Source organism: Phyllopteryx taeniolatus, chromosome 18 (assembly GCF_024500385.1).
Source record: "Phyllopteryx taeniolatus isolate TA_2022b chromosome 18, UOR_Ptae_1.2, whole genome shotgun sequence".
Taxonomy (NCBI): Eukaryota; Metazoa; Chordata; class Actinopteri; order Syngnathiformes; family Syngnathidae; genus Phyllopteryx; species Phyllopteryx taeniolatus.
This window is the reverse complement of record NC_084519.1, coordinates 16,170,369-16,732,957: the sequence shown is the minus strand read 5'-3', so window position 1 is coordinate 16,732,957 and position 562,589 is coordinate 16,170,369. Positions and strand designations below refer to the sequence as shown.

General features: G+C 43.1%; 44 protein-coding genes, 4 long non-coding RNA genes and 1 other non-coding gene across 116 annotated transcripts in view; 25 read left to right on the top strand and 24 right to left on the bottom strand.

The window, feature by feature from the left end:
* The window catches only part of man1a1 (mannosidase, alpha, class 1A, member 1), a 70,672-nt gene extending 52,655 nt beyond the window's left edge, over positions 1–18,017 (bottom strand). Inside the window, exon 1 of the mRNA XM_061753900.1 lies at positions 17,300–18,017. Coding sequence (XP_061609884.1) covers positions 17,300–17,824 — 525 coding nt within the window. The 5' untranslated portion in view covers positions 17,825–18,017. The remainder of the gene's footprint in view (positions 1–17,299) is intronic.
* A 16,871-nt stretch (positions 18,018–34,888) lies between these two features.
* LOC133468255 (uncharacterized) lies at positions 34,889–40,458 on the bottom strand. The gene is made up of 3 exons (XR_009785434.1): positions 40,326–40,458; positions 40,173–40,233; positions 34,889–39,556 (listed from the first exon to the last, which is right to left on the bottom strand). It is a non-coding gene; the product is annotated as an uncharacterized LOC133468255 (long non-coding RNA).
* A 9,792-nt stretch (positions 40,459–50,250) lies between these two features.
* Positions 50,251–95,199, bottom strand: tbc1d32 (TBC1 domain family, member 32). Of its 8 annotated transcripts, XM_061753859.1 has the most exons (38): positions 95,080–95,199; positions 94,283–94,430; positions 93,160–93,324; positions 92,940–93,096; positions 92,343–92,414; positions 91,815–91,940; positions 91,192–91,270; positions 90,743–90,846; positions 90,543–90,604; positions 90,320–90,452; positions 90,164–90,223; positions 89,261–89,348; positions 88,948–89,085; positions 87,505–87,594; positions 86,928–87,070; positions 86,082–86,209; positions 85,683–85,890; positions 85,470–85,549; positions 84,490–84,628; positions 83,542–83,629; positions 83,051–83,169; positions 82,714–82,833; positions 82,137–82,225; positions 78,911–79,033; positions 76,555–76,663; positions 75,679–75,772; positions 75,484–75,609; positions 73,626–73,712; positions 69,014–69,083; positions 67,706–67,824; positions 66,061–66,215; positions 64,965–65,105; positions 63,901–64,089; positions 61,896–62,081; positions 56,340–56,447; positions 53,800–55,360; positions 52,635–52,718; positions 50,251–50,477 (listed from the first exon to the last, which is right to left on the bottom strand). In XM_061753859.1, exons 1-34 carry the CDS (start codon positions 95,087–95,089, stop codon positions 61,962–61,964), a joined length of 3,879 nt encoding a protein of 1,292 aa, XP_061609843.1. In that variant the 5' UTR covers positions 95,090–95,199; the 3' UTR covers positions 50,251–50,477; positions 52,635–52,718; positions 53,800–55,360; positions 56,340–56,447; positions 61,896–61,961. The 8 variants fall into 8 exon arrangements, with proteins under 8 accessions (XP_061609843.1, XP_061609838.1, XP_061609839.1 ...); XM_061753854.1 differs by having other exon boundaries at positions 75,484–75,772; XM_061753855.1 differs by having other exon boundaries at positions 53,800–53,955; positions 75,484–75,772.
* Positions 95,200–95,336: 137 nt separating this feature from the next.
* On the top strand, positions 95,337–98,683 carry hsdl1 (hydroxysteroid dehydrogenase like 1). Its single transcript, XM_061753917.1, is given in 6 exon segments — positions 95,337–95,537; positions 95,539–95,569; positions 95,777–96,222; positions 96,328–96,411; positions 97,462–97,599; positions 97,682–98,683. Coding segments are annotated over 6 exon segments (954 nt in total). The 5' UTR covers positions 95,337–95,348; the 3' UTR covers positions 97,748–98,683.
* Positions 98,684–98,733: 50 nt separating this feature from the next.
* Positions 98,734–100,691, bottom strand: LOC133468254 (uncharacterized). Its single transcript, XR_009785433.1, has 3 exons — positions 100,388–100,691; positions 99,556–99,819; positions 98,734–98,801 (listed from the first exon to the last, which is right to left on the bottom strand). It is a non-coding gene; the product is annotated as an uncharacterized LOC133468254 (long non-coding RNA).
* On the top strand, positions 99,653–103,806 carry LOC133468241 (gap junction Cx32.7 protein-like). Of its 3 annotated transcripts, none has more exons than XM_061753914.1 (5): positions 99,653–99,809; positions 100,699–100,839; positions 101,463–101,648; positions 101,779–101,936; positions 102,873–103,806. In XM_061753914.1, exons 2-5 carry the CDS (start codon positions 100,728–100,730, stop codon positions 103,383–103,385), a joined length of 969 nt encoding a protein of 322 aa, XP_061609898.1. In that variant the 5' UTR covers positions 99,653–99,809; positions 100,699–100,727; the 3' UTR covers positions 103,386–103,806. The 3 variants fall into 3 exon arrangements, with proteins under 3 accessions (XP_061609898.1, XP_061609897.1, XP_061609899.1); XM_061753913.1 differs by having other exon boundaries at positions 99,662–99,809; positions 100,699–100,856; positions 102,873–103,804; XM_061753915.1 differs by having other exon boundaries at positions 99,663–99,809; positions 100,699–100,856; positions 101,835–101,936; positions 102,873–103,803.
* An 865-nt stretch (positions 103,807–104,671) lies between these two features.
* Positions 104,672–107,100, top strand: gja13.1 (gap junction protein alpha 13.1). Of its 2 annotated transcripts, none has more exons than XM_061753919.1 (2): positions 104,672–104,854; positions 105,632–107,100. In XM_061753919.1, the coding sequence occupies exon 2, from the start codon at positions 105,659–105,661 to the stop codon at positions 106,526–106,528; it is 870 nt and encodes a 289-aa protein (XP_061609903.1). In that variant the 5' UTR covers positions 104,672–104,854; positions 105,632–105,658; the 3' UTR covers positions 106,529–107,100. The 2 variants fall into 2 exon arrangements, with proteins under 2 accessions (XP_061609903.1, XP_061609904.1); XM_061753920.1 differs by having other exon boundaries at positions 104,799–104,902.
* A 706-nt stretch (positions 107,101–107,806) lies between these two features.
* LOC133468245 (gap junction Cx32.2 protein-like) lies at positions 107,807–110,549 on the top strand. Its single transcript, XM_061753921.1, has 3 exons — positions 107,807–107,966; positions 108,712–108,860; positions 109,770–110,549. Exons 2-3 carry the CDS (start codon positions 108,732–108,734, stop codon positions 110,379–110,381), a joined length of 741 nt encoding a protein of 246 aa, XP_061609905.1. The 5' UTR covers positions 107,807–107,966; positions 108,712–108,731; the 3' UTR covers positions 110,382–110,549.
* A 1,890-nt stretch (positions 110,550–112,439) lies between these two features.
* On the bottom strand, positions 112,440–118,976 carry LOC133468237 (cholesterol 24-hydroxylase-like). Its single transcript, XM_061753906.1, has 15 exons — positions 118,743–118,976; positions 118,560–118,637; positions 118,395–118,476; positions 117,982–118,055; positions 117,801–117,887; positions 116,857–116,995; positions 116,670–116,783; positions 115,458–115,620; positions 114,829–114,894; positions 114,262–114,334; positions 114,089–114,173; positions 113,764–113,874; positions 113,598–113,686; positions 113,086–113,152; positions 112,440–112,982 (listed from the first exon to the last, which is right to left on the bottom strand). The coding sequence occupies exons 1-15, from the start codon at positions 118,889–118,891 to the stop codon at positions 112,830–112,832; spliced, it is 1,530 nt and encodes a 509-aa protein (XP_061609890.1). The 5' UTR covers positions 118,892–118,976; the 3' UTR covers positions 112,440–112,829.
* An 869-nt stretch (positions 118,977–119,845) lies between these two features.
* ccdc25 (coiled-coil domain containing 25) lies at positions 119,846–123,244 on the bottom strand. Of its 2 annotated transcripts, none has more exons than XM_061753926.1 (9): positions 123,018–123,244; positions 122,890–122,937; positions 122,778–122,817; positions 122,545–122,596; positions 122,361–122,436; positions 121,771–121,874; positions 121,427–121,672; positions 121,022–121,067; positions 119,846–120,937 (listed from the first exon to the last, which is right to left on the bottom strand). In XM_061753926.1, exons 1-9 carry the CDS (start codon positions 123,040–123,042, stop codon positions 120,867–120,869), a joined length of 708 nt encoding a protein of 235 aa, XP_061609910.1. In that variant the 5' UTR covers positions 123,043–123,244; the 3' UTR covers positions 119,846–120,866. The 2 variants fall into 2 exon arrangements, with proteins under 2 accessions (XP_061609910.1, XP_061609912.1); XM_061753928.1 differs by having other exon boundaries at positions 121,470–121,672; positions 123,018–123,241.
* A 427-nt stretch (positions 123,245–123,671) lies between these two features.
* Positions 123,672–128,947, top strand: esco2 (establishment of sister chromatid cohesion N-acetyltransferase 2). 2 transcript variants are annotated; one of them, XM_061753902.1, is made up of 15 exons: positions 123,672–123,828; positions 124,556–124,618; positions 124,694–124,857; positions 124,940–125,210; positions 125,558–125,792; positions 125,862–125,965; positions 126,165–126,270; positions 126,348–126,429; positions 126,709–126,751; positions 126,972–127,074; positions 127,147–127,278; positions 127,377–127,466; positions 127,729–127,872; positions 128,150–128,334; positions 128,544–128,947. In XM_061753902.1, the coding sequence occupies exons 2-15, from the start codon at positions 124,572–124,574 to the stop codon at positions 128,674–128,676; spliced, it is 1,839 nt and encodes a 612-aa protein (XP_061609886.1). In that variant the 5' UTR covers positions 123,672–123,828; positions 124,556–124,571; the 3' UTR covers positions 128,677–128,947. The 2 variants fall into 2 exon arrangements, with proteins under 2 accessions (XP_061609886.1, XP_061609887.1); XM_061753903.1 differs by having other exon boundaries at positions 123,697–123,828; positions 124,491–124,618.
* A 12-nt stretch (positions 128,948–128,959) lies between these two features.
* pbk (PDZ binding kinase) lies at positions 128,960–133,368 on the bottom strand. Its single transcript, XM_061753916.1, has 7 exons — positions 133,104–133,368; positions 132,047–132,187; positions 131,836–131,975; positions 131,264–131,433; positions 130,831–130,960; positions 130,574–130,762; positions 128,960–129,744 (listed from the first exon to the last, which is right to left on the bottom strand). Exons 2-7 carry the CDS (start codon positions 132,184–132,186, stop codon positions 129,542–129,544), a joined length of 972 nt encoding a protein of 323 aa, XP_061609900.1. The 5' UTR covers position 132,187; positions 133,104–133,368; the 3' UTR covers positions 128,960–129,541.
* Positions 133,369–135,099: 1,731 nt separating this feature from the next.
* On the bottom strand, positions 135,100–159,886 carry scara5 (scavenger receptor class A, member 5 (putative)). The gene is made up of 12 exons (XM_061753907.1): positions 159,589–159,886; positions 157,125–157,243; positions 153,589–153,717; positions 147,231–147,430; positions 146,577–146,755; positions 146,371–146,497; positions 146,107–146,275; positions 145,626–145,706; positions 140,904–141,011; positions 140,091–140,147; positions 138,461–138,649; positions 135,100–137,636 (listed from the first exon to the last, which is right to left on the bottom strand). The coding sequence occupies exons 1-12, from the start codon at positions 159,591–159,593 to the stop codon at positions 137,503–137,505; spliced, it is 1,497 nt and encodes a 498-aa protein (XP_061609891.1). The 5' UTR covers positions 159,594–159,886; the 3' UTR covers positions 135,100–137,502.
* Positions 159,887–160,210: 324 nt separating this feature from the next.
* On the top strand, positions 160,211–163,873 carry LOC133468251 (sterile alpha motif domain-containing protein 12-like). The gene is made up of 4 exons (XM_061753931.1): positions 160,211–160,360; positions 162,297–162,450; positions 162,953–163,093; positions 163,583–163,873. The coding sequence occupies exons 2-4, from the start codon at positions 162,330–162,332 to the stop codon at positions 163,597–163,599; spliced, it is 279 nt and encodes a 92-aa protein (XP_061609915.1). The 5' UTR covers positions 160,211–160,360; positions 162,297–162,329; the 3' UTR covers positions 163,600–163,873.
* Positions 163,874–167,735: 3,862 nt separating this feature from the next.
* Positions 167,736–232,300, top strand: LOC133468229 (exostosin-1). 3 transcript variants are annotated; one of them, XM_061753884.1, is made up of 14 exons: positions 167,736–167,875; positions 169,063–169,555; positions 170,653–171,434; positions 211,136–211,204; positions 213,152–213,245; positions 214,063–214,170; positions 217,031–217,150; positions 220,249–220,381; positions 222,459–222,577; positions 222,736–222,831; positions 225,726–225,815; positions 230,222–230,382; positions 230,499–230,670; positions 231,606–232,300. In XM_061753884.1, exons 2-14 carry the CDS (start codon positions 169,262–169,264, stop codon positions 231,789–231,791), a joined length of 2,424 nt encoding a protein of 807 aa, XP_061609868.1. In that variant the 5' UTR covers positions 167,736–167,875; positions 169,063–169,261; the 3' UTR covers positions 231,792–232,300. The 3 variants fall into 3 exon arrangements, with proteins under 3 accessions (XP_061609868.1, XP_061609869.1, XP_061609870.1); XM_061753885.1 differs by lacking the exon at positions 211,136–211,204 and having other exon boundaries at positions 230,204–230,382; XM_061753886.1 differs by lacking the exon at positions 211,136–211,204 and having other exon boundaries at positions 231,606–232,297.
* LOC133468252 (moronecidin-like) lies at positions 200,089–202,253 on the bottom strand. 2 transcript variants are annotated; one of them, XM_061753933.1, is made up of 4 exons: positions 202,099–202,253; positions 201,470–201,633; positions 201,209–201,248; positions 200,089–200,344 (listed from the first exon to the last, which is right to left on the bottom strand). In XM_061753933.1, the coding sequence occupies exons 2-4, from the start codon at positions 201,606–201,608 to the stop codon at positions 200,272–200,274; spliced, it is 252 nt and encodes an 83-aa protein (XP_061609917.1). In that variant the 5' UTR covers positions 201,609–201,633; positions 202,099–202,253; the 3' UTR covers positions 200,089–200,271. The 2 variants fall into 2 exon arrangements, with proteins under 2 accessions (XP_061609917.1, XP_061609916.1); XM_061753932.1 differs by having other exon boundaries at positions 201,470–201,636; positions 202,099–202,250.
* Positions 203,487–204,266, bottom strand: LOC133468253 (pleurocidin-like peptide WF3). The gene is made up of 4 exons (XM_061753934.1): positions 204,110–204,266; positions 203,935–204,035; positions 203,818–203,836; positions 203,487–203,731 (listed from the first exon to the last, which is right to left on the bottom strand). Exons 2-4 carry the CDS (start codon positions 204,032–204,034, stop codon positions 203,641–203,643), a joined length of 210 nt encoding a protein of 69 aa, XP_061609918.1. The 5' UTR covers position 204,035; positions 204,110–204,266; the 3' UTR covers positions 203,487–203,640.
* An 8,341-nt stretch (positions 232,301–240,641) lies between the features above and the next one.
* gnpat (glyceronephosphate O-acyltransferase) lies at positions 240,642–249,223 on the bottom strand. Its single transcript, XM_061753896.1, has 17 exons — positions 249,050–249,223; positions 247,968–248,159; positions 247,688–247,864; positions 247,212–247,341; positions 247,008–247,135; positions 246,848–246,923; positions 246,628–246,779; positions 245,955–246,085; positions 245,319–245,545; positions 244,659–244,751; positions 244,353–244,508; positions 243,571–243,650; positions 243,350–243,490; positions 242,251–242,350; positions 242,084–242,168; positions 241,183–241,244; positions 240,642–241,076 (listed from the first exon to the last, which is right to left on the bottom strand). Exons 1-17 carry the CDS (start codon positions 249,071–249,073, stop codon positions 241,033–241,035), a joined length of 1,998 nt encoding a protein of 665 aa, XP_061609880.1. The 5' UTR covers positions 249,074–249,223; the 3' UTR covers positions 240,642–241,032.
* Positions 249,224–249,249: 26 nt separating this feature from the next.
* On the top strand, positions 249,250–253,157 carry c18h1orf131 (chromosome 18 C1orf131 homolog). Its single transcript, XM_061753922.1, has 8 exons — positions 249,250–249,462; positions 250,033–250,164; positions 250,237–250,340; positions 250,428–250,487; positions 251,109–251,204; positions 251,285–251,371; positions 251,455–251,480; positions 252,239–253,157. The coding sequence occupies exons 1-8, from the start codon at positions 249,384–249,386 to the stop codon at positions 252,381–252,383; spliced, it is 729 nt and encodes a 242-aa protein (XP_061609906.1). The 5' UTR covers positions 249,250–249,383; the 3' UTR covers positions 252,384–253,157.
* On the bottom strand, positions 253,098–269,814 carry LOC133468230 (E3 ubiquitin-protein ligase TRIM9). 7 transcript variants are annotated; one of them, XM_061753891.1, is made up of 12 exons: positions 268,608–269,814; positions 263,800–263,895; positions 262,752–262,874; positions 261,418–261,528; positions 260,807–260,960; positions 259,948–260,031; positions 258,849–259,012; positions 258,215–258,362; positions 257,643–257,767; positions 257,070–257,248; positions 256,820–256,982; positions 253,098–256,275 (listed from the first exon to the last, which is right to left on the bottom strand). In XM_061753891.1, exons 1-12 carry the CDS (start codon positions 269,508–269,510, stop codon positions 256,228–256,230), a joined length of 2,298 nt encoding a protein of 765 aa, XP_061609875.1. In that variant the 5' UTR covers positions 269,511–269,814; the 3' UTR covers positions 253,098–256,227. The 7 variants fall into 7 exon arrangements, with proteins under 7 accessions (XP_061609875.1, XP_061609871.1, XP_061609877.1 ...); XM_061753887.1 differs by having other exon boundaries at positions 256,820–256,977; XM_061753893.1 differs by having other exon boundaries at positions 258,224–258,362.
* Positions 269,815–270,327: 513 nt separating this feature from the next.
* Positions 270,328–275,377, bottom strand: exoc8 (exocyst complex component 8). The gene is made up of 6 exons (XM_061753895.1): positions 274,809–275,377; positions 273,529–274,095; positions 272,953–273,241; positions 272,355–272,608; positions 271,980–272,228; positions 270,328–271,112 (listed from the first exon to the last, which is right to left on the bottom strand). The coding sequence occupies exons 1-6, from the start codon at positions 275,100–275,102 to the stop codon at positions 270,705–270,707; spliced, it is 2,061 nt and encodes a 686-aa protein (XP_061609879.1). The 5' UTR covers positions 275,103–275,377; the 3' UTR covers positions 270,328–270,704.
* Positions 275,378–275,544: 167 nt separating this feature from the next.
* On the top strand, positions 275,545–279,706 carry sprtn (SprT-like N-terminal domain). Of its 2 annotated transcripts, none has more exons than XM_061753904.1 (5): positions 275,545–276,214; positions 276,523–276,622; positions 276,815–276,970; positions 277,055–277,313; positions 277,661–279,706. In XM_061753904.1, exons 1-5 carry the CDS (start codon positions 275,952–275,954, stop codon positions 278,569–278,571), a joined length of 1,689 nt encoding a protein of 562 aa, XP_061609888.1. In that variant the 5' UTR covers positions 275,545–275,951; the 3' UTR covers positions 278,572–279,706. The 2 variants fall into 2 exon arrangements, with proteins under 2 accessions (XP_061609888.1, XP_061609889.1); XM_061753905.1 differs by having other exon boundaries at positions 275,546–276,214; positions 276,842–276,970.
* A 1,346-nt stretch (positions 279,707–281,052) lies between these two features.
* fam89a (family with sequence similarity 89 member A) lies at positions 281,053–286,765 on the top strand. Its single transcript, XM_061753929.1, has 2 exons — positions 281,053–281,549; positions 283,385–286,765. Exons 1-2 carry the CDS (start codon positions 281,301–281,303, stop codon positions 283,667–283,669), a joined length of 534 nt encoding a protein of 177 aa, XP_061609913.1. The 5' UTR covers positions 281,053–281,300; the 3' UTR covers positions 283,670–286,765.
* Positions 283,684–291,492, bottom strand: arv1 (ARV1 homolog, fatty acid homeostasis modulator). 3 transcript variants are annotated; one of them, XM_061753924.1, is made up of 5 exons: positions 291,346–291,492; positions 290,493–290,612; positions 290,272–290,425; positions 289,724–289,999; positions 283,684–283,823 (listed from the first exon to the last, which is right to left on the bottom strand). In XM_061753924.1, the coding sequence occupies exons 1-5, from the start codon at positions 291,439–291,441 to the stop codon at positions 283,783–283,785; spliced, it is 687 nt and encodes a 228-aa protein (XP_061609908.1). In that variant the 5' UTR covers positions 291,442–291,492; the 3' UTR covers positions 283,684–283,782. The 3 variants fall into 3 exon arrangements, with proteins under 3 accessions (XP_061609908.1, XP_061609907.1, XP_061609909.1); XM_061753923.1 differs by lacking the exon at positions 283,684–283,823 and adding an exon at positions 289,405–289,682 and having other exon boundaries at positions 289,778–289,999; XM_061753925.1 differs by lacking the exon at positions 283,684–283,823 and adding an exon at positions 289,405–289,682 and having other exon boundaries at positions 289,778–289,999; positions 290,322–290,425.
* A 5,221-nt stretch (positions 291,493–296,713) lies between these two features.
* LOC133468250 (fatty acid-binding protein, brain) lies at positions 296,714–300,390 on the top strand. The gene is made up of 4 exons (XM_061753930.1): positions 296,714–296,871; positions 298,111–298,283; positions 298,993–299,094; positions 300,163–300,390. Exons 1-4 carry the CDS (start codon positions 296,799–296,801, stop codon positions 300,211–300,213), a joined length of 399 nt encoding a protein of 132 aa, XP_061609914.1. The 5' UTR covers positions 296,714–296,798; the 3' UTR covers positions 300,214–300,390.
* A 553-nt stretch (positions 300,391–300,943) lies between these two features.
* Positions 300,944–306,692, top strand: smpdl3a (sphingomyelin phosphodiesterase acid like 3A). Its single transcript, XM_061753908.1, has 8 exons — positions 300,944–301,133; positions 301,973–302,186; positions 302,834–302,978; positions 303,175–303,271; positions 303,553–303,716; positions 303,878–304,058; positions 304,477–304,601; positions 304,735–306,692. The coding sequence occupies exons 1-8, from the start codon at positions 301,037–301,039 to the stop codon at positions 305,107–305,109; spliced, it is 1,398 nt and encodes a 465-aa protein (XP_061609892.1). The 5' UTR covers positions 300,944–301,036; the 3' UTR covers positions 305,110–306,692.
* Positions 306,693–309,909: 3,217 nt separating this feature from the next.
* clvs2 (clavesin 2) lies at positions 309,910–321,777 on the top strand. Of its 3 annotated transcripts, none has more exons than XM_061753912.1 (6): positions 309,910–310,771; positions 311,504–311,947; positions 312,879–313,053; positions 316,731–316,841; positions 317,020–317,270; positions 317,757–321,777. In XM_061753912.1, exons 2-6 carry the CDS (start codon positions 311,559–311,561, stop codon positions 317,848–317,850), a joined length of 1,020 nt encoding a protein of 339 aa, XP_061609896.1. In that variant the 5' UTR covers positions 309,910–310,771; positions 311,504–311,558; the 3' UTR covers positions 317,851–321,777. The 3 variants fall into 3 exon arrangements, with proteins under 3 accessions (XP_061609896.1, XP_061609894.1, XP_061609895.1); XM_061753910.1 differs by having other exon boundaries at positions 309,910–310,917; positions 311,495–311,947; XM_061753911.1 differs by having other exon boundaries at positions 309,912–310,771; positions 311,495–311,947.
* Positions 321,778–321,989: 212 nt separating this feature from the next.
* Positions 321,990–339,562, bottom strand: LOC133468226 (triadin-like). 10 transcript variants are annotated; one of them, XM_061753871.1, is made up of 30 exons: positions 339,423–339,562; positions 336,095–336,310; positions 335,202–335,246; positions 334,467–334,592; positions 334,297–334,323; positions 333,852–333,917; positions 333,613–333,639; positions 331,801–333,156; positions 331,590–331,721; positions 331,432–331,494; positions 331,092–331,133; positions 330,871–330,939; positions 330,765–330,800; positions 330,590–330,649; positions 330,336–330,389; positions 330,207–330,254; positions 329,784–330,125; positions 329,497–329,577; positions 329,382–329,420; positions 329,225–329,272; positions 328,609–328,653; positions 328,481–328,531; positions 328,351–328,401; positions 327,920–328,048; positions 327,799–327,834; positions 327,187–327,237; positions 327,065–327,094; positions 326,611–326,643; positions 325,391–325,429; positions 324,721–324,820 (listed from the first exon to the last, which is right to left on the bottom strand). In XM_061753871.1, exons 1-28 carry the CDS (start codon positions 339,550–339,552, stop codon positions 326,612–326,614), a joined length of 3,432 nt encoding a protein of 1,143 aa, XP_061609855.1. In that variant the 5' UTR covers positions 339,553–339,562; the 3' UTR covers positions 324,721–324,820; positions 325,391–325,429; position 326,611. The 10 variants fall into 10 exon arrangements, with proteins under 10 accessions (XP_061609847.1, XP_061609848.1, XP_061609854.1 ...); XM_061753863.1 differs by lacking the exon at positions 326,611–326,643 and having other exon boundaries at positions 321,990–324,820; XM_061753864.1 differs by lacking the exon at positions 326,611–326,643 and having other exon boundaries at positions 321,990–324,820; positions 335,202–335,243.
* Positions 339,563–341,529: 1,967 nt separating this feature from the next.
* On the top strand, positions 341,530–343,287 carry LOC133468705 (tigger transposable element-derived protein 1-like). Its single transcript, XM_061754911.1, has one exon. The coding sequence runs from the start codon at positions 341,530–341,532 to the stop codon at positions 343,285–343,287; it is 1,758 nt and encodes a 585-aa protein (XP_061610895.1).
* Positions 343,288–343,297: 10 nt separating this feature from the next.
* On the top strand, positions 343,298–355,983 carry znf512 (zinc finger protein 512). Of its 3 annotated transcripts, none has more exons than XM_061753898.1 (14): positions 343,298–343,748; positions 344,967–345,028; positions 345,312–346,832; positions 347,950–348,017; positions 348,142–348,485; positions 348,599–348,685; positions 348,915–349,039; positions 351,330–351,416; positions 351,501–351,599; positions 351,894–352,316; positions 352,665–352,766; positions 353,915–353,977; positions 354,102–354,200; positions 354,655–355,983. In XM_061753898.1, the coding sequence occupies exons 4-14, from the start codon at positions 347,992–347,994 to the stop codon at positions 355,051–355,053; spliced, it is 1,854 nt and encodes a 617-aa protein (XP_061609882.1). In that variant the 5' UTR covers positions 343,298–343,748; positions 344,967–345,028; positions 345,312–346,832; positions 347,950–347,991; the 3' UTR covers positions 355,054–355,983. The 3 variants fall into 3 exon arrangements, with proteins under 3 accessions (XP_061609882.1, XP_061609883.1, XP_061609881.1); XM_061753899.1 differs by having other exon boundaries at positions 348,557–348,685; positions 351,894–352,256; XM_061753897.1 differs by having other exon boundaries at positions 348,557–348,685.
* Positions 354,936–371,305, top strand: gtf3c2 (general transcription factor IIIC, polypeptide 2, beta). Of its 5 annotated transcripts, XM_061753879.1 has the most exons (21): positions 357,243–357,299; positions 357,421–357,534; positions 358,516–358,616; positions 359,088–359,763; positions 359,965–360,098; positions 360,168–360,316; positions 361,004–361,068; positions 361,153–361,230; positions 361,318–361,416; positions 362,040–362,267; positions 362,701–362,812; positions 363,252–363,369; positions 366,005–366,036; positions 366,114–366,243; positions 366,782–366,926; positions 367,005–367,166; positions 368,024–368,102; positions 368,204–368,332; positions 368,929–369,141; positions 369,942–370,043; positions 370,702–371,305. In XM_061753879.1, exons 3-21 carry the CDS (start codon positions 358,571–358,573, stop codon positions 370,906–370,908), a joined length of 2,904 nt encoding a protein of 967 aa, XP_061609863.1. In that variant the 5' UTR covers positions 357,243–357,299; positions 357,421–357,534; positions 358,516–358,570; the 3' UTR covers positions 370,909–371,305. The 5 variants fall into 5 exon arrangements, with proteins under 5 accessions (XP_061609865.1, XP_061609863.1, XP_061609864.1 ...); XM_061753881.1 differs by lacking the exons at positions 357,243–357,299; positions 357,421–357,534 and adding an exon at positions 354,936–355,075; XM_061753880.1 differs by having other exon boundaries at positions 357,258–357,534; positions 358,521–358,616.
* A 619-nt stretch (positions 371,306–371,924) lies between these two features.
* Positions 371,925–379,263, bottom strand: slc30a2 (solute carrier family 30 member 2). Its single transcript, XM_061753821.1, has 8 exons — positions 378,989–379,263; positions 376,742–376,965; positions 376,495–376,641; positions 376,164–376,317; positions 375,245–375,464; positions 374,255–374,360; positions 373,869–374,003; positions 371,925–373,521 (listed from the first exon to the last, which is right to left on the bottom strand). Exons 1-8 carry the CDS (start codon positions 379,069–379,071, stop codon positions 373,376–373,378), a joined length of 1,215 nt encoding a protein of 404 aa, XP_061609805.1. The 5' UTR covers positions 379,072–379,263; the 3' UTR covers positions 371,925–373,375.
* A 1,338-nt stretch (positions 379,264–380,601) lies between these two features.
* si:ch211-243j20.2 (uridine-cytidine kinase-like 1) lies at positions 380,602–393,354 on the top strand. 9 transcript variants are annotated; one of them, XM_061753817.1, is made up of 15 exons: positions 380,602–380,732; positions 382,426–382,637; positions 383,371–383,477; positions 383,601–383,771; positions 386,251–386,322; positions 387,330–387,519; positions 387,609–387,670; positions 389,516–389,535; positions 390,795–390,893; positions 391,012–391,060; positions 391,141–391,203; positions 391,509–391,631; positions 391,717–391,824; positions 392,004–392,160; positions 392,330–393,354. In XM_061753817.1, exons 1-15 carry the CDS (start codon positions 380,632–380,634, stop codon positions 392,404–392,406), a joined length of 1,611 nt encoding a protein of 536 aa, XP_061609801.1. In that variant the 5' UTR covers positions 380,602–380,631; the 3' UTR covers positions 392,407–393,354. The 9 variants fall into 9 exon arrangements, with proteins under 9 accessions (XP_061609801.1, XP_061609799.1, XP_061609802.1 ...); XM_061753815.1 differs by having other exon boundaries at positions 390,967–391,060; XM_061753818.1 differs by lacking the exon at positions 389,516–389,535 and adding an exon at positions 388,941–388,957.
* A 458-nt stretch (positions 393,355–393,812) lies between these two features.
* Positions 393,813–398,907, top strand: mpv17 (mitochondrial inner membrane protein MPV17). Its single transcript, XM_061753823.1, has 8 exons — positions 393,813–393,867; positions 394,611–394,688; positions 395,714–395,829; positions 395,965–396,057; positions 396,140–396,235; positions 397,785–397,817; positions 397,907–397,959; positions 398,379–398,907. Exons 2-8 carry the CDS (start codon positions 394,616–394,618, stop codon positions 398,446–398,448), a joined length of 534 nt encoding a protein of 177 aa, XP_061609807.1. The 5' UTR covers positions 393,813–393,867; positions 394,611–394,615; the 3' UTR covers positions 398,449–398,907.
* Positions 398,908–398,978: 71 nt separating this feature from the next.
* uts1 (urotensin 1) lies at positions 398,979–400,936 on the top strand. Its single transcript, XM_061753824.1, has 2 exons — positions 398,979–399,097; positions 400,060–400,936. Exon 2 carries the CDS (start codon positions 400,062–400,064, stop codon positions 400,461–400,463), a length of 402 nt encoding a protein of 133 aa, XP_061609808.1. The 5' UTR covers positions 398,979–399,097; positions 400,060–400,061; the 3' UTR covers positions 400,464–400,936.
* Positions 400,937–401,312: 376 nt separating this feature from the next.
* trim54 (tripartite motif containing 54) lies at positions 401,313–409,155 on the bottom strand. Of its 7 annotated transcripts, XM_061754197.1 has the most exons (9): positions 409,000–409,155; positions 407,263–407,445; positions 406,350–406,519; positions 404,776–404,944; positions 403,887–403,982; positions 402,825–403,058; positions 402,569–402,591; positions 402,259–402,383; positions 401,313–401,647 (listed from the first exon to the last, which is right to left on the bottom strand). In XM_061754197.1, exons 1-9 carry the CDS (start codon positions 409,153–409,155, stop codon positions 401,610–401,612), a joined length of 1,194 nt encoding a protein of 397 aa, XP_061610181.1. In that variant the 3' UTR covers positions 401,313–401,609. The 7 variants fall into 7 exon arrangements, 6 of the variants coding, with proteins under 6 accessions (XP_061610181.1, XP_061610180.1, XP_061610183.1 ...); XM_061754196.1 differs by having other exon boundaries at positions 401,313–402,383; XM_061754199.1 differs by lacking the exon at positions 409,000–409,155 and adding an exon at positions 408,656–408,788 and having other exon boundaries at positions 401,313–402,383.
* A 14-nt stretch (positions 409,156–409,169) lies between these two features.
* dnajc5ga (DnaJ (Hsp40) homolog, subfamily C, member 5 gamma a) lies at positions 409,170–417,161 on the bottom strand. Of its 2 annotated transcripts, XM_061754203.1 has the most exons (7): positions 416,912–417,161; positions 413,435–413,585; positions 413,012–413,225; positions 412,415–412,571; positions 411,776–411,978; positions 411,491–411,531; positions 409,170–411,101 (listed from the first exon to the last, which is right to left on the bottom strand). In XM_061754203.1, the coding sequence occupies exons 2-5, from the start codon at positions 413,569–413,571 to the stop codon at positions 411,779–411,781; spliced, it is 708 nt and encodes a 235-aa protein (XP_061610187.1). In that variant the 5' UTR covers positions 413,572–413,585; positions 416,912–417,161; the 3' UTR covers positions 409,170–411,101; positions 411,491–411,531; positions 411,776–411,778. The 2 variants fall into 2 exon arrangements, with proteins under 2 accessions (XP_061610187.1, XP_061610188.1); XM_061754204.1 differs by lacking the exon at positions 411,776–411,978 and having other exon boundaries at positions 416,912–417,160.
* Positions 417,162–418,044: 883 nt separating this feature from the next.
* On the bottom strand, positions 418,045–437,542 carry cad (carbamoyl-phosphate synthetase 2, aspartate transcarbamylase, and dihydroorotase). Of its 4 annotated transcripts, none has more exons than XM_061754383.1 (45): positions 437,023–437,438; positions 436,207–436,346; positions 436,005–436,134; positions 435,697–435,839; positions 435,004–435,145; positions 434,752–434,923; positions 433,535–433,720; positions 433,341–433,450; positions 432,638–432,780; positions 432,335–432,466; positions 431,581–431,814; positions 431,106–431,327; positions 430,773–430,961; positions 430,477–430,601; positions 430,269–430,402; positions 429,910–430,022; positions 429,451–429,615; positions 429,291–429,376; positions 428,610–428,856; positions 428,440–428,538; positions 427,766–427,990; positions 427,366–427,548; positions 426,790–427,008; positions 426,344–426,511; positions 426,093–426,275; positions 425,743–425,847; positions 425,363–425,608; positions 425,116–425,197; positions 424,796–424,962; positions 424,318–424,482; positions 423,774–423,905; positions 423,415–423,616; positions 422,914–423,104; positions 422,369–422,509; positions 421,749–421,826; positions 421,522–421,663; positions 421,173–421,366; positions 420,996–421,070; positions 420,009–420,221; positions 419,645–419,770; positions 419,418–419,573; positions 418,990–419,091; positions 418,740–418,834; positions 418,496–418,618; positions 418,045–418,394 (listed from the first exon to the last, which is right to left on the bottom strand). In XM_061754383.1, the coding sequence occupies exons 1-44, from the start codon at positions 437,129–437,131 to the stop codon at positions 418,519–418,521; spliced, it is 6,711 nt and encodes a 2,236-aa protein (XP_061610367.1). In that variant the 5' UTR covers positions 437,132–437,438; the 3' UTR covers positions 418,045–418,394; positions 418,496–418,518. The 4 variants fall into 4 exon arrangements, with proteins under 4 accessions (XP_061610367.1, XP_061610366.1, XP_061610369.1 ...); XM_061754382.1 differs by having other exon boundaries at positions 418,492–418,618; positions 437,023–437,435; XM_061754385.1 differs by lacking the exon at positions 437,023–437,438 and having other exon boundaries at positions 418,492–418,618; positions 436,227–436,346.
* A 3,648-nt stretch (positions 437,543–441,190) lies between these two features.
* Positions 441,191–441,262, top strand: trnaa-ugc (transfer RNA alanine (anticodon UGC)). Its single transcript has one exon. It is a non-coding gene; the product is annotated as a tRNA-Ala (tRNA).
* A 393-nt stretch (positions 441,263–441,655) lies between these two features.
* ift172 (intraflagellar transport 172) lies at positions 441,656–461,563 on the top strand. 2 transcript variants are annotated; one of them, XM_061753791.1, is made up of 49 exons: positions 441,656–441,767; positions 441,893–442,131; positions 442,609–442,752; positions 442,875–442,987; positions 443,063–443,102; positions 443,235–443,300; positions 443,511–443,590; positions 443,669–443,756; positions 444,256–444,470; positions 445,152–445,275; positions 445,363–445,458; positions 445,788–445,949; positions 446,050–446,103; positions 446,196–446,299; positions 446,900–446,985; positions 447,214–447,326; positions 447,632–447,799; positions 447,893–448,029; positions 448,283–448,390; positions 448,642–448,726; positions 448,824–448,916; positions 448,992–449,069; positions 449,148–449,396; positions 450,029–450,107; positions 450,201–450,321; positions 450,805–450,949; positions 451,931–452,020; positions 452,104–452,201; positions 452,612–452,747; positions 453,042–453,158; positions 453,245–453,387; positions 453,462–453,555; positions 453,620–453,684; positions 454,720–454,900; positions 455,122–455,231; positions 456,137–456,266; positions 456,812–456,910; positions 456,988–457,097; positions 457,171–457,234; positions 457,732–457,818; positions 457,881–457,997; positions 458,102–458,206; positions 458,322–458,441; positions 458,664–458,759; positions 458,838–458,897; positions 459,607–459,705; positions 459,791–459,944; positions 460,038–460,129; positions 460,296–461,563. In XM_061753791.1, the coding sequence occupies exons 2-49, from the start codon at positions 442,093–442,095 to the stop codon at positions 460,383–460,385; spliced, it is 5,244 nt and encodes a 1,747-aa protein (XP_061609775.1). In that variant the 5' UTR covers positions 441,656–441,767; positions 441,893–442,092; the 3' UTR covers positions 460,386–461,563. The 2 variants fall into 2 exon arrangements, with proteins under 2 accessions (XP_061609775.1, XP_061609774.1); XM_061753790.1 differs by having other exon boundaries at positions 441,661–441,767; positions 441,871–442,131.
* A 55-nt stretch (positions 461,564–461,618) lies between these two features.
* Positions 461,619–464,528, bottom strand: LOC133468208 (uncharacterized). The gene is made up of 2 exons (XR_009785430.1): positions 464,084–464,528; positions 461,619–462,138 (listed from the first exon to the last, which is right to left on the bottom strand). It is a non-coding gene; the product is annotated as an uncharacterized LOC133468208 (long non-coding RNA).
* A 658-nt stretch (positions 464,529–465,186) lies between these two features.
* Positions 465,187–470,552, top strand: msraa (methionine sulfoxide reductase Aa). Of its 3 annotated transcripts, XM_061753804.1 has the most exons (7): positions 465,189–465,689; positions 465,774–465,892; positions 467,838–467,906; positions 468,098–468,217; positions 468,290–468,394; positions 468,971–469,077; positions 470,189–470,552. In XM_061753804.1, exons 2-7 carry the CDS (start codon positions 465,811–465,813, stop codon positions 470,357–470,359), a joined length of 654 nt encoding a protein of 217 aa, XP_061609788.1. In that variant the 5' UTR covers positions 465,189–465,689; positions 465,774–465,810; the 3' UTR covers positions 470,360–470,552. The 3 variants fall into 3 exon arrangements, with proteins under 3 accessions (XP_061609789.1, XP_061609788.1, XP_061609787.1); XM_061753803.1 differs by having other exon boundaries at positions 465,190–465,892; XM_061753805.1 differs by lacking the exon at positions 468,290–468,394 and having other exon boundaries at positions 465,187–465,892.
* A 401-nt stretch (positions 470,553–470,953) lies between these two features.
* LOC133468206 (12-(S)-hydroxy-5,8,10,14-eicosatetraenoic acid receptor-like) lies at positions 470,954–475,263 on the bottom strand. The gene is made up of 5 exons (XM_061753802.1): positions 475,198–475,263; positions 474,890–475,079; positions 473,317–473,569; positions 473,096–473,239; positions 470,954–472,600 (listed from the first exon to the last, which is right to left on the bottom strand). The coding sequence occupies exons 2-5, from the start codon at positions 475,042–475,044 to the stop codon at positions 472,133–472,135; spliced, it is 1,020 nt and encodes a 339-aa protein (XP_061609786.1). The 5' UTR covers positions 475,045–475,079; positions 475,198–475,263; the 3' UTR covers positions 470,954–472,132.
* Positions 475,264–479,507: 4,244 nt separating this feature from the next.
* LOC133468205 (12-(S)-hydroxy-5,8,10,14-eicosatetraenoic acid receptor-like) lies at positions 479,508–487,436 on the bottom strand. Of its 3 annotated transcripts, none has more exons than XM_061753800.1 (3): positions 487,317–487,436; positions 483,172–483,750; positions 479,508–480,613 (listed from the first exon to the last, which is right to left on the bottom strand). In XM_061753800.1, exons 2-3 carry the CDS (start codon positions 483,730–483,732, stop codon positions 480,152–480,154), a joined length of 1,023 nt encoding a protein of 340 aa, XP_061609784.1. In that variant the 5' UTR covers positions 483,733–483,750; positions 487,317–487,436; the 3' UTR covers positions 479,508–480,151. The 3 variants fall into 3 exon arrangements, with proteins under 3 accessions (XP_061609784.1, XP_061609782.1, XP_061609783.1); XM_061753798.1 differs by lacking the exon at positions 487,317–487,436 and adding an exon at positions 484,484–485,059; XM_061753799.1 differs by lacking the exon at positions 487,317–487,436 and adding an exon at positions 484,148–484,467.
* A 3,179-nt stretch (positions 487,437–490,615) lies between these two features.
* igf2r (insulin-like growth factor 2 receptor) lies at positions 490,616–519,763 on the top strand. Its single transcript, XM_061753789.1, has 51 exons — positions 490,616–490,967; positions 492,232–492,371; positions 495,403–495,521; positions 497,204–497,302; positions 497,417–497,549; positions 497,777–497,888; positions 498,143–498,251; positions 498,328–498,487; positions 499,172–499,364; positions 499,789–499,892; positions 499,977–500,141; positions 500,346–500,492; positions 500,627–500,782; positions 500,949–501,086; positions 501,171–501,321; positions 502,440–502,608; positions 502,686–502,801; positions 503,259–503,418; positions 503,480–503,656; positions 503,757–503,852; positions 504,116–504,217; positions 504,871–505,033; positions 505,247–505,423; positions 505,495–505,641; positions 505,810–505,988; positions 506,107–506,194; positions 506,733–506,942; positions 507,027–507,157; positions 507,611–507,714; positions 508,286–508,419; positions 508,656–508,852; positions 509,048–509,174; positions 509,250–509,381; positions 509,771–509,930; positions 510,001–510,109; positions 510,586–510,667; positions 510,751–510,887; positions 511,128–511,274; positions 511,344–511,502; positions 511,667–511,874; positions 511,994–512,146; positions 512,644–512,878; positions 512,959–513,095; positions 513,846–513,963; positions 515,011–515,157; positions 515,244–515,428; positions 516,141–516,327; positions 516,998–517,159; positions 517,257–517,326; positions 517,440–517,718; positions 518,046–519,763. The coding sequence occupies exons 1-51, from the start codon at positions 490,705–490,707 to the stop codon at positions 518,202–518,204; spliced, it is 7,632 nt and encodes a 2,543-aa protein (XP_061609773.1). The 5' UTR covers positions 490,616–490,704; the 3' UTR covers positions 518,205–519,763.
* LOC133468209 (uncharacterized) lies at positions 490,817–492,249 on the bottom strand. The gene is made up of 3 exons (XR_009785431.1): positions 492,139–492,249; positions 491,883–491,992; positions 490,817–490,979 (listed from the first exon to the last, which is right to left on the bottom strand). It is a non-coding gene; the product is annotated as an uncharacterized LOC133468209 (long non-coding RNA).
* Positions 519,764–520,845: 1,082 nt separating the features above from the next.
* Positions 520,846–526,792, top strand: slc22a2 (solute carrier family 22 member 2). The gene is made up of 11 exons (XM_061753794.1): positions 520,846–521,266; positions 522,122–522,225; positions 522,304–522,458; positions 523,136–523,304; positions 523,668–523,782; positions 523,870–523,973; positions 524,402–524,616; positions 524,687–524,789; positions 525,757–525,869; positions 525,952–526,051; positions 526,469–526,792. The coding sequence occupies exons 1-11, from the start codon at positions 520,868–520,870 to the stop codon at positions 526,569–526,571; spliced, it is 1,680 nt and encodes a 559-aa protein (XP_061609778.1). The 5' UTR covers positions 520,846–520,867; the 3' UTR covers positions 526,572–526,792.
* A 2-nt stretch (positions 526,793–526,794) lies between these two features.
* Positions 526,795–535,994, bottom strand: plg (plasminogen). Of its 2 annotated transcripts, none has more exons than XM_061753793.1 (19): positions 535,794–535,994; positions 534,801–534,939; positions 534,045–534,151; positions 532,998–533,112; positions 532,637–532,776; positions 531,898–532,018; positions 531,692–531,810; positions 531,297–531,459; positions 530,878–531,002; positions 530,639–530,798; positions 530,106–530,293; positions 529,882–530,030; positions 529,452–529,545; positions 529,247–529,358; positions 528,829–528,903; positions 528,617–528,757; positions 528,015–528,121; positions 527,151–527,296; positions 526,795–527,063 (listed from the first exon to the last, which is right to left on the bottom strand). In XM_061753793.1, exons 1-19 carry the CDS (start codon positions 535,843–535,845, stop codon positions 526,902–526,904), a joined length of 2,415 nt encoding a protein of 804 aa, XP_061609777.1. In that variant the 5' UTR covers positions 535,846–535,994; the 3' UTR covers positions 526,795–526,901. The 2 variants fall into 2 exon arrangements, with proteins under 2 accessions (XP_061609777.1, XP_061609776.1); XM_061753792.1 differs by having other exon boundaries at positions 529,247–529,361; positions 535,794–535,992.
* On the top strand, positions 526,967–548,076 carry naga (N-acetylgalactosaminidase, alpha). 3 transcript variants are annotated; one of them, XM_061753797.1, is made up of 9 exons: positions 526,967–527,095; positions 539,602–539,758; positions 539,840–539,980; positions 540,654–540,865; positions 541,006–541,100; positions 541,173–541,334; positions 541,534–541,731; positions 541,813–541,953; positions 543,101–548,076. In XM_061753797.1, exons 2-9 carry the CDS (start codon positions 539,604–539,606, stop codon positions 543,305–543,307), a joined length of 1,311 nt encoding a protein of 436 aa, XP_061609781.1. In that variant the 5' UTR covers positions 526,967–527,095; positions 539,602–539,603; the 3' UTR covers positions 543,308–548,076. The 3 variants fall into 3 exon arrangements, with proteins under 3 accessions (XP_061609781.1, XP_061609780.1, XP_061609779.1); XM_061753796.1 differs by lacking the exon at positions 526,967–527,095 and adding an exon at positions 538,511–538,668 and having other exon boundaries at positions 543,101–548,075; XM_061753795.1 differs by lacking the exon at positions 526,967–527,095 and adding an exon at positions 538,535–538,743 and having other exon boundaries at positions 543,101–548,073.
* Positions 548,077–562,589: the final 14,513 nt, after the last annotated feature.

The window sequence follows — 562,589 nt, the reverse complement described above, 5'->3', positions numbered from 1 at the left end:
CGTTGGCATTTCTCGAGGTGATGAGTCGAGATTCAACCACCTGATCTTTATCTTCTACCCAAAAGGTGTACTGATCTCGAATCCAAAGCGATACAACGCTACCATATCCAGGGATCCGTTAATCCTTCCAGTGGTTTCCAAACATGAATTTCACAGACAAGCTGGACGAGACCATCTTCCATGCCTAACCCACTGACAAACATACTTGAAGAATCTATGTTGGGGAAAGTAAACATTTGGATTCGAGTTGACACATATGAACTTCCATGACAGTGAATGTGCTATAATGTTGTTGTTGTTTTTTGCACTGGTAGTGTAGTGATACATGCTGCCTTTCATGCAGGCAGCAGGGGTTCACAAGCCCAGATTAAAAAATAATAATAATAATAATGGCTGTGTTGCATCAGGAAAGGCATTTGGTGCAAAAACATCATGCGAATCTTCTGGGATCTTTTTTATTTCTCCTGATACCAGACATTTGTTGTTTTTTTTTTAGCTGTAACGTTTTTTCCCCCCTATTTTCACCTTGCATCCACTTCTAGAGATTGTTTTTCTTTTTTTTTTTTACAGATAGGAAGTGAAAATAAGCGCTTCCTCTTTTGTCAAACAATGTATGAAAACAAAAATGTCTGTGTGTTTGTTTGTGTTGTAACAAGTAAACCTCATGATTTTGTCTCCATTGCGCGTGTATTGATTTGTGTTACAGTATCAGACCACACTCTCCAGTACTGACGTGAACTTTGTCCTGCATGTGGGAAGCAGACCAATTGGGTTTGACCCGGCCACTTGACAAAAGGCAAACTAATGAAGACACAGTGAAAGATGCATTGATTTTTTTCTCCCTCACTGCTCCTTTATGCTAACCATCCATGGCTCAGCCTCATCGCTCACTCGGATAACAACAGATACACGGAAAAATCTGTATATTTAATCATTCTGCAAAAATTCTAATATATGCTGATTGGTTTCTGTCTATGCTAATTGCTGTTACTCTGTGTTTGACGTTGCATATTAAATGTTAGCAACAAGCCAGCAGACCTTTGTTAGACAAAAAGATATGGTTCGGTTGGTCTTCTCTTTAATTTTATGCGTCACAGTAAATGAACTGGGAGTGACAAAGAGCTTGAAGCGACCACGTTTTGCCTCTTATTTGGAGAATTGGGCGAGTTTTCTTTCCTCAAAGTGATGTTATACAGTACATCAGTCTTCCATTTCTTGACAGCGTGGGAGTGAGAACAGATGCTAAGAAATATTTTAAAAAGTGCGTTCGAATAGGTTTACCTGTGTTGGAATCGGTTACATTTTGTTTAAAGCATATGGGAGGGGTAAAACTATTTAAGTACCCCACTCCGCCTTATCTTCGCTCTCTGCTCACCATGCATACCACTACCCGCACTCTCCATTCAAGCAGTTTTATTAACCTCTTCGTTCTCAAAGTCTGCGCAACCTTTGATCGATCTTTTTTTAATTTTCTGCCCCAAACGACTGGAACGCTCTGCAAATGCATCACAATACAATCGTTTAAAAAATAATGAGGGCTACTGTACATGATTGCTGCACCTGTTTTTAACCTTTTATTCACCACTTGCTATGATTTAATGTATTCTGTAACTATCACATTGCTGAGTTTTTTATTCTGCTTTGTTTTACTTTGCTGTCTGCTGCCCGGTCAACACAAACATGAAAATCTTTGGCACAGATCACTCGAAAATACCTTTACATATATGCATGAGGTTGGAAAATGTTTAACACTCCCTCACACCTCCCAAAATCATGAGTGTTGACGCTTTGACACGGAGAACAAATTCCTGAAAAGTTGAAAATTGTTTGACAACGGCATCCTTAACCGTGCAGACGAGTAAAGCTGAGGGAGCGAGTCCCTGGAGAACGACCGTCCAAAACCCTGAACGGTTTGCGCAAAGCGACAGCGGCTCGGATGTCAGCTCCGGTTGACCCACCATTAACTCCACAATTGTTTGCTGATCCGATCACTTAAACACAAGATCAATACGCTTACATGATCAGTCAAGGCTATGGGCTTTGTCCTACTGGCAAAACACTCAAACTATGTCACAATGGCACACAACCAAACTCATTTTGAGGGTTTCTTTTTTTTTTTAGACCTTCAATTTCACGCATCTCCACCTTGCTTTATTCACTGTCTAATATTTTATGGGGGCTGACAGCTAAAAGTGTGATAATATAGTCATTATGCCACAACTCCGGGTGGACGGAATTAGATTCGCTCCACTCCAGACTAATTAAGACGCACATTCAAAAAGTAATATTTTATCAACTTTCGACTGAACGTATTAGTTGCAAAATACCCGATGTAGTCGTCATTATTTCCCTATTTGCATAACCATTGCATCCAACTAATTTGGGAGTTCCTACTCAAATAGAATTTAAAGGGCATATTATGGTAATTCCCACATTTTTAAAGTCAGTTTAGGCATCTCAATGAGATTGTCGCATGATTAATCATATGCACCTTGTGCTGTTCGGGCCCTTGTCTACAGTATGTAAATTCGCATGTGAGTATGTATGTCTAATACTTCTGAATATACAGTATGTGTTGTGTATAGTTACAATGCTGCTGACAATTCTTAACGCTTTTGTGCACATTCACATCTGCATGTTGTTTATATATTATTCAGTTACAATGAATTTACTTTTCACAGTGAATATAGGCAGTTTTTTGGGCTACATACAATGCTGTTGCCTTTCACTTTGACTTTTGCTATGATTAATCTCTATATAGCACTGCATTTACAGTGTATATACTGTACTATGTCAACACACCTGTTCCAATGCCAGGTTTTTGTGCTATAAAAAATGACTAAGATTGATCATTTCAAAACTTGATCATTTCTATCCATCCATTTTCTTCCACTTATCCAGGGTTGGGTTGCGTGGGCAGCAACTTTAGACCACAAAATGATGTCATTTGAACAGGAGTGTATTGACTTTTCCATATGCACATTACACACGCTCCTGCTCCCAAGATGCCCAGTATCGTTGCCCAATGTTGTAAATATTTAGATACATGGAAACTTCTATTCGTCTATGTTTCCAACACACAACGTGCATATGAATGCACCCGATTGATGTTAATGGTGATGAGTGACCAGCAGTATAAAACTCTGAATAATTCCCAGCATCAATTATACACTCATGAATCCTGAACCTCCTGATTGTGTGTGTGTGTTTGACTGACTGTTTGAATAATTTAGCTGGTGTACTTTTTCTACGGTAAGTGTGCGCGCCATGACAACACACCAAGGAAAGAAGGAAATAAAACAAACAAAAACCAAAAAAAAGGAGGAGGTAGAAGGCGAACCAGGCAGCTGACACATCGGTTCAAGTCTGGCTTTGGCACGGAGGCAGGCGGCACAGGGGCGAAGTCGCCCCTTGAATGCCGCGAGCGCTTTTATGTGGGTTTTGTGTGTCAGTGCCCTTTAACTAGCCTGCCAACGGCGGAATCTGACGCTAAATGGCACAGAAACGCCACGCGGGAGCCACATTATCAGCGAAGCCTCTCTCACTTGATTTTGGATGTGCATTAAAAGGTTTCATAAACAAGCCTAAAATGCTAACTTATGACATTTGGCATTCATATTACACTGTTTCCACTCCAACACAGGCTGCAAGCTAATCTTATCTTCTTGTTATCCGACAGCAAAATGATCATTGTCGACACATTTGAGGATCTAGTAGCAATAGTCCAGAAAGCATTGTCGTGCTAACGTTCCCATACTAGAAAACCTCACTGTATATATTGTATTATTGTCGCAATAACCTGCAAAAATTGCCTGAGGCTCCAAGGATTTAGGAGTAATCTTGTGACCGTAGTCAGGTAGATGAATTTTTGTTCTAACTCTGCCATGCTATGGAAACACACCATTCACCTTTTACTACATAATATTTGAGAATTAATGATTTAATATTTCATTTCAGACCACAAAAATACTAAGGAAATCCAGCTTTTCTTGCTGCCTTGTTCCAACAGTGCAGAAACGCAGCCAAGCTAATTAAATGATTGTGTTCTCCTTACCTGACAGAAAATGTCAACGAAGAGCTACATGTAAATATTGTGTCATGACAAAAGTCCAGAAGACACATTGTTGAGCAAATTTTGCCATCCGTGGAACCTCACTCCATACATTTTTTTTCTCCATTCAATAATTTATATTCACTTTAGACCACAAAAAATACAACGGAAAAGCAGTTTTCTCTACCGTCTTGTCAGGCAAGCTAGCCTGAGGCTCCGAGCTAATTAAACATTCTTATGTTCTTATCCAACAGAAAAATCCATCTCGTCCTGACATGTGAGGCTCTGAAAGCAGTCGAGTGACTGAAGTTCCGCAGATGTATTGTCGTGCTAACTTTGCCATCCCGGGGAACCTCACTTCATTCACACTTTTCATTCGATATATTTTGTATTCAATTTCTACCACTAAAAACACTATGGAACTCAGCGCTAATTTAATCATGATTCTAATGTTCTTTTTACCAAACAGAAAATGTTATTCTTTTAAAGAAATTTGAGGATGGAAAAGCAGTCTAGTGACAGTAGTGAGAAATTGTTCTCACTGCTGCCTTCTTAAATCAGTTCAGAAAGGCAGCTCAGACTGAGGCCCCAAGATCATTTTAATGATGATTTTTGTTTATTAAAGAAATATGAACACCGCAGAGAAGCTACTGGCTTTGCCAAAGTCCCACCTCCAAGATTCTTAGCAGTCCACATTGTTCCAGAAGTTTCTTTCTCCACCACGGATACATTTTCAACTTGCTGACCTCGCACAAAGTCTGACTGTGCTGCAACTTTTCAACGCTCTCCATCACGGTGTGTTCACGCCCAGAGGTTAACCCACGACGTCTGCTGATCGCGCTATTACCTCCGACTCTAATAAATCACTGCTAATTACTAAAAAACAAGACAGGAGCTTTTTTCCTTTTGTGACTCAGCCCCGTGCCAGCCCAGTGCTTAGCTAATAAAATATGCAAGGATAACTTGCAATGCTAGAAGCAGAAGAGTAAAAAAAGAAAAGAAAAAAAGAGCATTCACACGCACTGGCAGATTGAAAAATAAATTGCCTACGTGATTGACAGCTGCTGACTCTCGCTATTAGACCGAATTGAATTTGGAGAGGGAAAAAAAATAAAAAAAATCAGCCGGCCATGACCCCCGGTGTGCGCAGAACAACAGGGATATTGAATATCCTTGAGCATTTCCCTGCTTTGCCATTAGTAGGCATAAAATGTCAGTCTTGCCCCTTCGCAGAGCGACGCTGAAGGGTTCACATCAAAATCAGCTCGAGTGCTCAAAGTTTGTTTGTGCCAGAATGCAAAAGGCCGGCGACCGCCGCAACTTCCGCACGTTCACGTTGTTGGACTTTGGATTTTGGAAGATGGCCGACACGGCCTTAGACTAACACGTTATACAGGTTATTGCGATAAAATCTTCAGACGGGAACCATGTTCTCTTCATTTAGCGTAATGGAAATGACACTAGTGACTGGAAATGGCCAACATCCAAGAACAGGGGCGCTTTCAAATCCAAATGGATAGCTCCGTGGACGTTTCACAGCAAAGGTCCTCATTTTATCACGTCCTGCCATGAGGGAAATGTGTGCCGGATTTGGTGTCGCTCGGAGGCGCCGGTTGCTAACATTATTTTTAAATGCTTGAAACGTCTCACATCAACATTGCAAAAGGGCTGTCACTATCAAATATTTTTACAATCTATGGCTCAGTCCATCAATTAATCGAATAAAAAAGCATTTTAGAATTAAAAAATGTTTGTTCCTGTTTACGTTTTATTAACCAATATTGTTGTTTATTTGGTATTGTTTATTACGGTTGAACAAAACCAAATAAACAATTATCGATATCACTTTCTACCATCCCTTCAAGAAATTGTAAATTTGAAAAGTGTATTACACATTTTTATTGTATACTCGCCGTAGTACATTTGCTTTTCCAGTGAACAGAACAGTTGCATGCTGGTATTTGACGACTTCAAATTACATAAAGCCTGAGTCTTAATGTCGTAATAAATCATTGTATTTAGAGTTTGTTCTGGTTCCATGTGCAGCGTGTGTAAATATATTCCCTTTTCCCTGGTACACGTAATCAAATCAATATTCTCTTGAATGCTAATGAGCTAGCCACGTTTCTTAGCCGCCAGGGAGACAAGACGAATGGCACCTCCTCGCCCCGCTAATCCGAACGGCCGTGACAAACGCACGAGGCTCGGTCATTAACGGTGACCTCGGCTCATGGATTTTACATGCTCGCGTTCACACCAAGGCCCCCGCGCACAACTTGTGCCGAGGGCTGAGGGGTTGTGCTGGTCGGCGTACATCACTGTCGCAAGAAAGAGGGATGCTTCGTATTCTACAGTCCTGCTAAATAAAAAGAATTACATGTCAAGATCCATTTTTTTTATATAGTTCTCTCCAAGGATGTAAATTCAAGCTGCGGCTAGAAGTAAATCACTGAGCACACGGGCTTCTTGTGACTACTTCCATGTGATTGAAAGCCACAAAGTAAGAAATCATGGTGTAATTATTGACTCTGACCTGAATTTTAAAAGTCGCCGAAAAGCTGTGACTAAGTCTAAAAAGAAGTCGAAGTGAAATCTTGTGGAGTAAATCATGCTTATCATCCCAAGCCAGGGATAATCTCCACCTTATAATTTATTTTATCAATTATCCCCATATGGCCAAACATCAATGAACTTTATAACACAATTTTTACCAAAAGAATAAACATGCGCAGCCAGAACTTCCATTCAAAACCTTCTGTTTGCGCTTTAGACCACACTGCCGGTCGACATCATCAACATGGAAATAAAGGAAAAACTGGATGCATTCAAACGACATTACGATTTGGATCATAACATGGAGGAGCTAATCAACGTGCATTTAAACCAATTGTACAAAGAGTGGCTCAGCAACGCGAAACGACGACAAATGGAAAAACTGAAGAAAAAAAGAAAAACTGGGAAAAAAGGAAAAACCCAATGGATTTTCAAGTTGTCAAAACGCACTCACAGGGACACTCATCAAGAGGACCACATTCCCCAATCACACCCAAAACTTACACCCTGCGAAGAATACATTCTGGCAACAGAGCTGGCATGCCATAAACTCCAGGACAGAGGACAGAAGCCGACCACCGTAAAGCCGTAGCATGCGTTCTTAAAGCAACTCCAGAGCAAAGCAACATGGACAGACAACATTCGTAATGGACGCACACACATACCATCAGCAGATGGAAACCATGCTACAAGACAACAACACATACGAAATACTGAAAAGGAACCCCAGAGAGGAAAAGAAAATGCAGTCAAATCACTACTGGATTCCAACAAAATAACACGAACAACTACAACCATACAGTATCTGCAGCCAACGTCCCTCCCCCCTCCGGATATACGGAACCCCAAACATACTGGAGAAAAACACAGCGCTTCGCCCACTAGCCGATAACTTGCTAACGGCTAATATGAGTTTGTTTCTGCTCTGACGTTACTTTATGAAGCGGAGAAGAGCAGAGAAGTAGCAATTATTTTTTTTGTCAGTATAATCTTTATGTACAGCACTTTGTTTCAGCTGCGGGTGTCTTTTAAAAATCAAAGTTATTTAGCGCGAGCCACAGATGGTATTTAAAGCTTTTGGTTGAAGTAGCGACTTTTTCTTGTCTTCTCATTTATGTTTGGTAGTAAAAAGAAGTGGCAAAGAGGGAAACAGATTTAACGTGCCGGCTTGCAGAAACGTGCGGAGGACTATTGACGTCTCATTATTGACATTGCAATTAGCCAGTATTTTAAGGCATGAAAGTCTCTTAGTTTATTGTCATCTGAATACGCAAACGCCGTCTGCGATCTCAGCGAGAGTCTTCTCGTGTGGCTAATTTGACAATAAATTTGAGCGCATAGTTTATTTAGTGAGTGGATGAGGGCTGGCTGGCACATTTCAAATCAGGGCTCGGCTTTTGCACGGGAAAGGAAAGACACGCTGACATGACGCCCTAATGTGCCATTTAAATTTTATAGCGCACTTTGAGCACTTAAAACATGAAATCTTAAATGTTCTGAACGGAATCACCTGCCACCCTCGTGTATCAAAACACCTCTAATTGAAGCCAAGGCAGCAAAGAGGTAAGAAACTATGACGTTTAGGGTACATTTATGAAGGGTTTCAAAAGTGCAAAAACTTTAAATGAGGAGTATTTTTCTTTTTTTTTAGTCATCGGTGAGGCTGATGACTTTTCCGCTTTTCTTTTGGGAATTTTGGGGGCACAGCGGCTTGGCAGAGGAAGGATATGCAAAACGTTTACAAAGAGTAGGTGCAATAGGAGGCGATTTCACTCTTCAAGAAATTCAGCGTAACACTAATCTATTAATACAACGCTGCATGTCTTAACATGAACATTTGCAACAAGATACAAGCGTTAGTGTGTCTACAATTGGTCAAATAAATAGCTAACTAGCACGGCTAACATCAGTTTGCTTCCACTCCGACATTATAAAGCAGAGAAGAGCAGAAAAGTACCGTGGCTACTTATTTTCTGCTAAGTCTTTAAACTAGTACTCCATTTTGATTGTATTCTATTTTAATTCAATTGTTCATTTTCTTTTTCATTTTAGAGCTGTAATTGCAAGACCATGATACAGTGAAACCGCAATATTTTCGCTCACCATTATCATACAGTCAGAATTTGATACTGGCCAATGCCTACTTTGTAACGAAGGGACCGAGACCTTCTGCAAATAGCGAAAAAAAAGGTTTCTAAGTGCCTATAGATGCACAACATGGAGATTCTCAATCCACTTCATAGTTCTAATAGGCACCAAGATGCAAAGCACTAGTTGAAGCTCATCAAACCAATTTAACATAGATGCTTGGCACCAAGATGACAGAACATGGTGCAAAAGCAATACTTTTATATTAGACACCATGCTGGCCTGAGCACTAAAACAACCAATGAGTGTTTTTTCAGCGAATAATGCAGAACAGGTTCCAAAAAGACATCTTGCAAATGGATGAATCCGAGAGTATCCGGCAGAACACTGTAATTTAGTAAAGATTTGCATTTGAGTGTTTTTTTTAAACATCCACTTTGAGACCAGTTTTCAAAAGTCCACTCCAGAATGGTATTGTTGTATAAACAAGGCACCCAAAGCAACAGTTTTTATCCATTTGTATGAACAAATGTCTGCAAAACTGATTTGGCTATGCCAGTGTTTACAATTGAACTTTACACACTTCTATAGTTTTGCCATTCACGCTTGAAGCCTCGCTCTGGCCGACCAATAGCGCAAACATTAAATGCATAGAATTCATCTTGCTCCAGCCTTTTTTGTTGTTGTTGTTGTTAATCAATGCTCAGTGACCAAGCCAGGAGGAGCAGAAGTGTTGCGCTTGAGATGGTATGTAGTGCGGGGTTGCCAGGAACTCGCTTTGGGCTACCGGCTCAACAAGACCTGGGTTACAAAAATGCCCAAAAACGTACGGCCATCAGTCACGCAGGGAAGTTTATATTTCCTCATGCAGCATTCTCAGAGCCAGCGGCAGCGCACAGAATATCTGCAATGGGACAGTTTCCCACATCGAGACCTACTTAGACCACCCACCCAAACGTAAGCAACCACTGGGCCTTCCACGACTCACACTGACTACTGTCACAATGTTGATGTGACAGAATGCGACATTTCTCCCAGGCTAGCCGTATATTTACTTTTTTTTAAGAGCAATATTCATTACTCATATTATGACAGAGATAAATACATACATTCTCTGTCTTTTGCGCACTCTTTCCTCCTGGCTCGCGCTTATTGCTACATGAGTGTGCAGTAACAGCCCGTGTGCAAAAATGATCGCCACAAAATCCTCACAGCAAAAAATGTGCAACATCAAATTTTATATGCACGATTTGAAAATAATACAATAAGTGAACCGCGATACGGCAAGGGATGAATACAAACAACATGCAAGAACAAAGTGGAAACAGAGCCCAAAGAATTGTTGCCGAAAAGAGGAAATCGTAATTCCGTGGTGCGGTTTGGTGTGGTCGAGAAAACACGCTGCCAACAAGTCATTCTTAATTACTCAAACACATCGAATTTGTTCTCCCATTTAAAACACGAAGTTACACCACTGAACAGAGACAGCGTGAAGTCTCAACAAGGCACTAAATCAAAACCATAAAGGGATGAAAACAAAATAAACATATGAGACGGTTTTTTAACTGTACTGTACTTTGGTTACATGTAAGTGATCATGTCTCAAGCCTGAGGTGACTAGCTTGTTTCTCTCTCTCTCTCTCTCTCAACCTGTTAAACACGTGAAACTAAATGTAAAAAAGTTATTTTAAGAGATTTCACTTCATGTCAGAACAAGCTGACAAACGTGTTCCTCAAGGTTACCCTCTGAAACAGTCCATTTATCAGCACTTTTACTGATTAAATGACAGGCATACTTGAACGTTACTCAAATCACTTTACTCGAACTATTTATTTTAATTCTTTGCACTTTATTGCATTCTTTAAAAAACTATCCATCCATCCATTTTCTGAGCCGATTCTCCTCACTAAGGTCGCGGGCGTGCCGGAGCCTATCCCAACTATCATCGGGCAGGAGGCGGGGTACGTCCTGAACTGGTTGCCAGCAGATCGCAGGCCACATACAAACAAACAACCATTCGCACTCACAGTCACACCTACGGGCAATTTAGAGACTTCAATCAACCCACCATGCATGTTTTTGGGATGTGGGAGGAAAGCGGAGTGCCCGGAGAAAACCCTACGCAGGCACGGGGAGAACATGCAAACTCCACACAGGTGGGGCCAGGGATTGAACCCCGGTCCTCACAACTGTGAGGCAAGACGCTCTAACCAGTCGGCCACCGTTCCGCCTCTTTAAAAACAAATACCACATATTTTGGCATTTTTCCACTGGATATCTTTGGGTTTTTTATTATATTTATTCTTGTTTTTATTTTATATAGTTTTGGATGAACAGCTTACCTTACCTACATACATACAGTATATCGGGATGCAAAACTTTGTCTATTTCACACAGCACTACTGTAATGCTAATCATAACTGTCAGGTTCAAGACACCTAAAACACTTGTAAAAAATCAAGACAGACACAGAGGTAGTTCAGTTTTCAGACTTGCAAGGAGAAAACGGCCAAGAGTGTACTTAGTTACAGTCTCCAAACCTTTTTCTGAGTTCACTCTGCCGGATTCTCTCTTTTTATTACTTTTTATTACAGTTCCCTTGTTACATATGAGTTACAACGTGAAAAAGGTGGCGGCATACATGCTTGTTGCAACTCATGTGCTCAGCACATAACACTCTTTGTTGTGGTTGAGACAGTAGAAGAATTATATACTTCTTATCAAGACACAGGAAGACTCCAGCTCAAATTTGTCCTTGCACCTGCAAGCACATGACTCATCCTGTGGTAGAAAGCTTGCACGCAGTGATAAAACATTTCTCTCACTAGAAGTAAGCAGAAAAGCACAACACATGATAACTTATTTACATTTTTCCATCAATAACCCTAAATTCCCTAGCCTAAAACCAACCCTTACCCTGTCTTAACTTTTACTTACCTGTCTTTTATCCAAAAAAATGTGTCTTTGACAAACAAGAAGACGCACTGCACCAAAATGTACTGAAACAAAAAGTAAGATGTGTTCAAATCTTTTTCGCAATGCGTGTTCCTGATGCTGACAAACATGATGAGCCAAAAATGCTATAAAGTATTGGGGACACAAGCAGTATATTTTGACCACAAAAATGCTATGTTTTGCCTACAGGTCAAAGCTAGGAGTCGTGTGCTAGGGCAGACTTCTCAGATGACTCGAAAACACAGCTTATTTGCACAAACGTCATGTGGAGCAGATTCGTATGTAACATGCTACACACATGCAATACCACTGAGGGGGCTCCAATGTTTTTTTAAAGCCACTCAAGGGCCCTATACAGCTGCGAGTCACAGCTATTATAGCCATTAGACGATTAAACGGAGCCTTTTCAGCCATCGGCAGTAACTCTCGCTGACACAAACATTCCCTCACACACACACACAATTGTGGAGAAGGAAGGAGGTCCAGGAGCCGGAGGTAATTAGTTCAACGGTCGATACAGGAATAGGACTTTGAGGTGGCCAGGTTAGGTTGATAAAGAAATTCCATTTCAGACTCTAAAAGGTTGTTAGCAAAGTGGCCAAATGATTTCTGGTGCGTGCAGATGATAACTCTTACCTTAATCATTCCTACCTCTCCTAGCCTGTACCCGAAACCTAGCGCAGAACCCCTAACCTCATTAAAAACATTCAAAATTCTAATATACTTACCATATTATTTCATAGGCTATTATTAAACAAAATATATTGCTCTGAACTTCTTATCAAAGTGGATCATGACTTAGCATCAATAGGAAAATGCGGCTCCCAGGGTGACAGTTGAGAACCGCTCCCCAACTGTTACCACTAAAATCTAAACTGAGACACAGTACTTCCTTTTCACTGCAGCATCATATCAAAGATTTTCTAACCAAAACAAAAGAACTCGTCCCTCCGGTTAAGAGCCAAGCTCGCAGTCCAGTCTTAATATGGACCACGAGCTGAACTGTAACCGGACCTGAGCGTATGTTTATTTTCCTTTCCAGCCACCCGGAAACCTAATCTTCTCCCGGCAGTTAGAAACAGATGAAAAGCCTTATTTACAGTGCCAAATAACACCATCTCTTCGGCCACATCCGCCTTTATTACGCCTGTTTATCAGCTGCGAGTTTTCCCGGCGAGGCCCCTGTCGTTGTGGCCTCCGGACGTTTAGTGAGTGAGTGAGTGAGAGAGAGAGAGAGAGAGAGAGAGAGAGAGAGAGAGATCGCCGCTGACTTGGCGGCTTCTCCCCGAGTCTTTGATTTGGAGGCGGCAAATACATTTGCCTGATTGCATGACTGTGGTGCTCGCTCACGAAAGATGTTTATCCTTCCCAGGCAGGTCGACAGACGTCAACCGCCAACACCGCGGAAAAAGATTCGGGACTTTTGAGATGTCTCCCAAACCGTTGAAGTGTAGATCTACTCGGCTTGTTTGTGGAACCTGAGGCCGCCACGGAGAACGGTTGTAGTGACGCTTGTTTGTTGGCAGTGTCGCCCACGTCAACGCTGACAGATGACCGCAATAACCGGGAGCCCTTAGCCTTGTTTAGCGACACAACATATTAGCTTATTCGAAGTGCAGAATGCCCTTGAGGTGTCAAATTACATCAGAAGTCGCAAGTACAAGACATCAAAAGTCACTCATCTTTAAGGTTTGGATCATACGAGGCCTCAGCATAGCAACTCGATATTATTGCAATATTTTGTCAACAGTACAACTAATACGCAACTAGGAGTGTGCTATACCATACCAGTGACAATAATACCAGGGATATGAATTTGAAATATCGCTAAATTTACACTGTGGAGACGTGATGACATTATACCAATTCAGTCTGCTGACTCATTTTCCAAAAGAAGGAATGACCTTGACAAGAAAAAAAAAAAAAAAGAGCCAACTACAATGGTATTACAGAAGACCGTGGGATAATAATGTGTTATTGTCCCATGCGTCATTGTGTACAAATTAGCGAGCTGCCATTTTAAATCTGGCAGGAGCAAACAAAGTCAATTAAAAAAACAGCTGCTTGCAAGACCTGCGTGTTCACTGGTTTGACAGATCAGTTGGTCGCGCGTCTAAATTGTATTTATTGTGCTTTATGACCTCTCGACGTGTTGTTCCTGTTCCTGAGCCGCAGGTTTCTGGCTTTTTGTAAAGGTGTAAAATCAATAGAGCTGACCCGAGCTTATTGACGCCGCCATTGCGCTGCCGACGCTTTGTCGTGCGACGCCTCGCCAACAATGCCGAATCCCGCTAGATCGCTGTGATCTATTCCAACGGCGGGCGCTCTTATGAACCGGGTCAATCCAGAATGTCAGGAGCAATATCAATACTAATCCACTTATCGGCCGTGGCTCCCTGGAAGAAAATACCTTACAATGACTCAAGACTCCAACAATAACTGAATTTCCTCAATCTGATAAGACACATAGATCACTTTTCAGGAAGTGGAGAATTTAAGAATTCTCATGATTGTTCCACTCCATTTGTCATGCAGACATTTCTCAACAAATGCTAACACAATCAAGAACAAAAATGTACAGTTTTCCTAGCGAGAACATCAAACGTGAGCTCATGGACAGAAATGTAATGACATCAAGGCATCGCGAGAAGTTCACAGCTCTCGCTTACGTTATATTTGCACAGTTTATCAACGCTAATATCACAATAGTCTTACGAATACGGTTTACCTGATGCTGTGGTATTGCTACTCCATATCAATCGTGATATCAAAAAGTGTCCTTCAGTGGAAAGCTTTTACAAAAAAAGCATGATTATAAATTTTGGGTGGGGGGTCATAAGAATGGGTGTCCCTATATGATATTTGATATCGGATAACAGGCCAATATCGGCACAAAAAAAACTGCATTTTTGAAACGCTATTTGGCGCTATGTCACAATACTTTTGTCCATATGGCATACTATACAGCATCCAAAGAGCAGCGCACTAGTTGTCAGCTCATGAAAAATGGGTTGCCTGACCCAAAGCTATGTTGTTGTTGTTTTTACTTCATTAATATTTGATCAGTATAAAAAAAATATCCCGCAAGCCAGACCATTTGTGTTGCTCTTCACAAGAACAGCAGCCGCCTCAGTAGCTGCGACGCAGCTGCTGCTGTTGTTGTTTTAAAAGTCATACCGTCGCCAGATGGATGATCGCGACACAACGCCGACGTTTAAAAAAATGTGGTCTCGTTTGCATATGAAAAGCCTGAAAGAGGTAGACTGGCGGCAATAATGGGCCGATAAGTTGATAATATCAACAAAAATGTGTCAACACCAGTCCGTGTCCTGGCTGCTCAGGTGAAAATGACTCAATCAGACAAAAATCCCCACACTTGAAAAGTTTTATTACACAGCTAAAATGATTTTGGTTTTCTTTTTTATTAAAGGAAGAGACATGCTCAGATGGTTAAGGTCCTTGTAAAGTGAAATCAAATGTCTTCTGAAGTTGGCACACCACAGAGAAGAGTGCCGTTAACAATCCTGCCAAATTTGAATCACCCAAAAAAATACCTCAAATCCGTTGAAACCGCGCCCCACTCAACTGTTAACTTTCAATTAAATATCACTGCTACGACCTGGAAAATGGATGCTACTTCGTCTATCATCCTTCTGATGCCTCCACATGTTTAAGCCGCATAAATATAGCCGTGAAAATATACAGTAGCTGCTCAAAGCCTTCGGTGGCTGGACTATATCACACTGGGTCATTGCGGGGCTTTCCGCAACGCGACAACAAGGCGCTCTAACGCGACCACGTAAGCCAGAAGCCCCGGTCCATATGCTGGATTTTGAGCCAGCTTTTGTTTTCCCCGCCTCACTTTTCACCCACGCCAATGGACTATATGGAGAGAAGATGCATTTTCGCGGTGACCAACAGCACGTGACCGACGAATTGGCCCGCGCGGCCCCTCTGCGTAGCGTGACGCGCATACGGCAAAAATTGTTGGTGCGCGTCGAACGCCGCGGCGATCATCTCTCGTGATTGGTCCGTTTTAGTCGCAGGCCGTGATGACGTACTCAACGTGCCCCTCGGTTCTACATACCGTCCCGTCCCCCACCCCACCCCCCCAAAAAAAATATAAAATAGGAAAACTGAAATGGTGAAAAACTGTTTAACATTACATGTCCACAATTGAGTACTGTACTACATAGTTCTCAGTCTTTGCATATTATTTAAGCAATTATCTTCAAACATGTATAATGTATTTAGAAATAACTCTCTGAACTCACTTTTCTGGGTCGTGAACAGATTTTTCTCCAAGTTAGTGTGAGAATGCGCTTTAAAACAGTTAATTAAAGTTTTATGAACTTGTGGCGACATAAGAAAGTGTGCCACGAGTCCATGTCCTGCATTTAGTCTTTGTGTAAAAAGATTGGCCTCCCAGGCTCAATTTGTATTTGAATAAACGCATTTTCTCCCAGATCGCTGTTCCGCAAGTGGTTTAAAAAAAACAAACACACAACTTGCTATTCATTGACTGTTGTAAGGAATTCCTTGCTATTCCCTGCCAAAGATGTAATTGGGGGGAAAAAAATCTTACCACAATGTTTAATTTTTCAAATCAGTCGATGCTTGAGGTTTTTTTTCCCCAATCCATCAATTTCTTGGCACCCGGTTCCCCTCGAGACCTTGATGTTATGCTGTTTAAAGATCAGCTGACTTACCCTTTACTATTTGAATGTGAACTATGTCGACTTTTACGGCATTCTATCAACCACGAAAGAACTCGACCGAGCCTGCGCATGAGTGCATAATGCGGTGACTTAGTAGCACGCCGATAATATTTAGTGAGAGTCATATATCATCGGCCCCACAATCCTCAATAAACATCTTGAGATGTGCTCATTGATCAAAATGATCTTGATGAGCTCAATATCGCCAATAATCATCATGGTGTCAACCAAGCTGGGGACGGCCACCAAAGACTCATGAGCTAGCATTTTAAAAAGTCAAGCTTGTAAAGTTCTTCTTATTACTAAAGATATCTCAATAATTTTTGTGTCATTATATGTTGTGTTTTCTACCCAGGTCCTTTAGTTTCTTTGGAATTGGAGCAACTTGACATTTTTCTTCACATGCCCACAAACTGTACTCTCTCTCTCTGCAAGTTTGTCACAGTGTGACGAGAATGTGGCATTGATCTTAGTTTCAGACCCCCCGTTGAAAAATAGGGCACATAAATGCGTCGAGTCGAACAGGCTGCATGCGAGGTATGAACGGGACGATTTGGCGCCCCGGTGGATCCTGTTTTCCAAGTTTCGTTGAAATTGGAGCCACTTGACATTCTTGCCGTTGTTTCGGCCACAAGCGATCGCTCCGTCATTGCGTGTGAAACGGGGCTAAAGGGCAAGTTTGACACTCTCGCCAGCGGCGGATGCGACGCTGCACAACAGGCGGTCCGCTAATAAATGTCTGGCCCTGCTCGTAAAATGCTTCTTGGCGATATCGTGTGGGCGCCGAATCAACCGGTGTACGTAAATGAGCAGATTTATAGGTGCGGGCGTGCCCGGTAATAAACCGGAGTCGAGGGAAATGAATGTGCACTCCCATTCGCGACGTTTTCGCATCGGCTTCGGTGTGAAGTTCCCGTCGCGTTGGACGCTTACCTCCTTGATTTTCGCCCGCCGCTGCCTTGTTACGGGGTCCAGGGGTTCGTGCCCGGTGGCCCCCGGGGGTCTGTGGTACTCGACGGCAGGCAAATCGTTGACAGCCTTCCCACCTTGACCCAAACTCTCCTTAGCAACTTTCTCCTTCTCGTTCAAAATGTCCTGCTTGATCTCGTCGGGACGCTTCTGTAAAGTATCCTTGGCCTCGAGCAAGGCTTTTTCGTGGTCCTTCTTGATTTTGGCCAGGACCTTCTCGTCGTTTCCAGCCGAGCCGGACTCGGCTCCGCCGCCGCCGCCCCCGTCCGGACCGGTGCGGGTGTTCGTCTCCACGGCGGAGGAATGGAAGAAAACTCCGCTGAGCAGCTTGGACGAGTCGGGCAGGAAGAAAATGGCACCGAAACACAGCGTAATGAAAGCGCTGAACACCAAAAGCAGGATGAATTTCTCCGTCAACCTGAAGGAGGTCGGGCTGGCAGACTTCCGACTCGGGGTGGCTGCGAAAGGCAAGAGAGTTGAAACAGGCATGTCGCTCCGCTTCCTTCGGTCAAACGACCACAAACAATGGCTTTTATCCCCCCCACGTTGAAATGACCTCTCGGCCGAGCTTTGTAATCCGCTCAGACGTCCAACTTCGGAGCGCAGGAGCGAGACGACGCGAGAGAAAGCGCCGACTTCAAGTTGTCCATATCGGGGGAGAAGGGAACAGTAACGCTCCGAGCGCAAGCCGAGCGGATCTCACACAGGAAAAGGCGGGGCCACGTTGACCGACAGCCGCCGCCAGCGAATCGCCTTCCGATCTGTGACGGGCGGGAAGACGGAGGAGGGCGTGGCTTTACAGGCTGGTTACAAGATAGCGCCCGCAGTTGTCATGGTCGCGGATGCTTGAAGTTGAATGCTAACGTTACATCGATACGGCTTACGCACACGCCCATTTGTTGCAGTATCATATCACGTTGAAAGACAAAACAAATACAGTACACGTACATAGGATGCCGCTGACCTTTTGAGCCTCTAGGGCGTCGGTGTCAAACTCAAGGCCTGCGGGCCAGATATGTGCGCCGCCACATCATTTTCTGTAGCCTACAACAACAAAAAAATCATGTGCGTCTACATTGTTGCTTGCTAAAATCTATTCCAAAATAATGTTGAGATTTTATATTTATTATTGAGGCCAAACCACTTTTTTAAAATAATTTGAACAAGTAGTTGAACTTTTTGGTTTTGTAAATTGTGTAATATATATGTAATAATACGGTGAGAGGATTATACATTTACTGTATATGGTTTCACAGTCGATTGGCTGGCGACCAGTCCAGGGTGTACCCCGCCCCCTGCCCGAAGGTAGCTGGGATAAGCGGCTCAGAAAATGGACGGATGGATGGATGGGTTTCACAGTCATAGCGCCGCTCTAACCCTTGAAACATACGAGCAGATTGGCATTTCCATTCATTTCAATTCGGAACAGGCAATAACTTACCTTTTGAGTTTTGAACATGGCCAAAAAAATGAATTAAACTGGTAGATATTTAAATTCACATTATCTTGCGAGTCTGGTGTTGAATTAACACAAATGAAGTTCACCTGTAAAGGTTACGGTGCGTTTTCGCTACAATCTGGAAGTAAGAACACATTTTCACGATGGGATTTCAAGTCCCGTGAGGACCTCGCCACGACCCTGGCCGCTACTTCCTGGCGTGACATTCTTGGGCGGCTTAGCCCCGCTACATATGTCACGCGTATCTAGCTCAGTCTTCGCCCCTGTGGTTGGCTGACTTGTGGCCTGCGGTCTGGCGCCAATCAACAGGCTTGTGATGCGGTTGGGGAAAAAAAAAAAAAAAAAAGTCCCACTTCAACTATCTGTCTTTTATTTACAAGTCGGCATGCTCTGCGGTTGACCTAATTGCTTCGTTAAAAGCCTAAAGCATAAAGAAGAGCCGGCTACCGTCATGTGCTTTATATGCTCTTGATTATTCATAAGCGTAACAAATGGACAAAAGCTCACCCTCAACTGGAATAGGAGTGTAACTACTTCAGTTGCTTGCTCAAAGTAATATAATTACATTTGATTAGACATTTTGATTATTTTTCTTAATTTTGAATGACTCTTGGATGTCCACTCTAAAAAAAAAAATGGATTAAAACAAAACCTGCTTATGGGCGCGCTACTGGTGATGCGTTCAAGAGCAGCTCGGAAATACGTGGGGCGACTGATAACAAAACAATGAAAGGTGAAGGTATTGGGTTTTTCTTGGAATCGTGGTTGTGCTATAAAATAAAAAAGTGAACGAAAAGCGCAGCTAGGCAGAGGAGCACATCAGCACTAATCACCAAGCGCACTTTACTTCACTTCACCCGATCGTTTCGACGCGTGCAGATGAAAAAAAGTCATCTCGTCTCAGGCTGACAGACCCGCGCCACCGCCATATTGGAACTCTCATTCGCAGGGCGTCAACTTGTCGAAATGATGGCATGCCGCTCTTATGACTGTTTCCTCCTTGGGCGGGTGGAGCTGAAATTAAACGTCGCCTGGCATCGTAATAGCGACGCGAGAATCTTTCATGGCAACACTTTGGCTCCGTTTTCAAGGTAAGAGTTCGTCCTTGAGGAGCAATCGCTCTCAGTGGCGGCCCTAGCTTGAATGGTGCCCGCCATAAGGCAATGACTCAATAAGTAGCACGCTGTACGTTTCCTCCCATCGACTCAGTGCGCCACATTTCTCATTTGTTTCCATTAAACTGTTGTGACAGCATGTCGCCACCGGCAACAAATCTGCAATATGATGGAGGGGGGGGGGGGGGGGGGGGGGGGGGGGGGGGGGGGGGGGGGGGGTTAGGAAAAAAAAGGATTTGCGGAACGAATGTGGACGACTTGGGTGTGGATCAAGAGAACTTACAAGAAATCTGTCAAGTTGATTTGCTGCATTGTACCCTCCAACCAATAGAGGGCACCATATTTCCAATGTTTGTGGACTTTGTCCTTTTTTAAAAAGAACAACCCAATCATAAAACAAAAAGCTAGCATTTTTTTGTGATGATGTCACACTAGAGTGACACTTTTTTTAAATTAAAAATTTAAAATAAAGCTCTTAACTAAATTTCCTCATTCTGTACTGTATATAAAATCACTTTTCCCATATGAAATGAATTGAAATGCCATTAATTTGTTTCGGGCGCCCCAAAAAAGACCCCGTTGTGTTTTTTCAACGTGTTTAATTGGCGGCACAACGATTAAGTGATTGGGAAATCGGTCTTACAGTTCTGAGGTTGAGATGGAGATGTGATTCCCGGTGTGTAGAATTAGTTACTCGTCGCCAGATAATCTTGCGATTGTCCCTGTACAACTATTTACGACATACACTTGATTCATCCTCCTTGCCGACGGGTTCAATGAATTTAGATTAGGAAATCAGTTTTATTTTACGTATATCTGTCTGCGCAACCCCAAACACACTTTTGTCATTGTTTAAGTCCAGGTCAGCTGGCGCCATTCACTTTTCTGCCGACAGGAAGTACCCCGGCCCCTTGTTTACAAACATTATGAAATGATCCATAGTGGCAGTGTGAACGATGAGCCGTTCACTGTTTACTGTAATAATGACAACACGATTGAGGCATCAGGCGAATTTGAGTTGGAAAATAGGCCAGGCAGTCGTCACCCAGCTGTTTGACGATTTCAGTCTCGCACGCCGCACTCCAAATATAACCTCGCCCCGATCCCATTTAACTGCCGCTCGGGCTCGTCGAGTCGTCGTCCTCCCTGGAGAAAAGACGGGCTCGTTTGATTGGTGAGAGGAAAAAGCAAATAAGCGAGCGAAGACAGAAGCGAGGGTTAAAAAGGGGCCGACGGAAACGCGGTGACGAGCGGGCAGCGTGCGCTCGCCCAACGAGGTCACTAATTGGCTCCACATTCCGCCGCCGAACGTGTCAGCAGGCACTTGGAAATTCTTTAATAAGAGCCAAGAAAAGACGGTCGTTTCCAGAGAGGCTGTCAAAAGCAGGAGTGGCCAGAGCCTTTCTTATTACACTCGCTAATGTTGTGCTAGTTCCTTAAAGCAGGCTTGTGCAAAGAGCTTTGGAGCGGCAAATGCTCAAAAGTACATTTTTTTTCTTGCGAAAACTATATAAACATAACGTGTGCACAAAACGCTCATTTGTAGCCACGCACCACAAATTTGTAGCTCCTTACTGGACAGTTGGGCAAGCAAATGGAGAGCGGCTTCTTTGGAAACGGGAAGATAGCGCTAGAGGCCGAGTTTAAGGCAATGGACAGGGGGAAACAGTAGTATAGATCGCATGTTCGTTTTCTTCTGAGGAGGTGGTCCATCTCACTTCCTGCATCCACGACGTAGCATTACTTCTCTGCCCTCAAATCACTTTCTGATTTTTTTTCATACAGACTAAAGTGAGACACTCAACATTACAGTAATAATACTACAAAAAAAGACGTAAGACTCTTGATTTGGACTGATTTCTCACAAAGTGGAAAATGCATTAATTAACCCTTGTGTAGATCTTTTGCACCTTTTGCTGACTTTGATGTTTTGATCAACGCCAAAGCATTTAAAAACGTCCGCATGCTTGGGCCCAATTGGGCCGAAATCCTCTGAAGCCCACCCAAAAACTTAAAATCACAACAGTGATCAGGACATGAGATCAAGAATTCCCAAACACTGTGCAGTTTTCTTAACCCAAAAAATAATATGAGACCACACTTGTGTCTTCAATTCTTGTTCATTTTAATGCCTGCTACAACTAAAGCTATAATTACCTGAAGAATATAGCGTGACTAAATATATCTTATTCCATAATACTTTGTCCTATCTGACATGCTTAACTGTATTCCAAGTTATTTTTATCTTAGTATCAAGATAACCATGCAAAATGGCTGTAAAGTTAACACTCTTATGAGCTATTTTTGTTGCCATCATTATATTTGTCCGAACAAAATGTACCTTTAGTTGTACCAGATCCTAAAAATGAACAAGCAAAAAAAAAAAAAAACATGTTTTGTTGTTGTTTTTTGTTTCTTCTGCTTCATTGTATTATATATTATTATTACGATTATATATTGCTAGCTAGCTACTTTAGCTAGCTAGAAAGTTAGGAATGTACGCTAGTTAACAATATGAGCCTGCGCTTATGAGACATAGCGAGTATCAAAACGAACCTTGTGCCGCGCTTCTAAACTAAACTAAACTAAACTAAACTAAGTTAGCAAGAGCTAACATTTTGGCTAACACTGGTGTTGTTTGTTCCAACATTCAAACACGGTTTACATGAAATCAAAACTTTCAAGTTAAACTTCCAGGATACACTAAATGAATCATCGCCAGCAGAGAGGAATAAGTTCGACATATAGGAAATGAAAAATGGAAGAAAAAAAAAACAGATCACTTGCTCTTTCCCCTTATCGCAGGTAATCTTTATTCATGCGCACGCCCCCTCCATCTTCTTCACCTGTGATTGCAAGTAACATCAAGAGTTTGTGTGATGGCAATCGCGCCCCAAGTCATGGTGAATGATCAGCAGACGAGACGAAAAAACACTTTTCATCGTGACTTTTTAATATTCCGCCTTCGCGGGGGTAATACAGTCGTCTTTGGAGATCAGTTCAAGAAGCTGGTTGATTTTGATAGATCAGGCACAGGTTGGATGACAGCTGCACGAGCATTTTTGTTGTCATATTTCATTTAATATTTAATATTTTATTGAATTTTCGAAGCAATAGTTTTCATTGGTTTTTGCAGCATACAGTCAAGTCTGACTTTAGAGTTGCGCAACATCAGAGTAGTACCAGATTGTGCCACAACATGCACGATGGCGCTAAGGTCTCCTGGAAGGGATGCGGTGCAATTAAGAGCAAGAAGAAGAGGCAGAGAAGGCCCCCAACTAATACAGTAGTCCCCAATAGCAATATGAATATTTGTTGTTACCACTGAGCTGAGAGAAAATATAACTGGGAGTGTTGTCGTATGCTCCATTTGTATGTTTTGTAGGTTTATAACATCCATTTTCCGCCGGTCCCACTTACCCTCTTGGGGTCGCAGGTGAGCTGGAACCTATCCCAGCCGACTTTGATGAGAGGTGGGGAAATTTCCGTTAGCCCGACAATGGTGTTTCCCGTTTTATGTTAGCGTTAAGCTAGCGGGCTTTCAATTGGTTGGAATTGCTTGAACATTTTGGTGTTTCAATATACGTTTCATTCTTTTTTTGTTTGTTTGTTTTATGTGTCAGTTTTAGTTTTAGTAGTGAAATTCAGTGACAAATAAAGCCCATATTGGTCGCTTAAAACCAATCTACTCGGCCTGGTTTTCAGCCAGTTTTGTTCTAGGGATTGTTTACATGTCAAGGCAGTTAAGTACCACATAAGAGTTTGAATTTTAGCCATTAATATTCAATTAATCACACTTTAATGGACGTTCAAATGAAGTGCTCCGAAGTGTTGATCTTTTTGTTTGTTTTTGTGTGTCAGTAGCAATTGCTTATCAGTTATGAATGGGAACTGAGTGTGTTTCGTGCGGGTGCGCGTGTGTTTCGTGCGTGTGTGTGTGTCAGCTAATGGCTTTGTAATTAGAAGTGATGGCAGGCTGAGATGATGGATTGCCGTGAACGCAGCATTGTGGTGCAGGTGCTAAGCTGAAGATGCGTGTGTGCGTGTTCTCGCTATACGGGAAACAAGCTTTACATACGTAGATACATTTATAAGCAATCTGACGGGAAAAAGAAGGCTTTTTAATGAAGACCTCGGATGAGTATCTGGATGGACGTTTGGTTGCATGGACATCTGGAGGGATTGTTGCACAGTTGGTTGGATGGATAGATTGTGTGTGATTGTGTATGCCAATGTATGTACAGTTCAATATGGAGGGATTGCTGGATGTTTGGGTTTATTCGTGGATAGTTGGACATATGTTTCCTTGGATGGATAGCTTGGTGGATGATGTTTCGATGGAGGGGTGGGCAGAAAAGAATGTTTTCGATTTTTTAAACGTCTTTAACATGTAATAAATCATCAGTTACAAACTGATACAAATATGTTGTATGTAAAACTGCAGTTGAACGGGTTGGTGCACTGATCATTAGTTAGAATCGCTGGGAGTACTTGTTCATTTCAGGGTCTCCTCATCGTCTTTTCATCTTTATTCTCATCAAGTCCAACATGTCAGTCGTCTTTCCCTAATGGGGCGCCTGGAGAGGTGGACGTGGCCTGTGTGCACTGATTTCTTATCAAAGGATGACGAACACTACCACTGTGCCTGAACACATCATCTACACAAGTCGATTACATTCAATTGACTAGTGCACTCATGATGATGATGATGATGATTATTATTATTATTATTGCTGCGTGTTTTGAGCACTGCCAAAGAGTGAATTGAAGCGCCTGCTGAGAATATACAGCGTTGAAAATTTCGAATTATCTACGCGTTCTTCTGACACAAAAACAATCATCAAATAAAAATGGCGATGTCACAGACGTGCGGGCCATCGCATGAAATAAGTGCCAACTTGCCTCGGGATGAAATGCAGCCGAGTTGATTCCAGCTTTCCCGACGTCCTGGCGGGGCTCGTTTGCTCCTCACCGTCATCGTTGTTGGAACGTCAGACAACTTTCCCGTGGACAATTTTTATTAAAAAGTGCATATTATAGTAAATTGACTTTGTTCTGTTTGCATACAAAAAGTTCTCTAAATGGGGTTGGTAAGTAAAGTAAAGTAAGCCAGAGGCAACCCGGGGGGTATTGAAGAGCAGAGTTGCGGAGAGAAATGGATTAAGAGATGAGAAGGGGGCAGGACGATGGCGAGGGGAGGTCAGGTGCAGCATCATGGCACCAAAAAAGGAGAAGGGGAAGTTGACGACAAAGGCGAAGATGCACTTTTAATTTTTAGTTGCTTTAAAAGCATCTTTGATTGTACTAAGGAGACAGTTTTACACCACATGTGTCATTCCACTCTTGCCCACAGTCCAGCCATACGGTAGATTGTTGTCACATGTAGGACACTTGCCAACAATTCCCATCACATCATTTTAAATTACATACCGTATACCAATATGACCACAGATCCATTCACCATTTTGGACTTTTGCGTTTTGCATCTACAGCTCCTTCAGTAACCTTGCAGACAGACAAGAGATTGTTTTCACATGGAGGAAAAAGCCAGGACTTGCCAGAAATTCCTCCCGTTTCCTTCAGTGTATTTGTATGCACATTTACATTTTGTACAGATTTACATGTTACAGAGAGTTTCCGGAGAACATTCCTCCTTCAGTAACCTCCCAGAAAAACCTGAGACATTTTTCATGTCGGACACAGCTAGTACTTGCCAGAAATCTCTGCAACTCCTTTGCTCTTGCTATTTTTTTAGCCTTGATAGTTGAAGGCCACTTCCCCATCTTCTTTCCGGCCTCAACTTATCTGTGCCAGCTCAATGTCGACTTTAAATGTAATCTTTTGTGCATGCTTCCACGCTTAAAAGCTCCTCCAGTCACCTCTACAATTCGGCTGTTAAAAAGCGCTGGAAGGGGGACGCGTCACGCATCTGCCGCGGCTGACTGAAAAGTGCTCAAGCGGTGCATTTAGTTGCCATTCAGCTGATATCAAGCTCATTCACAGAGCACACGCCTTCCTGCCTTGGCGGCTTTTTTTTTTTTTTTAACCGAGCCCAGCTGCCAGCACTCCAGGTAGCGCCGTTCATTTTTCCATCAAACAAAAAAAGATTTTTAATTATTTGACAAAGAATTGTGCTTCGCATCATCCATCATTCAGTACTTGTTAGAATGACCTCTCCAGCTCGTTTTGTGTGCATTTACATGTTTAGGAACTCCTTCTGTAAGCGCTCAGACATAAGGTAGATTGTTGTTAAGGGTAGGACATTTTTCGTGGGGAATTATGTTCCAGACCCACCCGCAAAAGTTTGTGATATAGCTAGAGCATCTTAAAAACTTTAGATATAGTTTTACCCCTCCCGTGTTTCTAACGCATTTAAGCAGATTAGAATACACTTAAACTTATCAAAACAGCCTTTTTAAAGTTTAAACGTAGTCATCATATTTGTACTTTTTAAGTATTCCTTAGTATTCCCGCATGCTTGCTTCATGCTGTTTGTCACTCCAAGTTTAACAAAATAAAACAAATGATGATTTATCATTGTATATCGAAGCACCAAATTGTTCAACCAAACTAAGTATTTTTGTGGGACGAAGGTCCGCTAGCTTAATGCGAACATGTAATGTCAAACACCATAGACGGGCTAACGGAAAGTAGCATAGATGTTACAGTAATTACAAAGCTTCAAAGAACTGCTACTTTAACAGACGGAGCAGCACCAAACAAAGGCAAATCCTTGCGCGGGCGATGGATTTCTTCCGTCTGTTTCTTTATTTATGCATGGCTACAGGGTGTTTATATCACGGCTGCGTCTCGTTAGCGGATGTACTGCATTAACATATGTTCTAGGTGATGAATCAATAACACTTGGATCTTTTGCATTAAAAAAAATAATAAATCAAAACACTAGCGCAATAATGGAGTTGGCAAAGGCCGGAACAACGTGCTGCGACGTGGGACGAGTAGTCGGGGAAATGTGAAATGTGGAATTGGCGAGTCGGAAGGAGGCAGTTAATTTCCTGTGCGGACAAATGAACAAGCACAAGAACAAATCGTCCAATTTATGGACGGCAATTTTGTCCTCTGAGTTTGATTGTTGCTGTGTAACTAGACATCAGGATGTTGTCAATTGTCACATCATTTGAAAGAACATCCACATTCCTGCTTAAGTGCTTGGTGTTCTGATAGATTCCGACCTGACTTTCAACAGTCATATCAAATCAATTACTAAAACTGCCTTCTACCATCTGAAGAACATGCACCAGAATGAAGGCTTGCATGTGTCAAGCAGACCAGGAGAAGCTCATCCATGCTTTTATCTCAAGTAGACTTGACTATTGTAATGGTCTTCTGACTGGACTCCCTAAAGAACATATTCCAATATGAACCCAGATTCCTACAACTTTCTGAGTTAACAGCTCATTCAGTAAACTCCTAGACATAAGGGAGATTGTTGTCACATGTAGGACACAGACATAACCTGCCAGAAATGTTAGTGTATTTTTCTGTATTTACAGGCTAAATATTATTTGGCAACTTTGCAGACAAACCACAAATGTGTAGGACACAGCCAGTACTTGCCAGAAATCTGAAATTTTGATCAGCTCCAATCAGATGTATTCTTGCTTATATTATAATTGAAATAAAAAAAGAAAAAAAAAAAGAAAATATTTCAAGTATTACTTTTGTTGGCGAAGATGAGACCCTTACCTCCAATAAAAGCAGATAGCGGGGGTCTGCAGAGGTGAGGAATTACAAAGCTGTGCCGATGCAGATTGCATTCCCCGTCACCGTATCCCGACTTTCATCATTTCCCCAGGCAGGACAGCTGATACATTTCTAATCCTCGCCAGCTGTTTTTCATCCGTTATCTCTGGTTTTGACTGAAGGACGAAAATGTGTCTGTCGTCTGCGGCGTGGCCTCGTCTGCGACGCATTTTTCAGCAAGTCAAATAAAAGCAGAAAAAACACGGATCTTCGGAATCAATTAACACTATTTCGTTTCAACGCCTTTAATGATGATTTATTATTTAAAGAACATAGCGTACATGTTTTTGTAATCAGCAAAATTGAGTCAGTAAAGAATAAACTTTGCATACATCATAGATCATTTAGCACCTAACATAAGTTTTCATAAAGTGCAAAAATGATTTGGCGTGGAATTAAATTTGCTTACAGGTTTTCTGAAATGAACCAACAAACCTAATGTGCGCATTTTCGTAAGCAGCAAAAATGCTTTAGCAGTTATTGAATGTTTTTGAAAACGTCAAAGACCACTTAGCATATTCAATGAATCTTACCTGCTTTTTAAAAAATAAATCTGAAAAATTATGATTTAGTCTTCATGAACCGCACGTTTTGTAATAATCAAAGACAATTTAGTCATGAATCTAACATACGGGTTTTTTGTACACATCAAAGACAATTTCGTGAACGTACGTACATTTTCGTACAGGATTAAGACAATTTAACATCTGCGAAGTAACGTTTCACGTTTTCATAAACATCAAAGACTACTTAGCATTTAACAAACGTAGCGTACTTGCTTTTTGTAAACGTCAAAGAGCATTTAGCGCCTTCCATGAACCTAACGTACATGTTTTTACAAACATCAAAAACGATTTGCTCTTCAAAGAATAATTTAGAGTAAATTACTAATTCAGTTTTTTTTTTTTTTTTGGGGGGAAACTTCAAAGGTAGGTTCGCGTTTGCAAAGTTTCGGTCTTCAACAAACCTTGCGTACGTATTCCTGTGGGAATCAAAGGCGATTAGATTTGCCTCCGCTCCGTGCTGGCAAACGGCCTTTATTTTGTCTCTAAACTTGCCTGTTGAGATATTATCCACTGTGATCGCTCCATCACGTCTCGGCTGAAACAAAGTCATTTTTCTCAATAAAACGCAGCTGTAATTGCTGTGTTGTGTATTGCGACTGATGACCAGACTCATAATGTCTTCCTAATGTCGCCCCCGCGTGACACTTCTAATGTGATAAACACGAGCGCAGCAACATAATAATAATAATTAAAAAAAAATGTCCTCCGCTGGTAGAGATGCTGCACAGTAATCATTGGAAAACAGGTAGAGAATTCCGCAGCGGGATTAAAAGTGAATAACTTGAGGGGGCGCACGTGAACAAATGCCAGGGACGGCCTTGGGCTCAAAACGTTGGATTTGGTCGCTCTGAAGAAATAAACGTCGGCGCGACCCGGAGGGAGCAAATCAACGCCGTGGCCAAGAAGGGAATAAAAGATGCGGGAAGGAACAATTGACATGTCGCTTCTCCTTAACTTTAAAAGCTTTTTTAAAAATGACATATTAGAGTCAAATGTTTAACACAGACATGATTGTTTTCGTAAAATGTTCATAGACTTTGAAAATGAAGTGAAAAAAATGTTTCGCTGCAAAGGAGGAAAATGAACAAAAGGTTTTTGCAATTTTGAGTCTGCAATGAACCTAATATACGTGTTTTTGTAAATTTCTAAGATGATTACATTTTTAGTTGCTTCGTTCTTCAAATAAGAGGCACTGTGTGCTTGCTTCAAGCTGTTTCTTCATCCCTATCAGTTGAGGTTTACTATAAAACTGACACACAAACGGCTGCACACGCGCACTAAATACACCCAAGTCGCACTAGATTCAAGTGTGTCACTGTGCATTTGCGTACCGAGTGTAATTGCAGCCATTTTGTATTTATTTTGAAATGTGTGCCTTTATTGTGAAAATGTAAAAAAAAAAACGTGTCATCTGTCAGGTCGTTTACGGCCAAAAACGTCCGCCTCAGCAGTTTCGCTGTGAAGCGGCGTGCGCGGAATATTAAAAGCAAAACACACGCAGCTTTCTTATTTTTATTTATTTTATCTTATAACACTCGACAGTCGACATGCACTCACGGGAGATGCACTTGGCTTTCAGCCCAGAGCGTGTGTGTGTGTGTGTGTGTGTGTGTGTGTGTGTGTGTATTCATTCACTCTGAGAGATTGCTGAGTGCAGCTAAGTGTGTGTGCGTGAGTGAGTTTGCCAACGTGTGTGTGCACAAGTGTATGTGTTATCGAGTACGGGAGTGAATAAATACATGTGCGTGTGTGTGAGAATAAGAGAGTGAGTGAATTAGTGAGTGAATGAGAGCAAGCGAGTGAGCGAGGGTTTAAAAATGTCGCAGCTGAACAGCCCCTTGGATTTATTGTCATTCTCACAAACGCACACACGCGCACGCACCGTCCGGGCAATAAAGTTTTGCACTTCACGCTAATTAAGTCATGAATGGTTCATGTGAATGATGTCAGTGTGCAGAATTTCCTTTTAGCGCCCTTCGAGCTGCTGAACGTCCGGCGGCCATCAGCCGCACCGCGTTTGCCTAAAAGACGCGTTTTGGCAAACAAAGACAATTTAGCGTCTTCATATAACATAACGTCGGAGCTCTATTACTCTTGAACGAGCCTAACGTATGTGTTTTCGTAAACGCAAAAAAAAAAGTGCAGGAAAGATCATTCGGTCTTCGACAACAACGTACGAGTTTTCCTAAACACAGACGATTCAAATGTCAGATGCAACCCAAGAAAAACTTGTTTTGTAAAGATCATAGACGATTTAGTTTTCGTAAAAGCAGCCTAATTTATGCTTTTTGGATATATGAAATAGATTTGAGCAAAATCACAAGTGTCGGCTTTGGAAGTGGTATGAAAAAAATCCAAGCTTTTACTGCTATTTTTCCGAGTGTAACTAAAATTGTAATCATGGAAATTTCCTATTGACGTCGTAAGAGGAACGATTTGTGAATTTCCTGGGGATCGAGTTGAAACTCTTCAATAATCGTAGCCATTAAGCTAGTAGACACGACGTTGATCGGACAGGTGCCGAGCGTTTCGGCAGACGTTCCGCGGCGCTTTAATCGTGCTGATGTAAATTGGAAAGTCACTTTCACTTAGAAGCTCTGCTGATGGAGACGGAAAAAATGGCGGCCAAAAAAAAAGAAGGCCGTCCTTTGATGCTCCTTGGGCGTCGCCGATTTCCCATCGATCCTTTCTCCTGTCTTCTCCCCCCGTCTCTCTGTCTAATCTGCTGTTTTCTGGCACCTAATGTAATAATAATAAAGCAAACATTCAAGTCAATTCAGCGCCTTCCATGACGCTCACATGCTTGTTGGTAAATATATGATGACGAGTTTTCAATGAACCTACCGTACGCGTTCGTAAACCTCGATGACGATTTATCTCCTTCAATCAACGGCATATCGTATATTTCTTCAGAAACGTTTAACAAAGTCAACGTCAACACAGTATTTTGTGTAAACAGCCGAGAGTCTTGAAAGAACATAAGAGACATTTTTCGAACTAACCAATACACCCGACATATGCGCGTCACCGTAAACATCAAGGCCGATTTTTGAGTCTTGTTGGCAAACGCGTGTCGTTTCGCTTGCGACACACTCGACAAGGAGCTCGACGTTGGTCCATGAAGACGTCTTCTGATGTGAAGAGCGCCCTTAAGGAGGACCCACAATGCATCTTGCTCTCGCTTGTTTGTTTCTTTGATGGGGCTTTGGAGGCTAACAAACACACAGACGCATTGGAGGGGGGGGGGGGGGGGGGGGGGGGGGGGTGACAGCTGAGAGGAAGGAAAAACCTCATTACTGCTGGTGTCTTTTTTTTTTCATTTATGTTCTTTGTGCGTGCGTGCGATGATACACTGCATGGAGTACATACGTCTATCAAAACAAGAGACCCCCACCAAGGCTTTAAAGCACAATGGGGAAAAAAATCAATTTGCGGAATGCCAAAGATCCGACATAAACACAGCAAATGATGAGCTAATACGGCAGCGATTCATTTCCAAGAAAACCTACTTTGCTTACTGCATGATTTACTTCTGTCCTTGGGGTCATTGCGCCGTTGCATCACTCATCCTCCGTTTATAATTTCAATTGGCGGACGGTCTTTGCTTCTTCTGCCAAATGTCTTGATAAACTTGGCAATTAATTTTCCCGTTGATGATAATGTGTCCAGGCCCTGAGTAGAGAAGCAGCCCCACACCATTGCATTGTCTGTTCTTTCCAACATTTCAACTTTGGTTTTATGTGTCTACCCTACATAATAGTGTTTTACTTCAACACTTTAGGATTGTTCTTCACCTCATTGAGCATTCTGTGCTGTGGACTTGCAGTCATCTCCAAGCAAGCGTGAAAACAGCGCTGAACTTTCGTCATTTATAGAAATCTGTCTTATCATGGACTGATGACTATCAAAGGTTTTAGAGATACTCTAGTAAGAATGTATTTTTGTTTGCTGTTTTGGTTTCATCTATTTAAATAACTTAAATATATTTTTACCATTTTTCTTTTTAAATTGAGAATGTATTTTTAAAGCTGCAATTTTTCAGGATAAGGTTTTCATTTTTTAAATAATCATTGAATCAATCGTATTTTCCTGCCATTCTAATTTTATATTTATGTATTATGTAGTAGCAATTCTGTTTTATTCAAATTTTATATATTCAATTTTTTTTCCAATTTCAAATTTGCTGAATTTAATTAGTTTTAATAAAAATGCTTTACATTTTAAATGTAAAAATAAAGGTCATTTTGGAAACTGCAATTTTTCATGATTTTTTTTTATTTGTTGAAATCTTATTAATGTACATAAAATGGTAATCACCCATCATTAAAAAAGTTGATTCAAACTGCAATTTTGCATGAAAGGAAGTTGCAGACAAACAGCAATAAAACACTTGGCCTCGCCGCATCGATCTGCAACTGCTACATTTTATGGTTGTGCACTAACGCGCGTTTTATGAATCTGTCAATAAGCAAAAATATCCGGACATAAATAGCCGGATGTGCTTGAATCTGTTTTCCCGATACTAATGGCATCAGCACTTTGCCCGACAACAGACGTCTTTGTTTGTCTTCCTTTCTACAGTCAACCCAAATCTGAATCTGTTCTACTCGTTCTTTCCATTTTCAATGGGCAATTTAAGATTCAAAACTGAAAAAGTGACTGATTGTTGTTTTTAATCTCACGCAAAAAAAAAAAAACAAAGAAAAAAAGTTTGTTTGCAAAAATATGAAATTGAAAAAAACGGCATAACAGGACTGAGTAAGATTTGAATCTTTCATCGGTTGTGTTTACGTGACCCAGAAGTTGGATAACGAGCATTAGCTTGTTAGCCACCACAATCAGTTCGGACCACTTTACTGATGCTTGTTAAGTAATGCCGCCCTATTAAATATTAAAATCAAACTCAGTCCTTTAACCCATTTTTCAGTTGTGTAATTTTTTTTGGTGAAAAAAAAAAAAAGAAACCGGAACATTTCTTTCAATATTCAGGTTGCAAACAAATAAAATGAGTACATTTTTCACTTTTCAATTGAAAATCGAAATAATTCTTGTTTCTCAGTGCTAACAATGCTCATCAATGCGCGCATGCCTCGCCGCCAGGCTGTTAGCGGTTAGCGCTAGCGGCGCTTGTGACACACACACACACTCACACACATGCTAATTGGCCATAAACCTAAAATCTTTCATTTATGGCTTTACAAGTTTTAGACACTCTCCACCTTGAATATATTTAACACTTAACCAAAAACCAATCCATCAGTGCAGGAAACAATGTTAGCGGATATGTACTTTTTCATCAGTAGGTTTGCGCTGAGGGTCCGATGATTCAAGCATCCCGCTGGAAAAGATGGTTCGGCAGCGTCGCCACGACAACCAGCCTGTCCGAGCCGCCACGGAGTCGTCTGGGACCCGGCCCCGCGAGAGAGCCGGTACGACGACGACGACGCGACTCTGGTTTTCCTAACGATGTCGGAAGGCGAGGACGAGGAGGCGGATGACAAACCAAATCCGAAAACAAACAATCGGGCCTCACCGGCGGCAGCGGCGAGCGGCCGCCTCGCAAATGTCAGGCTGAGCAGACATCGACGGTTGGCGACCTGTCGCCCGGCCTGAAACGCGCCTCATGTTTTATTCACCAGGACAGCAACAGCAGCGCGAGTGTGTGAGCAGACCACATAATCACCAGGGGACCCACAAAAGACTCAAAACAAACACAATGCTTGACTGCTGCACGACCCACACAACACACAAACCTTTTTGGCTGATGAATTCTCCAAAGCGTCAAACTTTGACGCCACGCTTCACCCACATTAGAGGGCGTACGTAAAACATCTTGAGCCCATTTCGACAAATTCCCAAATATCCATAAAAGTCACCCAAAATGACGGTGGCACGGACAGGTCATAACACAACACACTAACGCACAACGGAAACGCAAACCCCACAACACAACACATTAAAACCAGAACGTCATTAACACACAGTGAGCACCGAGACAGGGCCGGCCCTCGCCAATATGGCGCCCGAGGCGACATTTTATATGCCCGCCCATCCCCACTTTACAAAAGAAAATGAATAGATATTTTTTTTTTTTTTACTATTGTCTTCAGTTTTTCACTGAATTTAACATATTAAAATATATTTCCTAATTTCCAGAAGCAGAATTTTTCTACAAACCTTTTTTTTTTTTTTTTTTTTAATCCTCAGCAGGTTCCACGCGGTTGCGAAACTTGTTGAGTCCCAAAAAGGTGACTCATCGTTGTGGAGAAGCAAAATCAACACAGCGTTTGCCCTCATAATAAAACATCGTGACACCTTCCTTTTGGGTCCCGCTGTGCTGCGGGAAAAAAAACAACAACAACACAATAACAATGACATTGGTGGTGTCTAGCCAAGAAAAAAAAATAATTTAATTTAGCTTTATACTTTTTATCCCGCACCATGAGATACAGTGTTTATCTTTATTACACAATAAAGTAGTCCTACCCCTATTAGTGAAATAATAAGGCCCCGCATTCTCGTACTTGTCAAAAATAATATCTTTATATTTCTTTGACAATGAATGAATTAGAAAGAATATGGAGCGTTTTATAGTTGCGAGCATGTTTTGCTTTGGCCGAGACGGAAATACTTCTTGACAGTTTAGCTTGTGTTGTTAATGTGAGACTTGCAGCTAATCTTGTAGCCTATTAACACACTCAAGAAATGATTTTTTTTTCCATATTTTGTGCCTTCTATTTGTGCCTGAACATGACTTAAAGCATTATCCTAACACTTTAAAGATGTACGTTTGACACCGCAACGGATTCATTCTATTTACATGTTTTCTTCTGGAGAAAAAAAAGTGAAGAAATGTCCCCACTTGTAATTAATTAATTAGTATTCCCCACCTGTTGCTCTTCCGCCCTAAAAAAGCGAATCCATCAGCGTAGGTGTCATACTGATAGAAAAGTAGTTCCTCTAATAGTTGGCGTGGAAGACGAGCGTTGAGCTTTCCAGAGGTCAATTATGGCCGCCCGGCAATTTCATTCGCACTCTAATGAAGTGCCGCCGCGGGCCGTAAAAAAAAAGCCGCCGGCCGCCCCGCGCATCCGTCATCTTTATGGCCGCCGGCGTCCTCTCGTTCTCGGCCCCCGACTGGATTTTTGGGGAGAGAGCGATGGCGGCGGAAACGAGGGAGGCGGAGCAATGTTAACTTAATGTGACACAGCTCTATTCTTAGTTTGAAAGGTGCGTTAAGATTGGATAGGAGGGAGCGGTTAAGGCGGGAGATTGCAGCTAGACCTCGGGACAACACAACACTCGTGGAAACATGCTGGGCTGGCCAACGCTAAGCCGAGGTTTCAGGTAGGCTTCGGTTTGAGGAACATACCGCACGTCAATAGCACACCTCACGATAGCCGTGACCGCAGTCGCGGTTTTGATGTTCGTGTGAATGTGTCGAGATAAGAAAGATCGAGAGAAGAAAAGAGGAAGGAAAGCTGGGTGCATCGCGGGCGATCCCCCGGCGGACTTGGCGAATAGCAGCGGAATTGATGGCCGAATCGGACTACAAAGCCAATTCGCTCAGAACGCTGGCAACACGACACGCCGTTTTGTATGACCATCGGGCTAATCTTGTCAAATCAAGCTATCGGGGGAGGCGGGACCGGAAAACGTGTCGACCGTGTTTTGACCGCGCCGATGTTGTGGTTCGAACTTGTGCTGCAGCGTTTTTTTGGGGACCAGCCGGAAGGTCTGGGATGGTTTTTACGGTAGCGCTAGCGTTACATTTGGGTTAGAAGTTCAACTTGGGTATTATTCAAAGCGTCCGTGACGGGAATGCGGGTGTGTAGCATGCGTGGCATCCCTCCAACAAGAAGACGGAGTTAAAAAAAAAAAAAAAAAAAAAAAGTGAGAACAAAGAATGGTGCAGTGTTGCATCATTCATATTCACCTCCTCCCTCGGCGAGCTCCCACTGTTAGCGACGTGCTCCCCTCCGGCTTCATTTCATCTCACGCCGCACTCCCGTCGGCCTAAATTTAACACCCAACGTCTCGTCCGACATGTTAACGCTCACAAACAGAACAGGAAACAGAAACTTACCAGCTCCTCGTTCTTATTCACTCACTCATCTTGACTTATTTCATGAATGCGTCTGCTGATCACTGCTCGTTAGCACCTTCATGCTACATTTAAGACCCGAACGTTTGTTACTGCGCGTGTAAGTGCTTGTGGTGAGCTTATTCGGCTTCACGGAAATGCCGATGACTATAAAATAGAACTAAAACTCGTCGGGGGGCATTGCAGGCAAAGTGAATGTGAAGTGCCAGGAAATATACCCTCCCCGTCCCACTACAGACCACTTCCAAGTGTTCTTCCGTATTGTCAGCTTTAGTGTCGTGTATCCCGTAGTACGACAGCCGACTAGATTTTGTTGGCAAATGTTTTTGAGTCCTTAAAAATCTCGCCAGGCAGCTTGCAAAGCCTTTGTTTTGTATTGTTTCAAAATTCCGTTACCTTCAATTGTTGGATTTGTATTTACGTACAGCAGTTCATCTCAAAAGTGCTCTCCCAAAAATCGAATTGAGTTCAATTGAATTGAGTTTTTAGCTTTCCCAGGTAAAGGTAATGTTAAGGTTAACCGAATTCAATTCTATTCCCGTGATATATTTTTCACATTATACGATCGTCCGCACAATGTTGCTCCCGTGGTGATTATTTCTATTGTCGTGCTGTGCGCCAGGCATCCAGTCAACAGGAGGCAACGTGGCTGAGGCTGCCACAGGCGAAGTGTAATCACACGCTGAAGAAGCGTGTCTGCGAGGCAACATCTCCAGCGGACGTGTGCTACAGCCTCCGGTGGGCTCGCGGAACACAAACATCCAGCTGCAAGACAAGAGCTCATTACTAAAATAAACTGCAGTCTCTCGTCTCATAGCACGAAGACGAGGCTTTCTTCTGCTCGTTGCGTCGTCGTCTTGTTTACGCCCCGGCGGAGATAAAAGTCAGACGGGGGGGGGGGGCCGCGCTCCCAGCGCAAACCTCATTTAGCGACGCTCAAAAAGACGACAAGGACGCAACGTCGGGCTTTGATCGGATGCCAGATGGAGAGCTGCGAGTGGAAAAGATTCTTGTTCATGGCGGTCAGCGGCAGACGAAGATAACGGCGCTCCAGTACGTACAAGAGACGTGAGGCTTGAGGGACTTACCCCACTGACAGTTAATAGCGCCACGATCACATTGCAATCGCAGATCCCGTCAATACTTTACGAAAGCCCAATGTAACCGCATGCAACCGTGCCACGTACGACTCAATATTTACTACCGGATAACATGACAAAACCAAAACATTTAGACAAAATCCACCATAGTCAGCAAAGATGCTTTTTTTTCATTAAATGTAGGAATGTGTGCAGCTCGCTATTGACGTGCTTTGATAGTCGAATTTTTTGCTTCGAATGATTAACTGCAGGGTTGTGGTTAAGGTAGGGTTACGTTTCTATGTCAAACGGGAAAAGCCGTCTCGAAACAGAGGAGGAGCTTTGTTTGAGGCATAACCGATTGTCTGCGTGTAATGATGTCCTACAACATACATCATCATAAAGTTGGGAATTGGGAACTCAAGCAATTGTTGAACTTTAACTACAGATGATAGCCCGAGTTTACTACGTTAAGAACTTGAATTGTTATGAAAGAAATACGTGTCGGTAAATGACGACCAATCCCTACAGAGTTAAAAAGATCCAGTAGAAAATTTCCATCAATACGTTTCAAGTCTTTCGCCAGCGTTTATATGCTTCGCTGATGTTGTTGATTGGTTCAACATCACACAGCATCCATGAGGAAAGCTTGCCAATCATCAATACTTCATGGGATTCATGCTGGGCCTCGGAGACACACACGCACACGCACGCACGCACACACGTCACAGACGACACACACACACACAGCCGCGTGGTGCGAGCTGTCCGACCGAATGTTGTCGTCGGCTTATCTGCACGTTATCCGCATGTTATTTCACTATGAGCTCATTTTTATCGCAACATCTCATTTTTTTGATCTGCGATCTGGAAATCTCCAAGATGATATCGAACTGATTTCAGATGTTATCAGGAGGTTTTCTGGATTATGTTTTACAGATCATGTTGCTTTTTGTTTTTGTCTTTTTTTAGATGTTTTCTAGATATCATCCACATGTTTGTGGGTGATACTGATGACGGCTGTTATCTAAATGTTTTCTGGATGTTACCCAGTTGTTTTTTTTTAGATTGAATTTCTGGATGGTATCTGGATATGTTTTAAAAAACACATTTTTTTTTTTAGATTCTTTAGATGTTATTCAGACGTTTCTTTTTTTTTTTTTTTTTTTAGATGTTATTGGAATGTTGACGTTATCTGCAAGCTCTGTGGCTGTTTATTTAGATTGTTTTGGATACTATTAGGACATTTTATTGATATAAGCGGCATGCTAACTAGATCTTTTTAGATATTCAAATTTTTTTAGATATGATTTGATTGGTGATCTGGACGTGATTAATAAGTTTTTTTTGACATTATCTGGAGCCTATTTGGATGTTGTTTCCATGGTATGTGCAAATGTCCATTTGGATGTTTTCTGGATATTAATTACAGGATATGTAAATGAGATCTGACTGTTTTTCTTAAGATGTTTCTACTTGTTATCCAGATGTGATCACGACCTTACCAGGATGTTGTTTGGAAAATATCTGCAAGTTTTTTTTTTTTTAATGAGATCTAGATAATTTTTTTCTATGCTACCTTGATTTTTTTTCTGGATATGAATTAGATGTAAATGACATACTATCAGGCTTTTTTTTTCTTCATATTTTAGACATTATCCTTGAAGTTATCAGCTTGTTATCTGAGGGTTTTGTGGATGTTACGTGGGTGTTGTAGATCAAGAACCGAGGATGCACGCGAGGCCGACGCGGGTGAAAAATGCGGAACATTACGCGGAGAAGTCAGTGAGCCGAGCGCAGCGTGCAGCGAGAGCCCGAGGACGTAATTATATTGTCATCATAAAGTCATGTGATATTTAATTACAACAAGCCTCCAGTGAAAATCGATGGAGTCACGGAGGCTGGAAGGGAGCACAAATTGGTGGCAGAAGTCCACCGCCCCCCCGCAGGACACGACCGCGTCCGCCTTTGAGTGCTCGGTCGCCGCGGAGACGCCATCCGCCGACTTCGGCGCCGAGATCATTAAACGGCAATTATGACCCGATTGGACCTCGGTGACATCATCAAGAGGAGCCTGAGCGTCTGGGCTGTGGCCTGCCAGTCACCATGGAGACAATGACGGGAACCACGGCGACTGTAACAACACACATGCTATTAGATTCAAAGTTAATATTGGACATTTTCCCGACAGAGCAGATCAAAGGCATTTATATGTTCAGAATCATCAATTGTATATTTATAGTCATCAATTGTAAGTTTGTGGCCAACAATTTTACGTTTATACTCATCGGTTTTATGTTTACATTCATCAGTTGCAAGGTTATGGTCATAATTGTATGTTTGTGGTTAACAATTGTGTTTTGAGTCATCAGTTGAATGTTTTCAGTCAACAAGATTATGTTTCTGGTCAACAGTTGTATGTTTATAGTCATTAATGATATGTTTATGGTTAAAAAACTTTATGGTCGACAATTACATGTTGATGGTAATAAAAAAAAAAAAAATACACCAACCAACCAAAGTCAACGACCTCCAAAGCATTTAATCAGACAAGCTGATCCATCCATCAGCGGCTGACTTGGCTGGGATCAAGCTTCCCAAGCCGCTGCTAATTGGAATGTGCGCTAGGCTATTAGCGTGTTTGCCCTCCCGTCTGATCAAGGTCAAACAGTCCCTCTTTCCAGAACAGGACGCGCAGAAAGGCTTGTGTGTTTGTGTGCGTGCGTGTCCCTGCACTCATTAAGGCTTACCTTTGGGCTTTCACGCAAGACGTTAAATGTCTCGCCGTCCTGATCCGGACTTGGAATTGACCTTCCAAACAAAGACGCATGCTAACACAATCCACACGATAAAGCACCCACATGCTAACACACGCATGCTAACCCACCCACACTAATACATACCAATGCTATAACACTTGAAAGCTAACGTCCACACACGCCAATGCTAACACACACGTGTTCCAGTGCGCTTGTTGAAAGGAAATCGAGTGAGTGGAGGTTTGTGGAGCCTGGCGCACACCCACCACCACACAGCATCAGTCACAGTGAACCCCCCCGCCCCCTTGTCCCCTCCTTACTACCACCACTGCACAGCCCCCTAACGAGCTTGGACCAAGTGGACTTTGTTCGTCGGCCAGCAGCTCACTTGCTTCAAAACGAAACAAGCGTTTGATTTTGCCTTCTTTTGGAAAACTGACCCATTTCTTGTTCTTCTTGACAACGACATGTGCACTTAGTTTTTTGTTTTTGCTTATATCCGTGTTTAACTACCAAAACAGCAGCAGTCTTACAGAAGAGCCTGTGTTTTCAAAACAAGGCAAACTAGATATTTTTTCGATGCATGTTTTCCTTTCTTCTATTCCAAGACAGTCGCTCAAAAGTTCTTTAATGGGCCTGGGCTTTTCGACTTTCAAGGTACTCAAAGCCCTTCAACGATGTCTCCTCATTCATCAACCGATGACGGCATCGTGAACAACTCGGGGTTCGCTATGTTGCTCAAGGTTGTCGACGACGTATTTCGATCCAGAACCTCCTACAGGTGCTTTGATGTTAGCATTTGGCTCGTCCAGCGAGCAACGAGCCTAGCAAATGTTTGTATGCTAGATTGCTACGTTGGCAGGCAGGGAAGTAGTTAATGGGTTACCGTAGGTCACCGTTTGTTAATTTAGTTGGTTGCGTCCGTTTGATAGCTAATGTTAAAGCTACGAGTCGTCGGTTCTTAGTTCAAAACGACCTCGGTGCGTTTTGGGTGAAGCCATTGGAATTGTGTTCCCCTACCGTGACACAGAACCTCTTCAAAGCTTCTTTTATATTCACGTTTGGCCTGGCTGATGTCACATGAGCCGCTCAAGATGATTGACAGACGTGGAGGGAGCCGCCACGCTTTGTCAGCGGCGGTAGAGCAAGGGTAGCGCGAGCGTGCGAGCGAGCCATTAACATCCACAAATGAGTTGGCTGATAGGCTGCAAATGGTTTGAGAGCCACTTCCCAACATGCTCGGCAAATCGCTCGCATTTGACGGACGCCGGCGCGTTAATCTGCGCCTTTGTCGTGCCTCGTCCTGCTAATGCGGGTTCTGACTCCTTAGCGCTCTTGTCAGCGACCGCCGCGCTCACTGGCAGATGGCAAATACATGAGTGACATGGTAGACAGGCGGGCAAGGCCAGAAAGGCCTTTTTCCTCTCACCTAAACACTATCCAGAGCACAGAAAATAGGAATTCGAATAAGATTGCCTCAACTTCTGAGTTTTTTTGTTTTTTTGTTACGAGCCATCAATTTGTCGATTTTGTTTTTTTTTTGCTTTGTGTTACGAGCCAAAATTTGACTTTCAAGTTAGATTCAGATACGCCGCTGCTCGAGTGAAGTGGGGGGGGGGGGGGGGGGGGGGGGGGCTGTTTATTGAACGGGACAAATGGACAAACATAAAAATACAAAATGAAAACCCTCACAAGGAGCATGGAGCGGACGCTAGCACTGAACTAACCACCAATCGGCGCTGGAGTCTGAAAACGGTGGTGTCCTTTGGGGGTGGGGGGGAGTAACAGAATTTCAATTCATTTCATTCGTTTTATTCAAGGCGTGGACACAAATGTCAAAATAGAGCACGAGACGCTGGTCTGCTTGATGGCTACTACCGAGGGGCTCTTGAGCAAGGCACCGTCCCTACTCACCAAGTCAAGTGGTGCGGCACTGTTGGCACACCTCTTTCAATCTCGAATGCTGGCATGTGTTTGGGTTGGCTCTCTTGTGTGCTGTGCAGCAAAACATACAGCAGTTTAAATTGAATTTCCCTTGAGGCATTATAATGAGTATCATACAAAAAAATTAATACAATGAATCAAATTAAAATCCAACAATGCCCGAGGGTTAAAACTTTATATTAACAATGAAATGTTTATCGTGTTGACGTTGCGTGACAACATCATCAACTGCGCAATAACACCGACAAGAACAACAAAGAACGAGGACGACGTCTTAGCCGTCACATATGAAGCCGAGCCTCATAAATATTTGAATGGTTATGACCGTCGGCTGCGGATATTGACTTGCCAAAATGAGTCGTGTCCTTCACCTGCCGATAAACTACACACACAATCACGCGCCTGCAAGATAGCCGCGTGTAATTTAGCAGCTGCTTGCTAATGGAAGCTCATCTTTCAATATAAATGTTAATAATCTGTGATTAGTCTCAGGCTCAGCAGCACATGGGAGCTTTTAGCGCACATCGGCGGCAGCACTACCATCATCTTTTTATTCTTCTTCCACCGCAAGAACACGTCAAACTTCATCTTTTTTTCTTCTTGGCCGCTTTTGTTCCTCGTCGTTGAGTAACAGACTTAAAAGGCATGAATCACGCAGCCAATAAGAGAATGGGGGAGGCATGACTGACATGAGTCTTAACCTAAAACGGCCGCTTCAAAGCAAAATGGGAGACTTGATTGTGGGTCTACTCGTGACTGATAAGTCTGCCAAATTTCCTGTTGCTAGGTGATACTGACTGCAGGGGCTGAATTTTCCAAACTCAACTTATGAGCATTATACATTTTATAATGAGTCATCAAACTCTGCCGCAATGCTTCACCCCACCCCCCCACACACACACACACACACACACGAATCGGAAATCCATCATAATTTTGCACTGTCCATCTGTCTCAAAATCTCAAGAGAAAGTTCAGCTTGGAAGGACCCCTGGAAAATGGCCGAAATGACCAAACCAAAATGGCAGATTCCTTACTTTGACACTTTTTTTGCGAGTCTCCTCACAACAAACGTAAAAAAGAAATTCATGTTGCCACGTGAAACTGGCTTTGGGGGCTGAATGTTCGAAATCAATTGCATATTTGAGCTGCAAAAATATATCCGGTTAAAGCTGGAATAAATCCCACCGGATTGTCGCAGGGCTTTCCCGCGCCGAGACAACGGGGCGCTTTAGAGCGCCAGCCCGAAGTCCCGGTCTGTACGCTGGCTGTCAAGTCAGGCTCCCCCCCCCCCCCCCCCCCCCCCCCCCTTTCCCCCTGCTTTTTTCCTCCGTATGCTTCGGCCTTTCTCACTGTGAACGCACACTCATGGCCAACAACGAGGCGCTCTAAAGCAGCCACACCGCCTCGAAGCCCCGCTCAAGTTTTTATTTCACACCAGTAAATGTTCTTTTTTTTTGTTAGTATCCGAATTCCCTCAAAATGACGATTTATTGGACCTAAGAATTGACGACGACACAAAATAAATTTACGTTCAAAGCGACATCACACAATCCACACACTCATACACAAACTACGGATTTAAGTCCTGTGCTGTGTTTCAATCACTGCGATGTAATTCAACGCTTGATGGCGCCACACAGTTTTGTGTTTGTGTGGGTGTGTGTGCCCACTCCTCACTTGACAGCCCCCTCTCATGCATAAATTCACACCTCTGCTGGTTATTATTTACTATGTCTCAAGTGGGAAGCAGCGCGACGTTTGATTTGGCGTGCATTTGCAGGATGCGGCGTACGTGAGCGTGGCAGGTCATGTGTCAATCTGCACCCGTGAATGTGAATGTTATCAAACCAATGCAAGCTGACTGATTTGTTTTTTGGGGTTCCGTTTAATAAAAATACATCAAAGAGTCGATTAAAAAAAAAAACAAATCTTTGCATCGATTGCATTCCTCGAACGTCTCTGGTAAAGGGATGTTGGAGAGTCGGGTTGATCCAACTAGCTAGCTAAGGATCAAGAAATTGGATTTCGAAACAAGTGAGCTTCAAGTCTTTACAATTTGTCATTTGGCAGCTTTTTAATTAAAAGACGGCCATTATTACACGCAGACGCGCACTGGGCAGATTTCCTGGTCACTGTTCGCTGACTGAGACCATTTGCTAAATCCTAATTGAATTCAGGTCCGAGGAGACCGTGTTGCTGCTAATCACCTTGCACGCTCAAGCGGGTAGCGCACCAGCTGAAAATCATACTTTAATATCAGCTACTGATTTATTTAAATATTTGTTGCGAATATACTGTATAAAACATTGACTACATGACAGTGTGTGTATTTCTTACTGGGAGCTGACAAAAACAACGCTCCAACAATTTTTTCCGAAGCTTTCGGGACCGTCGAGCGGCTCTCCCGGCGCGTTCCTCCGCACCGTGACGGAAAACCAAACAGATGTTTTCTTAGCTGAGCGTTTAAAAATTCAACGCATACTCCTTAATTCTGCGCGCGGCGTGCCAGGGTGTAATGAGCACGTGAACAAAGTCACTTAGCATCAGAGGACGATGCGGCCCTGGTGTTCAAACTTTTTTTTTGGTTTTGTTTGGGTAGTGCCACCCAGGGCGAGAACGTTTTAGTGTGTGGACAAAGCGTGGATGAGCTTGACAAATATTACATGAAGGCGAGCGCACGCACGCACGCACGACACGTGATGCATAATGGACAAGCTTGCGGTATGTCGACTGCGTGACGACGTCCGCCGCCAGCCGCCGCGGTGATGATGAAACTGAGTTTTGCGGTCATCGCTTTGGAAGTTTTTGCATTACTGTTGTCCAACCAAATAACCAACCTACAAACTAACTATTGGCACTGAAAACTTACAATGTTGTGTATTCAAACACTGGACGAGGTTAGCGGTGTGCAGCTAACAACCAAGCGTTGGTTAACTAACTAACTAACTAACCCAAAGAACTTGCCTGTTGAAGACCAATTTTACAATCATACACTGTATATTCAAACAAATGTTGTCGATGTAATATTTGTGTTGATTAATGTCGCATTGTAATGTACGTTTTATCGTATTGCTCAATTTCTTTTAAATATGTTTGTACGGTGACCTATAAATAAAGTGAATTCATATTAATCATAAAGAAGTTTGGTCGTGCAGCTAACTAGCTAACCAACCAACCATTGCCTCGAAGTACTTTAGTACGAACTTAAGATGGATTTCAAGGACATCGCATAAATCAGGGGTGTCAAACTCAAATTCACGGTGGGACAAAATTTTTAATTGGGACGTCGCGGGCCAAACTCAATATTTGATGAAAAATCACTGCGACGTGCATGTTTCCCTTTTGTGCGTTAAAGTTTATCATTGACAAGAAACTTCAATTTTGCTTAAACATTGAATCTGGAATAAACAAACTTTGCGAGAAAAGACATCAGTGGCATTTGTTTGTTGTTTTGTATTGAAATAGATAACATGAATTTTTGCTGTGGATATTCTGAAGGCGGCGTGGAAAAAAAAAACAGTGGGTACGAATGCTGTCATTGTCCGAACGAATGAATAATTAGGAGAATGAATGAATAATTATCAAACTGACGGGAATAATTAGCAGGTTTTCTTCCGGCTTTCATGTGCCAGGTGGCCTTCGGCGCGCGACTAGCATTAAGTCCCGCGAGAGCTCGGGCTGTGAACAGAACGCAAAAGCGTCGGTGTTTGTCGCCGCAGCTGAAGAGGTGAGAAAAGCTGCGCGTGCGGAGGCGGGGAGGCGGGGCGCGGCCCCTGGCGACCGACAAACGCTCGGCAACGACCAGAGTCGAGCGTGGCGGAGAATATTTGAAAGGAATCCGCAGCGGCACGATACTACAGCCAAGAAGTCCGTCCTGAAGATGCGAACGTTTTATCATCGCCGCAAGATATCCAAAATGAGCAACTGGAAATAGAAAGTCCTTTATTTAGGAAGCATATGTCAACATTGCTTTCAAATATCCGTGTTGCAATCAATGGTACAAGCCCCTGTTCGTCGGAAAAATGATACATAGGTTACATATTCTCGATCAATCCCCCCAACACTCATATCGTTGATAGATATAAATGTGAAATAAATAGACGGCTTATTATTGATGTTTTATTATGAGGGTTGATTTTCAGTGTCATGAAGTCTAGTATTACACCATCAATATTTTTGTATCAATGTTCTGATACCGAGTCATATCACATGTAACGATGATATCAATACAGATACTTTTAAGAACGGTTGACAAATGCTCATTATTGATAGTACAAGGAGTGATTGTGGGATTATAAACAGTAGGATCAAAATATCTTCAAGCTTGTGTCACAGGTAAAAGACTGTTCATTAATGGTCGGTATCTTTTCAGACACCGATTTTCTAAAACTGATTTTCAGAAACGTGATCAAACAGAAGAAGTCAAACGGAGGGTTGAATTGCTGGTACCAAAAATAAAGAAAGAAATAGTTCATACATGCTAACTAAATGGACATTCCAATAAAGATGGTGATCTCAAAGTATTGTCAGTATCGATATCTGTATCGGCGATACCAGCCAACTTGTGATTTCTTTTTGGGTGTCATCCTGAAGGGTAATGCACGTTGAAAAATAAATACAGATTTTTTTTGTTTTTGTTTCAAACTGAATTTGTCAGGCTTCAACCTTGCTTTGATCCATTTGTGCTTTCTTCCCACGTTTTCTCCCATTTTTTTGCTCTTTAGCGTTCCGCTGACTGCTGGACAAGCTTTGTCGTCTATCGCGGCGCCGCTGTGTCTAATCTTTTTTGGTTTTGTTTTGTTTTGTCTTATCGCGACTAATTAGCAGCAGCCGCTGGGTCGTCCGCGGAGAACAGAAACATGGCGCCTTTGAGCGCAACTCTCTTTCATTTTCATCCGCCAGGAACTCTGACATGAGAGCAAGTCACTTGAAATTGTTGAAACCAACGGCGGACGCGTCACGAGACTGCCGAACAAACGAAACAACAACGTTGGAAAACCTTTATTTACATCAGACGCATTTTATTCAACAGGAGACCGAGGGCAGCTGCAGCGAAAAGGACACTGTGGAGGATCATTGTCGATCATTATATACCATAACAAATAAGATTTCGTTTTAGGTATCATTTGTACGGATAATTTACCAAAAAAAGCCGTTTTCAAGAATCCTTTCCCGACTGCGATGGAACGGGAAAAAAAAAAAAATGAGTCAGAAATGCTTGCGGTCAGTCAACAGAATTCTTTTCCAGTTCGTTGGGCAGCTGAGCGAAAGTATGTGCTCGGAATCGTAATGTATCGGGAATCCGATGATCATCGAACATTTTTCTTCATCTTCCTCCCGTCTCATCTTTGTTTCCCGCGTTGGCCTCCTCCGAGCCAGCGCAATATTTTTTGGGTGGAAGCGGGAGATGAGTGAGAAATCCTGATGACTTGAACCCTCCATCCGACTTTGCAGCCGCCCTGCGTCTCCATAATTGATGATTTTCCCGCCCCGTTCCTGATTTGTCATGCTCTTTTTTTTCCTGTGGCGCTGTGAATTTTGCAGCAGTTTTGGACACTTTTCATTCCAGCAGGTGTCCAAGTCAAATAGATGTTTGGTGTCAGCCCGAACAAGGATGCCAGCCAAGAAGTCATTTAAACATTCTACAATAAAAAGCGGGACAAATAGAACTCTTCAACTCACTATTACTATTCTTCGATGGAATTATTTGCCTTTTTGTGGTCTCGACACGCCTGAAAATTCCCAAAAGTTTGCACAGTTTGACATAACGTATAGTGGAACCTCGGTTTTCGTGATTTATCTCTTCCAGAAAGTCTGACAAAAAAAAACAAAAAAACAATGAATCTGTTCTAGAGACACAACAACAAAAAAATACACTTGATAGATAATAAAGACAGCTTCACATTCAAAACTAATTTGGTACAAATATAAATGATTAATGAAGTGGACATGAATTGAACATTCAAAATCACTTTGACTTTTAATGAAGACTCTTGATGGCGTATAGCGAGGGAGAGAGGGGAGCAATTTTCTGAGTTCTTTCTTGAATTTCATCGCGTTTCTCGCGTTCTTTTTCACACGGCTGGCACTCGGAACTTTCTATCATATTGTGTAAAAAGGGTTCAGCAGACGACGGCAAGGCATATTCCACAATGCAAGCTTTGACCAAAAAAAGTCAGGCAATAACAAGCCTCCCGGTCTGCTCAGCAACACTCGGACAAGTTGGGGCAACATCGGCGTACATCCAACAAAACTATTTAAATAAGCCCAGAAATTGAATGGGAAAACGTTTGAACCCGCTATTTTCAAATTCCAAGGCTCATTCTTCTACAAACTCCAGCTAGGAAATGTTTCCAAATGAGCTCCAATTGGAAGCAGGTGTACTAGAGAAACGGGCACCAGTAACTGCCAAGCTTTTTTTTCCCGATGCCATCGGCGGTGGGCGCAGCATGGCGTCAAAAGCCGAATTTACATTTACAGTAAAAGGAGGCTGCTTTCAGCTTTAATGCGCTTTGTGATTTCACAAGCGTCTGTAACGAGGCCTACTTGAGCAGCACACGCCGAAATCAATAGTTTCTCATCAATCTATTCCGAAGGCAAAGGAAATCACCGTCTTTTTTTAAGCGCTTAAACAAGCCAGAGTAAATCAGCACAAAAGACAGAAACGACGACGCAAGCGTCAAACGCTTCTTTTAGCGTGCCATCGATAATTGCGCCAGTGAACTGCCGAGTGGCTCACACGACTCCATTGATCGCTTTGAAAGTGGGTGAACAGCTCAAAAGGATGGGCCTTCAACAATCTCCCATCTTGAGGCATTTTGGTGCCAAGGAACTATGTAGAAGGGAGTTGAGGAGCTTCATTTAGACCAAAGTAGTGCTTTGCCGTCATCCTGTGGCACGGAACTAGGTTGAGGTGAGTTGAGGAGCTTCATTTAGACCAAAGTAGTGCTTTGCCGCCATTTTGGTGCCAAGGAACTATGTTGTAGTGAGTTGAGGAGTTTCATTCAGACCAATGGAGCGCCTTGCTGCCATCCATAGGCAATTCTAAACCATTTTAGGGGGGGTTTCAAATTTGTATAGCAGGGCTCCATCCCGAACATGACATTACACCGCATTGATAATTGGAATACGCCCGCGATTGATTGGCTGCCGACCGGTCCGACAGGTGCCAGCTCATCTCCAATGAGGACGCACCTAATTGAAAAATGGGTGGAACAATTTACACAACTTTGTTGCGCTGTCGTGTTACTGTATTTACTTGACTGATTTTTTTGAATTGGTGCGCGTGCACTGTACACGTGCACACACAAACGAAGCACAGAGTAATTAGCTGAGTGATGGAGAACCTTCAGGGTGGTGCGGTCATAGCCAATCAATCGATCGATCAATCACTGTCCATCATCTAATTGAGACACACGCACGTACACACACGCACGACAAAGCATTAGCATGATGTAAAATGTACTTTTTATTTTTGTGAAGTGACCCGCCCCCCCCCCCCCCCCACCCCCACCACCCGTTTATTGCAGGAAATATGTTCTAGACTCATCGGCGATCGATGAAAATCCGCAATAGAGAAAAAACACACTTTAAACACCTAAAGTATTATTATTAAAGTACCTGTCGTCACGCGTGCGCTCACACAGTTCTCCAAATTAGAAGCAAAGCCACCGTAGAACTGACACATAAAAGAGAATTCAACATTGTATATATAGACTGAAGAATGTTAAAGCCAAGGCTTGCTAGCTTAATGCTAACATATAATGCAAAACACCACAGAAGAGCTAATGGAAATTAGCATAGTCCCTGTCCACTGAAAATAGCGGCGGTTCCCCGTAATTTCTACATGGGTGACGAAGAAAATGATGATGAAGAATTGAATTTGAAGAGGCTGGACTTTGCTTATTTTATTTTTTTAACCCAAATGGACACGTAACCTGCCAGCCTGCTGTCAATCATCCGTCCAAAATAAACGTTTGCCACTCGGACGTGCGTCAGACTCGACTTCAGAATTGCGCCCAGACGACGTCCGTCCGTCCACATCTTTGATGTGTTTGTTCTCCTTTCTTCATCTTTCCCTGTCATCCTCCTCAAAGCGATGGACCCCCCCCCCCCTCCCCCCCTCCATCACCGGGGGCGACGCATCCGGCCTGGGGGGACTCCGACATTTCCCCTGCACTGAAGATCAAGACGCGTCTTTCTTCTGAGATGATGGAACTCTCTTCAGAGGGGGACGACCCGTTTTCGACAGCTTTCACGGGACGCCGCCCGGGGCCCTGACGGGTATCGGGATGACGACGATGACGACGACAGGGGTGTTAAATACGTGACGCAATAACGTGGTCGTGTCTGTCAATTGAGATGAATACACAACGTTATTTCAAGATTTCAGCTCCGTCTTTTGATGAAAAATGCGCTGTGATCAAAAGTTCTATATTATGAAATGTTTTCGATATTACGACTTCATCCTACCTATTTATTGATCCGAGATGATAATGACTTTTTTCAATTAAAAAAAAACAAAAAACTTTTCCCCCCCATGACGTTCCGATTTCTTACGATATTGCCTTTGTAATTGTACAACTTTCCTCCTAATTAATTGTTTTTCTTTTCAGTAAGGCGAGCTAAGACATGAAATAAGTGAGGTTTTTTTTGTAACATACATTATCCTCATATTTTTATGATTTTTTTTGTAAAGTTTTGCAACTTTATCTCATTGTTATTATTATTTTTATTTTCTATTATTATTTTGAATTAGGTTTTTCCTTGCAATTTGACTTTGTTTTACCCCCAGCGTGGCGCTAATACTCCTGAATGTATTATTTATTTTTTCATATCAATTGTAATTCGTACTTTATTACTTAATTCATAATTAGCTGGACTTTTTAATACTTTATTCACATTTTGTTTAATTATTTCGACATGCTCTTCGACATGCTTTTCAACCTGAAAAGACCGATTGGCGCTAAACAGATCGCATTACTGTTGTTCGCTGTGTTACCTTTTTCACTTAGCACGCATACTGTATGATCGGACAATAGTTTTACGACAATATTAAGAGAAAAGTGTATTTATGTATTGAGCTATTTCATTTATTATTATTTTTTAATGCAAATCGGTATGTACGGCTTTTTGTCACGATGCCGAACCTATCGATATTGTTGATCGAAATCGGGATTTGACATTTACTAGCGGTTGCAAACATTCGCACGGTCTCTGGGGATGTTTTACGACCAGCGTTATTGGCCTCAATTTCTTTCATCATCATTTTTAATAATAATACAAAAAAATAATAATTAAAAACAATGTATTCTGCTTGTAACACAATATCTTAAATAATCAAGTACAAAGCTTCTATTTTTTGCTTCCACAAATCAAAAGTAGTGAAAGTCACTGTGACTTTTTCATTTTGTCCATGAATAATTCAAGGAGCTGGGGCACTAATAATAATAAAAAAATTCTAATAATAAAAGATGTAAAAGATAAAAAAAAAAAAAAAAAAAAGTAAAATAGGTCCAAGCTGCAGAAGATTGCGAAAAGTGCTTTTTCAATATTTGATGTTCACCCCAGCGGACCTCCATTTGACAAGAAAAACAAATGCATTCAATATAAAATATACATCAGGTGCATGGAAAATATTAGCGTCTCCGACACAACATTGTGGAGCGGCCAAGTGTCAAGAATCCGCCAGAATTGTTGTCAAAGTCCGCGCATAGAGAGAGAAGATTTTGAATATTTTATACATCACATTTGATGCTGCTCACGCGATTCGTTCGGTGCTGCTGTTTTGGTTAGCGACAGCGTTCGCAGGGGCTCAGGAGTGCCCGAGTGTCAACGAGAGCGGTTTGTACGAGTAAATTATCTGTTCAGCAGCGGCAACAAATATCTGAACACAAAGGGAACACATTAGTACAGTAATCCGCCGCTATATCGTGGTTCACACTTCGCCATCCTGGAATATCGCAGATTTTATGATTTATTATGACAGTTGTCACTCGAGCCAAGTTTATTTGTAGAGCCCTTAATCACAAAAGTCACAACGGGCAACATCCAAACGTGTGTATTATACTGCCCTCAGGTGGCCAAGGCGCGCACGCCAGAAGGAGCAGCATAATGACCATTGGATTGAAGTAAGAAATGTGCCAAAAACATTTCCTTTTTTTACGTTCTATTTAAATATGTCATTGTATGTTTTTCTAAAGTACAATATTATAGAGTGCTATTTTTTGCCGTCATTCAAATACACATGCCAAATTCAGTCATTTTTTGGGGGGGGGGGGGGGGGGGGGGGGGGATTTCCATTCATTCCGTTGGGGAGAGACGATTTGAGACACAAACATAAAACGGTGTCCATTTTGTGTGACAGCCGATCAGTGACATTCACACGTGACCTTTACAGGGAAACTGCGAGGCGATTCACTCGGGACCGTTCCTGGCGGGCAACATAAATCCCACTCGTTTGTCGGACGCGTGTGCGTGCGTGCAAGTGTGCGTGTGTGTACGTACGCGTACGTGCGCGCTCTCCAGAGTGCTGACATTCCACGGCGAGCTGACATTCTCTCATTTTTCCTCCCGCCGCTTTCGTCCCATCTGCACACAAAAAAAAACAAAACTGAAAATGAAAAACAACGAGTGGATGTAAGGAACAGAGAGACGTTAAATTTCAGAGATTAAAAAATTCGAGCCTTTTTCTGTGATCAAATAGTGTTTTTTCATGTCAAAGTACTGCAGTGACGCGGCGAATTTGCCTGCTAAAGCGAAAAGAATCGAAAACTCTTGCGGCGACACATTCTTTTGTGGCCTAATAAAGCCACAAAGGTAAAACGGAACATTTTCATGTCAAGTGTAGCCTTTTGTGAGCAAAGATAGTTTGCATTGACAGGGGGAACGAACGTTTTACAGCAAAGCTCCACCATTTGAGTGGCACACGATATGTGATCTTGACCTCGTGCTTGCAAGCCAAAATATTAATATTTACCTTTCTAGTCTTCCCTTTTTCTGATCAAACATTGTGTTTTAATGGCAAACTATATCATTTGATATAGGAGATGAGAGAATGTAGATTTTTTTGGGTCGAATGAAGCATTTCCAAGACTAAACTTAATATTACCGTTCCTTGTGTTGCCTTTTTGTAGTCAAATATGTTTTAATGACAACATATCACAAGTATAGCCTTTTAAAGGCACAATCTAAAGCTTTTTTGGCCTAATAGAGCATTTTCACAGTCTTTTTAAAAGGTAAACTATAACATTTAATGTAATGATTTTAATAGTCACACACTGTTTTAATGGGGGGGGGGAAAAAAGTATTTGCACAGGAAACTAGCCTGTTAATAATAATAATAATGGAAAAAAAAGCTGTCAAATTTTCATGCTTTATGTGGCCTTGCAGCCTTTTTGCAAATAAACAGTTTAGGGTAAAACAACAACAAGCGAAACAGAATCCATCGACACAAGATAGAAGCAGAAATCGCAGAAGCACTTCAAAACAAACTTCGATGCTTTCTGGAACACTTAATCTAAAGAAACCATAAACACAAACTGACAGGAAAAACAACAATAACAAAGAAAAAACAAACTTTGACAACTCCTGGAGCCGACGAGACGAAAGCCCACAGAAAGCAAGCGAGTTGACGAGAGAAACGGCGACAAGCGAGAAAATACTCGGGCACCTTCCTTCTCCTTCTTCTTCCATCTATCGGCGGGCGGGGGCACCTTGCTTCCACCGGAGCAGAAAATGAATCGCGGCCACGGCTGACAGCAGACAGGTGAAGCCGGCCGATGGCGGGCAGGTGCGGCTATGGGACCCACCAATTAGGCGGGCCAGACTGCGGGCAGACAGAAAACCAATTGTGAATTGTGGCAACATGTGACCTTTACATGGGAAACTTAACGATTCTATTTAGGCAAAAGTCAAAAATTTTCCCAGCAAAAAGTCTTTTAAGGCAAACTACGTATGTATCGTAATTTCTCGTATATAATGCCCATTTTTTACCCCCAAAAATTGTCAAAAGTCAATAGTGCGCATTATACATAGGTATAGGAGAAAATGAAAGCCTTTCATATTTTATCAATTTATGCCGCCATCTAGAGGTTATGAAAAAGCTGTACACTTTCATTCCACTATGCCACCGCCCCCTACAGGTTATGAAAAAGTTGTACACTTTCATTCTTGTATGCCACCTCGAGGTTATGAAAAAGGTCATTTCAATATGACAGGGTACATATGACTGCATATATGTACAATTGTGCTCATAAGTGTACATACCCAGGGAGAATTTGCGAAATATTGTTTTTTTTAATACGACTGATGACTGAACAACAACCATCATTAATTTCTTTATAGTTATGTTTTGTTTCATGATCATGCTTTTCTGAAATGCTTGACAGTTTAATTTGAATCCCATTAAAATAAAATTAAATGTGTTTCACCTGGTCCTTCATGTTTTCTTCAAAGAATTGTACACATCTTACAAATCCTGCTTGGGTAAGCAAACATATGAGCACAACTTTGTGTTTTCCCATTTACTAAATAAAAGTAGGTCTGTGAATTTCAAAATAAGAGCAAGTAAAAAAAAAAAGAAAGTATTGTGTGTTCAAATTAGATATTTAACTTCAGAATAATTATTTGAAAAAACTAACAAAATACAGATAATACTTCATGTTTCGATCATATGGGTAGAAGCAAAATCATGCATTGTAAAAATGCATTATACATAGGTAGAAGGATTTTCCACAATTTTGAGGTCAACTTTGGTGGTGTGCGTTATACACGAGAAATTACAGTACATTTCAAACATTCAGCCATACATTTTCCGGATAGTTTTGTGGTCAATCATAGAAATTTGGTGAACAAAATTTATGAGGCAAATCACATTTTCATTGCCAAATGTAGATTTTGAGTAAACATATTGTTTCGATGGCAATATTGCAGTTTTGCTGTAATAATATTTCGCACTTTTGAGGCAAAAGATAACTTTTTGTGCACAAACAATGCCCTTTTTTGCAGGCAAATCTCATGTTTGGACGTGTGGACCGAGCTCCTCGTCGCCTCGCTTCAAGTTGTTCCGGATTTGAAGTGGAGTTGCAGTTCAGATAACGCCGCTCGGTTTGCCGATGACCTTTTCGTCGAGCGGAACGAGCGACACGCCAGATATGGCCGCCACCCACTACGACATCTTATCAGCCTCAAGCGCTCTCACGTGCCGCGACATCTGCCCGCCTCGAGAGCGTCTGTCGACAGAGATTTAAAAAAAAAAAAAAAAAAAAAAAGACGATATGGATCGCAGTGGCTCATCCCGGAACGAGGTCACGCGGTCAGTCCACGAAGGTTCATTAACATCGTGGCGGAGGAAAACACAATATAATAATTTTTACAGCGACACAGTCAGACGCTTGCAAGTTTCAATTTCATTTTTCACATTAGAAATCATACATATACAATGAATGCTTTGCCTGGTCAAACTTTTGCCATCATATAACATTTTTAAGAACTTTTCACACCAAGTGCCATCATTATGACCAACATTAAGAAGCCACAGTAACATAGTAGGCCTGTATACAACTGAACTAAAAAGCGAAAAATAGAAAATGGAGAGTACTGGATCAAAAAATAAATACGCATCCAACAAGTTTCATTGTGATATGACTATGTGTTTTAAATGATGTAAATTCTACTTTTATTTAGTTTTACTAGTCATACTTGTACTACACGCTGAGAACCACTGGGAATATTTTAAAATAACTGTTGTTCTTAGGAATGTTACAACAACAACAACAACCCTTTTTTTTGTAAAGTTAACCATTTACTTAGATTTTTCGTTGACCCAAAAATACAGAGGGGGGGGTGTACAAAATAATGCATGTAGGGTTTATTTTCGTAATTGTGTTTACTACCATAAACATCCAATTGCTGACCATAATCATGACAATTTTTTTACCTTTTCCTTGATTTTTCTGTTTGTGTGTTTATTTGGTAAAGTTCATCGAAAATGTCAACATTGTATCAACAAAAAGTTAGCGCTACACTGTGAAATCACAAACACAAACATTTTTTGAAAGTAGAAAATACATTTTAGTTCATGATGTCAGTGTTTTGCATACTAACACATAAAGGACGATGTTTGGCCTTGGTGGAGAGCTTAGATAAATAAATTTAAAAAAACTACACAAATCGGCAGTGTGTGTGTTTGTGTGTGTCTTGCTCCTTTACCGTTTCATTTCCGCCCTTCACTGGACTGAAACGAGAGCTGCAGGACACCAGGAAGCGACCTGCCTTCATCCGTGGACTTGAATAAGAAAACATTTTCGGGGGCTTTTCCTGAGATAAAAAAAAAAAAAGGAAAAATATAAGAATTTTGGTGGCTGCTAGTATAAAAGGAATTGAATTTCTGCAAACAAGAACACGGGGAGTATCAAACTAACCAGCCATATGCTGCTTCATCCGGAAATAATTCGTGGTTAAAGTTTGCTTTGTTTCTGTTGAGTTAGTTGCAACAGGGAGTGCAAAAATAACAATAGACAATTAGCCAGATACTATTTGTTTTATTTTCAGTGAAAGTTGTCCTGTTTTTCGTAAGCCTGAATATACAATTACTGACCACGGATTCAATTTTTGACAGTTACTGGAACAGGGAGTACAAAAATATCCTTGGCTAATGAGCCACATGCTGTTTCACCAGATATTTTCATTGAACATTCTACACTATTTTTAACATCATAAACACAATAGTTGACCATGAATGCTTCATCAAGACACGATTACGAGTACAAATGCATGAACGTGCCGAAAGAATGCGGAATTTTCACTTTACAAGACTCCTGGAAGGCTGTCTGATGTTAATTCCAGAAAAATAGATCAGGGGAAGCAGGTGGATAACTTGTGTCATAGCGAACGAATCCCACCCTAGCGTCAATGCAAATTTCTCAGCATCTTTATTAACGACGTCCTGACCTTTTCCCGCACGGTTTTCATCAGCGAACTAGGACGTCATCTCATTTCCATGCGCAGCAGAACAATAAGCTCCACGGTGGGAAATATTGACCGTGGCAAATGGAAATGCTAATGGAGGAGTCCCCGAAGCCCAGAGGTATTCTGCCTGCATGTCGAATGGAGATGAGGCCGGGGGGAAAGAAAAGAGGAGCCCCAGCGGGAAAAGAACATTAGATTTTCCAAAACAGATAAGCGCAGAAGCAACAAAAGTTTAACATTTTTTTGATTTTGATTTTTTTAAATAGTCAACAACACCTGACATGGATGATTTGTTTTTCTCATTTATTCCTTGAGCGGAAGAGGAGAAATGTACAGAGTAGACACTGGGCTACAATAGTTGTTAAAATATAAACTATACAATTCTTGGCCATAAACCATAAACGGACATATGATGGCCATAAAAATGCAATCGCTAACTATGAACATACAATTGTGGAACATAAACCTAATTGTTTTACCATAAACATACAACTGTTGACCATAAACATGCAATTCTCGACCATCAACATACATTTTTTATTTACCATAAACATAAAATTGATGACCATAATCTTACAATTATTTAATTCATCAAGTCAATATTGAGTTTGAGTTAGGTTATTCATAGTCATCAATTGTATGTTAATGATCATCAATTACCCTAAATGTATAATTGTTTACAGTCATACAATTCCGGAGCATAAATAATTATTTTTTTTATCATAAACATATGATTGTTGACCATGAACATCCAATAGCTGTCCATGAACTTAAAACTAACTGTAACCCTACACACACACACACACATATACAGTATATATAATTTTAAACCGAGGCTTACAAATGATAACCATACAGGTAAAATTGATGACAGTAAACATTTGAAACTGACCGTTAATTGGAACAGAAGAGTACAAAAATAATGTTGAGCACTGAGCCACTTGCTTCTTCACATTATTATCTGCCCACACGTAGGAAGCAGTCTGTTCTGTTTGGTAAATATCCGTTACAAGCGTGCGCGTGATACAAAAATGCTTCAAGAGAAGCGTTTCTCCGACCTCACACGGACACCTCGCGGCCTCCACGTCACGCTAATTAGTAGCAATTTCTCGACCGCGGTTGCCTTGAAAAGGGTCGGCATTAACAACAGCACAGCACAACGTATTAGAAAAAATAAAAAAAGGCATGCCGTTAAGCGCAATTATCACTAAACCGTAAACTTTACCGGGGTCGAGCCGACCCGCCCGGCGCCGCTAACGAGCTTTTGGACACTAATTGAAATAAACAGGCCATTAGGTCAGGATTAAAAAGTCTCTGCATGTGAGCAGGTGTCAAAATAAATAAACAGCAGTATATTAAACAAAAATGAACGAAAATTTAAAGTATGTGATCAAATGCCATTAGATAACCACATTTATAGTGACCATAAACATACAATTGATGACTGTCGCCATTTACACTAAATTATCCATAAACATACAATTGCTGATTATTTAACATCCAATTGTTGCTCATTAACACACACTTGATGACCCTGAATGTACAATATATAATTGTCAACCATAAGCATGCATTGGTTGACTATAAATATACAACTGTTGACCATCAACATACAACTGATGACAATAAACATACAACCGTCACAGCGTGGCAACAGCGTAAAACTCAAGTCTATGCACTCGGAATGCTAATGCTAAAAAGCAACAGGGTCTGCCTATTTGGTTGGCTAATGTGGGTGGAAAAACGCCGTTCGCAGACTTGGAATGCCAATATGCTCTCTGTGGACTTCGAAATGCTAAAAACAATGCTGCCTGTGCACTAGAGATGCTAATGCTAAAAATGCCATCTGTGGACTTCAGATGCTAACGCTAAAAAAAAATATTTCTTCAGATGTTAATGCTAAAAATGCAATCTGTGGATTGAGATGCTAATGCTAAAAACGCCACCTGTGGAAATGAAATGCTAATGCTAAAATATATATATATTTCAAAATTTGAGTACTAAAGTAATGTATTTTTATTTGTACTGTATTTATCATTTATTTACAGCAGTGAAAGACGTATTTAAAAAAAAAAAAAAAAAAAAAAAATGTATGACTAGCACGCTGAATAGTCCTACTAGTGAGGCGCGTACTATACATAGATCTGTAGCTGTAGCTGGGTATCAAGCTATGGAACAAATGCTCAAACGTCTTGCACAAGTATCGACTCTCACAACACGGATCAATCGAGTGAGCTTGTGACTCTCAGTTTTTAAGTGCACCCAGCGACACTGTCAGCCAAGTCAGTGACATACACAAGACTGTCTCCCCTCATAAAAGAGCTCCTCGTCTCACAAAGGTCATCCGTGCCCCTGGAGTGCATCAGCTGGTGCACCGTCAGGCCTGTCGTCAAGTGTCGGGATGGGATTTTAAAGAAAAAAAAAAAAAAAAAGGGTCGGATGTCGTCTCGCTCGCCATCCTCAGGCCGCTCGAAACGTCACCAGGCGACCCGGAGGAAACCTCGAGAAGCGTTTGAAGGTTGACGCCGGCCGTGATGCTGAGAGACCCCCCCGAGAAGGTGGGTCACGCCCCCAGGACGGGATGACATTTGCCGTACGCAGCAAACGACAACATGCCGACTGGAGCGCAGCATACGTACGACGGCGTTCGAACCGTGCTGCTGCACTTGAGCTGCCTTGTGACCACAAACCTTAGCCTTTGACATACAATTGTTGGCCATAAACATACAATTGTTGACCACAAACAAACAAACAACTGTGGGCCAATACAATTGATGATGATGAATATAAAATTGCTGACAGTAAACACAATTATTGACCATAAAAATGTGCATAGTTAGATTAAGAAATGTATTATTAATGATTTATTTATTTTTGACCTTTTCTCTTGAAATAACTTCGTTAAATTTCAACAAATTTTAAGACTTTATTCTTGTGTTAGTTTTTCATCCAGATCCTTTTTTTTATATATATATATATATATAAATATGAGTTGTCATGTGAGTCTGAGGTCTTATTATGAGTGTGGTGATTAACTGCAATGATTAAATGGCATTATTTGACATGACATTTCATTCGCTTGTTTGTGATGTTTTTTCAATGTGAGCTGATGATGACAGCCTTCTTCTTTTGTTTTCTACTTGGCATTGTCCTGACTCCTTTTATGCAGGACTTTTTGTCACTGCTGGCAGTTTTTGTCATTTCCATGCAAAAAAAATGATCGTGCTTTGTTTTTCTTGGGGAGCCTCCCAGCTTGCATACATTAGCGTTAATATAAAGCACAGCGTCTTGTTCACAGTGGCTGGGAGAAAAAAAACAAAGACTAAAAAGTATGTTTTATTCTTTTTTTCGCCCGCTTGTCAAGTCATTAGCGGCCACCTTCCAGTCAGCTTGACAATGCGCTTGCAAAATTGTTGTTTTTGTACGCACGCCTGACATTTGCATGCTGATTTTCCTTGTTGTTGTTTATAAACACAGTCTCGCAGCATTTTATTCGTCAGTTGATGTTCAAGTAGCAAATCATTCACATTTCAGTCCCAATGACAGTCAGGTGGACGTCAATAAAGCAACAAAATCAATATGAATCAAGAAAACTCTCATTACTTCCAATGGACTTGGAAGTGACAAGCATTAGCGCTAGCACCACGTTGTCGTCTCACTTTTTTGAACCACTTTTGACGGAAATGTAATACAGTGGGCGGCCACTCGCATCCCGCACGTTGCCCCAAAACAATTGCCACAGCTTTAATATTCCTCCCGCTCGCTTGCGAGCGAACCTCACACACCCCTTGGCAGTAAAACGCTCGGCGGGAAATCCCACTGTTCGGTCCTGCCGCGCGGGCCCCTCGTTTGGGATTCCGGCCTGGCTGTTCTTGGCATGCCAGACATCATCTGGTTGAAGGGGACGGCGTGGTTACTGATGAGGCTTTACTGCCGTGATGCAAGCGTCCTCATGCATCTTTCATCATGAGCCTCCGCCATGTCGTACGTGGGCTGGCATTAATGCGACACGAGTGCAAAGAAGTCATTAAAAAAGTACAACACTCTACATTCGGGGCTCTTGGTAATGATTCGCTTTCCTCAAAGGTTCAAGATTGCTTGCAAACTTGAAAGCTTGGTATTAATATCTGGTCCAGTTGTCATTGGGGTGGCACCCTCAAAGGTCTCCAAGGTCATGATCGACCAGGCTACAAAGCGTGGCTGTCAGGCGGAAACCTCAAATACTTTTTCACAAAGCGACACTGTTGGTTTTGTCCCCACGTCGTCTGCTATTTTTACGCACTATTAACCAATTCAAAGTGTTGAAAATAGCTTGGGAACAAATCTATAAACACTCAACTGTCTGAGAAGTGTTGTAAAACTCCACCTCTTCCCTCACTCGTTATGTCGCCTCAAGATTGAAAGTCTGGATTATTATTTTTTTTTAGACAATAACGAGTGGAAATTGTATGTTTACATACATTTGAGTAGTGCGTAGTGGTATATGATGGCAATTTAAAGTATAATAACAAATAATTGACTTAAATGATGTGTTTTGTAAATCGAGTGAGATGGCTTTTTTTTTTTTTTCCTTGGAATGTAGTTATTTTGGAGATGCAAGGATTCTGCCCAACAGCGACGATGCCCGGTGCCATAGCAGCTCAAACGCTCATGCAGGCTAAACATGATTCAAGGCCCTGGTGCGAGTATTCGTGCCGTAGTAGCTCAGCGTCTGTAGGTAGTTGACCGACTTGGCTCAGGGACTTCCTTCCCTCGAGCAAGGCGCGGAAGCCCCAACTTCATGGGGCGCTACCGTACCTCCACAAAGAGGGCGGACGGTTCTCTCGTATGCTGCCGACTCGGTGAGCGTTCCCCTCTCCGTGTTTACTGGTCTGGGTTGTGGATGTTTTTCATGTCGCTGAGCACGAGGTTCCGGTAGCGTCTTTCCAGGAGCTCCATGAAGTCCAGGTAGTCGCAAAACCTGAATCCCTGGATGGGTTCCTCCTATGTAGACAAAATAAACACGAATATGTTGTCCCTGTTCCAATTTTATGTGACAGTACAAAAACTTGCCATTTGAAAAGGGGTGTGTAGACTTTTTATATGCACTGCAATATGCAGTGTTCCCAATGCAGTGAAAGTGAAACCATAATAAGTTTGAGCTATTGTACTTTAAAAAAATGACATAGTTAAAAAGAATTTAAATGTTTTTTGTCACAACGAATCTATTGAATGGCTATTGTGCTGCTCCTCCTGGTGTGCCGTCTTGGCCACCTGGGGGCAGTATAAGATAGACAGACAGACAGATACTGTTCATTAAGATGTCTCCACTGCCCCCAGCTCATCTGTACGGCACTAGTATTCGTTCTACGCAGAAGATAAAGAAAATAAGACTATCAGTACTGTTATATTGTCTGTCTACATGTGTTGATATACTATTTGCATTCACAGTTGCTATTTAACATTAGCATTAAGCTATCACACTGAAAGGCTAAACGAAGTGGTTGTTTAAAATACACGAGGTGTAATTCTCTTTCTTTTATGTCGAGTTTGAGTCGATCTCAAGGCACCTCTGTACTTCCGACAGCTGCACGTCCCGTCGCAGTGTGTGCGGTTCCCACGGCAATGCGCGAGGAGTCCCCGCACCATCGCATGACTTTCCACAGTAGAGCACGCACGTCCCACAGCTAGCGAGCAAACGTCCCGCAGTAGTGCGCACGCTTGCCAAAGAGGATCACGTACATCCCATAGACGTGCGTGTACGTCCCACAGCCGTTAGCGAGCAGTGGAGCGGTCCTCACAGACTTAGAACAACTCCAGCATGTCGTCAGCCTTTTAAATTTTTAATTTGGATGAAATATAGATATTCCTCCTTGTGAGACAGGCCTCGCATGTGTGTGTGCGCGCGTGTGTGTATGTGTGTAAAAATCCGCCCTTCACATTATTCCCACAGACACAAATGACGAGGCTGGGCAGAGACAAAATCGAAATATGTAAAACTTAATGGTTCAACTCAGGATAAGGACTGCGTGAAACTCTCAGACACACACACAAATTCGCACACGCACGTTCACTTATTCTCTCTCTGGCAGCCATATCTGATGCTGGCGCTCATTAAGCGAGCGTCCTGTGATAAAGACTTGCTAACTGCTCTTTTATTCACAGGAAGTGGGCGGCGCCTGACGGCGACGTTAACATAAGACGAAGACGGCGCGAAATGTCCAAAGCGCTTCTTAATGAGATGCATTCGCCAAGATGGCAGACACAAATCAAAATCATAAGCAAGTCTCAAGTCTTAAGCGTCAAGTTTCAAGCGAGTCCCAAGTTAATGTGGCAAAAATCAAGCGAGTCAAGTGGACTCAAGTCACAACATTGAGCCTCAAATCATCTTTCTCTAATGAAATGAATGGAAATGCCAATATTCCATTACAGCTTCATATAATAACCCACCACAACTAACAAAATTAAATAGAATGCATTTCAATTCAATGGACATTGTGCTGCTCCTTCTGGTGTGCGCAACTTGGCCACCTGGGGGCAGTATAATACAGAAACATGGAGATGATTGGTCCTCAGTAAGCTGCAGTCCTATTAGCCATTTTTCGACAGGATAAAGACTGTATGCCTGTGAGTATTACATTATCTACATGCAGTTCCAACAGCCGTTGTTTAGCGTTACAACACAGCCACACGATGCTATTCGTTAGCACATATATGGCATTAAGTTTCTTGAACCTCTCGAAAAAAAAACAAAAAAACAAACAAAAAACCTAACCCTCGCCAAATAAAAACCCAAATCAGTTTCTTGGTCCCGGCGGCTCACCTTGAGGAACACCTGCATCTGGCGGGCTTGTGTTTGCTGCAGCAGTTGTGGCTGCAGATGCTTGAGGACGGCCAGGCAGGCGTACACCTGGTAGTCGGCTCCCATCAGTGCGCAAAGGCACACGTAGTGGCAGATCTCAGGCCAGTCCAGAAAGTTCCAGAAGCACTGAGTCAGCCAGTGCACGCACATCTGTGGCAGAGATTTTAAGATCATGGCACCATTTCACCTACAGTGAAGTGCCGCTATATCGTGGTTCATCGTTCGAGAGAAAGTTTGGATATTTTCACTAAGGGGCATACTCACATTTGTTTCCAGCTATTTAGCCCTTAATGGCTGTGTGCTGAATCATTTTGAGGCCGTAGTAAATGTACACAAGCTGCACATTAACATCTTGACATTGTAGCAAAGTGTACACAAGTAAAAACATCTCACACACACACACACACACGCACGTCTGGAGTGCAATTTAGGATTGTGCTGACTCGGGAGTTGATTTGGAAGGAAGGAAAGACAGAAAGAAGAAAGGAAGTGTGGCGGCCGGCGGCTGTGCTGAATATTGAGAAGGGATTATGGGACGTGGAGACGAATGGACGCATGCTGCCGTTTATTTGTATTCACAAAGCAACTCGTCCACTCAATCAAGACAAGGCAGAGGGAGACAAGCAAAAGCCACATTTCCACCTAATTCCTAATTAGGTAATTGTAGGTCCTGGAGCTAAAATTTGCCCATTCACGTACTGTATGCTCAGTTGTTTGGAAACTCTATATCGGGCTCGAAACCCTGGTTTTAAGGTTCATGGGGGTTTGGCTCTCACCTAACGCCAAACTTGTACGTGTCCTAACTGTTACAAAGCTCTTTCACACACACACAGGCCTCCCTCAGGTGCGTGGGAGTGTTTAAAAAAAAAAAAACGTAGTAAGAGTTGAAGGCGCAGAGGCACCGAGGGGGGGGGGTGGCTTGGAGAGCGGACACGACGAGCTGAATGTTAAGTTGCCCGCTTTGGGGTCTGAGATGCAAATTGTCACGTGAGGAGACCGCGGAGGACGGACACGAAGCGCGTGACCTGCGATGGAGTGAACCCGGACATCCGGAAGGCGGCGTGCACCAGTTGAAGTTCGTCCTTCAGCAGCATCTCCACGTAGTGGGCCGAGCTCCAGTACAGCGGAGACATTCCCGACTCGGCCACTCGCGCCGGAAGGTCCACCTGCAGCCACCGTGTCGAAAGGTATATTCATAATTATCACAAGTGAACTAAGTATTAGATTTTTTTTTGAGAATCTTTATTGTCATCACACAGTGTACACATCAAAACACTCCAAAGAAATATAGACAAAAACACGGAAATAAAACAAATATGGAGAAATTTATCTGCATGCAATTCAGCATTACAATGATCGATTTTTAAGATTTTTTTTTAACTTACTGAACTACTTTCACTAGTTATTGTCTAAAAAAAAAAAAAAAACATTTCAATCTTGTGGCGACAAAGTGCCGCACGGCTCCCGCAGAATGAGGAAGAGACTGAGTCTTACAACACTTCGCAAACATTTGAGCGTTCGAGAGTTCATAGATTTGTTATTAATAATAATAATAATGCGTAAAAATAGCAGAAGATCTGAGGACAGACCAATAGTATCAATTTGTGAAAAATATACAATTGACCATATTTGGACAAACAAGGTTTCCACCCGACAACGAAGATATGCATTTATTAATATAGAAGTACGTATTATATCATTGCTGTTCTTGAAGTGTTGACTTGTTGTTGTTTTTTTTAAATCATGGTGAGTAACACTGTGTGTGTTAAAGTGTGCTAATTTGGCCCACTATGCTGTTTTGCATTATTTGTTAGCATTAAGCTAGCAAACGTTCATTGAGACAAAATTATATTGTTTGGTTGAACACTGAAGTAAGCTATGTGTAATTGTCTTTTGTTTCATGTGTCAGTTTTACAGTAAACTTCAACTGGGAGTGACAAACAGCTCGAAGCAAGCACGCTTTGCCTCTTATTTCGAAAATTGCAAGTGCAAAAAAATATTTTCATTTCCTCAAAGTAATAGCGAGAGAGCTAAGGAATACTTTAAAAAGTATGTTTCAATCAGTTTAAATCTTTTAAAATTGTGTCGTAAACTATGAAAAAGAAGTAAATGTGTACTGACAGAGGCATATATGCTGGCCGGCCAAAGGAGGGCAGAAGTGAGCAGAGAGGACAGATTGCGCAGCACCCTCAGAGATCGCTGCCAGTCTCCCGACATCATCAGGAACACCGTCGAGGTCAACCAATCGTAGCCAGGATATTCGTCCTGACTGATGACTGACGTGCTGACTCAAGGATTATCTATTTATTCATTACTATTGCAACCGATTATTGTCAGATAAATGCAGGCGGTGTATAAAACTACGCAGTTGACCGCATCGTAATTGAACTCTTCTAATATCAACAGGCACAATTTCGTCTGCTTATCTGTGAAATAATGCAATGCGGTTCATATCAAAGCCTAACCCTTGCTCGATAAGCGAACTTGAAACCCTAACTTGGGCTTGACACCATTTACCCAGTCTTTACTCTAATTTAAAACACTAACCCTACCTTAAAACCCTGCTTTCATTCTCTAACCCTTGTTTGAAACCCTATTCGAAACGACCCTGACCTCAATTCAAAGTATCAATCTAAGTTTGAAACACTACTTTGTAACTCTAACCAAAACCCAATTCGAATTTGAAACCTAAACCCGAATTTGAAACCTGAACCCTGGTTTGAAACACTAGCGCGAAACCCAAATTTGAACCCCGCCGTCAGATTGAGACATCCATCAGGAAGTTGATTTGAGTTGGAGCGTGTGTGAAAGTCAATCTTGGGATCTTGGGGCTGTTTTTGCGTTCTAATCATTTTTGACTGAGAAATAATACAATAAAGAGGACAAAAGCGGTGATTTGTTTGGCTAGGCTGCCGGCGGCTGAGTGGCAAACAAAAAACAGCTAAACAGCACTTTGACTGTGACTGACTGCCTCATCAATCTGCAATGCGCTGTCAAGTTGGCACAGAATTATAAATGATGCGCGGCCCCGTTGAAAGAAACATTTTCCATCTCTAACGCAACCACATGAAGGGAATCAAATCTAAAAGCCGGCATTATAGGACGTCCTCTTTCCTTTGGCTTCTTACCACAAACTAAGGATGTGGGACACCATATATATATATATATATATATATATATTTATATATTTATTCACTCTTGAGTACTCACTGATACCACTATATTTGATACATCAAATTTCAATTAACACATGGTATGATGTGACAGATAATGACCGATATCTGGTATCAGTACTCGCCCATCCCTACTATGAACCCAACTTTCAAAGCCTAACCCAGTCTCGTAACCTTCAGTTGAAACCAAAACCATGACTACTAAATCATAACCCGGGCTTGAAAACTGATTTTAAACTCCATCCCTGACATGAAAACCTACTTTGAAACCCTAAGCCAGTCTTCAGACCCTAATTTGAAACCCTCAGCCTGTCTTGAAACCCGAACTCGAAACCCTTAGACTGCCTAAAAAAAACGAAAACTCATCTTGAAAGCCTAATTTGAACCCTCAATCTGTCTTGAAATCCTTAATTTTTGTTTCCCATTATGCCTGTAGAGGTCTGCGCTGAACTGAGTAACATAGTTAGTTTATGATCAATATAGCAATGATAAAGCAATAAAACTGTTTTTGACTGGAGAAGGAAGCCAACGTTGATGCTTTTTGTTGAAACCATAAAAATGTTTGACTTAAACTGACAATTGTTCAAGGATACGGAGTGGCGAGGACACTGGAATCCTCCGCCGGGCCAGGAAATTCTTGACGTGCTTCATGAGGAGCGTCAGGTGGCTTGCCGAATCTTCTTGTTGAACGAGTTTGAGGGAGATGCCGTATCTGGAGGAGAAGAATATATATATTCACTCCAAAACATTCTATAAAATACAGCATATATAATAACATTTTCCCCTATCCTGGGTGGGTTTGTAATCTCGTATCCCACTCGATAAATCGAGTTCCACTGTAATATTTCCCTCTCATTACTAAAACATCATTAACAGCAAATGACACTGACATTTAAGTTACCCCCCCCCTCTGCCATCATGGCAAAACAGCAGGAATGAAAAACACACAGAAAATGAGTGGTCTAAAAGTCAACCACGCTGGTGTGTGTGTGCGTGTGTGTGTGTGTGTGTGTGAGACATGGCGCTTCCTGCAGAGCGCTAAACATAACATTTTGGCATTTTTGCTCAAGCGCTCCCTTTAGGGCGTGTGGAGGACATACTTCTTCAAAGCAGTTCCACCTGTGGACTTTTCTTCTTGTATTTTGTTGCCTGATGCTGTTTTATAAAACCTTTATCGATTCCTAAATATTAGCGAAGCTCATCGGACGGTATCTGAGGGAGTGACCTCATATGGTGCACTTTTCCTTGAGGATTTTGTGCATTCAAGTGTGGGAAAAAAATATGTAAATTACAAATACAAAATATACAGAAAAATGATCAAACACAAATATTATGAATAAATAAGTAAAAACCATATTTGTAGTTATTTATAGTATATTGTATTGTATGTTTATATTGTATATTATAGATATTTATTTAAAAAAAATATATATATATACACAATACAAATTTCAACGATACAATACTATACTTTGTAGATTATTTCTTATTATATATACAATAAATGTCAATACAATAACATTACAACAGCACATAAAATCTAAATTATTGTAAATAAAAATAATTCTACTCCATTATATAAGTTATTATTATCTATTGTCGGTATGTGTCAAATGTAAATACAATAAACATTTTATATATATACACAGGGTGTTTGAAAAGTAACTCCCTATTTTAAAATATAATCAAAGTCTAAAATACTTCTGGAAAAATATATAACATGTTGAGATACATTCAAAATAAAATTACTACAATAATCATGATTTTATTATTATTTTAAAATTTATATATATATATATATATATATATATATATATATATATATATATACATTTTAAAATAAGTTTTATCAAATAAGGTGTTTGTGGGTAAAACAAACAAATAAATAAATGGTGACAAACCTGAGACAGACGTCCATGCCAAGAATTTCCACAGGCGACAATGCCACACAGTCCAGGCTCGTCTCCAGTGCTGTTCAACAATTTAAGGAAAAACACACAAGCAATAATCACCGAACAGTGGAAATAATGTGTCACAGTGTGTCCCTTTGGTGGGCGTCCAATAACGGATAACTTAGCGATGCTAACTGGCGTCGGCCATAAAAAGACATCGAGTACACCGTGAGCTCCTTCTGGCGTTGCAGATGTAATTGTGCGCAGGCAACATGATAAAGGAGCAGGGATGACATTTCATGCTGAAAAATGTTGCTGCCTGTGGGGAAAATATCACTTTTTTTGTTTTTTAAATTGTGATTGTTGTCGTTGCTTCAGAGCAGGGGGCGGGGGATTCCAACATAATCGTTCACTCAGTATACTGAGTATACTGCTACTATTCCTACTTATATTGCTATTACCAAGTCTACTACAACTACTACCACCACCACTACTACTACTACTACTACAACCCCAATTCCAATGAAGTTGGGACGTTATGTTAAACAGAAATAAAAACAGAATATACAATGATTTGCAAATCATGTTCAACCTACCAACCTTTAATTGAATACAGTACAAAGACAAGATATTTAATGTTCAAACTGATAAACGTTATTGTTTTTAGCAAATAATCATTAACTTAGAATTTTATGGCTGGGAAAATAGTCTTTAAACAGTTTAAGGACAATGTTCCTCAACGTACAATTGCAAAATATTTACGGATTTCATCATCTATGGTCCATAATATCATCAAAAGGTTCAGAGAATCTGAAGAAATCACTGCATGGAAGCGGCGAGGCCGAAAACCAACATTGAATGCCAGTGACCTTCGATCCCTCAGGCGGCTCTGCGTCAAAAACCGACATCGATGTGTAAAGGATATCACCACATGGCTCAGGAACACTTCAGAAAACCAATGTCAGTAAATCCAGATCGGCACTACATCGGTAAGTGCAACTTAAAACTCTACTATGCAAAGCAAAAGCCATTTATCAGCAACACCCACAAACGCCGCCGGCTTCTCTGGGCCCGAGCTCATCTAAGATGGACTGACGCAAAGTGGAAAAGTGTTTTGTGGTCCGACGAGTCAAAATTTCAAATTGTTTTTAGAAATTGTGGACGTCGAGTCCTCCGGGCCAAAGAGGAAAAGAACCATCCGGACTGTTATGGACGCAAAGTTGAAAAGGCAGCATCTGTGATGCTATGGGCTGTGTTAGTGCCAATGGCATGGGTAATTTACACATCTGTGAAGGCACCATTAATGCTGAAAGGTACATACAGGTTTTGGAGAAACATGCTGCCATCCAAGCAACGTCTTTTTCATGGACACCGCTGCTTATTTCATGCCAAACCACATTCTGCACGTGGTACAACAGCGTGGCTTCGTAGTAAAAGAGCGTGGGTACTAGACTGGCCTGCCTGTCCAGACCCGTCTCCCGTTGAAAATGTGTGGCGCATTATGAAGCGTAAAATACGACAACAGAGACTGTTGAACAGCTGAAGCTGTACATCAAGCAAGAATGGGAAAGAAAGCTTCAACAATTAGTGTCCTCAGTTCCCAAACGTTAATTGAATGTTGTTAAAAGAAAAGGTGATGTAACACAGCGGTAAACATGACACTGTCCCAGCTTTTTGGGAACGTGTTGCAGCTATAAAATTCCAAGTTAATGATTATTTGCTAAAAACAATAAAGTTTATCGGTTTGAACATTAAATATCTTCTCTTTGTAGTGTATTCAATTAAATATTGGTTGAGCATGATTTGCAAATCATTGTCTTCTGTTTTTATGTTTAACACAACGTCCCAAGTTCATTGGAATTGGGGTTGTACTACTGCTCGAGTGCTGCTATTATTCCTACTACTACTGCTACCACTACTTTTCATGCAACCACAAACTTTGCACAAATTGACATGTGCATGCTACTACTACTACAGTGCCAGGAGTTAAATAGTACAATTTCATGTCAGATGTTAACTCGTACAATTGTATGATGTCACTAGTTGCAGGAGTAGTAGTGGCGATTGAGGTGGGGCAACCGAGTACTGAAACGCAGTGGATTTCCCGATCCGTGGCGCTAAGAAGCCACATCAGAGCCGCTCTCGTTTGCGGCCTGTTTTCAGAGACTCTTCCGCCTCCAAGCGCACGGCTGACGTGACAGAGGTTAATGCTTGCCAAACGAGTCTGCTCTCAGCACACAATGAGAGTGCTCAAGGAGGGCTGGGGCGCCAGCCAGGCTTACAGCCAAGACACACACACACACACACACACACACCCCATTCACTTACTGATCTCCTAAGCTGTTATTTGCAGGGATTGATTATAAGAATTTAAGCCTGTAAGTGTATGTACAGCGGTGCCTGGAGATACGTGTGACGCAACTTACTTTTTTGCTTTGACTTCCGAGTGAAAAACTTGAGATTTTAGTAAATCATAATAATAAGTCAATATTCTACAAAAAAGGAGGCCATGCTCAGTTACGGTTTCCAGTTAAAAAAAAAAAAAAAAACATAAAACAAAGAGAAATGCCATAGGCACGAGCTAATGATTAGCATCTATGTGGCAGCGTTAGAAGTGAAGGACATTTGAACACAAATGGTGCAGCAACATATGTCGACAGACCCTACACAGTCATATATTAGTTATCCTCTGCGAAGAACGACCAATGTTAATGCTGAGAAGTTGTGACAGAGAATGTCTGTCATATACTGCCCCCAGGTGGCCAAGGTGCACAGACCAGAATGCACAGCACAATGTGCATTGAACTGAAGGAGAAAAACTGATCCATTTTCATTCGATTTCATGATGTAATTACTGTATGTTTTTATGAAGTATAATATTGAGTGCTATTTTTCTCATTTGAAAAACACATTCCAAAATTATTTGGTTTTTGGTGTGAAGCTGGAACGGAATAATGGCATTTCCATTCATTAACACAGAACATTGAAACCCTGCTAGATCGCAGTTCATCGTTCCCGCCCCAGCTCTATCGTGGATTTTTGAAGCAACAGTTTATTATGGGTTTTTACAGTACAGTATACAGTAATGTCTACATTTAGAGTTGCGCTACTCCAGTGTAGTACCACATTGTGCCACAACATGCCCGGCAGCACTGAGGTCAACTTGAAGAACTGCAGCGAAATTAACAGCAAGAAGAAGAGAAGAAGAAATGTCAACTCTTCTAACCTTCAAACCTTTCCTCAACCTTAGTGGAAAACGTCATCGGGGCAAGGAAGGATGAAAAGCTGCTTCCGGTTGAACATCCCAAAAGAGAAAGCATTGTTTAAAATTAATTCAGCTCCACTTTTCCTAACCTACGTCTGACTTAAGTCTCTCGCGTGAAACTACTATTTGAGTGGGAAGAGTAAAACCATAAATTACAAAAAAATAAAAAATATTTACGTGGTGTCGCTACACAGTATATGGAAATATCTCACTGAAGACTGTTGTTAACGTTAGTGCACTGAAAGTGCACTGAAAAAGGAGGAGGAGTCGTTTGTTTATGTGATGGGCAGTGGATGACTTCATCAATTAGCGAAGGTGTCCACGCTCGTTTATCATTTCCTGTGACGCCAGCCTCGCGGGGCTCACGATTAAAATGGACTGCGGCGCCATTGTTTTCAACATAAAATGCCATTTCAAATGATATTAATGATGTATTTATCAATACATCTTTTTATTTAAGTTTAATATGATTTGCTTGTTCAAGCCAAGTACAACACAATGAGTTTAGATTCACGCGGACAGTTTAACATTCAATATTAGTTTACATTTTGGAATTGGAATTCCCATTGGAATTGTCGCTCCAGCTGGCATTCGGCAGTGCAGGTGTACCTAATGAAGTGTCCATGAGAGCACGAAAACACGTTTGAGCTGCTAGGAAAAGTTGTAATCAGGTACTTGATATGGTGACATTCATAATATGCAAAAATTGACTTGAATAAATCTGCAATTAGCACATAGGTGCCGATGGGAAACGTAAGCGCGCAGGTTCGAGGTGGGAGATTCCTTAATAAGCGCTGCATCTGCTGCATCATCATCATCAGTGGAGTGGGTGGTTTAACCACTGGCTGGTAAACAGTAACCTGCTGACAGCCCTCATTGGTTTTGTACAGTAGAACATAATGTAAAATTGTTAAGTCGCCCTCTCAACTCTTTTGTTTACTTCCCTTTTAATTTCACTTTTTTGGGGTCAATTTTTGTTCTTACGTTCGCATTGTAAAATGTCACAGTTATGCAATTTTGCTTCCAGAATGCAAACGCGTCTCGCAGCGGCTCAGCGTTTCACGCATAAACGAGTTTCCGTTGATGTCATTTTCTTTCTACTTCTGGTCCAGCGGAAGCTTCCGGCTCAACGCTCCACCTCTCAGCTATGAAATCTCATGTTATCTCAAAGCCACGTATTTTTGTCATCACAAAACCGCATCAGCAGCAGGCAGTGAAAGCGCACAGGTGTCTGGAGAACAAAAAGAGTGCCTCGCCGCGCTGCCCTTTAGCCACCTTTCTCACGTATGACTTGTCAAGAAGAAGAAGAAGTGGCTGGCTGGCCGGCCGGCGTGTTGCCGCGCCGCACTCACTGACCTTTGTTGTACCCAGGCGGAGAGAAGCAGCACGCCGTGGAATGTTTGGACAGATGGAAAACAACCTTCTCCAGGAGGTCAGCCAACACTGCGCACCAAAACAAAACGCACACATACATACACACACCAATGAGACAACAACATAAAAGGATACAAAACAGCTGGGATGTAATTTCACGTCATCACTGTACAAGATTTGTCCACTTGAAAATAAACACATGAAGGAGCATCTTTGTCTTTTAAAATATGCAAGAAAAGGGATTGGTTACTTGTTTGGAAGGGTTGGTTTAAAAGTGGTGTCGTCATGGTGAACTGTGCCAGCAAGGTGCATTAAATAAGGCCAAAAGAAAAACTTCAGTATCTACTTTTTTGTTTTTGTTATCAATAGTTTATTCAATTGCTTTTGTAATAAGTTTGTTAGATTCTAAAGAGACTTTATGGACATCCTGCATTATATTTATTCTTTAAACACATACACATAATACTTTTCAGATGGACGATTCCAACCTACTTTCTCTACTAAAAATCATTTGGATTGTTTGTTACATTTTTTTTCATTATAGTAGTGTATGTGAGAGGAAACAAAATTCATGTGTGTGTGTGTGTGTGAGAGAGGTAATCCTGAATTATGTCGCTCATACATGTTATTACTTCCTGCATAAAAAGAAGTGCTAATGACGGCGCGGTGGTGTGTGGCAACAAACGCATGCGAGTGCGGGAATAAATTGGAAAGGAAAGGTCTTAATTGATTCGTCATTATTGGCAAGTGCTACAATTTCCCCCCCAATGAAGTGTTGTTAAAAGACAGCGCGCCAGCCTGCGCTTAACGATGGCCCGAATAAAAGCAGAGGTGGGAAAGCGGATTATAAATCGCCATCGCGGCACATCCCGCCTTAAATGGCAACGGTAAAAACGAAGGATGAGTACCTGTGGGGGCAGCAATCTGCGCACACTCGACGCATCGGTGACAACAGGACGACGCCCGCCCTCGCCGCAATTTGCTTTTGTCCCTCTGAGTCATGCCCATGATTGTCGGGAGCGAGCGTGACATTTCAAAAGGACCCACTGTGACTTCTTAAAAGCTTCCCGTATATGTGTGTGTGTGTGTGTGTGTGTGTGTGTGTGGAATCACTTTTCTATCGATTCTCAACAGCACCACATTGTTCCCTCATAAGAGAGTATTGATTTCGAATTGTAGCCTCTAACCTCAGATGCTGCATGAGTACATGTGCATGATCATCTTCACCATTATTTCGATGAATCTCATTCAGTGTCTGGGGAAAAACGTACTATTGATTTTGAATCAAATCCGTCGATTGATGTTGGAACTATCAGCGGTCAAAGTGGAGCTGCTACATCATCGTCTACGATCATCTTCAAACAATGGGGACTCATTGTTCAGTGTCAGAGGCACTTGATTTTGAATGGACTCCGACTCCTCGATGATTTAGAGTCAGCCATGCCAAATAAGGGTCGCATTTGCATGATCTGTGATCGCAATTCTCAATCCATCATCTGCAAACGATTGAGATTCATCGTTCAAGGTCAGAGCAAAGAAACCTAAGTACATCATACACGTTTGACGATACAGTAGTTGCTGCAAATATGCAAAGACTGAGAACTATATAGCACTCAAATTTGTCTTCCTTTTGGATCGTCAGCTGTTGTGGCTCCTTTAGAGCGCCTCGTTATCAGCCGTGAGTGCTTGCACCTCATGAAGAGAAAGGCGGGAGAGCGCCTTAAGGGGACTCGTTCCCAGGCTTTGGGAGTGGAGAGAGTGGTTTGATTGTTCAGAGAGAGAGAGCTAGAACCCTGTTGCTTTGAAATATTTTCCTGCCACAAAGTCGTCATCATCTTACCTGTGGCGCTCAAGCCGTGGTGCCCGGCTGTCACAACTTTGCGGTAAAGCCGGCGGCACGTTTCCATCCAGCTGTCTTCCGTCTTTGCAGTTTGAGGTGAGGTGAAGAAGTCAATCAGCTCAGGTTCTGTCCGACGAGGGGAGGTGACACTCCCTAGTTCATGTACCAGCACAAACAACACGGAGAGAATCTCACCCAGCGGGTTCTGTTGGGGTCTTGGTGGGTCCGAAGTGTAGCAGGTGGGGGGAGGGAAGGATGAAAACATGGGCCACGGATAAGGATCATCTCCCTGCGCGGGATACATGGAGACCAGATCAATAACTACCAACACTTGAGGTTGTAAAACAGCTGATTAGTTGGAGAGTGTATATACAACTAAATATTAGATCAGAGATTTCCAGGTTACATTTCCTCAGTCTTGGTCTTGACTTGGTCTCAACCCCTCAATGCCTTGTCTTGGATCTTTTTCACGCTCCTTCGGTCTTGGTCTTGACTGTGTCTTATTTCCTTGGTCTTGTTCTTCAGATGGTCTTACGTTTTCTTGGTCTTGATTTTAACTCAAGTCTCACATTTCCCCTGCCTTGGCCCTTGGTTTTGAAGTGTACATTAAGTGATTTACAGATAAGGCCATCAATAAGCGAGTGATTGTTAAGCATTCAAATTGTTTATCAAAGCAGAGTTGCTGCACATTTGCATCTCGTTCTTGCCCTTCATTCTGCCTTTTTTTTTTATTCAGTGAAACATTTATTGTGTTTGTCGAAATGAGTTTTTTTCCCCGCTCAAAACTTCACACCCAAAAGGCATAAACAGGAGAGCCGTGAAATTTGAAGCAAACGGAGCTCTGCGCGCCCTCCTTCCTGTTGGAAATGTGTCATATCCTCTCTGTGACCTCTGCTTAAAATGAAACCCTGTTTTCTGTTCACCGAAACGACACCTGAATAATTGATAACCAATCCCCAATCCTGTGAGACTGCCGGCTTCAAACACCCGCCGAAGCGATGTCTGTAATAAAAAGGGCATCAATAGCCGATACGATTGAGTAGATTTTGTGTTTCGGGTGTTGATGCTGACCTGCTGCAAGGCTCGTGGGGGGAGTCTTCTCTCAGACGGGCCTCCGACGACGGCAACACGAACCAGCACGTGGTTCCTCTCCACCGACACGTTGTCTATGATGAAGCTCCTGAGAAGGAGACACATCGACCACAACACTTCATTCTACAAGAAAAATCAACCATTTCATAATGTTTGGCAACAATAGGCATTTTCTCAGTCTTGGTCTTGACCTTGTGTCAAATTTCATCGGTCTCGCATTTCCTTTATCTTGCTCATGACTCAGTCGCACATTTGCTTTGTCTTGGTCTTGACTTGGTCTCAACTCCTTAATGCCTTGTCCTGACTCGGTCTCATATTTCCTCATTCTTGGTCACAATTTGGTCTCTCATTTGCTCTGCCTTGGTATGGACTTGAGTGGCACTAAACTCCTCAATGTCTTGATCTTGAGTCAGTCTCACATTTCCTCAGTCTTGGTCTTGATTTGGTCTTATATTTCCTCGGTCTAGTTCTTGAATCGGTCTCAACTGCTAAAAGCTTTTTGTTTTGACCCGGTCGCATGTTTCTACTCGGTTAATCGGACTTGATGAATACTTTTATTAAATTCTCCGGCCCTTAAAAGGCCATTCAACGTTTTTTAACAGCGGGAAAAGGTGCCTGTGAAAAGTCCAATTACAGGCTTTCTACATAGAACGAAAACCATAAATGAGAGCCGCTGCAGTACATTATCGCGCCGTGAGGGAAGCTCGGCCTTAATGTCTCATCGGATCTGTGAATTTTCCAATATGACTGCCTTTTAACGCTGAATGCTAACTGCTTTAGTTCCAGTCTCTGAAGCAATTTGGACTTGAAAATTGGCAATAAGTAGGAGACGACGCGTTCTTTGCAAAGGTCTGCTCACACTGGCAACGAGTGACTATTCAGAGTAGCTCAAAGTACGACACGCATTCAAATGAAATGTGCCTCACAAGACGTATTTGTGGCGGCCACAATCGGGTTCGCTGCGAGCGGAAGCAAGCGGACATGAGAAAAAGATGATGGCGATGATGACGGAGGGAGGAAAAAGGCGGATGAATGAACAAGCAGTCATGTCGTCCGACGCGCTGACATGAGTTGGCGTTTCGAGGCCATTTACATTGACACGCGCCAGATAAGCCAGCCGTCATTAGCATGACAAATGGACTTGGAACATTTCCACTTCCTGTCCACTTTATTCATCTTATCCGTGACAAGGCGGGCAAACAATTTCTCCCGCCTGGCCCTGGTTACATTAAAAAAAAAAAAAAAAAAAAGGTTCCTCGGCGGCGCTAAAACCCTCGTGATTATGCAAACATAGATGTAGGTTGAAAGATCACAGACTATGTATGTCTTTTGGTTTAATATCACAATTGGGGGTCTGACATGTCACAATTGTCTTTGACGTTAGGGATAAGCAAGAAATCTATTGGTTCTGAATGGCTTTCGACCACAGTTGCTATACGTATCCGAGGTTCAAAGATCACAAGGGTACTTCGGTATGGGTTATCAGCGCTTTTTGTGTTGCGAATCTAAACCAATTGTCTTGTCTTTTAGTATTTAGAATTGATTACATCAGAGCAATAAACCTATTGTGTTTTAATGAAATTTGATCCAAAGATGTTTCTGAGTTTACGAGTAAAAGTTTGATTTTTGCACTCTACAGGTCGCAGCGCTCAACTGTTCAATTGACTTTGAGGATTTAGAGAGTCTATACAGTTAAAGCAAAAAAATAAAAAATAAAATTGATTTTTTTTTGCAGGTATCCACCAAAGAACACACTCCTTGGTTGCATGTCTACTAACACCTGTCGTGACTCAGTCAGTACCTTGTGTAACATGTCGACCTTTTGTACCGCATTAGGACAGGCCCCTCGAGGTGAATGGAAAAAAACCCTCGAGCACACAAAAAGTCAGACTCGGCAGCCTCCAAATGTTTCACAAAGCCCCCAGCGGGTGACCAGCGAGCCCGCTGAGCTGTTGGCATTTGCGCTCAGAACGCTGCGGCGGTTTGCCGCGACCCTCCGCGACTTTAACCTTTTGCACGGACACACAAGTGGACTCCGCTCAACTGATGTGGCCACACAAGTTCGACGACGCCGTAAATACTACAGGAGTCTGTGAAGTATTCAAAATGTACTCTAAAATGGGTCAATTAAACCTGCCACGTCACAGAAGAGTTAAACACACTGCTATCATTCTGAGCGTAACTGTAAAATATGAGTTGACATGATCAGAAACAATCGTCATTAATAATGTGACATAGAAGTCAACTCAACTACAAAACACAGTGATGATTGTTTAATGTACATATATATCATTTCTGTGACTGGTTGAGCTAAACATGCACAGTAGGTGCCCACCCGTCGGCGGTGTCCTGGTTGGCCACGTTGTCCCTCTGGCTTTGCAGCAGCATGGAGCAGATGCTGTATTGGCTCTCCAGCAGCAGGAAGCTGTCCAGACTGGAGCACAGCACGCTGAGCAATCTACAACAACACGCTATGATAGAATTGCAGTCCATTTCCAGGCAATATAACAATGCTTGCATGCATATATTCTTTATCTTTTCTGCGAAAAATGACTAATATTACTGCAGGTTATATTCTATTTAATTATGTTATTACTAAAGGTTTTATTAAGTAAATATTATAGTGCTATTTTCCTTATTATAAAAGACATTACAAATATATATATATTTTTTAGGACACAAACAGATAAATGCCATTTCCATTCATTTTAATGAGGAAAGATGATTTGAGATACAAGCGTGGACAGGGAACAAATCAAAGTTGTTTCTCAAGGCACCACTGTACTATGACATGATAAAATGTCCTATAAGGACATAAAATAAAGTGCTGGCACAGAGAGATAGAACAGTAAAGCAGTAGCACGAACTCACTCAAACTGCGATTAAGTGTCAGACTGGGTACCATTCACGCCGACATTCCCTGTCGATTTCCGGCGAGTCATGAATGTCTGCAAGAACCGGATTAGTGAAGCCAATTTTCTCCGCCAGCTTCAATCGCAAGCTTTGTATTAAAAAAAAAAGAAAAAAAAGAAAAAGGAAAAAAGGAAAAAAGTGGGGATTCCCCGCGAGAAGCCTTCATGGTTCATTTTCAAATGCTGGTAATGATGCCCGGCTTACGCATTCTGCTGAGACTCTGCACACGCTGTGGAATAATGACTATGCCTGAGCTTTGTACTTTACAAAACCCAACACCAAAAAATACACAGGGTCCTATCCAAATTCTAAGGAGCAAAAGTCCTTCACCTGACCCGCTAGTATTGCATGGTGCAGCGTGTTACATTCAACATCAGGTACAAAACCTGATGTGAGCTTGTACAAGAGTTGTACAGAGAATCGGTAGACCTCCACCAAGGCCAAACAATTCTAAACAAGTCCATTCATCCAAAGTTTGTCTTCATTAGGGTTGTTTTCATTATTCAGGCAGCGCAATGTTTTTTTTTTTTTTTAAACATCGGACTTGACAGTCAGTGTAGGGACCTGAGTTTCGGGCTTGCGTGGCCGCTTTAGAGCGCCTCGTTGTTGTGGCGTGGAAAAGCCATATGACGACCCAGGATATATTCCAGCCACTGGACATTGTAATAGCTCACAAAAGTGAGCATTATCTTTGTAAAGGGAGATTTTTAACTCGTTCACTGGCAGCCTTCCCAGTTAACATAGATATTTGACTTCTAAAGCCGTCAATGGCAGTGAATGTGTTAATAATACACAGTCTGACATTGGATCTGAATAGCTTATGCACATAATGAAGTGTCCTGTGAGTGTAGAGGAAGTTGTTGCTATTTGCCAAAGTGAAGGACAGACATGTGACTGACAAGCACTCTCAGTGGCTCGGACAGCGGCCAAGTGAGAGGCTGCCAGCTTGTCAGGCCCGCCGACCTCGCTCCCCCGTTTGAAAGCAGTGCTCCGAGAATCCAAGCTGTTAGCGCTTTGTCTGATAAGCTTCTCCTCACGTGTTCCCCCGACTCATAAGTCTGCTGGGCATCTTGCAGTGGCTCAGCGTGGAGGTTTTTTTTTTGTTTTGTTTTTACAACATGGTATCACACTCAGCCAGCAAGTAAACATTTTAAATCCAAGGCTGAGTTTTATTACTTCACTACCAATCTTGATATAGTAAACAAGGAGTAGGGAATGTACTTCGATGGTGCTTGAAAGTAAGCGTAAAATATGATAATTGTGTGAAACAGTCCAAGAGAGATGATGTCATGAAACTCATTGGTGTGGGTCATGTGTCGATGTAAGTCTGACTATCCGGAATTGACATTGCAAACTCCAAGTGTTTCCACAGCCTCAAAGTGTTCTGTCCGGTGTCTTAAAAACAGACTGCGCCCCTCTGGACCATACAGTATTGAAGACAAATGTTCTTGTACTCCTGCTTTTAAATCACATTGCTCATATTCCAGAAGAATATGTGCAGCAGAAACGCGTAGTTATTATAAAAAAAAAAAAAAAAAAAGAAAAACAAAAACCTAACAAAATTTACGTTCTGCACTAGCGCACGCGCACAGACTTGCCATGCATTAATCCATCACCAGCGGGGAGGGCGTAGTGATCGATGCAGGCCCGGGCGAGTGCCCGTTGCCATGGCAGCAACCGGAGAAGACATTTGGGCTCTTTATCTTCGTCGAGAGGCTTACTTTTATGGGATGTTGCAACACAACAGCAGCATATTAAAAAGACAGCAGCCGATCCGGAGACAGGCAAAACTGTACCTCAGAAGTCAAACGAAATAAAGCATCATGAATGCGCGACGCTACGCAAGGAGACGGCAAATTTGGTGAGACTTTGAGGAAAGCTATAAACTTAACCATTCACACTGCATTGCAGGTAAATAGGCGCATTAGAGGCATAACGGTAGACTGATACTCCAGTCCATTTGAGACAGAATTTAGCAATTGCCATGCAGCTTGATGGCTCATTTAATGATGAACATTTACATTTCAAACTTTTTAAAGACTGCGTTTACATATGATACACGTTTTGACAAAAGGGATCCTTTTTCCAAGAGGAAATGCCTATTTCCTCATGATCTGTAAAGAAAAAAAATGTCTTTCTGTGGAAGTTGAAACTGGGGGGAAAAGAACTTCCAGGAGAATAAAGCAAATCCCAGAAGGGAAAAAACAACAAAAAACAAAACTCCTTTTGAATAATGTCATTGTCATTTGCTTTTTCAATAAGGAGAAAATTTGACTTTTTTTTTTTAAGGCCATATCTCCCAGCCCTCAGTTAAAGTTACGTATGAATTTGTTTTACAACACAGCAGGTAAATTAGGAAGGTTAAAACAGTCTATACAGTTAATAAAGGCTTTATGATGGTAACAGATCCACATGGGGACTGACAACTAGTATCAATTTGTGGGAAAAAAAACGAAACTGACCAAATTTGGTGCTGAATAGTCAAAAAATGAAGAGCCATTGTTAGTATTATGTATTACTGCCAGAGGAAGTGTGTGTTGTGCTTCTGAATGCAGCACACTATCTAATTAACATTGAGCTTGTTTGTGCGTAACTGAAGCGCTGCTGTTGCCGCTGTCGTTGATGCGGCGGCGGTGCGTGACTCTCACCTCAGGCCGAATGTGTGCGACTGCTCGTAGTGGAAGAGGGCGCGGATCTTGGCGGCGGAATTCACAGCAATCAGCCTGTCAATCAAGTCCTGCGGAGCACACCGGGAAGCCATGAACATCACACAGTTACCATGTTTAAGGTGGAAATGGTGCATTACAGCGTGTGTGTGCGTGTGTGTGTGTGTGTGTAAATCAGGGAGTATTCCAGTTGTCGTGAAAAGTGAAAACATGCCCTCAAATGGATGAAAGACGAACTGCAGGCATGTGTACTGAGTGAATGTAAGGCCTGGTACACACATCAAGACTTTTCAAATCTTAAAAGATTATTTATCTGTGACAGACCCCACAAATACAGATTTAAAAAAAAAAATCGGGCTTTAAACAGTTTTGGTGTTTGGTGTGTGGCGTGCTCTGATAATATCAACACAACACATCAGACGTATGGATAATCTTATAGGATAATTTTAAGATTGTTTGGCGTGCTTGGTCGGGAAGGGGCGGAATAGCGGGACGACCACTGGTTTTGTGTGTGTGTGTGTGTGTGTGTGTGTGTGTGTGTGTGCGCTAGCCCACTCACAGGCACTGAGCTTGGCACTTCCCTCGGTGTGTATTCACTCTTGTTGGCCAAATGTTGTCCAGCCAGCAGCTGCCATGTGGACTGCGAGGATGAGAGCAAGTTGACCAGGGACAGGAAGGACTGCAAAGACACACAAAAGTGACCCAGTCTCACGCACACGCACACGCAAACACACACACACACACACACACACAGAGCTAAGAACACCGAACTGGGTTAAATGTACAAGGCTCAGACATGAGACCACAGCACGGTTATGCATGTCATCCTTCTCACGAATAGTTAGTAAGATATGACAACAAAGATGTTGGGAGTCACTGAGTAATTTGGTTAGTACCTTGAGGCAGCTCCTGTCTATGGGATCCATGGGCGTGGGTTTGGGTCGAACCGCCCTGGCATCCTCGCTGCGGCATTCCAGCGCTGACCACAGCTCCAGAACCAGGGCCCGCACAAAGCCTGACACACAACAAAACTCAAGTTCTTGCATTTTCAGCTTGAGGCATACGGTGCCTGGGCAGCACAGTGGACAAGCGGTCAGCAAGTCTGCCTCACAGTTAGGAGGTTTGGGGTTCAAATATGGGCTCTGGCCCATGTCACTATATTTTTGAGTGGAACAGCCCAGCACCAGAATCAAAATGGCACTCACCTGTCTTTTCACCTTATTTACAGGGTGTGGTAGTTTTATATTACTGCCACCTATAGGACTGGAGTGGGACAACAACATGGCTTTTTTTTTTAGCGGTTTTCTTTTTTTTTTTTTTTTTTTTTTTAATTAATCAAACGATATGAAACAAAGCTTTGCCTCGCAGCTGCAGTGTGTCGTCGTACCCGAACGCTGCAAAGCCGTCGCGCCTGCCGTCGTGGCCGCTAACTGGGTTACCATGACGCCATAGCCAAACTTTTCAAAGCGGCTCACCTAAAACAACCAAAAAGGGAGAATTAGGCAAATGACACATATTTGAAAACATATTTGATAGAAAATGTGTCAGTGGAGCGTTTAGAAATCCAATTACACACCAGATTTCGAGTGCGAGTCCTTCGTTAGTTAAAAAATAATCACGCTCCTTAATTAGAGTGCAAACCAACAAGGCTACCAATTACAAGCGTGAGTAAACAATGGCGCTAAATTAAGTGCAAGCGGCGGGTGGGGGTGAGCGACGTGCGAAAGGTGTGCTCCGAATTAGCATTAGCCGGCGGCACACTGTTTGAATACTAAAGAGAACACCAGCGCACGAAAAGACTAAATATTAAACTTGGATTCCCACAAGTGCGAAGCCAGAAAACGTATCTGGCAAGCTTATATTTTAACTTCTTTCAACTGCTTGTATAACAGTATGACACATGATACAACTCGAATGCAAAAAGTCAGCAAAATTTGCAAAACTAAATGAGCATAGAACTGTAAGTATAAACCTTCCAACTACTGCTACATTGAAGACCCGGGGAAAAAAAAAAAAAACTATGGTGTTTTTTTTTTGCTCACTAGTGACGTCCACTTATCTATTAATTCTTCCAAGGAGGATCAATTTTCTTGGTCAGCTTTTGTGTTTAGAGGAGAATTTGACTATTTAGTTTCCTTATTAAAAAAAAAAGAAAGAAAGAAAAAAATAGGGTACAGTATGTTTTATCTCTAGTGACGTCCATTTAACCATTTCATATCTATAACCTCTGACAGGGAGGTGTGTCAACATTTTTGGACACGTCAACTTTTTTAATATGCCCAAGTACTTTTTCCTATGATGTCATAGGGGTGGGGTGGGGAAACAGCGAGTTTACCTGCATTTTTTTGCTAAAGCGAGAGAACATGTGTGAGACGCACTCCTGCATGGCTCCGGTCTGCTGAAGCATCAGCACGCCCTTGGGGGTCGATGCAAAGTTCAGCAGGCTGTCCAGCAATGTTTCCTCCCACATTTGCCTGAGATGTAAAATAAAAAAAAATAATAATAATAATCAAAAATTCAGCAGAGTCCGGGTCCAGTTAATAAAAGCAATAAAACGGCACACCTGCCAAGCAACAGCACGGTTCACTTGTTATACTGTCAGGGGGTGTGAACGCGGGTATATAAAGTGATTTCATCGCCACCCAGCAGGCATCAGTCATCAAGAAATTGCCTTTAAATGTCAACGTAAGCTCGCCGGTCACAATATTAGGTCTAGCAAATCCAATTAAGGAGCTGTATTAAAATAAAATAAAAACTCTGCCAATAAAAAGGTAATAAAGCTCACTTTAAGACCAACACTGAAAGTGAAGTTTTAAATAGATTAAATATATATTTTTTAAATCATGAAAGCGTATTATTGATATATTATGTATTAATAGCAATGTGACAAGATTTTCCAAAAATGACAGCCTGTCAAAAGGCTAAGTCTGGTTGACCAATTTTGCTTAATTGGTCCAAAAATGATATTTATTTACTACAAATAACGTATATCTGTTGATTTATCTACACCAGCGACAGCAGAACAATGAAATGCACTTCAGCTAGATAGCAGCCGGTCCAATTTAACCTGTTGCTATTCATACAACAAAAAATTACTTTTATGTTCAACCAAACAGGCCCGGATTTCACACTGAGTGAGTCATTTTGTGAGTAAATTGAGATGAGAACATTATTTCTAGGTTTTATACTTTTCGGGCATTTGTTTGGTGGTGTGCCGTGAGATTTTTCTATTGTGGAATATTTGCCCTGATTCAATCAATGTTGAGGAAACACTGGCATACAGTGTAAAGGCGGCATATGTTTGTGCTTTATTACACGTCTTGCAATTCCTGTGTGGACGTTGCAGGGTTGTTTCCAGGCACCGGGGTCGGAATCGTTTCAGACAAGGAACTGGTCTAGGAATAAATTCAAAACAAAAAACACATCACGTCACGTCGTGAATAATGTGACAACTGCAGACTATAGTTACTGTTAAGCAGGAAGTCAGTGTTGTGATGATTTTGGGACATAAGGGAGACGGTATCGGACCTTTCTCCAGGCGGCAGCGACGGCCTTGTGCAGGCCGTACGCTCGCAGCACCTGCAGGCCCTCGCAGGTGTTGTACATCTGCCTGCAAACAAAGATGAAGGCCCCGCACAGAGCACGAGACGAGTCCCCTTCGCCTTCGCCCGGCGCCGAGAGCTCCCGATCCAACAGCTTCAGCGTGTAGCGGAGCAGCACGTGAGCGGCCGTGCTCCTGCAAGCGGAAAAAGAAAATCATCTCAGAGTCATTTTGCTGTTTTATTAATGACCTTCTGCTGCATCACACAATGTCTTACTCATAGAAAATTCATCACGCGGGCAAGGTGGATGAAAGTCGTATTAGTGAGCTTTGAAATACTAACAATGAAAAATGTATTGACGGCTGTACTCTTCGTACTGACTCACCTCTCGCCGTGGCCTACGAGCAGGTTCTTCTCATACAGAAAGAGAGCTAAGCCTCCGTGTGTGTTGACAATTCGAGCCAGGACGTCCGCGACCAGAGGCAGTGTGGCTGCAGGACACTTTAATTTGCTCTGCAAACAATGACCACATCACAATAACTGGAGAATGCAATTCTTGTAGAGGCTGACGCTGAACTCAAATGCTGTAGAATTAAGTGAAATGTGGGGAAAAGGCAGCATTTGAGAATTGGAAAATTTCTAAAATACTGAATTACAGTAGACGGCACAGTGGACGATTGGTTAGAGCGTCTGCCTCACAGTTCTGAGGACCGGAGTTCAATCCCCGGCCCCGCCTGTGTGGAGTGTGCATGTTCTCCCCGTGCCCGCGTGGGTTTTTCTCCGGTTTCCTCCCACATCCCAAAAACATGCGTGGTCGGTTAATTGACAACTCTAAATTGCCCGTAGGTGTGAATGGTTGTTTGTACGTGCCCTGCGATTGGCTGGCAACCAGTTCAGGGTGAAACCAGCCTCCTGCCCGATGATAGCTGCGATAGGCTCCAGCACGCCCGCGACCCGCGTGAGGAGAAGCGGCTCAGAAAATGGATTGACGGATGGATTACAGTACTAATAGAAGGAGAATTGTGCGATCGATGAGAATTTAAAATCTTGGAACTGTATTTTTGAAGTTGGAATAGTTTGAATCTGTTGAGAAATGTGGAAGGACAACGAAAAAAGTATCTGAATAATAAAAATAAAGAATGTTGGTCATGATAATGAAGTCGACAGACAAGCGATCACTAAACCTGAACAAAAAGAGAAAAATCCTGCGTGTGTGGTGTCTGTCAGTCACCTGGCCTCCACCGAGCGCCTGGACGACGGGCGCCATCAGAGTCTGGATGACGGGCGTCTGGCGGAGACACTGGTCGGCGCACTCGGTCCTCTCACACATGGCGCGCAGCGTCGCCATCACCAGGCCGCTGGGGCACAGCGTGTCTGACAAGGAGCGGCCACTTTTGAATGACTCGAGAAATGTGGCGGTTTAAGGTTTAGTCACGTGCGGCTGACTAGATTTCTCATCCGCACCGTGACCGCCGTGGCAAACGTTTTGACAATTTAAATATCTCGCCGGGCATCCACGGCAATCACGGCAAGTCACGTTTGCCCATTCCGTCAGCCTGGCTTGTCTCGCGGCCATCCCGTTTTGTCAACATAGTGTGAAAACGTAGCCTGAGAATAAGACAACTGAGAAGGACTGATAATATGGGAGTGGCTGAGGACAAGGTTACCAGATAAAAGACAGCACTGATGAATGTTGGGAAAGATCTCGGTGTTCCATCACTCGCTGATTGCTCACTACCCTCTGACTTTGTCATTTCTATCTAAAGGTGTGTGTATGCACGTGTCTGTGTGTGTGTGCGGCGCCCCACCTGTGTGTGGGCTATCATGGCAAAAAGGCTGCGGGTGTTGGCACATGATGTTTGTGAGAATCACGACAAGGTCCGTCAAACTGACTGGATCTGTAAGGAGGATATTTGACTTGGTCAAAAACAATTTACTCGTATGATTTCAATAACTTGTACTTTGTCTTGAGGGGGTGAGGTGAAGTCACAACCGTGAGTCCATTTAGTGCGCCCGTTTTTTTACAGCTTTGACTAGCGAGGTGGATTGGCATGATGATGCATCTTTCCAAAAGGCTTACGCTACAGTATCGACACAACGGGATCAAATATCAAACATGATGAAAGCTGCGAGTTGAAAAAAGGGGCTGCGAGGGCCCCTTCATCACTGCTTGCACCTCCGGTTTGGATTTCTTTCATATTTCATGCGCAAGGTGTCTGATTCTGTATTGTTTATCGCGCGATAATTGTAATGCATAATTGGGAATATTATCAATTGGGTCAGAGGTGCAAATCCTGTGTCATATGAGTGGCCTCCCTCTCTGGAATCTATAAAAAAATAATAATAAATCAGCAATCTCAGGCCGACGCCTCGATACAATCTTAACAACCTCAATATAGCAGTGAGCGCAGACAATGAGTCGTCTTTATGAGGTCTCACAATCAAGTTATGTTTATTACTGATGATACAAACTAGACACTTGTCCTCTTACGTCAATTTAGGCGTAGAACATTCCATTGTCAGATTATACAAACTGCAAATACTCCAGATTGTATTGCGCCCACGTGGCCGTGCGCCCGATGAAGCGGTTGAGGAAGTTACGAGCAAAACGTAACATATTACTGTATGTATTTGTAGCTCGTTACTGACATTTCAAAGTGAGACTTTACACATGATAATCATCTCAATATTACTTTCCTTTGAACTGTTCTACTTCATTAAATCAATGTATTTTTTAATAGCTTTACAGATCCAAAATTAATCTGTTACAAAAAAAAAAACAGATTTTCCCCAGTTAACTGTGTATTCCAAACCAATCGCCTTTCCTTTCAACATTTCCGCTTTCTCACCACAATAACAATTTTTTTTTTGCAACCTTAAAGATAAAAATAAGTCAGTTGCTGAAAAATATGTACTTCCCAATCAACTTAATTCTCCTTAATGTATACCCCGTCTCTGCATAAACTAAAAGTAGCACTATACACACGGGCTACTTTCATTTCAACTTTTCTACTTTATCAATTGAACAAACTATTTGTATTTATTTTTATAGCTTTACAGATCAAAATAAGCCAGTTGCATCTTTTTTTTAAATTTGTCTCACTAAACTTAATTGTGCCTATTCAACATCTTTTGATTCACAGAAACAGGAGTAATAGGTGCCGACTGAATGGAACCAGGGATGATTTGTTATGGTTTTTTTTGTTTTTTTTAATTGTTATGTTCAGAGAACCGCAACGTGAGGGTTTGACCTTTGCGTGCAGCCACTTGGATGGGAAAGAGCTTCCTGCCGTTGGCGTAGAGGACGACTTTGCCCAAGACGCACAGCGAATGGACGACCAGTGCGTACTGCAGCTCCTTACCGCTATAGACGCTGCTCGCGTCCGACCCTGAAACACAAAGAGGGCATGTTACGAGGAAGCAGGGTTGGATGATATGGCCACGGAATAAAATCTCTTCTCAATTCTAAATCCGCAAGAAAAATGCCGATCCAAATGTGACAACACTTGACTCGTTCAGCACTCATACATTCATTGAACAGATCAATAACTTCTTTCCACTCACCTGAGTTGTGCTGCTCCTCCGAGCGGAGACGAGCGCAACGCTGGCAGCGTTCCTGGTAAAGGACGCACTGCTGCAGAGCGGCCTCCATCTGAGTAGACGTTATTCCGAGAAATGACAACAACGTCACAATGGATAACTCATCAGAAACGTTTTTTTTTGGGGGGGGGGGTCAGAATTTTTTTACAGTGCACCGACTACATTGTGGGATTATGTTGACAGTTAATTTAGAGGCCATAAAGGGAATAATCCTCTTTAAAAAGGCTGACAGCGCGGGGGAGGATTAACAAATCACTTCTTCAATGGCAACCCGTCTCAGTGGAACCTCCAAAGTATAACACGATCCGTTCCGTGACGCCCGCTGACTTCCAAGTTGTTCAAATTGCACAAGCATACCACTGGAAATTATGTAAAATAACGTGGTGTGTTCCCGAGTCAAACTGTCGCCATTAAAGACCCTTTATTACATGTGCAGGCGATGTTTTAAGTCACATTTTAACATTAGCAACTGCCACACTGTAAGTCTAATACACTGGTGTCAAACTCAAGGCCCGGGGGCCAGATCTGCCTGCCACATCATTGCATGTGGCCCGTGAAAGCAAATGTGCGTTGACTTCTTGTTTCTTGATAGCATACCAAAACTGCAATTTTTCTTCAATGTTATTAATGTTGAGCTTTTGTACTTTATTTTTTAACCAATCCCCCTTTTACTATGAATTAAATAATAGTTGAAGAAATATTTTTTTACTGGCCTCTGATTTCACAAGTAGTCATCTATTAATTCGATGTGTATATGGTATGTAATAATATGAGACGATCATATATTCATATGGATGCACAGGGGAGCAATTTTTGTTTCTTAAAATTTACCCAAATAAAACAATCTAAAATGTAACACTCACTCACCAGACTCTTGTATTTGCTCTCGAGGAGCCTGAGAACCACCGTCCTGCTGTACGAGCCGTGCTGAGAAACAACACAAACAACATAGAAATGGGAATAAATGGATGCACGCGCACACACCACCCACACACACACACACACACACACACATACACTCACCATCCATTTCGTGAACCACGTGGCTTGAACATCCAACAGGGCCAGCAGGTGAGTGGGCTCCAAGAATTTCTCCGGTGAGTCGCGATGGAGAGAAAGGAGGGAGAAGGTGCTCTCGATGATTTCTTCCATGTACCTGGGGGAAAAAATAAATTTTTTTTTAAAAAAGTGAGGAATTTTCATAGGATCTCCACAACAGGAAACAAAACGAGTGGGCTTGACTCACTTCTCTGGGTGGCGGATCCAGAAGGCGGTCGCCTCTTTTTGAAAGTCGTTCATCAGACGCATCTGAGTGCACAGAAAGATGATGATGATGATGATGATGATGATTAAACAATGACTCAGGCTAAATTAGCAATGGAAATGTTTTATGTTTTGCAATGTAAAGGAAATTTGATGACGACTCATTGCTTGGCATGCGCATACCCGTTTGAGGAGAGAACTGATCTCGGGCCTGTTGATGTCGAAGCCAGCGGCACCGCTGGGAAAGCTCAACTTGAGGGACAGAAAACTGGACTCCACACTTTTAGCTGAACGGGAGACAAACATTTTCATAATGTTTGGAAAACGTCGGCGCCGGGATACTTCCGGGCGGCAGAAAAGGCACTGTTTACCGATGACCTCAACTGAAACAATGTCAAAAAACAATGAGACTTCACACATTCAAACTCCGGCAGTAGAGAAGAAGGCTAAAACTCATCATGTTTGCTCAATGGCTCTGCCTTGGTCAAATGAAATGTAAAGGTTCGTTTAACAGCGGTCTCATCGGCAAAAGCGTCGGCTTTTTCCGAGCAGAAGTACGTGCGATGTCGTGGTGAAATGTCCGAGGAAAAAAAAAAAAAAAAAAAACATGTGAACTGAAGCGACTGGCGTACCGAGGCTGGTGTAGATCTCCTGGGTGACGCTCATTGGCGACGAGGAGAAGCTCTTAGCGAAGAACTGAAGAACGTGGTCCTGAAGCAACGAGATGCCGTGCAAGCAGATTAAAAATTTGTTTGTGCTTGAAGGAAATAAAGATGGGCGATGTGGCCTTAAAATGTTTGGTTTTTTTTAATCACCAAAATGCAATTTTAGATTTGAATCTACTTTTTCCTCTCCACTTCATAAATATCCCACATACTACGATCTCAAAACACTTTAAAATCATTTCAAACTCATCTTACAACATTACCCGTGATAACAAATGGCTTTCAAACTTGATTTTGAAAAATGCACCGGAAGTGCGTGTGTATATGCGCGCAGAAGATCCCTGTAACTTCCACTAACAACCCAGGCTAAACTGATTGCCGACACACAAAAACCAAGATGTTTGTTTTTTTTCCCCAGCAAAAATCTGGGGATAGATTGCACATTAAAAAAAGCTAATTGTTGAATTCATCAATATGCAGGCGATTATTGTCGTGTGAATGCTTGCCTCTTTCAGCATCCATGAAGACGAGAGTAAATCATTGACGTATTATATCACAATTATTGATAAGCGAGCGGCGCGGCGGCGTACACTCAGCTCGGGGTCGGGCTCGGTCAGAGCGACGCACAAATTGTGGCGTAGGCGGGGCCAGCCCTCGCAGCTCAGCACGTCAGACGGCGGCGCGCGACGGAGCACCTCCACGGCTTCCCTGCGCACCTACACACACACGAAATGACACAAAAGACATCAATAGAAATCAAATCTGTAACAAACACCACCAGCAGGGCACTTCAATACAAGACCCTTTTATTTATTAAATATGAACTGGCCATACAGTCTCAATATTCTCAATCAATACTTATACTTAGTCAAGATATTTTACTCTCTTCCATTGCCATTTTGGCTAATGGAGGGCTGAGGGGGGTGGCTATCACAGAGGTGGGCAAACGCGCGCAAGAGCCACCTTTGATTTATTTATTTTTTTAAGGACAGACGGGCCAGAGAGACTGACTTTCCAGAGGGAATGTTAATATTTTCAGAAAACAAAGTGAGCCATATCATCTTTGCGAAAACAGGATTTTTGTATTGTGTCGTGTCCGCTGAGCGCATCTCCTTCACCTCTTTGGGGTGACTTGAGTCCAGTTTCTCAGCCAAAGTCTGCAGCTGCTCCTGTCGAATGAAGCCGTAACTCTGGAGAAGTGGATAGAGTGATACATGTTGTCTATTCATTCAGAGACTCGAACAAAAACAACAATAATAATCAATTGTGTTGCGAAGGCGCATTACGGGCCACTCGAGGTCACCACCTTTTACAAGAACCAAAACTTGCTCGAATATTGGTCAAACCATTATGTAATCAACATGTCGTTCTGCGAGTTATCGCTGCATACACGGGCGGGAAGCCCGATATCCTGAATTCTGGGGTTGGTCACGTGACGTTCGCAATGCAAGCGCGAAGGCACTTGTGACGTTAATGTCGGTCGACAGCAGAGGGCGATATTGCCCGACGTGGCTGCCCCCGGGGATCGGTGAAAATGTATGAATTGATCTGTTTAGTTCTTATTCCACGAACGCAATATTAATCAGAATGCCGTGAGCAGTCTAGTGGGGGCACATGCAAAATATTCTTGGCCAAAATTAGTAAAAACAAATGTTAAATTGTAAAACACCGCCATCGTTCCGTCTCCCTTCCAAGCTTGTGTCCATTCAAAAAACCTGATTGAAAGAGGAGTCGCTGTCGGAGCAGTCGTCGGCGTAGCGGCCGTGCTGCATCTCCTCCTCCTTCCTTGAGTGGTCCTCGTCAAATCTGCTGACTAAACACTCCACCGCCGCGGTCACAGTGGTTCTCAAAGTCTGCGTCGCGTCTTGGTACCTGGCGATGAAACAACGTCAGCGGTTTCAATACACGCGTCTGTGACGTCCGGGTTCGACTCACTGTGTCGACGCTCGGCTCCGGCCGGTCGCCGCGTGGACGATGGCGTCGTGACCCGAGCCGACGGCGTGTTGGCCGTCTTCTCGCGACAACTTCCTGATCTCCTCGTCCACCACGCCACCCAGGGAGGTCTCCAAGCGCCGGCGCAGGTACTTGACAAACTCATAACTTCGGAAGCAACACAGACGAGACGGAAGTGAGCGCAAGTCGGAAAGCTGCTCAATAAGTGTCTTTTGCAAGTGACTACGTCAAAGTTGGGCTAAACGTGGCTTGCCGAGCATTTCAATAATCGAGACCTCTGTAATATATGTATTTAATTTGCCATTTTTTTCTTAAAATTAGTCAATGAAAATGTCTTTACACACATTTTGGATTCTTTTAATAATAAAATACAAAAATGAAAATAAACAATTTCAAATAATGACTTACTGATTTATAATTTAAAAATTATAAAGATTGGAAATTCTGACTTTATTATTGTTATAGTATTAAATAAACTACTTAACATATTTCACATGCACTTTTTAACTATTTTTATTTATTCAATTCAAATTAATAAATTCAAATTAAATTAAGTAGAAATTACATTTAAAACTGAGAATTGAATTATCTCAGTACTGAAGGGAACAATTTTACATATTCTACTTCCAGATTCTAACAAATTTTGTACCCGTATTCAATAATTGCTTTATTATTCATAATAGTTGAGCGTAATCTAATCAACTGAAAATAACATTGAAAATTGAGAATTAAATTATCTCATTAAATAAACAATTTTACTTCAAGATTGCAACTAATTTTGTACTTAATTTATTCAATAAATGCTTTTATTAATAATTGAATTCAAAATAATACAATTAAGATGAGAATTAATTTTTAATCCAGTATGAAAAAAAAACAGCCAGATTGTATTTGTGTAATTTCTTAAACAATTGTTTAATTAAGTGTAATTACATAAATTATAAATAACAAAATTAAAAAATGAAAATTCATTATGATATCAGCATTAAAAAAATATTTCACAGATTTTAGATACACTTTGCAACTTTTTGTTTTTGTTTTGTTTGGTTTGTTTTTTTGCAGGAATGACCTGGACCTATGTTTGCCTGTGCTGTGGCGAACTCACTTGTGGAAGTTGTTGTCGGTCTCCTCCAAATGAAGAAGGATCTCCTGGGCGCTTTGAGGCGAAGGAGCGCCACAGATTCGCTCGCCGACGCTCCTCAGGAAGTGCTTGAGCAGAGCCGCCAGCTGCTCCTCATCCTCGTCAGACATCCCTGTTGCAAGGCCCAAAACAACATCCGCCATAACATGTTTCCAGGGTCAATCAAAAGTGAACATTATTAGCATGTGTGAAGGCAACAATTCTGGAAATGTTTTGGGGTTTTTTCATTACTGTACGACATTTTTTTGGGCTAACTAATAGACTAGTGCACATCACCAGTGAGGCAAAACTGCCAACTAGCCTTGTAGCCTATTAGGACATTTTCCATACAGCTGTGTTTAATATGTCAATATGCTAACCTAGCTCAACCAAAAACCAACGTTCGCTTCCACCGCAGAGAACCACGCGACTAAACACTACCAAAAAGACGTTCGAGCCTCCAAAATGTCGTGGTGTTAAATAACGTACCTAGCGTCCATTTAACGCCTTCTCTTCAAACTGCTGATATTATTAGTCGGCTGCCATTCGCGTCTCTATGGAAACGTCTACGATGCCGCGAGGCATTGTGGGATAGCATAACAAATTTAGTGCTGCGTTTAGGCGAAGACGATTATGTGACATTAACAGTACACGACGCGTATGAGTCGTATATATTAATTGTATATAACCTAAAAAAATAAATATACGTCAGTTAATACCGCATATAACTTATCTTATCTCAGTAATAATGTAAAACGCTGCTCGAGTCCAGAATGACTTACGATGTAACATTTTTGTCAGGATTCCCTGAAGCCATCCTTTCTGCCTGGCAATACCACGTGACTGATTGTTTTGCTCCTTCTTCCGGGTTTCATTTAAGCAAATCCCTGCTGGATGAATCGGCTCTCAAACTTTAAAGATGTCATGTAGGAGCATTTAATTAGCAAGCTCGAGCTCTCATGAGACATTTTATCGGGCAAACACAACGTCGCGTGAGTAAACTAACTCGTAGGGGGGCGTTCTCTGGAATTGAGAGTTTTCAGGGGGAAGCATGGCGGCAGTGGACAGCTTCCACTTGCTGTACGGCGAAATTTCCCGATCGTGTGGCGTATACTTGGAAACGCTGGCCGTGGTGGGCGCTGTGTACACGGCCAGCAGGGCTGTCGTCCTGCTCAGGGACTGCTGCGTGCTGGTCAGGGTGCACTTCCTGCCCCGGATGATCCCCAGCAGGAAGCTGACGGCAAAGATATGGAGACTGGGCTGTCGTTTATGGTAAGATAGAGCACGGGTGGAAAAAGTACTTACCGGTGCCTTGTCATTCATGCACCAGTGGGTTGTTTGTAAAAGTACTGAAACTTGGGTGAATGAATTCACCACGCATACATGCAGGGAATAAAATAAAGTGGATTCCAATAATTCACCATCAGTTTCACTTTCTGGACACTGACTGATCCAAACATCTCTCATCTCTCTCGTCAGGTGCATCGGAGCCCGTGGCGCAGGCGTACGCCGAGGAGCTGGCCCGGCAAGGCGTCAGCATCATCTTCGTCACGCAGGACCGGGCCACCGTCGGCGACTTTGCCGCAAATCTGTCCCGGAGCTACGGCGTGGAAACCGTCCCGGTCCACGCCGACCTTTGCTGGGACGAGGCGGCCGGCGAGCCCGTCAAGGAAGCCCTGAGGGGCAAAGATGTGGGTTTCCTGGTCAACTGCGTGGACGAGGCGTGCGCGTCGCCCCGCGAGCTCGTGGAAATGTCCGAGCGCAGGCTGATGGAGGTGACGGCCAATAATGTCGCCGGCGCCACGCTGCTGACCCGCTTGGTGCTGCCTGGCATGCTGGAGCGCGGCCGGGGGGCCGTGGTCAACATCTCGTCCGGCGCCTGCTGCCGGCCGCCGCCTGGGAGAGTGACGCTCACCGCCGCCACCGTGAGACCAAACCTTTCCCACAGAAACGCGCCGACATCTTGGACCGCTATATTTGCCCACAAAAGGGCAATAATTGTGAAAATATAATTCAATATTTGCTTTCAGGGGTACTTGGATCATTTCTCCAGAGCGCTCCACGTCGAGTACGGCGCGAGAGGGATCTTTGCTCAAAGTCTGCTTCCATTCCAGGTCGTCATAAGCTTCATGATTGCAAAAAAAAATATTTCAACTACGATGCAACAGAAACCCCTAAAGTAGAACACACAAGGAAGCTCTTTTTTTTTTTAAAAAGAAATTAATAAAAATGTATTTGATCCTTTTTTTGCTCCTTGAATGAATTGGTTAATTAATTTTAAACAATAAAATTAGTATTATACTAGTGAAATAACACAATTTACGTCATTTCCTCAATGTATCTTATTAATTGGTTAATATAGTTAAATTACAAATTATGTAATAGTTTAACACTGAAAAAATAATTTTTATTATTGAAATTGACAATTTTACATAGAAAATCATTTAGGATATCTCATTAAATAACTGTTTAATTGAGTTACTGTAAATCTAAATAAATTAGTAATATAAACAATTTTACATTGAAAATTTATATTGTATGAAATAATCGATTGGTTATAATAACATTGACTATATAAAATAAAATTAAAAAGAATGAATTCTGATTTTATTGTTAAAACATACTATTTTAATTAATTTGTAACTTCAATTTTACATACACATTGTAACCATTTTTTAACATTTTCTATTTTACTAAATACATGGTCAATAACTATAAACAATACAATAAAATGAGATAACATATTTTAAATTTGTTGTTTATATTTTACGTGCACATTTGAACTATTTTAACATTTTTGATTTGAAATAATAGTTGGTTACAACAATTCTAAAGATGATATAAATATGAATGAAGAGTAAAATAAAACATTTTGTATATCTAATACATTTTACTTTATTAAATAATTGGTAAATTGAATATGATACAATTAATAACAATCAAATCAAAGCTATTGTATTGTTCAAACTAAGTATTTGATGTGACTTATTTTCTATATTCCATACTTTACATTTTTAACGTTTTGTTTGACCCCAACTACAAACGATGTGGGCCATGTTTGTCTTTTCAAAATCAAATATGGCCTTTGCCCACCTTTTCCTGGAGAGGTTCCTGTGCCTAAAAATCTGCACGCTGTATTTCCTCCGTGGTGTTTTACCGCGCAGATGGCCTCCAGTGAGCGGCGTCCGGCGTCGTCCACGGAAGGCTGGTTCGCGCCCACGCCGCACGTTTACGCGCGCCACGCCATCTCCACCCTGGGCGTGTCCAACCGGACCACCGGCTATTGGCCGCACACGCTGCAGGTGGCCACCGAAAGTCTACACACGCGCCAATGTTATGTTCATGTTTGGGATCTTACATATTGATTGTTTTTGTTTTCCCCAGTATGGACTGATGAGGTGCATCCCCGAGTGGATTTGGGTTTTGGGCTGGCGAGTGTTCATCGGTTAAAAGCGGATCGTCTTGGCGGCGTCGTCCAGACATTTAGATAAGAACACAAGTTGTGTTGTAACCTCCCATTGGTGTACAGTCAGTAATACAGGGGTGGTCAAAGTATAAAAGTAAGTGGCCAAACATTTCCCACAGATACACTCCCAACTTCTTGAAATGCTATGTTGCCACAAAAATTGTATGCACGGAAATGCATTGTTTATTAAAAAAACAAATAGGTGTTTTACCCCTATAAGCACCATATATTCCGGCTACTAATATCTAGATATTTGGTGCAATTATATTTGTGTACGACGTTTGACAATACAATAGTGGTTCTTATTTTCATTGTCACAATAAGTGTACATTTGCTCACAGAAAGGCATTATTTTCTCATCAATATTTGATCACACACACACAAAAAAAAAGCTACAATATTGTGTTTTGCCTTGAAAGCATGCTATTTGTTCACAAAAAGGCTATATGATTCAAAGATGATTCAATTTGTCATCCACTTTTGACTCCTTTTTTTTTTTTTTTTTTTTCTTATTTACGAATGACCCGACTGACCCGTGTGGCCCTTGAGCACAAAGGTTTGCCCACCCCTGGTGTAATATGTCACAGTGTCACGCGTTGTACCTTTTTAAAAGTGCTGCGAATCATTTGCGCACGCTCGTACGTGGTCGCCGTGCCATCAGCTGGAGCTTATCCACCCCTCACCTCACGTCGCCACCACCGCAGACGCTTTGCGCTCACCTTGCGCGCACGTGGCGTCAAAACAAATGGTTATTATTATTATGTCTATGTATCAAAAGTGTTCTCTGTCAATTGACTGTCTGTTGTGGTACTAGAGCGGCTCCAACTACCGGAGACAAATTCCTCGTGTGTTTTTTGGACAGACTTGGCAAATGAAGATGTTTCTGATTATTTGGGAGGAATAAAGTATTCAAAAAGAAACAGACTCTTCGTGTACCTTCATTCAAACTGTTTTAATAAATCAGAGATGTGGTAAATCTACCTAGCCTTTGATGAACAATTGTGGTATAAAGTATTCCTCAGCGCCCGTTCTTCCGCACTGTTGAGAAATGAGAGACGATAATATCACATCACTTTGAGGAAGCGAAAAGACTCCCATGACGTTCAGCTAGCTTAATGCTAACACATAACGGGAAAAGCCATAAGCGAGCTCAGCGACGAGCATCTACGTGACGGCGTTACAATGCTAAAAGGCACGGATATTTGAACACCAACGGTGCTGCGACACATGCAGACAGACAATATAACAATACTCGCGGGCATATGTTCTGTATCCTATGTAAAAAATGACTAATATTACTGTGGATTTCTGAGTCACTTGCAGTAGTTGAGTAAAACTTCTTCGTTTGGCTGCATAACCGTTGTACCGACCCCTGGTGGACATGTCGCTTTACATTATATTTGGTTATATATGTATATTTTTATAAAGTACAATATTATAGAGCGCTATTTTCCTTATTAAAAAACACATGACAAAAAAGATTGTTGTTTTTTTAGGTGGAGGCTGTAACGGATTAATGGCGTTTCCGTTCATTTCAACGGGTAAGATCATTTAAGATGCAAGTGTTTTGTGTCACAAGCGTGGTCACGGAATAAATTCAATTGGTATCTCGGCACTGTATCTATGTGACCTTCATCGAACGGAAATCTACTAGCTCCGTGTTAACGTATAACGCAAAATGACATAGACGGGCTAACGCAAATCAGCATCGATGTTACGTTAATGTTAAACAAGTGCTACTTAACTACACACGGAACAGCATCACATACAAACAGCATAGAATAATACTCACAGGCATTGATATGACAATGCGAGATGGGACAGACCGGACAAGGCGTCGCGGCCCGCTTCCAGAAGCTGCTGGGCCTCTGCTGGTGTTATTTTGTATGTCTCGAAGGTTTGTTGCCGTGCGTAGGACGGAACCTTCCTGATAAGACCCCTTCGGAACGAAACGACGAGACAACGCTCGACGCTCACTTTCCCCCACCGAGGCGCCGACTTTCCTCCTCGTCGTCTTCACCGTTGTCTTTGTGCTCTTCTTCATCGGTACGTACAGCTGCACAGACACTTCATTAGGTACACAATATCATGGCATCCAATACAAGCGCTGGATCTGAACATTCTGCCTTACAAAGATATCATTTCTCACTTTTTTGATGGACATTGCTGCGGTGTGTACAACTGTATCATAATAATGACAACGGTCCCTAATATTTTGTCCCATTTCTGGCACCAGTTAGTAATAATAATAACTTCAATTGATATCGTGCCGCTCAAGGGACTCGAGGATGCTGAAAAAAAAAAATGTGACATGAATTCAATTTTGAAAAGAACATTTGTGATTTTGTTTAATATGATCAATACAAATATTAATATAATTGAAAAGTGTTACAATTAAATGACTTAAATTAGGGTAAGGTGACCTAAAGTCAAAAGTTGAAAAGTTTTTTCTCGTAGTGTGTGTGTGTGTGTGTGCGTGCATGTACAGTAGGTGTGTGTCACTTGCTATCATCCAAGGTTAGGTCTGGCTCACTAGCAGATAAAACTTGATGTATGTGTGTGTGTGCGCGTGTGTGTGTGTGCGTGTGCGCGTGTGTTTCGAGGGTAGATTTAAACATAATCACCAGCTGTGACTCCAATCAGACAAGTTTTTCTTTGTGTGACCTTCCAGGTCCGCTGCCGCCGCCGTCCAAAGTGCAACATGGACCTCTGTAACCTTTGTTATCATTGACAAAATAACTCATAAGAAGGCTTTCGTGTGTGTGTGTGTGTGTGTGTGTGTATGGGAGGAAATGGTTGAAAAGTCTTCATACAATGGAAAGTTTGCATTGGGGGCAAGTGACGCAGTGCCCCAGCAGATTCGGCAGAAGATATTTCTTTGGATTGACACAACTGTGATTGGCCCTAAAGAACAAGGTGTCATCTCGTTTCGCAGTTTAGGGATCGTGACGAGCGTCGTGCGAAATGGGCGAATGGGATCTTCTGGGCCGCCTGCTGGACAAAGTGCAGTCGCACTCCACCGTCATCGGGAAAGTCTGGCTCACGGTCCTCTTCGTCTTTCGTATCCTGATCCTGAGTACGGGTGCCGACAGGGTCAGCTCACGTCCTCGACTTTCGCTAATGCCTCGTACAAGTCGATTTTTTATTATTATTATTATTTTTTTTGTTACACTCTTGAGCACAAATGTTTGTCTCTTCTCATTATAAGTGGAAATGTGTTTTTTACAGCCTTTAGCAAGAATGTTTGTCTCAGCATTCGTACAATAAGTTGATTTTTTTTATTTTTTTTTGCAGCCATTAGCATTAGCATGATAACTTACCGCTGAGTATTCGCCAGTAGATAAACATTATTAACAGCCAATAGAAATAGCACAAATACTTCTCTTGGTGTTCGCCAATTAGAGCAAACACGTTTCTTGACAGCTATTAGCATTAGCGCAAATGCTCATCTGTCAGCATTCATACGATTCATGTGACTCACCATTCAAACTATGCAAAAAAAGAATGTTTTTGACATCCGTTAGCATGACTATGAATATTAATGACTAATGACTTGACTTACTTGATTTTTGCTACATTATCTTGCTTGAATCTTGAAGATTAACATTTGAGACTTTCTACTTTTTACATACGTGACTTTTGGCAAACACCTGGTAGATGTTATTCAAAATGGCTGACGCGGGTGTCCCCGCGGCGCAGGTGTGGGGCGACGAGCAGTCGGACTTTGTGTGCAACACGCGGCAGCCGGGCTGCGAGAACGTGTGCTACGACCACGCTTTCCCCATCTCGCACGTGCGCTTTTGGGCCCTGCAGATCATCGCCGTGGCAACGCCCAAACTGCTCTACCTGGGATACGTCCTCCACGTCATCCACGTCGAGAAGAAGGTACAGCAAGCAACAGCGAGTAATTAACACTCTCCTGAGAATTGCCTATTTTAATAGTTTAAATCGTAAACCACAAACTACGCTTTGTCACATGCATTAGCATTAGCGCGAAAGCAAATTTTTGTCCAAGCGTTTCAGCGACACTTCGTTGACCAAGTCTCAGTATGGCGTGTGTGCGCTGCGCAGTTGAAGGAGCGCATGCGGAAGCAGGCCGAGCTGGACGACCAGACCTTGTTGTTCCTGCAGCGCAGCTTCAAGATGCCAAAGTACATCAAAAGCAGCGGAAAGGTACAAAGGTTGTCTTTTTGTATTTATTTTTTTTCGTTCAAGAAAAGGAAACTGGCGGTCATTTTCAATAATACCAATCAGTTTTGGAGCAATTGGTAAAACCCTAATTGCCTTTGGAACGCCCGTTTTTTTCAACACTAAAATTGTTACGCCACCCCCACCTCAAAAAAAGCAAACACCTGTGTAACATCATCGTCCCAAACTGTTTTTCAAGGGTCCTTGAGCCTGATAAAATAGTAAGAACACGGCGCTATGCTAGCAGGGGTTCGCTGTGTTGACAGCCACCCGTGCCCATCAATGTTAACACATCACCGCCAACGACCGGACAAAAACTTCATACAAGCAAATGTCTGTGTTACGGCATTCCCCCCCTCCCCCCCCCCCCCTCCCAAAAAAAAAGATTTTCAAAGGTTAGCAATGCAATCTATAGAAAAACGATCTGACAAAACACTGTGCAGGCGGAAATGAATCACTAACCTCAGGCGGCTGCCATCTGCAAGGGGGCATTACTGCGATCTATTTGAACAAAACAAGCCTACGCAAATGTATCTAACTGCGCTATTTTCACTCGTTATTGTCTTTAAAAAACATGCACAGCCTTTGAATACAGGTGACAATTATGCGGCAGGTTTTTTTGTGAGTCTTTTAAGGGAATGCGCTCAGCTTCCGGCGCTGATGCCTATCTACATCCCCTGTATCGATCTATCTCATGCACTGTATCGATTTACTGTGTCTATCGTCTCATCTATCGCCTCTAGCGATCGATCATATCACCTGTGTCGATAAATCGTATCCCTTGTATGGATGTATCGTATGTACTGTCATGATCTACCGTATCTATCTATTGATCGTACCTCATGTATCGATTAATCGTATCTCTGTATCTATCTGTATCTATCGTGTCTACCCATTTATCTCTCCATCCACTTTTCGAAGGTAAGCATCCGTGGACGCCTCCTGCGTGCCTACGTGATCCACCTGGTGGCCAAGATCTTCCTGGAGCTGGCGTTCGTGGTTGGCCAGTACTTCCTGTACGGCTTGAAGTTGGATGCCCGCTACGTGTGCTCGCGCTCGCCGTGCCCCCACCAGGTGGACTGCTTCCTGTCTCGGCCCACCGAGAAGTCGCTGATCATCTGGTTCATGCTGGGGGCCGCCTCGCTTTCGCTGGCCTTGTGCGTGGTCGAGCTGCTCTACCTGTGCGTCAAGGCGGCCAAGGAGTGCGTGGCCCGGCGGCGAGACTACACCGTCACGCCTGTCACGCCCGTCACACCCGTCACGCCGGCGCCGCCCGCCGCCCAGAGGAAGGCGTACGTGGCGAGGGACGACCCCATGATGCAAAACGGCTACAACGTGGAGCTGGAGATGCAGGGACGCAAGTTTGGCGTCGGTAGGGCCAATGAGATGGCAGGAAAAGGGTCGCCGGGTAGAACGGGGGAGGTGCATATCTGAACTGTATGTGAGTGTGTGTGTGTGTGTGTGTGTGTGAGTGTGTGTGTGTGTGGGTGTGTGATGTGCCCCTGTGCAAAAGTGCGGTGGATGCTTGCGGATTTGTACCGTATCATTTTTGAGGAGTCATTTTGATGCGAAAAAGCGAAAAAGTGCGGGTGCACCACCATTCACCAGAAAGAGTGTGGGTGTGCGACACCACTGTGCAGAATTGTAAGGGTTGTAGCAAGTTACCAACTGGTGCCGGTTTGATATTAGCTAATAGCAGGAAAAGTGTGGGTGTCAAAGCATTTCAGCAGAATCTTTTGTTTTTAAAAAAACTTTCTCTGGAAAAAGCATGGGTGATGATACACCTGCATCCCTCATGGGTGTGACAGCCCTCTGCAAAAGTCTGGGGGAAGTGCGGGGCGAGGGGGGGGGGGGGGGGGGTTGGGGGGGGGGCGGGTGTACCATACATTTCTTTAGTAATATTGATAAAAACAAGAAAAAAGAAAAGTGTGGGTGTTCAACCATCTCAACGGAAAGTGTGGGTGTTGACGCCCTGCCAAAATTGTGCGGGTTGTACCATAACATTTTCAAGTTGCCAACTGGAGGGGAGGGGTGATATTGCTAACAGTGGGAAAAGTGTAATCCAATACAACTGTAATCATTGATGAAATTGTTTCGCTTCTTTGGCACTGGTATAATTTCTTTGTTCTATCAATAAAGTTTCTTATTCAGTCCAGTTAAACAGGAAATGTTGTTTAGCATTCCATCAGTGTTTGCATTTTATTATATATATATATATATATATATATACATATTTTATTTTTTTTATTTATAAACATTAACTTTCTCACGAATGCTCGTCTCTCACCTTTCATACGGTAAGTTGACTTTTTTTGATATAGCTATTAGTGTCACGGTGAATGCTCGACTCTTAGCATTCGCACAATAAGTAGAAACCCGCTTTTTTTTTTTAAATTAGCATTCATGAAAATATTTGTTTCTTAGCATTTTCACAATGTTGAAAATTATTTTTTGGGGCACAAATGTTGGTGGTGTGGCTGTGTTGGCGCTGTTAATTATTAGCGGCGCTTCCATCGCTGGTCCAAAGGGACAAACGGAGGCGGGATTGCTGTTGCACAATGTGTCCAATCATCGTTGAGCGCCTCCTCAAAGTAATCAAAGTAAAAGTACAAATAGTTAAAAAAAAAAACTTCCTCATAGTCTGCTAAAAGTACTCGTTTGACTCTAAGTAAAAAAGTACAGATCCTGAAATGTACTTAAGGACAAAAGCAAAGATGATTTATTTATTTTTTACTGCCAATATGGACAGTACTCATTTGAGTACGCATTTGACACAGAAAGATACTCGAGTACTGTCAGGAAGGATTTGAACGTCACCCTCGTCACCCTGCACCCGCTCCAAGGTCCAGCTCAGTCAGCACTCGGCCGCAGACGCGCACGGTCCAGCCCGACCCGCTCATCAGGTAAGACGGCAGCATGAAGCTTCACAGTACCATCATTCATTTTTACCTGTGAGTGACTGAATGTTATTCGGCTCTTCGTCGGTTTTCACTTTTCTTCCATGAACTTCACACAGCTGCTCTCGTTCCCTTCACACACTCACGCTATAATGCAAAGTGTGTGTGTGTGTAGGGGGGGAAACAAACTTTAAGTTCAAATGTGTGAAAAATATTTATTTTATAATCAAATAATAAAAAATAAAACTTTGAGAGAAACTGTTTATTGGTATTTATTTGAGATTGATCCGTATGTTTTCTGCTGATTTTGATTTTGATATTCTATATCCCAACTTATTTTATTCCATTTATTGGAAATCCTGAAACCCAAAATCCTGCTACGATATGGTAGCATTTCCTTGTCAGTCCCAGGGCCGTCACTAAGTTTGATGTATTTGGAGGGCTTATCCCCCAGAAGTGTTGCACCCAGAAAATGTTATGTCGCTGATTGAACTATTTCTTTCTTAAAACACGATAGTGTAGGCACCAGCAGGGGGGAGGGGGTTAATAACAGTTTTAGGGGGGCTAAGACACACCAAAAAATTGGCCTAACCACAAAAAAAAACAAATCTCTTTTTTCGGGGGGGCTTAACAACATTTTAAAATAGGCCTAGCGACGCCACTGGTTAGTTATCAGTTAATCGGAGGCAGGAATTTTTCCGTGGGGGGGTCCCGAACTTAAGTGGGGCGGCCACTTTCGTACGTCAAGGTACGTCTGCATTAAGCGGTGTCGTTTGATTCCAGACCACCAATTGAACGTCATCCTCAAAGATGGGAGACTGGGGTTTCTTGTCGTCCTTACTGGACAAGGTCCAGTCGCACTCCACCGTCATCGGCAAGATCTGGATGACGGTTCTTTTCCTGTTCCGGATCATGGTCCTGGGCGCGGGGGCCGAGAGCGTGTGGGGCGACGAGCAGTCCGACTTCGTGTGCAACACGCAGCAGCCCGGTTGCGAGAACGTCTGCTACGACTGGATCTTCCCCATCTCGCACATCCGCTTCTGGGTCCTTCAGATCATCTTCGTGTCCACGCCCACCCTGGTCTACCTGGGCCACGCCATGCACGTCATCCACCAGGAGAACAAGATGCGCGAGAAGCTGGCCAGCCCCAGCGGACCGCGCCGCCTCAAGTCGCCCAAGTACACCGACGACAAGGGCAACGTGACCATCAAGGGGAACCTCCTGGGGAGCTACCTCACCCAGCTGGTCTTCAAGATCATCATCGAGGCGGCCTTCATCACGGGTCAGTACTACCTGTACGGTTTCATCATGGTGCCCATGTTCCCGTGCTCCAAGAAGCCGTGCCCGTTCACCGTCGAGTGCTACATGTCGCGGCCCACCGAGAAGACCATCTTCATCATCTTCATGCTGGCCGTGGCGTGCGTGTCCCTGGTGCTCAACGTGGCCGAGGTCTTCTACCTGCTGTGCAGGCGATGCAAGGCCAGGTCCGGGTCCCGAAGGGGGAACTCGGCCGACAACCCGGTGGCGCTGTCGCAGCCCCGGTGGCCCACGGTCGACGACGCCCTGAAGCAGAGCAAGAAGAACCTGGACTTGGAGATGGAGACCAGCCAGAGTCTGGGAGGGAGTCTGGATGGAGCCAAGGAGGAGAAGCAGCTGCTGGGCGACCACTTGCATTCTTAGCGTGTTAGCGTGTTAGCAGGGAACTTGGCTTTTTTTCATGGAATTCATTTTGTATTTCTTTCTTTTTACAATGTAAAAAAACCAAAACAAAATCATGTCCAGCAAAGGTTGTTGTTGTATTTACTCTATGGTTTTTCGAATCTGTTTAAGTTATCGTGTCGTGCAAAATAGATGATGATGACCGCGATGATGATCGGCGGCACATCGGCCTCTCCGTAGCCCCGCCCCTCGCCCCGAAGTCAGCTGGCATAAACTCCAGCTCACCCGCGACCCGAGTCAGGATAAGCGCGACGAAAAATGGAAGACGTTCAAGTTTTCGCTCTATTTTTTCAAGTCATCAATTTTGTATTTGTTTATCCCAATTAAAATGTAAAAATCAAGAGAAATAGTGTTGTTGCTGTATTTATGTTGTTTCTTTACTCTTACGGTTTTTGATTCTGTTTAAGTTATTTTTCATGTGCAGGAATATAGGAAATAATAATGATCATGATATTGGATATTGCTCTATTTTTTCAAGTCGTACATTTGCTGTATGTTTTTGGCAAAATGATTAAAGTTTCATACAAAAACTGTTTGCTGAATTTATTATTTAGGAGTAGTCAAACAATTTTGTGAAGAAATGATAACACAATTATTATTATTAGGAATAGTAGAATATCTGTAATTTCCTATGCCATAATTATATTTCATATTAAAGTTATACATTAAGTAAGTTTGATTCAACGCTTTCTTGGATTTTATTGTATTCATATTAATGCATCAACATATATATATATTCAGATATATTATATATAAAATCATATTTAAAAAATCTATTCATAGCATTATAATTTTTATGATTTTTTCCATTTTTTTTGTCTCAATGGCAGGTACACAGTTATGTAAACACGTGTATAAATATTTAATAACAATAAATACCGTCTATATTTCCTCCAACGTTTCCACACTCGAAATTGATTGACAGATTTAGTTTTCTGATTTATCAATAAACAATTGCCGTGTTGCAAGACTGCCTATAAATTCGATTCTATCAGCAGTTAAATCACATTAAATACATTTGTATCATTAAAAAATAAAAAAAAAAAAAAATGATGTCATATGAAAAAGTTGTGTAACACATGACGATAAGATGAAAACAACAACTCGGGGTTTGGACTTTAATGCACACCCACAAAAAAAAATGATTAACCAACATAATCTTGTCTTTTGCCAGCCCAAAAGTGTGTGTCACTTTTTTTTTTTTTATCATCTGCAGCATGACAACGTGACCACACACACACACACACACATGCACACAATTGTGCAACCTGAGTCCAAGTTCAAGGCAAAAAAAAAAAGCAGTTCACGTTTGCTTTGCTGTTTGCCTTTTTTCCATTTCAGCAGTCGGCGGTTGCAGAACGCAGCTGGAGAGCAGCACCAGTCGCTCGTCCAATTGCAGGTAAGCGACTCACCTTCATTTATTAAGACAATTGGCATGTACTTTCTAATCGTTGGCTTACACTGAATCAACACTGACCGGATGCTGACATTTTTCAGTGGCATTCAAATGCTAATTAATCAACAACAAAAATGAGAAAAACAAGAAAACAAGAGCTCAAAAATAAAAATGTTTAGTGTAAGCTTTTATGTTATGCTTGATTTGTTCAACTGAGAAGTTTATATCAATTGTAACTACTACTACAAAGACATTTTCTAAACTATATATACTATATATTATATGATGTGTTATGTATATACACATACATATAACAGGTGTATATCATGTATATAAGTATTCTAAGCGGCACGGTGGTCTGCCTCACAGTTCTGGGGACCGGGGTTCAAATCCTGGCCCCGCCTGTGTGGAGTTTGCATGTTTTCCCAAAAACATGCGTGGTCGGTTGATTGAAGACTGTAAATTGCCCGTAGGTGTGAATGTGACTGCGAATGGTTTTGTAGTTTTCTATGGGCCCTGCGATTGGCTGGCAACCAGTTCAGGGTGTATGTACCCCGCCTCCAAGATAGCTGGGATCGACTGCAGCACGCACGGGACCCTTGTGAGGATAAGCGGTAAAAGAAAATGGATGGATGGTTGGATGGATAAGTATTCAACAACATCATTTATTGATGATATATATGATATGATATATTGGAGGATTTGCCATTAAAAAAAAAAAAGTTCTGTGTTGTTTTTGTGTTGAAAGTGCGGTGAACAAGGTTGAAGATGGGCGAGTGGGGCTTCTTGGCGTCGCTGCTGGACAAAGTGCAGTCGCACTCCACCGTCATCGGGAAGGTGTGGCTCAGCGTACTCTTCATCTTCAGGATTATGATCCTGGGAGCCGGCGCTGAGAAGGTCCCGTTCTACGTTACTTCTTCTTCTACTTCACTCTGGCAGAACACCACCACTGGCAACAGTTTGAAACTACACCCTCAGTTGAGAGCAGACAACCCCCCCCCCCTCTCCAAAAACAAAAACTAATCGTATCTCTGTAGATTTGATGTTGTTGGTGTAACAGATTCCCCATTCATATAGGTCACGTAATGCCGAAAGGTTTCAACGAGGCAACTGCTCGCCTTTGTTGTGTCATGCGCCTGTGCAGCGGCGTGCTTAGTTTCTCCAATGTTGAGTTCGTTGCACTCCTCCTTACAGCACGGCCCTGCAATTTGCATCGCAGGCGTTTCTCCTTGAGGCGAACCATCTTTTTTGTCTGAGGGTGTTCGAGGGTTTGAAATAATTAAGAGTCGCTGAAGCAAGATGAAAGGTGAAACGTCTTCGACAAACTTGCAGATTTCAGATTTCATTGTTGGAAAGAAATGCAACAATTCTTCAATCGTCACCCTTATCCCAATCTGTGACTTTCGTTTAATCAGCACATTAATTCATAAACTATTTTAAAAAGGACAACATATCACGTCAGTTGAGGAAGAAAATGACTTTTAATGTCTGGTATGCAAAAACGGTTAGTGAGTTACTCGGTATTAGTCAGTCAAAATGTCCTGTATGTCGCAAAGGGCTACCGCGTAGCAATCGGAATCGGAATCGGAATTCTCTTTATTTGCCAAGTATGTCGAAAACGCACAGGGAAGTTGCTGCCGCTCTAGTGCGACAACAGACGGCCATTTGGGCAATAAATACTTTTGAGACATCAACACCTAAAAACACACTACAGTGAGTCACTTAGCCTCTGTGTGTGCGCACCAGTGCCATCTGCAGGACAGGAGTGGCACTCGCCATGAACGCTGACACTGTTTTGGGTCCCAGGTGTGGGGCGACGAGCAGTCCAAGATGATCTGCAACACCAAGCAGCCGGGCTGCAAGAACGTGTGCTACGACCACGCCTTCCCCATCTCGCACATCCGCTTCTGGGTCCTTCAGATCATCTTCGTGTCCACGCCCACGCTGGTCTACCTGGGCCACGTCATGCACGTCATCCACAAGGAGAACAAACTACGCGAGCGACAGCGCAAGAAGGACTCCTCGGCGCTCAAACTTCCCAAGTACTCGGACGACAAGGGCCAGGTGAAGATCAAGGGCGACCTGTTGGGGAACTACATGACGTCCATCTTCTTCCGCATCGTTCTGGAGCTGGCCTTCATCGTGGGCCAGTACTACCTGTACGGCTTCATCATGGAGGCCCGGATCGTGTGCTCGCGGGCCCCCTGTCCGTTCACGGTGGAGTGCTTCATGTCGCGGCCCACCGAGAAGACCGTCTTCATCATCTTCATGCTGGCCGTGTCCTGCGTGTCGGTGCTGCTCAACGTGGTGGAGGTCTTCTACCTGGCGTGCTCCAGCACCGCCCGGAGGAAGGCCAAAATGGCCGCCGGAGCCCTGCAGGGACCGATGAACGGCGGCGCCGCCTTCGCCAGGGCCTGAACATCTTCCAAATATCGCGCCAGGGGCAACTTGGAAATACAGCGCGGTGCCTTGACTTCGGCTGGTTGCGTAACCAACCGCGAGTATGTGGGGCTCCATTGTATATGACGTCAATGTTCCCCATCGAAACACATTGAAATGCTATTATATAAATGCTATAACGTAAAATTTGACATACATTTTTTTCCCCCGCAAAAAAAAATGGTACCTCTTTTTTGAAACGACCTCGAAAAAAAGTCTAAAATGATTACTTGCTTGAAATAGAATATTTCAACAAGGCAAAAATACTGCACCCCCTCCCCCAAAATGGTCTCAGAAATGGTTCGCTCCTCCACCGAATCCCTCCCGTTTCTCCCCGACTGGACGCTCGAGCGCTCAAAACTATTTGCTGCCGCCCAGCGATGTGGCGCACGTACCGGGCTTAAATCATCTTTTGTTACGTTCGTCAATACAAACAGCGCTGGATTGTAAAATAGGAAAACATAATAAAAGTCAATGTACATAAATAAGCCGAAGGTTACGCACACATGCATCCGTGTGTTGATGTGTGCCTTTAAGGGGCGTGGCCTTGTAAGTGCGGGTTTAACTCCGGCCTTCCTGAGCGCAGTTGGGAAGTTCTTAATAAATGCTATTCATCACAATGTGTTTGTGCAATGCACGTGTGACCACATCAAAAAATACACAATGTGTGCAAAGTGACATTTTTCTATTGTTAATAGTACAGTCACCAGCCGAATTTAAAATATGTAAATTGTCCCCATGGTGTTTCAGAAACTAGAAAATATAAATATAACATATAAATTACCCCTTTGGACGTAATGCTCTTTTTGTACTGCACCAGTTTTACTTCAGTTAAATATCAAATTCAGCCCCAAAGATTTACCGGTACATGGATGCATACGGGATGTAAGTTAATGGCTAGTGAGGTTGCAGCGCCATCTTGTGTGAGTCAGGAATATTTGGGGAGGAATAAAAAATAATAATAAATCAATCAATCAATGTTTTACTTTTTGTATTTAAATAATTCTAATAAAAATATGCATTTATTACATTTAAAGACATTTATTGCAATTGATTGGAATACAGGAAAAGAAAGTTAATGCGCTATAAAACATGCGGAATCAAAAGAATATTATTATTATCAGTGCAAAATATGATTCTAGTGTGCATTGCGACAATATTTGTCCATAACAAAAACTAGTGATTTGCACTGGATTTTGGTTTCAGTCATAATAAACTGAAAGATTTCGTGTGGTTATCTTAAAAGTGGATTCTTTTTATTTATTTTATTTTTTTTTTAGAGTTTTTGATTGCACAGCGGCTGACTTTGAAGTTTGACGCGGATTTGAAAGAAAGGAAAGATTTGATCGATTTTATCTCCATGGCGTGATTTTTTTTTTTTAATGTACGCAAATAGGAAATATTCAGGGGTAGAATGACATTTGTACTTCTTTCTGCTGTTGGGTTGTCAAATGTGAATTCCAGTAAATAGACCGAGTGTGTCACTGATGGCGTAGTGGTACATTCCTAACTTTGGTACACACGTCGTGGGTTCAGAGTGAATGGCATCGCACGGGAGCGCCAGGTCGCGGAGAGGCAGCCTGCGGCGCCCGGTGTGAACGCTGCTGCGTTGTGTGCGAATGCAACTACTAACCTCATTTTGTTCTCCTGACACAACACGTCATTGAAGGGAATAGACGCTGTGGCCGCAGCGCTACCTCGTGTGAGTCGGGAATATTGTGGGAGGACTAAAAATGCAGGAATGCTCAAAGAATTTAGGGATGCAACTAACAATTATTTTAATAATGGATGAATCTGTCGATTATTTTCTTTTTCGATTATCGGCTAAAAATAAACAAAAATCTATTCATGTTCATCCCTTTATTCCGAAAGAGGATATTATTTCCAAATGAAAAGGCACAAATTGATTAGGATTCAGTTACTGGTTTACATGCCAGAAAAATTGTTTTCAGAATAGATGTTGATTCATTTGATCATCGATGAGTTGTCGATTAATCAATTGTTGCACCTCTGAAATAATTCAAGTAAAAATACACGTTACATTTAAATGCATTTATTGCAAATGATTGAATTACAGGCAAAAAGGGGAAAAAAAGGATAATATGCTATAAATGCGATTGGCTGGCGACCAGTTCGGGGCGTACGCCGCCTCTCGCCCGAACATGGGCTCAAGCACGCCCGCGACCCTTGTGAGGATAAAGCGCTACAGAAAATGGATGGATGGAAGGATGGATGCTAGAAATGACATATATTCATACGAGTATTTTATTAAGAGTACAATATCATTTCAGTGATTAGTTTTGACAATATTTGAAGAAATTGATCGATATGGCGCAGGTAATGACTTTAGCGGCATACTGGCCAAGGTATAAAGAGTACCTTTCAAAAGTGCTTTGGCGTGACGCCGCCATTTTTGCGCCAGCGCGTTCACGGGCCGCAGTGCTTCCTGTGCGTGACGGCGCACACCACGCCGCCCTTGGGCCGCAACGTGCCCACGTCGCGGATTTCGAAGCTCTGGCCCGGCGTCAGCGCAAAGTCGAACCTCTGCAGTAACTTGGCCATCACCAATTTGGCTTCCATCTGTCGATAAAATACACCAAGGTACTCACCGCATTGCTTTTTAACACCTAATTTTATTGTTTTTTTATTTTGTTTTTTTGTGTTGTTTTTTTTTTTTCATCACCTGAGCAAAGTTCTTTCCCACGCAGGAGCGCGGGCCGAGAGAAAATGGAAAGTAGCAGTAGTAAGGCCTTGTAAAAAAAATAAAATAATTTCAATATTCCTTGAAAAGGACAAATCCTGTCTAATGTCGATATCAAAAAGTTAGCGGCAAGAAGCGACGATAAAAGAAAAAAATATTAGCAGGAAAAAAGAAAAAAAGATTTTCAAATTTATAACATACACTACATTCTTTTGTGAGAAAATAAAACAACAACATGACGATGCTAAAATTTGAAGAAGTCACAATCGTGCATGGAAAATGATATAAATATACATTTTGGGCAGGGGTTGAATTGTTCGTGTATGTTCAATAAAGTTGTAAAAGAAATGGCGGAATAAAAAGTGATCGCAGTGGTATTGTTAAGAACAAAAAGACGCAAAGAATCGAGAAAAAAAAGTTAATATTACAAGAAGTTGTCACGTTGCGAGTAAAAAATAATAATAATCTTTTTTTTTTTTTTTTTAAAGTCTTACTTGGGAGCATCCGGGTGAAAGCGATCCGGGTTAAATTCCAGCGGATTCTTGAAGAACCGTTCCAATCTGCTGGACACGTACGAGCTGAGCTGAATTACACACAAAAAAAACGATTTTGCTATGCGTCTTTTTTTTTTTGGGTGGGGGGCAAATGTCAATGCCTTACGATACAGATCGCTCCGGCCGGAACGTGGATGCCGTCGATGACGATGTCGTTGACGAAATCGCGGGATGTTCCTGGAGCTGTCGGGTATATCCTCAAAGTTTCTTTGAGAACCTTCAAGTGAAGAAGAACACGTCACCATTTCCCGCTTCAATCCAATGGACCTCGTGCCGCTCCTGCTGGCGCGGCCAACGGGGGGCGGGGAGGGGGCAGTAGAATACATATACGGCGGACCCCCGCATATTTGTGAAAGACCCGAGTTTCTCAAATTCAAATCAAAAAGATTTGGACATTTCCATTTGATTTGTAGCATTTCAAGCCAGGGTACCTGTGAGAGGTAAACAAGTTGCCCAAGATCCTCGTAGCTAATTTCTCGTTTCATTCCGATGACGTCGTCCACCTCCTTCTGAGCTCTACAAAACCAACAAACAAAAAATGAAAACAACAAGTCAAGTAGATTTTGCTGCTGCTGCTGCTGCTGCTGTTGTTGTCGTTTCTCACTTCTCCTGCATGTCGGGATGCCTGGCGAGCTCCATGATGCAAAATGCTAGCTGGTTCGCCGTGGTTTCCTGTCCTGGATAAGCAGAAAATGATCGACACTTTACAAATACAGGAACATTCAATAACATCATTTCAAGCTAGTTTTGAAATCACGCTAATGATACTTATGTTAATCTAATCATGTATCACATTTTTGGATTACAAAATGTAGCATTGGAATCCACATCCAAAGGTCCTGTTGATGCGTGAATTCAAAATGAAAAGTCCTCAAATGTAATGATACTACTTTGAGAAAGCAACTGAAATTATTACAACTAACAAACTACTACATTTCCAAAGTCATCTTGCCAACACTGCCTATAACAATATAATACAAATATAAATATCGATAGTAATATATGAAGCCAAATATGCTTGTTAGCATGTGAGCTGAGTTCATTTCTCTTTTTTTCTTTTTTAACCCTCTCGTGTCACTAGATTTGGCTAATCGGGAGGGAACGTCATTCAAGGAGCGTCACCGTGGCAACAATAACAGCCCGCATGACTTCAATCGGATTCGAGTCTCACCGGCGATGAAGAAAGTCACAAAATTGTCCAGCATGAACTCTTCGTCTTCTTTGGTCATCCTTTCCTCTGAAATACAAAATCAATAAAAGCCTCCTAAAATGATAGCGTAAAAGCCAGCGATGTTATGAATTATTGACCCAAACAAGGCTGGAATTACCGAATGTCAAATATTAAACTCATTTTGGGAAAAATATTGCACATTTTCCGCTTATCCCATTTAAAAAAAAAAAAAAAAGGGTTCCAATGACAAAAGAAGGCATGAAATTATTATTTTAAAAAAAATAAAAAATTATGAATCTGAATCAGATTCTGATTCATTCAGAAGTGTTGAAAGTAAAAAAAAAAAAAAAAAAAACAACAACAAAAAAACCATTATTGAACACCACAGTTGTTTTTTTTTAACAAACTGTCATTGCAAAAAAAAAATATATAGATATATATCAGTGATGTTCTGAATGAACTAACTATTTAAGGCCGTAATAACCTCATGTCATATATTCCACTTTTCAACTCTGATGGGGGAAAAAAAAAAAAAGGTGGTTGCTATGACAAAAAGGACTCGAAAAGAACTGGTTTCGGATTCTCGTCCCAACTATTAAGCACAACTTTCAAAGTCCTATTTTCCGAACCTTTTCCGGCCGACTTGATGATCTGCGTGAGGATGTCTTTGGGCACGTCGCCGCCGCTCTGCACGGCCGACTTCCTGTCGCGGATCCACTCGGCGCCGGTGGAGCGCAGCAGTTTGCACGCGGCGCGCACTTCCTCCACGAAGGCCCAGTTTCTGGGATCGAACTGGAAGCCAGTCGCCGGGATTATTTGGCACACGTTTGCGTTTTCATTCAAGCAATTTTCAAGATGAATTTTCAGGCTCTGTACAAATATAATTATTGTTTGTCGTGTTCAATTGAAAGAGAGCTCAGCGCTATTACGTCACGGCCACGTAACGACAGAAGAGTCGGGAGAAATTGGCAAAGAGAGGATTTGTAAATACGTAAGAGCACAAATTCAATGGCACATTTCCAATTCAAGCATTTTCAGGAATTTCAAGTAACAACCCAGCTAAGTTGCAACTTCTTCCTCCTCCTTTTCAGACAGGCAGTACAAAAGGCTTCAATTTTCAATCAATCAATGTATTTATTATCCAATGCATTTATTTCATGTATTTATTGGTACTTACTTTTGCAATTGATTATGTAATTCTTTTTCCCCTTTACTGATTAACGTATGCATTGATGTTTCAAGTTTTTAAATTAATTTATTGGTCTTTGTTTGTATTTATGTATTGGCATTCATACACTATGTATCTTTATTTTAATTGATTATCGCTTTATACTTTCTAATTAAAGTATATATTGATATTAATGCATTTATGAATGAATGTATTTATTGTATGTACTATTTTTCCAGGGAATTTAATACTGCATTGCTCTATCTTGTTTAATTAATCCATGTATTTATAATCATGACGACAACTACTGGAATTTTATTAATTGCAGTGCTTTTGGGGATTCATTCATTATTATTATTTCCATTTAATAAACCAATTTATTAGTATATTTTTTAAATGAACTACAATTTGTATTGGTATAAATGTTATCAATCAATGAATGTATATGTTGTATTGCTATTTACTGATTTCCGTTAATTAATTAATTAATTAATTAGCATTAGGGATAGTATTTCTTGAGCTATTTTCAAAAAGACATTTACCCATTGATGGCTCTTGACTGTACTTATCCATGATTTCCTGTTTTTTGTATTTATTTAGAAATGAACATCTTAATCTTGACACTCATTTCTTGGTGCGTTTGTTTGTGGATTGGCGCTGCAGCGCCGCGTACCTGAAAGAGGGCGTTCCGTATGTTGTGGACCATCCCTTTGAGGCACGTCTCGATGGCGTCGGGGAAAGGCGACGACGCGTTCTCCAGCAGCTCGATGTCCATGCCGAACGCCACCTGAACAAACAAATCTACGCTTCAACAAGCCCGACGCTATTTCTTTGTGTGCGTTAGGCGAGACGCGGCCGACCTTGACGATGACGCCCAAGGTGACGCGGTTGACCAGCTCCAGCATGCGGGCCTCCGACTTTTTGTCGGCGATGTCCGCCAGTTTGGTCATCAGCTTCTCGGCTTGCTCGTTGAACGTTCCCATCAGACTCCTCAGGTACCTGCACAAGCGTCAGCACACGGTAGGAAGCTCCTCAACTCACTTCAACATAGATGGCGCCAAAGCAAACGCTTTCATTGCTTTGACCTGAGCACAAAAATAGCTAATGAGCAATTGAGTTTTTCAGTGAATAACGGAGGTTAGATTTCCGTAAAAAAAAAAAAAAAAAAACAACAACAACAAAAACAAAAAAACAAATAGGCGACTTTTGCAAATGTCGAATTGCAAATATGTGGTGGCTGACATGCACGACATGTGCCATAACTCGTGGTTGATCTGAACCCAGATTACTGTGATTCTCAAAGTATGCTACTAGTACCACTCGCGGTACGCAGGCTCCCTCTAGTGGTGCATGACAGACTCACCAAATTAAATGTTCAAACTCTGCATAACGTTCCAGTGGCTTGAATATAATATAATACGCTGGCATTTGATCTTTTAGAACAGTTTTCAAACCGTTTTTTGGCGCGTGAAATTTGTATTTAACTTTTAGGTCCAGCACATTTTCATTGAATGCTTATACATGTACATTTTCCTTTCTTTAAACAAGGGAATCTGAGCTCCACGTTCTTGGCAAAAATCAAGCTAGTGGCTCATTCCCTGAAATGCAAAAAAAAAAAAAAAAAAAAAGTTTGGTACACTTGAATCTGGTGCACTTTCTGTGATTGTTTTATATGGTTTACTACCAAACAGGCTGTATGTGCTACACCCTTTTTTCATATAATACATTTAAAAAACAAACACAAAAAAAAAGACAGCAGTGGTTATTCATTGATGGTCGGACAGATGACAGAAAAAGAACTCACAGGCTGCTAAAGGCGGGTTCAATGATCCGCCGTTGTTTATGCCACTGATCATAGTCCCTTGCTGTTACCAGGCCATTGCCCAAGAACCTGCAACAAGGCACAAACAGTAAGACAAATGTAGACTGCAAGGTTTTATCGTCTATTATCTATCTGGGTTATGTTTACTGTTGCCACAATTGACCTTTGACCAAACATGCTGAAGAGTCGCTTGTGGAGGAACATGTCTTTGGTATACTTGGAGGACATCAGGACTTCCTGAATGCGTCGAAGAGATGGAGATTAGCAGATGAACATTCTTTGTAACGACAGTTTGGGGAATGGTGTCATTATATCAGCTATGTACTTGGAAAGCCATCGCCAAGGGCTTTAATTTAATATGTTACTCAACGTGGCTTGTCGGGAAGACATTTTGGACTTGTGAACATGAGTGACCTTTTCAAGTCAACTGTAAAAAGCATATTTTGGCGTTGTTAGACCATGATACGAGGTTGTATTTAAAATATAGTTACAGATCTGGAAAGCACTCACTCAAATTTGATACGTAACTCAATATTTGTTATATTTCTTTGCAAATCTGTAACAATTTGACTTTACCTTGATGGTCTCTGGGGAGGAAACGAAGATAAGGACGTGATGCAACACATTGATCTTGTACACAGATCCATAACGCTCGGCCCTTCCAACATAATAACACGAATGGTAATGTCACCAGGAAATTTGTAATAATAATAATAATAATAATAATAATAATACGTTTACCATTTCAGAAACACGTCATGTGTCAGGTCGTCGTTTTTCATTGTCCTCCAAACAATTAAGGAATGTCCGAAGAAAAAACTTTGAAAAAAATAAAATAAAATACAATTATTAGTGGTGACCTGAGGCGAGCGACGGACGTGTTTTTGTTTGTTTGTTTGTGTTGTTTGGTTTCTTCTCCCTTACCTTTCCCTCGGCGGTCCAGGTATGTGGTCGTACTTCAGGTGCACATAATGGAGGTACGCGCAGTAACCGAGGAAGGCTACAAACAACACAAACAAGAGCGAGCCGAGCACGTGAGCGCTCAGGGTGAAAACAACAGACAAAAGGGACATTTTTGAATCGCCAAAACTTGTCCGGATAAAAAGTTCGTCGGTGTTGGTAAGATGTTTCCGAGAGGGGAGGGGCCGTGATAACTCCCTAGATTTGACGTCATACGGATGCGACCAGCCAGCTTGTTTACCGCCATGTTTTTGTTTTTTGTTTTTAAACGTGGATTTAGCGCCAGCACCGAAAATTTAGTTCAGTGAAATGCGGGTCGAAATAATAACGTGATAAAATATTTGTAAGTTCTGCTTGGTGAAAGCGTGACCACGAGGACGTATTTAAAGCTCGTGCTCAGGTTTATACACGTTTAACGTATTGCTTTTTTTTTTTTTTTTAATACGTAAAATTGAGTTTAAAATGACTCAATGCGGCCCCTCCTAGCTTTTATTTGTAAAATAATAACTAATAACGTAAGTACGTTATTCGTACGTTTTTTTTTTTTTTAGTTAGTTATTAGTACTCGTACATTACAAGTCCAACACTGACATCCAGTGGCCACTGCTAGTAACGGCAATTGTAACGTTACCATATTTCATTCCAGTAAGAAAAAATACACAACATAAATCCACAGAAAATTGATTTACGTGTAACTTCATAATAATGTACAAACACGTGATATTGTACTTTATGGCGATCGTAACCTACACTAATAGGAAGTATTAAGAAGCATAATTACGTTTGTACTTCTATCGACTGCTTTTGGGCTTGTGTGACTCATTAATTATTGTCAACAGCTATAATAATGCTGAGTGTGTCACTGACGGTGCGAATGGTTGTCATTGCTCTTCGACTGCCTGGCGAGCAGGAGAAGGTGCAGAAACCTTTCGCCCACGATCTTGTACAGGTTAAGCGGTATAGAAAATGAATGGAATATGATGCTCATTGTGTTTAAATTTCCCCTCACACAAAGGCCAGACTGTGTATGTATCAGACATTTAACAGAAAGTCTATTAGATGAGATGTCATTGATCATATGAACAAGTATTATATTGTATTTTCTCAACTAAAATGCTGTGAAAATGCATAAAATAGATTTTAAACAGACACGTGAAAATATAATCGATATACAGACCGTTTCCCAAAAAGTTGATCATCATGGAAAAATGTATTTCCATAATCCCATTCAAAATGTTAAACATTCATAGGTTATAGATTCAGGGCCCACAATTTAAACAATTTCAAGTATTTGTTTGTTTATTTTTACATAATTTGGGCTTCCAGCTCATAAAACCCACAAAATCAGGAATTCAAAAAATTTTAATACTGTGAGAAAATCAGCCCACATTTTGCACATATTCCAATAAACTGTGCAGGTGCTTTGAGTTTATTTATTTCTGGGAAAAGAGTCTGTATTGTCAAATAAAATAGCCCTGATTGTAAACTCTTGACATGCAACAACGACCACAACAACAAAAAAAGTGCAACCAATCAGTCAGAGCTGAACATCAATTCAAAATCGGTCCTCGGCTTGTCCCATTGAGCTGAAAAAGTAGGTATGATGCCCCTTCTGAGCTGCGTGCCTACAGCAACGCTAAGCTAGGCGGGTCAAAGACGTCAGCGCGGCAAGAAAACCACAAGACCAAGGACGCCGGTACATTGTGCCGCATACGCTTTGCGTACAACGGCGTACAATCACAACACAACACTTTTCACGTGTTAAAACTATGTTGGGGGGGGGGGGGGCGTTTTCTTTTTTCCAAAATGTTACGGACTGACAGCACACGCTTTGGCGTTCACACAATAAAATAAAAAAATAAACCTCGTGAAAATCGGTTGAGTAATAAGCAAGTTACGACTTCATTTCATTGTCCAATGCCTTTGATGGGAACGTCCCCAATATGGCCGCCACGTAGACACGTCGCCATATCGAGTCTTCACATCTATGTTGAACGGGCGTCCTCCATCCAGGGCACGGCGGCCATGTTAGCTTGGGGCAGGGTTGTCACTGCTCCGTTTGTCCCCCTTGTTTTTTTTTCTTCCCCCCTAACGTTTCGTTTCAATGCGTGTCGTGACCAACGTCCTCCTCACATGAAGTCGTCGGAATCGTAGCCGTCCTGCCGAGATACGCATTGTCAGATATTAGCGTCGCGTACGTGTGCGAGCGCGTTAGCGTGTAGCCTGTCAGCGTGCGCGCTCACCTCGTTGGTCTGCATGTTTTCGCTCTTCATCAGCGAAGTGTAGCACCTGGTTGACAGAAACGACAACACGCAATAAGAAGTCAAAGTAACTCAAAAGGGAACAATATTTATACAACAGGATGGGAAAAAATTAGCCATAATATTGAAATACAATATTGTGAAAATACATTTAGTCATGAATTAAATCCATTTGTTGAAAAAATATTTTTAGAACATGCACTTTTTTAAAATGTATTTATACATTGCTGTATTTGGTAAAACAAAAAACATTAAAATAAAATATATATATATATTTCACTGTGGAGATCTGTTTAAATTTCATGAGATGAAAAAAAAAATGTCATTGTAAAAATGCATTTCATTCCTATTTTGTTTGAGAAAATCTGAATAATGACGGTTGAGTGCCTTGTTTTCTCCTCTTGTAAAGGGCGAGAGCATGCGCACTGACTTGAGCTCATCCATCTCCTTCTTCTTCTTCTGCTCTTCCTTCTCGCGTCTCTTTTGCTCCTGCAGCTGAGCTTTCTTCTCGTTGCGCTCCTCTCGGTCCCTCGACTCCTTCTCGGCCGCTAGGTCGGGGTAGCGCTCCTCTTTGGTCTTCTCCAGCCGGTTCACGATCTCGTTGACTTTCTTCTCCACGGCCACCGTCTTCACCTGAAGCGACGAAACACACACACAAACGCCAGCCGTCGACTACAAACTCGGAGGCCGCCAAACACCGAGGTGGCGACGAGGACTCTCGATCCTCCGACCTCCTTCTGTCGATGGAAGCCGATCTGTCCCACGTCCATGTCCCCGGTCTTCTTCAGGTTGGCCCACGGCGTGTAAACCACGCTGAGGTTGTTCATCTTACAGCCTGGCGACACACAAATCCACACTCACTGGACACTTCATTAGGAACACAACTGAATCCAATACAGTGGTGCTTTGACATAGGAGTTTAATTTATTCCATAGAAATGAATGAAAATGCCATTCATCCGTTGTAGCCCCCCCCCCCCCCCCAAAAAAAAAACAAGCATTTTCTTTAATAATAAAAAATTAACCCTGTGAAATTGTAGTGACATCATTGGAAATCCCCCTCAAAGAAACAGTTTTTGCTTCAATACAATAGTATTGAAGCTCCTACTGGTGTGCACACTTTGGCCGCCTGGGGGCAGTATAACAGACAGGCAACGTCACAATTCCTTAGCAGTAATATAGTCGTTCTTCGCAGATGCTCAAGAATATATGTCCGTTTTACGTTATTTTATTGATTTAAACCCTATTTAAGAGGGCCACTCTTTGAGGAAATATTGTGAACATCTGTACGTAATATTTGTATATTTCTACGCTGTTCACACCTTGAATGCTGTTGTTTTTCACCAGTTGCGCACAGTCTATCAACACCTCCGGAGGAATATCGTTGATAGTCACACCCTAGAACAGACAAACAGCATTTGAGGAAATATGTAACGATATAAAAAAAAAAAAATGCCATATTATAAAATAAATAATCATTGACCACATACTTTAATCCGTGTTTACCTTTGGCAAGCGGAGATAAACATGAGCTGAGGACAGTTTGTCCACGTGAAACCTGTCAGAAAAGCAAATATTAAAACGTAAAAAATTGAAATGTATTCAAGAAGTTTCATTGAAAAAGGTTGAGCAAGAGGCACCTGTTTCTGTATTCTCACAACATTTGGTACACCTGCACAACCGAATAACATCAGAGTTTTGACAATATGTCGGATTATTTTGCTTGTGGTGGAACTCACCAGATGTCTTCGGGCCAGCCGTACTTGATAAGATCTTCGTCTGGGTGGAACGTTAATTGATGACGTGAAAATTATAACAATAAAAGGACAACTATTGTGTGCGTAAGCTTACTTTCATACTTGTCTTTTCCCATGTAAATGGTGTAAGGAGGCTCCGCCACTGAGACGACAATAGACACCACAAACTGTGAGCACAAACACGGGAGCTAACCGGGCTAGTAAGACCTGATACCAACTCACCGGCACTTGTGAAGTAAAACACCATTTTGAAAAGATTCAAATTAGAAAAAAAAAGTAAACATTAAAAAAAAGTGAGTAAATCACGAAATACGAACGTCAAAGTGTACCTAGCCAACAAAAAAAAACCGTTGGTTTAAAAAGTGGAACTATTTCCTGACTGACTGCTGTTGTCACTTCGCGCATGGAGCGGAAAGGTTGACCTCGGAAGTTGTTATCCGGCAAGGAAGGCCCCCGGAAGCAATAGTCTACGTTGCCCCAATAATTAAAGTTGAGTGTGTGTCACAGGATTTTGTGTTTTCGCACACATTTTAAAGCTTACAGTTGTGATGTTTCGACGATTATAATCATTATCGCCCTTCTTTTTTTTTTCAAATAAATCACCTGACCAGTTTTATAAATTCTCGCACTGGTCTAAAAAAAAAAAAAGCCCGGAAGACCCAAAGGATGCACTATTTTAAGTTCATCACAATACATTTTTAATCGTAATATTACTCGTAATATTAGCGAGGTTTAGTGTGTTCTATTTCGTTTTTTCACCTTTTAAAAAGTGACGAATAATATATTTTAAAGCTAATGATGATTTTTGGCATTCTTAATATTTTATTTTTCCATATGAACGCCCGATGGTGTTTTATTGTGGTATTTCCCGCGAAGTACCGCTTCCGTTTTAGTCTGGCGCGCGCCCTTCAAAACATATCGAGGAAGCGCGGGCAAGGAGAACCGGCCGCGTCCGGAATTTTCGACCATATTTCAACGCATTTACGCCACTAAAAGTTGTCATTTTTCATCTGCAACTTTAAAGGCGTTTTAGGTAAGATATCCCACTTTAGTTTCGCCATTTGAGATTGCAGTGTTTTAGCAAACTATCTTACTTGGAAGCCTTTATTGATTTATTCGAAATATTAACTTTAAAATAGTAAAGGTGAGGGATAAACTTCAATTCAAGTCATTGTGGGGGTGTTGGATGCTTTAAACGCTCTGCATGGGAGGCAGATGATGGATTTTATTTCATGGAATTATCCCGCCATGTCTAATCGTCGGCAAGCTTTGATATCGTGAACGCGTTAGCATTTTTATGTAGTCACGGTATCTCGTAAAAGTCTTCTCTCGCTTTCTTTTCGGGACTAACATTAGGTTAAAACCAACAAACGATCCCTCATCTGTTGTTTTGTTACATTTTTGAACGTTCTTACCCGGTCGTACCGAAGCCCCGTCCAGAATTTGACAATTACACGTGAAACGCTCAAATGTCTTGAAAGTGTTTTTTTTTTTTTTTTTTTTATTTTTTTTTTTTTAACCTAACGTCTGCCAAGAATGTTTCTCTTAACGTTCACTTCGGCTGTATTTAACAATTTGATAAATCCATTTAATCCCCCCACAGTTAGATATTGCATTGATCTTTGTCATCTTTAAGTTGTGCTTTTGTGCAACCAAGTTTTGACTAGCCGATTATGTAACCTTTGTCAATGACAGTGGGCTCCTATGTGAGTGAAGTGGTATCGTTGCTCTAAATGACCATAATAATTGTCCACATGCAGGCAAAGGATTGAGAAAATGATGCGCACGAGCACTCGAAAGAGAAAGCTGTCGTCTGTGGACGGGTGAGGCTTTTAACAGCATTTTGTGGACACACACACTGTTTGTGTTGAATCTGATGTGCGTGTTTCTCCTGGCAGTCATCCGGCCAAGAAGAGCGAGGGGGATGCGTCCCCCATCAAGAGGAGATCTCCCAGGAAGAAGCCGGACGGGTGTTTGGACAAAGAAAACTGTCCGTCGCCGGACGGGTGTTTGGACAAAGACAACTGTCCGTCGCCGAGGAACTCTCCTCGTAAAGCAGCGGGTAACAACCCGGTCGGAGGAAGGGAAAAGTTCAAGGTGGAATCTGCTATTTTAACAACTGTTCTGTCCGCGATTCTCCCTAGGTTTTCCGCTCAAGTCGGCAGTGGCGACGTGTTCCTTCTACGGGCCAAAGAAGAGCGTCTATCTCACGCCTCTGGAGAGGAAGGCAGTCAAGGAATCTCGTCCTTTCCCTCTGCCTCGGCCTCCTTCCCCTCCAGGCCAGGCCAAAAAAGCGCAGCGCAAAAACAAGAAGATGGCGAAAGGCAAGCAAGCCAAGGGGGCAGCGGGCTCCAACATCAAAAGCTACGCTGCCACCGCCAAGACCATCAAGCTGTCCAAGATGAACTGGAGCAGGTTTGTGCAGGACGTGGAACACAAAAGACGGCGGTCTCGTTATTTGCCGCGGCAAATAAAACTGCACCGTAGAAGTGTAAAGAATAACTGACAATTAGAAATATGGTCAATAAGGTGACTTGTGATGTTTTAAATGTAAATATGAATCTCTTCTCTTCAAGTGAAAGGTGTGCCACTTAATAAATCTCATTCACTGCCAGCCCTCCCAGTTAACATGGATATTTGACTTCTAAAGCCGTCAATGGCAGTCAATGTGTTTTAAGGGGCAGTGCAAATATTGGCCACATTTTCTGAACTGCATAATGTTATAATTTTTTTTTCTTCATATTTTTATCTTTTTTCTAAAGCAATGCCAAGGACAAGGGGTCTGAACCCAAAAAGGCCATCACCATCACTTTCAGTAGCATGAAGAAGCCCAAAGCCAAGATTTTTGTGGGCGCCGCCTTCTTCAGCACGGCCAAGAAGCCTTCTTCCATGTACAAGAAGGCCAAACGCCAAGTTGCCGGCAAAACGGACAAGTCCAAGAGTCACGGGGCGGCCGCCCAACCGAAGAGGAAGCAAACGCAGAAACATCCCGGAGAGGTAACGACGGACGCGAGGTCAAGTTCCATTTTGAAACTGGACATGTTTTTGTTTTTGTGTGGTCTTCAGACCACCGTCCAGCCCGTGGAGAAGAAAGTAGAGCCGCCCAGGATGAAGTTTGACCCGGTGGAATTGTTCGACTGTGTGAGCGAACTGCCGGTGAAGCAGCTGAGGTGATTTGAAAGCTAATGTACACTTGATTATGAGCACCAGGAAAGCTTCAAAACCCTGAGCATGTTCATCACTGCTTACTGCTTTAATTCTTACTGTTATGGCTGCTACTGGTACATCTCCTTTTAAGGAGCTTAAACATACTCTGAAATTCACCGAATTATGCCCCAGTCGGCTACCCAACCATTTTTTCCCCCTCAGTTCCCCTAAAGCCCTGGTCGAGAAATACCGGCTCACAAAGGAGCTGAAAATCCTGCTGACGAGGACTCCGATTCGGACATCCAGAGCCTCGTCCTTCGGTTCTCAGGTTGCTGAGCGTAGCATTAAATGCGTCTAAATTCAATTTAATGACATTTTTAACGCGGAACTACTTGTCTTGACCAGGATGACAGCTCCAAGCTAGTTATTGACCTCAGCGACCCAAGTCCCAGCAATGCTACCTCCTCCGAGTCCACACCGTCTCAAGGTAAGGGCAAAGAAATACGCGTTACAGAGCAAAGTACTGAGAATTAGTAAACACCGTTTGTTGTGAAAGAACACCTTTAGGATGCCCTAGAACTGCGATGGTGCTCCCCATCATGTAGAAAATCTTCCCTGAGGAGTGAAAGCTTTTGTCATTATAATATCCACGTTTTCTTCCTTTATGAAAAAAAAAACTTCCTTTTGGTGGAATAATCTAGTATTCCAGTACCTTTTGCTGTGCTGCATCCTGTCATAATTAACCAAAAATGTTTTCCCCTTCCAGTATCTACTGCTGTGTATCCCATTTTTGGATCCACTTCCAAAGGGTGAGACATCTTTTTTCTTTTTTTTTTGATTTCATGTCACAGTCAAGTGGGCTTTCTTTTTATACAGTCATGGCTAAAAACACTGGTGTTTTTAGCCATGAGTGTATATGTGCCCTGGTGTTGGCAGTCCAGGTTGTACCACACCTCTCTCCCAATGTTGGCTATATAAAATGGATGACTGGATAATCCAACAATCTATCTCCGCTGTGTGACAATGAAGGCCCAAGAGCGCCCCCGCTGGTCCGACTCAGCCCTCGTCGTCCATCAAAGAGCGACCCGTCCGCAAGAGGAAGGAGAAGCACGACTGCGACCAGCTCATCATCGTACGTCGTCTTCTTCCCGACCGTACCGCCGCCGTGTTGGCTTGACTTTTTGTTTGGCGCTTTCCCCACCAGGACGCCGGCCAGAAGCAGTTTGGCGCCGCCACCTGCGGATCGTGCGGGATGGTGTACAGCGCAGACAACCCGGAGGACAACTTCCAGCACGAGCAGTTCCACCAGTGCCTCCTGGACTCCATCAAGTTTGTGGTAATCTTGACAGAGGAGGAGAACATTGAACATGGGAAAAAGACTTGTCAAGACTTCCTGTTTATTATTTTTTTATTGTTTTTTTTTTTTTTTCCCAGGGTTGGAAGAAGGAGAGGGTGGTGGCAGAGTTCTGGGACGGAAAGATCATCATGGTCATGCCGGATGATCCCAAGTATGCCATCAAAAAGGTACTTTCCAACTCGAGACAGCCACCTCTCATCGGTTGCCAATAACGGATTGTTGTATAAACTGAATTTGATTGATCTGTAGCTCACATTAACCAGAATGTTGTTTAGTTGCATTTTGAAGTCGTGTAGGCACGGGGCGCAATTAATTTCATCTCAACACACAGCAGTGTGGACTGCATAGAGGCCATGATGCATATTGATACAGTGGAAACTCAGACTGTTTTGAAAATGGCAACAAACTTTATGCGATGTTGTTTTTCAGGCAGAGGAGGTACGTCGCATCGCAGACGGCGAGTTGGGCTTTCAGCAGGTGACGCTGAGCAGACCCTCGCAGGCCAAGACCTACTTGTTCGTCAACACGGATCGGATGGTGGTGGGCTGCCTGGTCGCAGAATCCATACGACAGGTAAGCAATTAGAGCTCGGATCATTTTTCCATTCCGACTTTATGGGAATACTTGGACGAGTTCCTTTTCTGCTCCCTTTCAAGTCAACTTTGAAATAATTTAAGAGTTAGACTTTTTTTTTTTTTTTTTTTTTTTTTAGGCCACTGTGATCAAATGTAATACCTTTTATGGCTTCTCCCGTTAGATTTAAGACTTTTTCGACCTTTTAAAGGCCACTGAGGGGGGCGCGCTTGCATGAGTTTGATGTGGAAGAGCAACTTCCGCTCGTGTGCCGTAGGCCTTCAGAGTGCTGGAGCACCCGGATCAGCACAAGGACATGACCAAGGACGACTTCATGGACCGGCACCGGGCGTGGTGCTGCTCCACCGCGGCGGAGAAGGCGCTGTGCGGCGTCAGTCGCGTGTGGGTGTTCAGCCTGGCCCGCCGTCAGGGCGTCGCTCGCCGCATGCTGGACACCGTCAGGTAGGCGGCCATTTTTGTGGCCTCGGTCACGACCGGTGTTGCCAGTTAACGTTTTGGGGATGTTGCGTGATGATGTCATTGCTTAATTGCATATGACAAAGTCGTAGATTACACAGTATTTGCGAGGTGGTCTGAAAAAGTTGCTAAATCTAGCAACAAATGTGTTAAACTGGCATCCATGGTCACAACTACTTTTCCTATCATTCAAGGAGCACCTTTATGTACGGCAGTCACCTGACAAAGGAGGAAATCGCCTTCTCCGACCCGACGCCCGACGGCAAGCAGTTCGCGACGGCGTACTGCGGCACGCCCACGTTTCTCGTCTACAACTTCATCGGCTGAAGGGACCGAACGCGCAAGCAGTCGTTACACTGACTCTGAATGTCTCGGACTTTGGTTTTTACAGTCGAGTTTTTGAGCTCAGACCTGAGTGTTATATATTTGCTATAGTTTTATGCAGATGTTTATACAGAAATGACTTTACATTATGATTTTTTTTTTTTTTAGCTGATCAACTCTTTTCCTGTCATTTTGAAGGGTAAAATGTGTTTTTGGGAGGATTTTGTTGTAAAAAGGTTTAATAAATGTTGCAGTTTAACCTGCTGAACTTTAATTTTGGACAAAATGACGTGCAAAGCAAATTTATTAATATAGTGCATTTCATACACAATGTAACTCAATGTGCTTTACATCATTAAAAGCATCTTAAAAACAACACTGCAGGAAAGGTCATTTAAAAGTGGAAAAAGTGAGGAAAAAAACGACTGCACACATACAAAATAGAAAATCTGCTTTAAGAACACACCAAGTGTAGCACATTGCAACAGGTTAACATTTTGTCAGTGTGGCAGAAAAATAGGTACCGGTGGTCAATTCAATCAGACTGGAGCAGTATAAATTGCTCCTTTGGTAAAGATTTAGAAATTGACATGAAGAGGTATTCCATATTTCTAATACTGTATGTCGCTGCAAACTACAAATAAGTATTAACTGAATTGTTCTCTGACAGCATGAATCTAAACTGAGAGTTATGTTTGTAAGCGTAGATTTGTTTGGCTACTACCAAAGGTGTATTTAATGAAGTGACAAGTACGTAAGCTATGCAGGCAAATGTATTTTAACAGCGTACAGGGATAACAAACCAGCACAATGAAACATTTACAAGCGATGTCGTCGGGACGCTCAAATCTCAGAGGCTGCTCTTGTTTTAGTCCAGCGGGGCGTTGCCCTCCAGCGCCTGCACGATTTGCGCGGCCGAGGGTCTCCTCTCGGGGTCCTCCTCGGTACATACGTAGAAGAGCTCCAGCATCCTCCTGTAGGACTCGCCCAGCGCCTCGGGGTCCAGCGGCGGCCGTGTGCCCAGGCGGGCGTAGTAGGCGTCCTCGTCGAAGCTCGCCTCTATCGACTCGTCTGAGAGGGGAAGATTAAGGAGTGGTGAAGCAGCATGTGGCTCATGAACGCTGGTTACTTCTGCACACCCGGTTCCAAGTCACTAAACAATATTATGCTTGTGATTGACACTCATCAATGTTTGTGAGTGTTATAATGACAAAAATATATAAGCTATATTTATTATTGCCACCTTAGTCAAGGTGGAGGGAATTATAAACAGTACCACATAGCAGTCCATGTTGGCACAAAACCTTCAGGTGTCTAGAAAGCCAATGTCAGGGAAAGCCTACTGGAACATCAGAACTCCATTTGCGGTTTATCAGGCACTTTAAATGGTGCCAAGTGTGTGCTAACTCTTAACATGAGTTTGAATCTGCTTAATTCTGAGCACAGCCACACCCCTAGGCTAAAAGGGTGTGCAAAATTATGCAAACGTTCATTTATTTTTATTTTCCACTTTCAAAAAAAATTACTCCTTTTTTCAATTGAGTTGTACAAGTTACAAGTCATATTATATTTCTCGATCATTATTTTCCATCACAAATACCTGGCAATTGAACAGGGGTCTGTAGACTTTTTATATCCACTGATTATTTTTTGTATAAATACATTTGTCAAAATTAAAATAAAATTTCTAAAATATTTTTAAAAAGTTAAAAAATATACTATAAGTATACAGTGGACCGCCGCATACTCGCGATTCGGACTAACACGGTAGCAGCTGTGCTCTTGCTAAACACTGAGACGCCTCGTGATGACCAACGTACAAATAATGCCAACGAGCCACACGCTGCTTCCCCTCGTCGGCTTTTTTCATCTTCCCACATTGTCTCGCAAAGCATCTCACCTTCATCCTGCTCCTCCTCCTCCTCATCATGTTCCAGCAGATCCATGTGAGGCATGGCCAGGGTCATCATCTCCCACAGGGTCAACCCGTAGGCGAAGATGTCGGCCTTGTCTGTGATGTCGCCCGCCTCCAAGGCCTCTTTGGGGTTCCAGGGTTCCGTCCCGATGTACTCGGCCTCGGGGTCCGACACTGTCCAACACGAGTCTCTTTGTGTTATGTGTGAAAGCACACATTGTGTGCCCACGGTGTCGCGCTACCTGTCATGTTCTCGTCCAGCTGGAGGGACACGCCCACGTCGCAGATCTTGATTGCGTCAAAGTTGCCCTTGACGACCACGTTGCAAGACTTCATGTCGCCGTGCAGCAGTTTTTTCTCGTTGTGAAGATACTGCACACCAGAACATGGTGTCACGTTGAATTGCTATCAGAAATTCTTTATAATACATACCTGTATATATGTAATTATCATTCATTTTAACTTAATTTTTTTTTTTTTACTTTTTTATTTAAAAATGCATTTTATGATTATTTTTTTTAAAAGACTCCAGTGTGGCAGTTTGCAGCCACTTTGTAATGCACATTACTGCCACCTACAGTACTGGAGTGGAACAGTAAGGAGTCAGCAGCACAACAAACAAATAACACAATTTGTATTAATAAATAAACACTAGTCAACATGTTTTTTTTTTACCTGCAGCCCACGGGCAACATGGAGCGCCACTTTTTCAATGTCGGCGGCGGGAAAGGCCTGCAGGCCGTCTTCTTTGCGCTTCTCGATGAGGTCGTTGAGTGACTGCTCCCCTCCGAACTCCATGGCCAGACAGTCGGAGCCGTCTTTGGCCGTGGCCAACGCCCGGAACCCTGCAGGTTCACCGCACACGCATTCGGTCAGTCATCAGCACAGATTTTGTACATGTACAAACTTCGATAGGACACTTACAATAAATGGTGGTAATATTAGCTGAGTTCAGGCTATTTGTTTGTTTGCTTCATTGTAAACTATTGTTTCAAATTTTGCTGTAAAATTAGTGCAATGTGCCTAATAATTACTTGAATTAAAAAAAATGACTTTTGTAAAACTGTTCACAATTTCACCCCCCCCCCCAATAAAAAAAACTCTCTCTTGTAACTGTTTCATGACACAGAATTTGATGTGAATTTTGAACGCTGACAACTTACCAAATATGGTAAACAGTAAATTTACCATACCATTTACCAAATATTGTTCCATGTGTGAAGGGTTTATTTTTTTATTTAACTTACCAACGATGTTGGGATGGTGGATTCCCTTGAGGACCTTGGCCTCCTGCTCCAAACGCTTCTGGTAGACCTCGGCCTGTTTGCTGGCACATTTGCTGTTGATCTTCTTGATGGCCCAGGGCGACGCGTTGATCTTCCCCACTCTAGAATCAAACTGACGAGTTAGTGAGTGAGTCAGTTTAACGTTGCGACGGCATGAAAGGCCACTTCTCGCCTGTCCATCAGGTAGACGCTGACTCCCGTCCCGCAGCCGAGCTTCTTCATGAACGGCGAAGCGGGGATGTTGATGGGGGTTCCTCCTCCGCTTCCGACACTCCTAATTCTGGACGTCTCGGGCGAGGTGAATTCGGCCATGCTGTCGAATACAAGCCACACGGATAATTAACAAAATTCGAAGTGCTCGAAAAAGCTTTTGTGTGTCTGTTGGCATCAATGGTCACAATTACAATAGTTTAGATCCCACTGAAACTTTGTAAGAACATTGTCTACTACAGTTAGTGGCATAGTTGACATGACTTTTTCCCTTTCTACCATTGTTGGTATGTACTAATTTTACCATGGCTGGCATTTACTCCATTTTCTTCTTGCCTTTGTTGGTATGTAATTGTTATGAATAGCATCTGTTGCTTCTAACATTACAATCACGCAACATTTAGGCGTCTCAGTTGATAATTTATGTCCTACTGTAACAAAAACATTTTTGGATTTGGAGTTGAACAGTCCCTTATTTGCAGAATATTATCTCCTTGTGTTCCATTGTAAAATGCCATTGCCTGAAATAAATGTTTAAGGGGAAGGGGGGGGGAATAAACGCCCCACAACACACCCTCAGAACCCAATGACGATTAACTCTGGCATGTTTAATTTATTTTCTCGTTTGTCTTTTTCGTGTTGTTCTCTCAAGCTCCCATTATTATTATTATAACACACAAATGAGCATTGAAATTGCAGTTAAATATGTGACGCAAGGCAAAATGAGACTTAGCTTGATGTCTTTGTGCTGTTAGATTTACTTCACTTGGCGGGGTTTAAAGACTCATTAAGTATTGATTACATTCCCCACGGATTGAAAAGAATAAATCTGAAACACACAAAAACGTAGCAAGACGTCATAACAGCTGATGCTAGCCATTAGCAATGAAGCTAACACTGCCTGGACGACGAGTCCAAACCCAAGTTAATACAGCGAACGTCAACGAGAAGTGGCGTTTTAGCATATCCTATTTCAAGAAGTTCTATTTTTTTCCAGTTAAATAAAACCGTAACCTTACCTGTGTTTTCACAATGGTTGAGAGGGCAAAATAATCGCGCCGAACTTTCAAAAATGTCGACGACGAATCGACAACCGTCGACGGAAGCCTTGAAATAACAAAACACGCGGATGTTTCTTAAGCAAAAGCTTTGCGGTATTAACCTTTCACAAATTAATATTTATTGAATCATGTGTGATGTTTATTTATATTCTTTACTCATTTCCCAAACACTTATGTAGGTTGTTGACGTGTGTCGAAATCAATTCCACCGAAAAAATTAATCCTCTTCTGACTCGCCGTAGTTGTAATACAAATTTGCTCCACCAGAGGTCAGTGACGTTGCGATAGACACATTAAAGACAAATCACAGCAAACACATTCTCAATCACAATTCAACTTGGAAAATCAGCCCTTTGCTTTGCCAACAGTCATGCATTATTTCATAAACTCTGAAAAGGATCATCAGTGCAAGCCATGCCAGTGTTTTTATGATGTTATTCTTCAGTCTAGTGTAGTTTTGTGAGTTTTTATGACTTGACAGTAATAACAATAGTTGGACGTGTTACTGTGTCTTAAGTGTTTGGGATGGTTTGTTCTCTTTGAGCTGTACTATCAGGACAACACTGTCATTAAGTCATCAATCACTGACCAACTTAACACAATAAGCACACTTTGGTATTTTAATGAATACATTTGTCTGCTGAATGCCAAGGAATGGCACTGACCTCCATGTTTTCCTCTGTCACACAGCACATCTTGTCCCCTTCTAGTCACCTTCGGCCCGGGCAGAACTCTTCCTTCAAGGCCGAGGAGCATGAATGTGACAACAGTCTTGGCTCGCCATTCTTCTTTTATTCCTGCTGAGGGGAAATGCGCTCATGTTTTGCAGTCAACACAGGCACATGTCGCGGTGTGCTCTATAACACGAAGATGGGTTATAATATTTTATTTATTTATATTTATTATGCTTCCAATCCTGAGACATCAAAATGGCCTCTGCACGCTTTACATTGGCGCCTTGACATACAAATTGATTCAGGTGTACGCAACGAAGTGGCCTCTCGCAGTCTATGTAACCAAATCAAATGAAACCTGTTGCTAGCCTTACAAATGCGCCTGCGCCTGCACAGCAAATGAAGAGATATTTCTTGTGGCAGCTTCACATTCCATTTTTTATTATAAAATTAAATATTACTGCCCTGGTGCAGTGAATCAATAAATGGACGAGAGAATTTACGACATAATGTTGGGTATCTCAAAGGGAAGTTTGGAACGTGCCCCGAGGCCGTAAACTGCCATAAAACTGTCATGAATTTTAAACATTAGGTGAAAAGTGAACCTAACACAAGAGAAAATGAAACAGGATATTGGAATGTATATTTGAATGTACAGTATATTCACGTTAAAACGAGAAAGACACTCTCGATGAACCATGATAAACACGCGTCCATATTCTGTAGACAATGAGGCAACAAACAATGCAGCAACATATGTAGACAGGCAATATAACAATACTCACAGGCAAATATTCTTTATCCTCTGTGGGGGGAAAAAAACCAAAAAAAAGTAGTACTGCAGATTATGGCGTTGAGTAAAACTTCATTTGTCTGAATGATTGTATTATGCTTGGTCACACACACTAGAAGGCGCCACGAAGAATTAATGACGATGCACAAACTGTTGTGTTTTTTTGTGTGGTTTTTTTAATTGAAGTACAGTGTGATAAAGTGCTTTTTTTCCATATTACAAAACACATTACAAAGATTTTTGTAATGTTGTGTACAAAATAACCACAAAATAGTTTTCTCTTGGTACTTTTCACAGAAATTAGTTTTTTTTATTGTATTAAAATATTATTGGATTACATGAAATCCCCCCCAAAAAGTTGGTGCTGGTTAACAGAGTTGTCAGCGTCACATGTAAGCACGTGTGCGTCACATGTGGAAACGTTCATAAGTGTAATTGCACCTCGGGGCTGTCAATCAAGGAACGTTACCAGCAAGAAGCAAGCTCACCTGTTTAAACACATTTATTATGTCAGCAGTGCATATGCAGCTTTTAGTAGTAGAAGTACAAATCAAACAACATACTATCAAATATTTTGGGTGTTGCTATGTCGTCGTAGCCCTTCCAGTAAATGTTGAACGACACCACGTAATATAAAACACATGTATGACATGCAACAATGAATGCTAAAAATAAATGAAGACACGTTCAAGTGGTTAAGAGCGCTTCTCATTTTCCAAAAGGTACAGCGTGAAAGGATTTAACCGCCAGAGGCTAAAATATCGGCCGAAACTGGAGATCCCACGACCACGAGAAAACATCAGTCAGGCCGCCAGAAATTGGGAATTTTTGGCTTACTGTCCGCATGAGGGGGACTTGGAGGAGTGCCCCAGCAGCTATAAAAAAAATGCAGTGGTGTCCCTTCTTTCCCAAATGTATTCTATATTTAATACACAAGAGTGATTGGATTTCAAACTGGTCTCATCTGTTTTGGGAGTCATGGATTTCCTGTTTTGAAGTGGGCGTGACTAACAATTATCCTCCAATTGAACTTCAGGATAGGAATGATTGTGGCCCACAAAGTCTGCCTAGCAACAAACGGCGGGTGATGTAACAGTAACAATCCGATCGATTCTGCCGTTTTGTATTGGAGTGAATCAGTTCAGCGTGATGCCACTGACAATTTGTTACATTTAGAGGAAAAACATTCTCCCGCTCGCATGTTAGCAGGCTGGCACGTTAGCACGCTGGCACGTTAGCAGCTAAACTCCCATGACGGACTGGCCTCACCGCGTTGAGCAAACATGTCGAGGAGAGAGGAGCATATCCTGTTTGCATCTCTGTGGCCGCCAGACAAGACGAGTTGTGATGACAAAGCGGGACAGGGAAATTAAACAAAGTGGAAACCGCGTGTTAGCTTTGGCAACACTTCTACTACATCAGAATGTGACACATTTAAAAAAAAAAAAAACTGAACTTTAATGAGAAACATACTGCTAACACGTATAATGCTAACTACTAGCACCTCTTTCCAAAAAAAGGATAAAAACTGTTGTTTTGGTATTTTGGGATTTGTTGAACAACTACCATTTCACAACATAGATTCTTCAATGATTTTCGTATGTTGTGTCATGATATCAATTACAGCATAGATTCCGTTTGCTGCCACAGACGTATATATTTGTCAATTACGTGTTTCAACTGGTAGGCATGGAAGAGGGTCTCACCCAGCTTGTCTGTGAAATTCAGGTTTGTAAACTACTGTAATGACTAACCAATCTCCGTAGATGGCGGTGTTGGATTGCATTGGATTTGAGATCAGTACAGTTTTTGAGTAGAAGATAAACGTTAAGCTCAGCTTTTCATTTCAAATATGAGCGAGAAATGCCAACACGTTGGACGTCGGACAAGTTTAGGCCCCTCACACTTGAACGCGGTATGTATATGTATAGTATAAACAGAGTATGTGCCACGGAACGTAGTAGAAAGTGTGTGACGCGATTGTGAGAAAAGATGACGCAGTTCATGGAGTAAATGGCGACCGCCATGTAAAAAAGCTACTGACATTCAACTTGAGCCATGCGGTGAGTCGCCGTCGCTCTCGGCGTGTTTCTTAGTTGAATATCTGTAAATAAATGATCATTTTGTAATCAGAAGCTGTTTCTCTGTCTTGTTTTTGTTGTTTTATAGTTTGATGTGTCATAAAAGCACAAAATATTTGCGTAAAAGTCACTGTTCTGCTTGACGTTTCTTCCCACACAAAACACTTCTTCTCTCCACTTTTTAGTCAGAAACAAAGGCATGCTATACCGCTGATTACTAAAGAACGGAGAAAGCTAAAAACAAACTTTTTCTGGTGAAAGAAGAGAGTCTTGCGTTTTAGTTTTAGTGCTTATATTGTCACAGAACACAATATTCTGTGTCTTGAAAGATGAGTCAAAATGCTCTAAAACGGTTGGCAGTGAATGAGTTAATGATTTTGATGCATTTCGTCATTGCGTTTGGAATATCTGGTGACTTTTTTAGTATGTTGTAAGTCCTCCTAAAGGCCATTTAGTGGTCAGAATAGTAATAATGAAGACAAATTACAAAGTACAAGAAAGGGAGCCACTTGAGGATCCTCGTACTGGCGTGCTTGTGCCCTCAAGAGTAAGGCACAAAACGGTGAAGATCAGAAGATTCGAAATCTTTACAAGCTCATCAGATGGGCGGCGATGTAGGCAAAGCGGCGGCATCGGCTGCCCCAAAATGGAGGTTCGATTCCAAGCTAGGTCTCTCCTTTGAAAGTCTCGACATCCATCCATCAACACAAAAACGGTCCCACTTAGCTGAGCTAATAGCAACAACTGCGACAAAGTGTCCAGCACCAAAGTAGCGGAACCTGTGTGTTTGTGAGGTGGTCCAAGTTCCGTTAGACGAGGCACGTGACGCTGGCGTCCTCCACGTGGCCGCAGTTGGTTTTGCCCCAACCGGAGAACTTGCACTCGTGGATGGCGTCCTCGGAGCCCGTGCACGCTACATCGTCCATCCAGATCAGGCCGCTGCCTAAATGGGAACGCAGCCATAAAGAAAACATGATTTAATACGTTGAAGCAAAACATTGTAGACAAACATTTTGGTACAGTTTTGTAATTTCCCAAACGTGGGTGCACTCCAGGGGATGTGTGACATTAAAAGTGTGACTGTGTAACCGAGAACAAGAATCCGATTAATCTTGTTGATTTTCGGCTGTAACAAGAACATTTTGTATAATATACTACTAAGATAATACTTCGCGACACAGCTTCCCAGATCTTCAAAAAGAGTCATGCCTTGAGATATGAGATTCTTTTGTTGTGTGACCACGCTCAAAACCCAAAAACATTTGTATCTCAAATCATCTTTCTCCATTGAAAAAAGGGGAAATGCTATTAATCCAATTCGGCCACATCAATAACATATAATAATATCACTCTATTATATTTAACTTAAGAATTACAACATTTGTGCAGCATGATTATTCATTGTGACACCTTCTGGTGTGTGAAACCTGGCCACCAGGTGGCAGTATAAAACACTCATGAAGACAAAACAAAGAAGACTCACAACTACTGTAAGTGACTCAGTAATTCTCTTGGTTTTATGTTTAGTTTGACAGCAAATGTAAACTGGGAATTGAGTTGTGGGACGAGATACATAGCTATAGCAGTTTTTAAGGCTAAAGGCTAACATCAGCATCCCAAAAACGGAATCCGACGAAAACGACTCGAGCTACATAGCTATAGCAGTTTTTAAGGCTAAAGGCTAACATCAGCATCCCAAAAACTGAATGCGACGAAAACGACTATCTCTATCGACTCTTTATTTATTTATTTATTTTTTTGGGGTACCTTGTCCGAAGCGTCCCGTCTTGTGGACCTCGGCGGCCGCTCGGTATCCCAGCATCCTGCACACCACGTCGCCGTCCTTCTTGTCCCACACATCATCGCACACCGTCCCCCAGCGCCGCTCGTGGAAGACCTCCACGCGGCCCTCGTGGGGGCCCGACCCATTCACCAGTCGCACCAGGGTGTCCTCCACTGAGAGGACAAAAGGCGGGTTTTTATAGGACTGTGAAATTCCCCATGTGCGGGACATTTGTGTACAATTCATAGTCTGGTATTAATCTGGAGGAGGTGACAGTGAAAATCAAAACATTCGTTTTCTTGGATCTGTAAATGTTCGCTCAAATATCATATACTCTGCAGTGAAGGAGGATATTAATAACAAATAGAAATGAAAATGTACATATTAGCTTGAGCCATCAAAGAATTCAACATGGACATCAATACAAAAAATAAATGGAAAACAGAAAACTGGAACATGCTAGCAGCTTAGCTTGTCGAAAATGAGCTCCGCCTGCCAAAAGATAACACTACTACAATACTGTTAAAGGTTTTACAAAGACTTTCTGACACTGATATTATAGTCCAAAAAGGCTAAAAGAGAACATCAGAGAATATTAGAACATATTCTCTTGAGAGACTGATATAACTAGGCTAGGTTAGCCATGGGCTACCTTCACCATGCTATCGTTGTCTTCCAATCATCCATCTTCTGTACAGTTTAAGTGTAACATAACATAACATAACATAACATAACATAACATTCTCTCGCTTTATAAAACTGAAAAAAAGCGCAAGTGACGCTTGAGGCTAAAGGCTAACAAACAACGTTAACGCTGCCTTGCGAGACTTTACTGGCACTTGACAATCTATGATGTTACTTTGTGATGTGTTTCAAACCGCACATAAGACACGAGGCTTTAGGCTTTTCAAAAAACTTTTTGCTTCGCTGTATTGTGTCTTTTATGTATGATGTACATGTAGTGTGTCCGGGCCAACAGGATGCTAAAGAATGCTACACACCGGAAGGCCGTGACACAAACATCCATCTGCACTTCACAAGAACATTTAGATGAAGGAGAAACATGTGTGCCATTTCCGAATGCTGTTTTTTTCCCCCCTTCATTCCACAGTAGAACTGGATAAGGTTGCTGACTTGGCTTTGATGCGAATGAAGTCTTAAGACAAAGCAGATCTACAGCACATAGATCTGTTTAATTGAGCAGGTGTGTGTGTGTGTGTGTGTGTCTGTGTGTGTGTGTGTTTCGTGAGACCATAAAATCATCAGCTTGTAAATTCTCAACTGTAAGCTGTTGGTTTTGAGTCACGAGCTACACAGACGCTTAAAAACAAAACGAGTAACGATTTAATTCAACGCTTGCCATCAATCAAATTGTGCTTGTATGATCTTTTTAGAGATACAGTCAATAAAGCAAACGTGTTCTTGCTCTGACAGCTCTATTTCTGTGAAAAGTTGGAAGATCAGTTGTGAACGACAGTTCGTCAGACCAAAAAAACTGAACTGACGGGATCTTTTGTGTAATCTAACCTTGTCCAAGTGCCTTGGATAATTTAAAAATGTATCTGTGATTGGATATTACTCCGAAAAAAAAAGAATAGTGTTCAGACTCTTCACCTGTTTTTACTCCTCCGTCACCCTTATCTCCTTTCATCCCTCGCTCTCCTCGTTCCCCTGGAGAGACAACACAGCAGGACATTGGACGTTGTCATCTTGAATGTACTTTTTTTATTGTTGTTTCTTTTTTTGCTTTTTGTTGTCTCCTTTAGTTTGACCAGATTCCGGACTATTGTTGCGGTTTTGGTCCATTATTGAATTTCTAAGTTGTTTGACTGCTGTAACATTCCAGTTCCCTAGGTTTCACTGTTTCCCACCCCTGGAAACCCTTTATTTGGTATAAATTAAACAGTTAGAGGCCACCAGTCTGCCTCTGGAGAATCAAAGTGTTAAACGGTCGTAAATGAAATTTCCTCTTATTTGTGGTTGTCAGAAGTCGGCCATGTGATCCAAAAACCACAGGGCCGACCTTCAAGTCTGTTGGGGTGCCATTTGTTGCTTGTTTTCACACAAGAGATCAGTTTTTTGTTTTTGTTTTGTTTTTTAATACAAGTGGGCTTTAATTAGATTTTATTTTCACTACTGCCCCACCTGCCATGTGGTGGTCCACAACCCACACCTCGACACACCCTTCCTGGACGTCAGGTGGGCGTCGCTTCCAAAGTCGCCACATCCTTAACCACCAAATCCCGTTGCAGAATGTTGTTTTATACAAGTTTAGTTGGCTTCTACATCAAGTAGTCAGCGTGACACATTGTTACTGATGACTAACCCTATCAACCGCGTCAACGTGACATGTTGCTGTTGTCAATGACGACGAACTCTGCTAACGTTACCAACAACAAAACTCTACGAATCAAATTTTGCACCCGCCTTTTGGTCCAGCAGGTCCGATTTCTCCTTTTTCTCCTTGACTGCCATCGTCACCACTGGATCCTTTGATACCTCCAAGACCCTGGATGCCCTTTTCTCCGGAAAAGCCTTGAAGATACATAAACACATACAGTGCATCCTTAGTCACCAATACAGTACACTATACTCAAGTAATCAAAGGAGTGGCTTCAGCACATTATAGCAATGCACCCCATCGAAACTAATGGAACTTGAGAGGTGCTGCAAAGGATTGGGCGATCCTGCCCAAAGATGACGATGAAGACGTGTGTTAAAAAAAAATGGAGGCTGTCATTGCTGCCGAAAGTGCATTAACAAAGTGTTGAACAAAGGCTGTGAATATTTTAAATACAAAGCGAAGCACTGTAAACTTGAATTGTAAGGCTGGACTCTTCTGGGAAGATTGTATACAAGATTTCTGGGAATTACTGTGCATTTGTCTGAGGGTACGAACGTTGGAGTTGAACGAGGACCTGGCCTTCAAGCATGGCCCGAGATTTTTTTTTTTTTTTACTTTCACTCAAGATTATCACCAAAGCATTGCTAACTGAACATTTGAAATTTGGAGCTGACATGATCATCAAAGATCTTATCAACCTTCACAACAAAACGTGGTCCCAATTCCACAATGTTCTTCCTTTAAACACCCTCTAAAGTGAATTCAAAGATTTGTTTTTCAATACATTATACATACATCCAATACATGTTTGAAAGTAATTGTGAAAGATATGTAGTGAGGAAAAGTGGTACAGAAAATGGATGGATGTGCAAAGGCTGAGTATGAAGTAATTGCCCCTCTCCCACTATATCAGACAATAACTTTGCTCACATTAGCAGTTACCCAGCGCATTTGCGACGTGCAGTTAGCTAGCTACGTAGCTATGCCTACACCCCGAAAATGCATCTTCCCCTTTGAATTGTCCGCTGGTGTGGACGCTTTAGAGTGCCTCGTTATCAGCCACACACATCACGCAGAGAAAGATGGAGGTGTAAGTAGGGGGATTTAAAAAAAAAAAAAAAAAAAAAAAAAAAGTCTGACTTTACAGCCCACGTGTGGACCGGGTGCTTCACGCTGGTGTGGCTGCTTGAGACCGCCTCATTGTCTGCCGTGAGTGCTTGCACACCATGGTGAGAAAGGCCGAAGTGCGATGAGCGGAAAAGAAGGGAAGGGGAGACCAGAAAAGTAGCATCCTTTTTTTCATCGTATTCAGAAGACAAGCCCACAGTTTTCAGAAGCAGAGAGAACGGCTTCATGTTCTACAATTTTGAAGCCTCGTTTTACATACTTGATTTCTTTTAATCATGGAAATTTGTCAACATTGTTAACAACATTTTTCTCCGTGGTGTGTCAAATGAAGAAGACAAATTTATTTTCACCGAATAGAAGGACCTGGCTTGCCCGACGGTGTTCTTCCAAGTAGGTCTTCATGGACCTTTCGTTGTACACTGGAAACAGGACAAGGAACTTCCCCCCAAACCGTTCCCACAAAAGTTGGACGCACACAACTGTCCTACATGTTCTCGCAAATTGGACTGGTCCATTCCCAGCTTTCCCTGGGTGCCACCATGACATCATTGATGGACGACATCGCCGGATAAACGCTCCAAAGCTTCTTGACGTGCCAAAAAGTGGGGGAAAACAGCAATATCTTTTCGTTCCCCCCCTCCCTCCCTCTCCAGCTAATAAAATCTATTTCTCTGCCATAATAAGTGTGCGTGTGTGTCTGTGTGCGTGTGTGCATGTGTGGGCGTGTTTACAGTAAGCACACTGGAGCTACTCCGAGCTAACACGCTAATGAGGAACACATGTACGCTCTGGTGTTGTTACTTCTCTTCAGCAGCAACTCACAGACATCTAGCAGTATTAATAGACTCACTGGACACTCTTTGTTTTGGCTGAGTTTGAAAGCACAATACTGATTATGAACCATCACTCAAAATCGATTGTGCGCTTCCAGAGAGACCGGACGACAGCGGTGCCTTGAGATACGAGTTTAATTCGTTTCATTTCCCCGTTGAAATAAATGGAAATGCCATTAATTTCTCCCAGCCTTCCCCCTGCAAAAAAAAATAAATTTCTTTTGTTTTAATTAGTGTTTTTTTTTATTTATTTAAATAAATAGCACTCTATAATATGGTACTTCATAAAACATACAGTAATAACAAAATTAAATAGAATGTGAAGAAATTAAACACATTTTCCCCATTTTTTGCTTCAAATCAATGGACATTGTGCTGCTGGTTCCAGTGTGTGCGCCTTGGCCACTTGGGGGCAGTATCATACATCCATTCACTCTGTCCCAACTGAGACATATGGACAAATTGTACATGGACACGGTCTCAGCTCCCCAGTAAGGGTGTCGTCATTCTTTTATTATTATTATTCATTAGTCAATCTTTGCAGAGGATAAACGATATATGCCTGTGAAAATTGTGACACAGATGATATTCGTTAAACCCGTCTATGCAGTGCCGGTTCTAGACCAATTTGGGGGGAGGGGGATTTTACATTTGATTTCAGCTAGCTTGTGTTAAAACTAAGTGTCCATTGACTTCAGATATTTCTCGACCATCTTGAGTAAGCTACCATTCAAAGTCGATAGGAATTTTGCTCTGATGTCAAACTATAACTTGTCTTCAGAGCGACTGCAACTGTTGTGAAAATGAGCCGACAGATTTGGCCCAACTCAGCCATCTTGAGGTAGCCATTACTCAAAATCAATAGGGATCCCGCTGTATTCTTCAAAATCAATATGGACCTTGCTTTGACGGCGGAATTGATTGCGAAAGATTGACTGAAACTTGTAATGTGTAGGGCGCTGAAAAGGAGCCCACGGATTTGACCCCCACTCAGACATTTTGTTTCAGTTATCGGTGAAAACCAATAGGGACCTTGCTCTAATGTTCAAAATCAATAGGGATCTTGCTTTGATGTCAAACAACCCTCTGTTTAAAGAAAATCGCTTGGAATTTGTAAGTGGTACGACGCTAAAAAGAAGCCCACAGATTTGGCCTAATTATATCGAGTTAGCCATCATTCCAACTCAATCGGGATCTTGCTATATTGTTCAAAATCAATAGGGAACTTGCTTTCATGCAGAGCTATACCCTATTTCAAAGATAGACTGAAACTTGTAAGCGGTATGGTGCTTGAATGGCAGTCATGCGACTCTGCCGACAAATGAGCTTTCACGCATTTTCTTTACCTCCGACAAGACAAAGACGGATGACCGGCCGTTTCACGCACTGCCCCAAAAGTATTAAGTCGTGTTTTTTCCACCGTGTAATTGCGTATGCTGGCGTCACCATTACCGTAAGGCAGCGTGACGACGCCAGCTGAGCAGCTGTGTTGTGTTTAAAGAGCAGGAAGGACTTTGATGCCACTCCAGTCTCAATCCTCTGGTGTGAAAACACACTTAAAGGTCAAACTGGGTTTTTGCGAGTGCTTCTCATCATTCTTTGGAAATTCCGCCCCTGGGGCCAGTTTCACTTAGGTATGCCGAACACCGAGCGAAAGTTACAATTGCCGACTCTTTGCCGCACGCCAAGCAACTGAGCACCGCACGTCAACCAGAACAACTACGACCCTGTATCGGGTTTTGAGGCTCCCCATACAATATTCTGTACTGCATCATTTTTATTGAACCACAAAAACATGGCGCGATTGTCAAGGAAGAAGTGGGTTGCCACAAAGAGGGGCAACGGGTGACAATAGAGGAGAATGTAGGCATACATGTATATATGTATATGTGTGTTCATATACTATAATGGTACGGCTTGGTGGCTTGGCAGTGTTCAAAACTGGGAAAAATATAGCCTTCAATAGAAATTGGTTCAGAAAATGGACGGATGGATATAAATAGTAGTCGTAATAATGCTTTTATTTTTTGTTGTATTTACATCTGGTTTCCTCGCGTTTTTCCTGCATTTAATGGTCAATCAAAAGGCTTTTCCTTTTTTAAATACCTAACCTCAGTAATACAGTATAGATGATGATGATGATGATTATTATTAGTAGTAGTATAAATAAAGCTACAAAAAAGGCATACTACAAAAAACATTTGTGTTTTCAAAATTGGTAGTTAGCATAGCATGGCGGCAGTTTAGACTTGCCCATCGACAAAAAACTCTAATGAGTTTGAAAATTCAGGCCCCGCAGCCAGTTGCACTTCGCATTATGAAATTTGGCAGGCATGTCTATCATGAGTAGACCAACAAAAAAGTCTCAAGAAGCTATGCCCGAAAAGTTTGCCATTAAAGGCTAGTTTTGGCAACTTTTCATGTGTTCTTCAAAGATGAACTGTGGATAAAAACTGAAATTGAGAACCCTATAAAGGGTTAATGTGGAAGAAAAGTCAATATTTTGTTTTGCATAATTTTTCTTTTTTACACATAGCGACGCATCAGCAGATGGATTGGATTAGAGCACATTTTGTTCAAGGAGAAAGTCCAAATAAGTTTACTGGTTTAGCCAGCTGAGTCAACAACGTGGGGCTTGTAAAATTGTAAACCTGATATTTTTTCACCCATTTTTCTGTAGGCTTTTTTTTTTTTTGGTGTGTTTTCTATTTCAAAAACAGGAAAGCATGCTGAAAGGAATCATAACAAACCTCCAATGTAACACAGCATAACAAGTTCCCGGACTGTTTACACTTTCCACCATGAGACAATTTTTTCCCCCCCACATTAGTCGGGTGTACCAACCTCTTAAACCCGTTAATCCGGTGGCTCCGGGGTGCCCCAGTGGCCCAGTGTCACCCTTCTCTCCTTTTGGCCCCGGAGGTCCTGCAAAAAGAACAATGCATATTAATGACTCAATGGACACACTGACCGGACACTTCATTAGGTACACCATTGCACTGTAATCCTTCCTTCATGAACATTGCAAAAAATCGCAACCCGGCACAGTGACAGTCACACCCAAGAGTTATTCCACATAAGATTGAAAAATTGGCACGCGAGGAGCATTATGCTCACGAGTCACTAAGAAAATATCTCCCAGCTCTGCACAGCTCCTCCACCCAGAAAAGAGATTTATGAGGGACATTCCTCCAACATGTTTCCAATATATGAATAAGATGCGTAAAATTCATGTACCATACCTCGTGTTTAAAGACCTGATAAAGTGAATTCAGAGATTTGTTTGTAAATACATGATACATGTTTGAAGATAATTGCTGAAAACCTTCTATGAAGCTGATGTTTTTCAGGGCCAAGGAGTGCTCCCAGCCTTTGAGGCGCAGGTCCTCTGTGACAGTGTTCAAGATCTCCATCTCGTTCCTCAGCTGCGCCTCCGTGTGGACGTGGGTCACCCACAGACTGGACGTGTCCTCCGTGATGTTGCTGATCTGAATCTACGGAAAAGACGTTTCACATTGGAGCGAGTCAGTGACGCAAGTTAAAATCAGATCAGTACTAAATCATTTGTCCCCATTTGTTGTGGTCTTACCTGCAGATCGTGTATTTTCAAGTGATGAATATTGATGTCATTGCTGACAGTGTGATTAACAGCTCCCACCATCCAGTGAACCTCGTCCAACTTGTCTGTCAGCCCTCTAACCTGACCAGAGGTCTCCCTTTAAAGAAAAAAAAAACACACAATCGTCAATGCGCACTGTGACGTCACGGTAGGGACGCTAGGCTAACTTTGCCAACCTGAGCAGCAGGTTCTGGTCGTGGAGCCAAGTGGAGGTGCGCGCCACCTCGGCAGTCAGGCCGGTCAGGTTCCTACCGGCGGAGCTACTGAATGACGACAGCCGGTCATCCAACTGCACCAGGTAGCCTTCGGACTGCAGGGAGTGAGTTTGCATGCTTCTCAACTCCACTTCCAGGCTCTGGGAACATCCAAAAGTGAACAATGAGGTTCTTCAGGGACTGATTATTGATGTACATTATTTCCCTTGGTCCTTCAAAGAGGGACACCCTAGAGAATCTGTATGATTGCGACTAATTTCGATCCAGGTATATGTTCAACTCAAGCCATGCGGTAAGTCACTGTCGTTCATTGTGTGTTTCTTAGTTGTATATTTGTAAATAAATTATCATACCATCAAAAGCCCTTTGTTTTAGAGTTTGAGGTGTCACAAACAAAAAAAATATATATATATTTGCCTCAAAGTCACAATACTGCTAGATATGCTTCTTTTCACAAAAGCCTTATTTTATCTGCTTTGAAAATAGCTGGCAGTGACTGAGCTAAAAGTGTAACGGTACCATGGCGCCGACATAGACTGGGACTGGACGAGAGCGTCCCCCAGCCTATTTCATCTCCAGAAACAAGGATAAAGACACACCAAACAAAAGAAGCACCTTGATGAGACCCTCTAGCTTTTGCAGCCTGTCGCTGTGGTTCTGGAAGAGATTCTCCAGCTTCCAGATGTTCTCCAGGAGGTCGGCCCGATCGGGCGCCTCGCCCAGTGTCTGCTGGAGAAGCCGAGAGCGCTCCGACATCTGGGTGACGTTCTCTATCAGCACCTGCTGCCGCTGCGACCACGACTGGGAGCGAGACACTGTGGAGGGAAGAAATCACGGCACAGTTGTTGTTGAGCGTCTCTCAGCGACAGAGAAAAAGTCCCCAAATTCAACGGAATCGGTCAACATCAATTACTCAGCTTGGATCACGGCTGCTGTGCTTAATAGAGAGCAGATGTCGCAGTCTATCGAAAGCTATCTTAATATACAGTCGCATTTCCACCTAAAGCTCCAGGAAAGTTATTGGTGCTTGTAGTTCCTGGAACAAAAACGGTACAATCGGATATTTTCACCGCAGGTTCCTGGACCTTTTTATATGTACAGTTCTGGATCTTCTTTTGGCCCTGATGAATTATGCCGAGCCAAAAACAAATAATAGTTCCCGTTGTCCAAACACACAATGATCCTCCAAGAGTTGCCAGGGTAACAATTAGTTCCAGGAACTACATTAGCAACACTATTACTACGTCGAGTGTTCCCCATCATGACTGATGTCCACAGTTTCCGATTCCGAAAAAAACAATCAGATATGTCAAGCTCTGTAGACCTTGTCCCCAATGATCCTGGACCTCGAGAAATGACTACATTACTATCAGGGTCTTTGTTCCACCCCAAATAAATTACCAGAACTCAATTTTGACAGTAGTTCCCGTGGTTCAAACACACAAAGTTCCTAGTTCTAAGCTAAAGTTCCTGCGGTGCAAATGCCCTGTATATTATCATTTGTGCAGGCCTGGAAATTTTGGTCTTGATGTTGAATTTGGCCTGGAGGTTTGCTCCACTTCCAACACTTTACAGGAGGAAAATCATCAAGTCGAAGCCACGTGTTGATGTTGCATGTTCATTCAAAGCATGCAGTCAATGCCGCGCTTCGTAACAAGATGGTCAAAAGTAGGAAAACGTTTCCCATGTGTTGATTTAGCTGCAAAGCCCCCAAATTTAACACATCCATTAACCTTTCTTGTCTTGTGCTTGGCTGCGGCCTCATAAGTCGTTCTACTGACGGCATGTAGCACAGCAACCGATCCCTACCGCGCAGATGTTTTACAGCGTGATGCTGTGCTGACATCGTCCTTGCAAAGCAAGTTATTCGGGGGGCGTGGGGGTGGGCTTCCCCCAGGGTCTTAAAGTTCTCAAAAAGAGGGTAACAAAAATATAGCGGACCTCCACAAGAGAACAAATGAATTGCAGCTCGTTATGCGTGTTACATTTACCCTCAATGACCCGAGACCAAGGAGGCTAATTGCTAAATGATGGTCTGTCTGCGCTGCAACACATTTACGCATGTAAATAGACACACATACACACTCAGGCAAAAACACACACACACACGCGCGCACATGCAAATACAGAATGTCAAGCTCATGTCCACACGCTGGCTGTCAAGTCTGTCTTTTTTTTCCACCCTCCATGCGCTTCCGCCTGCATGCACTCACAGCCTATAACGAGGCACTCTAAAGCGACCGCGGCAGCAGCCTATCCGAAGGGAAGATGCATTTTTAGGGGCGACTTAATCGGGGCCCAAGTGCGTCTCTGGGGCACAAAAAAATTGGAAAAGTGAAATGGTGAAAAACAGTTTAAGGCGATTTCTCCACAATTCAGTAGTACATAGTTCTGTCTTTGCACCTTTTCAGTAATTATCTTCAAGCATGTATAATGTATTTAGAAACAAATCTGTCAATTCGCTTTATAGGCTCTTTAAGAATTAAAACCTGTCGTTGCTCTCGAATTCCGACACAAACACTGGAGAAGAGTGTTTGTGTAGTGGTGTTGGCAAAAGAAAATTTGTCAAGTCGCTCCGTGAGCCAAAAGGACAGCTGTTAATTCAGCTGGTCACTTTTTGGCTTTGGGCTTCTTGTAATTGACAGTCGCGCGTGTTTTTGTCTCTTACGTCACCAAAATTGCAAAAGCAAATGAATCAGTCACAGCCTGTCAACATCTCAGCTTCCACGATGCAAAAAAAAAAAAAAAAAAAAAAAAAAAAAAAAAACTTTCCCAGCACCTTTAATGACTCAGATCACATTTTGCCCTCCTAAAAAAACATCACAGAAACATCAACTGTTCTGTGTTCAGAATTTCCCTCGAAATGTAAAGAATATTCAGGGTTTGTTGGATCTTAAAGTCTTCATACATCCGTGTCCGTGTTGCATTCAAATACAAATGTCCACCAGAGCGATGCCTGGTGGATCAGCGTCCATGGTTACTAAGCTCTGACTTTAACTTCCTCACAGCTTGACGTTTATTTCCAACATCGAAGTGTACATCTAAGCAGATATTTTAAGATTCTTTCCCCCTCACTCTGAGGTAAAAACAACCATTTTAGGTAGAAAGTAATTTCCGGAAAATAGGGTTAGGGTTCTTAAAATGACGTGTCTATAAGTGATACTGTTTCATAGCAAACAACGATCATGATGCTTAATGCTGGTGTATTGTATTGTACTGTATCGTAACAGATCAATATACAGTACAATATATCACAATATCAATGTGACGCTGATGCATCGATACTACATTGTAAAACAAGGATACATCTCAGTATCGATACATGACACTGGTGTATCCCTACTGTGTCGTAACAGATAACGATCGAAATATACAAAATGAAACTGTATTAGAGAGAATTATGGTATTATTGTAACTTGCGCTTTCTTTCCCTGCATCGTTCCGAATTATTCTGAATGATAGAAATGCACTTGTGGCATTTCCATGTTCCCTTTAAACTATTTACGCCACGAAACCGCAAGTAAACGAACAGAGCAAACAGCATAAATGCGCTGTGCCGCTTTGATACCACAGTGAACAGCACAGCTTGCTTCTATTAAAATGAAGCGCTAAGGCACGACTGCAGCACGAGCGACCAGCGTGTAAGTTGCAGCATGTGTGGGAGTTCTGGAGGCAGGATTACTACAAAAGTGCAATTGTTTCGGTATCACCGAAGAAGACCTCCACCAAGGCTTAAATACTTGAATGACGGCCAACTATTTCATTGAATTTCACTTTATCCAGATGCAGTTTATTTCTGTGTACAAGGGTACTGCCGAATGTGCGACCTGGATCAGATCTGGATTTAAACATTACTTTTTATTTCCCAGTTTCACCCCTTTAATTAAAAAAAACAAACAAACAAATTATTTCAATGAAATTGAAGTCTCTGTAACATGAAAATGTCTTCTAAATTTGACACACCACAGAGAAGGGTGTTGTTAACAGTTGCCAAGTATATCAAATGTAGCTTCAAAATCATGAAGCTCTTCTCTCCGCTCTCAGACGCTGCGGGCGCGTTTGCTGAATGCGCCGAAACCGCGTCCCGCTCAACTGTCAATCAAATAACCCTACCATGACCAAGAAAAATGGATGCCACTTGGTCTAACATATTTCGGATGCCTACACACGACAACGTTTGAGCCCCAAAATTGTTTCAAAAGAAAGAGGAAAACAAGTATTCCAAAAGAGGCAGATAGTGAGACATCCAATTAGTCTTTTACACTTTAATGACCTGAAAGAACCTTGGCTCTGTGTAGTGTCTGCATGTCCATATCGTGCGTGTGTGTGTATACCTTCCACTTATGCAGCACTCCCACTGCGGACCGTTTGGATGTTCTCCAGACACTTTTGTTCAGCGGAGAACTTGGCACACATTAGAGGAGGTTTTATGTTCTCGGAGTCAATTGAAAGCCGCCAGGAGTGTGCACTTAAAACTGTTGTTTGTTCAGATTTGTGTATTTGTCAGTGTGTTTGTGATCGGAACGCTGGTCCGCTTCTACTTTGTTCGGGAACAATTTTGTCCATTGGATAGAATGGAAATATATCTACAGTAGTTCAGGGTCATACCGTTGCCATCATAAAACCAGCTCATTGATTACGCTGTCCTTGATTAAAAGGCTAGGGACACGTCGCCAGCTCTCCGCCAGCTTATTTCATTATTGAACTATTTACAGTCAATCAATTCGCCAATTATTCAATGGGATAAATCAAGTAAAAATGATTAAATACGTTTTAATTCGCTAATTTTGAAAGGGAAAACTTGGAAATTCATGCAACAAATATTCAAGGACTATTGATAACGAACCGCATTTATGAAAGTAGCGGGCCATTTGTAACCCACGGGCCATACTTTGCTGCTTTCTAGGCATTCGTTTCATTTGTGTTTGTGTGAGTGTCGCATGCTTTGCTTAAACACGCCAAGAATCCAGCGCCCTCCTTCAAAGCGTTGTTTTCACAAGCGTTAAACATCAAGAGGTGTCTTTTTGTGTTTAATTTTTATTTATTTTTTTCCCAAAAAGGGACTCAGAGTGACGGTGTCACATTTGCCCTCTTGCACTTTTTCACATCTGGCTCACATCGCTGCCCGCCTTTTATCTTCTGTCGTCTTGCTTTCTGACAAAGCTTCAAAGTGGCTCGAGTCCCTGTCAAGATGTGTCACATGTGGCAGGTGTGTGTGTGTGTACGTGTGACGTCTCAAAAAGATTATTCTGAGTGAATATACTCTGGTGTGGGATGCACACATGCTGAAAATTGGGCCAAATTTAAGCATTTCCCCACTTTCCGATTAAAGTTGACAAAGGCCAGATTGTAAAATGTTTCTTGTCCGAAGTCTCAGAGATTATCCTGAGTGATTATCCTTTGCTCATGAACACATAAACTGTGTAAAAGCTCCTAAAAATCAGTTAGTAGCAGTTTTCAGCCTGCGCTGTCTACATGACCAAATATGGTCGTACAATATGCCAGGCTAATAAACGTCTATCTGATTATCTCATAAGCAGTAAAAGTACGCTTGGCTGTTTTATTTGTTGGGCTGCAGACATTTGCTTTTTTCTTCTTTTTTGCATGATGGCCTTGTGACAGATGACATTTGGTTGAACTTTGGAAGTTCTGCCGTACATCCCGACTGCCTTTCGATCATCATAACGACAAAATTTAGCGTCACTAGCGGGTGGAGATGCTGGCCTGCCCGCACGGAAATCCAACCTTTGAACTAAGGACAAATATATTTGTTGGAGTCGGGACTCTTGATCAGAGCTCGCTACTATCTGGCATGTCTGCCTCATTTCACTCCAAGCACTACACTACACTTATCTTTAAAAATGAGATGTCACGAAGGGGCCAATTTAAGGGGCAACCCAATAAGTGAGAATTCAATCCAAAAGCAAACAAGAGTTGGGGGGGTGCGGGGGTGCCTCCCCAGCCAGGGTTTTTTCCAAGGGGTTTTTATCCTAATCAACGTACAGAATCATAATGTACTCAAAGGGGGTGTGATACGAAGTAACATATACACCACGTGAGTGGACAAAAGCATTGGTACACCTACAGCAAGAACTGAGGAGGACGAGGAAGGTTGATGGAAAAACAGTGGATCTTGGACATCTCCCTGAGGAACGCCACTGATAATGGTGTCTCACTGAAGGATGGGTGGATTGCGCAGTGTCATTGTGTAAAATAATCATGCTCACATACCAAACGCTAGACATTGACATACGTATAGAGACACAACAGGATGTGAGGAGGACGAGGAGGTTTGCTAGAAAAACAATGTGCCTCAAACATTTCCCTAAGAAACGCCACTCAAAATGAGTGTCGGGTAGAATTCTGCAAACATGATGAACACTTACTGGGACATTTACAGGAGGTGAAAGTGTCATCACTGCTCAACAGTGTTATGTAGAACATACATCACAAGTGACGGTGGGGGGGGGGGCACATTCCAAAAGGTAGTCCGACTTCTGAAACCCACCTTATCGCTCTCAATTGTTAGCGTTTCACTTTACACTGGATGTGACTTGTTTATCCTACGTGTGTGTTCGCCACCCCAAAGCGCAGCACATGGCTACAGTAACAGGGAAATGAGGTTTCACATCACATAACCCCATTCTACCCCCAAAGTGTAGTTTGTGTGTGTGTGTGTCCTTCATTGGACCTGATGTCATGAGCACAGAAACAAGAGATGGAGATGAAACTATTTCCATGTGCAAACTTATTGATCACAGACATATGCCCAAAAAATTATTAAATAAAAAGAAAGATTCAAAACAGAAATGTAAGCCTCCTCCGGGAGCGCAAGGCTAATGCGTGGTTGTAGAAAACCATAATTGATCCCACTGGACGTATATGTTTATGAGATTTTATGTACCATAACAGTACATTTATGTTTAACATCTCCTGATATTAAACTCTTCAGTTTGAGGAAAGGTTGCCGTACCTGCCAGGCAGAGTCCGAAGATTGTGAGCAGCACGAGCACGTAGAGCGACACGATGGCGTACTTGATGGCCGCCAGAGAATTGAGTTGAGCGCAACACTGATCCTGGTTCCTGCGCCGCTTTCCAGAACCTGGGGGGGGGGGGAGAGAAAAAGCAAAAACAACAACAGTTCGTCCAAAGCGTTTAGCGCCAAAGGCTAACAGCTAACAGCCAACACAATGAGACGTTTGGCTTCCATAATGCGACACATTAAGAGTTTGGTTTGGACGTCGGCCCGTCCGTGTATGCACTCAAGAATGCTTTACAGATTTAAAACATCAGATTAGTTTCTTCTGGGAACTAATTTGACAAAGGCTGGGACCATGTGTTCAATAAAAACAATATGTTCTTGTACATATTCACTTATAGGCCAAATGTTAGTTAAAGTTGAATTAATTTGTCAACTAATGTGAGGTGAGTAAACTATGATGCTTTACCCCAAATTTGACTAACTAATTGTAGTTATTTGCGAAGTTGTAATGTATGTAAGATACAAAGCGGTCTACACATAAAGATTATTACCTGAAGTGTCACTTTGTATTCTAGCCCTTGCTTTACCCCTGTCTTTTTATTTAAATGAAAAATCTTACTCTTACAGTGTAACAAATTATTTCATAACAGTTTTTAAAATGTATATATAAAATTGTTCATTTGAATGATAAAATAATAAGTCATTCTCATTTTTTTAATTAAAAATATTTATTCAACAAATTTGGGAAAAAAAGGCCTTAGGTGAAAATTGGTTGATTTAATCTATTGAAACAAATAAAGATTTATTTAACAGGACAGGTTTAAAAAAACAAATAATAATAATAATTATTTATTTATTTTTATTTATATAATCATTGGTTGACTATTATTAAATTAAGTATAAATGAAACAATCTAAAAATGAGGATACATTTAAGTGATTTACACAAATTTTACATACACATTTGAAGCTAAATGAGTTGAAAACAGTATTTTAAAATGTAAAAAAATATATTTTTTTTTCTAAAATGATTGATCTCGAAAATAATTGTATTTATTGTAACTAATAAAATAACAGTTTAAAAAATATATTTTTACATGTGGCGGCACGGTGGACGACTGGTTAGAGCGTCAGCTTCACAGTTCTGAGGACCCGCCTGTGTGGAGTTTGCATGTTCTCCCCGTGCCTGCGTGTGTTTTCGCCGGGCACTCCAGTTTCCTCCCACATCCCAAAAACATGCATTAATTGGAGACTCTAAATTGCCCGTAGGTGTGACTGTGAGGGCGAACGGTTGTTTGTTTGTATGTGCCCTGCGATTCGCTGGCAACAAGTTCAAGGTGTACCCCGCCTCCTGCCCGATGACAGCTGGGATAGGCTCCAGCACGCCCGCGACCCTAGTGAGGAGAAGCGGCTCAGAAAATGGATGGATGGATGGATTTTTACGTCTGTTTTTTTTTTTTTTCATACCCTCAACTACGAATGATGGGGCCCATGTGTCCATTTAAAAAAATTAAATGTGGCCCCTGAGGACAAAAGTTTGCCCACCCCTGATCCATCGCCATGTGATGTTGCGACATTAAAAATCTTATGGCTGGCGCGACCTCTCAGCAGCATGAATCGAACCGTGACATTCGCACGCACGCAAACACATGCACACGCATACACACGCACAAACACACACACTTTCCTTCTATGATCAAGAACACACACTCATGCGCCGCAAGACAAACACAGCTGTCGCAGATATGTGTGTGTGCGTTTGTGTTTTTGTGTGTCACATGGTTGGAATATATAGAGGCGTAAAAAATATTTAGCTCAGCAAGTTAGCAGAAGACACAAGAACTTGGGATCATGCAAACTTAAATAGGAAGTTCACTTTTAAGGCAGAAGTGGCTTTACTTCCTCTTAATGTCAACGTCGGTGGGTCAATATAGGCTAACACTGACAAGACTAGCCTAGCTTAGTTTATCGTACGGGTGTATCACTCACAGATATGAATAGGTAGATACAACACGCCCCTTTTGGGCTGCGTGCTTATTGCTATGCTAAGCTAGGAGGGTCAAAGTTGTCAGCGCATTCCATGTGTGAACGGCAAGAAAACCAAAACGCTTTGGATGAAGGTACATTGTGCTCCAAACAGAGCAACCTTTTACATGTAAAAAAAAATTAAAATAAATATGTATATATATATATATATATAAGTTCAATGTCCATGCATTGCCTTTGATGGGAACGTCAACCACGCCCCAACATCGCGGCCACTTGGGTACGTTGGTCAGCCGGGCTGCTACAGCGTGTTAGTGTATCTAGTCTTGGGATCTATGGTATCACCATTGAACATATTGTTACATTAACAGTTCCTAGCAGTCAGTCACTGGGGCATCTGATTCGGATGCCTCCCGGACGCCTCCCCGGTGAGGTGTTCCGGGCACGTCCCACCGGGAGGAGACCCCGGGGACGACCCAAGACACGCTGGAGAGACTACGTCCTTCGGCTGGCCTGGGAACGCCTCGGGAAGAGCTGGATGAAGTGGCTGGGGAGAGGGAAGTCTGGGCGTCCCTGCTCAAGCTACTGCCCCCGCGACCCGACCTCGGATAAGGGGTAGAAAATGGATGGATGGATGGATGGAGAAAGTAAAAAAGTAAAATTAATGTCTGACAGAGCTAAGCTAAATGTTCCCGTTGTGATTGTATGCTAAGCTAAGCTAGCCACATCATTCTGAAAGAGACAGATGGCGCTAAGCTAACTGTTCCCCTACTGTTGTATGCGAAGCTAAGATAGTTTTTCAAATTGAGAGTTGTTTTTAATGTTTAATATTTTGCGTACAATATTTTGTGTGAGCTTAGCTAATGCACCCGTTCCTTTTGTATGCTAAAATAAGCTAACCGCATCATACCGTGGTTTATTACCCTGGTTTTTGTATGCTAAGCTAAGACATCATACTGAGAGTTGTTCCTCATATTTTGTGTAGCCCAAAGAAGCAAGTTTAGTGTGTTAACGACTGACGTAGCCAATAGCTTAGAGTTCCCCTGGCTTCTAATGCTAAGGCAAACGAGTTGCATTTTGCTGACAAATGTTTATAATGTTCTGTTGAACACCAAAATACTAATTTATCGTGTTAATCGCTGACAGAGTTCAGCTAACTGATTTACTACTATGCCAAGCTAAGTTAATCACCTTGTACTGTGAGCTGCTATTGCGTAACCCAAAATACTGTGAGAGTTGTTTTCAATGTCTTGTGTTGTACAAATAAACAAATTTGACGTGCAAATGACAGACAGAGCTAACTACTCCTTCCGCTTTATTTATGCTAAGCCAAGCTAATTGGGCACCGTCTTAGCCTCAATTAACCCAGAAACAAGAAAAATTTTACACTCAGAGGAAGCAAAGCAACTTCTGCCTTAAACTGCACTTCGTGAGGGTTCATTTTGTTGCAAACTTCCTGTTTGCACAGGCATTTTTTTTCCACAGAATGTTTTTTTTTTTCGTAACGAAACAGCATTTGGGGCTTATCCTCTTCGTCCTTACCTTCATCACACAGGTTGAGCTTGGATAAGTTGTGTCCGTCGTAGGCGTCCTCATACATGGACGCGCTCTCCCGCTCCTCGTATGTACTCAAGTACATGGCCTTGTTCTCCATCTCCTGGCTGGAATGCAAACACACGCACACACACGCCATGACACAATGATTCAAGTCATATAGAATACGGATAAAGATGTGCCAAGCACAACAAAATGAAGGAAGTCCAAGTGGAGTGATTTGTGTGCTTAACCTGGTCCTTACAATCCGTGTGTTTTCCTTCAAGAAGAATACCTCTGGGAATTCCGGTATGCATGATATTAAATAGTATGAAGAAGATTATTTCACGGGAAAAGACAAACTGTGTGAGTGTCAGAGGCCGTGAATGCTTGACATGGGCCGGATCTCAAGAGAATTTAGGCGGATTTTGTATTTAAAAATATATTTTTTTTTTTTAATGGAATTTTTAAAGAAAATTGTCGCAATAGCAACACTACCAAAGCCAGTTTCACCTAGCTTCATGAAATTTAGCCGACATGTCTATCATGAGTCATGCCTAAAAAGACATAGCCTGTTATTTTGCGTCAAAGCAGCCATTTTAGGGTCATAAAACAAAAAACACTTATTATCCAGTTGCATGTATTTCTATGGGAAGACAACAGTTCATAATATGAAACAAATTCTGGAATAAAACGTGAGCCGGCGGTGGCAACTGCGAGTGCGAAAAATTCCCAGGAGGCCACAGTGGATTTGTCGCAGTGGGAGATGTGCGGGCTTCGACAAAGCCGTTAAAAGCGTTCAGTCCAGACTTTCTCATTAAGGCAAGCAGAATGACATTTGCACTGAAACTATTAAGGCTGCTAGGAGATCCCCCCCCCCCCCCCTACACACACATACACATCTAGCCTCTGCATGTGTGCTTGTATTTGTGTGTGTGTGTGTGTGCGTTAAGGGACGGTGGGAAAGCAAAGAGTCACCTCTATCTGGAAACGCTCTATTGTCGCTGGTTTGACAATTAAGAATGAATCACTTACATCACCATCAAATGCTGAATGTTTTCAAAATTTTCTTTAAAAATATGAACGGAAATCGGACAGTCCTCTACAAATCAGAATTTCCAAACTAAATAATTGTATTTCCGCGCAAGAACATTATTGGTTTTTAACGATATCGGACCCAAATGGCCAAATAAATGGTAGAAGTGATGAGGACACTCACAAGTCCCTGTAATGTGAACATTTCTACTAAATTTGACACATCCAAGCGAAAAGTGTCATTAACAACATGGCCAAATTAAAATGCTTCGGCAAGTGATAAAATGAGGCTTCAAAATGGTGAAAACTTAAGTCAATCTCTCTGCTCTTAAACGCTGTGGGAGTGTACACTGAATCCGCTGAAACCAGGCCTCACTCATCTGTCAACTGTCAATCAAATACCACTTCTACCACCCGGAAAAATGGATGCTACTACATCTAGCATCTTTCTTATGCCTAGACATAACTACATGCACTACTACTACACTTAAAGCCTCCCGTGCGTGGACCGTATCCCATCGGGTCCGTGGGTGGATTTTCCATGCCGTGACAACGAGGCGCTCTAAAGCAGCCACACGAGTGCGAAGCCCCTGTCCACACGCTGGCTGTCATACCGAACCATTGAAAAAATGTTTTACCTTGCTCTTCCTCCTTCTCTCCCTGATGTGCGTGCACTCACTGTCGACAACAAGGCGCTCTAAAGGGGCCACACCAGCGGACTATCCGAAGGGAAGATGCATTTTCGGGGTGTAGGCATAGCTAGCTAGCAAACTAAACACCGCAACACACACACCACATAAAACAGCAACAACAAGATGACTGTACATCATTCCTCGTGTCCAAGGTCAAAAAGTGGAAAACACTTGTGCTGAAGCAGGTGAATCACAGAGGTGAATAATACAGTGTTCCCCCGTTTATCGCGGGAGTTACGTTCCAGACCCACCTGCAATATAGATGAACATTCACCATATATTAAAAGACTATATTGAAAACATTTTAAATAGTTTAAGACTTATAATTCTCCCCCCACACACTTTAAACATATTTAACCGCACCTTTTAAACACTTTGAAAGTTTATTTCAACATACACACACAAATAACGAATATTGATAATAAATGTTTAGCAGAAAAATCTGCAATAAAGTGGGGATGCGATTTCAAAAGACTAACATCCCTTATTTGGCTTTTTTTTATTTTATTTTTAAATTTTTTTTTTGTCTATGCAGAAATGAAAAAGTATGCACAATGAACATGTTGCAAGGAATTACACTCCTGGGACACTTTATTAGGTACACCTGTGGAACATGGTGGTGAAAAATACAGTTTTAATTATACACTTAACTTGAGATTTAAGAACCGGTTCTCATATTTTGACTCAACTTGACGTGCAGCTGTACCTAATAAAGTGGCCTATCTTGAAAAACTCTTCCCACTCACCTCATCAGCTGTCAACTGGGGGACGTAGAAAGCTTTAAAAAATAAAATAAAATAAATAAATAAATCACAGCTCCAAGCGGCTCATCCTCCCCCCTGTGCACCACAAACCAAAAGTTGCAGCCCTGCAGCACCGTGCACGGCCTCTCCTCTTCCCAATGCAACAACAACAACAGACGGTCGAACTATAGCGCGGATTGTGTGCAACCTCCACACAAAAAATCCCCACGGTCCACGTGATCCAAAAAGTCAAGCAAGGTCCAGCTGGAGTTCTTCACCGGAGGCTACAGATTCCATTGTCGGTTGTGCGCAAGCGCCATCTAGTGTTCACATGTGGAACGTGCATGAGTTTCACAAAAGTTTTGTTCACTACACATCATGTATTTGCCAACATAATTTCGGTGTATTTTATCTCATGCATTTTTGTGTATTTTGAATTATCTGTATTTATATGTATTTCTTGTATTTATAGTTGTTTGTAATCACAAAGGTGGTGTGATTGTTCTTTCAACCCAATGTCCAAATGTTTGGAATTAATATACAAAGTTATACAAGGTAAACAAACAAACAAAAAATGGACGATTTTCCATATGTTTCCATTAAAACGACTTTTAAATCTGAGCTCATGTTGTAAGGCTGAATTCCCAGGACACCTGAACACACCTCCTAGGGTGCGGCCAGGTGGTCGCCTTTTCCAAGTAGACGAGTTGAGAACTTGATGGCGGCTTTATCGTTTTAAGCAAACCACAAAACACACACAGACACTTGGAAGCAGGTAAAAATGAGACTTCATTATACGGTAAACTAAGAATTTTGCTGTGACGCTTGAGTTGTGTGCCATACTTTGTTCGTGTCCTGTCTCACCAGACTCCATAAAAGGCTCGTTAATTTTTGGTCATATCATTTTGAAATGCTCAAATCTGCATACATTTGACAAGTAAACATAATATAATTGTAAATGTATCTATTCGGCGCCTAGTTTGACCACCACAACACGACAAAATGTTGTCAAATATGTACATTTATGTTGCTGTTTAGCAAACAAAGAAAGATGGCGGCTGTTTTTTTTTTTGGTAACTTCTTTTTATTTTTTCACATTAATGAAAACTAATCTTTCTTTAATGCGTTTAATTGACACTGGCCCCAGTTGTTGAGCCGATTAAAGTTGTTGAGGAAGACAGTCGTTGTCCCTTTGAAGAAGGTTGTACTTTCCACAAGATGGCGGCATTGCAGCTGTAAAAAAAAAAAAAAAAAAAAAAAGTATTTCGTTTGTCCAAAAATGCAAAAGAACAGCATGTAACTTTATCATCTGTCTAATATCTAATAACGTGACAAAACATGAAAACCATTCAATAAAATACATCATAGTCACCAGAGATGCTGATTATTAAATTCATCTATGATTGTATTTAGGTGTGCAGATTATGACAAATCACAAAAAAAATGCTTAAAATATTACCTGGTCCAGCCCATCTAATTCTGAAGGACCCGGGCAGATTAGATTGATATGGCTGAAATCTATTATAATGTTGTTAATAAGACGCATGGGAAATATGTGAAATTGGAGGAAAACATAATAAGTCTCCTTTAAAACAGAGAAGTAGAAGCAATGGTTTATTCATCGCCACCTTGACTTTTCAAATCCTTAAATGTTTTCACAGTGTATGCCAATGAGTCCAGTGAGACTGTGTCGGCGCTGTCCCCAGCCAATCACACGTCTCCACTAATTAACACAGGAAATGACATTCCTACATTTCACTGAAAAGGTCACATCAACAATTTAGCAGTTTTTTCCCCCCCCCACCCTCCAGAGGATTTGTTGTAGCAAACGTGACTTTTCCCAACCACGGAATGTCAGCGTTTTTCACTCTCGGATTGTCTAAATGTTGTCCCATTTCGGCCAATTTTGCTAGCGCACCTGAGGCTAACTTAACGCTCCCTTGAATGGGGGAGGGGGCACTGAAAATGATCAGTTATGGTGCTAAATATTTGCTTGTCTAATACTATATTTTGTATTAACTGAGAATAGGTTATTAGAAATAACCTAGGCTAATACTGTAAAGTCAATAGGTTTGACATTTTGAAGCAGAAATTTGAAGGTGAAGATGATCGTCTCAAACTTGTGGGCTAGTCCAGCGCAGCCAAGGGATGAATGGGACCTTTACTCTCCTGTGTAACATATTCAAAATCAATTGGGTGCCTCGGTGGAGAGAGAGTGCTGACAAGGAGCCTGTACTGTACTCCTATCTTTATTTCTTCCTGACCTCTCACCTGAGCTTCCTCAAATAGCTTGAGTCGGATCGCCTTCAAAATCAATATCAATTTTGCTGTGACGCATGGTAATAATAATACCCTGTAAAATGTCATGAATGTTTAAAATGATGACTGCTGGAGTGCAGCTTGTCCAGAATTGAACTCATGTCAGCCCTTCCTGTTGCTAATCAAGAGCAATAGTGTCGTTGATAAAAACGCCTTCCAAAAATGTTATTACAGTCAAACTGAATTTGAAATTAAGAGTACCACCTACTGATTCATTGATATTGTTGTAATTAAAAAAAAAAAAAGACTTAAGCGTTACTAACTTTAAGTAATGTCTTGCTAATACCACTAGTTGAGATTTGAAATGTTTGTTTCATCTCTAACGGAGGATAACGAGTGTCCCCTTTTTCATGTGGTTTTCAACTTTAATGAGGATGTGTTCTGTCTTATAGCGTGTCTGTTTTGCCGATGCAGTTGTCTCAGACATGGAAGCGTCCAAGCGGGTGTCGTCATGGTCGGTGCAGGACGTGCTGGATTGGATCCAAAATTGCTATCCCAGCCTAGTGGGGGTGCTCCAGAAGGCCGTTATGAAACACGCCATCTCAGGTGCGCCTGGACAGTAAACCCTCTCTAGTCGCAGGGGTTGGGGGGGGGGGGGGTAGCGACCGAGCCTTGAAGTAATGAACGCCCAATCCCCCCAAAATGTTCATAATAGTTTCCCGAACTACGAACCCAAAGTTAAAGTTGAACTCCCTCACAGTGTTCTGTGGGTCTCGAAAGATCAGTCAGAACGCTCTCAAACAGATGGCAATGCAGGGAACTCTGCTTTGAAAATGACTAGCAGCAGATGAGTTCACTTCTACCACTGCAAATAGCCAGCCAGACCTTTCTCTGCATCATCCTGAGAGGTTTACCACCCTGCTTCTCTGGCCGTCTTGACACGTTACTGAAAGAGCACAAAGTATGCTGATAGGCGCGAATAGCTACAGTGTGTTTTTCAGCTTCGTGTTTTACAGAAAATGTCACTACTGAATGGGAAATCATGACTTGGCAGGATTCTCTGTACATTATAATCGTGATTATTAAAATAATAATTGCCGTGGTGCAGGTCGCGCGCTGCTGAGGCTGCGAGAGCATCACCTGCACCTCCTCGGGGTGGACGCGGAAGATCGACAGCAGGAGATGTTGCAGGACCTCCTCCTCCTCAGAGTGCAGGAGGAGGTGGGAGAACTGGACGACATTTGCTCAGGTGAGCTCAGCTCTGACACACTTGAGTATTTTTCGCTTTATTTTACACTACAGGATCCATAAAACACGGAATCCCCGTTGCACACGCTTGCTGTCAAGTCGAACTTTTTAAAAACATCTCCCCCGCCATCTTTTCTGGCTTCCCCTGGGTGTCGTGCACGCACGGCTGACAATGAGGCGCTCTGAAGCGGGCACACCACCGGACTATCCAAAGAGAAGATGCTGTTTCAGTGTGTAGGCATCGCTAGCTAGCTAACCGCACATCGCTAACCGCACATCGCTAGCTAACTAATTGCGTCGGATAATTGCCGATGCAAACGAAGGCGCTCAAGTTCTTGTATAGTGGCGGAGGGGTGACTAATTGGGCCCCGTTTTAGCCACGCCCCCCCAAAAAATCTGGGAAATCTAAAATGGTAAATAACAATTTAACACTGTATCTCCACAATTAAAAACAGGAAAACAAGTTCTTATTTTTCTTTTTCTTTTGCAGAATGTTTCCCTGCGTAACGGACGTCCATTCTTAATTCTGCTTCCCGCCCATTCCATCCATTTTTCATCCAGTCATCCATCCATCGGCCGACAAGGTGCGAGTGACGGACATTTTAGCTGGAGAGGAAGAATCGATGACGAGGGAAAGAATGTCATTTCCTGTGTGAAACGTAAGCCCGGTAGATGGATGTCATTGAAATTCTTATTCTTCTTCCTTTGTTGTTGTTACGACAACCAAGTGGTCACAAACATTTACAAAATGTCAATTTTTTATAAATTGAAGAGGAGTGTATGGATTAGTTTTTTTTTTTTTTACAACAGCACTTGACACGGGATAAAAATGGCATTGCTTCCATTTTGACACTTTATGTCAAGTACTAAATGTGCAAAGAGGATAAGGAGGAGGAGTGTACGGAGGAATTAAAGGAGGGCAGATGAGACTAATGAAGAGTTCCAGTGCAGGGACGCCAATCGATCGTTTGGACCGCGCCAATCATCCGTCTATTAGTGCTAATTAGACGAGGAGCTTACACAGCATTAATAGACCTTCCAGTGCATTCATAGAAAATGTCACGCGTGGGCGAGCCACACACTTTCCTGAAAATGTACAAATTGTGTGACCTCACGGACGTCTGACTTGAGATGTTTCTCCATGCAGAGTTACCTAAAGTGCAGCATTCTAGTAACGTAACCATCTGCACAGAAGAAGAAGAAGAAGAAGAAGCAGCAGCGAGGGAGGCAATTCTGCTCAATTTGATCTCCATTTGGACTTTCTGGGCCAGAAGCGATGACGCTCATTTGTATCAAAGATTCATTTCTTAGTCTGACGTGCCGAGCGGTCGTAGATTTATTGTGCTCCCGCCGCTCCAATCAATAACGACCCCGCCTGGAATTCCAATAGTGCTGTGAATTACAAGGAAACTAGCGTATGACGGGAAGGCATTTTAGACTGTTTTCTTTGCAGTCCTCTAGCTTATCTATACTATGTGTTCATGTTATAGCTATGAAAAGGGAACATCAAAAAGGAAATGCAGCGATTTCTGGCTAGTACTGGCTGTGTTGTACAATTGACAACAATCTCCTGTAGTTTTTATATGAAAACCTTTTAGTGAGGCTGCAATGAGGGCTACAGCACCATTAAAACGGAGATGCATGGATTTCTGGCAAGTACTGCCTGTGTCCTACACAGGATAACAATCTCCCATATTCCTTATATGAAAAGTTCTCAGGGAGGCTACAAAGAGGGCCACAGCAACCTATACAAGGAGCTGCAGAGGTATCTGGAAAGTACTGAGTCTTTCCTACACAAGACAGAAAATTCCCGTATTCCTCGTATGAAAAGTGCCCTGAGAGGTTGTGAAGAGGACTATAGTAACATTTAAAAAAGGAGCTGGAGGGATTTCTGGCAATTATATGATTTCTGTCCTACATATGACAAAAAATCTCCCATCTGCTTCATGTCTGGCAAGTACTGGCTGTGTCCTAAATGTGACAACAATCTCATATTTTTCATGTCTGGAAAGTACTGTGAATCTACTAGACATTGCGACAATTTCTAATTTCTGGCAAGTGCTGGCTGTGTCCTACACAAGACAACAATGTCCCATATTCTTCATAGGAAAAAATGTTCAGGGTGGTTGTGAAGTAACTTCAGAGATTTCTGGAAAGTTTTGTGTGTGGCCTATACACAGCAATCTCCCCTATATTATTCATATGAAAACTGCTCAGTAGAGGCATAGAAGAAGCTTACAGCGACATCAAACAAGCTTTAGAGAATTCTGGCAAGTACTGCCATTGTCCTACATGTGACAACAATCTTCCATTACAGTAGATGAACAACAAACCATATTTTTTTTTAATATGACAACTGTCTAGGGACCCTGCAAAACAGCCTAGAGCAACATCAAAAATAATTTTTGGCAAATACTGGCTATTTCCTACATGTGACAACAGTCTTCTGTAGTATTCATGTCAAAACTGCTCAGGTATACTGTGAAGAGGCCTCGGGCAACGTCAAAGGAGCTGTAGGAATTTCCGGCAAACACTGGATGTGTCCTACACGGCAACAATCTCCCATATCAAGCATACAAATTGACCCCCCTCCACCTCAGCGTGACACAAACACTTCTTGAAATAAAAATGGACGACTGAAGGTGTGAGCGAAAGGTGTCGCATTGATATTGTGTGACGCGTCAACCTGAGGACCATCATGCATCACTCTCGGCACGCTAATTCCTCCCTCCTTGGAAATGCATGAGGCGTCATTCACGTGGATAAATATGGCATGAATATTTCAGCACGGTTAGTCGGCGAAGCGCAGCTGAGACTATAAATCAAAACGTGTGTGTGTGTGCGTGCACGCACGCGTGCGATATTAAAACATTAACGCTGACGGGACGACAGGCGGCGCCGTACAGGAGCGACTTTTGGATAATTGAAATGCCAAAAAAGCCCAGATACTTCTGCTCCTCTGAGCCATCCTCGTCCATGCAATAATCCCTTTTTATTTTTATTTTCATTTATTTATTTATTTTTTAATAAATGATGCAGCCATTGACTAGCTTGTTTCTCCAAGTCGGAGTAAGAACACTATTGATTTGAAAGGCTGTCTGAACCAATTGGTGGTGTAATGGAACATACTTGTCTTTGTCAAACTTCAGAAACGATGTCTCTGTCAAGGCAAGAATCTGGTTTCTTTTTGAAGATGTATACCAGTTTAAGTGGTCATATTCTATCCGGCACGTGACAACAATCTCCCATATTTTTCGTGTGAGCAGTGCTCAGGGAGGCTGCAAAAAGGGCCAACAGCAACATTAGAAAGGAGCTTCAAAGATTTCATGCAAGTACTGTCTGCGTCCAACATGTGACGACAATCTCCCATAGTCGTCATGTTTGGCCAGTACTGGCTACGTCCAACTCGTGACAAAAGTCAGCAAGAATTGCAAGGCGCTGCTGGGATTTCTGGTAAGAACAGACTGTCCTACACATGACAACAATCTGCCATTTTCATATGAAAAGTGCTGATGGAGTCTGTGAAGAAGCCTACAGCAACATCAAAAAGCAGCTGCAGAGATTTCTTTCGGACAGAAATCAGCCCAAAGTGAGCCTTGTTGTCTTTGTCAATGCCCATTTTATGACTGCTCATTCGATTGTGTACCTAATGAAGTGGCACACTATAAACTGATGAAGCTCTGCGTAAAGTCGCCACACGAGGGCGATATTTTACTGGTGTGGTATCGAATGAAAGCACGACGAAACCTGTGGCTGGGGAATAACAGTCCAAACTCTATACATCTGGGCCAGATAGTCCAATCAGAGCCTAATGAATGACTCCATGAATAAAGTCTAGCAGCAACATTCCTTTAAGGAAAGTGCCTACCAAAGCACCACTTGCGGGCAAGTCGAGATAAGGTCTTATTTTTGCTCATTTCACGAATGGCATGCACTCAACCAAGCATCGGTTTCATTTGTAACATTTAAAGTGGTTACATGAGAGCGTGAATTCGTTTTGATCAGCGCAGAAGTAAACGATGATATTGCGACAGACGCTCTTAAATTCACTCATTTATCAGCGGAGTTTGGTGCCTTCAGAAAAGTTCCACACAAAACGGTGCATGTACACACGAGCATCGCACCTGCTGTCTCCCTGCTCACGTGCTGTGTGTGTGTGTGTGTGTGTGTGTGTGTGTGTGTGTGTGTGTGTGTGTGTGTGGTTGCTGCTCCGATCCAAAAGACGACTTGCGTGCAGGCGCGCATGTGCGTGCGTCCACTTTCCTCAAGGCAATCCACGCTGCCTGTCAATCAAGCTGGGACCGTGAAGTGGATCGGGTAACTGGATTCTCTGGATGCTGATGATGGGTCGGATATAGCATTGGAGGACTCTACCCCACCCCCCGCCCCCCGACGTGCCACCCCCCCACCAAAAAAAAAGTGACGAGTTTGGATTTTAGCCATGGGATGGACGCGCGTGGACGGATGCGAGAGCAGGCGTTGACGGTGCCGGCGGCGTGGACGCGCGCCCAGTCTTGTTTTGTTGTCGTCCACGGATGACAAAGAACGAAAAAGTTTCGCAGCCGGATGGAGGAGCGGCGTCGTGTCGTCTTCGTCTTGGTGGTGGTCGCGTCGCTCCGCGGGCTACGACGCCGCGTGCGCGCGTGAGCGTACGCGTTAATTGCGACTTCATTAGCTGCCTGCGCGCGCGCGAACAAGGGCGGAGGAATGCACGCGCCGGCTGCAGGGTCGACAGCAGCAGCATCCAGCTTTGCCGCGACCACAGGTGTTCCCTAGTAAACAGGTAGGCAAAAACGTACCTTCGGGTGACGTCACTGCTGCTACATGCAACTTTTGCATTCCTCGGAATACATTTTTGAGAGCAAAACTATGATAAATCATTGGTGAGTATACATTCAAACATTGCTAAAAATATCTAAATATGAAGTATCGATCTGGTATAGTCAATAAATTATAAAAATCATACAGTAACAAATGGAAATGTGGTATTTACGCTCACAAGAGGCCACAGTTTCAATGAGATCCAATACAACTATGCTTAATTTAACTTTGTTTATTATACTGACTTGTTTCTAATATGACCCGGCACATGTACTGTATAACTACATGTCAAAATATTAGAATATTTAGAACACATTGCAAAAAAATTCTACATTGAAATAATCTCTCCAGTACATACATAAATATATTGAAAAGTAATAATCATCCAAACTAAAATTGAAAGTGTGTTTAAACTTACAAGCTACCACACCACGTGAGATCCAATGCAATAACTGTGCTTAATCCAAAAATGTGTTTGTTATTGTCTTTTCACAATGAGAGCTGATATTGACATTTGGACTTGACACATGAAGCTAACTGTCAAAATATTGGAAACAGCAGTCCATTTAGAAACAATTCTAAATACAGTGTTATGGACCTCAGTATATGCATTAAATATATAGAAAAATCCTACTATTTATTTAAAAAAAAAAGAAAAAAAAAGTGTGCTATGAAGGTCAAACCACAACAGCACGAGTGTCATGCTGAATTATTTAATGGTTTTGTGGCTGTAGTTCACACTGAGAGATGTCTCAAATATTTTGAGCCTGCACATGGAGCCGAAATATTAGAAACCTTTGCACAGACAAAATATTGCTAAAATATATCTTTTTGGTGTACCAATTATTACCCAAAGACTTTGACTGTATATGCACGTAAAGCAGGTATGAGCAAATGTAGGTTGAGAACAAATTCCATCCATTATAGTTATGTGGAATATAGAAAATTAATAAAATATATGCTAATAAACCACCACAATCAATCAAAATCGATTAAAACAATTTTAAAGTTGTAATATTGTACAGGCATTGGCAAATCCAATCTGAAGCGTAAACAACCCTGTAGTGTAGACGTGGTATTCATTAGTGACCTGTTGCGATGTTTCACGGTATTGATTGATTGATTGATTTTTGTAAAAATCATCTTTAGTGACTCCAAATCCCAGAATGCCATGGAGCGACGAGGGCGGCATCCCAGTGGGTCCACCTGACCTGAGCCTACTTGACCCCCTCGACTCCCTTTCCTCCTAATCCCCCCCACCCCACCCCACCCCGACCCCTCCGTCCCCTTCGTCGTCCTCCTCCCGATCCCACCCTCCGCCTCGTCCTCCCCTCCCCCCGCAGCACACATGCAGGCCAAGAAGCGGTACCTGCTCGTGTCTGTGGGGGTCGCGCTTCTCTTCCTGGTCTACATGTGGGCTCTGCAAATCGCCGACTTGGAGCAGCAGCAGCAGCGGTGGTACCGCCGCCACCAGTTGCCCCAGTACCCCGACTACCACCAGGCCCAACCGTACAGCCCGAGCCAGGAAGCGGACCGGGCCGGGCCCGGGCCACCGCCTCGCAGGGGCCCGTCCAAGCAGCCCGGACACTGGACCGAGTTGACTCGGCTGCTGGAGCCCTACCTGGAGGGAGGGGAGCAGGAGGTACAGTAAACGGAGATTCAAAGTTGCAACAGGCATAGACATGGACATCCTTGGAAATGTAAACAACTGTTGTGAATTCTGCCGTTCAGCCCAGAAGCAAGTTGTGCAAAAAGTTCTGAAACACTGAACAGTTGGACATGTGCATTCCAAGGTTTACAGAAGGCCCGCTTAAGTTCAGCTGAAAAAGGGATTTTAGGTTCATTCAGTAATTTCACCCAAAACCGGAATATCCCTAACGTTTTTGTGAGTTGTGTACTTCCTTGAGACCGACTTCAGTGGTGCCTTGAGATATGAGCCGTCGTTCCGCTTATTCCCTGCTTTGACTTGCGAGCGCAGACCTGTGATAACAACGCCTCGGAATCTGCAAATAGTGAACGAAGAGGCTTCAAGCTGTTCATTGCCGCTCCCAGTTGACGGTTACTGTCAAACTAAACAGAAAACAAGAAGAATTTCACCTTGCGTTTCTTAAACAACCACACAGCTTAGCCTTTCAGTCTGCTAGCTTCATGCAAGCGCTAAGTAGCATCTACGTTACTGTGCTATAACCCTTTAAGGCACAGGTGTCGAACTCAAAGCCCGGGTTCCAGATCTGGCCCGCCACATCATTTTATGTGGTCCGCAAAACCAAATCATGTGCATCAACTTCTTTGATTATTGTTAAAATCTGTACCGAAATTTCAAATTGTCATCATAAATAATGTTGAGATATTGCAAGCTTTTGTTGTTACCAAAGACCTTTTAGAGTAACTTGAACAAACTATTATCCTTGACCTCTGATTTCAAAACTAGCTATCCATTGATTTGTACATCTAATAGTATGATGAGCAGATTTTGATGGTTTCACAGTCATAACAGCCCTCTGAGGGAAACCGTAACTACAATGTGGCCCGTGACAAAAATGAATTTGACACCCCAGCTTTAAGCAGTGGATTGAACACAAACGGTGCAGCAACATATATAACAGAAAATATAATATTTTCTTTATCCTTTGTAAAGAATGACTAATATTAGTGCCGTACTGAGGAGCTGAGAGGACTTCAGACATCTCAGTGAAAGTAAAATGCGTCCTTGAAGGTGTTTTCCCGTGTGGTTTTCAGGAGGACGGTCCTCAGGTGCACCACCAGCACAGCTCGCCCAGAGAGCGGCGCTCGGTCCGCGACAACCTCTACAAGAACAAACGCTGCCGCATGGAAACCTGCTTCGACTTCGCCCGCTGTCAGTCGAACTTCGGGGTCTACGTTTACCCGTCACAGAGGGGGGACGAGATCTCCGCCACCTACCGTAAGATCTTGTCCTCCATCCAGGAGTCTCGCTTCCACACGGCGGACCCCCTGCAGGCCTGCCTGTTCATCCTGGCCGTGGACACCCTGGACAGGGACCGTCTGTCGGCCCAGTTCGTCCAGAACGCCAGGACGCGTATCCAGAGTTTGCCCACGTGGAACGACGGTAGGAACCACCTGATTTTTAACCTCTACTCCGGGACCTGGCCGGACTACACGGAAGATCTGGGCTTCGAGGTGGGCCAGGCCATGTTGGCCAAGGCCAGCGCCGACGTGGCCAACTTCCGACCCAACTTTGATATTTCCATCCCCTTGTTCTCCAAAGACCACCCGCTCAAAGCAGGGGGCTTGGGTGGCACGGGGGTCACAGGCGGCGCGGCGGGCCGAGACGCGCCGTCCTCCTCGTCGTCGTCCAGGCGCTACCTGCTGGTCTTCAAAGGGAAGCGCTACTTGACGGGGATCGGCTCCGAGACCAGGAACGCTTTGTACCACATCCACAACGGGGACGATATTGTCCTGCTGACCACCTGCAAGCACGGCAAGGACTGGGAGAAGCACAAGGACTCACGCTGCGATCACGGCAACCAAGAATACGCAAAGTAAGAACGACTTTTGCTTCTTTTCTCTCCTACTTAAAGCTGCATTTGAACACATTTACACCCTGATATGTAATCCCAATGGTTCAAATGGCAACAATCCTCAACATTACACAAACTTTCCTTCAATTTTATTCCTAAATTGAACAAAACGGTATGCAGGCAATCATGTAATCAAAAAGGACTACAAAGCCTCCCCCCCCAAAAAAAGTAAAACATATTAGTGCATTAGCACATTCATGGTCTTAATGGCAGAAAAATAAATGACATTATTCTTCGACGTGGTTCATAAAATTAGTTTTACAGAAAATAAAAGAGCGACGTGAACTGTGAGAGGCTGCTAATCAATAGCAGGCGCGAATGAACACAGAGCGCTTAAGAGGCTCCTTCGCTAACAGTAATTAGCACATTCTCTCTTGCGGCCTGATAGCTTTTTATTATGAAAGTGGATCCCAATTTCACACTCGCTGGCTTTTAGTGGTTTTTTTTCTTTTGGTATTGTTGCTGTCTTATTATTATTCACGTGGTACTTTGGAATCAAAGAAACAGTCGAGTCAGACTTTTATGGGAATTATGTTTGCTGTCAATCGTCAGATTGAGGCTAGATGGGAGACCGGAAGAACTAAAAGCACAAAGTCCGACAGGATGGACATTTAGGGACGTCATTGTCCCATATTCAAGAGAATGCATTTGCATTCAATTTTGTACAGATACTGCACATTTTTTTAAAAGGGGAGTTTGCAATTCCCCCACACCAAAAAAACACTTTTGTAATATTTGTCAAAAAGTCATGATAGTACATAATAAATATGATCTGCAACCATCATTGTCCACCCTATCAGCAAGCTCGCATAATTATGTGTTTGCATGTACATTGTCTGCTAGGAGTTAATTATATTTAAAAAGGCGTGGGAGCATGACCAATATGTATTTCTAACAGTATAACATCTACTTAATGCAGTGAATATGAATTTCAATGGAAGAGCTCAACTTTTTCAGGGGTGAAACGGGGACGCCTGAAAGGCACCTTATGGTGGGTGATATTGACTCTTTACCGAGTGACATTTAAGTTCTCAATGAGAAGCCACGCTTGGAATTTTTTTATGGCAGAATGGACGCAGACAAACAGTGTGTAAACGAGCAGCCTCCCGATCTTTAAAGTCTTTAAGTGGTGACTGGCAGCAGGTTTGGCGCTGTTACGCACATCAATGCACACGCGGTGCTTCAGTCAGGTTGGTTGAGAACGTTTGATTTGGTTCTTTAACAGATCATTTCTTCACAGATAATGTGAAAATGAGGACTTCCTCAAAAAGAATTCCCTTTGGTCAAAGCATGTATGTACACTAAAATATTTTTGAAATTAACATTTTTATGTTCAGTTATTCAAGATAAAATGAGCTGTCAAACTACATGGCCGTGTGTAAACTACAGTATTCCTCATTTCACAATTTTTCTTCCCCCCCTTTTTTGAAATCAGTTTTTGCTTTGTCTTGAATTTTATTTGGTTCAGGCGGCCTTTAGAAAAACTGGCCCACAGAGGGAAGAAAAGTAGGGTCATGAAAAAAAAAAAAAAAAAAATTACAGAATTATTAAGTGGAAGAAGATGACTTGAACATTGATTCGCGCACACACAGCTGCTGTCACATCTTTGTGCTTGACAGCCGCAGCATTCACGATCCTTGGTGGAGGGGAAAAAAGTGGCAAAAGGTAATAAAAGCAAATGTCAGCGGTGGTCATGTGGGCGGCGGCGGCGTGGTGGTGCGTCCGTTTTCCTCGCGCTGTGCTTTCAGAATCAGAATCATCTTTATTTGCCAAGTATGTCCAAAAACACACAAGGAATTTGTCTCCCGTAGTTGGAGCCGCTCTAGTACGACTTCCTCCTCCCATCCCATCCTCCGCTTTGTTCCCTTATCTGCCGTCATGCTCGCTCGTCCTCGCCTGCCAAGCCGAGGCAAAGCGTGGAAAAAGCTTTCGCTGCTGTCTAAGTGCATCTTTTGATGCGAGTGCCGATGAAGAGCACCACCAGGGATAATAACATAGTGGCACTTTCCCACCAGAGAAAGGGAGAGAGAAAAGACGAGACACTTTTTAAAACAACTTTGATGCGTGTGACAATTCCACCAGCATAATGAAACATTGCAAGACGTGGGAGGAAATGTTGGGGGCGGGGAAGCAGAAGCAGAGGGACAACAAGGGAAAGTCACAACTGGATTATGGCTGTGGCGGTGTGCACCAGGGTTGCGTTTTTGAGCCCTACTAAATTCACTTTAACGGTGCTTTCACACAAGTATGCGCGAGTTTGTTTGAATCTAATTTATAGTTTTGTTTCCCACTTTGGTTTTTGTTCATTTGGATGTGTGAACACAGCGAAGGAACTAATTTGCTCGAGTCTTGCATTTGTTAGTGAGGTAGCGATAAACAAATATAATAAAGCAGCTTCATGTAAGGTGACGAGGCAAACCAAATGTTCGGGGAATTCTTTAGAAAGTCTGTTAGTTCCCCAAAAGTAGCTTACCTTTAAAAATCTGACTTTTAAAAAAATATTTACATAAGTATTGATGTCAAGGAAAATGAGCTGAACAGACTTCAGGGGCTCAGCTGGCCGGGAGCCTGAGGAATGAATAAATACCGTACCATGATTTGAACTCTTAAGACATTGTAATGGACAAATACATCCCAACAAACAGAATGTCCTTTTACTTTCCTCATTATTAGGAGGTTTTAAGCGCTTTCGGTGTGGAGATTTTGCCAATTTTCACATTTAGGGCGATTTAAAGCTTCTTCCTGTCCACCATGCAGCCGGCGGACTTCTCGAGACGGCGCGAGAACTCGTCAATACGCCGAAGGCTTTTCGCCAAGGCTGCCGGGTGAGTAAAAACAGCCGTATCGATCCGGCGTCACGGCGGCCAATCAGCAGATGAATGGAGGTTAATGCTCCCCTCCTGGCACGTGAAAACCAAACATAGATCGCTATTCATTCTCCACGACCCTCTGCTAGTCTTGACGTGGAATAGTGGGAGGGGGGGAAAAAAACAACCTGATGGGTTATTGTGAAGACAAACCAAGTTTCATTCACATTCGCAGAGTGATGCTCGCTCACTGCAGGAATGAACACGGAGGTAAATCATCACAATAGCCCCTTTCACACTTGTGTTGAGCTATTACTTTCTTTCAGGGGTTGGCAAAATAATTTCCAATAAAACATGTCATCATTTCAAAAAAAGTGAATATCTACATAGTCCAGAGGTGGGACCAAGTCATTGCTTTGCCAGTCACAAGTCAGTCTCAAGTCTTTGCCCTCAAGCCCCGAGTCAAGTCCCAAGTCTAGTCAGGCAAGTCCCGAGTCAAGTCGCAAGTGGAGACGGGGGGTATCTGTGTATGGGGAGTTACAACAGCCCAGAGAGTTGAAGACAAACCCAAAATAAACTTTTTAATTCTGCGTCTGGGAGAACAACTCGCACGTCTTAGACATTTTTCTCAAGTGTGCTACCTGCCACAGCCTAAATTCTACTCCTTCCCAACTTTCTTCCATCTATCCGTCACATTCCTGCCTCTCTGCTTTCATCTCTTTTGTCGTCTACCATCTTCTACTCGCTTCCTCACTCTTCATGGCAGCCAGCTGAGCTGAAGTAAAGGTCTGTCGCCATCTATTCTCGCCCAGGTAGACTGAATTACAAGGTCGAGAAGCGTGGTGAGATGGACCGCAGCGGGTGGGAAAAGAAAGTCTTGTTTGTTCAGGAAACCTTCTAATGGACCTCTTGCCAAAGCAAAAAAATACTAAATTTGGATGAACTGTACACAGTCATAGACGCACAAATTAGAATTGTATTATTCATGTCTATCTTTTATTTACTGAGAATTCAAAGAAAAAAGCCTCCTTTCACACCTCTGCCATGGACAAAAAAAAATAGCATGAAATGGCAATTCACAGGGGCTCGGGACAGAGCCCTGCTGCGAATAGCGAAAACACCCTAAGAAAGTAATTGACGCCTCCCTAAAAATGTTTAATATTGCCTATATTAATAGTGACTGCAAATTTACCACAAAGTATGATTACAAAACACTAATTATTTCAAACTCATCTAATGACATTACGCTCACACTCTCCTTAACTTCCGCTAACAACACAGGCTAAACAACTTTTCTATTAACCAGGGCTTTGGCGGAATCAAAAGGTGTAAAACTCGACTAGGTGAATTTGTGACTAGCAAAACCCGAAGAGGAGGGACTTCACGCTAAATGGAAGACTGCCGTTTTAAACTAATCTACTTTTTATTTATTAATTGCCTTTTATAACAGAAGAATTTGCAATAATGTTCAAAATGGGCCTAAAATGGCCGCTTCTAACTGAAAAGGCAGACAGACTTCCTGTGTCTTTTCAGGCATGACCTTTTGATACAATAATAAAAATACTTTCCATGACTTGTTGTTAGGCCACTTCTATCAAAGTTAAGAGCACTTCACAAAACGTGGACCCTAAAATGGCGAACTTCCTGTCTCTTTTCGAGTTTGACTTCTTCAGAAAATCCAAAAAGAGAAATACTTTTTAAGGCCACTTCTGGCAAATTGAATGTCTCCTTCACTAAATGAGACCATTAGGGGTTGGAAATATTGGCTCAATATTATACCACAAAATGATTCCTTTTTGTCTTTTACTTGTACCCTCACAACTCAGCACAAGCAAATAATTGTTGATGAAGGATAATTAAAGACTTCATAGGAGAAAATCAAATGTCAAACCTTTTAAGGATCCACGCGTGTTCTTTGGTGGAAGTAAAGCACAATTTTCTCACATTTAGAAGTAAAACGCGGGGCGACGTTAGCTTTGTGTGGCTGTGTAAAAGTGCACCAGCAGGGATTTACAGCTCATTGGCTCTCATTATGAAAATGTGATATTGCGCTGGAAAGCCTCCGGCTGTTCTGGGGTGGATTAGAGAGGTGGCGCCGAGCGCAGCTGGCAGACACCAACCAACACCATACCCCCGCCATCCCTTATGTTGTTTTATCTTGACAATGCACATCTTTTGTCCAAATGTTACTCTTTAAAAGCTATATGTCTATAAAGGATCACAGCACTTCTAAAAATTCTGAAGATGCTATTTGCAGGGGGCTAGGGACTGAGCCCTTTCTATCCGTTCATCTGCATCCTAAAATTGTGATTAAATATGTAATTCTTTACATTCTAATTCATAAAAACATACAGTAATGACATAATTAAAGTACAGTATTGTACAATGTTACTTTTCTCATTAAAAAACATATTCGTTTGTTTTTTGGTAGGCTGGAATGAATCAGTGGCACTTCCATTTTAGACGTAGAATTTTACAGTTTTTATAAATGTTTTTAAAAAAAAATGTTTTATAGTCTAACAAGAATAGAATATAGGAATGGGTGTGATGCTAGATAACGTTTTTCCTTTATTTAATCTGTGCTATGTGCCTGTGGCAGTGCTACACATGTGCACACACACGCACACAAACGCACGCACGCGCACACACACACACACACAAACAACAGCCTGAGGGTTCGTAAGTTGAAAAATGGAACTTTACACTTTCTCAGTCTATAAGTTCTCTCCCTTGTTATAATTATGCAGTAATCTTATGTTACGTTGATGTGCAGTATATTACATATCACGTTTGTTTGCACTTTCAATCATTCATAGTTCAACTAAACGGGGTTTCTCCAAAGGTCACTTTATATTGTTTTTAATCAACTTAAACGAGCCCAAAGCAGCATCAGTGGATTTGGTTGCACAAATGGCGCCAAACTAATCACAATTTGTGTGTTAATTCACTTTTTAAGCGAGGCGATTCCTCCCCGGGTTGCCTTCCAAGGTCTGATTTTGGTTCTGGACGCTTTGTTTTATGTCTCGGAACACAGATGGTGCATTTTTTGAGTTTGTGGTTTAGTTTAACCCCAAATTTTGCTGTTAGAACATTGAGAGATGGACACACATTGTCCTACAATATTTATTCCACAGGACACACTAGGACATAGGTCACACCTATCATACGTCGTAATATATATCATCGCGATATACATCGTCATAATGTGTAGCATATCTTTGGCTTTTAGATTGGTGTGATATACTTTAGCGTAATATACGTCATCTTAATATAAAATATAGTATATAGCATACATTGACATAATCAGTATATTGTTGCAATATATGCTGTCGTAATATACACCATTGGAAGATATATCATCATAATATACGTCGTCAGAATACACATTGTAATGTATTGTTGTGTAATATCACTTGGCATAATTATATGCCATACTAGACGTAATTAGGGGTAGAAATCAAAAAATGATTCTTTTTTTAGAGCAAAAAAAGAAACCGCCTTAATCAGGGCCCGGCTGCCCGTGAGGCAGCTTAAAGTGACTCGTTGTATCTCGGCCGTGATTGGGCGAGAATGACGGAAGAGCGAGGAGGGATTTTGTTTAGTTTTCAGATAAGCAGTTTCGGTAATGGAACTGGAATCGCTAAATTATTTTCAATTCCCATCCCTATTTGTAATATACTGTATATTTTTGGAATATACATTGCATTTTAATACATATAAGTTTATATCTCTCGACATAATATACTTGTATGTTGCCGTATTGTGTCCTGACATAATGTACTATATGTTGATGCAATATACATCATCGTAATATACAATCTAAATATATACTGCCGTAACATAGGTTGACATAATTTACATTGTCGTATGATCCATTGTCACAACATACTGTACATCATTGTTGTAGTATATATTGTCATAATATACACTGTCATAATATACTTGTCTTTATGCGTGTTGTGCTAACTATACATCATCATAATAAACTATACATTGTCATAATATACATAATTGTAGAAATTGCCACACTGTTGTAAAATACTTTGTCGTAATATACGTTGTCGTAACACGCGTACTATAGATCATCATAGTATACTGTATACATCATTGTAATATAAATCGTCATAGTATACACTGTTATATTGATTGTCATAATATACATGGACCAAATTTACACAGCAGTAATCTACACTGTCATAACACACATTGTTGCATTATATTATTAGTTGTTTTAATCATATTGGATCAGGACCAATTGTGCATGTGAATTGGCACAGACTCTGCTTGCTGTGTTAGCACATCTAATATGTGTCAGCAGTGTGCTCATATTAATGGCGCCATATGTGCTTTCTGCTGACTGAGGCCGACACACACACATACACGCGCACACACATATACACACACACACATACAGTATATATACCCAGTCAAGACTTAACATAAACATAAAGCTGACCGTAAAGTCAAACAACAGACGCGGATGGCGTGGTGTTGCCGCGCCATCCGTTGAACGCGAGCGAGGCCCGGCCAGATGGTGCCGACGTCCCTGATGGTAAGCTGCAGAGCTGCAGCCATCCAGGGGGGTGGGGGTGGTGGTGGTGGGGGGGTGATGTGTGCTTGTTTTGTCCTTTTCAAATCCAACTACAAAGCACTGCTAACAATCCCATTCAGATTTGTTCCATGAATAATTCACATTAATAAATAGAGCCAACAATGACTTTCTAAAGATTGTGCCACTTGCCTCATCTTCCTCTTGGTGGCTTCGGTCCTTTGCGGATCGCCAATCGTGCTAAGCGCCTAAAACAAACAATATGTTGCAGTTTTATTTATCTTTCACACATTAAAGGGGATTTTGCGATTTAAAAAAAAAATAAAAAATGGTTTTGATCATCCATCCATCCATTTTCTGAGCCGCTTCTCCTCACTAGGGTCGCGGGCGTGCTGGAGCCTATCCCAGCTGTCATCGGGCAGGAGGTGGGGTACACCCTGAACTGGTTGCCAGCCAATCGCAGCGCACATACAAACAAACAACCATTCGCACTTACAGTCACACCTACGGGCAATTTAGAGTCTTCAATTAATGCATGTTTTTGGGATGTGGGAGGAAACCGGAGTGCCCGGAGAAAACCCACGCAGGCACGGGGAGAACATGCAAACTCCACACAGGCGGGGCCGGGGATTGAACCCGGGTCCTCAGAACTGTGAGGCTGACGCTCTTCCTTACGCTGGACCACAAAATTGCCAAAACCGGGTCTAACCCACCTCATCACATTTACAGTCACGAAAACAAAGCCCATAGTTTTATAGTAACACTCCATTATGAATGAGTCACACTACCAACGTAGCAGCCGTGGGTGTCGTCAGGTTGTTCACGGTACGAATGCTAGCTTATTGTTCCTACCGCTACTGTTTTGTTGAAGCTGGATGAACATTCTCTGTGGCTATGTATCACATCCTACACACTTTAGAGTGCCCCGTTGTTGGCCATGACTGCACGCACGTTATGGAGCGAAAGTGTAAGAGCGAGGGTGTGCGTACAAACGCACAAAAGACTTCTTTGCTGGCGGTAATATACACAAACACAGTCATACACAGGAGGTGTAGAAGCAAGAAAAACGTAAATAAATCAAAGCAAGGTTGTGGCCTTCTTGTGTTAAAACACTGCCAGTCCACGATGTGAAGAGCAGAGGCGGAAGTTTCTCACATCTTTTGTTCTCCCTTGTGTGTTTTGTGGTTTGGTTCTAGGTGTGTGTGTGTGTGTTTGGGGTGTTAAAAGACCTCTCCAGCTGCGCTGTAGGGGTAGAAAATGGCCGTCATTTAGATCCGCAACTCAAGGACGAGCGACACATTAGTGTCACGAGGTATCGCTCTTGACAGAAAAGCGCAGAACCATCAAGGTACTGTAGAGCCGATGACCTTGCGTCAGTGTCGAGCATCCTGTTGTCAAGCGGAAACAAACTTTTTGTTGAATATGAAAAACTGGAGCTGGCCTGAGATGACAAATAATCCACGCGGAGGAGTCGTCATCGTTTGAAGTCCAGCTGAGTTTAACATATATGCAACATTTAAGGTCAAAGTCCACTTTTTTTTTTTTCGCATTGGAGATGACAAGCAGTCCATTTGCCACCGAACATAAAATTGGCTCATCACTTTAGCCACAGTAAACAACTGCCTGGCAACACCATCATTCTTAACAAGACTCCCTTGACGATCGTTACTCGTAGAGAACCCTTTAAAGGGGACATATTACGGAAGATTGACTTTTTAATTGCTTGTAAACAAATAGTTGTGGCTCTGGAGTGCCTGCCCACCCATCAAGTGTGAAATTAAACAACTAAGTAAATCTGTTTCCTGTTTTTTTTGTTTTTTTGTTTGGGTGATGTGTCTATGCGCCACATACACCCAAGAGACCAGTCTTTTTTTTACCTTAATTGAACCAAGGCACATATTTTACATTCCCCAAAAAATCTCATGGCACACCAACAAACAAAAAATATCATAAAAAGTAGAACAGACCACTGATCCCTACCTGCTCTGCTCTGCCCTGCCCTGCGCAACACTCGCAGGAGGCAGATTCACTAAAGACGGAAAAGCTCAAAGGTGATTAAGACGTACTCGTACACACCTTGAACGCACACGGAGAGGTCAAATGTCATTTAATTAATCTGAGCTGAGGGGGACGAGAGGCCGCTCCCTGTTTACTATATACCGCTGTCTTGATAAAACATTTATAATACATGCACACACAAACACACACATACTCTACACAAATTCAAGAGTGGCTTCTATTTTTGCCTCCAGGATTACTTTGCACCGCATCTGATTTAACAGCAATTTGAGCATTGTGGTGGTGATTATTAATCACAACTTGTGGGTGTGTGTGTGTGTGTGTGTGTGTGTGTGTGTGTCAGACTAAAAGCACTGATTTTTTTTCTTAGCCCAGACGTGATTGTTGTCACATGTACTAAGCAGCCCGTATTTTCCAGAAAATTCTGAAGCATTGGCACACAAGTGTTGAAATCCAGATTATTTGACTTTTGAAAGGTTTATTCTCCAGGAAATGTTGCTTTAATTCAAAATTGATTGACTTTTCCCCCAAAAAATGTTTATTAAAGTGTAAATTGTTTTGACTTTTGGGTCATTTTCCAGTGCAATTCCGCCAAGTCCGTCCTTGGACTTTGCTTCGAGTCCACTTAGCGTCTCTGTTTACCTGTTGACATCACATCCTGCCTGCCTTCCTGACTGTATCTTCTTTCTTAAGTCCCCACGCTTACGGCATTGACGTTTTAAAAGCAACTTCGGGCTGTTTTGCATATATTCATTTTCACCACCGGGTTTCTATTTCCTGCTTGATTTGTGCGCAGCTCCTTAATGGACTTGGCTCTCGTGTGTGTGTGTGTATTGGTAAGTCTATATGTCGCTGATTTAGATGCGCCTCCGGTACCTAATACGCCGGCTAATGGCAAAGATAATGACTGGTGCAAATGAGGCTGCCAAGCGGTGGCTGTTGGCGACTTGAACTACGTCGCATTGATCATTCAACATGATCGGGATGGACGGCTCATGTCAGAACACGCCTTTTTAGCACAGATCCATTTACGGACAAAGAAGAACCACAATGTTACAAGGGGAGAGGGAGTGACGTAGATTTTAGTTCTTATCTTCTTTTATTTCTTATCTTCTTGTCAGCTCGTCAACAGTTCTTCAAAAAAGAGCCTTCAAACTGTTTCATGCCACTCCCAGTTGAAGTTTGCTGTCAATCTAAACATTGAACCAAGAGAATTACACATTGGCTATTTAAAACGACTACACAAATGTGCTTACCACTAGCTTAATGCTAACAGACTGCAAAATGCAGTAGATGGGCTAACAAATAGCATTGGTAGTCACGATGTTATAAGCCATCAAGCCGCAACTTTTATCAAATAACACAGTTCCTCTTTGGCCATTTGCTTTTGTCGGATGAACACAAATAGGGACAATATATTCAGCGGAATGAGCGACAAACGTCCGATCCCGGCTGATAAACTGTCCCGTTTAAGAAGGCCCGCGTCGAGGCAAAGCGGCTAATGGCCCTCGGATGACCGCACCGACGCTCCAGCCGGGACTTGGTTGCCCTGATCGTTATTGTCCTTATGAAAGCATTAACCGCCCATTTCCCGCCTAGAAAGTCTTTTACTCCACAACATGGTGAGGTTATGACAAATGGATGCGTCGTGTCTGTAAAAACTACATTACAGCGAATATCTCTTCTTGGCGCTTTTTATCCTCTTCTGCTACTTCACGGGAGATGCATGCGGGATAACAAAAAAAAAAAAAAAAGAAAGGCCCTTGTAGCTTGTCATTTTCAGGACATCGCCGTAATGAGAGGGAACAAAGGAACATGACATCGAGTGAGAGCGAGACAGCCACGTCATGAATATTACACTGATAGCACTGGAGGCGACACAGCTGGGATCAACAAACGGCTAGTCACATCTGCTGTCACGCACTGTGGGTGGAAAATATACCGAATATCCCATCATATTATTTCTATCACTACGGCAACATCACGTACCGATGAGGTGGTCTTCCAAACTCCAAAATGTTTTGTTGTGTCGGAACTGGATTAAGTTTAAAGCTGACCGTCATTACTTTGCGTTTCTATTCAAATGCGTTATAAAACTACGACTTCAGAATGCAGTTGACGTTCGCTACAATATGAATTAGTAGACAGTGCACAGTTTGTATAACAGTGTAAATTTACTGTCTCCTCAAAATAACTCGACACACAGGCAGTAATCCATGTCCTTCAGCAAACCGTTTGCAGGCTTTCTTGGGCATCATCTTTAGAAGAGGCTCGCTTCTGGGATGACAGCAACGCAGGCAGGTTTGTTTGTCTGAACTCTGGCGAGTTAACCCCCCCCCCCCCCCCCCCCCCCCCCCCCACACCTTCAACCTCTTCCACTGAGCGCTATGAGATCGTGTGAGAGCGATAACACTGAATTGAACACAGCTGAAACCTTGCAAGATCTAACGGGTCACATCACACCGGGAAGGTAAAAATAGATAATTGGGCCAAATTTAGAGATTTTTACTTTTGGGTGTACTCACTTTTGTTGAGAGAGATTGAGAACGCATGCTAAAGAATACTCTACAAAGTGTTTTATGCGCTCTCTATATCCCTTATTTTATCACCTGAGGCAGGTTGGTCTGGAACGTCTCCCTGCGATAAACTTATCATCACAATTCCCTGAAAGTGAATTTGTGAATATTGAACTGCAAATGCAGGGGTTCACTTTGTTTCAGGTCATTTGTTGCACCCAGATGTCTTTTAAAAAAAAAAAAAAAAAAAAAAAAGAGAGAGAGAGAGAATTGTGTGCTATCTCTCCATTAAGATCCCACGTCATCAGCTTTGACGGTCCCGCTGTCCCAACGCATCCTCGCCGGTGTGGTGGGCTGGCCCGGCCGGGTGAGCAACCGCAACTGACAGCGGGACGGCTGAGGAGCGGCCCAGCAAGTCCCGGGACACCCTGCAAAAAGCACTCGCACGCTCTTTTATTTACACTCACCGTATTATTAAGCAGCCTTCATGTTGAATTACCATAAAGCTCCGTCTGCTGCTCTGCTTTATTCCGGCTTGAACTAGATGTGAATTTTTTTAGCTGCTGATTTAGCTCTTTTCTGTTCTATTGCTTTGTAGTTGTTAAAACGCAGCCGGTAAACACATGTTTTTTTTCAGAATTTACCGCTGTATCTCCACAATTGACATGGTTCTGTCTTTGCACATTATCAGCAATTATCTTCAAATTGGTACAATGTATTGAGAAACGAATTTGCTTTACAGAGTCTTCAAATTCAAGATACAAGGCTGGTTTAGGGTTTCAAAGTAGGTTTTCAAGACAAGGCTATAATTTCAAATTAGAGTCTTAAACCTGCACTACGATTTAAAATGAGACGTTGAAGTCGTGATTCGAGGTTTCAAACCAAGATTCAGGTTGGCATTACCATCCTGAGGTAGCCTTTGTGGCACACTGCTAAAAAACCCAAATTTGAAACCCTAAGCGTTGCCATAACCCAGGCTCGAAACTTGTCTTGAAACCGGAGGCGTAGTTCACGGTGTGATTTAGACGTCACGCTGCGTCCTGGGACATGTCTGACATCGTTTCCATCTTTTCCACGTTGACGTTTTGAATCCGGCTGTGCCGCTTTCACTCATTCCGACAGGCTCTGCAGTAAAGAAGCCGCCGTTGACAAGAGAACCCCCCCCCCCCCCCACCCCAATCCCCAATCCCCCCGCAACCTTCCGCACCTCCAACCTGATAAAAACGCTTGGGGGGCCTAACAAGTTTATCTGAATGTTTGAATGTTTTGCCCTTCGGATGCGCTGGCCATCAAAAATGTCTCAGTTTGTGTCAGCTGTGCGCAGATTTGGATGACAGACGTGACAAAGGGGGCAGACCTCGGGTCAGAACGCCATCAGAAAAGGTCGACTTTGGATGTATTTAATGTCTCCTTTTTCTTTATTTCACATCTCCTTTTGTATATTTTTGATATGTTCTTTTACATGTATTTACTGTATCCTTTTATCTACTGTACGTACCAGGGGTCAGTCACTGTTGTTACCCTGGAACTCGCATTTTCCTGTCGTTGCAAAGTTGTTGTTTTTTCGGTTTAAAAATAGCTTCTGAAAACATATGTACAGTATATTATATGTTTAAAAGCGACTTCAAATGAGTTTGCTGTACCTCCAACGGCATATTGCTTGCCACGATGTCCACTAGCTAAAGGTTTGCTTACACAGTAAATGAATGGCCAGAGATCTTGTCACTTTTTAACTATGTTCCGTGTGGGAACTTAGTACACCTGTACTGTATTGAAAATAATCAGAATTCATGTAATTTTCTTTGCGAGCTGTCTCCAACCCACCCAAAATGGGTCCCCGACCCACTTTTGGGTCCCGTCACAACAGTTGAGAATTCCTGGACTATACAATGCTAAAATATTCCGTTATTTTGTATTTATTTTTCAAGGCGGTAACCGAGGTTTAAAATCTTAACCCTGGCTAGAAACCATAATTTGAAACCCTAAATACAACATGAAGTCCTAACCTTGGATTTGCACCGCAAAGCTTGGTTTTCAACCCTAATTTGAAACCCTAAACAGAACTTGAAACCCTCATTTTCCACCCTAACCCTGGCTTGAAACCCTAACCACAACTTGAAAACACTAACCTTATAGCCTAATCTTGGTTTAAAACCCTAATTTGAAGCCCTGAGACAGGCTTGAAACAGTCATTTGAAACCCCAACCTTGTTTAAAACTGTGACCCAGGCTTGGAACCCTAACTTCAAACCATAAAACGCACGGCTGGAAATCCTTATTTGAACCCCTAAACATTGTTTGAAACCCCAACTCAGGCTTGTAACCGAATTTTAAAAACCTTAACCTCACGTCGATTAAAAAGGAGCTTAAAGTGTAGTGTGAAGTAGGGTTTCAAGTCAGGGATAGGGTTGGAAACAAGGGTTTTAAGCCAAGGCTAGTTTTTCAGTCCTCTGTTTCAAACTAGGGTTCGTGTTTCAAACGATCGTTTCAAGATAGCGTTAGATTTTCAAATTAGGCCGTCACGAGAGCTTAAAGGTTTCAAATTAGAGTTTCAAGAGAGGTTTGGGGTTTGAAATTAAGGTTCCAAGACAGGGTTAGGGTTTCAAAGGAGGGAATCAAGAGAGGTTAAGGGTTTTGAATTAGGGTTTCAAAATAAGGTAACAGTTTTAAATTAGGGTTTCAAACCAGGGTTAGGATTTAAAATAAAGAATATATGTCATTTTAGTGGGAATGGAGTGTTTGTTTAGCAAAACATTCTAAGGATCTGATCCAGGATGTGCAGCTGGAAGACGACCACACATGCACACACACACACACGCACACATGGCAGTCGCATCACAACATTGCCTTCAGTCCAATATAATCAATATGCAAAACAAAGTCATATTTGTGTGTGCGGTCGCGCTGTCGCATTCAACTCGAGGGCTTCATCCAACGTTGGCAACGTTTTTGCTTACTGAAGTGTGTGTGTGTGATACGTCCCTGGCCGCTCACTCGTCCTCCCGCCAGCCAAGCGAGGGATTACGGCAGCATAAAACCAGTGCAAAAGAAAAAGGAGAAAATAGGTGGATTCGAGTTAGGGTTTATATTTCCGGGCTTCAAGAAAAAGTTAGGGTTTGAAATGAGGGTTTCAAATTAGGGTTTTCGAGCCTGGGATAGGGTTCCAAACAAGGCTTAAGGTTTCAAATTAGGGTTTCAAGAAACAGTTAGGGTTCATAGTTTGAAGTTAGGGTCTCAAGCCTGCGTAAGGGTTTCAATAAATGGCTTCAAAAATGGGTTCGAGTTTCAATTTCAATTGCAATATGAACAAACACTTCCATGAACTCAAATGATCATTTTCATGGGCTTTTTTGTGTGTTTTCGTCCCTCCTGTGGCTTTTTTTGGTTTTGTTTTGTTCCTCCTTTGATCATTTTAAGAGGCGTCCAAAGCCGACAGCCTCGCCGGAGAAAACGTCCGCTCCGTGACATTGAGACGACTTGACATTTACGGGCACGCCTCTCGGGACTTGGGCCAAAACATATACACCAGCCCCAGCCAAACAACATCTAATCATAAATAAATAAATACACGAATCAACCGTTGAAAGACAAGACAGGTTACGGGTAGTGTGACTATCAGTTTATGTATAAATAGTATGTATTCATTTGTTTTTGGGCCAGTTCATTTGTAGATGACATTAAATCAAAAGTGAAAATCCATAAACTAGTCTTTTTTTTTTTTTTTTTTAATAAACATTTTTCTTTTTCAATTTTATTTTATTTGTAATGAATTTATTCGCCAATTAATGAGATGAATTCATTAAAAAGTGAATAATACATACGATTTTAACCAGTTCATGATAATAATACGCTAAGAATTTGTGTGTGTAAGAGAGAACGCTTGATCGTAATGTTAATGGTTGTGTGTGTGTGTGTGCATGCGTGGTTGCGCGTGTGTGTGCGAGAGATTAAGAGAGATGGGGCAGAGGGGGTACAGATGACGGGATTATTCTCACATTCTCGCATGCTGTCCACACAATTGTTCCCCTTCTGCTGCTGAAAATCGTACTGCTTCGCCTGGCAACTAACTGTATGGGGATCAGTGCGTGTGCGTGTGCGTGTGCGTTTTGTATCCATCCATCTCGCTGGCCAAAATGTTTTCAGAACGAGCTAAGCTAACTGACTGGTAAGAGTAAGAATTTGAAAAAAACTTTTAACCACTGGCATCAATAAAGTGATAAAATAGCACACATTCAATGATGTAAATAAATAAATGATAAATGACAATTCACGTAATAATAGAAAGGTGATTCATGTAGACGTTAGTTCACCACTGTCAATAGTACAAAGTTAAAAGAATAAAGCTATAGATTAGGGTTGAGCGATTTGACAAGATTTTATCAATTTATGTTCAATGCTCAAGATGATGATGCTGATTATTATTATTATTTTTTTTTTAGCAGCTTCTGTAGTTCAAAACGTGTCTGACAGACAGGAACTAGTTTACAAAAGCACAATCGGTGTTGCCAATTTATAGATTCGGTCGCTAAATTTAGCAAATTTTCCGATGCATCAAGCGACTAAGACATGGCGCCCGTTTATACATCGCAAAAGCTGTGATTTATCCACAAATGATTCCCCCCGCAGATGTTTATGGTGTGTAATGCCGTACCATTTGCTGTTGATTCACACGGGGATGGTTTTGCCTTGGCGGAGGTCTGCGCTGTATTGAGTACATCCTAATTAATTTGTACCTCCTCTGCTTTATGTGAGTCATAATAATAATAATAACGAGCACATGCTGCCGAGTCGTGCGGCCTTGTTCAGTGCTTGAGTCCAGGTAGTAATAGCGCGAGGCTGCAGGTAATTGATGGCGACTGAGTAAAGTTCATTAGTCGTGCGGGTGGTTTCGCAGGCAGTGCGAAGGAATACATTTCATTTCATAGCTCATTAACCTAATGGTGGCTCCACTCTGCTGCCAGCCGACTCCTCGGCTGATGATTTAATTTCTAAGGCGTTAAAGTCCACATTGGCGGCGGTTTGGTTAACAGCGCTCAAGTCCGAGAGCGAGGCAGGTTGCCCCGCTCGACCATTATTTCACCATTATGCACCAATGTCATGAGATGATGACAAAACTATTTTTTGGAATATGTATCATGTCACCTAAAGAATGCCGTGAGAGATCATCAGGGGTGCAACGGCAAGTTGTGCAATTTCACATAATTTGCCCGAAAATTACCGTGCAGTAGTACCTTGTTGTCTTTTTTGTCATTAATCCATTCCAGAAAGTTTGGCTAAAGCAATATTTCTTATATGAAATGATGTAAATCAAAATTATTTGTTCCGAACACCCCAAAATACTCACAAAAAAAAATGTTACATTTTAGAGAGAATAACTATAGCTTTACATACAAAAAGTGTGTGAAATAAATATGACTAATGAAGTAGATAAATGAACATATAACGTTTACATTTGTTGAGGAGGGCCGAGGGGAGCCATTATGCAAGTTATTTCTTCAATTCTGTAGTGTTTTTAGCCCTCTTTATCCAATGGCTGCCTCTCAGAACTTTCTGTCGTTCAGCGGACAGCAAGGTGTATTCCACAATGCAAGCTTTTATTAACAACACAAGCAATAACAAGCCTCCCGGTCTGCTCAGCAACACTCGGACAAGTTGGGGCAACATAGGTTTAACATCCTGTCAAAAGTCAGGCTTTCAAATTAAAAGCCCGCCAGTAGAATAACAGTTTAACTACGCTTTTATTCACTCAATAAGCCACCATTTTTTTTTTTACATTATTTTTTAAAGACACTATTTGCCTAAATATCAATTCCGATGACTTTAATTAAAATTACACTTCTGCCTGTTACGCTCATGTGACTGTGCTTGCTTCGTCATTGTAAAGGTGCCGAAAGTACAATGACATTAGAAGGGTTTTATCCATCTGCCACCGAGACGCATTAACCTTAAACTGATATTTAAATGTCACTGTGTGTGTGTGTGTGTGTGTGTGTGTGTGTCCCAAGCATAATATCGAGAATGTAATTAGATGTAGCCCTAGCCTTACCAGCAGCACACATCATATTATCCAGCTGCGCGCACACGACTGATTCGTGGGGGTCAGTGTTTCCAACAATTAGGCCCAATTACCCACCAGCACCACCTCCACCTTCCCACTTATCCGCCTGCACTCACCCCCACCTCCCACCTTTGTGGCGTAGTACGTAACGCTGATAATTGTTGCTGTACGTGACGCTCGCTTGATTTTACAGACAGTTTGATTCTATGTGATACTTGAGATAAGATGTTAGCCGTGCTCAGTTTTGATTGATTGAACGTAATGTTTATTATTGTGCTTGTGGTGCGCGAAACCTCGTGTGTCTAAATATGGTAAAAAAAAATAAAAATAAATTTCACTAATTGATACTATTGGTCTGTTTAAAGTGTTGAAAATGGCTTGAGAAGAAATCTATTAATGCTCGTGAATGCTCAACTGTCTGACAAGTGTCGTAAAACTCCGCCTCTTCCCTCACTCTGCGGGAGCCGTGCGGCATTATGTCCCCTCAAGACTTGAAAAGCTCGATGGACTATCGCTATTTATTTGTTTCCTCCCTTGTTCAATCATTGTTGATATTTATTGTGAGAAATCACTAAAATGATCAGTGTCTTCACATGCAATAGATAAATATAATTAATTAATGATAATAACATATAATTATAATTATCTCAGAAGTGTGTAGGAAACTGGTAGCCCTGTCGCAGTACCCAAGAAGTAGCTCCAAGTTTTTAAAAGATCAGTGACACCGGCGGTAGATCTAGAGGAGAGTTGTCATTGTGAACGCTTTTACAGTTTGCAACGATATGCCACTTTTTAAGCCTACCTGAGCTGCGCCCACACTGACTAGCAGATGGGGGGTGTGTGTGTTCCCCAAAAGTGTGTGCTCAGCAAGCTGGTCGTCTGCTGGCCGGCACCCAAAGCTTTGACAAATGGGATGTGACCCACAGGTGGCGCATATTAGCAGAGCTTCCGCGGGGACCTCTGGCGCACGTGGACGAGTGTGCATCGGTGTGTGTTTGCGTGTAAAAGATTTGTGCGGGATTAAGGAAACTCGCTTTTGCCAGCGTGGGAGTGATTCCCAGCCACTGTGTGGAATTATCCAATTTCACTTCATTTGTCCGAAAGCGATTAAGATCTCCTCGAATTTCTGCGAGGATGTCAGTCCAGATTTCACACTGAGAAGGGATGGGAATCGAAAACCGGTTCTGTTTGAGAGCCGGCTCCCAGTAATTCGATCATTTGGAATCGTTTCTTTGCTTGCCTGGCGATCCCGCTTATTGATTCCTCTTAGAGACGGTAACACGACAACATTCGCTTTTTGTTTTATTACGTCGTCTTTGCGTCTCACTTTCCAATCATGACTAATCAACCCCTGGTTAATCCAACTGTTACAGCGTGAATCGATGAGTTATACCCATGAGCCAGGGCATTGGCGGCATCCTGTGGCATCTAGGGGCGTTATAGAAAGAGCACACAAAAACCTAAAGTAGTATTTGGTGTCAAGGAAGAAGTTCTCCAGTGATAGATCTTGACTGAAAGATTAACATCAGTAAAAGATTAACTTTGTATGTTGGTGAGGTGCTACACTAGGTTAGCCTGTTACAGAGATTGTTTGGTGCATTCATTTTTTTTTTTTTATCACTAGGCCACACCTCTTAAAGGCACACATACAGCACTACAGTTATTGTGACAACTGTTGTGTCAACATACAGAAATTACACTTCATTCTTTGCATCGTCTTTCATTTTTTAAATATTTTTTTACGATACAGTGCTCTGTTTCGCTTTATTCAAAATTTAAATTACACAAAAACTGTTGGTTTTTTTCTCGTGGTTGGAACAGATTTACATTTTCCAATCACAGGTGTTCTCCAATCTAAACTTTCGATTGATTGATGGCTGGATTGATGGAAAGCTAGATAGATGATGTACAAATAGACGTGCTAAAGGTTACACATGCCCACAGGTTAACTTGACTTAATGTGTCTATTTTCTTGCTGTGCCTCCATTTCATATCTTCGGGGGTTTCGCTTCACATGACCCCCCCCCCCCCCCCCCCCCCCCACGTCCGCTAGCGTCTGATTGGACAAATCAGTTGAGCAGATGCGCTGTTGTTCACCTTCCTCGCTGACACCGTCCTGTTTATTTCCATTTTGTCATTGACAGCCCTCTGTCATTACGTGTTGATTGATGGCGCTGCGAACTCACCGCCCCCCTTTTCCTCCCAGCATGCTCTGCCCTCCCGGACGACTGCATCCCATGTGACTCTGCATCGCTAAAGGACATTAGTCGTGATGAGTTATATGAGACACACTACGGTTGGCATCTTTTTGTTTTTTTAATAATGAAAATTAGCACCATACAGTGGTGCCTTGAGGTGCAAGCGAACTGATTTACTGACTTTAGTTTTTCGAGATACGAGCCATCGTTTCTGCTTTTTCTTTTTTTTTGGCTTGAGGTACGAGTGTTGTATGGTGGCAGCGTTCTCCACTTGGCTCACAACAAGCAGGAGTTTGGCAGATAGTAAACAGTTCTTCACAAAAGATGCTTCAAGCAGTTTATTGCTACTCCCAGGTGAAGTTTACTGTCAAACTAACCGTAGAACAAAGATGTTGTGTATAAACAACCACATAAGTGTACTCGCTTAAAGCTAACACATAGTGGGGGTACCGTATTCTACATGTGAGCGTCTGGGGGTGAGACATGGCCTACAGCAGCTTCTTGTGAGTGTTGTCATTTTGTATGCATGTGTTTGTCCCATTCAATAAACAGGTCAAAGTGCATCGGTGACTGTGGCTCTCCTTGCCCACATGCGAGACCATTACAGTACTTCACTTGCTTTTTTTGGTTTGTTTTTTCTTACCACCACCCGACCAGCTAACTAATTCCCTAACAAATTTTATCTCACAAGACAAAACAAAAATATCCACCAAGTAACTTGAAAAAACTCGTCCAGGTACCACAATAACCACTCTTTGTCTGGCCATTAAATCAGGCATGGGAAACCTTCTTTCCAATTAAATATCTAAGAATGCTCCTTCAAATATTTCAGCTGTTTTAAACTTTGAGGGCATTTTTTGAGGAAGGTGACTCATCAATTTCCCTCTTAAATCTTCATTTCTCATCTTCTGGGGCCGGCGGAGCGATGTAATGTGATCATCATCTCAATCAGTGGGGAGCGAAAATAAATGAAATGGGCTTTATGAATTGAATATGAGCGGGAGGACCGGCGCTGGGTCAATTATCTCCCGACGCGCTCCGATTAACAGAAATAATCACTGCAAAGAGCAGGAAAACGGCGAAAGTCGAAGATCAAAATCCCGAAGTTCGAACAGCCGTAGCACGAGACGTCAGCGTCCCTCTTGTAGGGGGCTGGCTGGCCGTTATATAAAATCTCTGATCAACCCTCAAAATATAATTTTTTACCCCCCATTGTTAATAGAAAAAGCAAATGACAACGACATTATTAATTTCTACACGTTTTGACAAAAGGGAAAGTTTCTCCAAGAGGGAACATATTTTCATTTTATCTCTAAAGGAGTTCAAGCACGTTAATGCTGGAGGGGAAAAAAACTTGTTTTAAAGATTGCTTGGTGTCAGTAAAAATAAAGTAAATGCCACAAGGGGGGGAAAAAGTTAAACTTATTTTGAATGATGTCAGTGTCATTTGCTTGTTCTATCAGAGAAGGGTACGGAAGTATATCTGTGCCATCTGAATTTCAATTTCTGAATGGGAATTAGAATTTCTGAGAGCATTTCAATTTCAGAGTTCAACAGAAAAAAAAATTTTGCCATCACAATATTCCTTTTTTAATATTCGGGAATGTCAAAAATGTTAACATTTCAAAATATTTAATACAGCAAAATTCAATTTCGTTTGAACCTTTTTCAGTTTATGTATTACCAACCAAGTTGTGCTTCATTGGTCATGTGACACTGAAAAAGTGCCACTGTAAAGTTTACTGTCAAATTAAACAAAGAGAATAACATGTCAAGTATTTAAAACAACCACACAGCTTTGCCTCCCGCTAGCTTAATGCTAACACACAATTGGAAACGCCATAGACAGGCTAACAAATGGCATGTATGTGGCAGTGTAATAACAATTTAAAGAATGGATAATGTAGGTCTATATTTTTGATGAAGTAAATATAGAGTGCTTTTTTTCCTTTGTGTTTTTTGGGGGAGAGGCTGGAAGGGATTCATGGTATTTCCATTGACTTCAATAGAGAAAGATGAATTGCAAGATGAGTGTTTTGAGTTCCTATGTTGTAAGCTTGCTTTCTTTCTTTCTCCGACTTTTACCTCCTACACTACTTTTGTATTATTTCTTTATTTTTTTGCTCAGAGAGTGCCAGCCGAGTGTCTGCGTGATGGATCGTCTCTATATTTTCTGCTCCCGTGTCTCCTCCAGGCGCCGCACCTCGGATTATAATTGAAAACGCCTATTGCTTCCTCAATTTTCTTTTCCGGAGTGCTCCACCTTGCCTTCACTTCCCTGCAACAACGCATACATGTTGTCGGAGCGTGGCAGACTCGGGTCACATGACCTGACTCCAGTCAGACGACCAGTTGAAACCAGAAGTTTACATACACTATACAAAAACCCTAGCTTTTTTTCCTCGCTGTCTGACATGAAATCTGACGAAACTTTTCCTGTTTTAGGTCAATTTGGATTACCCAAATTATTTCTATTTGCTAAATCCCACAACAATGAGAGAATGATTTCTCTCATTCAGTTCAGGATTTTGAACTTGCTTGAAACATGAACGTTAAAACTTGAGACTTATTTATTTATGTCTCACACTCCCACAAAAAAAACTCCACTCCACTTTTGTCATGCACAAATCGGCAAGGCAGAGAAACAAACAAAAAAAAAAACGATCCGCCATCGACTTTGTCCGCGAGGGACAAAAGACGTCCCGGAGAAACAGGGCTCGTCATCTGTCTTCGTTCATCTCGGCGGCACTCGTGTTAGCGCTCAATTATGCCGCCGCCGTTTGGCTCCATCGGACTGGAGAGGATTTTCAAGGGGCGAAAGGAGGCTGAGCGATGGATGTGAAACACAAGCAGACACATGGAAGTCGAGAGAAATCAAGGAAGAATTGCTTAACACGCTACCTTGAGTTTAATGTGTTCCATGACCACTCATTTATTTATTTATTTTTATAAGGAAATTATCACGTTATAATCCTTAGCTTTATAAAAACAGATAATAATAACATAAGAAAGTAGAATATAAAGAATTAAACAGTTTGTGCATCATGATAAATTCATTGCGGCTCCTTATGGTATGCGATATAGTCTTGCAGACACAAATGAATAAGTTGTTTCACAACGATCGTTAAGTCACCCAGTAAGCTGCTGTAATGTTTTTTTTCCCCGCAGAGGATAAAGAATATGACTGTTACTGTGAGTATTGCCATATTGTCCGTTTACATGTGTTGATTCACCGTTTGTGTTCAAATATCCGTTGCTTAAACCGTTATAAAACCGCCACATAGATGCTATTGGTTAGCCCATCTATAGCATTTACCATTATCTATTAGTATTACGCTATCGGACTTATATGATTGTTTCTACACCATGTGCAATTCTCTTTGTTTGATGTTTAGTTTGACTGTAAACTTCAACTGTTATTTTTTTTAAGAATCAAGGCACCACTTTACCTGATTTTAACTACCCTGCCTAACCCTACCCTACTAGCCTACCGACCCTAACCCCATACGCTAACTCACAGGTGTCAAACTCGAGGCCTGGGGTCCAGATCCAGCCCGGCACATCATTTTATGTGGCCCGTGAAACCAAATCATGTGCATCAACTTCCATCATGCTTGCTAAACTCTGCACCAAAATTTCTTATCACATGTAATGAATAATATATATTGCGTTTTTCATGACCAAATCCCTTTTTACAGTAACTTGAACCATAGCTGAACAAGCGATAATCCTTGACTTCTGATTTCAAAACTAGTTATCCATAAATTTGTTGTGCATGTATCATACTATGGTGAGGGGGATGAAACATTTATATGGCTTCACAGTCATAACGGCCCTCTGACAGAAAGCGTTCCAACAATGTGGCCAGCGACAAAAATGAGTTTGACACCCCTGCTCTAACCCTTTACCCACTAACCCGAGCCCCCAGGTTTTCATGTAGCTTTTCATGTAAAACAATCTTATCTGTTCCTGGGTTGAAAGCAGAGCCACGCCACCATCTTCCCATGGCCAAAACATCCATGTCACGTTTCCAGCTGAAGTCGTAGTGGCCTTTGACAGAGGTTACGCTAAGTGGCGCGCAGGATCACATCCGAGCAGCGTGCCGAGTTACCGTCTTCTCTGCCGTTTGACAGCGGCGGAAGGAGGAGATGACATTCCCGCCCTCCCCCCACCAACCCTGTCGCCCGGGGAAAGACTCAGTTTCCCTGCGATCAGCAGACCCGATCGCTTTACACGGGCAGCAAGTGTAGATACCGCAGGTAGGCGACCTGCCGCAGTCTGCCGCCCGTCATCGTTTCACATTGATTTCCTTTCTGCTGCCGACAGACTCCCCGCGAGCGAGGAAGATGAATAATTCACGGGACGCCGCCGGCTGCATTGGTAAATAAATACTTAACTAATATTGGCCCGCCGCAAACCGCAGGTCTCCGTTTACCGCGACGCCAGCCCGGTGGGCAGGCGCTTCGCTGAACATTAAAATGAAGCGTGTATAAACACCCGGACCTATGGTTAAAATGCAGGTTGAGGGACTGCATCCCGTTCAGAGCTGTTTCCTTTTGCACATCAGTCAAGGAGTTTCTACCAAAAATGTATTTACTAAATAACTATCCATCCATCCATCCATTTTCTATCATGCTTATGGTCACTAAGGTTGGGTGTACTGGAGCCTAGCCCAGCTGACTTCATAGAGACAAACTTCGACAGTCAACCATTCATACTCACACCTAAGGACAATTTAGAGTCATCAGTTAACCTAACAGGCATGTTTCTGGAATGTGGGAAGAAAGGAGAAACCCCACACACGTACAATATGCACACAGGAAGGTCGGAGCCCACATATGAACCCACGACCTCTGAACCATGAGGCCGATATGGCGTTTGGCCCACCGTGCCTCCCTAAATTAGACCAAACATTCATGATAATTATATTGGTATAGCACCTTTTCAAAGGAATTAGAGATGCTCTTTTTTTTTTAAAGTAGAAGATTTTTGAAAATGTTAATTAAAAAATGATGTGCCTTTTTATGAATGTGAATAAATCAAATAAAAAGTTTAATTTAAAATTTAACTATAAAATATTTCATTATATATAATGTAATATAATATATCTGTATACAGTAATCCCCCTCCATCATGAGGGTGAGGCTCTGGAGAGTGAAAATCCGCGATATAGAAATACCCTATTTAAATAGAGCCTAGGCATGTTTCTTGTAGCATTTCAGCACTTAAATTTTTTAAAACAAAACAAACACATTTAAACACATTATATTGAGAGAGATGGAGCGAGAGCAATGGATAACACAAAAATGAGCCGCAATATAGCAGGGGTTTATTGTATATTATATATTCTAATGACATAATACTATATATATATATGTATATATATATATATATATATATATATATATATATATATATATATATATAATATATCATAAAAATGTTTACAATAGAAAAAATATATTTTTTAAACAGGGTTTTTTTTTTTTTCATCGAGGGTTGGTTCCTAAAACCCACTAATAGTGAGGGTTCACTCTACAGTGGTACCTTGAAATCCGACTGCCCCGATTACGAGTTGTTGTTTTTTAACCCTCACAAGCTGTCCCTTGGTCAATTTTTTTTCCTTTGTGTTGCTAGCCAAAATTTGATTTCCAAATGAGTTTGAGCTATGCTGATGCTGAAGCGGAGTGGAAACAAGTTAGAGCAATGAAGGTACAGTAACGCCCTGGCAAGTGGGCAAAAAAGTCAGATTTGCACTTTCAGCCTTTTATTGAACGGGAAAAACGGTGTGGCACAAGAATACAAAATGAGAACACTTGCAAGGAGCGACGCTAGCTCCTGATGTCGCTCACTAGGCCACGCCCCTGAAAGCCACATGTCCAACACTACTGTATGTACCTTAATTACACTTTATAAAACCAGTTTATATCTTTACTTTATCAGTTTTTATCGAATACAGTTATGCTATTTCTTTTTATTAAAAACAAAAACAATTTTTTTTTGTCAGATTAGTGGCATTACATTTCATTATAATGGGAAAAATGTAAAATTGTATACCTTTGTCACAGAACGAATTAAACTTTAGAGTCAAGGTACCATTGTACTGCAAACCTTAAGCGAGTCTCACTTTCCGCTCTTGTTTTTACTTGCATTAGAAAGGGCTGCAAATAAGTCACTCTGACTAATAACAGAGCCCGAGAGTGAGCGGCGTTGAAAAAGTGCCACAAAGAAACGTCGTGATGCACATTAGCACGGCCAGCGAGAGTTCTGCTTCCTTTCAGCAGCTAGATGGGATAATTGCAGGTTGTGAAGGCAGACAGATTGTTGGGGGGGGGGGGGGAACGAGAGAGCAAGTTGAATGACGGCGTGTTCATTAGCGCCGACATATTGTTCTCGTCTTGTCGGGAACGACAAGGCTGCCATGATGGAGGGTGACACGCCTCCATCGGTGTTAGCGTTTATTTAACGAGCACCCCATTAACGTGCTTTTGATTGGCAGCGGATGTATGCACTCACAATGAGGAGCAAAAAGGTTGTGCGAGCCGTCGTTTTGTGTCTGGCTTTTCTTTGGACAATTTTACGACACCGCTAGAAAACAACATGGCAGCTTGTTGCAGTTATAACCCGACATAAGGGAGAATGTCTTGGTACAAGTTTGTTTGGAAGCATTTCAAGACAAATTTTGCACAAGTTTCCAACTCTGTTCCCTACGCTGAACTCTAACCCTTATCCTTCTGAAAAAACAGTTTACACAGTCCACAAGTGACTACTACATAATTCTCAGTCTTTGCAGGTTTCCAGAGATTATCTTCAGACATATATAATGTAGTTGGAAACAAATCTCTGAATTCCTTTAACAGAATCTTTGACTCCAACCCTAACACCTTACCTTGAACTTCAACGCTCTTCTTACTCCTTTCCTAAGCCCATGCCCTAGCCCTAACCACAGGATTTTTCTGGAAATGACATTCTTCCGAACCACACCCCTAATCCCAAACCCCGAACCCTAACATCCTTACCCGAGCGCTAACCCTAACCCAGTAGCCTTAGCCCTAACCCCAACTCTAACATAAAATCAAATTCTTTTAAACACTAACCCTAACCCTAAACCCTCGTCTTTGTGATAGCCCGAACACTAGACCCTTACCTTAGCCCCAGCCCTAACCCTAAGTACTAACTTCCCAACCCTTACTCCTTATTCTTCATCCCCTTCCCTTAACCCTTACTTGTTCCATGGTCATCATCATCAGACTTCTTCTGATGGTACTGATATCACGAAAAGAGAGTGCTCACTGAGCGGAGGTTGGAAGCCATTTGCATGTTTTGAACTTCAAATTCCTTGACTTTGTTGGGGTGTTTGACTGTGAATGTAATCCATTCAAATACAGTTCTTGTGTACCAGATGTAGTTCGACTGCATGAGTGTGCCTAATCAAGTGTCCACTCGGCGTCGTTTGGAGTGTATAGTGACACGTCACGGTTTACGAGATATCGCTGTGATGAAAGTTCATCAGCCTGAAGATGATGAGTATCAGAATTATATCACACCCGGCACACTTATGTAAACCGATGAAGTGGTCGGTCGGGTCACCTGACTCTCCGATGTGGCGGAATTATATCGACGGATCTTTGACACCCTCGGGTCCCTGTGTGTGTGTTTGCATGTGTGTGTGTCTGCTTGATATGGGGGGGCCCTGTGATGGTCCACGCCGCCGGCTTTAGTGTCGATAAAGAGATCTCCGCTTACACGCACACCCGTCTTTAACCTTGATGGTGTTTTGTGTGTGTGTGTGTGTGTGTGTGTGTGTATGTGTGTTGGCTCGTCTATTATTTACTACTCAGTCTGGGCGTGTAGTGTGTATGTGTGTGTCCAACGAGCGCTTCTCGGTAAACAACCACCGCCGATGACATGAGTGACCCTCACATTAAACCGAGCCCACGCCAACCAGCCAAATGTACCCCTCCAAGCCCTCACCCCCACCAGGATCCGACTACTCTCTCAATTCCAATCGATTTGTTTCCAGCCCGGCGCACAAAGCAAATGTTACTTCCTCCTGGCTCACTGCGAGTTTGTTTTATTGGGTTTGGAGTGGCGGTGAGAGCAGTTGGGTGTTGGTGTCACTGGAAAAAGACAGCATTTTCCCACCCTTTTTTTTTCGGCGTGTGCCGGGCTCCGCAGTAGTAGCAGCACCAACGAAACCGCACCAGTGCGAACGGAATGCTTGGAAAGGCGGAAGTGTGTTTTCATCAGAGATGGCAAAAGTACTCACACTCTGCACTTAAGTAAAGGTACAGTTATGTACTTGTGGTAAAAAAAAAAAAAAAAGTACAGCTTCAATTCCTTTAAGTACAATGTAGCCTTGAAATACAAGTGACCTCATTTTTGAGTTTTTTTTTTAATTTTTTTTTTTTTAAAACAGTCATTCTGTCAAGTTTTTTGCATTAATTTGCAGGCAAAAATGTTGCCAAATTTCTGTTTTTCATATTTGCTTTATTCAGCAGGGCGGTGATGAGCATCAAGACATTTACAATAAAGTCAAAGCTTTTCAAATAACGACAGGCGTTGAGCCAAACTCCGTTGATTATTTTGCCAGCGAGCGGGTTGTATTTTCATTTTGCAGTGTGCGCCACATCTTCCCCTCGCATGTTGCGCTCAGTCCTCGACGATAATGGGCACGTATTGCTGTGGCGGTGGGTACATCTGTTGGTTCTGTTGCTGGTTCTCCCTGGTTGGAGGAACATTGTTATTATCATTGTGTGAATGCGGGAACTGAACCTTTGGATGTCGGTATGATTTAAAGGTCGAAATTTAACGTGGTTTACCATTTCGACCGCTTTACTAACATTTTTGGGTGATTCCACGTGCCACCCATGTCACTCCCCGCTTCAATTTATCTCAAGTGCATCCTTCTCACCTGACACTGACACTACTACTAACATGAGCGTCTGTCTCTTGCTGTTGTCTACACATTTGTCACTTTCAAAAAGGTTGAAACCTTTTGTAGTTTTGATAAAACTGTTTATTTTCCACTCGCTTTCTACTTTTCTCCGCTCTACTCGCGTAACTCCGCATAAGACGCACGACTGTGCCAACAAGTTTATTTTCAAATTAACATTTAAAAAAACTGTATGAATCTGATGGTTGGGGGCCCTGGAAAGTCTCAGGGCCACGGGCAGCTGCCTATGTTTGCCGAATAGTAAGTAGGGCCCTGGATGTTTTACAATTCAAATCATTCCAACATCAAAATGTTAAGTTCATTCAGGACATACAGGGTTTTTTTTTTTTTTTATGTTAGCAATTTTCACATAATTCCATATTCCACGAGAAAATTCTCCTCATAACACATTCACTACCATTGACGGCTTTAGAAGTCAAATATCCATGTTAACTGAGAAGGGTGATTCACAATTCACATTCATTTCAACAATTCAATTCATTCCACAGCATTTTAGTTCTTCTACATTCACACGCAATTTCTCTAGAAATGTCACTTTATAGTTATTTATTATTATAATTATTATTTGTTATTATTATTATTATTATTATTATTATGAGTTTGCATTGCAAACACCACAAGTCATTTGCTTACCAGGCAATCCTCTTTTGCTCACGGACTTGGTTTCGGTGAGCTGAAAAATCAAATAAAAAGAGAACATGATCATAAATCCGGGGTGGGCAAAGTATGGCCTGTGGGCCACATACAGCCGACTCCGTTCTTTAATCCTGCCCACCGAGCATTTACATTGAGTGGGTTCACTAAAAACATCGAAAAATATATGTAAAATACAAATGTATATGTATATAAACCCAAACCCGACTCTAATAAGAACTAAAAGATATAGGCGTTTACCGTTCCATCCCATCCTTGCTCCTCTGAATGCCGCCTTGCCGCCTTTCCACAGATTTTTTAAGCGTCTAAAGAAACAGTCGCCGGGCTCGGCCATGAGCACCACCAGCGACAAGACCAGGAAGAGCGTGACGAACTTCATGGTGGCAAAACCACACCTCGTATCCCTACTTCCAAACAGAAAGGAAATGATACCGATTGGGCCCTTGTTCGTCTACATACAAAAATGAATGTAAACACGGATATATGGAATGGATATAAAAAGTCTACACACCCCTGTTCAAAGCCAAATGTTTCTGATGTAATCATCGGAGACGGTGATAAATCATTTCAAAAAAAATCTTTTTGGGGAGAAAGAGGGGAGTAAAACTAAGCAATTGAAATAATGTGGTTGCACAAGTGTGCACACCCTCTTGTTAGTTTGAACAGTGGTGTATAGAGTGTATAAAGAGGTTGCAAATAAAATGAGCACAAGTAAAACTAGCAGCAACAGAGTGACAACTATACACAAAAAATACACAGTACTGTGTGAACAGCAGCAAAACTAGTGAACAGCGTTGTAAACTATAACTACAGTATATGACTAGCTAGTTAAATAGTAATTAGTGGGATTATGTCAGTGTTCTCGTTACCTTGCGACAAAGCGATGAAATCAGATCCGATAAAGTCGGCGGTGTGATGTTTGACTGCTTCGCTCTCTCGCTTTCATTTAATTGGGCGGTACTTTTTTTTTCTTTGCTTCTGTAATGGTTCCTGGTCAACCGCGGAACGTCCAGCTAAGATCTCGCACCATCAGGCGGCTTTTTGGCCACTGGTCGCAAGTTCCGCTTGTGGTCGAGTCACCACGCTTATCAGACATCGACACGTTGATGCTTGGGGACCGGGGCGGAGGTGGAAGAACGTCAAATTGGGTAACAATATTAGCAGTCGGATCAGGGGTTTTCAATTCAAAAATAGCGCTACTTAAAAGAAGAAAATAACAAAAGTAAAGCCATCAAAAGGAGTTCTATCCTAAAAATGTTGTACTCGAGAAACATTGAAAAAAATATCAAACAATTTTTGAACTTTAAAGCTGTCTGATATAAACCATTTATACCTACTTATAATAAGAAGGGTTAAGAATCGGAGGGTTAAAATTGTAAAATTACTGCATGGTAACATTAAAAAAAACAAGTTTTGACTTTTTGATATTTACAATATTAAATGGGTTTTCTACGCATATTCCCAACCCATCCACAAAGTAGATATTGGATTAAAATAAAGAGGTTTTTTTTTTTTTTTTTTTTTTTAAAAGGTCACAAATTAAGTACTGTTAAAAGAGGAAAACAAAAATAAAGCCATCACAAGGACTCTTTAATCCGCCAAATTTTCCATATATTAAGAAGAATCTATATTTTTAAACTTTACACACACATTAAATAGGCTTTTTTTAATAATTGCCAAACCCTCCAAAAAGTGGATATTTGATTAGAATTGAAAGAAAAATTAACATTTTATTTTTAAAAAAACAAACTTCTTTCAAAAATTAAATGTCATATAATTGTTGCTGAGCCCAAACTTCCTTAGAACAACATGAACTGAAGTCTCGAGAAGGACTTGATGGTTGACTTTTACTTTATATATTTAAACGAAAATACATCGCCGTCGTCGGGCCGAAATCCCCTAGATGTCCAAATTTGGTCGATTTAAGATTTTTTATCACAAATCTATACTCTTGGTCAGTCCCCACGTGTGTGTGATATTTTCACAAATTATTCACCAGTCTGAAGTGTTGAAAATGGCTAACTCTCTTTGTCTATGCAATGTTAATGTTTCAACAAAAGTGCGTCTATTTATTGATATATCTATTTGTAATCAAACCATTAATGTCAAACATGGCAGTACTGCAGTTGGCCAGCAGGCAGATTTGTTGACACTACACTTGTGCACTGCATCCCAAAATGTTTTTTATTCGATTATATTCTGGAGATTCTGTTTTATATAAGACTGAAGTTGAAATGAGAACAAGAGACACAATGAAAAGAGTTACATTGCAGATTTATTCCAAATTGCATAAACTAATGCACCGTGTTCGCATTGTTGTTGCTCTTCAGGAATTTGATACCAAGATCAACAAAGAAACCAAAAATGACAACAACAAAAAAGCGGCACTACGGCGATGTATGCAAACGGCCTCAGTTGAAAGCGGGCTGGCCGGGCACAAATTCCACCGAGCGCTTGTTCAGCTCCTCTTGCTCTTCAAAGCCGCGATTCCTGTGGATCAACCTGGACCGGAGCGGACCGCACCAGATAATTGGGATCAGTCATTGAAATCAAACGGTGACAACAGTAATCAAAATTGAAAGTCTTACCCGTGGATCAGCTTTCCGGCTAAATAAAGCAACAGGTGTTATTAGAACAGTATGAAGGTCCGACACATTTAACCTAACGATATGAAAATGAGCCATTGTGAATCCAAATAAAAGTACCGTGAATTAGGCCATGAAGAATGAGTCCGAAAATACACTCTCCGGGCTGCGCCATCAGCACCACCACGAGCAAGACCAGGAACGGCGTCGTCCACTTCATCCTACGCCAACACAAATATATACTTGCCTTTATGATGACACATTTTTTTGTGTGTGGAAATATGACTTTGCTCACCTTCCCACCAAATGACAAACGTCTCCTTGTGCGATGAGTTAGGCTTGATGAGTGACCGGTAGTGGATGTCCGACTTCTCTGTTGTGACGCCTCTTTTTATACGTGAGCTCGGTGCTTATTTCAAGCCGGCGGTGGTGGGAAGTGATGTAGTTCTCTACAGTGGTGCCTTGTTTTTTTTAGCCTTTGTTTGGCTATTTATTTTCATATATATATTTTGCTTTGTGTATTTTGTATTATGCTTTCTGGATTAAACTGCCCCCAGGTGGCCAAGGCGCATACCCCAGAAGGCGCAGCACAATGTCCATTGAACTGAAGCAAAAAAAAAAAAAAAAAGCTGTTTAATTCTTTACATTCTATTGAATTATGTCATTACCGTATGTTTTTGTAAATGACAATATTATAGAGTGCGATTTTTATAGCTGAAAACACGTTAAAGAAATATTTGATGGGTTTTTTTGAGAGGCTTGAATGAATTCAAGGAATTTTGTTCATTTCAATGGGGAACGGTGATTTGAGATGCAAGTCTCTTGAGTTATGAGTGTGGTCATGGAAAAAATATAAACTTTGTTCTCAAAGTTCTCAAAAAAATAATCAAAATTAAGATTCACCTAAGTAAATACGAGTATTTTCAAGAAAACAAGTGAATTGAACAAGTTTTGAATACAAAGGGAGATTACTGTGTGATTACATCTCTCATCAGCCTCAAGATTTTAATAAGAAACAAGATACAAATTACTCAAATGAAAGAGAAAACCTTCTGTGTTTGTGTGTGTGTGTGTGTGTTTTTTGTTTATTTGTTTTTCGGCTAAAATGTGGAGATGCAAAGTCATGGCCTCGTTGTGATAAAGTATCTCGATCAGCATCTTATCAAGCTTCCGCATCTCTCGTCACGAAGAGGAACATAATGGTGAGAAAGTTCTAGTTTGCTCTTTTTGGTCTTGATGTGAGAGATTCCCATAGCAATAGCAATGGCACAGTTTCTTTAACCACTCGGATTTCAAATTCGTCCTCACAGGGTCGGAGCGTTGTATCTCGATGACATTCGTCTTTAAATGATGTACATGACACAGTTGCTGTTATATTGCATTTTTTTTTTTAATTCTTCTATGTTTGTGATAGTGGTGGTATTAAGAGGTCATGTTAATGTTTAATGGTATGTTCTGAGCTGTAAAGGCAGGCACCCCCATGTAGAACCTGTTCCGGACTTGAAAGTTTTAAAACGGCTCAGCTCAAATCCATTTGGGCTTTGATGAGTTCTTTTCTCTCCTGGCCTTTTCTCCGAACTTGTTTGATTTGCGCGAAAGCGAGACATCCCCCGTCTTTGCGTGATCTCGCCGCCATCCCTACAAAGAGGACCGACGAGTCCGCGGGCTTCTCGCCGTCTGTAATGACGTCGCGATCAGGTGGCTCAGACTGAATTCCACTGATCTTCTCAATTCCCGGAATCCACCGGAAGGGCCTGAAAATGGAAAAAGCGCTCTGAAATTATACGAGAATGGCACATAAATTGAATTGAATAAGCGGATTGGAATACTTGGTTTTGATGCAATTCTTTGCGTTAAATAACTTGCAGACTTCCCAGGTAATCTCTGGTCAATTATTCCTATACTTCAGTAGTGCGCCCGCTGTAATTATCCCGCGACAACGCACAAACAATGCAGCTTTCGTGCTCTTGCGGTTTCTGAACAAACGACCTGCCGAGACTCTGCCGGCTTTGCCCTAATACTAACTTGAAAGCTCAGAACGGATCCCTCCTTAAGACCTCGCCGCAAGTAAACGCAGGCTATCGCCCTCGCCCGGATTAACGCCGCTGTTCGAACACAGCTGAAGGCGGAGGAAATCAGTATGCGACATTTGCGCCGCTAAGGCTGGACGTTAATACACGTGTCTAACACTTGGGCCTCCAGAATTCATGTTAATGTTGTTGGACCTCGAAAATATTGAGAGTGTGAGCTCTGGTTTTAGATTTTATCTGTTGAAGTTTATTAATCAAGATGAGCGTTTCCCAACTTTTATCTAACCCTGGCGCATATTTTACATTAGAAAAATATCACCAGTAAACAAAATGTCACACCATTTTATTTTATTTTTTTAACCTGCAAGGTTCTCTTAGAATACGGAATGGACAGAGATTCCTTTATTGCTCTGCCCGTCTGGCGTTCCGTTGACCATCTTAGCTTTAATAATTTTTTGTTGCACTTAGCTGTCCATTGTAGTGACCACTATACATGAAAGGGTTGTTAAACTCAAGAAAATTATTGAATAAGCGTGGATAAACACCCAATAAGTGTATTGAGGATTGGTTCCGCTACAAAAAAGAACAAACAGAAAAAAAAAACGCCAAACCGCTTAGCTTAATGCTAACAAACAATGCCAAACACCATGGACAGGCTAACAAATAGGATGAGTGTCAGTTGTGAAACACTTTTTCGTGTGTGTCTGTGTCTGTTCAGTATTAGACTGCCCCCAGGTGGCCGAGGTGTGCAAAGTAGAAAGAGTAACACAATTTCCATTGAACTGAAGCATAAAATGTGGCTAAAACGTTCTTTCCATTCTTTATATTCTATTGAATTATGGAACGACTGAATTTGAATTATGGAATGACTGTATTTGTTTATGAAGTACAATATCATCAAGTGCAATTTTTCGTATTAAAAAAACATTACAAACGTTGTTTTTTGGGAGGCTGGAACGGATTGATGCCGTTTTTATTCATTTCAATGGGGAAAGATGGTCGCAGAATGAATACATTTTGCACTTCCAAGCACCATTATACTAATTATTTTGAATGATGAACGACAAAAGACGTCGACACTCGGCGGTCACGAGGCTCAGGATTTTAGGCACGCTTGGGCAGCCAAACATATTTGTCGCAGGTGTACTGATCTTTGTCATTGTTATTGTCTTATATAAAAGCAAGAACGCTGTTGCGTTTCAATGATAAACACCCCCCAAAAATACAACAGTTTTTGGGTTGCATTTGGCTAATTGGGCTCATTTTTGTCATCAAAGGACCTTACCGTGCCAATTTTTGTCTTGTTGTGGTCGCGAGGCAGCTTTCATTCTTCTGTTGACTTTGAAAGAAATGTAAGAATCACAAAAGGGGAACAAAAATCACACACACACACACACACACACACACACACGCGCGCCTCTGAGTGTAAGTCAGACAATCATTTCTTGGAAATAGGAGGGCTGAAATGAGGCCGGAGGTGTGAGGAATGGATTCACTATGGCGGGAGCGGGGAGGAGGCGGAGGAGGATTGAGGGGGGGGGCACCGGCTGCCGGCTCGGGCTTTTAATACACTGCCTCCAAACACATACACACAAACACACACACAAGCACTAGCACAAGCGAACACTGGTGCTCTACCTTATCACGGCCGCAGAGCCTGCAAGATGAAGAATCCTCAAGTGTAAGCGTTGTAACTCTCTAATCAATGGTGTTTTCTTGCACTTTGGCTGCTCGGGCTGCAGTTGAGTGAAAAGTAAAACGTCACAGCGCTACACAGCTCGTGTCAAGTCAACTGTTGTCCCATATGAAAGCAACAACACTATTGGCTTTAAAAGACTGGTCCAGAGACTCGACAATCCATGTTCAGATGCTAGGCACGCTCGGTCAGCCAAACAAGAGTGTGACGGGCAGATACCCGTATGAAAGTAAGAACCATATCAGGTTGAGAATCAGAAAGCAACAAAAGACGCAGCCAGAGTCTCGACAATCACATGCTCAGATTCTAGGCGGCCTCGGGCATCTAAACAACGCTGCGAAAAGCATACTGATCTTTTAGTGATTAAGGCTACATTCACACAGCTGAGCATGATGACTAATTCAGATTTGTTTTTTTTTGTTCAATCTAATCTTTTTATGAAGTCGTTCACGTTCCAAAAACAAATGCAACTTCTAATGTGGACGCAATGTCTCCATGAATGAGCACAAACAGGAGGATGTGTTTACAGGAGTAAATATGGCCGCGCGTGTGGGTTTCATTCTGATGCAATTGTGGCAAATGCGAGGATTTTGTGCTTTTCGCCACCGTTTTCTGATTTTGTGTGACACTTTCACACATTCAGACTCCAAAGCAGTGGGGGGGGGGGGGGGGGGGGGGGGCAGGTCACAAGAGGGCGCTCGGGCACTGCCCCACAACTCCACGTCACGATGATTGTCATATATGAACGCAAGAATCTTACTGGCTTTCAAGTCTCGACAGTCCCACGTTCAGACTCTAGGCACGCTCCATCAGCCAAACAGGCTCTGTTGTTTTATTGTTTTACATTACATAAATACATAGAATTGCAGTTTGAACAACAAATTGTGGGAAAACAGGCCATGTTTAGGACTGGAGAAAACAAACTATAGAAAGCACGGAACAAATTGTTCTATCACATCCAGAGAGAAATATCATCTCGCAGACGTGAGTGCGGCGAGAGGTGACGAGCCTATTGATTTCCATGCGGTGACTGCGATGCTTTCGTCTCGACGGGACGTTGTCTCCGCCGAAGCTGCGGGAAGCTTGTGAAGAGGCCGCCCACCACCCGGGCTGCAGAATGCCGGAATATTCCACTCATTCCCTAGCGAACGGAGGGCGTATCAAAGCCACACTCATGCGCCTGTGCGCGTGCACACACACACACACACACACAAACAGAAAGTACGTTAATGCACAGTGCTTATAGTTGGATAGCGCCTCAGGCTAGTTGATGTAATATTCACTCGCTGATGTCCTTAAACACTTGAGAGCAGCCTACTGGAGATGAAGCTAATTGTAGCACAGCACAACTAACAAAAAAACAATCGATATCGCGTCACAATGCTCCGATTCTAGTTCAAACATGAACGCCTCAAGCGTTTTGTGATTAGCATTGTCTTATATGATATATTGATTTGATTGTTAACCCTAACCCTAAGTCCTTGAAAAGTGGAAATAAAAATGTCTTGTAAATTTGACACACCACAGAGAAATAGTGTTGTTAATGACCCTGCCAAATTTAAATGATGAAAAAAAATTGCCACATGTATAAAATTAGGCTTCAAAATCATGAAAGCTCAAGATATTCTCTCTGTTCTCTAATGATGTGGGCGTGTCTGCTGAATGCGCTGAAACCCCGCCCCGCTCAACTGCCAATCAAGCAGCACTTCTACGACTTGGGAAAATGGATGCTACTTCTTCTAGCATCTTTCTTATGTCTACACACAATTCCTTGTTTGAGCAGTGAGAATATATCCACTTAAAGCTTCCGGAAGAAGAAAGAATTCCACTTTACAAGGTCTTGAAATGGCAAAGTACAAAAAGATGCATCTAATGACACCTTCCAACCCCAGGCACGCTCGGGCAGCCAAACATCATTTTTACAGATCATTATTGTCTTATCAAAAAGTTTTAAATAAACATCAAACGATGCATCCAGGGTCTCGACAGTCCCCCAAACAGACTCCAGGCACGCTCGGGCAGCCAATAATGGCCTCGTCACTGGCCTGGGGGGGGGGGGAAATCTGTTTTTGTTTTTGCCTCAACGCGGTTCGGCGCTAACGAGAGGGGAGTGACGAAGAGGTCCAAGTTCAATTATGTTCACCCCGGCAGCTTCAATTAGGCATGAGAGCGGCAAAATCAATAGGAGGACTGATGACGTCTCTCGGCATTCATTCATTCAACCGTGGAAACGACACGTCCGGGGGCGACACACGCACACACCGGGCTGGTATTCATCACTCTGCGGCCAAACGAGAGCGACGCCGTCGATCCGACGCCTCCGGCTTTCGCCACCTCCGTTTCCTGTTCATCAATAATGAATTACACTCGTCACCAAAATGTGCACCTCGCTACATTTTTCATTTTTCTGAATTTTTTTTTATTTGTATTGTTTTTATGAATACCCGCCTGTTGTTTCCCTTTGCTCGGCCTCTGCGCGACGGCGTGGAAATCTCACCGTGATTTGGAAATGTCAACATGACGCCTACCGAAGTGTGCTAAGAGGAGGCGAAAAAAAAAAACTGTTGCTTTTTAGTTCATCACTTTGAGGGGATTTTCTCCGTGTATGTGTCAAGAAGTCGCCGACCCTGAAAGTTCACAGCTGATTGGTTAACAGCGGAAAGCTTTTAGATGTTTTGTGTGGGAGTCTCCTGGGAAAACATCTTTATTTATTTGTTTATTAAGGGTAAGGACATGGATACAAAAGTCATCGTCCATTAAATGATACTTTTGCCGGAAGAGCGTCATTTTGAGCATTTCCTACTTCCGACTGGGAATAACGTGTTGGAAGGCCGTTGGAAGTCAACATTGATGTCGTATTTGCTAAAAGCCTGCCTGCTGTATTTGCGCAAATACTATAGTAAATCGTAATAATCCCCTTCAAAAAGAGGCCGTGCTCAAAACTGTGTTGAGAGGTTCGACGACGGTCACCCGCTCAGATTCTAGGCACGCTCGGGCAGCCAAACGGGGACAATCGGCATTGCGGTAGACATGTGATTGCTCCATAGTGTTGTGTGTCCATGTTTATGTACCAGGGATATATAAGATAACGCCATTGATGCATCCAGCGTCTCGACAACAATGAAATGTTCAGGTTCTAGGCACGCTTGGGCAGCCAAACATGGCCACCACAGGCTTACAGATCTTTATGTAATAAATCGAATGTAAAAGCAAGAACAGTGTTAGTTTAAAATGATAAATGACATGCCGAGAGGCTCGACATCGGTCGCTCAGATTCTCGGCACGCTCGGGCAGCCAAATGTGGACAATTGGTGTTGCAATAGATTCTGATCTGTGATCGCTCCCCGTGTTGCGTGTGTTTTTAACCTTGTGGTTACAAACACAGAAATATGACCAAGTAAATAATATAACCTTCATACACACACCCAAATCAGCCGCATCATCTTTCCTCTTCCTCTTTTTTCGCCAAGCAACCAGTTGCACCTTCATTGTACCATCATTGTCATGCCACGCAGTAGAGCGCAGACCTAATTTCCTCATTAATATCTGCTCAGAATTGTAGGAGATTGTTGTTTTTTTTGCTTGTTTTGTGCAGGATGTTGTCCTTTGAGGGCTCGCGTGGCTCATCTTTTAAACTGCAGAAACGAGCACACTTTTCAGCCCGGTGAGCTCTTTAACGAACAGAGGTTGTTCGTTTTCTGTCCCCTTTTGTTTGATTGTTTATCTCAAGTAATGCGTCGATACAACACACACACGCACACACAAAAGACAACGCAATTACACTTGGAAGAGACTACTGGCCAATGCGTGCAGGACAGAGCTTGAACTTGCTTTTGTGTGTGCGCGTGTGTGAGTGCCTCACCGCTTCCTGTTTGCAGTAATTACTTGTGATGCCATTTATAGTTTACACAGCGTGCCGCCATTAGAGAGATCATTATTGGACGTCTGACTGCAGTCGCGCGCCTTAATTAAACATTTAGATGAAAGGAAACACGCTGCACTTTTGGGGGTAGAAATCCGTACAAATATGCTGGGTAACAAAATGGATTCAATAAAAATGGATTCAGTATATCATTTATGTTTTTAAACACACATTGCACGCTCAAGGACGTTTTCCCCACTAAGAAACAATGACAGAATAATTAATTGTCATCTAACAGCAAAACAAAGTCATACAAATAACTGCTGTTAATAGAAAAAAATGATAATTTTGTCATCATCATGACTGTCTTCCTTCTTGGAAAAATCACATTTTGTTGAATTATTTTTTATTTTTTCTTACTTCGAGTTGATGATTTTTGCTCGACTGCAACAGATTTTCCTTGAAATGTTACGTCAAAATCGAAGTTGTCTTAGCGGAACATTCATTTAACTAATTTATTTGTATTTTAGCACACATAAAAGTAGCCTTTTTGGGGGAAAAAACTGTTCTATGATTGCCTTCCATTGAGCTCCTTTCTTGTCGTACGCAAAACAATGTGGAAAAAGATTCCGCCCGTGCTTTTGTTTCTTATCGGAAATGAAAATTTGAATTTATCAGAAAGAACGAGGAAACCACACGAGGTCTTAAATTGACCCGCGGGAGCTAATCGACGTCTTCGATCTGGTCGGCGGGCGAGCTTTCGTCAGTCGCGTGTCTCCTCAAAGCGACCTTGAGATGTCACGTTGGATGCTTGACATCTTATTTTTAAGCTTTTCTTCTTCGGTGTGACTCACACACACGCACACACAAACACAAGCATGCAGGTGTCTGCCGGTGAGGTTGTGGGGACAGTTGATCCCCAGACAGATTAGGTGGCAATCTGAAATCTCCCCAGGCCAGCCCTGGGATCATGCACACACACACACACACACACACACACACACACACGTATATGGTGGGTGTAAACTCACATAAAGTGTCGTTAAAAAGTGACTTTGAGAAGCAGGCTGGTGTAAGTGATTGATCTCCCCCCCCCCCCCCCCCCAGTTAAAGGTAGGGATGAACGATTAATCGATTTTTGGGATTAATTCCGCTTTATGTGGCGTGGCATTGTTTTTTATATAAAATTTAAAAAACAAAGCGCAACTCTACTGATGTGCATTGCTTACACTAACAACATTGCTGGGAATGGGGAGAAGCTCGTTAACAAAAACAGAGTCAGTGTTGCCAATTTAGCCGTTTGGTGGCCATATTTAGCGACTTTTCCGATCCCTCGTGCTGAACGCTGCCCAGGACGCGGTGTTATTTTATACTTTGCAAAAAGCAGTAATTTATCCACCACATTGGAATCTTTTCTGTCATGAACGGAACAGAGGATAGGACCCAAAAATGCACGACTCCAAAACAAATGGACAGTTTCAAAAAGAGAGGTTTAATATACGGGCAGAGGTCGGTACACATGCAGGCAATCCAAAAAAGGCAACAGTATCCAAAAACGTGAGGTCGATAATCGGAACAGGGTCTCGTCTTACTGTGAGCCTGTGACGTGGAAACAAGGAATGCTGGAACGCGACGAAAAAACAAAAAGCTGATTTTGTGCTACTTTAGACATTCTTCCATGTTTACATCATGTCATTCTTACATAATTTTTACATCATCTTCATGTTTTCTTCTTGTTTGTTTGTGAAGATTCGACTACCAGGAGCTGCTCCACAACTCCACCTTCTGCCTGGTGCCGCGGGGCCGACGCCTCGGCTCCTTCCGCTTCCTGGAGGCGCTGCAGGTGCGCTCTTAATTCTCCATCCGCGGTCACAATCATTCAAAAGCGGTAGGATTTATCCTCAAATTGGAGAGGGAAAAAAAACAAAAAACTGAAATCGGCGGGGAAGAGGTCACATCAAAAAAAGTTGCAGGAATTTGTGGCAATTAGTTGGCGTCCCACACGTGGCAACGATCTCCTGTACAGATGGCGGGGCAAAAGTCAATTTGTTGTTAGTGCTCCATTTGCATTTACAGTCACTCAAAAGCAATTGGCATATACAGTCCAAACATTGCAACCAGGGTCCTCATTAGCTACCAGCTGTGTTTAACCCGTGCCAACAATCTTCCATGGAGTTAGAAACGCAATAGTCAAGCAGCTGTTAGCTCTTTGGTTACTAGATGAATCTTTAAAAATAAAATAGATATGTACAAACTATGTAAAAATTCAACATAGCGGGGACAGACCGCTTTTCTGTGCTGCGCTCTTATTGGCTGGACTTGGTATTGGGGGTGGGGCTTAGTCAAAGCTGTCAATCAATCTTTCACAGGTGGAAATAAGTGGAAGAAGTTTTTGAACATTTGGGGGGGGGGGGGGGGAGCTCATTTTGGGAATAACAGAAACTTGCTTGAAAAATGGCCTCCGAAACCACATGAGCGGATGAAAGCGAGCGTTGAAGATGCCTGGCGGTTCCTCCTCCTCAAACGTCTTCTACATCCTCGTCCCGTGAGATTTGTACTCCCCCAACTCTGACGTGTCTTTTTATAGAAGATTGTCATCATCTCGTCTTTTGATGGAGGAAAAAAAAACCAAAAATATGTTATCTCCGGTCTCCTGGCAGGCGGCGTGCATTCCCGTCATTCTGAGCAACGGCTGGGAGCTTCCCTTCTCCGAGGTCATCGACTGGAGGAAGGCGGCCGTGGTCGGCGACGAGAGGCTGCTGCTGCAGGTGAGAAATCAAATCGAGAGGCTTCTCAATCGTTTTCACCTTGTTCGATGACAAAGGAGCCCGTTGGATTCAAAGGCGCTGAACGTTTTCGCAGACATGGCGCCCATTTATACGCCGCAAAAGCGGAGCGTTATCCATGTGGGATGCATTTGACCCGAGGTATGTGCATCCAAGCTGCAAATATTATGATGAAGACACCTTGTCTCACGACAAGTCACGAGAAATTATTTATTGGCAAGCGCGACGAGCTAGCTATATTAGCTATGCCCACGCCCCGAAAATGCATCTTCCTTTCGGATAGTCCGCTGGCGTGGCTGCTCCAGAGTGCCTTGTTGTGTGTGCACGCACGTCGCGCAGAGCAAGACTGAAGAACAAGGAACCTGCGGACCGGGGCTTTGGGCTGGCGTGGCTCCCTTAGAGCGCCTCATTGTTGTGACGTGAGCATGCAGACCGGGGCGTTGGGCTGGCGTGGCTGCTTTAGAGCGCCTCATTGTTGTGGCGTGGAAAAGCCTTGCGACGATTCAGTGGGATATATTGTATTCCAGCCATCGGAGGCTTTAAGCGGATAAATTTTCACAGTACAAATGTAGTAAGATGCTACATGTGCACAAAGTAGTATCTGTTTTTCCATGTTGTATTTGATTGGCAGATGACAGTAGAGCAGGGCGTGGTTTCAGCGCATTCGGCGTACATGCCCACGGTCTTTGAGAGTGTTTTTTTTTTTTTGGGGGGGGGGGGGGGGGGGGGGCAGCGTCATTTATTTACTTGGTGATCTTGCTTTCACGTGGAAAAACAACACCTGAAAATTTGAATTTAAAATTGCGATTGTAGGGGTGATGAGAAATATCTACACCACACATTCCACCGCATCGACCGAAAACAACTTTGCTTGGATATCGTTTAGAATCAATAAGGTTATTGCAAGAATTTCAAGGTCTTAATCCAGCGGCGGTTCTGTGGCTCTGCAAGGTCGACAATTTGCTACCTTGTGTTTTAAAACGACACCCACGGGTGCTGCAAACTGTCTGAATGGCATTCCGAGGGCGGTGCGGTGAAATGTGAGCACCCCCGGGTCCAGATCCCTCGGGCAGAACCGAAATGCTCAAAATCTGGGCTGCATTAACTTTTGTTGACTGTTCCATCCCACGGAATGCCAAGACGGCAAACGTGGACGTTTGGGGAATTTTTCATTTATCAGTAGGACCACAGCCGGGACACTCGCTTGCTTGTGGTTCGACTCGCAGCCCGGAGGTGTCGTCACGGATTAAGACTGATTAGTCTGGAATTGGATTACCTACTGTCGCCTTTAATTAGCACCGCGGGGCGAAGTGTGTTGGTGTTTACAATTCCGGGATTCCGAAACGTAGAAGAAAACAACTGTGTCTGTGATCAAGCATCCTTTTGATTTTGACTGGATTTGACATTCAAAACCAGGCGGGTCGTGCTTTTGGTACCAGGGCCTTCAGGTGGGGATTTACCCCTTGTTTAGGCCATCAGATAAGGCTTTGCTGGCCTTGACCGCTCGCCACCTCTAAACCAATCGGGTTCTTTCCACGACATCAGCGAACATCTGGATCCGTCACGAATCTTGAATCGACCAGTCCGAACCAGTTTCTCAGTCCTAACCCGACACGCAGCTAGCCAGCAGGCTAATTAGCCGCTGATTATCAGATCCGTGCGACTTGTGCCACATCTTGCGGCAGTTTCTGCAGGCCAGCTGCTGCCAATGAAACGCGCGCACGAACGCCTCCCAAGCCGGCGGCCGAGAAGCGGACGCGGCGATGGCGCTCTCGGCTGATTTGCAAGGCGACTCGGCAATAAAGCTGGAAGACGTCTGCTTTGGAACATCTGCCGCCGTCCGGGTTTTCATTCCCGCCATCTGCTCGCTTGTCGGGAGGGAGGCGGGAGAGTCGTCACGTGAGAGAAGAGTTTCCGGAAGCCCGGACGTGTGAAGAATACAGGAGATTGACAAGCGAGCCGAGCCGTTAACGTGTCCTTCGGACGGGAATTCAGAAAGATAAATGGACCTCATAAGGCTCGGTATACAAGTAGTTGGCACATCCGCCTCACAGTCTACAGGTTCTCGGTTCAAACCCCGGCTCCAACCTTCCTGTGTGGAGTTTGCGTGTTCTTCTTATTGAAGAATTGTCCGTAGGTGTGAATTTGAGTGTGAATGCTTGTTCCGGTCCATGGTGTACCCAGCTTCTCTCACCAAAAGCCAGCTGGGATTGTTGGACCAAACCCAGAACCTTATTGGTTCTCCAGCGATATCTGACGTAGTTGTGCGGCAGGTTGCTTTGCTCTTTAAGACCCCGTGCAACCAACTCCCCCGGAGGCCTGAGGAGATGAATGGACACATTTGCATTGTGCTAATCTTGCACACTCCCAATATGCGTGCACACACACATGCGCACACACATTGATTACAGTTTGGAAGCCCGCTGAGAGATTTGAATGTCATTATGTTCAATTACATCACCACCTGATTGTTTAGTATGTGGAGGGGCAGCTGTGGAGCACACACACAATCAGCACTGCGAGAGTCAATAGAAAGGAAGCTAAAACATTGTTTCATCTTGTTAGCGTGACAGTTAAACGTTGCTATTTCTCCACGGGAGGCAGAGAATACTCGCTGGGGTGGCCAACATTTTGGTGATGCCGCTTGAAAAGCAATCGTCGACGGGTGTGTGTGTGTGTGTGTGTGTGTGTGCGTGCGGGGGTGCAAATGGAATTTCTCCCGTTCTTCCTTGCCGTATTGTGGCTCTTTTGAAACAAAAACAGTCAAGACGTGTATGTATGCACAGTAACAAAGTATCTGTACTTGGTTACTTCTCACCGCCGCTGTTCGTCCGTCCCGCAGGTTCCGTCCATGACTCGCTCGGTAGGCCGTGACAGGATCCTAGTTCTCCGCCAGCAGAGTCAGTTTCTGTGGGACGCCTACTTCTCCTCCGTAGCCAAGATCGTCCTCACCACTCTGGAGGTACTAAACATTCACCTCTTCACTTCGTCGGGAAACTTGTATTCAACCCACCACGCAGTTATTTTGTGGTTGTTTTTTCTGCTTTTTTGTGTGACCGCCGGCTCTGCTTCACCTCTCAGATAAACTTTCACAACAAATCTTTGCTGGTTATATAACATAATAAAAAGTATTTTCCAAACGTTCTTATGAAGCATAGAAAGTTTCTTGACTGTCTCTTGAGCACTAAAGTTCAGCATTTTCTGTAACTTTCATTATAATTCTTACCAATTCGGTTTCATATCACAACACAATTTCTGAGGAAAACGTGCTGATCATCATCATCGTGTGCTATTATCACAAAGGTGGCCTTTTTAAACATACTTGTATCTTATAAGGTAACGTTTTTGATGAAAAATATGCAAGGTACTGCGTTATTTTATTTTTTTAAATAATAGCTTAATGTGTTTTATGAAGCTGGAAGAGACGTTTTTCCTTTTAAAACAACACTTAACGCATGCATAATTACTAGAACGCAGAAGCCGTGACATTAAAAACTAAGAAATAACGGCTTAAATCTTCCCTGAAAATTTAAGTAGAAGCCGAGGTTTGGATCCACAATAAAGTGCCTTCTTCATTCGGATCACAATCTTTTTATTGGTCATTTCGTTGATTTCCCTCTTTTTACCCGTTGGACGGTGTCCTTAAGTGCCCAGAAAGTTGCTTATGAATGAGCAAAAATTGACAAATTTACACACAGGTTGTGACCCATGTCAGGAATTTCCAAATTTCTATAATTTTTTTTGTTGCTTGATGTCAGTTTATATGGCTGAGCTTTTCATCTTTCAAACAATAAACTACCACAACGCGGATTTGTCATAACATTAAAATACGTAATGTTTGCTATACGACTTTGTAAAAAGAGAGCACATGTTCGGAACCACAAAAATAGTGAAGTTGGTACCTATAATTATGTAAATGACTGTTTTGCAAAAGTTCTCAAACAATAAGTGCAAAAACAGTTTTTAGTTCCTGTCCAACCTTGCAAAATAAACAACATCTTAGTAGGTGTGAGGCTGCCTTGTGTTTGCCGGCGGGCCTCAATTTGTCCTTCCAGCGAGAGAGAGCAAGAAAGGAAGCCAGAAAGAGGAAAAAAAGAAAAAGAGAAGCTGGAGTCAAGGTTTTGGTATGCGTGGGCTTTCTCCAGACAAGGAAGCTGGAGGCCACCTCGCTAAACAACAACCACAGGCGAAAGTGACGGCCAAGCGTACCGCAAGTTGTTGTTATTGTTGTTGTCATTTTTCACTTTCTAGTTGTGTTCATTCATTCCTCAGGGACGTAACAGACCATAATAATTCGGATACGATGCTCAGGAATGATGCGCTAATACGCATGATTGTTTTGGTGACAATAAGGCCTTCAACGTGCCAGCTCGTGGTTGGCACATCTGCCTCACAGTTCTGATATTTTGGGTTTGCTGTCAAACTAAACAAAGAGAATTAAACGTGTCTTTAAAACAAACACATAACTTTGCCTGCAAATCTAATTGAATGCTATCACATAATGAGAAATGCCATAGGCAGGCTAATGAATAGCATCTATGTGGCGGTGTTATAATGCGTTAGAGAACGGATGTTTGAACACAAACAGTGCAGCAACACATGTAGACAGATTATAACAACACTCACAAGCAAATATTCCTTATCCTCTGTGGGGAAAAAAGACAAATATTTCAATTTACTGAGTCACTGTTGTTGTGAAAGTCTTCGTCATTTGTCTGCATGACTGTATTATACTGACACCCGGTGGCCAAGTTGCATACACCAGAAGGAGCTGGAATGAATGAATTATGATGCACAAACTGTTTAATTCTTTACATTGTATCTAATCATGTTATTACTGGCTGTGTTACTAAAATGCATGTAATGAAACGTGTGTCACAAAAGATAATGAGAATAATACAACTACATTTAGCAAAAAAGACAAATATGAGTAATGAACTGCAATTACTCAAGGGCTGAAATGATGTCCTATAAAAGGTAGGTATATTGTTTTCTTGTTGGTGTTTTTTTTTTTTTAAAGATTGTTTTTTTCCCCCCCTATCAATACATGCTTCATATTCACATCCCCTCCATAATGATAAATTCAGTGAGGGTGGAAATTGAATTTGATTTTTCTTGCTGTGTCGCTGTCATTATTTGCTCGTCAGTGAGTGAATAGAGTAGTGCGACACTGAATGGATCGACAGTAATAGATAGAAACACACAATTGTTATGCTTTCAAAAGATTCTTTCCTAGCTTTGCACAACAGACAAGTTTACAAAAACATGTAAATATATAAATGATTATTTCCAAAAATCGTTTTTAATGTAAGGAGCGTGATGATGGCGCTTATAAAACATTAAAAAATACATATGTTGTTATTTTGTGGTCCCAGCCTAGCAATGTCAGGTTCTTGGAGTCCCCCAAAGAGTCGGCTGACATCACACCACAAACGTGGCTGACCTTCGCAAACATGGCCGACAGACACGGCGGGATAAGCAGCTAATGGATTGTGCATGTTGGGAGTGCCCCCCCCCCCCCCTCCACTCCGCCCCCACCCCCATGAGTGTAGGGCTTCAATTATCTCCCGTCGGTCTTGAACTTCGTGACACACACTTCCGGTTCTCTATGGAAATATTAACGACTGTGTGTGTTTGTTGTACCTGGAGCAAATATGTACATTATTGCAATGGATTTCCTTTCTGGAGATCAACAAGAGATATATTTTCTTATCTAACTACTGTAGCATTGTAATAACACTGTAATAACATAATAATAACCCTATTAACAGCAATTGTTGTGCAGTTTGATAAGTAGCTTCAGTTAAGTGTTCAGGTATAACTCCGCTTATGACTCCAATTTAAACAAAAATATGCGTTCTTATCTAACTACTGTAGCATTGTAATAACAATGTAATAACATTCTAATAACACGAATAACAGCAATAGTTGTGTAGTTTGATATGTGTTATGTGTTCAGAGATACTCCGCTGACGACTCCCTTTCTCCGACACCGCAATAGTATGTTTTTTACAATGACACTGATTTTCTTGTGGTTTGTTTTTTTTCCCCGCCATCCAGATAATCCGGGACCGTGTGGACTCTGTAGTGTCCCGAAACCGTCTGATGTGGAACTCCCTGCCTGGTGGTCTCTATGCACTCCCTCAGTACTCCACTGACCCCGCACGCTTCCCCTTTTATTATGCCATGCTGGGTGAGTAGAATAAAAGTGAAAGTGGTGTCTGTGTTTTTTGTTTTGTTGTTGTTTTAACTGTTGGGCAATACTTGGAATGATAGTCAAAGTTTGACATAATGTCTAGGGGACACTACTAGGTTTTGCTGGATCATGTTTGGAACCCTTAAAATACATACATCAACAACAGGATACACAAGCATGCCAACATTGGTGACGTTTTGGGGATGTTGAGGCCCCCAAAAAGGCAATACTGGTGGTCTGGTTCTCATATAGAGGAGGTAACAAAATGCTTGATTTTACTCATTAAAGTTGGCACAGACAAGCAAGACCACGCCTAATTCTGTGACTCCCCCAACCCACCTCGTGTCGCAAAGCAAAGCAAAGGGCAGACCAGGCGCTTCCATAAATATATCGGAGCCCACCTGAGATCTGCTCGGTGTCAGAGAGATGGATAGAGCAGCACTAAAGAGCACTCCAGCTCCACTTATCCGTGAGGATGCGAGTATTCCCAAACAGGCGAGCCAACACCTGGCACGCCATGTGCCCACGAGTCGCTATGCTGGCTCTCTTGCGCCTCCTCCAGACTAAATTTGACACACCACAGAGAAGTGTTGTTAACAAACCGGCCGCATATGAATGGGGGAAAAATCGCCGCGTAAATAATAAATGAGGCATCAAAGTCGTCAAAAATCAAGCCGTTCTCTCTGCTTTAAAATGCTGTGGGCGTGTTTGTTGAATGCGCTGAAGCCACGCCCCCCTCAACTGTCAGTCCAATAACGCAAATCTTTAATATGTTTGCACATAACTACATATTTGAGCCACGAAAATATATCCGCTTAAAGCCACCGGTGGATGGAATCTTTCCCGCCTGGTCATCATGGGGCATTTCTATCCCGCGACAACGAGGCGCTCTAAAACTGCCACACCAGCCCGAAGCCCTGATTCACACTGTCAAGTCAGACTTTCTTATTTATTTTTCCATCCTTGCTCTTTTGTCTTTCTATGAGTGGCGTGCGAGCACACACAGCGGACAACAAGGCACTCTAAACCAATTTAACACTGTATCTCCTCCTCCTTTGCGCAGGTTTTCATCAATTGTCGTCTAACATGTCCAATGTATTTAAAAACAAATCTACAGCATCTTTAATTAAAAAGACAATAAAGTAAAAGAAAATACAGACTGGTTTGGGACCAAAAAAAAAAAGAAAAAAAGAAATGTGAGCCACAATGGCTGATGCACTTTACAGCCATTTATCAAACTTGGGCACACAATAAAATGCATTACACAATGAGTAGGAGCTGCTGTCGGCCACTGTTCACATTGGGACACTCCCGCAGACTCGCCAACATCACACGCCACCCTACCGGGCCCCGCCTCTTAAAGCCACATACTGTATCGAAAACAGAGGCTGCAATGGTGCAGTATTTTCTCTCCATTTACACACTGTGCATACAGTACTTGAAACTTTGACTTATGAGTTGCACATACAGTATGTGACTTAACTTCCACCTTTAGATTTTACTAATGTGCGCGAAAAAAAAACAAAAATGACAGTTTGTGTTGCGCGCCAAACGTGACGCTTTTTGGTTATCGGAGCAAACTGGCTGCGCTAACGGAGGGCATCCAAACCCGACCAGTTCAGTGGAGGATTTAACAAGTGTGCTCATGTGAGCAGGAAGAGTGTGTGTGTGTGTGTGTGTGTGTGTGTTTGCGCGTGCGTGCGTGCGTGCGTGTGTGTGTGTGTGCGTGTGCTGTCAGAAAGACAGATGGCGGCTTCAAAACACACACGCATACACATACTTTGTCCACTTAACCGTGACGGAGGTTCAGAGGGAGTTTGAGTGTATGTGCTCAATTCCGGGTCAGGTGACCTTTAACCCAGGGGTAGGCATTAATCCGAACCACTGAGCATTTACATCATCAAGAGTCCTCTGATATCATACCATTTATTTCGCAGTTTTTCCCATAGAATATATTTACCTCATTACAATTATGTATTGTTTAATGTACACTTGTTTTCAACTTTTGTCTGTCTTACCTCATCTATGAATGACGTGGCGTGTCTTTTCCTTTTTAACAATCCAACGTGTTCAGGTAAGAGCCCGCCGCAGCAGTTCACCGGCGTGATCCATACGGTGAGTCCGCTGCAGTCGCAGCCGTCTCCTGTGCTCAAGCTCATCATCGCCGTGGCCAAGTCCAAGTTCTGTGCGCAGGTAGGCGGCTGGCGGCTCCATACAGTGTGGATTATGTACAATATGGAAGTCTGTAGTCAATGTACTACTGTATCGGTGGATACAATGCAGTCCGTGTCAATACAGATTTGATGCTTCATTACATTTGATGATATTTTTTGTCATTTTGGATACTGTAGATTGTGGTTTTATGGAACAGCGACAAGCCTTTACCTGCCAGGAACAAGTGGCCCTCCACCAGTGTGCCTCTCACCGTCATCCAAGGACAGAGCAAGGTGACGCCACTCTTCAGAATCAGAATTAGAATCAAAATCAGAATCATCTTCTTCGCTAGCTCGGCTTCTCAAATCTTTTTGGGGTTCAGAGGAGACATTTTTCCAAGGGCCCCCCTCGTCATCCTAATGTCAATTAAACATAACTGCCATGTGTAGCCCTAAATGTATGAAAGTTATCAAAAAGCTGCCTATTTTCCAGGGGGAAAAAAGGTAATGTTGTGATAATACATTCATATTTTATTGAGGAAAAAAAGTCGTAATCTTAAGAGACTAAAGTCGAATTTTTAAGGTTACGGTTAAGATAATTTGGGTTGTAAATGCCCAAAATGTCCTTAAGTAAATGGAGTACGGTATATGGAATATTTTATGCATTACCGCTTATTTAAGTTGATTCTCATTGGAAGCTGCGACAGGGTGGCAGCTCGTCACATATTGCCGGCGGATTCCGTATTGAACGTCTCGTCTGTTTGCCGTCCAGCCTGAGTAAGCACAACATGACCCTCGCCTGCCCGCCCGCCGCGGGTACGAACGCTAAATCATACCGAGTCAGGTTGAACATGCCGAGCAAGCGTTTTGGCCCGGCACATCAATATTTTCAGCCGAGGCGGTGAGGGGGCCGCGCTGGCGGACATATTTCAGCGTCATCAATCACAGCTCAACACGGCACGTCTCCGTCCACGAGCTTGACTTTTACGTACGGAGAAAATGATGTGCACGAGGGGCACGAAAGGTGAAAAAGTCAAGTTGTTTCAAGATTAATGTAAAATGTTAAAAACAAATAATTCCCTCTAAGAAATGCAATTAATCTCTTCCAGCCCCCCCCCCCCCCCCAATTATTTTAATGTGATTTTTAATGTGGAAAAAAATACTTGTACTTTATAAAAGGATACATTCATGAAATAAATAAATAGAATTAAACTGTTTTGGTCACACTGCATCAAGTGAATGGCCATTCTGCTGTTATTTCTGGTGGGCCTGCCTTGGCCACCTGGGGGCAGTATAAAACAGACAAACGGGTATACTTTTCATTGAGAGATCTCCCAGCTCATCGGTGCGGCACTAATATGAGTCGTTCTTTGCACAGGATAAAGAATATATTACTGAGTACTCTTTCTTGTCTTTCTTTCTATGTTTGTGTTCAGTCCATTGCTCAAAGTGTTACAGGACCACAACATAGATGCTAATTAGCATTAGCATTAATCGAGCGGACTGAAAGGCTAACGTATGTGGTCGTCTTAAGTACACTATGTGTGATTTCATAGCACTACTGTACATGCTTTTGAATACACAACGACCAAGTAGGAATAATGATGTTATTCATATATTACACTTTTTCATACGTTTTCGTTTTTCAGTATATTAGCGTGACCTCTCAGTATGATGCATTTATGAGAGTTTAATCGTACAATGTCAGTGCTTGCGATTGGCACTGGACTGCCTATCAATGTGTGAGTAGAGATAATTTTAGATATATACCGATAGATTTATAATGAGGCTGCGGATAACTGTGTGTGATCTTGAATTTAATGGCGACTAGGCGGCGTGGCGTTCAGGAAAAGACTCCCCCGGGAGTCGCAGCGGTCGGCGCGAGTGAGTAAATGGCCGCGAGTGGGGCAAAGGGAAGGTTCGAGACCATTGAACCGCCGCAGATCTCGCTGGGATCTAATCTTGGACCAGAGGCGGGGAGGCATTGACACCGGCCTACGGTGGGGGGAGGGGAAAGATGAGCCTATGGACTGAATTCTGCTGCGTTCTGCCGATTGATTCAAAATGCAAGCACCACAGGGCTAACATTAAATATATGACAGAATGCTATGAAGTCAGTCAGTTACATGATACGTCAACTGAATCGGGACCTTTATTACACGCAAGACGTTTTGGGTCAAGCTCTGACCATGTGCGGCTGACTAATTTATTTGACTTTCCTGTTTTACAGCGAGTCATCAAATTTCACCGCCATGCTCCGTGATCACCAAAACTCAAATCCTTCTTAAATTGTGCGTTGCTCATCTTTCTCGTGTAGAGCGGTGCCTTGAGATACGAGTTTAATTTGTTCCATGACCATAACATAAGTTTGAAAAATGAATTAAACAGTTTGTGCTTCATGATGAATTCATCGTGGTTCTGTCTGGTGTGTGCGATTTGGCCACCGGGTGGCAGTACAATGCATTCATGCCGACAAAGGAAGAGTTTCACTCCACTCCCCTACGTGACTCTGTAATTTGGCGAGTTGCTTGTCTTTTCAGGCATGACTTCTTGAGAATTTGGGACAACAGTTCTTTATTTTATCTATTCAATACCTGGCCCTAAATAAACTAAAAATAAACAAAAACAGTGAACACAATAGTAGTGTATTTCCATGCAGTTGTGATGATTCCGTCCAATAATGCAAAGGCAGCCAATCACGGGACAGTTAGAGAAAGGGCAAAGTACACGAATCACAATGTTAAAATATACGTAAATATAAAATATAACGTGTATCATGATCGAAATATTAGCTTATGTTCCACGTAGAACTTTGCCCCAACCTCTAATCCTGGCGCGGATACTTTTACCGTTGAAGTCTCAACGCCGTGCAGCTGCGGGTCTTTTGCAAAAACTTAAATAATTCACACTTTAATTATAAGTCAATAAGATCATCAGCAGGCCTCTTTAGGCTAATGGATCCTGGCCCTGCGAGCTTTGCTAGGTCCAAACTGATGGCGGCTCGCGTCAAGAAAGAAAAGAACAACAACAAAAACTATGAAGCGGGCCGTGTGATCGATGGACATGCCGCAGCGGAATAAACACATTTTGCTCCGCTTGTTTACTTGGCCAGAAGGTTTTTTTCAACAAACAAAAATGTAATGAATCCCTGGAAAACAACAACAACACTCTTTTCTGTTCTGTTACAGATGATGAGTAGTCGTTTTTACCCGCACGACGTCATTGTCACCGACGCCATCCTCAGTCTGGACGAAGACTCAGTTCTCTCCACCAATGAGGTGAGTCACAAACGTTTTGCACACATTCCATATCTTGTGAAAAACAATACAAGCGAAGCATCACTCACATCCGTCACATTCTAAAGTCATACATGTGCAAGGTCTTCAAAGGGAGGTTGCTAATACAGGAAAAGCAGGTAGTGCACATGCGTGATGTTTCTTTAGAAAGTGACATCGCCACCTACTGGTCTGGCATGCATATTACAGTGTTGAACAGACACGTGTCAAGTTTCTTAGTTCGCAAATGTTTCTTATTTCAAGTATATTTCATTTTTATATTAAATTCATTTCATATGTTAGTATAGTTCAAGGTCATTTCAAATCACTGTTTCGTCATGTTTTGATTATGGTACAAATGTTTAACTTTTGGGTGGATGTGGAGGGGGGAGCCTCCAAAGGGCCTTTCAAAATGCGTGGCTTGGAAGAGGAATGAGGCGGAAGTGCGGCAGGTTGGATGAAGAAAGTGCAAAAGGGACAAAGAGCCGCGACCTCAAACATTCATAATGTTGATTTTAACGTCACTTCATCAGCTGCCGGACTTCTTTAAATCAACCATGCGGGAGGACAATCAACAAAAGGTGTCGTCCTCTTCATTCAAATGAAATGCAACCATTGGATTCAAATGTGCAATGAATATTTTTATTTTTATTATATTATATATAATAATAATAATTGTATTTTATTATCATTTATAACAATTATTATGTACCTCTAAATTATTTCTATTAAATGATTATTTGCATAGCACCTATTTTATCATTATTTCTTAACTAATATCAGTTCATTAATTGGGTTGAAATGTAAACTCTTATCTTGTTTTTAATATTATTTTTTTAAATAGTTGTTGTACATACAAACTTTGCGGTCAAAAAATAAAGATATATATATTTTTTTTTTTTTCAGATTTGTGTTTAATTGAGCTGGAACCCGTTGACAAATGTCAACAAACCGCTAAAGTATTTAGCATTTTAGCTTCATGAAATAAAACGGCATCAAATTAAAATCTTCTTCTAAATCTTTGGCACTCGGAGAGTCATTAGGAGTCTCTCCCAGGCTCAGAAGCGAGCAAACCGCGCCATCCATAATGGAACGTAAGCCCGGCCCGGCTCGGCCCGGCCTCCCCCCCCCCCCCCCGAGAGATGCGACATATCTTTAAACTGGCAGGTAGTTTTTATTGATCGGAGCAAGTCAATGCTCACCTTTTCCACGCTAACGGTGTGACAATTACACTTTGCGGCGTGGCTAAACAATCCCGACTCGCCGGCTAAACTTTAATGCGCCGCCGGCTTGTTTCATGGAGGAGGAGGAGGAGGAGGAGGATGAAGGACGTGGAGAGAATCTCGGTTGCGCTCGATAAGCCGTCGCCCTAATTGGCCTTTTAAGGCGCCGCGCGAGGGGATTTGGGCGAAAAGGAGATGAAATGCGTCGAACGGAATGGAATCACGCGCGACCGGCCCACTTCATCATCAAGCTGATTTGAATAATAACACTTTGAGATTCTCAAACGCAGCTTTCTCCTAATGACTTTGGCTCGCCGCATTACATGTATGACGGAGAGAGGGATCACGTGACATTTTCAAGTATGGGTCTTGTATGGAAAGTAAGCGTTTGGATTTTTTTTTGTAATTGGCAATTCATATGCATTACGTAGCCGCAGTCTCTATTAGCCAAAATCTTTCGAGTGCAATCAGGGTCAAAATTCTCAAATCATCTTTCTCCATTGAGATGAATGGAAATGCCATTTATCCGTTCCAGCCTCCCAAAATAAGCCAACAAAAAATGTTTGTAATGAGAAAAATTACACGCCATCTTTAGGCAATTTTTGGGTGGACCTCAATTACCTTCAGGGATCACTATGCAGTGGACCCCCAGGTATTTGCGGTGACAGGGACCGGGCTGGACCGCGAATAGGAAAAATCCACAGATAATTGATGCCCATTATAATTTCATTGGGGGGGGGGGGGGGGGGGGGGGGGGGGAGTGTTTTTTTCTAAAGCCAAAAAAATCTTGACTAAGCAGCGATAAACCGCCTATGTTATTTTTTTGGGGGGGTGTCCCACTCCCCCCCCAACCCATCCATCCATCCATTTTCCGAGCCGCTTCTCCTCACCAGGGTCGCGGGCGTGCTGGAGCCTATCCCAGCTGTCATCGGGCAGGAGGCGGGGTACACCCTGAACTGGTTGCCAGCCAATCGTAGGGCACAGAGAAACAAACAACCATTCGCACTCACAGTCATGCCTACGGGCAATTTAGAGTCTCCAATTAATGCATGTTTTTGGGATGTGGGAGGAAACCGGAGTGCCCGGAGAAAACCCACGCAGGCACGGGGAGAACATGCAAACTCCACACAGGCGGGGCCGGGGATTGAACCCGGGTCCTCAGAACTGTGAGGCTGACGCTCTAACCAGTCGACCACCGTGCCGCCCCCCCCCCCAACCATAAAAGAAAAACTAAAATTAAAAAAGAAAAAAAATTGAAAAAACAAAAAAAATCTGCAAATAGGTGAATCCTCGGTTGCTGAACTGCAAGTATGCAGGGGTCCACTGTATGTAGAACAGTGTGTTTTCATGAAAAACTACTTCTTCCCAAATTTCCAACTGCGGCTTATGTATTCTGAAATAATGATGATCTCGTCTCAGTTTACTTACAAATGTACTCATTCAGTGTGAAATCTGTTGAACACAATGCAATTTTTTTGTTGCATAAATGGTAACAGGTGGCTAAACAGGCTAATTATACATTCTGCCATCTAGTGGAAGTCACTATATGTTGCTGGCATTGATAGATGAACAAAGATACATTATTAGTCGTAAACAAATGAGAATCTTGGTACCAATTAAGTAATATTGGATCATTTATATCGGCACAGCTCACTTCATAGTGGTTGGGAATCGGCGTGTTAGTGCCTCACACGCACACACACTTTCCTGAGTGTGCAGCTTCAGTGCTTCCGCCGCGTCACGCCTGCCACTAATGGAGACAGACAGACGAGGAGTGGCATGCGCGCACCTCCATCGGGAAGTCACACATGCCAAGTGACATTATTAGAAAGGCTTTTATCTGTGATGGCGACATGATTAAAACTGCAGCACCTTATCAATTATTTCGCAGCGCGCACGCGTCTCAATCAACACCGTGGCAGCTGCAACCTCTTCTATTGTCTGCTTGTTGCACGGATGACAGGAGATGATGGGCTTTTTTAAAAAAAAAAATAATAATAATAATTTTTTTAGCCTTTCACACTTGTGGTCTAAAGTGGGGTGCAGTGAAATCTACAATTTTGAGAGACCATGTATTTTTTTTTTTTTTTTACAGTTAAATTTATTAAAACACTTAAAGTATTCCTTACCACTTGTTCTCGTGTTCCCTAGCACAGTTCTCCAGATATTAGCTTGAAGCTTTTTTTTTGTCACTCCCTGTTGATGCTTACTGTGTAACTGACACATTTAAACCAAACCAAAATATGTTCAACCAAACCATATAATTTGGTCTAACGAAAGTCCACTCAATGAATGCTAACATCGAATGTAAACTGCCATAGACGGGTTAACGGAAATTAGACCCACATTATTTTGTAATCAGCAGCAGAACGTGGGTTGGTCTCACCAAAAACACTGGTTTCTCACCGAAAAGCGGAGAAAACAAGCTTTTTGGGAAAACAATCACGTTGAGCAGAACCGTGACTTTGCCACTAATGTGTTACCTCAAACAACAACAACAAACAAACAAGACTGAGTAAGGTGTTTTGATGGCAAAATATGAACACACGTTCTATTAACTACCGCATCCCATAATGTGTTGATACTAAATATATCCATGTGTGTTCGAGTGTCAGGTGCCTAAACTTGTCTGACTTCCAACATGTTGGCATTTCTCTCCTTCGTAATCGACATAACAAGCTGAGATTCACCCCCTAATCATGATCATTATTATTATCACGAACTTGAATTCCACAGACAAGCTGATTGACAGCATCTTCCATCGCTACCCGTTGACAAACACACTTGACGGATATATTCGTTGCGGCAGGAAACGGTCGGATTCCAGTTGACAAACCTTCCACACGGGCACGTGAGCTGGCCCGCGTCAAAGGGACTGAACCAGTTTCAAACCTGAGAGTCGCTGCCTGAGCAGTGATGTCACTCGGCGAGTTGTGTCTGAAAGGCGTAGGTGTGTAAATGCCTTGATGCGCAAATTATCCAGGAAAATAGTATGAAAGCGGCTATCGAGTCCCTATTCTCGGCTTCCCATTTGCCCAATGAGTGTAGGGTCCGTGTATTAGTGTGTGCCCCGCTTTCCCAAAAGTATCACCAAAGTCCACGTTTGTGTTTCCGGTGCCGCTAATTGGCATACGAGCGAGACTCTGTGATGGCTTCATGTGTGGAAAGGTCGTATTTGCTCTCCAGGTGGATTTCGCCTTCATCGTGTGGCAAAGTTTTCCGGAGCGTATCGTGGGTTATCCCGCCCGGAGTCACTATTGGGACAGCTCGCGGTCCTGCTGGGGCTACACCTCCAAATGGACCAACGACTACTCCATGGTGCTGACCGGGGCCGCGTTCTACCACAGGTACGAGGCTGGCTTCACAAGACATCGGTGTGCATCGGTGCTTCACGACCTTGATTGTCACCTTTTATAAAACAACAAAAATCAAGACTGACGGTTTGTGTTGGCGCCCCCTTCAGGTACTACCATTACCTGTTCAGCAGCTACGTGCCCAGCGGCCTGCTGAGCGTGGTGGACCGCATGGCCAACTGCGAGGACATCCTGATGAACTTCCTGGTTTCTACCGTCACCAGGCAGGCGCCCGTCAAGGTCACGCAGAAGAAGCAGTACAAGGAGACCATGATGAGCCAAGTAAGACAAATTCAGATCCGCAAAAGAGTCTTAAGAAACCATACCTGAAACAGACACGGGAAGTCTGCCATTTTGCTTTGAGGCAGCCGTTTTAGGATCATCCCGTTCATGTTTGCCACTTCCGGGCGTTCATTCATCACGTGTCGCGCCTTGAATTATTTTATTATTATGATTACGAGCTCAAGGGTTGATAAAATGAGCAGCATGAAAATAATACAAAAGGAAATAATCTCAAGTGTTTCCTGTCTTCGTGTTTGATGAGTGCACTCGTCTTTGTGATGAGGAAATCCATCGCCGTCATTCATCTTTTCACACACACACACACACACATCGTGATGACCAAATTACGAAACATAATTTTCCAATACAATTTCTTTTAAACACCGAGCAGTCCCCCCCAACATGTGCGCAAAAATGACCGACATTATTCTCGAGGCTCCTATAAAATATCTTTTGACATCACTGACGGGGGGATTATGGCAACATTTTACAACATGTGCCCAGTGGGGAGTAAGAACATTGACAATGTCGTTATGATGTCATCAGCTTTATGGCCCATTTCAATCAATATTTCCTCCTCTAACAGAAGCAATATGTATACTATATATACTATTGTACTATGTTTTTAATAATTGCGAAACCCCCTTTCGACCACAGTCAGCGGATGACAACCCGGCAGAATGAATGCCCAGAAATAAAATTAGCACGACCACCAGAAGCGGATCAATACTACAAGTAGAACCAGAACCAGAACTAAAATCACAAGTAGAGCCAGACTTGAACGAGCACTGTCACTTGAAGTAGAAGCAGAACAGGACAGACCTTGAAACTAGAACTAGCCTCCAAGTAGATGCGTTCAGGATTGTTTGCCCCTGGTGAAAGTCTCTTCTTCCGCACCTCACTTCTCACGCCGCCTCGTTGCGTCCACCCCGAAGGGCTCCAAGGCGTCCCGCTGGGCCGACCCGGACCACTTTGCCGAGCGTCAGACGTGCGTCAACGCCTTTGCTCGCTGGCTGGGCTTCATGCCTCTGCTGCACTCGCAGATGAGACTGGACCCGCTGCTCTTTCGGGACCAGGTGTCCATGCTGCGCAAGAAGTACCGCGACATCGAGAGGCTGTGAACGCACCGCCACCGTGAACGCCCCCTTCCCCGCCGTGGACCTTTCGACGCGTAACGGATGCAGAAGGTACGCTCGCGCTCGCCAAAGAATGCACGACAGGGACGTGGGCTGCATGAACAAAACCTTTCCTCTCCGCATCGTCCAAAAAGAGCAAAGAAAAGCGGAATCGTATGCACTAAATGATGGACAGTGTTGCTATTGTACATTTGCAGCTGCAAATAAAATCAACGTATGCTAAAAAGGTGTCACCCGGGCTCCAAATGTCACTTTTTGCTTCCTCGCTTCATGTCTCCAAATAGAAATCACCGGCCCCTTCATTGGGTAAAACTATAAGAGCTGTGTCAAATATTCTACAAAGTGCAATGGTAAAATAATGCTCAAAAATGTAGAATACGGCTTTGGATGAACACTGTCGCAAGGTTTTTGGGAAAAGGTACACCTGTAAGAGCTCTGTGGAAGATTCTGACTTTACAAGAATTATTAATGGCGCTTATAATTGAACATTTGTGAAAAGCAAACAAGCCCAAGCTTACTAATACCAATTTAGCTTCTTGTTTTGATTACAAAGATGACTGACACGTCCTCTTCTCTTTTTGTTTTCCACTTTTGTTACAAATATTACCGCCGCCTATAGGACAAGAATGGAACCATACCAACCGCATCTTATGAACATTTGAATAGATGACCAAACTTCTTTTGAATAAACAGCAATATGTACAGTAAGTACATTTACCAATAGTTTGGCATAGTACTTTGATCCTCTCATGTCGCTAAATCAAGTCACCGATATATTGGGAACACTCCATAAAAATATGTATTGAGAAATGAATGCCTCTCTGTGACAGTGTCAACCGAACCCGAACAGTATTATCTCTTATACATTTTTGGATGCATCTCGTGTGTGTGTGTGTGTGTGCGCGCGCAGGTGTACCTATTAAAGTGAAAACACCCCCCCCCCCCCCCCCCCCGCCCCCCACACACACACACACACATGCCACCATCATTAAGGACGTGCGCATGAATATTAAAATATTTCCACTTTAATTGCTTCTCTTCCAGCGAGGACTCGACTTGAGGAGGATCGCCGTAAAATGGCCGACACCTTGATCCATAAAATAAATCTATATGATAATCAGACGTGGCCTTGTCCTCATAAAAACGTTGTTTTGCCGCTTTGGATCCTTTGTCTATTTCGACGCGTCGGCTTGTGTCTGGCCTCGTCAAGGTTGTGCTGTAAGATTCATGTACATGCAATTCGAAGGCGAAGAAATACATGAAGTCAAGAAAAAGTTACTACTCCAAAATGTAGAAGACAAAGCAACATTCAAACACGAAACAAAAGTTGTTGTTTTTTTTAGAACAGGACAATCAAATGTTGGAAGTGACGCTAATAAAAATGCGTTCAGAAACGTGAGGAGATCGCGAGGCTATATCTAAAAAATTCGAGTCATTCACCTTGTTTCCTCAATCGCTCGGCCTTCATCAAATGACACGGAAAGCTTTGTTTACTCGTGGTGCCATCGGAGAAGCTTTGGCTTTTACCAACCCAAAGTACGTGTGACATCATGGCGAAATGTCCTATATATACACTATCTTTTCCTCCAACTATGTTTCTCATTAAGGCCTGTCTCCTCACATTTGTCATAGTGGCTGCGCTTACACGCACACGCACACACACGGATGCATGGATGGCGAGTCTCCAATTTTGGTCCTAAATAGGACACATCATTGGATGTCAGGAATTGTGGGAGGGAGAAAGAGAAAGAAGCGGAGCGTTGGTGGTGGAAGTAGAAAATATGATTTTATTGAAATGGGTCATTTGGATTTTAGTAGTGGTTGAAGTGTAGGTTGTTCTAGTGAAGTCCAGCTTCGGGTTCTGGTTGTCGTCCCTAGCTTGTCCGAGTGTTGCCGAGCCGACCGGGAGGCTTGTTATTGCCTTGAGTTCTCAATAAAAGCTTGCATTGTGAAATACGCTTTGCCACCTGTTTAAACCCTTTGTACACAATATGACAAAAAGGTCTGAGGGTCAGGTTTTTCAATAAGAAGGCGAAAAACTGAAAATTCAAGTAAGAACTCATCGCGAAGTCCGAAAATGGCTCTCTTTCTCCCCTCCTCCTGTCTTCCTTAAAGCTAAACGTGATGTTTATTTGTACACTTCATGAGTTATTTATTTATTTCACTGGTTTCTGTATGTAAAACTATATTATTCTCTCTAAAAAAATATTTTTCTTCATATTTTTGAGTGTATGGAACAATTTAATTGGATTTGCATTCTTTCCTATGGGAAATATTGCCTTAGTTTTCGTACAATTCAGTTTTAGTCAGACTTTCTGAACAGATTAGTCACAAAAACCACCCAAATACCTTTTGTAAAAATGTATTTTTTCCCTTCAAAGCAGTTTACCTCGCGGAACTATTTCTTGACACACATTTACCTTTACAAACCACGGCGGTAGAGAAGAAGGCCTGTTTTCTCAATCTCAATGACAGAGAAGGATTTGTTTGAATAAAAATAGGATGATAAAGAAGTACCTTGAATTCCTGACTTGCACTGATTAGTCCATTTGGTCATGGAGTTCGGTTGGCCAAGGATTTGAATACTGCGATGTTCCACTTCTTTCACCAGAGATCAATTTACCCCATTTTCCTTGGGGGGGTCTTGGGCTGGCAGCCAATCAACGCGTGTCGCCTGGTGCCAAAAGTGAATAATCACAAAGATGGAGATGATTTATTCATGACGGGAGCCTAATGGAGGCGTGACCAATGAGCGTCGTGCTGACAGCTTAGAAGACGGCGAGAGATGAAAGAGGGAGCAGACGACAGCCGTCACGTGGACTCAATCTCAAACGCGCTGATGGACGCAAAGCGGGCGCCGCTTTGCGCTGAGGACGCACGCATGCAGTCGTCAGCACCCCGTAGTTTAGTCCAAGTGTCCGTCTCGGGCCGTTAAAGCAACACCATGTAGTTGCCATTAAAGCAACCCGATGTCATGTTTTTGCAGTCATCCAACCATCAGTATTAAAGCAACGCTATGTATTTCAACACATACTGTCTAGTTGGTCAACACATTCATCTGTTAGCATTAAAGCAACTTCGTCTAGTTGTTGTACACCCATCCATCAGCATTAAAGCAACCGTACCGGATGTCGTTGTTTAACATCGCTCCATGAGCGTTAAAGCGACGCGATGTTGTTGCTCAACGCGCGTCCGTCCGTCAGCATTCAAGCATCGATGTGAAGTTGTTTACAGATCTTAGTCTGTGTTAAAGCAACACTGTGTCATTGTTCCACACGTTCATCAGCATCGAAGCAACGCTATATAGTTATATGTGCGTATGGTAGTCAAATAATGACATCATCATGATAAAACAGTCAAATACTATAGTAGCGCTTCCTTCCTTAAATTTGTGGGATGTTGGCTTTCCTCTGGAGTCATGAAATCATTTTATGATTTCTTCTTCTTGTTGCCGCGGTGACATCATGGGGAAGGCCGGTCCATGAAGGAAGCCGACGTCCTCCTACGGGAGAGCGCGGATGATCGCACGCGATGACTCATGGCGGCCTGCTTTTTATTTTATTTCAGCAAAGAAGAATGTCAGCGCTTGCAAAATGTCCTCACAGGGATACTTTCATTTTATTTTATTTTTTTTTTTTTTTTTACTTTACTACTCATAAGATGAAGTACATAAAACAACAAGGAAACAAGCAGCTGGCAGTCAACGCGTTTTATGTGCTTATTTCATATTTATATTTTTTTTTTACTGCTAGTGGAGGTCGTCGATTGTGGCTACGCGCGCAGTGTTACACGCACACACACACACACACACAGCTTTTGTAAATGTTTTGCTTCAATTCAATGGACATTGTGCTGCTCCTTCTGGTGTGCGCACCTTGGCCACCTGGGGGCAGTATAATACACACATAGAGACACACACGAAGAAATATTTCTCAACTGATTCAGTAAGCTGCCGTAATATTAGTTATCAAACGATAAAGAATATATGCCTGTGAGTATTGCTACGTTCTCTGTCTATCCGTGTTGCGCCACCATTTGTGTTCCACTGGCACACTGATGCTATTCGTTAGGCCTACTTATTGAAAAACAGAACAAAATGTACACAAATATTTTTTTCAAATGTAATTCATAAGATCACGTCTGAATTTCCCAAGTGAATTTTCCGTGCTTTTTTTTTTTTTTTAGGATTACTTTTGTCACTTTCAAGTTGTTTCAGTCACCATTATGGTTTCTTTTTCCTTGAACTTTTTCCACTCAGAGAGGATGACGAAGAAAAAAATGAGCAGGGGGTGGGGGGAAAAAAAGAGAGGGTGTCATCCAAAAAGGAAAGAGGCGTGGATGTCGTGTTTCGCAACTGCGGCACAATTACGATCCAATAGAAGCACGTCCTCCCTCCCTCGCCTGTCATCACGCGCATAATGCAAACAAATGACCCACATGTCCAGAACACACACACACACACACACGCAGAAAAACGTTTGCAGTCCAAATTGTACTCACTTCAATTCATTTTCATTTAAAAAGTGATTAAATTGGCCTGTTGCAGCTTTTCATGTATCTTCTACACAATTAATGAGCGTACCTGCAATACAATAAATAATACCATAGAATAACAGATTGGAAGTATTGTGAGTTTTTTTTTTTTTATTATGTTTCTAATTACCAACATGAATATAAGAGAGAATGTTTGTTTATTGTCTGCATGAAAAGCTTGCCAATGGCCTTTGAAAGCACTATTTTTCCTAACTTTATTTAGCCAAGCAACATTTGAAAAATCTCACCAGCAAGCAAAAAATGTCACTCATATTGAAATAATAATAATAATTATAATAATTATTGTTATTATAGTAATAATAATAATTCTGTTGTATGAATTTCAACAGGTGTATACAGGTTAAACATCTACAACAATTGACTCTTCATTTAACCAATCCTATGTGGTTTTTTTTCAACACCAAAGACAAATTTGAACAAGCCTAAGGTGATGTTTTTTAATAAGGAAAATAGCACTCTATAATATTTACTCCTATGAAACGTATTGTTGTAACATAATTAAATAGAATGTAAAGAGTTAAACAGATTGGATCGCGAATCCTTTTAACTTGGGCACCGGGCGGCAGTATAATACAAACGAAGGAGACTTTCACGACTACTATAAGCGACTTAGTGAACCGCTGTAATATGAATCCTTTTTCACAGAGGGTAAAGAATACATGCCAGTGTGTATTGTTTTACATTGTCTGTCTGCATATGTTGCTGCACCATTTGTGTTCATATGTCCGTTACTTAACCTTACTGTTACAAAATGCTTTTTTATTTTATTTTTTTGCGCAAATAAAAAAAATGTTTTTTTTTTTGTTTTTTGTTTTTTACACATTCACTGCCATTGACGGCTTTAGAAGTCAAATATCCATGTTAACTGGGAAGGCTGGCAGTGAATGAGTTAATCATTCTTTTGCACAACTTTTCTTTACCGCTTATCCTCACTCGGGTCGCGGCCTGCTGGAGCCTATCCCAGCTATCTTCGGGCGGGAGGCGGGGTACACCCTGAACCGGTCGCCAGTCAATCGCAGGGCACATAGAAACAAACAACCATTCGCACGCACATTCATACCTACGGGCAATTTAGAGTCTTAAATCAACCTACCACGCATGTTTTTGGGATGTGGGAGGAAACCGCAATGCCTGGAGAAAACCCATCCAGGCACGGGGAGAACATGCAAACTCCACACAGGCGAGGCCGGGATTTGAACCCCGGTCCCCAGAACTGTGAGGCAGATGTTTTGCACAACTTCAACAGATGAAATTTGTAAGAGTACATAATAAAGCGCGGCTACACACAAAAAACGTATGCGTGGCTGAGGTCAGAGGGCGGGAGTTCAAGTGTTCTCCGCGATAGCCTCACCCGTCATTGCCTCCTCAGAACAAATCCGCTCTTATCGGGATCTTGTACTTTAGTAGCGGCTCGCAAATGCAATTTCCCAGCAGTCCCGGCAACGGCCCGCCTGCGTTAAATCCTCCACGGGAAATCTGACGCTCTCATCTGACGTCTTCAAGAGGACGTCGAGACAAGTGGGGTTCTTTTTCACACTCAACATGGCTTCGCTTCCTTCCACGACATTATAAAGAGTAGAATGTTTTCCTGTGCGTCGGAAATTGACAACGGAAATTGTCCCCTGCGCAGGTTTATGGCGGTCAGTTGGGCGTCAGGAAATGAGATGCTGAGCAAGTCTAAAATAAGAAAAACAAATCAACACCACAGTGTGTGTGTTTCTGTGCGTGTGTATTTGTGTCGTAGTGTAAATGAAATGATCAGCACAAGTTATAATTGCTTCGTGTTGGCTCCTCGTGATGCGGCGAGTGAGAGGAAAATGGGAAAAAAAAAGTCAACTCAAGCTAACGTACAGGTTTTGGTAAACAGATGGAATGAACACAAAACATTGAATGTACTTTAGTCAACATGCAAAATATGTTCATTTTATAATAAAAAAATATATATTTATAGAACAAAAAACTGCAAGAAAAAAAAATGGCGAAAATGCAAATTTTGTCCAGGATTTTCTTTATTTTTTTACAAAATAAAATTCTTTGAAAATAAACATTTTCAACGAACTTTTCCAGAAAACAAAAAAACTACAACTTATTTTTCTGAGTGAAATTTTTTCATCCAGCCCTCATATCCCAATGAGCTCAATTTGTCGTGAATTTCATGTCTAAGTTGGTCCCAGTTCAAACGCGAGCCTACTTGAGGCATTTACTGTATATTATGATGTTTTCATTTCGGCTTTTAACTTTTGTTGGTTTTCTTGAAGATTACATCTAAACTACTACTCCAGCTGGGTTTCGATTGCCTTCGACACACACACACACACAAATATATACGCACACACCTGCCAATATATCACAGCCTCCAGGTGTGAAGATTGATGGCATTAAATTGCTTCTATCCAGTATTTTTTTTATCAGGATTTACAGGCCTTGCTGTACGCAGAGCTCTCCAGCACCACTCGCGTCCATAAATCATTCCTTTTCACCTTCTTGACACACACACGCACACACACACACACACACACACACACGCGCGCATGTAGGGATATGGTTATAACAAGATGGATGATCCGCCGGCCGGCTGCTGCCAAGACCAAAAAAAAAAAAAAAATGGAAGAAGCTGCGAGCGTGCACAGTAACACGCGTGTCCTTTTTGACTCCGTAATGGAAAATGTCAATCTGCGTGCGTAGAGGGCCCGGCCCACGTGGACTTTCCCGCCCTTACGCCCGTTGCTCTCATTATGGGAAAATGTCACCTTATTTCCCCGGCTACATGTCGCTTGATTAATTCTTGGGGGGGGGAAGGCGAGACGGACGGAGAGACGGCGCGACGGTGAGGAACGCCGACGTGTTTCTGAGAGACATTGGAGTGGATCGCCTCGTGCGTGTCGTCGGCGTTCCCGGTAGCCTGATTTGAACCTGGGATCGCAGAAATGACGAAGGGGGAAAAAAAACAACAACAGTTTTTCACCATTTCAGTTTTCCTGATTTCGAGTCGACACATCAGTTATCCGCAACAATTGTGACATTCGCTTAACTAGCTAGATATGCCTCCATCCCAAACGCACATCTTCCCTTCGGATAGTCGACTGGCGTGGCCGCTTTAGAGCGCCTCATAGATGGCTGTGAGTGCACGCACTTCATGTAGAAAAAGACGAAAGAGCAAGGCAGGGGGGGAAAAATATTCCAAAAAGTCCAACGTGACACCCAGTGTGTGGACCGGGGTTTCGAGCTGGCAAGGTTGCGTTAGAGCGCCTCATTGTTGCGGTACGATTACTCGGTGGGATACATTCCGGGAGTCTTTAACTGAATGTACTTTCGCCGCTCGAAGATGTAGCGATGTGTAGGCATTAGGGATATCCTAGACGTAGTCGCATCCATTTTTCCAGGTTGTATAAGTGCTATTTGAGTTGACAGTTGAGCGGGGCGTGGTTTCGGCGTATTCAGCAGACACGCCCACAGCATTTGAGAGCAGAGACAAGAACTTAATTTTTCATGCTCTTGAAGCCTTATTTTATATTCTTGGCGATTTATTTCATCATTCAAATTTAGCAGGGTTGTTAACAACCCTTTTCTCTGTGATGTGCCAAATTTACTAGACATTTTTATTCTCACTTTACAGGGACTTTAAAAACACATCTCTCTTTAAAGAAATAAGACCAATTTGTTGACTGTTTTCAAAATTGTAGAGAGAAAAAAAAACTTTTTCTGGGAAAATTTTAATTATTTTTCAATCAATATTTAACAAAAAAATACACAAAACTAGCAAACTTTTTTTCTGACAGAAAATGAAACTTTTTTTTTTTTTTTTTACAAATGAAAGAGTCTTCCTCAAAACTCGTTGGAGAAGCCCAACATGCTCCTGGAAGATTTGAAAAATATTCTCGAAAAATATGCCCAGCAGAACTTGCACACGCATCATGAGTGACGTCAACAAATCTTGAGACTTCAGATGAGTGTCCATCTCAAAGGTTACTTCAGCATTTCTTACGCTTTTTTTAAAAAAAAAGCTTGTGCGTGTGCGTGTGTGACAGATAGACGGCGTTGAGAGGCTTCGAGTGAGGCAAGTCTGACCCCTAGTGGTCACGTACATTTTGTCCCATACAATAAACCTGAGAAAATTTTGTATTGGATCCCATTAGACGGTGTACCTAATGAAGTGTCCCTTGAGTGTTATTGCTGGAAAACTCTAAATATGAAATTATGTAGTGCTTTTTTTTTTTTTTTTTTTAGACATTATCATTTTATATTAAAGACACGCTTCCGATACAGATCAGCTCACAGTGCTACAATTTGTGTAAATACTTTATTATATTTTCTGAATATGACCCACACACACACACATTAGTGAAAAGTACAAAAACTGAATTAAAAAAAGATGTTATCGGAAAGAGATGAGCAGAACGTTGTAATATTAGTCAAATATCATCTCGTTTTTCTTGTTGAGGTAAATTCACACATTTGACACGTTGGCCAACAAAAAGTTCTTCAACCTTGACAAACAACAACAGGTGCATAGACAAGCGTCGCTGTTTAATATGTACAATCGTGTAAACATGACTCAACTTTCTGCTAAGTGCAACCTCTCCAATAAGAGCATCTTTTAGCAAAAAAAACAAACAAAAAAAAACCACACACACACACTTGAGTCCATTTTGCTTCACAGCAGCTAGCAGATTTAGAGGCGAGCCATGGCAGCGTTGCGAGTCGGGAGCTTCCCACCTGCACAAAAGGTGAGCACTTTTGATTCATTTTCAAGTGATTCGCTTTTTTTTGTTTTTTGTTTTTTTCCACTTGTTAGAATGTTAACAGGTTCGCTCCTTCTTACCCAAAGTGTCTTCCAGAGAGTTGAGCGTCACCTTGTTGACGCTCAGGCTGTCCTGTCGCGTTCTGAGAAAACATTTGAGCGTGACTTAGTCATCGTCTTTCCCCATTGAAATGAATGCAAATGCATAACCTGGCCACGAGGGGGCGGCAGTATAAAACAGTCATGCAGATTGCAGACAAATAAGTTTCACAACTACTGTGACACAGTAACTGCATTTGGATTTGTTGCTTTTTCACAGAGGATATTCAAAATACGCCAGCGAGCATCGTTATATCGTCTATTTACATGTTGCTGCACCGTTTGTATTCAAATAGCCGTTGCTTAAAGTGTGATAAAATATAAGCAAGCAGACTTATGTGGTTGTTAAATACACTGTGTATTTCTCTTTGTCTGAAAGCTTGCTCTTGGGAGTGGCACACAGGTCCAATCTTCTTTTTTTGAAGAAAGATTTAATGCCAAACGGCTGCTCGTTGTGAAGTGAGTTGAGTTTACTGCCACTATACGGCGCTTGTATCTCAAATTTTTGTTTGTAACTCAAAGCAAAAAAAAAAAACACTGAACAGCTTGTATAACGAAAAAAAAAGTTAGGATACAGGCGTGTATATTTTTTGCAATATACACCTGACTGTAATTTTATATGTAACTATTTTTGAACAATAATTAATTTTGATATTAAGTCTGTGCTAAACTATTCGTTTTGGCCCTCATTCATATAAATATATTTTTCCCAATTTGTAATTTTTGTTTTATAGGATACATATTTTCTTATTATTCTGTGGAATTGTTTTTAGATTTATTTTTTTTTTTTTTGTTACTTCAAATCAAAATATGATTTGTCGTGTCGTATGTTTTGTTTCAGCCTGTGTGGAGTTGTTGTGGCGTGTGATGAAAACAAGCGCACCTCCGCACGGCGCCCAGTCGGAGCAGCGCAGCCAGGGCGTTCTTGTGCAGGTCCGACGACAGCACCTCCAAGTGCCTCGGCCTCCCTGCGTCACAACACGCGACGGACCGCGTTAACGCACGTCACCATCCTTATGGCGTATTTGAAGGATAAACATGCAAACCGACCTGCCAACAAATGTTTGATGGTAAACTGGCGGACAGCGGGGACGAACGACTTTTGTGTCAGCGCCTCGGCGGCCTCGTCACAAAGGAAACGACAAACCACCTGCGCACAAATGATTTGACTTTTTCGTGCAGCGACATTTCATCAGTCATGGAACAGTAACACAGCAAGGGAAATACCTTAATTCTATTTTATTTAATTATTGAAAGTCATTATTCGATCATTTTGAATTCATTTTTATTTTATTATTGTTATTTTATTATAATTTCAGCATAATTTAGCTCATATGGATAAGTGACTTCAATGAAAGTTTGAATATCTTTTATTCATATTTAATTTATTTTTGATTATTTGGAAAAAAATGCAAGTGGAACGCCTTAGTTTATTTTAATCTTAAATCATAATTATATTTTTTTAATTTGATTTTTAATTCAGATTTATGACTTCACTAAAATATATTTAAAATTTGTCATGTAAATTTTTGTAATGCAATTTTAATGAATTTATAATGAAACATTCACATTTTATGAACATTTAATTTAAATTTAGTTTAAAATTTGATTCTTTTAGTTTTTAGTGAATTTATATATTTTTTTCAATGGAACAGGAACACTCCAAGTAGAATTTTTTATTTTTTTTATTTGTAAATTGATTCACAATTCTAATTTTAACTCAATTTCCTTTTGAATATTTGTAATTTTTAATGTAATTTATGTAATTTTCTTCTTTCCATTTAAATTGAATTAAGGTTTTTAGTTGATTTGTGTTGATTTTTTTAATTCAATACAACGTGAATACTGCAATTGAAACCCCTTTTTCATTTAATTTATTCATTCATTTTAAGTACTTTTTTTTAGAATGAAATGGAAACGCAAGACTACAAGCCAAACACCTTTTTTGTTTGCAATGAAATATTTAAATTTCATTTGACTGCCGATGATCTTTGCTCTTTCGTTTCTATACTACGGCGTGCGGTGACCATTTTCCCTCCAATTGAAGTCACCGAATATGGTCGCTTGCCGTAGAACGAGCTATTTTTAAGCAATTCTTACTTTTATTCATTGAGTGAAATGCTGGTGGAGGTCATCATCAGTCACTCACCTGGTACCCTTGCAGGAAGGGCTCCAGAAGGCCTGCCAGGAAGTCCAGGGTCCCGTGCCCCCGCTCCGTCGCCGCCACGTCGTGCTGGGCGACCTGCAGCGCTCCCGTCTTCTCCAGCAGGTAACACGCCTCCTCGAAATCCTACACCCACAAAAAAAAAAAAAAGACGCAATAAGGCTTCATCTTGAAATAAAAACGGCGCCGTCCTCGGTGGTGCTCACCTGCACGGCGGCCCCGGGAACCAGGATGAACTCGTTGGAGAAGACGTCCCTCAGGAAGCTGAAGCGGTCGAAGACCTCTTCTGCGGGGCGGGGGGGGGGAAAAAACGGAAAAAGTTTGAGGATAAACCGTACAACAGGAAGTGGAAGTAGCAAAAGGACATGGCTGCTCAGTACAATAGGAGCAATATCATTAATTGGAGCAATAACCCTGAAATGTCTCATCAAATATATATAAAAAAATATAAAAGTATAAAATGCAAATGCCACTTTCTTTTTTTTTTCAACACTGCAAGTAAAACACCTTTTAAACTACTTTAAGTACTATTTTGTGACAAAATAACGCGATATGTAAATACGAAAGATTATACATAAAAAAGTCAAATATAATAAAATAAACTATTACATTTTCCTAATATTTTGACCCTTTCATGTGACTAAATAATGTCATATGTAATTATGAAAACAAAACAAATTACAAAAATGTTCAAAATCAAGCCCTTTGTTTTATATTATTAAAACAGTCACATGGGATGTATGGCTCAAAATATTATACAATGTAAATAATTGAAAATCTGAACACTAAAATTTTAAAAATGTACATAAAACATAATCCAAAATAATTAAAATTTACAAAAATGTAACCCTTTGTTTTATATTAGCATTCGAGCAGCTGCATGTGGCTCAAAATATAAGGAATAAAATGTAAAAAAAAAATATATATATATATTCAAATCAAGTTTCATATTGATATAAGAGCAGCTGAAGGGGTGAGCACGACTCACGTTTTCGTCCGGACGAGGCGGAGCGGACGGCCGAGGCGAGCAGCGCCGGTCGCAGGAAGACGTGGAGTGCCTGATTCCTGTAGGAGGCGCAAGAGAGCACCGGCACAGCCCGCTCCAGGAGCTCCTCCTCCGGGGAGCTGACCGCATCTGCTGGCCCTGGTGCGTTACGACACAAAAAATGAGACTAAAAATCAAATCCACACTGGGGACAAAAGTATTGGGACACACTCCACCTTCAGGAAGTGACGAAAATGTGGAGTTCTTTCGTGTCCCAATACCTTCGTGTCCCGTTTGTGCCAGACAAACCTTGTTCCAGCTGTACTCTGCCCTCAGAGACCCTCACCAGGCCTCCGTGCAGGGCGAGGCTGGAGGACACCACCTCCGATGGACGCAGGTGGTCTGGAGAAGGCAATTCAAACAAAGAAAGCCAAATGATTCTCGGGTTCACATCGGATCGCCACGTTCAACGAACCCAGCCGACAAATCACAAATTTCCCTCGAAAATTAGCAAGCAACCTTCGCTGCAAAGCGATGTCACTTTTGCACTTTTGCCTCGCGGAATGCTCGGCTTCACCTCGGATCGTTTACGCAACAAAGTCTGTTCCTTTTCTTCGTTTTGCCGGCTCCGAGCAAAAAGGCTGTCACAAAAAAAAAAAAATTTTTAAAAATGGCTCCGGAGACACATTCAACATTCCAAAAGGATTTACGTGAAAAACGGAGCCGTTGTTATTCATCCAATGAGAGTGGCTATTTTAGACATAATGCAGCATGCGTGGTATTTTGTCTTACATTAGCCAGATTTTCTTTATCTAATGGATCATCCCTGAACCATGCATTTGTTTTGTTTCTCTCTCCCCCCCCACCCCCCCCCCCCACCCGTGTTTGGAATTCATTCAAGAAAAAAAAAGGCTCGCGTGCGTACGTATGGGCTCATTGTCGCCACGACAACAAAGCAGCACACTGTACCGGGCCAGTGGAGGAAGGCGCCGCAGTGCCGGGAAAGGTCACGCAGCCACACGGCTCGTTCGGTCAGCTCGTCCAGCGCCGTCGCCGCTTCCTGCTTCTGCAGCAGCAGAGTCGCCAGGAGGACCCACGGCTTCAGCACCGAGTTCTCCTCCTGCGCCCTCACCAGCCTGTAGGCGGCGCCGTTCACAAAGCGCACCATCTCCTCGCTGGGCCTCGCCGGGATGTGTCTGAAGAAAGATTCAAAACAAGATGGAGGACACGTGCTTGTCAAAGGTCAAAGGTCAAACAAAACTTGGGAGTTCAAACCATTTTGTTGTAATCCATGCGATTAGCTACTCGCAAATTCGCCAAATGGCCGATTTCTGGGGGGGAACCTCACCTCCGTTATTCACCCAAACACCTCTTTGTCTAATAGAAAAGAATGACTATGGCGCCAAAGAACTACGTTGAGATGAGGGGACGAGCTTCATTTTGACAAGTAGTGCTTTGCCGCCATCTTGTGGCGTCTATAGGCAATTATGACCCTTTTGGGGGAGGTGGGCGTCAGTTACTGGCAGATGTTCGCTATTTGCAGTAGGACACAGTTTGATCCCCAGCACCGGTCGGCGTATCGTTTGCCACGTAAATGTTCGTTACCTGGGCGTCAGGTTAAATTGACAGCGGTCCACGTGGCCGTGGGCTAAACTCCTGACCGACACGGGCTGACCAAAGTAAACATGGATGCTGCCGTAGTCCTCCCGCAGGATCTTCCGAGCCTTAAAGAGACCCTGGCATAAACGAGAGTCACATATGGCATATTAGTCGTCACTTCGATATATATAACCGAGCGAAAACAGTACAGATTTCAGGTTTAAAGGTAAAACAGTGAAAACTATCAAGTAAAACACCCCAAACTTCGAGTCTAGCTTTTTCGTACGCAGCAGAACTTTAAACCAGTAATCAATGCCTTCAACACATCTCGCTGGATGACTGTAATGCGCTTCACTTTGGAGTCAGCCAGCCCTCCCTCAAACGTCTCCAGGTGGTTCACAATGCTGCCGCTCGTCTCTTAACTGCAATACGTGAGAGCACTTCAGAGTTAAGATTCTGCTTTGTGTTTTCAAATCTCAAAATGGCGAACATTTGTCCAGCAATGCCTAGAAAATGCCACTCGGTGACAGCGGAACACTTCCCTGTTCCCTCTCATCTCTGTCGACCGTCGACGAACGGTTCGTAGTTTGACCTTATCTTAGCTACAGGGGTTATTTCTGAACCGACTTCCATGTTAAAACACGTACATAAAGGTTTCGCAAGTACGTGAGCTGCTCACCGACGTGGACTCTTTAGGCTTGGGAACCCCGAGAAGCTCCCGGGCGTAGAGCGCCTCCTCCAGGATCCTCTCGTAGCTGATGCTGACCGGCACCAAGCACACGTCGAACACCTCGCCCTTGACGAACGGCTCCATCACGATGTTCAACAGACCTGGGCGAGAACACAGCCGCAACATTTGCTCAATATAACTCGTTCTTCTGCTAATTTCTTCTTCTTACCCAACTTTGGTGTCAAAGATTTTGCTGTTCGACTTCGCGTGCCCTCTAGAAAAAACTCAACGGGTGCGTACCCATTCTGAAAGACACGTTTTTCATTAAAGGGGAGCTATAATGGAAAAAAATGACAATAGTGATGAACAATTTTCATCGCTGTTCTCACCTTGACGATGGTCTTGACGTACTCGGAGAAGACGGCCCAGTACAGTTTGTCGGCGCCGAACGAGCGGCGGATGAAGAATGCGCCCGACATTCGCAACATCTCGCCCACAAACTTCATCCCCATGAAATCTGGAGGAGGGAAAACACGCAGGGTGAGTGCACGCGGTTTCCTCCACGAGGCCTCGTGACGCCAGCGACGACGTACCCATGCCGGCAGCGATGACGGGCAGGGCGAGGTCGTAGGTGTACAGGATGTAGGACATGAGCAGGAAGTCCATGTAGCTGCGGTGGCTCGGGAGGAGGACCACCGGGTGCTCCTGGATGGCCTGCTGGAGCTAACGACAAGGCGGCTTGCTAGCTTCGTTATCTTTATTATCATTGGCGTTACGCTGGAACCTTGATTGACAAGTTGCATCGATTCCGAGGTACCACTGTATTATTATACGTGACGGAACCTACGAAAGTAGGCTTGCAGAAGTTTCATGTTTTAGATCTGCGTGTTTGATTAAAGCTGTAGATGCCAAATTTGCATTGTTTTTTTGTTTTGTTTTTTAAATCTAATTACGATCTGCTGTTGGGAGGTCTACGTAACTAGCCAATTAGTTTTAACCCTGTAAAATTCATACGTGCTCGTGTATGCGCACTTTTGGCCCACCCTGAATTATTACGTAAGGCTCTCACTCTCTGGATGCCTTCTTCGTTAACGCAGACACTCCGGAACAAGGTCTTGAACACCTTGCTGAGGGTGAAGGCGAAGAAGCGAACGGTGCCGAGCTGCAGGCGGTGAGCCATCTCGTCCAAGATGGCCGACGCCTCATCTCGGAGGTCGTCCGGCGCTTTGCCCGTCTCCTGGGCCACCTTGGAGGAAACAACACTTCTTCTAATTAGGGCTGGGATTCGTAGATTTCAAGGTGGGGGAAAAAAATCCAGTCCAGAAGTCACAATATTTACAAACATCTACCTGACTGATGACATAATGAACGGGATCCGAGCGCAGTACGGCGCTCTTGAGCGTGTCCGGCGTGCACGGCGTCAAGCCTTTGTAGAGGACGGGTGTGTAGCACTTGACGGCGTAGCGGAGGTCGCTGGAGGTCCGCCGTTCCTCCAGGATGTCTTCGAAGTCATCTCGCTTTTTCAGCAACAGATCTCGACGCTGAAGAAAACGATGCAAGATGTAGACAATCGCTGTGCTCTGAGTGTTTGCGGACGCACTGCAATCGAGGCCTCATCCACTCTGGTCCATGCAATGCCTCAATCGACACAACCGAGTTGTAGTCACAAAATCGGTAAGCGACACAACACAATGTACAAAAACATTGTATTATAATACAGGAACCTATAGTAAAACTAAATACAAAATGCAGATATATAGGAAAAACTAAAGCAAAACATATATATCGTTAAACTGTAACATTATAGAAAATATTGTATAAATGCTGGCCTTCACACTAAACTAAATGCCTTACTCATAGTAGGCACGTGGTACTCATTGCCGTTGAGCGAATAAAAATGGACACTTTATAAGGAAGCACAGTTTTGTTCTATAAAAGTCAGGAAATATTTAGACTAAAAATAATATGTAATTATAAACAAACAATGCATAATAATTCAAATAAGTAACTTGAATGAAAGTGATACAGTAAAAAGAAATGGTAATATACAGCTTATACATTGATTTTCATATATTTCATTTAAGAAATGAGTCTACATCATTTATTTTAAACAGAAACGTTGCACCTGGAGACGTTTAGAAAAATTATAATTCAAATATTTGTGATGAATAAACATTGTGAACAAAGACAATAATACATTTGTGTTCATGCGACTTGTAGCATTAACACATAAAAGTACTTTTGTCTTTGTGTGTCATTAACTTCTCTTATTATAAGCATATGACTGTTGAAGTTGTTGTTGTTCTGGGGGCTGCTAAATGGAGAAGCATGATGTCAAATGTCAAACGCAACACACACGCGCGCACGCACACACACACACACACAGTTGTGTTAGCTTAGCCTCCACGCTAATAAGAAGACGTTAACATACCGAGTAAACCGCTTTGGATGCCATACTTCCTCACGCGAGCAGCCACGTTGCATCCAGCGAGGCTTTTATTTAGTTTATTTATTTTTACGAGCTGCTCAGCTGATGTAACACAAAAGTGAGCTCAGCCTCCAGAGGAGAAAGTTCACATGGGCGTTAGCCACCACTTCCGGCATTTAGACACGCACCTACGGAAAGCGAGGAGGATCAATCCGCACCTTTTCGTATTCACGTTCCACACGTGTCGTTACGTTTGCCATGTTGAAGGACTCGTCGATGACTTGTATTATATTCATCCGTATTTTCATGTAAACTCACTGGCGAAGTCAACTTAAAAATGAAGCCCTACTTGAACGGAAAAGAGGACAAGGATCGTGAGTGTCTGGAACAGGTTTTGGATACGTTATACGACTTTGGTAAGTCGAGTGTAGCTTGGTAGCTAGCGTGTGGGCTAATTTCTCGTCCAATTCCATTGTTTTTATTATTACAGTGGAGTAATTGCTAACCGCTAGCCGTATGAAATCTGTCGTAAAGATAATAAAGGGTTTCATTTCAATAATACGTTTGAATATTATGTTTGGGATTTAAAACTCACAGACATCAACAACTAATCAATTATCAAATGAATTGACAACTATTTTGATAAGGGAGTAATCGTTAGCAACCTTGTTTAATTTAGAATGGTCCAAATCCTCAGAATAGATGAAAGATGACGGATTATTTTCGAACGTTACCTATCAAACCAGTAACTGACATCATTAATTTATGTTTGTCCATTTTGTTATTTCTATTTGAAATAATATCCTCTTTTTCCATAAAAGTGTTTTGTTTTTTTCAATTCATCAATTAATTGAAAAAAAAATAGTCAACAGATGAATCGATTATTAAAATAATCGTTAGTAGCATATTAATCAACTGCAATATCACGCTGTGAAATAAACCGGCTAAGCTGTGTTGTGTGTGTTTCCGTGTTCTTATCTGCGCAGGAAGTGGAGCCATGAAAAAAAAGAAAAAACAAAAAAGATGCGAGCCCGAAGCTGTTCCTGAAGTTGTCTGCAGCGTCAATGAAGCCCAAGGAGGAGAACAAGAGCCCACAAAGATGACTGTCCAGAATCAAAGTACAAAAACATGCAACTAATTATCTCGTTCCAATGACGCGCACACATTTTATCCGTCTTTCACAATCACAGGTCCAGCTGTGAAGCCGGTGAAACAGGTGGAGGTGGTGAGCTTCCAGGACCCCGCCAAGAGACAAAAGAAGACCAAACAAATGCCCGCAGTCGGTGAAACACGTGTACGTGTACGCCAGATTAATAGGTACACTTCACGACGGCCGCTCTGCTCGTGCGCTTCATGTCGTTCTTCTCGTCTTCATCTCCAGCCGCTGGACACACCGGACAAGAAGCAGAGCGCTCCGAAACAAGATCTCAGTTTGGAGAAGGTCAATGATTCTATGTTATTGAAAATCTTTTTTGTGATTTGCTGTGTTACAATACTACAAAAAAAAAAAAAAACTTTGTAATGTTAGTCCTGTAATGTTGTAACGTTATCCCAACTTTTGTTTGTTTGAAATTTCAACGTAATTTCTGGAAAACTTCATTTCTTTGCATTATTCTGTCACTTTAGTTTCTTAATAGTACAACTTTTTTATGACTGATTATTTGTAAAAAATTGTCTTTATTTATTAATATGGAAGTTATGACTTCGCTTAAAATAGCAACTTACTCCTTGCAATATTGTGAATTTTTTTTGTCATAGAACGTTTTTTCTTCAAAATTGCGACTTTATTTTTGTACAATGTTAACTTCATTTGCATAATTCTGACTTAGTCTTAATGTACAAACACTATTCTCACTGAATTACTACTTCAATCCACCCCAAAATTTTATTTCTTTAGCATTTCAAATGTATTCTTGTAGTTCTATGAATTTATTCAAGTAATATTACACCTTTATGATCCAACAATTCCAGCCTTTTCCTCCTAATTCCATTGATTGTTGTGCTCCATTTTTTTTCCTCCATTTTGGCTGTTTTGATAATGTCGACATCTTGCGTGCGTTAGGCTCGACTGGAGGTGCATCGCTTCGGCATCACGGGCTACAAAAAGGAGCGGCAGCGAGTCTTTGAGGGGGAGCGAGCCATCATGTTGGGCGCCCGAGTAAGAAGACCTCAACGTTACATTCTCCCCGCGATTGCCTCCCGACCCGCTTTTTCACTCGCTGTTGATTCCCTACGTAGCCTCCCAAGAAAGATTATTTGAACTACAAGGTGCTGCAGCAGCAAATCAAAGAGAAGAAGGAGAAGGCGAAGGAGGAGGTGCAGCCGGTAAGACACTCAAGTGGTCCACAAGTGCAAAAGAAAGTCAGTTAAATTCTTGCTGCGGTTGACTTGTTGTCTCGCTTTTGCAGGACCTGAAAAAAAAAAAGATTCCAAGGTACGTGAATGTTTGCTTTTTGGGGTTTTTGTGACTCTTTATCTCGTAATGGTTTACTATCTGTTATTTCAACAGCTTTGTCAACGGGTAAATCACCGTGTCAGTTTGGAAGGTTCTATGTAAAAAAAAAAAAAAAAAAAAAGCTTGTCACTTTAAAATTGTAAGTTGGATCCTCTGTAATAATTGAGTGCTTAAACTTTAAACAACTGTTCTTCTTAGTGCATTTATATTTGACTTTTTATTTTTATTACCATGTTTCATGTTGTACTGTAGGACCCCCCCCCCCCCCCAAAAAATTCCTAGTTGTGAATGTACCTTTCACTGACATTGGCAATAAAATGATTTCTGATTTAAAAATTAAAAAAATGCTGTCGTATGCACGCCAGGCCGATAGTTGTTACTTTGTGCGCGCAACAGCAACAAAATATAAGTAAAATCAGGAGCATTTTTGTTTGTCTTTTAAAACATTTCACATACAGACAACACTTTCAAAACTACTTTGAACGGAACCACCTAGTTTTACGCAAAAACAACAAAAAAGGCTACTGTTGTAAAAATGTTTAATGTTCGAGCCTTCGAAAACTGCCACGTACAGATGACATCGCCAACTACTGGCCTGGCATGCATATTACAGCATTTAAATATATATATTTTGTCCCAGTTATGTAAAGCACCAGTAACTCGTGGTTTACCATGTAATGCTGAAAGATGTTTGAGAGACGTCTCATTGTTCTGATGCACGTGTCGGTCTCGAGCAGGGACAACAACAAGATGAAGAAGACGACGGCGACGTCGGGCTCGTCCTCGGCACCCACGGGTCAGGTGGGCCGCTTCAAGAACGGCATGTTGATCCTCAGCCCCAAGGAGATCCAGACCATCAAGAGCACGATGCGACGCAAATGAGGTTGGTATTGTTCCGCGGGCGGTCCGCTCTTGCAGAGGGACGGATGTGTCATCGGGGGACACATCAACATTGGATTCACTTAGTGGGATAAAAAAAAAAAATGCTTGCCGTGCGGACTCCTTACTTAAGTAATACACACTAACTACAAGTCATCAGAACTACAACGGAACCCTCGAAAGTCAGATTATTTACATTTATGGATTTAGAAAATATGAAAAAGTAAAACCAGTGTTGAAATCATCGTGCGTGACATCAACAAATGTCACGAGTTTTCTGCTCATTACAGTATGTAATATGCATCAGCTTGTTTTTGTTCCCTCTGCCCTGACGCGTCGCCAATGGGTGCGTCATTTATTATCCGGCGGTGAACTTCTCTTTCCACTAGTGTGACATTTGGGAATGGTTAAAATGTCACTGAGAACAAGAGTTCATAAAGGTTTTATGATGGATCTGGAACAGTTGAATTCACTTTGCGTGGTTTACCCTACGCGGCAAAGTGTTCATGGGTCAATGACTTATGCTTTATTTGGATGGTACAATGTGGACGATGAGGAAACTAGCGGACACGCGTCTTTACTGCAAATGGAGGATACAAGTGTCGCAAACAAACAAAAGTGGACATAAACGAGACTGCGGAAGAATCGTCATTCCCTGGCGGCTTGCTAACGTTCCACCTCTACCTTGGACGCGAATGCACCACACTGGACTCTTCCTTTGTCTTGATTTCATCGCAGGTTATTTATTTGTCTTTTCATAAACAACCCAAAAGAAATCATTGTTTGTCCGTGTAGTTGTCTTTTTCCTACGCTCATATACAAACAGTTTAGTTATACAAAACATTCACAGCTTGGCAAGAGAAGGGGGCAGGGTGTGTAAACGAGGGGTATGAAGTTTAAAGAATAAACGGGAGCAGGAAGTAAATGCTAATTGAGCGCTTCGGATTTTTCACTTTGAAATAGAAACAGCAGCAACTTTGACACGGAACAAACTGAAGAGGAGGGTGTCGTAGACCAAAAAATATTCACATATTTGGACAATAAATCATTTCAAATATCAGGGCATGCACGTCCCCCCCACACCCAGCACTGTACCTTTTTAAATAAATAAATTGTAAAGTTTAATACGTAAAGTTTAAGACATTCATGGGTGGGCGAGTGTGAGGTAAAATGACACGCTGTCGCACAATTACACGACAACACGCGCACACACACACACACAGCAGTCAACACAGTGAGCAACCTTTTGAAGTTGGCAGATTACAGGCTTGGGCTTTTGTTCTTAAAATTTGGATCCCGCGGGAAGCCCTTTCACGAAAGTGGTCGCAAATACACGACGGGAACAAAAGTATTCCAGAAATTTCAGGGAGTGAAAAGTGAAGGAAAGGTGGCGTTTTTCCCCACTCTTCTGAGAAGACTTTCGACAAGAAACGGGGGGTCGATGATGTTAGACCTGAGAAGAAGTTCTGGCTTGGATGTGTTGTTACTACACACCAAAGCCATCCAAACGTGCCTTTATGGACCTGGAAATAAAAAGGACACCTTCTTCCAAAACGCTTCCCACAAGGTTGGATGCATATAAGAGTTGAAAATGTCATAATAAGATGAAGAATTAAGAGCTGGGCCTACCCCTAAATGAGGAAATAATTGATTATGTCTCGATACATTTGTCCATATAATATATACAATATGTTGGCAAAAGTATTCTCTCGTGTGCCTTGGTTCGCATATGAACTTGAGTGGGATCATACTCTTAATCCACAGGGTTTCATATGATGTCAGTTCACCTTTTTGCAGCTGTAACAGCTTCAAATCTTCTGCGAATGGGGATGGCCTCTTCCTGTTCTGACATGATTGACTAGGCACCAGTGCACAAAGCAAGACTTGGATACGAAAGTTTCGCGTGGACGGAGTCCTGACCTCACCCCAGAACACCTTTGGATGAATTAGAGCGGAGAAGGGGATGCTTTTGGAAGTATGGTTTAAAAGCATTAATAAAGCCCATAAAGCCACTCCTAAACCTTGTGGAGAGTTGAAGCTGCTAACGGTGCAAAGAGTGGACCAACATTATATGAAACCCAGAATGGGATGTCACATCAAGTCCGATGTCAGTCAAAGCAGCTGAGCCAATACGTTTGGCAATATTTGAAGATGTTAGGCTTGTTGTGAGTCGAGCTAGGCTGACAGCAGTCTCGAAACTTATACTTCATTCAAAATAACATCTACATTTCACATTATTCATGTTAAAAAAAAAAATGATGGCATAGCTTTTGCCTCGCATAGCATTGACTAGAATAAATTAAAGGATATATATGTATGTAGTTGAAAAATAAGCAACCAATTTTATATATCTGTACAGTATATTTAAGGTGAAATGTAATGGCTTTTGATCAGCAAGCGCATTTCAACAAGCCTGGCTGGAGGCCGGAGTGGCTGTAATTCCTCCTCCAGACAGCCGAGGGCGCTCTTTCACAGCAGTTGGCAGTAAAGAATAAACATAAATCGTAATGCAAGAGGCGATTTACAACGCAGCTTGAGATACAGGACAATACTTTGTAAACTTGCCTGATGCTCACCATGCGTCTCATTTGTATTATTAGCATGTTTGTTGTTATTTACACTGTCCCCAAACACACAGGACCGCCGTTCAACGCATCGTAACGCCTCAAATCATTTCCGCACTGCGATTACATGTGAGGTTTTACACACTCTCATATGAGCTATCAGGTTAACTGTAAAGAAAACTTGGTTCGGGTTATTCAAAGTGTCTCGGTGTTGTCTTCCATGTCACGGTGTTCTTTTGCAGCAGCATGTCTTATCTGAAGCCACTTTTAATTGATTTCAAGGCAACACTGCAGGGAGCGCGCGATAAAAGTAGCATGAGGTGACAACAACAACAAAAAAACAAGCCTCATGCCTAACCTTGCGTATAAAATATTCACTTTTTATCTTGAGATTTTCAAATACGCCTGCTTCACCCACCACTGCAAACGCATCACTGATGCTGTTTGAGGGAGAAAGACGCTCGGCCGTGTTTCATCTCGCCGACGCGGAGACTCGCAAACAGCGCTGTTGTTTTGCACAGATTTTCTTTGGGTTGTGGCGAGTAGTCAGCGTAAGCATGTAAAGCCTCTTTTATGCTCTAATTCATCATCTTTTGATAGAAAACTGCAAATATTCTTTTAGCGTCCCTGTTTGTCGTCGCCAAGACGAGCTATGAGGTCCAAAAACTGGTAATTTCCTGTTTTCTTCTCAGATAGTTTGGCTCATTTCTGCTTTGCTGAAAACAAACAAGAAATACAGTGGCCTAAAAGGGTCAAAAGTACTCAGTACTTTAGGGATTAGGTATTGTATTTTTCTGTCACGTGGTGGAAAAATGAAACGGAATTAGGCAAAACTGCCTTCTTGCGGCCCATGAAGACATTTTTCCGCACTGAATCTCGAGTGACAGCACAGCTGCTGCTGAAGTTGAACTCGTAAATATTTTAGGGCGGTAACGACCACTGTTGCCGTTTGAACGCCAATGAACGCCTGTGTCGCTGTCACCCTAAAATGTCTTCCTCGTATGTTTGCCTCCTTAAGGCAAAGTGTTGTTGGATCTTGATGCGCAATGACAAATCGTAGCCCTGCAGACTCTGCATATTTGTGCGTGCGGCTGCGTTTATCGGCCTTCCGACTGGTACTAGGGACTGTTAGTGTCAAGCTGCAGCTGACGGAGCACAGACTTGAAGTTAAATCTAGAATAATCTGTTACAAATGACGGAGCAGAGACGCCGAGGAACCTTCAGAAGACCAGGTTGTTGACATCGTCGGCTTGTTTGTATCAGGCCCCCAGCGGAGGCGTCGTCTACTGTTTGAGGACCCTTGGAACCTCCAGGCCCGTCAGTAGGGTCACCTAGAGCGAGACGGAAAAGTAAATGAGAACGTCATCGGTTGCACGCGAGACGTCTCAAAAGTCTTTCAAGAATACAAGGTTTACATTTGGTAGCAATCGGACATCATCTTTGGCACTTTTGCTTTTGAAGGGCTGACCCCTGGAAATGGCCAAACTGATCCTGAAATCGCAGCTTCGAACCAAAATGGCAGACTTCCTGTGTCTTTTCAGGTTTATGGGTTCTTGAGACTTATTTGTGGGTCTACTTGTGACAGGCGCGCCTACGAAATTTCATGTTTTCAATTTTCAAACACGACTTTTGTGTTTTATGGCAAGCTGTCAAACTTCCCTGCCATGCAGAACCCACACGCATACACGAAAACACAAAATTCTAACGCCGCCCATTTGGTATGTACACCTGGTTCACATTTGATAGTCGTCATGACAAAATCTCTTGGACAAATTCATTTGTGAAGGACCCCTGAAAATGTCTCCAATCATGCATGGTTTTCCCCTTGTAGCTAATCAAAACTGACTTTGGATTTGAATTTCAAAAGGTGCTAACCTGGACGTTTCTGTTGAGGCTGACGGCTGGCATGAAGACGCCGTCCAGGTTCTCGAAGGCGGTCGGTCCGTGTTGTTCCTTGTTGATGAAGAAGGTCAGAGTGCGCTTGGTCAGATCCAGGAGGACTCCCACCGTCGAGCCCTTCGTGATGCCCCCCTCTGCCCTGCGCGCACACAAAATTGTGAATCGCTAGCCTAGCGTGTCTCTTGCCAGTGCTGTGGTTTTTCACGGATGGGGATTCAGTACGAACCTGTTGGTGTGCGAGTTGTTGTGCATGAACCAGGAGCGGTTGTTGTCCACATACATGGCCCAGGCTTTGTCGTCCTTGCCCAGCATCATGTCCTTCACCGTGTTGATCCGGGCGATGCCAAACGCTGGGTCCGGGTGGTTGTCGTAGCGATCGACGTAGACCTCCCAGTAGTGGAGGCCCTAAGATCGGAGAGGACTATTTATGAATGCAGACCTCAGCCAAGGCCCAAGAAGCAGGCCACTAAATTGTACACCAATGGTTTTGCAGGGTTTTTTTGTTATCTTGTTTGCCAACAAACAAAACAAACAAAAAAACCATAGCCTCCCGAGAGGAGGTAATCGGTGGGTTTAATTCACTGACATCTCTGAAACTTTGTTTATCTGGATTAGCGATTAGCAGTATTAGTGATACTCATTTTGGTCTGTAATTTTAACAAAATTCCCCCGCCTCTGGTTGTAACATGACATAATAATAAAGTAGCATAGTTTTATGTAAATTGTTTGAAGTAGTTTATACTGCTAATTGACAGCAGCAATTAAATCCGAACCTCCTTGGGGGAGGTTAAAAGGTCACCTTGGAGAAGGCGGCGGTGCCGAGCACCACGCGGTCGTCGTAGCTGTTACACGACACCGTCTGATTGTCGTTGGTCAGGACGATGTCCCGGTGAGCCGAAGTGGGGTCAAAGGCGAAACAGGCCACTGCGGAGAAAGATGTCGTTGTGATTTTAGCGTGGGTGAATCACAGGCATCGCATGACTCTGACTGCAGGGAACAAGAGAGCGCAGAGGAGTGAAATCCGAGTCTGGCGCTTGTCGTGAGTCAACAAGCTGTCTGGCGGAACATTCGGGACTCCGGGCGGTAACGTCAGAGACGCATTTGGCGTGCGAGTGCTCGAGAGCCTTCAATGAGCCCAACGTGGAAGCTTATGTGGCCAGTAAACGAGTAGTCCAAGCACACACACAGTAGTTCCAAAGAGTGTGCTTTGTGACTGATAACAGTTCATCCCTCTTCCACTTCATTTTTCATAGATTTTCCCACACATTTCTTGTCAGATTTTATCAAGTCATATCTATAAATGTATTGATTGATTGTTGTTGTTTTTTTGTGAGGGTTAGGAAAGGTGCAGTGAGAAAGGGGTTGGCTCACACTTCGTACCGTCGGAGGTCTTGAGCACCACGGTCTTGCTGTAGGGCCCCACGCCCACGGCGTTGTAGGCCTTCACTCTGGTGTTGTACGAGCTGTTGAAGTGGAGGCCGTCCACCGTGCACACCGTCTCCTTCCCCACATACACCTCCTGCATGTGCACGCAAACGCTTCGTTATCAGAAGAAAGTTGCATTCTTCCGAGAAGAAAATCGTAGCTCTACGAGAATTCAGTTGTGTTTTACAGGGGGAAAGTCTCCATTTGACAAGAATAGTTGATTGATTTTTATTTTTATTTTATTTTTTTTTTAATAAACGCAATCTTAATTTTACAAGAGGAGGACAATTCATAATGATGCAAGAATTAGGGATGTCCCGATCCAACACTGACATTGCAGCCTCGAGTTTTGGCTGATACCGATATCGGTCCGATCCAATTTCAGCGATAATCCAACATACTTTACTAAATTCGTAGTATGGGACATTAGACAAGTGATATTGTTCAAACAGAGAACCACAATGTGAAAAATTGAATCAAAATTCAGATTTCTGACAGCGCTCGTCAGTACTTTTTCCATGTAAGTGTGTGTGTGTGCGTGTGTGTGTTTAAATGTCCTCGGAGCGGGTGCGTCGCTAACCCTGTACTGCCCCCCGTTGCCGTCGTCCAGCTCCAGTATGTATCCCTCGATGGGCGCCGCTTGGGGCGCCGTGACCCTCCAAGCCAGGGTGGCGCTGTTGTTGCCGCTGCAGCACTTCTCCAGCTGCAGGAGGGGAGCCGGCGGCACCGAGGGTCCCGACTCCACTGAGAAGCGGTCACGGGCAAAGGGGGATAATCGGTCAGAATGTCGCCATATTTACTGGCCGACTGTTGGCCCGTGGGGAGAAAAGGGACAGTTCAAAGACGAACGGGTTGATCCGCTGGATTGTGAGTGAACGCGGAGGATCAAGTGGATTATTAACGGTGCGACATTAGGTTCATTCGTGGGGCAAACATCGAGACTGAGTGGAGGATTAAAGCAGAGCTTGATAAAGAAAGATTGCTGATTTTAAACAACAGGAGTCCGGTCCATTTCCAGAAATTCCATATTCACTTAAGGTGTTAGTAACTTGCAATACCACATTATCATACTCTGCCATAATCGACATATTGGAATAAAATCAGATACCGTAGCGATAAAGATGGGACAACTTGTACAAATACATTCAAACATTTAAAAACGAACACAAAAAAAAATCCTTTAATATAAAAAGACAGGATTTCTCACGTATGCTTAATAGGGTACTGGATATTTCTTAAAAGACAAGGTGAGGGAAGGCAGCAGTCAGGACAAACACTACGTACATATAGATAGATTCTTTATATCCAAATTCTAACACAAAATGTGCATTTATAGCCACCGTAGTTCTATGTTTCCTGCCCTACAAACTAAATCACAGCTTTGTTTTTCTATTTTGGGGGTGACCCATTTTCCTTTCCAATTTGTACTTAAAAGAGAAACAGACAACTACTCGAGGCTATAAATCTCGGTACTATCGCTTCTTTTCGGTGCTTTCCAGGGAAGGAAGTGCCAAACCGAAGAGCTGTTTGGCTTGAAAATAAAATTTCAAAAAACATGCGTGGGCGGGTGTCAGGGACGGGGAGACGGGGCACGTTTCCAACCGGGATGTAGCGGGAGTGCTTCCGGGGGCCGGTGATGGGGAAAGGGACCACAAGTCTGTAGAAATAAATTATAATACCTCCTGGAGTTTGTGTGTCGGTGTCAGCTTCAGCGCTGCCTGCTGCCTGCTGCATTTGTTTCATTATGGAACCTTCCTGCACGTCTGTAAATTTTGGTGATGACGCACACACTAAGATCAACATGTATTGCTGAAAAGTGCCTAAAGTGCACAAGTTTCATCTAAAAACGTCCAGATTAAAAAAACCAAACAAAGCGAAAATGTTAACACAACACTTCACGACATCCAGCAATACCAACAACTTAAATGTTCTTTTCCATTGCGTACTGAGACGCAATCATCCAAAAAACGATTCATTCGTAGCGTGGTTCAAACAATGCACCGTAGCCACATTCTAAACCGTCTGACAGCGCCTCATCACGTTGAGTATGCCGTTATGTAACGCCGCATTACAGTTTGTCTGCCAGGTTCGTGGTCATAACTGCAATTAGTCGCTCTGAATACGATTTTGCGTCATTGCAGATGTAAAACTGCGCTTGCTCATTCTTAACGATTGCCGGAGACAACGGGGTCGTCGTTTGGCGAAGGGAGTTTGCAATTAACAAAACAAATCACTTTTTTGTCATATTTGTTAAAACAGTCATTATGACTTGACAGTTCTACGTGAGAAATATGATCTGTGAAAAGATCGGTCATTTCTGGGCCCATCTTGTGCCTCTAATTTCATAGAGCTGGAGGAAAAACAACCAATCAGAGACAGCAGGCGCGACTCACGAGGTGTCAATCATTTGACGTCTACGTCACGAAATGAATGTTTTATTTTTTTTGTGCGCTGCGATGAGTGTGCCAGCGAGTGCCCGAAAATAGCCTCAGGAGAAGCAGCATTTGTAGGGTCTTCTCGAGGGTTCGGCGTTCGTACCTTTGCCCTGGCAGAAATCCAGCTGCAGGATGGTCTGTAGCAGAGCGTCCGTGTTGAGCGTCAGCTGAAAGTCGGGGCCCACCTTGGCCTCCAGGTTGCCTTTGACCCACTGATCCTGAGACGACGCCACGCGCTTGATCAGGGCGTCCGAGATCTGGCGAAACCAGAGCATCTGCATTGAATATTCGTATTCAAACGTGGCCGCCGTTCGGCCCACTTGAGTCCGTCGCAGACGACAATGAGTCTCACGTTAGTGCAGTTGTAATATTGAAAGGTAAAAATTGTGCGTGAAACTTTACACGCTGAAAAGGATGTCAGCCCATTATGTATTTGAATTTACCATTCGTGGTCACTCGTGGATGGCAATTAATCGACTCTTCCCCGAAAGTGATTAGAAATGCCTCCATTAATCGTTTAAACCAGTGAGTGGTTCTCAAACTTTATACGCCAAGCACCGCCTCCAAAAATACTAATACTACTCTAAAGTACCCACATAGTGACCAACATTAAAATAATGTAGTAGGCCTAAGTGATTTATAAAAACAAAAAAACAGGCTCTCCTGTTTGTTTGTTTTTTGCTATTCTGGCCCTCGTCGGGCCTGCGGTCTCACCTGGAGGAAGCCACTGGGGTCGTTCTCCTTGAGCACCTCCAGGCAGTACTCCATCATGCCCGTGGTCTGCCGCAGCTTCACGGTGCAGTGGGTGATCTGGTCACGCGCCACCTGTCGGACAGCGACGGAAGTGACGGCGAGCGTTTTGTGGACCGTTCCGTCACGTGGGCAACTTAAGACGATCGCATATTAAATATTGAGGCGTTGAGGGAGCTGGAAAACAGCACGCTTGCGCTCTGCGGTGAAATTCGATTTTCCGCACATCAACTAGGAAGTTCTATTCGGTGTTAGCGTCGTTTGAGGCTAATTACTTGTGAATGTTTTTGGTCTGTTTGCTTGGAGTAAGCAGTGTTTGAGCTTCAGTAAAGACTGCACGGTTGAACTAAATATCCCAAAGATTGAGAATTATGGCGCACTTTTCAACTTTTATTTTGAGCAGGACTGAGCTGGCTACTTGTTGATTTTAATATAAACACTACTGAATATTACAGAAAGAAGTGGCCTTCAACTTTTTTAGATTTGGCTTCTTTAAATCAGCAACTACCCTGTTATCTATCCTTCATCTTTAAAAAATACAATTGCTTCTTTCTTTGCGAGTCCTACTCATTTAATGGCCGTTCTAAAGAGCCTCGTCCAGAAATGAGAAGCGATTTTTAATTAGCTGGAGTCACGCACGTTAATTTGACAGCTAATGGGATCACGCTTGATTATTCAAGAATATTATGAGCGGCGTGAAAGCGCTTCAAAGCAATATGCAGTGTGTTTTCAAATTGTACTCAAACTAGATCACGCCAGAAATCATTTCACAGCGCGAGCACTAACGCGTCTTTCGTGAGAGTTCTTTGAAAGTTGAGTGTGTTGCTTTTAAGGGATCAAAATCTGCAGTTTTGGTGAATTGGGCAAACATCTTGTCTGTTTCTGATTTACAAAAGCAGATTAAAAGATTTAAGCTACAGTAAGTGACTTTCGTGGACGGGAGGGGCGGTTGGGGGAAAAAAAAAAAAAAAAAAAGACAGATAATCCAGTCAAAATAGGTTTTACAGCCTGGAAGTGTTGTCCTTGTGTAACGCTGAAACACAGATGCAAGTTCGGTGCACGGAGGCACGGTTCCGTGTCACTTGTAAGCGGCATATCGGGCATTCGCTAAATCAAGAGAAGGGAAAATGCTCACATTTGGCCTAGTCATCAATTTGTGTCATCCTCCCGGATTGCAGTGTTTATTCTGTCGATCTCCAAAGTGTCAAGGATGAACCGTCTTTGTTTGACCCAAGATGGCGGCTTTAGCTGAGGCACAGGGTCGGAAGGGGCTGACGTCGGCGTGGTGACGCGCTTACCTTCAGCTTGTATTCCTTCTCCTTGGTGACTTTTGTGAGGAGTTTGGCTTTCTGTCGAGTCAGCGCCTCGATGAGCGAGTCGCACTGAGCCACCAGGCACGCCTCGAAGTCCACGCCGTTCTCCTGTGTCGCGCGCAAGGAACATGACAACATCCTCAGCCGACTGGACTGGGGCTGCAGGTTTACGTGGCCGCTTTAGAGCATCTCATTGTCAGCCGTGAGTAAAGCGGCCACACCAGCCCGAAGCCCCAGTCCAGACCTTTTCCCCCTGGCTCTTCTGCCTATCTCTGGTTAACATGCGTGCACACACAGCTGACAACGAGGCGCTCTAAAGTGGCCACGCCAGCTGACTATCCAAAGATAGATGCATTTTCAGGTTGTAGGCATAGCTGGCTTGCTAACAGAACATCGCAAATGCGCCAGGTAACCACAGATGCAAACCAAGCTGTTTTAGCCACACACCCCAAAAAAAACCAACTCAAATGTTGTTTTCAGCAATTATCTTCAACCATACGAACAAATCTGTGAATTCACTTTACAGGGTCTTTAAAAATGAGCTCTTCAAAAATCTGCGATGAGCCGTTTCACAGCGGGGAAACTCTTTTTTTTATATTTGTAAAATAAATGAATATCTCTTAATATTGTAATTCATGGCAGAGTACTGTTATTGCATAATGCATATTTAATCCTTCTTTGTCTATTCATAATGCATTGCAGGTGTTTGCTGCCGTGCAATAATGGAGTAAAAAGCCGATTAAACGTGTACTTAGTTTGGCAGCAAAGGACATGCCCCCCCCCCCCCCCCCCCAAAAAAGGAATAATTAACCTTGAGATGCCTCTTTTTAATCCGTCACGTGACTTTGTTTAATTCAACAGGCAGCGATTCAAATATCGCGTGTGACAAACGATGATGCGCACGTTTGATGGCTCGCCGCGCAGCTCCTCGGGCGACGACAACAAGGTCAACGTGTGCAGTGCAAGTGCAGCGCTCGCACAGCAACTTGAATACTTTAAAAAATTATTATTATTATCTTTGTTATCTTATTACCTGGATCTGCTGCAGCATGTTCTTGAGTTGGACTAGGAACTCTTTTGCGTCTTTGGCTTTATCCGAGACGCCGTTGAGGGCCTGCGAGAGTTGACACTGCGGGAAAAGAAAAAAGGGGGGGGGGGGAAAGTATAAATTATACTGTTAGTGTGTTCTTTCATTCATTCTCCATATTGAACGCCTTAAAAGACTAAATAATTTAACCAGTCTGTAATGTGAAAAATCAATAAAATGGAGTGACAATGACAAAATAGATTTAGTCCTCTGTGGTCTGATGCACTTCCCTTAATTAATATAAACTGAAATACTTCATTAAAAGTCCTTTTAATGAAGAGGAATCCACCTCTTACGCGCTTCAGCCGCTATTGCGTTTATGAATTTGTGGAATAGACATTATTGCCTACCCTTTTACACGGATACGTGAATGGACAGACGTGTGTTTTGGGGGTTGGGTGCTGTTGCCTCTCATTGAGAAATGACAGGACAAAGGGAACACACACACACACATACGTGCCCATTGGTGATAAATCAACTCCAGTGTGGCGCCACCCACTTGATCCACCTGCTCCCTCTTCTGCCACACACTCTCGCACAAAGCAAGATGAGTAAAACGACTGGATACGAGGCTTCGCAAATGATTTTCAGAATTCCCGGCAACATTGAACGCCTCACATAAGAGGCAGTGAACTCATCATAATATATGTTGTGTTTTATTCGTCGTCAGTCCCTCTCTCTCACACACACACACACACACACACACGTGAGGCGCGCACATACATGCGTAAATACGCACGCACATAATTACATCGCTGCTGTCTTTACATTTTCAAAATTATCGACATCAATCGCATCTTTGATGTATTAAGTCGTCACATATGTTGAGATTGTTTCGTTCATCATCACGCCTTCCTCACACGTGCGCACAGGCTTATAGTAAAGACTGTGAAACCCCCCGTGCAGGCCAAGATGACGTGATGAGTCACAAATCAAGCGTACCCTTCAGCAGGGCTCGTCGCCGTGGAGACCATCTGGCCCACGGAGCTGCCGGGCCCACGCCAGGGTCGGCGCCAAGATGATGCTAACGAGGGGATGACGGATGATGGGGGGGGGCTTTCCTGGCTAATCATCGTCATCACCTCTGCCTCATGTGAGGTTTGTTTGATTTATTCAACAGCATTGCTGGCAACCAGCGAGCCTTTTTGTTCCCCTTCTCTTGACCTTTCAGTCACGTCTCTCGCTCCCCCCCCCGTTATCCCATCGTCATCTTATCACGCCGACCACGGGCGCTTGTCCCGCCTGTGACGTGGAAGACGTTGTCGTACATCTGCGTGCGCTTGATGCTACGTGGAGCTTGTAGCACAGCTAAGCAGTGGTTAATATTGCAGAGGTGTCAACGTTCTCCGAGAGCCAAAATGGATGACCACGGCGGAGGGGCTGTCAACACCCTTCCCGAATGCTTGACCTTAATGTGAACACGACACCCGGGGGGAATTCGGGGGTTTGGCGCAGTCCCACCATTTACGACCCCTGCCCGGACATCTTTTATTTCTCCTCATTTGCATATTTATGCTTCTATTATGACGTCTCTCTGGTGTCATTGGCCACATCTGGAATAATGCTGCTGTGATTGAGGACTTTCATGGCCCAGTTTGATGTACAGGAACAAATAGTAAGAATTCGACAGTTTTTGTCACACTGCATCAATTGAATGGCCATTGTGCTGCTCTTTCTGCTGTGCCCGCCTTGGCCACCTGGGGCCAGTATAGGACAGACAGACGGATATACTGTTCATGGAGTCATCTAGACCCCTACCAGCTCATCAGTACAGCACTAATAGTCGTTCTATGCAGAGGATAAAGAATACATGACTGAGCCCTCTTGTGTTGTCCGTCTACATGTGTTGCTGCACTGTTTGTGTTCAATCTGTTGCTTAAAGGGTTATAGCGCCGCAACATGGATGCTATTTAACGTCAGCGTGAAGCTAGCGGACTTAAAAGCTTGGCTATGTGGTCGTATTTCAAAACAAAAGTTGTAATTCTTCGTTTTATGTTTAATGCGACAGTAAACTTGAACCGGTAATGGCAATAAACAGCTTGAACTTCCTTTCGGTGGCAGCTGCGCGTTACGGCATTACCGCGTCGCATCGGGCGGAAGGTCAAAAACAATCTGCTATCCTCCTCCTCCTCATCCTCTGATCTGCTCATACCCGCGATCCTTCACTGCATCGCCTCCATTTTGTGTCTTTTCTAAATACACCTCCACACGCACACGTCAGCCCGAAAGCAATTCGAGATTACGATGCAATTCCCTCAGTAGAACTCCAAAGTACAGTTCAGGGAGCGTGAATTTACGGTGGCTTGTAACCATGGTAACGCCCACGGTTCATTGTTCCGCCGCTGGCATATACCCTTCTACGAGGTCTGGCGTAGAGTTACCCAAAATAAATCATACACACGCTCAGCTATATTTGGTGGGCTGCAGTTACACACACACAGTTTTCCTGTGTAGGTCATGTGCAAGAGGAGAGGAAGTGCAACAAAGTGCGCATTAACCTACATTCAGTGTTCAAGTGCAGCAGAACAGCCTTGAGGTACGGGACTGTCAGCGTGTGTGTGCCTCTTTGTGGCATTTCAACCAAATCTGTATTTTCTTTTGAATTCAAGAATGTTTGTCGTTGTTGTTTTTCCATGATATCAGTTGTGTACCACATTTAGTAGTAACCCATTTCCTCAATTTGCTCAACTGCAGAGGGTACCGGCCGTTTTTAAGTGGTACCTCGACTTACGAGTGACCCAACTTAAGAGTTTTTCGAGATACGAGCTGTTGCTGGACGTTTTTTTGGGGGGGGGGGTTGCCTTGTATTGCGAGCAACGATTTGAATTGCAGCAAACTTCACAACAAGTAAGGCCGGCCTGCTTCGGTCTCGCCATCTGGAATATTAACGGGCGCACTTCTTGCATTTGTTACCACGGCAACAGCATCTCTTAACACAAGCTAAAGTGCTGGATTTACCTCCACACATTTATCCTCAGAATTCAAAACCGGTCGCGTTTGCTACAAACATCGACATCGAAATATCTTTGCTTGACATTTGTTGCCGTCAGTAAAGTAACAAACAAAAACAAAGATGTGCCAGTTGTTAATCACACACGCGTATGATCATTTGCAGCTAGACACTCACACGAGTGAAGGTGTGTTTAAACCACAGGACACGCACACAGTATAGATTACACTATAGTTACAGGATGTAAACTAATATTATTATTATTATTACGTTTATTTCACTTGAAAGTATGAATAAGGAAAGGTTTGGTTGGTCATTTTGAACATATTTACTTTTAAAGCATGAAGAAGGAATAGTTGGATGTTTTACAACATGTTTATTTGACTTAGAAGCATGACGAAGGAATGATTGGATGTTGTCAAACCAACCACGTTGCTTCTCACCATTATGCCCCCTGATGGCTCGAAGTGTCAAGAAAAGCTAAAAATGGACAAATTATGATGAGATGAAGGAAAATTTGATTGAAAAATCTTCATTTTGTTGTTGTTGCGAATGTCTTTTATGCTGCTTATTTGTTGGACTAAAGAGTATTCCAAAATATCTGATCGGTACCCCTTGGTTGGGCTACCAAGTGCAGTGGCACTAGGAAGGCTCCCGCCGGCACTACCTCGACGTGAACGGGCGCCGTACAACCGAGCATGTCTTATTCATACGCTGCTCATTACTTATCGACGCCCCCTCACCTCCCTGTCCCCCTGATGGGATTTTCACGGTCCATTTACGAGAGCCTCTGGGTGGGGGAGGGGAGGGAAGGGAAGGATAAGGAGGGGACCAAAAAGACGCGATTGGGGAAGGGAAGAAGGATGAAGGGATGACATGCTGACAACTTTCACGTTTGCGTCATATATTCAAAGATTTTGTGTTGGTGTGCGTGCAGATCATAAAGCTGAACCTTATTAAACCCATGTCTCGTCTTCTAAATTTGACACACCACAGATAAGTGTTGTTAATGACTTGGCTAAATTTGAAAACATTAAAAAGACAAATCGCCATGTATGTAAAAAAAAAAAAAACAAATTGTGAAAAATCAAGTCGTTGTCTCTGCTCTCAAGTGCTGTGGGCGTGTCTACTGAATGTGATGACACCTGTCAACTGTCCATCAAACACCACTACTATGACATGGCTATCATCTTTCTTATGCCTACACATAACTTTTATGTTTGAGCCACAAAAAAATATATCCGCTTAAAGCCTCCGGTGGCTGGAATCGATCAAACAAGCTGCAATAACGAAACGCTCGCACTAAAGCGACCTCACCAGCGCGAAGCTAGCTGTGCACATGCGGTCTGTCAAGAAAAGGTTTTTTGATTTGCCTCAGTCCACATTTTTTTTGCCTCCTCTCCAGAACATATAAATGTTTGTGTGGCATTAGTTTAGCAGACTTTTGGGTTATGCGTGTGATTGAGATGGCGATGAGAGCACGTTTATGCGGAAATGTAAGAAATTCCAAAGGGGTTCCTCTACTTACGATGGTACCGACATACGACGTTTTGCACCTAATACAGCGTGCTCTCGGTTTACGACGGTTAACTCGAGGTTACGAACGGCGCGCAATGAAATCGCAGTTTTCATGTGACTGCGTTTTTTTTTTGGGGGGGGGGGGGGGGGGGGGGTTTCCCCCTCATCCACATTTGCAGTACTTGCAGACTACGGCGAGTCGAGTGTTCCTGTTCGGTCGACGTAGGAACTCCGTCGTAAAGCGAGGCCCCCCGCGCTGTCAGTAGCTCCGGACTTGACGACGTACCTTGTGCTGCTTCCACATGAGGGCGATGGGCTTGACGTCGTGTTTGGCGTGCCGTCCCTCCTCGGCGCACTTGGCGCACACGGGCGCCCTGCAGTCGCAGCAGTACATGACGAAGTTCTCCGCTTCGTGGTCCGCGCACGTCGCCGGCTTCCGCGCGGTCGCCGGCGGCTGTCCCGGCCGCTGCTGGGGCGGCGGGACCAGGCGGTGCTTGGCGAGCGGGCCGCGGGACGGGTGGCACCTCTGCTGGCAGGCGTTGCAGTAAAACACGTCGCATTGCTCGCACATGACGGCCGCGTCCACCGGGTTGCGGTCACACAGCTGACACTTGGCCGTCCCGGAGTTGGAGTTGGCGGCGGCGCGGTTCTGCCGGTACCGCGCCACGATGGCTTCCAGGAGCCGGTTGCGAGGCAAGCCGCGCAGCCCTCGCTCGTCCAGGGAGACGCTGCGGTGGCACAGCGGGCAGGTGAGCGAGCACAGCCGCTGCGGGGCGGGGAACACCCGCGCCCCGTTGGGCGACTTGAGCTGGCACGGCGTGAACGAGCCGTAGCCGCTGTCCGTCTCGCTGTACAGGCTCATCTTGTCCACGTCCAGGTAGTCACAGTCCGAGCCGGCCGCCGACGCGCGGCTCTGCTGCACGGCCGCGGCGGGCTCCCCGTCCGGCGTGTGCACGCTGATGCTGCGCGCGCACGCCAGGCACACGTTGTGGGAGCACGGCATCAGGACCGGCTCCTTGAACAGGGAGCCGCACACCGGACATTTCAGCTCTTCCTCCATCGCGCCCGCTCCAAACGCTTCCAGCACCGACCGTCTGCGGACAGCTCCCCCGATTGTAGCTGGCAGGCGGGCCGTGCGCATGCGCCAAGCGAGGGAGGGGCGGGTCTTCATGGGCAGACGTTGATGCATGGGTGGAGGATTTAAAGTAAACGCCAAACGAGAAACCACAACCCGCGAGCAAGACAGGCAACATAAACGGAGACTAAAATCAGCTTCATTTGGGACTTATACTGGAAGTATACTGCCCCCGTCTCGACACACAAATACAAAGTCGACATCGCAGTTTTCCGCAGAAGCCTCTTTTACACAGACGTGTAGGAGAAAATCCTGCATTCATCGCATCACATGAGACAAATAAAAAAATAGGGGTGTGCGGAGGGGGAGGAGAAATGGCATTAAAACAGACCAAAATCCAGATTTTAGGGTGTGAGGCAGGGCGAAAGCCTAGTTGCGGTTTACTTTACACCCATGGAAGCAATTATCCACTAAGTACGCCACCTTTTACAAGAGGTGCAGGGACTCAAGCCACCCGACACTCACTTCTTCACTTCCTCTATTTCCGACCCTGAAGCAGATGCTGACATCATCTGATCGCGGGATGTTGCGTTGCTGCGTCAAAGCGCACAGTTGCGGCAATACCCCGCTTCGGCTCTTTTACGGCTCTGATGCTGGCTTCCTGTGTTAGTCAGGCAGAGATGAAGGTTACGCAGTAGAAATACCCCTTACACTCGTACCTGAATGAGTTCCTCCACCTTCTACCAACACCCCGAGCACCATCCGATTCACTCCGGGCGCAGGATTTCCTCCACGAGCGTCAGGCTTCATTCACGCTCACTTTCTCATTGAGCATAGAGAGGAAATGACGTTTGTTTTGTGTGCTTTTTCTTTAGCTTTTTGTGTGTGTTGATGCTGCCAAAGAAGGGTACCAGTGATGGCAAACAGGATATGGGTGGTGGGAACCATAAAGCATGTCAAAATTATTATTCCCATATACAAGTGTTACGTACTAGTACAGCAGTCAGTGTTTAGTGCATTTATATCCTTTTATAATATCAGTCATCCCTTTTCATATCAATCTGTTGTATTATGCTGGAATATTTGTCCATGTCCTAATAACTAACATGTTTACTGTTCTCTCAGCTCATTTTGAAATCAACAAAGATGTTAAGAAAGGTGCATCTACACTAAATAAGAAGCATTCAATTGACTTTTTGGCTTCTAATTTACACTCAGAGGGCAGTGCACAATATAGGGGGATTTAATACAAAAATTCTAGATGATAGATGCTACAAGATGGCAGCAAAGGACTATTTTTTGTCAAAATCACACAAGGGACGTGGTGCTCTCAGGGTTGATCCTGACGGGCCGGGTGCTCTTGCGGAGGTCCCGCAGTTGCTTGGCGGGCTTTCCCACGGCCTCCTCGAAGCGGCGCTCCACCTCGGGCAGCACGCAGTCGTGCAGGAAGGCGGCGTTGAGCAGCACGAAGGCCTTCTTGTCGGCGTCCTGCTCGCAGCGCAGGCTGTAGTCCACGTGCTGCACGGCCACCAGCACGATCTCGCGCAGGCTCTCCAGCAGCACCGTGTGCAGCTCGGGGAAGTAGAGCTTCAGGGCCTCCTCCAGGAAGCTCAGGAGCTGCTTGGTGAAGGCCACCAGCGTGTAGCTCAGGTTCACCCAGCAGTCGGCGCCCGTGTACGCGTCGAACGTCGACATGCCACTCGCGCGCATCTCCTCCTGCAAGCGGACGCAAAGGGAACAGAAACGATGTCAGCATCAGGGATGGGAATCGAAAACCGATTCGTAGGGATCCTTTGTTTGCTCGCCTGACGATTCCGCTTATCGATTCCTCGTACGTCGCAAATGAGTGATGACGTCTATCGTACGATGTAACCCTCTATTATTGAAATCGTTATCGCTGTAGCGTAGACGGTAACGCAACAACAGTCGCTTTTCTATTACGCCATCCTTGTGCTTCACTCTCCAGGCTTGATCGTAAATCCAGGCATGACTAATCGAGTTAACATTCAATCCAACGGTTACATAATTAATGTAAAAGTTGGATTTTACAGGTCATAGGTCACAAAAAAGGGGCAAAAAAGTTGTGAAATGATTTATCACGGTCAAAAAAAATGTAGATCATAAAAACCTGGCACTTGAGCAGGGGCTGCAACTAAAGATTATAATTCAGTTGCTGGTTTTTATGTTGATAATTTTTTTCCCACGTAAAAGCAGTTTTCAAATGTCTTATTTTAATTCACCACAAAGATAAGCAGTCCGAGATTATGGACTGAGGGTCTGATATTCTGAGCATTTGGACAATTTTAAGTTAAACAACGTCTCGAAACGATTAATCGATTATCAAAATCGTTGAGTGATTTGATAATCGAATATTTATCAATGAATCCATTATCAAAATAGTTGACGATTAATTTGATCATCAATTAGTTTTCGATTAATCGCTTAATTGGTACTCCTCTAGTTGACTTTTTATATCCACTGTAGATATGTTGGTCGAAGGAAAAGTCGTGAAGAGAAAGCTAGTTAGCTCATAGGGATTTTTTTGCTAACGGCGTGATTGCAGCGTCGCAGAAGCACGATCACCTTTAGCTTGCCGAGCGCCTCCGGTGTCATGAGGTTCATCCTCCTCCACATCTCCTCGGAGTTGCGATGCTTGCTGGCCTCCACGATGACGTCCTTGTAGCTGAGCAGGGCCGCCTTCACGTCCTTCACCAGCAGAGACTCCAGCGTGAAGGTCAGGTCCAGGCCGATCTCGGTCAGCTGGAGACAGTGCTGCTTGGCCACTTTCACGCACTCGGACGCCGTCGACAGGCTCTCCTTGCTCTCGAACACCTTCAAGCCACACCGCAACATTTACTTTGCATTTGCACATATGCAAAGTAAATGCTGAGGTCGTTTTCCGAATGCGAATTGAAGATATGCAGCCCGTGGGCCATATTTTGCCCACCCCTCGCCTACCTGTTTGCTGAAGGCGTCCACGAACATCGTCATGGCCGAGCGGGACCACACCACGAAGGCCGAGTAGCAGCCCGTGTTGCCCGCGAAGTCCATCTGGAACTCCTTGGCCGTCTCCAGCAGGCCGGTGAAGAAGATGTTGCAGAGCTTGTGTATGTAGAGCAGCGTGGCGCCCTCGATGCGCAGCTGCCGGATGGCCGTGTGCACAGCCGCCGCGCGGTTCTTCAGGAACAGCTCGCACGCCTTGGTGGACTGGCCTGGAAGCACAAAACCCTTCAAAAGATGGTCTACCTGCTAATTTGCCATTCATAGTCCTTTACTCTCTTCCCTGACCCAGTTCCTGCCAGACTTCTGTTAAAAGTGAACTGTACCACCCAAGCACTTATTTTGGCGTTTCGCTACTCCACATTTCATGTTAGCTTAGCAGTTAGCATGGCTTTTTTTTTGTCTCCTCCTGTTCTATCTTCTTGCTCGGTGTATCGCACGATTAGCTACTCCTCGCCCTCCTCGAGTGATGACGATACACCACTGTTGTACAATTACGAAAGGTTTTACAACCAGTCTGAAATAAATGACAGTGAAGTAATAATATAATAATGACCTAGCCTGATGAGCTGCGACACGGCCCGCCTGGTAGCCTGAGGCCCGCCGCGTAGCGAGCGATCCGGGGACAGCTCGAAGACGAGGACGTCGGTCAGCTGCCTCACTCGCTCGTCCACCTTGGCCCGCAGCTCCTTCACCTTGGGCGTGAGCGGCTCCTCTTTCAAGTACTCGTTGAGCTTGTCCAGCAGGTCCACGGCGCCCTCAAAGTCCCTCTGGGCGATGCACACGTCCAGGTCCTCGGGCAGCTCCTGGATCCATTCCAGACCGAGGTCCACGCTCTCCTCCACCTCGGGTAGAAAAGGGGTGCAAGAATTTACGTAAAAATTATTTCAGTTGCTTATCCGGTAGATCTTTTCACCATGACATCACACGTACTTGCCGGTGGCAAAAACTGCTGGCGCCGCGAGTAAACCCTTACATGTCATGTGACCATGGCAGCGCGACTAAGGCTTGAATGGTGATTTTAGCTTTCTTCTCTATCGACATAGATTCAGAACACTTGCAATAAAGTAAATTCCCATAAACTGTAGAAAGTTTCCAACTTGCGCAATTTTCTGGGATTTCGCAGCCCTACCTCTCCCTGCTCGTCGTCGTCCTGGTCAAAAGGGTTGGTGGACACTTCGGCCCGAACGGGCGACGTCGGCATCTCCTCTTCCTTCTTGCCCCGCTCCTTGCTGGCTTTGTTCTTCTTGGTCTCGTCCAGGATCTCCAGCCACTCCTTCTTGATCTTGCTGTTCTCCGCCTGGAAGATGCGGCTGTCTGGGAACATGAGGATCTTGAACATGTCCTTCATGGGCGGGTTGTCCTTGACGTTGACCACGGCGAAGCTCTCCAGGTCGTACAAGGCGTTGTACTTGTACTTGACGGCCCCGCGCCGGTTGGCCAGCCAGGTGGCGATCAGTAGGCAGTCGTTCATGAGGAAGGCGTGCACCTTCTGGACGGGGGACATGTTGTCCACGTCGAACTCTACTAGGTCGCCGTTGTACACCAGGTGCCTCCCGGGCGTGTCCATGATGGTCTTGCCGCCCTCCACCTTCTCCAGAAGCGAGGTGAGGCTCCTCTGCTTCAGCTCCTCGCTCTCCTTAGGGAAGGCGGCCTGCATCTCCTTGGAGGTCTCGTCCTTGTCGGTGGACAGCAGGGCCTGCGTTAGGGTCGCACGGGGTATCAGTACTAGAAGAGTGCAATACATCGCCATCAAAAATGAAACAAAACCACGCATTTTCAGTACCGCTACTTTTAAGACTGACTATTCTGCTTTTCCTGAACCTGCTGTGCTGGGTCCATTTTTAAGAGATAACATACTTTATATAATATGAATAATTGTATTTTATTCACTCAGTTATATTGCGCTACATTCCACTCGCTACTTGTGTTTTTATCCATCGAGCTCGCGCCATCCTTGCTTGTGACCAACTGAGCCTTTCGGGGCTGCTCCAATTCAAAATGAGAGATTTGCAAAAACAAAAATATCTTGTCTTTTTAGTGTATCCAACTGAATGTAGGTTGAAGAGGATTTGCAAATCATTGTATTCTGTTTTCGTTTTACACAATGTCCCAACTTAATGGAATTGGGGGTTTGTAGTTAGTTGTATTGCACATTCCCATTTCATATTTTCGTTTGTTTGAAGTTCATGCTGTGAATAAAAAATAAAATAAAGTTATTCACCAGTTACTCAGCACCTGAGTGGTACCCCCCCACACACACACACTTAATCATTTGGAGGCATCCTTTTTACTGGGGTCACATCATCCTGCAGTACCAGTACTCTTGTCCTGAGTCTAGTCTATGGTGTCGAGAAACGTTTTTGCAAGTATAGCATAGAGTCTGAATTTAGTTGTGGTGGCAACACTAGCCTGCGTGATGCTCTCCATGATGCTCTTCTGCTCCGTCAGGATGTGGCTCAGCTGGTACATCTCGCTCTCCAGGTACGAGATCTCCTTGGCCGTCTCGATGAACTGCCGGTAGTTTTTGTAGACGTTCTTCTTCAGGTTCTGGGCCGTCTCGTCGGCCAGGTTTTGGATCTTCTGCCGGTGCTCCTGAAGATCTCGGTCGCCATCCGATTGCTGGGACAGCTGCTTCACGTAATTCTGAGGGTGGAAATTGGGCGACTCCAGCAGCTTGCGGAGTCGGTTTCCCGGGTCGGACATCTTAAATCGTTAATAATTGACTATCTTTGACAAAAATGTTGATAAATAGACGCTAAGATAAACAGAAAATGGTCTATTCGGGGCTCAAATGGTTCATAGCAGTCAGGAACCCAAACAGGAAGCTGGGTGTGACAGCCTACTACGTCACGAGTTGACAAAAGAGGTTGGCCAACAAAAATGCTTGCAAGAGTCGAAAATGATACTTGACTGTTGATTTTTAAAATACATCATGAAGCAAATTTAGCTTAAAATATTGTTTTATTATTAAATTGGTCAGAAAGGCGATGTTTTTTTGCCTAACGTTACTTTTGAAGAACGGGGGAAACTCAGGTTATAGTTGTCCCATTGACTTCCGGATACGGAAGTTCTTTTTTTTTTTTTTTTTTTTTTTTTTTTAAATCAAGTTTGTGAGACTCAAAAGCAGACTTTTATGTGCCACTGTCAGTGTAAAACCTTAAGTGGTTTTAAAATATTCACGTGGACTCAAAACCGAAATATAACTATTTTTTTATAAATGTTAATGATTAATTCATCGACAAAAGTGATGATGGGACGTATTGAACCACGATTCAATCCGTCACTATTGAGCAAATACGTTTTATTTTGGAATGACTACCGGATTCATGCGCCCTGTACTGCATTACACTTCACAATAAGTTGAACTGGCGCTATTTGTCGTGTCGTAAACCGCTCAGCAAATCGTTATTTTCCTATTGTTTTCGTTTAAAAAATATTATTTTGACAATAAATGCCCGCGGAGCTTACACTTGACAGCCGCTGTTGGAGTTGCAGTGGAAGTGCCACATTTGGCAGGCCCCAAAACGGTAGTTGACGTGATTTATACGTGACATGGATGACGACTATGCGCTCGCCCTGCAGCTTCAGGAGCAGTTCGACCATGAAGCGAACGACGCGGAGCTGGACGGCGGTTACGGCGGGGGCGGGCCGCTGGTCACCTGGAAGCCCGAGAAACCGTTGTCCATCGTGGACGCGTCGTGGGAGACGCTGGACCCCACGCCCGACGTGCGCGCGATGTTCCTGGAGTTCAACGACAGGTTCTTCTGGGCCAAACTCAGCGGCGTGGAGGTCAAGTGGAGCCCCAGGATGACCCTGTGAGTAGTGGAACATAGCACCCCAGGTAGCGCCTGATCCTGCCGATTAAGCTGTGTTTTCCTTGATATCCCTTTCGCGCACTCACGCCCAACAACGAGGCGCTCTAACGCAACCACGCTGGCTGTCAAGTGGGGCAAAATAACCCCTCCTCACTCTTTGGATTTTGTCTGCATGGCATTTGTGCACTCACAGCCGACAACAAGGCACTCCAAAGCGAACTATCCAAAGAAAAGAAAGTCTTTTTTTTTGGAGTGTAGGAATAGGTGTTGTTGTTTTGGTTGACGCTAAATGCGGTCTGGTGTCGCAGGTGTGCCGGCGTGTGTTCTTACGAGGGTCGCGGTGGACTTTGTTCGATCAGACTCAGCGAGCCTCTGCTCAAGCTCAGACCCCGGAAAGATCTGGTGGAGGTGAGATCACCGTTACGGCACATATCCCGCTCGCTCTAGTCTAGGAGCAGATGAACATCAAAATGAACAGTACTTCCCGTTGTTTGTTGGTTATATATAATTTTAAGCCTGAAATGACTCGAGAAAGTGTCGAAAGTCTGTCATATTGTTCTTGTGTATGTCCATTGGTGTCGTCTAATACGCATATTGTAGCGGTGCTGTATATCGTTGTGTGGTCAGACCCTGCTGCACGAGATGATCCACGCGCTGCTGTTCGTGACGCAGAACAACCGAGACCGTGACGGCCACGGGCCCGAGTTCTGCAAGCACATGAACCGCATCAACAAGGATGCCGGCACCAGCATCACCGTGAGGCCCTCCGCTCGCTCCCTCTCCCTCTCCCTGTCCCTCTCCCTCACACAATGATTTTGTATTTTCTCCAATTCCTATCAGGTGTACCACAACTTCAACGACGAAGTGGACGTGTACCGCCAGCACTGGTGGCGCTGCGACGGCCCCTGCCAAACGCGCAAGCCCTACTTCGGCTTCGTCAAGAGGGCCATGAATCGGGCCCCCTCGGCCCTGGACCCCTGGTGGGGGGACCACCAGAGGACGTGCGGGGGCAACTACGCCAAAGTGAAGGAGCCCGAGGGCTACGGCAAGAAGGAGGCCAAAAAAGACAGAAAGATGCTCGTCATTGAAAAATCTGCGGGTAATGTCTTTTTTTTCTTTTTTTTTTTTGCTATTAATTTTACTTTTTACTTGACTTATGAATTCATTTTAATAACTTACTCAAATTCATTTCTGATTTTTTTCATTTTTTTATTTTTTTTAAATAACTGCCTCACAAGGTTAAACAGTTTTATGAATCTGAATGTTGTTTTTTTTGTTTTTTTTTTTTTTTTTACATGTAGCTTTTTTGTTATTAGCTTGTTTCTACACGACAGATGTATTTTATTGGTTTGTACACGTCTCTGTGTATACTTTGGTATAACTAATCCATTTCTCTAAAGTTTGATTGATTAATAGTGCTGAGTTGTGCTCCTCTGTCCCTTTCAGGAGCTCGGGACATTCGGGACGTGATCGCGTTCAGCGGCAAAGGCTTCGTCCTGGGCGGGAATCCCTCCTCCGCGTCTTACTCCCCTGGCCCCGCCTCCTCCTCTGTCAGTAAACCCGTCACGCCTTCGCCTCCAGCTCGAGTCGTTCCCGCGGTCAGACCGCCGGCGACGCAGGGCCACAAGACGCTCGGCAAGAAGTCGGTCGGTAACACCAGCGTGTTTGTCAACATTAATGGATCGCCGGTCAGGATCACCAAGCCTCATGGCGGACGCGGCGACGACGACGGCGTTGGCGGTCGTGACGTCGGGGGCTTCGCTGGCCGCAGCAGCATTAGTGGTCCCGGCGTTGGCGGCGGTGTTGGCGGAGGCGACGGCGGTCACGGTGTTTTTAGTCGAAGGGTTGGCGGCAGCGACGTTGGCTGTCGTGGCATGGGCAGCGTTGTTGGCGGTCGCGGCGCTGGCGGTGGCAAGAATGAAGATCCGAATAGACTGAAGCAGACGTCCATTGGTATTTTCTTCAACAACAAGTCAACAAATTCATTCATCACAGACTCACCAAAGAAAACAAATTCCACGACTTTGACTTCAGTCGCTCCATCGGCTTTTAATAATCATCTTAATTACGATAACTTGACCTCATCGCCTTCTCCGTCCGAGCGTCCGGGCAACGCCGCCGCTACCACGCCTCAGTGGAAGAAGAAGAGACCTCTGGACGACTCGGCCGGCGTCTTCGAGCTCTTCAACAAGAGGCTGAAGATGGAATCTCAAGAACACGAGGACTCGACGCCAACGAGTAGCTACGCCGCCGCATCGTCGTCGTCTTCTTTGGCGGTGACGGTCCGGTGTCCCGTGTGTCAGGCCGGCGTGCAGGAGTCCGAGATCAACGAGCACCTGGACTCCTGCCTGTGCTGAAACAGCAGAATGACCAGAGGTCGTAGGTCATTATTCAAAATATATTAGTTCCTGTGTTTGTCGTTTCCGCGCTGCGTCACACTGACAGCTGTTCCGAATATTTTGACACTCACGCAGCTTGAGAAAAGTATTGAAAATTCAAGTCAAGGTCTTTATTTTAACAAGTGCATTTCTAATGAGCATATATGGCATTGTTACTTACAGTTAGGCTTCAAGTATTCATTTGTTACAGGTACAGGCTTTTATTGGAGAGGAGATCTTCACAAATGCAATCATAAAATTCTTTGTTTGTTAGAGTTAAGGTGTAAATTAGAGAAAAGGTCTCCCTTTGAAGAAATATTTAGTAGTGTTGTCAAGTTGAGCCCAATTTGTTAGAGGCGAGGTGTTTATTGGAGAGGAGGTCTTTATTTTAACAAATGTATTTTTTATGATAATATTCAGGTAAGGCATTTCGGAGGTCTTTATTTTAAGAACTGATAATGATAATATTTTTTAACATGATCCCAAAATGATTCCATTTATTAGAAGTCAGGCACTTATTAGAGGGGAGGTCACGAAATGTGTCTCGCAAAAGAATTCTTTGAGGCTTTACGAAACACGAGAAGATCAAAATATTAGAAAACGCCATCAGTGTAATGCAGTACAAGAAACTACATCCACAATTATAATAGTAATATAATAATAATAATGTGTTCGGGGGACAGTTGAAGTGTTTTGCACTAAATATCCAGTTTGACGGTCAATGTGTTTATCATGTTTACCGTTACTAAGACACGTTTTGCCTTTTAAAAAAAAAAAAGAAGTTACGCGTTGGTTTCTACTTGAAGTCTATTTCAATTGCTGTTTAACACGTTTTCACATTTCCATTTTAAATAAGCTTTTAAGTCCCAAAAACAGCAACAAAAAATAATGCTGCGTTCTTGTTCCTGCATTCAAGCAGCACGTGAGGGAAGTCTGCCCTCTGCCAGGAGTCACGTTTCGCCTGCTATTTTATTTTGAGCAAGCCCGCCGCTTCTGCGGTTATCAGATATAGCTTTTATATATTTGTACAAGTTCACTTTTATATATTTCTATGTTACACTTTTATGTGTTTTCCACAGTTTGAAATGTTAATAAAGTTTTGTTCTTTATTCAATCCAAAGTTTTAGGGCTCATTTGTGGACTCTTGACTCCTAATAGCTGCTTTACTACATTTTGTTTTGTTTTAAATATGACATTTATTCTCTTTTGGTGGTTGCCTTAAAATGTGAAGAGGTCTTCCTGGGGGGGGTAGTCGTGTGCATGGGAGGGCTGAGGTCAAAGGTCAGCGGTGTAAGGCCAGCTGCTGGTCCAGATGGTAATGAATGAGAAATGATTCATAAAAGCATGTTAGTCACTCGGGAATTAAAAAAATTATAATAATAATCAAATAATCTCATGCTTAATCCTCTGGTATCAGCACACTGTGATAATCATAATAATCATAATGTACACTCGAAACAGTTGGTCCCTGATCAGCCTCTTTACACTGTGCAGCTAATTACTAGCAAAAATGAGGATTAAGTTTTGCTTTGGAGACACAAAATACAGAAAGTGCTTTGTGGGGCAGCCACACGTTGGGGACTCCACCCTCTCGATAGCCTCCACAACGCAGTAACAAAAAACTGGTCATCTATTTTGCTCTGTGCGGAAAACTGACCAAAGTTGAACAGACAAAGGAAATAAAAAGAAAGACATTTTTTTGCCCCTTGTACAATTTCCTTTATGTCTCCTGATACCAAATGAGCTTTGAAACTTATTTTGGGGGGGGGGAGCATTGACTTGCATGAACTTTGACATAAATAATAAATGTTTTCCTTTACGGATACAGCAATTCCACGCAATTCTTTTGTGTCTGTGTGTTGCTTTGTACATTGGATTCAATGTTATTGTTAAATTGTGGTGGCGGGGCCGGAAGTGAAGCCCGCCATCTGTCCATTGTACTATTGTCTCTCTCACACAGTTTCATTGCTTGAAACCAACATAATAGATAGATAAATACATGTAAAAACACACGCACAGATCACGTAAGTGGTCACAAATCAAAATGCACCACTTTTTTGTCCTCATGTTAACATTTTTATCCATTGTGTGCCTTGTCTGACATTATCAAACACATTGATCTCTGTCTAATGTGCTTAAAAAAAAAAAAAAAAAACCCGTTGAAAATAAAGATGAAAGGGTTAAATAGATTGTGAAAAAAAACAATCTTTGAACAGTTTTCTTCGTGGCTGCGGGGGACACGCCCAGTAACCAGCGTGAAAGGACAGGAAGTTGATTTGACTGAGTAGCGTCAGTTTCAACGCAACCAACGAGAACAGGCCCCGGAGGTTGACTTCAAAATAAAACACGAAAGGACTTTAATTTTCTCGTAAAGTGAATCGATCGGATCTAGGGAACTTTATTGATCAATTAGATGAATTATTGTGTTACGATAATGTTAATCAGTCCAATTTACGAGCACAAAGAGGTTATTTTGGGGCGTCGTAGCTCTTTGAAGTTTCTGTGACGTTTGAAGGGTCGACCGGAAGTGCATCTCCTCCATCCGTTTGACTTGACGTCGCGTCGCCAGCGGCAGGCAATCGGGGAGACGAGCGCCGCTGTCGGCTGGCCGTGTATTCTGCCACGCTCCGGGTTCTTTTGTGTGACTTGATTCCTCCAAAAGTCCACACGACATTTACCACCCTCGGTTCGCTCGCCTTCACGTCGCCATGAGCGGGAAGTCGGCCAGCGGCTCGGCGGGAGGAATGGCGTGCATCGACGGGCTGCCGCCGCTGCCCAAGAGCCTGAGCGGCTTGCTCAACTCGAGCGGCGGCTCGTGGAGGGACATGGAGCGGATGTACGTCAAGAAGACCATGATCCAGGACGACCTGAGCCGCGGCCGGAACAACGCCGACAGCCTGCTGGCCGCCAAGCCGGCCAACCTCGACGCCGCGCTGGCTCTGCTGCGGAAAGAGATGGTAACGTTTTTTTGTTTGTTGTTTTTCTTCCAGCCAGACTCCCTCGAAAGTCTTCAATATTTTCATTTTTTGCCGGCCTCGTGACTGTTCGCACGTCCGCTAAGCGCCGTAAATTGTCTTTTCTTGCGCATTTCGGCATTTCATGGCAAATTCGGGCTTGCACGTTATGTGCGTTTGACGCACTTAATTTGAATCAAAGCAAATGGAAACTTGAAAGAATGCGTTCCCAGCTCCTTTCACTCACTCACCGCTGACTCCCTAATTACTATTTAAGTAATTTAAATGCCCAAATCGCAAAAGAAACACGCGAATGTCGACGTCACTTCGCGTTTGGACTATTTACACACACCGCAATCACTCTTAATTGATGCTTATTTGCCCATTCTAGCATCTTCTGGCAAATTAGCTTTGTTTTGTGCAGTTCACAACTTGGCCAACGCAAATGGCAACTTTATTATTAATAAATAGTGTTCCGAGCTACTTTCACGAATTGTTGAGTATGCCCGACTTACCAAATCATCCTTACAGCCTGATTTATCACAAGAGTCTCATTATTCCCGATGGCCATCACGCCAATGCTTGTTTTGCCATTTGTGTTTACGTCTATGAATTACAGTTGAGTATTTATTATTATTTAAGCGAAGCCACTGAGCTTGCTTAGTTGGAATTCCTGCTCTCCTGAGCACGTCAAATTTTTCCGTGTCAAACTTGACCTGGCAGACTTTTATAGTGCCCAAAAGAATGTTTGACATGTCACCAGAAGGCCCAGCCCCGGCGCCGCTTCCTTGCCTGCAGGCAGAGGTTTTCCCCATCAGAACCAGACCAGATCTCGTGACGAAGTCCCTGGCGGTTGCGCCGACAACAGTCGCTCATTTGACGGAAAAAAACATTCTCTCTCTTTTTTTTTTTGCCAGGAGCGGGATACGAGCTTAACTAAATCCTATTTGGAAGGCCTCGGGGTCGAGGCTTATGTGTGCGGGTTTTGGCTCGCCGCTTCACTCTTCGGCGCTCGCTCCCCAGTGGACCGAGTCTGAAGCCGTTTGGACAGTCCGGGCTGGCACGCCGGCGATTCGTTGACGCGGTCGGCCGAGGGTCAAACGATGCGCTCTGTCAGCCGGGAAATAATATTTAAACGCCACACGCGTATTTTGTCCCCAAAAAATGCTCACTTTTGATTGTCGCAGTCAGACAGGTGTAAAGTTCGTATGTTTCTGCTTTAAATCCTGTAGCCACGGCAACCTCTTTCGGAAAGCAGATTTCGCACATTTTGATTGATCTTTCAAGACCTAAACAATATCGTGTTCCTTGACAATATAAAACAGCGAACCTTGCAAAAGAAACGGTAGAATATTTTTTTTTCTTCTTCTTAAAGGCATCCAACTAAGAAATGTGCTGACTCGCTGCATTAAGTCCCTCGAGACCCACGAGTTCGCTTTTTGTCTGATCAACTCTTTTGCGTCATACCCGCTGTGCGAACGTCCAGATTGTCCCGTAACCATTTGGACTCAAGCGATAGCGACAGAATACGGTTCACGACTTGGCACAGTTCATTCAGACCCATGAACTCATTTACTAGCGTGGACGTTTATATTCCTCCACCGGAATCCGACAGGTTACTGCCATCCACGAATATATTGGTCAAGTACGTGTTTTTGTTATTGCAGGTTGTGGCTTTGCATTGCTTCAGATTTGAGATCGGCGTGAAAGAGTTTTTGCAAAGCGATTCAACAAAAATCGAGCAACCGAACTGTGATTTTAGACTTCTGATTTTTAATTATACCCCCAACCCTCTCCCCCCCCCCCCCCCCCCGGTGTCCCCTGGGTGCCGCCTCCAGGTGGGTTTGCGTCAGCAGGACATGTCCCTGCTGTGCCAGCTGTGGTCGCTGCACGAGTCGATCCAAGAGTACAAGGGCAGCTGCCAGGACTTGAGCGCCGCCTCCGGCCTCGGCATGATGGAGAACGGCTACTTCGACGAGGACGACGAGTACTACGCGGAGCCCGGCGCCACGCCCACTGGCGACCACCCGGACGCCGACGAGATGGGGGCCGCGGCGGCGCGCGTGAACGCCGCGGGGGTCGGCAAAGACGACAGCTGGGAATCCTTTCGCGTCGCCATCTGATGCCTCCACGTGGTATTTTCTTCCCGTTTGCACCAGGAATGTGACACTCTCGCCTCGCTTTGGCGCCCCCTAGGGTCAAACTTTAATGCTGCAGTGGAGCCTGACCTGGAGCTTCATCGCATTGCTCGCGATGGAGTCCACTCAGACTTGTTTCCTTAAAAAAAAAAAAAAAAATTTAAATCAAATATTAGTAATATACTCTTATGTATGTTAGATGTTTTGACATTATAAATTTATGCCGGTCAACTTACGCCATCCGGTGAGAACAATTTACATATAAATGTATGGACAAATTATTTATTATATAATATAAAAATTAAAAAAATATGCTATTGGAAGTGTCGGGAAGAGTTTGCGGCCAAGAAAGAATTTGTTCACCCGAACAATTGGTTGGGCGTTTTCCGGAGGGATGATTATACGACGGGGGGCCTTTTTCGACAGTTGGGCTATGAAGGCTGCAAAAAAACTAGCAGGAAAATATGTCCTATCCTAATCCTAGCGTAGCGAAGTGTTGGACTGCCACATCGGAAATAGAATTTGTTTAGCAAAACAGTCAAGACGCTCTGCAGAGGAATGATCTTACGAAGTGGCCTTTTTTTCCCCCCACCGGTTGGGCTACAAAGTGAAACTCATGAGTGCCACCTAAACGTTTTTGGAGGGATCTGACTAAAACAGGATCACGATTGATCGCATATCGAAGCGTCGTGCTGCAACTTGAGGAATGGAGCTTCTGTAGCTATAAAAAATGTGAAGCGCTAAGGTTGGGCAAAACATGTTTATTGACCAGCAAATTTCGTCAATCTCCAGAGAATTTTGTCTCGCCTATTTCGTCAACTCACAAGTAGCGGCAAACACGGATTGCGAGTTCTGATTTTAGCGAAGCATCCACATCGAACTTCGAAGTGATTTGTTGAGCGGAACAATCTCGACGATGTTGAGATGAAATGATCATATGATGTCGCTTTTTTAAACATTTGGGCGAAAAATGCCTTAACTCTGAGCGAGCATTTTGGCACGAAGATTTTGTCAACTCAGAGGTCACTCTCCTGGTTACTGTGATTTACAATTTTAGTGAAGCGTCCAGCCGAAACATCGGTCATGAAATGTGTTTGACAGGAATAACTGTACGAGTTGGCCTTCTGGAAATAGAAAGTGAAAATAGCGATTAAAATGACATAACTGGGCGACTGTTTCGGTGTCGCATTTTGACACGAAAACAACCCTGGAATATTTCGTACAGAAGCGATCAAGCTGTTGCGGACCCCTTGAGAAGCACAAGTTTGTAAAGGTGCTCACAAAGATTGCAATTTTCAAGTGTTTGTAGTTTGCGTGTGAATACAGGGTCTTTTTCTATATTGTTACATCAAGCAACGTCACGCTAGCGCCACAGTCAGTTCAAACTCTTAACATTTTCATCTTCATCCAGTCTGCGCGGATGCTATTAGTGCTTGAATCTGCTTTTTTCCCCCCTCATCTTCGCGTCGCCATCGTCACGTTAATGACATTGATACGTCTGTACACATCACATGACCAAAGTCTTCAAGAATGTCGCCACACTGTAGCGCAGGGTTAGCTGTGCCTTTCGATTACGCTACTAAGCGTTATTAGTAGCGCAAACACGTTGTGTTCAGTGACACTACAGATGCAAAAAAAAAAAAAAGGGTTAAATATTGTATTGTACATTCACTAGGCGTTTCATTAGGTACACCTGATCAAGTACAAGTGCACAATTTAATCGTTGTTTGTCCGATATTTTTTGTGTGCGCAGAACACAAATTAGTTTTATTCGGATTATGTTGAAATTTTGTGTTTTGAGATCTGCACGTGGGGCGAAAATGGTCCCACCATCATCAATTTGGACAAACCCGAAGACAGCTTTTCCTCCCGGAAGGGTTGGATTTGACTCCACTGGCGTACCTAATGAAATGACTGGAAAACAACAACAAACGATCATAAAATATCAAACTGCAGCTTTATCAGTATCATCAAAAACACTTTAATAATGTATTATTGAATGTTTAGTGTGTGTTTATGTCTCACCCGTATAAACCTCGACAAATCATAGCAGTGAAATGCCACTAACGATGCACACTGTCATTGGATGTCTTCACTACCAGTGCCTTCATAAATCAAGTGGTGGCTAATAACTGGATGCAGGCTTATCATGCTAACGGCTAAAGCTAATTGCACTACCAAAGTAGTTTTTTTTTTTTTTTTTTAATGCTTCCAGCTTTTACAAGTGTCAAAAATAAGTCAACCACCGTATCATACAATTAACATAAAGGGAAAAATATTCAGCCTTTAAAGACGCAATGTAGAATTTCCAGTCCGCTTTGTCATCAGGCTTATCCGGTCATTTTTCACACTTGTCAATATTAGCCATTATGCTACATTGTATTTACGCTGTACTCTGTGAAATGTATTTATGTTGACTGACTTTGAACAAATTGTATTTTATCTCCCATTAAGCACCCAAATGCTTCCACTTTTTGGAGATTCCATTAAGAATCAAAACATGAAACAGCACTAATTTCGAGTTGAACCCAGTTTTACCTCGTCCCTGTAGCGTATTTTGGTCCGTGCGACAACTCCCCGAAAAACAACACCACAACGCTCGGAATTTGACACAAGCAGCTTAATGCTAACTTGTTAGCGCCTGCAAATAGCAATACATCCAAATTTGTCTTAGAATTGAACATAACATTTCCATGACATCATTAATGGGAGATTTCTAGTTCCTCTCCACACCTGTAGGGGGCGGTGTTTACCTCACGGTGAAGTGCGTGGCCAAAAAGAAATGGGACATTCATGCGAACATATTCAAGCTTTACTACCATAAGCCTGAAATCAAATCTTCCTGCTAATAACGCTAGCTAAGCACCCGCGCCGCGCATCAGGATTGTAGCATTGTTTTGTGGAAAATTGTCCCTTTTGTTTTTCCATTTTCTTTTCTTTATTACGATATTAATCATGACGTTGGCTAGGAGTACAATGAAGGTTTTCATTGGGTGTTGTTGTTTCTGTCATTCCTCTGTAAACAACCGCACTGCTGCTGCTTTTCTGGATGATAACTGTTGAATAAAAGGATTGTTCCCACGCGGGGTTTGATTACATTTTTTTTTTGCACGAAAGGCGACCAATTTAGCTGTCAATGGACAAAATGAAGACTTTCATTGAAAAACAACTTATAAGACGCTGGGGGCAATCGGTTTCAAATGGAAAGCACGCGTCTCCTCCATGTGCGTCTTCTGGCCTACTTTGTCGCTGCTCCCTGAATGCACCGCCGCGTGCTGTGCATTACAATGCGTCAATCTGCATTTTGGTCGCTTTGAAGCTGCAGCCTCTCCCACCAGAGGCGGTTCTGCTTCCCTAACTATTGATGAGCACAACTACACATGCAGAAATGGCTCCATTTTAATTTTTTTTATTTTTAACATATTTTTGGGTAGAAAAGCTTGGGTAGCTGTTTAGATGGAAATTGATTTCTATTTTAGTTACTAATTTAGTTAGTTCAATGGGGTATTTCTATTATTTTAAAATACAAGATGAAATATTTAAAACCATAAATATTGAATGACGCATGGAATAGTCCAATAGAAAAAGGAAAAAAAAGAGCACTGCACAGATAACTTCTGTAAAAATTCTTCTGCAAAAAAAAAATGGGGGGGGGGGGGGGGAATAATATTGGGGAATTAATCATTTTTACTTTCAAATAATATAAAGTCATAAATACTGGATGATACAGGGAAGATTCCAATGGCAACAAACTGGTACATGTACAGTACTTTTACATACTGTAGTTTTCTGTATAAAATATTTTTTTTAAATGCTTATCATTCATTATTAAGTAAAACTAGTATATTTGAATATTTAATGTCACACACATGGAAAATTCCAATGGGAAAACATTCCAGTGTAGAATCCTAAATAGAAAGATATTATTTTAGAATGCAAATATGTAAGAATAGTTCATCACAGCTGCTAAATAGTGAGTTGGAGAAATTATCTTTAATTGAAAAAAAATAAATAAATCATGTGTATGCAAATGAGGGCCTTTGCATATTCCCTGCATGTATTAAGAGGCAGTGTTATATAATCAGTCAAATGCGGCAGGCTGTGTGCGATTGATAAAAACTAAAAAAAACAGGATTTTACGAGCGAGAGAGGCGCACGTTTGTGTCGTGTTGCAGCGTGCATGGCCGTCGGCGGATTAGAGTGGATTAACATAATCTCCACCGCCGAGGCGCTCCGCTCTCGTCGCATCGTGTCGCTTTTCGAGACAATTTATAGGTTTTATGTTCATGTTGTATATCGAAGTGCTATGTTTTAATGTCATTATTCTTTGGGAAATACTATAATAAAAAATTATTCTGTATTTTACATTTTCATACACTGATTTTGAAATAACGTGCTAATTTAAACGTGATTATTTTGAGATATGATAAAACCAGTGTGTACATTTGTACACATTAAATATTTGAAAATACGATTCATAATATAAAATATATAATATAATTTTGTCTTCGCAACATCTACAGCTAAAATTGAGTCGGCCTTTTGGACAATTCAACAAAAGACAATACTTTAAAATTGTTATACAATTATTTTAAAATATAAAAACTGTTGATAGCTTGAATGTGGTTATATTATAATAAAGACTATACTGTATATATATATGAATTATTGAATAATATAATTATTTTAAAATATAATACTGAATACCAAATATATAATCTTAATTTTGTCCTCACCTACGACATCTACAGCAACGATTAAGACCTATGAAATCTCCCTAGCAACAGACAATATACATAATGTATATTTTTTTAAAATTCCGTATTACAATTTGAAGTCTTCTTGACCTTCATGTTGTCGTCAATTCTTGCCGGGGGCATTGACGATCCGGCCCGTGAAATCTGCCTAGCAACAGACAACGACGCACACAAAAACAGCCTATTTTACATTTTTTAATAAATTAATCAAATCCTTTGTTGCGTGTGATTGGTGTATCTTTTCTGTAATGACATAATTATCACACACATTTCTATTCAGCTCGGCGCCTCCTGCTGCCAGTAAAAAATAAATGACTTGGCTGTTTCCATAATCTGATAAATCGGATGTCGCAGTCACGGACTTTCCTACGGAGGGTTCAAATATTTCATCGCAAACACACTTTTCTCGATTAAGATGACTTCTTCTCGGTCTCTACATTTGGCGCACACGCACAACAAAATGACAAATATCAAATGTGCCGACACAATCTTGAGCATTGTATTACGTTTGCGTTCCGTCCCTAACGCCTGCCCGGGGATCGAACCCGATGCCCTTAGTTCACAGGCCCCATTCCTGAACCACTAGCCTCTTTGCATTCTTGGCTCACGGAGACAAACGAGCCGAGTCGGGGCGAGGCCGGAACCGAACGAGTCTCGCACGAGCGCGGAGACGACTCGATGAACGTTTTGCACGTGTGCACGCCGTCTGCCCAAATCTTCGCCCGCAAAAAAATTTAATCAAATAACCTCACTCAATATTCTCAAAGAGTTTGGGATTTGCTAAAACAGGCATTCTATAGCTAAATAGTTTATTCATTTAAAAGTACGTGGGATTTTTTGCTTTCAAAATGTGTATTTAACGCCATTTTTAAAATTTATTAAAATATATATGTATATATATTTTAATTCTGGCAAAGCTACTTTTGTTACATTTTGAGCGACACAAAATGTTTCCCAACAAACGACACGATGGGCCTTTTATTTGTAAATGTCACTCAAAGTTGCATTTGAAATCAGCGCTCAGCTCATTCATTAAATACAAAAACACAAAATATCATAATTCGGCTTTTGTACAAGTATTTTAAAAAAATTTTCAACAAAAATTAAGTCGTTTCAATCAAACACGGCCCCTTTCTGGATAGCAGCCGCTACGGTTTGACACGTCCGCGCCGCGAGCGTCTCCGACAGCAGGCCCACGCACACGGCCCAGAATGCCAAGCGCCTTCTGCAGTTTAGGATCACTGTAGGACAGATGGCGGCAAAAAAATAAAATCTCACTTACTGTACGACATCAGACCCTCTCTCACGCAGACACAAGCGCGATGCGTTCGCTGACCTCGGACGGCCTGCGTGTTGGAGGTGAGCACGAAGAGTTTGATGAAGCCGAGGCAGAGCGGCAGGAAGTCGTGCTCCCAGATGACGGCGGGCACCAGGAGGACTTTGCCGTAGCACGACAGCAGCAGCGCTCGCAGGAGGAGACGGAGATCCACGCCGTCGCCGCGGAGACGGGACGCCGCCCGCAGGACCGACAGCACGCCGCCGCAGAACGCCAACAGCTCTGCACAAGAAAAAAAAAAAAAAAAAGAGGTAAGAACGCTTTTCTTTTACGTTACACCTTAACGCACAGGTGTCAAAACTCAAGGCTCCTGGGGGCGTATAAGGCCTGCCACATCATTTTACACGGCCCCCTACAGCAATCTGAGGGAAACCGCACCAACGATGGGGGGCTCACGCCAAAAAGGAGTTTGACACCCCTGCTTTAACATTGGCTAGAAACAAACAAACAAAAACAAAAAAAGAGAGGCTAATTGTCACATTTTGTTGTCTTACCCAGCGCTGCCAAGGCCACCATGCCGTAGAATTCCAACTCCTTGGCGTACCTGATGATGTCAGCGGGGTCGCCGCTGGGCTCCGGGCTGCGCCGTAGCGACCACCTGAGATAGGCCTCGCACAGCAGGCAGAACACGCACAGCTTCCAGTGGATCTGGAGCCAGAACGGTCGCTCGCATTCAGGGATTGACGGAATCGTACGCAGCTTTGTGTTGACTTACATCCAAGCTCGTGTTGAACAAAATGTGCCTGAAGGCCTGCGTCTTGCACAAGATGGCGTCGATCAGGATGATGACCGGATCGTATTCGATGTACTTGTCCACTGGCTTCTGGCAGGACCCCTAAAGACCGGAAGGGAAAAGACCCCCGTTGCGATGAGGTTTTCCGGCACGTGCGATATGTGCAGCCGCACGCCGCAGCAAAGCCCCCAAAATCTTTTTTTTTTTAATTGCTACGAGAAAAGGTTTTCTATTGTGTGAACGCAAATAACGCTGCGGTAGACTGAAGCGTGGAGGGACGCTCTTCCAAGCAGTTGCCGAAACAAAAGACAAGCCACATTACAATGGCCATCAGTGGCAATTGTATGGGGAATTTGCGCCCCCTTGTGGAATCCCCCTCTCATGTCTTAGAGATTTGTTCCTAGGCTTCTTGTCACTGTGCCTCAAGTATAGCTGACCTTTTAAAAACACAATTCATAATAATAAAGAAAAAAACTTTCTTGGAGCCAATCATGTCATATATTTCAAGTTAGCACGTGATGTAACGTAAGCATGGAAACATCAACATGTCCTCGGTTTACGACGGTATACGTAAATCGGAACGCGCCGTAGTCTAAAGTCATAATTACAGTCAACATTTGTCTAAAAACACTTTTAAGCCATGATCATAAAAAAAATCTGCGAAAAACAGTCAAGGAGACGGCAACTGAGGGTGCGTTCGACGAACTCGTAACTTCGTCGTAAATCCGAGGAGCCCTGGAACGTCACGGTGGTGTATTTTGGTGGACGAGGTGCACTCGTGTCATCACGACGACGACCAAACAACGAAACCGTGAGCTATTACAATGTAACGCACGCATAATGTGATCTTCAAGATCCCGTTGCTGTAATCTCGGTGTAGCTCCGTTGCCTTTTCGTTACACTCGACGCATCTGAATTCAGCTTCCGCCATTCTTTACAGCGAACCCGGAAGTAGACATGCGTATTGACCTGTGTTATTTCAAAATAAAACAAAGACAATATCTTACCACGTTAAACCAAAAAGGCCAAGATTTTTCGTGAATTCTTGTTATGTCACCAACAGGATCTTGATACACTTATAACTACCTTTAAATTGTATTTTTTATCATAATTACGTTTACATTATCTTGTTGTACTGGGGATGGATATTGTATTTATTCATTTGTATGTATTTAAGTCAAATTATTTACAATTTCGAAGGTGGTGTGATTGTTTATTTTTCATTCGGATGACGTTTAAAAAATACAAGACTTTAAAATATTGTTTTGAAAATGTATTCTACTTATGTGAAGCACTTAGCGAGTCCTCTCGCTGACGTGCTATAGAACTAAAATTTGCTTTAAAAAAAAATAATGTTCCTGGCCACGTGACTATGAGCGGTGGTTTGAGACGCAAGGGATGCTGGGAGATGTAGTCGCTAGAATAGCACAAAGACAGTCGCCACTTCAAGCACAATAATGAACACAATAACTACATCAAAACTGAGCAGTGTTACATTTTTAATGCACAATATTTGACATAACTGTTTTGGATTCAAACGTGTACCCGTCCCTAATGTTGTGACCAGTGAGCCACCCAAAAAGACAACTTGCAAGGACGCTAAACATTTTCAAGACAAGCTTTTAATTTAAACGTACGGCAAAGATTTTTCCAAGGACCCCCCCCCCCCCCACAATCCAAAGGCCAATTAAAAATAAATACCACTTGTGCCCCTGAATGCCATCAGAAATAAAAACATTGTCGCAAAGTGATTACAACAAGTTTTTTTTTAGTTGTTTTTATTATTTATTGGAGGAAAAAGTATTTTTGTTCCAGAAAAAAAATGGTGCAGTCTTTACAAGACCAAAGATGTTTTGTCGGCATAAGAAAAAAGACACCTTTGTTCTCTAAATAATATGAATATATTCTTGGGGGGGGAAAATGACATTTGTTGGAGGGAAAAAAGAGACTTTATCTGTTATTTTAGGACTAATTAAGCCTTGTTGGATGAACTGGTGACGCTTGCTCAGATGAGAGGCGAAACGTCTTCCAGAACAAGACAACTGGAACAGTCCGGTTGCGATCGATACAAGGGCCTGACAATGAAATGACCTTTGCGCCGTTAAGATGCGGTTTCATTTTCTTCGGTCCAAACAGCGCGGCGTAGCCCACCGAAGTACGGGGACGGCCTTGTTGCAGCCGGGGCAGACGTTGGGTCCCGCAGAGACCGCGGAGAAACTGGCAGCTGAGGGATTTGAAGAAAACAAAACAACCCAAAACATTCTGATCAAGAACGTGGATATCGTTCTCTATTATTCTCTCACAACTGTCCCTTTTTTGAAGAAGGCACATTTCCTTTTATTTTTATTCCCCATATTTCTCACCCTTCACTGGTCCCCGAGCGGCGACTTTTTTTTCTCCTCCCCCTGCTTTGGTTACCAAGGTAACAGCAGCCGGGGCCTCGTTGGCGGTGGCGCTGTTAACCTAACCGCCGGCTCCGCCGACGTTCACCCCTGAAACGCGTTCAAATGCGTCACTCGCCATCTGACGCGCGGATCACAAATAAGAAGAATCGTGATGACGGACATTTTGAAACGTGAGCGCCGAAGTGCGCCTTCTGGTCCGTAGAGGGCAGCGGCACGGCTGGCGGCACAAAGATCTTTCCGTCATGCTGCGAAGTACGTCAAGGGAAAAGCGTCAGTGAGGCGTGCAGACGTGTCAAAGGTCACACCTTCAATTCAGTCACATGTTAATTATGTCACACGATAATCATATCACGTTTGACGAAGTCCAACGGTAATTAGTCGTGTCGCACATTAACTGGCGTGACGTGTTACATTGTTTCAGACCATTCGTGTCACATTTCACGCGAAATAATGCTATTTATTTATTGTTGATGCCGAGCGTGCAGTACCTCCGCATGGCCGCCAGGGTCCTGCGTCTTGCTGCATCGTTCGCAGTTCAGACAGAACTTGCGCAGAGTCTTTGCCTCAAGATGGCGCCTTCTCTGCTGTGATTTGGCTGGCTCATTTGCATAACCCCGCCCCCTGCCCTCAAAGCATTTGCTGAATGAAGAGGATTACACTGTCAGCGTTTCAAACAATCACATGCCTTTGCCTTCATGCTTAGACCGCCATAGACGGGCTAACTAATAGCATCAATGCTGCGGTGTTGCAAGCCGTTAAGCAAGGGATATTGGAGCACAAATGAAGGCGCAACACATGGAGACAAACCATGGAAGAATACTCGAGACATTTTTTTTTTGCCTCCTCTGCGAAAAACGACTACTATTATTCTTGTATCTCAAGGTGCTACTCCATGACATCACTCGACGGTTATAGCACTTTAGGAAAAGCGTTAACGCCTTCGCGTGTGCATCTTTTGTCCTTTTTGACAACGTGTGCATGTATATTCTATGTTGAGGCGTGTGTATCAACATCATAGACTTTGTCGTGCCGGCTGCCGCGCGGTTGCCAGGCAACGCATCTCTTGATCGGCTATGTTAAATGGACTTCAAAGTGCATGTGAGCGTTTTAAAAAACTTTTTTTTTTTTTTTTAATGCAGTGTTGACCACACACTTGAAACTTCTTACTAGCCGGCACATTGTTGATATTCTTTTATGCAGATCATCAAAATCATGTGACAATAATCACACAGTTGAGTTAGTTGCACTTACTGGTAAATTCCTGCGTAAACCCGCAGGACCTTGCACTAGCTAAAGATGGACAACAGATGGCGCCAGAGGACTTGTGGCTGGATAGAAAGATAATCTTATTTTTAGATCCATCCATCCATCCATTTTCTGAGCTGCTTCTCCTCACGAGGGTCGCGGGCGTGCTGGAGCCTATCCCAGCTGTCATCGGGCAGGAGGTGGGGTACACCCTGAAATGTTTGCCAGCCAATCGCAGGGCACATACGAACAAACAACCATTCGCACTCAGGGGCAATTTAGAGTCTCCAATTAATGTATGTTTTTGGGATGTGGGAGGAAACCGGAGTGCCCGGAGAAAACCCACGCAGGCACGGGGAGAACATGCAAACTCCACACAGGCGGGGACGGGGATTGAACCCCAGTCCTCAGAACTGTGAGGCTGACGCTCTAACCGGTCCGCCACCGTGCCGCTCTTATTTTTAGACTATTTAAAAATGTCAATTTGCATACTTTTACGCCAGAGAGACCTTTTGTAACAATGAAATTAAAATAATAATGTCTTGACAGTAAAGATGATTGCATGTGTGTTGAGCATGAAGAAATGACAGTTCTTTCCTTTTTTTTCTTTTTTTTTTGGGGGGGGGGGGGGGGCAACAGGGACGGGAGGGGGTCCGTTAATGCCGTTCAAGACAAAGGGCTGCCAAACAAAGCCATCACGCCTGAGTGCGTGAGTGGCACACGCATGCGCGGACACACGCGCGGGAAAGAAGAACATTTTATTTGTCGTACTTAAAAAATAAAGTGCTTTTTTTCCCTTTTGAGACTAAAGGCATCTTGTCCAGAATAAAAAGATGAGTTTTTTTTTGTTTTTTTTTAGGGGAGGGGTGTGCGTGGGGTGAACCTTTCACATTCCTTTTGCCAGTTCAGTGTGCTAATGCCCCCCCCCCCCCCCCCCCCCAAGACCCCCCCATCCTCCTCTCACAGCGCAAATGGTGGTAATTACATCATTAATCACTCCTCTGGACTAATTTGGACTCTTTTCTGTCCTGGGGGTTCAGTTGGACCATTTTGGGGGCCAATGGCAGCCTGGCAAAAAAAAGTCTCCTGAACCAATGAGGAGCTGGGTGCCGCCCACCTGCTTGCATACTAATTAGCCCCCCAGTGTTGCGTCTCATTGTCCTGAAATAATCTGCTTTACCTGTATATTTGAATTTTTTTTTTTTTTATAATAATAATAATCTGAATGACTTTTAAAAATTAATATTTTAAACTTAAACGTCACTTCTTTTTACCTTTTTAACAAAATCTTTTTGTTAAAGTGTAATGTGTCCTTGTCGTTTTTGTCATCATGTCATCAAATATTCCACTTATATTAAGTAGATGTTATGCTGCATATTGGTCAAGCTCCCAAACTTTTTTTTTTTTTTTTTTGGGGTAAAAGAACTACTACTACATACAAACAGCAAAATATGTGAGCCTGGTGACATTTTTCAGCTTATGTTATTATTTAATGAGTACAGGGTGCACTTTCACTTCGCAACGAGTCTGCAAGCTGTCTGCTTAACAAATAGAATTCTCCCTTTTTTGAAAGGTTTTTACATCAATTGATATTTCACCATGACAGAGTGGACATGTCAAGGTCAACAACATCCAGCTACCCACGTAATTTGATGAATATTATGAAACATAAGCAAATATTTACTCTGTAACTATCCACTGTTTCAGCCTAAATTCTGGTCATGATGACATCGCTTGTTTTTTTTTAATTTATAATTGTTTTTTTTTTAAAGCGGCAGTTCCTCCATAATGACAGGGTGGACACCTAATTGTTCAATAGGATTATGAAAGCAGAATATACATGATCAAAGTGATTTATTTAATTAGAGAAGTAGTTGTGGGTGATAAAAACGTGTTGTTTTTTTTCACCACATTTTTTAAATATTCAAGAATAAAGTCACATTTTCAGAACCAAAAAGTAAATTTTTTAAAACTGTTTTTGTTTTTTCAATAAAAAGGTTTTACTCGTATTTTTGGAGAATAAAATCAGGTTCTTAGGACAAAAAAATTCCTTATCTAGCGACACAAAAATCTTTTTTTTCATGAATAAAGTTGTATTCTTAGACCTTTTTAGAATCAGTTCAGATTTTTTTATAGCTAAAAAAACATTTTTCCACATTAAAAAAAATCCCATTATTCTAAAATAAATTATAAATTTTTTGAGCATGTCGTCCTGTTTTTATTTCTATTGAAGGTCTAATTTTTGATTTGAAAGTAAACTTAGATTTTCTGACCAAAAAAGTCCTAATCTTATTATTATTTTTAATTTGAATAATGCACTTTCAAGACAAAAAGTCAAGTAACACTTATCAACACTTTGCACAATTGTGATTCCTTTTTTTCTTTTTTTTTTTTTTTTTTTTAATATATATTTAACTCAACTGAGCTGATTTGGACTTTTCTTTTTTTTTTCAGCAGAACCGTGACCCAGTTTCTTAGGCCAATGACGGCCATCCAAAAAAAGCCTTCTGAGCCAATGAGGAGCCAGGTGCCGCCCCCCTCCCCGCATACTAATAGGGCCCCCCAATAAGAGCCCCGAAGGGGGGGCCGCGCTTCTTGTGAGACCTTCATCCTACTCCGCACACACGAAAACTTCAACATGGTCGACGCCTTCTGCGCCACTTGGAAGCTGGTGGACAGCGACAACTTTGATGAGTACATGAAAGCTCTCGGTGAGTACTAGTGAAGCGCTGGATGTTAACTAGTAGAATTTTATCATGTCACTCACAGCACAGTTGTCAACCCGTGCACACTTTTGCCTTACGAGTAATTTGTAGTCGTCCCACTCGTATGCCAAAGTTGTGTTCAGAAATGTTATACCGTAGTGGGGAGAAAAATGTTACTAGTTCAACTCAGTGGTTCTACTAGTGCGCGGAATTGTCTTACTAGTGAGGGCAAAGAGTGTACAACATGTGGTGCATGGACCTAAAGACCCTGTAAAGTGAAGTCGGAGATTTGTTTCTAAATAGAAACTGACAACTATGTTGGACTGAATTGTGGCGATACAGCGTAAAATAGTTTTTCACCATTTCACTTTTCCCGATTATTTGGGTGTGGCTAATACGTTAACGCGCCATGCACTTTGCCGTCCGACATGAGTCTCGAGTGCCCTTTTTCGCATCAGCGGTTATCCGGCTCCTCGTTGTCAGCCGCGAGTGCGCGCACATCTGAGAAAAAGGCGGAAGAGCGAGGTGGGGAGGGAAACGAAATGTCAGAGCGCCTCGTTGTTGGCCGTGTGCGCACGCACGTCATAGAGAGAAAGCAGCAGATTGCGGTGAAACTTTTTTTTTTCTTTTTTTTTAAAGGTCCGACGTGACAGCCAGTGCGCGGACCAGGGCGTCGCGCTGGCGTGGCCGCTTTAGAGCGCCTTGTTGTTCCAGCACATCCAGGCGGGATATTTTCAAGCCACCGGAGGCTTTAAATGCATATATTTTCATGACTCAAACATGTAGTTACAGTATGGGAAAGGAATAAGGAAGATGCTAGAAGAAGTACTATTTTTCCAGTTTGTAGTAGTATTTGAGTCAATCGATCAAATTCTATTTTATAAAGCGCTTTTTATACAGTGAAATGCAACTCATAGTTCTTTACATAGTTCAAATCAATCCCCCTCATCCACACAGACACGTGCCCGAGTTAAAAATAGTCAAGTTGCGATCCGTGGCCAAGAATCCAAGTGCGGAAGGGGAGCCGTCTGCTCCAAGAGTGGACAGCGGAACCGCGGCGCAGCACGCCGGCACACGTGAAGCGCAAGTCAAGTGGCGTGAGAGGGGCAAAATCACAAATGAAGGCGATTGGTGTTGACCCAAATCAAGTGTCGCTTGCTCTCTTTGACGATGGGGGGGGTTCCTGAAAAGTGAACGCTTTTGGAGATACAGCGACTACCCCAAAGCTCTGCTCTCGCCACGCAGGCGTGGGTTTCGCCACCCGGCAGGTGGGCAACGTGACCAAGCCCACCGTCATCATCAGCCAGGAGGGCGACAAGGTGAGCATCCGCACGCAGAGCACCTTCAAGAACACCGAGATCTCCTTCAAGCTGGGCGAGGAGTTCGACGAGACCACCGCCGACGACAGGAACTGCAAAGTAAGACCGCGCCTAGCACTCCTCGCGGAGCACACGCGAGGCTTGTATTCAAAAAAGATGTACCGATTCAACTCGTCGATGTAAAAGAACAATGTACAGACTATGAAATGTACTCAAGTACAAATTATGTTTTAGTGTCAACTATATACAATACCTGTTTGGATAACTGGACAATGAAAAAAACAAAAGCACAGATACTTTTATAAAAAAAAAAAAAAAAAAAAGAAGTATAAGTACAGAAGTATAAGTACAGATTCAACTCCTTTAAGTAAAAGTAAGAAAGTACAGACTCTACATGTGTTGCTGCAACATTTGTGTTCAACTCTCTATTGCAAATTGCGAATTGCACATAGATGCAATTCATTAGCCCGCCTATGGCATTTCCCATGATTTGTTTGCATCAAACGAGCAGAATTTAAGGCAAAGTTATCTGGTCGTTTTAAAATACAGAACGTGTAATTCTCTTTGTTTGATGTTTAGTTTGACAGTTTAACGTCAACTGGGTGTGACATTAAACTAATTAAAAAATTAATAATAGATACAATTTATATAATGCATAACATTGGATAAAAATTCAATTTGTATCTCAAATTTGTATTCAAAGTTCAAGTTAAAACTCGTCCGAATGGCAGCTCGTGTCTTGAAAAACCCGTCAAGTCACTAGTATCCCCGTGCGCCCCGCGCTGAACGAGCGACATGTCGTCTTCAGTCCACAGTGAGCCTGGATGGAGACAAGCTGGTCCACGTGCAGAAGTGGGACGGCAAGGAGACCAAGTTCGTGAGGGAGATCAAGGACGGCAAGCTGGTGATGGTGAGATCATGTTTTTGCGCTTCTGGAGAAAACTTTTTGTTGAAGGTCGCGGACGACACGTCTGCTCCAATAGGAACTCCTTCAGAAACTAAGGAGCATTTTTTGATGAGGGAAAAAGTCAAATTGTCTTTTTTTTTTACGGAAATAAAGAACCAAGTGGTGTTAGGTTCAGGCACAATGAAACGAAACAAGTAAACTTGCAATAGGAGAATACTTCTATGATGAAAAACAAGTCCCATTTGATTCAGAATTAGGTCACATTTTTGACGAAACAGTCCTAATCTTACAAGACTAAAAGCCTTTTTTTTCAATAATTTATATTTTTTTCAGCAAAAAAAAAATTTGTATTTTTATTTATTGTATTTTCGTTTTATTTTATTATTATTATTTTTTTTAGAATAAAGTAGTTTTTGTCTAGTAACTCCTATTTTATTCTGATAAAAAGTTCATTCAAGAAAAAAAAAAAATTCAAGGTTAAAAAGTTGGATTGTTTGAGAAAAAAACTTAGGAGAATAAACTTAGTCTTACAATACCAGAGTGTTTTAAAAATAAACTTGTATTTTTTTCCAAACATATTTTCTAATCTCGCTAGACTAAAATGGTAAAAGAAATTAAAGAATAAAGTTGTATTTTTAAATACATTAATATTGTTCATTTTTTAAAATGAATGTTCACTTTTTTAAAAAGTCTTTTTTTTAGATAAAGTCTTTTTTTTAATTTGCAAATAAAATCAGATTTTTTTTAGCAAAACTATTCTTATGATGCTCCACTAAAATCATATTTGTCTTCAAAAATAAAGTTGCTTTTTTTTTCTAGTTAAGTCACATTTTCTGAAGTTTAGAACCTGTGAATTTCTTTTAATAAAAGTCATATTTTGATTTGAAAATAACGTTCTAGCAACCTTTAGTTCTTGGTACTTATTAATTGATGGAACTGAAAGGTTCCTGGAACTCTGGAAAGTACTACCCTGGCCTCCCAAGCAGGGTCTAAAATGTGGTGCTGTTTTTTTGGATGACGTGTCTTTGGTGAAAATGCTAAAAAGGTCGACCTTGTGCTCTCCTCGGGCAGAACTTGACCTTCGAGGACATCCACGCCGTGCGCACCTACGAGAAGGCGTAGAGGCCAGTGTCTGCACTTCTTCTTCATCGTCGTCTTCCTCCTCAAGCAGGCTGCACATTTTTTTTTTTCCCCGTTTTTTTTTTTTTTTTTTTAATCCATTCTTTTTATACGAAAATGTGACATATTGGACTGATTGTCTTTGCAGATGTGTGAAATAAAACAGAGAAGAACAAGAAATTTGAGGCTCTTTTGTCATGTTTTTACGACCCTTTATTGCTCAGTGACTGTTTTTCTTTTCTTTTTTTTTTGTCAATCTCTATGTCTCAAAAGTGTTCTCTGTCAATTGACTGTCTGTTGTCGTACTAGAGCGGCTCCAACTACCGGAGACAAATTCCTTGTGTGTTTTTCTTTGGACATACTTGGCAAATAAAGATTCTGTAAGATGATAAGAAGATGCTAACAATTTACGACGACAACAAAAACTCAATCGATAACATCGATTAATCGCCCAGCCTGAGAAGCTTGAATAATTTTAATGATATGGCTCTTTACTTGTTAGCCTGTAGGATAATATACATTTTTATTGGCCAAGTAGTGCTTTAAGGGGGGAAAAAAAGTAAAATGAAGGAATTCAAAAGTATTAAAAAAACAAGTAAGTTGAGTTGAGTTCAGTGTTGGGACCTTGAACACACGTGACAAGCCAGTTGGCCGTCAATCAACCAAAGCCACGCCCCTCTTTAAAAAAAAACAACAAGTCACTGAGTCATGTGACCAACTGACCATTCAACTTCCGGCTTTTGACACGTCAAAAAACACAAGCACGTAAATACACAACTGTCAGTTTGTATTCTCAGTTAGGTCGTACTAGTATCCTCCTAACGACATGAAGGTGCCCCTCGCCTGTTTTGTGCTCCTGCTGTGCGCCGCCGAACGGCTGAACGCGGCCCCCCCGGGAAAAGGAACCGACCCTGGGGGCGCAGGTGAGTCGTGAGACCCCCCGAAGGAGAAGTTTCCGCCGGCGCCGGTGAACTTCCATACAAGCGTCAATGGCAGACATGGAAATGGCTTGAGCAGCTACACGCCACAGCACAAACGAACTCACTTGTCAACGAAATAATTGAAAAAGTTTGGTTCAATTCGTCCACGACGAATTGATCCACAGATGCTTAGCGGTCAAAATAAGTTGAAAATATATATTTACTACAGATGGCTCGTTTGTAAATCGTCAGCACAGTTTGAATTTAGCGATTTTTAGGGCGATGTTGGTCTTGTTGTTTCTGCAGTAGTCGGGTAACCGACTCAACCGGTGAGCTCGTGGACAGCTCGCCAATAATGAGTATTAAATGCGCAATCTTTTTATCTATTCAGTTGAAGTCAGTTATGTAATTGTGACGTTGTTAGAGGAGACATGCGTCTTAAAAACATGTCTGTGGCATGCTTTTTAAATGCTAACATCAGAATACCCCAAGGATAAAAACAAGCAAACAAAAAAGGTCGACATTTTCCCATCATATTTCTTTGCATCTTTCAGTTTTTGGGGGCATCTGTCTCTGTGGTGGATCTCTGCTAGGTCAATGGTGAGATCAGCTTAGATTGTTAGATGTTAGATTGACAACTAGTGGGCTGGAACCTGTTGTTGTCAATAAGTACATTGAGAGTGAGTTAAACAAAAAAAGAAAAGAATATTTAATATTTAGAAAATGAATGGATTGCTCTCCATAAGTATCACAGCCTTGTCTCAAAAGTCAATAAAATGTTACCTCTAAGTGCAGTTTTGTTTTGTTTCGCAACATTCAGTGTGCACTTATTCCGTTGCTAGGAAGGTTCTGGCACATCACGGATCTTCATTTGGACCCTACCTACCACCTGGTGCCGGACCCCACCAAGGTGTGTTTCTCCTCCAAAGGCGAGCCCGCCAGCAGTGCCGGTCCGTTCGGGGACTTTGTGTGCGACTCGCCCTACAGCCTCATCCAATCGGCCTTCACGCACATGACCCGCCTCGTACAACCGAACGACTTCATCATTTGGACCGGGTACCATCAAACTTTCTTCTTCTTCTTCTTCTTTTGGACAATTTGAGCACAGAGGCTGACGGACCACAAACAGGAAGATGCTGAGTAAAGTCAATAATGACAGCACCCCTTCGGTCCAGACCACGCTGGGGTTTTTTTTTTGGTCATTACATCCCTTTTTACAGGCTGTTATCTCGCTTGACGATTAATCCGGTACATGCGCAGACGAGTTCTGCTTTCGGCAAACCGGGTAATCGCACTTCCTCCTCGCTCGGGCGAATGGGGAAGGGGCCCGTTTCCAAGCAGCCATATTAACTTTAATGGCTACAATGTCTTTTTTCAAACACAAAAGCCACCAAAGATGACATTAGTTGGTGTTTAGGCTTTGTTCATGTTTACATGTATGATATCTGTTCATAGAAATGAACGATATACTTGTATTTAACTTTTGTTCAAAACACTAGCCATCAAAAAAAAAAATTGTTTTAGCAAGTTCGGCTTTAAACAAACGTAATCAATCCCAGTTATAATCGTTAGCATAGCATGCGCAGGAAGTCAGCTATCCTGTGTTCCGCATATAGTGGATTATACTTGACTGATTAATTTGACTTTATTTGTCAGGATATTTTTTGTTTGTTTGTTTTAATGATGTTGCTCCACTACGACAGCGACAGTCCTCCTCACGTTCCGTCGACCGAGCTGTCCACGTCGATGGTGATCCAGGTGATGAGCAACATGACGCACACCATCCGACAACACTTCCCAAACGTCAGCGTCTTTCCCGCCGTGGGAAATCATGACTACTGGCCGCAGGTACCCAAAACAAAAAGCAGATTCTCATTCAAAAGTAGAGTTTTTAAATGTGTGATACCAGGTGGGCACGACTCACTTCTTATGCTGTATTTCTGAATATGCTTATTTTATTGCAGTGGTCAAGGTACCATACTAGTATATATGCATACCTGTATATATGTATACACAGTACGTGTATGTCTATGTATGTTATCAGGATCAGATGCCGTCGTCCACAAACGACATCTACAAGGCCGCCACCCGACTGTGGAAACCCTGGCTGCAGGACGATGCGCTGAAAACACTCTCACAAGGTTACCCATGCCACTTTTTTTCTTTTTCCCCTCCTGTGACACTTGTGTGCCACGGGACCACTTGTGTTGGACTTTGTACTAGCACCTTGTTGTGGTCCGAACAACTCAAGTCAGTCAAAGTAGGTATCTGAAAATTAGCATGTTAGTCAGTGTTTTATTAGGTCATAGTGGTAGCCCTTTTTGCCCTGTCTATAAAAAGAGGCCAGATCTTCTGATGTCACTTTTTTGCTGCGTGTAAGGGCACATAGTCACGGCAATATCACATGTTATGGTGTCCACAGGGGGCTTCTACACCCAACTGGTTCATGCAGGCCTACGAGTGGTTAGCGTTAACAGCATTCTTTATTACGGTCCTGACCTGGCCACTTCCAACATGAGCGACCCGGCAGGACAATTCGAGTGGCTGGAGGACACGCTGTCAAAGGCAGACGTCAACATGGAGAAGGTCCAACGTCATCCTTAATTCATCATCGTTAGTGTGTGTGATTGACGCTTGCAAGCCAGTCCCAAGTCTCAAAATTGCGACTCAAGTTTGACTCGGGTCAATTAATGGTAATGCGATCATACAACCCCCGCCCCTCTGAATGACATGATCTGTCGCAGCAGGTATTGGTCATCTCTCACATTCCGCTGGGATTCCTGCCATTCCTTTCGAATGTGACCGCCATCAGGAACGAGCACAACGAGAGGCTAGTCACCATCTTTAGGCACTACAGTCATGTGATCGCTGGACACTTCTATGGACACACACACAAAGACAGCATCATGGTGCTCCTAGACCACAAAGGTGACAACAAAAACATGTGAATGCACCATTAGGTACATCATCTAACGGGATCCAAATAACAACGATGATAATGCTCTCTTTGGAAATATTCAATGAACAATATGAGCAATAGTGTCTAATGAAGTGGCCAGAAAATCAAAGAATAGTGAGGGGACCGGAGGTTGAGTCTTGTGGCATCCCAGACTACATTTCTGCCACTAGATATTTTATATATATATATATATATATATATGAAGCCTATTTAAATTTAGGTTGGTATTGAATAAAAACAGTTTTGTATTAATCTATAAATTAAATGTATGTCAGACGATTTGTTTCCTTGGTAAATCGTTTTATCATTAAAATACATAATGTAACTGATTAAAAACAAATGATGCATACATCAGTTAATGATGCATGTTTTCAATTTTTTTTTAAGGTAAACCTGTGAATTCTGTGTTTGTGTCTCCGGCGGTAACGCCCATTAAAGACGTTGGGGATACATACTCTAACAACCCGGCGGTGCGTTTTTATTTATACGACAAACAAGACTTTGACATTTTGGTAAGACCCATGAACATCACACCACATCACATTATTATTTATTGACATTTATTGTATTTATGTCTGCTTATTGAACTTTCCAAAACCAATCCCATTGTAAAATTTTAAAAGCAAGCGTGTTTTTCATGTGAAGGACATCTGGCAGTACTTCCTCAACCTGACTGAGGCCAACCTCAAGCGACGAGCCGACTGGATGCTGGAGTACGTCATGACTGACGCGTTCGACCTGCCAGACCTGCGACCGGCCAGTCTGCTCCGGCTGGCTCTGCGCTTGTGGCTGCCGCCTGCCGGCGGCGTTTTTGACACCTACTTTGCTCACTACACGGTCAGCTACGACGACAGGCCGGCGTGCCGGGGCGAGTGTCAGATCCTTCAGCTGTGCTCCATGCTTTACCTGGACCAGAGCTCCTACTCCGCTTGTGTGGTTGCGCAACATCATCATCACCATCTCGTTAATAACCATCTCTCCAAGATCAAAGCCACGTCGCGTCATCAGGATATCGTGTGAACAAAACTAAAATCCTTTTATGCACTTTATGAACATTATCAAATATTTGCTTTGAAATTCTTTCGGAAGCCCTTGACTACTTAGCTACATGAAATTTGGTCGACATGTCTATCATGAGTAGACCCAAAAAAAAGTCTTGAGCAGCCATGCCCAAATCGTCGCAGCAAGTCTCTTGTTTTGGTTCGAAGAGGCCATTTTCGACTCATTTTGGCCTTTTTTCACAAGCTCCATTAAAGACCAACTTCTAATTTGAAGCCGGTAGACAGGACAGATGGACGACGCTAGGTTGAGAAAAATCTCCACATGAAAAACAAGGACTCCTCGATGATTGCTGAAGCATAGAATGCACAATGGCTACAAATGTTAAGCTGGATGTTTGCTGACTTGCTGGATGTTTTTTTAGTTTTTATTTGAATAATCTCTTGACTATTGTGGAGGAAATAGCAGTCTTGGGGGAAATCTTTTTGTTCATGCTATGACGTCATTGCTTTTTGATAATGATTTTACCTTGGATGGGTTTGTAGAAAACTTTGTCCAGTGTTTAGATGAAATGGAATGATATTTAAATCTTCTTTTGAAGTTGCTGATGGTACGAGGCTCATGCCTCACGACTCAGTTGAATCAGTTTGTCGGCAGTGCTGTGGCATCTTTGACATTATTGTCTCTTTGTGATTTCAGCTTTTTTTTTTTTTTTTTTTTTGTTAAATGAATGAGATGCAAATCTTATTCTCTAAAGTCACCAGTGCTACTAGGCTAATGCGACGCTGTTGATTCAGTATGTCGCCATGCAATGATCTTTTGGCCATGCCATGGCATTGTTTTTCTGTTCATGATTTTGCATTAAATTATATTTGGCCAAAGTTTTGTTAGTGTTGAATGTTTGAAATGCCAATCTTTTTAAGTCGTCAATGCTATTAGGCTAATGCTAACGACTCAGTTGGATCTGATTGTCAGCATTTGTATGGAAGTGAATATAGTGTTGCGTTTGTCTGTTAAAAGTTGGGGAGCGGTGGCAGCCACTGACCTAATTTCACTTGCCCCCTTAGCCCCCTGCCAACTTCTCCCACTTTGAATGTTCTCAGCCCCATTCCAGCGCTATTGTGTGCCCCTCCTCACTCCTCGGCCTCCCCCACTCCCAACGTTGACAGTCCCTCGTTTTAAAACATCCGCTCGCTTCATGTGTAACTTCCAAAAAGACCCAGAAGACCGTCCAGAAAGTGTCAGAAGAAGAAAAAAGTTAAAATGAATGATGAAAACAGTTCAAATGAATGATGAATGGTGAGAAACTCACCTCTGTACCCCCCCGACATACTCCCCCCATCCTTCAATTCCTTCGCTCGCCTGGCCGGGGCGTAACCGTGGTAACGGCATACTGGCGGGTGAGCGTGGCCAGTTGCTGGGGCGTCCGTCGTCACGGTAACACCAGGGAAGCTCTGTTGTGTGCAAACAAAGCTCTCTCTTCACTCTTTGTGTGACCACTTTTTTTTGGGAAGAAGTTTCTCATGAGTACATTTCAAACCGCAAGAAAGATCGTAAACATCATTCATACGATGATTCTGACAATAAAGAAGCAACACTGCTCACTCTGTGCTTTACATTTTGGGCTTTTATGTGGCAGTCTTCTTTATTGTGAAATCAAAAAAAAAAAAAGTCCTGAGCAATAAACTCAATTTAATATATAAAATTGATTAATTTCCCAGCCCTGATACGTACATAACCACAAACATTCAATTTGGGAACACAGGAAAAGTAGGGGACCCGAGGCTGACCCAAGTGACATGTCAACTAGTGGCCTGGCATGCACATTACAGTGTTGTCGTTTGTGTGTGAAACCTTTAAAAGAAAAAGCATTTTTACTCGGCCTATGTCGTATAAACTTTGGCTAATCTGCCTGACCCGAGCTAACCTTGTCCTTCTGGCGTGAGGCTAATCCCACTATGTAAAAACTCTTTTTGTTTAGTCCCCATTCTGCGAGATTAGCGATTAGCGTCGTCAATTATGGAATTTTTTCGGACTTGTAATGTAGCTAGCCACACGCTAATGCTAATCCCTCTTTTTGTTATCTATTTCACTCCAATGGCAACCGACCGTTATGCGACGTACAAGTAATAAAGTCAGCTCATAACACGTGGCGCTTCCCCAGAATGCATGTTGACATACACGTCTGTACTTTTACTTCTATTCTTGAGCATTATTTCAAATAATTAAAAAAATGTATATTCAGAAATAATATAATTGCATGATATGAATAATTATGTTCTATAATTTATTTATTTTGCCAACTATAATATCCATTTTATCTTTAAGTCACAAATAAATTGTAAATATTTAAAAATTAGTTTTACAATTGTAAATATTTCTATAAAATGTAAAGATGAGTTACTGTAATTGAAGTTTACGCAATAATGTCCAGTGAGTAAAGCTGTCCAATGGAAGACTTGATCTGCCCATTTGTGGACTGCAACGTCATCTCCATTGTGTATTCATGTCGTGTTTATTCTGCATTTGTGTTTGCGCACTTTGCGTGTCTTTCTCTCCTGCTGACATAATTTCTATTGTCTATCGTGCGTGGTACGATGCGAAGTTTTCCAACCACGGGAGGAGAGAGCTCATAAAGCTCTTTTCATTTGGGACTCCCGTGAGATATTACCCTCCTGCCAAGTCTCACACACTCCATAATGGAGACTGACTGGGGTGGGGGGCAATTGGGAGTGGGTGGTGGGGGTGGGGGTAGTTTCGCTCTCTCTTTTTTTGTCTCATGCTTCATTTGTCATTTGTCAGCCGACTTGAATGGACTTCTTTATCAATGTGTGTGTGTGTTTGTTTATGATTGTGGTTGGACCCACTAACCCTCAAAGTCTGAATGGGCCCACCATTGCGCCCCTCCCCCCGTCCACACACAAACTCAGCCAATCAGCTTGCATGTTACTCCACAGTCACACATCCGTGCCAGTTTGTTTCCTTAAATGCAATTACTCACCGGACACTTCATTAGGTACACCTTCTTAAACCTGCCGGTGGCTGGAATATATCTCACCGGGTTATCTTTTCCAGGCCGTGACAATGAGGCACTCTAAAGGGCTAATCCGTAAGGAGTCAGCCAACCTAGGGTTCAATCAATGCGACGGAACTGAAGGTTTTGGTTAACGCTGTCCTGCCTTAGAAAATACACACACACGTTTTGAGATTGGAAACGCTCACAAAAATATGTCAGAATTATCAGTTGATAGTTTGTCTATAAATGGAGAAAGTTCAGCAGTGTCGCTACTCTGCCTCGGAGTGGTGGCCCTGGAGAGCAAAGCAAAAAATGCTCAGAGGTGGAAAAAAACAACCTGAAACTGTCAGTTAAAGACTTATTGGTTTATTTACTGTTATTTTTTTCAAGATATTTCTGCTTGTGAAGGTGCACCAATGTGCATGTTTTGAATTTGACGCAGAGATTCGGTGGCGAGGTGAGCACAAAAGCGTAAAGATGGCGGAAGAGGAGGGGGGGAAAAAAACGAAGATTGTAATTGAACTTGAGTGCTGTGTGTGCTCGTTTGAAGTGTGGGGCGGCCAGCCCGCCCTTCCCTCCACGAGGGGGTCGGAGGTGAAGCTTTCATGTTAATCTCTCTTCTTTTTCTTCTTCTTTTTCAATCTGTCCATACTTCTCCTTCACTTCCATCCTCCCATCATGCCCCGCCCATTCCCTGTCTGGTCCTAATGTGGGGTCACTGGGTTTACCCCACATGGAAAAAGGAGGTGGGGGTGTTTTGGGGAGCTGCTTTTCTATCTATCTATCTATCTATCTATCTATCTATCTATCTATCTATCTATCAAAATGCCCTGTTACTATGACAACATGCTCGTTTTCTTTAGGAGACCTCGTTACAGTGTAAAGACGTCAACTTGTACAGGAGCTCCAGGAAATTTAGTAGTGTTGCTTTGCTGCCACCTGCTGCACGTCTTCTACTACTGCATGCCAGCTCAATGTAAGTACTGTACTGTATACAGTACTGGACAACACATCCCAAGCAAAGTACTTTTGGAACAACTTTAAAGGGGACATGTGACGTGAAATTCACTTTTTAATGTGTTGTATATAAATGGTGGCGCGTCTATGTCAGATCATCGACTATAGCACGGCTTCGGTAAAAATGACTCAACTTCAACAGCAGGTTTTGAAGAAAAAAAACCCAGAAGAAATAACCGATACAATTGAAAAAAGATTGATGATATCAGGGATATCTATTGATCTTGAAAAAAAAAAGGTTTGATACTAAGGTAAACCATGACATTTTGCAAAAAAAATAAAATAAATAACATTATGCAATCAGGGGACTAGCTAATCATTCATTGGATTAGAATGTATTTAAGCAATTAGATTCAATACATATTAATAAATAACACTATATTCAATGAATTACCAATGGGATGAGGTGTCTCACAAGGGTCTTTATTAAGCCCAAAATGATTTCTTATCTATATTAATGGTATTACAAAGAGGCCCCAAATTATTTCTTATCTATATATATGATATTACAATTATGTTGGAAAAAAAAGTTAACATTTATACTTTCTGCTGATGACACAACTGTTCTTTGCCCTAATCCAGATTATGATCAACTAATTACAGTAAATACAGAACTTTATGTTTGTGCACTTTGCATGTTGTTGTCCTGTCCTGCTGACATATTTTCTATTGTCACAACGCAATGTGTGATTCCTAAAACAACCCAAAAGTGACCTGAGAGTGACGCTACTCTTCCTCCATCTTGTCATTCAACGTGTCCACCACCTGATGGCGTCATAAACAATCAATTTTACGTCCAAGCAGCTGTCAGGCGGCCCCAAACCGCTTTTATACCCCCCATCATTAATTTGATTGGCTCCACCGGTAGCCAATCACAGCAGACAGGTGCGCCGCCACCAACCCCCCCACGCCAAAATCAAATATTGAATGTATAATTTTTCAATGACAAAACATTCTAATGTCGTAGGCATGTGTGCAATGTTTAATTTTCTTAGTGCACTATAGTGAATTTACTGTGCATTCTAATAAATTATTGCTTGTATGTTTTTTTTTTTTTTAAATTGCATTTGGATGTAGAAAAGAGTGAACAAAAATAGAGAGAAAGACCAAAAAAAACCAAAAAAAACTGATGTTGACATTTTGCCTCAGGCTACAAGTTTACCACCATCCTCCTCATCATCTTCATCCTCCCATTATTATTTGCTTGCTTTTGTCCTGCACGTGCTCCCTCTCCTCCCCTTCCTCCCCCCTTCTTTCGCCATCATCCTCATCATCATCATCCCCCCCACACCGGCTCAGCTTGTTGTCACTCACTCAGGCGGCAGAACAGACGGCAGCGGCAGCAGCGGCAGCAGCGGCAGCAGCAGCAGACCCTGCACAGACGCTAATCCTGGTGGCGCACCCCACCCGAAAGCCTCCCCCGCTGCACAACACAAGCCAACACAACCCGGGAAACGGAGCGTACCGGACCCACCTGTGCAAATGGACGTACAACTTGGATAATTTCAAGCGGAGGAGAAAGAGGAGGAGGAGGAGGGAGCAAGGAGAACCTTGTGCATCATCATGAAGAAGATGAGGGTGTCGGTGATGTAGCAGGTGCTGCAGCCTGGTGCCGCATTGCTTGCTTGGCCTCCTCCGTGGGGGGAGAAGGTGATGTCGTCATCTCACACACGCACGCACACGCACGCGTACGTACGTACGGTTCTGCCATGGCGCCAAGCAGCAGCAGCAGCAGCATCTCAGAAATGTTGGACGTTCGGCGGTAACCGGCACACACGCGTTCAGGCCGGCGTCCCGTGAGTCAAAAAATCGATTTGAATTGATGTGACTGCTGGTCTGTCTGCAAATCACTGAACGGTCATGGATGAAAATATAGAGCGGGTGCAAAAGCAGCTACAGCGAACAGCTGCATGTTGGCGGTTCGGTATTAATCGCAGATTCGCCTATTTGTGGATTTTGGGCGAAGCTCCCCTCCGTTATTTGCTAAAAACGTGAACTGTTGTTGTGCTCAGGCCAAAGCTGTAAAAGGATTACTTTGGGGCCTTCTTGTGGCATGTTGCTACCCAGGAGCTATGTTGAAATGAGTCGAAGAGTTTCATTTAGACAAATAAAATGCTTTTCTGCCATCTTGGGGCACCTTGGTGCCAAGGAACTATGTTGACGTGAGTTGAGGAGTTTCATTTTGACCAAAACAGTGCTTTGCCGCCATCTAGTAACATCTTGGCACCAAGGAACTATGTTGAAGTGAGTCGAGGAGTTTCATTTAGACAAAATAGTGCTTTGACGCCATCTATTGACATCTTGGTGCCTAGTCGAGGCGTGTCATTTGCTTCAGGCCTCATTTTATGCTATAAAAATAAACCTGCCTTGTAGGACCTGCAGAAGAAGGAGAAGAAGAGTCTCGGTGAGGGAATATCGCGACCGGGCTCCCGCTGAGATGACTCACCTGCAGGCCGGCTTGTCGGCGGCCACCCTGGAGAAGGCCAAAGCGGAACTGAAGGAAAACCCGGAGACGCTCCACCAGGACATCCAGGAGGTGCGCGACATGATCATCACCCGGCCGGACATCGGCTTCCTGCGCACGGACGACGCCTTCATCCTCAGGTTCCTGCGGGCCAGGAAGTTTAATCACTTTGAGGCCTTCAGATTGCTGGCCCAGTACTTTGAGTACAGACAGCAGAACCTGGACATGTTCAAGAACCTGAAGGCCACCGACCCCGGAATTAAGCAGGCGCTCAAGGACGGATTCCCCGGCGTGCTGGCCAACCTGGACCGGCACGGGAGGAAGATCTTGCTCCTCTTCGCCGCCAACTGGGACCAGAGCAGGTAAGACACGCACACACACACACACACACACACACTAATGACATGATGAGTGAAGGTACCGTTTAGGCACCGTACAGTAAAGGTACCATACACTTTCTACAACTTCCTGGTGGATTTTTTTGAAGTGCATTTTGGTACCCTGGCATTGGGTTGCAGTTTAAATTTGGGGTACCACGTACTGCATCTTATTTTGCCACCCCTTCATTGGGGTACCAATGTACTATGCCACTTTTTCTGCACCCTTCTGTAGAGGTTTTTTGGGCACTCTATCGGTGGGCTGCTATGTATAGTACGGCACCACTTTTTGGCACCAAGTGTATGCACCACTGTGTCGCACACTTTTGTTGGGGTACCATGTACTGTATCACTTTTTACCACCCTACTGTGAGGGTACCATGTATGGTAACATATCAGTTCCTGGCGTCGTTTCTGGTACTTTGTGGTACCGTGTAGGGTACCATTTTTTGTACCAAACACTGTACCACTTTTTGGCATACTTGAGTTACCATGTAAGAAACCACTTTATGGTGGGGTATCATTAGTGTACCACTTTTTGACACTCTGCCCTTTAGGTACTATGAAATAATGTTTGTGGCACATTAACATTTGGGGTGCCATGTACCCTACCACGAAGGTACCAAGTACTATTGTTGTGGTGACATGTACTGTACCACTTTTTCCCCACTTTATTGTTGGGATAATATTAAATGGATTGATTTTTAGCACCCTACCATGTACTGCCCTACTTTTTTGGCCCCATCCCATTTTGGGCCCCAAGCCCAAAGTCACAACGTTTTGACACCATATTGTTGTGGTAGGAGGTCCTCTACCACTTTTTGTCACTCTAAAATTCTACGTGTTAGGATACCAAGCTTTGCATCTAAGTATCATATCTAACGAAGTGTGTCGACTATATGTGACATGTCGTCAGGTACATGTTTGTGGACATCCTGAGGTCCATCCTGCTGTCCTTGGAGTCCATGATCGAGGACGCCGAGCTGCAGGTGAACGGCTTCATCCTGGTCATCGACTGGAGCAACTTCACCTTCAAGCAAGCCTCCAAGCTCACGCCCAGCATGCTCAGGCTCGCCATCGAGGGGCTGCAGGTAAACGCAGAAGTCGTTCTAGGCGTTAGCATCCAGGGTTGTGCCGCTCCCGTGACGAGAAGGAGTCCCTTCGCGTGAATCGTGACGATGTCGGGCGTTTTAGTCGGTTTTCGGGAGCGTCTTAACCAAATGGCCTGTAGGCCACAAGCCTTGGGATCACCAGCGCAGTCGTGCGTTGCCGCTCTGAGTTGACAGCAGCCAGATTGGACTCTCTGTAGTCTCCTGTTTGTCTTTTAGCGAGAACAAAAATCTTAGAAAACCCACGCGAGCACGGGGAGAACGAGCAAACGCCGCACAGGAAGGCCGGAGCACGGATTCTAACTCCCGACCTCCGAACTGTGAGGCGGATGTGCACTCGTCACCGCCGCCTAAAGGCTTTTTTTATTCCTATTATTGTATCATCATCTGTGCTTTGTGCGCTCACTCAGCCTACACACTTGTCTCATTTTCTCGTGATAATATGATTATTATGCATAATTTAGCCTTCAGGGAGGTGCGGCAGGTGAACAGTGAGCAGGATTCAGCCCAATCCAGTCATAATCCTGCAGGATTACAACGTTGTTAGGGGATTAAAAAATGGTAAATGGGAGTGACGCCTCTCTGGATTGTTTGCTTTACATTAAAAAAAAAATGAAAAAGTTAAATTTAACTTTTTTATTTTTGTTTGTGTTGTATTGTTTGAAAAGAAGAAAATGCTAACATGATTAGCATGAGCTGCAGTCGAAATGTCCGCTTCACTCGTGTTTGCATAAATTAGGCTGTGGCAGTGATGTCATTCTGTCTGTTGGCAAATTGCCTTGGATTTTTTCATTTCAGAATCTGGGACAGGTGGATGCATTGTTGAGGCCATTTTTTTTATTGGCTCTAATTATTGCTTGCATGCTAGCTGCTATACATTGAGCTAATACTAGTTTAAAACTGACAACTGTTTAGCTTCCTAGCACAGAAGAATGAGAAAAAATAGCACCCGATAATAATGTACTTTTTAAAAACACACACAAGTATGACATAATGGCATAGAATTAAATGGAATTCAACACTTTTTTTTCAACCCCCCCCCCCCAACATCTCCCCCAATCTTCCCCCTCTCTCGTCTTCATCAACCAGAGAAAATGCAGACATCTTATGACACGTGACATTCATTCATTCATCAGCATTTTAAAAATGCAGCCACTCGCATGACGCAACGTGCTTTGTTGGACCCCGACGTTCTCCTTCCACCGGCTCCGTAACACACATCCCACCCTCCCGGCGTTTCCACGGCAACCGGCCCGACTGCCTGCCTGCCTGTCTGCTCTGGCCTCTCCTCCAGATGGGCTCGTCTTTGTTTTGTGTGTGTGTGTGTGTGTGCGTGATGTTTTATGCATCGCTCCACTGCTCTTTCATTTATGAGCTTTGTATAACCAGCTGCTGTGTTGCCAAGTGCCGGAGAGACAAAATTGTAATTGATGAATGAAAATTGCTCTAAAAAAAATGAGAATGACAAAAAAAAAAAAAAAAAAAAAAGATATAGCAACGCATCAGGGAGCGACAGTCACACATGATGTCATCACGCAAATGCAACACAGATGGGGAAATGCGAAGACACATGGCGACGAGGCACTAGGACAGACTGACGATGACAGGATAGCGCGACGGGACACAAGTGGGAAAACAAACCGGCACAAAGTGGCCGGGCACACAAAATAAGGCTAACAAGACACAGGCGAGAGGACGCAAATGAGACACAGGTTGACAATGACAGTACAGATTGATGAGCCACAGACAGGAAGACCACCAAGACCGATTTTCAAGATGCAACGAGACACAGTTGGTTTTATGCACCGGACACAGGTGCACAGACAGGACACGAGACGAGACAGGACACAGATGGAGGGAACAATAGGAGAGGTTGTTAATGGGAGAGACACAGGTGGCGCGAGTTTGACAATGGCAGGAAAGATTGAGACACAGGGAAGAAGACCAATTATCAGATTTTATAAGACACTATGCGACAGGTGGGTTTATAAACTGGATACCCTGATGAGACACAGGTGCACAGACGGGACACGAGACGAGACACGGGTGTCAAGGTTAGAAAAGGAGACAGAGCTGCATGGAAAACCATGTTGGCGATGAAACACAGGAGCTAGTGCTCCTAGGACAGACTGATACAAACACACAAAACGACACGGGTGGGAAGCACATCCGGATGAATTGAAAACCAGGGGATGGACAGATGAGCAAAATAAGTAGAGCAGGAATAGCCTGATACTGTCACTTGTCATCTATCCAAAGATAAAGCAAAATCTCCCGCAGCAGTAAAATATATATATTTTTTTTTGAAGGAGGTAAAGTGCAGCCTGCAGGGAAAAAGCTCGAGTTTGCTTTTTACGAAATAGTTTTAAGATGAGAGCCAGCCTGCACTTTAAAAGTCAACCTGTGTAGTTGCTGGCATCTAATGTAGCGCCAGAGGCGGATCGGTCGCGGGACATCGCCTCTTTAAAGGAATTCCGCATTAACGGTAGAGGGGTGTCAAATTCAAAACCTGAGTCCCGCCCTGTTGTGCTGAAAGCAATTTTAAAGCAACCGTTTTGCGCCACTGATGTCATCTTCTGTTCTGTCTAAAAGGCGAAGGCGATCAAATGCTGCATTTTCTGTTCCGGCTCGAAAATAGTGTGCATCTCCGCGTGAAAAAGACTTCTGACTTCAGTTCTAAGTTCTTAACCTGGTCGTGCTGTCGTACTTATGGACAGAATTTGCCGGATGCTGTCACCTTCGATTCCTGTCAAGCTTTGCGCTGACCTGCAGCAAACATCCCAAAATAGATTTTTTTTTTTTTTTTTAAATACTCTCTAGTCATAAAAGTCCACCTAAGGCCTTTGGACCTTAAACATCTAAATGATTGTTGACAGCGTGTGACTGGCTGGTTGCAAGCGCAAGTCGTCAAGTAACCATCTTTCAGAACTTGAAGGATGTTTACATTGACTTTAGATGTTGAACATATTTTCATGAGTACGTATTTCCGTATGTGTAGTTACATGTTTTTTGTGTTCTTCTCTGCTGAACTCAACAAAATTCAGAAGAACTGACTGACATTTACTAGTGAATTTCTTATATTTGTTCCATCAAATTGCATAAATGAGCAGCACGATGTGCATCGAATTGAACCAGAAAGTGTGAAAAAAGACATGATTGGTGATGAAACATCTTCAAGATCCATGAGAGCCTTCTGGAAAATCCTCTTCTGTTAACATAGCGGCAGTTGTCGACATCCTGACTTCTTGTCGTTCCGAACATCGGGTCTGAAAATAGAGAGCAGATAATTTCCTCCCAGCTGCCCAATTACATCTCATAATCGAATCCAGCAGCACAGGAAGTTCATACAAGTCTTTTTTTTTTTTATGGTGACAGGAAGTAGCCATGCTCATCCTTCTTATGACGCAATGTCAGGTGTTAGCGTTTGAGACTTTAGCCTCTTTTACATTGACCGTCACTTTTCCGTGTTGCTTTTCTGCGTGAAAGGCGCCGCCACGGTAAGGGAGGGACGACGGTGACGCGCAAATTTCGGTAGTATCGGAGATGGCGGATTAGTGAGAGGAGATAGCGGAACGGTGCGACAGAGACACTTACTTCTCCTGCACTGTGGGATGTTAAGTAACTGTTTGTATTTTTATGTTTTCCCGCTCCTGCGACAGGACAGTTTTCCCGCGCGCTTTGGAGGAATCCACTTTGTGAACCAGCCATGGTACATCCACGCCCTCTACACCGTCATCAGGCCCTTCCTTAAGGACAAGACCAGGAAGCGGGTGAGGAAAGCCATCCAATGTTGGTCAAATTACTTTAAGACAAAGCTTCACAGGGAGGGTTAGCACAGAGCGCCATTTAAGCTAGGACCAACTCTGAATAGAGCTAATTCTGAACTGAATTTAAACGACTATGTACGGATTCTTCCTAAATGTATCTTGGCTGTTGTCGTGAGCGTAGATCTTCATGCACGGCAACAACCTGACCAGCCTCCACCAGCTGCTGCATCCGGAGATCCTGCCGTCAGAGCTGGGCGGGATGATGCCGCCGTACGACATGGGCACCTGGGCCAGGGCCCTGCTGGATCACGCCTACGACGAGGACGCCGAAACGGACGCGGGACCTGACGGAGGACCGGAGGCCTACGCGGTCTCTGTGCAGGACCTGCACAGAGATCTGGACAAAGACCTCTCGCCAAAAAACATGAAGAGGTGAGACAGAAAGAACAAAAAAAGATAAATGCAAAAGTCCAGAAACTAGAAAGCACCCTAGGCTTTCCAAAAAAATTGAAAATAAATATATTGAAAAAAATTGTTTTTATTTTAAAGTGAAAATATGTCTATATAAAATGAGGCCTCAAATATGTGAAAAATCAAGCCACTGTCTCACAGAGGCTGTGGGCGTGTACGCTGAATGCACTGAAAACGACGCCCGACTCAACTGTCGGCTGTCAATCAAATACCTCTACTACGACCTAGAAAAATGGATGCAACTTCATCGAGCATCTTTCTTATGCCTACACATAACTACGTTTCTGCCGAGAAAATAAATCTCCTTAAAGCCTCTATTTTAAGGGTAAAGTTCACATTTTCTTACATTAATATAGGACAACACTATTTACAAATCCTGAAGACCGTACTGTATGTATATATTTAGCGGCCTAATGCTAACACGCTAGCATGCTGTCAACCTTAAAGGTCCCAGTCGGTGGTGGAGCCCGGCGTCCTAAAGCGACCTGACAAGGCCAAATGCGACGAGGACAACATGCAACCGCTGCTCTCGCTGGACTAAAAACAAGCTGAGAAAAAAAAAGCCACTCGGAACCTTCCGGAAATCCATTGCGAGCGTCTCTGTGTGGAATGCCTCAGAGAGAGATTTCTTCCACTTCCGACTTCCTGGTGGACTTCCGTGTTTCCTTGTCAAGTGCCATGTCCGCAAAAGTCTGACTTGGACTTAATATTGATTGTCTTCGAACGATTCCCGCACCCAATCGGCGCCACAAGCGACGGGACAAACGGACATTTGGATGCGAGCTTTTCTGACATCTTTGAACCAGGAGTGCGACGGCTCTGGACGAGTAAGATGGACATCGAGACGGACCGGAAAACATCCCTTTATGGAAAAACACTAATGACCAATATTTTGGTTTGCTTCTGATCAATATCTCGCATAACATCAACCTCCATTTTGATTTTTGATGACAGCAACCTCTAGCAGACAACGTCACATGACCCAAATACTGTATGTCATCAGTGTTTATATCCCGCCATATTGATTAACTACTAAATCATTAACAACAAAAGTATTACTAATAGTAATAATTATCCATTAGACTGAAAGTATGTTTTTTTCTTTTAGCATTAGCACCAAAGCTAGTTACTGCTGTGACGCTAAATCAAACTAAAACGTAGAACATACTCCTTGTACATTATGAACATCTTATTTGTGATTTCTTTGTAGTTTTAATCCAGTCCAAAATGCTAGCGTCCGTACCGTGGCACGTGCTAGCTATGCAAAGCTAAGATAGCTATGCGAAAAAGTCCAAATGGCATCTACACGCAAAATTTTGAATAAACAAAGATAAAATGTTGCACGTACATACATTATGAAGATATTCATGATATTATGTAGTTTTAATGCAGATTAAATCAATAGGCAGACGTACCGCAAAAAAACGATTCAAATGTAGCTCAGCGAAAAAGTCTAAATAGCATCTACATGTACAATTCTGAAAAAAACACAGCTAGAATCTAGTAACTACTACTCCTACTTCATAATTATCCATCCACCCATTTATTTGGGATACCTTTATAAAAATCCTGCTGAAATTATACATAAATTCTAAAATTGCTTTTAAACTAAACTAAACCAACACTCAAATGATAATCTATGTTCCATGGCTAGTAATAGCGCAACAGAAAAAGTCCCAAATCCATCCATTTTCTAAGCCGCTTATCCTCACAAGGGTCGCGGGAATGCTGGAGCCTATCCCAGCTATCATCGGGCTGGAGGCGGGGTACACCCTGAACCGGTTGCCAGCCGATCGCAGGGCACACATAAACAAACAACCATTCGCACCTACGGCAATTTGGAGTCTTCAATTAACCTACCGTGGGAGGCAACCGGACTGCCCGGAGAAAAAAAACCCTGCAGGCACGGGGAGAACATGCAAACTCCACACAGGCGGGGCCGGGATTTGAACCCCGGTCCTCAGAACTGTGGGGCAGACGCTCCAACCAGTCGTCCACCGTGCCGCTAAGTCCCAAGTCTAAAATTCTAAATAAATGCAACTAAAATGTAGTACGTGCTCGTACATCATAAACAAAGCACTTATGTACTCTTTGTATTTTCGTCGAGGAAAAAAAATGTGCCGTACCGTAAAGTTCGGTGGCGCGTGCTCGCTAAAGTGACAAATTCGGAATGGCGTTTGTGCGTACAAATTCTAAATTTTGCCTAGCAACTGTTCAGTTTTGCGAGTGCTTTTGTCAATGGAGTGATGCTAGCAGCTAATTAAGTTTTGAAGCTAACTAACCCACTAGGCTAAGTTAACAATTTATTTAATGTACATAAAACATCTGGTAAAAATCTCAAATAGGAGCTTGTTTTAGTTCTACAATATTTTACACGCTGAAATCAGTATATTTAGTTTCGTAAATTCTAGCATCAGCCGCTAACATAGCGCCCTCTAGCTAGGCTACATGTTAGCGTAATTTCCACATTTCCTAACCAATTCCAACTATTCAAATGTCAAAATATTGACAAAATCCATGACCATTTTTACACATTGCAAAAATTCCCACCTTTCCCAAAAATTCCACATTTTCCATGTAAATAATTCCCATTCAAATGAATAGAAACATTTCCCAAATGTAACGCATCATTCCATATTTAGCTACGTATTCAACTGATTCAAACCATTCCAACTTAAAACTCTTCAGCTCATTTAGGACATTTTGAGGACCATTTTTTTAACATTCCCAAAATGTCCACATTTTTCAGTATTCTACATTTTCCATGACAACATTCACTAATCAATGCAGATATTTTACATCACGTCATTTGAATTTAGCTTCTTTTTTTTTTCTCAATTCCACATTTCAGTCCAGTGTCAGCTCTTCAGCGTTTACACAGAATTTCTACAGAAACTGCACATTCTAGTTTCTAGTCATCTTTCACCCGAAACAAAGAAAAATTCAATGTATGTATGTAAAGAAAGACAGGAAACACACTTTTATTCCAAATGAAAACACTTTATCACCTCACAGTGACTATTATTTATTTACTTGCAGTATTTGACACAAGTGTTTGTTTAAGAAATGTAATGACAATTATTTGAATAGTTCAGCATTTCGAATGTTCTCTGTGACATTGTCCATTCACAGTAGTATTAAAATGGTTATTTTTTAAAAAAATCATTTGCTGCAACAAACCAGCATCGTCGGCAGCTATTTTGTTCTTCATCTGACTTAAGTGAGTCACTTTTTTTTTTGCTGTAGAACAAAAACAATTTTGGGGAACAATTAGCGTTCCATTTAAATGATATTATTTTATTTTTTTATGTCTTCCACATGCACAGGAAATCATCGGAATTGTGATTGTTTATAGACACGAGCAAATCATATTTTCACACACTTTTTATTTGTCTTTTAATAGTCTTGACAGAGATAATAATGCTCACTTTTGCTTGACACGTGTCAAGAAATTTAAATATTAGAAATGTATAAAAGTACTTTTACAAGCACAACAACAATAATAAGCATATTGTTAAATTATTATCTCTCTGACAGTGTCAATCAAAAGTCAGCGTTAATATTTCTGTATTGGATGTCAGCTGACAGTGTACCTAATGAAATGGCCGGCAGGGACCAACTGTCATAATATTATTTATTACATTATGAGCTATTGCAGTTATTATTGCTCACTGTGTGTCATATATTATTTTGTTGTAAAAGCTGCATGCAGCCATTAAGTGTTATTATTATGATTATGATTAATATTCTGCACTGACATAATGTTTGTTTATCTCTGCCAAAGTCAACAAACAGGTTATGTATTATTATTTTTTTTTAAATAATCCTGAAGTGTTTTGAGCTTTCAGGATTCAGAATGACGCTTTATTTTATCCATCCGCTTATCGTCACTGGGGTTGCGAATGAGTTGGAGCCTATCCCAGCTGACTTTGAGCGAGAGGCGAGGTACACCCTCAAAACTGGTTGCCAGCCAATTGCAGGGCAAATATAGAAAAAAAAACACGCTGTTCACACTCGCGTTCACAACTACAGACAATTTCACGTCAGATCAAAGCAAAGCGACGTCCGGTGAGCTAGCGTTAGCGCCCTGTTCAAGTGTGTTGAAAAATTGTCGAGGTGTAAAAATAAAGGTGGACGCACTTTGTCACACACTGCCTCAATTTCAACTCTTTTTTAAAAAAAGATGATGGTCACTGTATTTCCTTAATAATGAAGAAATTAAATACCTAACTGATTTGAGCTGTGTTGCTAACCAAAACAGCAGATTGTGACACGATGTTGTGTGTATGGTTATGTTCCATGAGGGAGCTACACCACTTTAGACTCCACTTTTATACAATTATTACTATTATTACTATAGCTATTGCATATTTTACCCCAAAATAAATGTACAAAAAGAATGTCTCTTCTCGTCTGCAGTTGAGTAATGTGGAAATTGTGGCACCAATAAAATATTTTGTTCATTGTTTACTAATCGTACTTGTTAAATGGGAGTACATCATTAACATGCTATTTCATAAAATTAATATTAGCAGTACTGTATTATTTTTTTATATAACAATAATGTTATAATTGTTGAAAGAAAGGATTAAAACTGAAAATGTACGTACTAGTTTCATAATACAAAAAAACAGTAGTTTATATATGAATGATGTGATAACCGAACAAATATTCCACTCATGTGTCAATACTTATGGTTTTATTATAATTAATAAATATTGTTTGATCTTTTTTTCCCTGTTAGTGATGAAAAAACAAATGTTATAATTTATTTTGTAATATGAACTTTTGCTGCCTCTTTTTTTCCCCTTATTAAAGTTGACCAACATTGTCAGGTGTACTGAAATTTGATTATTATGATTCATATTTAAGGAACATGAACTTGTGCAACAACCTGCTTCCTCTTACAACTTGTATAAACTTAAAATTAAATAAAAACAAAACGAAAAGTATTCACATCTGGATTCACACACGCCACTGGTTCCTTCATCATCATTATTCTAAATAATACTTGTTAATATTATTTATTAAAATCGGGAACCATGTTGACAGGACAGCCCTCAAATTCACACAACTTTTTGTGACTGAAAAACAAGAAGCAGCGCACTAAACACCTGCTAGTTGGCTCATTAGCTTGCTAGCTAAGTGGTTAGCTCATGCTAATTCTACATGGGTGATGATTGCGTCCCGAACTGGTTTCAGCAGGAACACAAATGCAACAACTAGCATGTATCATTATTATTTTTTTTGGCAGAGGCTAATGCTAGTCTCGATAACGTAAATGCAACAGATTCGCCCCTTTTGAGATGCGTGCCTACGGCGACGCTAAGCTAGGGAGGTCGAAGTAGTCAGCGCATTCCATGTGTGTGGACCGCGAGAAATCCAAAAGACCGAGGATGCGAGCACATTGCGCTGTATAAGGTTACTCTCAATGCTGTACAATCACAACAAGAGAACTGGGAATAACCTTTCACAGGTACAATTATTTTTTTGACTGAAAAAAAGGTTCGTTATTGATAGCACACGCTTTGGCGTCGACAAAAAAGTAGACCCTGAAAATCCATTGAGAATTTACGTCTTAATTTCAATGTCCATGCATTGCCTTTAATGGGAACGTCGACCTCCCCAGGATGGCCGTTACGTAGACACGTCGATTAGCCTATTTAGTCTTCATAGCTATGAATACAATATAAACCCTTTCGGTACATTTACCAGATTCTCTTGTTGCTTGTGTTTAATGACGGTGCTGATAAAGGAGAGTCTGGTAATTAAACATGCTAGGATGATAATATGTTAACACGCTAATGGATGAATTGTCAAGTGTTTTGTCTTCAAGTCCGCGTACGTCTTAAGACTCAGTTGAGGCTAGTACGGCTCTGAACCACGTGACTTGGACCTTGCGCAACCGCAGCAACGTATGCTAACGTATGCTAGGTGCTAACACAATGAGGTCACTGGACGCTTTTTATTTAAAAAAACTGATCTTATCACACGGTGGAGTCTAGTGAAAATACTCGCTTTCTTTCTTTCCTCATCAAGTAAGACATCGATAGACAACGTGTGGCATCGCTAAATGTTAGCTTAGTAGCCAACCGGCCGCAGGCGTTGCTTTAACGTACAGCCGAAGACGTTAAGTCACCGATCGGCCCGACTGATGAACATGATCGGTCTCCGGTGTTGGTCGTGCTAACGCACACTTCCTCTCTCTGAACGTAGGCCCTTAATTTGACTAATGCTAGAATTTCGCTCGAGCCTGAGTTAGCTGTAAATTAACATCAGATCATAACCACGTTTTTGTCAAGTATTTAAGTGCATTTTAGCATTAGCGTCATTAGCATGTGTTCAGAGGCAGGTGGGGCACAAGTGTGGAAGAGACAGGGCTCCTGGGGTTTGACAGAGTTAAATTTAAAAAACAAAACAAAAAAAAGAGTGAATCAAAATTATGGGGAAAAAAACATTTTGTATTCGGGGCAAATGGTCCAGTGCCCCATCATATCCAGCAGATGGTGCTGCAGTTGGGGGGGGGAGCTTGCTTTCCTTTAAATACGTTTTGTATTTCATACTCATGTTGCTAATAAAGAAAACTTTATTAGTGCCCTTTGTGAATTCTACGTAGCAACAAGTGTCGCAATCGTGTTACACACCTAAGAAAATAAATAATGTTGAGTACATCTGCTAGCTAGCTAACATTTCCGCTTTCTTTGTAAAAGTAATCAAAATGTTCTTGTCTTTTTTTTTTTAATAGGGCATTAGTGCCCAATTATTTCCACGTAGGAATAAGCGATGCAGTCACTCAACAAAGAAAATAACTAGATTTCTGTCTGCTAGAAAGATAAAATGCTATTTGTTTTTATTATTTACTGTATATAAAACATGTTTTGAATGAAGCAATTAGGTTTTTTGTTTTTTTCTAAATATAATTATTTTCCTGAATTTCATGTTTTCAAAATTGGCCATCTGTGCCCTGTGAATACCACTTAGCAACGAGTTTTACAACCGTGTAACATGATTGGACAAAGTCACTCCGTGTCACTACATTTTCAAGCTAGCTAAATTTCCCAAATGTAGACGTTTTCTGCCAGCCCTCACAGTCTTTTCTCTGTTCTGTGGGGTTCTGTGAGGTGTTAGCATTGTATGAATTCTACCTAGCATCAAGTGATGGAGTAAAAAAAGGCTTAATTTTTATGTGATTACTATGTACATTTCACTTATACTGTATTTTTTTTTTTTATCCGAATGAGAAACCCCAGGAGCTCAGTTATGTAGTTGAAAAATAAAAACAAATATTTCAGTCATTGTTGCCCCGAATGGAAAAGAGTCCCTTGTACGATGTCCTGATTGGGTATGTTGAAGGCCGCCCTACTGCCTCAACGGCCTGGCCGCCCTCTGCTGCTCGAGTAGGGACTTGAGGGCGGGCGGCACGGCGGTGGGCGGCGTTGCCGGGCTGAACGGTCGCAGGGGGTACTGTGCATTTTTGCCGGGTACATAAACACACTGGAAGTATCGCTGAGCTGCGAACATACACAGGAAGTCAACCTTTACTTTGAAAATAAAAACAGGAAGTGAATGATGAAGTGTATCTTGTCACTGTCAGAATAAATCAAAATCATCAAGGTCAGGTTTCAAAGTTTGAATTGACTGAGTGCTCACTAACCCTCTTCTTTTGGACTGACACTGCCCTCTCGTGGCGAGGAGGGTTAACTGCAGTTACATTGAATGTACAGTTCCCCCTGCTGGAGGGAACATTTACCAGTAATTGATGCCCTTCATAAAAAATGCCACCAGATGGTGACAAAGCACTACATTAATCTAAATGAAACCCCTCAACTCACTTCAACATAGTTATTTGGCACCAAATTTGCGGCAAAGCACTACCTTTTTCGAAATGAAACTCCTCAATTCACTTGAACAAAGGTCCTCCGCATTAAAAGCCACAAGATGGCGCCAAAGTAATACTTTTAGTGCTTTGACCTGAGCATCGGTGGGTTTTTCAGCAAATAAGGAAGGTTAGGTTACCATAAAAACCTGCAAATAGAAGAATTTGCGAATGCCAAACTGAATATGTATGAACATGTACTGACCTGATTTCTGCTTTCCTGTACTTTCGTCCGCTGTCTTTTCTACGAGAGACACACACAGTAAAACAGACTGAGATACTATGTTGTATGCTAACAAGAAGTCAGATGTGAAGGAAGACGGGTGGTGTTGTAGTTTCAGCATGCGTCAAAGGTTTAAAAGTCAACATGTGAACTAGTACAATTAGTGCAAATACAACAGAACTTCTAAAGCTAGGGGTGGACAATCTTTGGGGCTTAAGGACCACTTTTTTTTTTTTTTTTTTTTAAACAGCTCGACCAGCTTTTGTGAAGACAAATGTGTGTGTAATATATGTAGCACTTTAAGAATACAGTAATTCTCATTTGATTTTTTACATATGATCTGCTCCATTCTTCAGTTTCTTTAAGTATTTATGCGATCAATAGTTCTGTAAAAAAAATCTTTTTTTTTCTTCCTAAAATTGGTGAATTGAAATGAACTTAATTTTTTAAAAATTGATTTATTATTTATTTAGCTCATACAAAATTATATAGCTTTATTGTAAATAATTTAAAACATATTAGTAAAAATTTTTTTTACAAATATGAACATTATTTTTGTGATTTTCTTTCATATCATAATTCTAAATATAAACATACATGTCAATACAATTGGTTAGTTAATTATGGCTAAATTAAGTATAATTAAAAAAAATTCTTATTGAATTTTTCATTGATTTGACTAATTCAATAATTTGTTAATTGATTATAGGAAAGAAAATAGAGGTAAAATAAGCCATTTATGGAGCTGTAATATTTCTGCATTTATTTTATTACATACATACGTATGCGGTGAATTCATTATAATTAGATTCATTCTAAAACATTCAAATGAATATAAAAACATTCCTTTTGTTATTAAAATAAAACACTTTTTCCTTATTTTACATCCACATTTTCACTTTTGTTTTGGTTTTGGTTTGACCTCATTCCCTCACAATCTGCCCGACATTTTGGATTGAAAAATCAAACGTGGCCCTTGAGCCCAAAAGTTTGTCCACCCCAGACTTAGAGGTTTGATTGTATTGAAAGGAGATGAATGGGAACAAAGTGCGGAAGGGGGAACGTTGCTACGGGAAAGAAGACTCGATCAGAAGAAAGAACATTTGGGAGTGTTATGTTGCTGATTATAAATCAAATTGTTACAGCTCATCTTCATATTGTGCCGATGAGAGGAAAAAGACAATTAGACACAAAGCAAATACCTCAGGCTTTATGGGAAGCTCTTTTTCCTCCCTCTGATGACAACAAGCATTAAAACACTTGAGTTTATTCTTTCAAAAACATGAGCATGAAATCCTTCTGACCACTTGGGGGCGTTAGAGGGAGAAAAAGCTGTGGCGTGTTGCCGTCTTGTTAGCACTGATTGCCAGTTATTTACAACTTTTTAATACATATATTAGGAGGGAAATACTTGAACAACCTCCAGACAGCTGGCGCCAAAGATACCATTTGACTATATTGCACTTTATTTGCACAACTTAACATTATGCTCTACTTATTTTAATTGCTTTTGCTTTCATTTGATATCATAGTATTTCTGATTTCATTCTGAACCATGTAATAGTGTCATCATATTCAATGTTTGTAGTCAAGTCATCAAATCTCATTGGTCACACAAGTGGAGATAGTGAAAGAATTGGATGCTTCCATACTTACTGGCTTGTGAAGGTTCTTGGTCTTTTTTGTCTGAAACATAACCAAAGAAAAACATGAAAAAAAATAACCTGCCTGAAATGTAAATTAATTTAAAATTAATTTCATTTAAAATTGTTGCAAACCTTTAATGTCCTTCAAGGACCTTTCATTTTCCTCAGCCTGATTGGCTTTGCCTGTGATGACACAGTAGAAAACATGCTGTATGTTTTTTAAATAAAATAAAAATGTACATTTTTTAAAATAAATTCACATTGTAAATAAATAGTAAAAGTACAGAATGTTAGTAGAGGAATAATAAAGTATATTGGATTGAATGTCCACTTTTATGTTATAAAAGATGGGTGGGCAAACTATTGTGATCATTTCATTAAAAAAAAAAAAAAGTTAAAATGTGTGTGACATATAGAAAGAATAATAAAGTCATGACTTATTTTCCCTTTTTATTTCACTGGTGGTGCGACAAATATTACAGGACTCTTGATAATGTAATTGTTGTATACAGTATACAAAATGTTAAAATTTTACTCATATTTTTCTATACTATCAATTAATATATAAATAAATACAAATGAATGCATGCACTTTAAATAAACAATTTTAGGACAAATAACTAAATTAATACAACAAATATGACAAGACTCTTGATAACGTAAATGCTCGGTACACCACAATTTGCCCACTTCTGACATAAAATCATCAAGCGTACATAAACATGAAACAGGTATTAAACTTACTTTTCTTGCTCGTCAGTAAAGTTGTTCTCATTTTGGCTGAAGACACACACAAAAAAGCACACGCGTCAATCATCAGTCCACATGCAAGCAGCCATTTTGAATTCAATGGTGGCGGCCTCACGCGTTTGCGACGTTGAAGATTTGTCAAGTTTGTCGGTCGCGTTTGTCCTCTTCAGCGTGTCCAGCAGTCCGCCCGTCAGCCTGCTCGGCCGCAGCTGCGCTTCTGCCGCCGTGGGACTTTGACTTGGACCTGCCGCGAGGCAAAAAAAACCTTAGAAGACATCCGATGAGCAAGTCACTTACAAGCCAAATGTAGAGCTGCGCTCTGGGGCCTGTAACGTGAACATACATTTGACACACCACAGAGACGTGTTGTTAACAATCCAGGCTAATTTTGAATGGGTAAAAAAAATACAATAATCGCCAAGTCTATAAAAATCTGTCATAAACCAAGCCTTTGTCTCCGCTCTCAAACGCTGTGGGCGTGTCCGCTGAATGCGCCGAAACCACGCCCCTCTCAACTGTCCACTGCAAATCAAATACTACTTTTACCTCTTTTGGCCGTAGAGGAGGAGGAGGTCTTCCTTTTGCCCTTGGCAGCATCTGAGTGACCCAAAAAAAAAAAAAAAAAAAGCGTTGCCGTGACGACCTCAAATCACATGACTGACAGCCAATGAGTGACCTGTCTTTGAGGCAGAGGTGGAGCTTCTCTTCCGTCTCGCCGCTGTGGCTTCTGATGTGAAGAAAGAATGACGATGGGTCAAAAGGTGACATCATCACCACGGCAACCAGCATCTTAAGGACAATTACCTCTCCTTGGAGGAGCTGCTGCACTTTTGCTTCGGGCTTTTACAGCTGAATGCAAAGGAAAGCAAGATTGCAACGTGGGGTTCAGACACCAACGTGATTAATAAACTTTTTTTTACATGAAAGTAATAATTTTTTGAAGACTGTGCGCTCTAGTTTCATGACTGGCGTAAATCCAGCGCTTACACGAGGGGGCGGGTTAGACCCAGTGTTGGTAATGTGGACCGGCGTATATCAGCACATTTAAAAGTCTGCGCTGGTGTGGGAGTGTTCACAGCTGACTTTGATCCTGACCAATCGAAGGGGCTCCTCTCATACCCTTTAAATGCGGCACAATAATGTCGCGACAAGACGTTTATGTAAGCGTAATCGCAGCAATCCGTGCATTGTCACTGCTCTTGGCCGGTATGCTAGCATATAACGTTAGCGGGTACCCTTATTCATAGCCATGACTCTGACTGGCCATGTGTAACATCGATCCATCCAGCCATTTTCTGAACCGCTTCTCCTCACTAGGGTCGCGGGCGTGCTGGAGCCTATCCCAGCTATCATCGGTCATATGGTGGAATTTACTTGCTGTCCAACACTGGGAATAAAATACCAATCTTTAGTTATCCACCTGTCTGTGTAGCTCCAGCTTTGGTTTTGTCTTTTGCGAGTCCATCATCTGAAAAAGACAACAAGCACACGGAGCTGGTTCGCCGTGTTCCTAATGAAGTAGCCGCAAAGCTTCTCCGCAAATGTTGTTGTACAAGTGGCGAGGGAATGCAAAGTACCTTTGTGATCCTCAGCTGTCTTCCTTTTCTTCATAGCTTCTGGATTGAACACATGACTCATACATTCAAACATTGCAATAACGTTTATAAAACCCAAGCGAGAAAAGTGGCATGCCTTTCTTTGCAGATGATGCCGTCGTCACGTCTTCTTTGACACGCTCTGATTCGGCTTTCACTTCTGGTTCTGCTGCTTCGTCTTTCAAGAGGAAACAGTTGAGGTGTGTGAAGAGAAAGGCGACAAACAGATATAGTTTATCAACAGAGAACCAGGAAGTCTGTGTTGGGTGTTTTCGTATATACAAACTGGGTGTGACCATAAAAAAAAAAAACAAATCTTGCTCCAATTGTGCTGTAGGATATTGTTGACTTCTTTCACTCTGTTGTGGTTCAAGTCTTCCTCACCTTTCTGGACTTCGGGCTGAGTGGGAGGTGCTTGTTCCGTGGCTCCTGATTGGACGGGTTCGACCGGACGGACAGGTTCAACCGGCTGGACCGGTTCCGCTCGTTGTAGCGGTTGGACAGGCTGGACTGGTTCAGTTGGTTGCACTGGCTGAACTGTTTTAACAGGTTGTACAGGCTGGACCGGTTCTACTGGTTGGACTGGTTCTGGCGGCGGCTGCACGACAGGTGGCACGGGCTGAGCAAAGTGTTGGTAGTGAGGGTAGAGCGGCGGCATCATCGGGTGCGCTTGGTAAAGCGGCAGCGGGTGGACGGGATGGGTGGTCAGAACCGGAGCAGCAGAACCTGGAAAGAAAAAAAAAGGATAAAGAGCTCCAGTCATGTCAGAACACGAGCCGCACAGGAAGTGGATATCCGGCGGGCAACCTGAGGCGGTCGGAGGCGGGTACGGCGTGTCCGTCACGATCTGGTGAACTGCGAGACAAAAATATTTGGAGGTGAAGGACACACAGATCAATTTTCTTCTTGCGATAAGTCCAGTTTTTGAACACTCACCGTACCAGCCGGGAGGGGACGGACAGTAGACCGGTGCTGGTCTGCAAGGACCGACTGGAAGCAACACAATGCGCTATGTTGAGTCATAGATTAGCATAGCATCAGTCACTGCAGTGGAGAGCTATAAAAGGCGCTTTCCTCGACATATGCATGAGCCTTGACGTATAAGTTGAACATCAGTCATAAATGTATGTGTTTGTGTGCATGTCTATACACTATGTATACATTTATCATTGAATAAAGGACAGCGGTACCGTCTTGTACTGGTTCTGGGACTTGTATTGGTTTTGGACTTTGCTTCTCAGCACGTTGCTCTAGCGAACACACAGAAACAGCAGAAGGTTAAGTACCATCTTTTTGAACCTGATCTATGATTTACAGTATCGTTTCAATAAGCGCTATTATAAATTGGATCTATGATTGGCTTACTTGTTTTGGACTTCTTGCTTTTTTCCTCTTTCTTGGCTAGTTAAGGACAAAAAAGAACATATGGGATCCGAGCAGGACCAGCACGCATGCCGTCATCTCCACGTACCTTTGACAAGAGTCGGAATCCCCCTGACGCGTCTCATTTTGGGCTCCAGACTGGCAATCCTGGGAAGAGCTGGGACGTAAACGCGTGCGTTATTCACACGTCATCAACATCGAAACAACAATCTACAAAGTCAAAGGTAAGTTACATCAGTCAACTCAAAAGTCAGCAAGTCAAGTCAGACACGGAACACAAGAGGTGTCTTCTGATCATCAAAACATTACCTGTTCTTTTGGGTTTTTCTGTGGTCTTCACTGCTTTCGATTCTTCACGTGGAAAAAAAGCATAACAACATTGTTGCAAAGTCACACGGCATCCCATCGACGTGAGATTCTCAAAAGGTGAGAAAAAAAAGTGAACCATCGTGTTCATCTTTAGTTTCTTACTAATGTGCTCTGAACTTCACTTTCAACATGAAACCTTGGATTACGTTTAAAAGGCAAAATCTTGTGCTTCCCCGCATTGGGTCCCGGGGTGACAAGAGCTGAGAACCGATGCTGCCATCGTTTCATTTTCTACACTTTCTGCTTCTGATGTTGTGACTCGTCGCCACGGCGCACTGACCTTTCTTCTTGGCGCTTCGCACGGCGGACACTCGTGTCTTTGGCGGACTCGTGCAGGGACACACTGGAACCGCACGAAAAGAAGAAGAAGAAGAAGAAACAAAGAAGGTTATGTTCCTCATAGAAGCGCAGAAGTTGTCGCCACGTTTCCTCGCTGACCTGCATGTGCTTCAGCTTCAAGTTTTGTCACCTTGTGCTCCTCTTCTTTGCCGGCCTTCTCCGCTTTCTCTCCTTCTTCATCTCCACCGACCGGTGGGCTCAGCTCCTCCACATCCACGTGTTGAGCGCTGACTGATAGATCGACACATAGATGCGTACAGTATCTACAGTGCATATGAATCTCCATGACGCGCGTATGTCAACACGATACCTGATGGCGAGTCTTCTTCGCTCTCCTCCTCGTCTTCATCTGATGACCACTTTGGTGTGATGTCATCTTCGAGCTCAAGGTCTTCCTCACCCGAGGTCAAAGGGAGTGAGCCCGCATCGTCGTCACCCTCGTCGTCTTCGTCCAAGGGAGGTGGTGCAATTTCTTCTGCATCCTCCTCCTCATCATCATCGATCATGTCATCATCGGTGACATCATCGGGTTTGTGGTCTTCGGTGCTCTCCGATTGGCCAAAATCAAGGCGGGCGAGGTCTTCGTCCAAAAGGTCTTCCTCATCATCTTCGCCATCATCATTGACATCATCAGGTTTGTTGGCGTCTGATTGGACGAGAACTTCCTCCTTGATTTCTTCTTCATCGTCTTCTTCATCATCATCGTCGTCAGCCAACGACGCTCCCGAAGTGACATCTTCATGTTTGAGAGCCAACATTTTGAGAGGTTCCTCCTCCTCTTCCTCGTTGTCATCATCATCTTCGTCAGGGACAGGAGCAAGAGGAAGGTCAGCTTCATCTTCCTCCCTGGACTGAAGCACGAGATCCTCATCTCCCTCGTCTTCCTCGTCCCTTGTTATATCTTCATCACCGTAGTCACCCTCAGAGGTAGCAGGTGCATCCTCCTCCTCATCATCTTCATCATCATCTTCATGAGCTGTGCGTTCTTCTCCTTCTTCGTCCTCTTGGGTGTCATCCTCATCAATCTCAGCTGTGGCGACCTCATCTTCCTTTTCATCATCGTCTTCATCAGTCTCAGGTTTGGAGGCCTCATCTTCCTCATCCTCAGGAGCCGCCTCCTCTTCATCTTCGTCAGTCCCAAGTTTGGAGGCTCCATCTTCATCTTCAGCAGCAGCAGTGACCTCCTCCTGCTCCTCCTCCTCCTCCTCCTCCTCTTCCTCATCCTCATCCTCCTCTTCCTCCTCCTTCACCTCTGCAGTGGCTTCCGCTCCCTCCCCCTCTTCCTCCTCTTCTTCATCACCCACTCCTTCCTCCTCCTCCTCCTCCGCAGCAGCCACCTTCTCTTCATCATCTACCACCTCCTCCACTTCATCTGCAGCTGCTTCATCTCCATCCTTGTCTTCCTCCTCATGAGCCGCAACGACTCCTTCATCCACTGTATCTTCCTCCTCCTCCTCCTCCTCCTCCTCCTCCTCCTCTTCAGCTGCTTCATCCACCACACCTTCCTCCTCCTCTTCTTCATATTCTGCAGCAAGCTCTTCCTCCTCTTCTTCTTCCTCTTCTTGCGCCTCCTCCTCCTCCTCATACACCTCATCCTCCTCTTCCTCGTCTTCGTCCTGGTGGACCGCTTCAACCAGTCGTGCCTTCTTCACTTGCATCCCGATGACTTCAACAAACAAGAGACAATTCATCAGCATGTTCACGGGGAAATTTGCAGTTTAAAAGAAAAAGAAAAACACTGGCAAGATTCCATTGTAGTTGAATGAAGTTGTTTTCCAATCATCAACTTCCACAGAAATAATAGCAATACATACTTTTTGTGCTTCCCTTTGGGAAAATATCCCTTTTTCAAACTTGCTAGTCGCCTTTTGGAAAAATAGTCGCCAGAGAGTTCGGAAAAGTCGCTCGACATAGTGACCAAATCATCAGTTCATTGTCAACACTGACTGTGCCTCTCTGTTTCCAGCCATCATGTTGTTTATTGTAAGCAGTGCACATCAGTGGGGGCACGCTTTGAACCACAGAAGCCATTAGAAAAATTGTGGTGTCAAATGACAACATTAGCAGTATTATCAACTTCTTTTTACACCCGTTACAAAAAGAAAATAGTGTACGCACGTACCTTTACTTCGGGATGGTAGAAACTCCCCTGGAATGCAAAAAAAAAAAAAGAAGACAAAAAATGAGCATGGAGATTCAGTTTGACCACACAGCTCCATGTTAGCATGTTAGCAGTTAGCGACAAGCCGGAGAAGAAAGCCCGAGTGTATTTTAGTGTCATCAAACACAACTGTTGTTACTCGGTTACACTTAATGACACCATCACAGAACAATTAGCAATTCGACTTTAGCATTAAGTACCTTTTCTCCTCTTAAGATTCACCTCCACTTGCTCTTCCACCTCCGCCTCCTCCGACCACGTTGTCGCTTTGAGACGGTTCATAAGTACATATGTCATGATGCATTTATGCATAAAGGACTATCATTAACAGTCGGAGGTCGTCTACAATTAGAGCTGAGCGATATCGACGAAAAAATAAAATGTTCACATCAGCGAGGACACAAAAATAAAAAATAAAAAAAATAGTTAAAAGAAAAAAAATCGTTCTAAGCAATAAACTGGAATTAATCTCTCCAATTGGCCAATCTCCAACCGTGCGTTTCTGTAGTTTATAATGTGATGCAGTGCAAGAGCGAGGCCAAAGCGTTGCCAGCTTCAGATGGGGAACCGCAGTGATGTCATCTGGAGCGACTGCAGTACTCTATAACAAGCAAAGCGAGTTTGTGCGAGTATGTTGACGCTCACCTTTTTTCCTCACAGCGTAGAGATTTCCTAAAGAAGAAGAAGGAAAAAAAAAAACATCAGACTGAATCAGTCTTCCCACCACCAGTTAGGTTATCAAAGGGTACATATTATGGAAAAGTGACTTTTTAATGTCCATCCTTCCATTCCATCACTCTCCTTTCATGCCCTACCATCATCTTCATCGGGGGCAACCAGGCTGGCGGCAAACTTGAGCATGGCACGGATGGAATTGGTGGACCTCTCCACCACGTCGTTGACGGCCTTGGCCGGGTCCGTGCCGATCCTGCCGAGGCCTCCTGCAGGGAAGAGCTTTCCATCAACATTTGATTGACAGGCTCACGGTCTGAACACAACAGGCCAGCTTTAACGTGCTCATTCATTTCATTTGAATACATAATGGTGCTAACATACCCACTGGTCACTTTATTAGGTACATTATCTAATGAGATCCATTCCAAAAAAATTCTGCCCGCTTTTTGCACAACTTATTTAACTACACGAGAGACTCCAAATATCACAAGCAACTCATCCTTACCATTTGTCATGTGTACGTAATAAAGTGGCCAGCAAGTTCAATTCCCCCCTCACTTCCATTTACAACCGCATTCTACCAGCAAAATGCCAAAATCAAATCAAATAAAGATGCCTATGACAAGAGTTGTGTTCAGAGGGGCTCGTTTTTTTTTTTGGGGTGCCGATTCAAGCTCACCTGAAGTTCAAATATGATAAAAAAAAAGAATTATAAAAGTAATAATCTGCCAGGGTTTTTATCACATTTGAACACTCAAGAATCACTACTGCACAAATAAGAGCTATAGGGGGGCGCACTCAAGGAGGTTAGTGGGGGGGGGGGGGGGGGGGGGTCTGCGAGAAGAGGGGGTTAGTCAGGGGGAGGTTCTTCTTGCCTCGACGCTCTGAGTCCTTAAAAACTTTCCTGATGCCAGGACCTGCTGGGATGACACACAGCAGCAGGAAAGTAGAAAACGAAGAAACAGAAAGAAGAAGAAGAAGGAGAGAAGAGCTCTTCTCGTAGCTTTGTCGTCATGCTCGTGAATAGAAAAACATATTTGCTAAACATATTCACAACTCCAGTGGGATGTCCAGCAAGGGCTGCGCGATTGCCTTCAAACCGTCTCCGTCCTTCTCATTCGCAAACAATGTGAAAACGGGAATGAAAATTGCTAGGCACTTTATTTTTTGAAATAGTTGCCCGAAGGGTCCGGAAAAGCTCTAAATATAGTCATATACTTATTTGTCAACACTGACTGTGCTCTTTTGTTAACAAGCTCCGCTCTGTGTGCAGCCGTGTTGTTAGTGTAAGCAGTGCGTGTCAGCAAGGACGCTAAAAAGAAACTCGATTGGAAAAAAAATAAATAAATAAGTCCCGATGCATGACCTTGAAGTCATCGATAAAATTGAGGAATCGCCCATGCCTATATCCAGCATACAAAAACTACACAACGATGAGAAGACATACAGGAAGTGACATCACATTAAAAGCAGGAAACGCCCAACGTCTAAATGCATCCTCTCTTGATATCAAAGTTAACTATATAGAGCCAAAACGATACTAGTATTACTCTGCCTCCATCTGCTGGCATCTTGGTGTCATGAAACTGTTGAAGTTATTTGAGGAGTTTCATTACTCCTCTTAGTGACATTTTGACACAGAAGCGATCTTTGTGCAGCATTTAGACGAAAAGAATGTTAAAATAATCCCTCAATAATGGCCGCATAAATCACAAATGGAGATGTGACTAACCACAGAATGCAAATAAACAAACACAGAAGTGCTCACCTGAGATGGTTTTGTAGTCGGCCAGGTCGAACACGATGACGAAAACGCACGACCACGTGACCACGAGGGCCAGCACGAGGATCCATGCCAGCGGCGAGCTAAACGTAGAATAAACGTCGTCGGCGAACGTCCGCTTGGACACGCCGGCGGGCGGCGAGCCGACATCGCCGTTCTTGCCGTCAATGACCATTGTGGTGGTGCTGGCGGACGACCTCACTGAAGAGAAACATCCAACAGGAGGTAAACACACGTTTTAGTCAACACTCCTCAATCGTTTACTTTGGTGTGGACAGACTCTGCACACTGTTCCCATAGTTGTTCGACAAAAGTCATAACTATGGCGCTGGCCCTTTTGACATTTAACAGCTTGACTGGATATCTGCGATTCAATTTTGCATAAAGAACATTTCAGATATCTGCAGCATCGTTTCGTCTGGGACCAATGATGCCACGTTTGCCAATCGTGTGTATGGGGTTTATCATTACAGATATCTACAATTCAGTTGCAGATATCCTCTGTGAATTACGGATATCTGAGGCTGAGGCTTTGGCTAGTTAGCATGTCGCGTGACCCGCTAACTATTTGTGTTGACACTGCAGAATTTTTAATAAAAAGCATTTGTAAATGTAAATTTTCTATACACATTTAATGCGGCATATTTACTTCATATTTAATGTTTCGATACCTGTAATGTACTGTATTTACATCATATTTCATTTGTATACAATGCTTATACACCGCTAATGTATGGGCCATTTTTACATCTTACGATATTTATGTCATATTTGACCTCTATGGACTTATAATGGAGCATATTTACATGGAGTCGTGCGACAGACAAGAGCAGCGAGATGGAGGGAAGCGAACAAGCCGACACCGAGGCTGTTAGCCGATCTCTCCCGCCACCTGTCGACTCTGCTCAGCTCGCGCTGGCATCGCCATTGCTGACTCACGAGGCTTAGCGGAACTTGACAAAACACAAACGACACGTAACACAGACGCACAAGACAGACACACACCGGTAAGCGGTCTTTTTTTAAATTATTTTTTTACTGTACTGTACTTTGGTGTGAAGGACGCTACATGAAACCATCCTGTAGTGTCGAGCCTCATCCTTTCGCACTTTTGGGAATAACATCTCAGCGGTCACGTACATTAGTCAGCAGAAATGTTAGTACCAACCTTCATTAGTCAGTACAAATGTTCGTACAATACATAATAGATAGTAGTATATAGTTATTATTATTTTATACAACAAGTATAAAATAAAACCTGGAGCTGCACCCCAATTTTGTTGCATTTGGATCATACACTTTCTATTCTATGTTCTATGTCTATGGTCAGCATAAATGTTCACTCGTTAGTATGAATGTTCACCATTAATACAGATGTTGACTAACATGTCGTCAGCACGTTAGTAAGACTGTTCAATAGTCAGTACAAGACGTGTCATTATTATCGGTGGTTAACTCATTTTTACACTTGTATGAGAGTACAGCAAGTTGAAATGTGAATTAAAAGTTCCATTGATGGCTCTTATTAAACCAAGGAGCAGATTATTTCCGTGATGTCCTGTACGAAAAAGTGTTTCCAGACCTTTTTGAAAATGTTATCCCCGCCAACCTTTTAACCTGACCCGTGAATCATTCTTCATCCTTCCCCGGTGTGATTATTCATCCATGGTGTAGTCGTCCTTTTAAGGCCAGCAGCTATTTTCATTCTTCTCTGATTCCCTGACTTGTCTGATCTCCTCACAAGTCAACAAACTCAGCCCTTTTCCTTATTAATTACGTGTAATGTGCATGCCAGACCACTAGTTGGCGAAGTTAGCACGCCTATTTTCCAGTTTTGGAGGTAGTATCAAAACTGAAAAACCGGACCGGGGTACAAAGATGCACACAATACTCCCGTCCTTTTGTACTGAAAGCAGTCGCTATTGATGGAAGGTGCGTCGGTTGTGTAAAAACGCGCACAGACGTGGTAAATGTCACATCTTTTGTTATTAACTATTAACATTATTAACGCTGATGCATCAATTTTGTTTCGACTGTATACTAGAAACAGACACCTGACATGTCTGCTTCCATGATGAAAAAAAAAACAATCATGTTTGAAATTACACCCTCCATGACATCATCAAAGACACAATCAATGCCAATGGGTCGTGTTCAGCGTGAATATGTACTGACATACGTGCTAAATATGAAACCTTCAAAGACACTGCCAATTCCAGTCAATGAAAAGTGTTCAGTGTTAATATGCAAACTAATAACTAATGATGTTAAAGTAACACTCAGAAACGCATCGACGATATCGGCAAAGACAACATCAAAGACATCAACAAAGGCATCATCAAATATATAATCAAAGACATTGTCAAAAATATTAAAGGAGACGCTATCGGACATCATCAAAGACACCACAAATGTCAAAGGTGTTCAGTACTAATTTGCACGGATCAATCATGCTAAAATTAAAAGACAAAAAGACCATCAAAGACATCAACAAATGCATCATCAAAGACAAAAGGTGGCATTAGCGCTAAACACTGAAAGATATTCAGTTTGTGCACCGATATATACATATATATATATATATATATATCTACAGTATGTTGTAAATATGACATCATCAAAGACATAATCAATGCCACATCACCATCAAAGGTACCATGGAAGACATCTTATGGAGACGCCGTCAATATCAAAGACACATCAATGGGGCAACAAAGACACGATTGAAAACTTTGACGGTCCACAAATACATCAACAAATATAAATCAAAGACACAATCCAAGTCATCATCAAAGACGTAATCAATGACACCCTCATGGCCAATCAATGAACAGTATCCAGCGTTAATGTTCGATGATCCTGCTGTACACCGTGCATGGCGGCCTTACAAATAGATGATACATGATAGCTGCATATTTTTAGCTACGTCCATGCTAAGTACCCTTCACGCGAGAGAGAAAAGCCCCACCTGTCACACAAAACACCTTCCACCAACTTTTTACCTTCTGCTTCCGCCATTGCTCTACATTCAAAGTGTTGCCAGCAGCTTCAGTTGCTATGAAAACAAGATGGATCCGTCCCTGTGGTACGACTGTTATTCCCAAAGTGTCCTCCCCCTCCCCAAAAAAAAGAAAAGTCAATGACGAACACACAAGGAAGGTGGTCCGGCTGGCTGAGGGTCCAAAGTGGGGCTAGACGGAGAAAACCTAGTTGAGGGTGCTCGGAACGTGAGGCTGACGGCCCGCCCCACCTCCGACCCGACAGATTTAGATCGGCGGAGGACGACGCGCGAAGGGGGTGAGACAGAAATCACCTCGTCCCTTTTCAGCTGCTCTTTCAACTTCATGCGGCGTGACTCCGTTTCTGAACCACAATTCATTCACAAGCGCATTTGATCCGGTTTGCTTGGTGAAACTTTCCAATCCGCACCGGTGCACATTCATGTCCTGTTTGTGCGGCGCTTGAGTTATTCTTAGAGCGCCTGCTATTCGCGTTGGCCTTTTTAGGCCAGGGGCGTGACCTTAACCCCCCACCCCTCCACTCATAACACCCCCTCCCCCATGTTAACTAAACCCACCGCCCCCTCCTCCTCATCCACAGCTAAGTGCAGAGCTGTCATCATGTGAACAGAAGCAGGAAAAAGAAGAAAGACGATTATCGATGATTTATTGATACATGTACAGTTATAAACAACACTGCAGAGTACCATTCCTTCTGTTCACATCGCAAGTATGTATTGATTGATTTATAGTTCACTTCACCAACACTACCGGCGTTTTTTAATGTTTTTTTTATTGTTGTTTTGTTTTCCTAAACATTGAAAATAGGAACTATTTATTGATACGGTATATGAACAGTGCATATAACCGACCGCCACCAAATATCCGGTTGTAGGCCGTGCACTTACCCTCTGCACTACACTGTCCACATTCATTGATTAACCCCAAATAAAGTTATGATGTTTTAGTAGGCGTTTTCTGACTTTTTTTTCTTTTTCTTTTTTTGCTTTCTAGCAGAAGCCTGAAGGTTTTGCTTAAACCCTGATTGCTATTTGGAACTGTTCATAATTCCTTCCACCTTGCCTAAGGCCCAAGTTTCATGACCACCATGCTTCTCTGTAAGGATGACGTTCTTTTGGTGGTGAGCATTGTTGTATTTGCACCAAACAAGCCAATAAGTTCAAACTTGGTTTCATTGGCCCATAACATATTGTTTACCTGTGAGTCCTTGGAATTATATATATATAAGAACATGACATGATAGGGGGCAGTAACCCCTGCGATATACACTTTATCCATCGGGTGGCGGTAATGTTCCTAAATTGCGTTTGTCCAGCACCATTGACGCAAGTAGGAAACAGACGGAGAAGAAGAAGAAAAAAATAGCAGTATCGCGCTGCAACAATATAACAATAAGATATTTTTCATATTATCACGTTGACAAGACATACTTGGTATTCTGTGCTTTGATTGAAAAATTATTGCGGCAGGAAATGAGACGTTCTGCTGGTGGGACACAGTACAACTCTGTTTTTCGTTACGAGTAGTTAACTGTCCGCGTGGAACTCGGTGGCGTAATGAACGTAAGTTATAGTAGTATCCCGTTAAATCATCACAGCATGGAGGCTATCCTACCATTTGTTTCATTGTCGCTTTGCCATGTATTATGTTAAGCACATTGCTATATAGTCTACGGCACAGTAGCTAACGCAAAACATCTCCACCCGTTAAAAGAGATGCCCTTTACGTGTCACGCTATTTTAACACTTATCATGTTTAAATAGAAGTGATGTAAACAGTGGGTATGCTACGTTTGGCGATTTTGGACCAGAAAGTTGACGTGTTTAAGGGCTAGTAAAAAAAGAAAGAAAAAAACAGCTATTGTTAGTCGTTTGCTATCAAAATGTGTGGGGGGAAAAAAGCCTTCCGCATAGTTAAGTAAATGAATGTTCGAGCCGTTGAATTTCGAAAGTATGTGCTTCTATCTTCATTGAGAATGTTCGATATTGGTTGTTTACGTCTGTGGGGGCAGGTCAAGTATTTATTTAGTGCTGGAGACCAGCAAAAAACAAAAAAGCCCTCGTTGTTCGTTATTTAGCAAAATGTGGAAAAGCTCTCAGCATTGTTAAATATGCTAATGTTAAGGCGTGACATTTACAAAGCATGTGCTTAATTATTTATTAATAACGTGAGATTTTATTGTTGGTTATGCCCGAATGTTTACTGAGCGCGTTGGCGTCCATCTTTATTTTCCGAACAGCCAGTAGTATAGCACATTGAAGTGACGTCATTTCAACGCGGAAGTGGTGTAAAATAAACGATTTTAATTTTTTTCGTAATTGTTCAGTTGTGATGGATAGCTTCTTCAAAATGCCTCCCCAAAAGAGTTCGGTTCGTAATAAGCCGAAGAGAACAAACATAATGAGGACCATAGAACTAAAAAAAGAACTTATTGCCAAGTTTGAAAGCGGTACAAGGGTGTCCGACCTGGCTGCTCAGTACAACATGGCCAAGTCCACCATATCCACCATTTTGAAAAAGAAAGAAGCCATCAAAGCTGCCGATGTGGCAAAAGGAGTAAAAACGCTTACAAGCAGGAGACCTTATCGAATGGAAGATGTGGAGAAACTTCTACTTAAGTGGGTCACCGAGAGGCAGGCGAGGGGTGAAAAAGTGTCGGAGCCTATCATTTGCGAGCGCGCCCGGCAGCTGTACAGCGACCTGACTCGCGACAGTCCCGGGGACAGCGTGGACGACTTCAAGGCGAGCAGGGGCTGGTTTGAAAACTTTAAAAAGAGAAGCGGGATCCGCTACGTGGTCCGGAAGAGGGAGACCCTGCGTGCCGATAAAGAAGGTGCCAAAAAATTTGCGGAAGAGTTTCAGTCGTTTGTGGGGAGCGAAGGCTTTCTACCCCAGCAAGTGTTCAACTGCGATGAGACGGGACTCTTTTGGAAGAAGATGCCCAAGAGAACGTACATTACACGGGAAGAGAAAAGCCTGCCAGGACATAAGCCCATGAAAGACAGGCTGACTCTACTGCTGTGTGCTAACGCAAGCGGGGACTGCAAAGTCAAACCTCTGCTGGTGTACCACTCGGAAACCCCGAGAGCGTTTAAAAAGAACAATGTGCAGAAAAACAAGCTCAGCGTTATGTGGAGGTCCAATCCCAAAGCGCTGGTCACTACGCAGTTCTTTACTGAGTGGTTCCAGGAGGTGTTTACTCCCAGCGTGGCGGAATACCTGACGGAGAAGAATCTTCCACTCAGGGCCCTTCTGGTCCTGGACGCCGCGGTGGCTCAGCCATCGGGGTTGGGAGAAGATTGGAGCAGTGACCACGACTTCATCACGGTCAAGTTTTTGCCGCCCAACACCACACCTCTGCTCCAGCCCATGGACCAGCAGCTCATCTCCAACTTCAAGAAGCTCTACACAAAGGCACTTTTCCAACGGTGCTTCGAGGTGACCATGGAGACCAACCTCACCTTGAGAGAATTTTGGAAAGACCACTTCAACATCCTCCACTGCTTGACCGTCTTGGAGAAAGCCTGGGAACAAGTCACCAAGAGGACGGTGCAGTTGTCCTGGAGGAAGCTGTGGCCATCCTCCATGGTGCCCAGGTTCTTCGAAGGCTTTGAACCCGACCCCGCTCTGGAAACGGACGTGGTGGACGAGATCGTGTCCCTGGGCAAGTTCATGGGCCTGGAGGTAGACAGCGACGACGTGGAGGAGCTAGTGGAAGAGCACACCCTGATGCTCTCCACCGACCACCTGCAGGACGTCCAGCAGCAAGGCCTTCCCGAGGACGGGTCCTCCGAGGAGGAAGACGCCGGCTGGAACGACAACATTCCCACCGCGGAAATCAAGGAGATGCTGGGCTACTGGGCCAAGACGCAGAGTCTGGTGGCCAAGTGGCACCCGAGTGTCGCCGTGGTGAAGAGGAACATCAACCTGTTCGACGGCAACGTGGTGGAGCACTTCCGAGGCATCCTGAAAAGTCGCAAGAGGCAAGCGGCTTTGGACAGCATCTTCTCCAAAGAAGAAGCCAGTTGTGGAAGCAGCAGCAGCGGAAGTGAGCTTCAAGCCTCCATCAGCGGAGTTAAGAGGAGAAGGAAGGACTGTGCGCTGGAAGGTGACTTGGATCAAGCCTTTACGGGAGAGGACTCGCCTTCTGTGGAGTAACATCCCTCCTCTTCACTTCCCCTTTTTCATAATCATCATCATCATGTGTGTCACTTACATGATTGTTAAGAATATTATCTCTAAAACAGAATTTAAAAGGTTTATTTTTAAAGTGGGAACTATTGAAAGGTCCAAGAGCCTCGTGGAAGGGATTGTGTTTGCCGTCTGAGGTGTCCACTTTACGCTGGACTTAAGCATCTATCAGAGACCAGATTATCCAGGCACTGAGAAAGACCAGGAGTCAGTGACTCCAACCAGACTGCCTCAGGATCAAAGTCATGACTCCTGCAGGGACGGAGCTGGATGCTCCGTTCACGAGCGCGGTAGTTTGCAGCCAGGGATTGGGACCAGGATGAGGCCTCCAACACTGGCAGGGATGCCTCTTCAGGACCAGAACGAACTTGCTCCTCCAGCAGAGGTGAAGATCTGGAGCAGAGACAGAGGAATTGTCTGGAGACTTGGTAATTTTTATGAATTATTCATATTGTGCAGATAAGTGCTTCTCAGTTTGTTTTACACGGGGTAACACCTAAAAAAATACTTCATGCTCTGCAAGTACCAGCGTCATGACAACACAAAAGGTATATGTAATAATATTGTAAGCCGCTGTAACATTTGCACAGTTTGAACATCCACATTGCGCTTAATTATAAGAAAATGAAAGTACTTAAATGATTTTAATTCAAATGAATTGCAAATAAACAAAATGTGTACCTAAACAAATATTTAAATCATAATTCATAAATATTACATGCAAATGTACTTAAAATTGTAATTAAACTGAGCTGTATTTAAAAAAAAATGCTACTCAAAAGGTAAAAATTGTACTCCACTAGTTAAAGTTTACGCCACTAACATTGTGCCAGTTTCAACATTAGCACTGCTTAAATATTGGGAAATAAAAACTGCCTAAATAGGCGGCACGGTGGTCGACTGGTTAGAGCGTCAGCCTCACAGGTCTGAGGACCCGGGTTCAATCCCCGGCCCCGCCTGTGTGGAGTTTGCATGTTCTCCCTGTGCCTGCGTGGGTTTTCTCAGGGCACTCCGGTTTCCTCCCACATCCCAAAAACATGCATGAATTGGAGACTCTAACTTGCCCGTAGGCATGACTGTGAGTGCGAATGGTTATTTGTTCCTATGTGCCCTGCGATTGGCTGGCAACCAGTTCAGGGTGTACCCCGCCTCCTGCCCGATGACAGCTGGGATAGGCTCCAGCACGCCCGCGACCCTAGTGAGGAGAAGCGGCTCAGAAAATGGATGGATGGATGGATGGAAACTGCCTAAATAACAATTCAATTAAATGTATTGCTTGTTTTCTTAATTGTACCTAAATGAATGAAAACAAACCATTCCAAAAGAAAAAATGTGTATTGGACTTATGTACTGTATTGAATTAATTGATTGAGTCATTTAAAATGTGTTGCGCATAAAAGTCAATTAAAATGCAAATTGTTCGTAAAGATAAGCAAAAGTGTTGTACTTTAATACAGGTGAACTGTACTTAAATGCCATTTCCTGGATTAAAAAATTGTTAAAAGCACTAATGTGCGCAGTTTCAACATTTAATTAGTGATTTGCTTGTGTACCACTAGAGGGAGCCTGCGTACCACGCTTTGAAAATCTCTGCTATAATGGAATTAAAGAGGAAATACTGATTGATTGACTTTGTTTCTTTAAAGATTTGAAGATGTTCCAGAGTGGAGTGGACCTGTAGAGAACTTCCTGCAACCGCCACACTCATGTATGTTCATGTGGTCTCTAATATCAGGGCTGTATTTGAAATCGTTCCCTCATTCTCTTCTCCCTAATCTACATGTAGATATTCTTATATAAATGAGTGGACTACATCATTATTTAGAAAGTCCACCGTATAGTGATTAGGGAGTAGAGAATAAGTGAACGATTCGGGACATAGCAGCTGTATTGGGAGTCTTTTTTTTTTAAAGGTTCCTATAATATTCTTGCTGAAATCAGGACAACGTTTTGACTAACGAACAAGGATAATTTTTTTTCATGTTTTGCAGGGCATCTGAACCGGGACCTGCACCACCTTCGCTACCACTTTCCAGCATCATCTACAACAATGGATGATAACAATCATAATTATTAGTCATAATATTATTAGCAGTAGTCCTGCTTATAGTAAAGGACAGTACTTTAGCATATAAAACTAACTACTACTGTTAGTACCACTGCTGTTGTTAAGACTGAGCGTCTTCATATGAACAGTCGCTAAATCTTGTTTACACTCGTGTGATAGTTAAGAATTAAAACATTGCCTGTATAGTTAATAAAGGTTTTAAGATGAAGACGGCTTGACCCTGGGCCGACTCAGGAAGTAACCTGGTGCCTGGTCCCGCTGGTTTGAATGTAAAGTAGGCCGCAACTCTGCAATATGAATTTGTCACTGTTACAATGGAAATATCACATTGAGGAGGATGAGCTGTGATATAAATTAGATACGTGTGCTTATTTATAACATTTGCTGAAAATGCTAAAACCACACATTTTTACCACTTTGAAGCAACCCACTGCATTCAAAGTAGTAGGGATCTGTTTTCTCCATGCTGTTTTTTTTTTTTTTTTTTAATCTACAACTCCACAAAATGCCTTGTCACACTCAAATTACTAATTAGTCACCAGCTCTCCTATTGGATGAATTGTGTGTTGTCACAGCAGCACTGCGCCCGAATTAAAATTATTAATTTTGGCAAACGCCCACCTCGTATGCCACCACCGCAGCGCATTGCCCTTATGTAGCAAGTACAAAATGTAAACGCCCTGTTTCATTGCACTTAGCACAACACGCCGTCGGCCCACCCATTCATTCAAAGGCAAAGCGAGGGCTATCCGTTATAACTACTTCACGTTCAAACCAGTGGGAAAAGACACCAGGCTACTCCCTGTTCAGTTGCTTAGCAACCAGTGCCAAATATGGACAAGCTTGCATCGGGGCGGCGTGTTGGTAAAAAAAAAAAGGTTGAAAAGGCCTTTACTGTATTTCTCATGGGGTATAATGTTTGAATATATTATATTTACAATTGAGTGCAAATTTTTGATCACTAGTATGGAGTGCCTGAAATTGTTCAATACAGCTCCTAATCACTGCATATTTGCTGTTTTTTTTAATATCTCCGTGATTTGCTGAAACTCCCCAATTAATCTTCATTCTGTCATCTATATATTAAATAATACTTCGAACTGAATGAAATCTAGTATATTGTATTGATGAATTGTCAATTCGCCGTGTTTCCTTCACGTTGAAACGACGGTACGGACAATTCCTACAGTCCGTGAAGGCGGCGGGAGATGCAGCGAGAGAGGGCGTTCCATCGCCGTGTACGTGAACGCACCACGGAGCGAACCATTCGCCGCGTCTTTTCCGAGCTCATATTCGACCTCGTCGGAACCGGAACCGCCTGGTCGGGTTTCGTCCGCCTCTTAGTGCTTGCCCTGGCCTGGCGGCCGGCGACGGGCTGCTGGAGGCCGCTGGGCTGCTTAGAGGCTCGCCCCTCGAAAACAACAACAATGGCAGATTGTTTAAAGTAAGCAGCTCACACGTTGTCTTTTCTCCTTAAATCGAGTACCCCTTATATGCGTTATCTTTACTCTGTTAATGTTAATAATGTACATTTAAAGATCTTGAGTGTTCATCACGACATGGAACATGCAAACGCAACACATGGTTTGATCAGAAATAAAATAAACATCCGTTCAAGATTTTCATATTATATTGCTTTAAAACATCTTACCCGGTGTATAATATAGTAACTGATGGCCGCATGCTTTAATTGAATGTCGTGGCCAATTAAGTTTTCTACCGTAGGATGGACTGGACGAAAGTATTGGGACACACCTGAATTGTTCATGTTATCAAGAAGATGCAAGGAAAATTGTATGCTTCCAATTTTGTATGAAACAATTGGGGAACCCAGTGTACAAAGTAATATGAAAATATATATCTTCTAAATTTGACACACTGCAGAGAAGAGTGTTATTAACAACCCTGCCAGATTTCAATGATTAAAAAAATAGTCAAGTGAAGAGGGTTAAAAATGGTGAAAAATCAAGCGGCTCTCTGCTCCCAAACACTGTGGGCGTGTCCGCTGAATGCCCTGAAACCACGCCCCACTCAACTGTGAATCAAATACCACTTCTACAACCTGCAACGAGGCGCTCTGAAGTGGCCATGCCATTTTGAAGCCCTGGTCCACCCACACGCCTCCTGTCAAGTTGGACTATATATTAAAAAAAAAAAAAAAGTCCCCCTCCTCGCTTATTTGCCTTTCTTTGCATGATGTGCGCACACTCATGGTGGACAATGAGGCGCTCTAAAGCCGCCACGTCACCCTGAAGCTGAGTGTTGAAACAGTTGTCTTGGTGAAAGGATTCAACCGCGGGTGTGATGAAAAACGAGATGTTGAAACGTTTCACTGGGGAAAACACAAACCAAGTCCACATTTTCTCAACTTCTTGTATCTATCAATGAAGTCCATTTGAGATCAAAACTTGAGATAGATGCTGGTGCAACTAAATAAAGTAAGCAAAATATTAGAAATGCGTGTCTGGTAAGGGCTCGTAGCGTCGCCTGTTTTAGTTTAGAAAATGTCAACTTTTTGCTTCGGAATGTCAGATTACGTCTTTTTTTTTTTTTTTTTTAAGAGCAATGATGGTGTGCCTCAAGAAGTCCAAGAAGCTGTTAAGATGAAGAGAAGTTACGGTGGAAGAAGGTAAGAAGTCAATCTGAATTGCTGAGGAGAATGTACATTTTTAAAACACAATAAGACCAAATGTATCTTATGTGATACTTGAGTTTTTGAGGCTTTTACATCATCAGTGTGATATCTGGATCAGGTACCAGGACCTTCAAAGCGTCTCCATTGATTATCCAAGCAGCAGCTGCTCTGGTCTGGCCAAGGGTGCCAGGCTTCCTCCCAGACTGTTGTTGAAGGACATGTGGCCTCACAGCAGAGGAACCTCCCAGCCTCAGGACCGAGGTGCCCACTCCTGGACTCCAAATGTACAACCGGCACAGGAGTGGCTCTGGACAGACGGAGCAGGACACTCCAGTCAGCAGCATATGTGGACAGTCACAACAGGCAGGGATGAGGACAGACGCCAGCATCAGGCCTTCAGTGGTCGCGCTTCAGAACCAGAGCGGACTTGGAACTTTTGCAGAAATGTCTTCCGCAGGCCTGGTAATTGTTGTGAATTATTCATATTCTGTTTTGTAAATGGAAAATATTGAACGGCTGTTCAAACGCTCCAGGTACTGAAGTAGGTAACGTTGGTGGTGTCCAAAACAATGCAGACGTTTCCATGCTTCAGCCTGGTGAGGAAGAGGAGAAGAAGCCACCAGTGACCTTCAGTAAGAAGGAGCCTCGCACCTTCGCCCCAGGTAGGTCTGGGTGATATGGCCTTCAAATAAAATCTCACATTATTTTATTTTCCATCATTAAAATCAGATTTCCCATTTTTGAAGGCAAATGACAATCACGTTGACAAGTTTTGCTTTTTATTTTCTTCTCTTGTGGGATTTGCGTAGGTACTCCTGATACCGAAGAAGCTTCTAGATGACGTTTCCTGCATCTCTTTTTAGGACTAAATTGTTGTCATTTTTAACACAGGAAGCCAGGAGGAGCGTTGGCAGCTCCAGATCATCGCCAGAGGCCGAGCGAAGTGTCCCAAATGTAAAAGTGTGAGCAGGAAGACGGTGGAAGGTCTCAAGAAGCACATGGACAACTGCAGCGTGGTCAGCACCACTCACGTCCAACAGTTGTGTTAGAATTTGACGATAAAATGTAACACTGTTAAATGAATAGTCCATCAAAACATGCATGCACATACATGGACAGACGTGCTCATGAGTTCATATACCCAGGCAGTAAGATGTACTGTATATCATTCTTTTAAAGAACTCAGAAGTGATCAAGCAAAAGACGTGAAATTTACTCACAAATTGACTTTCTCAGTTTTGAAATGCCGGCCTGTTTAGTTGAACCTAAAGCTATTATTCTGTTAGACTAGCAGGAACAGGTAAATACTGTAAGTAGAACCCCAATTCCAATGAAGTTGGGACGTTGTGTTAAACATATATAAAAACAGAATACAATGATTTGCAAATCATGTTCGACCTATATTTAATTGAATACACGACAAAGACAAGATATTTAATGTTCAAACTGATCAACTTTATTGTTTTTAGCAAATAATCATTAACTTAGAATTTTATGGCTGCAACACGTTCCAAAAAAGCCGGGACAGTCATGTTTACTACTGTGTTACATCACCTTTTCTTTTAACAATATTCAATAAACGTTTGGGAACTGAGGACACTAATTGTTGAAGCTTTGTAGGTGGAATTCTTTCCCATTCTTGCTTGATGTACAGCTTCAGCTGTTGAACAGTCAAGTCTCCGTTGTCGTATTTTACGCTTCATAATGCGCCACACATTTTCAATGGGAGACAGGTCTGGACTGCAGGCAGGCCAGTCTAGTACCTGCACTCTTTTACTACGAAGCCGCGCTGTTGTAACACGGTTTGGCATCGTCTTGCTGAAATAAGCAGGGGCGTCCATGAAAAAGACGTTGCTTGGATGGCAGCATATGTTTCTCCAAAACCTGTATGCACCTTTCAGCATTAATGGTGCCTTCACAGATGTGTAAGTTACCCATGCCATTGGCACTAAGACAGCCCCATACCATCACAGATGCTGGCTTTTGAACTTTGCGTCCATAACAGTCCGGATGCTTCTTTCCCTCTTTGCCCCAGAGGACACCACGTCCACAATTTCCAAAAACAATTTGAAATGTGGACTCGTCGGACCACAGAACACTTTTCCACTTTGCATCAGTCCATCTTAGAGGAGCTCGGGCCCAAAGAAGCCGGCAGCATTTCTGGCTTTTGCTTTGCATAGTAGAGTTTCAAGTTACACTTATGGATGTAGCGCCAAACTATATTTACTGACATTGGTTTTCTGAAGTGTTCCTTAGCCCATGTGGTGATATCCTTTACACATTGATGTCAGTTTTTGATGCAGTGCCGCCTGAGGGATCGAAGGTCACGGGCATTCAATGTTGATTTTCGGCCTTGCCGCTTACATGCAGTGATTTCTCCAGATTCTCTGAACCTTTTGATGATATTATGGACCGTAGATGATGAAATCCCTAAATTCTTTGCAATTGTACGTTGAGGAACATTGTCTTTAACTGTTCAACTATTTTCTCACGCATTTGTTTACAAAGAGGTAAACCTCGCCCCATCTTTGCTTGTGAATGACTGAGCCACCCAGGGAAGCTCCTTTTATACCCAATCATGGCACCCACCTGTTCCCAAGTAGCCTGAGGGATTTTCCAAACAGGTGTTTGATGAGCATTCCTCAACGTTCTCAGTCTTTTTTGCCCCCTGTCCCAGCTTTTTTGGAACGTGTTGCAGCCATAAATTCTAAGTTATTTGCGAAAAACAATAAAGTTGATCAGTTTGAATATTTCATATTTTGTCTTTGTAGTGTATTCAATTAAATATATATATTCAATTATATATATATATATATATATATATATGTTTTTATTTATGTTTAACACAATGTCCAAACTGGCGGAACTGTGGCCAACTGGTTAGAGCATCAGCCTCACAGTTCTGAGGACCCGGGTTCAATCCCCGGCCCCGCCTGTGTGGAGTTTGCATGTTCTCCCCGTGCCTGCGTGGGTTTTCTCCGGGCACTCCGGTTTCCTCCCACATCCCAAAAACATGCATTAATTGGAGACTCTAAAATTGACCGTAGGTGTGACTGTGAGTGCGAATGGTTGTTTGTTTGTTTGTATGTGCCCTGCGATTAGCTGGCAACCAGTTCAGGGTGTACCCCGCCTCCTGCCCAATGACAGCTGGGATAGGCTCCAGCACGCCCGCGACCCTAGTGAGGAGAAGCGGCTCAGAAAATGGATGGATGGATGGACAACGTCCAAACTTCATTGGAATTGGGGTTGTACACAAGTAATTGAACTTCCTGCCATCTAGATGTTGTTCACTGATGTGTCTTGCAGCAAGCGTTTACGTGCCAACACTGCGGGAAGCAGCTCAAGTCTTCCACGGGGATGAAGTATCACGTCATGGCCGACCACAGCAACCCGGTAAGCGCCGAGGCGAAGAAAAGCTTGTCATTGTTCAGCATTAGAAGTTGTTTCGAAACGTTGCGTTTTCCCCCGCGCTTTCAGCCGTCAGTGGAAGACACCCAGGACCTGGACCAACGCGCTGTCAAAGACAAACTAAGGAAAATTCTGAAGCAGTTGGGCAAGGTCAGGTGCTCCAAAAAGGTAAAAGTGTGCTGCGTTCGTGGCTGCTGGGAAATAGGAGTTATACCCTGGCGGTAGGGCTGGCTGATATGGCCTTAAAGTTAAATCTGATTTCTGATTTAAATCTATTGTTTTCCTCTTTGCTTTTGCAAAAAAACAAATGATGATGATGTTATTCAATACAAGTTTTCTTTTTTTCCTTCTGAGAGTTGCCTCATTTCTCCTGATACCAAAGCTTTGAAACTTTTTTCCTTTAAGTTTTTATGACATAAAATTTGGACTTTATTACTTATTGACCTATGGCATGTTTTTCAGGGCTGTACGGCGGCATTCAGCAGCATTATGGGATACATGTACCACATGAAGAAGTGCGGCAAGGAGCAGGCGGAGCTGGACAAGATGCTCCTCAGTTGTTTACACTGCGGGAAAACGTACAAGTCCAAAGCCGGCCTGGACTACCACGTCAAGTCCGAGCACGCCCCCACGGGTCCGGCGCACCAGGGCGAGGCGGCGGAGGTCCCGAGCCAGGCCGAGGCGGAGAGGACGGCCGGCGGCAGAGTTCAGCGAGCCTCGGCGCTGCTGGCCAACTTCCACATGGCGGAGATGGCCAACAAGGAGCCATCCAAAGACCGGCCCAAGAGGAACTTTCAGTCCGACCTGGTGCCCGACGACAAAAAGGCAAGAGTGCAATCTCGACAATCAAGTGCAGTTAAGGTCCCTGGAAAGTCAACAAAAAAGGTCTTGTATATTTGTTGCATGTACTTTGTAAGTCAAGGAGGAGCTAAGTTTAGCTTGCGTTGTTCACAGAAGTTTACACGTGTATGTATATATTTTTGTTCTGCTGAAATTAAGTCATTTGTAAGCTATTTATTTTTAAGTAATATTTTCAGATGAGTTTTCAATTAGTTTAAGGGTTTGGGGATTATTGTTTGTGTTATATTTACAGTTGAAACCTTTAATATGAGCAATTATAAACATTGTGGTTTAGTTTTTTGGGGGGCTATTTGCTGCAGGGCTCGCTCCCTATCGTTAGTAAATAGTGGGTGTCCACTGTCGTTTGTTTTAAATGAGCTGTCTCGCCTTCAGTTGAAGTACTCGCGACCCGGCCTGCCTGCCTTCAGCCAGGAGCTGCTGAGGAAGTGGAAGAACGAAGTGAAGCTGCATAGGACGGTCCACTGTCCCAACCAGGTCACATACACTTTTATTCTGAAATTGTTTGGCATTTCCTGTCTTTATTGCTAAAGTTCTAAAAGTTTTTCTGAGATCACTTGTCATGAATCACTCAGTTCGGAGGGGAGGCTCTGTACATCTTTCGTTACCATGACGACCGGGGTAGACCTAGGGCGACTCATTGTTGCCAACTTGGTAACTTTGGTGCTACATTTACCAACTTTTCAGACCACTTGATAATTTAACCATAAAGTGAGTGTCAAAAAGCGGAGAAAATAAGCTTTTTGTGAAATGTCAAGCAAACAGACTCATATTTTTTTCTTGTGTGACACCTCCAACTATAAACCAACAAAAACAAAACTGAGAAGGGGCTTTTGGTGGCAAAATAATAATTTATTTATGGATATAAAACTAAGAAACGTGCCATGAGACCTATTTTTTTTTCACCACTACTCGAGTTGAACATCAGTGTCTTTTCTACATGAAATTCCTCATTCACTCCTCAAACTGCGTCATTTCTCACAATGCTGACACACTTTCTTCTACTACTGTGACACATACACACGTTTATACTTTCATATACTATGTACGACTGCCAGGGGCCTAAACATGTCCGACTACCAACGTCCGTGCATTTTTCTCCCCCATAATCGACGTGACAAGCCAAGATTCACCGCCTAATCTTTATCTTCTACTCCAAAGCTCTGCTGATCTCAAATCCAAAGTGAGGCAATGCTGCCCTCTATAGGGATCAGTTAGTCATTACAGTGCTTTACAAACCTGAATTTCACAGACAAGATGCGCAAGACCCTCTTCCATGTCTGCCCGTTGAAAAGCATACTTGACGAATATATACGTCGATGGCGGTAAATGGTTGGATTCCAGTTGGTGCATGTAAATGCCCACAGCAGTGAATGAGTTAAAAGTGGTCCTGGACCTTGGCCCAATTTAGCTTCCAAGTCATGGGCAGAGAAACTCGGTGTTGAGGCAGGATTATGCAAATTATATGAAATGTGACATCACAATTGGTCAAAATTGAGAAGGGCTCGCTTACTGACATGTATTTTCTGAAATAGATCACAAAATCTTAACTTGGTTGTTTAGTTTGACAAAAATAAATAAAATAAAATGTAGCCTCTCGGTTTGTATTGTCATTTGTGTTTCAGGGTTGTGGGTGCACATACACGAGCGTATCTGGACTCAAGTCTCACCTGGGACTGTGTACTAGGGTGCGTCAGCGCCTTCGTATATCTGAATGTTGTCTTTTCATTCTGAGAAACAAAGAAAAAATGTCCACATTCTTGCCACCGTAATGAACAAACGAGGATAATCGCGCGTGCCATTCCCCTGCAGGGCGATTTTCAGGCGGGAAAGTACCGATGTCTGATCTGCGGCAAAGAGTTTCACTCGGAGAGCGGTGTGAAATATCACATCAACGCCACGCATTCGCAGGTAACAACACACGCACCTAAAGCACTGGGCTTTTTACATGGCAAGATCTAAACACACATTGTGACCTCTTCACGTACAATATGTTGGAGGATGACTATTCATTCGGAGAAGTTTAAAGCGACGTACTGTGATATGATGCGACGTGTCAATTAGGGATGGAGATTCGACTAAATGTCCTTGATTGATAATTGTTTTGTTTTTTTCCACACAGTTATGAGATATTATTGACCTATATTAGTCAGAGTAATGCACGGTTGTAGCTCAACTTATGACACTTTTGAGGCATATTTTTATTTTTTTTTATTTTCTTGGATTGTTCGATATATTCATTCAGATGTTCGGTTTCACACAGCTGGCATTCTAGCTGGGTGACGTCATCTCTCAGCATTCCCACACAACTTCTAAGCAAACTGACATCCACATCGTGGTCGGGATTTATGGTTTTGTGCTCCAGGAATGGTTTGTGACCAACAAAAAGGCTTCCATGAAGTTCCTGAAAAAGCAGCCCAGAGAGACGGTCCACCATGAGGGGCAACGCATCATGGACCACCACCACCATCATCATCATCATCGTCATCCTGACTACCAGATGCAGCGACCGCCCACGCTTTTGTGCACCCCTGTGGAGCGTCCGCCCTGTCCCGCGTGGCTGGACGTGAGGGCCGAGCAAGCCCCCATTGAGATGGAGGACGCTGACAAAATGGCAGAGGGGAACCGAAGGGAGCGCGAAGTGAGACATAAGGACGGCCTCGAGCAATGTGGCCAGCACAGACCAGTGGTCCAGTGGAATCAGAGACGCTTGGACGGGTGGGAGTTCCACGCGCAGGCCTCCAACAGACAGAAACTGGCCTGAAAAGTCCAGAGGAAAAGAAAAGGTGAGAGATTGTTATATGCGCAACAAGTGTAGTTAATGTGTGTGTTTTCTATGTATGTAACCTATTGTGTTCACTTACTATAAAATATTTTAGCTAGAAGTTGAACATGTTATTACAGTATGTGTGCCTGTGTCAGACATGACTTTAGTGGTATCAATAAAACCGTCATTGGACTTAAAACATCTAACATTAAAAGGCAAACTGCTAATTTGTATCACCCATCTCTCTAGGTGTAAATGTTAACCCTTTAGTAAACAAGAGACAGGACAAGCACTTTGAGAATAATGGGAATTTACTAAAAACTTGCATGCAAGGAGACTACTTAAATACAACCTGATGGCTGCTTTTGTATTAAGTGTCTGCCTATTTCTCCTTAGGGAAGGTCATACATACACACGACATTTTGCTTTGTCTCACAGCTAAGTGATAACACATGGAGAGAAAGGAACAAGGTCTAACTTTCTTATCCTCGTGCTACAAAAAATGATTATGTGATCTCACAATTAACATCGAATCCATTTTATAAGTGCAAAGAAATATATTTTTCTGACACCGGGACAGTGTTTCCCAATCTTTTTTTTTGAGCCAAGTCAAATATTTTACATTACAGAAAATATAATGACACACCGCCAAACAAAAATGCCACAAAATGTGGATTCACGCGTTTACCTTCTGCCATAGCCTTATGAAAGACACAAGCACACCAGAAAATGTCCACATACATGTGTAGATAGTTATCCCATACCAAATAACCACTACCATCGAACATGTTCTCCTTTTTGTGAGACACACTTAGTAGCCTAATAAGCGTGTTGTTTACTGTGCAAGTGCTTGTTTTCTGCACACCATGTGATTCTTTTCCATCATAGCAGCCGTGTTCAAACATGTCATTAAACACTTCAACCTGTCGTATGTGCTTCTGTTTAATACTAGGTTATTAATTAAGAAGAACATCTGTTTTTTATTGTACCGCTTGGTCAGAGTTTCCTCTTAATATCAGGCCATATGAAATGACTCTGATTCTTGTCTTTTAATTGAATGTTAAGTACTTTTAATGGAATGGACAATACTTTTAATTGACTATACAGTACTTTTGATGGAATGCACTGTTGAGCTCGCCCTGCAGTTTAAAGCCGGTGACAAATCATCTTTAGTATTTATGCTTAACACAGGGCTACCTCGACTTAAGAGCGATCCAACAAGTTTCCGGAGATACGAGTAAATTTTTCGCCTTGCGTTGCGAGTTGTGTTACCATAAAAGGAGACATAAAACAAAGAAAATGACATGTGCATTTAACCAAACCACACAACTTTGCCTTTGCTAGCTTAATGCTAACACGTAATGCAAAACCCCAGACTAGCATCGATGTCACGGTAGTTATAAACCTTTAAATGGCAGCTATTTCAACACAAACAGTGCAGCACCAGATGCAATCAGACAATGTAACAATTCTCATAGTAATATATATGTGAAAAACAACTAATATTACTGCAGCTTAGTTGTGACTGTCATGTATTATACTGCCCCCTGCTGGCCAAGGTGCGCACACCAGAAGGAGCAGCACTATGTCCATCAAATGAAAGCATAAAGTCATAATGCAAATGCTGTTTAATTATCCATCCATCCATTATCAGCTGACTTTGGGCGAGAGACCTGAACTTGTTGCCAACTGCTGGGCACAAACAACTATTCACAATTTTGAGTCGTCAATTAAACTACCATGCTTATTTTTGGAATGCGGGCGGAAACTGGAGTACCCGGCGAAAACATGCAAACTGAAAGGCCAGAGACCAGATTGAAAAAAAATCCGTAAACATTTATTCAATATCCAATCTAATCTTACTTTATTGGTTAAGCATTCTAAAAGCAAGCACGGTGCACTAAAAGCATCACAGTCGTTTACTTTTAAGGTTCAATTATGTACTAGTAACACAAAGTAAGACAGTCATTCCACAAGTGCACTGAACTATCTTACTACTGAGGACAAAGAGTGTACTAGTATACGGACTTTAAGGTTGCTGTCAAGGATATCGAATAAATGCTCAAACTGGGGCCCAAAAGGTTCGAGAAGCCCCTGACAGAACTTTAGCGTTTCAGTTTGGCGCATGCGTGTTGTAACGCCACTCGATAAATGGATGCAGTTCTCCTGTACGACGTTAGTGGGCGCTGTAAACTGTCCTCTCTGGCTGTACAGTAAACATGGCGGACTGAAGGAGGCGCAGCGTGAGTTTGAGTCAAAAACAAGTGCTGACAATCCTTCTTTTATATGGATAATTAGACCTTTGTCGTGGACCTGCACCATAGGCGGTGGTTATTAAATATATTTGACGTTTTATCGGTACAGCTCAGCTTTCCGTGTGGGGGACTCGAACCCGCATGGTCAGATCCGAGCATCGTTGACTCCGTACGCGGATTGTCAGCCTTCGCCACCAAAAAGGGCGGACGTGAGTCCCACCTGGTGAGTTTTTAAACCATCACTACGCTTATTTCCCCCTCAAGATTCGTCGTCATTTTTTTATTTTTTATTTTTTTTAAGTACAGCATTTTAAAGAAGGTTTTTGACGGCGGCCCGGGAAGGCACCACCGCCTTGTTCGCAAATTAGCATTAGCTGTGTCGTGCTAACCTAACCTAACCCCGCTTGCGTGACAGATGACATGCCTGACAGGAAAAGTAGATGTCACTGATTGTATTTGCACTTAGAAAGCAGTGTCGAATGAAGGAACGTGTCCACCTAGACATGATTCGCGCTACACTGACTTTTTAAAACCATCGAACCGTGTAGAGGAGGGGACGACAACGTAAAATTGTCAAATAGCTCAATGGTGTTTGGCTTGCGAGTCTTAACGCATGACATAGCGATATTATTTTGACCTTACTGTGGTGGACTTTATACCGTAATGACTGCATTCTTAACTAACTCTTGCATCGTGTATAGTAAAGTGCAAAAACCTTCTATGATTTAATTGTATTAAAGTTTGCTACAAACTATAGTACAGAAAAGTATATAGTTCTCATCGGCTACAACATTAGGTACAGTACACCTGTATTATACTGGTTTCAAAATTGTGTGTGTATTGCAGCTTATCAAGAGAGTGGGCTTGTCTGCCTCAATCAATCCGAAACACAGCCATTATCTGCTTGTATGCGTTTTCTCCAGTTGTTCTGGATTCCTCTCACATTCCAAAAACATGCCTATTACGTTCACTGAAGGCTCTGAATTGCCCAAAGATGGACTGGCAACCAGTCCAGGGTGTGCCTCTTTTGTGCACAGTCAGCTGGGATATGCTCCAGCTCATATATAACCCTAATTGAGGAAAAGTGCGAGAGATCATGAATGGATGGATAAATTGAAGTGACGGCTTGTGCCTGTAATGATGCAATGTTTCAGCATATCGCCACCATAATAAATGATTGTGTGTGTTCCTGACTCGCTTTCAGTGCAGCTGCACAGCCGACGTGAAAAGACACGTATGAGGGATCGCCTGAGAAGATAATGGTGAAGGAAACCGCGCCGGAAGACGTCGACGACCCCGAGCGAGGTTTAACCATTCAGCCACAATTTGACAGTTTCAGAAAAAAAAGTTAGATAACTCAAGATTTACTGGGTTGTTTCACCCTTGGCCGACACGGTAGACGACTGGTTAGCACATCTGCCTCACAGTTCTGGGGACCGGGGTTCAAATCCCGGCCCCGCCAGTGTGGAGTTTGCATGTTCTCCCCGTGCCTGGGTGGGTTTTCTCCGGTCACTCCAGTTTCCTCCCGCATCCCAAAAGCATGCGTGGTAGATTGATTGAAGACTCTAAATTGCCCGTAGGTGTGAATGTGAGTGCGAATGGTTGTTTGTTTCTATGTGCCCTGCGATTGGCTGGCGACCGGTTCAGGGTGTAACGCGCCTCCCGCCCGACGCCTCCAGACGCACAACCATTTGCATAAAAACATCAAAAAGTACATTTTCCATAATATGGCTGCATTGAAAATACAGCAGAATGATGACATTGCTCATCCTGCAGGTCAAGAGACACCGTCCAAGCCCGCCTTCGATTTAACGCCCAGCTCCAAAGGTCGGCAACGCAAAATAAACTCCAGATATTTCGACTATGACACCAGCGACGCAAACGAGGACCCGAGGGACGACGACGTGCCGGCGAGGAAGGCCCCGACAAAGGCAGTGGGGGCGGCGACTACCGGGAAGACGCCTGGCAAGCGAGGACGTCCGAGAAAGGTCCCGCTGGCGAATGTGGACGACTTCATAACACCTCACGTGCTTAACGGGGACATCTCGTCCCAAACGATCGCTGGTGTCACAAACTATGACACCAGCAACGCAAACGAGGACCCGAGGGACGACGACGTGCCGGCGAGGAAGCCCCCGACAAAGGAAGTGGAGCCGGCGATTCCCCGGAAGACGCCCGGCAAGCGAGGACGTCCGAGAAAAGTCCCGCTGGCGAGTGTGGACGACTTCAAAACACCTCAAGCGCTTAACGGGGACATCGCGTCCCAAACGAACGCGTCCGCCTCTCCCTGCACCGAGGCGTCTTCGGAGAACGGGACGCCCAAGCCAAAGAGGAAGTACGTGAGGAAGCAGATCGTTCACGTGGAGCCTGTCCCACCATCTGAGAAGAGTCTAGAAGAAGAACCTGAGGAGTTGCAACCGGGAGGCCGCCCAAGGAGGAGCGCTGCTAAAATGTGAGTCACGGCTTCTCTTTATCCTCTTTCGCACTGCAATAAAGCTGACTAATTGATCGATCAAATCGATATATTGCTCATTATTTTTAAAGGGGAAGTTTGCAGTTTTAAAACTGCAAGCAAGGTTTGAAGGTGGCCTCACTTCACTAATCCCCTCCCCGACTTGAGTCTGTGACCAAAGCCATGCCCCTCACGTTTTAGGGCGATGAAGTTCCTCCACGCGATGGTGCAAGAGGAAGTCAGCCGTTCCTCTGAAGGTGCAGAAGCCACCAGTGACGTCATCACCAAAGCAGCCCCAGAAACTACAGAGGAAAGAAGTTCCCAAGAGAAAAAAGGTGCAGTTAAAAAATACTGGGTCACGCTACATACATTTTTACAAGTAAATTCAATGAGATTCCCATCAGGTCGCAGAGGCCGAAAGAGAAAATGCTCTGATGGCGACGCTGCAGAAGACGAGGACTTCGTTCCCGATGTCGCGGGACCATCTGAGGCGGAAGAGGAGGAGGAAGATGATCAGGAGGTGACCGACTCGGATTCGCACGACGAAAGCAGTGTGAGTGGGTGTTCCACCTTTTTGTAGTAGCTCTTAAATCAGGAAATATTTGGCAGTATTTGCTAACTAACAAAATGCTCGCCATGGCACAATGGGCAAGGGCGGAAGAGCGAGGAGGGTGTTTTTTTTTTTTTAAGTCTTACGAGACAGCCAGCGTTTGGACCGGGGCTTCGGGCTGGTGTGGCCGTTTTAGAGCGCCTTGTTGTTGCAGCGTGGAAAAGCTCTGTGACGACTCAGTGGGATATATTGTAGCCACTGGAGGTTTTGAGCAGGTATATTTTCACGGCTCAAACATGTAGACGTGTGTAGACATAAGAACGACGCTAGACATTTTTCCAAGTCGTCGTAGAGATATTTCATTTCCATTTGAGCTTGGGCGTGGTTCCAGCGGATATGTCCACAGCTTTCGAGAGCAGAGACAGAGCAATTCGGCAGGGTTGTTAACAACTCTCTTCTCAGTGATGTGTCAAATGTAAAAGACACATTTGATTTTCACTTTACAGGGACTTTACTGACTATTCTTATTTTCCCGGGGTCTTTCAATATATTATTATTCTTTCAAAGGTTGAAGTATGACCTCCAGTCTGAATTTGTGTTTTTTGTGACTTGATGCCATAAAGTTTCGAGTAGATCATAATTTAATTGGTGCTTGCTCATTTGTGTTAATAATAAAGTTGTCTTCTCCAGGCCAATCGAAACGTCAGAATGACCAGCCTCACACTTTTGGAGATCGTCGAAAATCAGAAAAAATTGTAAGTAATGCGTAGATTTACTTATTTTTATGACCCATTAGTGCGTCTAAAAAGTTTTTTTTTTTTTTTTTTTTTTTTTTGTAGCCGTGACGAGCAACTCTGTAGCTGGGTATTCCCGGAGTGGTTGCCGTCTTCCAGTGTCTGGCATCGAGTGCCCTCGAGGTGCTTCCCTTCACTGTCTGACAGCAGCCATATTGTTGCCCTCACAGTTTATAAAAGCATCATAATGTTGGCGTGTGTTTACTGCAGTGAACTCGAGACCTATCTACCTCAGGAGTTTCTCTCGGCTGCTTTCAAAGTGTCCAGGGACGGTTGTGACGAGGAGATGCCTCTGCAGAGACTCAACAGGTCTGATTATTGTTTGTCTAAATGTGCCCTGACATTGACTGGCGACCAGTCCTTGGTGTACCCGCCTCTCCCCAAAGTCAGCTGGGATGGACTCCAGCTCACCTGTGACTCTAATGAGGACAAGCTAAAGAAAATGGCTGAGTTTTCATTGCATAATCATGCTAACTAGGATTTTCCGATCACATTTTGTTGAGTTGAGTGATCTGATTTTGAGTATCTGGTGATACCAAGTCTGAGGCGATACCGCTGCAATCCAGAGGGAGAGTGATAATGAATATTATACACAGTATATAAGTTTTAACAAACTATGCAGAATTCCTACATTGTGCGCATATAATTTTTTTTCCAAAGTAAACAATTAATTTACCATCCATCCATTTTCATTACCGCTTATCCTCACATTTTCGGGCAGGAGGCGGTGTAGACCCTGAACCGGTTGCCAGCCAATCGCAGGGTACATAGAAACAAACAACCATTTGCACTCACATTCACACCTATGGGCAATTTAGAGTCTTCAATCAACCTACCACGCATGTTTTTGGGATTTCCAATCGGCTGATCGGGTCGAGACAACTATACTGCCAACTCACCGTGAGTACACATTTTCTGGACGTTTTGCGCAGGTTCGAGTCCTTACCTGCCCATCCGGAGTGCTGGGACATGCACCTGTACACCGGCGGGCCGGTGTGGCCCATGGAGTGGTGCCCGACGCCTGACAACGCAGTGGCCTCGCAGTACCTGGCCGTGGCCTGCCGCAGGGACATGGAGGAGCAGCACTACTTCCACAAAACCTACTCTGGACCGGCATTGGTGCAACTGTGGGATGTGGGCACACTGGACTACAACACCAGGTCTGCATTTTTATACATTTTCATCTAACTACTATGAGCTCTATTATGGAGCCCCAGACTTGACGTGGGGAAAACGTTTTGACTTTTAGCCACAACATAGATATAACAACAAATACTAATTTGTGGTCACAAATTAGGTATAACGTGTACGTTAAATACTAATTTGTGTGAAATAATCATTCCCATGAACAACTAGATGTCTAGGTAAATTGATTTGCTTAACCAACTATCCAGGAATGATCTAAAAATTATTAATCTATATTTTCACATCGCGTTATACCTACTTCGCGGCCACAAATTTGTATGTCATGGTCATCATAAATTGCCCATTTTTGCGAACCTTACATGTACATTGTCACCATTTCCATTTTTCCAATGTTATGTCAGGGGCACCGTACTCTTTTGGGCAAAAATCTTTCCTGTTCCTGTACAGGCCGAGCTCGAAGCCTGCCCTGGCGTACGGCCTGGTGTTGGACCAAGGTTTCGTCTGCCACCTGAAGTGGTGTCCGTCGGGAGGATGGGAGCTGCCCACCACCCAGAAAGAGGTAACATGACATGATATATGAACATACGTCAACATGATTGTCTATTTTGTTACAGGTGTGAACATGCTATGACCACCATCATGAGGACTATAGTATGATAACTATGAGCGTGTACAGTGTACTTTGCAAGCCACAGTGTAAATTGCAATTATTTGAGCAACTAAAAGATTGCGTATACATAATATACAGTTAGGCATGAGCCGGGATCAGAATCTGAGGGTATGAAAGTTTTAGTGGTTTAGAAACCGTAACCTTTTAAAACCGCGGCATACCTCGAAACAGGTCGCCGACCCGTGCCTATATACAGGAGACGTGTACAATTGTGCAATGGGATAATTAATATACAGTATATACAGTAATGCGGTATGAATGAATGGTAGTCCAGTCTACGCTAGCTGTATATGTAGACATATAAGAATGCTAATTTTATGTGGTTAAGGCTCCTCTGCTGCCCAGACTCGGTCTCCTGGCCGTCGCCACCTCCATGGGTGTGGTCGCCATCTACAGCCTGCCCCATCCTGATGCCCTGCGCGCCAGCCAAGACCACCAAGACTCTGGTAAGGCCAGCCTGAGTCGCATTTAACCACCGCTACACATACACACTTCATCACCCCCCGACCCCCAAAGAAAATAATAGAAATAAATTAAACAGTTATTGAATGAGATAAATGAATAACACATTTTAGTTACCCAGTTTAGAAAGGAAACTTCTAAATTAATGTCTGAAACATTTCAGGACTCTTGATCATGTAAATGCTTGGTGCGTTAGGGTTAGCGTCAAAATACTGCAGTGCATCCTTTGTCCAGCAAATGGCAGTGTTGCCCACGCTTGCAGTATACAGAATCCAGCAGACAGTCCCTTAAAGTGTTTTTTTGTTAACTCCTACCCTATGTGAAGATTATATATGTTCATAGTCAACATAATGGTAAAAGTACACCGTCAATCACACACAAGCATCGCCATCGAGTCAGACCAGTCGCAACGGACCATATCACATATTCAATTAACTGACTCGCTCAGGGGGGGCCGTAACGCTGGCGCTCTTTAACGACATATATTTAACGGTGGGCACGCTCGCCTATAGTGTCAAGTGTGTGCGCGCGTGATGACAACAATATGGATGATAGCGCCCGTGGTGCCGTCGCCTCTCATCACTGTGCTGACTTTCTACCATATACGCTCTCACAGTGTATGCAGTAGATAAATGACTTGCGCGCCTCCTCAATCACACACACATTCTGTGTGTGTTTTTGTGTGTCCAATAATCTGATGAAACACCGGCGCTCACAGGCTGTTAGCAGTAGCTCATGTCATACACATGCTCCATGCAACACATAATTCTCTCCTCCCATTCACTTTTCTTCCATTCCTTTCGTTCCTTTCTTTCATCCTTTCATACCCTTCTCTTACATTCCGTACACATGCATACACAATTCATGCAAACATTTGCTTACATACTCATCCATACAGCTTTTTAGCCCTGTATATGGCTTGGGCTATCGAATTATTTGAGTAATCGTGTAAAAACATTATTTTGCATTATTAATCAGCAATACCAATACAAAATATGTATATGTGAGGTGCAGGTATTATTTTTGTTCACTCGGGGTTGCCATAGTGTAGTATCTGTAACTTTGAATGTTTGTGGTTTTAAAAGGCGGGGCCTGGCCTGGTGAGTGATGTGGGATTCAGCGAATGAAAGTGAAGAGTTGGCTGTTGTGAGCTCAGGTTAATGGCTGGCTGTGAACTACTTATACCTCTCTTCCATACATCTTCCTAACAAACAAGTTGCCTGCACGCACCTTTCTTGCATACACTTTTCTAACGTAGACTCTCACATGTCTGGTTTGTGTGATTAAAAGCAAAGAAGCACTGCTACACTTTGGGTGTAAAATCAAAGTCTGACATTTCTCAACTTTTTCTTTTCCCTCCCTCCCTCCTACCTGCATTCTCGCCCAGTGCGCCGTGGCCTTTAGTTTCCATTTTATTTCGCAGAAGCGGGTCATTAAGCGACTTCATCAGTTCGCCGCGTCCAAGCATAGCTTACATGCATTTTAGCGAGACTTCATAAACACACACACACACTCGCGCAGAATATTACACGCTACTGGATGAATTTGCGAGCGTACGTGTATGTGTGTGGATTTGGGATGAGTTGAAGATGTCTGAGGTGGGTGATGCGGGAGAGGGTTAACTACTAGCACACTGCGCTGTTCACTTCAGATAATTACAAATACTCCAGTCACATGAATGAATGAGGTGTAAAAAAGAGGAGGAGGAGGAAGGGGGCGGGGGTGTAAAAGACAAAAGGTGCGAGGCGGCTTCGAAGTAATTGACTGTTCCTATATTTTTCCCATCAGACCAGGATCTATAATTGAAATGACAAAGAAGATGCATTACACGGCTGGTTGTTAGTGTCACAAAGCTGTGAAATCTACACCGCTCCTCTTCCTATCTTGTCAGTCACTGTGAAGCAAGCCGCAGCCACACTATGTTTACATTTCTGAGGAAGAAATTTTACAAAAACTGCAATACTGTATTTTTCTGCTAATGCAGATGACAGCCAGTCAGAACCTGTAAAAACTTTGTACAGTAATGTGCAAGCCAGGCGTCTTAGCCTGTGTGTTCATGGCAAAATATTTTATTTGCATGGGGAAAATACTGTAAAATGTTTAAGCAAAGGTGTTTGCTTTTTTTTTACCTTTTTCCTGAAAATATAGTGCTTTCCTTGATTTTCATATCTTCAAGTAGCCTATTTGTCACTCCGTAATGCTCTTTTTAGCCAAATCTACAAAAATCTATCATTTTAAACTCATATGATGCTATGGATGTTTTTATTTGTCAACTGAAATCGGAGCGTTCACTGCCATTGACGAATCTATACGTTAAGTAAATTTTTCAACGGGTAGGTGTGGAAGAGGTTTTGGACCAACCAGTTTGTCTGTGATATTATTTTAAACCACCATGATGACGAGCAGATCCCTGTAGATTGCGGCTTTGTATCACTTTGGACTTGAGATCAGCACAGCTTCTGGGCAGAATATGAAGATTAGGGTGTGAATTTCAGCTTGTCCCATCAATCATGAGGGAGATAAATGCCAATTTGACAATCTATAAAACTTCCGGGGGAAAATATTGCTCACTGTGGTTATCCTCAGTAAGCTGACTAAATGTGATTTTTCACTCCACAGGTGATGCCAGCCAGCCAACCTCCATTTACAAGGTGAGCGTGCGTGTGCTCTTGTTTCGATGAGGCTCTCCTCCAATTCTTTGAAGTTATCACCTGTGTCCTCCCTGCAGCCCAATCCGGTGGTCACTCTGAAGCTGGGCTCCTTAAAGGCTCCCCGCCTGGAGCGCAGCGGTCAGGTTCTGTCCATGGACTGGCTGCCCATCAAACCACACGATGTCATCGCCGTCGGCTTCTACGACGGTAGTGTGTCCATCTTCTTCTTGATATTTAATTTCAGAGTGGAAAACAACATCGGCTGTTTCACACGGACAGAGTTGTTGGGACGGTTGACGAGAGAAGACTAAATTAAAAAAATCCTTCTCATGGATTTTAGTGACAAAATCTTTTTTCAAACCTTAACGGGGGATATTGTATTTACATGGGAAATTGCCTTTTTAAGCAAATATTTTGGCCTTTTAAGAAAAGTATAACAGCCTTTTTTCGAAACAAATTATGTAGATTTTCATATCCTAATGTAGCCTTTTTGTGACCCGATATGTTTTCATACCTCTATCTTTTTAATGGCAATGTATGGTGATTGTGAGGCAAAATGCAATGTTTTTTATGCCTCGGACCCTTTCCATGAATACATTTTTTTTTTCACAAAAATATTGTACTTTTGGGACCAAATGTAATATTTTTGTGGCAAAGAATAACAGGACTTTCCCAACGACTGCTGCAGTGTTTGTCTGAAATCTGTCTTCTCTCTCTCTCTCTCTCTCTCAATAAAATAAAAAAGGTATGGTTGGTCTGTGGGATCTGACCACCAAATCTGCATTGTTGCGCTTCCAGGAGTCACATGACTCTCCCAGCTTGCTGCCGTACAAATGCTTCCTTGCTCACAAACAGGCCGTGCGAGCGCTCACTTTCTGTGCCGCCAGCAGGTAAGACGCCGTGTAAAATGTCGGTAATGTCATCCCTTTGCGAAAATTGTGTAAAGAGCGCATGTTGTCTTGGGTCAGACATCTTGTGGCAACAGCGGGGGAGGACCGCCTCCTGAAGACGTGGGATCTGCGCAGGCTCTACGGGCCAATCACAGTGCAGAAACGCTCCCTGATCAATGATATCTTCTGGCCCGCCAATGCACCAGGCCTCTTTTATGCCCAGGACGGCGCCTTTACAGCGTAACGCACTCATTTTTTTTCCTGTCATGATTTAACTTGATTTTTTTAATCCTTAAGTGGTCCTTTAAAAATACATTCTCAAAAATTTAACCTTATCAAGAAGTGTTCTAAAAATGTACCTACGCATATTCTTTCTTACTTTAAACTAGACAATCTTTTAATTCACGATCCCACATTTATCTGGCAGTCCTGTATATTATCAATTCAATTAGGACTGCTGGATTTCCATTTTTAAATGTGTCCCCATTCAGAGCATGTCAAAATGTTTTGTTGCATGTGTTAAATGTGATCAAAAATGTAATTTTCAATGGGATGTTTTTTTGTCGCTGGGAACAAATGTGTCAGATTTGTATGCAACTTTGACATCAACTAGTGGGGGGGAAAAGTCTCATTGAGAAGCATTGAAAATGCCATTTTTGAGCCAACATTTACACAGAGCATAAACTCATATAATCCTTTATATTGACTGCCGTTTGGACTACTAGATTTCTATTTTTGTGTTTGTCCACCAGATGGTGCTAATTTCCCTCATTCAAGGCATGCAGCAACATTTTGTTGCATGCTTTGAATAGGTTAAAAAAAAATCATTTTCAGTGAGACATTTTGTTGCGAAGAACAAATGTTAGATTTTGTGTAGCTTTGACATTTTAGGCTCATTTTAAGATCAGAAGTGATAAACACACAATTAAGGTCCTAGTGATAAAAAAAAAAAAAAAAAAAAAAAAAAAATCTCATATTAAAATGTTCTTTTTCAACCAACATTCATCCTAACACCAAGTAACCATTTATGTTAACATTTCAATTGGGACAACTTATTTATTATGTTTATTCATATTTGTCTGTCCTTTTTCCTCCAGACACAATTCAAATGGAGTCCATTACTTTGACCACCAAATGAACTCTTACTTTGCTGTGCCCAGGATGACCGCTATATGGGTCTGTCTACTTGTATTATTAACAAAGATTATTATTATTATGTCATGTCGACTCGCGGACCACTTCATTCCTAAGTCTCACGACTTCCTCTCTTGTCGCAGTCCATCTCTTACTCTGACTGGCTGAACACTTTGGTGACGTCGGACATGCTCGGCGAGGTCATCATCTCCATGTTACCTTCCTTGTTTGCTAATACTCAGCACATCAAAAAGACAGTCAAGAAGAGATTTGTAAGTTAGCTCCCGTGCATTTACAGTCAAAGTTACGGGCGAGTTGTTCCAGACCACCAGCAATAGGTGAAAATATTATATATTATATAGAGACCAAATTTTAAATAGTTTGTATGTAGTTTTACCTCTCCTACATGGTGTCAACACATTTAGTAAAACACCACCGATTGTCACTCGCACTCGGACAGTTCTCGAAAATAAGAGGTAAAAGCTGCTTGTTTCAAGCTATTTATTTGGCAATCCCTGTCGAAGTTTGCTGTAGGACTGACACATAAAACAAAATAGAATTGTATAGTGGAGCCCTGCATGTTTGCAATATATATTTATGGTTTAAACTATTAATATAGGCAATTATAATCACTTTTAGGGGAGCATCAATACATCGCAAATTCGCACAGTCGGGGACCTGACCCTATGTTTATTGTTTACTGTTTATTCAAATACCAGAATGTTCACCCAAACTGTACAAATTCATTTCAACACAAGTCTATCAACTTAATTCCAGCATATAATTAGAAACTGTAAACCTATGCGATCCATATTTAAAGATGCACTGTAAACAAGAGGCGCCGTTTATACGCCTTTTGTCTCCTCAGCCCGTCTACTTCACTTCTATGGAGCGTCACGACGCCACCCCGGATGCTAAAGAGGAGGAACAGGAAGTGCGTGGGGAGGAGGTGAAGAAGGAGAATGACAGAGCAGATGGAGGAAGAGACGGCGGCGAGAAGGCTGACGCCCACCCGCGACTCTTTGACACGTACAAAGAGACGGAGAGGAAGTACTACCTTCACCACACCGACAACAACATGGTACGTACAAGGCTTACATTTCGCCATTTTACACACGTGTAAACATTTTTAAAACATTAAACGTGTATGTAAACAAGGTGAATAACACGCCCTAAAAATTGGGGGAAATCTCATTTGAGAGTTGAAGAATTCCATCAAATTTGGGGGTGAAAAGTTTTAAGAGGCATGTCAAGGAAATCCACTGACATTTTTGGGAAAAAGTCTTAAGTTGAGTGTTAAGAATTTGCAAAGAGAACAAAAACAACAGTTTAGTGACGAAATCTAATGTTAAGAGTTGCGCCGTTTATTTAGTGGGAAATTGTTAGTGTCGTTAAGAATACCAACAGTATTTGGGTCGTGGAGTGTTAAGAATAACCTCCGAAATATTTGGGAACTGTCTAACTTGCGTGCAGAAAATCCCGTTAAATTTGTTATAAATTTACAAGTGTGAAGTGTTACAATTTTTAAAATCTGTTCAAAATTTGAAAATATCCACCATTTTGGGAGGACTGAGCAATTCCACAAAAAGTTGGGTTGAAAAGTCTAAGTTGGGGTGTTAAGAATTGATGATGGCTAAATGATGATGAAAGATTTTAGGAAGAAAATTGTGAGGAATTAACAACTTTTATTGGAAAAAAAATTGAAGTGGAGTTTTAAGAATTCCTTACATTTAGTAACAGCATTAACAGGATGAAGAATTAACCCCTCCCTACCGCCCAAAAATAAATAAATAAATAAGAAAGGTAAAAGTCTAAGTAGAGTGTTAAAGATTCGTCCAAAATTTGTGAGAATTCTAATATGTAGTGTTTGTTTTCTTGCAGAAGTTCTTCAGCAAAATGGGACGCTTGTGGAAGCAAATGAGAGACACGGAGTTTCACAGTAGGCTCAACATGGATGAGATGCCTTTGGCCTCATTGCACAAGGTACACGCACACACACACACACACACACACACACACAGCACATGAAAAATATCAACTTCACCAGGAGTGATGCACCAAGCAAGAGAGTCCTCGTCCTCCTGGTGTTTGTGTGTGTGTGCGCGTAATGTGTGTAATGATGTGTTAAATAAGGAAAATGTCGCCCTGGGTGGAAGGCGGCGGCCGTGGAGGCTTTTGATGTGTTTGGTTGGAACAAAAGATGAGGAGAACAAAGAGATGGACTGCGGGGAGGTGATGATGGACGCCCGGCAGGACAACACGCTGGAGGGTTTTTCGTTAAATGTTATGGCGTGAAAGATTGCGACAGAAAAGGCAAGAGCGAGTTTTATTTTCAACAGTAAAGACGAGCTGAGTTGGGACTGGTTATGATAAACAATCATCGGAAACAAACATCTCAAAGGTTTTATTTCTTTCAAATAATTCGATAGCCATCCACTTTGGCTGAGAGTGAGGGCGCACCCTGCACTGGTTGCCAGCCAATGCCAGGACACATAGACAAATAATCGGGCTGGTTGCCAGTCAGTGTTGGGGCACAATGATGAAACAAGTATTTGCACTCACATTCACGCCTACGGCACAATTGAAAGTCTTTGACGTAAGCCCCGAACAGTGAGATATCCCCCCCCCCGTCCCCCCTCAGGTGCGCCTGAGTCCAAACCTGAGCTGTCACACGTGGATGGCGTCGGGCGGTCAGGCTGGCCTGGTGCGCCTCAACTGCATCAGGGGCCTGAACAACCAAGACGTGGAGGACGTCATCAGCCGGGCCCGCGGCATCCCCGAGGTCGCCACCGCCGAGGTCGCCTCCCCGGACGCTCCCCAGGAAACTCCCTGCGACGCTCCTCTATGACAGCCGCTGTGATTTGGTGAACATTTTTAAATTAAATATGACATTTTTGTTGACGTCCTCAGCCAGAGAATGACTTGAACACGCCTTTACTTTGCCGGCGTTGTTGCATATTTTTTTAACTTCATCGTGACGAGTGTGTTAGTCACACTTTTACAATCATGTTTACAGTCAAGAGCGAGTCTTTACAGTACAGTATGTCCATATGAACATGAACGTATGGATGATAATTAAAGAGTAACTATCAGCTTCTTATACCGTGTACAGAATGTATACACATGTTTATAGTCAAATCGTGCTTGGAATTATGCTTTTTCTTCTTATGGAGAGCATACTGTAAATATGGATTTTTGTAATGGATTGTTTTGAGGAATAAATAAAGTAGATGTTGAACATTGTGGCCTATGTAATTTGGGGTCATTTTTGCAGCTTGTTGCTGTTTACTTGTTTTATTTTTATTTATTTTTTGTTTTACTCAAATGCTAGGTTAGCTTTGACTGAAGCTTGGCCTTGAACAAATTATGGATTTTGAATTAGTTCTCAGGTGTCTTACTAACATGTCTGTCGCATGCGTTTATCAAAATATGCCAAGGATCAACAATTATAGACATTTATACAATGGTCGGTTGCCACCAAGAAATTTGATTGTAAAAGAGTAATTCTGTGAAGGATCGTACACGCTACAACATTTGAAGAGTTTTGACTTTTAAGTATTACTCCACCTCACAGGCGTTCCAAACAAGTGATTCTCAAACTTTTTACACCAAGCGCCGCCTCAAAACGTACTTAACTCTCGAAGTACCAGTGTAATCATAATGACCCACATTAAAATGCAGTAAAGTACGAGGCCAAAGTGTTCCTCAAAAAAATGGAATTTAAGGTTTTATTCAAAAAGGGTGTTGACGGCCTTATCAATTATTGATATTATTTAAAGGCCATCAAGCAAGGTGTTTAAAAGGAAAGCCTCGTAACCTCAGTCACCATATTTAAAGAAACTGCGGTCAGTCCATCATGTGCAGTCTTTTTATTTTGTGACGTTACAAAAAATTGACATCACGTAAACGTCACGCAGACAAAAGTGTTTGTACACAATGTTGAAAGTGTATTTACACATGTACACGAAATATTTACACAAACAACACAACACGAAGCATCCACAAAAATCAGAAACCACATCGTTACATTCACTGTGTGTGTGTGTGTGTGTGTGTGTGTGTGTGTGATTGCCACTTGAGCACGATTTAGAGACTCACAGCTGACGACCATGCAAGCATAAAATGGATCAGTTTCAAAGAACAGCTTGTTGGCTTTTTGTGAAATGATAATTACAAAATGAAAATTCCCTCTTGAGTGCGGCTTCGCTTCCTGTTCCAAACACAAAACAATTGAATATTTACTGGATGTCAGACATCTTGGAATCGCGAGTTGTACTCGCTGGGTACGTTAAAAGGGGGGGAATGAGCAAGCTTTATTGATGATTCTTTTTTTTTTACGAAATGATTTTCAATTGTCTTTGTGCGGCATCGAGAAAAAAAAAAAAAAAAAAACACACAACATGCTTTGAACACAACACAACAAACAACCACTGACATGAACCGGCCGATTCAATTGCACTTGTGGACAAATATGTATTTTCTAAAGACATAAACGGACATTTTGTTAGGAACACCAGCTGATGATGTCCAACATGAATAATTATCCCATTTTTGATTGGTATTAATAGTGTACTGCATCGCACATGGAGCTGTTCCTAATATTTTGTCCTTCGCGAATGTCATTTCGCTGGTGCATATAACGAAGCGTCCCGGTTGCTTGATCCCAAAATGAAGTGTTTAGTTGCTTTGGTGTTTTTCTTGTTATGGGGCGCAGCCCTTTAAATTTAAACAATAAATAAATGGTAATGGTATTGAAATGGTACATCATCATCATTACCATTTCAATCTTGAGGCGACATAATTCCGCACGGCTCCCGCAAAGTGAGGGAAGACAACACTTCTCAGACAGTTGAGTGTTCACGGGAACTGTTTTCAACACTGAATTGGTTAATAATGCGTAAAAATAACACATGACACGGGGATAGACCAACAGTATCGATTTTGTGATCAAATATGAAATTGACCATATTTGGACATACAAAGTTTCTGCCCGACAGCGACGATACGAAGTAGTGATATATTATTTAGTTAGAAATGAAGGAAAGAGCTGGATGAAGTGGCTGGGGAGAGGGAAGTCTGGGCGTCCCTGCTGAAGCTACTGCCCCCGCGACCCGACCCGGATAAGCGGTAGAGAATGGATGGATGGATGGATGGATGAAGGAAACCCATGTTCGTTGGATTTTGCAAAAATAGGTGATTTTGATGACTGTTTTGGTTTTAGCGGAGACATTGATGGACATTCCGGGGTCCAAATGCTCACAAGTTGTGAATTTGTGGAGAATTATTTTTTTTGGGGGGGGGGGGGGGGGGGTCACTCAGTCCCAGGGATCCTGGCAAAGTCTGCAGTTTTGCATGTCGTTGTGGTAGCGTTCCACCTGGATGGTGACGCTGTGGAAGCCAAACTTGGCGCGAAGAAGCTCGGTGGCCTCCTGCAAGACCGACTGCGTGTCGGCGCCCTCGTCTGGACCGTCGCGGAACAACAGACAGTCAGTACGTCACAGCATTAAAAACAACATACAACTATGTATTACAGTACAGTGGTGCCTTGAGATACGAGTTGAATTTGTCCCGTGTCTGTGCTTGTAACGCAAAACATTCTTATCTCAAATCATTTTTCCCCATTTAATATAATGGAAATGCCAATAATCCCTTCTCGTAGTCGTAGTATTATTATATTTTCTGTCTGCTTTTGTTAAAGGGTTATAACGCTGCAACTTATGATGCTTATCATTAGCCTGTCTATGGCGTTTTCCAGTACGTATCAGCATTAAGCTAGCAAGCATCCCTAATGGAATTTTTGCTCTTTACCGACGGCCAGGTGTACGGAGGCCAGCGTCTGTCCCAGCGTGAGCGCCCACAGGTGCAGCGAGTGGGCCGAGCGGACCGCCTTCACCGACAGCAGAACCTCCTTCACTGACTTGAACTCGATGCCTTTGGGAGAACCTGCAAAGAGGAAAGTGCGTTTGGCATTTTCTTTGGCTTCGTGGGTTCTTGTGTATGCGCGTGATTCCATCACAGATGGATACTATTGATGGCAAAAAAGGGTGATGATGACCAGAGAACATTGTCACAATAATGTTTAGTTAGCATTTCACTCATTACGCACTGTGTGTGTGTGTGTGTGTGTGTGTGTGTGTGTGTGTGTGTGTGTGTGTGTGCGCGCGTGTGTGTGTGCGTGTGTGCAAGATGTCCACCTTCCATGAGTATCCTGAAGACGTCTCTGAGGATGGTGACGGTGGTGCACAGAACAAAGATGGAGAACAGGAAAGTGCAGATGGGATCGGCCACTTTGTACTCAGGCTGCCAGTGAGCCAAAAAACAAATCAATAAATAAAATGAAACAACTTTTTAGCACACACATTTAACATAATACGTCACATGACAGATTTACACATTTGTCATTTTGGTATGTTAATTTCCACTTCCTTTTAGTAAACTTGATAAGCTATTTTTTTTTTTTTTTAAAGTAATTGTTAATAATAATTTTCAGCAATATTTTCATCATTCTATGGTTACTAAAACTATTATTCTATCAATAATCATGAACTAGTAGCGTATTCCATCATCCTAAATGCCCCATGTAAAAATGTAAAATATAATTAAATGTTTTCCTTTTTTCTTTCAATCATTGTTTAAAATTATTTTATTTGGTTAATTAAAAGTGAATTTATTACCATTTGTATTTTTTAATTTACATTGTTATTTATTATAACACAGGTGTCGAACTGGTGATCCGGGTGCCAGATCCGGCCCGCCGCATCATTTTACATGGCCGGCGAGAGCAAATCAGTCGGCTATGAAAATGTCAAAATTGCAAATTGTCTTCACTTGTCATAATAATGTTCAGATATTGCAAGCATGTTTTCTTACCGGTCCCCCTTTTTAAAAAATGTAATAATACTTGAAAAACATGTTTTTATAGGCTTCTGATTTCAAAACTAGTCATCCATCAGTTTTTGTGTATATGTAATTATATGAGGTGATAAGTCATTAATATGGGTTCACAGTCATAACCGCCCTGCGAGGGAAGTCATAACTACAATGTGGCCCGGAACAAAAATGAGTTTGACACCCCTGTTAACTATAACTTTTGGTAATATTGAGCACCCATTTATTTAGCTATTATAAAAGATTTTAATTGCCAATTTGTAATTTGTCAAAGTGTCAGCTAAACACGGTCTGACCCGGAAATAGATGACGATGGCGGCCACCATGACGCCGACGCTCTGCAGCAGGTCTCCGACCACGTGGATGAATGCCGCCCGCACGCTGGTGGTGCCGTGGGGGCCGCCCAGCAGGGCGTGGCCGTGAGGGGCCTGAGGGCTCCGGGCGTGCTCCTCGATTTGCCGGTAGCCGCGACCGTGGGTGTGGAAGGTGGTGGAGTGGTGCAGGATGTACGCCATGCTGAGGGAGTTCACAAAGGAAGAAAACATGCATGCCAAAGCAACAGGTGGCGCTATAACTACAGTGCTCACCCCATATCCACTATATAATGCCCTGTATAGTGAGTTGGCCAATTTGTAGTGCGATTTAAATGTATAGGTTATCCTCTATATCAGGGATTATTTTCCAAAGGGGCCATGAGAAAGTGGAACATTGCACGACTACTTTAGAGTGCCTCGTTGTCCGCAATAAGTGTGCACAGGTCATGGTTAGAAATGTGGCAGCACCAGGAGGGGGTAAATTTATTATTATATATATATTTTTTTAAGTCTGACATGACCGCTAGCGTGTGGACAGGGGCTTTGGGCTGGCATGTCCGTTTTAGAGCGCCTCGTTGCGGTGTAGAAAATGATGACCAATGCCCCATGCCGACCCCGTGGGGTATACTGCATTTCAGCCACCGGAAACTTGAAGCGGATATATTTTCGCGGCTAAAACATGTAGTTACGGAACTTTAAGGATTGGAAGTGCCTGTGGAAAATGTAGCTTCTGTAGACGCTACCGCGTATATAACCACGAACGTGGCGTCACTACTGAAAAGCTATTGGATGTCAACGTACTGTATGTGAGCTATAAAACACTTTCAACACGAGAGCGGCAGAAGCGAGTGTCAGGGGTCCCAGAAATGACCGAGTCAAAATCAAATCTTCGTTAGCTTACAGGATGTTGACGACGACGGCGAAGGCGGAGGTGAGCAGCATCACGTGACCCTCGATCTCATAGTCGGCGCGGACAATCCTCTCGATGGCCAAGTAGACCAGGACGCCCGTCACCATCCAGATGGACATGACGGACAAAAAGGCCCCCAGGATCTCTGAGTGAAACACGTGTGTCAAAGGGAGCTTGACCCCAGTGCAAGTAGACTGTAACCTCCAAATGAATTCCTCCTGTATCGCCGTTGTTTTGTACTTTTCGTGCAAAAACTGGTCCTGTGGTTGTTATTGATTGTGCAGGTGTACCTAATGACGGGCGGTGGCGTTGGCGGTCTCACCTGAGCGGTGCCATCCGAAGGTCATGGTCTTGGTAGGGGGTCTGGAGGAGATCCACAGGGAGAAGATGCTCACCAGCATGCTGCCCAGGTCAGTCAGCAGGTGGGCCGCATCCGTCATGATGGCCAAGCTGTGGGCCAGGTACCCTCCTGAAAACACACAACACACACACACACACACACACTCACACACACGATGAAGTACTAGTCGTAGTGGTGAGTACACTAGTCGGTACTGTATGGTATTTACCGATGATTTCACCAATCATGAAGACCAGGCATATGGCGGATGCGATGTATAGTTTCTTCTTAGCCAGCACGGCGTCTTCTCCGCCGCCGTCCTCGCTGCCCGCTGACGGCGCCGCACGGCGGTGGCAGTGGGCAGCGGCCGGCCGCGGGAGATCCACGCTGCCCGCCGTGCCGCCATTCTTGAACGCGAAGTCGGGGAAGTGCTCGCTTGAGTCCGGGAAGGAACTGCAGAAGGATTGATTGACTGACTTGACTGGTCGGTTAGTTGGTTTACTGACTGACTCGCCACCAATAAATAAGAAATACAAATAATTTACTAGTTATGTGTGAGTTTGAGAACTAAATAATTTTCTTGGAGTTGTCTGGTTTCGCGATTAAGCCTCTTTAAAAGACTATCAATCAAAAGTTGTTGTTTTTTATTAATAGCTTCTTAATCGCTTAAATTATATCAACTTAAAATAACTGAAATAACATTTTGTATAACTTTAACCTGGAACCATAAATTGAAAACAAATAAATTATAATTTTACTCAATTGACAAAAATTTGAGATGTCTTTTGTGTTTGAACTGTTCACACGGTGTTGATGCTAGCATGCTAACAACCTAGCAGTCGCGCTAACAATATGTGTAATGCTACATTCTCGTGTTTCTTTGTGTGTTTGCAAGGGCACACCATCCACAAATTGCTACATGTAAGTATACTACACACACACACAGACACACACACAGATGATGACATGAGTCGTGGGGACGGGGTGGGTGATGATAAGTGTAATGAGGTGGAAGAAACCACATTTGGACTCACTTGAGATAACCACACACACACACGCACACACACACACACACACAGGGGTCGATGTCCACTGTAAAGAAAAGCATTGAAGTGGAAATGAGATTTTGTTCAACGACACCTTTGGGATGTGAACAGGATCACACGTGTGCGTGAATTGTGTTTGACTCTATTTATCTTATTCTGTTTCAGCTGGCTGGGGGGGGGGGGGAATCTATTTTTCTTTACAGAGCTGGAAAAAAAAACGCATACACACATCCTAAATGTTATTGTCAAAGTAAGTATTTTATTTTATTAATTTTTTTTTTTGCTGCAGAGTACATCTTCATTCATGTATATACGCCAGCGCATAAGTAGCCTTCAGTGTTTATCTCCTTTTTACAAAGAACTCATATATAAGAATCATTCAAATGTAAAAAATCTGCAGACGCGATTTAATCCCCCCTCCTCAAACAAACACACACACACACGGCGCTTCCCTTCCAGCATGCGCGTGAGCAAAAAGTGCAGCAGTCAGTCAGCACGCGCACGCGCCGTGCACGTTGCAAATGGTGCATGAAAGGTTGTGCCACAAGCACTTCGCTGGCGTGCACGCACGCACACATCTCATAGTTTCGTTTTCCTTTTTTCGATATTAAAAAATACTGAAACTAAAGCAATAGCCTAAGCTTTTTAATATATATATATATATATATATATATATATATATATATATATATATAATTATAAGGTGCTTTGCACTTAATCATCTCGTTATGATTAATAAACGTGATTTTTTTTTAGGGGTGGGGAGTGGTAAAAATAATGAAAGAATAAAAAGGCCACACACACACTCATGCGATAGTGTGCTATTGAAGGCCCATTTTCGCTGACATTAAAACCTTTTTTTTTTTTTTTTTTTTTGCATTATCTGTTGTGCATTTTGTAAATTTTGACCAGGAAATGTTTCGATGGAAAGAATCCTTTTTTGTTGTTGTATTTTCCTACGTTATTTATTTTTTTTATTCCTGTTCTGGGCATTTTGTGGATCAGAAAAAAAAAGGTTCGATGTGTTGAATCCAACTGAAATTATATTAAAAAAATATATTAGGCTATAATCACTGCAGAAAATCCCTATTTTACATGTAATTTTAAGTCACTTCTTTGGGTACACCATTAATAATAATACTCTAATAAATCATGGTTTTATTTTATTTCGCTGTTTCAAACCAAAATGAGTATTATCTTCATAAAGACACACTTATTGTATCTACACACTCCTAATATTTTTGGCAAAGATTTTACAGCTCTGGTCTTCCTATTTTCCTGAACATCATGTATCTGTTAACGTTTTATTAATTGACGAGTTTAGTCAAGCGTGCACGACGACGCAACATTTGTCACGCAAACCCGTCCACGTGCGAGCCACGCTTGCGAACGAATGTGCACGCGGGCGCAAAAACTGCGTTCTCCCCCACCTGTGCACGCGCTCGCAGTAGGTCTTCCGGTTCTTGTCGTGGATCAGCTGAGACTTCTCCGAACTTGACGCCTTTGCATCCATGGAGGAAGATGAGGAGGGTGACGATGAGGATGAGGAGGAGGAGGTTCTGGTGAAGCAGGGAGGTGGTCCGCGCGTGCTGGTCGCAGGGTCCAGTGAATTAGTCCAGTCGGTCAGGTTCGGTACCGCTCGGTGCACAGGCGGTGCAGGCGGGTGCAAGTGTTAGCGTGCAGGGGGGAAGGCTTCATTGCTGAGTTTGGGCAGAAGGAGGGGCCGAGCGAGAAGAGTGAGGGGCCTTTTTTTTTTTTTTTTTTTAAGTTTAGTTTTTTTTTCTTTAAAAAAAAAAAAAATATATATATATATATATATATATATTTATATATATATATATATATATGTGGGCTGCAGTTGACCACGAGCAGCAGTAGAGGGACAAGCAAGCGCATAGTGCTCACTCACTGCGGGCTTTCAGACGCGACAAATAAGTCCCCCCCCCCCCCCCCCCCCCACACACACCAGAATCTAATGTGCAACCCACATTGCACAAAAATTCCGACATAAACATTGTGAACCGCATTATAACAATATCCACCTTGATTAATCTTCACTTATGTTTCTTTCATTCACATCTGTCTCATGAATGCAATTCATTTTTGTTGTTGTTGGCCACACGTGACGTTATTGTTATTGTAATAAATGTCAAAGAATGTAATTAAAATGATATATTCCAGTAATAAATCTTTTACTAAATATCTCTGTCAATTTCAATTAAAAGTCAACTTGATGTATGATATGACTTAAAGCACAAGTTATGCCAATAGAGGATTTTCCTTTTATAATATTATTTTTGATATAGTACGATATGATTTTTATATTTTATATTAGATTGGATTATATATATTGTAAATTCTGTATTACGTTTTTCTTTGAGGGTAGTATTATAAGATGACTGGAATAATATTTAAGTGTTTTGGGATCATAATTCGGGGTGTATTTAGGGTTTAAACTACTAATAGGCCAATCGTGGCCATTTTTATTTTTGCGTTTATTTTGCTTTGATTTATTTGACTTTTATTCTTGTATTAACTGGAAATTGTACTGTATTCTGTAGCTGTGTGAAGCATTTTGCGGGTCCTCTCTGAAAAGTGCTGCATCAATCAAATTTACCGACTTTTATGAATAATTATTATATGGATAATTATTATATATATATATATATATATATATATATATATATATATATATATATATATATATATATATTTTTTTTTTTTTTACGACACTAAATTGGTGCAATTGAACGGAGCATTGGCGAGGCTGACAGTGGTGCGTCCAGGGCCACTAGAGAGAATTGTATATTTGATCACTGCTGAGTAACGATCTGTTAAAACTCCGATTCTGCTGTCAAGTACGAGTAAATGACATGCATATTGTGTAAATGAACCGCTTGAGCAATTTAAAAAAAAACATGTTTTCCGTAGATGAAGTAAAAGTTCACTAGTGTAAAGTTCTATCACTCGTTATGTGGTCCTCGAAATGCCCACGACAAGTGAATATGCTCCCGCTCTACGTCCAATTACGTAATTACGTCACCGTGTTTGGGTTTCGGTCGCAAACGTGACCATGAACTCCACGTCGAGCGGGACGCCGCCGGACCAGCAGCCTCAGCCTTCTCCCTCCGACGGTGGCAAAGGCTGCGATAGAAGCATGTCCCGCTCCGACAGGTACAGGCCGCGTGTGGGAAACTCTTTTTTTGTGTGTGTGTGCTTGTTGTACCGCGTTGCGACGCCGAAATGGCGAGGCAAAAGGGGAGCTTAGCAGCAGGCTAACGCGGGTAGCTTAGCTCCCCAAACAGCAGATAACGACGACACCAAGACAAAGAGAGTGACGTCTTAAAAAGAAAAAAAATAAACAACACAAAAACTATGTTAGGGAGTAGACGTCATTGGGTATTTATAACGTCCATTTCAGGAGAAAAGGATACAGCTGCTCCAGTGACAAATATACAAAGTGGCTGCTTATATTTTGGATGTATTACACGAGATACCCGATTTAATTTCTTTTAGGACAATGGAATGGCCCAAATAATATATACATTTTGAAATTATTAATAGGGAAGAGTGTCCTTTACCGAACTTATTTCAAGGTATCGGGTACTCGTGAAGGCTCTGATACCGCAAAAATAAAAAAATAAAATAAGAGTCTGACATCGAACAAGTCCTCCTCGCCAATAGGTGGCGCTACAAAGGTTTGACATGGGCAAATCCATATGTGCGCCAGAAAGAAAGAGAGGTCATTGTTCAAAATGACGTCATTGTGTTGATTGAAACGCTGATGTATTAAAATTAGTAGCGCTATTTGTAAACGGTATCAGTGAGAACTCGAGTGAATACTTGGACTGGTGTCTGTCTGGGGAAAAAAAAGTGGTGTCGTACATTCCTAATAGCATTTGGTCATTTTCCATCAAAATCGATAGTTGTTTTCCATCATATCGACAAGTTGTTTGGCAATTAAAAATGTTGTTTGATAAATGTGTTGTGGAGTCCACCTGATGACGTCACAGAAGCGGAGGGCCGTGATTTCTTGTATGTTCTGCCGCGTGATGACAGCCTTACTCATGCGACTTGCAGCCCCACCTGTCAGCTGCCTCCCGGGCATCGTTGCGTATTCCTGGGGAGGGTCGGCCCCCCATCCCACCGCCCTCCCCCTCAAGCGCACCGACAGCAACAACCCTGTGGAGGATTTTTATTTGTTTATTTTTTATTTAGGAGGGAGATCCCCAAGTGAGCGGATTTCTTGTCCTACCTCCACAGGAACAGCGGCAGCAGGTCCCACAAAGTTTAGAAATCATCCAACTGTTGTTGACTTCATTCATAAGCGGAGTTAGGTCAAAAATAAGTGAGGCTTATTTTAATACATTTTTTTTAATTAAACGTAAGGCTTTGTGGAACCTGGAGTTGCTCCATTAAAAAAAATAATAATAAATGCCTGAAAGGAGCAGTGTGGGGTCGCTCTGAGCACATCGGGCATATCTGATGGCAGCAGGCACTCAAAATCACTCATTATTCTATGAATGCTGAAGAATAGAATATAAAGTATAGATTACAATGGGACATAATTACTACTTCCACATTTCTTCATCAAATGTTCCAACATCAAACTGTTCTGCTCGTTCAGGACAAATTGGAAATTGTTCCCATAATTTCCAAAATTGAAAAACATTCCCAAAATAATACATAATTACTTCTACATTTCCTGACCTATTCGAACTTTGAGTCTCACATTCTGTTTCTACATTTTTTCACAGCATTTCAATGCAGTCTTCAGCATTCACACGCCATTTCTGTCAAAATTTTGTTTTTTACTAATTAAAAGTCAAATATACATGATTTAAAAATAAAACACATTTTCAATCAGCGGGAGTGGAGAAGATTCCCTGGACGCCCTCCCGTGCTGCATACCTCGCTGCTGCCCCCTGACACCCTCGTTGTCCCCCCAAAAGCGCACCACCAGCCAGTCCCAGACGGAGCCCCCGCTGCTGAGGACCAACAAGAGGACCATCTACACGGCTGGCAGGCCCCCTTGGTACAACGTCACTGGGACCACCTTCAAGGAGGCCTTTGTCATTGGTAGGAGAAGTTAGAGTGAAGCTTGTTCGATAAAAGTGTTAGAAACAGCTTTGCTATGACGCTGTCACCGTCATCGAACCGTTGGCAACCTTAAAGACAATGTTTGCAGTGCACAATCAGTAGCAACTTTAGCAATGTATTCACAAGTAAGATTTGGACTGCATTCTACCTTCTGTTTCGAAGGTTAGATGCACGTAGTGTGCCCGGTCAAAATCGCAATAGCCAGGACACACATGAACATCACAAAATACAGTCGAGCCGTTCGTGAGACACGTACAGTAGATATAAAAAGTCTACACACCCTTGTTCAAATGCCAGGTTGTTGTTTTATATATATATATATATATATAAAAGGAGACCAAGCTAAATTGTTCCAAAACTTTCCCCACCATTAATGTGACCTATAACCTGTACGACTCAATTGAAAAGAAGTATTAGGCTCTTTAATAATAATAAAAAATTGTAGTCACATCTTTAAAAAAAAAAAAAAAAAAAAGCCATATTAAACTCCCATATGCCAAGATGGGGATGAAGCTAATCACTTCACATTCAAGCTAATAAATCTTCCGCATGGAGCTAATCAGGTTCCGTTTAAAGTCCATGTTAGTTTACTTGTATGCCTGGACAGGCAGGAAGCTAACGAGTTTCTGTTCAAGCCCATGAGAGTCTTTCCGTACCCCTAGACGGGCATGGTAATATGTTTCCGTTCAAGCCAATGCGGTCCTTCCCTTAGGTCTGTGTGGAGGAAGTGCTTCTGGGAAAACAACAGTAGCCAATAAGATCATTGAGGCGCTAGACATTCCCTGGGTGGTTCTGCTCTCCATGGACTCATTCTACAAGGTACTCAACGGCTGTTCAAATGCCATGTTTTTGTGATGTAAAAAATTAGACCATGAAAATCTTTTTAAAAGAGGGGGAAAATAAGCAATGAGATGGTATCACAGTTGTCTGTGCATTCACAAGGTACTCAACAAAGAAGAACAGGAGCTGGCGGCGAAGAGCGAGTACAACTTTGACCACCCCGACGCCTTCGACGTTGAGCTGTTGGTCAACGTCCTGCGAAAGCTGAAGAAAGGAAAAAGCATCAAAGTCCCCGTGTATGACTTCACATCTCACTGCAGACGCAAAGAATGGGTACGTCATCACGTTTGTTGTTACTTTTCACAGCGAAACACTGTCCACAGCAAGTTAGGTTCAAGTCAAAAGTGATTCAAGACTGAGAATCGTTTTTTTTTTTGTTTTTTTTTTCCCCCCCATCTAAATGTTTAAATATTTTTGTTCATTTGTCATCAAGATTATTGCACTTGTAGTAATTTTTCATCATGATTTTTTTTTTTCCCTCAACATTGAATGTTTTAGGCATTTTTTGTCAAAATTGTCAGTTTTGTTATGATGTTTCATCAGAAATGTTTTTCTTTTTTGTGACAATGGTAAAAAAATGTCCTTTTGTCGAATTTGTAATTTAAAAATGTTTTCAAAATGTTTTTTTTAAATTCCCATTTTTGGTCTTTTTTTTGTCAAAATTTTCATCTTCTTTAACTTTTTGTCAAAATTGAAATTTTTGTTAGTTTTTTTTATTTCTATTTCCAAATCATTTTCTTTTAAATTTTGGACAGTTTAATTGTTTTCAAATTTTTCATCCAAATATATCAGATAAATTGTAAGTTCTATGTCAGATTTTAATTTTGTAATTTTTCATTGAATGTTTTTATGTCCAAATTTTCAATTTCAACAGATCTTTTGTATCCTGTTGGCGGCGTGTGACTCAAAAAATAAGATCTGTTAAAATTGACAATTTTGATGTAAAAACAGACGAGGCAAGAGTGAGTGCAAAGACTAATTGTGTTGGCTAAAGCTACTTCTTTACATTATGACTGACTCCATGTACAAAAACAATGTCCGTTTTTATTTAATAATCACTTGCAGTATCGTCGTCATTGCTACCCGGCATGTCACCGACTAGCTGTACATAATTAAAAGCACAACAACATCACCTCTTCCATTGATGTGCTAACTGTGCGCGCTAATGTGCTAATTATCAGAACGTTAGCACAAAGCGCACCGCACCGCGCGCGCTCAGGAAGCAATCCGGCAGCGACAACTGCTCTCTATTTCTTGGCGATGTAATTTCATGGCTGAAAGGCACAAAGCCTCATGGGAAATGGCCTGTCCACGCTCACAAATCCTTTTACGGGCGCTTTGCACCGGCTGCTGGTAATTAAAAGCCTGTAACAACCCCCATCTCTCCCCTCAAGGGTGCTGCACACCCCCCCCCGTCCTCCTCCTGTGGTCCATCAGCAACTTCAGTGTAGTTCGAGCGGCCACACTTGAGCGTGCAGACGACGCACTAAATCACGTGTGAGGAGAGGACGCGGGCACACGCGTGCACACATACTAAATCAAGCGATCGATAAACACTCATGGGTTTCTTTACAATTCACATAAAGCGCCGGCCGTTTTGCCTCGGCCGCGCTGCGCGTCGTTGGTCAGCTTTATCGACATCCACGCGACACTGTTGGAGAAGCTGGCTGTTGACGGTGGCGCGCCCTCCCCTCCATTTTGTCTTTGAAGCTAAAGTCTTTGTGCCTTTTATTCTCGTTAGCAGAATTTACTCAAAAAGCCGTGCACAGTGGTAACTTGACTAACGTTTATTTGGTGCTGTGACGAAGCTCGTAACTACGTAGCTCTGTGTTGCATAGAAACAGAAGAAAGAAGAGAAAAGCAAGGAAATTGTTTTTTAAAAGTACAATTACTGAAAGAACTGTTGTATTGTGCTTTTAAGGGGTGTGGCCTCACAAGTGATGTCAGAAGCCAGAGTCCTTCGTATTGGCTCCTTGTGTGCGGTGTTCTCATTTTGTATTCGCGTTTGACTGTTTGTCCCGCTCAATGAACAACTAAGAGCGCATCAGCGACTGTGGCTTAAATGTTTTCCGTTTTCTTTGTTCTTCTCACTCGAGGATTGAGCGTTATCGGAAGCTCGCTCGCAACTTAGAGAGGAAAACAAATGACCCAGCGACACCTCGTATCTAGAAAAAATACGCAAGTTTGGGCACATGGTACGACTAGTAATTGTAAGGCGGCCCTGATATATGCGTATACACACTGGCCACTTAATTAGGTACGCGGTCTAATACACAAATCATGTCTTTGCAAAGTAACTAGTAAACATGAAATTTATTTTACATAAATTGACTAATTTCTCCATGCAATTTTTTTGACAGAAAACACTTTGTATTGTTTTTAACATGAAATACATTCCTTTGTACTGTTTTGGACAGGAAAGAACATTTGTATTTTTTAAACCGTACAAAGAAATTCATATTGTTTTTTTTTTTTTAATTAGAAAATTTTGACTTTTTTTGTATTATTCTAATAGACAAACCAAAAAAACATGTGCATTAAAAGCAAATAACTACATTTCTTTGTACTGTTTTGGAAAGAAAACACACATTTCTTTGTATATTAGTAGAAAATAACCCAATTTCTGAATTATTTTAATAAAAAATATTTCTTTGTATTATTTTGGACCAAAACTATACAAATGTCTTTGTGTTATTTTGAACAGAAAAAAAATCATTTCTTACTACTGTGTTTGTTTATTTATTTTTTACAGAAAACTGTGTACGGGGCCAATGTTGTCATCTTTGAGGGCATCCTGGCCTTCGCCAACAAGGAACTGCTGAAGGTTTGTTTTGTTTTTAGTGAGGGCTCCCTCCCTTTCTTTTAGTGTGTGCTGCCACACCGCGCTGTTGCGTGTGTGGCCGTGTGAGCTGGACCGTAGCGATAAGGCCGACGGTCTCCCACGGGATCGTCCGCCGTCACAGTTAATAACGACCCGTGTGTGGGCGGTGATGAATGGCGTTTGGCGGACGTCCGTCCTTGTCACATCGATGGCAGTGGAGTGTGCTATGCTAATGAGGCGCACTTCTGGGAGGTGGCGACCACGCTCGTCCACCACTTCATTAGGTACGCTTGCGCTGTCCAATGAGCGCGAGACAATCGTTGAATATTTTGTTTGGTTTTGTCTAAGTCAATGACAACTTTAAGACACTCACGCCAACCTCGAGTTCAACCGTGCTGTTGGTCCAAGGAGTTACACTGCAAATTTAAATATATTGAGGTTAGATTACTTTGCAGCGGTGTTGAAGGCAACTCTTGGGCCAGAATATTAGGAACACCTCACAATACAGTACCCTTCATCACATGTCACTAATTAACTCAAGAAAATGGTCGGAAGCCTGTAAGATGTTCTTAAGCGGGTCTCGCTCCTCATGGTCTCCATCTTGTGGCAGGTGGGGTGTTCAGATTTGCAGGAGGCGCGACGGTCTCGGCTCATTGTGCGACTGAGTTATACGCGCACCCTGGTCCAAATCACACGACAGTGCCTTTTCATCTGGCCGCCCTCAATACCTCCTTTTTTTTTTCAATTTTATTCTTCATCATCGTTGTCAGAATTTGTTGTCTCCACATTTATTTTTTGATATATTTATTTATTTTTGCTGGGTGGCAGGATGACTTTAAAGAGACAAAAGTGGACACTTATTACTCAAGCATAAGTAAACTATATTACTTCCCGTATACCAACAAGCAACATCTAAATCTTTTTTTTTTTTTTTTTTTTTCTTGCTTCGATTAGATGCAATTTTCTTCTAATTTCTCCCGCAATGCCGCTCTTTGTATTTGTGTGGCCAGCTGCTGGACATGAAAGTGTTTGTGGACACCGACTCCGACATTCGGCTCACGCGCCGGCTGAAGCGGGACGTGTCGCAGCGCGGGCGGGACATCGCCGGCATCATCAGGCAGTACAACAAGTTCGTCAAGCCGGCCTTCGAGCGGTACATCGAGCCCACCGTGCAGCTGGCCGACATCGTGGTGCCCCGAGGTCCGCTCCGCTCGACTCGCGGTTACCTAGTGATTTTTAAAACGGGACCCCGGGACCTGATCTTAACCCCCCATTGTGTCCGGCCACAGGCGGCGACAATTTTGTGGCGCTGGATTTGATCGTTCAGCACGTTCACAGTCAGCTGGAGAAGGTAATGCCAAATATTCTTCACAACCAATAATAAGACCTATTTCCACCAAGCAGTACAGTACACTTGAGGACACCTTTTCTTGTGTTGAAAAGGTTCATCGATACTTTCTGGTTGGTGTATGTTCACAAAAGGCAAGCCTTGTTTAATTCTTGATTATCAGAACTCAACCTATGAAAACAATCACGTTGGGACTGCATTCACGCCACCAATCAGAAGCAACCTCTCCAAAAGGGAGGGAATATACGGTAGAATGAATTAATATGAACGGACAGCAGAGAGGGGTCATTCCGACCTGGTTGTGTAATGTACGAAAACATGTTTACACCAGTGAATTCCTTTTAGGAGAATATGTCCTGTCGTTGGTGCGATTGTCCTCACGCTTCCAAGGATGAGAGTGGACTTCCTGGAATGCTTGGTGTGGCTTGTAAGAGGCTGTGCGTTCGTTGAGTAAAGGAACAGATCGCTAGCCTTAAACTTGTTGGTGTCCGTTCTTGCTCGTTCTGTTTGCTACGACATAAGCAAGGAGAAAGAGATCCTCCGTTATTGTATTGTTCACTTTGTTGCCGGCGTGCTTTGAGGTCCGCTAGCGTCATTTAGCATTTTATACTTTCAAGCCTTCAGGTGTACTGGATCACTTGGTGGGAATGTGGCGGCTGTTAGCCTTTTTATTTATTTATGTGAAAAAATACAAATATTTGGAGTCGCTATTGTTCTGGTTGTGGCTTTTCCAGAAGTGACTTTTTTCAGGCTTCTGATTGGCTAATTGGCTTTCCATGTCATTTGTCAATGGGGTTAATAGAGTTCAAATGTGCGTGCAGAATTTGTCAAATTGAATTCAATAATAAAATTCATTCTCATGTTGTAACTTTTATAAATCATTTCATTATGATTAAGTAAACAACTATTTAAAAATAATGTTGATCTTGTATATAACATTTTGCCTAATATTTCTTATTTCAATACAATAAATTACACCAATTATTTAAAGAGATGAATGAAGATGAATACTTACAGTAGGAAAGAAAATTGGCTAAATGACTGCAACAAATATTACACGAGGCTTGATTATGCAAATGCTCGGTGGCCTGATTTAAGAATCTTCGTGAGTGGTCCACTAATGCACACTCACACCCGCACACACACACACACTTGTGTTGACTGAATGCAGGCGACTTCACCACTTTTGTGTGTGTGCGCGTGTGTCTATGTCCTTCCTGTACGTGCACGGCCCTCCCGCCCCGCGTGGCTGAATGCTGTGTCACCGTCCCAGCGGGAGATCACTGTGAGGTACAACTCTGTTTACGACTACTACTACTACTAACTAGCTTACATTGAACTCACTTTCAAACTAAATCACCTCCGTCGCTGAAACCCCATCTCAGAAAAGCTTTTCACATGAAAATGAAAAATCAAATCCTTTCAAACTAAGCCTTTTCCTTTAAAGGCTTTCAACATGAACACAAACGTCCTTCCTAGCTACTACTTTGCTTCAAAAGGAAAATTCAGCGTGAACGCAGACCAACTTTCAAATTTAAACACCCTTTCAAACGACAAGTGTCCTCTGAAATCCCATGTAACACTTGAAGACTTTGTTTCAAGGTCAAATTCTTCCTATTTAACATTATACTGTCTCCCATACAGCAAATTGAGGTGTTCTTTCAAATGAAAGGCTTTCATTTTGAAGTGCGAATGAGCAGTGTGACTCAGATCGTCATTTCAACAACAATAAAATCCACAGTGAGCGTCGCAGCTGCGATGCTGTCGGCTGTTTTATTGACTTTTTCCCCTCTTCTTCTGTTCTCTCCAATGCGCATCGGCACTTCCTGTCACACGACCCTCCTTCAGGGGAAGCTGCGCTGGGATATGTGAGGCACCTTGTTGCACTCTGACCTTGTTTGCCGTGCATTTCCACACGCCTGCGACTTGCTAGAACAAACGCAGCTTGCGTGCTTTTTTTTTGTTTCCCTTTTTGCTGTGTGGCGAACGCCATCCAGCGGTTGGTGGCTTAAAGCAGCGGCACTCGCTGGACACTCGATTAGGTACTAATGAGATCACATGCAGTACATGCAAGAGCTGCTCTCGTATTGGATGTCATACCGTTGAGTCGTTCCTAATGACGTGGTCAGTGACATTCCGCTTTAACTGCTTGTTGTTGCAAAAAAAGCGAACCGTTGGGATCGTTGTAATACGGAATCACTAACACTTGTCAAATTTAGCCTAACAACAAATGTACTGCGGACCGCTAGCTCACTTTAACAGCTGACCGTTGCTTATATTATTTGAAATTTTAACTTTTTTTTTTTTTTTTTTTATGTTGTTGTTGTGCTTTTCCTTTTTTTGTAGTGCTTGTTTTCTTCATTTGTATGGTGTGCTTGTTTGTCCAAAAAGGTGCCTGTGAATGAATTGAATTATTATTATCGTTTAACGAGACATATTATGAATATTTGTCACAATTTAAAATCCTTTCCAAGTGCATATGAAATGCTTTTTGGTCTCTGGCTCTGTCTGCTTTATTAAAAATAGGAAGTCTGATAGGCTTGCATTGGAAGGGACTCAGCGCCACCTGCTGGTGCTGATAGAAAAAATATTTGTTGTTTTATGGCAGAAGTGGGCAAAATTCAGTGCTTAAGGGGAGATATTTTTTTTTTTTTGGGACAGATTGGTGAGTTTATTCGTAGATGAGCTATTTAAAAATATATATATATGTAAATTATGTATCATTCTTTTTAGTTATTTTTAAATTAAATTATTTAGAAGGAACTTCTATTACAATTGAGCAATTATGTCATGAAAGTAAATTAAATTACATCAGTTACAATAACTCAATCAACTAATTATTTAATTTGATATAGTTAAAGGAGTGAATAGAGAATACATTTTAATAACTAATTTCAAGGGGGAAAAAAACGGCTCAATGAATGTAAGAAATATTTGCAGATTATTAATGGGGATGGCACTGGCAGTATTTACATTGCCTACCCCCTAAAAAAAAAGTGACCATTGCATTTACATTAGACTGATTTTCTTCTGAGTACCTCACGAATGGATCAACGGATTATTTCATTAGAGTATCTGTCAATGCGGCTTGTTTGTTACACGTCAATCAAAGGGATTTGATTTGCAGGTCTGCTCTGGCGTCGGCTCACCAAGGTCAGCCTCTACCCGACACTCTGAGCGTCCTGAAGAGCACGCCGCAGGTGCGCGGCATGCACACCATCATCAGGTAACCCGGTGATGAGCCTAACTGAGCTCGGGTTTTGTTATTTTTACTACCCGCTCTGTCATCGCTTCATTAGGAACAAGGAGACCAACCGCGACGCGTTTGTTTTCTACTCCAAAAGATTAATGAGGCTCCTGATCGAACACGCCCTCTCCTTCCTGCCCCTCAAGGTCTGCGTTTGTTTTCTTAAGTGTCTTCATTTAACGGTTTACCAGCAGGGATAACTACTACTACTTCTTCTCGGTTACAGCCCGTATCCGTGGAGACGCCTCAGGGTGGCGTCTACCACGGCCGGAGGCTGAGCGGTAAACGAGTGAGTCTCTTTTCTTCATTATGCGTTCTCTTCATTATGCGAAGGGAGATACTTCGTGCGTCCCGTGAGAGAAATCAAATTGTCACAGCAGCAATATTCACACGCATACGCTTGTGTTAATAATGTGGTACAACCAACAAATTACTCTTCAGGCACATACAGAAAAACAAAAATTCACAGGGATACACATTTCTAGTCATTTCTATGGAGATTAAAATACATGAAGTAAATCTTTATAGTGCGTAAGATTTTCTATACAGTATAATATCATCTGATGTATTGTTGAGTGTGTTGTTGTCGTTTAGATCACAGGCGTGTCCATCCTGAGGGCAGGCGAGACCATGGAGCCGGCACTCACGGCCGTGTGCAAAGACATCCGACTGGGGAAAATCCTCATCCAGACCAACCTCGACACGGGCGAACCTGAGGTGCGCCGCCTCTCGACCGCCGTTATATTCTACTGCTCAGTAAGATATTTATGACAAATAAATGTCTCGTGTGTCGCGAGTGTAGCTGCACTATCTGCGGCTGCCCAAAGACATCAGTGAGGATTTTGTCATCCTGATGGACAGCACCGTGTCCACCGGGGCCGCTGCGCTCATGGCCGTCAGAGTTCTGCTGGTGGGTACGCCCGTTGTCATTCACGCTCCGGAACTGCAGGGGGAAGCACCTGCGCCTCTCAAAAGAAACATTAGCGAGGAGTCGGAAGGGAACGCGCTGTCGATGAATAAATGAATGCTGCGAAAGATTTGGTGCATTTCCGAGAGTATGTTTGAAGTTGACGCTGTCGATGTTGAAAGGACCACGACGTGGCCGAGAACAAGATCTTCTTGCTGTCGCTGCTCATGGCGGAGACGGGCGTCCACTCGGTGGCCTACGCCTTCCCCAAAGTGCGCGTCATCACCACGGCCGTGGACAAGGAGGTCAACCACCAGTTCCACATCATCCCGGGCATCGGTGCGAAACACACACAAAAACAAAACGATCTCATTTTTTAAAATAAAGACGCGTCTGACAGGGTTGTGGTTAGAGTGACTGGTTGCTAATAGCAGGAAAGCGTATTTCACTGGCTCACCCTTGCATGATATGCCCCCTTTAAAGCTGTCACATCTTGTCTGCCTCGAAGGTAATTTTGGCGATCGTTACTTCGGCACCGACGCTCCCTCGGACTGGTGCGAAAGTGACGACGGGGTGGACTTGTGACGAGACGCGAAAACAAAACATCGCTGAGCCTCCCAGGTCCACAGAACAAACACTCGTGCCAACAAATACTTGATTTTCTTTCATTACCAGTAATGTGTTCATGTTTTATTTTCATCTGACGAAGAGCCTTTGACTTTAAAAAGGGACATCTTGATCTTTATCTATTTAATGTTCTATCTACAAAGCTACATCAGAAGGAGCCCCATTTTTTTTTAAATCCACTGAGCATTTACACTTTTTCCCACTAAAACCACGTGGATTCGACAGTAGTTTATGAAAAAAGTGATGTCTTTGATGTAACCATAGCTACCCCGGATTATTTGTTTTAGTGGAGCAGCTTTTACGACTTCCGGGTTGCGTTGACAGAAGCGTTCCGACTGTACGCACGTTTGTGTTGCGTGATCATGTTTCTGTCACTTCATTCAGTGTTTACCCCTGCCCATTTTATAGTACTTTAAGGACATTATGGTGCGGACATCCTCTAAGAATTACAAAAAAATTCTTTGTACTTGAATTACAAAACTATTTGTTTTTGGTTTACTTTTTATATACTGAATGTATTTTATGGTGCCGTTCATTATATTTGTGTAATTTGCAACCTCTCATCAGCCAAACGAAACCTTTCGTTACAAAATGAGTGTCAGTGGTGTTAATGCTGCTGCTGTTCATTTTAACCAGTATCATTGAGCAAAGATAGCTAAACTTCTTATTCTATTCTCTGGATTTAAATCTAAACCTCAACTGTGTGTCAGCCATTTTGAATGTTTTAATTTATTTTATAATTGACTGACTGTGACTTTACAGCCTCGTATCCCGACAAATGTTACGATTTCATATGATGGCCTTCTTTTTTTGTGAGGCTGCATTTCATCTGCTCCGCTCCACTGCGCACTTGAAAGGGAACGTGCCCCTCATGGAGTGTTGGTTAAATAAAATATTTCTTGTTAATATTTTTGTTTCATTCGTGTTAAACTCAAAATTGAATTTGGTTTTAAAAGCCCGTTATCTTTTGGTCTAAAATGTGAGGTATTGTCCACCAGGGTGCCGAACACTTCCTGTTTGCGTTTTACAGGGCGGAAGTGACAAAAGCTTCCTTCGCGTGTGGCCTTCAATAGAGTAGGAGATTATCTCTGTGGCGGTCGTGCATTTAATAGTCAACCCTGGCGCACATGAATACATTATCCCTCATGTTTGCGGTTTTGCTCGTTTTTGGCAGCTAATTACGTCATTTTACTTGAACGTTTTCGAGTTATTTTCATGGTTAATGTGCAGTTGCTATAGTTGTCGGAATAAGCTACTGACGACTTGGTTGTACTATTTATTTATTTATTTTTTAAACTATTTTACAACTAAATGTAAGTGTAATCTTTCAAGGGAGATACGTACGATTTTTCCGTGGGCCGGTGAAGGTAAATGAACGCATCATAAAGCCTGCTCGGAGTGAGGCTGATTCAGAAGCAGGTACGTACGTAAACGTTTCACTGCTTTTATCACAAAACGCAGTCAGCAGAATCGCGATTTTGTGCTCATATAAGCATTTCGAGCGACCACCGAAACATGAAAGTTTGCTGTCGTAGAATTCCCGCTTGTTCCGCTCTCGTTTCAAGCGGGCTGACGTTTCAAAGTACCTGGAGCGGCACGTGACGCCCACATGTCATTCAGAAACGCAAACATTTCAAAGTGGATGCATTGTTTTTTTTTGCAAACGCACTCGTTTGTCACGGGCCGGCGACATCGTCCCACTTTCCTTTGGTAACCGCTCTGTCATTCGGCGTCGTGTATCTTTTCAAACAATTACGGAATCACAGCAATCCACTCTTGTTAAATCATGGTTTTGCGCAATATTTGTCTATAGTTGTAGTAAATTGCTCACATTGTGACGATGGATGCATTTCATCTCCAGCCTAGCAAGTAAATTGAATAAACGACGTCACGTCACTTATTTGCATTCTTTGACTTGAGTGGAATCACGTTTGTCCTCACTTAAGCAATAAAGTATTCTGAGTAGTTTAGGGTTACACTGCTATCACACTTCGACATCCATGACAGCTGAAATATCTTTTGATATGAAGATTTGACTGAGTACTCAAGATTTATGTATGTGTATAGATGATAACACTAAACTGGATCTGAGTTCTTTTCCCAGTCTCATTTGTTGATGACAATGTTGGAGTTATTGTTGTTTGTGTTGTTTGGTGTGACAGTGAGGATGGCGGGCCTGTGGCGGTCCTACCAGGCCTTGATGGCAAGACGCCCCTGGACGGTGCAGATTGTGACCGCCGGTCAGAGCCCACCACACAAACTTGACTTTCACCTCAACTTTGGGCTTGTGTGTCGTTAATGACACAAAAGTCAACAGAAGCAAAGAACTTTGAACGTCACACGCACGTTTGTACACGATGGCGTTGAGTGGCACAAATCAACATTTTCGCTCCAAGGATCAAAAATATTGTCACACAGCTCTTAATTGATCGATCAATCAATCAGAAATCGGACACCGCACCAATCCCCACTTCATACACTCCAAACATTTTATGGAAAGTCTTTATTTCAAAAATCCTGGTTTGAAACCTGAACCCTTACTTCAGACCCCACTTAAAAACCTTACCCAGGCTTGAAACCCTAACTTTGTCTTGATTCCCGGCCTAATTTAAACCCCAAACGTTAGATCAAATTTCTGTCTTAAAACCTTAATTCCCAACCGCTGGCTTGAAACCTCAATTTTAAACCTCTGGGAACTTTTCTATCTGCAAACAGTGCCATATCTACTCCCTGTCGATGTCCCAATACTTTTGACTATATAGTATATGTACTATGTAATTATTATGTAATCTTTCAACCTACAAGTATAAGTCATATTCTTCTTTAGCGACTCCGAATTACTTTGACAGAAATGTTTTGGATTTTTATTGGGAATAGAACAGTCCTCGTGCAGTTCACCTGTTGACCACTCGATGGCGCCATTGTATCTTACATCTGTGCTCCAACCAAACCTTTTGAGTTTGTTTTTAAGAATCCTGTTTTACATTTCATATTATATACTCACACAAACACCCATGTACACACACTCCATGATTTTATGACGTTAAGATGTCCAAACCAATTCAAACACATTTCCAAAGATGGAGTCCATAGATGCCCCATCAAGAATATTTTCGGGGCAGGCGAGAGGAGATGCGGCAGTAAAACAGCCCAAAATCCTGATGAGGCAGGGCAAGCGAGTACGCATGATCATGTATTTCTTCGGTACGCTGTCACCAAATATTTTAACGTCGGTAAACATGGCGGCTGGTGTGCGTTTGTGCAGGCTCCCTGGTGGGCGTGGGCGACATCATCTCGCAGCAACTGATCGAACGACGCGGACTCGCTCGACACGACGTGCGCCGCACAGCCAAGATGATGAGCATTGGATTTTTCTTTGTGGTGAGTTTCCTAATCCCTTCCAGAGATATTTTTTTAAAAATATTTAAACTAGTGGACTATATAGTTGACAATTTGAAAATCAGTACAGTGATTTGCACAGCCGTTGACATTTTGACAAATACTTCCTGTCTGAAGGGCCCGGTCGTCGGCAGCTGGTACAAAATTCTGGACCGCCTGGTGGCGGGAGGAAGCAAGAGTGCGGCCATGAAGAAGATGATGATCGATCAGGTCAGAAGGTCCCGCAACGCTGGGTTTCAGCGAGAAATATTCAAATATTTCAGAAATGATGGATTCTATCTTGTGTGTCCAGTTGTGCTTCGCTCCGTGTTTCTTGGGTGCCTTCCTGGCTCTGTCGGGCGTTCTGAACGGGCTCAGCGTGCGGCAGAACGTCGCCAAGCTGCGCCGGGTGAGACTTTTCATCAATGTCAATCGTATTTATTTCGATCGAACGCGCACGCACACACACGGCAGCATAACTTTCTGTCGCGTGAATCATAACCTACCTTCTATGGACAACAAATTCAAAGTACAAATCCAGTACAAGACGCATATTGTATTTTTTTTACATGATGTGTTGTATTAACAAAAATGTGTTGTCAGACGCAATATGGATATTATATCTTTTATCAAGGGGACATTTTGTCTGTTCTTCACGGAGAACATGCAGAGCTCCTTTCATCATCACACTTTTGCTTATCTGTCCACGTCACACTTCGTCTTTGTAATCACACCGAAGAAACCAAAGTAACTGCGAGCATTCCATCCAAAGTGCAAGTGTCGGCGCGCGCAAAATGCGTGCGTGTGTTTGCGTGCGCGTTAGCCGTTCAAACACTGCTCCGCTCAATTATTGACGCTGGGAGGCGGGGCGGCCGACTGGTGATGTCACGCAGGACACAAAACAAATGACAGAGCGGATGCTGATCAAACACACGCACGCACACACTCGCACTATTGGAATTGGACACACTTTGCTGCTGCCGTTGGCCTGAGATATTTACGGCCATAATGTCGGTGCCGCACTCTCCCCGTGGGAGAAAATGTCCTCTGCTGAGATTCCACAAAGAAAACTCTAAACTAGTTCCACTCCAGTCCTACAGGTGGCGGTAATGCGCATTATGAAGTAACTGCCAAACACCACGCGCAAGCTTTTTTTCACCACAGCGTAAGGTTGCTACTATTTTTAGAATCGAGCATTCTATCGGTTATCCCATCGACTAGTCGAGTCATCCGTTAAATGTTGATTTTGCTAACGTGCGTGTGAAGTGCAGGTATTATTTTTGCCCACTTTGGTTCGCCATCCTCCCTTGTCCTGTAGTATCTGTGACTAAAGATGGCTTCAAAAGGAGGGGCCTGACCTGGTGAGTGACGTGGGCGTCAGCCAATGAGAGTGGAGAGTCAGTTGGTGAGAAACTGGCTAAAAAATCATGACATGTTCCACTCCGGTCCAGTAGTTAGCAGTAATGTTCCCATGATAAGGCGATTCCCCCATAGACAACTTTTGTTTTGTTTTGCTATCCCCATTTGGCTGTAACGAAAGCAGAGCGGCACATGTGAAATAATTAACTTTTTGACAGTACAAACACAATAATGCCAACTTTATTACTGCTGTTCGTATCGTTTGAACCCTCCGGTGGGGTCAAAATATTAGAAACAGTAGAGTATGACACAATAGGTTTTGTTGCGGCGTGGCCTCGAACGCAGCGTTTCAAGCGCCACATTGTAATATTGGCCACGTTCCGCAAATCACGTTGACGTCTGCGACGCCGCATGGAGATAAGTGCAAAAATGTGTCGGATGATAATTAGAAACATGTTTTACTCTGATAGCAAAGGCTTGCATGCTCAACTTGGCATTTGCGTTTTTACATGCTGTGACCTTCAACTACGTGACGCGTGCACTGCGCATGCGCGTGTGCATATGTGTGTGTTCATGTTGTTATTGTGATGTATTCACAGGACTACACAGACGCGCTTATCTCAAACTATTATGTAAGTTTCCATTGATTTTATACAATTCATTTTTGTTTTGATGCGTTTTTGTGACATTTGTTGGTGTTTGTGTGTATTTTGTGTGTCAGCTATGGCCACCGGTGCAGATGGCCAACTTCTACTTCATCCCACTGCAACACAGGTCGGTCTCATACTCCACTGTCTCCAAATTGCTGCACTTTGCCCTCAGTCTCCTCTTGGATCCGATTTTACTCACACAAATAAAGACACATTATGATGTTAGCGGCGCTCGATGCTGTGCGTTAGCTCTTCAAGCTGCCGTATTACAGTCCGCAGTCTCCACTCTGCCCTCATTCTCCTGTCGGATAAAATTTGGTTCCCACAAACAGACACAAATGCTAACGTTAGTGGATCCCGTTGCTGTGCCTCAGCTCTGGACGCTGCAGTAGTATACGCCACAGTGTCCACTTTGCCCTTAGTCTCTTCTCAGATAAATGTACCCCCCTATTGGGCAATTTCAGGGGAATTGTATTGAAATGTTTTCATTTTTTGTTACCCAAGTGAAAGTTTTGAATCTGAAGACGTTTGTGACGCTCTCAGGTTGGCTGTGGTGCAGGTGGTGGCTGTGGCCTGGAACTCCTACTTGACCTGGAAGGCCAACACCTTGTGATGCGCCATCTTGTTTGTTTTTTGTTTGTTGTTGTTGTTGCTCGAATCATACTGCGGCTCCTCGACAATAGACTTGACCAGGCTGACTCATCGCTCAATGACTGGATGACACATTTAACACAATTATGGAAATCACACTCACAAACATCCACTTCCTGGTTGGTGTGTCACTGAAGCGTTGAACAACAGTGTTACAAGTTTAGTTCTTTGTGTAAGCCCTTTTTAGTTCTTTCCTAATTAAAAAAAAAACTTTCTTGAAAAATTGTTGCCATTGTGAATATGTAGGCAAAGCTAATTGTGACTAAATAAAAAATGATCTATCTTAAATAGGTTTTGCAGCGATACAAAAAAAGCCCATTAAATACATGTATACATACACACACAGCTTGCTGAAAAAACATTTATTTCTCTTGTAAGTGCACTTATGTAAATGTTTAGGCACAATAAAAGTGTGACTTTATTTGAAGGTGTGTGTGCGCGCGCGCCCTTGTATGAAAATGCACTTGTGGGTGCTTGAGCGTGTAAATGTGTGTTTGGGTGTGATAGCTAGTGCCAGTGACGTAACGGAGTGTGTGTATAAAAACTCTGTCGTCTCCATCCTGCGCGCACACGACGCTCAGCGGAACCCTGAGCCTGCACGAGGAACACAAGTAAGGTTTTTTTTTTTTTTGCCCCCACATTTAATACCATAATTTAATCAAGTAAAGTTTTACTATAGAATTTAAATATTTGTGATTTCTTGGCACCTTCTTGCCTTAAAAACATGCATGTCGATTCTATACAACTTTGTACCATGTAAATAATATATGCGGTGAAAGTTAGTTAAATACTTTGGATTTCATGCATTCTGAAGCCGAAAGTCAAAACATTTACGAATGTTTTATTTGTATAGTGATTCAAAATGGCAAGAGTTGATATGATCTTTTTTTTTTTTGCTGAGATATTAAAACTAGGTACATGCTTGAAAACTACCTACATTTTTGTGTCGCTTTTGGTCGTGCTTGTAATTTTTTTCAGTTATTTTTATTCATTTATTTTGATTTTCCCAAATAGATTATTTTTTTCATGTTCTCACCATTTGTAATTAAATTTTTTATATTTTCTTTTCATTATACCTTTTTTTCGGTAAACTTTGTAATTTCTGTCCCAAAATGTTTTAAAATGTTTTGGTTTTAGTCTCCACCAAATCATGTTTTAAGGTTTTCTTTTTTTCATACTTTGAAAAGTTGAATGTATTTGTCTTTAGTTTTTTGTGTGAGTAAATGACAAACACCTATTTATTTATTTTTCAGCTATTAGTTTTTGATTACTTAAGTCTCACCATATAGTTGACAAAAAAAAATCGTTTCCATATTTTTCATTTTAGGTTTTTTGATATTTAACAAGGTTTTCCCAAATATTTCAAGGGTTTTCTCCCATTTTTTTTCTTTTTTTTTTAAATTCTCAATTTTCTCTGAATTCACTTCTTTTTTTCCCATCCGAGCAAATGAGACTTTGAGCCTGAGTTAACTTTATTTTGGCGGAACCACATTTGAATACCTTCAATGACTTTTCATTTCGGTAACTTGAGTGCACTTGACCCAATGAATTATGGTTTTGTGTGCGCGCGCAGACATGCAGTGTCGGTCCTTGCTCGTCCTGTCGTCGCTCCTCCTGTCGGCGCTCCTCCCTCCTCCTCCAGCCTCCGCCGCCGCCGCCGGCCGCCTGCGGACACCGCAGCCGGCCCCGACGCACCTGAGGGCGGCCACCGGCGGGGACGTCACCGCCGCCCGTCTGCTCAGTTTCGGCGTCCCGCGACTCATCCTCAGGGGGACGCCGGAGGAGGAGGAGGAGAATGATGATGATGATGACGTGAACGACGAAGAGCCGAAGTTCAAGATGCGCAGAGAGTTCGCGCCGCTCTCCATCGACCTGACCTTTCACCTCTTGAGAAACATGATCCACAATGCGCGCACGGAGGAGCACCGGATGCGCGCAGAACTCAACCGGAAGGTGCTTGACGAGGTCGGAAAGTAAAAAAAGAAAAAGCCTATCATAAGTCGCCCGGAGATGTGACGTCACCCAGGCTTTATACACGCAAGCACTGCAGTAAAGATAATCAAATAGTGTAAATAGAATCATTTCAGCGATAATCTATTCCCAGACGATAAATTAAGAGGCGGGACCTTGACTTTTGTGACGTTTGAAACCAGCGAGTGACGTTGACTGTCACATGACGGATGACATCATTGTTGACTTAGTTGCAGTTTGTTCATCAGCAATGTGTTTTTATTTGACTCATCATATCAGCAAAAGAAAAAAAACTTAATCTTCCTTCAATGTTTTCACATTGTCTTTTGTCATTTCTTATTTTGTAATAAAAAAAAAATGGACTCACTCAAACTACTTTTGTGTAATAAAGTCATTAAGTCAAATATGTATGTCCTCTTGGAACATTTGTTTAACGTTCTCAAATCGTCTTTGTACAACAAAATGAAAAGGAATGGCATTAATCTGTGCCCCCCCCCCCCTAAAAAAAATGTGGAGGAAAAAGGGAAATCGTACTGTATAATATTGTACTTTATAAAAACATAGCAATTACATAATTATATAAAGAATTTTTTTTTAAAAGTTCATCATGATTAATTCATTGTGAGTCCTTGTGGTGTGCAAGTGAGTGACCTGCTCACTGGATGATTATTTTTAGTTATATTATTATTTGAAACACAGGCAACACTACGCATTTGAGATTTCAAAATTCGAAACCCTACTTTGAAACGCTGACCCTGTTTCAAAACACTTCATTAAAACCCTAATCCTGTTTTGAAACCTTAATTTGAAACCCTGACCCTGTTTCGAAACCCTACTTTAAAAACCCTGACCCTGTTTGAAGCAAGAATATCCATTTTTTTTATTGACTGTTATTGAAAATACAAAAAATATACACACAGTGCACACGAAAGAGGACGTCAAGTACTTGTTGGGAAGAATGAAGGAGTTGTTGTTTCTGCGGAGTCAGTATCAACACGTGTAGCTGTGTGTGTGTGCACACGTGTCAACGTATGATGGCCATATTGAAGTGCGCCAGGAGCGACGGAGACACCTGAACGCATCGTGGCCATTTAAAGCGGTACACACCTCACCGCGGCTCGTCTGCTCGGCTCACAACGGGCGGGCGGACCGTCAGTCCACTTCTAGGTCATCTTCAAGGTCATCTTCACCTGAAAGACGACACACACACACTCAATATAAATATATATACTGTATATAGATATACAGTGGTGCCTTGAGATACAAGGTTAATTCATCAAATCATCTTTCCCTATGGAAATGCTCTTAATCCATTTTGCCAAAAGAAAAATTCTATTTTTGTAATGTGTTTTTAAAAAAAGAAAAATAACACTAATATTGAACTTTATAAAAAAAAAAATGTTAAACGTTCAACCGTTTCTTCCAGTTTTTTTACTGACATTGTCCTCCGCCTTATGGTGTGCCGCCTTGGGCACCTGTGGGCAGTATGATACAAATACACATATACAGTACATAAAGGGGACGGTCACACCTCCTCAGTAAGCTGCAGTTCTAGTATTAGTTGTTTTTCACAGGGGGTACAGAATATATGCCTGTGAGCAGTGGCTGCTTGTTTTCCTCAGTAAACGCTGTTTGAGTTCACTGCCACCATACAGCGCTTGTATCTCAATATTTTACCCGCAAGTCAAAGCAAAAACTCGTCCGAACGACGGTTAGTATCTGGAAAAACACGTTAAGTCGGGTCACTCGTATCTCAAGGCACCACTTGTGTCGCAAGGCGTAATGTCGAGCGTGCACAAACTGCGTCGGAAGTGGATGTCGTTCAACATGTCTGCGACGTCGTCCACGTCGATGACAAAATGGTTCATGTTGTCGAAGGACAGATGCGGTCGCAGCACGTTGGCGTCGCGAGCGCACGCCGACATCCTGATAACACACACACACACTTAGAGTTGTACACTATACACAACACATTGGCGTACGTCTACTGGATGACAGCAAGAACACATGCAGCAGGAATGTTGTGTGTGCGAGACGTCATTGTAGCACACACACAAATACGTGCACATCACACGTCACAACTACGCCATAGAACAAAACACGCAACTTACTTCTCCAGTATGACAGTGACATTCTGTGCGAAAGATAGAAACGAAAGTATCATTAGGACAAAAGTATTGGGATATACAAAAGTATTGGGACGCCACAAGGACAACAAGTCATGGTGAGGACAACATTTTGGGGATGCCACTAAGACAAAAGTATTGGGACATGACTGGAGTCTTACTGCTTTGAATGTGACTCAGAAAGATGGAGGGATGGATGGACGGATGGACGAATGGATGGCTAGATATTTAGAAGACTGGCCTGGATGAAGACTGCGGCGTGCGTGTGGTCGGCGGCGTGCACGGCCGTCTCCACCAGCTGCCTCCTGTCCTCCAGCCTCTGTCCGTGCTCGCCGATGAGGCGCCGTATACGCTGCAGCTCTTCGTCTTGCTCCCTGGTGATCACGCCCACTAGCTCCTGCTTGCGCTCGTCCAAGATGGCCGTAAGCGTCTCGAACTGGCTGGCGATTTCATCCCGGCGATGACAAGCGTTCGCCTGAGGACAGACGGCAAACTCGCTGTGACGGATGTCGTTAAGGCTAAATATATATAGTGGCGCCTTGAGATAAGAGTGACCTGACATATCGTCCGGGCGATTTTGCAGGTGCAGTTTGGTAGATAGTGAACAATTCTTCACAAAAGAAGAATATTTGTATGTATTTAAAACAACCACATAGTAACGCTGGCACTAGCTTAATGCTAACGCAAAATGGGAAACATCATAGACTGGCTAACGAACGCTAATGTGTTAAGTGTTATAAACCTTTAAGCAACGGATATTTGAACCTAAACAGTTGGGCGACACGTTGACAAACAATATAACAATACTCACAGGCACATACTCTTTATCTTCTGGAAAAAAACAACTAATGTTACTGCAGCACAATGGGCAATCAAAATAAAGTATGATGCAGAAACTGTTTGATTTCCTTACATCTATTAAATTATGTTGTTATTTTATTGTTTTATGAAGTACAGTATTATAAGGTGCTATTTTTCTTATTGAAAAACACTATACATTTTGCATTTTCTTTGAGAGGCTGGAACCGAGTAATGGCATTTTCATTGACTTTAATAGGAAAGCTGATTTGCGATACGGGTCTTCTGAGATATGAGCGTGGTCACGAAAAAAATTAAACTCATATCTCAAGGCGCCACCTTACAGGCCCTGCCGCAAATAGCAGAAATCAAGCGAAAATAATTAGAAGCCACAGGCATGGCTGCTGTTGGCCACAGCTCAGAGGCCCCGCCTCTTAAAGGCGTATAGATAGCACACAAACTGCAATAGGCACAATATGCTTGCAATTGTGTGTGTGTGTGTTACCTGGACGGCGTTGCACACTCCCTCCATATGTGTGATGGCAGCCTGGATGTTGTCATTGTTGGCGACCAGTCCGGCAATGCTGTCGCTCAATTCCGTCTGCAAACATTTCACCAAAAAGTTCACACATTATATTTCACTTCGCCCCCTAGAGGACAATCAATATATATACGGTTGTTCTCATGACGCTCGTCGTTGAGTTGTGCGTCTTCAGCTCCATTTCAGACTAAGTGAATCAGATGACGGCCAAATGTCAACATGGCCATCTGCACGCACGCACGCACGCACGCACACACGCACACACACACACTTTTTTGTCTTTATGTGACTCAAATGCTTAAAAATGACTTCATCACCACTGACCTTCACACTCTCGTTTTACGCCTTCATGTTGAGGCACATTGGTCATCTTTTTTTTTTTTCCCAAACAAAATTTCAGTTACTCATCCTGTATGTGGAGTGGTGTCCTTCAGGGCTGCATCCTCAGACCACTGCAATTCTCTCAGGTACCTCTTTTCCACTGAGGTCCTTCCCTTTCATGGCTGGGTTTTCCCATAAAAGTCTGCATGTTCTTTTGTTTTCTATGATCGATCGCAACAAGAGTGCAGGACAAGAGTTGGAAAAAGAGCTGGGAGGGGGAGTGTCCCATTATGTCTCATTTTGTTCGATAGTGTACCCTGTTCTGTCCCATCATTTTCCATAGTGTCCCATAATGTCCCCTTTTAAGTCCCATTTTGACCCATCATGTGGAAAATGTGGAGTGGCACTTTGGGACGGTTCATAAAAGCAATGACACAACTTCTCTCTCTCTAAAATCACAGCAGCCATTTTTTTTCGGGGCTGACTTCCAATTCCCCCCCCCCTATTGTGTCCTGTTGTGTATATTTGTCACCTTGAGTCTGATGTAGACGCTGCTGAGTGGTGCCACGTCACACTCTTTGTGGCGCCCAAACACTTTGCACATGGAGCACGTCGGCGTTTGACACGACAAGCAGTAGATGTTGATCTTCTCGTCCTCGTGCTCCTCGCAGGTCAGCGACTCTGGCTTGACGCTCGACGGCCTGTCCGCATAGGAAGAAGTCACAGGTGAGCTCAAGCTGCTTTTGAAAACCTTCCCAGTTTTAGTAGCCTTCATTTTAATATATCGAACGCCCATAAAAAGAGGGAACATTTGGTATTATTATCAAGACACTACTTTGTAGCTTCAGTCCGCTGTAAAAAACCCACAAATATGTCAAAATATGTAATAACAGATACTGTACACTATTGTTCAATTCAATTTTGATGATATACAATCTCTTAGATGTTGAATTGGCCTGGCGGCTTATATGCGCATTTAAGATGATGAAAAGGACATTTGAATAAATTTGATGTGTCATGCACGGCCAATGAGAACAATCCGTCTATTATGGGATGGCAGTGACCATCTGCAAACACAGTCAGCGTGAACGTGACACGCACACAAACACAGCAAGCACACATTATCATCACAATGTGACTACTACTGCATGCGCACACACACACACACTCACAACTGAAGCCTATTTTACACTTTCAGAATGTTTACATGTTTATTACACAATCTTTACAGTGTGTTTCTTGCAACCAAAATATTTTTCGTCACCCGTTAACCTATAGCTGTTGTTCAAGACACACACAGTTGTTCATGACATATTATATTACAACAATACTTTCATTTTAATTTTGAATTTAAATATCTCTGACATGTAATCAAATTTTTCTTCTTGTCTGAAAAACAAACATAGGGTGGACAATTTATTTTCACATTTAAAAAAAAAATTATTATTATCTGTGTAGTCGCTATATATTGTCTGAGCTCTTTGTTTGCAGTGCTTATTCATTCCCCGAAAATGAACAATGAAAGAGAAAAAGATTGTTTATTTATCTGCCAAATTCATGTCCAGTCACATTTAGTTGTTAATGTTAAATCAGATCAAAAGTTCAGTCCAAAAGTAGGATTCTTTTTTGGGAGGGTAATAATCTCAATGATTCTCCGGTGCATTAAATATCATCTTTCAAAAAGTACTGCTAACAGTGTTGATGAACGACATTGAAAACAAAATAGGGTAAATTGCTGACCTCTTGTGGTTATATTAGTTATTACAACTAACTAACGTGCAGGATTGATCATTGTATTATTTATTTACTTTATTCAACAGGAGTTATATGTTTTATTATTATTATTACTATGATTGTGAGTAGTTTTAGTTCAGTAGTTTTACAACCCTTGCAGGTGTTATTTTTATTTATTTTTTTGCTTCTTTTTAGACTTCATGACAATTGAGAATGTGAGTCATTTTACTAACATTTATTGATTTACTTTAAGAATGTGAGTAGTTATACTTGACTTACGTTTTTATTTTACAGACTTCTTTTGACACTATGACAGTTGAAAAAAATGTGAGTCGTTCGACTTTATTTGAAGCCGTTGCTCGAGGAGCTGACCTGGAGGCCTGGTTTCTGCGGTACACGTCGATGATGTTCTCCACCAGCAGGTTCCTCTGCAGACCGTAGACTCCGTGGCGGTCCAGGACCACCTCGTGGCGACACGACGGGCAGCGGAAGCGACTTCCCACGCCGGACGAGCTCCGCGACTGCCACGACGGGTTGGACGACTGCGACACGGCAGCAAAGAGAAAAACATATCAGCGCAACAGCACTTTCATCATTAACATTGTACGATAAAACTAATCATGACCTGAGTGAGGAAAAGCGGTATAAAGGAAGGAAGGATGGCTGGATGGATGGACAGATGGACTAAAACTTCGGGCTGGCCGACACGGCGTTAAAATAAAAGCTCAGATTTTTTTTCCACAAAAGTCTGAATTTCAATTTTAATTGATTTTCTTCCCCCTTCGCTTACAGAAAAAAATGACAATAACATTCTTTTAAACAAGGTTTGCTCTGTTTTTTTGCTTTGAAATATTTTTTTCCCAGCATTAACGTGCATTAACTTCCATAGAAAAATGTGAAATGTTGCATCAAAAAAATGTATACAATATATATGTATCATAAATAGCTGTTTGTTTTGCAGAAAGAGGCAGACTGTTCAAAAACTCTATACGAATATATACGGAGGTGCTTTGAGCCACGAGTGACCTGACTTACAAGTTTTTGTTTTTTATAGATACACAACAAAAAAATAAACTTAAAACAAAGACAATAACACGCCAATTAATAGAACCAAATGTGGGAGTGTTATAACCCTTTAAAAATCTTTTAAAAATCTTTATAAGGCCATATTGGCCAGCCCTACAATAAAGTCAAAGAAGCAGTTCGTCTTGAGGCACTTTTGTTGCTTTGATAAGGCTGGGTGAGTTTTATGAGTTGGTCAAAGCGAAGGGAAGCGGTGACTCGCCTGGAAGACGTCGTTGGCGCACTTCCTGCAGAGGTTGTGCTGGCAGGGCAGGATGACGACGGGCTTGGAGAACATCTCAAGGCAGACGGGACACAGCAGCTGCTTCTGGAGGTTCTCCATGTTCCATCCTCCGTCACCCGTCGAGCCGCGACCCGCCGGCTGAAGGCCAAAGTTCATCAAACGCTGGCCGAGTCACAAACACAACAAGGAGAAGAAGTTTCCTGAAGATTTCAGAGGGGAATACAAGTTCACCCAACTGCCTGTCCCTTGTTTCCACTGCCCCACTGTGCTGTATAAAGACCCCCCCCCCCCAGACCTCCAAAGTTGCTGACTGACTGACTGACTGTTTCTATTCTGAGCTGCTGTGTTTGTTGTGGATTGTGTTACTACCAAAAGCACATTCCAGTGCAAGTCCAAGTCCAGGCGTGGAACAAACGTCAGAGTGGCTTGGTGAAGAGGAGAGCTGCTGTGTGTGTAGGGGGGATTTCGGGAACTAGTCGCAGCCATTTTGAAGAACATTAATCATACATTTTAATAAACCTTACTGGATAAACACTTTTTTAAGCCTCTTATTGAGCATCATATTTGAACTAGAAGGCTAAGCTAGAACGTTAGGCTACTTACTAGCTTGTAGCCTAGAAGGCTACACTGATCAATTATTTTTTTTTTTGTCGGACTAAAATTTATTTTAGTGAAAGATTTACGTTAAATAATGTAGATGCTATAGTTCGTGTTATTGATAAACTTGACTAACGATAACATTCCATGTTAATATTTTGGTAATTTCTACTAGCTACTTTTTAGCTAGTAGCCTAGCAGGCTGCACGTCCTTGTTAGCAACATCTTATTTGTCAGACAATAATCCCTTTTTTTTTGTTAAATAGTTACATTAAATCATTGTTTTAGTTCCTGTTATTGTTGAAATTTTGACGAAAGAACACTCGTTAATATTTGGACGCAAATACTAGTTAATTATTAGCTAGTTGCTCGGAGTCACTTGCTTTTTAACACCTGCTGTCTTTTTTTGTTAGTCTAAAATCGATTTGATGTTACAGTTGCTGCAATTGCTGACATTTTGAATAAAGACGACGTTCAGTTAATATTTTGCATCCTCTATTTGCTACATATAAGGTAGTAACCTAGTAGGCTTCGACTTTAGGCAATGCAAGTATTTTTTGTTCAACTAAAACAAGTTTGACGTTAAACAGTTGTCATATAGAAAACGGGTATGACTCAAGTCAACCCCCCACCCCCACTCCAAAATTAATAAATCAATTAAGTAATTAAATAAATAAAAATAAAAGGTACAAACCAGTTACCAAGTTGCAATTTAAAGCTGAATGGAACAAGAATACGTATTAAAAGCTGTCAGTCAAGACGAGTTATAACAAACCTAAAAATAAATGCATTGGTGAAAAGGACCCAGTCACTTCCTGCTAGCACAGCCGACCTCCATTAACCTGCTAGCAACAAATAAATAAGCTGTTGGTTAAAGGACACCATTAAGAACACTCAGCTACTAATAGGATTAGTACACTATTTGACCAGTGGAATTCTGTGGCTTGAAATGCTGCACCCACCAGTGTTGATGCAAAGGAGTATATGACGCTAAATGCCAATTATTTTTAATCCTTGGAGTATATTGACAAAAGAAAAAAATGCATGACTCATTTAAAACCGGTGCAATTTATAAACAATTTACACAAGCAATATTTAAATATAGATTTACAGAATTACCTTAATCAATAGTTTGGGCGAGTTTGTTGTTTGGCATGACAAATGAACTGAAAACAGAGGAAAATGGAAGAGGCGCCACCTGCAGAACAGGAGGTGAAAGACACACACGCAAAAAAATAAATAAATAAAAGAAACTACTGTACAAAAAACGGACATTAATTATCAAGGAGGAAATTAAAAAATATCTTTTTTTATTTGGTCCGAATTGCAGAGCACAAACACATATGGTCAGTTTTGATCAGGTCAGCTTATTTTTTCATCTCAAAGAAATGTATACTTGTTTTTTTAATTATTAAAGACAGATTGTCAAACTGGTTTATTATGAAGCAACATGAACAATAGCTCCAGGCTAACCCTAAACATGCTAACTGGTTAGCATACAGCTGCGTGGCAAATTTAAATCTTTTTACACATAAATTAAGAAAAAAATATTTACACTCAAAACACACATGGATAAAAATGTGTCATCAGCAAATCTGTGGTTTCATGACTTATTTACAACATCCACAAAAATAAAACTGTCATCTTTAAAGTGTTTTGCTGATGTCGTAAAATGACTTGGCTATGTGAGGTACACATTCACATTTTTTTTGTTTTTGAAATTAGGTATATTTAGACAGTTTTACCAGCAAACTTTATAATGTGCTCTTTAACAGCACAGAGACATCATGACAAAAAAAAAATGTTGAAAACATTTCACTTAACTCACACTAATGATCTCAAATGTTGGAATCATTTCTTTTCCTTCCTTTTTCCATCATGATCAAATGGCTCAATTGAAAAATGCTGGTTTGATTAGAAATTCATGATTATTTTGCATAGTGATGTTAAACCCTTTCCATTAAAATGGGACAGTCATATGGATATTATCAGATCAGTTCAGATTATGGTCATTCCAATTATATGTTTGTCTCAAATTATTGTCAAGCTCGTCACTTCTGAAATGGTAAAAAAGACTTTTCCTCAAGTGTCTGCTGCACGTCTTGTTAAAGGCACAGCACGCTTGGGGAATTTACCAAAATGTAGCGTCACTATCACGATGTGAAGAAAGACAATTTCTTTATGGAGCAGATGGATTCATCTGATTAGAAACTCAACATAACACTTCTTTCTGTATGTAAACATGAAATGTATGAAATCGCCTTTCCAGGATAGATGAACTACGTAACCTAAGCCATTGAAAACATGCGAATTATTAGGTCCTACTGGAATCGCTTTTATTATTCTGATGAATTTATCACTTTTCGGGAAGGACACGTCTATCATAACAGTACGCATGAATAAGTCTCAAGCACCCATGGCCGAACCTGAACAACAAGTCGTCCATTTTGGTTTGAAGTAGCCATTTCAGGCGAATTCCCAAAAGGGAATTCGCCAAAATGAGCCCCAACCAGAAGTTAATACCCAAGACCGATGGGTGACTCTAAATTACCAAGCTGCTTTTTTTTTTTTTCTTTTCTTTTTTTGCCAACCCCATCTAATAAATGTGAGTGTCAAACTTTGATCATTTCGAGGGTTCTCCATGAAAAAAGGGCGTGCGAGGGCCCGTTCATCACTGCCTGCAGCTTTCAATGATTTCTATGTGTGAAATGATTGGCGCGCTGCTGTGATAATAATATTGGCAACCTGCTAGCACAGAGCTGATCGCATGACTGCTACATGGAGCTCCTGGGAGGAGACGTTGCGTTCATTTTCTTCCGTCCATCGCGGTCCATTTTAGTGGTTCAGTCAATTTGCTGGTTGATTCTTTTGTTGCAGTACGTGGCACAGGATGACAAAAAAAAAAAAGATTTTGCACATCTCTAAGGAACAGGAGTGCATGCATCCTGATGGGAAAAAAAAAAAAAAAAAAAAAACAAGCCAACGGCGTCAGACTTCCCATCAGTCCCTGCTTAGCAAAAGAGGTCCGCTTCGGTTCCTCTCCGAACAGTGTCGCGTCATTTCCGGCTCATTCCTGGGATGAAGCACCGCGTGGAGATGAGATGGTGGAAGAAGGACGCAGAAGTCCACAGAAGAAGAAGAAGAAGAAGAAGAAACTTTTCCTGCATGTCAGGATCGAGGTGGTGGCCCGGTACTGGCTGCATGAGAAGGAAAGTGGCTTCCTAATAAGGAAAAAGACATTCCCATGTATCAATTAGAAAAAAAAGAAAAAAGGACAGAAACAGTATAACAATTTAGGGACAAAATTATTGGTATGTGGCTCATAATGAAATTAATAGTCTCTTGAAATAGCTGGAATCCCAACATGCCAACAGTTGGTATGCTAACATGACTGTAGTAATATACTGCCTCCCGGTGGCCAAGGTGGGCACGCCAGAAGGAGCAGCACAATGAATTGGATTGCAGCATTAAATCATGATACACAAACTGTTTAATTATTTACTTTCTATGTAATTATTGTATTACTCTATGTTTCTATCATATTATAGTGCTACTTTCCTTGTTAAACTATCTCAAGGCACCACTGTAATAATAATAATGATGAGTTTACCTTCTTGCTCTTGTTGATGCATGACATCCAGTGTCACCGGCCTGGGGGAGGAAAGCACATTGACTGCATTCATTCATAATTATTACATCAGCAAAGGTTTATTATGAGTCGGTAACATGCAAACATGCTTTGTCTTCTTTTTAATTAAATATTGAAGCATGTGTGTAGTGTGACATTCAGTTAGTAAAACAAGAAAGGACAAACGTGAACAATAACAAGCTCGGTTAAGGACGGGGGCGAGCAGGCGGCGGATCAGACAAACAAAAAAACGGCGGCGGCTCTTACGAGTCATTTCGACTCGGGCAAGCTCTCCCGGGGCTTCTCCTCCTCTTGCCGCTCTGTCGTCGCTGGTAGGGACGATGGCGACGCCTGGGACAGGGACTCCGGTGCCGGTGGGGGCGGCACGGGGAGCGGGATGGGTACACCTTTGCCGTCTGGGGTCTGGGCGCCCCCGCTAGACGAGGGCTGGCCTATGATTACCGCGTTGCCTGTTTTTGAGAATCAACATCAGCGACGACACGCTAACACTAATGTTTAAAACAACGCGCCTTGACAATACTACATTCACACATTTATTGTAAAATAACCATTTTTAGATGAGCAGGATAAATAGTATATGAGTAAAGTTGTTGATTTGTTATCTCTGTTGTCTAATTTTGTAAGGTACAAATCTTTATCCGGTGACTCTCGTTCAAAGTTGGACGTGCGCAGTAGCTCCTCCTCTATGCAATTGATAGGACCGAGATGGGGCAGAACATTCCGTCGCCCCGAGCTGGCCGACATCACATCCGACTGTTGCGGCTATACACTTATAGAGACCTATACGATACACTTCCGCGTTCCGTGTTGCCATGTCAGCTTTACATCTCATTGCACCTCTGCAGTTATATAACATACAAATATACTGCACAGGACAACGCTCACCGCTGTCCTGCTCCGCCTTGATCTGCTCCTCCAGGTCCTCGGGGTCCACGTACTGGTAGCTGTCGTCCTCGTCGGGTGGCTTGCACTTGCCGCAGCAGAGGCAGCAGCAGCAGCAGCAACAGCAGCAGCTGAACAGCGTGCAGCACAGCACCAGAGCCTGCACCCAACGCATTTTTTTTTCTTCACTATTTCGGTTTTCAGGATTTTTTTTTTCCCCCCTCAGTCCGGCATCCCTACCAACTATAAGAACTTGAGCACATTCGTTCGCATCAGCGGTTAGCTGGCGCAATTGCGACATGCAGTTAGCTAGCGAGCTAAGCCTGTGCCCCGAAAATGCATGTTCCCTTCAGATAGTCCGGTGGCATGGCCACTGTTAGAGCGCCTCGTTGTTGCGGCGTGGAAAAACCCAGTGATATCTTATCAGATCTGGTTTTGAGTGTATTGTAAAACAGCTGCTCTCCAAGCAGCAAATGAAGGCGGCATCTTCAGCCATCTGTTCACTTTGCCACATCCAATATGGCAGCGACGTCAATGTACGCTCCAGCGCTCAAAGAGGTGTCCGTCTATGTATAGAAGTCTATGGCGACTAGTACCCACCTGGAACCACCACTTGGACATGAGGAAGTAGTACTTGACGCTCTCCTCTCCAAACTGCTCGGACACGTAGAGGCCCATGGAGCCGTACTGGTCGTAGATCTTCCTCTTTGTGTCATCGTTGAGGATGGAGTTGGCATTGTTGATCTCCTTGAACTTCTCCGCCGCCTCCGGGTTGTCCGGGTTCTTGTCCGGGTGGTACTTCAGCGCCAACTTCCTGCCGGGCCAGGGAGGGAAGGAAGTGTTTGAAGTTAGGGTTTCAAGTAAGGGTTGGGATTTCAAAGTAGGGTTTGAAATTAGCATTTTTCATGCCAGGTCAACTCCAACCCTTATTTGAAACCCTAATCCTTTCCGATTGCGGTACGCAGCGTCGCGGCATTAAGCCGAATCTCTTGTGTGAAAGAGAAGCTTGACACGAGCGCTCACCTGTAGGCTTTCTTGATGTCCTCAGCCGAGGCCCCTTTCTCCAGTCCTAACACCTGGTAGACGCTCTCCCCCGCCGTGGACATCTTCCTCTGGGGCCGCGGCGCATGGGCGTGGGCGTTGGCGTTGGGGTCAACCATGGCTCACCTCCGCTCTGCACGAAACAACAGCATCCAAAGTAACAGGTCAGTCGCACAATTGATTCATTCGTATTATTTTTCTGCAGCTTATGTTGTTGGAGGCGCATCACCGCTGATGTGCAAACGCCATAGACAGGCTAACGAGTACCATCAGTGTCGCAGAGTTATATAACCCTTTAACCCGCGGACATTTGAACACAAAAGGTGAAGCAACACAGGTACATGGGTAATGTAACAATAATGGCGGGCATATATTCTTTATCCTCTGTGAAGAACGACTGATATTACTGAGGAGCTAGGACGGACGCCATACACAGAATATCTGTCTGTATTATACACACATACACACATGCAAAGGAGATGCTAATGGCCACTGATTTGAAGTAAAAATGTGGCAAAAACGTTTTTGTTTTTTTTTCATTCTGTTTACTTATGTCATTGCTGCATGATGTAAATGTAAATTTTATACAGTGGTATTTTTTCTTTGGAAAAAAAACACATTACAAACATTTTGGTTGTTTTTTGGGGGGCGGCCGGAACTGATTCGTAGCATTTCCATTCATTTCGACATTTGAGGCAAGTTTTAAACTGCAAGCGTGGTCACAGAACAAATTAAACTTGTGTCCAGATAACTAACGCGAGCGGAGTCTTTTTCCACATCATTTTGCGCATGACAAGAGCCCAGTGGAAGGCAATCGCCGAGTCAATTGCCGAAAACATGGTGCCCATTTATACATTATTACAAATGATTTCTCGTTCCATTATTTACAAGCACGACATGTTTTGCAGTGAGCGTCACGGATACAGCCCTTGCAATGGATGTCGTTACGCTACGCAACTAGTGAAGTAGCCACTGAGTGTACCATGATAACCTTCACACACACACACACATGCACACACACAAAAAGATAGACACACACATACACACACACACACACACATGCACGCACGCATGCACACACGGGTCATTAAGCAAAGACGATTACATTTTGCTGACCTCTCACATTACGAGCAAGTGGATCAGAGTCTGGACACAAGGACGCAAACGCACACACACGCACGCACAGTCCCAAATGTACAGAAATACTAACCACATAAACTTACATAAATATTGCACACATATAAACTGTTGCTGCACAGAGCATGTCTTTAACATCCTGTTTATTTGACTATTAAGTCAACAGCGCTGGGAACTGTGTGCATTCCTAAAGGCAAAAAGAAACAACGATGACAACAACACAAAAAAGATGTCATTAATCTAGACACGTGGCGCTGGAAGGCACGGGCCGCTTCGGGTCAACCGACGGCACTACGAAAGCGTGTGAAGCGTAATTACAAAGAGAGACGAGAGCTCAAGAAATCCGCCGTTTTAATCGGACATGTCAGAAACGTGCACGCCCAGATGGTGGCGCTCACCGACACCCGCTACTGATGTACACCAGCTAAATACTATTCATGTGTACTTACTACTACGACCAAGTTACTGCTACTAATATGGAGGCAATATGAATATGCACCAAATAATCAGACAGAGAGATGAGAGCAGTGTTTTTGTCTGTGGTTGTCTTGAGTCTTTTGAACATTTGTGCATCTAAGTATAGCTCCTCTTCAAAAGCACGGGGGGGGGGGGGGGAGTATAAAAAGGCAACATTTTTAGAAATAAACCTCAAAACCTTCCAATCCCTTAAATTAATGCAATTGCAAAGGCCTTTGCCGAACACACACGCTTAGTGTGAAAAGTGGGCGCGGCAACACGCGAGGACGACGGCGACCCGGCACGGCGCGCCTCGGCAATATGTAAATGCCATTGTTGCAAAAGAAAGCATTGGCTTTGCTAATCCTGAGGAGATGAGCAGCAACAACAACAACAACAACAACAACAAAGGGATGCAAGCTATATTATTTTCAAGACAGTTTAAGCTTCGAGTTGTATTTCCGGTGGAGCAAGGAGCAGTTTGGAAGTCTTCTGCAGCGACATCTCGCTACATCATTTTTTCTAATTTGTCACAAAGATCCAGATAGTGGAACTCCGCATTCATGATGATTTCCTCCATTTTCCCTTTTTTCGTTTACAGTACAAGTCCAACAAAATGTGTTAGGTGCTTTCCGACGTCACCGCGACGCCACACTCGAATAGAACTCTTTTCTAGGCGAGGGCTCGGCGCGACGAACGCCCTCTGCACTTGCCGCGCCAGTCCGTGGTCCCGCCCGCTCAGCACATACACAATGAATGTGTTCGTTGACGGCACGCTGCGTGTTGCCAAGTGCAGTGTGGAAAGGCAATAAGTCCTAACAGAAACTAATGTGTGTGTATATATATATATATATATATATATTTTTTTTTTTTTTTTACAGGTCTAGAAAGTGGGTGTCATCCACTATCAATTTCAAGTACAGGTAAGTACGTTCACTTGCCACTTCATGAGGTACACAGTCAAAAGACCGCATTGTTATAATTTCAACTGGGAGTGGCATTAAACAGCTTGAGGCCTCTTGTTTGAACAAGTGCTCGCGAGCTTCCTAACTGCAGCTTGTTGTGAAGAGAATTGAGGTTACTGCCTGCGAGGTTACAATCGGGGCACAATGCTTGCTGCCGGCTTCGCCCTTATTAGATGTCGCGTTATGATTATGTCGATGCCATTAAAAGAAGGAAACTGCGAACATTCAACGTGACCTGTGGAGCATATCGTTGTCAGACCGCGATCGCCGCTGTGCTGTCAATAATTGTCGCGGCGCAGAAGTGACGCCGCGTGATTGTCGCCCTTGTCCTTGCCTGGCTAGAACTAATCCTCCGGCTAATGTTAATCTCCCCGCACGTTGACAATTAACTACTTTCTATTATTCCACTTGACAACAAATCAGCGTCGGTGAGAATGTCGCTGCCAGGAATGCAATGGATGAAATAAAAGAAAAGGCGAATATTCACGTCCTGGTGCGTTCAACGACAAGCGAGCTGGTAACAGCAATTCGAGTAGTACGGCCAAACCACGTTATAATTGTTTAGCAATTTAACATTCGCTCATCTTCTATGTGCTGTAAACCCGTCACGAATGTCATTCAAATGTGCTTTCAAGACCAACACGAGCATCGTCTTTAATTCGGCGCACATCTAAACGGTATTCGGGTTCACATGTTCTTCAACCTTTCTTCTCACGGAATAACTTCAAATTACTACATGGACGGTGCACCGAAACGCAACCAAAGGGATGTTTGACAACGCCTCAAATAAAACCAAAGTAATCGTCACTTTGTGCGATTAATAGCAAACCGAGTCATATTTCTTTTTGAATCGAATAGGCCGCCGCTCGGCCGATTAGCAGCATGCTAACGAGTGTGTTACCTGATGCTAACTGAACGCGGTGTGTCTCGCCGGGATGCTAACTGGATCATCTGGTTTAGCGTCCGGACCCCGAGTCATGGGCTCGGTACTGCGCGGACGTCGTCAGCCGGGGTCGAGTCGTTCATGTGGCGGCGGCGGTGGCGCCGCTAGCCGAACCGCGCCGGTGTAATCGCAGCTCGCTCTCAAGATCTTTCCAGGGAATGACGTCGGACCGCCGCCGTGACGCGTTCAATGTCACAACGGGAAAGTTCGTCATCTGTCGCAACGTCCCCGCGCGTCGCCGGAAATGAATCAATAAAAGAAATTAATAATAAAACAAGGAAATAAAACAGCCAGGTAAGAGATTCAAATTAATTAAAACATCCAATCTATTATATTTTTTACATTAAAAAAAAAACTCCACATTTTTTGGTTACGTTTTCCACAAAGGAAAATAGCACTATTGTAAAATATAACTGGCGACCAGTCCAGGGTGTATTCCGCCTCGCGCTCGACGTCAGTCGGGATAGACTCCGGCTCACCCGGCATGCTATTGACATCATAGGCTACAGGAAATGGATGTATATTATTAAACATAAAAACTAAACTGCTTCTACAAAATAAGGCTTGTCTCACACACAGTACTGGAGTAATTTGTGTTACTGTGCCTTTAAGGAAGCTTGGATAAATGAGTGACGTCAGGAGCCTCGATTGTCCTGTTGGCCAATGACCACGCGGTTAATTCAAGGGTGTCTGGCCTCTCGAGACACTCTCGGTTAGTTCAGTGTAAAGTGCCTTCTCCCTGCTCCTTGTGAGTGTTTTCATTTTGTATTTGTGTGTTTGTTGTGGTGTAGCTGAAGTTTTATTCCTTCCTCACGCTTTGAACACACTTATTAAAACACATCGTAAACATAATTAAACACACAAAAATTGCATGCCAAAAATGTAAGAACATACTTTACATATTGTAATGTTAGATATTTGCCTTTGGGAAGCAGCGCCTGGTGAAGTGGCGTGTGACGTCTGCAAGTCTGCGTGTGAATGTCTGGGTATGATTTGGCCGACTGTCCACAAACGCAACATTGCCATAACTCAACCGAGAAGGAAAGTGTCAACCAGATCTTTTTAAGTGTCAGATTCAAAAACAACATCAATTGCAAAGGGATTCCAATCTTTTTATTTATTTTTGCACAATAAAAAAACAGTCTCCATCATTGGAGTGACGATATCTTATCTAGAAGAGTAATCTTTGCCCCTGAAATGTAACATAATGATACATAATTGACAGTAAAACCCGTAAATCTCCTAAGATGACACTTGAAGAACATTGTGGAGTAATGCTGTGCATTGAAACTAAATGAGGTATACCACAGAAGGGGAGGAAAGCAGGCTTTTTTACAAGCGAAATGGTCTTGTTGTTGATCAACGCAGTATTCTTTCCCTCAAAGGGTCCCTTTAAAAAAGACAAACACTGCTCCCAAAATAACTTTGATGGCAGGAATGACTGAAAAGAAGAAGACAGCAGGATAGGTTTTTTTTCATGTTTAAAAAAAAAAAAAAAAAAACCCTTGTCAAATAACCAGAGTGGGTCGACAACTTACTTACTGCCACCGACAGGAGACGCCCGTTTATCGTCCCAGTACGGTGGCCAGCAGGGCCATCCGGATGTACATGCCGTTCTCGGCCTGGCGGAAGTAGGCCGCCCTCGGGTCCGTGTCCACTTCGGCGCTGAAAATACAACAAAGGAGCATATTTATATATGGAATGATCGATAGAATACTTGATTGTACCAATATTCAATAGCTGCAGCCCTTTCAAATGTGACTTGTCTGGAAATCTGAAGTTGAACCTGATTTCGTTGACCCGGGGCAGCGGATGCATGACGACCATCTTCTTCTTGGCTGCGGTCATGATGTGAGGGCTGAGGATGAACTGGCCGAAACACTGCACACGGGACAAAAACACGGACAATTGTATTCATTTCAACAAGAAACGGTCTAATTTGTATTACTGGAGGCAAACTACAGAGAAATATATTCTTGCGTCCACCTGATTTCAAGCAACAATGACTGAATTCAAACTGAAAAGTGCGTTCTTACAGCTTTGTACTCCTCTTCGGATGCAAACCTCTCCTTCTGGATTCTGGTCATGTAGAGGACGTCGGTCTCGGGCAGCGCTTCCTCGATGCTCTCAAACTCCTCCTGCGAACAACGTCGGCGTCCTGGTCAATCGTTCATTCCCACAACATTCCGGCAAAAAATAAATACCAACCAGTTTGAATATACAGTGAAGCCTCACCTATTCACCTTCTCGGGTCATTGAATCGATGTCAATGACCTGGATGAAGGAGAATATTCGCATGTACAATTTACCATTTGCAAAATCGCATCCTTTTTCTGTCATCTGTAAGCCATGTAGTTTTAATCTATTGATATAGGCAGTTGTAAACATTTGTAGGTCTTCTACTCGCAAATTTCCGCAATCTGTGTCGGGGCTTGGTGCCTAACGTCCGCAAATACGAACCGACCTGTTTGATGCCCTTGGAGGCCACGTAGTCGATGATCTCGGCCGGCATGTGGAGGTTTTTGGGGGCCACGTAGCGCAGCGTGATGCGGTACTGAGTCAGCAGTTTGGCCAGGGAGTGGACAGTGCGGCCGTGTTTCAGGTCGCCCACCATGGTGATCTGGTTCAAAAGTAAAATACAAAACGTATTTGAGTCGCGTCCTGTTTACGTCCGGCGGCGGCGGGCCTCACCGTCATGCCGTTGACAGTGCCCAGCTCCTCCCGGATGGTGAAGACGTCCAGAAGAGCCTGAGTCGGGTGCTCGCCCACGCCGTCGCCCGCGTTGATCACTGGCTTGCGGCAATGGCGGGACGCGCTCTGGATGACGTCACAGCAACAAGAATGGATTGAAATGCAAACCGCTTAGAAATTCATTCAAAACAGTCAGCGTAAAAGAGGCCACAGTTAATACTTAAGCTAGTGGTCATGTGACAGACGCTATACACTCAATTTGGTAAAAAAAATAATAATAATAAGTTGCAATGTTGGCAGAGCTCAGTTAGAGAATCACAGAGCAAAGCGGGAGTAAATGTGCTTTAAGGAAACATGTGCGCACTTCTACAGCGCCGGGCATGGGGTGTCTGACCACCAGCACGTCGGCGTAGCAGCTCATCGTCTGCACCGAGTCGGCCAGGGATTCGCCCTTCTGCGCGGACGAGGTGGACTCCGAGAAGTGGACCACGGAGCCGCCCAGACGCTGCATGGCCGCCGCGAAGGAGCTGCTGGTGCGGGTGCTCGCCTCGTAGAACATGGACGCCATCACTTTGCCCTGCGGAAGTAGTCACGATAAACGATCACCTGACAAATACATAAAGGAAACTTCATGTCAAACTAAAGGGGTACGTTGACTTACGAATGCCCCAACTAAGGAGTTTTAGGAGTTTTTCAAAATTGTTTTGCATTAGTTTTCGATGCGGCTCAGTGCCGACTGTTGGCGGTCTGTCTCGTGTTAGCACGTAAACGCCAACAGCGTGGAAATTAGTGCTACTTACCAGAAGTTTGGTGGTTTGGTTTCAGTGGACCCAAGATGGCAATTAAGTAAAAACGTAGATTAGTAAAGAAGGAATGAATGTATACTTTATAATGTGTTAAACTAATTAATGACCAGTTCTTAAAAGCTTTATAATGTGTTCCAGATAAGGGCGCCTTAATAATGGCTTAAAAAGAAGTTATGTAATAACTGTGAATGTTGGCTCACTTTTGGCAAGCAGTTGCTCGCTCCAGTTTTTTCTAAATCTATTTGCAGCTTTTTATTAAGGTTTTATATAACGTGTTTTAAGATGAAGGTACCCTAATTCAAAATAAGTAATAGTCAGTCTCAGACAGTTCTAAATTACTTGCTGACATGTTTCACCAGTGGATGTGGGCTCACTATTTGGCAGGCAGGAGCTCATCTTTTCTCATCTATCTATTGACTCACGGCTGCTTATTAAGACCTCCTACCCTCATTGCGAAGCGGAACCAAAAACAGAATGTCTGCAATAGTGATATTACATAGGAGTATATAACATTTCATATGACAAATTTATTTGAGATGACCCACCTTGAGTATGTCCAGGCTGCGTTCCTTCTGAACCAACAAACGTAACGTGTGTGCAATGTTGAACAGGTGAGACATCTGAAATCGACACCAAATATCCAAAACGTTATTTTATTTAATTTTTTTAAGTTGAACGTCTTTTAAAAGTGCCATATGGATCAGTTTTGCCCCAAGTCCTACCTGGTCTTTGCTAAATTGTCTGACGGACAGGACGTGCTGGCCCACCAGCGGGTGCAGCAGAGGGGACACCTGGGCGTGGGGCAGCTGGCCGGCGGGGGTCTGCCCCGGCATGGCCTGGGGGGACATCAGCCTGGACAGCGGAGGCGGGTGGCTGTAGCCTTCGGCCACGCCCGAAGGGGGCAGCATGACCATCTCTGCACAGAGAAACAACAACAAAATATCCCTTATGTTGAATACAATACAAATACAAAATAACAGCGCTGAGTACGCTCCCCCTTGAGTCGTCCCTTTCTCGTGGTGAAGGGGTTTGTGTGCCCCAATGATCTTAAGAGCTAGGTCGTGGAAGTACCTGGCGGCAGTCCCGGGTCGGAGGAGCGATGGACGCGAGCGGGCTGCAGGTAGCGACTCTCTCCGGCCGAACGGCGAGGGCTGGGGGCTCGGGTTCGCACCAGACCGTCGCGGGGAGGAGTCGGGCGAGGACGCTCGGGGGTCTGGCGCAGAGAAACACAGCACCTCACCTGAGCGTACGCCGCATTTTACTGCGCACAAGCTACCAACTGGATTTCTACGCCTTACCAACGGGCTTTCGGGGGAGAGGACGGAAGCCACCGGCCAGCTCTTCACGTCTTCACCGTAACCTGGCGGCACCAAGACCTAACGACCAAAACAAAACAAAACCAACAACCAACCACCTTTTTAAAACACGCTCTCATAACACCCCCAAATTAAAAACTCACCTATTTTCGGGAAAAGTCGTAATGTCATGATAACAAATTTATATTATTTAGAAATAAATGAACAGTAACGTTACAAGAATATCGTCAGTATAAAAAGACATATTCTAAGGAGAATAGGCATATACAAGTCCTAATGTTGTGATATTTAAGTCAAAGTTAAAAAGAGGGATCATGTTGGTTAAGTGGATTTATAAAATACTTTATTCTCGTATTGTTTTGAACAAAGTTATTCTAAAGAAAAAAAACCAAGAGGTGTGAAAATACATCACAATCTTATCCAAGCTTGAAATTGCCCCACAGCATTATTCGGGAGTAATTGGTTTAGTTTGTTTTAATTTGCGTGCCAGTCCCCATTAAATAGTTGCGCACTTTTCTTGAGACAACACGACAATTTATTGCAACTTATTTTGCAAAGCTCGTGGAGCCCCTGTTTCAGGGACACAATCAACGGCTGTTTACCTGTCCATCGATGTAGGCCACCTCTCCTCGCAGGACCACCCGGCGGACTTTACCCTTCACTTTCATGCCTTGGAACGGCGTCCACTTAGACTTGGTGAACTGCATGGCCTGCGGAATCACCCACTCCTGCTCCAAGTCCACCTGATAGACACACATGCCAGAAGGAGAACAAATAGGAAAACAAATTTATTATGGCTCATGCGTGTGTTTTATCCTAATTCTACATCTGACAAAGTAACTATTGAGCCCATTACAAACAATCGTTAGCATTTAAGCACTCTACAACTGTAATTTTGTAACTTTCAAAACACATTTTCAAGAGAAAGGTAAGGGAATCCTACTACAGTAGTAGGGGTGGGACAAAAATATGTATGCTGACACAGTACAGTAATGACACAGCAGCAGCAAATATCCTGTTATACTGTTACTATTCAAGAAGCGCGTTTGTGTATTTTTATATTAAAATGTATTTCTCTAACATTGTATTAACATCAGATCGTCGGGAACCTTGAATAAACTACAAACATGGCATCGTGACTGGGTACCTCCACGTAGGTGTTGTCCTGCACGGGCAGGCTGAAGATGCGGCGCGGGTTGTCGTGGAGACGGCGGATGATGTCGTCCAAAGTTAAACGACCGTCGCTGACGGCGGTGAGCAGCAGCGGCAGCATGGTCTCCAGGCCGGGGTAGCCCGGGGGAGGGTGCTCGCTGTTCTTCTCCTCCACAGAGTGAGGAGCTGAAGACAAAAAAAAAAAAAAAAAAAGTTGGTGGACAAACCAGGATTCTTCTAAAATGCTGAAGGTTGTGTTGGGTAATATGTTCCTAAAATAAAAAAATTTTTCACAAAAATCCGATTTGAATCGATTTATGATTATATTTTAGAGGATGTCCTTTATTTCTCCTGATTGTAAAAGCGCTTAAAAAGGTTTTCTCCCAAGCATTCACACTTGCGACTAGAAATCGTCCAGAAAAAAAAAAAAACTTGAATTAATGGATAAAATCACCGAATCCGCCCAACCCTAGCCGAAGGTGACGCAGTTCCTGACCGTGGTCCGTGGCGAAGCAGTCGATAATGTCCAAGTTCTCCCACAGCGCCTCCATGTCCTCCCGGGAGCCCAGCATGGGTCGCACCTGCGCTCGCCCATCGCCGATTTCCACCAAGTTATCTTCGCACAGGAACAGGTGATGGGGCGCCACCTCACACGTCACGTGGATGCCCTTCTGCTTGGCGGCCCGAATGATCACGATCTGGGAGTGGAAGGTCAATTTTGTCGATTAATTCCACATTATCTCCCGAGAAGAATTTGTGTGTGTGTTTTTTTTTAAGTGGGCTCTGTAGCTTAAAGTATATCCTCGCATACTTTAGTACGAGCGGTTCTTGGCCCATGAAAGGAGAGCATCTCACCTCCTCCTTCTTGGCCACGTGGCAGATGTGCACCGGCCGCTGGTAGAGCTGAGCCACCATCAAGATGGCGGCCACTGTCTGCTTCTCCGCGTGTGCCACGATGGGAAGATGCTTGGGCCACTTCTCAAAGTGCTTCGAACAGAAAGAAAGTTGCAAATGGTGACATCTTGCACAGCACAATACCTGGTACACAAAACAATTTCTGGGTATCACACTGTATGGCTATTATACTACATTACTCATGATTACAGTTATAGGGTGTAAATACCTGTAGAATACATATGCAACCATATTTGTACCTTGATTAACCAGTTTCTTTCCTTGACCAAGCTCGCCATTGTAAGTCACGGTACTGTAAATTTATATACCATACTGTGCTGCATTATAGTGCATTTGCCATTTAATTACTGCCTATGCACTCCTGCTTAGACGCAATCTGCAATTGTTGTCTTGTACTTGTGGCATGTAAATAACAGCGTTAAATCTAACCTAATCTTTACATTAGCCAGTCTGCGTTTTAGCAAGCGGGTCGTGTGGAGCGTACCTCCATCCACAGCGAGACGTTGTCCATCTTGAGGGTGGAGTAGGTGTCGTTCAGGTACATCTTCAGGCCGACAGCCTGAGTGGCAACGGACGGCAGCACAGCCGCGTTGTCTGAGGCGGCGCCCAGGTACAGGGCGTAGTCGCAGCGGCAGCCGGCTTTAGCGAGCTGTGACACTCAAAAAATTCCTCACTAAATGTCAAGTGATTACACGGTTCAAGCTAATCATAAGTCAAGTCATACAACCTTGCTTATTCACATATACATACATATTTTTACATTTAGATACAAGTCTATCAATGCAAAAACTCAAATTTTACTAAAATCAAGTCGAGTCTTTCATAGGTTTTATTCAAGTTCTGAAATTGGTGACACAAGCCTGACTTGAGGCAAGTCATGTTCCACAACCTTCGCCGCATACGGTAGAGCAACATCACAAACACTCCATCAGAGCGCCTCAGTTTCACAACACCCGTCGTACCTTCTGCACGAGGGCCAGAGAGGTGGCGTCGGTGACGGCGGGGGAGGTGTTGGGCATGGCGCACACCATGGTCACTCCGCCTGCCAGGGCAGCCGCCGTGCCAGAAGAGAAGTCCTCCTTGTGGGTGGCGCCAGGCTCCCGCAAGTGGACGTGGACGTCGATAAGACCTGGGAGCCCGAGCAAAGCTTGCGATCATTACATGCGAAAACCAATGATGCGGCAATGTAAGCGTATTATAAGTGTCACGTATTATTATTGTAAACTACTGTCCTGTATACAAAAAAAACCATCCAATCAGCAGACTTGTCAGACAAACTCACCAGGCAGGCGGACCAGCGTCTGTGACGTCATGCTGTCGATGTGAGTCTTCACCGGCGGACTTCGACCAATCTGACGGAGCGCCTGCAAACAAGGATTTCAACATTTTAACCTCAATCAATGTACCTTGTCAATCTATTTGTCTGATTTGACATTCGAGTAAATTGCGCTAAGAGCTTGTTCGTGGAACAAATACACATTTTAAGTCAAAGTACCACTGTATTTATCTACCTACAGTGAAGCGCCTACCTGAACAAAGAGTTTGGTGCACTTGATGTCGATAATGAGCGGCACCGAGTAGTCAATGGCCATGCGGCGGGTGCGGTAACCCTTGGTGACGAAGGAGGACAGGCGGCGCCCCCCGCTGTTCCTCATGGAGAGGTTCACCACCAGGTCAAAGTGGTTCTCCTCCAGGTAGTTCATGATGCTGCGCTGCTTCTCCTTGGTGGGACACTCGCTGTCGTCCTCCTCGAATGGCCAGTCAACGGCCGTCACCTGACAAAACGTGGACAACATCTCATGTCGATGCGGTGCTATAGCTTCAAGTCTCACAATCAGATTAGACTGGTGAATGTCTGCTTAGAATAGTAGGACAGTTATGCGGCAGGGTTTGCAGTGGGTCAACTTGCCTTGACGCCATGTTCTGTGTAGAAATCAGCCGTGCCCAGACTGGCATACAGGTCGTAACCCAGCGACTCCAGAGCCTGGACGGTGGGCAGCAACTCGCTCTTATTCTACAAACACACACACAGACATACAAAAAACATCTCACCAACGACAAGACGCTCAAAGAGTTGTACGGTGCTGCATTTAGGGCTGATGGGCTGAGGACCAGGACAAAATACGATTTGTTTTGTTTGTGAACAGTTTTTCAATAGCATTCCAATGCGCTCCCTAGTCAGAGGTAAAAAAAAAAAAATTATAATAATCCTACTTGCTTTTTTATTTACAAAAAAACAAAAAATAACCGACAAAGTACCTTATAGCTGCCAATGGAGAGCAGAATGTTCTTCTTGGGAATCTTGAAGCCGGTGGAGAGCATGGCTTTGAGGTAGGCCTCATAGCGGTTTTCACCAAAACACGCCACCTCTCCAGTACTGGTCATCTCCACGCCGAGCACCACGTCAGCACCCGCCAGCCGCGAGAAGGAAAACTGAGGAACCTGACAGGAACACGCAAACAGGCGACGTGAACAGAGGAAGAATGAGAAAAGGGGAAATAAGAGCTTACCTTGACGCCCACAATACCCTTTCCTCTCATCAGGCCCACGGGCTCCACCTCCTCACCCATGATGACCTGTGTCGCCAGGGCGACGAGGTCCACGCCCAGCGTCTTGGATACGAAGGGGAAGGAGCGCGAGACGCGAATGTTGCACTCGATCACCTTCAGCTGGTCGTCCTGGCAACGCATGGACCATCAAGGTTAGTGATGATGTCATAGTAACAATAACATTGCACAATAAGTAAAGCTGGGAGCGGCGATTCACGGGCAGTGGCATCCCCTTTTTTCAAGACCCACATGTGTGTGTATTAACTATTTGGTAATTGTGTTGACACCCCCCAAAAAGGCCATTAAGTTGTAAAAGGAATTTTAAAAAATATATAAATAAAAACAACAATTCTTAGACGGCCTTAGCACCAGCTGGTGCTGGGGCACGAAAGCTAAAATCTCGTCACCTTTGCAATGAGCTGCAGATTGAAGGGCCCCGTGACCTGCAGTTCTTGCCCGATGGCGTGGACGATCATCTTGATCCTCTCCATGGTCTTCTGGTTGAGGTCCTGAGGGGGCGTCACCAGCGTGGCGTCGCCCGAGTGCACGCCGGCGTTCTCCACGTGCTCGGACACGGCGATGGCCATCACCACGCCGTCGCACGCCACCGCGTCCACGTCTATTTCCTATCGAAGCCGATTATTTTACAACCACAAACGTAAACTCCTATTTCTGACGGAACTGGTCCGTATTTAACTTAACTTTAATTTGTAACTAAATGACAGAGTACAATGGACAGGCAACACATTTAAGGTGTCATTGTCTCACATTATACAAAAATGAGACCGGTTTGTTGAAGAGAAACAAGCACAGGGCTCCCACTAATTACAATAGTTGCATTCAGCATACTGAAGCGTATTTTTAATCATTTCTTTTTCAATATTGTTCAAAATATTGCTTTGCGTGAAAGCTGCCCACAGTGCAAAAAAGGTTAGGGGAGCGCTGGTTTACTGAGAAGTTCACCTCTTCTTTTTTGCTCTGACCTTGGCCTCCTGTATGAACTTGGAGATGACGACAGGATGCTCCTTGGACACAGCCACGGCGTTGCTCAGATATTTTTCCAGGTCGCCGTCACTGTGCGCCACGTTCATGGCGGCGCCACTCAGCACGTAGGACGGTCGAACCAAGCACGGGTAGCCCACCGTCTCACAAAAACTTATAGCGGACTGCAGAGACATAGAAGTCGGCAGAGTTTTGTATAGAATTTTTCATATATACAGTTTTTTTTTTTAATGCATATAGAATAGAAGGTGACACCATGAAAACCGTTATTTTTTTTCTCATGGGAAAAAGGAGGTATCTATTTGAGGAAGGATTTTGTTTGTCAAGTGCATTATGCACTGGTAAAGTTACAAGTCACAAAGCGAAAGGTTGTAACGTCACCTCGGTATCAGAGAGTTCTTTCCACTGTGGCTGGCTGATGCCGATGGTGTCCAGCATTCTGGAGAACTTGAACCTGTTCTCCGCCGAGTCGATGAACTCGGGCGAGGTTCCCAGGATGCGGCACTGCTGGCGGTGCAGCGACATGGCAATGTTGTTGGGCAGCTGGCCGCCCATGGACAGGATCACGCCCTCGGGGTTTTCCATCTCGTAGATATCCATCACCACCTGAGCGCACCATACAAGAAGATGGCTGCCACTCAAATGACAGTTTGACTTTTTAGTGTGTACAAATACATTGTTGAGTTTCTGGAGTGCCTGCCGACCAATCAAGCTCAAGTACAGCATGTGTCCATGCGTCACAAATAAGCTTTCATTGTCTTGGGTGCTTGCTCTACACTTTGGGCTCTGCTTTCATTAAAAAAAAAAAAAAAAAAAAAGCCAGCCTCACCATTGGCCCAGCAGAATGTAAGGCGGGATGAGGATTGCCACACTGAATGAGACAGTCACCCCTAAAATGAGCCAATTTCACCATGGTTAAAAAAAAAAATAAAAAAAAAATTTTTTTAAATGCTGTAAAAATGCATGTATCATTCTTGATCCTTGGGGTATTTTGACAAAAAGCATGCTACCTCTCTGAAATTGTTAGAACTCCTGCAAAAACAAAACAAACACACCTCAAAGGAGATTTCGTCAAAGTAGAGGCGGTCGCACATGTCGTAGTCCGTGCTGACTGTCTCGGGGTTGTAGTTCACCATTATGGTCTTGTAGCCCATCTACAGGAAGAGAGTAGATGAAAAACCAGCCCATCAAACGGCCACGATGGAGCAGCAGAGTGGCGACGCACCTTCCGGAGCTCCGTGATGCAGCCCACCGCGCACCAGTCGAACTCCACGCTGCTGCCGATGCGGTAGACGCCCGACCCGATCACCATGACGTGCAGCTCGCTGAAGCTCAGGTCGTGCTGGGTGGCGTTGTAGGTGAGGTACAGGTAGTTGGTGAAGGCCGGCCACTCCGCCGCCACCGTGTCGATCTGCTTGACTGCAGGAAGAATGGACCAATCGTGGCGCAGCTTCCTCACCGCCAGCTCGGTGCTGAGGATTGGAGGTATGAGCAATAAAATCTCTGATTTCTCATTTTTACTGATTTATTTCTCCTGAGAGAAAAAAAGACTGACATTATTCAAAACAAGATTTGCTCCGTGTTTTGTTTTCGCTTAATTTCTCTTGATACCAAACAAGGTTTGAATTTTTTATTCTAGGATGAACTTGAATCAGCTTCCACAGAGATAATAGAACTACATTTTTCTTTACAGATAATGCAAAAATAGGTTCTTCCTCTTGGAAAACATGTTCGTCAACATGATCATTGATGATCCTTTACAACAATTAAAATGTAATTTCGTGTAATAAACTGAGCAAGGCTCGGCTGTTTTTCCTCAGGCACAGTTGTACAGAGGAGGCAAGGCGACCTTGGCAAATCGTTTCACCCATTAGCACTTGTGATGCACGATTCAAGCTCCGCCCACCTCTGTACAGCCAGTGCGATCTGCTTGTCGGAGAAGCCCAGCTGCTTGGCCTTGCGCATCACCTCGGGCGGCATGAGACTCTCGTCCTGCACGGCAGATTCCAGAAAAATAAATGACGACCTGGACCGCGGCTCAGCGTTTTGTTGCGCGTCGGTCCCACCTGGTTGTACATCTCAAGCAGTCGCTCGTGGTCGGCAATGTTCTTCATCTTGTGCAGGAACCAGCGGTCGATCTTGGTCAGCTCGTACAGTTGGTCTACCGTGTAGCCGGCACGCAGGGCGGCGGCCAGAACAAAGATCCGCTTGTCAGTGGGCGTCTGGAGCTCCTGTGAGTAGTGGTGGGAAGTAACGTATACAGTATTTTTTTCGGGGATCTCTACTTGACTTGAGTATGAAATTGTCTGGCAACTTTCTACTTTTACTCCCTACATTTGAAAACAGATACCTGGACTTTCTACTGCTTAATTTATCCAAATAGGCTCATTCCATTTTCCAACCTCGGCGAATGGCGTAAAAGATCTGTCAAAATGCTTTCTCCCCGTGTGCCAGGAGCCACACGAGGAGGCGTTCAAAACCCCTTTGCCATCTTTGAGACGTGGAGTTGTTACGGAGCTGCTCACCTGTTCAGACACGGGCTTGATGGTGTGGTCAAACCCGACGCAGTTCTCATCCACCATCCTCAGAGCCTTCTGGAAGGCCTCCTCGAAGCTGCGGCCAATAGCCATCACCTCACCTGAACAGATCAATAAATGTGTTAAGACGGTACAGTGAAATCCCACCAGCAGTAGTTGCGGGTCATCATTTTTGACGCAAACACATTACATTCAAATATTCCTTCTTAAATAAACAAACTAAAATCTAAAAAAAAAAAAAAGGAAATAACTGAAATTCCACTTAGTGGAGTAACAAAATAAAGATCTTAAATAGTCAATGAACAACATTAAAAGTTCACTTTCGCATATTGTCTCATGTCTCCTACCGACGCTTTTCATGGAGCTTCCGATTTTGGTGGAGACCCTCAGGAACTTGCTCAGATCCCAGCGAGGCACTTTCACCACGCAATAGTCCAGACTGGGCTCAAAGTTGGCCGTGGTCGAGTTGGTGACGGAATTCCTGCCAACAAAATGAAAGGGCTTTGTGTGTGAAGTATGTGTTGAAACACACGAGCGTCATCTTTCCCGTCGTACTTGAGTTGAGGCAGCGGGATCCCCAGCCCGAGTTTTGCCGCCACGTATGCCAGAGGGTAACCTGTTGCCTTGCTGGCCAGGGCGGAGCTGCGCGACAGGCGGGCGTTCACCTCGATGATGTAGTACTGAAAGAGGTTCAAAACGACACAGGTGTGACAACAAAGACCTTGTAAGTAAGCGATACCGTAATTGGAAAGATAAGCCTTTTGTGTTTTTATTTCGTGTCTAAAAACCTTGGTGTGAATAAAGCCACACAAACGCTGCATCCAATCCTGCGTTTATGATGAGTGTTTCACCTGGTCCGATTCGGGATTGAGCGCATACTGGATGTTGCACTCTCCCACGATGCCGAGGTGGCGGACGACCTTGATGGCGGTGTTCCTCAGCATGTTGTACTCGTGGTTGTTGAGCGTCTGACTGGGCGCCACGACGATAGACTCTCCGGTGTGGATGCCCAGAGGGTCAATGTTCTCCATGTTACACACCTGAGCACGATGAACGACATGAATGGTTATTTCTGGAATAAAAACATCATTGTGAAGAACAGTCATGTTAATGCATTTATTTATTGAAGCAAAGGTAGATAACTTCACGGCATGATCCACAACCGACATCCAGCTTCGACTCACAGTGACGCAGTTGTCGTACGCGTCGCGCACCACCTCGTACTCGATCTCCTTCCAGCCCTTCAGCGACTTATCCACCAGCACCTGTGAGGTGTGCGCAAAGGCCGACGTGACCAGAGAGGTCAGCTCCTCGCCGCTGTTGGCGAAGCCCGAGCCCAGGCCGCCCAGGGCGAAGGCCGAGCGCACCAGAACGGGGTAGCCCAGGCGCTCCGCAGCCGCCACTGCCTGAGAGGAGGACAAGGAGTCAGTCGGTAGAGTCAACCCTCGCCATTCCCCATTTACCAACTCAGCTACTCGCCATTGTTTCTGTTGAACACAACTCAAACCAAACGCATAAAAGATTTCCAAGAATATGACCAGAATTGATTTCCAAGAATATGACCAGAATTGTACATCATCATTTAAAGTGCCTCTGATTAACCCCAAACCCCCAAAAGTTAAACTGTTCTTGAAGGCGTTTCCGTCAGCGTCTGCTCACCTGCTCCACAGACAGAGCCGCCTCGCTGGGCGCCACATGCTCGTTGATCTCCTCCATCTTCTCCACAAAGATCTTCCTGTCCTCGGTCATCTCGATGGAGGCCACTGGCGTGCCCAGAACCTTCACGTTGTACTTCTCCAGCACGCCGAGCTTGGTCAGCTCCACGCCGCAGTTCAGCGCCGTCTGCCCGCCGAACGTCAGCAGGACGCCGTCTGGACGCTCGTTTTTGATAACCTTGGCGTGAACAAGTCCGTCAGTACGCTGCTACTGAAGTAACTTTTCACAACGAGGCGCTCTAAAGCGACCACGCCAGCGGACTATCCGAAGACAAGATGCATTTTAGGGGTGTAGGCATAGCTAGCTAGCTACATGTACGTTGCAAATGCGCTGTATAGCGGCTGATGAGAACGAAGGCGCTCACATTCTTATATAGTGGCGGAGGTGCAACGCGTGGTGCCCGAGGCGAAGTGTGCGTCACAAGGTACACCCCAAAAAAAAAAAAAGTTTTGTAATTGATTTTTTTTTTTTTTTTTTAAACTTCTAATATTTCCCCCCTGTTTTTCTGAGTAATTTATTTCCCTGTTTTTCTAATCCCACCCCCCCCCCCCGGCCATGTTGCTTACTACGGCGTCCGCAAAGAGCCACTTTCAGTTTGCATGTTCTCGCGTGAGTTTGATGTGTCCCGATATATCTAAATGAAATTTTTGTACAAACTTGGGTTCCCTACAAAGACGGTATGTCTACAGAGACGTACCTGAGTGACATACTCCGGCGTGAGCGGGAGGAAGTAAACTTTGTCTGCCAGACCTTTGGAGGTCTGCACTGTAGCGATGTTGGGGTTGATCAGCACAGTTTGGATGTTCTCTTCCTTTAGAGCCTTAATAGCCTGAAAAGAAAAAAGGCATGTCAGCGTGAAGAATGATTGCATGTGTTAGAAGGTTTGTCAGTGTTAGTCCTGATGACAAAAAAAAGTGGTGTGTTCGGAATCTTCATTTCTGACAGTGGAAAAGTACCCAGTCTGGCGCCAGCCGAGTTTCAAGTGGGTATTAAAACCAACCTGAGATCCCGAGTAGTCAAACTCGCCAGCCTGGCCAATGGAAAGACCTCCAGAACCCAGGATGAGGACCTTCCTCGGTCGGGACGCCTCTTCGGGCTTGGGGGAACCCACGTAGACGAGATGGTCCATCAGACGCTGCTTGACTGCGGAAAATAAATAAATAAAATAAAAAATCACAAAGATGCTCGTGAGGGCTGGGTGGTATGGATTTAAAATATACTCAAATTTCCCCCCCCCACTAAAATCTGATTCACCATTTAATTCATTTCCCCGCCTCCCTTCAATTATAGAACAGCAAATGACAATGTTTTGCTTTTTGTTTTTTTTCTCTTCTGGGATTCACTTTATTGCACCTAATACCAAACAAGATTTGAAAAGTTTGTTTTTTTCCGCCAACATTAACTTCCACAGAAATAATCAAAAATAGTCACTATCTTCATTTCATTCTATTGCCTGTGCGCTCTTGCACAACTGCGTACCTTCTGTGTTCAAAAGAATTCAATAAAGTTAAAAACCATTAAAACAGTCAATCCTGAACATTTAAAAAGTTTTAACAATTTAAAATCACTGGTCACTTTTTCCAAAATAGTTGCAAGAGGCATCGGAAAAGTCACTAAATACAACAATCAAATCGCTTAATGGGCCACACTGACTCCCTATGTAAATTAGTGTAAACTTTAAACTATCACAGCCTTTAGATTACCGGATTTGCCAGCGCGGCCCTCCTTGTGGTCTCTGACGGTGTCGAGGAACACGTCAAACAGGCCGACCAGATCCGTCGGGCCGGCCATGTGCTCGGGATGGAACTGGACACTACAACGGAAACAAAAGCCTCACACTTCAAACTCTTATTGGAGAAGGAGAGAGCAAAGCAGCTTTCTGGCCGGCAGGCCGTACCTGAAGAGCGGCTGCGTGTTGTGCACGATGCCCTCGTTGCTGTGGTCGTTGGCGTTCGTGAAGAGGACATCCCAGTGGGCCGGCAGCGTGTCGGGGTCCACCGCGAAGCCGTGGTTCTGACTGGTGATGAAGCAGCGGCCGGTGCCCTTGTGGAGGCAGGGCTGGTTGTGGCCACGGTTGCCGTACCTGACGCATTCACCACAGAGGACAATTAAACCAACAACAGTTCGGATGACGTTTTTTCGGACAAAATTACAATGGCGACGCTTCACCAGATATCATGTTTATGTTACTGAATCAGTCGCTCCCTTGGCCATTACGGGAGCCTAATGGTTAGCACGTCTGCCTTACAGTTCCGAGGTTCTCGGCTTGAATCTGGGCTTTGGGCTGTGTGAAGTACATTTTTACCACTTTTAGGTTGAAAAAAACCTGTTGATTCAACAAATATGACAGGACATAACTCATGGCAATGTAAATGCAAATGGTGGCCTGCGAGCCATATTTAGCCCACGCCCGATGTAGTGACATTTTCCCACAAGGACATACTCCCAGTTTCCATTCCGCGAACATTTGCTGGCTGTGTTAACCTTGGATGCCCCTGATAAAACAGCTGTCGCTTTCAGAAGCACTTCCTCTCGCTTTGTTTGTCCTGTCCTAATCAAAACACGGACGCTCAGCAGCTGAGAACGACGGCAGGACACATTTCACATCAGGGCCGAGTGCAGCAGGTCATTGAGGCCACTCGTGGATCGCACCACATTCCAGCTCAACTGGATTTGATTGATTTCGACCCAAAAATGTCACAATAAACCCACGACCGACAACGAGACGCTCTAAAGCGGCCGTGCCAGCAAGAAGCCCCTGTCCACACACTCGCTGTCAAGGAAGTAAGTTGAAGTTCGTCTGTCCGCATTACTTCCGGTACAAGTAGCGCTCAGTCTGACTGAGAAACAAGCTTTGTAAGTTGGGGAGGAGCTAAGTTTAGCCTGGGTTGGTAGAGTAAGTTATGGAGAATGTTTCCCACGTGTTCCTTGACATGCACACTTCTGATGCATTTCTCCTTCATCGAATTGGGTAAGCCATTTATTTTGAAGGATAATATTGTAAAATGTGTTTGAATTGATATTAAAGTGTTGGGGAGGGGGGTCACAGTTTGTCGAGCGTTTACAAGTATCAATGTAGGCAATTATAAGCAAAGTTGAAAGAAGTTGACTGACTTCATCTTGAAGGTTTTTGCGCCGATGACCAAGGAGAGCAGCTGGTGTCCCAGGCAGATGCCGAAAAGCGGTTTGGGGTTATCCACGCGCACCACCTTCCGCACGTTGTTGATGGTGGCCTGGCAGAGCAGCGGATCGCCTGGACCGTTGCTGATGAACAAACCGTCAAATTCTGGAGGGGGAAACAAGAAATGCATAATCACTCACCAGTGGGTGACTTAACGAGCCTCGAGGGGCGCGTGTGATCTTGACCTGCGCTGTCCAGCGGGTGGTCCCAGGGTACAACGGTGATGCGGGCCCCTCGCTCGGCCAGGCAGCGGATTTGGTTGTATTTGATGCCACAGTCCACCGCCGTGATCCGCAGACTTCCGCTGGGGTTGAATATCTGCGGCTCCTGGACGCAAAAAAAAACATCAAACCGACGCCGCCTTTTAACCTAAACTACGGCCTTAAATGCCAGAAATGTGCGCATTAGATTTGAAACAAATAAATATGTCCAATCTAGCATCATTGTGGCAAATTTTATGCTGTACTAAATATTAGGATAAACACCATGAGATGTATCATCTCGTTTTCAAGGGGGTCCCATCATATATGACAAAAATCACATACATGCCAAAAAGAACAAAAGAAGGCAAAATAAGAGACACAACAGAACATTAAGCACGACAAAACACAACATGTGAATAAATTGAGACGATATGATCATTATTTCAGTATACAGTGATCGTTAATCGCAGGAGTTCTATCCCAGACCCATTTGCGATGTGAAAATCTGCAATATAGAGTCCATTGGTTTAATAGTTTAAGCCTTAAAATAACCCACACACACTGGTGACGTAAAAAAAAAAATTTTTTTTAAAAAAGATCAGAAAATTACTTTTATTCAGTATGCGTAAAAAAAAAAAGCATCAGAAAAAGCCTGGTATTATAACATAATGTTACCCTCATGGACACCTCCTGGACCAGGTTCCTGTTGTCGGGATTGTCAAAGGGAACGCTGTCGTCGGGGGTCCCCTCCAGAACCAGCTTCCCCAACATGGTCCCCTTCTCGCGGATCTTTTTGGTCAGGCAGCGGGTGTCGATGCCTAAGTCAGGGCACAACCGGCAAATCTGTTTACGGTCACCCTCCGCCTAGTCACAAATTTACCCGATTCACATTATTTTTTATTAGCCAAAGCCCTGGCTAATAAATAGGAAGGGCTTGGTCCCATTCCCCAGAGTAAACTGACTCACGTCAGCAACTTTCCTACCTTGTAGTCCAGGAACTCCTTGCTCCTGAAGCCAGCGGTCCAAGGACTTGACTGAGCTCCAGTGGCTCGGACTGTCTGACACCTCCCCGATGACGAGAGCGGCGGCGTGGATCTTTGACGACTCGAACCACTGCGAGAAGACAACGCGACGCCGTGACTGTCGTACCGTTTCGCTATCTGCCGCGGCATCGACTCACAGCACCTTGCTCAGTCCGAACGCACCCTCTTCGTCCGCTGGCACGCCGTAGTTGCCCACCAGCGGGTAGGTGAGTGTAAGCAGCTGGCAGCGGTACGACGGGTCGGTCAGGGCCTCGGGGTAGCCCACCATCCCTGTCTGGAAAACTACATGGGGGAGAAAAAACGGCAAAATAATAAAGCTTTTGTGAGGATGATTGAACCTCCTGCCACCTGTCCTTCAGTCGATCCCAGCGAGTGAGTACGAAGTGCAACATCAAGTTTGTTTGCCAAACACTCGCCCACTGTCCTGCCTGAAAATTGTAGGCATGTTGGTTAATTAAGAATCAGTAACAATGAGATATACCCTTCTTTATACGTACACATTTACATACATAAAGGGATGCACATGAGTTGGTTTGTTTTATATATATATATATATTTTGAAAAATTCAGGCCACACAAAATATCAGAATCAACTCTCAGTGCAATAAATCACCACCACTCTCACTTTGTCACGAAATAAAAAGGGACTCATCTTTGTTAAATCTGTCATGAGATTGTGTCGCAATGTACTTGATGGTCACTTTCTCAAAGTACGACTCAAATTCGGGCGGCTTCTTGAACACATGTGGCGCAATCACACACACACAAAAAAAGGACATTTCAATAGTCCCAACAACAAGACGTGTTCCAGCTCCAAGAAGTCAACCGACAAGTTTGTCAAGAGGACTTTAAGGTAACTGGGTCTACTACAGGGGAGGGGAGGGGAGGGGAGGGGGGGGAGGGGGGATAGTAAAATAGTTCTATTATTCAAGAAGAAACTTGGCTGGGTGTCACGTACCAACTTCGCCACAGACTGAGACTTTAGCGCCGAAAAGGTTGCCGGTAAACCGGGTCCCGTCCTCCAGGATCAGGCTCGCCGTGGTGGTGCTTGAAGTCTTCTCGGACATCTTGGTTCCACGTCGAGTTGCTGGTTGTCGCGAGGCGGCCGCGAACACGAACCGGCGGCTGTCCACGTGAAACTCACAATGAGGAGAAAGGTGCTGAAAGTTGGGAGAAAAACCAGCGCCGGGAGTCGCCTTCGGTGGGCGCTCTGTTGAGATCCGAGAAGTGGCGAAATATGAACGAGTTTTCCCGGTTTGCGAGTGCAAGCCGAGGGTGCCAGGTCGTCCCACGTGTGCTGCCGACACCGAGGAGGTGGTTGCTCCCCGGTTCGAACCGTTCCACCAGTCAAGGTGAACTAAGTGTTTCCGGTAAGGGTTTGCAACATAAAACTAAGAGCTCCTGGATTTTACTCACCGAACATCTGGTCGAAGCGTGCAACATCATGTTCACTATATTCTTTCGTGGCAAAATACATTTGTGTATTATAAGATTTCACATAATAAACAACGATTATCGTGTTATTTTCGACCCCAGTGGTGAATCGTATTACTTCCGGTACAAGTTGCGCTTGACAACATTCATACCCGGCGTACGGCGTCGTCATACTACATCATTGAAAGGCGGGGTTACTGCTTATTTTTAACTCCTTCCCACAACCTCACTATTATTTTATAAATAAATTAACGTCATGTGTGTTTATTCATGCATCAGTATTACGATAAATTCACAATGGATTGATCCTGGACTCAATTCGTTTTAACTTTTATCGTAATCAAAAATCCATTTTAACTGGGAGGGCTGGCAGTCCCTCCCAGTTAAAACGGATTTTTGGATTCTAAGTCCATCAATGGCAGTGAATAAGCCCAGTCAAGACATTTTCATGTTTTTTTGTTTTGTTTTGTTTTTGTTTTGAATACATTCAATGTTTGAAGATAAGTGGTGCGACTAACAGACACAGCGCAGAGACAATGACTTGATTTTTCACAATTTTGAAGCCTCATTTGATCTATTTGGCTTTTTTTTTCAAATTTGGCAGGGTTGTTAAGAACACGCTCCTCTGTGTTACATAACATTTCTTTATTGTTTTTTTTAACTTGACATGTACCTTAATATGCAGATGACGACTGCTATATTCCTCATTTCCTTGCTTTCTTTGTTTTTTCTTCAGCTCCACTCCTCCACTAAACCATTGGACACAGTGTCACATTTGGCTGCGCTGCACCAAACCTCCTCCCACGCTCTGATCCCGGTCGGCGGCAAATTTCTGCTTCTCCAACTCCTTGTTGGTCTCCTTGACTTTACGCACAAGGCTGTGCAGCTCGTGCGTCTTGTCGTTCAACATCAGGATGAGCTGCGTCCTCCTCTTGGTGGCCATTTCTGCGTGATTCTGCAGGAGCTCCTTGCTGTTCCTCAGCTGCCTGTCCAGCACCTGGTCAAACATCAAGGAGCTCCGCCTGTTTGGGGACTTAGTTGGGGGATTCTTGCATGCGATCCTCACAACTTCCTCCATCAGGCCGCCCATCGGTTGCCGGTCGTCCTGGAGGTGGAGCGGCGGCTCCAAGGGCTCTGGAGAGGAATCCTGTAGAACTTTCCCAGATTTGGACTTTGTCATCACTTCAAGCTGCCATGAGACTTTTTGGAGCTCTGTCTCGGCTTGGAACACCTCATCAATCTTCTCGTTGATCAGTTTAATCAGAGCCGTCCTCTCCTTAACCGCAGTCTCCACGTCTCTCTGAAGAAGCTCCTTCACATTTTGCAGCTGCCACGTGATAGTCTGGTTGAGCCTGGTCTTCCGGCTCCAGTGTTCCTGGAGATGTCCCGCGTCCTCCTTCAAGCCTGGGACCAGGTTGTCCCCCGCTTCGCTCACGAGTACACCCAGGTCAATGCCGAAGAGCCGTAAGCAAACCAGAGCTTGGAGGTTGTGTATTTTTTCCATCACTGTAGCCAGTTTGGTTTCCAGATCTGCATGCGCCTGATTGGCTTTCTGCTGGACGTCCAGGATGTTTTCACAGAACTTCTTGCGCATCTCGTCCATGTCCTCCTCGAGTTGCTTGAACTTCTGATCCCGCGAGTCGTAGTCGCACTTGAGCTGTTTCAGCTCAAGACGTTTGACCCGCTCATTGGGGTTCGTCTTCATGATGGGGTTCCTCAAGAGTTTCCGGAGTTTGATGATTTGCCCCTGGACTTTCTTTTGCTCTTGTTTCAGCATCTTGACATCCAGCGATCTGTCCACACGCTGGTTTTTGTTCTCCTCCGTGGCAACAAAGACTTGGATTTGCTTCCTCAGCTTGTCCTTATGGTGCAGGTCCTTCTTCTTGCACTCATTGAGGAATGCATCAAACTCGCTGAAGCGTTTGTCGTGGTCTTGCTGCAGACTGTGGATGAGGCTGCTCCAGTAGTGCTCCCTCTCGCTCAGTTTGGTCTTCTCCTTGTCGGTGAGGTCGTGTTGGAGCAGCTCCAGCTTCTTCTTGTACTTTTGCTCCGTCTGCAGGAGCTGCTCCTTCACCTCCTGTCCTCTCCGAGCCATGTCTTCGTTGTGCTTGGCTTTCAGTGTGCTGACAGTGTCCTCGATGTCCAGCTGTTCGTCCAGTATCATCTCTGCACGTTCCTTCTCGTAAGGCTTTATCTCCATGTCGTCAGCCTTGCGCACGTGCTTTTCAAAGTCCTTCTGGTGCTTCTTGAGATCTTCCTTGTAGAGCTTGATTTCTCCCAAATACTCTTTGATGTCCTGTCTGTGGTTGAGCTCATCCGTCTCGATTTCGTTGTACAGGTTGACATACGTGGCATTGGTCTCCTCCAGCTGTTTGCCCGTCACCTCCCAGAAGGTGCGGAGCATGTCCACCTCCAGCTGGAACTTGTTCCTCTCCTTCATTTCTGTTTCCACATCTTTTTGGAGCTGTTCAACTTGTCTTATGAGGGCCTTCACCTCCTCGGACAATTCGGGCGGCGGCTCGGGTTCTGGTGGTGCTTTGGGCTTCTTTGCTTCCTTTTTGCCTTTGCCTTTCTTGGGCGGCATCCTTACTGGTCCAAAATGCTGCCTCCAAGAATAGCTTAATAGAATGCAACTAGGTGGACACAACCAAAATCCCCACAAAGGAAAAGAATAGAACGTTGACGCTCACCAAGCCATCCTGTGAACATTCATGACACAAGTGTGACATCATCAAAGCTTTGCTTGGCTGCTTCAAGTCATAGGTCCTTCTTTTGATTCCTTGTGACAACAAAGGGACGTGTCATGGCTACCATTAGCATTATCTTAGATTAGATTATTTTTGGCACAAGTGGTTAGCAAGTGTACCTCAGAGTTATGAAGTTCGGAGATGTCATCTCTGCTCCGGCCTTTTGCTTGCGTTGGTTTTCTCCGGGTGGTCCGGCCTCCTCCCACATTCCAAAAACATGTTTCTAAGTTGAATTGAAGACACTAAACCATGGGTGTCAAACACATTTTCATCAGGGGCCGCATCAACTTCTTAAACACCTAACCTATAATTCCATTACAACAAGCTGGCAATTTTTTGACTTGAGTTCGTTGTCACATTTCTGTGGGGCCAATTATGTATTACTCGTGCACTCACTGTAGTTGTCTCGCCATGTTGCACCATCTGCATATACTGGCCACTCATGCCAGAGTAGCATCTGCTCCATTTGCACACTGATTGAGGAGTATCTGTAACATTTGCACAACCAACATTGTCCCAGGTTATCGCACTACTCGTCACTTTAAACCGCATACACTCCTTGAAGTCTCAGCGCCCTTTGCACAATGGTCATTGCACCGGACTATTGCAATATTAGTCCTTCGAACTGCTCTAAGTGCTAGAGGACTCTGCAACTTTTTGCACAATTGTTTTTTGTCAATGTCTTTATGTCTCCAAAGTGTTCTGTAAATTGACTGTCTGTTGTACTGGAGCGGCTCCAACTACCGGAGACAAATTCCTTGTGTGTTTTGGACACACTTGGCAAATAAAGATGATTCTGATTCTGATCATCGTTTCCCTCATAGGGGTCTTGCGACTGTGATCATATATATATAATCACCTCATAGTATTATTATTATTACTCCAGCTTTTGGCGATTAAACTAAAACGGTAATATTGACATGCCATCTTCAAAAGTCTACACACGGGGATGTAGCTCAGTGGTAGAGCGCATGCTTTGCATGTATGAGGCCCCGGGTTCGATCCCCGGTATCTCCACTCTTTTTCTTCAAGCAATCTCGATCACGAATATATCTAATTCGTTTTGGCACTCTTGTAAAATCATTCAAACTACAGTAAACAAACAAATGTCCTTGGAGGGATAATAGATTTGAATCTACACATTTGAACTGATGCACACTGAAGTAGGTAATATCACATCAACTAACTATAAAACAACCATTTTATTCAGAATACTGTATAGGTAAACGTGTATTTTAATTTCAAACGTAAATCCACTCGATACAAACACTGATCCAAACTAGATTTTCGTTTTAAAAGCGCCATAAGTGTCCGCCCGAGCGGTAACTAAGGAGATCAGTTTGTTTACTGTACAAGTCTTTCTTTTGACGTCATCAGACAGCGACCTAGTGCGGGTCCTGAGTGCACTTTCAAAGTACCCGGATGTTTATTCTTGTACCTTCTTAGCAAGAACGCAACTGTTAAAATTGCCAATTACCTACATTTTAGACAATATGCATATCTCCTATCTTTTTTTTGGACAGTAAGTGTATTTGTGACCTTCTGCTAACGCGATGGCATCATAATTACGATCACTTTTCAAAAGGTTCGCGATGACGTCGTAATGATGGCGACTGTTCCCTTAGCAAAATAGTGTGTACTTCACAGGACGCGAAGCCAAAGGCAGCCATGAAGTCAGCCTCCTCCATCGCACCGAGCGACGCCTCAGCTTCGTGTTTGCTCTCCAAGTTGTCGTCTTTGCAAGATGCTAGCGTGAAGCTCGTCGCCCAAAGCATCTAATTAGAGAAGAAAACAAAACTTTATCGATACGGGTTTGGCTGGCGCGAGCTTCTCGCAGATGTGCAAACATGCAGCTGAAGCATCTGAAGACGCTTTTGACACCTCAGGTAAGAAGTTAATTTCGTCGAGGCTGAACTGTGGCTTGACGCGAACGATATTAACTTCGAAAACAGCGAACGAGATGTTAATTTTCTCTTCTGCTTCAAAATGTACATCAGGATGTAGTCCGTATTAATAATCGGGTTTGCTTGTTAGCATCTTTGAACGTCTCATGTGTGGTGCGTTTGCGATCTCTGTAAAATTCATCTGCATTAGACGCCCTCTCAAATAACAATCCCAAGAGGTAGTGCATTACATTGAATAACACTCCCTAAACTTTCAATATTTCGAATGGTAACTGCACATCGCTGTTGCGTTTGCGGTTTAAAAAAAAAACCAAATTGCAACATAACTGATTAGCTCGCTATTAGTCTGTGAACAAGAAGTACATTACAGTGACTAACACTGGTTTCAACATTTAGAACTGTTAAATGGCTTATTGACTGACACATAACATCATATATGGCTTTTTTCCGTCCCTGCAGGAGGCTTCGGCCAAAGTGACTTGCATGGCCTGGGCCCCTAATAATGGCAAATTAGCTGTTTGCACCGTGGACCGAGTGGTGCTGCTCTATGACGAGCAGGGCGAGAGGAGGGACAAGTTCTCCACAAAGCCCATCGACTCCAAGGTATCCTTTGTCACCTGTTGTCTTAACATGAACATACACGCAGCACTGGACACATCATTAGTAGCGTCTCGCACTCATTACCTAACAGGTGGCTTAACAGCTGTCTGGTGTTGTCTTGTTAGTACGGGAAGCAGAGCTACGTGGTCAACGACATGGCGTTCTCACCCGACTCCACGAGGATCGCCATCGGCCAGTCGGACAACATCATTTACGTGTACAGGATCGGAGAGGACTGGTAACATGCAGCGTCGCGTCGGCGTCTCGCACTTTCTGTGTACATGTGCATAACAAACTATTCTCTCCTTTGCAGGGGGGACAAGAAAACCATTTGCAACAAATTTATTCAGACAGTAAGTACGGATTGTTTAATTTTTGTTTGTTTGTTACTTGTTCCTTTTCCCAATGGGAATGTGAGCGTGTATGTAGAACAGGTGAGCGTAGAGGAATGATCACTGATCGGCGATGTGTTTTTTTTTTTTCAGAGTTCTGTGACATGCCTGCTTTGGCCAGCAGAGCATGCTATCGCTTATGGTTTAATGGATGGAAAGGTAAGAGCAACATTGCCACTAATCAATCCACAATGTGGTATTTTCTTTTTTAAGTACTTCGCTATAAAGCAAGGAACAGTATTGTATCGTGTATAGTTTTATCGATAATAGTCTAGTGATCGGTCAATCAGACTTTTCTTCTAGCGGTGAGTCCCAGTTGCTGACATGGAAATAGTAATCATATTTTATCATATTTGTGATTCTTCACAGGTTCGCCTGGCCAACGTTCAGACAAACAAGTCATCGCCTATCTACGTCACGGAGTCCTGTGTTGTTTCGTTGGCATCCAAGTAAATCTTTTATTTCTTAATACCCCAAAGTAAGTATAAATATGTTCATTTTTTTTTTACTGTATGTATTCTACTCAGCGTTTCCGGGAAAGGCATTCTGTGCGGCCACGCGAACGGGAACATTGTTCGCTACTTCTTTGACGACGAAGGCTCTGGTGAATCTCAGGTAAACTCAAACTTGTTTTCTAATAAGTACAAGTCAAAACATTAACTACCACTTGCGCAATCTAACAACATCTGAAGCAATAATGGTCGAAATGTTACAGAAAATAATATTGTGCCAAAAAATACACAAACCTGCGTATTCAAAAGCACAAAAATATTAAGGCAAAAAAAAAAAACATTGACTGAAAAATATGAAAATATCAACGGAAAAATACATAAGTATTGGTCAGGAAAAAAATGCTGTGGCCAAAAAAAAAAAAAAAAAAGTTAAAAGTTGACCAGAATTTTAAGAAAGTCCAAAGTAGAAAATGTTGGACAAAATATAAAAATATAAAAAATACAAAATGATTCTGATGAGCAATATGGGGGGAAAAAAGCAAAAGTATTCAACATTTTTTCAAGACAAAGTGTAATGAAAAATGTTTCCCTGACAGCGACAAAATTGTGCATTATTATTTTTGTAAAGCCCGGTTTTTATTTGTTATTATTTTTTTACACAGGGGAAGCTTCTGACGCACGTGTGCCCGCCATACGCTCTGGCCTGGGGCGCCAACAGCGTGGTGGTGGGAGGCTGCGACAAGAAGGTTGTGGCCTATAGCCGCGAGGGGCACATCCTGCAGACTTTCGACTACAGCCGCGACCGCAGCGAGAGGGAGTTCACGGTAGCCGCCAGCAGCCCCAGCGGACAGTCGGTGGTACTGGGCAGCTACGACAGGTTGGTGAGCGGTGGCGTTGTTGTGGGGAAAAAAGTAACTCGTTCGAATATGGAGAATACCTGAAATACATCTTTGAAGACAGTAACGTTTGCAGGTTCTGACCGAGCATAGGGGAGTCGCTTTCCTGTAATCTCATTTGTATCACTGATCTAATTGAACGCCAAGGAACGCGACTGTACAGTGGCGCCTTGAGATAAGAGTTCACTTCTTTCAGTGACCACGCTTGTAGCTCAAAACACATCTCAAATCATCTTTCCCCATCTAAATGAATGGAATTGCTTTAATCTGTTCTAGCTTTCCCCCCAAAAATGCTGTAATAAGAAAAATAGCGCTCTATGTTATATATGTCTTAATTCTGTTACACCTTTGATTGATGTTTAGTTTGACTGCAAACTTCAACTGGGAGTGGCAATGAACAGCTTGAAGCTTCTTTTTTTTTTTTTGTTCACCCTCTACCAAGCTGCTGCTTGGTTTGAAGTGAGTTGAGTTGCGTTCACTGCCACCGTGAGGTGTTTGTATCTCAAGTTTTTGCACTGAAGTCAAAGCAAAAAAAAAAACAAAAAAACAGCCAAATGGAAATTGATATGTCAGAACTCGTAAGTTGGGCGGCACTGTGATAAGTTTTATGAAATGAATGTTCCATTCCGCTGTCCAACCGTGGAGATTTCTATCCTGTCCAGGCTGCGGGTGTTCAACTGGGCGCCTCGGAGGGGCATGTGGGACGAGGCCAAGTCCCAAGAGATCGCCAACCTCTACACCATCACCAGCTTGGCCTGGAAGAGGGATGGATCTCGGCTTTGCGCTGTGAATACTTTGTCATCTCAATTTATGGGGATATACAGTACAATAGACAACAACCTGTTTTCTTTTCTTTTTTTTTTTTTTTTACAGGGGACGCTGTGCGGGGGTGTGGAACTCTTTGACTGCTGCCTGAGGAGGAGCATTTATAAGAACAAGTTTGAAATCACCTATGTGGGCCTGAGCCAGGTACCATGGATCGCAAAAACAGCTCAGTTCTCTCACACTGGATTAGCAGGATTACACACAAGAAATACTAAATATAGAAGACCTGATGGTTCCAGCAGCCTGATTGAAAGATGGAAAACATAACGGACAAGTTGCAAAAGCATTAGATCAGTGGTTCTCTTTTTTTATTCATCAAGTATATTGTGCGAACAAATGATTATTTATTGCATTTATTATTATTATTTTTTTTTTTACCAAAAGTAGATTTATTTTTAAATTAACAATATGACTCAAAAATCTGGTGGTGATCTTTACAAAAGATAGCGGAATTTATTTGGATTGCTCCACAGGTCATCGTGAGGAATCTGTCGACCAGCGCCCGGTTGGTCCTCAAGTCGTACTACGGCTACGAGATCGAGGAGGTGAAGATCATGGGCAAGGACCGCTACCTGGTGGCCCACACCTCCGACACCCTCCTGCTGGGTGACATGCTGGCCAACAAGCTCAGCGAGGTCACACGTTTGAATTACATACACAAGACGGCAGGCTTTTTTTTTTTTTTTTTTTTTTTTCCTCTCACTACCTATAATTATTTTGCCTTAATTTTTTTAGGTGCCGTGGCCTGGCGGTGGGGGAAATGAGAAGTTATTTTTTGAAAACGAGTCGGTAAGTGCCCACTTGAAACCTTTACGGACAAACACACAAAAGGTCAATTAAGGAGTTAGACAAAAGCGAGGTGTTATGTCATTGAGTTGCAGGTGTGCATGATTTTCAATGCCGGCGAGTTGAGCTTGGTAGAGTACAGCGACAACCAGGTGCTGTGCTCCGTCAGAACTGAATTTATGAACCCTCACCTCATCAGGTACTGCACACCAATGCAACACCACGAACGAAAATATCTCAGTCATAACCACGTGATTTATTAATTGTGGAGCTGAATAGATAATTGCGGGGATACATTTTTTTCCCTGAATTGAAAACACTTTTAGTACGTGTTGGATTTAACATCCCCCATAGACGTGAAATATCAACGGACAAGCTCGCCATTAATTTAGCAATATGTTTATTATTGTGGGTGTAGTTTGTAGTGGTGGTCTGCATCATACAGGGGGGCTGCTTCTGATATTTTGGTCTTATTAGACTCGTTACACAATAAACAAGTTGTTAAATACTTGACTCAGCAACTCAAAAACGTGTCTTTCCACTTGAATACACTAGATGGGGGTGTAAAACTGTGTTTGGAAATAATTACTGCACATATTTCAAGTCAAGGACTTTTTTTTTTTTTTTTTGGGTCAATATGTCAGGGATATACAAAAGAATCGAAATGCAGTTCATCCCGCTCTAGTACCAAAAAACACTTTATAAAAAATAAAAAGGCATTGAATAAATACAATGATAAAGAAGTAGTTAGCTATGCGCTTTACATTCAATGAATCATGCGTGTTTTGTGTGTGTCCAGTGTGCGTGTCAATGAGAGGAAGCACAAAGGAGTCCAAGACAACAAAAAGCTTGCGTACCTGGTTGACCTAAAGACCATCGCTGTTGGTAAGCGCGCATGTGTGTGTCCAGTTACGCACGGTCACCTTGAAAAAAAGAAGACAACACCGGCCCCTTTACGTTTTTCCAAACTGCTCACTCTGACCGCTCGTCTGATTTAAAAAAAAAAACAAAAAAAAAAAAAAACAAAAAAAAAAGCAACCGCCTTGCTGATCTTGAGTCTTGACGCAAAGCCAGACTCATCTCCTCTCTTCACCTCTCCCCTCCGCTCCTCAGTGGACCTCGTGGCCGGCTCCACCTTGGGAACCATCAGCCACGACTCCAAGGTGGACTGGCTGGAGCTGAACGAGACGGGCTGCAAGCTGCTCTTCCGCGACAAGAAGCTGCGGGTGAGACTGATGAAATTCAAGTGTAGTGAGCACGACGGACACAGCAAAAGGCTCCTTCGAAAACAACAACAAGAACAACAACAAACAATATAAAAGAATGCAGACCTCTGCCAATATTGTCACCAACCAATGAGTGAATGACTACCACTTCGCATCTAAGACCCCACATTTTTTCTTGGGATATAATTGTAATTTATCCGTATTAGCATTAATTGTTACCCAAATAGAATTGGATACATGTCAGGAGAAAACACACAAAGAAAGTTACACAAACCCAACAAATCCACTGAACATTTCCTTCCCAGCTTCATCTGTACGAGATCGACAGCGGCGTAAAAAGCACGCTGCTCAGCTTCTGCTCGTACGTCCAATGGGTGCCCGGCAGTGACGTGGTGGTGGCCCAGAACCGTGGAAACCTGTGCATCTGGTACAGCATCGACAGCCCAGAGAGCATCACCATGTTCCCCATCAAGGTGAGATGTTACATTTATAAAATTTGGTGTTTCAATAGGATATGATGATTTGAATCCAAAAGTATTGCTCCGTCTGCTCTCGCTCACTTGCAGGGCGACATCAAAGATCTGGAAAGAGCGGACGGCAAGACGGACGTGCTGGTGACCGAAGGCGTCAACACGGTGACGTACACGCTGGACGAGAGCCTCATCGAGTTCGGCACGGCAGTCAACGACGGCGATTATGGAGCGTACGTACTCCGCCGTCTTCACAATGCAGTGTTATATCACGTTTTTTTTTTTTTTTAACAGTATACTTACTTGCTTAAATGCCCTTGCGTGTGAGAAACGAGAGCCACTTTCACAGATGCTCGTTTCAGCCAGGAGAGCATTAAATCAGAAACACAATGAGCAAACTCAGTGTGCACTGTATAAAGGTCAAGTGTTTTTCTAGAGCCCCCCCCCACTGAACCCTAACCAATGTTTGCTTGTGTTTGTCCGCAGTGTCACGGCGTTCCTCGAGACTCTGGAGATGTCACCAGAGACTGAGGCCATGTGGAAGACGCTCCGTAATCTGGCTCTCGAGGCGCGTCAGGTGCACATTGCAGAAAGGTTTGCTAAGTCCACACACGCTCACGCACCCACGAAACTCTCCAATTATTGCAAGGGCGTGTACGATGGTAAAAATGTTTGTATTTTCAGTCGTCCCCAGTATAACCAGTATCAAGCCAACACGGAGGCTAACTGTTTTTTACTTTAGCACATTTTTCAAAAATGCAACTTTTGAGGCCCAGGTCTAATTGATTTAGTATATTTACAAAAAGCTTTCCATGAAGTGACTTTTTTTCCCGGTTGTTCTGTAGATGTTTTGCCGCTTTGGGCGACGTCTCCACTCTTCGCTACCTCCACCAAACAAACCAGATAGCTGAGAAAGTTTCAAAGGAAATGGTGGGTGTTTATATATACAGTACATTCACGACTCGCACAAAGATCCTGCCTTCCCAAAGCTTTTTTTTTGTTTTTTTTTATTCCCCTGTATGTCCAGGGTGGCGATGGGATGACGTTTTATCAAGTTCAGGTTCGCATGGCCATGCTGGACAAGAACATCGAGTTGGCCGAGATGCACTACGTGGAGCAGGTTTGGCTGCGGAGAGAGACTTTACGACAATCGGTCAGTCCAATGCGTGACGCCGAGTGTCCTGTGTTGTCGTAGAACGCCATTGACGAAGCCATTGAGATGTACCAGGAGCTCCACATGTGGGACAAATGCATCGCGGTGGCCGAGGCTAAGGTAGGCTCAGCCCGCGGTCCCGTTGGACTTCACGCAACTGCTGGCGACTGACTTGAACGTTTCGGCGACTGAAATTAGGGCCATCCGGAGGTGGAGACCCTGCGTGGGAATTACTACCAGTGGCTGACTGACACTGGCCAGCACGAGAAGGCTGGCGAGGTGAAGGAGGGCGAGGGAGACTACCAGGGCGCCGTCAACTTGTACCTGAAGGCGGGGCTCCCGGCTAAAGCCGCCCGCCTGGGCGTGAGCCGGCCCGACGTCACCGACAACAGCGACACCGTCAGCCGCATCACCGCCAGCCTCATCAAGGCCGAGTACTACGAGCAGGTGGGTGGTCGTTGATCCTTTGGGGCGGTGCTCTCTGTCACTCTGCCCCATCTACTGTGCCAATGTCGAGTACTGCTTACGTCGTTACCGTGACAACCAGAGGCAGAGCTACTGTAGGTGGGTGTGACAAGGCACGCTGCTTCCCCGCTTTAATAATAGTCTGTTTTTTTATTTTATTTTTTATTTTAGAATAAGTGGTGTAATATTACAGGATTGAAGTCCTTTATTATTGAGAACAAATAGTCTTTTTTATTTTATTTTTTTTTACAACAAAGGGTTCTTTTTCAAAATAAAAAATGTAATGTATTACTATACTGGAAAATGTTTTTTATTATTATTATTATTGAAATGACTTTCTACTTTTGTCAAATTACTTAGTTGGATATCATATTATGACTTTGTTGTTGAAAAATATGACTATATTCTCCTAACATTAAACTGTTCTATCCCAACAAAATACGTCTTTTGTTCTCGTAAAGATTTTTTTTTCTTGATAAAATATGGTTTTGTTTTGGTAACAACTTTTTATTTCCAATGGCATTTAGCGGTGCACACGGTAGTTATGTTTAATTGCCGTTAGGGTTACGAGGGGCTCCGTGGCAAAATTTGAGGATAAATATGTTGTTTTCCAGGCTGGCGACTTGTACGAGAAGACGCGCAGCCACCAGAGAGCTTTGGAGTGCTATTGCAAAGGAGCCGCTTTCAGTAAAGGTACAGTAAGTCGTCACTATCTCACACTCACACACACACACACACACACACACAGAGCGATGTCATATTTGAAAATGTTCCTATGTGGTGCAGCCGTGGAGCTGGCTCGCCAGTCCTTTCCCGCCAAGGTGGTGAAACTAGAGGAGGCCTGGGGGGACTACCTGGTCCAACAGAAACAGATGGACGCCGCCATCACACACTTCATCGAGGCCGGGTAAAGTAGTCTGAAGTGAAGTGAGAGAGAGAGCAAGAGAGAACTTTTTTTTTTTGGGCCAGATGGAGAGCTGAGTGGATGACTCACTCACAAAACCCAACGTGGACTTTAATACTTGCAGTTTGTAGTGTCGGGGAGAACTTTTGGTTGCCTAATTTAGCGCCGTGAGAGGACCAACATGGGCAGCGCGGTGACCTCGTGGTTAGCATTTCCTCCTCACAAAAACATGAATGTTAGCTTCGTTGAAGACTCTAAAGTGTGTCCTACATTTACTGGCGATGTGGACATTGTTCTTTGAAATGTGCCCTGCCATTCGCTGGCGACAAGTCCATTGTCTGTGTCCTTGTGCTCCAGATCGCCCATGACTGGCGCTCAATTTGATCCCTGTCAATCAGAACTTAGCGCTACAATTCGTCGTACAGGTTGATTCACACGTTGTACATGTTTTTTTTTTTTTTTTTTTTTTTTCTCGCCCGAATGCAGCTGCTCCATCAAAGCGGTGGAGGCGGCCATCGCAGCTCGCCAGTGGAAGAAGGCCGTCCACATCCTGGAGCTCAACGAGGACCCGGCCGCTGCCGTCTACTGCCTCAAGATCGCGCAGCACTACGCCTCCATGCAGGAGATGGAGGTGAGCACACTGGAAACACAACTACAGCACTTAGCATCAAGTCATTCCCATCATAGTCATTAACTCCCATTAAATGTTTGCAACTAATAGCCAAAGTTGCCAACATCATGACATGGCAATAATTCAAACGTCGACAGCCTTTGTCACAGCGCTGTGAATAATGGCTGACGGAGAGAGCGGGACAAGATGAGACGTAAAATGCAAAGAGAGGAATAAAAGCGACGCAGGCCGCCAGTTGTGATGAGCTCAGCTTCACCGAGAGCCGCCTCTGCGAAGCTGAAAATAGTCATCTATTTGCGTCCGTTTGCTCCACGGGCACATTCTGCCAAAGTCGTTAAGATAACAAGCTCGCTGCCGCCTGCAGGAAAGTGGGACTCTCTGCAAACGATAACAATAAAGACCATTGAGGCGCACGCACTCCTGCGTGAAACAATGACGTGACACTTTTGAATTGGCAGAACTGCAAAATGTACGTTGATTTCGGCTATCTGTCCATCATCACTTGATTTAATGTACTGGATTTTTTTATTTTAATTTTTTTTTAAATTTTTTTTTATAACACATTAGAACAAAAGTGACGTTCGTTGGGACACTTTGCTTGCATCATGCCTACTCCTGAAATGTTTGCATTTTATTTAGGTAACATATTCCATTTGGTACTTAAACTAAATTTTCCACACAAAATTTAAATGTGTCCAACCTGAAAAAAAAATAAAAATTACAACTTAATATTAATGTTTAAAAAAGTAACAAGAGAGATTAATTAAATTGTGGCTAACTGTGCAAAACGGATCACATCTATCAAAGCCGGCTTGACATGACATTTAACTTGAACAACAACAAATGACCGAAAAGCCAAATTTGTCAGCGATGCGCTGTTTGAACATTCTCAATGAACATTTTATGTTCGGGTTTGAAATTTGAACAAATTTCAACAAATGTCGATTCGAGTGATTGAGCATGTTTGTATGTGTTCTGTAGGTGGCAGAGCAGCTGTTTATCAAAGCAGGCCACATTAAGGACGCCATTGACATGTACACAGCTGTGGGATGCTGGGAGAAAGCTCACAAGGTTCCCTTTGTGTTTTGAAACGATTAAACATTGAACATCAATGACGGTAATAAAGATGCTGTTGTTTTTTTTGTGCGACGCAGTTGGCGCTGACGTGCATGAGCAAGGAGGAAGTCACCGAGCTGTACGTGCGGCGAGCTCAGGAAATGGAGCGGGACGGCAAATTGAAGGAAGCTGAAAGGTAAAAAGTGGCTCTACTTGCCTAAGATGCTAACTTGTTAATTTCAAAGGAAAATAACAGCATTTGTATGTCTAATAAAGTTGTAAAATGGAGTTCTCTACCAGTCACCGGATTTTCTCCAAATCCGACCACAGATTTTGTGCGATTGACAGCAATTTTTTTGGGGGGGGGGGGAGAATACAGCTCCTGAAGCCAGTTTCACTTGGGAACATCAAACTTGGCAGGCTTGACCCACAAAAAACGTCTCAAGCAGCCCCGCTTCAGAGGGTTCCTTCAAACGCAAACTCCTTGAGATTGTATCCCATTGCTAGCAAATTGGAACCACACTGAATAATATTCATTTCTATATTTTCGAGATAAAGTATTTTCATCTGATTTTGCAAATAGAAGACGCGAATACTTTCCCTCAGGTTGTTCTCCACCGTGAACCAGACGGACCTGGCCATCACCATGTACAAGAAGAAGCAGATGTTCGACGACGTGGTCCGCCTGGTGGCCAAACATCACCCCGACCTGCTGACGGAGACCCACCTCCACCTGGCCAAGGTGAACTCCACACACACCTTGAGTCGGGTTTCAGACTTTACGTTCCAGACATTGCGCACGTGTATACGTTGCAAAAGCCGTGATTTATACACGGAAAAGTTTGACCCGAGGCAAGCGCTTCCGAGCCCAAAAATGTTTTGTCGACATTGGCTTGACTCACCTGTACAACTCTACACGAGAAAAGAAAGAAGCCGAAAGAGTGAAAGACTCGTATGACGATGTCAAATTCGTACAATTTTTGTAATTTTTCTGTGCCGTGTAGCAGTTGTTGGTGACTCGTTTTCTGGGCTGCAGGAGCTGGAAGCCGAGGCCAAGTTCGCCGAGGCGGAGCATCACCTGATGGAGGCCGAAGACTGGAAGGCCGCCGTCAACATGTACCGACTTCGTGACATGTGGGAGGACGCGTATAGGGTACACGCAGACCGCACACACGCACGACATGGATACATGCGCACACACACACACACACACATACGATAATCTATTTTGTGCGTCAGATTGCAAAGAGCCACGGCGGCCCCAACGCTCAAAAGCAGGTGGGCTACCTGTGGGCGAGGAGTCTGGGCGGAGAGGCGGCGGTCAAGCTGCTCACCAAGTTTGGCCTGCTGGAGTACGCCATCGAGTCGGCGTCAAACAACTCGTGAGCGCCGTGCCGACACTTGCAGCACGAGCGGGCGAGCGTCCTAATCACGTGTTGTCGTGTCGTTCTTGTAGTTTATTCGATTTTGCCTTCGAACTGGCTCGTCTTTCCAGCAAGGATAAGATACCCGAGATCCACCTGAAACACGCCATGTACCTGGAAGATGAGGTACGTATGGAGCTACCACACGGAAATTCCGGCCTGCTACTAAAGCTTCGCCTTTTGCTCCCAGGGCAAGTTTGCAGAGGCGGAGCTGGAGTTCATTAAAGCGGGAAAGCCCAAAGAAGCCGTGCACATGTGAGTATGCATGCGTCGCGTTTCGTATTGCGCTTTGAAAACCGTTCCGATCCTACACACACGCTATCGATTACAAGCCGAACTGATGACATTTGACGGCGATATAGGAGTCGAAACCTGTTGTTAACTCATGAAACCAACCCATGTTCTACTGCTGATTACGAAAGAGAGGGAAAAGCTAGCAACACTTATTTTTTTGGGGGGGTGAAAGAAGAGAGTCTCTTCTTCTTTTGGGTAAGTTGGGTTCTTATATTGTCACAATGCTCTGCGGGTCATAAAAGATCAGTCAAAATGCTCTAAAACGGCCGGCAATATGGTTAACGCTGCTTTGAAAACAGTGAACGAGTTTATTATTTCAATTGCCAGCAAATATGCAATCCGGATCAGATCCAGCTGGAACTAGATTCGGCATCTATACATCTCATAGCATACACTGCAAAACTAGACTAGAGCTATCTAATCATTTTGGTGGGATCAAATCAATTTGATGGACTCTTTTTTTATTGCAGCTGTTATTAGTATGGGGTTTTTGTTTCATCACATTTTGACAAATAGTGCAATATGGATGCAGATGCGACTTGGTTTGACACTACAGTTCACTGGTAGTCGACACAAATTGGATTGGATTGGATTCGCTCGAGCTAATCTGTTTAATTTCCTCCTACTCCTTTTCAGACTAGCAGTACAGGATATTTGTACTGTAGGTTTTATTTAAAAAAAACATTCTGTTTTGTACGGCATGTTTGAAATAAACTTCAATCAATCAAAACCTCCATTATGTGAGTTATCTATATTATGTAATTGAATGAAATTTTCTCTCATCAATCTAATGCCGCTGTTGCGGTTGTCCTGACGATGGTTGTCGTTGCAGTCCAAGCCTGTTTTTCATATCTCGACGCTTCTGGAAAGATGCATGCCTCCTCTTGTGGCACTCTTACATAAGATTTGGAATTATTGCATCCAATTGTGGAAACTGGAGCTATATTCGGAGAACACAATTTCTGGGACGTGCGCCTGCTTTTGCATCCTTTCCAGGTACGCGCACAACAAAGACTGGGCCGGTGCGCAGCGCGTGGCCGAGAGCCACGATCCAGACAGCGTCCCGGAAGTTCTGGTGGGACACGCCAAGTTCTGCTTTGAACAGAAAGACTACCAGAAGGCTGAAGCCCTCCTGCTCCGAGCGGAGAGATCCGACCTGGCTGTCAAATTCTACAAGGTCAAATGAACTTTTTACTTTTGACTCCGATTGATTTTATTTTATTTTTCTTTCCCAATCACCGGCCCACTACTTTAGGCAATCCCACTCTATTGTTTAGTTAAAAACAAAACTATTATGCGCTCGTATGATTGGCAACAGGTGAATACATAGGTTATATACTGAATACGCAAATATTGATATTATAGCGTTTATGACGTGGTTGATGATGCGTTTGTCAGGACGCGGACATGTGGAGCGACGCCATGCGCATCTGCAAGGAGTACCTGCCCAACAAGCTCTCATTTCTTCAGGAGGAGTACGAGAAGGAGGCCACCAAGAAGGGAATGAGGTGAGGGCCTTCTCTCTCAGACGTGATGTCAAGATGATTACAGTCACTTTCCAATTTGTCTGTAGAACATAACTAAAACTGTCGCATCTCCGCCAGAAGCGAGGCTTCACTCTACACGCATTTAGATCTCGACGTAAATGGAGTCGTACCTCCTCCGCTGACTCCTCCGGTTGCCATGGAGCAAAAACTCTCCTCTGATTAGCTCAGCATTCATCTGCTCAGCGGCCTCGGCGTCTAATGATGCTGAGAGATGTTGGCTTTCAAAAGAATTTGTCTCTGGGGATGACTTGAAGGCCTTCCACCAGTATCACGCATGCACAAAGCTGCAGATCCGACCAGGAATAACTTGGCAGCTCGCCTCCCCCTTGACGACTGGCAGGAGAAAACATCAAACGTTACCCGTGGAAACCATGGAGGAAGATGGCCGTTTTAAGCAAGACAACACTGAATTATTCAACTCTGGCTTCCTTTTGTGCGCACCGATTTTTATTTATTTTTTTTTCCCTAGTATTTGATGCAGTCTGCCTTCTTAAATGGAATGAAGAGCTAACATGAAGGGTGGAAAAAAAAACACGTTCCACATTCAGGCTTCGTTTAGGTCAAAACAATTTGGAAATTGCCGTTTAATTTGGGCTGCAGCATGCTGGTCGAGGGGTCAGTACACGTCGTACATCTACCTCACAGTTCTGAGGTTGGGGGTTCGAATCTGATAGACATATCGTCGCTGTCGGTTAGAAATCGTTTGCTTTTGTGAAATATTAAAGGATTTTTGTCTGATCTTTGGGTCGGCGTGAGCACAGATGCTCTAGAAGATGGATGGATGGATTGGATGTTTCATTTGTACAATTGACACTAAATAGACTCTTAACCGCACAATTGATGATGTGTTCGTGTGTTTCGTCCAGGGGCGTTCAGGGTCTGCTGGAACAGGCTCGGGAGTGGGAACAGTCGGGCGAGTATTCCCGGGCGGTGGAGTGTTACCTCAAGATGAAAGATGACCCCAATGCCGCACTCATGGAGAAGTGCTGGATCAAGGTGAACCTCCTCTTCTCCTTTCCTCCTCCTCTATTTCGACTCTGTGTGCTGCGCCCACAGGTAGAAAATCTTATACGACATGTCAGGATGTACCACATTCGGTTCCGCACAGATGTATCACTCTCACGTCTTTGTGTCAAACTAAGAGCCCTGCTGATTTTCATGTCGCCAACATTAGAGATCGGTGCATGTTTCCAATGAGTACTTAAGCCATGTCCACATATACAGAGAGGAAATTATTATTAAGGACAAAAACATTTTGGCCAAAACAGATGAAAATGTGTGTTTTTTTTTGTTTTTTTTTAATATAAATATCTATGTACACTTGGACATGGTAGTCGAGCATAGATGTTTGATGTCCAACACTGTGCTCGGTTGATGTGGTCTATCATGGAAAGTGGGATCTCTTTCTGCCGCGGGCCCTGAAAAGTGTTATTGACCGGATCAACTTGTTTGAACTGCGACTGAGTGGCCTCGTGTCGTTAAAGCAAACGTGATGGCGCTCTGCTCGGCCCGAAATTTGAACGTTGCGTTTGTGTGTCCAGGCTGCCGAGCTGTCAATCAAATTCCTGGGTGAGGAGCGAGCAGTGAAGGTGGTTCAGGTTGTGGGACCTCGCCTGGCCCAGCTCAGGAAGTACAACACTGTGGGTCCACACACACACACACACACACACATTTTGATTGATCTTTTTTTTTAACGTGTCCGCGTGTCATATTGAAGGCCGCCGAGCAGTACTTGCACGTGGGCCTGATCAAGGACGCTATCGATGTCCTCATGGAGGGGGAGGAGTGGAACAAAGCCAAGAGGGTGGCCAAGGAGCTGGAGCCCAGGTATGACACATGCACACACACACACACCCAACACACTCTCTCTCTCTCACACACACACACACACGTCCCACAGGTACGAGAGCTACGTGGACCAAAAGTACAAGGAACACCTGAAGAACCAGGGAAAAGTGGACTCGGTAAGTCCAATGCACGCCCTCTGCTATATGCTTTGTTTGTATGTGTTGCTGCTCGGTGTGTGTTACAGTAGCTGTTGTTTGAATGTTAAGTGTGTTTCAAGCGGGGTGAGGGCTAAAACTCTATTAAAAATAAATAAATAAATAATAATAAAAATTCCTATATGGCAGACATTCACCTATGGCGAATTGTTGGGCCTGGAACGTGTCCCTGCAATAAACATGGGGTTCACTGTATCGCCAGTAATGTAACAAGATTTCAGTTCTATTTTTTTTTATTTCATATTGATTTATACCCAACAATCAGTTAGTCGATGATTGATTAATCATGCCTCTTCCCTGTGTAGGATAAGAAATGACCAATGAATAGCGGGCATTTCCAGATTGTTCCATTTCTATTTATTTTCTTCTGAACGTGGAGATACTTATTTTTAACACTTTCCAAACTAGAAATGGCAACGATGATGGTGACGATATAACGATTGCGGTTTTGCGTTCAGCTCGTGGGCGTGGATGTCATGGCTGCTCTGGACATATACGCTGAGAGAGGCCAGTGGGACAAATGTTTGGATACGGCGTCCAAGCAGGTAAACAAAAGATGCAAAGATGGCAAGTCGCACGTGCATTTCTGCTTTTGTTGCTATTTCAGAACTTTAAGATCCTCCACAAGTACGTGGCCTTGTACGCCACGCACCTCATCAAGGAGGGCTGCGCCCTGAAGGCGCTGCAGCTCTACGTGCAGCACGGAGCGCCACCTAACCCACAGGTAATACCAAGAAGAAGCAGCATTGAAGGAGACCTATTCTGTGTTGCAGATAAAGTACCAGTAAATATCTCTCACTCCGCTTTTTTCCTCCCTTTTCTCCTCAGAACTTTAACATCTACAAGCGGCTGTTCCTCGACATGCTCCACCTTCCCGACGCTACGGAATCGTACCGCACTTGGGCCGACCTCCGCAACGTTCTGCTGCAACTGGTAGCCTAAACAATCACAAGTTGCAATGTCACCGTCGCCTTAAAGAAATGAGTCAATATGTCCATCGTTTCTTTTTATTGATCTCTTTATTTCTTTTATTTTTTTTTGACATCAGTGTGAAAACTTGTCCAAGTCGGCAGGCGAGAACTCTTCGGCTCACGAGGACTTTGAGCAGATGCTGCTGATCTCACACTACTACGCCACCAGAGCCGCCACTAGCGGGCTGGAAGAGCTGGTACGTGCAACAGTTCTGGTACAACAGTGAAGAATTTTAGAGCGGCTGCTGGAGAGACTTCAGTTTTCTAAATCCTCAAAACTGCTCAGGTCGCACCACACAGCCCATGACTTTGTAAACGTTTGAGCTCCAGGGCCACATTTGATTTTTAAAATGGACGGAGGAGCAGTTGACATTAAAAAAAACAAAAAAACTAAAAACCCACTCGTTGTTGTTTGAAAGACGAGCATCTCGGCCAAGCTGTCCGTGTCTCTGCTGCGTCACACCGGCCTGGTCCCTGCGGACCGAGCTTTCTACGAGGCCGGCCTGGCCTGCAGGGTTAGTACTTCTTCTGTTGTGTCTCATTTTCTCCACGTTTTTTCTTACCTTTCCACCCCGTTTTCCTTCTCCCGACAGGCAGCCGGCTGGGAGAACATGGCCTTCATCTTCCTCAACCACTTCCTGGACTTATGCGATGTGAGGCTCCTTGTAATGTTACGTGTCAAACGTAGCACTTATCATAAATTGTCCTTTTTTAATAGACAGTGGGGCCTCGGAATGCGAGTGACCCGACTTATTTGATGCCACTCTTAATTGAAGTTGACTGTCAAACTAAACATAAAACAAAGAGAATAACACTTTGTGTATTTAAAACCAAACAACTTTGCCTTAAGAACGGCCCCGCTAGCTGCTTAATGCTAACATATAATGGCAAAACGCCATAGATGGGCTAACAATTAGCATTGATATTCATGGCGGTATAACCCTTTAAGCAACGAATATTTAAACAAACGGAGCAACACGTAGACAGACAATATAGGAATACTCACAGGCATACATTCTTTATCCTCTGCGAAAAACGACCAATATTATTGCACCTTATTGAGTCACTCAGCGTAGTTGTCTCTTCTTCGCTTCTCTGTACAACTGTATTATACTGCCCCCAGGTGGCCAAGGTGGGCACATCAGTAGGAGCAGCACGATGATTTGAATTGAAGCATTGCATCATTAAGCACAAACTGATTCATTCGTTACAGTCTGTTTAATTATGTTATTACTATGTTTTTTTCAAATACAATGTCGTAGAGGCTTATTTGGCTACTATTTTTTTATTCATACACATCAATGTCAATTAAACCGCTGCTCTGTATTAAATATAAAACGTCTATTGACTGCTCCGTGCCAGGCCATCGCCGATGGGACGCTGGACTGTCTGGATCACTCGGACTTCTCCGACACGGACATCCCCTTCGAAGTTCCCCTTCCCAGCAAACCTTGTGTCCCTGTAAGGACCACTGGATGGCCCTTAAACACACACACACACACGCCACAGTACACACCCATCGAAGGTGTGTGCGTGCTTGTTACAGGACTCCCGGCGGGAGGAGATCCGCAACTGGGTCCTGACGGTGGCCGTGTGCGGTCGCCTGGAGCAGGTTCTGCCACGAGATGAGAGGAACTCGTACGAGGCGTCGCTGGTGGATGCCAACAGCGGTCTTCGCTCGCTGCCTTGTGTTCTCACCGGTAAAACACACACACACACACACACACACACATATTTGGCTGCAGAGCCATAGTTGGATGTCTAAAAATGTCTCCATGTTTTCCCACGTCCAGGCTACCCCGTTCTAAGGAACAAGGTCGAATTCTCGTCTGCGGGAAAAGCTGCCAATAAAGAAGACTGGAATAAATTCCTCATGACCACCAAGGTGAGTGAGGACACATGAACCACGTTGATGTTTTGCAAACGACAACATCGCCGTGTTTTTCCTCTTAACGACAACGCGGCATTTTTCAAAAAGAGGATCAACACGTTTTAGTTATTGTCACTCGTTTGGATTCATGCCGTGATTGGACCCTCTTGTGCACGTTCAGACCAGCCACAGTCCAGAGTGTCAGGACGTCCTGAAGTTTGTCAGCCAATGGTGCGGCGGCCTCCCCGCGTCCGGATTCTCCTTCCACTGACGCCTGCAGAAGGTTCTCAAGGATTCCATTTTTCAATTATTTATTATTTATCATTATTATTACTACAACTCTCGATAGTTTTTTTTATTGTGTGTTTGTTTCCCCGTGTAAGTGGCCTCAAGCGTCTTATTTTGTTTACTCCCGGTGAGTCCATTCACATTCAAATGAACTGAACTGAGTGGCGTGTCGATCGACGAAACTTTCCAGATGTTGAGGATGAAATACACGCACAGACAAAAGTGAAAAACAGGCAGTTTTATTTCTGCTCAGTGAAATAATCTGAAACGAAAGAGACTGGAATTTGCCCAAATGCACATTGACAAGCCACAATGTCTGTGTGACGATTTTTCTTTTATCCGCGTGTGTGTTTGTGTTTATTACTCAACAGTTACGATGACTGAATGTTGTCAGATCCTTACGGGTAACACAATATTTTCTTATTTCCGTCATCGTATGCTTCTGGATGAAAACTATTCATCCAAACGTCATGGCAACGCCTACATCCGCGGTAGTGTCACGTTTAAGATCTAGAGATCACCTAAAAGATGAACACGTATATATTTGTTTCATGTCCACTTGCATATGTATTATGTATACGTACTGTATTTATATTCTAGACAAGTGAAGCGGTGTGAATATAGTGCGTTTGGAAAGTATTCACATTGCTGGAATATTTTTCTCCGTTTTCCGTTACACCCTTATTCCAATTATTATATTTTTCTACACACGACGCCCCATAATAACACCATGAAAAAAAGTGCCGCCGCTCCTTCCCATCCAAATGTGTTTTAGAAAAAGAAAAACTGAGAACTCGCATGTATTACGGGGCTCTTGCGTGTAGAATTTCATCCATTTTTCAAATAAGGCTGTGACGTAACACAATCTAGAAAAAGTAAAGCGCTGTGAATACTTTCTGGATTTTTTATTTTGTTTTTTTGCATTCTTCTGAGTTGTCCCATCTCATCACCATGGAGACACATTCCTCCATCTCTCAGGAGAAGGGCTCATGTACTCTCGCTGGATGGCGTCATCACCAACTTTTTTTTTTCCGTTAGAAAGTCAACGTGCTTTGAGGACGCACAGACAAACCAAAGAGTCGCTGGCAATGTGTGTACCAATGTCCTTTATTTGGTCGAACAAATACAATAAATCATTTTAAGCATTCTGTGCACATACTATTGGCTTTTTTTTTGTGTATTAAAATGGAAAAAAAGGGCATCCACACACACAAAACACAAATAAAAACTTTATTTCATTGTGGGAGTACCGTTTACAAAAAGATAATAACGCTGTCAGAGAGGGTTTACTTTTCTGCAACTATACCGCATCACACACAGGTTTCTAATATTTCGGTTGCCATATTTAGTTGTATAGAATATTAGAAACCTCTACAAACCATACAGACACAAGTATTAGTTGTACAGTAGAAAACATCTGCAATTTACAAAAAAAAACTGCAGTACATAAGTGAATTTATTACCACTTTATTTTAACAAAATGTAATAACATACACATACAATGGCACACACATTTTCTTCGTGTTTTCTATTAAATAATAATAAAAAATAATACAAGGTTGTTTTATAACTGTTATAAGTGTGACTAAACAGTGGTGGGTGAAGGCATTTTGAAAGCAAATATTCACCATGTTACTGCAGGCATTAGCGTGCTAACCAGCTAGCCGCAAATTGTTACGTAGTACCCGACTAGACCTTAGGAGGAGCTAGCGAGCTGGTTCATTCTTCAGTCTGCCCTTCAGCGTAAAAAGAGAACACACAGAAACATTTTTAGGATGTTTTAACAATGAAGTTTCACAAAAACAAAGGGTTACATAATCTTTGTGTGTGTGTGTGGGGGGGGGAAACGTCCCACTTTTTTTTTTTTTTTTTTTTTTTAGCATGGTGCAAAATTATAACTTCTGTAATATTTGTTGCATTGTTAATCTAATTTAGCATGTTCATTAAAATTTATTTGTAATTATAAATTAATCCAAAAAAATAAAAAATGGCAACAAATTTATAAAAATTAACCAAAACTATCAACTATTTTACATACACATTTTAACTTGACAAAAAAAAAAAATGTAAATGTATATATATTTTTTACCTAATCTGTCCCTTTTTAAAAATCGAATGTGCCCATGGAGCACAAAGGTTTGCACACCCCTAAGATGTGGACCAACATTTTATTATAAGCTTTAAATTGACAAGTAAAATAATGTTGATCAGCTGCCGTCCTTTTTGGTGTGAGCTAGATCTTGCTTGTTTAAAAAAAAAAAAAATAATAAAAAAGACAATGAAGGCCTTAAACACAACGTGACAAAACCTTCATTTTGGACTCTGGTCGATCCCCAAAAATATTTGCACACCGAGTTTAGCTCATCCACTCCTTTAAATCACATACATGCTCCATATACTCCATGATGTCACATACAGATTTTTTTCTCAACATGGCGTTTATGAATTGTTACTCACATGCTGCTGCTGTTATTAGGCCTCTCTCTTGGCATTCACCGCGTGCCTTAATTGTATGGACATTTAAATCAAGGTCCGCTGTGAACACGATGAGAGACGAGCCGCTTATCACGTGACCGCCGACTGCATCGGCTGGCCTACTTTTCCTGCAGCCCCCCAACCCCCACCCCCCGCCAACGTGGTACACTCTGGTCAATTCCGCCGCATCCCTCCTGTGTCATCCTTCCACGCATCACCTCCGTCACCTTCACTTGTGACCTTGTGGGTGCCACTTCAACTGAGTGAGTGCACAAAGCGCATATAAGTCAAATGTCGAAGAATTACGCTGAGATCATGTTGATGCAATGTGTTTCCATTTGAGCCTCAAAATCCTTTCTCTTCATGTGGATGGCAACCGAGTGGCAAGAGACCTGAGGGTGTAAATTACCATTTTTTTCGACACCCGCGACACTGGATCTCGCATTCAGTGCATCACGGGGCGCAAATGGTGCAGGTTTTTGTGCACAGGCGGCAGGTAAAAGCAGCAGAATGGCCCTCAGGCAGCACTTCGGCCCATTAAAACCTCCAGCCTCCATTATCCAGCAGCCATAATGCACCTTCTTATAGAGCGCTGCATTAATGGCTCAGCTGCAGGGGTGGTAATGGAGGTGGGGTGGGGGGTGGGGGGGGGTGGGGGGGGGGGGGGGGGGGGGGGGGGTGAAAAAAAAGATGATGCTGATGCTGGGACTTGACATCATTACACATATCAGACAACTCTCCCCCCCTTAAAAAGATGTACAAACAAAAAAAGGACTTCCTGTAGCATTTTTGTGTGCAAATGCAAATGACCCAGATAGCTTACAGCAGCTTCAAATGCGGGGGTGGGGGTGCTCGCCCGCCCGCCTGCCTGCCTTTTGTGGGGGTCGTGCGTAAACCTGACACCCACAGAATAGAAACCATTCCAATTGCAACAGAATCACAAGTAGCAGGTCCCGTGGGCATTGAAAAGATGTTAAATGGCCTGTGCAGTATGTTAAACGTTATTTAAGAGGATGCATGTATTTTGGACGAGGGCGTGTGCGCAGCCTCGAACATGTTGCGCATGCACAGCACAGGCGCACATTGCGTCTTTTTTTTTTTTTTTTTTTTGTAAGGCGCAGCGCCGAAAATAAGGTTTAAGAAAGACAAAATGAAATATGTTTGATTCAAATGAAATCAAATCATTAAGTACAGTTGAAACAATACCTTCCGAGGCGAATGGCGCAGATTGATTTTTCTTTCTTTTTTTGTTTCTTTTTCCCTTTTCCCGCAAGGATGCCTGCGCAAGCCGACGCGGGCGAGACTTTGTCCGACGATCGAGCGCTTTCGAGCGGCTTACCGAGCGCGCAATAGCCCGTCCTCGGAGCCCAACGCCGGAGGGATGAGGATGCTGCGGATGCTGAAGGGCAGGGATGCGGACGCCGGACCTACATCCTTTTGTTGTTGTCGCTGCTGCTGCATACCCAACTGAATCCAGGGAAGCTGGCGAGGCATTCCAACCAGAATTGTGGATCGTAACATCTTTTTAGGAGCGAATGAGGCTGCAGCAGGATGAGGATGAGGATGAGGAGCTGGGCGCAGTCAGATGGAGAGGATGGGGAGGGGTGGTCCTGTTACATCCTCAGCCTCCAGCTCTACACCCCCCTCCCACTCCTCTATGTACCACCTCGATGAGGGCCCAGTCTATCATGTGCTGTTTTTCTCTCCCCCCCCCCCCCCCCCCCCCCCCCCCTTTAATCCAACATGACCAAGTCAAATATGAGCTAAATAGTCACGGAAGCACACGTATTTACTCCCCCAAAGGGACACAGTGAATGTTTATTGTACTTTCAGGGTATTATATGTAAGGAATTATGTGGTGGCAAAAAAAGAGAGATGCTGTGTACTGTTTTTGTTAATATTCCGATGTAGGAGTTAAATGGAGGCCTTGGGTGTCTTGAGCTATGAGGATCTGGCTGCAACTTGTTTTCACTGCTGTGCAAACAATGCAGAATGCAGCTCACTTCTCGCATGCGCCGTCCTTTTTTTGTCGTTCTAACGTGAATTCAAGAGGACAAGCAGCGGTCCGTATGGCTCGTCTTGCACCCCCACCCTTACTGAAGCCTGCAGAATGACTGACTGACTGATGGAGGGTGGACTGCGCCACCGCAGCCACACACGCCATGAATATCATTATAATTAAGGAGGCACCTTTTACTTTTGTCTCAAAGTAACAACACAGCAGTCGCTATTTCCGTTTAGCGTGTAGAAGGACCTCCCAAATTCTGCTTGTCCTAGAATTCACCCACTGGCCACTTCATTAGGTACAGCTTCTTAAAACAATGCCCACATTGCCCGCAGCAGATATATGAATGCTATTTGAAGACGTCACTTAACCATCTGATTGCGCTTGTAGTTTGCATCACACAATTTGCTGCACCGCACACAAGTGCACGACCACAACTGCACTTGTCATTTACGAAGCCGAACTCCATTGGGGATTTGATCACTTCGCTGTCGTTTCGACAATGCGGGCCGCATAAAACCACTGAGTTGACTCTCGAATGTCGTTATAGTGCAGTTTGAATAATTCGGCCTGTAAATGAGGTCGTTTCAACGTTTCGATAGCAAGTTAAGTGTCAAAACTAGCGTAATCTTCTATGTATGATGTCATTTGGATTGCGGCAAAATCAGCACAGTGGTCAACAACAATTCCCCGTGAAAAGGCATTTTATATTATTGTCATCGGTTTACGACGATTTCCCGTATCATGTCGCGTGTGTGTGTGTTGCTGCTGAAAGTTAAGTAACGTGTTGTTACAAAACGTTAGCCGGTAGGTGGGTGTTACGTAGCTAAAGGAACCAAGCTAGCCGGGTTGTGTTGGCTGGTGTTCAATGGTCTCCTCTTCCGCCTCCAGACTCAGTCTTATTTGGCGACACTTTGTCAACAGTCGGATGGGAGACATGGCCTTCAAGCCTCTGATGCCAAGCCCGGAAAAAGCGCTGCCGGGCCGGACTGAAGCCATCCAAGTGGCCGGTAAGTCTCCACCGACTTAGCTTTAGCAAGTTAGCTTCGGGATGACGACATGACTTTCGCTCACTCGCCCGAAAGAACTACAGGCGTTTTTGGTTTTTGTTTGTTTTTGTTTTTTTTAATTCATATGACTATCGGACACATTGCAGGTCCCGACAAAAAGTCAGTGCAATGTTCAAATAGTGGGGGAAAAGAAGTTTGTAAAATTGTGTAACTCTTCGACACACGTGCGCATGCGCAAACGATATCTACTTCCGCGCAAACAACGCCAAATCTTTAGGAAAAAAAATACAGTTGTAAAAGATCAAAAGCAATCAAAATTAGTTTGGCTCTTCTGTTTACATATTCATTTGCTGCTTAATCCATAAACCAGTTCTCAGTTGTCGTCGTTGAAATTCCCCCAAGGAATAAGAATTATTCACAGCCCATTTCTTGCCATGGTGAAATTGACTCGTTTTAGGGGCGGATCTGTCTATTGCACGTTGTCTGTCAGTCACATGGCCCACATACGGCTGGGTCAATGACGGGCCCACCTTTGGTTAAACTGAAAACCAGTGGGCCGCAAGCGAGCGCCTCAGGGGAAAGTGGTCCTTCCTCTGGTCTTGTCCCGGTCGCTCGATGCAGAATCCTCCTCAGCAGCAGCCTCACTTCGCTCATCGCCACCCAGGCCTCTCTCCGAGCAGGAGAAGCGGCAGCAAAACAGGCCAAAATCCAATGCGAGTGTCAGGTGTTAAATTTAAAACTTCTTGTACTTCAATTGTACATTGATTACGCCACCGCCCCCGCGAGATCTTATTGCATTATCACTCGTTCATGCATCATTTAATCACCAAGCCACCGAATTACACAGAATTAGTAGCAGTGTGGCACATGCTATAGCCAACTGGTAACACTGTTAACGATTGCGAATATTTGTTCACACCGAAGCTCTGCTTACCTTTTGGCTTTGACGTGATAGTGCTTCCACAAAAGTGGTTGAGACAGGGAATTACGGACAGAAGCATAATCAACTGCGTTGGACATCGAGAGACATTCCACCGTATTGGCCAAGTGTTGTCGTAATGTTGCGTGACGAGCACGGCGCATTGCGGGCCGCCCTCCCTTTCGTCCATCTGCTTATACTGGACGTCCTTTTATTTTTAGTATTTGAGATGGGAGAGTGTGTCAAGTGTGTAGGAAACAAGAAGACTGCTCTCAGCTTTCATCTGGCAGCCGCTCCCCCTGGCGCCGCAGCGCTCCCCTCTTCAGTACGAGTGGGGCCGCTGAGCGTTGGCGCGCCATGAATAGATGTGCGCTGGCATCGGAGCCGGAACCGAAAAGCATCCATTTGTGCTTTGCCTTTCACGCAGAACCCAGCGCAGGCAGGATGTTGCTTCAATTGGCTGCACTTTCACACAGCATCCTGCTATCACATTAAGTGATCACTCATCGGGCAACCATTATTTATAGTGCACACACTTATTTATTGTCACTTTTTTTGTTCGGTCACTATTTTCCTTAATATGAGCAAAAAGAAAGAATCCAAATAAAACATAAATGTGAACAAATGTATATGTATCAAAATATTGCCCGATCAAGAACCGGATCTTGCCATCCGATTTCGGCCGGCTGACTGTCACCAAGGCGATCAGTGTTTTGGGTGCTCTAATAAGGGTCATGACCTCACGCCTCAGAAACAGAGAAATGCTTCATTTTTTTGCGATGCGAAGGAACACAAGACGAGACCTGCTGGCTCGTTTTTCCACTAATTGCAGTTTGTTTGTTTTTATTTGTTTCTATGCCGTCAAAATATGTCTTCACGTGAAACCGGTCAGTGGCAAAAAATAAATAAATATCAATGCCGTTATGGATTTAATCGACTTTGACCCGACTCATCACATTTGCATTGACGAAAAGGCTCTTGCCGTTCAACCGCGTACGTAATCTACCTTCCCGTGTTCTTCGCCAGCAAAACACGACGTGAACGGCAACAGAACCACGCCGCCGTTCCCAGAAGACACGCAGATGGTCGTTTTCGGTGAGTACCGGTGGTCCAAAGATCGGCGCACATTTGAACTTCTTACTACTCCTTTTCGGAAGTACACAGTCTTTAAGTAATCATAATAATCATAGTAATAAGTTTTAATTTCTTTTCTTTTTTTTTTTTGTACTGCGTGTTCGGAATAAGAAGTTCCATTTCGTGTGTGTGTGTGTTGTGGTGTCCCACAGGGATGGGCTGCTTCTGGGGGGCGGAGAGGAAGTTTTGGCGTCTGAAAGGCGTTTATTCCACTCAGGTTGGCTACGCCGGAGGGTACACGCCCAACCCCACCTACCAGGAAGTGTGCTCAGGTAAGGTTAGGGTGTGGTCGTTGACTGCGTTGAATTTTTGACTATTATGTAAGTTTGAAATCTCGTTATAAGGCATGACGGGCCACGCCGAGGTGGTCCGGGTGGTTTTCCATCCAAACCAGGTTTCCTTGGCCAATCTGCTCAAGATCTTTTGGGAAAGCCACGACCCAACGCAAGGTGCAGCATACGTGCTCAAACACATATTTGTACCCGTACAAAGTCTGTCTACAAAGTGTTTGCGGGCTGCTGCACATTTTTTCTTTGAATATTAAAAAAAATAAATAAAAAAATACAATTAAGGAGATTAACAAGCTTAATGTTGAAAAGTAGCAGCCTTTTTTTTCAATGACAAAGTGTGTATGTAGTGGCACACCAGTGTAGTGTAAGTTCCTCGTTAGCACGAGTTGAGTGTTTTACCTGATGTTAAATAGTGAAAGTTACCGTGTCGCTATCACTAAAGTCAGCTACCGCTGCTACCAGAAGTGATGCACTTTATCTTTCAGAATAAGAGCATAATACAGGAAGGGTTATGTTAACTATGTAATTGTTGCTAGTTGAACAGCGGTCCTGTCAGATATTGTTTGTAAGTGTACTCATTTGATTATTGTTATCATTTATCCTATTTTTGGGCTCACTTATTGATCTGTATTTGGTGATTCTTTCTCTTATAATCCCCCCTCCACCGCATTCCATTGAAGCAGACACAAAGCAGTGGAATTAAGTTGATGTTTTTGTGTGTCTGTGTGTGTTCAGGTATGCGTCAGGGCAACGACGTGGGTACGCCGTACCGCTCGGCTATCTACGCCTGCGCCCAGCAGCAGCTCGAGGAGGCGCTCGCGTCCCGAGATCACTACCAAAAGGTACGCGTGCCCTTGTCCCCAGCGCCTTCCTGGGACTCCATTTTCTTTCTTTGGCGTGCAAAAAACGCACACAAACGCACCTCACGACAAGAGATGTGCGGCCGTTTGCCGCGGTAACTAATCAGTGCGTTGGTCACATCAGTGCACGCTTTTTATTTATTGATTTATTTTTTGTCAGTGGGATTCACGTGTGCCGCCACTCTGGGATCGTTTGGTCATGACTTGATGTCAAATTGTACGGAAGTATGTGAAGAGCGTCTCCATTTGCTTGCTTCTTTTTTTTCTCACCAGATTGTCCAGACCCCCTCCAGCTCAAGTCCCCCTCCCGCTCCCATCTGTGTGTGTGTGTGTGTGTATACGTGTGTGTGTGTGTGTTTGTGCGTGTGAGCAGTTGGCCCAAAGCAAACACACACGCATTCGCTTGCCAAACCATCTGGGTCCTAAATCTGTCCCCTGCTAAAGTCACTCGAGTTGCAAAACTAACACACACACACACTGTTCCTGAAAGCTTTTATTTATTCCTTTTTTATTTTTTCGAAGCATTGAAGCTCTCGCGTGACATTTTCGACAACGTTATGTGACATTTTTGTTGGTTTCTTTGGTATGATTTGAAGTTTTCGCTCACGTTGGTCTATTTGGTGTTTCACTGTGCACAGAAAGTCTTCCTCACGAAAGCACTAAAAAATAAAAAGGTGGACAAGAAAAGGCTAAAAAGCTCAAAACTAAGCAAAAAGAGTGATCCCACCCCACACACACACACACACACTTTTATGCTTCCACCATGCTCAGTTCATTCTTCATACTCAGGGCATTAAATCGATCGCAACTGGACTGTTGTGGTTGTCTGAGAAGACGTTTCACCTCATCAGTTCATGCAACAAGGCCGTCAGACTCACTAGCCTGAGTTGGTGTGGAAAAATTCCAATTTTGATGCTCCAAGTTGGAGGCACGTCCCAAACCACGTATGGTATCATTCTTTTGGAATGCAAAAAAAAGGAGAGTCGTTAGGCTCTCAGTCGTATCGCAGCTGTTTTTCGCCTCCTTGGCAGACGGAACTGGACAGTTTGCATCCCATAATATAAGTTGATCGTTGTTGTATGTGCTCGTGCAGGTTCTGAAGGAAGAAGGTTTCGGAAGCATCACAACAGAGATTGCGGAAAGCAAACCCTTCTACTACGCAGAAGACTACCACCAGCAGTACCTGAGCAAGAACCCAGGCGGCTACTGCGGCCTGGGCGGGACTGGAGTCTCCTGTCCAATAGGAATCAAGGAGAAGGCCTAGACGCCCAATCGCAGCTCAGGATCATCACACTTTCCAAAACGATTAACTCAGGTTTTTATGTTGCATTTTATGGGGAACAACACAATCTACTCGGATTGGAGCTGATGTAGATCGCACCTTCACAAATGAATACTTTTGAGCATGTTGTACAACTATGCACATCCGGAAAATTAAATAAAATATGCATCATTGATTCAAAACATTATTTTGAGAGGATCATACATACAAAGCTGTATTAAAATAACTTAATTAAACATACATCTTCTAAATAGTTGAGACACGCAAAAAAAAGATGTAGTGGCACCGAGATACGAGTGAATAGGTGAGCCGCACGACATCTTAGCCGAACCTTGAAAAAACTGAAAAGAAAATAAAGCTAAAAGCTAATGCTGCTAACGCTGATCTGCGCTGACACTACAGCTCCGCTTACCTTTTTGCTTTGACCTGACATGACATGTCAGAATGGTTATTTCGCTCAGGAACTTGGTCCAGTCTAGCTGCCAGGTCACAGGTGGAGAAACATGCTGTGGTTATGTTTATGAGCCCAACTGAACAACTCAATTATTTTTTTTTAGAAAAAGATTGGCAGATGACTAAAGATTTATGTGGTTGTTTAATTTCACACTTGATGGGTGGACAGACACACAACTATATATATATATATATATATATACACACACACACAAGACATGAAAAAGTCAGATTTTCTCAGAATACAGTATGTCCACAAAAACTTTCAGGCTTGACTCAGTCTGTGAAAAGTAACACCACTTACTGCCACCAGAGGGCAGCAGAGTAGCGGCTTCGTTCATCTCCAGCGCAGTACTTTCTTTCTTAGTATGAGTTGGTTCACTTCTCTCATGAATAACATTGCATTATCAACACATAACGTAATTTTGACAGTGGCTGTAATTGGAAAATCTGTCACCAACGTAATGGTAACCATCAGTTGTGAATGATCAGGACGCTGCTGAAAGACGGCGGCGAAATTACTGGTATATTGCTGTAAATTGCTATTACAACAAGAACAAACGCAGAATACATAAATCACCGCAACAAGCTGGAATGTAAAGCACAAACGATTATATTTAGAGATTTATGGAGGATAAAAGCCAGCAAATGGAACGAGTTTGACGGGTTTCTGTCGCCGTCACTTGGCAACAGCACGTATACATTCCTGTTTCCCATTGGGTGTCACACAAAAACGGTTCCGAGTGGGAAACACTGCCGTTAGTTCCACAGTAGATTTTGTCCCAGTGGGAAACGAGGCTAACGATACTTTCTTCCACCAATGAAATTATTGTTATTTATTTATTTTTAAAAACAACATTAAAGTTTATTTGAAACGCGCGACCACGTCGGTTTGGATAAGAAGCCGTCTAATTATTCATATACGAAAGATATGTGAAAAAGTGACTTCTTGTTGCTAAGTTTGTTACTTCTAGTACACTGACGTCACACGCCAACACATTTTCAGTCTTCACATGTTTATGTTGTCGTTTGTCACAGTATGTAAATGGCCATCCCATAATGAGAACATGAAATTATTTTTTCAATTTTTGTAGATTTGTCATAATATAAAAAAATGTAAAGTGTCATGTACATATTTAACCTCCTTCCTAAATTATAGTCACAAATTGGTATTTTGAGCGCATGTGATATCTATACAGTGGGCTGGATTTGTATTCATCACAATTCTTTTTTGTCCATCACGTCTTGGGCTCCTTGATATGGATTGTAACTTTCGAGACAACAAAAATATTCAATTAATCTTCATACTTGTATTTTCTCAATCATTGGCAAAGAGAGGCTCCTCCCTGCAGAAGTCGTCGTGGTCGTGGTGGTGGTGGTGGTATCGGCCTTGCGCAGCCTCTTATGCAGGAAGGCCGGACAGAAGGTGTCCAGGTAGGCGTCCTTGAAGCCCGAGTGGCAGAAGCAGTAGACCAGCGGGTCCAGCAGGCAGTCCGTGTAGGACAGGACCATGAGAGCGTCATAGACCCGAACCACCACGTCCTCGGCCTCCTGCCATTCTTTCAGCCGCACGTACAGCAACACCACTCGGGTGACGGTGGACGGCAGAAAGCAGACAGAGAAGATGACCGCCACCGACACCACCACGCACATGGCCCGCCTCAGCTTGGCCATGTCCCCCACCGTCTTCTTCCCGAGCCGGTGGACGATGCGCAGCGTGCAGTAGAGCAGGATGATGAAGGGGATGAGGATTTGGGAGAAGAACACCACCTTTGGCCGACAAGCAGCGCCAGAAAACACGCTTACAACTGACTGATGCAGAAAATGAATGGCTGAAATGAATTGGACTTGGAAAAAGGGAAATGTTTATTTGAGGGAAGGTGTTTATTTTTGTGGTGGATGAAACTCTTGAGCAAAAACAGGTGTCCGTTTGAGATGAGGTGATTTATTTGTTGTAGTGATGATGCACAAAATGTGCTTAGTCAAGGTGTGGCGTTTATTTGTTGTTATTGTTGACATAACCTAAAAAAAACAAAACATTGTTTTTTTGAGGTGAGGTATTTATTTCTTGTGCTGGATGTCGCACTTAGGAAAAAGGAGATGATTAGCTGATGTAAATCATTTATTTGTCGTAGTGGATGATACGCTTGGGAAAAGGGTGCCTTTTTGAGGTGAGGTTTTTATTTTTATGTAGTGGGTAACACATTTCGGTGTTGCGTTTCCGAGAGAATGTGCAAGATGGCGGATGCAGTAGCAATTAAATACCTCTCTGAAGACGTCGGTGACGTCGTGATAGAAGGTCTCGACGTTTCGGCCGAGGCTGTTGCAGCACTCGAAGGTTTCCACCATGGTCGGGATGGCGAGGAGCAGCAGGAGCACCCAGATGAGCACCGAGATCTCCAGAGATTTCTTCAGGATGTCGACAAATCCGCAAAAGTTCAATAAGGAGGCAACGGGACTTCATCCCCGTGGACAAACGGTATCACCTTGACGATGTTCCTCCGGCCGAGGTGCACCACGTTGAAGTAGCGGTCCAGGGACAGAGCTACCAGGAAGGCGATGCTGGCCCCGCGGTTGAGGAAGAGCATGAAGAGCATGGCCTTGCATGTCCAGTAGTCAGGACTGCGCCTCTGGCCCAGCTGGTAGCTGTGGGCCTTGGCGGGGAGGCAGGCCACCAGCAGGAAGTCGGCCAACACGATGTTGAACAGGAACATGCTCTTGTTCTTCCAGAACTTGAACCTCCAACAGCCAGAAGGAAAAAAAAAAAGTGGTGTTTATTTGAGGTGTCGTGTTTATCTCTTTTAGTGGATGTGCACTTAGAAAAAATAAGGTGTATATTCATAGTGAGCTGTTTTTTTTAATTTGATGTATGTAAGATAAGTATTTGGAGTAAGGCATACATTTGCTGTAGTGGATTAAAAAGGGATGTTTATTTGAGGTGTGTTTATCTGTCGTAGTGGATGTGCACTTGAGGAAAAAAATGAGGTGTTTATTCATAGTGAGCTGTTTTTTGTACTGGATGACATTGGGAAAAGATATGTATTTGGAGTAAGGCATATATTTGCTGTAGTTGATTCAAAATTTGTTTTTCAAAGCAGAACAGATACAACTGGAAAAGCAGATGTAAAAGCACTTTGAATTGGGGGCAAACCATGAAAACTATTAGCAAGACAGTTGAAGAAATTAAGAGAGTGATAAAATTTATCCACAAAATCAGATCCGGATGTGGAAACCTTTTCACGTCATATAAAGAGATGAATAACACGTTTTAAGGAGTTTTATGAATCGCTCTATACTTTCTACGGCTGGATCCAATGACATGCAGGACTTTCTAAACAAATGTGACATGCCTGTACTAAACCAGACGGACCGTAAGACCCTTAACGCCAAACTAACAACTGAAGAAATGATTAAATCTATTATCTTAATAATAAAAAATAGCAAAGGTCCAGGCTAAAATGGGTGTGGGAGTGAGTTTTCTAAAAATGTTCTTAATTTAAATTATACAGTCGTGCATATATTGAGAAGTCTCTACCACTAGCACTAAACGAAGCAGTTATTACTTTACTTCCTAAAAAGGGCAAAGACCTGGAGGAAGTGGTCTGCGACAGACCTCTTAAATTCAGACCCAAAAATACTGGCGAAAGGACTCAGTAGAGTGATGACTGAACTTCTACATCCAGATCAGACGGGCTTTGTACCAGGTTAATCATCTACTCCTCCAAGATACAAAATGATTTAGTTGGAATTTAATAATTGAGACACCGAAAAGGCATCTGACCAAGTTGAATGGACCATACCTCTATCCTGTTTTTGAGAAAATTCAATTTTATTTTGTTGTTAAAACTATTATATAAATGTCCTCCTGCCAGAATACTTACAAACCAAACATTGTCCACCCAGGTTAAGCTTAGCAGAGGAACTACTTTGTGCGTGTTTTTTTTTTTGTTTAGTTTTTTTGTTTGTTTGCCATTGTGCAAGGGGAAGAGCCTCGACAGAGCGGATCCTTTTGCATCATCTCTCACGTTCACGTGTAAATAATACGCAAGGAAGCGGTACCTGAAGATGAAGATGTAGAGGACGGACAGGTTGAGAGGCAGACCGAGCACAAACTGGCCCACGACAACCCTGGAGAGGCTGTTGTACGTGGCGGTGTCACTGACGTTGCAGTGGTCCAACTTTCTGTCCACGCTCGACGACGTGTTGGTTCCCATCCTCCTGCTCCTTCGGTTCTGGTGCCGTGTCCGACCTGGCGGGAATCTTTTTCGTCAAATTCGACAGTGTCCTCCGGAGAGCCTTCGCCGCGCTTTGGTTTCGTCGGCTCAGGTTGGAGTTACATTCCGAGGAAGCGCTCGGTGAGTAAATACCAGTCGCGAAGGTGGCCACTGCTGCCAGCCAGACTGATGAGTTCCTCTTCCTTTCCTCCCCACACAAACAGACTGAGTGAGAGAAGGAGCTTCACGCTTGGAGGTGTGGTTTCAACTCAGGCCTCCTCTGACTTTGCACCCTCTTGGTTTCGCTCCCCCTTTTTTTTTTTTTCCAGGCTTCCAAATTCCCGCCGTTATGAATGAAATTGTTTCCCAAGCCGTTGACTGGAAAGAGCTGTGAAATTCCTCAGGTGTCCGTGACAGACACTCGCTCATGTCTGCACATGTCCCGCTTCAACACACGGCCGTGGCCCTCTGGATCTTGTCTTTGTTTTAGGTGAGGCATTTATTTGTTGTCCTTGATGGCACACTTGAATCAAGGAGGTGTTTATTTGGTTGTAGTGGATGACAAGCTTGGGGAAAAAATGCCGGTGCGGCGTTTATTTGTTGGAATGGATGACACGTTTGGAAAAAATAGGCGTTTATTTGAGGTGAGGTGTTTATTTGTTGGAGTGGATGGTACAATTGAAACAAGAAGGCATTTATTTGGCATTGACACTGAGGTTGTGGATTTGGGGCAATGCATTTATTTGTTTTGACACATTTTGAAGAACTAGGTATCTATTTGAGGCAAGGTGTTTATTTGTTTTTGTGGATGACACATGAAACAAGAAGGTGTATTTTTTTCAAAGTGAGGTGTTAGTTGTAGTGCATGACATGTTTGGAATTTTTTTTATATTTATATATATATTTTTTGTATTAGATGGCACTTAAAACGAGGCACTTTTTCTAAGCGAGGTGTTTATTTGTTGTAGATACCAAGGTGCGGTATTTATTTGTCGTAGTGGAATCTGAATCTGACAGAAAATATCTGAAAAAAATAGGTTTTATTTGAGGTCAGGTGTTTATTTGTTGTAGTCAGAAAAGTATGTGTTTGTTGGGGGTGAGGCTCTTTACTGAAAACACTTCTCCTTGGTATTCCTCTTTTCCCAAAGTGAAACATTACTCTGCCTGACAATAATCTGGCCAATGAACGGCGACTCAGACGCCAATCATTCATTAGCCGGTTTGTCGCTGGGCTTCACATGTGAGTTGTGACGTCGCTATGGCGACGGCAAGGACAGTTTGAAGATGTGACTGATTAAAGCGTTTACGGGAGCAGGAAGTTGTTTGTCTTGTTGCGTTCTGCCGTGTACGCGCCTCGCACAAATCTTATTTGGCAATCTCATCTCTCCTTCTTCCTGCCTGAGAGCCGCACTTTTAAATAGGTTAGCTATTAGATTAGCAGGCAATATCAGTTATCTTGTAGATTAGCTGCTGGATTGCCTGGCTGCTAGGTAAACCAGCAGATAGATCAGGTAGCTAGCAACTAACTTAACTAGTTACTCGGGACGCTAACTGCTGGATCGGCTAGTTGCAAGATCAGGTAGCTATGTACTAGTGGAAGTAATTAATCGATAAGCTAACTACCATCTGCTAGCGATCTGTTAGATCAGATGGCTCCTACCTTGTAGCTCAGCATTGTTTGAACATTGTAACTTGTAACCACAACTGCGAAACAGTTTTGGTGTCCTTGTACCGCAATTAAAAATTAACATTCACAGTTCCAAAATTTGGCACGTTTTTTGTAAGATTAACTTATTGATCTTATTTTTAGACTTGTATGACAACAGTCAAGAAACAGATGACTTCCTTTGGGGAAAGAAAACCTGGTCATCTTTTCCAAACTTATCAACCATTCATTTGTGTGCCGCCACACATCCCCCGCATCATTCCCAGCTTCATCTCCTCCGTCGGACCAAAACCAGCCAGCATGATGATTGTTGAGCCCTGACACGTCCCGTCAGGGGCCAGAACCCCAAAACATTACAACAAGATAACGTAACACTACATGACTGTGATCACCGTCATCACAGGTTAAACAGTAAGGGAGAAAAGGATTTATACACGTTGGCCAGACAGAGAGATTGAGACACGGGAAGGATGTGCAGCAGGTTAGGGTGATTAAGGATATAGAGTAGATGGAAATATGCTAGCGAGTGCTAGTAGTGTGCTGGATAGATGGAAAGAATACTTTGAGATGATGAATGAGGAAAATGGGAGAGAAGGAAAAGAAGAAGAGGTGGTGGACCAGGAAGTAGCAATGATTAGTAAGGGGGGGGGGGGGGGGGAGTTAGAAAGGTACTAAAAAGCATGAAAAATGGAAATGCAGTTGGTCCTGATGACATATCCGTTTACTGTAGATTTAGGCTTTTTTGTAGTGGGTGACACACAAAAAAAGAAGGGATTTATTTGAGGTGAGGCTTTTTTTAGTGGTTGATGCAAACAAGGTGTTTATGTGGTTGAGGTGCTTATATTTTGTAATAGATGACACACTTGGAAAAGAGTAGGTGTTTATTTTAGGTTTGACATTTATTGGAGTGGATTCCGCACGAACAAATTTAGGTGCTTATATGTAAGCCGTTTAGTTTTTGTACCGGATGATTCATGTGGGGGAAAAAAAAAATCTTTTTTAGAAATGAAGTGTGCATTTAATGCAAACTATGTTCCTGACGCTGATATTTCTTCTAACTCTGAAAACTTCTCTGTTTACTGGAAATGCTTTTCCACCTTTTACCAATTAAATGTTGTGATGTGTCAAAGATGACACACACAGAGACAGACACAGACACACACACACACACACATACAGACACACACGCATAAACCGTCATTACGACATTTCGCAAAAGTAGACAAAGCTGTGACAAAGGAATGAATCCAAGTTGAATGGAAGTGAGCTCTCGCTGTCAGACATCTATTTTTAGACACACACACACACACACACGCAAACGCCGCCAGGATGAAATCAGGTGTGTCATATGACCACCCCAGGTGATGACATCATCAAGGTGGTGACATAATCCAGGTGATGAATTCTCCAAGTCTGACGGTTTCCTCTGATTCCTGCCATGGTAGGAAATAACAGATTATTATTATTTTTTAAATGTTGTTTAATTAGCTTTGCGAAAAAACAAACAAACATTTGTTATATAAATGTATTCAAGGTATAAATACTCACATTTATGACATCACAGTCTAATTTATGCCATGGTTGGAAATAGTTGTTTTTTTATATTCTGAATATAAATTTTGTTTTTTTAATTAACTCTGCAATGATTTTTATTAGATAAATGTATTTAATATATAAATATCCTCATTTATGACACTGCCCTGTTAAAAGTTTTGTAATAAACCAACCTAAAATTTGTTAAAACATCAACATTTTATGATCTTCTGACATTTCGTTCCCCTCTGGGTGACCCCTGACCTCCGTTTAGCCTTGAAAAAGAATATCAACGATGACAAAGTGACATGAATCATAATTTTCCCGTTAGGACCTTCAGTTGTTGCGCAATGCACCGTGTGAAGTCATATGGGATTGTTGTTTATTTCGTCATGTTTGTCAAATGCGGGAGCATGTTTCCATTCTTTCCATGCCGCACTGGACACTTCATTAGGTACAACTTCCAATGACATTTCATGTGAAACAAAAAAAACAAAACATCCATCTTTATATATATAATAATGCTAACTTAGAGGTAGGGAGTTTAATCGGCAAGAAATAAATTTAAAAAGGTGTTTGAGGTGAGGCGTTTATATTTTATAGTAAAAGACACTTAGAATAAAGGAGGCGCTTATTTGAGGTGAGGCGTTTATTTTTCTCGGGGATGATGCGCTAGAAAAACAAGTTGTTTATTTCAATTGAGTCATATATTGTGTAGTGGATGACACTTGGGAAAAGGTAGCTGTTTATTTGAGGTTTGGCATTTGTTGGAGTGGATGACACACTTAAAAAAAAGAAGGTGCTTATTTGAGGTGAGGCTATTATTGTAGTGGATGCCACGCTTGGATAAACAAGGTGTTTATTTGAGGTGAGGCATTTACATTTTGTAGTGAATGATGCATTTGGAACAAAAGGAGGTGCTTATTTGAGGTAAGGCTTTTATTTTTGTATTGAGGCGCTTTATTTGAGCTAAGGCTTTTATTTTTGTATTGTGTAATGCACTTGGAGAAACTGTATTTATTTCAGGTGACGCTTTCTTGGGTGACCCAGATGACACATTTGGACAGAAGTAAGCACATTTCTTTTTTTGAATAATGTCATTGCCATTTGCGTTTTCTGTAAGCCAATTGGAAAAACTATTCAAATTGAAAATATGATTATTGAGATTTTTGAAAATTTTTATTTCAAGGCTATATCGCCCACCTGTAATTATATCTGCTGTTGTTGAATGGAGTGACGACAAAGGCCAATAGAGAAACAAAACTTGTCAGCGTCTTCATTTATTTACAAAACAATGAAAATGACATGTGAGTAGAAGACCTTGTGATAGTTACTCTCATTTTCAATATCACATTCAACGTAATCTTTTGTTCATAAATCATTTTTTGCCAAAGAACATATTTTTGTTCAGTCAGTCAGTACTTGGTTTTGAAAACCAAGACAAATGTCACACCTTCCCCGTTTCAATGAAAAACTGTCAGACCTCCACCAAGGCACAGAGGTGCTCAACACGTGCAGCAAATTGCTTTGATTGAAATATCCTGACACGCGGTAAACATTGTAGTTTCTGCATTTATTATCAGTGTATCTATCAACAATACAGTGAAAATGAGAGGAAATGTAAATATTTACTTTGCAAGTGGATTTAGAGTGTCCACCCGTATAATTTCCAAGTTGAATAAAGTTAGAAGCCAGTGTAATGCTAGTAACAAAAGTTAGTCTTGACCCCTGAGTACATTTGTGTGTGTTATTATTATTTTTTTTGTGTGTGGCTGCATTGTTGGCATGGGTTTTGGAGATTCCTGCCGTAGCATTTCGGAAGTCAGGTCCTCCCAGCATTAATTCATTGGAGTCCCCTTTTACGAATGTAGTCGGCATCGTGGTCCGGGCTCAGCGCGGACGCTCCCTTCAGATGACGTTGCCGCGTTTGGGGTTGGGCGTGTTCGATGTGGAGCTGTCCATCGGCAGCGGGCCTTCCTTCAGCAAGAAGGGGAAATAATTGGACAAGTAGAGCGCCTTGAACTTGGTGCTGCAAAAGCAGTAGATGAGCGGGTCCAGCAGGCAGTCCAAGTAGGACAGAACCATGAGGCCGTCGAAGGCCACGGTCGCCTTGTCCTGCGACGACTCCCGCCACTCCTCCACGCGGGCCACCAGCAGCACCGCCCGCGCGATGGCGCAGGGCAAGAAGCAGATCGAGAAGACCACCATGACCGAGGTGACCACGAAGACGGCTCGCCTCAGCTTGGTCCGGTCGCCCACCGTCTTCTTGCGCAGGCGGTTGACGATGTGCGCGGTGCAGTAGACCAGGATGACAAACGGGATGAGGATTTGCGTGAAGAAGACCGCTTCCCGTAAACTGTCCACCACGTCCTGACACGGCGAAAGGACAGACAACGTTACGTGAAGCAGGGCCTTCGAAGCTAGTAGTATTAGAGGGGCAACAATTAATCGAATAAGCCCCCGACTATCAAATTAATCCATAACTATTTTCATCATCGAGATTCAATTCCTCTGAATTTCAGCCTCCCAACAGTCAGTGTGTGTGTGTGTGCGTGTGTGCGTGCGTGGTGTCGCTGACACTCTCCAGGTGGACCTCATGTCAGGAGCAATGCTAAGATAGCGCCACGGACACTTGTTTCATTCGTCAGCTGACCTTTAAATGTCAAAGGCAATTCAGTCCTCCACAAACCTAACGTTCGTTTTTATAAACATGATATTGTTGTCAGTGTGCCAAACATTCCCCCCCCCCCCCCCCCATAAATATGTTTTAGTAAACCACAAAGGCAATTCAGAGTGTTTAATGAAGCTAATATTTGTGGAAACATCTACTTGGAGTCTTCGTTGAACCTAGTGTACATTTTTTTTTTGTATATATATATATATATATATAGAAGACAATCTCGTGCTCAAAGAACGTAATGCTTTTTTTTAAACAGACAATTCTGTCTTCAATTTTTTTTTTTGTATTGTAAAGGTTATTGTTCACACTAAGACAATGGAGTCGTTAACAAAATTCACTAATATTTGTAAAAAAAAAAAAAAAAAAAAAAAAAGATAAGTCCTTAATGGACCAAATGTACTGTATGCATTTTTGTAAATCAAAATGCAAATTACAGTCTTGAAGGTATGAAATTTGAATTCGTAAATCAATATCAGAGACAAGGCTTCCATTATGTATATATAATGTCCAGTACATGTTGGAATTATTGATGAGTCTTTCTCAAACCTAACTTTTTGTTCTGTAAACAAGGAATGGCAATTTAGTCTTCAGTACAGTATGTGTTTTTGTAAATATTGAAGACAGTTTGGACTTAAGTACGTTTTTTTGTAAACACTGAATACAATTTATTATTTAATGCACCTAATGCACATTTATGTATACATCAAAGACTATTAGAGTCTTCAATATATCATCATATATCTATCATTTGTTTTCTGTGAATCTTCAAGATATTTTACTTTGTGAGTTTTCAGCCAGACGGCACGGTGAGCGACTGGTTAGAGCGTCTGCCTCACAGTTCTGAGGACGGGGGTTCAATCCCCGGCCCCGCCTGTGTGGAGATTGCATGTTTTCCCCGTGCCCGCGTGGGTTTTCTCCGGGCACTCCGCTTTCCTCCCACATCCCAAAAACATGCATGCGAGGTTGATTGACAACTCAAAATTGCCCGTAGGTGTGAATGTGAGTGCGAATAGTTGTTTGTTTGTATGTGCCCTGCGATTGGCTGGCAACCGGTTCAGGGTGTACCCCCGCCATCCTGCCCGATGATAGCTGGGATCGGCTCCAGCACGCCCGCGACCCTTGTGAGGAGAAGCGGCTCAGAAAATGGATGGATGGAAGGAGTTTCAGCCAATGTGAGGTGTTTTTTTTTTTTTTTTGTGTGTATACACACCGAAAGCAATTTAGAGCGATCAGCGCATGCATGTTTTTAGAATGTGGCAAGAAGCCGGAGTAGCAACCGAGATCCCATGTAAACTTTCTTCCCGTGAGGGCACAGCGCTAACCGCTGAGCTAACTGTTTTATTAATAGACTGGCGCTACACGTCAAGCATGGAGCCTATGAGTTGCTCCTATGAACTTTATATTGTAGTGCACAAGGCCTCGTAGGCCACAGTCCCACCGCTACATCGCGGTTCATCTTTCGAGCGCTGCCTGGTGGCAGTGAACTCAATTCAAGCAACAGTTTGGCAAACTTTGAAAAATTCCTCAAAGAAGAAGCAGATCCAGATAATACAACAATACTCACGGGCACATACATCTTACTTCCAGTAGTAGTAGTAGAAGAAGTACTATTGTTCTGTGTTTGTGTCTGCTTGGCTCTATTGTACTGCCTCCCGGTGGCCAAGACAGGGATACCAGAAGGAGCAGCACAATTAGTTGGGTTGCAGCTGATGTACAAACTGTTTAATTCTTTACATTCTATTTAATTATGTCATAACAGTGTGATTGTTTTAAAAAAAGTCTAATATTATAGAGTCTTATTTTTCTTTTAAGAGCCCAAAAACAAATTTCGGGGTTGTTTTTTGGGAGGGAGGATGGGACAGATTTATGGCATTTATTTCGATTAATCGGATATATATGTATTTTTTTTATTTCCATCCCTTTATCCAAAAACTGGGCATTATTTCAAATTGACAGTGCAGAAAATCATTGATTATGATGCATTTACTGGTTTGGGCCTAAATGTTGATCGTTGTTTTCCAGAGGAAAAAGCCGATGTTTGCAAATGTCTTATTTTGATTTAACATGAAGTGAATCAGTCTGCTTTCACAGAGGACTAGAGAATATTTTTGCTATTGAGTGGGCTGAAATTCCGAGGCTTCAGACCATTTTAAGTCAAATAAGTTCTCTCGACGATGAATTGATGATCAGAATTGCTGTCGATGAATGGATTAATTGTCGCACCTCTATACAAGTCTTACGTCCGTACCTTGATGAGGGTGTCGTCCTGCTTGCTTACTAAGCCACCTTCATCGTCGTTCTTGTGGCTGTTGCAGCAGTCGAAGTTCTTGAGCATGGTGGGGATGGTGAGGGGCAGAAGCAGCAGCCAGATGAAGATGGAGATGTGCGGCGACTTCTTCAGAGCCTTCAGCAGATTCTTGCGGCCCGGGTGGACCACGTTGAAGTAGCGGTCGATGGACGTGACGGTGAGGAAGGCGATGCTGGCTCCCCGGTTGAGGAAGAGCATGAAGAGCATGGCCTTGCAGACGGCGTCGTTGCCGTGGCGCCTCTCGCCCTGGATGTAGTTGTACGCCTTGATGGGCAGGCTGAAGAGCAGCAGGATGTCGGCCAGCACCAGGTTGAAGAGGAAGACGTGGTTGGTGTTGGACTTCCAGAACTTCATCTTGAAGAGGAAGAGGTGCAGCACCGACGCGTTGAGCGGCAAGGCCAGGATGACGGTGACGATCATGACGGCGGCGTAGAACTTGTAGAGCGCCTTGTGCGTGGCCTCGCAGTCCTCGATGAGCTGGTACATGGAGCCGTTTGCCATACGGGCGGCCGTGGGGATCTGCTCCGGAATCGGAATCACAATCGTCTTGATTAGCCAAATCTGTTCAAACGCGCGTTGAATTTGTCTCACGCTACCGCGGGGGTCTGCAGCATGTGGCTCCAGAGCCGCACGTGGCTCTTTCGTCATTCTGCTGTGGCTCTTTGTGACTTTGGAAAAGCAATCATCAGATTTCATTTCAATTGAAATTTATTGGTTTAGTTTTCAAATGTGATTTTAAATCTGGAGATTATGGCGCTCTTGTAACATGAAAACGGAACTTTTTTTTGCTCATAAAACAAGCGCCAAAATTTATTGCGCTTTTCGACCCCCTGTAGGTGAACCGTGGATAAATCCAACAAAACCAAAAAGAACATTTAATGCCACATGAAGTATATTACAAACAAACATCGCTCACATAGCCTCACAGATGTCAGCTTCCAATCGCGTGTGAAAACGAAGATGACGTCGACAGCCCTGATACGCTGAGGTTCCGCAGCAAAAAAACACTTCAACCGGGTAAAAAGAAATATTCAAAATTGCCTATCATTTTCCAAATACATCTTTGACATTGTTAAGTGAAATAGGCCTTTTTCATTCACGCTGACTGCACGCTCCAAACACGATAAAAGATGAAGGAACCCAGAAGCAGATGATGGATGGTGGAGGATTTAAATTGGACTATTTGATTTGAAGTTAATAGCAAGGGTGTTAAAAGTGTCTGCTGGTTTTGGTATGCATTATTCCGTAGTACCTGAGGCAAGGAGCTGGAAAAGGCGGAGTCCAGAAGGATTTTGGAAGCTTATTTTAGTTCTCGCAGCTCACAAGTCCTCAAGAGCGAGTGGTGGGCTACCGATGTTCGAGTCCGAACAGCCGACCCGCTCGGGCATCGAGTCGACAAGAGGTCCCCTGAATGCCGTCTGACTGGTTTCTTCAGCGGAATGCAGGCCAAAGTTCCAAGTTGTTTTTTTACCGAGAGGGCTTCCTGGTGGGTGCGAGGGTTCCCGGTCTGCGCAGGGTCCTGACTGGATGAGGGGAAGCGGAGGTCCAGCTTGTTGTGTTTCTGTTCACGCCAGCGAGCTGCAGCTCTGGAAGTGATTCACAGCAGGAGAGTGGCACAACTGGTTTCTGTTCTCATCTCAAGGCTCCTCCTTTATATCCCCAGGAGGTGAGTCACTGAGGGCCCAGCCGGCCCAGCGCGCAGGCTGCAGTCGCATGGCGCAACAGTAGCGTGGACGTGCCGACGGACGTACATGCAGTGCCCGAAATCTCTTGGCACCGACTGTGAGAACAATCTGCCGAGTTATCCCGAGAGCTGCGTGTCGCTGACATATTTTCTCCTGAGTGACAGCTTTCCAATGCTCCTCCCCCCCCCCCCCTCCCTAAACCCCCCAAACCCCCATCCTCCTCTGGATCGGGCAATGCCAGCTCAGCTCATGCTCAACTCATGCACGAGTCTTTGGAAGCATCAAAGACAATTTAGTCTTCAACAGAACTAATGTTCGTTTTTACAGGCAATGACGATCGATCGAGAGTTGTCAGGCCTGACATACGCTTTGGTAAACATCAGCTGATTCTGATTTTGTAAACGTCAAAGATGAATCCAATGACGATAACGTAAAACAGGACTAGCGACGCCTCTGGACGTACAGTAGTTTCTTAATGAGTGAGAGTTTCTCAGCGTTGCAGTGAACCCCCCCCCCTCAGCGTCAATTGCTGCGCTTGCGCCGCCAGTGGGATCTGCTCAGGATGCGTGGGAATTGACGGTGGAGCTTGTGATTTATGTCGCTGCCAATGCGGAGGAGAAACTGCGAGGAATGCGGTGTTCCTCAGGGAAGAGGATTTGGTGGAAAGGTCCCCGCATACCTCCTGACTAGACAAGTCCGGACAGCTCGTTCGATGTCAGACTTTCTCCGGTTACGTCTGTCATGCTTTTTTTGAATTTGTGATTTATTTATTTGTTTTCTCTGTTTACTTTGGAGCTGACTTTTGAACCCGTTCCCCTCAGACAACACTTGATATTCGTCCATGCCGTCTCACGGCAGAGGATCGAGGCGTGCCGGGACGGTTGTAAAACCCAACGGTCTGCTAAAGTTACGAACGACTATGAAGCACTTTTATGGCCGATAAAGATAATACTGACTTGTTTATTGGCGTGTATCATGATGTTGGACCGGTTTGCCGGTCGCCAAAGTAAAACGTGCTGGTTTCACAGCGAAACACATCCTGCTGCACCTCTTGCACAAAGACGAAGGATGGAGTGGTGAAATCAAACCCAGGCGCAGAGGCGAGCTTATTTTTCAGACATTTGATACACGGACAAAACCCGGTGAAGTTTACATCAGTAAAAAAACAGCGACACGGAACTGAACTGTTCCAAACGTTATTTAAAAAAAAAAAAAAAAAGGACGGAGCCACATAAAAATCATAATTGAGAACAGTTCTATCAGATGTACAAGTTATACGTTGAGTAATCTACATTTAAAATGTCTACCTTTTGTTCCTCGTTGTCCTTCTTGGAACACATTTGCGAGATATTGTCGGAAAACTTTTTGTTCGTCATTAGTTTGACTACTTCTCCGACTTAAAAAGAAGCATATGCTTTCTTTTAGTACTTAAAGAGTTTTACGGTGTCATAATCAACATGTCTGTCTTACATCCGAATAAAAGTTTCTAATATTATACACAACTTTATTTTCACGAAATGAAGACTTTTTTTTTTTAAGACATTTTCAATTATTTTCAAAACATTTGTTCTCCCCCCCCCCCCCAAAAAAAAAAAATATTTGGTGACTTTTTGTAAAACAACAAAAACTTTATATTTTTCCTTCTAAAAAAATACAACTATATTTTGAAATTCTCCATCCATCCGTCCGTTTTCTTCCCCTTATCCGGGGTCAGGTCACGGCAGGGAAGCACAGACTTCTCGTTATGACTCGGACGAGTCAGCGTTTCTAAGTTCATCGTTGGTCTCAAACGTGATTCAGCTCCGCTGGTGACAAATACTGAGGCAAGATTAGAATCCCCACTTGAATGAATTCCTTTTGTCATCCAAGCGAAGCTGTTTTTTGGCCCGCAGTTGACCAAGCTCCTAAACTCTTCCATTCCGGCCTCGCCCGCCTCGTTTTGCCCCCGAGACGTGCCATGCTGACGTCAAAGGCGTCTCAGACATTTACGCACCTCTGTCAGGTGTTTAATGCTTTTTTCTTTTTTGTTTTTTTTGGGTGACACGCACAGCTGTGAAGAGAATATGCTACTCTAAAACGACTGGCAATATGAGGAACTCAGTGCGGGGGGCGGGGGTTATGGTTATTATGTTAATTGGCCCCACCTATTACGTCACAGTGCAGAAATACATGTGCAGAAATAGGCCGCTGACTAACCCGTGGCTTGGTCGTTTAACTTCACGCTTGATGAGTGGGCAGGTATTCCAAGCACACAACTGTTTGTATACAAGACGTTGAAAAGTACATTTCCATAATCCTTCAAATCCTTTCGAGTTACACTTGCTATTTCCATGTAGCCTCCCCCTACTCACAAATTCTCAACAATTGATCTTTTTAGCTTTATGCTCCTCATATTCTGACCTGGTTGTTGGCGGCGAGCACAACTTTGGCGGCCCCCGAGAGGGTCGGCAGCGCGGGAGAGTCTTGAAAACTCAGGAAAGTTGTTTTCGACAGAGAGATGAAACAGCAACGCCAGACTGACACCACGGCAAACCCATATCAAGAAGCGAAAGTGGAGTCAAAAGAGAAGTTGACCTCGATATGTAACAGTATGATATCATAAAAAAGTCAAACGGCACCTCCCACCTGTAGGGGGAGCTCTGGAGCATACAGTCCCACTGCCATAAAATATTTTGGGGGGGGAACAACCCTCTATGACAGTATTTGTTTTATTTAATATTATACGTATAATATTTATTGTTTTCGCTAACTTCCCTGTCATACAAGCGTAGAAGTAAGTTATAATACAACAATAATACAACAAAAGTCATCCTCTGAAGATATCTCTAATTAAATGTGAGGGGGCAGGCAGGGCAACATCTGTTAGCATTTAGCATGTGGCTTTCATTAGCCTACTGTCTTTAGCCTCACTGAACACTTATTTTTAAACTACCGTACAAATTGTTAACTGTCATGCAAGTGAACAATTTAGCTACAATAAAACTAAAAATAAACTCCTCACGTTTGAAGATGACTCATATACACATTTTCTGTTAGCATTTAGCCTGAATACCGTTGTTAGCTTAGCATATTACACCATTTTTAAACCACTGTACAAAATGTTGACTGTCACACAAGTGTATAAATTTAGAATTATTAAAAAAAAAAAAAAGGTTATAATATAACTAAATCAAAGTAACTACTCATGTTAACATGTACCTTTGTTAGATTAGCTTTAGCCTCCATTAACAAATGCACCTATTTTATCATTCTAATGATTTTATATGCCAAGTATTTGATATAAATGTTTGTTTGTTTTATTCTCATTGTGCAGTGTTTTGCAATGTTCACAGAGTGGCGCTGATTTTGATCAGCGTATGCGTGCAATGTTGCCTGATAACACAAACCAGAGAGCTCATGGAAGTCATGCAATGAAAGTTATTTCGCAGAAGGGGAAAACACATGCACGCATCCAATGGCCTTGCAATCAGATATCATATTCCCCCCCCCCCCCCCCCCCCCCCCACAATTATCAGATTTTTTTTCTTCCTGTTCACTTGAGAAAAAGCAAATATTACTAAAAGCAAATTTTGTCTTTGCTTTTCCCCCCTTCTGGGATTTATTTCTTCTTTCCCCTTACATTAACTTCATCAACTTTCACAAAAATATTGAAAAAAAGAAATTACATATAATGTGAAGGATTCCTCTTGGGGGGGGGGGGGGGGGGGGGAATGTCTTTGAATACTTCCTGCCCATCACACCGAGGTATGTCACTCAGGTAAGTCTCTGAGACCAATCTCAGATTTTGTTCCACTAAAATCTGATTTGTGTGTTCAAGCGATGATCCCCCTCTGCTTGAAAAAAACAAAACAAAAAACAGGGACGCGGTCTTCCTCGACGCAGAATCCTTACAGCAACAGACTCACGTCGATCGTTGCCACCACCACAGGAGAAGGGGGAAGGACAGAGGTGAAGCGACAGTAAAACAGGCCAAAATCCCCACTCATTGCTTACTAGGTGTGGTTTAACCAAATGCCAAAGTTAAGTTGAATTCTAAACATTTCTACATGCAGTTGGTCTCATTTCCACAGTTCGCTGAGTTAAAAGTTTTTCCTCTGTAGTTCAGCACTTGATGCAAAATTTCTGTTCACTTGCAAATGCACTATTCAAAACAACGTTGTTGTTTTTTTCAGGCTTTCAAGTCAATTCAAGACTTGTTTGTGCAACTCTACCACCAGGATATTTGCATTTGCCATTCGAAAAGATTAAAGACTACAAATACGGTATGTTTAAATGGGCTTTACGAGGCAATCATTTATCACGCGCACACCAACGCTGCACAAAACTATTTGGAGTTGTTTTTCAGCATACGAGTCGTTGCCTGCACGTTCTGGTATCATCATGCCTCGCCGGAGTGAAGGCATGTCTCTGTATACATATCCTTTAATATTTTTAAATGTATGACGACAAGTGTAGACAAATTACGAATCTTTCTTCGGCGCAAATAAGAGACAAAATTGTGCAAACAAACGCCTACGCTCTAACGTTAACTAATGAGTCAGTGTAGCAGCAGATCTGAAACTGACAGTTGTGACAAAAATTGAGGTATGCTGCCCTCGTCTGATCTAATGCTAACTTTTTTTGGGGAAATATATATTTTTATTATGTACATGTACGTACAGCTCCGGCCTCCCTGTGTGAAGTTTGCACGTTCTCTGCACAACGTGTGCCCTATCATTATCATGAACTGTCTTGACTTGGCCTGCAAATGACTGGCGAGCAGTTGCATTGTTTGTAATTGTTTGTACAGTTGTATATACTTCCCCTGACAGTGACGAGTGACCAGCACTCGTCTGGACGGACTTGGGTTGCTGGAATAGCGTTGGGAGTCCTGCTGCAGACACAAACAAAAAAAAGACAAAAAGTTAAATGTACACAGCAGAAGATCAATTGAATTCCCCATGAGGGATTATAATTAGCACAAATAAATTAAAATGCACTTATGCATTTTTTTTTTTTTACTAACACTATAAGCACCATTTGTTCGATGTATTCCATTCTACGGCCTCCTTGCAGTTTTGGGTCTCAAGCTTATATTTTAACTTGTGACACTGAAAGGGTAGACGTGTGCAAACACGTCACAGTGATTCACTGGAGGGGAAAAAAAGAAATTCGGTCACGTTGGGGCAGCTGAGTCAGTTGGGACAGTTTTCCTCCAACAGGGGGCGCTATAAAACAAGGCCCGTTCTAGGCACGCAAATTGGAGAGATTAGCTACACAATTTTTTTGGAAAAGGAAGCGAATTTTCGCTATAATAGGTTCAAAGTTGCACTCATTTGAGCCACCCATCATTTTATGGAACTTAAAAGTATCCTTCACATTATATATTTTTTTAAAGATCATTTTCTTTATGTACTTGTCAGTTCATACTGACAGTTAAAAAAATACAAAAAGGGATTTTATTTTTTTAATCGCAAACTCTCCCTGTTAAGGTCCACTTGAACACAATTTAAAAAATGTGCATTTATTTTTGACGTCAGGGAGCAAAGGCGCAAATATGTTGCCTACTGTATACAATTGTACTTGCTAAAAGACAGTGATCAAGCTAGCCGGGTGGTTAATTTATTTAAAATGTTAATTTACATGTTTTGATAAAAAAAAAAATTCCCCACGTTATCTGTTGACAAATGTTTCCCCCCTTTCCAATACTACAGTATGTGTTGGCTTCACAAGTGGCTGTGCACGAATGTCCCAGGTTCCGTGAAGGCCGCGCGCCCGAGCAACACGCCAGTCATGTGACGTTGCGATCATGTGGTGCATTCACTTCCTTCCGAGCGATTCTCTTCTTCTCGTCGCGCGCTGGTCATGTCGTCCTGCTGAACCGTCAGCCTGCTCAAGCATGATTTTACCGAAGCACGGCCGGCGTGGTTCGCCTCTCGGGCGGCTGCTTTGCTTGGTGGCTTGTGCGGGATGTTTGCTGTTCCGCTCCGGAGCGACGGCGACGGCGACGACGACGACGGCGGCGGTGGTGAAGGAGAAAGAGGCAAGTCTGTGGTACCAAGACCTCTGCAGGTACAAACACACCTCCATCGCAAACAAACACCACCACGTAGGCTTTATTCAAATGAAATACAAATAATAATAATTATTATAATAATATAAACTTGCATAATCATACACTGATCATGTGATCACGCTACCGCCTCCTGACATTCAAACTAGGACTGGTAAACATGAGTCAGCCATTGCTTTCCTCGTCTTGTCAACTTTTTTAAAATGTTTATTTTTATATTTTTTTTCATTATTATTTTTGACGATATATATATATTTTTTTAATCACGGTAGGAGTGTCTTGAGGAGCTTGGAGAGCTCTTTTTGGGATTTGGGGTTAGCTTGAGCTGGCTGTGCTCAAGCTAACGGCTAACCGCTCAACAACACTCCACTGTACTTGCCCGACTGTTATCATCTCCGACCAGCACCAACGAACACTTAGCTGGCAAAATGAGCAAATATTGACACAGCAGCGAGCTGGCACGCAATTATATCCTCCTCGATGACAAACATAGTACGTTTGAGCCATATTAAGTCCATACAAATAAGAAATGATGCAACATTTTGCCCATTACACTTATTTGAATGTTATGCTTTTTTTTTTTTTTTTTTAATAATTTTTTTTTTTTTACAAACACCCCTCAATTTACAACAGTTCCCAGGTCTAAATAAACATATTGTGCATATCATGCTCAAAATACGCCAAGGATCAAGAAAGATGGACATATTTTTACTGCATACCACTCGCCATGGTGAAATTGGTTCGTTTTAGGGGCAGAGCAGCTTTAATTATAGTTTAACAACACTTTAACAACAATACACCTGAAACCAATTGCTTTACACAAAGTCAAACTCAAAACAAAGCATGATGACTAGAAAAACTAACAAAGAAATAAATGTTGTTCTCTAAAATATCAGAGAAAGAGCTCTCTTTACCTTGAAATGTAATGTTCGCCCCCCCCTCGTTGCACAGGCGACATGCCGGGATGCGGCAATGTTCATGTCGCGAGTCGCGATCACGCCGTACATGACGTCACTCGCGTTTGCTGCATGATGAGATTGAATGTAAACAAACAAGTACAGTTCTCTGGCAGCCGGGAGTTTGTCCGTTGGTGCGTAACACTTAAAAAGAAGGAATGGTTCAAAGCTCCCATCCCATTTAGTCGTCTCTGTCGGTTCACTTTATGCAAACCTTTTGTGTTGACGTGTGCCACGTTCTTCTTAACTGCGCAGGAACGTGTCTTGAGATTCTTCTTGAACTTATTCCTTTTTTTTTTTTCCATAGCTACAAATGGGAGGCCATCGACCTGGATAATAAAATAAGCTACACGCTCAAGCTGTGTGATTCGTCCCCGTCCACTCCCTGCGGCGAAAACACCGCTGTCTGCGCCCGCAACCTGACCGGCGATATTTACCAATCCGTCGGTGAGTCCGTCGTGTCCTTGTGTCTCGTCTTGTGCTTGACGATTGATTTATCAATTCATTCGAGTTAATTTGTCTGGAGGATTGTTGTTAATTTTTTTGAAAACTTTTTTTTTTGTCAAGTGGCTTCTGTAGTTCAAAGCGTATCTTCGCTGACGTGCACCGCTGACACTGTTCGCAACACGGCTGCGAACAGAGTGAAGCTAATTTACAAAAGCACAGTCAACGTTGCCAAGTCAGCGACTTTTCTGACTATTAAAAAAAAGAAAAAAGTGACTAGTGACTTTAATTCCTTAATAGGAAACAGACAACATGAGTGGAATTATTTTCACATTACAAAAGCAGGGATTTTATACTCCTGTGAGAGAGTTTGGGGGCGGTGGTTAATTGATTTCAAATGTTCATTTTTATGAAGGATTGTGTTTATATACGTTTTGACCGAAGGGACATTATTCCAAGTTATTTTCACCCTACCTCTAAAGAAAAACATATTTCTGTGGAAGTTGATCAAAGTTATGTTGAGTTAAAAAAAAAAAAAAAAGTTTCAAAGGTTGTTTGGTATCAGGGGAAATAAAGCAAGGCCCAGAAGGGGAAAAAAACAAACTTGACTTGAATCCAGTCATTTTCATTTGTTTTTTCTATAAGCAAAGCGGGGATTTGTATGTGTGTAAAAAAAAAGCATCTAAAGAAAAGGCCGAGACTTTATTTTCTGGCCTTATCCCCCAGCCTAAGTTGCTCCTAAACGAGGGCAGCGTCGACTTCCAGCAAACATTTATGAACTGTCCCATGACAGCCACACGGCTAAAGATGTTTTACAGCTTTTTCGGTCGCCCTGCAGGATGACAAGAGACACAACGGGCTCGTATTGTACAGGATTTTGCCCAACAGTCATTTGCCCTTCTTTGTGTTTCATAGTTCTGCATTGTAGTTTTCCGTAGTTCGACTTTCTTCGATCCGAATGAGTTGATGGTTAATACTTCTCTTGTTACCTTCGTTTTTCAGGAACTGCAATCATTTTAGTGAGTCATTCTGACCCGGGCCATGTATAAGTTTTTAAAAGCGTCAAACAAAAAAAACCCCAAATCATTGTCACCCCAACTTCCAAATATATATATATATAATATATTTTCGTTGTACAGTATTCCCTGTTCATCGTTGGCATCACAGTTTTTTTTTTGTGGAACGCATTTACTGTATGTCTGTTGCGGAAAACCCTGTTATACTGTGGAAATCTATGGTTTATGGTGTTTCTTTTTTTTTTATGGGTTTTACAGTCCATGTGCTTCGAGTAAATGCCCTCACTTGGGGGGAAAGGAGAGCCACAGTCGCAATGCACTTTTCAGCCGTCCATTAATCGAATAGTAAAAACGCATGAGTACAATCACACGGGAGCTGGTGTCGGCCACAGCTCACAGCCAGACACTCGCGAATACTCACTGACGTCACACGCCATGCCACCAGGCCCCGCCTCTTAAAGGCACATATCTGACATACACATGATACAATAACTTCAGTATTTTCTATAAAAAAAAATGTAATGCTTGCATTCATTTGTGTTCAAATGCAGCACATATAATGTGTTTAAAATCTAGAATTGATTTATTTTTAGAATTTTTTTTTTATATGGTCTCGCTACCGTGGAATTTCACCATTTGACTCGTGACGTAACATGACGTGATATGCCAATAAAGCAGCACAGCGGAGCAAAGCTGGTGTGTGTTGATCACTGTAATAGTTATGCTACTCACCAGCAAGTAGTTACGACACTGTAATGATTTAGGAGCACGGTGGGAACATATCAGTAACATTTACCTTTGCCCTGTTAGCTTCGCGCGCCATCGCTAATGTCATTGCGCTAACTGAGCACTCCCAGGGTCTCAGTAAAAGATTAATGATATTTATAATATCAGTAACTTCTCGTGTAATGTTGGCTCGACTTTTGAAAACAATTGTTATGTACCAAAACTAATGTTCTCCTCCGGTTTTCCTGACGTATGTCCACTATACACAATAATAAACTTCCAGTGTGGGTCAAAAGTGAGCACAATTGTCTTGCTCTTGAATGGATTTGTGTGTACTTACCAGCAAAGTCTAATTTGTTGACATTTCGATTGTCCCAATGCCTGGAAATAGTTTATTAACAATATCAATGAGTTCTCTGATAGTTTCTATCATGTTGACTGTGCAAAGACAGAGCACATATGTACACAACAGAAATGGATTTTTGCTTTTTTTTTTATTTTTATCTGGGGTTATTGGGTCACCGCATCGTGTAACGTTCCTTTTATGACTCATTTCCTTTCATAAGAGCAAAACAAAGGCTTCAATCGCAACGTTCGGAGAGGATGAGACTAGAATCGTCATGTTGCACGGGTTGCTCGGTGCTGCCAAAGTCCGAACGCGCCAGTCTGTCACTAACTTGCGCTGACGCGGTAGTAAAGTCATAATTACAGTCAATAAAATGATAATCAATAAATAAAATGTCCATTTGATTCTGATTCTGATGACGCTGCTGGATGTTGAAGGCGCTGTGAGTGTGGGTGCACTTGCAAAACTTTTCCCACTGCAGTTTATTTATGTCGAGGGCAGAACATGGCAGCAGCGACAAAAATGTTTTTCTTTAAACGGCACGGGCTCAGCTAGGGTGAAAGGGTGAATGTTGTTTTTCAAGACGGCTCTGAAAAATGAAGGAACAGCCATTTTCCCTGAAATAAGGGGAGGGGACATTTTTGAATGCGCTGGCACAACCTGCTGGCGTGGAGCGTCGTTTCGTGCAGGTGTCGAACCTTTAGTCGAATAACTTGAATAATTCAATTACAAATAACGTAGACGCAAAAATCTTCGCTCTGAAGCTTCGCAGTGATCATTTTCCCACACGATCTAATGTTACGTAGAAATAAATTGGCGCAATGGTGCCCAGCCAGGAAAAAGTATGGGATCATTTTGCCCTTTAAAAAAAAAAAAAAAGATGACGTGCAACGTGTGCGTGCAGCGTGACCCACTTCCACACATCGTATCTCTTCTCGCCGTGTAGGTGAGCTGTCCCTGCGGAGGCTGTCCGGAACCGTCCTGGATTACAACAGCACCGTTAAATGTGCGGGAAATGACAACTACATCCAGACGACCGTCGGCTTCCAGTGTGGCAAAACCATGGTGAGACCCGAGAAGCATTCGCCGACAGCCAAACAGTTAACGACGCTGTGTCAGTCAGAAGGCGCCTTGCGGCGGGCCAGCAGGCCATCTTTCAGGTCCGACGTCGGGGAGCTCTGATGTCACGTACGCACGTTCACACAGATGCGCGCCAACATCTTGAAGTGCTATTCAATGACACAAAAAGTGAATATCAGCGCTCAAAATTGCAATATTTCTGCATGAAAATGCTTTGGTTGACCACAAAAAGTCATATTTAGGCCCCAAATATCTATATATTGTTATCATTTTCAATGGAAACCCTATTTGGTCACAAAGAGGCAACTTAACATTAGACAATGAAAGTGTGATTTGCCTCATAAAATGGTTGTTTTTTGCATTAAAAAAAAATCATGTGAATATAACAGTGCTATTCAAACACATTTGGTAACAAAAAGACCAAATGTAACCCCAAAATATTTTTTTACCCCTCATAATTGAATATTTTGCCATTTATAGAAACCTTTATTTGGTTAAAAAAAAAAATACAATTTTAACCACAAAATGAGAATCTTATCATCTTTTTTGCCTTTAAAATGTATTTGTTTGCAATCAAAACAGTTTTTGATCACAAAAAGCTTATGATAAAAAAATAGATTGTTCTTTTCCTCAAAATTGAATATTTTGCCTTAACAGTACAACACTATTTGGTCATAAAAGTCTGGACAGGACAACAAAAACAAAATAAATTCCTCAATATGAAATATTTTCCCAATTTACAGTAAGTCAAAGAGTAGATAACCTCAATGCATCAATTGTTGATCTTCAAGGGTGCTCCAACTTGTTTGAACTCTTAACATGGCCTTGGCCACAATAAGAGGAAACGGATGCAACAATAGCGAGCAAGTGTCGCAGGTTTTTTGCTGGCGATCGTGGGAGTCTGCGGTTCGGCGGCATCCGTCACTTCCTGCCACTTTCTGCTCCTGCAGAACAAACCTGCCTCGCGTTGTCTCGTGGGCCAAGCCGAGAAACGGTCGGGGACTGGAAAGTCACGCTTGCAGAAGATGATGTTCTGTCACGGTTCCTTTTTAAAAAAAAAAAAAAAAAAAAAAAAGCACAAGACTGACAAATGTAATAAAGCTGTAACGAGAAGCGGCTGACTTGGAAGGAAAAAAAAAATATATAAAAAGAAAGTAATGTCCCGATGAGGAAAACGTGACATGAGCCTAATGCATAATCCATTGACCAGCTGTTGGTGAGCTAAACTGTTAACTGTCTTTGCGCGATTTATAGTGAGGTCGAACTTAGATGTCATAGTTGTTGTGTCTCTTATCTTTTGGACAAAAACGAAATCCCTGACTCCATTGGGATCGCCATCCGTGACACTTGCCTCACGAGATGTCTTCTGCTGCATTCCGCACCGTAGCTTACTGATGGGTTGCCAACTTGCCAGGTTTGCATGCCCTAAACCAAAAAAAACGGGACTTTCTTTCAAAAACGAATGTCACACTATCTTGAAACTGCAAACGTAAAATGGCAAGACTTGTCAAGTCGCAATTAATCGGATGCCGGGCGGATTCTGTGGCTTTCTTTGCTGCCGACGTATTTCAGGCTCATGCGTCCTTCAAATTTTGGCTCGCAAGAGCAAGCTTAAAGTTCGATTCATGCAGTATGTCCCCTTTAACTGTTGTGTTTGCGGCCTGCAGGGTACGCCGGAGTTTGTGGCCGTGTCCCAGTGCGTGCATTACTTTGAGTGGAGGACCTACGTGGCCTGCAGCAGCGACAAGTTCAAACCGCACAAAGAGGTTACGCCGCTTTTGACAGACAAGAAGATCAATGAACGATTAGACGCAGTCGGTAACCTAACTGCCGCGCGTTTGTTTGTGCGTGTTGTTGTTTGTGTGTTTGTTTTTGCGCAGGTGCCCTGCTTCGCCTTTGACTCCGACAGTAAGAAGCACGACCTCAGCCCGCTGATCAAAGTCAGCGACGGCTACCTGGTGGACGATGGCGACGACGACGTCGACTTCTACGTCAACATTTGCCGCAGTCTCAGTCAGTCGCCCTCAATGCGCTGGAATGGCGTTGTGTTTAGAACAATAGCAGCGTGGACAACTTTCTGACAACTGCTCCACATCGCCTTCTTCCAGCCACATTCCACAATTCTTAGTTAAAGCCTAAAAACAAAAAATGCATTTTCAACACACTGCTGTTATTCAGAACACAACTGTATCCTCGTGAGGTTTTATCATGCAAAGTCACACGTTTCTGCGCTCCATCAGGTGGCAGAGAAACGCGTTGTCCGGAAGGTTCTGCCGCCTGCCTGGTCACCAAGAACGTGGGCTACAACATGGGCTCTCCCGCCAAGCCCTTAGAGCTCCTATCCAACGACAGGTAGCCTCAACGAGTCTGGAGTTCCAAAGCCACACAATCTAAAACATCTGTCTGACAGGTTTGATTTAAAAAAAAAAAAAAAAAAAGTAAAATTTTCCACTCCAATCCTGTAGGGGGCAGTTATTTACAGTAGTTAAGTTATGAAGTTCCTCCTTATTTATTTATTTTGTAACTGTATTGTAGCATTGGTTTCTTGGTCAGTACTTTCAATGAGTCGTTCCCCGGTGTCCTCTGTTGCTCGCCGCCCTGCGAAGACTGAGGCTGCAGTACAGCGTGAGCGCCGACGTGACTCCTCCGGTCTTCTGTAACGGACACTCTCCCGCCGTCACCATCACCTTCATCTGTCCGTCGAGCAGACATTCGGTCGGTTACGCTCACGTGTATACGTGCCGTGTTCGATACCGCGTGTGTGACTCCATGTGTGTTCTTCCGGTCACAGAACAGCGCCCCCAAGATGACGGCGGAGGCCAACTGCCGCTACGAGGTGGAATGGGCGACGGAGTACGCCTGCCACAGGGATTATTTGGAGAGCCACACGTGCAAACTCACCAGCCAGCAGCATGACATCGCCGTCGACTTGACGGCGCTCACCTTGAGCTGTAAGTTGTCCAAACGGTGGCAACTCCTTGGAAAAACAAATGACAAGTTTTGCTTTTGATTTTATTTTTTGATTTATTATTCCCCCCCCCACCCCCCCCCTTCTGGGATCCTGATACCCCAAAAAGATTTGAAAGTTTTTTTCCACCCCCAAAATATTAACTTGCATCATCTTCCACAGAAATAATTGAAATAAATAAATAAAAAAATTTGAAACTGATAGCGTTAAAATAAGCTCTTACTTAACCGTAACGTCGCACGCCCTCCAGCTCTCACACCTTTTTTTTTTTTTCCTCTCACGTAGAGTTGTTGTTCGGGTGAGGCAAGGCGACCACAGCAAAATGTTTGCGGCTTGGAAGCACACATCTTGGGTCAACACTTCCCAACGTGACTCAACTCCGTCTCTCTGTGGGAATTAAAGTCACTCGTCACTTTTTTTGAAAAATCGCCGCGAGTAGTGTCGGACGAATTGTCGACACTGTGCCTCGCGCTTTTTTTAACGAGCGCTTCTTTGTTCGCAGCCATGTCGTTAGTGCAAGCAGTACACATGCAAGCAATACAAATGCTTTTTATTAATAATAATAAAACAAAAAATTTTAAAAAAGATGGCCTGATGAATAAACTCAAATCGATCGATTGTCCAGCCACGATGACCTTTGCAAATGTGTTTGTGTGTTTGTGTCTAGCCGCAGACCATCCCTACTATGCCCATTCCTCAAACAGCGACGGGACGGAAAGCTACATTTATTACCTGAACGTGTGCGGAAAAGTGCCCTCGGACGAATGCAGCAACCTGGGAGACTTTGTTTCTTCCTGCCAGGTGAAGAAGACGGACGACGTCAAGAAGGTGGCCGGGAGATACCAAAACCAGACGCTGCGGTAATTTGCGTTTTCTCTCTGTAATATATGTCAGAACGGGCCTCTTTTTGTGTGTGTGAACATAACATTTTGGCAACACACAGGTTATTCTTTATTATTCAGTTTTGCTATTTTTTTTGCCTTCTGCTCCTTCCACATAACTATTTCACACAATTCCAACTTCCAAATCTTCATTTCATTCAGGACATCCGGGCAACTGTTTTTCACATTCCCAAAAGTTCACATTTTCTGTGGAGAAAAAGAAAAATCCCATTGGAGACATTTTCCAAATTGAACTCATCCTATCATATTACACAACTTAATTAACTGATTCAAACCATTTCGACGGTCAATGATTTCAACAATTCAGTTACAGAAACTTGTATTTATTTTATTGGATTTTTTTTTGGGAGTTAATTTTGAATACGTCTTCCCTTTCTTTCAGTTATTCAGACGGCGATCTGACTCTTATCTACCCCGACGGCGCCCGGTGCTCCACGGGCTTCCAGAGGATGACCATCATCAACTTTGAGTGCAACAGGAATGCATGTGAGAAGCTTCAGTCCAGCGTCGATCTCCGGCGCCACCCGCTAATCCTTATTTGGGTTGTGGTGTTTTTTTTTTTTTGCTCAGCCAATGGCGGTGTGGGGGCGCCGGCGTTTGTCGGGGAGACGGACTGCACGTACTACTTTAACTGGCAGACCGCGTACGCCTGCGTCAAGGAGAAGGAGGATCTTCTGTGCCGGGTTACGGATGGCAGCAAGCATTATGACCTTTCGCCCCTCACGCGCTTACCTGGTGAGTGTGCATAAAGATAAATTCAATTTAGTGAACACTTGACCTGGTCATTTTGTATTCTTTTTTTTTTTTTTTTTTAACCCTTTGTGGAACCTATCCCCAGCTATCTACTAAAAACGTAGATACGACATTGTAACGATGTCGTAGCTATGTGGGTGTTACGGTTGGAAATCTAAAGTAAAATATCTTTTCCTTTCGTTCCAGGGTCAGAGTTGAACGGGAACTGGGAGGCAGTGGATGTCGAATCCCCGGAGTCGGACTTGAAGCGCTTCTACCTTAACGTTTGCCACAAAGTCGTCCAGGCAGGAGGTGCTGCCGGCTGCCCGGAGAACGCCGCCATTTGTGCCGTAGGTAAGAAGAGACTCCTAATTGTCAATCCGCCCACTATTGAACACACAGGAGCACCCAAAAGTTGTCATCGACCTCTTTTACATTCCATATATTGAAACCAAGCTTTATTCTTTGGTGCTGTTTTTGTGTTTCAGACAAAGAGCACAAGATGATCAACCTGGGCAGCTTCCTGTCTTCCCCACAGAAGACTGAAAAGGGAAATGACATCAGACTGGTGTACACTGACGGAGACTTTTGCAGCCACAAAACCACAAAGATTCAAACTATCCTGACGCTCAAGTGCAAACCAGGTGGGCTTAATGATCGTCATGCTAAATTATGAGTAAGGCTAGGTGATGCGGCTTTCAAATGCAAAGCAGAAAACTCAGATTTGTGATTTGAATCTGATGTTTCCGCTTTCACTTATCGAAAAATCAAATGACAAAGGAATTATTCAAAGTTTTGTCTCTCTTGCAGGAGATCTGGAGAGTGCCCCGGTCCTCCGCAGCGTCTCATCGGATCGCTGCGTGTACGAGCTGGAGTGGTACACCGCGGCCGCGTGCGTCCTCTCCAAGACGCAAGGGGACAACTGCAAGGTGGAGGACCTGCAGGCTGGTACGCCGCTGAAAATGCGTCCACGCCGCCAAGTCTCAGTTTGGATGAGCTGAAAGTAAGCGACTACATGTTTTCACTCGCCAGGCTTCTCTTTCGACTTGTCGCCGCTCACCAAGGCCGACGGCGGCTATTACAACTTGACCAACGACAATTACGACTACTACATCAACGTGTGCGGCCCGGTCAAAGCCGCCACCTGTCCTGAAAAGGCCGGTGCCTGCCAGGTCGAAAAAAGGTAAAGAAAACAAAATCTATTGAATGCAAATTCTCAAGTTATTGGGTCTTAATGAATTTGTACTTTTGTCCCAAGTGCACACTTTTCAAGAAGAATGTGCCGTACACTGATGTGTGCTTTCAAATTTAAGTGTGTCATGATTGAGGAAAAAAACTCAATCCCCTTGTATGGGATTCTACAGTCGTATAATATTGCAGGGTTTAAAATACCATTGTAGCATTCATGATAATGACTTTAAGTTTAAGAACGAAACAACAATATTTTATTTCAATATATTTAGGGAGGTTCCAAGGATTTATTTTTATTTATTTTTAATCTTTTTTTTTTTTGTCAACGTGCTAACTTTTTATGTGACTATAAATCTATTGCAGCAGTGGTTGAAACCACTTACACAAATAAAATCATTTTGTAGCATATCAGTGGTGAACACAAAAAGGATTTTTTTAGTTTTGTTTTTTTACCTCGTCTTTTTCGCTCCACCACATGAATTTAAACATGAAATTGTATGAAATCAAACTCAGCTATTGCTCTTCTGTTTGGCAATATATTTTTACCTCAGGATTATTTTGTGGCTTTGGGACCTTTAAAAATTAGGATAATTTAAAAATCTGGTTTTTATCTGATACTGATTATCGGAAAATTACATTATCACACCTGATTTCATATATTTTGATCGGATCGGCACCACCTGAAATATTTTATACCCCAATTATTATACTGACTACATTTCATAAATTTGTATTTTATTTATCACTAATTTAATTAGGATTAACTGAACATTTTGAATTAAGTAATTTAAAAAAATATATTTTTATTTTACAAATGCTTTTATTTTATTCATTAGCATACGTTCTTTATCCAGTTATTTATTTGAATAAATACATTTGAATACATTTTAATTAGTAATTTAAAAAGAATTGCAAAATTAATAATGCAAAAATGCTCAGTGGGCCAGAGTTAAAAAAAAAAACAAAAAAAAAAATATATATATATATATATTTATATATATATACACACACACATATACACACACACACACACATATATATACACGTGCCCGTGGGCCATACTTTGTCTACCCTTGTCTTCATGTGGATGTTTCTCTCTCGCCATTGCAGCAGTTGGAGTCTGGGGGAGGCAAACTCGCGGCTGTCTTACTACGACGGCCTGATCCAGTTGACGTACAACAACGGCTCGCAGTACAACAACGAGCAGCACACGCTGCGGTCCACCTTCATCTCCTTCCTCTGTGACCCTGAAGCCGGCGCTGGAAATCCCGAGTTTCAGGTCGGCCCGCTGTACCTTTTTGTTCTTGCCGAATGTTTTGACTAGCAGCTTCTCGAATGCTATTCTTTTGGGTGCAGGTGGAAGACAAATACACGTATAACTTCCACTGGTATACATCGTACGCATGTCCCGAAAGGCCTCACGAGTGTTTGGTGACTGATCCCAACACGCTGGACCAGTATGACCTGTCCAGGTACCGTCATTTGAATACAGTGAAGCCCTGCTATTTGCTTCGATTAGGGACACAGCCCTGACGCAAATATCGAAAATGCGCAACTATTAGATGCCCTCCTAAAAATATTCGGACTTCACTTGCCTGTAATAATAGTTTACACCCTAAACTGTCGTTTTCCATGAAAACATATAAAACAGTACATTACTGTTCAAAAAATTGGGGGTCTCTTAGAAATGCCCTTTTTTTTTTATTTAAAGAAAAGCACTTCATTTTTACCAAATTAACAGTGTCTAGACTTTATTTCTGATTAACTTAATTTTGTTGTCATTGGTGGGAAAAAGTGACGCCAAACATTTGAACATTAGACTATATGGCAAACTCTATCTTTGGATTTGCACTTTACATAGCTTACGTTGCGTTGCTCGCCGTTCGCAGTTTATTAGTTGTTCACTTCCGCTCTTCCTCTTGTCTGCAGCTTGTCTCGCACGCAGTCTGGCGTCAACTGGCAGGCCATGGACCTGTCCGACACCGCCAACCTGCGAAAGTACTACATCAACATATGTCGGCCCATCAACGCCGTTACGGGCTGCGAGCGCCACGCGTCCGTCTGCCAGATGAAGTACACGACCACGCAGGTACGCGTGTGCTTCATACTGAGAGTTGTATCACATGTTTTAAGCCAATGACATTTTCCAGGGCTTTCCAAAAGAAGAGGTATCCGTAAGTAACATGGGCGTCTCCAAGCGCGGACCCGTCATCGAGGGCCGCGACCGGCTGCTGCTGGAATTCACGGACGGCGACCCCTGCGAGTCCGACGGCCTGAAGCTGACGTACGCCACCCGGATCCACCTGGTGTGCACCAGGGGAACGCTGGTCAGTGGAAAGACTTTGAATGGGCGGGGCCTAGCGCAACATTCTCCGTGTCACTTTGTTGTTGTTGTTGTTGTTGTTGTCGGTCTTCGTCGGCGTGCAGTCAATGGGCCCGCGATTCCTCTTGTACCAGAACTGCACCGCCAACTTCATATGGGAGACCAGGGCCGCCTGCGCCATCACCACGACCAAGAATGACGTGAGCCGTTTGAGCGATTAGGTTGAGTTTATTAGTCAAGACGATTTGAATTCATATCTTTCTTTGCCTATTTTAGCTGATGTGCACTGCTTACACTAACAAAATTGAACAGAACAGAAAGGGAACAAACAAAAACATCATTGTAATTGACTTTTTCTATAATTGAAGGGGAGGAAAAAAAATCTATGAAAATGGGAAATCCGATTGTTGGGGTTTATTTTAAGGCCACAACCTGCAAAGTGACCAATGTGCTTCCATTTCAGAGCTGTGCTGTGATGGATCCGGACAGCGGCTTGGAGTTCAACCTGCAGCCGCTAGCCTCCGAGGCCGGATACAAGACCAAAGCCAATGGAAAGGACTTCCTGGTAAGACGCATCTTGGGATTTTTCCTGCGGTTATTTGGTTGTGTCACACTTTTGCAGAAGTCAATGTAAACATAGATAATAATACACAATTACATGTGTAAAGCATTTTATTAAGGATTAAGATTGCATTCAGAGCGCAAAGTACGAAGGTGTCTAAGATACTTGTGTATAAGTATAGTTAGAGATGAAATATCAAAACTATGTCAATTTATAAATAGGCACACACTTGATATTACGCACTGGACTTTGTCCTTCTTATTTCTAAATTTACACACACACACACACACACACACACACAATCTCCTTTTAAATATACACACTTTGCGGGGGGTGGGCAAACTTGTGCTCAAAGGCCACATTTGGTTTTTAAGTCAAATTTAAGTAATGTTTTTCTAATAAAACTGATCAAATGAGATAATTACAAAAATGAATGAAGTACATTTGAATGTAACCAACTTTAGGAGAAAAATGTGCAAAGTTGATATTACACGCGTCAAAGGGTCCTGATAATGCAAATGCTTGGTGAGCCAGATTAAAGAACAAATGCAGCCGCCATAATTTACACCGACACTTGTTCTATACGCATCGGTTCTTGAATTCATTGCTACGTTTGAGAAGTTCAACGCTCGGTCCTGGTCCGTGACGCCTCGCAGGTGAACATCTGCTCCGAGATGGCGGATTGCGGTGCGGGAATGGCGGGCTGCGAGCTGGAAGACGGGCATCCCGTAAGCGTGGTGGGCGTGGAGAAGACCCTGCAGTACTCCACGGACGGCCTCCTCAAACTCACATACAAGGGACCCCGGGACGATTCCACAGGTCATTTGAATATGACTACTTTTAACGTTGTTGAACATGATTTGCAGTTTGGAACAAAATGTACCCTTTCTACACAAGTAGCAGCTTATTAAAAGAACACAATTTACGGCTTTGTATTAAACTTTGCAATCTTTCCCTGTTGGAAAATGAAGAACCCCACCCCTGTGTTAAACGTGTGTTTTTGGTTTGAGACTTTCCTTCTTTTCTTTCCAGCAACTCGGGACACCTTCACCATTAACTTCGTGTGCGATCCAAACGCGCACCCTGGCTCGTTGAAGCTGCTGCGGGAGAACTTGAACACTCTTCCCACCCACGTGGTCCACGACGTCCTCTTTGAGTTCTCCACCGCGCTGGCCTGCGTCCCCGCGCCGGTGGACTGCCGCGTCATCGGTACGGACACGGAGGAGCTCGGGAGATTTGTCCGCCTTCTTAAATGAAACGTGCCTTTGTGTGACCTTCAGATTCCCACGGCAACGAGTACGACCTGAGTCACCTGGTCCGAGGCGGCGAGGACAGCCCCTGGGTTGCCATAGATACGGACGCTGTCAAGTCACGCAGCTTTTACATCAACGTCTGCAAACCCCTCCCCCCTCTGAAGGACTGTCCCGGTCAGTGAGCGGCGCATCTGTTGAGAATAGTGGTGCCTGACTTTAGTAACATCAACACACACACGCGCGCATTTAAATTGAATTAGCCCCAGGAGTTATTAAGATTCTTTGTGTACCTTGAAAGGCGCCATCTAAATCTAATAAGTACAAAATGCATCTCCCATGCAGTGGGTCCTTTGGGTGCGTGCGGCGTAATTGGTGGTATCGGTTACAGCCTCGGTCTGGTCCAGGCCAGCCCGCAGGTGGCGGAGGACGGCTCCATCAGCGTCCTGTACCACAACGGGGACAAGTGTGGCGCCACGTCGCGCTATTCCACGCGCATCATCTTGCTGTGTGACGACAGCCCAGTGAGTGTTCTGCAACGTTCTTCCTGGCCACGTTCGCCTCTAGAAAAGAAATAGGGCTTGGCGAGAGACACTGTGTGTGTGTGTGTGTGTGTGTGTGTGTTTGTTTATTTGTTTCCAGGGCTCCCCCATGTTTGACCGGCAGGACGGTTGCGAGTACGTCTTCATCTGGCGGACGTCCGTGGCCTGTCCCATCAGGAAGTCCCAAGGTATTGTCATCACCACACGGGAGCATGCCAACATGGCAACGAACTCGATAGCAGTTGGCGATCGAATCACTAATGAATTGTGCGGGCGTGGTTAGCATAGTTTACATATATACATATTTTATACTACTGCATTGACATGTGTACGCATGTAGTCAAAGAATAAGAGGCAATTTACTGTTCTAAAATGTGTATCTTAAATATATATTTGTTTGTTTAAATAAAAAAAATAAAAAATAAAAAATGAAAAGGTTAGAAAACGGTAAAGTACTACCCAACTGAAAATGAATCGTTTGGGATATGTTTTTTGTTTTGTTTTTTTACATTACCGTATGTACTGATGAGTCAAAAGCATGATAAATGGCTGTTAGGAAAGTAGTAATTGTTATTTTCCTACGGTTTGTGAGAAGTCCTGGTACTTCCGGTGTATTTTCGAAAGTAATGCAATGAAAATAATGTGCGCAGTGTGTTTAAGTAATGTAGCAATGAGAAAAGGTGGATGGTTTTCAAAGGCTCGTGCTCGCCCGTGGGTCCTCTTTAGGTGACGAGTGCCGCGTCCGCGACCCGAGGAGCGGCTTCGAGTTCAACCTGAGCTCCCTGAAGGGCAAAGATTACCCAGTGAGGAGCGACAAGTACATCTACCACCTGTCGGTGTGCGGCGGGCTCCAGAGGGGCGTCTGCACCGACAAAGACACGGGCAGCGACGTCGTCTCCTCGTGCCAGGTGGACGGAAGCAACCACAAGATAGCAGGTGCCAGACGACAACAAAGCATCCCAGTTTGTCGTATATCTTTGCCGTCTGGCTTTTGTGTAATTGCGGTTGGCTGGTTTGCAGGAATGGCAAACCAGCTGCTGAGCTACGTGGGAGATCAGCTGATCCTGAACTACACCAACGGAGAGACATGCCACAGAATCTCCCAGCGATCCACAGAGATCTACTTCTCCTGCCACCCGGAAATGCACCCTGTAAGCTCCACACTTCCGTCGCAACTCTTCTACTTAATTACGAGTTACGGTCAACGCTCACAAAAAAAAAAATCCACCACCCCCTAAAAATGGTTGTAACTGCTTATGTTAAATACGTGATATGAGCTGTCGGGATGTTTCGTGTGCTCGGCTTTGGTCCTCCTCGCGAACAATTGTCTAATTAAGCGGCCTTGCAGGTAACAAACCGCTTGGTCATCACTGCAGACCTCGCCGCTTCTCTGAAGCACTCCATTTACTTGAAGTCACTATGGAAAGGTGAAAATAAACAGAATATTGTGCTGATGTGCAGTCGTTTGCTCGGAAGACTTCTTAGTATAAAGATCGCAGTCTCAGTAAATCATGCGCAACACGGCCACCACTGCACGTGCAACCCGCTATTTGGGAGGTTCATAAATCACGCCTTAAAATGGTGCATTTTTTTTCTCTCCTAAGGGAGCACCAGAGTTCATTAAGGAGACTACGGACTGCACCTACCTGTTCAGCTGGCCCACCGCACTCGCATGCGTCCCTGTGCAAACCACCAGCTGCTCATACCAGTAAGATGCTTCTCAAGCAGCTCCATCTTTGATGCATTTTATTGTCGCATAAAATGCGTCACTGTTTGTGTGTTACTGGTGAGAATTTTTATTTTATTTTTTTTAAAGGTTTTTTTTTTTTTTTTACAATCAGTGCAAAAACGTCAAACGGGTAATATTATAAAATAGTAATGTCACTTTCATTCAAATGATATTTGTTTGTATCAAATAACAAATTAAGGCAAATTCAGCCACAAAAACTTTGTTTATGCTCATGAAACAGCACAATAAGCTCATCAGGCAGAGATGATTAATCATAGAATTTTATAATAATGTGATGATATAATTCTAACCGCATGTAGATGCAATACTGTTATGTGTTATTACTGAAAAACACTGATGACGGGGCATGGCATACCGTAGCTGTTCTTTTTTGTAATATAGAAAGTGAATATAGATTTCTGCCAGGTTGCAACTACGCTGGCAAGTACAAATTATCCAAAAATGTACTTAATGAAATGTAGCACGTTATTTGGCACCTCGGGTCTCTGCTTTCCTTCTGTAGTTAATGGTGGGCTGTTCCTTTCCCTAGTGATGGTGCGGGCCACTCGTACGACCTCTCACCCCTGGCCACGGAGGCCCAAAACTGGGAAGTGACGCCTTCGACGGAGGACACCGACAAGCGATTCTACATCAACGTCTGCAGGTCACTGGTGCCGCAGGGAGGTGCGTCTTTCTCACTTTGACTGCGGCATCGTCATGCTCCTCTATGAATGAATGGCGACATGTTCATTCTGCCGCGTAACAGAATGAATTGAACTTGATGGGGGAGTGCAGGCCCTCCACACACACACACACACACACACACACACACACACACACACACACACACACCGCCATTTGTCAAACGTCACTTTTCCGCAATGTGTATCCCCTTTAAATGAAAGCTGACCTTCCGGCAGGTTCGTGGAAATGTCCCTCCGGCAGCGCGTCCTGCGCGAAGGTGGGAGGCGAGTACGTGAGTCTGGGGCAGGTGACGAGCGGCCCCACGTGGGACCGCAGCGTGCTGAAGCTGCAGTACGGCGGCGGCCAGGCCTGTCCCGACGGAGTGCGCAACAGGAGCACCGTCATTCGCTTCAAGTGTGACAAAGACCGACTTGTAAGTCGCCGCTGTCGATTTGATGTTGACGCAAAGGTGATGTACAGTGCATCTGGAATTTATTCACAGCGCTTCGCTTTTTCTACATTTTATGTCACAGCATTATTCCAAAATGGAAAATCAATGCATATTTTTCCCCTTCAAAAGTATATTTTCTTTCAAAGGCTGGCGTTAAATATTTTGTTCCCCTCTCAGGACTCTCGCCCAACCCTCATTTCCGCTATCGAGGACTGTTTGTACACCTTCGTGTGGTTAACAGCTGCCGCCTGCCCGCTGAACAGCAGCCGGCACGACGGCTGCAGAGTCTCCAACCCCGCGACAGGTTTTGTTTTTACAGCCAGCAAAAAGTATATCGATGCTTCACGTGCTTTTCGACTGAAACCTTTGCCTCCCGCAGGTCATTTGTTTGACCTGAACAGTCTGAGACGGGACGGCGGTTACACGGTGTACGACCACGACGTGCACGGCAGGATGTTCCGCGTCAACATTTGCGCAGACGTGGCCAACGCCGGCTGTAGCCCCGGAACCGGTATGTCGTACAACAAAGACAAAGACGACATCACTTAGTTGAAAGACGCACATTTTACAACAAACAAGTCTGTGACATACTTTTGTCAGAATACGCCACAAATCTTCACACACCCTAGTTCTTGCCTTGCTGAAATGTGCACACCCGCATTTTATGTTACAGCCTTATTTCAAAATGGAATGAATTGTTATTGTTATTGACATTTTCGCACAACATTTTTGGGTAAATTTTGCAAATTTAAAAAGTCATGGCCAAGGTTGGGATTGTCATTTGCAGCAGTCTAAAAAAAAACTTGTTTCACATCATTATGGGTTGAAAGCAAATTTGGATTGCTCCTTATCAGAGGTTAATTAATATTCATAATGCTAAAGTGTTGGTTTTTGTCACAGCGGTGTGCATTAAAGACGTGACGACCGCGCTGAGCGGCGGCCAGACCAGCGACAAGCTCTTGTACAAGGATCAAGTTGTGGAGCTGACGTACCGGGGAGGAAGCCCGTGCCCCGCCGACCCCGCCCTCGAGCACAGCACCGTCATCCACTTCATCTGCAGGTGCGCCATCGGCTCCCGCGGTGACGTCCGCTCGGAAGCGGCGCATATACTTATGTGACGTCTTTCGTAGACCGCCCGGCATGAGCTCGGCCCGTGTGGAGCCCGTCCTCATTGACTCCAACGCGGACACCTGCACACACTTGTTTGCCTTCCACACTCACCTGGTGTGCGAGCAGCCTGTGAGTATGTCTGTCTGCGTGTTCACCATTTTTCCCTGCAGGAAGGACTGGAACCTTCTTCAGGATCAAAATGTAGCCGGCAATGTTTTTAAGCCACATTTGGTTTGATTTTACTCTTCTTCTTCTTTCCCAGACCGAGCAATCCATTGATTTTCTGTAGCTCAGTAATGTTTTCCTTCTGCTAACACTTCCAAATCCTTCGGTCCAAACTTGATGTTTGCGCTTGTGGTGCTCTCCCAAATTCCTTCTTCAATTTCTCAAAAGCTCGTCTGCAATCTGTTAGCGTGAGGGAACACACAATTCAACGCCCTGTTTTGGGATCTTAGCTCGATTACGGCCCAAATGTCACACAGGTGTAAAAGGTAATGCAGTTCAGTAAAAGGTGAAAACAAAGCTGTCAATCATAACCTTCATAAAACTTTTGCACAAGTCACTGTAAAGATGACTTTGTTGACCGGCTTAAGCGTTCCTCCCAGGTCTCATGTTCGGTCCAGAACGGCTCCGCCACGATCGACCTGACTCCCCTGATCCACGCCACCGGATACTACACGGCAACAGGTCGGTTTGCGCGCATTGATGAGCTGTCGACCAGCCTGACGTCGTCCGCGTTGATGTCTCTCGTTTGTCTCGGCGGTGTTCAGACGACGCGGTGGAGCAAGACGACGACGACTCTCCGGACTTTTACATCAACATCTGTCAGCCTCTGAACCCCATCCCCGGCGTCACCTGCCCACCTGGAGCCAGCGTCTGTATGGACCCAGACAACGGAGACCCAATTGTGAGTCAAAAGTATTGGACCCAGGTGCAGATCGGGGGAGCCATCGTTATTTATATTTTTTTCAATAATATGGTATTAGTTAATTGGCATTTTTGTCATGCGAAGTTGGAGTTGAAAACAAAATGTTATGGAGAAATCCGGCCAAATGTTGCTTTGTTCCTCTCAGGAACATAAACGTGACACAATTCGATGAAATACGCCACAGCGAAGATTGACATTTTGTCTTTGCGTCTTCGAAAGGACATCGGGCGGACGACGAGCGGCCCTCACATCAGCGCCGCGGGCGACGTGTCCATGACCTACGCCAGCTCCACCCAGTGTGCGTCTGACCCGGCGCAGAACTACACCTCCACCATCATCTTCACCTGCCAGCGAGGCGTGGATCTGGTCGGTACGCCGTTTCCTCTATGGCAGCTGTTTTATGTGCGCTGTACAAACTGGCCATCGTCTCTCCAGGGCTCCCCGCGCATGCTGAGGCTGCAGGACTGCGTGTACATTTTCGAATGGGCGACGCCTGTGGTGTGCTCGGCCGCCTCCCACACTAGCGGATGCCAGCTGGCCGACGCTCAGCTGCAGTACACCTTCGACTTGTCGCCGTTGACGGGCCAAGTGCAGGTGACACCAAAGACACATTTAGAACTGCTGATGTTAAGAGGCGTCATGTATTCCCCCCCCCACCCCCCCCAATTCAGAAAAGCCCCCAGGTGTCATAATAATGTGTGTAACACGCCTTAGTCAAAATGCAACACACCATTAAAGAGCCGTGTTTGTTGCGACAGGTCCCGCTGGGCACCTCCGACAACTACCTCATCAACGTGTGCAGCTCGGTGTCGGAGCCCCGCTGCAAGGGCGCCGCCGTTTGCCGAGTGTCGGGCTCGGCCGAATCGGCGGCGTCGTTCGGCATCGGCAAGGCCATGACCATGGACTTCAAGCACGACGAGCAGGCTGTGCTGATGCAGTATGGCGGCGGGGATCCGTGCCCGCCCGGTAAGCCGTCCCACCTCTGTAACCGATCGCGTGGGAAGCTGTCGGACCGCGGATTTCTTCATATTTTCAATGCGCATTCCCCATGAGAAATGCATGCATGCAAATGGTGTGCGTTGTAGTGACGCACGAGGGCGAGGCGTGCGTGTTCCCCTTCGCGTTCATGAAACGCTCGTACACCGAATGCACCACAGACGAGAGGACCGACGGCAGGAAGTGGTGCGCCACCACCGCCAACTATGACGAGGACAAGAAATGGGGTTTCTGCCAGCCAGGTGAGGCTTGACATTTCGCCATCAAGAATTGTTCCAAAAGCCAACTTGAGTTTGAAAATTCAGCCCCCGCAGCCAGTTTCACTTCTGCCAGAAAACACACAGGAAGTCGGCCATTTTGGTTTGAGGCAAACATTTTCCATTTTTTCCCGGGGGTCCTTCAAAAGCTAAGTTGACTTTGAAAATTCTTCCCCCGCAGCCACTTTCACTGGAACGTGATAGGCATGTCGATCGCGAGTCGACCCATCGGGAAGTCGCAAAAAGACACGGGAATTGAAATCGTATCCAGATGAACTCGTCCTACGAATTCAGTCCGGTTGCGTGAAGTCAAACCGCGTAGTCAGATGGGAGACGCTAAATGGCAAACATTTTTCATTTTTGCCATTGCGTGCACTCAGCAAAGTTGAATGACTCTGTAAAACGGGTCAATGCTTTTGCAGCTTTAATCATTATGATGACGACGATGATGATGATGATTTTGTTATCATCCTCATTATTAGCATCTGCCAAGCGCCAGTCTTCCATACTGTTTACCTGCGACCCGGCTGCGGGCTACGGCTCCCCGCAGCTGCTGTCGGAAACGGCGGGCTGCTCGGCCACCTTCCTGTGGCGGACGAGCGCCGCGTGCACCCCGCAGAAGATGCCGTGCGAGCTGGTCAGCCGGCATCGAACCTTCGACCTGCGCGCGCTCTCCTCCCTCACCGAGCCGTGGAAGTTCAACCACCGCGGCGACTCGTGAGTCTCTTTTGGGGAACGAGAAGCGTCGTCATCGCCGTCGCCTCTTGTGACTCTCCCCGTCCCCGACGTGTCCGCAGATATTTCGTCAACCTGTGTCAGGGGATTCACAAAGGATTTCCGGGTTGTCCCGAGGGGGCCGCTGTGTGTCGGCGCTCGGCGGACGGAAGCACGCGGACGCTGGGCCGCCTCCACACTCAGAAGATGAGCTCCGAGGGTAGGAAAACATTTCGTCAATTCCGTTTCTTTCCGTAACCGCGTCACTGTTTAACGAAGCGATTGGCAAACATTACACAGATTCAGGACCACGTCTATCATTTTCGGTTTTGAAGGAGACATGTTATCCAATGGCGGCACGGTGGCCGACTGGTTAGAGCGTCAGCCTCACAGTTCTGAGGAGCGGGGTTCAATCCCCGGTCCCGCCTGTGTGGAGTTTGCATGTTCTCCCCGTGCCTGCGTGGGTTTTCTCCGGGCACTCCGGTTTCCTCCCACATCCCAAAAACATGCATTAATTGGAGACTCTAAAATTGCCCGTAGGCCTGACTGTGAGTGCGAATGGTTGTTTGTTTCTATGTGCCCTGCGATTGGCTGGCAACCAGTTGAGGGTGTACCCCGCCTCCTGCCCGATGACAGCTGGGATAGGTTCCAGCACGCCCGCGACCCTAGTGAGGAGAAGCGGCTCAGAAAATGGATGGATGGATGTTATCCAATTCAAATCAGTGCCCCGATGTCTTCATAAAAGCTCTGTGACAAAGCTCCCTCTCAAAATACACAAAGCAACTTTGCCGACTTTTTAGGGAGACTGAGACGCCCTCCACAGCATGAGCTAAAATAAATAATAATTTAAAAAAATGTAAAAAATAAATAAATAAATAAATAAATCAAATCATAAAGTGGACATATTTTTTCTTTTCTTTTTTTCTGACGTTCACAATATCTAACCAGTCCCCTCTTGCCTCTCACACAGACGGCAAGATTTTTGTCAACTATTCGGCTGGCGACGCCTCCTGCGGTAACGGCGTGGCGGCAAAGACGGAGATCCGGCTGAGCTGCGGCACCACCGTCGGACACCCGGCCATCATCAAGTAGGAACGCAGCTCGACGCGCGACAACAATGTCGAGGTGGCCGCGAAGGGAACAAACGTGCCGTGACGCTCGAGAAGGAAAAGACTCGGGACGGTGGCATTCATTTACTTTGCGGTTTAACAGCCAGTTAATGTCAGAAGACTGTTTGTCTTCCAGGTTAAACTTTGGCTCGTTAAGACGTCACGCCATGATAAATCATTAGAATCCGTAGTATAATTCATCTCCTCATGTACCTCATCGCCATTTAATTTATTGTGCTCCTTCCAAAACACTTTTTTTTTTTACAGTGCTGACTTTGGGCGAGAGGCGGGTGCCCGCTGGACTGCTGGGCAGCCGATCAGATTGGCACATAAGGACTAACACGCGTTCTCACTTGCATTCTCACGCATGTTGACAATTTAGAATCTTCCCGGGTTAGGACCGTGACAACTTCATGTATGAAAGTCAATGCCATTAAATGGCAAAACTGCACAAAATATGACATTTAATAATAATAAAACAGTGGATTTTTTTTCTCCATGTTTTTCAGAGAGCAATGTGAAGAAAACAAAATTGCTCAATACAAATCCTTTCAGTTATATATTTGCATGACCAGAAGTGACTTTTTGATTGTGCTCTCTCGCTCACGCTTTCGTAAAACCGGTGATGGTCAATGAATTCCAAGAAGAACTGACAACGTCTTGCAATTTCAAATGAAATGTTGCGCAATGTTGTTGAATCCATTTGGTCTTCGCTAGTAGTTGCGCTTGGAGAACCGGGAAAACCAGTTTGAATAATTGCCGACACGCAGCTTGGAGAAGACGGTTTTCTTACCTGCCATTAAATTATCCTAAATTTATTGTTATTTTCTTGAACTGAACTCATTTGATTTGTATCTGTGTCAATAAACACCTAAATCAAAACAAAATATGTGAGTAATTGCCAGTTAAATAGTGACTCGATTTATTTGGGGACAAACTTGTAGTGAGCATGTTTTTTTTTTTTTTTTTTTTTTACAAATCATTTGTTACTTGCTGTATGATACTTTGGTGTGTGTTTGTGTGCAGCGTGGACAAAACGGCCTGCCTGTTCGTTATCGGCTGGGAGACCCGCTCGGCGTGTGCCGTCAAGCAGCGGGAGGTGGAGATGGTCAACGGGACCTTTCGGAACCCCGACACCGGCGCCCGCCTCAGTCTGGGAGAGCTTTACTTCAGGTAGCGTCGCCTGCAATGAGACCCCCCCCCGCCCCCTGCCCCTTCCTCTCCCCTCCAGCCCAACTCACGCTCAAACGCGCCCGCAGTCACCACCAAGCCTCCGGAGACATCCGCTCCAACGGGGACCGCTACATCTACCACATCCAGCTGTCCGGGCTCACCAACAGCTCCCTGCCCACCTGTGTGGGTGCCAACATCTGCCAGGTCAAACTCAACGGACCGTACAGGCGGCGCATTGGCTCCTCCAGCAAGGCTAAATATTACATCAAAGGTATTTGACGTGCTCACTTTAGAGCAGGGGTCAGCGACGTTTCTGAACCTGACAGCTACTTGTTGGGTACTGATTAATGCGAAGGGCGAGCAGTTTTGCACAGATTTCTGAAAGATCAAATTTGACTCAAATTATAAATCATCTCATGGTCGTCGCGCCCGTTGGCTTGTCTCCATGAACGGTCAAATATTGATAAACAATTTTACAAACAAACATAACAAATTGTATTCATTTTTAATTAAATAGTGTTCACTTTGAGGCGGCACAGTTCTGAGGACCGGGGTTCAATCCCCGGCCCCGCCAGTGTGGAGTTGGCATGTTCACCCCGTGCCCGCGTGGATTTTCTCCGGGCACTCCGGTTTCCTCCCACATCCCGCAAAACGAGGTTGATTGAAGACTCTAAATTGCACTTAAGTGTCAATGTGTGCGTGAATGGTTGTTTGTTTGTATGTGCCCTGCGATTGGCTGGCGACCAGTTCAGGGCGTACTCCGCCTCTCACCCGAAGATTGCTGGGAAAGGCTCCTGCACGCCCGCGACCCGCGTGAGGAGAAGCCGAACGGAAGATGAATGAATGAATAGTGTTAATTTTGTACATTTACTGTATGATATGATGATTATTTTATTATGAAATAAACAATTTTCCATGCACAGTGAAATAACACATGGAAAAGGTGAATCTCTGTTTATGGATCGACTGGATTCACCCAACAGGTGGCAACCTGGACGTGATGGTGCCGTCAGAGTCGGCGTGCGGGCGCGAGCGTACCAAAACGGTGTCGTCCACCATCATGTTCCAGTGCAACCCGTCGGCCGGCGAGGGCATCCCCGAGTTCATGCTGGAGACGGCCGAGTGCCAGTATCTGTTTGTGTGGCACACCGACGCCGTGTGTGGCCTCACGTGAGTTGCCGCTGCCCGGGAATCCAAACCCGCGCCGTGTGGCATTACACTACAAATGCGGAAGCGGGATCGGTACAACATGCAACGTCAATAGTATCGCATTTTTAAAGGCTCACATCTCGACAAGACTAAGGTTACAGGTGCATGTCAACAAAGGAAATTGAGAAAACTTCATATATTTATGTAGTTCAATACATTCGCTACATAGAGTAAACTGTTTTATCATTTGATTTGTATTGTGTTGAATGAATCTTGTACAATATTCAATGAAATTGAACAATTAAACACAGCAAAATGATCAAAAAAACCATATCATTTCGTCTAGCCAAAATCTGGGAGCTTAACGCTAAAACATGGAATGCAAAATGCCATAAACGGGCTAACGGAAATGAGCACAGATGTTCCAGTATTTATAAACATTCAAACAACTCCTACTTTAATACACACGGAGCAGCAACACATGCAAACAGAAGCTCGTCGTGGCACAACAAGTATTTATTGAATTAATAGTTTTTTTTTTTAACTAACACGGAAGTGTTTGTTGTTTGTAAGGTGAATTTTCGTAGGTCTTGAAAATCAGAACGAGAGCGGGAGGAACTGCAATGTCGTGGGGGAATGTCGTAATTGAAAGAATATACGACGGCATGACGTCTCCGCCTTTGTCCTGTAGGACTGTGGACGCGGAGACGCGAGACGGAGACAGCGACGACGACGGCGGCGGCGTTCCGACTCGTTCCGGGAGGAGTCAGGTGGCGGCCATGCTGCTGAGCCTCCTGTTGGCGGGATTGAGCGTTTGTCTACTGGCACTGCTGATGCGTAAGCGAGAGAGAAGGTAAGTAGTCAAACAACAGTTATTATGTAAGTTATCAAAATTGAGATCAATTTGGCGTATGTCCCTTTTGACACTTTTTGTTGTTGTGGACTTCCAGAGAAATTGTGCTTCAGAAGGTGGCTGGCTGCTGCAGGAGAGGCAACCAGGTCTCCTACAAATATTCCAAGGTGCGTTCTCCTGATCAACGAATGCATCATCCTGTAGACAAAAGGTTTTTGGCCAGCGTGCGATCGTGGCACCTGCAGGAATCGCCAAGAAAATGTAGACTTGTTCCCCTCAGGTCAACATGGATGAAGATGCGGGCGAGGACGAGATGGAGTGGCTGATGGAAGAAATGGAGGCTCCCGCCACGGCCGCCTCGTCTTTGTCCTTCTCCGCATCCCAGCGGGGCCGCGGTAACCTCAGCAACGGCCACATCAAGACCAAGCCGGTCAACACGGACGGCCTGCGCTCCTTCTCGTTGGACGAGCAGGACAACGACAGCGAGGACGAGGTGCTCAGCGTCCCCGGAGTGCGCGTGGTCAAGTCGTCGTCCGCCCATCGTAGCGTCTTCCTGCGGGTGAGCCGCATCGGCCCACGGAGTATTTTACAATGAGTCTGCTTTCCTCGAGAAGTCTGATGGCCTTTATGGCGTATTATCACAATAATTGTAGATCTCAAAAGCCCTCCTCAAGACCTTTAATTTGATGTATGACTTGATGTGGTTTGTTGCAAAAAAACAAAAAAAACACCCGATGCAACATATCTTGCCAAAACAAAGAGGCAAGACAAGATCGATTGCTTTTACTTGGGCAAGAGAAGTAAATTGAAGCGGCGTATCTTGCCAAAGAGAGAGATGACATACGCTATCTAGGCAAAACATTAAGGGTTGGTGTTCTTCTCTCAGGAGGAGAGCGACGAGGACCTGGTGGGCCTCCTGGACGAGCCCGAACGGAAGCGGAAGAGCGGCCGAGCCCGCTCGGCGGGCGGCCGCCGCAATAACAACGCGGCACCTAAGCCCAAGCGGGAGGACGACGACAGCGACGAGGACCTCCTGCGGGTGTAAATCGCCCTCCAGAACTGCTCTCTCTCTCTTTTTCTCAGTGAATGTCGCCATAGCAACGCCCTCAGCATTACTGACACTTCCACCACCCCTCTGCCACCATCTTGTTATTTCTTGATTGCTCCTTTATTTACAGTGTTTCTCACAGTTGCTCTGGAAGCGATCAAGATGGTCCAGTTCGTCCCCCGTGTCGCCGTTTGCCGTGTTTGTCCAAAATGGTGTTCTTTTGATTGCAGCCGTGCCATTTCTTTAGCACTTTATCTCAAAACGAGCGTCTCTTGGCAGATTGTTTAAGACGAAGGTCCACGCGGCGACCAAAACGGCGAAGTCAATCGGCGACCAACTCCGGCCGAGGGGGCGCGGGCAGCGAAGGTCAGTCGTCGTGCGGCTTTAAAGGGAACGAAGATGCTCGGGTGTCGTATTGTTTACACTCACAGCAAAAAGCAAGTCTTTTCTCCCCCTGAAAAGAGAGAGTGAGGCCTTTTTTTTAAAAAAAAAAAAAAAAAAAGCTTGATTGATTGTTCTCTTATTTTCACTCTCTACATAGATGATCATTTGTTTGTTTGAGTTTTTATGATTATTTAAGCGAATGGATGTTTTGAGAGTGCCGACGTGAGTGCGTTTGTCGCGTCAAAGCCATATTTCTGCACATGCTGTCGTTGCTATTTTTCGTGGCGATTGAGTCATTCCTTCGCCAATCGCATGTCAGTAGTCAAATCTGCATTTGTCACGTATTTTGGGTGAAATTGCAAGTAAAATTATGAATAATGCGTTATGTGTTGAGGGCTGACTGAAGAGAAAACGGCTAGTCGCAGTAGTCGAAGACCGAACCAACAAACGATATGAAAGCCGCGTTCACAGGGTGTTATCTGAAAACTGCCGCATCAGAGGCGTAACAGGAGAGCCGACGTTTCGGACAGAACTCGCCGAAGAGTAGCAAATGTGCATTCACGCAGCCGTCGGGGCTTGCCCAATTTCGATAATGACTTGGTGGAGAAATATAAACACAACCTTTGTGCCCCTGCTAATCAAGACTCCTTCACTTGAGCAAAAATCATTTTGTCACCTTAGAAAAGACTAAGAAAAATGTTTTAAGTTCGTCAGCATTTAAGAAGGCACAAAACGTAAGCGTGTTGCTGAAGCTCAATGAAGTTTTTATTTAATTTTTTTCCAAGCAGTATTTATTTAAGCCGTATCATTTTGAGAAATAAATTCTGTATTATCGTCAAAGCGCTGACGAAGTTGGCACAGTGCTGACTGGCCCGGTATGTGAATGTTTTTTTGTTTTTTTTTCTTTCTTCTTTTTCTCCAGTAGTTTCAAAAGCTTTGTTGTTGTTGTTGTGGGGATTTGCACGTACGCTACTTTGTTTTCTGAGATTTTCTAAAAGAGGACTAATAATGGTGGTGCACTGGAGAAAAGCACAAAAAATGAGGTGTGATCATCATTATCATCATCATCATCCTGCTTTTGTTGTCTCATGTTTGTGCCCGTTTTTTGGTATTTAAAAGAACCTCCATGTACCGTCGTCTCTTTATTTGAATAAATACCTTATGAATGATGACTTGAGGCGCACTCAAAATATTAATGGATTAATGGACTCATCATTTCTGACTCAAATAATAGGTCATTGCACTCGAACCTGACCGGTCCCAAATGACTTTACGGTCTATCCTTGGTTACATCTGAAGGCCTTACCTTTCATAAATGCCCCCTTTTTTTAATCTTAGAAATAAAAAACAGGTCATCAAGTGAGGTGTACTTGAAAAAATAAATGCGAGCCCTCTTTGTTCCCTCAGGGGAAAAAAAAGTTTATAAAGTGACGCCCAAAAAAATAAAGACCTTGCCTCCCATAAATTCCCCCTTTTTCCTCTAAAAAAAAACAGGTGCTCGTGTTATCCACTTGATAAAATGAATGCTCCACCGGCTAAACACCCATTTCTTCAGAAAAACAAAAGCAGGTGATAAAGGGTCATCCACTTAACAAAATAAATGCCTTACTTCACATAAAATTCCCCAACAGGAAATCAAGTGTCATCCACTTGAGTAAATAAAAGGCTTACCTCACCAAAACACACTTTCCTTTGGAAAAAGAAAATTGGGGGCTTGGTGTCTTCCAGTTGAAAAAGAAAAAGGCCCCCCATTTTACCCCCTCAAGATAAATAAATGCCTCACCTCATGTAAATGACCCCCTTTCTCCCGTCACCTGACGTTAGTTCCCTCGTCTTGAGTAAGTAAATCCTTCACCTCACAGTAAAGCTTCCCTTTGTCCCCTCGGGGAAAAAACAGGTGCGAAAGCGTAATGCACTTCAGAAAATAAACGCCTCACCTCATATAAACTTTCATTTTTTCCCCTATTTTTTTTTTCTTCAGGGGAAAAAAAAATTTAGTCAAGAGTCATTCATGAGTGCGAATAAATCTCACAGAAGCCCCCCCCCCCCCCCAAGGTTAAATGAATGCCTCACCTCACATAAAATCCCCTTAACTTGTAGTTGTGGACCAGGTCCACGTGTTTGTGTATATAGATGAAGTTACCCAGGCCATGTGACTCCCTGAAAACGCGTGTCTGTAAACGCTTTAACGGTTCGCCGCACAACCCACTGAACTTTGCTCGGACCCGTCCTCTTAAAAACCCAGCGGACCGGACCGCTCGCCACTTTTCGCCACAATGACTTCATTCGACGACATCTTGGAGGAAGTCGGAAAGTTCGGCAGCTGCCAAAAGCGCATCTTCGCCCTTCTCTCCCTGGTGTCCGTTCCCTGGGCTGGCGTCTACGTGGGCATCGTCTTCCAGGGTTTCACGCCGGACCACTGGTGCCGGGACGGCGCGGTGGAGCAGTGGAGGCGGTCGTGCGATCGCAGCCCGGCCGACGGCCGGCGGCTGATGGCGTCGCCGGTCAACGTGTCGGGCGAGCTGCAGCACAGCAGTTGCGAGCAGTACGAAGTGGACTGGAACGCCACGCTAACCTGCGACACCCAAGAACTGGACCTGAGCGGGACGCCCACCAAACCCTGCACCAGCGGATGGGAGTACGACTACGAGGGGAGGAAATCCTTCGTTACTGAGGTAGGCCCGTTCTCGAAGATAGGTTTGCCCATACACGAGCTGTCGTTCAGCCGTTTTTTCCCCCCTCAAACTAAACAAAGCAAAGAGAATTACATATTGTGGATTTAAAATGGCCAAACCTTGCCTTAAGAATGCCCCCACTAGCTTAATGCTAGCACTTTAAGCAACAGATATTTAAACACAAGCAGCGGAGCAACACGTAGATTGACAATATCACAATATCCACAGGCATATATTCTTTATCCTCTAAGAAAAATGTTTATTACTGCAGATTACTTAATCACCGAAACTCTTCGTTTGCCTGCATGACAAGGCATGTGCACATCTAACCACGAGGTGGTGCTCAAGCACCTACCATATTGCCCGTAATGAAAAAAGTGCCCTTTTTGCCGCAGCCCATTTTTTTCTTCATTCATATTTTTTCTTAATTGTATGAATAATAATAATAATAAAAATTCTGCACGAGCCTTTGCATGACTGTCTTATACCGCCACCCAGTGGCCAAGTCGCACACGCCAGGAGGAGCTGCACAATAAATTGGATTATTACTATGTTTTAATTAAGTACTTACAATATTATAGCGTGCTAGTTTTCTTACATAAAAAAAAAAAAGACATTTATTTTTTGGGGGGAGGGGGGCTGGAATGGATTAATGGCATTTCCATTCGTTACACATGAAAAAGATGATTTGAGTACCGCTGTATGTCTATCAAATTAGAGGCAAAGATGAAGCCAGAGGTTTATCGTGTACTACCGTCAAATCACAATGATTGTTTGATCAAAAAAGGGATTTTTCGCGGGGGCAGATTTCCCTTTTCCCTTCAAGTAACTTAAGTCTGTTGCGTTTGTGATCAGTTTGACTTGGTGTGCGACGACGCCTGGCTGATGGACATGTTCCAGGCCATGCTCAACATCGGCTTCCTGCTGGGAAGCATCACCATTGGTTACCTGGCCGACAGGTGAGCGCCCGATGTCCCCTTTACCCGCCCGGTCGTCCCGCCGCCTCTCGCCCGCCTCCCGCTGTTTTCTCTGCGCAGGTTTGGCAGGAAGATGAGCTTCGTGATGTCCAACCTGTTCAACGGAGTGGCGGGTATCCTGGTGGCCGTGTCGCCCAACTACGTGTCCATGCTGATCTTCAGGGTGCTCTTCGGGTTTGGCGTGAAGGGTGGCTGGATGGCGGGATACGTGCTGAGTGAGTAACGTTTTCAAGAGTATTGTGGTGGACAAAAATCAGTGAAGTAGTGACCATATATTTATTATTTATGTATATTTTAAAGCCTTATGCATAATACCGACACAAAATATGCATGTGATCCCCAATCTAAAATTGGATATGTGGCCTACATGTTATTAGAGACATCTTAAAAGTGGTCATATTAGAGACGTTACTAAGCAACAATACAGTGCTTATACAATAACTGCAGGGAAACTTGCGATACCGTCGTATGTTCCTCACGATAGCGATAGCATTGTGGTAGTGTTTGTGCAATAATCACAAAGAAAATCATATGATCATGTTTTTTTTTTTTTTTTTTTTACCAACATAATGATATCGTTAGTATCGTGATCCAGTGATATCTGTTTTATGCAGAACGTTGCGTGACAAAACCCGAAAAACAGGCTAGTGCACGCTACGCTAACGAGCATAACTACGTGTCGACATGATGGTTTGAAGACTAACTTGCTAAAATTTTGTTCTCTATGGCTGGTGTCTTCAGACAAAAGTTAAATATATGTAAACATGAACGAAACATAAAGATCGAATGTTGTCATCTTTGGTAGCTCTTGAAGACATCGTGCGCAAAACAACACGTTTAAAGTTCCTCTGCGCGCTTTGTCCCTATTGCCCATGTACCTTTTCCCTCTCAGTCACGGAGATCGTGGGCGTGGAGTCGAGGCGCACGGTGGGCATTCTGTACCAAATGTTCTTCAGCGTGGGGCTCCTCCTGCTCCCCCTGCTGGCCTATTTCATCACTGACTGGCGCTGGCTGCAGGTGGTCATCACAGTTCCCTACTTCCTCTACGTCTTGTACTATTGGTGAGACGTGCTAAAATATTGATGGACTAGGAACTTTATCCCGGCACTACTAATTTTACCCATGAACTAGTAACTTTATCAGTAACTTAAACCATTAACGCGAGACTTTACTCAGTAAGTAAGATCTTTCCACAGGAACTAGTAACTTTACCCAGGGAATGTTACCCGGGAAGTAATGACTTCGCATATGACCCGAGAAATAGTAATGTTATCCAGGAACTAGGACCATTACCCGGGCACTAGAAACTTGACCTAGGAATTAGTAACTTAACCTTTCCAAGTACCTCACAATACATTATATTGCGCATATACTGTATACTGGTAAATATCTTCATCTTTACATCTGTCATCTCTTACTGGCAGGCTCATCCCGGAATCTCCAAGATGGCTGCTATCGCAGAACAGGAAGACTGAAGCTGTGGAGATCACTGAGGCAATGGCCAAGGAGAACAACAAGACTCTGTCCAAAAACATTGAGGTCTGATCTCAGTGGCCTCCTCCTGAAGTTTAGACATTAGCAGCACAAATCCAGCGTTCATCCCCTTTTGCTTTGTCCGCGACGTAGACGCTGACGGACGACAACGCCGACTCGGCGTCCACCGCCTCCATGATGGACCTGATCCGAACGCCCAACATGAGGAAGCACACCTTCATTCTCAGCTACAACTGGTCAGTTCCCGCCCATTACACACAAGTCTGGAAATATTCTGCAACTTTTTTTCCCCCACCTTTCCGGAATGGGCCGTGCTCCGTGCTTTATGCCAATTACTGCATCTGAAAGATCAGTCAAAAAGATCTACATCCGCCGGCAGTGTGGAGGACTCTGCTTTGAAAACAGCTGAGTTAAGTTATTAGCTCTCAGGTAAAGTTACTAGTTCCCATATAAAGTGTGTAGTTCGAGGGTAAAGTCACGACCACAAAAACATAGTACAAACCAAGCATACCACTATGCATATATTATTTCTGCCCTGTGGAAACATTTAGAACTTCTGAACTTTAGCAACTGTAAACTCTCTATCAAGTCTATCTAGCGCCACCATCAGGTAAGGCGTACACACCACGAAACAGCTCACAACTTTAGTGCAATGTTGTTGTAGGTTCACCAGCGCTGTGGTCTACCAGGGTCTGATCATGCGTCTGGGCATCATGGGAGGAAATGTCTACATCAGCTTCCTGATCTCCTCCCTGGTGGAGTTCCCCGCCGCCTTCCTCATCCTCTTCACCATTGAACGCGTGGGCCGCCGACTCCCCTTCGCCACCGCCAACGCCGTGGCCGGAGCCGCCTGCTTCATCACCGCCTTCCTGCATGACGGTGAGTGCCGCTGCCATCTGTTTTTCTCTACTTGAGGTACGCTCGCTAATGCCTCCTCTGGCGCCGCCAGGCTGGTTGAAGACGGCAGTGGCGTGCGTGGGCCGACTGGGCATCACCATGACGTTCGAGATGGTCGTCTTCGTCAACACGGAACTATATCCGACTTTTGTCAGGTGAAACCGTCGTCACTGAGGCTCGTGTAACTGATGTCAGCTAGCTTGTGCGAGTGTACTTTAGTAAACCTCTCTCCCCGACGCCTTAACGGCTGCACTAGCACGAAGGTTATTAGTCTGGGCTTTTAGCCTACTAAGCTAGCTCAAGAAGTTGGACGGTGGTCGCACAAATTCAATTCTAGGGATGGACCATGCAGGATGGCCACAGTTACACTTTTGAATTCACACTTAAAAGTTTCTGGAACCAAAAATGCAAGGAAAAAAGGTTCCCGAGCCTTGATCCGTGATATTGTCTCAAGGTCATGGGTAAAGTTCCAAGTTCATGAATAAAGTTAGTGGTTCCCTGGAAAAGGTACCGGTTTCCAGATAAAGTTACTTGTTCGTGGGTGAAGCTTATGGTTCATGGGTAAAGTTACTCTTTAATGGGTTAAGTTCATAGTTCCACTTCCCAGATAAAATTGCGAGTTGCTGGTCCATGGGTGCTTTGAGATGTTTGTCTTCATCAACACACAACTCTACAAGACTTTTTTCAGATAAAGCCTTCCCTCGTAATCACCTATGAGCTAGGAACCTTACTCAGGAATCAACCATTAACACAATGAACCCGTTTACTCAGGAACTAGGAACTTTACACGGATAGCGGTAACTACCCAGGCGGTAGTGATTTAACACAGGAACTGGGAAATCTACCTGGGAACTAGACATTTCCTCAGCGCTTACACAGGGAACCAGAAACTTTACGTGGGAACTCGAGACTTTACCTGGGAGTTAGAGACTACTAGAACTAGGAAAATTACTTGGGTTACTAGTAACCTTAATTTGTTTCCCCTGGTTCCTGGGTAAAGTCTTTACTTGCTTTTACTTGTTTTGTTCCTGAGTAAACTCTCAAGTTACCAGGTAAAGTTCTTATTTCCTGGGTAAATTTGTTGGTCGCCGAGAAGGTTCTAAAGGTGTCCCCTGTCTTCAGGAACCTGGGTGTGTCAGTGTGTTCCACGCTGTGCGACGTGGGCGGTATTGTGGCCCCCTTCCTGCTCTACCGGCTGGCTGTCATCTGGTTGGAGCTGCCCCTAATCATATTTGGTAAGCCCGCCATGCTAGCATGCTGCTTCAGGCTATGTAGGCTACTTGGAGTAGCTAACTTTCAGAATTTTTTTCATTGTAGGCTTCCTGGCATTATTGGCCGGCGCTTTGGTCTTGATGCTTCCGGAAACCCGCGGAATCCCGCTGCCCGAGACCATCGACGATATCGAACACCCAGACAAGTGAGTCACAGGAAGTTGAACAAGTCTAAAGTGAAAGGTGTATGTAAAATAGAGTTGCACAGTGGTAATGCTAACTGGCTAACAGTGTATGAGAAGTACTTTGTTGTGCTATCTGGCTAAAGCTATACAGTATGTGTTGATCTGATACTAGTTACCAGGTAACCTTCCTATTTCCCAAGGTAAAACTACTAGTTTCCCAGCTAAAGTTTGTAGTTCCTGGATTAAGTTTGTAGTTCTTGAGTAAAGTTCCTTGTTCGAAGAATGTATTTGTTACCGGGTAAAGCTCCTAGTTCCTGGGTAAAGTTCCTTATTCCCAGGTAAAGCTCCTAGTTCATGCTAGTTCGCTAAGGCTAATGCTAACTGTGGATGTAAATTCCCTGTTGTTGGTGAACATGATGAGGCTTTTGTTGTGTTTAGGGTGAAGCAGAAAGCGACGGAGAAGCAGAAGCAGTTGTCCAGCAGGCTGCTCCCCAACACCAATGGCAACATTTCCACCAACCAAGACCCCGCAAGTGTCTGAGCACATTCTCTGAATCCATTTTATTTATTTATGCTGCAAACTAGTAGAAACTTCACGTGTTCAGCTCATTGCCAAAGGTTCTTCTCATGCCTTCCTAGTCCCTGTACACAATAGCGCAAGTGTGACTGCAGCTTGTCAAAGGATCTTAGTGTGCTGCATGCCATGTGTTGTGTCTGCTCTGTAAAATGTCTCTCTTTCAGGGAATAAACCAGAAAGACAAATCTTGGCGTATCCCCAGCGTTTATTACAGTCACATAGAAACTATTTGAGATGAGTCTCACTTCGCTTTCTTCTGTAATTAAGCTTCGATTCTTTCACTTCCTGTCGACTTCAGTTGGCGTTGATGGTTTGATCAATCCAGTCCACGAACTTGGAGACACGTGCGTAGACGCCGGGCTTCATGGCATTGGCGCAGCCCAAACCCCAGGACGTGACGCCCTGCAGGATGAATCTTTTGTGCGTGTTACACACTAGAGGACCCCCGCTGTCGCCCTGCGGGTGGAGAGAGTTGCGAGGGATATAACGTAAGAACCGTTGCCTTTCAAACGACTTTCAGCAGCAATGAGCGTCCGGAGTTACCTGGCAACTGTCGGTGCCGCCGTCGATGTTTCCGGCGCACATCTCGTGCTCTCTCACTCTGCCGTTCAGGTACGAGGGTCGGTTACAGATCTTGTTCTCGATGACTGGGAAGCCCGTTTCCTTTAGGACGCCATCGCCGCCCGTACCTGGTAAGCGGTAGCCATGATATTAAGAACAGTGGCAAACTACACCCGTAACTAAAGCTGTGAGCAGCCAATGACACCTCAACAAAATCATCCACGAGAACTTTTGGAATTGTCTGTTTGATGGCGAGTCATCAAACTTCGCCTCCATGCTCCACATACAGGCAATGGTGAAAAACAAAAATGTTTCCAAAAATATCATTACCCACATGGGGATGAAACTTTGCTAGCAATCGCGCAAGTTCTTTAGGACACGTTTCTCTTTATGTAGCCTTGAAAATGTCTCCTTCAAACCAAAATGTCACACTTCCAGCGTGTTTTCAAGAATGGCTTCTTGAGACTTTTTTTGTGGGTCTACTCATGATAGACATGTCTACCAAATTTCATGTTTCTGGACTCTTCCTCAAGAATAGCCCCTGGAAAATTAGAAATGAATATACCCCGATACCAGTTTCACCAATCCACACAAAATTGGGTGGACATTTCTATCATAACAGAGCGTACAAATAAGTCTCAAGGACCCATGCCCAAAACTGAACAGGAAGTCGACCATTTTGGCTTGAAGCAGCCATTTTGGGTGAATTCCAGGACTTGAACATTGACCAACCCCAACTAAAGAATTTGCTCAAATGAGCGCCATTCAAAAACGGTGATAGTCCAGTTGCCCATCTGCCACGCCCAATTGTAAAGCTATATTTGCCTCCAATACATTTGCGTGTACCTTGAGTTTCCCCCCAGCCGGTGACATAGCATTCGGTTCCACTGGGAACCACGTAATCCTTCTCTGGCAGACAAGCTGGCAGGACTTTGTCGTTAATGACTGCAGGCCTGAAATAAACAACACACCTCACTTATACTACTTTCTTCACGTCATCTAGGAATATTATCACTTTAAGACACTAAAAGACATAAAATGTTATTCTCATAAAATTCACACTTTTGTTCTTCCAAAAATATAGTGTACTTAAGGAAAAATAAATAGAACTTAATGCTTGTAAATTTACAAGAAAATATCTGGAAAAATACTGACTTCATCTTTTGGGGGAAAAAAAACGTTTTTCACAAAGGTTTTTTTCTAAAAAAAAAAAAAAAAAAAAAATCGGACTTAATTGTTGTATAATTAAAAGAACAATTTCTTGAAGAGCAGTAAGACTACAATCCTTTTCTCGAAAAATACGACTTTACCTTGAATTTAAGAACCTGTGACTTAATTCTGGTTAGATTACGACAGCTTTTCTTGTAAAAATAAGTCTTTTTAATTTTGAGAGAAAAAAAGTTGTCAGATCAGGCTTTTTCTTGATGACCTGGCAAGACTGTGGTCACCTTTCCAGTTTGAGCAGTGCAATGTCGGCCCCGTTGGGCTCCAGCACGATCATCTCCACGGCCCTCCGCTGAGCAGACGACTCCACGGTTCGCTCCCTGTGCGTGCCCAGAAGAACCATGTAGGCTGCCGGTCGCTTGGACCTGCAAGAAGAAGAAGACGCTGCTGTGAGCCAGCGCTTCATGACGTCATGTCTGTTATGCAAATGTCTAACCTCTCCAGGCAGTGTGCGGCCGTCAGAACCCACTGAGGGTGGATCAGAGTTCCCCCACAGAAGTGTTTTCCTAAACTGGAAGAAGGTGGAAAGTTCCGATAAATGTCACAAACATACTTCAAATTTTAGAGCAAGCAGACAAAATCTGTAGGACCACTTCATCTTTGAAGGAACACTGGAAATGGCCAAAATGGCCGACTTCCTGTGTCTTTTCGGCCATGGCTCCTTGAGAGTCTTATATGAGTCTACTTGAGACAAACTGGTCACCACATTTCATGTTGCTAAGTTAAACTTGCTTTGAGGGCTGACTTTCCCCAAAACTCAATGAGGCACTACCGAGAGTCACTGGCATGCTCAAGAGTTGCAAAAAAAATAATGCTTCGCTATCTAGCGTCACCATCTGTCTACCGAGACTCACTTGGTGCGAAGGCTGATTTGCCAGGGCCACGAATGCGCTTTGGCCACACAGCCCCCCACGATGCGACCGTAGCAGCGCTTGGGTTTGGTGGCGGGTGTACCGCAAGTCACGCCTGCTAAAATGGAAGAGTGGGGATATTGTCAAAAAAAGAAGAATAAAAGCTTCCAGCATGCACGGTGACTTGTGTCTGTGAGGGTTTACGTACTGCAGTCAGGGATCTGACAGTAATCCCATTTCTTGTTGCGGTCCGTTGTGTAGCACCAGGGTCCATTCACGTCCTTGTCTGGGTTTCTGCAGCTCTGAAAACAAGAGAAATGACCGACTTAGCGTGACGTACACAATGTGTCCCAATACCTTTGGGTGCTGCTGAAAGAAAATTTAGCACGCCGATGAAAGCTCGCTGCGCTATGCAAGCGAGAGAAGCTGTTGACTTCCTGTCAGATGTTTTTGCACCACAAATCCAGTGCTGTCAAATCGAGCCCCCACCGAGGCATTAGTGGTGCTTTTAAGGGGTGGATTAAGTCAGGTATGTCCCTACTTAAAACCCAAAAGTCGGGTAGTTCCCCACTTGTAACAAATGCAAGACCCCCCCCCCCCCCCCCCCCCCCATTGTAGAATGGAAAGGCTCAACTCACGTTGCCATCCAAGCCCTTGTCGGGGTGAGTGTCTGGGGTGAAACTGTTGTGCTGGTGTGGCGTCTGAGCACGCCAAGCTTGGCAAGTCACGCCCATGATGGTGATAGAAGTTGAGCCGCGGTAAGTGGCGCCGTTCCCAACCTTGCAATCTACAGAAAATAAATGCAGATTCAATAAGACAAAGTGACGCTATTAAAAAAAACAAAAAGAAAGAAGGATTTTACCTTTCTGGACAGGAGGCTGGGTGGAGGGTTTTTCAGGTGTAGTTGCTTCAGTGGTGGGTGCACTTACAGGGGGGCGTCTGGAACATTTCTCCAAGTTGCAGTATTCCCAGCGGACACTAGGGTCTAATGTGTAGCACCAGGGAGCTCGGTCTTCATCAGGGTTCCTGCACAGGTTCCTCCTGAGGTCCCTGTTGGAGGAGAGGATTGTCATGTCAGGAACCAGGACCGAGGACTTGAAGTCTAGTGTGCTGATCAGGATAGCATTTGTCTTTGGATCAGGTTTCAAAACGTAATAAACGATACTCACTATTTGAAAAAGAAACATCCATTTGTTTATCTATCCATCCATCCATCATACATTCATCAGCCATCCCTCCAGCCAGCCATCCAACCATCAATCCATCCATCTTCTAAACCACTTATCCTGTTCAGGATCGCAGGGAACTGGAGTGTATCCCAGCCGACTGTGGGTCAGCAAGCACGGGGAGAACATGCCAAGTCTACACCGAAAGACCCGAGAGAGTGTGTCTTACGCTTTGGGGTACTGCCGTGGAGTCTTGCTGTGGCTGTGTGGACTCATAGCGGTCCAGGCCTGACATCTTTTCCCACTGTTGGTCTCAGAGGTCATCCCGCGATAATTGGATCCATCGCCCTCGTAGCAGTCGTCATCCTCCGTGGGAATGACCTCATCGTCTGCAAAAGGAAGTCAACATGAGTTAGCCTGACTCGAGACACCAGACCTCCCCATGCGAAGCGGTCTACTATCAAGAACCTGGTCCAGGTCCGTCCCCACAAGTAGGCACCCTGCAGTACTCCCAGCGGGTGTTCGGGTCGGTGGTGTAGCACCACGGCTTCCTCTCGTTGTCGGGGTTCCGGCAGAAGTTGTTGTCCAGACCTCTGTTGGGTAAACAGACAACCAAATTCAACTCAGCGACAGGGTTTCCGAAAGGAGTTGTGGTCTCGGTGTAGTATGCCTGTGTGGCTATTGTCAGTCATCCAGGGAATGGTAATCTGCAAAACCTAAATGTCGGCAATTGGCAACCAGAATAGTTCAAAAGGACACACCCACCAGAAACATTTGAACTCCACACCTAGGATTTCGCAGTGAATAAGCTTTTTGGATGAAAAATGGAAACTCTTCAACAACCAATAAGAGTCCAGTTGCCACTTCGGGCGTGGTAAAGGGCTCACTTGCAGGGGTAGTTTTCAGGTGAGCGGTTGTGCTTGTGAGGCGTCTGGGCGGACCAACTCTGACACGTTTTGCCGGACTCTGTCACAGCGATGGATCCCCGGAATGCGCTGCCCTCATTGGTGGCGCAGGTGATCTCTGGGGCCACGGTGGGAGTGTCCGACGCTGGCGAAGACACAAGATGTCTTAAAAGCCTTCTCCAAAGAGCTCATTTACTAACAAGGGGTGAAGTGACTCTATGAGGGGCTGTCGGGGACATCGTTCAGGATTACATTATATAGAAATATCCTAAATCCGCTCATGTACAAAAATATACTGAAAGGAAAAATCACGTTTCAGTAGTGTGCGTGAGAGGTAATCCCGAATGATGTACTTGACGGCCCCTCATTTGGCTTACTGCAGCGAGGGATGGAGCAAAACTCCCATCTCTTGTTGGGGTTGGTCGTGAAGCACCATGGCTGAGGGTCTCCATCCGGGTTCCTGCAGTAGTTCTCCTCCAGATACTTCTGTGGGAGCCTGGAGGTGGCACAGGAATGCCGTTGAATCCACACAGTTGGGAATCTATCGATATTGCAAGATGGCGAGGGTTCCCGGGGGGCTCACGCGCTGGGGTTGTAGCCGTGGTTGTGAGGTTCCTGCGAGTCCCAGCGCTGGCAGGCTACGTCGCTCTTGGTGACGGAGAACTTACCTCGGTAGTTCTCGCCATTGCAATGGATGCAGTCCTCTGCCGGGACACAAGGGGCAGTCATTGCGAGCGGCGCACAGTAAGCACAAAGACGCGGGCAGCTAGCCCAGGGCAGCTCACCAAACTTTGTGCTCAGTTAGAATTTGAAAACAACAGATGGCTTAGGTCTTTTGAGGTAAAAATAAATAAATTAATCCATTTAAAAAAAAAAAAGGGCAAAATGTGAATCTAAATTATGTGAAGTAGTTGATTTTTATGATAGAATTAGTGATTTATTTGTAGTTGATTTAATTGTAATTCGCCATGGATTTTATCAAATAAATATTAATTGTACGTGTGAAGAGGCTTGATAATAAAATAATAATTTATTCTCCCTTTTAAGTTTTAAAAAAAATGGATGTATGGAGGGAATAATTCATTCTATTTTTACATTTATTTGTAATTTAGTTATAATGCATTCAAGAAAAAATGTCATGTTGTCATTACAATAAATCAATTCACCAATTATTTAACAACATTAGCATTAAAAAAAAAAGGAAGAATACATTTGAACTAACCAATTTTAGAAAAAACAACTTGATAACGTTCAAATGAAGCTCGGAGCAGGCCGTACGTGGCCCGCGGGCCGTACTTTGCCCACCCCTGGTGAGGTCTTACCCGTGCAGCTGGGAACGTGGCAGTGCTCCCAGCGGGTGTCAGGGTGGGTGGTGTAACACCAGGGACCGCCTGCGTCTTCATCGGGGTTTCTGCAGAAGTTGGACTCCAGGTCTGCATTGGGTTTGCTCTCCGGCGTCAAGCTGCAAAACAGACGCAGACGGATTATAGTACACCCCTAATGTCAATGTGCTACTGTATGGCTCATTTTTGAACAATGAATGCACATTGTGAGGTTACCGTACAAATATGGATAACAGTGTACAGTATAGGATGTTTGTTATTATGCATAACCCTGTATTGTTTGTACATATGTAATATGTATAACATTACTTGACCGGGACGTTGTCATCACGCTACCTACTTGGGCCTGTGCGGGAATTTGGCGTCCCATCGCTGACACGTCTTTCCGGACTTTGTTCTGGACTTTGTTCCTCTGTAGTCCGTTCCGATCCCGTCCACACACTCCTTGAGGTAATCTGCAAGACCGGGAATTTTTTTTTTTTATGGAGATAAGTAGGCATCAAGCCACGTAGGCGGTGAGCCACTTCTCACATTACAATTGAACTCGTAACAGCAATAAAATCGTACAGACGGCAAACGCATTTATGATATACGAAAACAGGAACAAAAAAAAATAAAAAATGAAAAAGTCACAATCCTTACATAATAATAATGAGGATATGTTTTTTTTCCCATTTCATTTCATTTTTTTCCCTCAAAAATACGTCTTACCGTTTTATTCTCGTAGCCATCTGCCTTTTTTTTCTTGAAATAATATGACAAAACTGTGATGACATCTTTTTTCCGGTCGTCATATTCTTCCATTAATAAGAAATTATTTTCCTATAAAGGTTTTTCTTTTTGGCTTTTTTAGGAGTTTGTTTCGTTTAACAGTCAACTTCAAGTGAAAATGGCATTAAAGAGCTTGAAACTTCTTTTTGGAAGATTTGTTCTCTCTCTGCCAAACTGCTGCTTGTTTGCAAAGTGAGCTGAGTTGAATATATCAAAATGTTTGCTCGCAAGTCGAAGGAAAAAAAAAACCAAATTGGCCCAACGACGGCTCGTATCGCGAAAAAATGTCATTTGGCTCACTCGTATCGCAAGTCACTATTGTTTTATAATAATACGAACCGATTGTATTGAGAAGGGGCAGCACGGTGCGCTAGTGGTGAGCACGTCTGCCTGCCACTTGTGAGATTTGGGTTTTGAATGTGGACTCTGACCTTCCTGTGTGGAGTTTTGCATGCTTTACCGCTGCTCAAGTGGGTTTTCCCTCCCACATCCAAAAACAAGTGACGACGACATTTTGCAAAGGTGCGAATGTGAGTGGGATTGCTTGTTTATCTATATGTGCATCTATGCTCACCAGAAAAAATGGATGGACGGATGTATTGAAAAGCAAACTTGCCTTCTTTTTCATAAAAAGTTGTGCTGGCTCTGCGCATGACTGTCTCTATTTTGGAGTTTTCCCTTGCCGTCCAACATTCTTGATCCTTTTCCACGTACATGAAGGACCTGTGTGAGGACATTCCCCAAATTTGTGTGAGAACATTTCACAAATTTGGACAGACATTACGAAACGTTTTACGAGGTCCTTCGCAAATATTTGAGAATTTTCCCAAAATTTACAAGCACATTACAGGCTATAATGTGAAGACACTCCCAAAATTTGAGGGGCATTCCCAAAATTTGCTTGGGAACATTCCCCAAATTTGAGGCAACAATCCCGAAACGTTTTGCGAGGGTGACGACGACATCCCCAAACATTTGACAATGTTCCCAAAACTTCTGCAACGAAATTCCCAAAATGTTTTTGGGTGGAATGTTTCAAAACATTTGAGGACATTCCCAAATTCTGTGCGAGAGCATTTTCCAAATTCAGGAGGCTATCCCAAAAATGTTTCCTAGGACAATCTCAAAACAGTTTGTGAAAACATGGTCATACATTTGAGGACATTCCCCAAACAAACCGTTCCGTGATTTCCGCGAGGGCACTCCCGAAATTTGTGAGAAAATGTCTGAAATTTGCAGACATTCCCGGAATTTTGCAGAGAAAATTCCCAAAATGTGTCCTTGAACTTGAAAGAACATACTCAAATTTGCGCGAGGACATTCCCTAACTTATATACATGTGACTGTGAATGTGATTATAAAATAGCGCGACCTGCATGTGAAACTGGTCTCTGCGTCACATTTGGCGGCGCACTCCTCCGCCGTGTTGGTGGAATACATACGCTTGTTGATCGAGATTAGCCAGGCCCCCTCGGTTTTGGTGTAGCCCCCCATTGTCTCGCTACCGCTCACTGGGGACACACACGCACATGCGGCATTCAATGAAGAAAATGATGAATTTGTCAATACGTGAATGTTACATAACCTTATAGATACTCATGACTATTACCCGAATTGGAGCCCTCCTCTACTCATTTGTTTATAAAATGATTTTGTTTTCTCCCCGAAAAGATCTTTTTTGTTGTTACATCACAACATTCCAAAAGAGAGGGGAAAAAAATCAATATCATTACATGGCTGTCAAACCAAATAAATTAATATTCAAGATACACACAAATGAATATTACCAGGAAAAAACGTTTTACAGAAAGAGGTCTGATGTTAAAACAATGCTGTTGTTTTTAAAAAATAAAATAAAAACACAAGTGTTGCTTTAAAGAAAGATAAATATTTCCGAAAAAAAAGTAAAAGATTTTTTTTCATTGCTTTGGGGGAAAAAAAATCTTATTTTCTTCAGAGAAAAGTAATTTAAAGAAAAGCATTTAAAAAATTGGTTCTTTTCTAGAAAAATAATTGTGTTCAAAAAAATATTTAAAGTATTTTAGATTTTTTCATTGCCTCTTTTAACACACAAAGAAATACAAGAAAAACGTGTTTTCTTTGTTGGTGTTGAAAAAAAAATCATTGTTTTAAAAGGGGGGGGGGGGGGGGGGAGTATTTTTTTCTTTTGTCAACACAATTTGAATTGTTGTCAGTGCCAAACAATAACTTGAACTATTTTCCAAAATCTTCACGCAAACAAATACAATTTGACACAATACGCTACTAGGTGACATACACTTAATGCAACATTCCTTTTTTTTTTTATTTTTTTTATTGCATTGAGTTCAATTATTATGTTGCAATTTTTGGTTTGTGTTCTTACCGGCGGTGCAGACAAGCGCTGCCATCAGGAAGGCTGCTTTGGACGTCTCCATGTGGTGAGTGAGGGCCTGATGCCAGCGAGCCAGCGGCAAGATGTGCCCTCGCTTTCTTTTTTTTTATCCTTTACTGAGAGCAAACTTAAAGCGCTGCTGTGGCCAAATAGGACGCCAGCCAATCATTGGCTCGCCGGCAAGGACACAACCGCACAGGTCAAAAACCTCAGGAGAGCACTTTACTCTACAGTATGTGTATCTATAACTGGGCTGGGCAACCTTTTGTGCTTCAAACGGAAATGTAAATGTCTATTTAAAATAGTTCAACTGAATGTTTTTGTAAATATGAATTGTATTATTTATATATTTTTTGGATTTAACCATTTCTTTTTTTTTTTGGTAAAAACAAAATGTGAAATATATACAGCTGAAATGTTTTATTTGACCAATATTTTTCCATTTGATTATTTACGATAAATTACCCAGTTATTTCATGGGGTAAATGAATACCAAAATGAATAAATACTTGTAAAATGTAAAAGTTTAATCATTTTTATATTTTGCTATGACTAATAGATTTAATTATGAACACAATCTGTATATTTGTATATCCAATCCAGGGTGCAGTCTGCCTTTCGCTCAAAGTCAGCTGGGATAGGCTCCAGCTTGCCTTTAAACATTTTGTGTTTTTCTCTTTGTCATCGGAAAAGATGACAGAAAATCTTTTAAGAAAATCTACAACGTGAAGAAGAACCAAGATGTTTGTGAACTTTGACTCCCATGTTTGACCGCGTGTTCTGGTCAGCAGCTAATCCATTCGCTTGTCCTGTGTGACTCCCCCACACCCCCCTCCCCCCCCCCAAAAAAAAAAACGACGTACGTCCGCCTCGTGAAGAGTCGGCCTCCCCCAACTAAATAAGAAGTGAGCGCCTTTGTTCACATCAGCGGCTACCCCGCGCGGTTGCTACATGCAGTTAGCTAGCTAGCTTTGTCGACAACCCTGAAACGACATCTTCCCTCCGGATAGTCCGCTGGCGTGGCCGCTTTAGAGCGCCTCGTTGTCAGCCATGAGTGCGCGTATGTCAAACAGAAAAAAATGGAAGAGCCAGGAGGGGTGAAAAAGAAATAAATAAGCCCGACTTGGCCTCGTTGGATAGGATACTGATTCCTTTTTTCCCCATTTTTCTTTCTGTATTGTATTTATATATTACCAATTATGAGTAAAGACCCAATCTCAGGACACAAGTGTTATGTATATTGTCTGTTAATTTTTGACAATAAAAGTAAAAAAAACAATTCTGAATCGACAGCCAGGATGTGGACCAAGGCTTGGGGCGTGGCCACTTTAGAGCGCCTTGTTGTGGCAGTGTGGAAAAGCCGCGCGAAAACCTGGTGGTATATATTCCAGAGAAGTCTCACTTTATATAATTTAAAAAACAAATCATTCTAATTCGGCAGGTCTGTTAGCAACTCTTCTCTGCGGTCTGTCAAATTTGCAAAACATAGAGTATTTATATTTGATTTACAGGAACTTAAAAAAATAAAAAAAAATAAAAAAAAGGCCTACTGCTTAAAGATTGTGCAGATTGTGGGCTTATTTGTATTTCTGTCGATCTACTCTATGTACCGGGGCGAGCGCCGCCGTGCCACCTGCATCCAGGCGCCGATCGATTTGCGTAGTTAATGTTCAGCGCCAAAGGGACCAACGTCCTCGTTCACAAACATTTGCATTAGGACACCAACCGGCAGTCCACCAATCAAATCGCATTTGCTCTTTCAAATCGTTTTGAGTCATACTCATGTTTGTGTTCAGAACAATAGCAGCGTGGTTTTCCCCCCCCCAAAAAAGTGCTTCGAAATGATAAAACCACTACTATAGTGCATATAAAAAGTCTTCACAGCCCTTGTGATATGGCAGGTTATTGTGATATTAGAAAAATAAGACCAAAATAAGTCATTTGAAAACTTTAGAAGGAGGGCCAGTTCTTGGTGTCCTCACTGTGTTCTATGGTAGACAGTATGTAATGCCTTTGAAACACTTTTGTACTCTTCTACGGACAATAAGATCCATCGGATGCTATGGAAGCTCGCTGCGGACCATGGCTTGTGCTTTTAAGATGTGACGACAAAATGTCAGGAAAAGCCTACAAGAACAACTGAACTTGATTTTGTGTTAATCACAGGCACTGTACAGTACATGGTAGCAGGCGTGTGCTGACTCCCATTTAACATGTGTTTGAATGTGATTGGTTCATTCGGAACACAGCCACGTACCAAGTTATAAGAGGGTGTGCAACCACATGATCTCAGTAATTGATTCTTACTCCCCCTCTCTGAAATATTTTCTTTTCTTTTCAATTGAGTTGTACAGGTTATAGGTCACAATAATGGTGGAAAAAGCTTTGAAAGTCGTTATCTTGGTCTCCTTTTATGACAAAAACCTGACATTTGAACAGGGGTGTGTACACCTTTTAATAGCCACTGTTTATAAAAAAAAGAAAAGACTTAATTCTTGTAAAAAAAATAAAATAATTTAATAGAAAAACATAAAAGTTGATTTAGTTAGAAATCACTATTTACAAATAAAAGTTTATTTAGGAGTTAAAAGACGGAGATTGTTGTTTCGCAGACCTTGTGATTCTCATTGTGGTCAAGCGAGGTGTCATACTCGCTTCCACCTCTAGAGCGCGCCAAACACGACATAAACATGACTACAAACGAAGCGCGGGCTCGCCAGAAGTCAGCTGACCAAGGCTGCGTCACGTGACCTCCACTTCCGTGCTTCAAAAAAATACAAGAGGCGGAAAAAACGAAAAGAAGAAGACATTGGAGACAAACTGCTTGTTCAGTTATTCCTCTTTTACTTGAACGGGACAACGTCAGGTGAGAAATCGGCGAAAAGACGAGACGACATTGCTGCACTTCCTTCTCGTTCAGTTGAACGTCACCGGAGAGTCGGTACGTTTTCCCACGCACGCTATTAAGTCATCACAGCACGGTGGTTTACTCGACGGGACGGCTCCGATCGACTACTTTTGTGTGTGGTTCTTCAATTCAATCCAGTGTTTAATAACTCTTTCAAAACGCCGAAATCGGACTCACTTATCCGATAATATCTGTTATATTGCTATAAAAAGTTAATTTCGGAGTAAAAACCTCAACTGAACGGTTTCATAATTGGATGTAGCACCTGGCCTCCCCATGTCGCTTAATTATACGCATAAAAAAATATGATGCATTATCTTATTATCCCTCTAACTGGTGAGTGGTGGTGGTGATGTTCATATTTGGCCTCTCAATTTTACTTTTAAGTTGTATAAAAAATGGCTAATATTCTTGTAAATGGTTGTGCTAATATTTGGCCTCCTAACGTAGCTCTTCTCCAACACGCAGAATTAGAAACCGCCTTATGGTTCAGTAAAACACCATAAACTGCAACCAGAGTTATAAAAAAAAATATTGTTACGGCAATACCTGAATGAAACCAGAGCATTATTATCTGGGTAAATGACGAATTTTTGATACAACTCCGCATGTCAAGCTGCCCGGTGGAAGTCACCGAACATTTCAGAACAGAAAAGTAGTGATTTGATGCCATTTTGCGGCATCCACGCAGCCATTTTCCGTACCGCTTCTCCTCACTAGGATCGCGGGCGTGCTTGACCCTGTCCCAGCTGACTCTGGGCACACTCACATTCACACTTATGGGCAATTTAAAGTCTTCAATTAACCTACCATGCTTGGTCCTGAATGTATTGTGGCAAGACCGTTCCTTTAAAATGCGAGCGGCTCATAATGAAACGGTAAATTCCGCAGGGATGCTTTGGACGGCGCTGGTGTTGGCATCGGGGCTCCTTGTGGCCACTGTCGCCTTGGACAACGGCCTGATGCGGACCCCTCCCATGGGCTGGTTGGCGTGGGAACGCTTCCGCTGCCACATAGACTGTGAGCATGACCCCAAAAACTGCATCAGGCAAGTTGGTCCAATTTGGAATTATTCGCTCAATTGTACAATAAAGATTCCTAACAAGGCGTGCATGCCTTCCCCGTCCAGCGAGAAACTGTTTACCGACATGGCCGACAGGCTGGCAGAGGACGGCTGGAGGGAGCTGGGCTACGTCTACGTCAACATCGACGACTGCTGGGCGTCCATGCAAAGGGATGAGCGGGGGCGGCTCCAGGCGGACCCCAAGAGGTGCGCACGTACGCTCGCAAAACAAACCCGCAAATTGTAAGCGCACGGTCATCCTGGAGGTCAATGAATGTTTTACTTAAGGTGTGGAAGTCACATGAGGGACAATAAAAGCAAAGATTCAGCAGTTCGTCACATGACGGCATGTACTGTAAATTAATTGTCATGTGGACCGACCGCAGTAGGAATGGAACTCCCTCCTAGGACCTGTAGATCGATACTGGTGGTGTATCACAAGGCTTTATACTAAGTCCACACATTTTTACAATATACTCTCGCAATTGTAGTAGAAAACCTGCGGCTTGCGACCTCGTCCACAGATTTTTACTCTACGTGAATGTCAAAGTTGTCTGGCGGTCCAGTAGAAAAATAGTGGTGTTCTGCAAAGTTCTATGCTTGGTCCACTTTACATAAATGTCAAAATTATTTTGCATTCCAGTAGAAATGCTAGATAAGATGGATACAGGAATCCTTCGTTCACGATGGTCCCAACATACGCTGTTTCCCGGTTACGAATGGCAACGGAAAACTAGCTGCATAAGAATACGGGGCACAAGAAGGCATGCTCATTTACCGCTGTTCTTACTGTTTTTCCTTTTCTGGCTTAGTTTGACTATGACGTGATTACAACCACCACGCCGTCATGTTCACTGAGCGTCTGTGTTCTCCCTTGCAGGTTCCCAGGAGGAATCCGCCGGCTGTCGCGCTACATGCACGACCGGGGGCTCAAGTTGGGCATCTACGGCGACATGGGGACACACACCTGCGGGGGCTACCCGGGCACGCCGCTGGAGAAGATTGAGGTGGATGCTCAGACCTTCGCCGACTGGGAGGTGGATATGTTAAAGTTCGACGGTTGCTATTCCAACGCCACAGAGCAGGAGCAAGGTAAGGAGGCTTGCTTTGATCCCCGATTACAGTCAACCCCAGTCTATCGCGGGGGATCCGTTTCAAACCCAGCCACAATAGCTGGAAATTGGTGGGGGTTCACTGTAGATCCCATTTGATTCTGTTCCTCCCCTGGATAGGCTATCCTCGCATGTCCAAGGCTCTAAATGCGACGGGCCGTCCTATTGGCTACTCCTGCAGCTGGCCCGCCTACCAAGGTGGTCTGCCGCCTAAGGTATCATCATCATCATGTTGTCTCAAAGCCATGGTCTTTGCACTTCGTTTTAAGATGATTTGACATTTTTAGGTGAATTACGGTCTTTTGGCCAAGATCTGTAACCTGTGGCGTAACTACGGCGACATCCAGGACTCGTGGGAGAGCATGCTCAACATTGTGGATTGGTTTTTCGAGAATCAGGAGGTCCTGATTGCTGCAGCCGGACCCGGGAGGTGGAATGACCCCGATATGGTTCGTGCTATCAAATGTGACATTTCCATATGCTGAATACATTGTTTTTCTTGAAGATTGGGATATTGTATTTTCTATAAAACTTTCTCATTGACACAAAAAGTTGAGTGGATCTGGAACGGATCCCTTGCTATAAATGGGGTTTCACTGACTATGAATAGAAAAAATAATATACTTGCAAACGCCTGTGTCCTGTCAGCTGATCATTGGTGACTTTGGCCTCAGCATGGAGCAGTCGCGGTCACAGATGGCTCTCTGGGCCATCATGGCCGCCCCTCTCTTCATGTCCAATGATCTCCGCACCATTGGAAGCGGGGCTCGCAGCATCCTGCAGAACAAAATGGCCATCAGCATCAACCAGGACGGTCTGGGCCTTCAGGGAAGACGGATTCTGAAGGTGTGACGCAAATTATTTTTAACTCCCTTTGCTGGATATATATATATATATTTTTTTTATAACTGCGTCGCTTCCCTTTAGGAGAAGAGTGGGATTGAGGTGTTTTGGCGGCCCCTGTCAAACGAGGCCAGTACCCTGGTGTTTTTCAGTCGACGTAATGACATGCCGTACCGCTACCAAACGTCCCTCAGCAAGCTGAACTACACCACGGGCAGCTACAAGGTCTGTATCCTTCTTAATGAACGCCATACTTAGTTTTCCATTAATTGCTTTATATCCATCCATTGTCTTCTGCTTATCCGAGGTCGGGTCGGGGGGGAGGGGGGGGCAGTAGCTTCAGCAGGGAAGTCCAGACTTCCCTTTCCACGGCCACTTCCTCCAGCTGTTCCAAGGAGATCCCGAGGCGTTCCCAGGCAAGCCAAGAGACGTAGTCTCTCCAGTCTCTCCCTGGGATCTCCTGGTGGCACGGGCCCGGAACACCTCACCAGGGAGGCATCCTAAGCAGATGCCCGAGCCCCCTCATCTGGCTCCTCTCAATGCGGAGGAACAGCGGCTCTACTCTCACCCCCTCCCGGATGACCGAGCTTCTCAGCCTATCTCTACGGGAGAGCCCGGACACCCTGCGGAGGAAACTCATTTCGGCCGCTTGCATCTGGGATCTTGTTCTTTCGGTCACGACCCACCGCTCGTGACCATAGGTGAGGGTAGGAACGTAGATCGACCAGTAAATAGATAGCTTCGCCTTTCGGCTTAGCTGCTTCTTCACCACAACGGACCGATACAAAGTCTGCATCACTGCAGACGCTGCACCGATCCGCCTGTCGATCTCTCGTTCCGTTCTTCCCTCACTCGTGAACAAGACCCCAAGATATTTGAACTCCTCCACTTGGGGAAGGATCTCATCCCCAACCTGGAGGGGGCACTCCACCCTTTTCCGACTGAGAACCAGGTTCTCAGATTTAGAGGTGCTGAGGCTCATCTCAGCCGCTGCACACTCTGCTGCGAACCGCTCCAGTCAGAGTTGGAGATCACGGCTTGATGAAGCCAACAGAACCACATCATCTGCAAAAAGCAAAGATGCAATACTGAGGCCACCAAACCGGACCCCCTCTACGCCTCTGCTGCGCCTAGAAATTCTGTCCATAAAAGTTCTGAACACAATCGGTGACAAAGGGCAGACTTGGCGGAGTCCAACCCTCACTGGAAACGAGTCCAACTTACTTTCCTTTTCCAACTTGCATGAAAATTTTGGTTATGTCAGCGCTATAGGAACAGAACTCAGTCATAAACCGAGGAGAGGACCCCCTGAATGGTCAAACTAATGGTTAGGCTGAGCCACATAATGAATTTTCACATCTTCATGTTTCAGGTAAAAGACGTCTTCTCTGGGAAAACCGTGACTCTCAAAGACTCGAGCAGCTTTGTGGTGTCTGTGAACCCCACGGGCGTAGTCATGTGGTACGTCTCGGCACCGGCCAAACCGAAACCCCTCTTCCGCCAGTTCTCTCGAGATGGCCGACCCAGAGTACTCACCCCGGGTGACCTCGCCAATGCCATCCCGCCTGTCTTCCTGTGACCTCCCCTAGCTTTGACTGACAAGACATCAGCCCACCTGGTAAAGAAAGGTCTTCATTACCTGAAGTGAATTCTGAAGACTGACGGAAACTCAGGGACAGACGTTTTTGAATCTCTATGTGATCCGCATCCAACTTCTGCACATTTATTGCTGGTTTCTATAAGGGGGGGGGGGGGAAATGTCTATTTTTTTCGCTGTTGATCATTCATGTAGGAGTATTTGCAATTGAATGTGCATTTATTTTTTGGGGGGTAATGGGACAGTGTTCCATTAAAAGTGACAATGTAAAAAGAATGATAAAAGACAGTGCTGCACTATAGTTGGTTATAGAGTTTATTGCTTCAAATAGATGTTTTGCTTAGCAAAGTTGGCAGTAACAGGTTTTGTTCTGACCAAGCAATCAGAGGATGGAAAACTAGTCATGTGATCAGGACGAATTTGAAATAGGATTGGTTAAAGAAGCAGTCCTATTGTTGATTTAGTTTGAAATTTCACCAGCAACGCTACTTATTTTGAAGCCCCCGGGCGGGCATTTTAGATTGACATGGCAACCCATAGAGGCTGAAATCTGATGGGAGAACTATTTCATGGAACGAAATATTAGAATTTAGGGTTTAAGTGTAGGTTAGTGCAAACTTTGATTGCACAGTCACACCATATTATGTAATGCTGCAAGTCAAGAATAAAAACTTCCCGGTGGGCTAATGTTAAACCAGCAGAGGTCAGTGCTGCTCTTCAAACGCTGACTCGGACGGGACACTGTGTTCACTGCCAAAAAGTGCACCTGCTGAATCGCAAAAGGCGAGTCAGCTGCTACTTTGGTCTTGTAGTACGTGGTACTGAGTCACCTGCTTTCTTTATATGCTTGTCACCTGTCTGGTGAATGCTGGGCACCATCTGTGACCTTGGCATTCGAAGTTGGAATGTAACAGAGTTAGTATAAATGATTTGTTTCAGTACTCAAGTAGATTCTTCACTTTTAATCCTTTATTTCTGATTTTGGCAACATTCGCTTTTACTCGACTGCATTTCAGAAAAAAAAGTAGGGATGCCTGAAAAATCTAGAACCACGCAAGGATTAGATTGGTCAGATCTGTAGTCTCATATTTTCTGTTCTGCTGGCAAATCTCAATGTCAAGGCCCGAGACCTGAGCTGGCGGATGGTGACGTGGGAAAGCTGGAAGGATAGAGTTCACCGAAAAGAAAGGGGCGCAGTCAAGAGTCTATTAGTAGGTGCACATGGGAGGAAGGGGGAGTGAGGGGAAGGATAAAAGGGAGAGAGTTGTTTTTTTGTGTTTTTTCCCCCCCCCCCAAGAGATGAAGAGCGTTCCTGCAGAAGCTCACGTAGGCCCACAGCTGCGGAGGCACGCACTCGCCAATCATTGTGCCCCACTCGTGGTCTGATTCGATTAAGTAGCCCTCGCCGACACTCATTAGCCTCCGTGGCGCCGCCACCAATCACAACTGAGCACCTCGAGATCCGACGTAGATGAAAGGATGTGTGCTCCACACAGGCTTTATGAACAATATGAACGTCGTCTCAAAGGAGGTCAAACGCTCGGTAGCCTAATTAAGCTGCATTTGGTTTATTGGGGGTTGGCTGGTGCGATTTTTACACTCGCTGGGCCACTTCATTCGGTGCTCACAAATTTTAATCCTGCCCTGCCGTTTCATCCAAAAACTATATTATACAACAGGCTTTGGCGAAATAAAGTGAAACGTATCTACTGCAAAGCAGAACTGTCTTACACCTCTATGGTTAAGTAAATATCGTTAGCTAATTTTATGTAGCCTACCACTTCTAGTCAAAACAAGTTGGAATTCCTTCGCAGGTGGTTGCTGGTGCACTTTCAATCGCTTTATTGAACAAAAGGTAACAAAATAAACGCATAACAAACACATTATATGCTAGCGGCACTGTTCAGCTGATGCCCAGACATAGTCGACACGCAGACTGGCTGACAGCCAATTAGCAGAGTGCTAACTGTCCTGAGCCAACGACAGCCAACTCTACACTCTCATTCGTTGACTCCAACATCACTCAACAGCCCATGCCCCCGTCTTTCAAAGTCACAGATACGACAGTGTAATACGTGAACATGGCAACCCCAAGCGTACAAAGCTAAAACCTGCAACTCGCGTGCATATTTTGTATTGGGATTTTCGTGGCGTGGGGTTCTGGAAGGTATCCCCCACGATAAATGAGGGACTATCGTATTGCTTTTTGAGAGACCGTTGGTTGTTCAATACTTTTCAAGATGCATTGTGGGATACACTGAGGGCATTATATTGGGCTAAACTATAGTCACTACACATTCAAAACAACACTACAAAATGGCAACCTCACGAGACAGGCACTATATAGTGGATAGGGAGAATTCCGAGACAGGCACAGTCTCATGACATGGAAGAAATACCAAGGCCGGGTTGTGTTTGGGTCCCTTTCTTTTTTATGAATGAATCAACTCTTTATCTGGCCACTAGCGGCTGCTGTTGTGGAACAGATGGGCCTGGAGGCGAGTCGTTTCCACGACTCCTCAGCGAACGAGGCGAGCTGCACGTTGCCTGAGGCGTTGGGTTAACGTGGCAACCTGCCAGGTTGTTACTTGCCAACTGGCAGCCGGCGAGGGTCATAGTCAAGAGACTGCCTCTCTCTCTCTCTCTCTCTCTCTCGAGACTGACACACTCACACTGTCATGAGCGCACTCTTTCCCTTTTAACGCTTCAACTGCTGTGATGATTTGTGATTTCAGGACGAGTTGGTTACAACTCAGTTATATAGTGATAACAAGGTCATCGTCTGAACTTTTGCTTTTTATTGGGCTTTTAGTGTGTGATGCAACCACAGAAGAGAAGATACTAAAGAGGAAAAATTTGATGATACCATGATATGATCCTTTTTAAGATACTTTTCTGCAAAATCAGACGCGTTTGGTTACGAAATAACAAATATTTAACTGTTGGAAAATGGGTGCACGATTGGTTAGCACATCCCCCTCAGAGGTCGTGGGTTCAAATCCGGGCTCCGGCCTTCCTGTGTGGGGTGTGTATGTTCTCCTGTCAGCTGGGATAGGCTCCTGCACGTCCGCGACCCTGGTGAGGACAAGCAGTAGAGAATGGATGGACAGATGTTGGAAAATGACCGAAATGGTGCGACACGTTGGCTGTAGGAAAGTATATGCGTTTGCAGTTTTAGGCCTGACGTCTAACTGTTTCCGATACTGCAATTGCAGTTATAGAATAACCCAACTTGTGCATCGCTGGTCAGATAATAACAGTTTTTATGATGTTAGAGATTTAGAGCCAGAGGTGGCCCAAAATTAGCAATGGTGGCAGGAAAAACCCTGATTATACCATAGAACTAAAAAATTGATGTAGCCTTCAACGAGGGGCTGGGCAATTAACCAATTTTATTCCCCTTTTTTAAATTATTTTTTTATTTATTATTTTTTTTAAATAAAGTGACTAGGTTTAATTCCCAATTAGAAACGGACAACATAAGCGGAATCCTATTTGCTTTGTTTTCTGTATGACTCAAAAAGAGCATTTGTTTTTTTTTAAAGAACACCAATTTTTACAGGTTTTCTTTTTTGTTTTTTAAATTGATTTAATTCATGTATTTATTATTAATTTAAAGCATTTCAAGTCCAACGAAGAGCTTGAAATGGTAGAACCTAAGATAAGTGGTGAACTGCCAGAGGTGAGGAGAGAAAAAAAAAATAACCAAACAAACCGGTATGGATACCCAAAACTGAAAATAACGTACAGTATGTTTCAGAATTATACGAAAAGGCACAGTCTCCATCGAGCTGCTTTGGGATGAACAGGACAGAAGAGTGAAAGCAAAGCAAACCTGTTTATAGAGATGTTTTGGAGGAACCTCTTTTCTCATCCATAAACAAAAAATATTAATTTCCAATACTTTTGTGAAAAGTCTGGAGAGTTGGAAGAACACTTGCTGGGGAAAACAACAACTGCTTCAAACCTTTTTTTGGTATCCAAACAAATCTAGCAGTCGGAAAAACAAGCAAATCTTGTTTTGGAAAAGGTCATTGTTACTTTCTTTTTTCTATAAGATAAGGGGGGAAATCTGTTAAAATAGGATTGTTGTGATCGGAGATTTTATTTTGAGGACATATCACCCTTCTGCCTGAAATCCATTTTTGGGGATAATATTTTCAAGGGAGCTAACGCAGCCTGCCTGACTTAGCAACAGTGACTAAGAGGGTTAGGTCGTAGCGAAAGGCCGACCAAACCGAAGCGTGCTGTTCAGTGGATATGTGACTAATATTTCCCAAACTCCAGCTGGGCCCTACCCACCCCTCCTAAAACCATCCACAGTCTGGGGCAACACATTAACAACCTACTGTACATCTGTTATCCCAGTGTGTGTGGCCATTGTTGCGCAGAGGTTTTCCATGTCGGTGGCAGAGACCTTTCTGGGCAGACACACAAAAACCACTTCACGGACTGGAGCCGAGCATGCAGCCAACACAGCAGCGGGATTTGGCTGGAATGAACCTCATGGTGAATGCTTGGAAGCTTTCAGTGGGAGCAGGTGGACGTCTTTGGCATAGAGGGAGCGCGGCTATACAGTATTACCTTGACTTATGAGTTTAATTTGTTGCGTTACCAAGTTCATAACTCAATTTACTCCTGTATCAAATCCATTTTCCCATTGAAATTCCCAAAAACTTTTTGGGAATGTTCTGTTACTACAGAAAATAGTACTGTATTGTATAAAAACATAATAAACCATGTGAGAATGTAAAGGGAAAAACGCATCTCTCATCTCATCATGTTTACTTTATATCGCATCATGACAACTTTATATTTCATCTTGATGAGATTAATCTGATCACGATGACTTCAAATTGGGTCCTGACGACTTTAAATCACTGTTACAGCTCCACCCCCTCACTAGCTGACCTTAATTATGCCGTTGTGGTACTGGCACACTGTATGTGTGTCATGACATGAAAAGGTCTGGCACATTTTTCATGTGCTTTCGTAAACTGTGTGGTTACGTGGCGCCAACCGCTAATACATCTATGTTTTGGGTCAAGCCAAGGAATGAGAGTAAGGCCCAATGCTGTACAGTGAGTTGGCCGGCGAGCAGAGTTGGCAAAAAGCCGTCATGTGACCGCGGCGGCCAATAAAAATAGAGTCAACTCGATCGGTCAACAATGCTTCGCGCAACCTCTCATGTGGCCATGCGAATATCTGCATGCGGGATTTGTTGTGCTATTTTTTGCGCTGTCAGCATTTGGATGGCCTCATTTGGACGCAGCTGGATTTTCTTGTGTCTACGTCACTCCGTCGGTGTGTCTGACAGCCCCGCCATTTGCCTGTCAGTGTGTTCCTCACTCGTCCGCCCTCACTCACGTTAATGCCGCCTAGGTGGCATTTGCGCTTATTAGTCAGCTGTGTAACACTATACGATTCAAGACCCCCCCCCCCCCAAAAAAAATCATCAGCCAAGCACTTGACTTTGATCGAGTAAACGCTGTGGACTCTCGCTGGATGCAACATTAGCGATCCAATTCACACAGTGCAGGATGGTCAGGGTCAGCAAGGCGTTCTCTTCTGGCCTAAACACTATTCGAAGCACTGAACTACATTTACACCTAAACTGTAACATTTGTTCCATGAAAGTGTATTAGAAAGTATTCCCAACAGTCTACCCTCTTCATTTTGTGACATTTCTCTTGGCTGTACGTGCCAATCTAACCTTGCTAATGTCTTCAGAATCAATAGTGTTGGCTGATGTCACTTAAATTTGATTAGCAATTGGGCTGTCTCTTTAACCAATCAGAGTTTTAAGTCACCCTTGATGATGTCAGCATTCTGCTGTCCACTGATTGGTTGGTTCAAGCAAAACTTGTTACAGGCAACTTCGACGAGCAAAACACAGCCTACCACACACAACAGTATGAATACCTTTACAGTAATAATTAGCATCTTTGGGGAGTATTTTGTACAGTAATCCCTCATTTATCACTGGGGTTCAGATCACCCCTGCAATAAATGAAATCTAGCAGTGGTACTGGTAGACTATATTCAATTAGTCATGCTTCCTTTATCATAGACGTGCAGTTGTGTAACTTAAGACAGTTGTACTTTGCAATGGGCACGTTGCAGTTTAGCTTTTTTTATTTCGTGTGAAATGGTCTTGAACTTTAGACAGTCTCTTTCTTTTACGCACTCTTTCCTCATGGCTCGCGCTTATTGCTACATGAGTCTTCAGTAATGGTCTGTGTGGAAAAATCATCATTGCAAAATCCAGTGATCTAACAATATATGATACGAAAACGATTTTTTAAAAAATCTGCGAAAGCTGCAAAACGTGAACCTCCGTATAGCGAGGGATGACAGCACACACATCTGTAAATTATCTGCCAAAACCAAAACTATCAATCGTTTGTGTTTTGGAGACGTGATGGACGAAACAGAGATTTTTTTTTCAGGTCCCCATAACACAGGGAAACGAGAATTTACACAGACACACAGATCAAAGGGGACATGCAGGCCGACCTTCAGCCCGGGCTGCGTATATCTTGGTAGGCCGAGCCCGTCTAAACATTAACTCTGGGGACTTGGCACAGTTTAGTCTAATGGAGCTGGTCTGACTGTGTGCGTGTGTGTGTGTGTGTGTGTGTGTGTGCGCGCAGCCTGTTTTGTGAGTCTACATGATAGAAAGCTGAAGGGACGCAAGGCGAGATGGAAGAAGATCAGCATTATCCTAACACATCTTTTACACGCACATATGGAAAGCCTTTCGAGCATTTATTCGATATCCTTGAAATCCAGCTTAAGGTCCATGCACTAGTATGTAATTTAGTGCACTGGTAGAATGACTAGGGCACAAATTGTACAGTGACTACTACTAATGCCACTTTAGGCCTACTACTATGCAATTAAACTTGACTAGTAAATGATGGTGCTGCAGTAGTGACAATACTAGGCCCAACAAGTAGGCATGTATCACACACAACTAGCCTCCTGGACACTACTAGTAGCACCAAATGTCTAGTAGTAGTTGTATCGCTAAAGTAACATGGTTGTCCTACTGGTATGCCAAAGAGCGTACTAGTGCATGGACCTTAACGTCAAGGATATCAAATAAATGCTCAAACAGCTTTATGGAAAGCCATTTGGGCATTTTCCATCCCCCAGCACCTGACCACATGTCCTGCTGCGCTAATGCCTTGCATCAAACCTGCATGTGCACGTTGGCTCATAAAATCCATTTGTGTCTCATGCCACCTGCATGCACCACAGGACTTTTTTTTTTTTTTTTTTTTTTTTAACCCCCCAGCCGTCAGAGTCTTGGAGCCGACGCGTGATCAGCTGCTGTTTCATTCCTGGGCGAGGACAGTTTGGGCTTTGTGTGTGGCAGAGGGAAAGCGCTGACGCGAAGGCGATGCGGTGCTGTGACGGTGGTGTGTGTGTGTGTGTGTGTGTGTGTGTGTGTGTGTGTGTGTGTGTGTGTGTGTGTGTGTGTGTGTGTGACTGTGGGCACGTACTCCCTCAATGACTCTTGGGTACGCTGAATCAAATGGTTTTGCTTTCGCCGGATAAGTCAAAGTACACCAACTCATTTCTTATCAAGGATGTTATACTCTGACACTTCTGTGTGTTATATCAGGTGACAGAACCAAATCAGATTTTGCTAATGAGGAGTTTCATTTTTGGTGCCAAATAACTTCATGGTCTTTACTGTCTGTAATCCTCTTTCAACTCAACAAGGTCATTTAAATCTGGCTGGTGACCACTGGGGGGCGGTAAGGTGTTATCTAGCGACAAGCACATGCACACACACGCGTCTGTTGAAGGCCTGACTAAATCAACATTTTTTTAATCATTCATCATCTTTTGGGACATCATGGAACCTTTTGGCTCCAATAGGCACAGTAGAACAGTTGTTTCTAAGGTAAGGTCCCACAGTTGACAGATCATGTCAGAGCACGAACCAAGCAGGACGTCAAAAGGAATTGTGTGAAGACTTCTGAGACATGATTGTCTCGAGGAACAGATCTGGGGAAAAGGTACAGAAAAAAATCCTGCTGCTTTGAAAGTCCCAATGAGGACAGTGGGCTCCGTCATCCGTAAATGGAAGATGTTTGGAAGCACCACGACTCTTTCTAGAGCTGGCTGGCCGCCTAAACTTGGCAATCGGGAGAGAATGACCTTCGTCAGGAAGGTGACCCCAAACCCAACAGTCACTCCATCAGAGCTTAAGTGTTCCTCTGTGGAAAGAGGAGAAACTTCCAGAAGAACAACCATCTCCGCAGCAATCCACCAATCCAACAGCTACTCTTTCATAAAAGGCACAATGCAGTCCACCTGACCAATACTGTTGCTATATTGAAGCATGACAATGGAAAGGATTGATGGAAAGATGAATGCAGCAAGAGACAGACACATCCTGCTCCAAATTCACAATAAAATGAGTGGCTTCAGGAGAACTCTCGAAATGTCCTTGAGCCCGATTCACCAGTTCTAAAGTTTACAGTCCAAAATCTTATACAAAGGCTTCCTTAACCAAAATCAATTCTAAAGTTGATTCACGTCTTGGAGACTTAGCAGAGGACTTTTGGGTTCAGTGCGAGTCTACTTTACATCAAAGAACACTAGGAAGGAATTTATAATTGTACAATTCCAATACAAACACTCCAAAATCTGCCTAAAAACGAAATGTTCAATTATAGGACACATCGTAGAGGCCCTTTGTCTCACAATTCCCACAAACATGCTCCAAATTATTGTTGAAAGACTTCCCAGAAGGCCAGACCAACTCCCTTTTCTCTTCCACTCGCACTTCTTGCAAGTGCCTTGGACTGGTTTTCCAGTACCACCCATCCATTTTCAATACCACGTAGGGCACATGTAGAGACAGACAACCTCTCATACTCGCATTCGCACATCACTGAAGTCAGGTAGGTGAACTATTACACCATCAGTGACTTGTTTTCCACTAAGGTGTTCAGGTGTTTAGCTAAAAATACAGTGAGCGGATGAGGAAACTTCTAGGAATAGAATTTGGACTGATGATCATTTCAGAAGACCCCTACATTCCCTCCCCTTCTCCCTCACTCTCTCAATCCTGTGAAGTATAAAAGTAGCGGTCGTTCAAAAGGTAGAGCCACATGACAAAATGTTTTCTGGAACGCTGGCCTGAATGTTTGGCTCTGCCAGTGAACAGACTTATGTAAGGTTGCACTTTGAGAACATGAATGGGAAGCAATAAAAAAAAAAAAAGACGTCGCAACTCGTGGCTAACTTAGCCGATGATCCGCGACGTTTTTAATCACGTCTGTTTATCTTTCTCAAAGGGAACATCCTAGAATTCTCACCACTCTTTTTGACTCGTTCTAATCCGCCCCTCTGGTACTTTGATGTGAACATCACGAAAAGCGCGTATTGTTAATTTCAGAGCGGGCCGAGGACAAAAATGACCATCTGTCACTTGTGTAAATGAGGCGGACCTTCCACACATAGGAAGTAGAGAATGAGACAAATGAGATATTGACTGTGTCAATCAATAGAAATGTTGCGTATTTTATTTGAGTGCGACGATTGCTCTTCTGACGCTAAAACATTCTGGTGACAATTGACCCTGCAGGGGGGGAAAAAAAAACTCCACTAAAAGTATAATACAAGTAGTCATGGCCAAAATGATTCATACTCTGGATAATTTTGAGTTCGTTATTTTTCATTTGTTGAATGGATCTCGTCTGAAAGGAAATGACCCAAAAGTGTTGGAAATGTGGAAGTTTTATTTCAAAAATGAATGACACTGAACAAAAATGATTAATATCCTTCCCAATTTCAGAAAAAAAAACCACTTCCTCTAGCATGTTCTAGTGCATTTGAATGAACTATGGTTTCAAAACATCACCCTTAGCCGGTATTGAGAAACCATATGAATATTTCTGATGGGGAAACTTTTTGTCAAAATGTAGAAAAATAAAATAATAAAATCTTTGTTCAGATACCTGTGGAAAATATGACAGTATAACGTTGCGGGACTTGCTGTTAGCCAGCGTCAAATATTGACTTGGTCACTTTCGCCACCTGTCTCTCACTAAAACATTCGCCCGTACGTACGCAAGCACTTGCTTGACTTCTAACCATAGCAACCGTCATCACATTTATACCAAAACACAACAAACAAACACAGAGAGTTAATCAACAATATTGAGTGGTGAAATATGAAAATACAGTAAGTAACACTACTATCCAGAAGTAAGTGCATGTGTGCATGTCATTTGTACTTGAAGTCTCAAATCCTGACCTTCAGGTTTTCAAGTATTTCTTATGTTACCAGTACTATGGCACCAATCAAGTCCGGTCAAGACTCATGATTACCAAGTCAAAGTCATGTCGAGTCTTTCACACGTTTTAGCCAAGCAAGCCACAAGTCCTAAAACTGGCAACCCTGTGAACTGAATTCAGACATTTGTTTCTACATACATCATACATGTTCGAAGATGCAGTAATTGTTGAAAATGTGCAAAGATATGAGAATTACGTAGTACTCAATGGTGGAGATATAGCGTAAAAATGTTTCTTACCATTTCAGTTTTCCTGATTTTGTTTTCATTTATTTTTTGGTGGGGAGTGGCTATAATGCTGCCCAGTGATGCACTTTGGCCCCGGCATGTGTCACCCCACCTTCAATACATAATAACTTGAGCGCCTTCAATCGCATCAGCAGTCATCCAGCACAATTGCGACGTGCCGCAAGCTAGCTATGCTTACCTCCCAAAAATGCAGCTACACTTTGGATGGCCAGCTGGTCGCTTTAGAGTGCCTCATTGTTGACCGTGAGTGTGCGCACATAATGCAGAGAAAGACGGAAGAGCAAGTAGGGGTTGGGATTGTATTTATTTATTTCTTTTAAAGTCCGACTTGACAGACAGTGAGTGAACTGGGGCTTCGGGCTGGTGTGACCGCTTTGGAGCGCCTTGTTGTCACACATGGAAAATCCCTGCGACGACCCCAATGGGATATATTCCAGCCCCTGGAGGCTTTCAGCGGATATATTTTTGTGGCTCAAACATGTATTTATATGTAGTCCTGAGAAAGATGCTAGACAAAGTAGTATCCATTTTTCCATTTTATATACTACTTGCCAATTTTTATTTTTTTAAATTATTATTCTGTTTTAATCATTTACATTTGGCAGGGTTGATAATTTTTCTGTGGTTTGTCAAATGTAGAAGACATTTATTTTCACTTGAGAGTGACGCAAGTGAGTCAAATCATGTGACTTAAGTCAGCCACCTCTGCTACTATCAGAACACAACTGAGTTTCTAGAACACATTTTGTCATCTTGCATCATCCCTCAGTAGATGATGCAAAATTTCAAGGGAACGACTGTTATGTCAGTGAGGGATGTTTATTTACAGGTTAAATTCTGGAAGGCCAGAACAAACATGAGATGCCGATCAGAAGTAGTGATGCATGAGCAAAGACACCGCTGCCACACAAAGATGACAACAATGACAACGCGCGCCACTAAACTTTATAGCCTGAGCCAACTGGTGGGTATTTTTGACGACGAAGCAGAATGTAAATAAACACACACCATTTAGTCACAGGCCTAAAGCCAGCAAACCTTCCCTGGCAACAGTGCTCCATCACTTTACGACGCTAAGTCACAATTACCGGCCGACCACAATGTATATACGGTATGTGCTCATCCACGCTTGCAGGAGAGAGATGACGGGAGATGTGTGAGGAATCACCAGCTGCTTTGCCACAAGTGCTGAATCTCACGTGAAATGAATGAAATGTGCTGATAAGCAACATATGAATAGGTCCTGTTCTTAGGAGAGGATTTTATCCAAAAAGGAACTCCAATTAGTGCCAAGTTAATGAATTGGGATTACTTAAAAAAAGCTTTGTTTTGTTTTCATTGATGAATGTAATATGTGATATATGTATCGCTAACCCATCTAAAAACTAACCACCTAACAACAATGACAAATTTGAATTGCTGGCCGTCATGTCGGACTTTGAAAAAAGCACATTGATTTGGATGGGGAAAATTGATGAGGTTGGTCATGGAATGAATTCAGCTTGTAAGTTAAGGTACCACTGTACTGTGTAAACATGCAAAAAAAAATGATTGCGCCTTTTCATGCAAAATTCCACAGCAGGGGCCATTATATAACCATATTATGGTTTTTGACTGGTATTTTCAAGCTATACACAGTATGTCTTATTTACCTTTCAACATTTTTCTCGTGATTTCCTCCAACCGTTCATTGTGGGGGAAAAAAAAAACCAGTGCCATCATGAAAAAATGAATTGAAGTCATTTTTACAGATAGCCTGGGGGAGAAATGATGGCAGAGGCAAGGATATAGGCGGAGGAACTGAATTACTGAATATAAAGGAAAGGCTTGACATGGTTTATTTATCATAAAAGAGAGCCGAACAAAGTCAAACAATTCCGAAAAACCGAGATACACTGTAAAATATACTGTATTAAGTAGACAAGCGTAAAAGTAAGGCACCGCAATTGTGAAAACAAATAGAAACCTACATTTGTTTTTTTTAAAGGGAGAAAATGCGTCCAGATGGTTGTGTTCAGAAGTTACACACGTGTATATGAATCATAGACAGGATTTGTATCATAATTTGAGGATTTGCAGGATTTATTTGAGTCATTCTTTTCCAGAGTGGAATGTCTATAACGTTCAATTGTTTAAAAGAAAACCAATAACAACCAAAACGTTGAGGTTAATGTGTTGCTAAATATCCCCGGCAGTTTCGTTTCACCCGATGGTGACAGTTTGTCACAGTTTTCTCGTTGGCAAAGTGATGACAAGTCCCACTAACTTGGATTTATGTACAATTATTTGAAATGATGATCATGGATTCTGCAGTTGTTAGGCTATAGCTTCAAAGAAACCTTCCCCAACTGGTGCGAATCTCAAACTCTCCTCTTGGATCTTGATTGTGTTCGTTGGACTTTCTCATTGTTTAGACTTATTGGTCAATGAAATGAACGCTGTCAAAACAAACCTTTTTTTCAAATTGGCAAAGAGAAACTAGCAGCTGCAGTCAATCATGATCACAAAGAAGAAGGTGATCAGGCTTGGCCTTGTCAAGTAATAAGATTTTGTAGAACCTTCAGCACAAACATTTATGTGAATGCATTGTTACGTATTGTGCTTGTGTGTATCATTTTCACCCTGTGCGAATTCGGCAAAATCCCAATTAAATAAGACGTACTCTACGTGTACAATCATTCCAACCTGAAAAAAAACCCCAACTCAAATAAATCATAAAAACACCAAAATTCTTAGGACATTCATGACCATGATGAGCATGCGTGTACGTCTGACCACAACTTGCATAGCACTTTTGGACTATACAGTCTGGGTCCTCGGTTTACGGCATAGTTCTGTTCCTACACCCAAATCTGTACGCCAGTCATTCTAAAGTCTAGAACCACAAGTGTAGAACCACAAGGTTCAAAAACAGCTACCATCAGGCTGTAATGCATCTTACCCCCTCCCCCACCGTAAGAACTAATGGCCCCCCGCAATCCCCCCTTTTACGCACAAGTGAAATATAATGAACAATAACTGTGCAATATTGTCTGATCAAAAAACTCAATGGAATACTCAAACTACCAAAAACTACCTTATCATAACATGGTCATTCTCCCAAAATGCGAATAAATATGTTCTGTAAATAAGCGGGTCTTTTATTTTTATTTTTTTTTTTTACCTCAACGCTGCAAATTGTGAGAGGCCTAACCGATTTTCATTGTTCCTGAGAGAGTGACAAACTAAAGTTCTGTTCTATTGTATAACGTGTCATAGTCATCACTAACACGATGGTAATGCATTAACAAAGTCAGAATTACTGTAAGTATTTGTATGCAAAAGACAAAAATCTTTGTTGAGTATTGAGCCTTGTAGAATGGCACTAGTTTTCTACTGTAACACTGAATTGTGACATTTATGTAGAATACACTGTTTGCTGCTGTTATGCTGCTTTTGTGCTCTCCGAAATACTCTAAAATACCACAGGATGGGGCCACAGTCTTGTCTAATAGACCTAAAAGGGCACAAACTAGTGCCAAAAGCCCTGTCTTGGTGCCAAGGAACTACACTATGTTGAAGTGACATACTGACTGAGAGATAATTATAAACATGTTTAGGGGGGGTGTCATTTACTAGTGTTTTTTTGCTATTCATGGTTGGGCTAAATTCATCATGGGGGATTATGGTAATAATTTCAACAACAAAAAAAATGAAAACAACTAAGTAGCGACCCTTGTGGAATGCCATCAGTGTTCTACTGTAGTAGCAAGTACTTGTCCGTCCATCCATCCATCCATTTTCCGTGATGCTTATCCTCATTAAGGTTGCAGGCGAGCTGGAGCTATCCCAGCTGACTCTGGGCGAGAGCCGGGGTACACCCTAAACTGGTCGCCAGCCAATCGCAGGGCACGTATAAACAAACTACCATTCACGCACATATTCACACCTACGGGCAATTTAGACTTTTCAATTAGCCTAGCATGCATGTTTTTTTGGGATGTGGGAGGAAACCGGAGTACCCGGGGAAAACCCACGCAGACACGGGGAGAACATGAAAACCCCACACGGGCGAGGCAGGATTTAAACCAGGGTCCTAAGAACTGTGAGGCAGATGTGTCGTCCACCGTATTTGTAACATTTACAATGTATAATGTATAAAAATGTGGACCTATTATAGAGCCTTGTGGAACACCGCCAGTATCTACTGTATCTACAGAGGATCCTCAGTTTACGACGGCCCGTAATCTGTACATAACCGCTATCACTAATTTACACTAATGCTGTTGAAAAGTCAGCATTACAGTACTGGTAAATATTTGTATGAAAAATGCTTCTAGGCCGAAAATATAAAGGAATCGATTTAAAACAAGTACGTATGACGGCAACTGCGTGTGCCTTCTTCTGCCAAACTAGTAAATTGCGCGCTGTGGTAACCTCGAAATGTCATATGTCGGTACCGTCGTAAACTGAGGACCCCCTGTAAATGTGACGATGACCAACGACTTGCTCCACGCATGTGCCTGCTGGCGTAGTTTGCAGAGTTTGGCGAGGTCATTATCACTTCCAGGAAACTTGGGCTGTGCCACTTTCTTCTGAAACCGGATCGCCGACGTTGACATTTTCTCTGGCAAGATGCTTTAATGGCTCAGGGAAGACGACAGTCTTGTGGGAAAACCAGAGAGCAATAACGCTTGCCTTAAATCTTTCAGTCAAAGGTCTTAAAAATTATACAAATGCATAATAATGCTGTCTCACAACAATTGTACTATAATTTAATACTAAAAAAAAGATTGACTAATAATTTCTTGTCCAGCGGTTATCCAAAACAGTATATCATGACTGCATTCACTTAATATACAGTATTTGTGTTTAGTGAGCAACATTGTGTCAAACCAGCTGACATAAATAATAATTTAAGTCCATGTTTCATTTTGTTGTGTGGCGTTGAGGTACATCTAAGCTGCTACCTGCACGCTGCAATTGCTACAGAAATGCTTCATATTCATTTTTAATATAGTATTATCCAAATTATCACATGATAAAATAGAAAGCAATTTCCTCATTCCTGTTCAGAATGCTAAAACATTGAGAGTTTTATGATGATTTTTCTTGTATGTATTAAAATGTGGTGATTCTACATTTCACATATGCGCTCGAAAGCTACGTGAGTCCTCGTGAAATGTGGTATATAAATAAAATGTACTTATTACATGTCGCTGGAGGCTCTCTGAGACAAATAGGTGGTCACGAGCTAATACATTTGTTAAACATTAAATAAGAAAATGAAAAAGGTAATATCGACGGATGGATGGATATAATAGTGGTGGAAAAGTATAAGGATTAGGCCATGTCGCTCGTACTCAGTGAATGAGGTCTTAAATTTGATTAAAGTCGGCTCAGCATTACAAGTCTGAATTTTGGCTTCCTTTCCTATCTTGCAGATAGCCTGGCTTGTCTGACATAGACCGACCGAACATTTGCGGGTAGGAGGACACTCTTTGGGGAGGCTGTCGGTGAGATGACCTGCGAGAGTCTCGTGTTTGTAGTGGTCTGCGTCCATTAAGCTGCCAATTGGGTTCACATGCCATTCCGGAGAACCTTGAGGGGCTTGAGGGGATCTGGTGACAGCGGCACTTGGCCTGCTGATAGTCGAGGCTAAAAGGAGATGTAGAGGCCTCGTGGGAGGTTTGGAGGTGGGTGGCAGGTTGTATTGGGGGTGGTGGGAGGCTATTGGACATTTCAGTGAGTTTGTGTCCCTCATAACTGAACAACTGAATCCCCTTATAGCTAACCTGGTGTAGAAAGAGTGAAGTGCATCTTATTCGACTTTTGATCTCCTCTTGATTCAAAAGTGTTGATGCACTCTATGTACACATGCAAGGCGAGGAATCCCATGAGGTTTCTCTTGATTGTTCATATGGTACACAGTCCCAGACATTCATTTACATGTAAGCGGGACCTTTTTGCGACAAACTTTTAAATGGGACATACTCGGAAAAAGTCGAAATTTCAGGATGAATCTAAAATGCGACGTAACCTTTAGAGGTGAACTTAATTTGACCTCCTATAACCTTTTGAATGCACATGTCCAACTGTTGAGTGTTTCAGTATTTTTTGCACAGCTTGCTGTTCTATAACAAGGAGCTGAAAGGAAAAATTCATGACAGGTGTTTTAGTGAAGAAAATTTCCAAGGACGTTCGCTTGTATGGCTTTCTGTGACTCTTCCAGTCGCTCTGGATTTCCTTTGCAACCTAATAATGACACTGATGAAACTCGACTCACGTTACGTTTCAACGTCTATACAAGCGTAATAGTTGGATTAAGTTGGGTGTGTCGATTGGTCGCGCCTGCAGGTTGGGGTTCTTGCATGATCAATTGCCCCCCCCCCTCCCGCTTAAACCACCTTTTATACAAGGAGTGTTTTTTGTTTATGGGTTTATACATATTTTATACTACTGTATTTAAACATGTATACAATTAGTCAGGGATTGAGAGGCAGTTTACCATTCGAAAGAGTCGTGTCTGAATAATGGTTAGCTTGAAAAAGTATACAAATGCAAAAATGCTGTTTTGAAATAAAGAGATCATTTTAAGAGGGTAAAAAGCTTGTTGTCTTTATGCACAAAACACATACCAAAACTGTACCTAACCGAAAAGAAAAGAATTTTTCATTGGTTGTATACAAATAGTTAGTTCTCTGGGGTGCCTGCCAACCATGCGGTCCTATTTTATGCAAATGAGCCAAGGGTCAACCCGCCCCCTCAAAACAGGGTAATCTCAGCGAAAGAGGGGGAAAAGTCTGTTATTCTTGATCCGTGTGGTATTTGTACAAAAATATTCCTGGTAAGTAAGAAATATAGGAATATAAGGTGCATTTACCTTTTTAGTAACAAAACATATTCTCTATTCCCTCAGATTTTGAAGTGAGAGAAGGTAACACTTCGGGAAGCAAACATGGCACATCATTTGTGAGCTAAACTTTTTCCTTGAATTTGATCAATGTTTGATTTAGTCTTGAAAACCTGTATACATAGTGAGTGTGTGTGTGTGTGTCCTTTTATCTGTTCGTCCTTGAGCTTCAGCTTGCCAGACAAACCAAAAGCCTGCAAACGGGAGGAGTCATGCTTCCCCCAAATCAGTTTTGAGACTTCTGTTCACTGTTACTATTATAAAAGTGGTAGTCCTGCAAAAAGTCGTTGCTCTAAATAGCATTATGCTTCTGGAAAAAAAAAAAAAAAAAAAAAGGAAACCGCCATTTTTGGCTTGATTATTTTTGTAATTTATGATAGTATTCTTTCTGCATATTATAACTCTAGTATTTTTGTTTTGGTTTAGTCACTATTTGATTCATTTTGTTCACTTAAAATATTCCGTGACTTTTTATTTTACCGTCCCACCTTTACTATCTTTAACTGTGTTTGTAGTGTGTTACTAGTAGATAATTTGATTTAATGGGGCTCAAGTATGTTGTATAAAGTATAAAGTCAGACTCCTGTTTGTGTTGAAAGCCATGCTAACGACGAGAACAGCTGCGTGCTGTGATATGACCACAACAGGTTCAAATTCAGCACATGCAGTGATGTAACAGTTTTCCCAATGTTTTCACACACACTGTGAGCGAGGAGTTGTGTACCGTGGTTCTGTCTGATTTGTGTGACACGCCACTTGACTTTGTGACACTGCACTTGTACCTTTACGATGATGCAGAGGTCTGTGTTGCTTCGAAGGCGGAAAAAAAAAAAGGTGCTCCGTTTCCTCTTGGATTTGTCTGCAGCTATCAATGCATGCATGTGAAAATCCTCCAATATGGCACTGTAAAGAGATTAAACATAATCCATTTATGGCTTCAGATTATCGCCCTCATGTATAGGCAATATAATGTGTGATCACAACATGACATTTAATACGACAAGGTCACACATGATGCCTGTCAAACAGGGGATGGAAGTTTGAAAGAAACAAATTGTCCATGATAATTTGGATTATAAATCTATTAAATACAATACCCTCTTCGATATCTTGGCATATAAAAACGAACAAACTCTGAAAACAAATTAGTTTCCTACTTTTTACAGGATAATCAAGACTGAACTGGCAACAGGTCATGCACGTGCATAGACAAAACAACACAATAAGCTAAAGACAATAACTGAAAAAAGTACCTCCATGTGGTTTTTTTTTTCAGATTAAATGGAGAAATTTACTGGTGTTTTATACGCTAGCAGAGGACATAACACATTTGCCACAAATCATTCTTGAAACTGATAAGAACAGAACATTTGCTTAAATAAGGCTGCTTCTATTATTCTGTTGCGTTATTGTCGTTAACGCTCCCTGGTTCACTTTTCTGCATGTAGCTACTGTTCTTGTTTTAACCATTTTATAATTTCCACAAGCTCTCAATAAATCAAGATATCAACCGCGGTTCATTTTCGCTCTTTTTTTTTTTTTTTTTTTTTTTTTACATCTTCGTCATTCACAAAGGTCGAAAAATGTGAACTAGTCTATTTTGACAAAGTAAGGTATAGAAAGTAAATATCTGTTTTCAAATGTGAACGGGGTAAAAGCAAAAAGTCATCAGGAAAAAAAAGATCAAGTAAGTTATAGATAAAAAAAAATACAATTGATTACTAATGAACCACTGTTGACTACTAAATGAACATAAAAAAAAACAACAACACCATCATCATAGAACCCTAGCCCTCCCCTTCAC

Coding starts and splice junctions, on each gene's coding strand:
- tbc1d32 (XM_061753854.1), bottom strand. Junction 90,453..90,542: donor TGGATCCGCCACCCAGAGAA/GTGAGTCAAGCC, acceptor TTTTTCCCCCAG/GTACATGGAAGAAATCATCG. Junction 87,071..87,504: donor CCATGATAGCCCACACACAG/GTGGGGCGCCGC, acceptor GCTCCTTGTCAG/ACACGCTGTGCCCCAGCGGC.
- LOC133468241 (XM_061753913.1), top strand. CDS start 100,736: ATGGGATCTTCTGGGCCGCCTGCTGGACAAAGTGCAGTCGCACTCCAC. Junction 100,857..101,462: donor TGAGTACGGGTGCCGACAGG/GTCAGCTCACGT, acceptor CCCGCGGCGCAG/GTGTGGGGCGACGAGCAGTC. Junction 101,937..102,872: donor ACATCAAAAGCAGCGGAAAG/GTACAAAGGTTG, acceptor CACTTTTCGAAG/GTAAGCATCCGTGGACGCCT.
- gja13.1 (XM_061753919.1), top strand. CDS start 105,659: ATGGGAGACTGGGGTTTCTTGTCGTCCTTACTGGACAAGGTCCAGTCG.
- LOC133468245 (XM_061753921.1), top strand. CDS start 108,732: ATGGGCGAGTGGGGCTTCTTGGCGTCGCTGCTGGACAAAGTGCAGTCG. Junction 108,861..109,769: donor TGGGAGCCGGCGCTGAGAAG/GTCCCGTTCTAC, acceptor TTTGGGTCCCAG/GTGTGGGGCGACGAGCAGTC.
- LOC133468237 (XM_061753906.1), bottom strand. CDS start 118,891: ATGTCCCTTTTGTCTGTTGTTTTCACCCTGAGCGCTCACGTGCTCGGC. Junction 118,056..118,394: donor CCTCCCCAGAGACCATCAAG/GTAAAGTCAAAT, acceptor CGACGCATTCAG/GAAGTCCTGATGTCCTCCAA. Junction 113,687..113,763: donor CGGCCGGAGCGATCTGTATC/GTAAGGCATTGA, acceptor TGTGTAATTCAG/CTCAGCTCGTACGTGTCCAG.
- ccdc25 (XM_061753926.1), bottom strand. CDS start 123,042: ATGGTGTTTTACTTCACAAGTGCCG. Junction 121,875..122,360: donor GAAAAACAACAGCATTCAAG/GTGTGAACAGCG, acceptor GTGTGTCGCCAG/GCTGTAAGATGAACAACCTC. Junction 120,938..121,021: donor AAAACATGCAGACCAACGAG/GTGAGCGCGCAC, acceptor GTATCTCGGCAG/GACGGCTACGATTCCGACGA.
- esco2 (XM_061753902.1), top strand. CDS start 124,572: ATGATGCGCACGAGCACTCGAAAGAGAAAGCTGTCGTCTGTGGACGG. Junction 126,430..126,708: donor CGAGTCCACACCGTCTCAAG/GTAAGGGCAAAG, acceptor TTCCCCTTCCAG/TATCTACTGCTGTGTATCCC. Junction 127,075..127,146: donor ACTGCGACCAGCTCATCATC/GTACGTCGTCTT, acceptor TTTCCCCACCAG/GACGCCGGCCAGAAGCAGTT.
- pbk (XM_061753916.1), bottom strand. CDS start 132,186: ATGGCCGAATTCACCTCGCCCGAGACGTCCAGAATTAGGAGTGTCGGA. Junction 130,961..131,263: donor ATGTTGCCCGTGGGCTGCAG/GTAAAAAAAAAA, acceptor TCTGGTGTGCAG/TATCTTCACAACGAGAAAAA. Junction 129,745..130,573: donor GGAGGAGGAGCAGGATGAAG/GTGAGATGCTTT, acceptor TTCCCCTCTCAG/ACGAGTCGATAGAGGCGAGC.
- scara5 (XM_061753907.1), bottom strand. Junction 140,148..140,903: donor CGGACCTGCTGGACCAAAAG/GCGGGTGCAAAA, acceptor TTGTCTCTCCAG/GGGAACGAGGAGAGCGAGGG. Junction 137,637..138,460: donor GACGGGACGCTTCGGACAAG/GTACCCCAAAAA, acceptor GTTCCCATTTAG/GCAGCGGCCTGATCTGGATG.
- LOC133468251 (XM_061753931.1), top strand. CDS start 162,330: ATGGAAGCGTCCAAGCGGGTGTCGTCATGGTCGGTGCAGGACGTGCTG. Junction 162,451..162,952: donor TATGAAACACGCCATCTCAG/GTGCGCCTGGAC, acceptor GCCGTGGTGCAG/GTCGCGCGCTGCTGAGGCTG.
- LOC133468229 (XM_061753884.1), top strand. CDS start 169,262: ATGCAGGCCAAGAAGCGGTACCTGCTCGTGTCTGTGGGGGTCGCGCTT. Junction 222,578..222,735: donor AGTCCAAGTTCTGTGCGCAG/GTAGGCGGCTGG, acceptor TGGATACTGTAG/ATTGTGGTTTTATGGAACAG. Junction 230,671..231,605: donor AGGAGACCATGATGAGCCAA/GTAAGACAAATT, acceptor TCCACCCCGAAG/GGCTCCAAGGCGTCCCGCTG.
- LOC133468252 (XM_061753933.1), bottom strand. CDS start 201,608: ATGAAGTTCGTCACGCTCTTCCTGGTCTTGTCGCTGGTGGTGCTCATG. Junction 201,249..201,469: donor AGCAAGGATGGGATGGAACG/GTAAACGCCTAT, acceptor TTGATTTTTCAG/CTCACCGAAACCAAGTCCGT. Junction 200,345..201,208: donor GAGCAAAAGAGGATTGCCTG/GTAAGCAAATGA, acceptor TCCTCCAACCAG/GGAGAACCAGCAACAGAACC.
- LOC133468253 (XM_061753934.1), bottom strand. CDS start 204,034: ATGAAGTGGACGACGCCGTTCCTGGTCTTGCTCGTGGTGGTGCTGATG.
- gnpat (XM_061753896.1), bottom strand. CDS start 249,073: ATGGCATCCAAAGCGGTTTACTCG. Junction 242,351..243,349: donor CCTTCCTGCAAGGGTACCAG/GTGAGTGACTGA, acceptor ATTTGTGCGCAG/GTGGTTTGTCGTTTCCTTTG. Junction 241,077..241,182: donor CTCTCTGGAAGACACTTTGG/GTAAGAAGGAGC, acceptor CCTTTTGTGCAG/GTGGGAAGCTCCCGACTCGC.
- c18h1orf131 (XM_061753922.1), top strand. CDS start 249,384: ATGAAGCCCTACTTGAACGGAAAAGAGGACAAGGATCGTGAGTGTCTG. Junction 250,341..250,427: donor CCGCAGTCGGTGAAACACGT/GTACGTGTACGC, acceptor CTTCATCTCCAG/CCGCTGGACACACCGGACAA. Junction 251,481..252,238: donor AAAAAAAAAAAGATTCCAAG/GTACGTGAATGT, acceptor GGTCTCGAGCAG/GGACAACAACAAGATGAAGA.
- LOC133468230 (XM_061753887.1), bottom strand. CDS start 269,510: ATGCATCAACGTCTGCCCATGAAGACCCGCCCCTCCCTCGCTTGGCGC. Junction 258,363..258,848: donor GCAACGGGGGGCAGTACAGG/GTTAGCGACGCA, acceptor GTGCACATGCAG/GAGGTGTATGTGGGGAAGGA. Junction 256,276..256,819: donor GCCTCAACAGAAACGTCCAG/GTTAGCACCTTT, acceptor GTCTCGCTCTAG/GTGACCCTACTGACGGGCCT.
- exoc8 (XM_061753895.1), bottom strand. CDS start 275,102: ATGTCCGACCCGGGAAACCGACTCCGCAAGCTGCTGGAGTCGCCCAAT. Junction 272,609..272,952: donor GTCGCAGCTCATCAGGCTAG/GTCATTATTATA, acceptor TTGTGCTTCCAG/GCCAGTCCACCAAGGCGTGC. Junction 271,113..271,979: donor AGGCGCTCGGCAAGCTAAAG/GTGATCGTGCTT, acceptor GTCCGCTTGCAG/GAGGAGATGCGCGCGAGTGG.
- sprtn (XM_061753904.1), top strand. CDS start 275,952: ATGGATGACGACTATGCGCTCGCCCTGCAGCTTCAGGAGCAGTTCGAC. Junction 276,215..276,522: donor TGGAGCCCCAGGATGACCCT/GTGAGTAGTGGA, acceptor CTGGTGTCGCAG/GTGTGCCGGCGTGTGTTCTT. Junction 277,314..277,660: donor CGTCATTGAAAAATCTGCGG/GTAATGTCTTTT, acceptor TGTCCCTTTCAG/GAGCTCGGGACATTCGGGAC.
- fam89a (XM_061753929.1), top strand. CDS start 281,301: ATGAGCGGGAAGTCGGCCAGCGGCTCGGCGGGAGGAATGGCGTGCATC. Junction 281,550..283,384: donor CTCTGCTGCGGAAAGAGATG/GTAACGTTTTTT, acceptor TGCCGCCTCCAG/GTGGGTTTGCGTCAGCAGGA.
- arv1 (XM_061753923.1), bottom strand. CDS start 291,441: ATGGCGGAAGCTGAATTCAGATGCGTCGAGTGTAACGAAAAGGCAACG. Junction 290,613..291,345: donor TCTTGAAGATCACATTATGC/GTGCGTTACATT, acceptor TCCGGTCTTTAG/GGGTCCTGCCAGAAGCCAGT. Junction 289,683..289,777: donor CAACACGCAGGCCGTCCGAG/GTCAGCGAACGC, acceptor TCTGTCCTACAG/TGATCCTAAACTGCAGAAGG.
- LOC133468250 (XM_061753930.1), top strand. CDS start 296,799: ATGGTCGACGCCTTCTGCGCCACTTGGAAGCTGGTGGACAGCGACAAC. Junction 298,284..298,992: donor CCGACGACAGGAACTGCAAA/GTAAGACCGCGC, acceptor TGTCGTCTTCAG/TCCACAGTGAGCCTGGATGG. Junction 299,095..300,162: donor AGGACGGCAAGCTGGTGATG/GTGAGATCATGT, acceptor CTCCTCGGGCAG/AACTTGACCTTCGAGGACAT.
- smpdl3a (XM_061753908.1), top strand. CDS start 301,037: ATGAAGGTGCCCCTCGCCTGTTTTGTGCTCCTGCTGTGCGCCGCCGAA. Junction 302,187..302,833: donor GACTTCATCATTTGGACCGG/GTACCATCAAAC, acceptor CCACTACGACAG/CGACAGTCCTCCTCACGTTC. Junction 302,979..303,174: donor ATCATGACTACTGGCCGCAG/GTACCCAAAACA, acceptor GTATGTTATCAG/GATCAGATGCCGTCGTCCAC.
- clvs2 (XM_061753910.1), top strand. CDS start 310,775: ATGTCGTCATCTCACACACGCACGCACACGCACGCGTACGTACGTACG. Junction 316,842..317,019: donor AGGACAAGACCAGGAAGCGG/GTGAGGAAAGCC, acceptor TCGTGAGCGTAG/ATCTTCATGCACGGCAACAA. Junction 317,271..317,756: donor TCGCCAAAAAACATGAAGAG/GTGAGACAGAAA, acceptor TCAACCTTAAAG/GTCCCAGTCGGTGGTGGAGC.
- LOC133468226 (XM_061753863.1), bottom strand. CDS start 339,552: ATGAATGTGCACCGGTGCGGATTGGAAAGTTTCACCAAGCAAACCGGA. Junction 328,049..328,350: donor CTCCTCTACGGCCAAAAGAG/GTAAAAGTAGTA, acceptor GCCTCGCGGCAG/GTCCAAGTCAAAGTCCCACG. Junction 327,835..327,919: donor ATCTTCAACGTCGCAAACGC/GTGAGGCCGCCA, acceptor GTGTGTCTTCAG/CCAAAATGAGAACAACTTTA.
- LOC133468705 (XM_061754911.1), top strand. CDS start 341,530: ATGAGGACCATAGAACTAAAAAAAGAACTTATTGCCAAGTTTGAAAGC.
- znf512 (XM_061753897.1), top strand. CDS start 347,992: ATGAAGAGAAGTTACGGTGGAAGAAG. Junction 349,040..351,329: donor ACATGGACAACTGCAGCGTG/GTCAGCACCACT, acceptor TGTGTCTTGCAG/CAAGCGTTTACGTGCCAACA. Junction 351,600..351,893: donor AGGTCAGGTGCTCCAAAAAG/GTAAAAGTGTGC, acceptor CATGTTTTTCAG/GGCTGTACGGCGGCATTCAG.
- gtf3c2 (XM_061753881.1), top strand. CDS start 358,571: ATGGTGAAGGAAACCGCGCCGGAAGACGTCGACGACCCCGAGCGAG. Junction 358,617..359,087: donor CGTCGACGACCCCGAGCGAG/GTTTAACCATTC, acceptor CTCATCCTGCAG/GTCAAGAGACACCGTCCAAG. Junction 361,417..362,039: donor CCTCTGCAGAGACTCAACAG/GTCTGATTATTG, acceptor CGTTTTGCGCAG/GTTCGAGTCCTTACCTGCCC.
- slc30a2 (XM_061753821.1), bottom strand. CDS start 379,071: ATGGATGCAAAGGCGTCAAGTTCGGAGAAGTCTCAGCTGATCCACGAC. Junction 376,318..376,494: donor CTTCGGATGGCACCGCTCAG/GTGAGACCGCCA, acceptor TGTTTCACTCAG/AGATCCTGGGGGCCTTTTTG. Junction 375,465..376,163: donor GCCGTCGTCGTCAACATCCT/GTAAGCTAACGA, acceptor GAACTCCCTCAG/CATGGCGTACATCCTGCACC.
- si:ch211-243j20.2 (XM_061753811.1), top strand. CDS start 380,632: ATGAACTCCACGTCGAGCGGGACGCCGCCGGACCAGCAGCCTCAGCCT. Junction 386,323..387,329: donor CCAACAAGGAACTGCTGAAG/GTTTGTTTTGTT, acceptor TTGTGTGGCCAG/CTGCTGGACATGAAAGTGTT. Junction 391,061..391,140: donor TCTCCTTCCTGCCCCTCAAG/GTCTGCGTTTGT, acceptor TCTCGGTTACAG/CCCGTATCCGTGGAGACGCC.
- mpv17 (XM_061753823.1), top strand. CDS start 394,616: ATGGCGGGCCTGTGGCGGTCCTACCAGGCCTTGATGGCAAGACGCCCC. Junction 394,689..395,713: donor GGTGCAGATTGTGACCGCCG/GTCAGAGCCCAC, acceptor GCGTTTGTGCAG/GCTCCCTGGTGGGCGTGGGC. Junction 397,960..398,378: donor TTCATCCCACTGCAACACAG/GTCGGTCTCATA, acceptor TGACGCTCTCAG/GTTGGCTGTGGTGCAGGTGG.
- uts1 (XM_061753824.1), top strand. CDS start 400,062: ATGCAGTGTCGGTCCTTGCTCGTCCTGTCGTCGCTCCTCCTGTCGGCG.
- trim54 (XM_061754196.1), bottom strand. CDS start 409,155: ATGTCCGTTTTTTGTACAGTAGTTTCTTTTATTTATTTATTTTTTTGC. Junction 403,983..404,775: donor GCGTCTACATCAGACTCAAG/GTGACAAATATA, acceptor AAATGTTTGCAG/ACGGAATTGAGCGACAGCAT. Junction 402,384..402,568: donor GTCACTGTCATACTGGAGAA/GTAAGTTGCGTG, acceptor GTGTGTTATCAG/GATGTCGGCGTGCGCTCGCG.
- dnajc5ga (XM_061754203.1), bottom strand. CDS start 413,571: ATGGTTGACCCCAACGCCAACGCCCACGCCCATGCGCCGCGGCCCCAG. Junction 413,226..413,434: donor GACATCAAGAAAGCCTACAG/GTGAGCGCTCGT, acceptor CTGGCCCGGCAG/GAAGTTGGCGCTGAAGTACC. Junction 411,979..412,414: donor CAAGGCGGAGCAGGACAGCG/GTGAGCGTTGTC, acceptor TCTCAAAAACAG/GCAACGCGGTAATCATAGGC.
- cad (XM_061754383.1), bottom strand. CDS start 437,131: ATGTCCGAGAAGACTTCAAGCACCACCACGGCGAGCCTGATCCTGGAG. Junction 433,721..434,751: donor GCAAAAACCTTCAAGATGAA/GTCAGTCAACTT, acceptor TGAATGCGTCAG/GTACGGCAACCGTGGCCACA. Junction 426,276..426,343: donor AGGGTATTGTGGGCGTCAAG/GTAAGCTCTTAT, acceptor TGTTCCTGTCAG/GTTCCTCAGTTTTCCTTCTC.
- ift172 (XM_061753791.1), top strand. CDS start 442,093: ATGCAGCTGAAGCATCTGAAGACGCTTTTGACACCTCAG. Junction 443,757..444,255: donor AAGGCTCTGGTGAATCTCAG/GTAAACTCAAAC, acceptor TTTTTTACACAG/GGGAAGCTTCTGACGCACGT. Junction 448,391..448,641: donor CAGGTGCACATTGCAGAAAG/GTTTGCTAAGTC, acceptor GTTGTTCTGTAG/ATGTTTTGCCGCTTTGGGCG.
- msraa (XM_061753803.1), top strand. CDS start 465,751: ATGGTCTCCTCTTCCGCCTCCAGACTCAGTCTTATTTGGCGACACTTT. Junction 467,907..468,097: donor CACGCAGATGGTCGTTTTCG/GTGAGTACCGGT, acceptor GGTGTCCCACAG/GGATGGGCTGCTTCTGGGGG. Junction 468,395..468,970: donor AAGCCACGACCCAACGCAAG/GTGCAGCATACG, acceptor GTGTGTGTTCAG/GTATGCGTCAGGGCAACGAC.
- LOC133468206 (XM_061753802.1), bottom strand. CDS start 475,044: ATGGGAACCAACACGTCGTCGAGCGTGGACAGAAAGTTGGACCACTGC. Junction 473,570..474,889: donor CTCTACATCTTCATCTTCAG/GTACCGCTTCCT, acceptor TGGCTGTTGGAG/GTTCAAGTTCTGGAAGAACA. Junction 473,240..473,316: donor GCCGGAGGAACATCGTCAAG/GTGATACCGTTT, acceptor GACATCCTGAAG/AAATCTCTGGAGATCTCGGT.
- LOC133468205 (XM_061753800.1), bottom strand. CDS start 483,732: ATGGCAAACGGCTCCATGTACCAGCTCATCGAGGACTGCGAGGCCACG. Junction 480,614..483,171: donor AGGACGACACCCTCATCAAG/GTACGGACGTAA, acceptor TCGCCGTGTCAG/GACGTGGTGGACAGTTTACG.
- igf2r (XM_061753789.1), top strand. CDS start 490,705: ATGTGGTGCATTCACTTCCTTCCGAGCGATTCTCTTCTTCTCGTCGCG. Junction 509,382..509,770: donor CGGCTGTAGCCCCGGAACCG/GTATGTCGTACA, acceptor TTTTTGTCACAG/CGGTGTGCATTAAAGACGTG. Junction 517,327..517,439: donor TCTCCTACAAATATTCCAAG/GTGCGTTCTCCT, acceptor TGTTCCCCTCAG/GTCAACATGGATGAAGATGC.
- slc22a2 (XM_061753794.1), top strand. CDS start 520,868: ATGACTTCATTCGACGACATCTTGGAGGAAGTCGGAAAGTTCGGCAGC. Junction 522,459..523,135: donor GATGGCGGGATACGTGCTGA/GTGAGTAACGTT, acceptor TTTCCCTCTCAG/TCACGGAGATCGTGGGCGTG. Junction 523,305..523,667: donor CTCTACGTCTTGTACTATTG/GTGAGACGTGCT, acceptor TCTTACTGGCAG/GCTCATCCCGGAATCTCCAA.
- plg (XM_061753792.1), bottom strand. CDS start 535,845: ATGGAGACGTCCAAAGCAGCCTTCCTGATGGCAGCGCTTGTCTGCACC. Junction 534,152..534,800: donor GAGACCAGTTTCACATGCAG/GTCGCGCTATTT, acceptor GTCCTCACACAG/GTCCTTCATGTACGTGGAAA. Junction 530,799..530,877: donor TGGGGACGGACCTGGACCAG/GTTCTTGATAGT, acceptor TTCCTTTTGCAG/ACGATGAGGTCATTCCCACG.
- naga (XM_061753797.1), top strand. CDS start 539,604: ATGCTTTGGACGGCGCTGGTGTTGGCATCGGGGCTCCTTGTGGCCACT. Junction 540,866..541,005: donor CGCCACAGAGCAGGAGCAAG/GTAAGGAGGCTT, acceptor TCCCCTGGATAG/GCTATCCTCGCATGTCCAAG. Junction 541,335..541,533: donor GGTGGAATGACCCCGATATG/GTTCGTGCTATC, acceptor GTGTCCTGTCAG/CTGATCATTGGTGACTTTGG.